The sequence below is a fragment of the Aquila chrysaetos genome, chromosome 2, assembly GCF_900496995.4.
Source record: "Aquila chrysaetos chrysaetos chromosome 2, bAquChr1.4, whole genome shotgun sequence".
NCBI classification, from domain to species: domain Eukaryota; kingdom Metazoa; phylum Chordata; class Aves; order Accipitriformes; family Accipitridae; genus Aquila; species Aquila chrysaetos.
Genome location: NC_044005.1, coordinates 81,960,010 through 82,536,725, shown reverse-complemented (window position 1 = coordinate 82,536,725; position 576,716 = coordinate 81,960,010). Strand labels below are relative to the sequence as shown.

General features: G+C 39.6%; 1 protein-coding gene across 1 annotated transcript; it reads right to left on the bottom strand.

Annotated features, from left to right (window-relative positions):
* Positions 1–106,260: 106,260 nt before the first annotated feature.
* Positions 106,261–469,064, bottom strand: KHDRBS2 (KH RNA binding domain containing, signal transduction associated 2). Its single transcript, XM_030000725.2, has 9 exons — positions 468,802–469,064; positions 394,126–394,253; positions 337,467–337,583; positions 284,217–284,363; positions 225,861–225,988; positions 222,574–222,769; positions 140,194–140,276; positions 124,576–124,634; positions 106,261–107,074 (listed from the first exon to the last, which is right to left on the bottom strand). The coding sequence occupies exons 1-9, from the start codon at positions 468,890–468,892 to the stop codon at positions 106,977–106,979; spliced, it is 1,047 nt and encodes a 348-aa protein (XP_029856585.1). The 5' UTR covers positions 468,893–469,064; the 3' UTR covers positions 106,261–106,976.
* Between the last annotated feature and the right edge of the window lie 107,652 nt (positions 469,065–576,716).

The following is a 576,716-nucleotide window of genomic DNA, read 5'->3' as shown; positions in this document are numbered from 1 at the left end:
TTCAGAGCAATGTGGGACTATCTTGTGGAGCAAGAAAATGATGTTTTGAGCCAAGTCAGGAACCCAGACACCAAGATTTCAATTTCAGTATAATAAAATATACTGCATTGAACAAAGGAAGAGTAATTTCATTGTCTGCACATCTTTTTCCTCAGCATATGGTGCCAGGTTTGAAAATTGTCTTTATGATTTTGGTTCAAAATCAGTGTTAAAAAAAATTCTTTTTCTCAAAAAAAAAAAAAAAAAAAAAAAAGGAAAAGGAAAATAAATGGCACAGTTCTGCCAGCTAGATCTGTATTTCCCTCTGAGACACAGTTTTGTCCTGACGGGTGCTGGAGGGTTGGTTCAACCATATTGTGCTGATACAGGGGGTCAGCAGCATCCTTAGTGGGAACACCATGTACTCCGGCTCAGTGCGTATTTCTCTGGCTAATAAATCTCATCTATCCAATTGGCCTAAACTTCACCAACAGAGGCATTCTTTCTGAGAAATAAGAAAACAAGTTTTAGTAACAGAGGTTTCTGATTTTCACCACATATTTCTCCAACAGAGCTGTGATCATAAAATTCAGTCACTGGAGGCCTAATTTCTGGTTTGGGTGTCTAACCTGTCTCTAGCTGCAGGCAAGTAACTAAATCAGGTGTGAACATGAGCCAAGTTCTCCCTGAAGTCACAATTTCTAGGGAAGTGAAATGGTTGGTTTGATTTTGTGATCACTGTGTTATATGTGGATGGTTCTTCTTAAATATTTCTAATAACATTGCATACACCTTTTTTTTTGGTAGAAATATTTGCCGTATTTCAGTGTTGTCTTCTTCGGTCTGTGATATGGTGATAAAATTATTCTGCACCCTCCAGCTGATGTTTATTGAAGAAATAGTTATATGCAATGGCTATTACAAAGTTAATGTTTTATTACATAGTAGTTAATTTTAAAAAAACTGGGTTTTTGGTTAATTGCAATTTAGAATTTATTTGGATAACATTGATGGAGTATTTACATTAGGAAATTCTTGGAGGGTACCTTCCAAATATTTATGAGTAGTTTGTCCTTTATAAACAACCTTATGGAGTGGGTGTTAGTTTGCAATGATGCAAAAGCTTTGGGGAATTACTTACTTCTCTGTAGCAGAGTTTTGATTGCATTATTATGCTGTCAACAATATAAGCTTGAATGCCAAATTTGCTATTTTTATGTTTTTGAGTGGGTGCAAGCATCAATGTATGTATCTTATTGCAGCTGAATTGTCAGTCACCAATCTCCTGTTAAAAAGCTTTCCTTTATGGATGGTTCCAGCGATCTTAATTTGGGGGATAAGCAGCATTTGTTTGCTTCTCCAGCTCCTCTCCGCCCCTCTGAAAGATTTAGTGATATTAATGTTTTCTGTTAGGCAGGAACAAGTAGGAAATAGCACCCGAAGGAGGCAAATTATATTCATCATAACATGAAAACCATAGTGCAGTCTCAAAGAGCTGTTTTTCTTCCAAGACTATCTATGTGATTGCTTAATAACCAAATTACAAAATGTGTCTAATAGCTAAGCTATTAGTGAGAATGGCAAATGGTCAACAGTCCTTAGCACAGGGTCATAAACTTTCAGATTAGGTTAAAAAACCCCTCTTCTTAAAATTCTGCCTTGAAATACTTAAGCCAAATCCTCCAGGGTGCTGAGCAATCTGACAGGTGTAGGTTGTCGAATTCAGCTGAGACTTGCAGCTGTTCACACTCCTGACTTTCATCGATTTACAGGGGAGTATCATCCATATTTTAAAAAATTATTTAACCCATTATATCCCATTTTATCATCCTACGGAAGCATTCTTTCTGGCATAATAATGGCTTGAAAAAGAAGGGTGTAAGAACTTGGTGTATGATGTGCCTCTTCTGCTTTTCTAAGTAATAAATATTCCCAAAGCTAGACTCATTCCTATTGACTAACACAGGTGGCTGAACAGATGAAAAATAGGCTGAAGGTAATATTGTAGTTTAATTTTCGAAGCTGCTGCTAGCTGGACGTCCATTTTGCTTTTAGAGACAAATAATTTCTGGAATGAATGTACACACATAACTGTAAGTGTTATACAGCCATATTGTTATACCGCCAGAAGAGGTACCACAGTGTGATGATAGCAACAGCTCCTCTGGCACTACCGGATTGTGTGGCGGTGCCTGTTGTATCACATCACCTAGTACATGCATTCATGTCTGCAGCACGGGTGAGCAGAGAAATGTCGGGGAGGCTCCTGCTTGTTACCATAAACCTCCACCTCTGTCTCCCAAGATACTGGTAGCAGGGAAGAGTTACTGCAGGTATTTTTCCCTGCATCACCATGGAAACTCGTGAAGATACGATGAAACTGAATTACAATTTCTTCTCTGTCCTGACTGCTGGGACAGCACAGAAATGTCCTGTGCAAACCTTTAAGTTAGAGTGCATTGGCAGGCTCTGGTATGCATGTTGACCTCCACCTCCTGGCACTTGGAGCTCTGATCCTGGTTCATGATGGAAGAGGATGCTATTTCCAGACCAAGCTGCTGTATGGCCTGCTTAGTGATAAAGCTGACATTTACATTCAGAGGAAACACATAAGGAAGGTTGTTCTTATGAGAATAACTCAAGGGAGGCTTCTGCAGCTGATTTGTATTCAAATGCTGGCAGGTAGAAGCTATGGGGAAAACCATGAAGGTTTTCACATATTTAATTTCTCCAGAAGGTGTGACCGTAAAGCAATCATGCTATGGAATATTGAAACAGCGTCGACATTCAAACGGCACTGCAGTATTTACCCTCTGTCCTAATTGTTCATAAAGCTGTCCAGTAGCCAAGCTTCTATGCATCACTTTGCGTTGTTGCCAATTCACATGCACTGAAATTTTACTGTGGAAATTAGTGACATGTCTAATTTTGCTATTTTCTTAGCCTCAGAACTGGAAGACCAACTTGAATCAGTGATTCAAGGAAATCAAGCATGAATGCCAAAGGTGTTCAGAGTTCATTCACTCCTACTGAAGCTACCTATTCTAACACTGCATTAAATTCATGTGGGAGCAAGAGGAAAAAACAGTGAAAATGGGTGCCTCGAAGAGCCTGCTTCTTTATTAGTTTATATGCACCTGTTAAACTCTAATAGTATTTTTGCCTTTTAAGCTGTTCTTAATGGATTTATTGTTTCTGCTAAGACACTTTGCAATACATAAATCAAACACTATAGAAATGAAGTTTTACCTTCCGCAAATCTGGATCCAATAGGCTCTGTTAGATTCTCAATACTGTATTCCAAAAAACATCAGGAAAATCATGGCTATTTTGTCTCCCATACTGCTGAAGTGTGTCATATTGACTGATTTTGCTGAAAGGGTCTTGGACAGTTTAGATAAGGAATTTAGACTTAAAATTAGATCTGCTCTAAATTTTCTAGGAATTTCAATTATTTAGATTTTATTAGAGAGTTTGCTCATGTATTCATATGATGATCTCATAGAATCACAGGACTGTAGGATAATTCAGGTGTGGAGGGACCTCAGGAGGTCTCTAGTCCCACTTCCTGCTTAAAGCAGGGCCAGCTATGGGTCTAACCAGGTTGCTCAGGGCATTATACAGTTGGGTCTTGAAAACCTCCAAGAACAGAGACTGCGTAACCTCTCTGGGCAACCTGCTCCACTGCTGAGCTGTCCTTATGGTGAAAATTATTTTCCTCATAGCCAATCTGAACTTCTGTTTTCATCTTGTGCTCGCTGTCCCTCATGCTCCCACCATGCACTGCTGTGAAGAGCCACGTGCTGTACCCTCAATATCCTCCCCATAGGCACTGGGGGCTGCTGCTTGGTCCCCTGAAGCTGTCTCCTTCCCAGGCTGAGCAATCCCAGCTCCCTCAGCCTCTTCTCACAGGGCAAGTGCTCCAGCCCCAACTGTCTTGGTGGCCTCCACTGAACTTGCTCCAGTTTGTCCCTGCCTTCCTGTATTGTGCTGCCCAAAACTGTTGTATTCTGGATGAGGTCTAATGAATATTGTGTAAAGGGGGATAATACCTTCCCTCTGGCTACTGGCCGTGATTCTCAGGACACTGAAAACCCCAGGACACCCTTAGCCATCTTTACTGCCAAGACATACCAGCTTCATCTAAGCAGAGCTGCTCCCCAACCAACCCCAGCCCATATTGCTGCAGGGGGTTCTTCCTTTCCAGGTGCAGGACTTTTCATGTTTTTTTTTAATTACATGAGTTGGCCTAGCCTGTCTAGGTCTCCTGAATGGCAACCCTATTCATAAGAATGTCAATAAGTCCCCCCAGTTTTGTGTCATCTGCAAACCTGATGAGAGACCCCTCCTTCACCTCCTCCAGGCCATTGACTGACCCAGTAATCACTACCCTGAGTGCAATTGCTGAACAGTTTTTTTCTTATCTAGTTGCCTTCCCATTGCACCACAATGCTGTAACTTGGTTACATGGGACATTGAGGGAGACAGTGTTAAAACCTTGATGAAATTGAGGTAAAAGATTTGCTGCTCTCCCCTCATCCGAAAATCCATCCATTTTATCATAGAAGACAATAATAATGGTCAGGCATGTTTAACCCTTGGTCAATCCATCTTCTCCTTCGTGTGCCAAGAGGATTCACTCTGATTTGCCCGGGGACTGAAGTGAGTTGACTCTTCTGTAGTTCCCCAGACCATCCTTTTGGCTTCATTGCAACATTTGCATTTCGCTGGTCAGCAGGGACCTGCCCCAAGTTCTATGGAATTTCATACCTATGCATAAATATACTGACTGCTGAAATTCTGAAAGGAGAGATTTTTATTTTTTTTTTATCTATACATGCATCCTAGATATGCACCACAATTCAGTGCTGTCTTCTTTCTTACAGGATACATTTTTGTCCTGGTTTCAGGTGGGATAGAGTTAATTGCCTTCCTAGTAGCTGGTACGGTGCTATGTTTTGAGTTCAGTATGCGAAGAATGTTGATAACACTGATGTTTTCAGTTCTTGCTAAGTAATGTTTAGTCTAAAGTCAAGGATTTTTCAGCTTCTCATGCCCAGCCAGCAAGAAGGCTGGAGGGGCACAAGAATTTGGCACAGGACACAGCCAGGGCAGCTGACCCAAACTGGCCAAAGGGATATTCCATACCATGTGATGTCATGCCCAGTATATAAACTGGGGGGAGTTGGCCTGGGGGGATTGCTGCTCGGGAACTAACTGAGCATCGGTCGGTGAGTGGTGAGCAATTGCATTGTGCATCACTTGCATATTCCAATCCTTTTATTATTACTATTGTCATTTCATTAGTGTTACCATTATCATTATTATTTTCTTCCTTTCTGTTCTATTAAACCGTTCTTATCTCAACCCACAACTTTTGCTTCTTTTCCCAGTTTTCTCCCCCATCCCACTGGGTGGGCGGAAGTGCATGAGTGGCTGCGTGGTGCTTAGCTGCTGGCTGGGGCTAAACCACGACAATTTTTGAAAATGTTTTTGCAGTTTAGGCACAGAGGCCAAGATTTGTAAAAAAATAGTTACCATGGACCCAGTGATTTTTAATAAAATACTTCTGAAGATCTGGAGAGAGTGGACCTTCGGTTTCACTAGAAGCTTCAATTTTTACTTTGGCTCCCAAAGTACTAGGATAACTTTGATAATTTTATCCACCAGATGCATCTATATATGTTATTACCTATGGAAATGTCTTTGCATGGCTTACTTGTGGCAAAATTGAATAAGCACTCTCAGAGGGGCTATCCAGATGTCTGCTAGATACATTTACAGATGAAAAAAGTGAGGAGGTGATCTACAAGTAGCGGTACAGGGATAACTGGAGAGCTACATCAAGAAGAAACATAGTACTCCTGCTCCTACTTGGAGTAGGTCCCCGAGGTGCTGGGTTAAACGGAGGAGAGCCTAGCAGCTGGCACAGCACTAGGCACCTGCATGACCCTCAGCTCGGGCTCCTTCCTCCAGCACCTGCTCTGCTGAAGCTTATAGCATCTTCGGAGGAGAGAGTGGGGGGACTTGTAGTGCTCAGTGTGCTACAAAGTACTAAAGTAAACAGAAGTTGAACCAAATACTGGCGATCGGATCAAATTCCAGTCTTTGAGTCTTTATACTGAAGTCTCTTTTCCTTAAAAGAAGGATAGACTGGGCACTGTGATTGCAGAAGCATTTCTCTGCAACAGTTTTTTATTGTCCTTCTAAAATTGCATTGTCTTCCAGTTCCTGGTATTTACGGATCATTTCTAAGAATTTGAAAGTACACGATGTATATATTATGTATTACTAAAGACGCATCTTTCCTGGCACATTCATAGTCCCTTGTGGGGAGCCTCCGTACTCAACAGTTTGACACCGCGCAGAAGTGTGAGCCTACGGTGGAACCGCCGTGCAGAGTGGCTGGGCTGCCAGCCAGTGGTCAGAGGTGCATGTCCTGGTTCCTGGGGCCAGGGGCAGGGCAGGGGCCTCGCCTGGTGCGCATCTGAAGTGATCACTTCCTACCTGCTATACCTATCTCGATAACATTTTCATTATCTATCCATATCAGGGATTTTTCTCCATCCTTCTTCATAAGTTCTTATAAAAATAATTCTGTGTTACCCCATATTCATTCTTCAGTGTTTTGAAGCCCATTTCTTGTTATATAGCAAATTCAAGGTTATTGAGGAATCCTCCTGAAATGTTGCTTTTATGAGCTTATTAACAACACTGTTATTAACCATTTATTCCCAATTTCATCAACTTCCATGCAACAGTTATAGCCGGGACACATCTCCATCAGCTTTCCCATTGTTTATCAAACCTCATTCTTGAATCATCAGTGCTAACCAAACTTCTGTGGTACATTTGAAATTTCACCACATTGCACTTCATTTATTGGCCCTGTGTAGTGCTGTTTGCACAGTAGATGATTAGTTCTAGATCATCTAACTTCTCATCTGACATCTCTTACAGCACCCTTACTAATTCCACATAGAGGGATGTCAAACAGCAGGAAGACCACCTTCACTCTAACCTCCAGCATGAACCAATTTCACTTGAGAAGGTTTCATACATGCATTTTAAATAGAACCTGTTTTATCTAGAACATTGTATGATTTTGCTGTTTTCCATAATGCTTTTCTAAATGCTAAATTGAATGCCTTCAGAAAATCAGTGAAAAGAGCAACCATCACCATTCCTATTCCCATTTCTGTCCTTGATCAGCTCAGGGTGATTATGTCCAAACAGTACCTGATATGAAACGATATTTTTCCTCTACAACTTTCTTTATAACTTGTCTGAATCTGTTAAAAGTGTCATTCTTCATGGGATTTTTTGGGGTTTTTTTGGTTTTTTTTTTTTTTTTCAGAAACTGACAATGAGATTCGTATCTGTCATTGCCTGAATTAGGTAGGCAGCCTTATAGATTGACACAGCCGTTGTGTTTTGCCAGTCACAGAGTATCACCTCTGCTCAAGAGCTTAAAGGATTGTACTTCTGATGCTTTGTTCACACTTATCCTTCTAGCTATTTACAGCTCAGCAGTTATGCTGTCCGCACCATCAGCTCTCGTCTTCTGATCTACATCAGTGCTCCTTCTGCCTCCTTTTTCTGCTGGCAGCATAGTGCTCACATCGCTTCTGCCTTGAAAGCTGCCCTGTCCTTCCAGCATGCCTGGACTGCTTGGATCTGCACGGTCAGCAGGGATTAGCACTTTGTCAAAATGTTCCTTCTATCCTGCTGGCTTTTCTTTGGCATTTGTTGTCACTTTACAGTTAGCCTTTTTTTACTGATTGTACCCTTGGTTTGACTGTGTTTCGAAATAACTTAATCTGATGCATATCATTTTCATAGCTTGTTTCTTTTCTTGTTTTTAATTGAGCCTTTTATTTTCCCAAAACATTCTGCTTATTTTTCTTATGACTTCTTTAATGTTTTGTGTTGTCCCATTTATCCCCAGTAAAATGCTTCTTTCATTATTTGCCCTGTTTGTGTCTTCCAAGAACTGTCTGCAACTTGACTGTATTTCTTCCTCAAATATTTCTCCTTACCTCTAGATAGATTTCTGTAAAGAGATTGGTCTGAGGCATCCTGCAAAGCATTGCCTTGCTTGCTTCTCTCACCGCCTGGAATTGTTGGAACAGTTCTCATACTACTTGTCAGAATCAAATTAACCACTTATTACATCCATTTTTTGTTGGAGTTTAATATGAACTTAATATTTTTCCGTATGTAGCACACAATCTTTGCCATATTAAGTAATTCCATAGACACTGACATTTAATGGTTAACATCTGTGGCACTGCCTTGCCTGGGTTTGGTTAGATAGTCTGGTGCATTTTGTGTAATGACCAGTAATCTCACCACAGTCGCTTAACTTTCCCAGCTATTATTTCCATGACTGGCTGTAGTGCCACATGTAAGGTTCACATTTTCACTCATTTTCACACTCAGGCAGTCAGGCAATCAGGCAATTTCCAGGTTTTGGAGGCAATCCTGAATCTCAAGGCACCTTGATGATGATTTGAACATCTAAATAGGTAATAGAGTGATCTGATTGAAATTCCAATGAGTAATGTTTGTGGGGGAGGGGAAGACACTAGAGGGTGCTAAAATGGATGCAGCTGGAAAACAGAGAATATTTCTGAATGTAGCAGTCTTTTAGAAAACAAGAAGTGATGTGCTGTGAGACAGGATGAAAAGTTATTTTTGTGAAGAAATGCTGCACAGGCTATATTCATAATTAGCAGTAAATGGAACAAAAAATGACCCCTTAAATATAGTCTACTGCTGCTTCTCACCAGAGAAAACTGAGAGGGACATGTTTAACATGCTTCATGTGGAATATTTTAAAGCAAGAAGAGAATGCTGTTGTTGACAGAGCCAGGGCCTTGGGGGTGTTCGTATGTGCAGGCTGCATGCAATGAGACATGGGAGCACATTCCAGCAAATAGAACAATAGGGGACTGAAACAGAATTTGCCTCCTTTCATCAGGTTTGGACGTTTGAAACCTTACTCATTATCAAGCCATTCTTTATATCCACAAGAGACACGCTGTGAGCAGAGATGCCTCTTAGAAATATCCCCCTCACTTTAGTTGTCTTCACTTCTTGCCAGTCGTCACTGTCTCCCTGTCCTGTTTCATAAAGGATTTCTTGCAGTTCCCTGACATCTCACTCTCCTTACAGCTTACTGTAATCTATAAAAAGACAAATTTGTTCTAAGGAGAAGGAAATGTTGAAAGCCAGCTGTGTCTGCAATGTTTCCTTTTTTCATCCCTTAGACTGGATAAATGACCTTAATGTTTACCTTCTATTTACAGAGTAACTCTTCCCTATGTGCTACTGCCTCCACCTACCTAAGACAGTTTTTGAAGTACAGTCGGTATTTACTTGCTAGTATTATCGAGTATATTCAATTAAATACCAATAGAGAATTTCAGCATTGACTCTACTATGTTGCTGAAATATTACCTCTAATGTACTTTAGATATTTCTATGGCCAGTTGCTGCAAGAGTGAAAGCAAGGTTTGAAAAACTGAAGGCTTTCTCTGGAAGGATCCTATTTTCACAGATCAGTGAAGATAATAGCAGACCATGGTCTTGCAGTCATGAATGCAAATAACATCATTGTTATGAGTAAACTACAGTTAATACTTTGTACATAAAATTATGTATAAGAACAGTTAGGAATATGCACAAAGTAAGTAACATTCACCAGTGATTATGTTAAAAAATAAAAATGTACACAAGGTTCTTTAAATTAGGAAGCATTTCCATGCAGAATACTTCAGTCTCACCTAAAACCAGAACGGCAGCTTTAAATGATGACAAAGCTGTCTGAAAATCAGCCTACAGACTGTTAGCTTAAAGCTGCAATTTTTTTTCTTTTAATCTGGGCAACTATTTACTTCACAGGTGTTTCCAGGAACATATCCAAAGCCTGAAGTACTTTAAGTTAAACTGATAAGAAACACCTTTGTAGGGAAAGTTGTATTTTGGAGGAAGCTGTAGTTTAGTTTTTCCACATCAGCCTCCCTGGGGCAGTCCAGAAAGCCATTCACATGTGTAAGTAGAAGCAAGGACAGACAGGCTGATACTAGTTTTAGTATTTTCATGTGTACTGCTTTAAGAGACCTCTGTTTATTTTTTATTTTTTGTTATTTTAGGGTACTGTGTTGATGGAGATTTAGCTAGAAACTATGCTCAAAGTGATTCTGTGATGCTGCTTCTTACCTGCCTGTATTTACCTTTTTGGAAATGTATTTCCCTCTCTCTCTCTCTGTCTCTCTCTCTCCTCCCTCCCTTCCTTCCTTCCTGCCTTCCCACATTTCTTCTCTCCTGCCTTCCATATTTTCCTATAAATCCACCTCTAATCATTTAGGTGGTTATTTTTAAGTGAAGAAATACTTTTGTAACGAATGGATACAAACGTCTCCTGAGGGCAATATTTCCATACAGTGGGCTTATGCAAGGTCTTAACTTGCAGCTAAAATTATTTAATATTGTAAATATTCTGCTTTGAAATACTGATTTTAACTTAGATTCTTCTTGTAAACAAACATCTGCTTCAAGTAGTAAATCATCAGAGTTGAATACACCATCAGCATTTATCTCCAAGATCTAGCATGAGACAGCTAAGGTCTCCGGGGGATCAGAGAAGGGCAGGTATAGTAGTACCTATCTGTAGAGAAGGAGAACCAAGAGAATTATAGAGCAAGCAGCCTAAATTCAATACTAGAAAGTTATTGGAACAATTTATTAAGCAATCAATTTGAAAGTACCTGGAGAATAATAAGGTGATAAGAGACAGCTAATATGGATTTGCTAAGAGCAAATAACGACAAACCAGCCTAATTTCCTTCTTTGACAGGATAACCGGTTTAGAGGACAAAAGGAGAAGCAGAAGATGTGATAGTTCTTGACTTGAGTAAGGCTTTTGATGATATCCCCTATGACAGTCACAGGGAAATATGATGAAATTGTGGGTGATGAAATTACAGTAATGTTGATGCACAAGTGGTTGAAAAACTGTAATGGGATAGTAGTTATCAATTGCTGCCTGTCAAACTGTAACGGTTTATCATATACAATATGACAAAATACTAATCTGAGTTCGGTGTGAGTCAATATTTTCACTAATACTTTGGGGTGCTGGAATAAAGAGAAACCATTTATTTTCAGCATCCTGAAGGGCCTTACAAACACATTCACAGGCATGAGTAAGAAGTTAGCTGGGCTGAGTGGTGTGAATGATGCCACCTCCTCCTCCAACTTTCCCCCACATCCTCTCCTATTCAGTGCTTGTGATGGCAATGGATATTGAAGATGAAATTCTTCATCTAGTGATACTTTTCAGCTTTCACACTCTCTTTCTCAAGAAATAGTCTTCACTAGTTCTGTACAACCGAGCCCATTCAGGCCTCTACAGGCAAACCTGGAGCAAGCTCTTTTTCCCCTTTTCCATTGCTTTGCTTTAGCTTTGGATTCATTGGAGAGGTGAATTGAAATCAGCAAGATGAAATCCAACTGCAAAATACAAAGTGAAGGTAGAAATCAGACGAATGGATGGAGAAGGTCCTGCTATGCAGCAGCGCTGGTTCTGTATGCTATGATGGATCAGAAAGTGAAAATCAGTCAATGAACATGGTAGGTACTTTTCCAAGTAGCAGGCAGATGATGTTCTAAAGTATTAATAGGAGTATCATATGCAGGGAGGTAATTATTCTGCTTTAGCAGTGAAAGACCACTTGCATGCTGGATAAATAATTTCTGATATAGAGTATTCAATCTGTAAAATAGAAAGTATTTATGAATCATGTCAGAAATGAATCTGTCATTGCTGTTGTTTCATATACGTTGACACCCAGTCACATTGTAGTCTTGGCTAAAGTTGTGTGCCAGTTTTATACACCATATTTTGAGAAGGATATATGCAAGCTGGAAAGAGTTGAGAGAGCAGCTAAATTAAAAAAAAAAAACCCACAACTACTAAAGAAAGATGGAAAACACTGGATTTGATTAGTCTCGTACAAAAGAAGACTTTACAGAGAAGATAGATGGGATCATGAGTAAAACATTTTTTATAAAAAGACAGTATCTGTTGGTCTCCATATCTATTGAGAAAGGGAACAAGAAGTAATTGGGTTTAATTTACAGTAATGAGAATTTACATGAGCAACTTTTCTCAACTAAAAATTATTAATCTTTTAAAAAGCATGCATAGGAAATTTGGGAAATCCACAAAGCTATGTACCTTTAAGTGTGCACAGTGGGAACCTGCACCAGCCAGAGTGATCAGGATGGACTCCCTCAACTTTCTCTTCAGTGAGGGAATAAAAAATACTGTTTGGGTCACAGCCTCCCAAGGCAGTCTTTACCAAACACCAACTAGAACTAGGAACAATGTGAGGAACACTCAGATCTACTAGATGAGGGAGATTGAAATGAAAGAATTTGCAGATTTCTCTGCTGTTCTCTCTGCCCTCACTGGGTGGGAGCTTTCCTCTGGTCTTGTTCTCAGGCTAGTAACTTTCAGTAGATACCTGCTTTGCAACATATTTTGTGTAGTTCCTTCTGGCTCTCCTGGAAGGTATCCTATTTGCTTCTCCTTCCAAGGCCTGGCTGCAGGCTTTTTACCCAGGTTTTATCTAGAGTCCCGCGTGCTGAGCTCATGATGCAGTCTCCCTGATGGCTATGCCTTTCAATCCCCACGTGCTCCATGCTACATACCAGGCAGTTCTCCTGTCTGATCATACCCAGTTTTTCTAGGGAAAGAACCATCCCCTCCAGAAACTCTTAACTGACCTAGAGCACCGCAACATCGTTTTAACATAACATAGAATGAACTGTGAAGAAAGAAATCAAATTGTCACCAAATGACAACTGAATAGACAAGTAGCTGTCAGGAAAGCTTTAGATACAGTTGATCCTGCCAGGAATTAGGTTGTGAATTCAGTGGTCTCCTCCAGAGCTCCATTTCTGAGTGGTCCTGGCTGAAAGAGTTTAGCAAGCTGCAGCTCTAGATCTGAAAGCAAAGCAGGTCTGCGTGCAGCTGCGATTCTCTTTTTGGGCTAACCGGCATGGTGCCATGTTACCAACACTCTTAGATTGCAAAGTGGACTCAGCTTAATGTTCAGGGCTGTACATAACTGATGTGTTAGTTTACTTGGTATCTGTAACCTGACACAGTATTGTGCAGTGTGACTACAGCCTGCAATTTCTATGTCAGCTTTGTGTACAATCTCTGAGACTGTCTCTCATTTGCACTACATTGGTGTCAACAGGTACTTTTAACAAATATGCAAGCTACTAGATTTTCTGATGTATTTTCTTTCATCTCCCCATTAAAAAAAACCAAACCAAAAAACCAGGCCAAACATTAGACAGCTTTTTGGTGATCTGTGGCTTGCTGGTGAAGCCATCCTGGCTTCCACGAGTATGTTGCATAGACAGTTAATAGTCTTGACAACATTTGAAAAATGAAGCTTATGCAAGGTGGTTAACTTGGTGATACCATTTAGTGTGTAGCTTGGATGAAAACAGTTAAACTGTCAGTTTAGTTGGTTTGACCAATACAGCTGAACACATTTTAATGTTGTTGTCCTTGTTTACACTAGGGTCTCATGCTACTTGAATAAGGAAGGCAAATGTAATTCCCTAAAATAGACAAGGTATTTATACTTCTGCTTTTATTACCTGTTCTGCCTTTTAATGCACATGCTAGATAAGTCTATTAAGCAATTAAAGCAAGAGAGATGAAAAGAGAGAGAGGGAGATAAGCACTTTGAGACCATTACATGAAGGGGGCTTTCAAAGAGCCAAATTAGTTTAAAGGCTTACCATATGTGCATGCTACTCTTGTGTGGCAACTCTTCATGTGCACACCCTCAGCCTTCAGCTGATGGGAGGCAACCCAAGCCACAGTAGCTTGCTTTAGTTCTTTAACATTTGGCATGTGCACAGGAACTTACCACTGACTACTCAACATGCAACTGCTTGCACAGCAAGTTGCGCAGGAAATTCACGTGGATCTGATGAGTACGTGTAGCAGTTTGACAGCATGGCCTCAAATCATTTGTCAAACAAAACAAATGAACAGGAAGGAATTTGGAAAACTACTCAGCAAAACTGTCCTTAGGGATATTGAGCCTTGAAAAAGAAGAAGAATGTCCTTCCTGACATCCTTTCTGAAATACTACCATTCCTCAGAAAGATCACCTGAAGTCAGAACTTCTCCCTGCTTTCTCTCATTTTATCAGTCCAAAGGCCACTTACTTACACTGCTCCTTGTGCCCAGTAAGCCTTGTTGGAGAAGTAATAGTGCATGAATGTCAAAGGCTACATATGTCGCGATGTTATCTGAGTAAAGGGAAGCCTGAGTTCACTTGCCCTTGAGCCACTAAGTCCAGGCAACTTCTTAAATTCTCTTGCAGACTTTGTATTGCCACCTGTTGAACACATTTTACTTCTTTTCTATTTAATTATTTGCTTTCAGTGGTCTTTGTTCACTGGATGATTTCTAGAACAGAGAAGAATATCCATGTCATGGTCTTCCCTTGAGTTTTTATCTGTAGCTCTTGGAGCTAACAGCCATATCTGAAGTATGCTTTACTCACTTTTGAAACCAAGAAGCAAACTCAATATAGTAGGAGTGCTTATTCTTCAAATACCCTCCCCAAACTGAACTCCAGAATGGATTGGTTAATACCCTACTGTGATCTGCAGAGAATTCACGACTTCAAAGTCTGAGGGAGCAATGATTTGAACAACAATGTGCAACAAGCACCCTTCTTATCAGTCTAATTCTTTCTTTAGAGATGTCTCTAAAGATCTCCAGTTTTGGGGTTTTTTTGTGCAAAAGTATGCAGTCATGGCTAAACATGATCTTTTAAAGTTATATCTAAACGTTCAACTGTGTGTTTATTAAGTATTTATAATGTTCAGCAATTATGAATAAATTCTGATGAACACATTTTCAACTGGACAAGTGCTTTTAAAGAAAAATTTCCTAAATGATTTCCCGTAACTATTGAATCCCTTTCACAAAGGAAAAATTGATTAACAAATCTTGAACATTCTAGGTGAAATTCTCATTTTGCATCTTTGTTGAGCAGTTACATTTTCTACCTGACTGAAGGAAATTCATTTGAAATCGGTGTATGCATGCTTTAGTTTACAGATAGCAGCACAGTGGATAGAATGATGCATAAAATGTTTGTGTGTTGATATCGCTATCATTCATCAAAAGCATACACTATTATAATGCTACCACTGCTTTGTGGAACAGCAATCTTTGTAGGAGGTATCTACTGTACGTCATTTGTATGAACCATATGAATTTTTTTTTTCTCTCTCCAGCAACCTAATTACAAGTATGAAAGACTGAATTCTCTTGTAAAACCTTTTTCTAATGGAACAAGAAAAGACATCTGAGGATCCATGACCTGCACTGTCTCTACACCTTGGTGACACCCGTAATTATTGTCTCCTGCCATCAATAAGTCTTGTGTCAGAGTATAAATAACTAGTGGGAGACACTGTATTTGTCCAAAGTACAAAGACCTTCCTGAGCTGTGTAACAGAATGAATTCCAGAAATAGTTAATCCCTTGTGCACTAGTGCTTAGCAAATCCCCTGAGAGACAGAGCAGGTACACCTCATCTGAAGAAAGAGAGTCATAAACACAGAGATAAGAAACAACTTCACTGAGAATAAAAATTGCTGCAGTCTGTAACAATGAGAGGGGTAAAGGGCACAGCGCTTGGCCAAAGGAATGCGTAGAGTAACAGCATGGTAACAACCTGATCAAGATCAGTAGCCAACCAGTGTAATGCAAAGAAATTGCTTGAAGCGGGAATAAGTGTCCAAGGTGAATGAGAGATAACTAACAATATCCATAAATTAAAAATATCCATATAAGTAAAACAAAATTAGAAAGAGACTAGCTAGTCAATTTGTCTGTCTACAAAATTGGTCAAATGTCTTGAGGACAGTAAAAGAAAAGGTCACTTCACTGCGTATGGTAGCATATATGAAAGCCTTTGGGCTCTTACGATTTCTGCTGATACCAAAGCAGGCAGCTGCAGGACCCACACGCATCATTGTTCACTGTGACCTCGCTGTGAGTGTGTCGAGCTAGCAGGGATTTGCTTTTCAGGTGGGAGAAACCCTGTGTTACGCAGCTCTGGTGCACAAGTGTGAGTGCTCAGTGCATGCAAGAAGGTCAGTCACACCCAGTCCAGTCCTACCCTCTTATCTCTTCTTCTGCACGGGCTTTGAGGGGTGGTCATGATGGAGGTAAAGGGGACTGGTTACTCTGCTGCTCCACCTCAAAACTGTATTTAGACAGGAAACTGGCAGTTTGATAGGAAGCTTGTCCAGATGGAGATATAAATATTACATAGCTAGTGGAACAACTTACTGAATAGTGTCATAGGTTGTCACCACAGGTGATTTACGAAAATTATCCTGACTCAATGTTCGAAAAGTATTTCTGTAGTGTTGGCAGGAATTAACAGTGTCAGGAAGCGCTTTTGACCTGTTTTAGGCAGGAGACGAGTTTAGATTAGAATCACTCCTTCTGACCTTATACTTACTCCTCTACTTTGAAAGCTTCTAGTTTTAAGAAACTCACTTTCATGATCTCTAACTTACAGTGCACATCTGCTCATTTTTATGACTGCCTATCTGCTGAATTGTCTTAACATTTAAGCTGGGAGACACATTTTTGGTGAAAAGATGTTTTTTACAGACATTTTCCACAGTTCCCCCTTCTCTGTTAACAGCACTTGTGGGATCTGTGGTGGTGGTTTCCTTATACCTGCTTTGGCAGTCCTTTTCTGGAGCGTGAACTTCTATACAACAATGTTTTTGCTGTGGGCCTAGGTCAAGATAGATGTAGCCAGTAGAGACTTCTGCAGTCCTGTTAGCTCATTCTATGTCTTTGTAATGTTTTACCTGCTTCTTTGGGTACCAAATTCAGCAAACCCAGTTTCATACTGGATATGGAGTGCTGGGTTGCAGGTGCCATCTGAAAAACCCAGCAGCTGTGGTGGTTCCTGGAACAGAGACCCTAAGACAGAGACAATAAATACACCGAAAGGCATACAACTAGTCAGACGTCTGCCATTAACAGTCTTCAGCTTAGACAATTTCTACTGCTTTAAGAACATCTAAATAATAGATCACCTGCTCTCACCCTTCACCTTCTGGAAATCTCCTTTAAAAATCTTTTTGTATGTGTTTAAATTATATGCAAAATGTATGTATACTTTTTATACCTTATACAAAGCAGTGGTATATACAATAGATACTTGCAAGTCATCGTTTCCTTTATAGTGCACAAGGTCCATAGTGGCAGCTCAGAGTGACTACTGTGCATCTCCAGTTGTGTCCTTGAAGAGTTAACTTGTTGGAGGTTTAGATGTCTGATAGCTTTATAATCATCCTTGCTGCTGAAATGAATAGATTACAGGAGAAAGCCCTCTTTTTACATGACCCTGGTTATTATATGCTATGATAAAGTAAGTTTTATGTAGAAAATTGTAATTGTGAGCAAATCATAAGCTCGTATTCAGTCTCTCTTCAGAAAAGTTTAATAGTGAGTAAAGATTTCCCCTGATTTTGCAGAAAATTATATTGATTGCCTAGAATAGGAAGGCGCTTTCTTTATTGTTCCAGCCGCAGTGTGTTTTCAGAGGGGAATCATGCAAGGTTTCCTTGATGGTTGTAGTGCCAATGTGTGGTATTAACTGTTCAATATAGACAGTATCTGTTTCTTCATCACTTTCTACTATAAGAAATCCTTTCTGCAGAGTATTTTCAAGTCAAGACAAATAAATGAAGTGACAAAATATTTTGGGCACATTGCTATTTTAACTGCTTATCTGAAGATAATTTAAAGGGCTTCAGTACTGAGATAGTCAGAGTTCTGTCTAAAAACAAGTGGTTAGAGAACACTCAGAGTAGTTACCATTCATCTATAAAACAAGAGTACTTATAGGCCATTTTGAAAGTATGAGATTTATAACAGAGCACTTAGAAATGCAATGCATTGTACAGCTATTCCTTGAACCTTGTCTGTTAACCATTTAACTGCATCAGCCAGTTCAATATTATACATCCCTCACTACATATTTATCACCTTTCTGACTAATTTAATGTTTTATGCCTGTGGGTAAACTCATGATTCTCTGTGCAATTTTTTGCCCTATAAGTTTAACTGAGATCAATGTTCTGAACATTATTATAATCCTCCTACTCAAGACAAAATTATTTGCAGGAAATCTTTCAAATATCAAGCTATAACTCAGGTTAGAAGTGAGGGAGGATGAGCTGCAGAGAGGATTAGTTCCATGCCAAATATGCAAGAACAGGCTGAAAACAAACACAAATCATAGTAGGCAAAATCACAACACACTAGACACATAAATAAAACACCAGACACGTTCTGAAGAAATACAACAGGGAGTTTAGTTGAGCTCGGAGTCGACATATTTTTCCAATTAGCTGCCAGTCTTTTTAGCAAGACACTATTCTGACCTTTACCTTTTCATTTGATCATTTATACAGTATAGATTTCCAAAACCACAGCATCTTAAATGGTGGTGTTGATTTCATATTGTTTACATTGTAGATATACTGAGAGTCAAAAACAATTTAAAAAAAAAAAAAAAGAAAAAGAACAGCTTGGAAGCATCCTGGGAAAGAGAGAAATGAGCTGAGGATTGGATCTTTTTTATTGAGGCTTCTCCTATTTAATAGCTTTATTTGGAGTATCAAGTAGGGTCTCCAGATGATGGATGTATCACTTCGTAGTTAAATTTCCATATTTATCCTGTGTAACTAGTTTATAGGTGTCTGTTTGTACTGATCTCTCAGTAATATCTCAGGTCTTTTTGTGCATTTGAATACACTGGCTTACCTAGGAGATTCCCTCCATTCCTAGGGGACTTCTCTAATCTGCCCCTGCCTGCATCATTTGTCCTTGTATTGCTGCTGGGCCTGGTGTGCAATGAATAATTCAACCTTCCTCACCTTCGCCCTAAGGAAAAGATAAATGCATAATCTTTCTGAAAGTTGCAGCTTGAGCACTGCTCCTCCTACCACTGTCACTTCTCAGGTTTCAAGCCTCTTCCAGCTGTGCAGACCACGATTTTCTGCTGCCAACCCAAGGGTGTTTGCAAATTACTTCCTCACTTGTACTCCTGACGTGGCCCTCAGTAGCAGAGGTTGTCTTCAAAAGTGGGGAAGGAATGGTTTTAGCCCATTGGCGAGGTGAATGTGGTAGCAGTGAAGGCAGCAGGCAGCGCTTAGCTCCTTGCCCTGAGAAGAGCAGTGCATGATGGTTACCATCATGCACTGTCCCTGCAAGGTCAACACCTGCAATTACATCTTTCAGTTATTCAAAGAATAGGAGCAGCACAAGAACCTGATTTCTTTTAATGCCACCATGTTGGTGCATACTGGTCTTACACCAGTCTATTTTAATCCTTTTTTGTGACACACAAATGATACATAGACTGCAAAACTGGTGCTTCAATATCCCCCATGTGTGATGACTACTGGACAGCATCTTCTTGGTTCTCTTTCATTTGGAATAAGATTTTTTCTTTTCCATAAAAATCTCAATGGTGTCATGCTTCATGGAGACCTGTTTGCTGACTGGGCGCTTCAGGTGCTTCTGTCATTTGAAACAATTTCAAGAACAATAGCTAGGGAATGAGGAGGCTGGCACATGAAATAATCTTTGCTGGTTATCTACAAGAAAGCAGAATTTGATTGGTAAATAAATACTTCATAAAATACATGACTACTGCTTGAAAATTGTTCAGGGCTGCTCAATTTTTTTTCTGTTTGTGTTTTCTCACAAATGAAATACAAGTATTTATTAATTTGTGTGTACGTGTGTGAATATTCCCCCTGTCTCACAAACAGCTTTTTTAAACAGTGGGTTTCTACCATGTGAGTAAGTGGCTGTCCTCTGTGTAAGACTGCAAGTTCCCCAGAAGTCTATCCATTCAATTATTTAACCTTGATAATGAGAAAAGGTTGATATAGTTAAGGTTAATGAGCCAATTATTTGAGAATACCAGCCATCAAAGCACTTTATTCTAGTTAACTATGTACATTCATTAAAGTCATCCCAACCTTTTCTTTTATTGCTGTTCTTATCAATAAGCCATTATCAATAAGAGACCTAATTGTTCAAGAATCAAAATACCTCTTGCCACCTAAAATACCTGATTTACGACGCAGGTCAAACTACGTGTCCTTTTTCCATCCAGTCACCTGGTGTCAGCTAACTAATTACGGTCTCCTCAAGCAGATGGTTCCTCAAGCAGAGAAGAAACAAAGACACTATGATAGGAAGGCACTCCATCTCTCCATGAAACTGGTCCTGGGAGCAGTTTTTCATCTCACGTCCCCCTGGCTGCTACTGCCATGCCATAGCTCTCCCCTCAGTCTCCCTCTTTACTGCTCCTACCTACCTCTTATGCCCACACGCAGATCCCTCCTACCTCTTCTGCCCCGGCAAGCGGTGGTATATGCCACGGCGAGTTTGCGGGGTGAGTGCATGCTGACTGGACAGCTTGTAAGCGTGAAATGGTCAGACAGCTCTTCTTTCTGGTCTATGATGTGGGCCAAAGGAAAGAAGGTAGGAACAGAGGTTTTCCTGCCTTTTCCATTCTCTGTTTTTCACTCAGATGCTTGTTTCCATGGGACTTTTAGGAACCTCATATACTTTGAAATTCCTATTGCTCTGTCATGTTAACTTGAAATTGGCTGCATCCTTGTAAAGCCTAAAATGAGAAATGAGTAACACGTAATAGATGGAGATAATTGAGTAGAAAGCGATGACTAGAATGAGAAGGAATTATCATGTGGATGCTGTCTAGATGCTGATTTTTGTCACTGGCATACAAAACACGTCAGAGGAGGCAGGAAGAAGAAATACGATGGCGGAGCCTGCCTCAGTGTTGATGTATAAAGTGGATGTATCCTTGAATGGTCAGAAAATCCATTTTTCAGCAGGAGTGTTTCTCAGACATATTGTGAGCTAGAGAGTACTGGTGCAGAGGTAGATGACAATTTTTCAAACTCAAGTTTACTCTGGTCTTACAAATTCATCACAAAACATGAAGTACCAGAAACAATGAAGTCTGCAGAAGCTTGCTTACAGCCAAATGAAAAATGCAAATCAGTTTTAAAGTATTAAATTCTGTTAAATGTCAGTAGTTATATTAGTACTTTTTTACAAGCTACAAATCTTTTAGTTTGTTCAGTAAAGGTTACTAGTTTTGCTGTCCAAGATTTTTTAAAAAATGAAAGTGACCCCATTAGTCTCAAGTGACTCAAGTCACAAATAGAATAGCTAAAATAAAAGTTCCTATTTATCCTGTGTTTGTTTACTTCACAGAAATGAAAATACCAGACTAGACAAATTCAAAGGGACTTTTGTACAAATAGCTTTATTGATTGCCAAAAAGCAAATAAACTGGAGAGTAGAATTCCCTCTGCCAAATGACAAATGCATTATAAATCTCAAAGACATTCTTCAACTTGAAAGACTGCACTGTAGCTCCTGGAAGATATCAGAGAACATTGACCGAAGTATTTTATCCAGTACCATGTTATTTAGCAACAAGTAGGTTCTGATCTGTAATATTTTTAAAGCAAATTAAAAAATGTCTTTATTGTGATTGCACTAATATTCTTTGCTTTTCCTTCTTTTCCTGTGATTAGAATTATTATTGTTCCATAAGGATTACTGCATTACTGTTTTGCATTTTGTTTACTCCAGAGTTCAACCATTCATTATGTTGTTAATTCTTCCTCTACAAATTTTAAAGTATTATAGTGTTATTACACTGCAAAATGCAATATTTTTTTAATATATTGGTAATAAATGTATTACTGCAGAAACAATTGGATTTTAACTAAAAAAGGCAGAAAAACAAATGAAAGAATTTTTGGTTTTGTTTCATGGGATTTTTCTTAACAATATTTACTCCTGCTCTTCAAGGACACCTTCCATATCATTTAGGTTTCTTTCAAAGAGGAGCTCAGCTATGCACCTGTGTCACCATTTGTGATGACTGAGTTTCTGGATAATTTGGTCATTCTGAAGCTTTTTTGGACTGTAATATCCTCCATCAAGAGGCAAACATAGGTAGGAATAGACTTGGCAGAAAACATAAATTGGGAGGGAATTTAAAAACAAAATTGGAATTTCTAAATATAAATATTATATTTCAAAATGCAGACAAAATTTTTATTGCATTCAAAAAGCCTCAGCTTACAATAGCAGATTCGTATGACCTCAATCATTGAACTGCCTACTGACAACAGGTATCTTACTCTGTCTCTCCACTGAAACCATTTGTAGTCTTCTAATGAACTGCTTTAAAATGCAATATTATGCAGGGTTTCTTAAATCTGGTATTGAGAAGGCTTTTCAAAAGCAGAGGCAAGAGAGGTAAAGGATCTCTCAATAGTGATCTTTTCCTTACTGTGGTTACTGTTTTAATGCTTTTCACAGAGGAAATCGGACCAACCAGTCATGCTTTTTCTGGCCTCTAATGTTCCTTGAGAAGCGTACACGCGAACATGAGAATGCCTTTACTGGCTTCGTGTTTTCACTCCCTATGTCTGATCTCATGAATCTCAGCTGCTTGTGGAACCATGCTTACCATGCACTGAAATTAAACTTTTCCCCCTTGGCTCAAATACTTATTTCTACAGACAGCAAATAGAACCAGTTTGCAAGTTCCAGTTTGATGCATTTTTTCGAGAGTTTAAAGTACAGGTTTTTGATTCAATACAGCATACAAGAGCATCTTCAGGGAAGCAGTCTTTTCAAAGAAAGTCCTAATTTTGCAGCTGACAGTTGAAGGACATGTATTGAAGGAATGATTCACCTTTATATGCACACCTTCGATTTCTGTTGTAGTAAGCAAGAAAGGGTGCAGGGTTCCACTTGCGTGCTGAGATCCTTAACACAGCAATACATTTTACATACAACTAGTAAGATTTTACTTATAAGTGATTTGGGAATAATTAGGAAATGCAATGGAGTTTGGAGCTGCTGACTGACAAGGAAAATAGAAATATGCCCTAAAACCATGTAACAAAATATGCAGGCTTGGCATTCATGCTAATTGCAGTTTATTCACCGAGTTATCTTGTTGAATATGCCATGATTTCAGTGAGATGCAACTGGGGGAAGAAGACAAGAAGACTCAAGACAAATACACATATTTAGAATCATATTCTCCAAATCTACCCTAATTACTAGCTAGGAGGTGTGTATGTTTATTGCTTGATTATGAAAGCTGCACATTGTAATCACTGATACACCTCAATACCTGGAATTGTTAATTTTGAAGTATTTAACAACTCCTTGTTATTTGCCAGTTTTATTCAAAAGGAGATGTGATATTGCTGAAAATCTATAGAGGCATTTTCCTCTTCTTTCAATAGTGCATTGTACTTATCGCATGATTAATAACCCACAGATCCAAGTTTACTTTTGCTTGTAAGGAGGGCGTTTTCTCTAGGATTTTCACCAGGTCAGATGTGTGAGAAACGTTTTTGAATTAAATCAAAATCTGTTAGATTTTTAAAAATTGAAAGCAGAATGCATCATCTCATGTAGAGTATATATTTCTGACACAAATACAGCATTCTAAGAGCTTTAATGTGTAATGACAGCATTTCCCTATATTTTACTCCTGTACTGTGTATCTCGTACTAGTTAGACAAATGTTGCACCAGCTTTTTTTCACAGAAGCAACAAAAGGGTAAGAAAATGCTAAATAGACTGTAGCTGCTAATCTGATGGAAAAGATGCCCACAAGGCAAATAAAGCAGAGCTGAAAAGAATATTGAAAATCAGTAGTCTCCACGGAAGATGTAAGTGAGGTCAATTTCTTCTTCTGGAAAGTCCAACTGAGGAAGATGAAGCGCATCCTGTTCTCCTACGTCCTGTTGCTATTTTTATGTGAGAGACATCAACCAGGAGAAATAAGTCTCAAGTGCCAGGTGTTCGATGGGATGATCACAGTATGTCTGCCCTGGATTTGCTGAGGAAGGTTATTACTTCTGAAACAACTTAAAACTGCTATTTTCTATGTACTTTTCTTATGGACAATTCTTGTTCCTAGAGGTTTTACTTCTCTCATCCCTTAGTTTTAGACTTGTCTTGATCCCCAGACCTGTTGTGCTAGGAAGAAGAAAGAATAGTCTTGCAATGACCTTAACTCTCTTCTCTTTGAAGCCTGGATGATGGATTGTTCTCAGTGATTGCCAGATTGTTCTCACTTTCCCCCAGTGCACAACAGCCTGAAAAGTCTGAGAAAACTACCTATATGGCAGGAACACATAGTAAAGTAGAGGACTTCTGGGTTTGGTTTTTTTTTTTTTTTTGGTCTGGTTCAGCGTAAAAGCCTCTAATACCATATGAGCCATCCACAAATTCTCCTGCTGTCTAGGGCTGAGAACGCAAATTGTCCTTATGCTTGGTTAAGGTGAATGGAATTGTCCTCATGCCCTGCTAATGAGCAGATGGTGTTTTCTCATCCTACAAGGCTGACCAAAGTGTCACTGCCCATGTGGGATGTCAGTACCAGTTTTGCAGCTCACTTTTTGGTAGAAAGCATTATGGTTTCTACTACTTTCACCAACAGTTTGCCTTCCTGGTTACTGAAGACACGTAAATCTAAATATAAACCTGTTTAAAGTAATTTTTAGTATGAATCAGTTTCTTTAAACATGAAGTAGTCCTTGCTCTTCCAGCTCAGGTTCATGCCATCTGAAATTCCTGCCATATGGCACAGTGACGAGGGTGAGAGAGAGACATAGTTACATATAACTCCTGTGTGTAGAGATTATGTCTTTAAGGATCTCCCCCCAATATCTGATGAGCATATGAATTTCTCCCTTAGCAAAAGAATGGCAAGTTTACAAGTTATGAACTTGTATTTATGAACTATTTCCGGGGTGTTGCTTTACAAAGAACTTTTGAGTTAGGTTTTCAGTTTTCTGGAGAAGTAGTGGAGAAGGTGAAAGCCACAGCAATTTTCTATCAGCAACTTCCCAGTCACATCACATACAGACAGGTTATAAGGTAGCGAGGTAGCATTCTCTATGCTGGTTAGTGGTTGCTAAGAACACATCTGTGAAATGACCTTATACAGCTCTATTCACAGGGTTGTAAAACCTTTACAGCAGATATTATGTCCAACAAAGTCAAGCACTATCCCCTTAAGAAGTAGGTCATGGGTTGGACTTGGCTGCCTAGGTATCTAGTGCTATTTTACATGCTCTGGAAGATGAGGATATGCCTGGACTCCAGGTGCTACTTTTAAAAAATTACCAGTTTCTGGGGCTGTTCAGTCTGGAAAAGAGGAGGCTGAGGGTAGACCTTATCACTCTCTACAACTGCCTGAAAGGGGGTTGTAGTGAGGTGGGTGTTGGTCTCTGCTGTCAGGTGGCTGGAGATAGGACGAGAGGAAATGGCCTCAAGTTGAGGCAAGGGAGATTTAGGTTAGATATTAGGAAAAATTTCTTTACTGAGAGGGTTGTTAAACATTGGAATGGGCTACCCAGGGAAGTGGTTGAGTCACCATCCCTGGAGATATTAAAAAAGCGTGTGGACAGGGTACTTAAGGACATGGTTTAGTGGGCATGGTTAATGGTTGGACTCGATGATCTTGAAGGTCTTTTCCAACCTAAATGATTCTATGATTCTATGTCTTCCAGTTCCATGTCAGTCTCCCGGATGTGATATGGCTTCCTGCATCTAATTCTCTGTGTACGTTACCCCGAGTCACTGGTATGCAACGGGCATATGGAAAATCACTGGAGGAAGAAAGAGAAGCCCTTTAGCACTACGAATTATATTCTTTGAGATATCCACAAGTACATGCTGTGAGCTGTGCTCCTTTTCTCCTCCGTCAGACCACTATGTTTCTCATTTCCAAAAATCCTGTCTTTTATGACATTGGTGCAAAGCTTTATGCAGGGTGTGTGTGTGCCATTATGGGTACTACTAAGCTTGAGCACATCAGTACAGAAGAAACATTGTTACCATAACAGAACTCACAGCTTTTCGTCTTTCTTTTTTCCCCATTGTTTCCTCACGTACTTCATTTTTCACACACTTGCTCCTGTGCCATTTTCACATAAGTCTCTTTGTCTCAAAAAGTAAATGTCCAGCCTACCTTGAATCCTCCCTTCTTGTCTTTTAGCACTGAACTACCTTTATATTTATCTGCATCCTATTAGCTATATTTTTCTCTATACTACTCTGTTAGCTTTATTCTCTTTTGTCATATGTCTTCTTATTTTTTCTTCCCCATTACACCTATCCCTTTCATTTAATCTCTTTGTTTTAGCATGTCACATCAACCAACCTTTATTTCTCCTTTTTTTGCAGCCTAGGTATTTTCCTTAGCACATTGTCCTATTTTTCCTGTTTCTCCTTTTCTCACCCCTGAGCATTTTTACAGTGTCCTTTGTCTGCCTTTTTCTGTCACATTATACTGCTTCTGCTCTCCATTTTCCCTAGAGTGTCATTTTTGTATAAAAGAAATTGTATTGCATGTTATTTATTCTCTACAATTTTGGGTGAATGGACCTGCCTGTATATAGAGACACATTTACACATAGTATCCTTCAATTACTTCCAAATTGTCACTATAATTTCAAGAGTACACTATATTTATAGTGGTTGAATTCTCCAATGGTTAATGTACTATAAATCTTTCACTCTTATTTATTCATACTCTGTCATAAAGAGGCAGTATTTGAATTTTCTATTTCTCGTGTGGATTCTTTTAATGCCATGGGGCCAAACTGCAGCTAGGTATAAGGATGTGCAGGTGTGTAAATTGGGGGCAATGTAGTTCTTAATCACTTCGCTCCCAGAGTGCCTGGACAGGAGGAGTGCTTGCCCAGTACAGCCAGCAGTGTTGATACATGGGAGGTGCAGCTGGGGTCATCACTCTTCCCTGTGAGCTAGCAAGCTGCAGCTGGCACAGAAACAGTATATGCAATGCAGGCTTTTCTCATCCTAACTTTGCTTCAGGTGCCGTCGCTTCCACAGGGAAGGTGAGACAAGTCCTTAAGTATCCCTCGAGGCCCTTGGTTGGTGCTAGGCTCTGCAAGGAGGAAGCCCCTGGGGTCTGCTGCTGGAGTGGCATTTGTCAGGCATGACAGTGCCTCAGAAAGGCAGAAAAATTGCATGACTGGTGTGAAAATAAATAGCATCATCTTGCTACTTGGTAGACTGGCTTTGGAATACAGAGAAAACTACTTTTTCTAATGCTGTGTAAGAAAAGTTAAATTTTGTTGCATGCTTCATTGCTGAAGAAGATGTCTAGGATGAAAGTGGCTGCTGCAGAGCCAATGTTTCCTTTAAAATATGTAAGATGAAAATATGTAGGAGCGAGGTGACAGAATGGGCACAGGGTTTAGCGTATACACACAGGAGCATAATTTTAAGTTTTGCTCTGCCTTGAAAAATTCATTGGAAAGAGACCTTAGGAGGTCACCTAATCAACCATCTTACCTAAGGTAACCTATTCCTTTTTTGTCTCTTGCCATCTAAGGTCTGCTCAACATTTCCTTAAAGACCACAAACAATGAAAATGCCACAGCATCAAGGTAATCTATTCCAGTGTTTCACTTCTGGCCACAAAAAAGTTTTCCTAATGTCTTACCTGAATTATTGTTCCTTGTAGCTTAAAGTATTTTCTTCTCATATCAGCTATGCATGTGGAGTAGAGATCAATTTCTTCCTTATTGCAGCAGTCTTTAGGGAACTGGAGACTATTTTCAGAATTCCTCTCTCAGACATCCTTTCTTTATGCGAAACAACCTCAGCTGGTTTTTTTTTTGGTTTTTTTTTTTTAACAGATTGTTCTTTGTGCATCTGATCCTCTGAAGTTTTTCTAATTGTTCTGCATGTGTGTTTCCTAAAATGGAACTCATGCTCTTGCTGAAGAGAACAGGTATGGTATGATAAAGAAAGCTTTTCCCATGCTGAATGGAGTAGGAGGAAGACATCACTATATTTCATCCTGATGTTTGTCTTTTTCATGACATCATGATGTAGTTTTGCATTCAATATTTAATATACAGGAACTTCCAGATCCTTTTCCAAAGAACTAATAACTTGTTCTGCAGTCTGTGGTCAGCTATTCCCACTTCCACATGCTAGATTATTTTTTGGGCTATTTATCTACTCCATCAAGATCATTTTGAATTAAACCCTAGCCTCCAAAATACATGCAGTTCCACCAGCCTCCTGTTGGCAGCAGAGATTAAAAAAACCCCACTCTAGTCTGTCTTTTTCGGTCACAAATGGAATTGTTGAACAAGGCTGGATGCAGAGCAGAAGTCTGAGGAACTCCTCTTCATGTGTCATTCTGACAGCAGACCTATTCCAGAATGATTTAATCTTGCTCATGCTTTCTTAGCTTGCTTAAAAACTCTCGTGTGAGAGTCATCATGTACAGGATAAGCTACTTCTCTTGAATCCACATGTTACGTTGATTTACAAGAGTATTAGGTTGTTTTGACTTGTTTTTTATAAGCAGTAAGCTTATATTTCCAGTTGATTTTTTTCACCTGAGAATTCACATTATGCTAATTGACTTGAAACTCCCTGCTCTCTGTTTGCTCCCTTTCAGTCTTCTGTCCTTCACCTGCCATACAAAATTTCTTAAAGATAACTGCTGTAAATGTAAGATTGCTTTTACTGTGTCTTTATCCTTGGATGAAGTTCAGTTTGATTTTTTTTTTTTTTTAAGTTAGGATTATTTTAAAGCATCTAAATTATCCCAATAGTTTGTAAACTATTCCTTTCATGTTCCAGGGTTGTTAGTATATTCTTTTGTCAACAGTAGCAAGTGTGATGGGGGCTTCGTTCACTGTCTCAGTTGTGAATTCCCATGGGTTATGAGAATCAGCAGCTGCCGGGGATGTTTTGCTGGCTACATTGCTCTCCCGCGCTGTTGGTAAAGGGCACTGTACTTTGTTTGCACTAACCACCTTCACCTGATGATCTGAGAAGGCCTGAAACAGACTTTGGGTAAATTTGAGAACTTCAGGGCTCCTGTTTCACAGGAGAATTGCTAGCTATTGGCTATTTTTCTATGGCATTGAACTTGTTTATTTCCTTTTGCCACCACCCTTAACTTGGAGACAACACCGTTGTCAGGAATTGCCACAGCAATGGCTAAACCATCAGACAAATCAAAGTTCCTCTGGTGTACAATCAGTCACAGGTCACTTCATTATCTAAAGTCATAAACATTTTGCAGGCATCTTTTCTGCTATGCAGTATGCCCATTGATACAGCGGGACTAGATAGACTGAAAGATTATTTCAAGATCATGAACGTGGTGAAGTTTCAGTCAAAATCTACCAGAGTCAAAAGAAATATTTTTTATTGCTTTGGGTTTTAGCTCAAACAATTTTTTCTTAAATTTCATGGGCAGAAGGATATTGTATTATCTCACTTTCTTAACGATATAGTGTTGACTACAGAGAAATTAGCTTCTATTTGTTTATTTATCTACATATAAGCTTCACCTGGGCACACAATTAGGATGACAAATATTTTTATATTTACAAATTGAAATAGATTAAAAATAAGCATATGCTTTCTGTCACCAGGAATACTTACAAAAACTATAAGATGGAGCAGCAATGTGTTATGGCCTTATTGTCAGTAGAAGTAAGTCTTGGTGGTATTAATACCTGATATTGAACGCTATTTTTCTTTTTTCAAGCAGCTGCATTCTAGAAAACAGAATTTCAGCGTTAAGGAGACTAGAGATGAAGTAGACATTACTGTATTTGTATTGTCTAAGACAGAATTAGACATTACTGTATTTGTATTATCTAAGGGAATTAAAGCGAAGTTGGTGATCATTGAGCAAATGACTTTCTTTGGAAGTTGGTCGTTGTTTTTCTTTTTTTTTTTTTAATTAGTCTTTCACTGTGATCTGTGTATATGAATTCTCAGTATTTATAATGAATGTTATTTAGGACAGTAAAAGACAGGAAGGTCTTTTAGGAATTTTGTGCTAAAAAATTGCTAGCTTATGGCTTCTAGGAGCTGTAGGTGAGTGCTGTAAGATGCTTCTTTTTAAATGCCTTGCAAGCCTTGTGGCACATCACATTGCCTACATTTCCTGTGTTCTAGAGAGCTAAATGTTTGAATGAGCAGCAGTTATTTTCTTTTGTTCACTGGAATGTGATATTCCTATGCTGTTGTGTAAATGTGTATCTCTTCTCTGAAGCCTGGACATTCAAAAAAGAGGTGTTACTTAATACAAAACGTTTCACTTAACTTCTGAAAATTTTCTAGGGAAGAAATCAAAGTCTATCACATAAAATATCTGTATTCAGGTTACTTCTCTTCTACTGCAACCACTATGAAATATAGAGTCCTTTGTACGAAGCTGTGACTGCATTTACAGTGTAAAGTGACATGGGAGAATTTTTAATGAAGAGAAGAAGGTGAAAACAGGAAATCATTCAATCCAGTTTTGTTTATTTCATCTTCTGGCATCTGTTACTTTAGGAAGGTGGAAAGGAAGGCTTTACAGAGACTTGCAGACACTTAGAAGTTTGAATCAGAAGAATACCTGAAGGGGTACAGTTCAAAGGCTCATATAAGAAGAGTGAACATACTGCATAAGCCTCAATATATTTCAGTTCCTTTATGCAGTGCCAGCCTTCTCACACACTTGTTTATGTGTGTTTGTTTCTTTTATGTACTTTTATATACCATTAGACTGATAAAAACTTCTAGCTTCTTACTGCTAACTTACACCAATTTTTTTTTTTTTTTTTTTTTTTTAAGATATGACAGAGGAGCTCTGGCTACGTAAAGTAGACATTACAGACAGATTTAGTATGTAATAAAGCTATGTGGTGAACAAAATGCAACCATTTAAATATTCAGAAATCAAAAGAATCATTCTTTGAGCATGTATGGCAGTCAAAGGTTGTACCAACATTTACAGTGGCAAGCCCTGTAATCCCCACACAATGTTTGCTCAAGGGTTTGGGGCCACTATAAGACAGGTATTTAGTAAGTGGGAAAAGACTCTGATATTCATTACAGCATAGGACACATGTCATAATGTCATGGGTTTATGATTATAATATTGTCACCTGAACTATTTCAAAGAAACAGTTCCATAAGAAACAGTTTCATAATGTTAATAATACATCATATAACAGAACCGACAAAGTCCATGAAGGGCTAACACAAAAATAAGTGTGTTGAACACTGTATTTAACTAAAAATGGAAATTTTTACTAGGTAACTACAAATTTATCGCATCAGTTGTTTATTTAAGGTCATCCAGAAATAATGGTAACATTTCACTACTCTAAATAATTTCTTTTCAGTCAAAAAAGCAAGCGATGAGTTGAACTTAAGCCCTCTAAATTAAAACTTTCATGAGGTTGAATTGCTTGTACATGTACAGCAGTACCAAGAACTGGGAGATCATAATCTTAAATCTATCTGGGGGAAGAACGATTTGCAAGATTTTTTTTGTTTGCTTGGTTTACCAATTCCCAAGTTAATCATCAGACTGCATACATTCTGAGCCTTTTTTGTCATAGCATGAAGATCTCTTTATGCGAATGCATTAAATTAATATTATTTTCTGCATTTACTATATGACTCTGCCCTTGTGTCATAGTAAGGAGGATGACAGTACTCATTAAGAATACACAAAACATTAAAGGCTGGTGATAACCTATTTGTGATAAACATCACAGAAGGATCAGGAAATGGCAGTCAGTCCAGGCCTGAGGAAATCTTAGGGCTGCAGAGTGAACGAATCTCTCCAGCCTCCCCTCCCTCAAACTGTTCATCTCTTTTCTTGTCAGTGAATGTAATGACAGTAAGAACAGTACAAAAATAACCAATTCCTCTGGCATTTTTAGAAGTGTGATTTCAAGGTCCTTTTCAAAAAACCTTATTGCCCTATTCAGGCCCTCAAAATGACATTCATGTTCACTGTTTCAATTTTTTTCTTTCTTAGGACTGAACTGGGGATTTTACAGATCCAGTCGCCAGCTCCATTTCAGTACATATTCATCCCAAACCCTGGATTAGCACTGCTCTTCAAAAATAAGGACACCTCACTGTAATTGTTTCATGTTTCACCAGCTTCACTTATCTAGGTAAAGATAGCCTGCTTGTTTAAAATTAGTTGTTGTGGGAACACTATAGACTTGTTGCCTGCAAGTCTTCATGTTTTCTTTGTAAAATGCATTGGAAAGAGTTTTTGCTTGCTTACTGCTTCTTGCTTTGATAAGCGATTGCACTAAAATCAATCATGTGTATTGCCCTATAGCATTCTCATACGTGACTATCATGACGGCATCTCCTTTAGCTCCAAATTTAATTTTAATGCTGTTATCTAGTTTACTTGTTAGGCACGAGACTTCAGTGGATATTTGTCAGAAAGGAAAACCATGTTCAGACTTTGATCAGCAGGTGAAAAATATATAGAGCCTGACTGGTCTTGCACCTTTTCTTGTGATTATAAGGCTTGTGCTCTTTGGCTGTTGTAGCTCTCTATTGCCACAGTGTTTGTTTTTGACAGAGGACAATGAGCTCTCAGCTGAAGTTGAATACTGTGAGTGCTAACAAATGCAAATAATAATTACATGTTTTTTTCAAACCAGGAACCATTCTGTGGTAATGCAACTCTGTGTTAAATGGGCATAGATTGATGAGGCTGTAACCCATTCATTATTACTGCCAAAGAACAATGCATGCTGCCTAACATATCACAGAAAAAAAGCTGTGCTATGTGAATACCATCTCGCTCCCAAACACATACTCTTTCCCAGTCACAGTATTACAGCAAAATTGTGTTAGGTGCCATGTTAATATCTGGAAAAAATGAGGATTGATTTTCCAGAGGTCCCAGCACAAAACTGATAGTTCAGCTGATGCATAGTGTAAATTCTAGTACATTGTTCTAATCTGTTTTTTTACAGTATTTCTGGCTTTAAGTTGTACAGTCTTTAAGGATGCAGCTGAGGAATGTTCTTGAATACTTCAGGATGCTGCTTAAGAAAGTGCTTAATTTAAATGAATTTTGGTTTATGGAATTGGTTTTTCAGTACAGATGAACCCTGGATAGGGCTCAAAAGGGATAAAAAAAACCCCCTGAATATAAGAAAAGCAACTTGTGTCCTTTGTTGCAGTCAGCTGTTTTCTGTTCCAGGACAAGATATATAGAAGATGATGAAGGGAAAGGTAAAGTACCATTTTTATATATCTTACATGTAAATAATATAAAGTAGTTTTGGAATTTACTTCAGCAGAGTGATGTATATTCAGTAGGTTTTGCTTGCAATTGGTACAAAGTTTGATGCAATAATACACTTCACCTGCAGACAGTAAGTGATTCCTGCCAAAAAAACATGAATATTTTTTTAAGCCAGAAAACCAGTCCAAGATCAAAGTTTCTTTTCCCCAAATCTCTGTAATTGCAAGCAGTTCCCTTACCAACAACTGGAAGTCGTCTTCTCTTCGGTGGAAAAAGAGGTTATGTTTTTCAAATAATATTTAATTTCCTTATCTAATTGCTTTGGCATAAACAAGATACAAAAGCTTTTGCTGCCTAAAAACTCCTAACAATTTCTATTTTACATCAAATTATAGTAGCTTTGAAAGGAAATAATGCATCTGCAGATGGTGCTGAATTGCATGAAATTAATTACTACATGTGCAAGTTCTCAGTAATTAATTCCATTGAGGCCTGTAAAATCCATTGTGAGCTGAATTACATGCTTTTTAGTCTTTCCTTTTCTACCTGAAAATTGCTGTATCATATTTTAAGCCAAGTTAAAAAGTGATAAGGAAAATATATTAAGGTCATCCAAGAAAATGCATTAGGTTTTCTTTGTCATGCTTGCAGTACAAAGAAATCAAGCTGTTACTGAGCTTGTGTTAGTACAGCAACCAAACATTTCTAAACTTCTTTCTGGGAAGTAACTATCTACTACTGATGTGGTGAACATTCAAAGTTGCTGGGATCAGTGTTCAGTCCTTGCATAGATTTTAATATAGTAAACACAAAGGTTGCAGACTTCGGCTCTTATGACCACTTATAACAAACTCTTCATGTCTTGTGTATGGACAAGTTGGGAAGAAAGGGGATGTTTTCAGACCATATACCCTCCAGATCTGACGCTTACAGGTAAGGCAGATAAAACACTTAGACTGTGAATCCTGGCAGTGCCCAGGTGTAAGCCAAGTGCTTTATTGATCAAATCAGAAGCAGTCCTTACACATACAGAGGAGACAATAGGGAGCTATATAGAAATACCAATGTCGTTTGGAGCAAATTCAGGGGGCTGAAAGGGATTTTTAAGGGTGGAAATTTTAGGACAATATGGCTAACCTCATTGTCAGACCTCTAATCTGGCATGGGAAGGAAGCTGTAGATGACACACAGAAATTCTGACTGTGATGGGCTTTGCACAGGAACGGAGGCCATGAAAAAGCAAAACAGGTTGAAAACTCTACAAGTTAGTCATGGTCTGCCTCCTAGTCAGATGAAGCCTGACTAGTCTGGGCTTAGTAAGGAGAAAGTTCATGAGTATCATGCTATGTAAAACTTCTGAAGCCAATGCCACTCTACCATTTCCAACCAGCCATTCCGTCTGGATTCAGTCCTGTGAATAACTCCTGTGCCATGCCAGACATGGCCATACTAGCTTGTTGCTTTTGTGCTCATGTGGGGTCTGTACAGGCAGAGAGACTGCTCGTCTAACCTGACTATGCTGCTTGTGATAGCTGAGCTAATTTACCATAGGGTAACTTGGGTGCAACTGCACGGGGCTACGCTGTGTCAAGCAGACATACATTGATGTACACACTTTTTGGCACTAGTTTGGGCCAAAGGACTAGTTTGAGCATTCAGACTTACGGAATTTTGTGTCTCACTAAAATAGAAGAAATGCTGGGACTGATTTTTTTTAAAGGCAGTGTAGGAGAACCTTATTACAAACTGAACAACAACATTTTCAGCACGTTTGTTACCTGATTGTTTGCTGTGTTATTTAATAAGGGAAGTTCCTGTAAATCAGAACATTTCTGATCAATATGTGGCTAAAGAATAGGTGGTCCTATTGAAAACCAGTAATACAAACTATTATCTTTATCAGCTTGAATTAAACTTTAGCTCTTGTCTCAACCTTTATTCCTTTTTACATTTTATGAAAATCAAATTGGGGGGGAGGCGGGGTGGGCTAGGTTTCCTGGTAGAAATTCTGGTACGCATAGTAGGTGAGAAGTAAATCTCATACATTGTCTGCTTCATTGCACTTAACAATCTGACAAAAAAACGAATAAAACTGTCAGTCTCCAAACTTGCTAATGCAGGTTGATACCTTAAGTCCAACACTCCCTTAGAAGACTGAAGGTGGAAAGAAACTCTGAGAAGGGAACAGTATTGTCTCTGCCTCAGGCACTGAGGATACGTGACTCGCAGGCCCTTCTACTTTTTGCAGAGCCATGGTACGTGTGCTTCTGTAACCTTTCATTCCAGACAGCAACTGGATAAATACCAGGGAAAGCATGATCTGCTTTCTAATCAGTGGACAGGCTAGTGCATGAACAAGGCCAGTCAAAAACAGAAGGCATTTTTTTCTTCTATAACCCCAGTGTGCTGGTTATAGTAACACAGTATATTGATTCAAGTTTTGGATTTTTCCATGTGTATGAGATACAAAGCACATGTAAATCATGTTTAGCTTTTCTTGGCTGAATTAAAGAGTAATTATGTGGTTGACGCAGATTAGAAGAACATCATAAAACTGCTTCTAATGTTTCAATAACCATCATGAAATACAGTTTGGATATTTGGATTTCACAGAGACTTCTAGCAGTGGATTTAAATTTTTTCACCATGTACCTGATAAAGAATGTGTTCTTGCTAAACATGAAGCATCTGCTTTAACAGCTATTTATATTAATGTCTACATTATTAAAGGACACGCAATGGGCTCCTCAGCCATGACTTATGGACTCTGCCCTAGAGTTCAGCCCACTTTCATTAGGAAATCATGACAAAGCAGGTGTGTTATCCCCAAATAACTTTGTGGTTGCAGTATCACTTTGGGAAGTTCAGGATAGGGGTGGGCTTGTTTCTGTGTGACTTGGAGAACAGACAAGAGCTCAGCTCTCTCTCATGCTCCTGAGAGCTGTAATGTGCCAGGGGCTCAACTTGAGTCAGTTTGTCTTTTTGGAAATGTCTCGTTTTCCAGGAACAATTAGTATGCATTGAACTAAATAAAAGAAAATGTCCCAGTCTTTGGCCCAGTTGCTAAAGGACACCCTAGGTTGTGGGAAAATGTGATTCAAGACTTGTCATAGCAATCTATACAAAGTAGGGTGGCTTTAACAGCAAAGAACCCTTAGCTTCGAGACAAAGGGTCTCTTGTATACTACATTCATGTGAGAAGAGTAAACCTGGATGCGCTGGGTGGGATTGCCTAAGTACAAGCATGTAGTTCTGTTTGAGGTGGTCTGGAATATCTAGACTAGCTACACAAGGCTGGCAAACCTGACAGTGGACCAAAGCGACAATTCCACTCTGTTGGAGTTGCAGCTGAAAGCCAAATGAAACATCCCACCATGCCTGAAGTGGCCATGGGTAGGCAAATAAATCACTCTCTCTCATTTTGTCCTCTTTCTTGCAGAGTATTTCCTTTATGAGTGTGCTCTGAGTTTCCCGTGAGACCTCACGCCTCACCATGTAGCTGTACAGTGAATATCTAATTTAAAACTTCCCTCTGGTTTGACGTATAGCTCCTAGTTTTGTGTACTAATATTCATGTTTGAGTTGCTTCATATCTGTCTACCAATAGGTACATAAACATTTATAGCACACAGGTTGCATATGCCAGTGATGATGAAGATGATGCTGGGATATAAATCATAGTATTAGCTTCTTAGTCTCCTTATAGGATGTGTCCCTAAGGACACATGCTTGAGCAATGCTTTTGTAGAGCATTATACAACATTTTGAAAATGTCTTTTTGCACATTGATAGACTTTCATATTTCCCCCCAAAGATTTAGTGGGTTAAATAATAACTGATTAATTGTTTGTTTATTTTAATTAAAATGTCAAAATATTCATAGCAATACAAATAATTTTTCAAGCTTATAGCTTGGAATTAAAAATCACCTAACAGTTAAAATAGACTTCTTTTTCTCCCTTGATCCTCTTGTTTGTTTGCAATATGACCTTGGGCAAGTCATCTAAGCTTCCTGTACTTTGATATCCCCATCCACAAAATATTGATAGTCATACTTGTCTGGATGACTTATTTATCTTAATTAACATTTATTTATCTTTGTTAACATTGGAAAAGTGCTTTAAGATCCATGGATGGAAACTAGGATATAAGTACAAAGTATTTTCTGCTGCTAACAAATCTATTTTACCAGAATCACGAAGATGCAAGAGAGAGATGGATGCAGATATATATCTGTATAACAGCTATTCTGGCCTCCTGGGAGCAAGTTAACATTTTTTCCTGAGAGGACTGATCTGTTCATAGATTAGATAATCAAACACAGACACATTATACTGGCAAGGTGTTTTAAAGGAGAACCTTGACTAAAAATAAAGATGCTCCTTGGTCATCCTGTAAACATCAGCACAACATGTGAAAGGCCTTGATAAAACTGGGGATTAAAAATAATGGCATTTAAAAAAGGTGGGGATGGCTGTAATGAATCACATTCCGCTTTCAGTAACACCGCTATAAACCAGAAGAGCTACATTTTAAATAGAAATGCTTAGCAGAGGAGAACCTTCAGCTTGATTAAAGAACATTTCCTACATGAGGTTTCTGTGGGTTTACACCCCATGAACTTGAAAACAGAATCTAGACCAGATACAGAGTCTCTTAAATACTCTTTTAATTCTTTCCTTATGAAGGTGGAAAGAAGGCCACAGCTATTTTTTTCCCAACAGGTAATTGTTTTCTGAAAGTGAAATCTAGCCATTTAATGAATCCTCAAACAAAGCATTTTAAGATATGACCATAAAACCACATCCAATCACTTCTTAATATCACCTTTTCCACATTGTTGCTTCTGCTCATCCATGTGGGCACCAATGACATGGCCAGGGGAGACCCCAAGGACATCAGGAGGGGCTGCAGGGCCCTCAGGTGAGCCCGTGGGCAATGGGGGCCCTGGTGGTGTTTCCTTGATCTAAGGGAAGGGTTTGGGGAGCGGTTGGCCAACCCTGTAGGTCAACACCATGTACAGAAGTCGCATCATAGATGGGGTTTTGGTTTGTACGAACACAGGAACCTCTTTAAAGACTGAGAATGAGAGCAATGGGATCCACCTGACAAAATGTGGCAAGAGCCTCTTTGCCCAAAGAAATGCAGGGGGACTGAGACACGGTGGGGCAGCTCGCAGCTGGAGACCTGCAATGGACAGGTACAAGCTCTTCAGGAAATATTGGCAAGAAAGATAGTGACAGAGGCGCTGGTGGAGGTGTTCTTTGCATAAAACAGCAGCTCAGATGTAGGGAGCTCTTGTAAAGGACGGACAACAGGCTGGGTGAGAGCTTGTGGGTCAAGACCAGAGGAGAGGCAACTAATGGTGGCATTGTGGTAGGAGTCCGAGGAGGGAGATGCCACGTCCTGGATGGGTAAGCAGACAAAGCCTTCTTTAAACAACTCAAGGAAGTTTCTGGATTGCACTTAATGACAGGGGTGCCATTCAGGGGGTCCCAGACAGGGCGGAGCAGTGGCCCACAAGAACCTTGTGTGATTAAAGGAAAAATGGAAAGCACTGCACCTGGGAAGGAATAACCTTTTGCAATGATACAGGCTGGGGCTGCTTGGGCAGCAGCTCTGCTTAAAAGGATTGGGAGGTCTTGACTGACAGTGAGCTGCACATGAGCCAGCAGTATGCCCTGGCAGCAAAGATGGCTGTCGGTATCATGGGATATATTAAGAGAATCATGGCCAGTAGAGAGAGGGAAGAGATTATCATCCTCTACTTAGCACTTGTTAGACCTCATCCAGAATACAGCATCCAGTTTTAGGCCCCCAGTACAAGAAAGACTTCAAAAAACTAGGATGAGTAAGCTGAGAACACCAAAATGTTTGGGGGCTGGGCACTTGCCCTGTGAGGAGAGGCTGAGGAAACTGGGATTGCTCAGCCTGAAGAAGATGTGGCTTCAGGGGAACCTAACAGCAGAGCCTAGTGCTTACATGGAGGGTGTCGAGGAGACAGATCCAGGCTTTTCACAGTGGTGCCTGGTGGGAGGATCAGAGGAAAAATTGCATGTTGAAGGAAAGGTTCAAACTGGCTAGAAGGAGAAGCTTTCTCACCATGACGATAGCCCAGCAGCAGAGCAAGCTGCCCAGAGATGTTATGCAGTCTCTTTCCTTGGCGATTTTCAAGACCAGTCTAGGTAAAGCCCCAAGGAACCTGGTCTGATCCCTTGCCTGGTCCTGCTTTGAGTGGGAGCTTGAACTGGAGACCTCCTCAGGTCCTTTCATACCTGAATTACGCCATGAGTCTATGATTCTAATAGAGAAATTGTAGTGAGAATGCCGGTTTTTGAAGCTTTGGTATATTTTATTTAATCTCTGTAGGTTGTTCTATTACTCTTCTCACTCTGAAAAGCCTGAAAATGACTTCAAGTAGGGACAGGCAGGCATACTCTCCAGTGATTCAAGTGCCTAAGTTCCACTGATTTCTGTGGGAGACACGCACTTAGACAGGTTTGAGGAATTTGGACTAAGGACCTTCCCTTTTTGTTTTCTAAATAAGTTAGGTAAAGAAGCAATTTTTTAAAAAATGATATTTCAATGCATCTATGGCAGTTCTCCTTTGCTCATCTTTCCTAAGAAAAGAAGCAGCTGTTAAGAGGGAAATCAGCTTCCTAATCCTGCAGAGCTCTTGAACTAGAAAAAAGAAATAAATCACAATACCTTTCCCCAGCACTGTGTCTTCACCACACCTCCAGTCTCAACCAAGCATTCAGAAAAACTAGTTCCCTAAAAGAAAGTAATAATCTTCTGTTGATTTCATATCACAGCACCATGTGCAGAAAGAAGACCCATTCACAAATATGGGTATCTGCCAAAGCGCGCTCCATCCATTTGCTGCTCTTTCTCCTACAGGCAAAGTAATCAAGCCATTTACTAGGGAAAATAGTTTGCCTCTTGTCATCAGTATTAACAGGAACAGCTTAAACTATATCTGCCACTTTGTGGGAGATCAATGTAAAGAAAATAAGACCAGCAGGAAAACTGCAAGACAGCAGTAGGAAAGCAGAATTCATTTTCTAATTACTGCCATGCAATTACCTTAGATACATCTTATGTGGAGCTCAGGAAGTAACACTGTTGGGCTCAGAGGTCGTCATAGGTGAAAGGCATAAGAAATATTTTCTGTCCTGCAAGCAACTTGGAAATTCACACTTTAAAAAATATTGCTATTTTGCCTAAATCTTTCAGTTTCTTGCTATTATTCATAGATTAAATATGCTTAAACCTGGGGAGATGGCATGGCAAAGGGCACACATAAGGGTTTAAGCATGTCTAAGTTCTAGAAGACTGCTGTTCTAGAAGACAGTATAAACCACATCAAAATGCAGATATATGTCATGACTGAACATGAAGGTGAATACAGACAGTTGTAGGAGGAGGATTCTGGTTTTTCTGCTTTGGGCAGGCGAGAATAGAAGCAGCTTAAAAAAAACCCCAACAACTTAAAAAAAGCTTTAAGAGAGAGGCTGAAGGACACATCCTGTCTTAACACTACAACATGGCCCTAAGAAAAAGCACAAAAAGTAAGGTGACTGTACTGAGTGAAAACCTTGGAAAGTCAGGTTTATTTTTCTTTGGAAGCTGACTCTTGCATCTAGGGACTTTGCACATTCTTTGTAAAAGCAGCAGAATGCATCAAATAAATCAAAATGAATCAACTACTAACTTTTGCTTCTAACTGCCTTGTTGTGAGCATGCAGGTCAAAAAGGTTAATTAACATTACAAACTGGTCCACTATTTTGGTAAAATGATTTAGGTGTGGGAAGTTATGCTCCCTGTATACAGGTATGAACAGGAACTGCTAAGCTCCATTCAGAGAACGAATGAACTTGCTCCTGGCACACCTGAGAACAGAGGTCTGGCTTGTCTAACCTGTCTTGATGGTCAGAGCATTGGAGGAGATAAGGCAAATATCATTAGTATCCTGAAAGACCTTTAGCAACCTACAAAACTGGAATACAGGGAAGCATCTGAAGCAATTTGCTCAGACAATAAACATCTCCTGTATCTGTAACTATCTGTAGTCCTTCAAAGTTTGTAGTCATATTTTGGGGCTGCCCTGTTAGTTTGTTCTAGATCTAACAAGGTCCTCAGTCATTTCTTTACTGCAGTTTAGAGGCTCAAACACTTAGTAAGAATGATCACTCCTGAAATCACATAAACATGCTAAAGACTACAGTATCATTAGTCAGGTCTGGTTCTGTACATATTGTGTCAAGAAAGCTGCCACCTATAACTGACAGGGACTAAGACTGTATTTGTTAGGTTGTCTTTGGTTAGATAATTATTGAATCATCATACCTTTTGTTACCTGCAGTTTAAAAAACTTGGACAAGTGATGCCACAAAACATAATAACAGCTGACCAGGAAAGTTCCCAGTACCAGATATATCCTAGTAATACAGTAAACCTGTAAGAAGTGATGCTTTCTGTATTGGCATATACATAGCAAGCCTATTCCTAAAGTAAAAAAATAAGCTATTCATGTGTCTTCTGATTATATCAAGTTAATCTAACCATGTTGTTTTCATATAGGTATGTTAAAAGTATGCCATTACATATTTGTGTTCATGACAAAAAATACATAATAAAATGCAAAATACCTCTCCAAGAGATCTGAATAATGGTGAGCCATTTTTCTTACGGAACATCTCAGATTAATTGATGACCTTCACAATCAGTTGATGACCTTGACTTGAAAATCAATAACCCCATTTTCTGCTAATATGAATCTTCATGATAATGCTAACGGAAAGTGGCGGTGTTCAAGAAACCCTGGAAACAAACCAATAAAAATGGCTTCTTTCAAGCACAGGTACTTTTTGCTTCCTTTCCAAGTCACTTCCTGCATTTGCTGAATTTTCACAAAGACTTCAAAGATGGTCATAATCTAATATGATGAAGTCATTAAGAATGTGGTGAGATACGCTTTGGACAGGAAAGGTTGTAATATGCTCGTTCACTAATAGTGACCTGCACTACTCTTCAACAGCACAAGTTCAGGAAAGGACATACTTCTAAAACACTTGTAGTGAAAGATGGGATGCCCCCCTCTCTCTAAAGAATGGTTTGCTACTGCTTTCTTCCCTAATATTCCTTCTCCAGCTTATCATGGTCACCACCAGATCTGGGTGGTTTTTAAAACCCTATCCTTTCATTGAACCCAGCATCATCTTGTTTAAATAAAAATATGGCAGCAGGTTGAATTTCCTCTACTTGTTTTTGGCATTGCACTTTAGAGCATCTAGCTATCCCAGTGCTACTTACCCATCTCTCCTCAATATTCTCCCTAATTAAGACTATTGCAGAACACTTGAGGCACATAGTAAAATACTGAAAACTTTTAATGGCCTTTTCTACATTCCCACCTCCTTTCTGGATTCATCCAGTTCAGTAGGGCCCTAATATTTAATAGTTGTACTTAGCTGAAAAGAATAATGACCTTTGTCCCTCTCTGGAGAAGATTAAGACTGGTCAGATCAGCCAGTGCCTGCCCCATGCTTTGGCCAGCAGTCTGGCTTACAGAGAGTGATGAAGGAGATACTAGAGAACTGGAGCCTCCTGCGATGGTTTCCTGAGCAAACAGCTGATTGCTTGAAGGAAGGAGTTTTCTCACTCTGTTAATGTGAAGTGTAACGATTTCCACCAGCAAACACCTCTGAAGAGTTTATATTAGCCAGGAGGGACATTTGTCCACCTTCCAGGCCATATGTTCAGTCAGTGCATGCTATTACACAGAAATGAAAAAAATATGAAGGACAGCAATGTGACAGATGGCTGCTTATGGCAGAGAATAGCTTGAATGTTCTGCCACAGCTTAAAGAAAACAAATATACGAAGTGACTCTACTAAAGGAATACCACAAAATACTGCCATCGTATCATATTTTCCATAAGCCCTTTACCCTTGTTTATATTTCTTTATTTCAGGTTTTTTGAAGTTATGAAATAGAACTACTTTGATCTGAACCATTTTAGAATAAAAAGTGGTAAAACAACCACTATCAGCAGAATATTTCTTGTAGGATTTATGTTTAGAAATACCTTTTTCCTTTTACTTTCAGGAGCATTGGTCTGAAATAGTCCTAGCTTTTTACTTTACAAAGCAACTACATTAAAATCAAGTTAGGTAGAAGAAAATTATTTCCATACCCAAATTCATTCTGTGAGTGTTGTGGGAGTTTCTGGACTCCAGAAAGAGGAATGAGCTTTTGCACAGCATTTTATATTTGGACTTGCAAGATACAAATCTGTGTCTAAAAGACCACAAATTCATTCTGTGAGTGTTGTGGGAGTTTCTGGACTCCAGAAAGAGGAATGAGCTTTTGCACAGCATTTTATATTTGGACTTGCAAGATACAAATCTGTGTCCAAAAGACCACAGGTAGCTAGACTTCCCTCCAGTGATTTTGCTTGTGCACTTGCTGTAGTACCTGTTTCAAACTGACTGGCTTTATTTATACCCATAATAGTTCTTCCTCAACTGTCCTTGTGATGTATGTGTGAATAAAGGCCTATTCTTGTGGAGCAGGAAAAATAGAAAAGCTCATAATAGCCATCTTAAATGAGAAGGGGTGAAAATTGTGCAGAGGCTAAGAAGTTCACAATTACCATACATGTGCTGTATGCCTCTGCCGCCTTTGGTATGGTAGCTCTCCTGTCTCCAAACAGAACATATTTTTGCTTTTCTCACTTCTCATGTAGATGTTATCCAAGGGATAACATCTTTTCATGGAGAATTTTTAGATACGCTCAAAGAAATGGCAATTTATTTTTTTTTTAAATATTGCTATTTGAAGAATGACCTGGTAGATCTCTGTTTACGCATTATAGTGGACTCACACATTTACTGTTGAGACTCTGCTTGTGTGTTTTTTCCTTCCACATTTTACACATATGAGACCAGAGCCCACCCTACCTGCACTGTAAGTGGATTTATTTAGAAATCAGCCTTTCTGGCAGTAACTGGTATTCAGTTACTAATCTGCCCTGCCCTGTTGCATTAATTATATCAGAGGGCTCATGAAATTTGCTTGATTAACCCATAGACAACATAAGCACTAGTGTAAACACATGAAGCAGCAGTATGGGGTATTTTGAATTCAGACAAGTTCATAGTCTTTTTTGTTAAATTAAAATATGACCAAGTTTCAATGAATCACTGGCACTGACTGAAAGCTTATAAATGGAAAAAGGATTATAGTACTATATGGAACAACTGTACAATGCAAAGACCATACGCAAACTGTCACTTTGACAGATGCATTCCTCCAGTCTATTATAATGATAATTTAATTGAGAAAGTAAAGATCCCAGGTTTAGTTCCCTGATGACTTGCCAGATTTCTATAGTGTGACTAAGAATTTTGGCTTTTTTTTTTTTTTTGAGTAACTTGTTCTGCATTTACAGTTCTTAGATCCTGTTCTTAAGACTTGGAATGGAGCTTCTGGGAGACATTGTTCATGTTTTTCTCAGCAGTTTGCCAATTTATGCTATACACCCTCTGATAGTTTTATTCACCAGATTGACTACAAGCATGTCTGCCTGAAGAGTAGGCTGAACATTACTTGCTCCTAGGTGTAACGGATGAAGTCCTCACCTAAACACTGATTTTGTCATCCAGTTATCTGAACTGGTGACATTAAACATGATCAACACAGAAATAAACAAATTGCCTGTGTTTCCAGAGCTATAACTGTGTCTGAGGCTCTAGGACTTCTACAGCGTGTTTTGCTTTCCTTACTCGGTTCCTTCCTTTCCCTAGGAATCAATACTGGCACAGTCCCTCTAGCTTTCCAAGGTATAATTGAAGCTCCCTGTCAAGGAGTGAAAACCGGTCACCGGTGCCAGCCTTTCTAAAGTTGGGGTACAATGGAGGAAACTAACAGAGGAATTCTACTATGTAGTTCTCGTATTCAGTCAGGTTTGAAATCTCTGCTACTAACATCTAGTTCATTCATGTTTGGAAATTACATTCCCAATATGCTTTCATATTTCTTCGTGGGCCTGCTGTCACAACTGAGATTCGTTTTAAAGAGGAAAGTTGGAGGAAGTCCCTTTCAGACACGGTGTGAGAGACCGAAGGCGTTCACTTGCCGCGGCGGGGCAAGTCCGGCCGCAGGACGAGCTCTGCCTCACAAGGACCCTGCCCAGGCAGGAACCGCAGGTGAGGAGCGGCCGCCCGGCCCCGCTCAGCCCCGGGCACCGGCGACAGGCCGGGGAGGCCGGGCCGGGCCGGGGGACGCGCGGTTCCCTCTGCCGAGACGCCGAGCGGGGCAGCTCCCCGGCGGTGGGCAGCCACGGCGACGGGAGGGGCGAGGGGAAGAGGAAGGGAAGGGAGAGGAAAGGAAGGGAAGGGGCCGGACCTCCCCCCCCGAGCGACCCCGGGGACCCGGCCGCTCGCCGAAGGCTGTGGAAGCGCAGCCGGCGCGGGACGCCTCATTAGCCTAACGAGGGCGAGCGCCCGCCCGCAGGCGGGGCGAGGAGGCGGGAAAAGGGCGCGAACGAAGGGCAGCCCCGCGTGCGCGGGACCCCCGGGCTGAGTGGAGGGAGCGAGGCCGGCCCCAGGGCCGGCGAGGTCTTTCTCGGGTCTTTCCCTCCGTCTCTCCCTTTCGCGCCTCATCCCTTCCTTCCGACACGAACCGCTGGCCGAGGCTGGGACGAGGAGCGGATCCTCTCCGAGGAGGAGCCTGGAAAGCGAGGGGGTCCGGTCCGGTCCGCTCGGAACCGAGGGCTCGCCCGGCGTTCTCCCCGGAGCGGAGCTCCGGAGATGTGGTCGGCACCACGGTGCTCTGCGGGTGGCGGAGGCGGTTTCGTGGCGGTTCGTGAGAGAAACCCCGCCGCCGGCTGTCACACCTCCCGAGTTCAGGCTGCTTCTGCCCCGAGGGAAACCTTCCGCTGGCCGCCGGGCGTCCTTGCGCCCCAAGTCGGCCCCGGGGAAGGCCGCGCTCCCCGACGGCCCTCCCGCTCTGGCCCGCACGGGCCGTGACACGCGGGACAAGCTTAGAACGTCGATTTTTGACACGGAATGGCAGGAGCTGATCAGATCAAAGATGAAACCTATCATAAGAGGTTTGTGGAAGTGTGTGTACTCCCAGAAGCCTAGCAAACCTCCCCTAATCTTCAGCCTGTTTCAGAAGATCCCACACTAAAGATACTCTTACATGTTATTGAACTCACAAAGAAATTAACCTAAATTTGCTTTTTGTTTGGTTTATTTTATGCTGCTGGTGTAGCTGTGATTGACTGTTTAAGGATCTGAGGCAAGACTTGTCAGAAAGATGATGTCTTGTGCTAGAGAAACAGGTATAGCTGGAATAAGAGACCTCCCTATGGTCTTCAAAAATATGAATCAGGGAACAAAAATTTATAGTTTTATTTTTCATAATTGTTATTTTTCATATCCAGTGGATACTACATACCACGAACTCAATAGAGATTGTAATTTCTTAGAACATTACAATTTTTACCACATTATATCTAAAGCTAACTTTACAGTGTCTCATAAGCAGCAGTTACCTGTTTCTCTGTAATTCTAGGGTTAATAGCATCCTCTTCTTCCTCCCCTTCCTCCCTCTTCTCACCAAGTTCAAATCACCTCTTTCTCTCAAGCTGTCATTTAAATCAACTTGTAAGGCTGCTGCCTTTGTTCCAAACCCAAGGAGGGACCTGTCTGCCATAAAGCTGTCCTTTTTCCCAACAGTGCAAGTTTTTTTTAAGTAAAAGCAATATTCTCCCAGAAAATCTTGTATCTTGTGTTTTTATTACTGTACTGAAAATTTAAACCAATATAAGTTCTGGTTTATTTCCATGTTGCTTTGTGTTAGATGCTTCTCAACCAAAAGAAAAAAAATTTGCTTTCCTTTCAGAATGAAGTAGTCTGTATCCTCTCAGAGTAATGTGTCCATTTCTCTCCACTCCTAGTTTTTAATTTTGTTTTGCTTTTATTTTTTTGGAGGACAGGGTATTTTGTGAGGAAAACTCAAAATGGTTTCTCAATCTAGAGGTAAATTCATCTTAACAAAGGCCACAGGCACACCTTAATACTAACTTTCTTTAGCACTGCCCAGTGTGTATAATGATCCTTGAAAATTCCACCATTCTAATTGGTGTTTCTCCTGTGAGGAAGCAGTGGAAATGGAAAAAGCAGATGTTTTGATGTGGGTTTAGTTAAACCAGTTGTTGTAATAACAGAAACCACCACCAAAAAGCACAAATATTTTAAAATAATCTATGCCGAATTGCTAATAAATCTGCTTTCAATAATCTTTACTACTCTTAATGTACAACAGTGTTATTTTGACAATTAATAGCAAACACAAAATATTCCTTTCTTATTGACAAGACTGTTTTTAGAGTTGTAAACACCTTCTTTGCTCTTTCATGAGAGGCAACATTTGCCTTTCAAAAGAAAGTGCCACTCGGTCCATAAGAATTACGACTCTGTGGGCGTGATGAAAACCTTTACATCTTTGCAATTGACCTTTGAAAATAAATAATATCACCAAGCTATTCACACCACAGAATTTCTACCTTGAAAGGATGATTCCACTGTAAGGTTTCGGATATAGTAGGGAGAGTCTTGGGTTGGATCTTGTGCCACTGAAACCAACGGTAGTTTGATTAATGATTTGGAAGATGAGAGCATTGTTTTCTATGAATGAATTACTTGTACCACTTTCCAGTTAAGAAACTAATACTTGGAATTTTTTTCTTATCTCTCTTCAGCCCCTCCACCTAAGCGAATATGTCATACATATTTTCTTTTTATTCCTATCTTAAAGTCTGATTCTGGAATGATGATCTAGCTGTGTATCATTTGGTAAGCATTACATATTAATCTTTCCTGAATTTTTGTAATTTAGTCATCTCATTGATGCTTCTGGGTATTTAGTGGGTACCATCTGTCTGGAAGAATGATCACGTATAAAGCAATGAGGTTTATTCTTTTCTATTGCATCCTATGAAATAATTGGATGAAACTGCAGTTTCCAAAAGCAAAACAATTAGATACTTATAGCAAAACTTTTGCCAAGAAATGTACTGTAATGAAGTAGAAGAAGCAGTAAAGTTCATTATATGGAGAACTTAGTGTTTGCTAAAAGTTGTTAAAAAATGCATTTACTCTCATGCAGTTATTTAAATAGTTTACATGGATCCATTTTTTTTCATGTGCTTTAAACACTGTGGGCTCTCTCCAAATTACCTGAAGCAATCAATTAATTCCTTCTTCTATAACCTAATTTTAATTTTTAACTATCTGTGTTTTGAAGTTAGGGGGTGAAAATATCCAGTGGTACAATCGCCTGGCTGACAATGCGCAATAAAGGTGGCATTATGGGATTTGTCTCCACCCATTTTGTTATGCTGTTGCATAAATGGGCTTGTTTTAAATCACAGCCACCAAAGTTTCTTAAAGAAAAAAAATAAACAAGTGATTACACTGTATTAATCGTGTAACTTGATCTAAAGATGATTTTGCTGAGCACACAAAATGTTAAGTAATGGAATGCAGAAGGATCCCGTAACCTTCTGCTGGACAATAGACAATATTAAAAAAATAATTCAATCCTGACTTTTAAACTTAGATTTCCTCTTACATGGCAATATAATATCCCATTAATAACAACAGAGCAGATAGACAAACCGAGTGTTTTCACAGCATATTGCTCAAATACCAGTTTTTATTAAAATACAGTCTGAACTAGTGAAACATTTGCAATACAGAGGAAGTTCATAAATACAAAAAAAGACCTTAAATAAGAATTTTTTTACTAGTGGGCAAGGAAATGCTGATTATAATGTTTTTACTAACTAAATAAAACCTACTTATTTTATTGCAGATAACACACATTAAACCTAGAGCATAGTCTAGGATTTGCAGGAAGATAGACTTAGTAGTACCTACTTAAAAAGGTAAAAAAGAAGGGAACAGAGAAAGTCTGATGATAGAGGAATGAAACCGGGATGTTTCTTCCTCAGTTATATGTTCTTGAAGGTCAATATGGGAGAAAAGTATCCTACAGTTTTCAGTCAGGCTCCTGGTTTCCCTCACCTGCCCACTACCCTTAGGCAATTTAATCTGTTAAAGCAGGGCTCTAGAAGTGATCCTTGAAAATTTAGCATGCTGGTTTGTTCACGCTGAGCTTGTTTCAGCATATTTAAAAAAATATTTCCTTTTCTTTAAGTGCCAGGAAGGGTCAATTTTAGTTCAGTGGACAGCTTTAGGTTCACTGAGGAGTAGTTTGGAGATATGCATCTTTTGGTTTGGTTATGCAAAAGTTTATGTGGGCATGTCAGGGAAAATGAAATTAAGTAAGCAATGGCATAAACTGTCTTAATTCTTGTGGCAGGACTAATCATGCTGTGTGGTAAGTTATATTATCGCTCAGCAGGAAGAGAACTTTCTGTCAATCACTAGGGATAAATTTGGGTGCAGAAAGAAGAATTTCTGGACAGACAGAAGTAAGGAGTAAGGCAACCGAGATACATTCTGACTAGAGCAACTAGTATAAATGAGCTACTTGGAAATGACCACGTTTTCAATGGTAGCTTTCAATGACTTGAAAAAATATATAATTATTTTTTAATGGTGAGATTGTAATTGTTATGATTGCTCATTCCTACAGCATTAGCTTGATGAAGTTTACTTTTTTCCCCAGTTTATAGAAATACTGAACTTAAGAACTCTATATCAATTCAAGTAATTCATCCATGTACTTACACATGATGCACAAATAAAAGTACAAACATTAAAATTAAATATAAATGAGGATTTATGCTTTTAGCAATGAACATCTGATTTCCTTGCATGGACTGAAGACTTATTACTGCTAAGTAACCTTAAATTGACCATATCGGTATTTTCAGTTTTTTCTAAGTATAGCAATTGACTCTGTAGAGCAATAAAAAGTCATATATCATATGCTGAAATTGGGAAAATTTTAGTTAAACCACTTCAAAAAGACTTAAATATATATCTCCTCTTTCACAAAAAATATCGCTATTTCATTCAAAAGAAATGAGAAATACTTAGGAGCTATGGGGCTATTATATATCTTTTTCCTGTGGAATTGTAAAAACGCACGCAGAGTTAGAATCTCACAACTCTTCTGTTCAGAAAGTTGATGCTGGTTGTCTTCTACCTTTGATAATACAGTGACTTAGATAGTAATTAACCATGTTTTATCTTAAGCTGTATCATATATACATGTATATACACTTTTGTTCCCACGTGTATATACAGTTTTTTTCACTCTTCTACAAACTCTGTTTAGTCATCTAGTAACCTCATTCAGTTCTCTGCAATGCTCATTGAAGTTTTGTTATCAGAAGTTTTCATGGAAAAATCCTTAGAACCTGGGAAAAGCCTTGGTCACCAGAAATCTGGAGGGACCAAAGGGGAGGGTCTTTTTAAATGCGTAGCCAGTTTTCTGAAACATACCCCTGCAGCCATACTATATTTTTCTGACTATTTTCAATTTCCCATGTGTGCTATTAGCTAGTAAACAGTTCATAATTTCATTATAAAACAGGGTTAGCAGGAGACCAGGAAGATCTGACAGGTTAAATCCGAATCCCCATTCACATGCTGATCCACACATGTTGCTTTGCGGAAGAGGCTTCTTTGGTGCTGCAAAGTGAGCACTCTGGCTGCCTTCTAGGACACTTTCCCTTGTTGAGTATGCAGGCAACATTTTCCTGTTTGTCAGAAGAATGAAGTAAACCCGATTAGATTTGTTCTCCGTCTGGGAGCCGGAAATTAACTTTGAAAATGATTTAAATGTCTTGCCTGGGGAGGGACTTTTGCCACTCTGAGTTCAATAGTTCAATTTGACAGAGCTCTCTGCCGGATTTCTAATGCGTAATAGTTAGGTGTAAGGGATGAAAATGAGGTGAAATTTTTAGATTATATTAGCTGAATTCTTATATGAGGTTGCTGTGTGGTTTTGTTCTACTGTTACCAGATGTATTGGGTCTGGCTGAGATGGAGTTAATAGTCCCCATAGCAGCCCTCATAGAACTGTGCTCTGCATTAGTAGCTAGAAAGGTGTTGATAACACACCAGTGTTTTGGCTACTGCTGAGCAGCGCTGGCACAGCGTCGAGGCTGTCTCCCCAACATTTTCACCCCCCTCAATGGCAGGCTGGGGCAGGGCAAGATCTTGGGAGGGGACATAACCAGGACAGCTGACCTAAACTAACCAAACAGATATTCCATACCATATGACGTCAGCTCAGATATAAAAGCTAAGTAAAGGGAGACGGAAGGGAAGGCATTTTTGTCTTCCGGAGCAACCACCACGCGTACTGAAGCCCTGCTTCCCAGGAAGTGGCCAGACATCGCCTGCTGATGGGAAGTAGAGAATAATATAATTTGTTTTTCTTTGCTTTCGCATGCGACCTTTGCTTTCACTTTATTAAACTGTCCTTATCTTGACCCACGAGCCTTTTGTTATATTTTCTCCCCCCTGTCCGGCTAAGAAGGGGGAGTGATAGAGCGGCTTTGGTGGGCACCTGGCACCCAGCCAGGGTCAACCAACCACACCAGAAAATGCTGGTCTGAAGGGGAATTTTGGGAAAGAGGGCTATGCCTACATTAGCGTGCAGTATAGCAGATTTGAAGAAGGATACAGTTAGGTATGAAGACCTGATGTTCAACAGGTGTTTTGGGGATTTTCACTTTAGACTAGCTTTAGGCTGGTCCTATGGACAGAATGCTTTTCCTCATGTTTCTGTATTGCCATCATAGGCAGAGGCAGATAGCTTAGCATCCAGATCTGTTTCATTTATGCTCATGCACAGGAATTCAGAGTTTTTTCAGCTCTATTCGCTATATTCCCATGCAACATGCCAGTTTTGAAAAACAAGCAGTATCCAAAGAAAAAGAAAGTATAATCATAGAATCATAGAATAGTTTGGGTTGGAAGGGACCTTTAAAGGTCATCTAGTCCAACACCCCTGCAATGAGCATCCACCGAACAGTCCATCCATCAAATCCATCTCTCTCCAATTTGGGAGAAGGATGTTGTGGGAGAGTGTGTCAAAGGCCTTATAGAACTCCAGATAGATGACATTAGTAGCTCTTCCCTTGTCCGCTGATGTAGTCACTCCATCATAGAAGGCCACTGGGTTGCTCAGGCAGGACTTGCCCTTAGTGAAGCCATGCTGGTATACAGGTCATACAGGTCGGTAGTTCCCAGGGTCCTCCTTTCTACCCTTTTTAAAAATGAGTGCAATGTTTCCCTTTTTCCAGTCACCAGGGACTTCACCTGACTGCCATGACTTTTCAAATATCACGGAGAGTGGCTTGGCAACCACATCGGCCAATTCCCTCAGGACTCTAGGATGCATCTTGTCAGGTCCCACAGACATATGTATGTTCAGGTTCCTCAGGTGATCACGAACCTGATCTTCTCTTGCAGTGGGAGGGACTTCGCTCCCCCAGGCCCTGTCTTGTGGTCCATCCACTTGAGTGGTGTGGAAAGAGAGGTTGCCAGTGAAGACTGAGGCAAAAAAGTGGTTGAGTACCTCAGCCTTCTCCTTGTCCGTTGCTACCAGTTTTCTAGTCTTGCTCATCAGGGAAGGTACACTTTCTTTGACCTTCCTTTTCTGTCTGACATACCTGTAGAAGCCCTTCTTACTATTCTTTGCATCCCTTGCCAAGTTCATCTCCAGCTGCACCTTGGCCTTCCTGACACCATCCCTATACAACCGGGCAGTGTGTCTATACTCTTCCCAGGATATCTGTCCCTGCTTCCACTGCCTGTGCATTTCCTTCTTGCCCTTTGGTTTGACCAGCAGGTCTCAACTCCTCCATGCAGTCTCTTGCCTTCCCTTCCTGATTTCTTACACACATTGAGAGCTCTTGTGCTCTATGGAAAGCATCCTTAAAGATCTGCCAGCTCTGTTCTGCTCCCTTGTCCCCGAGGGCAGTTTCCCAGGGGGTCCTATTGACTAGCTCCTTGAACAGCTGGAATTTTGCTTTCCTAAAATTCAGGGTCCTGACTTTACTCTTTTCCTGACCCATATCCCTCAGGACTGCAAACTCCACCAGTGCATGATCACTGCAGCCCAGGCTGCCTCCGGTCTGGACCACCAATTAGCTCACTTGCGTTGGTGACCATCAGGTCCGGCATTGCATCCCCTCTGGTAGGGCTGTCTTTTACCTGGCCTAAGAAGTTACCCTCCATGCACTCCAGGAGTGTCCTGGATTGCCTACAGCTCGCCGTGCTACTTTTCGAGCAGGTGTCAAGGTGGTTGAAGTCCCCCAGGAGGACGAGAGCCTGTGAGTGCGATACCTCCTGTAGCTCAAGTAAGAAGGCTTCATCAATAGGCTTGCCTCAATCAAGCGGCCTGTAGTAGACACCAGCCACAAGGTTCCCTTTGTTACCTCGGTCTCTAATTCTTACCCATAAGCTTTCAACCTTCTTGTGGCTATTCTTCAGAGACACCTCTTCACACTCTATCCATTTCATGACATAGAGGGCAACCCTTCTGCCCCTCCTTCCTTGCCTGTCCCTTCTGAACAGCCTGTAGGCATCGATAGCTGCACTCCAGTCATGGGATTTGTCCCACAAAGTTTCAGTAATGGCAACTAATTTGTAGCTTCCTAGCAGCGTGATGGCTTCCAACTCCTCCTGTTTGTTGCCCATGCTGCAGGCATTAGCGTAGAAGCACTTCAGCTGGGCTGTTGGCCATGTCACCTTCTTAGAGGAACACCCCTTCATTCCTTTGAGGTATTTCACTGGTGTATAATGGGGGACAGCCCCTCCCAAATTTCTTCTATATCTAAATTAATAGAAAATAGTTAATTTTCCAGTGGATAGTGCACAAGAACTGGTAACCTGTTGTGGGAGTTATGAAACTAGTTAAAATTAGATTGTGCATGGCAAATGCCCTGATAGCTTTGGTCAATGAGTGAGAAGAGCTTACATCTTCTGTAATCAGACTTAGTGTTGTGATCCCCTAGATGAAAAGGTGGGCGTGATAATATTTTAGAATCATTTAGATTGGAAAAGACCTCTAAGATCTTAGATTCCAGCCATTTTCCTCCCTTCACGCCCCAAACTCCCTGCAGTTTCAAAGAAAGAATCATTTTACTTGTGGGTTTTGTATTAGTTTTGTTGAGGTTTTTTTGGGGGGGGGGGGTTGGGTTTTTTTGGTTTTTTTTGAGAACAGATTTATGTATTCCCTTTTAGGATATAAATATATGAGGATTTAAAGATCTGACTATGAATGCATCCTGAGGTGAGGGAAATGAGTCCTCCATTTGTAGTGCAGTTTGCGTGAAAGCTCCAGTGGGGAATGAGATATAAGAAATACATCCTCAGTATTCCTAATTTTAATGGAGATAGTTTCATACTCTTTGGGGCTGCCACTCTGATGTCTAATTCTCCGGGTATGGTGTAGATGTCCAACAGTAGGTGGAATTTCACCAGGCTCCTAATATCTGAGGCTGAAGTCTTCCATTGCAATAGCCATGTCCCATCATGAATGTAGCTGTGAATTCCAGAATACACTGAAGGCATGAAATAATTCCTTGATTCTCTGACAACTTGAATCATCATTATCTTTCATTCACTTAATTCCACACTTCTTTAGAGAAACACAGTCTCAGAGAGATATCCTCAGTTTAATAAAAATTAAACAGAAAGTATATAGACCAAATTTACAGTCAGACTGCACCAGTTATTAGCCTCAGGTGCCAATGACTTATGTACAAGCTAATCTGAGGCAATATAGTTTTAGGCACCAAAAATACCAGACGCAGCTGAAGTGTAAAAGGTGAGAGGCCAAGTTAAACAGCAGCAACAACAAGCCAAATACTGTTACGGTAAAGCACTGTGAAGTTCAAGCAGGACAGCCAAACACATCGCTTTCCACTAACAGTAGAAACAACAGATAATGTTGAACCGAATGCTTATACAGGGGCTAGGTCCTGATATGGTAGGAGTATGAGAGCTACAAAGGAGAAAGTAGCCATTAGACAGGATCTGGAGAGGTGTCCCATAAGGTAGAGAGCAGGGTGGTGACAGTGAAGGGTCTTTATCCACTCATTAAAACCAAAAATCAGAGTAAGGCCTATCAAAATAGCTGTGTACACAAAGGTGTCTTGAGGACAGGAGGAAACAGATTAACTGGAGCCTTAAGAAACTAGATGACCTGTGAAGTTGCTTTGTTATTTGAAAGACTTTGTTTTAAATAGTTCTATTATTTCCATTACAGGAAGAGTGATATTGCTAGAGCTCAGCATTACTAGAGTGCTTTGTGCCAATAGGCTATAAATAGAGAAAGTCCCGACCCTAGCACAGGTACCACTGATACCTAAGACGTGCCTACCAGTGTACCCGGGAGCCCATCAGAAAAGGGAGCCCCTGTCACTGGCTCTGGCAGCCGCAGTCCAGTTGCTCATATGTGGAGTCCTGAGCCATGCTCCAGCTGCAGAGCCAGAGACCCAGATGGCAGCTGGAGGCACAGTGTCACTTGGTACCATTGGCCCAGCAGCACTGGCAAGAACAGCTGAGGGCCTGGCTGCCGAGGGTGGCAAGTCCCCTGCACCTCAGCCAGGGCCTCAATCCCCATGCTTGTGGGGGCACCAGGGCTGCCACAGCTCTGGAGGAAGCCCTGACAAAGCCCTGTGGTAACAGAGGTTCCCCAATGATGCTGGACCTTGTCCCCAGAAACTCCCAAAGCAGAACCTGCCTCTCCCTAGCACCGGCTACAAGGGTGCTTGACCCTCCCTAATCAGGGGGCTGCTGCATCAATGGCTCCGGGCACCCTGGGTCAGGGGCAGCTGACCATGCTCATCTGAAGCTGCTAGAGCTTCCTCAGACCCACACCCTTGTGGCTGCCCTGACCTTGTCCTTCCCCAGGAGTGCTGTCCGTGCACTTGCTAACATGGCCCGGGATGCAGGACTATCCTTGCTGCCTGGGTACACTGCCCACTCCTGCCCAACTTGGTGCCCAGTACCCTAAGGGCCGCAGAGCTGCTTATTAGGGATTTGGCCCTGGACCAACCTGCTGCAGGGAGTTAGGCCGGCGCTGTGCACTTGCCCTTGTTGAACTCCCTGGGGTTCCCAGCAGCCCATTTCTCAGCCCTGGCCAAGGCCCTCCCAAGAGCTGCTCGTCCTCCAGCACCACCACTGCTATCACCAGTCTGGGGGCATTCCCTGTCCTGGCTGAGAGACACTAAGGACTCTTCTAGGATGTGACCTATTTTATGCTAAATTAATGTCCAAAATAGATCCGATGGGTCTTGCCCTTAAAAAAATATCTTCTTCATTGCCTAAAAAAGGAGCCCAGGATGACTAGTTTACATATAGACTAGTTCAGATTATCTGACGTAAGATTAGATGAATCCCATGTGCATTCAGTTCAGTGTATATATATGCGCAGTTTAATTCCATTGATTTGCTAACACCTGATGGATACCCAAAGATAAAATTGGAGTTAAAGTGTAAAAATTCGAGGACTTCTGAAATGGCTAAACTTTGGAAGCAAGGTTGTTTTATTACCTAATGACTCAGCTTCAAGTCAGGGAGAGAGAGATCAGTTAGGCTAATGAAACTGGGCTTGTGAAGTGTGCGGTCATGTAGCTTGTACCAAGATGACTAACCAGACACCACTTGCAGAGGAAACAGCTCCTTGGTCTGGGATAAGAGAACTTAATCCCAGCACCTCCCTTTGACACTGCTTGCTCTGTGGTGCCACAGGTCTGGCATTTCAGATTTTACCTTTTAAATAAATTCACTTTGCTTACCATCAGTCACACAATCTAGTCAGTAACATTTACTCTCATTTAGTCAAAGTTTTCCTTTGATGACAGCAATCTGCCTTATTCTCTCACCCTGCTTTTGTCAGGGGGAAGCAATAGCAGAGCTGCTCCTCAAGGGAGGATGAGCGAGGAGCTGAGCAAGGGCAACCCCAGCACAAGCAGGCAATGTGACTTTACTGACCAGACCAATACTATGCAGGACTGGTGTGGTAAAAAGGTCCATCACCAGACAAGGTGAGGTAGAGAGTCACGTCCAGGAAAAGCTGGAGACAAGTCTGGAAACGTGGCTACAGTGCAGGTCCGAGGGCTGTCCAGGAGGTCGGGCCAGGGACCAGCCCTGCTGTGGCATCTCTGCTGCAGGGACTGACAGCCCTGGGCTGGGCTATGTGGGAGCAGCTCGGAACACCTGGCATTTGTTTTCAAGAGTGACCGTTAGAATTTGTTGTGCTGCATGTTTGCCAAGCCTTGAAGAACTAGTTTTACAAGGTCAGGTTGGAGGATAGCCTTGTGTAGGCCTGGGAAGATGTGGCTGAAGACAGTCATGAGTATGTCTATGGAATGTTTTTATCTTTAACTGTTCTGAGGACTGGCAAACATCCCAGCTGGGCCAGATATGCCCTCCTGTGCTAGTAGTATTGGCTGTGAGCTGTTAGTACTTTCTGGATCTTTGTTGAAACATACATAAGTTGGATTCTTTTGTGAAATAAAGGGAATCTTGCACAGAGAGTTTGAGCGCTTAATTGAGTCTCCGCAGGCTGAAATGGGGTCCTGGGCTGTGGGCAGGGTGAAGGAAGGTCCTGGGGGTCTGGACAGGGACAGAAAGGGATGGTAGCACCCTTGGGGCCCTGACAGCCGGACTAAACCTCACCTCACTCCACTGACAATTGTTTTGGTTGTCTGAGCTATTCTCAGTGTTTATTCTCTGAATGTTTCTTTCTGCAAAAGTGATTATGTTTTCTTACTATGAATGGAGATAAGCCAATACTAAACATTTGATCTGAACTTTCTTGGGCTTTGAAGAAAGTTACATGTGGCTCCAAGCCCTGCATTTAAGAGCACTCCTCTTTGTCATTAGATTGTTTGATAATCCTAATGATATTTCTATAGTGGTATGGCCAGTAAAGTAACTCCCTTTTGAAATGGGGTATAAATGTGGAATAGTCACTTAAAAAATCCAGCTGTTCCAGCTACTGAACGATTATACACTTTGTGCAGCACAGAAGGAGCACCTGCATTCCTCTCTGCGGACAGGACCCTATGTCATGACCGTTTCAGTGTTTGACTTTGAAAACCTTCATTCTACATTAGAAAAGGCTGTAGAACAGGAAGACAGCACGGACAGCAGTGGATGTCTAATATAACCACATGGGTTCATCACCCTCCACTCAGCTTCCCATGTCCCCACTAGCCAGCTTCTGAGATAGGGTTCTGACCAAGCAAGAGGAGGCACTGTGCAGTGAGCTTGCTGAGCTGCAGTGCCAGTATTTAGAAAGGGACAGGGAATGCTTTATCTGAACTCAATCTCTTTAAGCCCAGAAGTATTCCACCTTACTTTCCTTCAAGTGCTGAACACTAGAAATAACTATTTGAAGAGGTAATTTCTTGTTCAATTCATTTATCCCTTGTCCCTTTGACAGGGTAGATTTTTTTGTGGATTGTTCTGCCTTTGTATCACTGATTAATTTTTAATGTGTTTATGCTTCATTTTGCAAATATGCAATAAAATATGTTTTGTGGTAGGCAAACCTCATCACTTTGTATTTTCCAGCTTTGTGCAATGCTTCTGATATGAACGGAGGCACTTCACAGAATTTCCGGGTCATACAGCAGCAAAGCCACTTTTACCATCAATAGGGATGAGACTGTAAGTTACACTCTTTCATGTTTAAAAATTTAATAACCAAGCAAAATGCAGAAGGATACAAGGTTTGGAGGAACAAAGCATATAAATTGTGGTTTCCTTTCAGAAGAAACATGGAGGATAATAAAACTGGTGTTCCCATGAGAAAGGAGGACAGATTTTTTTCCCTCCTGTTTGTATGGGATACACTTACACTGCTATTGCACGCCAGAAGATTTTCTTTGTACTTGGAGGATAAAACTGCCTGGGCAAGCTTTTGTTCTAAAGGAGGAACTTTAACAAAATATACAGACTGGAAGGAGGGGGATGTATTAAAGTCAACATGAGGGAATAAACTAATTATGGCTGACTGGGTCTTGAATATTTATAACACAGCCAGTAGCAGCTCCCTTTGGGCCACTTGTTTACCAAGTCTGTTGAATTTATATACCCTGACAGGACACAGTTCTGAAAAGAGCTATGTGCATAACATCAGATATGCCTGGAATACTGGCAGGCTGTAAGGCTTCATCCACTAAGGCTGTGTCTTTCTTGAAAGAGACAAATTTGGGGTACCTTTCCTGCTGAAAGTGTTCAGGACAGATATCTAAAAAGGAAGATGCAGGAGGCTGAAAGATGGGACCTAACATTTTGACAGAAAGGTTGAACTTTGCTCCCCAGATTAAGCCAGGTTTTATTCTGGAATCCATTTCACTAAGCAAGGCACTAATCCCGACAGCCTGTCAGACCCCACATCACATTTCTGTCACTTTTCCTCTTCACTGAAACATGATGCAGAAAGCAGCATTTTGTCTTTGAGGGCCAGTACAAAAGCAGGGCTTGCATCAGTTGTAATGGCAGAAACAGACTGAAATAGAACTCTGCCTTGGTGTGGGATCAAGCATCACACACCTGTGACCAGGATTTATGAATGATTGTCCATCCAGGTGGCAAGTGAAATCTTTTTTCCCACTCCCCTCCTGTCTATACAGTAAATTGCCAACAAATCTTCCTGTGTGGCCTTTTAAAAGTAGGGAAGATCAAGCAGGGAAAAAAAAGTATTTAAAAATAACCTTTGAAAAAAGAATAGCTTTGAAAAATGTAGTTGCAGCATGGTTGCACAACAGATTCAATTCATATGAGATTGTGCTGTCAGAAAGCTCTTTCACCCACAGCTTGTTCAAATACAGCCAGGCCAGATGCTGAGCTGGGAGGGGGGAGTCGTACAGATCTGAAAGGGGAGGAATAGTATTTGTAAGAAATTTCATGAATGGCCTGTGCTGATCTAAACTTCTGGGGTGGGGGTGAGGGTTGTGTTTTGGAGGCTTTTGGCTCATCGCCCATCCCAGGCATCATCTGCAGGGCAGCTGATGAGGGTGTCCTATTTGCAAGCCATTTGATTCACATCTATGAGGAGGTGAATCAGGTGAACTCCAGCCTGTGTTGCACAGGTAGTGAGTTGAAGAGAAAGGGAGCAGAGCTTCCTCTTCTCCTTCATCTCCTCCTCAAACTGGCCCAGTGGATGAGTGGAGGTCCTTGCAAATGTGGGTGACCTACTCTAGATGTGCAGAACGAGCTAGTGGTGGGCAGATAAAACAACTGCTAACAGGCACGGTGGTGGTAAACAGCGTCTGTCTCAGGGCAAAGAAAGAGTGAGGAGGGGCTGTGGAGAGCAATCAACTGACTGGTGTGCTTGGGGGTGACAAGGTGGTGTGCCGCTGCTGATCACACGCTGCAGCCCCAGGGTGGCATGGGTGGCAGAACCAGGGACGGACTGCTGTGCAGTGCATGCTTTCACTGTAGTTTAACAAGCACACTCCATGATTCTGTGCTGGTTTTGTACACATGCCCTTGGAAATATGATTTTTTCAAAACAGCCTTCAGAGAAAGTGCTCTGTCATTCAAGATTTTTATATTTTTGCTGGCAATTACAAAAAGCCCTTCAACTGAAACAAGCAACACTCTGTCCTTCATGGGTCTAAAAAGTGGGTGAAGTCATGAGATTTTAAACTGATTTTATTTTGATGATGTTTAAAAAGAGGACAAAGGTGTAAAATTTGACACAAACAAATCTCTTACACTACCAGCATTGTAAAAGTAGCATGCAAGTTCCTATTCTTGGAAGAAGGTTCATGAAACATACTCACAAAGAAGGAAATAATTCACCACTTCACTGTGTGTTAAAAAGTCTGCCTATTCCTTTTCTGATTCATCAAGGTAGCTCAATGAACAGGGCTACCTGATAGCCTGAGATTCAGGCCCACTCAGTACACTAAAAGCTCCTATGAGCAGTGGGGGACAAAATGAGCCAAGACAAGACTACGGACATTGCTAAAATTGATCCTTAATAGAGAAGAATGGGTGCACAACACAGATATGTTGTGAAAGACTTTTGGCATTAGCATTTTTCCTTTATGCTTTATTAATGCCACATCACATTTAAATTCTGCTAAGCATGCAATGTAAAATAGTTTACATCCAATATGTATTCAGACCAACACATTTAGGGAATCATGCTGGATGAGGAAATGACCCCAGGACTCCGTGCGTTAGCTGTATGGAGTGCTGCGCGCTTCTCTGATTATCCTGACATTTCAGTGTCAGCATTGGCCTGCTACATACGGCTGAGGATGCATCTTGGTGGTCATAAAATCTAACTCTTTATAGAAGGCACTTTGGAAACAATTGTTTAGATAGTTCAGTATGTTTCCAGCTTAAAAAAAAAAAAAAAAAAAAATCTTGTTGTTTTTTTTTTTTAAAGGATCCAGATAAAAAGGAGAGGTGAAAAATGAAAAGCAGAATCATAATCATTGCTTATTGAATTTGTCTGGGGAGCAGTAAAGAGAAAAATGATACATACCTTCCTAATATGAGAAGCGGAAGTATCAAAGACATAAGGTATCTCAAATTACCTGTGTAGTACAATGTACCAACAGAAAACCCATCTTTTGCATTTCATTGGAAGTGGAAGAAGGTTAGCACTTCTCATGACTGGGTGTGGAGTCCCATAGCCATCCAGGAGCTAGGGTTTTTCCTCCCAAATTACATTTTCCTGCAGAGAACTAGAGAACAGCGTGCTGTAACCCAGTTAAACTATGAGGGATTTTAGATTGTAATGATCCTATGGGTTCCGATTCAGAAACAGATGCCTACATGGGCAGGGCAGTTACCACCTGAAGCCTCAGCTCTGGTTGACAGTTGGTAGTACAGAAGCAGCATACCAATTTGCAGTATTAGCAGAAAGCTCAACTATTATATAGGATTAGAATATAGCCCACACTTTCACTCAAGAAGTGTTGGACATTTCCAGGTTTGGAAGAGAAAGCTTGTATCATTTGCTTATTCTGGTTGGTTGGTCAGGCTTGTTCTCCAAAATTTCGAGTCCATTATCTGTGCATACAAGTCACACAATTATTTATTTCCTCAAACCATGCCTTTCAAGTCCTACCACATCTTGACTGCTGGTTTTATAGTAATAAGTTTGTTATTCTACTCAAGATTTATCCCTTCCCCAAAAGAAGAGTGACATTATATTTTACCGGCTATTCCAGCAGCAGAAATCAGGCAGAACATGTGGAATTGTTACACTTTCTGAAATATGTTAACTATAGTTGCATTCTGGTTTCATTCCACAAACTACACAGGCAAGCTCCTATACGCTTTTCAGAGAAAACAAGGCAGAGAATTGCTCGCTTCTGAACCACAAAGCATGAATGCAGTGCTTATTTTCGCTCTTATTTTGAATCCCAGGGGTAAAAGGAAACTCTTCAATTCATTGTTGAAGTGTGCAAGATGTTTGTTTACTTCAACTGGATGAAAAGATGATATGTCAAAGGTGTGTACCCATATATTCCAATTTCATAGAGTTTCTGGTGCTGAAAGACTGTGTGTTGGCTTTGGGGATAAAGTGAATCATCTGCTTTCTGCTTAGCCGTTTATCATTCATGCAGTCTCTCATTGTTAGAATTCCTTGAACCAACTAAGTGTTTATAACTGCTTATTTAAAACTGCTTTTCAGAGTCCTCAGTGTAGCACATGAATATGTTATGGTTGTGACTACTCTAATACATTAGTTCTTGAATGTTATTATGGGTTGAATGTTTTAAATATGTTTTTTCTTTCATCTTCTTTGGCTGTGTCAGTAGTAATTTCCAGTTTATTTTCTAGCGGGTATTAGACGACCTACTGAGATAAGACTTGGTGAAGTTAATTCTAATTCTAAATGCAATACATTTTAAAATCAATTTCAGTGTTTTCATATGGGGAAGAAATAGAAGCGTAGCAATTCCAGATACTTTTAAAATGTAAAACTTCATGTAAAAATTTCAAAGTGCATCCTTAAATTTAGACAAAAAGTATCTGCCTGAGGGACTGAATTTCAGAGTTGTCACATACCTATTTCACTTAGTAAGGTAGGATATAAAGATCACCCAGATATATAAGGAAGACATAATCATCTATGTAACAAGTGTAAGAAACTGTGGCAATATTTCAAGGTCAAGTGTATTGTACTTTGTAAATCTATCATACCTCTGAAAAGCTACACTTTTTCTTTGCATATTTTCTTCTCAGTCTGTGGTTATTGTGTTATATGGCTCTTGAATATTCAAGTAAATGGAGTTTGACACAATTGTGAAGAACGTTATAGAAAGAAGGCACCTTTTATCTGCTGTGACATAGTTGCACACTTACCAAATGAGCTCTAATTAAAACCAAAACATGCACAATCCCCTTTTTTATAGTTTAAACCCCAAGCTTCTCACAGGTGCTTATAAGTAAGACACTTTTTTCTTCATCCACATGTTTTCAGTTGATGAAATACCATCAAGTGAACACATCAGGGTACAAGAGGAGAGTTATAACTTGGTATCATACAGGAGCTGCAGGCAGTAAATAACTTCATTCTCTCCTATGTGTTATATTATCTGTCCAGACACATGGTTAGATTGGTTGTCATAGCCCTAAATATCCCCTCCTCATCTGTTTGCTGTGTTGCTAACATTGCCTGGATTGGTTTTTGTTTTGCTGTTTAAACATCATGTTTAGGCACACTGTCTTTTCCTGTCATTCAGTTGTGTGTTATTCCATACTAGGAAGACTCAGGTCTTATGGAAAATCATTGGAAAATCAGAGAACGTCACAAAAACCCTCTTTCCTTTTCAATGAGAATATTGTACTGTTTCAGTGGAAATTTCTGAAGCATGAACATGCTGTTATTCGGACTGAATTTTCCCAAAGTCTGTGTTTTGACAGAAGACGTAACTGAGCTCTAAGGGATTTTTTTGTCTGTAATATTTTAGAGAATTTTTGTAGGTGTCTTTGACACCCCTACACCTCCTGTCATGATAACTGAAGCACACACTCAACTAGTAATTAATAAGGATGCTAGGTAACCATCTGGCAAGAATATTTCTGAGTTTCATGTCTGTGTAAAATAGATCAAGAGTGTCTGCAAAAAGCAGTGTGGAAAGAAGAGCAGAAGTAGAGCAGCTGAGTTGGAAGGGTGTAAGTGACCCATAAGGGAGATTGCACTGTGTTCAGTCCAAAGGTGTAGGTCAGTGGCTGGTAGCTGATGCATAAGGAGAGTATCTAAAAGATGGTGGAGACAGAAGGATCTTTCCCTTAGTTCACTTGCTTCTGGCAAAACCGAGAGTAACTATCTTTGCCTCCCAGAAGGAATGCTTGATGATAGCTGGGTAGCGTCTTTCTGATAGTCACAGCGAAATTCTTGTCAATTGCTTCTCAACACCAGAGCTAAGGGTGATGCTTCAGTTTAGCAGTGGGTTCAACATTAACCCAGACTTGCAGGCTTCATTGCTTTTCTTATCTAGGGGTGCTGGCCAGAATCAAATAAAATTAACAAGTTGGTTTGCTTCAATCTTACTCAACTGATACCAAAGGTGACAGGCTTTTTAGGCTAGTACTGTAATAGCCAAGGAAATCCTACATGCAGCTCTTCCTCATTCTTCAGAAACAAACTGAATTACGGATCTTCTAGGAGACATTTGAAGGGTTTTATTCAGTGTGTACTGTTGGCATTGAAGTGGCTTTAGTACAGAGAAAAGCTTTAAAGATTTTTCTGATTTTTTAACTAAAACAGAATCTAGCAGCTCTTTGTGTGGATAATTACATGGAGCAGGTTTGTCTGAACTGTGTTTCAGAGAAATAAAATACTCCTCAGATAACACTTTATTGTCTGCAGTTTTTGGCACTTTTAGCTTCTACAAATGAGATGCTGTAATCAGAAATAGGATTATGTAAGCCCAGTGCTTGACAGCTCCCATTTTTAATACATAAAAAGAAATTGTTTTGTTTAATGTTTAAGATCACAAAAAAATATGAGCATTACTTGAAAAAATAGCCTTACTGACCTTCTTTTTTTTAAGACAATAAAAGTAAATTTGGCCAGATTTTACTGAGCATTGTAATAAAATTTTGCTGATCCATGGAAAATAGAAATTTAAAGGGGTAGAGAAACCACTGATACCAGCATTAGCCATTTACTTTGCTTGGAATAAGAAATAAGATGAAGCAAAATTACATCTCTTTTTTAATAATACCCAAGTGATGATGGTCAGGACATAACCTAGCTACACTGGAAAAGAAGAGGCCTGTTGAAGCACATGAATGCAAGAGTTCCAAAACTGCACAAAAGCGAAAAATAAATGTTGTTTTTCTTCTTAAAAGCACAAGTATTTAAGTAATAATATCAAGAAAATTTTAACAGAATTGCTTTTTACATAGGGAAAATGTGAATGAATGCTACAAAAATTGTAGCCATGGAGTTTCATAAATTAAAGAAAAAAAATCAATTCTTTTTATTTCCTGTAAGGAAACATCAGCCCTAAACAACTCTTGTTAACAACTCATTCCAGCTCTGGTCTGCTACAGTCTGGGCTACTGCAGGTCCTACTATGCATCCTAATGGCTAAGAAATTGAGATTTAATGAAGATTAGGTCTATATGAATGAAAAAATAATGCATTTTGGGGGGGGAGATAAGCACAATTTAATTTCATTTTTCTTCTTGTGACATGTAGTAAAAGCCCTCTAAACCACCAAAGATACTCCGCTTGTTATTCTGGACATCCAAATGATGAAGAGATACAGTTGCAAGAAGTTTTGTGCTTAAAAGCAAATTATTCAGTAAGATCAAAATGACATAGTATCTGTCTCCACCCTTCTGCTGATCATGATGCTGGCTTGCCATAGCTGCCTGATTAAATAACTGCTACAGTTTTAAATATAATTTCAAAATACCGCTAAGGTCATTCTAAATGATGAAAATAATTGGAATGTTGCTGAAGAGTTGACTGATAATTCAGACTAGATCGGCCTTTTGTGTTGGTCATGCTGATTGAGATTGAATTTTTACTGGTAGCATTTGCAGGTAACTCTCCTATTAAATACAGTATTTTTATATAAAAATTAAATTGCTGTGTGTTGAAGTTAATAACGTCAGCCTTCTTAATGTGAGGCAGACTTTGCAGTGGTTGAGGTACAACAGGAAGGGGAAAGTGACCAGAAAGTGTCTGAGTAGTATCTGCATCGTACTAACATTGACTGTACTCACCTCCTTCCTCCTTACACCACCTTAGACCATTGCTGGGCAATGCAAGGCCCTTATTTCCAGGCTGGGGCACAAAGACCTGCCATTTGTAAACTTCAGAGGGATTCAGTTATGTATGTGATGGCTTTTCAGCTGCTTGTACATGAGCTAGAGTTAACTGAACTCACATTTGTCCATTAAATTTTACAATTGTGCTAAACTCCCAACAGAAACAGTAAGTGATTAATTTCTTTTTAAGTATGGTATTTTAGAAGATGGCATTTGTAAGCAAATATAATACCATTTCATTAGCTAGCCATTATATCTCCCAGAGTGGCAGGCTTTATCACTAAATCAAACTGAATTTAGTATCGTGTTCTCAAACATCAGGGATAACATTTCTATTTCAGATCTTGTGATATTTGCAGATCTGGACAGATGAGCTGAAAGTACTGAGTCATGTATTTACTGATCTTGCTAGCACCCAGCACAGAGTGCACTGCTAGAATGTCAGAATTTAGTGGGCCAGAATTTTTAATTAAAAAAATAGAGAAAACTTGAGTATTACAAATGTGAGTCGGGCAGCTTTTTACTGGGGAGCTTAGTACTTCTTAAGAAACAAACCATAAAATAGGATAAGGAATCTAACATGTGAAAAGCCGTCTGAGAGACTCAAACTTTCAAAGTTTTGAATGGGAATCTTACGACATTGTCATTGTTAGCTAGAATATTTATAATATATAAATACCCAGGAAGAAATCTGGAATAATCTAAAAATGTTGTAAGGAGGTTCAAAGCATCTGGACCCTAATCGCAGCCTTCTCTCCTCCTGTGTGTTTGCCATTGTACAAACAAGGCTGAGTTGGGCTTGCCTGCATGAGCCTGGGCTACTCCCAGTCTTCCTGGCAGACTTACCCTTCTCCTCAAAGCAGCATAGGCTGCTTTTTCCACCATCTTCTGTTGCGCCGATAGGAGAGTTCATGGAGACATTCCTGTCCTGCACTCCTCACTGGAAGGCTTGGGAAATCATCCCATGACTTCTGCTGGACAACCAGAAGCCAGACCCAATATTCCCCCTACTGTTGTCTGTGCTCAGGTGAGTGGTGAATAAAGACAATAGGTCTCATTGCAGGGGAAAAAAAATCTAATCCAGTCATGGCTTGATGATGGAAGAAGCCCAGAGGTCACCCAGGATGGCGGCTCAGGAGTCACAGATTAAAAAATAATTACAGCAAGAGACTGGTAACACAAGTCTTTCTCAGGAACTTTCTCAACTTCTTTTTAGTTATTGGGAGAAACTGCAATATGTAAGACTAGCAGAGCACAGCAAGTCTTTACAAAATCATTTTCCCTAGCTAAAGCTTCTGGCACTTGAAATGGTAAAAGGGCAGCTATAGCTTAGCTCACAAAGCTGCTATATTTTAGTCAGACGGCAAGGAAATATGGAGAGATTTAAAATAAGTAACAGGAATTCAACATTTGGGGACTGGATTATACCAGGCACATCAAGCCTGCTTTTTATCGCTCAGCTCAGTGTCTGAGCATTATATATAAATAGGGATGCAAGGTAATTTCTTCTGCTCTCTGCATGGCTCAGGCCATTGTGCAGGTAATAAGAACAGTGTGGGATATAATCCTGGAATCCCATCGAGCTGGTGGCTGACGCAATGACAAGGAGACTCCCACCTTCCTAGCTACCTTTGGTCAAAGGTTTCTATAACCTATGGAAAAAAACTTGCATTTTCGTGTAGCCATGCAGTCCTGTTAAATTTCAGGGTCTGGACACAAGGAATGTTCATTTGACTCTCACCCATCACCTGCCTGCTCATGTGTTTGTCCTGCAGCAGACGCTGTGGACCTGCCCATGGACCACAGGTCACATGCAGTCAGCAGCATGCAGATTGAGGCCCACAGGCTGCGTGTATATTTAATATGTGGTCACAGCATGGCAGAAAGGTGCCGTGAGCTGCCTGTGGAGTCAGCAGCAGAGCTGTGCGGGCAAAGAAATCTTTTCTAGCAAGCCCATTTATATCTCTGCTGCAGCCTAAAGGAGCAGGTATTCTGTCATATGAGACAATGCGTATACCTTGTCATGCCGTATGACTGGATGCAATGCTCTTTTCTGCGTTTGGAAAGAAAATGGTCTCCTTGGCTTCAGTGATGTACATGCAAACCTTCATGCCACAGCTTTTAGCGTGGGCTAGGAGCCTCGACTCCCTGCATAGCACCTGGAGTCCTAAACAGCACACTCAACCCCAGAGACTTCTGAGCCATGAAAAAAAATAAACTGTCCTGGCATGTGGCCCTGAGTGCTGGCTTGCAATCATCTGCAATGGGAAATTTTTGGCGTGGTACCTGGCATAGGTCTGGGCCAGGCGAGCTACCACCCTTCCTGATGGTTCCCAGACCCAGCCCATGGGAGAGCATGAGTTTGGAACCTAGCATGCGGTTTGAGCTGTAGACACCCTTTCTGGCAGGCCTGATGTCGCTGGCACAAAACTTCATGGGATCAAGTTCTGCTTGTTTTATAAACGGTGAGTTGGCACTTGTCAGTGAGCTCAGCAACGTCCAGACTGGCGAAGTCCTTCATACACAAGCAGCTCTATCCCTCTAGAGCAGTCCTGAAAGATGACTGTGGATGGCCAAGGAGGCTCTCAGCAGGCAGGCAAGCCTTGCTCCTTCATATTTGCATGGATAATTTGTCTTAAGAATGGTAATGACAATAGAGTACTTGTTATCATATGCCCTCTTTCCCAAGCAAGCTATTTTTGGAAGTTAATGTGCAGCTCAGACTGATGGTCCATGCTGCCACAGTCTGATTTCAGTCGAAGGATTTATCCTTTGTATTCCCACATCCTCCTGTCTTTTTCAGTTCTCCCTAACGAGAATGCTCTTGTAGCTAAAGGCAGGAAGAAATCCGTCACGTACACAGCTCTCCCTCTAGCATGCTTTCCTCCCTGCTTTGTCTTGCTCTCTCTCCTTTAATTGGGCTAGAGAGAAAACATTTAGCAATCTCTCTCCCTCTTTCCCCTCATTAGGCTAACGATGACATATTCTTTTTCCAGAGTGTCTTTAGGAGCACACTGTAGCAGCCACTGCTCGTTATTAACGCTGGAGGAAGCAAAAGCTGGTGGCTTGATCCTGAATTTATGTATATCCATGTAAATGAGAAGACATTTCCTTGAAATCAGATGTAACACAGCAGTGAAAAATCAATGGGGAGAGATCAGGATCTGGCTCAGTGGTGTTTTGAACCTCTGTAAGTGCTTGTATTATCTTATACCCTTATTGTTTCTAATGAAGGTAGGCCTCAGGTACAATGATAAAGCAGATAAATCTCAGGCTTTTTCCATAATTATTTCAGTCCTTTATGATATATTTTACCTGACTTTGTGTGCCAATTTTCCAGTTTGGTTTTCTCACTTTTATCTATATACTGACAAAGCCATGTACAACAAATCCAACATTTTTTCCACACACATGAAACTAGAACAATTTGTTCTTTCCTTTTTCCCAACCTCCCTACTTTTTCTTTTTCTTTACTTCCTTTGCTTTTTGTCCTTCCTTCCTGCCTCCCTGCCTTCCAGCTTTTCTTTCTTCACTTTGGAAAAAGGTACTAATGAGCTCTAATAACCTCTCTATACTTCAGGTACTGCTGCTAATTGCAATCAAACTTATCACCCATTTTTTACTTCTTTTTATTACCATAAAAACATTCTCAAATCCTTGAATCACTTTATTGACCTATATTACATTTGTCTATAGCTAAAAAAAAAAAGTGCTAATTGACAGTATAAGTTTCTGTACACCAAAGGAAAATTAGTTTTAATAGCTGATTTGGACACATCAGGCTAAGTGGAAGAAGGAACTGTGTTTAATATTCAACAGTGTGAATGGAAAGACAGGTAAATGCAAATGGACACATTCAATAGTCGTTGCCCACAACTCATTTAACTGGATTATTAAGAAACCAAAGTTCCTATAAATCTGAAGCCTGAGTTTTAATGTGTCTATTGACTTCCATCAGAGGTGTTTAAATAGTTTAAGGCATTGGTTAGTTAGCAAAAGCCTCATATTATGTCTGAGAGTGAGACAAATATTATGGCCTTCATACAAAAGAATAAACTGAGGCACGGAGGAGTGAAGTGGCTACTAGAAGCCACAGAATCACAGTTGCATCTAAAATAAACTAAAATTGATAAAAGCTTGGATGAGACTGGAGCCTCATGTGGGTCATGTGTGGCTTCTCCTCTACATCAGCCTTTGGTTTCATCCCCTTTGGTCTTCTCCCCCAAGCCTAAGTCCACAGGCTCTTCTGTTGGCCAGCTCCAGTGGGCACGCTTCCGTGTCCCCGAGACATGTCTAACCCTCTGTACAGAGGCATCATTCCAGAGCTATGCCACACCAACGTGCATGCTCATAGAATTTACAGGCAAATAAGGAGTGTCAGGAGCTGACTGTGTTCCTCTGAAATACGTACAAAACTAAGGATGGCTTCAGCGAAGGAAGAGCTGAGCCCAACGTCCCATGCCAGCTGAGCTTGCAAGGCAGCCTCCATGCCGACTCAATCACCGGCCTGTCTGCCGAGGCTGTCAACAAAGGTGCCAATTAGTGCCAGCTGTGATGAAGATTTTTGTGACGCTGACACCTGTCCACTATGAGCTGGACTGTGACCACCATCACATTTCCCATTAGATGTTGAGCAGCTGTCAGGTGGTAGCAGGGCTGAATCATACATTAGCTTCTGTGCACATCAGTAAATCAGACAGGCTGTATTGTCTCCAAAATGCCTTTCATGTCAAATTATTTTAACCTCTCTTTAATAATGCAACTGACTTTGTTCCTTTGATTTTAGAGTGTTTTCTAGCTCATGGATTATTTATTCATATAAAATCAAGTAACGTTGTGTGACAAAACAAAACAAATTCAAATGCAAGTATAACCAGATTTTGAGCTGCAGGCACAAAAAGCTCACTTGCAAAAATGTACTTACATAGCCTTTTAACAGTGTTTGGAGGTATAAATTGTGTAATTATAAACCTATCTGACTCCCTGCACAATTCCAGCTCGATGGACACAGACACCTGTACAAAGGAGTGTTTGCAGTAGACATGTACAGATTTTTAATGTGTGCGGATTTGAATACAATGCATCGGTTCACTTTGGAACACAAAAGGAGCTTTTTACATGCAGATGCAAAATAGGTATGTATGTAGACATGTGCAGAGATCCTCACCAGAAGACTATTGTACATGGAGGAGTTAGTGACCCACATAGCAATCGCCCCAAGCAGGCGCAGGCCTGCACTGTGCTGTGCACACAACGTGACCTTCAGGTCTGCATTGTGCTATGCACATCCTCTGGCCGCAGGATAAACTTCGCTGGCTAATTGTAATGAAGCTGCCTGCAGGCAGCTGCCACTTGGTCCCACTGATTGTACCACCTGCGGGTCCTTGCCTTTATCTAAAACAGCAGCCACAAATTCTCATGTGCACATCTTTTTTGTTTGACAGTGAAAATGATAAATTGAGTTATTTTCTTTTAGGAAAACCTTACAAGAGCTCAGAGGACTGAAATATTGGGTAACCTTTACATGGACAGGATCTGCAGAGGATGCTGCGTCCTGCTTGGAGGCCCATTCGATGGTGCATAACTCGGGGTTCCCAGCATCTGAAGGGACGTAAGATTATCTGTGCTAACCTCTTTTTCTTTATAGTGTTAGCTGCAATAAATGGTATTTTAAGCAATACTTAGCAGAGTCTGAGTGCCCTTCTTGCTGGGATTACAACGAACAAGCGCCTCAGGTGCAAAGTCATGTGTGTGGGCATGTGCGTGCTGCACGTGGTCTGTTGTGTTTCGATGTCTTCTTTTGTGATCTTGCTTCAGTATGACACCGTTCCCATCAGCCACATCCTTTTTTCATCTGCTGTTAATTTAATGAATATACTTCACAGAAGATTACATGATCCCTTGCTTTGAGATGTTTTCGCAGGTTCACAGGTCCAACATTTTACATTCAACTTTTACACTTCACTTTCCTCATTAAAGAAAGACTTCATGGAAATGCCCAACCACCTCATGATTTATTGAAGATAAGTGAGGAAAGGAGGTGCCTCTTAAAGTTCAACTTCAAACCGGCGTATTGGTTCATAAAACATACTTGATTATTTTGGTAATTTTTCAAAAAAGAATGACTCTCATCACCTAGTGGAAAAAATCCATTTCGTGAAATAACTAAAGGCTGCATAATGTGTTCAAGGTGTTCCTCGTGTTAAATAGTGTGTGACACAGTAACAGCATTTTGCATAATCATGGGCGAACTGAAAAGAGTGTAACAAAACAACTGTCTTCATCTGATATATTGGACTCACTCGCTGAGAAATCCTGGAGTTGTTTGTGCGACTACGCATTGAGTCTCCCCCTCAATACCCTGGATTCTCTACTCAGTCGTTTCCTAACCATGATCTTTTAAAAAATGGATACAATAGCATATATTTTATTTTTTTCATAGCAAAAGGATGTATACTCAGAGTCCTTAGAAATTCAAATTATAAAAATTCATGGCTTTCTATTGTGAATAGTAATTAGGAACTGAAAAAATAGTTTTGGTTTTTTTTTGTAACTGAATACTCAATGGCTGATATATCTGGTTGGGAAGCAGAAAAGAGCTATTTGTAGTCATTTCAGTTTCAAGGACTATTAGCTAAATCACAAGGAACTTAATAGAAACTTTTATCTAGTGAATTTTTTCTAGACACATGGAAAACATTAATTCACATAGGAATTTATGAAATGAACACCCATTAGGGACTTTTATCTGTAGTTTTGCAAAACCTTCGAAGTTTCAAAATAGGTTGCACATTGGCAATGCATTGAAAAAGGTATCCTACTTTATAGTTGCAAAACAAAGGATGAAAAATACATTTACAATCTCCAGTGGAAAATAAAATCACCTGAGGAAAAGAAAAAAAATAAGTGTGTGTGTATATATATATATATATATATATAGACACACGCTCCCCCCTATATATATATTTTCACTAGAGACACTGAAAACATATTTTGGATATGTTCATTTTATCTCTCTTGACCAAAGCAGAATGGCTTTTCTCAGCTGCATGTAATGTACAATGGATAATTTTTTTTTCAAATGTATTCCCTAGATGGTGTGGAAAAAAGAGGTTTGATTTGATTTCTACTTGTGAGCTTGTGCAAATCTGTGTAGGACTAATTCAGCCAGCAATACTTCAAGACAGATATCTTTTGGAATAATATAAAGTGTTTTCTTTAATAATTATTAATATCTTTAATATATAACTTGTTACATTCCTATGTAATAGCAGACTTCTCATATCTCGTGTGGAATGAATACAAGTAACTAATACAGGTGCATGCCATAAACTCATTTTTTGATTTTTAAGTTTAGCATTTGTGTGGTTGTCATAATAAGATTTAACATGAGGACCCTGATGGTGTATTTTAGTGTTAAAATACAACATCAAGTTCCAGAAGGTTTTTTTCTCTCCTATAAAGCAAAAGGAAGAGTCTTCATGCAGATAACAGTTGTTAACAATTTAATATTAAACCTACAGGATATACTACAAATTCCTTTGCCTTCAAAGAGTTCCATACCTTCAGGGACTCTCCAAAGCAGGACATACGCAATGCGTTGTGTGTTGGAATACATTATCTCTGTTCTTAGGTCTATTCAAACAGAAGCTGAAAAATCTACATTTTAAGCAGTGCTGATGCAGGGCATTATTTGTTGCAGTTCAACACAGTTAGCATTTGCCAGAACTCATTGCACTGCCTACCTTCTATTAACATGTCTTCCCATCTTTAAGACTAGAAATATTAATGGCAACTGGGTATTATAAGCAGGAAAATGTGTTGTAAAGGACCTGAAGCAAAGAGCATGTGTGTTGGCTCTTTGGTTAGCTTAGGTTTTTGAAATCTAGGCAGGATCCACAGCCTGAACATTAAAGCAAGAAATTTATTCTGTATAGTTTCATCATCTTGTTACAATCTTTGTCGTAAGAAAGGAAGAGGGAACCTTGTGCCATTTTCAGTTCTTGTTTAATATCTTCTTCACAGGAAAACGCTGCCAGGATATTAAACTCATCTGTTCTTTTGGATAATAAGGATGTAATGTACCATTTTGACCTTTCCAAGTGCCGTGTTTCAAATTGCTGTTCATTAGATATTTTTTTTTTCTTGATTAAAGTCTCACTAACCTGTAGAAACAGAATGGAATTAGACCTAGTCAAGACATAGCATATCAAGCATGATCAAAACAGAACCATGCATTTGTATAGCTCAAGGGCTGTAACAGACATTAACACTTTTTGTGTTATATCATTGCTGTGTTCACTCATAACAAAGAAGATAAAATGAGGTTTATTTGCGTTTTTCTCATGACAATTCAGTCTCAAGCCAAAGAGCTTCTATTTGGTTCAAAGTTTAATTACTAGAATAAGAAAGACTATTTCTGGGATCTGTAGAAAAGTTTCAGAGATGAAGTCATAAGAGAACTGAATTATAATCCTCAAATGGAAATGTAATGAAGTGATAAAATATATATGACCGAGGGCCAGATTCTGTTAACCTTATTCATCTTTGTTGATTTATAGATTCTTAAATTCAGAAATAGATAGTAAGGGCAGAAGACATTGTACATTATTGGCTAGTCTGACCTCCTGTGTGGTCCCAAAATTTTCTCCATCAGCCTCTGTAGCTTCTGTATGAGAAGTAGCGTATCTTTCAGAAGGACACAGATCGCTCCAATGGTTAAAAGCTCCCATTGTTAATTTGGTGGAGGGGGGACAGAATGGAATTCTTGGCTCCAGTTAATTATACATTCCTTCCTCCTAAATCAGAGAGCTCTTAATTGTCAGAAATCCTTTTTGCCTGTAGGTACCTGAAGGCTGTAGTCAAGCTACTTCTCAGTCTTCTTTTTACTGAATTAATAGAGTTTCTTTTGTGTTTCACTACTGCTATATTTTCCCTAAATTTTGTTCATTTCAGAACTCTCTTCTGTACATCTTTTTGATTTTCAACATCCTTTTCAACAAACCATATTGGCACACGGCTTTCCAGTAAAAGTTTCACAAATGTTGTGAACAAATAACTCTGTGCCAGTTTCTGAGAACTATCTACCTGTTTACTCTCACAAGGATTACATTTGTCTTCAAATAGCATTCCACTCACAGTTCATATCCAATTTATTATCTATAGTGACACTGTGTCCTTCTCAAAATTATTATTTCTCTGGCTAACTCAGGATTAAAACAGACTAAAACCAAAATAAACTATTAATCAAAACAAAAAATTAAGACAAAAGCTGTGCCTTTGTATACAATTAAAGAACGTCAATACACTGCTCACTGGTGTTCACAGTTTTGTTCTTCTATCCGTAAATGCCTGTATTAATGGGAATTTAAACTGGAGGTTTAACACTTTAGGCTGGTTTCCACTTTCATTTCAATAGTGAAGTGGTTTTGCCTATAGTTAACCTCTGACCAGGAGAACTGCCCAGTGTTGGGACTGATGTTACAGAATTACATACACACTCGGTGGTGATAAAATGACTGTTAATGGTGCTCCCAAGAGAGAATAACTCAGCACTGGTGGCGATGTTATAAATGCCTCCTGAGGGACTGCACTATCTTTCAGAGCAATTTTTTAACTGTTGTTTACTTTTTGTGTCTCTGTAGATCAGTAAGCATTTTAAAAGCACTAGGTAAAAAATCTTTGTATGAGCACTTATTAAACCAAAAGATACAATAGGAAAAATATATTGGTGTAACAGAGGAAACCGCCTAGTCTGGGCAGTGAATTTCTTTTAAGTGGTTTGTATCACACCCACAAGTATTAAGAGATGAACATGGGGATGCAATGACAGGTAACAATTCACATGATTCTCTGGAGGAAAACAGATTAGTATCATCAAGAAGAGCAATAGCTTAAAGTTCTGTGTATAACACACTTCCTTAGATACATTTTTTCTGAGTCTGAACAGTAGTATTAATGAAAAACACATTTCCCTTGAAAAAAAGCAGAACTCCAAGAAGTAGTTTTAGCTGCAGGTTATACCAATTGGTTTGTGCTATAATGCTAGGTCCCGGGAGAAGGCAAGTCATCAGTCAGGAAGGTTTTACAATGAAACTAGATACTGTATTAACTATTTTCTCACTTTCAATCCATTTAGACAGCTTGGTATCAAAAGGAAGGAGCAAAGCCAAAGCAAGGCATTTAAGATCCTTTCAGAGATCTAGTATTCATATGGATGCACATGTGGGTAGCCAGGCACATGCACACACACATAGAGTGACCGAAATGTGACCCTGCAACCTGTTCTAGTGTCTACATATTTGAAATAGCAGTATGGCATATCACCACAGACTGTCCTGTTCTGCCTGGCGATGCTTCAAAGGCATTCTTATCGCAGGCACTGAAGACTACAGGTATGAATTAATTACCGTAGTCTGACCTCAAGTGACCACGCAAACCATGAGAACCTCCTGCTGAATCTATAGATTCCTTGGAGGAAACATTTCTCCTTTTTCTTGATAAAACACAATGCTTGCATACTTTCCTAACAGGGCAGTACGTGGAAAAGATTGGAACTCCACGGCACTGTGCATGGCTACTTTGCCCATCTACATGAGTAATCTGAATCTGTTTAAGGATCATGAATGTTTTGTTCTGAGCTATTATAAAACCAGCCGCCCATAAAATGGAGCCATATGGCTCTTCCTCTTCCTAGAATGAGATTGCTGTCACTTACCCTACTTTAAAGTGCTACATGGAGAACTACACAAATGCATCCTATTGACAGTAGGACTAGGCACTTTCATTTTTTTTGCCTGATATTAAGCCTACATAAACTTCAGCATCATTGATTTTATGTTTTGTTTTCAAGGGACTGTGAAAAGAGAGCCTGGAGAATAACAAATGCACAAATACCATTCAAAAGGAGAGGCAAGAAAGAGTGAAGTCTAATTAAACAAGCATGAACAGTTGAGATATGGTATTTTGACAGCATTAACTAGTGACAGCTTAATTTTTCAGGGCTTTCTGGCTTTTAGTTAGAAAAATACAATTTAGGTAGAAAACTCAGTTTTCTTGCCAGGCCTTTGAAGAAAGGACAGGGATTTTACATGAAAGGAGATCTCATTGTGTCTATGAAACATTTTTGTGTGCTCCCAAATATTTTACCCGTAAGCCAAACCCTAGAAAATGAATTTAATTTTATCAATGGATTGTAACGTTAAAGGCTTTTATTTTTCCTTTTTTTCCCCTTCTGCTTTCCTTTCTTTTCTTCTTTTTAAAATTTTTTTTTAGAAAAGTCACACAATTTTCTCAAAGAATTAAGTAGCTCAGCCTCTTCTCAGAAGACATGAGCTATATATGTATCCTATAGGAATCGGCTTCCCTGGTAGCTGGATAGATTTCCTGGCAGCAGGAAGACTTTTCCATAATAAATTTTTGTTTGAAGTTAGATGTCAAGCAACTTCCTTCAGTCTCAATTCTCCAAATACCACTTTATGCTTGCCTGTCAAGACATTAGATCCTTGTATTTACTTTTACTTCATGCAAATTTTTACTTTTATCTCATGCAAATTTCCTTTATTTTTCGTAGGCAATGAAGCAGTCTATAATTGCTGGCCCATTTTGAAAAAAGACAGACCTTTTAATTCCTGCAGGATATTTCTTAACATTGCAGTACTCGTCAAAGTGGCATGCAGGTATACCTTATGGGTACAAGTCATCGAACTGCACAACAACAGTAAGCTTGGCTACTTAAAATACAAATGATTAAAAATTTCCAGGTACGTTTGTGATTCTAAGAAGAGTCTTCGTAGGTTTTTCACCAAAAAAATGTGGTTTTAACATTCACAAGCAAAAATACGAACAACAAAAAAAAAAGGTGAAACACCCTGAACAGATCCTACTGATGGTGGCTGTGATGGTCTATATTTTGCATTTTGAGAAATTAGGAAGAATTCTCTTTTCTGTGAAAGAAGTACAAATACCATTCTACAACAGAGACTAACCCAAGGTTCGGGATGCTCTTTGCCAGTATTGTTGCTGGCACAAAGAATCTCTCAGATCGGAAATCAAAGGTATTTTTTCCACCCCTGTTTGTGCCCTGCTTGCCTGTCACAGTCCATGGGTCGGAGCAGTGGTCTCAACTCTTACATCTGTTTCACGGATTACGATTAAAGAGGTTCAGGTCTTATTCTTATGGCCTTGCTCCAGGTGAGTAAGTAACTCAGTGTGACAAAATATGGAAAGACATGAATTATATGACAGTAGAATAATAAAATCGAGGATCAAAAGTACTACTGTGCAAACTGTAAGTACAAATGCACTGTACTATGTCAATTCTAGTGTCGATGCAGTGGCCATAATATGATATGATTTTATTTTGTTTTCTAAGACCTTTTTGGTAAGTATAAGGGTGCAGAAAACCTAGATTTCCCCTGAATTATACCAGTATACAGGTTATTTCAAATTATGAACATTAGAAGACATAACCACTGGAAATAGCTTTTTCTCCTGTTGGAGGCACAGAATAGATCCCCAACAGCTGAAGTTTACACAGCTTATTATTAAACATGGCAAGAGCTGCTTTCCTTTACCGCAGGGTTAAAGTGATATCTGGTAAAATTACACTCTATTTTGAAAAGGGAAATAGGTGAATATTGACACTAGGATTCAGGGCATGTTTTTTTATACTGCCTAGAATTTTGGATTTCTTACGACAGGGTAGGAATGAAAGCAAACCCTGCATATTTGCATAGCCAAAAAGTAATTATTTTGATAATTTTGAAGTCATATGGAAATTCTAATGCAGAGACCTGAAATTTAATATGCAACCTAACAAAAAATTTGAAAATCTTCCTTTCTTCTTTCAGAGTATAATGAAATCTATGTGTCCAGAAATTAACAGAACATGAAAACAGAGCATGAAAGGGACTTATTAAAACAATTAATATGGCACTTAAGGGTATTTTACTGATTTTAATTTTTATTGTTTTGTAGCATTTTCAAAGCATCAATCTTTTGTATGTGGACAATCCCAGTCTTCCCTGAAGCTTACTTAGAGTAACTCCTCAGCCAAATAGATTTGTGGAATCAAAAAAACTTGAGCGGACACTTGAGTACCTGCGATGAACGTGTGTAAAGCTAGGCAGAATCCAGTGGAAACGTGACTGTTTCCCCGTCACCTTGCCAAAGGCAATGCCCAGTGACCACCTCAGGCTCCAAAGAGTTGCTGGTTCAGAGAGGTCACCGCTGGCTCCAGATCCGTTACTCTTAGGAGCAGAGGCTGCAGGAAACCCCTCACCAGGCAGGCTGACCTTGAGCACTCGGTTCCCTGTCCTCCTGCCATGGAGCTGGAGGAGCTCCAACAACTTTTAGAGCCCCTGGCATGAGGCTGGGAACAGTGGCTGGAGTGTGGCTTGGGAAGAGGAAGACTGGAAGCCCCGAAACCCCAGCAGATGCTTGACCACGGATTGTTCTGGGATCCATGCGGCCTAAAAGCCACAGCACAGACCAGAATGGGCAGGACTCCCACGATCACTGCTTGTGCCCCAGGTACAGAGCACCAACGCCTGCAACCCAGACAGGACTTCCCTCGCCCGTCTACAACCTCTCAGCGCTCTCCACTAGCTCTGTATTTAATCTCTTCAAGAAAAAACCCTGTCCAAAAATAAACTACTCTGGAAAAGAATTTCAAATTTCATTCCCCCAGCATTAGAGTTTAAGCAGTTTGCTCATTGTTATAGCTTTAGTTTGTACTATGGATTATTCTGTATATCTGCATTCTGTAGTCCATATACATGCCCCGCAAATATGACAGACAGCAGTTCCAGGTCTGTGCTAAAACACTTAACAGTTCGTCTCCGGTGCAGTGGAATGCTAAGCCTTTATGTACATAAAAATCAAATAGATTTCAATGACAGTACACATAAGCTTACGTTTTATATTTCCCCAACTTTTTCCTGTATCAGGTCCATCTTAAGAATATCAAATCTCAGTTGCTTCATACTGCATCATATGCATAGCATTGAATTGAAGGCTCGATTTCAAATCTCGTGAAGTCAGTGAGCTTCAGTGAGGGTTTAGATTGGCTTGAATTTGATCACCGCTGTCCTTTGTGGGCACTATGGCAAAAAGCCACTGCATTTCCAGTCCTGGATAAAGAATGCTAGTCATGCACGTAACACTGAAAGTGAAAAAATATGTATTGGGAGGTCAACAGCAAAGAATGAGGCTTTCCATTTTTTGTTAATCCAAATATTTGTGTTTCTGATTTAGAGATTATGGCTCAGCAGATGCCAGTTGTTTACATTTCAGGAAATGGTACCTCTGGTGTGTATGAAGGGCTCATCCTGAAGTGAGTCTGCTTGATCTCTATAAATATTTGGAGGTGCTGTGCTGCTTTAATGGAATTAATAAAAATCATGGAGATTTTTATTGGTACACAGACTACACTCCACAGAACACCATTGAACTGGCTTGATGTAGCCCATTTATTAAACTGTCTTCTGTACTTTTATATTTAGCACAGTATAATTTTAGAGACAGATCTTACAACCTATACACCTATGATTAGACCCACTGAGGTGAATAGGATTTCTCATTACTGCAGTAAGATATGGCTTTTTTTTTTTTTTTTACATTCTTTGTCAGTCTGACACTGGAACTTCCTTACAGGTATCAATTCTTGGAGTTGTACATAGTTACTCAGAGTACTGGGAGAGAAAGGATCATCTTGGAAACCACAACAGGCAATTGTTCATAAAGGTTGATGACTTAATGACATCTTTTATAGCTTATGGTAAGTCAATCCTTTGTGGTTTTAGTAAAAAGCTTAAATGAGTTCTCATGTTTATTTTTCAGGGTTATTACATTTATCACTCTTAACTGTCCTTTGCTTGGATCAGGATCATTCAAATCTTTTAAAGTATATGCCTAAATATATTATTGTTTACTCTCGTGTTACCCTTTATTCTCCTTTTGTCCTTGACAAAATCAGTTTTGTTGTTCCTTTTCCAGATTCTCACAGAGAACTAGTTGTGCCAACCAATTTCCATGTGATGGAAATACCTGCCCTTTTGTTGACAGGATAGGCATATGCAGTATTCTACGGATGTATGTGTACCTCTGAAGCATATACATTACATTCTTTAAGTGAATTATTTGCCACAGTGTTGTTACACTTAGCTCATTCTGCCAGCTGAATCCACAGATAATGGGATGAGCTGAATGCTTGTCTACGGTTCACAAATATTTACAAAATAACAGGTTTTTACTCAAAAATATGTTTATGAGAATGCTAAAAATATTACAATATTACAGAAAATATTTCTGGGGTACACAGAGAATAGAAATGCTGACAAAGAGACCTGGAGCACAAGAACAGTAGACACAGATAACATTTTTCTATCTAGTTCAGGATCCTTTTTCTAGTGTTGTCATTATCTGATGCATTAGAAGAGGCTGCAGAAGTCTCACAGTCCTTGTACCCTGTTCTGTGGTGCTGCACAGAGATATAATTCTTTCTGATTTCATAGACAAAGCTCACAGTACCTAAGCAGTTAAAATGCTTTCCACTCAACTACCAATTAAACAAGCAGTTGTTACAAAAAATCTTGCTCCCTCTACTATGTCATTATTGTCACACCTTAAAAATCTCTATGGCCAAAGATCGTTTGTGAGAGGATAAGAAGCAGGATGAGATTCTGGTAACAAGCTATAGGAATGACTGGAAAGCCATATTAGAAGAGTAATATTGTGCCACCTTGGTATTCATACAGAGACTGATGCTGAATATACTTTAATTAAAATATAAGAATATGGCTGAAAGTGAAATGTCAAAATAGGAAGTATATATAGGTAGGATATATCTGAAAAGACAAGAAATTTCAGAGATGACGTTAAAGTAGGCAAATGAGAAATACACTGGTATGCTAACATGCATGTTGACAAAATACAGAATGATGTACATCAGAAATTTGCATACTAATATATATTCCTTGATTTTAAATTAATTGGATTCATGGAAAATATATAGAAGTCATTATGTCCATCCCAATAGAAACAGCTCCTCAATGCATAACAGAGGTCCAAGAAACAGCAAATTGTTGAAGGTGAAGTGTGGTTAGAATAGTAGATTATTTTATAGCCCAAAAGTGTGCTTGAATCTGCATCTAACGTACTTGAAAAATTCTAGTGGCTAAAATGTCAGTGCTCCCTATTGATGAAAATCTTACTATTCATTTAATTTAGAAACAAGCAAAACCATAAGAGTTCATAGAAAAACAATTCATTTTTTAAATGTAAAACGAACTCGAACACGTCACTAAGCCAAATTATTAGTAAGCACCGAACTAAAACTCTTCTAATATACATCGTAAATATGTGTTTATGGGCAATGGGAACAGCCATAATGCTGGTGAAAGCACATCTCCCTACCCTCCAAAAAAGAATGAACACACCAAACCCCACTTTAATCTTCTAGAAGAACCCTGGTGTTGAACTCTTTTCTGTCTGTTTAACACAGAGAAAAATTCTAAAGTGATGGCATTGTATTTAAAAAAAAAATGGAATGTAAATCCTTACCCTTTAAGGCAAAGATGAGCCATCAAATTCGTTGAGACTGGGGAGGAACTTTCTCTGTTGGCACAGTTAATCCTCCTGGGGAACCCATCGCTATTGAGCCCCTGTTACAAATGTCTGATACTCCTCAGTTTTCACCTAGCTCAGGTTTGGGCACTGGTTATCCAGCAGGTCATCTCTTTCTGGGAACAACTCTCCATCTGCAAGAGGCCCTCTGTTTATCAGTGTAATTGCTTATTTCTCCAAATCCACTGTGCTGAAGTGGAACACGAAGCGATAGCACGCTCACACCACACACAGTATTTAACCTCTGCTCCATTTCCTGAGAGATGGGGGTGGTTCGCGCTGATGGTTTTAGTTTTTAACCCTTATAAGATAACCTGGGTTATTTCTTATTCTCATAAACGCTAAAAATTTGTTGCCTGTTTTAATATTCTGGAAAATTATGTATATATTACCAGCCCCTACTTGACCATTGCTTAAAAAGAAACAAACAAGCCAAAAGCGAGGTTCAGCCTGAAGGCTTTAACCTCATGTAGCCATGATATCAAAGCTATAGAGAGTGCAAGGAAACTTCCTGTGTTAACATCTGCCCTTCTGCTCAGGTCTGGGCATAGGAGTTTTCAGGAGCTGCTCCAAGTCATCCTTTTAAGTCTGGATTGTCACCTGATTTTGCAGCAACTGACACTCCTAGAGCCTTTATGGGTAGTTTCTGTGCAAGCACTGTTAGGATCACACAATATCGCTCGTCCCTTGCCTGAGTTTCAGTTGGCCATGCTAGGCAACATCTGAAATTCACAGCTTTTTATTTTTCAGAGAAAAAAAAAAGTCTTCCATCTTCTCTCCCTTTGTGTTTCCACCTTCCACTTCCACCTTGAGGCTCCTGCCCTTCTCACAGTTCCCTTCACTTTCTTAGTGCATATATCTAGGGAACAACTAAGAGAATCCAGTTGCTTGTACTCAGGAATCGCTGTCCTAACTGAAGTCTTCGAACTTGTAATTATCTTTTGAATGTCCTTTACTGCACCATCTATGTTCAAAAAAGTTTTATTTCTTAAAATGACAAGTATAGAAGTACATTAGGGGAGACATTCAGAGCATGCAAATACATCTATGGAGATGCGTATTGAATATTACTTTACAAGAGGATGAAAGTATGTGGAATGGACTTCCAGCTTGTATTAGGATTATAACCACTACCTATTCATACCATAATACTCATCCCATTAGCCTGTCATCCCAAGAGCTCCCAAGGAAAGCACTGATATTCTGTCCAGTTTCTAGCAGCAACAATTTGCTGCTGCAGCATCTTGTTCTCCTTCAGCTATGTTGGCCATGCCTAGAGCTCATGCTCAGCAGAGTGCTGGAGGGTGCAGAATTTACCAGTTTCTCCACAGTCATGTTCAAGTTCGGGAAAAAATGTAAAAAAAGGTGGTTGGGTTTTTTCCCCTCATTTCACATATCGAGTCTAAGGTACAATTTATTCTTCTGGGAAATTTGTACTAAAGTACAAATACACAAATGGAGTACTGACAGACTTGCGAACTTGTTCCAACGGTACATCTACACAATACCTGGGCAACAATTCAGAAGATGCATAATGACAATAATAAGAGAAGGGGGCAGCTGAGGAAAAGCATGAAGACTAGAAAGTTGTGAATGTATAAGGGATAAAAAATTTCTGGCCTGTAGAAGCATCACTGTTAGTGATGAGGCATAAACCAAAAAGTAGCCACTTGATCTTCAGGCTGAGGTTACTGGACTGGCAATTAGAAAATGATCTTTTTACTTCCAAGTGGATTACCTCTGATTGGAAGTCACCAAGGGACAAGAATCTTGGTGTTCAAAATGCCTTTTTTTTAGAATGAAGTCACATTTCAAGGAAAGCTGTAATTTGAAATGCAACATTTATTGCTACATTTCAAGACAGTTGTAGAAGAAAATCACTCCGTATCTTCCTCAATAGCTTTTATATTAGCAAATCCTCATCTACTCAAGTGCAAAATTACCGTGATAGCAAAAGAGAAGGGGTTCTTTTAATTTGCTTTGCTGTTTTGAACATCCGGTGACCTGCAAAAGCTGGATAAAAGCCATTGGTTTATTCATTCACTAGAATGCTCCTACTCCTGCTTCTACAGGAGTGATAACTGCCCGGAGTTGTGAAATTTGCTGATTACTTTAGATGTTAAGAATAAACAGTGGCACCTCTGATGTGTCTTGTATATGTTAACAAAAGATAGAAAAGTTGTTGGATTGCATAATATTCATGACTAACCTGGAGCAGACTTAGAATCCTATTCCATGGCAATAACAGAATGAATGGAAAGCAGTTAATAGGATTAAACCCACTGTACAGAGATGGGAAGCATAAAGCCATAGTTAATGACTCGTGATCTCTCTCCCCCCGTCCCAATAAATGCAGCTTCTTTATTCCTCTTTGGTCTACGTAATTCATGTATATTCTTTTCATCCAGCAGTACATGACCTTGTTTAAGTATTTAATCTATTCCTTAAAAACTCAGATGATGGTAACATTACTTTTTTTAAACAGCATTGAAACGTATTATACATGTGTGAATCAAATGAAAATATTATTCTGAAACGTGACCTCCGTCCACTAAAAATGTATATGTAAATCAAATTGAATTCCCACATCCTTGTTTCAAGCACCTCAAAAGAAGAGGTGATGCTGAAACCAGGGTATTCTTTTAGCATGTTTACTCCTTCATCTGATATTCTCTGGTCTCTAACATCTGCATTGTGGTTCAACAGCACAAAGCAAAAAATGTACTGTTCTTTCCTCATCTGAGTCACCTGCAGGGTATTTCAGGGTGTCTGATAAACCAAGACATTATTTCACTATACATATATGAATCTCTGGGACTTACCTCCTATTTCAAGTGACAATTGAAACTGTTTAAATGTTTCTTATACTAAAAAGATCTCAAACACAATATTTCAATTAGGACAAGATTGATACCCAACTCTTACTGAATAAATAACTTACCCACTGTTATTGAATAAAGAGAGTTGCATATCTAAAGAGACAGAATTGAACTTCACACTTACATTAATGAGTATTGTTTTAAAGACAGTACCACTTTATTAAATCATATTATAACTTATTCAAAATATTGCAATATATTTAAAAAACTAAGATTAGAATAATCTTTCCTTTAGCTGATGAAACTCCAGAAAATACACTGATAGATATTTTGAAGTTAAATTTTTCTGTCTTCCAGATCCTGAGCTTCATAAAATAACCTGAACTGGAGGAAAGCAAAACACAGAGGTCAGTTCAGCCTGTGCCACTTGAAACCCGTGACTGAAGTCTGCATGGACAGTTAGTAGACCTGACAACTATGTGGAGTTAATCTAGTAACAGTGTGCTACTCTTCTTCTAACTGGGACAAATTCTCAGATTATTCAAATTGCTATCACTCTTTTGGCACTAGTGCAATAAAGTGCCGATTTTAAACCCCTGAGAATTTACCCCAGTAGTATTGCTGTCTGTGAGATGTCACACTGTTTTGTCAATGTCTTCTGAGCATAACATTAGTTGGTGTGAGGAATGATCATAATTTAAGTATTAGGAATTGCACCGTGGCCTTGGTGGTATCTTTAAAAAGCAGAGGTTTTTTTTCTGGCAATCCTCTTGTTTTCTTTGCTGCTGTCCAAAAGCCACAAGTTCCTTCCTCTCCCAAACCTGGGAATCTGCAACACATGTGGCTCAACCACAGGACATCAGCTTCGCTTACAGGGATGGCAGTGAAGATGGCAGTGCAGTATCTTAACGCTTTTCTGAGAGAAGCTGGGTTTTGCACTCCAGGAAAATGTTTCAACTCTATCGGAACTCCAGATGTGGAGGTCTGTGGCAAGAGCCTTGCATACAGTGAGAGTCTTTCAGTCGCTCATACTCCACTCATCGTCTGCAGACAGATTCAGAAAGGACTGTGTTGAATTTGGCTGCAAGTTTGAGAACAGTCTCAGAGGAAGGAGGGACGAGCAAGGCCACACGCTACCCAGATTAATGGTCGGCAGTCTGCTTGTGGACCTGTCAAATGTAACTATGCAAGGTCTTCTGACAGCAGGAAGCGGCTTTGACACTAAAGGCTACATACAGGCAGCGGCTCTTAACTCGGGGCTTATGTAAGTGCATATATATATATATATATATATATATATATATATATGACAGAAGCCTCTAGTTAAAACCAGCCAGTCACCAACTCTCCTGCTGAATTGCAGTGTGTCTCCAGAGATCCTTATTCAATTATTAATGCATCTGCTGCTAATTTCATCATGCAGAGTGTGAATTTGTCTTTCCACATTGAGCTCTAAGGGAAGTTTGTAAGAAATATAGAACTTGTCAGCACATGAGAGTCAACACATTACTGCTGTGCTGCAGCCATTTATAACAAAACTAAAATGAGCACTCACTTGTTTGGCATTAATTTAATGTCCCACTTAGCTCCTATCAGACGTAAATAGCTGCTTCATCCATTTAAGCACTTCTGTTCGTGCACATAATGAAGTACTCTGTACCTGTCAAGTAAGCAGAATTCATAACTGAAATAAGAAATGGATGAGGAAATTCAATGTTTTTAATATTAAGGCTCTACAGGGGCAGCATCAGACTTTTTTCTGGCCAGAGGTATCCTGCTGTGAGGTTCACCTTTTATCCCACTCTGCAGAGACCATACGAAGACATGACATGTATACACATGTTAGTATGCCAAAAACATTTCTAAAAGGAATATCCGTTCAAGTCATGGCACTATTAACAACAGCTGTACTTGTCAAACACCCTCAAAACAAAATAAATTAGCTAGCCGACCTCTTGGTATTTAAATGTTTTTTATGTTCTCTATTTTAGAAAGACACAGTTTAATTTTAAACAGCATTCTAGTTACGATTGTCCTCTCTTGAGGAAATTTTTTATGAGAATGAATGGAGGTAATGACTACCATTAGTCACTGTCATTAGCATAAAACATTAGAAACGACAATATTTATAACAGGCTATGACATGACAATTAAAATATGACTTTCTATCACTTGCGTATGCTTTGGCTACAGCTGGTTGCTATTTTCTAAAGTTAAACTGATAGAAGTCTGGTAATGGTATATTTAATAGCATGTTCATCATCAGATCTAATTGTTTTCCACCACAGGGTATGAAGCTTTATGTCCTCTATCAACCCAAAACAAACAGCCATACTGCTTAATGGCTGTTCAATTAATGTTTATGGTGCTACTTTTATAACCTAAGTTACAAGACAAAAAAAACTCCAAGAAGCAATTTAAGAACCTCAGAAGCTTAATGGGACTTCAACCAATACCAAAAATTACTAAAATTCGTATAAGGTGGGGTATCACCCACTCTTGAAGGTGTGATATAGAAGACATTAGCCAGCATTAGAGAATTCACCCAGGACAATGGTATAACTGCCAAAGGAGGGGGAATCACACCTTCGTGTAGGGAAAGGTGGTTGAGTGACTTCAGGGCGGCTGCCTTGCAATCGCTGTCCTTGCTGGGTTAAAGCAGAGAAGACCTGTTCATCCCAAGTCACGTAAAGGTCAGACTCTGTTGCTCAAATTGCAAAGTTATTCCCCTGAGAGTGATTTGCCCTCAGTAACCTAGATGCTCTCCACCTACTCGTAATTCTTTCCCCTATTTAGCAGAGCTCATGCTGATTAAAAGGAAAAAACAGTTCAAAGGCAGGTTTCTCTGTTACTGCCTTGGTGCATATTAATTTTTGTCTCTCCCTTTTGTACTAAGCCTGTAGAAAGCAATGTAAAACTACTGTAAATATGTTTCCACTGGAGAGCTGCCATTGTTCTAAATTATGAAAGTAAATGATTTCTGGCTTGTGCTGTTAATTGTACATAGCAGTAATATATTCATTCAGAGCTTCCCATTTTAATTCAGACACCCTGATCTCTGGCTTTTAATGATGCATTACAAGCCTGTACTTCTCTGACACCTAGGCAATTAATCATTGACACTCCTCAGTCCCCCAAAGTAGGTGGACACAATTAGACAAGAAAGAACCAGACCTGAGGGGTGGTGAAAATTTCTTTTCAGGAACTACACATTTTTTCACACCATAAACTCCGCTTGACATTCATTGCTGCAAATATATTTTAATAGAACTGCTGTTACTCTGCCTCTCCTCCCAGGAGTTTTTGTAGATCAACATGACATTCAGAAACAGGCAAAAAATGCTCTGCGAAGTTTAAAGGCTGTCAGGCCTTCTTGGCAACTTCCCTCCAAGAATGCAGCTGAGAAATGACAAACTTATCACCTGACTGGCTGGTGTTTAAAGCCGACTGCTTTTGATTAAGAAGCAATGAACCTTCCATTCTGGAGTTAATTTTGTGTTTCATAAGCACCTCTTCACTGAAAATTATGCAGCTGAACTGATTTGAATTTGATTAGTGTAATGCTAGTTTTATTATTTGTGGTAAATACAGGCATCTTTTATGGTGTTACTGCACATTTAGGAGAATTTCAGGATGGTTACAGACTTACTTTTATTTCTCACATATTATTGCTTGACTTTTTAAAAAAAAAAAAAATCCAATAATAATATATGCCTGTGTGGCACTTACTCACTTGTTGTGCATTGCTCTGTATGTACTCACACTCTACTTCCTCTCTGCTCCAGTGGGAACAATAAGATGAAAGCAATCCTGCCTACTCAAGGACAAAGTACTGTGTCCTCAGCAGGTAACTTGAGCTAGAAAGAAAGTTACTGTGAACAGCAACAGCTAACTTCCTTAATGGAAAACTCCTGTATTAAATTCTATGCTACCGCCTCTGTGATTGATACTTCAACAGGTAGTGCTGTGGACGGGCACAGGCACCAGAGCTGCGTGCGTTACACGCCGAATTGCTCTTTCAATGTCATCCAACTACATGAGTTGCAATGCGAATGCTCTGCGAAGCTTGATACACTTTTATCTTCTGACAGCCTTTCAATTACATGTCATTTCACATTATTATGTAACTTCCAGTGATCTGCACTGTGGACCTCAGTAATAAAAATCCATTTCATGTCTGAAGAACACAACTTCTTTGGTCGGTCAGTTTAGACATAGAGGGGCAGAAAGTGCATTTGACCAGAAACTAATGCTGAGTGGGGTCAGCTGGTCAGGTCAGTTAGAGCTAAAAACAATATTTGACTTTGAGAGAAAAGAGAGTTCGGGACACAGCCTAAAGGCTAGATTCAGCCCTAACTGAACATTTATCTCTGTATCAGTGTTGCAAGCAGTGCTTAGTCACCCGAACCTACATGCTGCAGAGCGGTTACAGTCGTAGCTAAAGAATGCACCGGTAAGATCTATGATTAGCTAACAGCTTAGTGTATTTATTACTAGTATGGTCCACAGTGTCTTGTATCTATCAGCTTCAGGCTGAATATTCTCCAAAATTTAATTCTACCTACCTTTAGAAAAATGCATCTACTTAGACAATTAATCTTTGTATTTGCTTACCTGTTTTCATAGATCAGCACCATATTGCATGAGTACAGCAACATATCCCAGTCATTAGGGATGCTTTTAGAAAAATAAAGCAGGCTCACTTCAGCTGCAATTCAAGCTATTAGTGAATTATTAGTGTAATACATGCATCTTCAGTACTTCTCTGGCTTAAATTAATACCATCTGGCTCTCTCAAAATCTGTAATATAAGAATTCCCACACTATCTGTATACAGATGCATGACAAAAAGTTTAAAAAAGGTGTTTTGGGTGAGGAAGTTTAGATCTTGTGTGCCAGTGATGACTCCTGATTTCTGAGAACCTGAAGTTGAGGCTAGTGAAAGCTGCAAGCTTTCAGCACTTCTGAAAACAAATATATGTCTTCAGTGCTCAAATACAGATGGAAGTTTCTGATCTGTCATTTGAAAATGTTGAGGGTTATCAACAGGAGTGCCTTCTCCTCAGCAAATCCCATTTCTTTAATAAACAAGTAATTCAACAACAAAGCCACCGGAGGAAAGAATTAGCAAAGGTTATAGAAGTACAAGAAATCCACTTCTGGGAAACTCCATCGGCCAGTTTCCATGAGGTGAATGCTGCGCACGGGGAGCTGGAAGTGGCCTGTTCTGTCCCAGCACAGCTCTTGTGCCTCGGGCTGTGCTCCTCTGGGCCCACTTTTCATCCTCGTGCTCCACAGCAGAGCCCTGGGCAAAGAACAGGCTTACCTCAAACCCCATGGACAAGCAGCTGTGTCAAGCCTTGTGTTCCCTCAGCTCCACACAATTTAATTAATGATGATATGATATGATATGATATGATACAGACGATCTGTAGCTTTTAAAGTAAGTATCTCCCACAACTGAAATTTAAAATTCTGCTCCTTAAAAGTTTAACTATTAAGCTTGGGATTAATTTCACTCAACCTCAGTTATCTAGAAGACAGCTACATAGCCTACACTAGGCATCTAGTCCTATTTTCTAAACAGCAGAGGGCATCTCATCCCACTTGTTTTTGACGCATACCTGAAAAGGGGTTAAATTGCCCTTTGGACCTGAATTGAGCATATATGCACAGGTATATACATCTGAAAAACAAAAAAGTCAGAAAATGCAAAGGAAGTCATGGAAGCAGATGAACCTTGGTATTTTACTATGATGTTTTGACTTCCTCAGGATGAGGAAAAATCAGACTTCTCTTTCTTCCTCCACAGATTTCTGTTCACCTTCTAGAAATATTAGTAGGGTCTTCCACACTCCTGAAACACTTTTTCACTTATTAAAACCTGAAGTTATCAAGCCAAAAGGAATCACTCCTCTGAGTTTCCAAGAACACTAAGTCGTTTTCTTTCGGCAAAGAGTGAAAATGATCATCTACTTCCAAGTCTCACTTTTAAGCCATTTTAGGAAATGTAGTTCAATGGTTAGGCGATTGGGCTAGAAGTAAAGGTATTTTAGTTCTGATGAATAGCATTCTGCATGATACAGAGCAAACAGCTTCCCCCTTCTCCTTCTGTTTGCTATGTGCAAAGCACAAAGAGTAATAGAGGCATCAATCTTCTTATTCCACATTGCTATAATGTGAAAAACATTTCTAAGAGCCCTAGATTACTATTTGCAAAGTGTTAACACACTTAACTATAATCTAAGTAAACCCTTAAGAAACCTGCATGTTTTCACCCATTTCTTTACCTCACTCACAGCCTACTTAAAACTGGAGTGTGAGTACTGTGACCCAGGGTTTATTTCCAGCTCTAGCTAGGAGGAGGAATCTTGAAAGACACACTGATTTTTTCCTCAAGTCTAGAGACATGTTAGGTTTGAACAGATTTTGGCCACATTCTTTTAGCTCTTTCTCTGTAGAGAAAGATCTAAATCTAAAGCAAGGCATAGTTCAAATTTTTATCACCATTTGCAGAGAGCAAATCCAAAAATAGCATGGGCAAAAAAAGTGTCATCACTTTCAGAACACGTGATGACAAGGAATGGAGTCCTGTAAGAGGACGTCACGCTGTTCTGCCGTGCAGGAGACTAAGCCTCGGGTCTGTTTTGTGGTGTACAGCCCGGAGGAGGGAGGCAAAGCTGCGGCTGCACCAGAGCGACGGTGTGTTCAGGACCGAGGCCGGGATTTCTGCTGCCACTCTATGTCATCTGCCACAGCAGCTGCAGAGTCACTCCACATTAGCTATTGCTACTACTTTTGCTAGTTACCCGAAACCTTCTGGACATTGCTAGCTGCCATCAACAAAGAGTGAAAAGGGCCTTTTGTTTCACATGTTGTTTGCTGAAGAAACAAGCTCATTTCTAATAACTAAATGCAGTGACTGTATTTTTATATGACATATGGCTATAAATAAGCTTATTAGAGAAAAATGCAACTTCCACAAAAGTATTTAGTTTGGAAAATTTAGGAAATACTAGATTTATGATTTCCAATTGAATTAGATGATGTTCGTTAGTATATACAAGATGACATAGCCTTTAATTACAGGATCCCTTGCTACTCTTCTCTCCACAAGGCCTAATTCATTCTGGATATGAGATTGTATTAAATATTTGTATCTGTCTTAAACACTAGTGGTATGACTCTTTTTTGTTTACTGTTTTCCATCCAAATGTCTGCTGATGTAGGTTTATTTACTTTCTTACAAGTTTTTGTCGTCCATAGTTTGTAGCAACAATGCTACAGTAACGAAACCTTATAAACATTAATAAGTGTATATCTTCACAAAAGCTCATGAAGATACCAAGATTTTTATAGGTGAACAAGTGGAGAACAGAGCAAAAAAAACCCAGAATCTGCAAAATTTTAACATGACCATCAGCCGAAGGGGAGATGATTTCTCTAAATATTTGGCATTTAAAAAAAATATTTCTATGTTCAACATACTGCACAAATACAGTTTATCTTTATGTTACTTCTGTGAGAAAGTTGATTTAAATACTGTATTTCTTTACCACAGAAAGAGAGCATAAGAACTTAGATACATTATCAGACTATCCTGTCTCAGACTAACATGCATCATAGGTATCTCCGGATGCGCTCTCTTCCAATGGCAAACATAAGGTGAAGTGGTTTAAAATAATCCTATTTTTTGCAGGCTGTGGTAAGCTGAATTATCTCACATTTAGCATAACCTAAAACCATACAGAGGAATACCACGGCTCACCTGACAGACTGGAAGACCACTGTAAGTGTGAGTGCCGGCGTGCCCTAGGGAGGGTGGCAGTGGCAGGTCCAGGACTCGGGGCTCTGGAGAGTCCCAACCTGAGGCTCCGTCCTTCAGATCCCACTGATTTATTGCAAATGATGTTGAACACTCTCAATTCCCTGAACACCGTTCAAAAGGTACAGTACTTCCCTAAGGGCTCCAAAAATCTGAAAATCAAGACAAAGTGGGGCAGACATATTCAATGAAGAACACAAAATTAGTTGTCACATTAATATTTTAGCTTAAATGACTTATGTAGATTCACACAGCATCTCTGTGACACAGCGTTAGTCTGGATGACAGAAAACTCTTGGAAGACACTACCTTCCAAATTCTGCAAGCTATGAGATAAAGCAGTTACAAAAAATAACAACATAATTTGCTACACAGTTCTGACACATTCCCGTGCCCTGCAATAAATAAAAGTAGAATAGAAGAGCATGTGTTCATCTGCTTAGGGTCTTTAAAATAATGAATGTGCACAACAGAGCAAAAATGAGGAAAGGGAACACACTAAATACTGGCATTTCTACTTTTGAATTTTTTTGGAACTTTTTGAACTTTTTTTGTAAAGTTACTGTATGGAACTTCAGTGATACCATTTTAGCTCAGCTTTCTCATTTAACTTCTTATGTTTTACAATGGTACAAATTTATGAACTGCTGTCTTCAATACCTTTTCTCCACCTGCAATCATCTGCTTGAGAGGAAGGCTCATGGTACATGCACAGTAGTATGAGTATGCTTTTATCAATGTAATAAAAAAGGAGGTTTGTGGCAGTGAATTTTATGAACACCAACAGTCTTTATGCAGATAATACAGCAGAGTAATTATATTCATCCTGAGCAAATTACTTCTGAGTGCTGGTATGGATGAGAATGGGAACTTGTGAGAATAGGTTGGGTTGGAGTTGTGTTTCATTTCTTGAACATATTAACGTAATCAGGTCTATGAGAGACTAATTAAAATCAGTTCTTATTAAAATCAATGGATAGAGAGATAATTTGAAGATTTAGGCTGAAGAGGGAGGTATTTTTTCAAATGCACTAGTTAGTCTCTTCAACCAGCCAATGGAGAGAAGGTACATCCAGACAGCGTTTTCGAGTACCTGGCTTAGGTACTCTGAGTTATTTTCTGTAAGCAAAGACCATTCCACTGAATGTATAGGTACCGCAGGCACCTGTAGTGGCAAAAGCTACGTATTTGAAGCTAGGTGAATAATGTGCTCAGTATTTCCTCAAATGCCACACTAAGGTAACTTCACAGGAAAGGAAAAAAATCCTGATCAGTGGAGTAGGGGAATACAGACATTTCTGCATAGCTTCTAGCAAGTTCAGTGAGTTGGCAAAAGGCAACTTTTTGGATGTCTCATGATATTCTCCAAAACAAACAGATTTTCATGAAAGCATCAAAAAATCATTTCTGGGACCCTCAGCAGAATTCCCCCTACCAGAAGCAAGTTCCTGTTACAAATTGCAGGAACCCTCAATTTGCAAACTGCGTAAACCTTTCTATAAACTTGGAGACATTTTTCTACGATGGAAAGTATTAGGTAGGTATAAATGTTGGGCTTGCAAAAGAAATGGCTAAAGTAAGCCAAGTGTTCTGAAGTTAGATAAATATGAATTACAGGCCAGTGAAATCCTAATTCAGCTCCTTTCATGTATACATTTGATGTAGTCTTTACAATCGCTGAGTTAATTTTTTTTCCCTGCTTGATTTCATGCATAAGAAGGAGCACCGAAAGAACAGCTATTCAGTATTTCTTTTATCCTCATTATTCAATGTGTTGTTCCTTTATTCATTTGCTTAACTCTATCCAAATCCTTAATTTTTCTTGATAAAATTATGAATTTCACGGTTGGCTTTCTGTGCCACTTGTGGCTCTAGTATGTGACTAATTTTTATTATTATATTTCTGAGTTAAAATAAACCAATCATCACTGTTATATAACCTGGGAAACCCAAGGCTTGATTTTTTAAACACCTAACCTTAAACAGCACTTTGCATAGTCAGGCACACTTCCTGATGATGCCACTTACAATTCTGATGAAAATCAGATCCCAGGATTTTCTGCCAGACCTCAAGACAACAAGAAATACAGAATTAGCAAGCTTTTACTTTGAGCAGTTTGCCTGCTCTCACACAAAACTCTGCTGGTAGGGATGCTGAAGGAGAATATAATCCATTCCTCTGTTTTAGTGAAACTCAGCTGTTTGGTCATGAAACTCCCACCAATTTTCTTGTAACCCAAACCACTGCACAGACCCCTGCACCTGGGAATGTCAGCCAGTGGTTCCACGGAGAAGAGCCTATTTGGGCACACAACCCTTCTACACGACCACAGCTGTCTACGTGTACATTAGGCAAGACAGTGGAGTTAAAAATATGGGCACTGGGAAGACAAGTCTGAGATAGGATCATTCTGGTGTTGTTTAATTTGCTAATACAGATAGAGCTTCTACTTGTTCTACACATTTCTCCTGACCCCTCCACCACACACCCCAACCATCCATTTCTGGATCTGACAGAAAAAAGATATTGGTCAGGATAGATTCATGGTCTGACAAGGGAAGGCAGTTTTTACACGCTCATGCATGAGAAACCAGCACTAGAGTATACTGTGACATGTATTTTGCAATATACTTTCATAGACATTTGCTGATAAAAGAGGAACTTTTATTATTTTGTAAATTACCAAAATCTTGTATTTTTCTGAACTGTTTGGCATTTTGGCCAAAATCTTTCAATTGAGCAGATACCCATCACAGAAAATTTAATTCGAAGTGGACACAGTTGCATTTATAGAAAGTACTGGTGATCTTAATGGTAGATAGTATTACCAGCCCTGCCAATGGTACATTTACAAAATAAATGAGACAAATGGAGGCACGACAGATTAAAGTTGTACACCTTATTTTGGAGTTCTGTATTTTATCTGTGAGAGCTGTGAATGAGAATGTAAGTCCAGATGAAGAACTTCGTATAAAAATGATTTTATATTAAAAAACCAAAATTGTTTTCTAGATCCTTAAATATATTCTTAGGGTTATTTTTGGTTCACTATGTATTACAAAGCCAGGTGTCTTATTTCCATTGATCTAGCTAAGTAGACTCCAAAGTAGAACCTCCCCAAAACTCCTGAGTCTAAAATTATCCCTAAAATGGTCTAAAATAGAACTTCTGTTATTTCTAGAATTGTCAGCACTATACAGTTTAACAATATGTAGGTTTTTAGTGTCCATTCCTATTGTGCTCAGTGCTATGGGGAAGGCATTGGGTATTATCAGGAGTCTCAAGCCCTTATCAGTGTTTGGGGACGTATTTCTTGTTCATCAAAGACATACAGCATGAGAAACGTACCATGGCAACAGGTGATGCAGATATAGAAAAGTACAGCTATAATGCAAATGGGAAAAGATAATAATAACAGGCTTCTTCAAAGTAAATTTTGCATATGTGTGTATGCTCGCTACATGCACGCATTCTGCTAGCTGCTTCATCCAGTTGACTAGTAAAGCCCGGCAGGCTTCAAGTGATGATAGTATATCTGCACTATGGGCAAGAGAGTTCAGTTCTCAAAACAGATCACAGCTCTGAATACATCCTGTGTTTCATTTCCTGATGCAAGTTCTTACCCTCGCCTGCTGCTTTGCTAATTGCGCTTTATTACGGCTCTTTGACCTGCTGAGTGACCTTAGCCAAATTATTCAACTTCACTGTTCTTCTAATTCTCCATTAGAAGGCAGAGACTAAAATACTTGCTTCCTTCAGTAAGCATTTTGAGTTCTATGCAGCGATGTTTTTTAAGTGCTATAGGTGTATTCAAGCTTTATAAGAGCTATGCGGTATTCTTGGTGTTATAATATCAGATAACTGTCTTTCTTTCGAATGAGCACTAGATTCCCCGAAGCACGAATCCCACAGGCCTTCACAGTCTAGTGGGCAGCCCATTTTTGCCTTAGATCTGCAAACAGTTTAAGTAACACTGTCTTTACAGACTATGTAAAGAAAAGTATTGTGCCTCCTTCAGAAAGTTATTTATTAGTTCTCACTCCATGAAAATGAAGTGGTGACTAATATAAATGGATGAACTTGGTTGCCAAGTTGAGATCTGGAGTGAGTAACAGTCCCAAGCAAGTACATTCAACTAAGTATTTGTCTTGCACATGGGAAAATTAGTTTTTATGACATAAAAAGTAGAATCTTGATGTTGGTGCTGTAACTGAAGTACTCTTCCTGGGTCAAGGTTATTTCACACGGCCTGCTAAGCAGGACGTCAGCTGGAATGACACAATGCAGTCCTTAACAGATAGGTGTTCTGTTTGAATTTAATTAAATTATAAAAATGACTGCAGATCAAATTCTGAATTTCATATTGCCTTTCCATTCCTTGATGCCAGCATGGATTTTTAGTGAATGAAACCTGAGTAAGATCTGCAGGATTGAATTCTCCATCAAAAAGCTACTTTGCTTAACTGGAATCCAGCATTCCTGTGAGTTGTTTGTATCTTTACATCATAGATTCTAACAGAGATATTAAAAAGTTATATAATGCTCAAAATACCATACACAATAAGAAAAAAGAACCCTATCAATTCTAAATACTCTGAGTATACTAAGCTGGAGCCCTATATTATCAGAGAATAGCAGCATATCATTTGAATGAGAGTGTCCTTGATTATCTTTTCAGCTAAAGTAGTTATATGAACAATTATGTTCTTCTGGGAAGAAGAGGAAAAAAAAAAAAAGAAAAAAGAAAAAGAAAGAAGCTGCATAGGCAAGACCTTTCCACTGAATTTTGCCGGTGGTTGTACAGGGCTGTTATAAAGTTCAAGAAGAAATATAATGAGTTATTAGATGAGCAATGAATATGGAGTCATAAGTGAATATAGTAAATCATGAGACAAAGTATCTGCACATTTTGTTCTGTTTACTGTGCAGAAGTAAAGAAAGAAAACACACCCAGAATGCTAAGAAGTCATAAGTGAGCAGCTCAGCAGTTTGCACCTCTGACTTTTTAGTGGTAACACAGTGTGAAGGTCCTGTAATGCAAGGGCACAGAACAAAGGTATTCACTGTTTTCCTGTGAGTAAGCCATCCATCATCAGCTAATGGATCCAGCGTGGCAAGACCAGTGCCAAACATGATATAAGCAGGTACTCTCACACTTTATAATAACACTGTATATAAAAAACTGTACGTCAATTAAATCAATAGGGTACAGCAGCAACACGAAGAAACAAGAAACATTGTTTTCAGAATTAATTCTACTCTTATCAGGGCACTCAAGCATTTCCACTATCCCACTTGTACAGCCAAACGTTGCTAAAAGTTATCAGAAAGTTCTGATCATTTCTAGACAGCATCTTGAAAAACTCTTTGGGCATACACAGGATTTACAAAATCAACTAGACAGCTTTTTCTTTAATTTTTTTCTTTTTAATATGTGAATGATGATCTAAACCATTACAGCATGGGTGTGGTCTTCCTCCAATAAACCTTCCTTCTGATTTAAAGATTTGACATATGAATGCCTGAAATTGCTTTCTCAATAAATCTTGCTATCTCTAGTAAAGCATCCTAGATTTCAAAGTTAATTCAATTATTTTAGGAAAGAAGGCATTTATGCCTTTCAATAAGTACTAAACACAGCCCTTTATTAGGCTTTATATAAGGAAAACAAGCCTTTAAAACGGTGACAAGTTTTTAGTAGAAGTTTAGAAATCTGCATTTCTTATGCTTAAGTTGACAGAGATTGCTTCTGTTTGAGAATGAAAACTGTTCCAGATATGCATGATTTAGAGATGTATTTCAACAATTTTAAAATGTTCTGCTGAGTTATAATATAAACTACTTAGTCAACCAGAGATCATGAAAGGACAGAAAATCTTCCCTGTACTCATAGTGCGAGCCACAGTTCATCTTTAGATTCCACTGTTTCAGAAAAGAAATACTGTATACAGCATGTCTTCACTAAAAGATATCAGCATATTCATGAGCAAAGCTCATAATTTGTCTAATAACTACGTAGATCAGCAAATCCTTCAGTGGGAATCATTTTCTTTAATGTCTCCAAATGAATGTTAGCATCTAACCTACAGGACCAGAAACAAAACCAATTGAAGAAAAAGGAAAGGCTTAATGATTTCAAAGGTTTCAGTCAGGTCCCAATGAGCAATAATAATGACTAGAAAAATGTAATTAGCTAACAACAGAGTGGAAGATGGTGATCATCTCTGAAGCCGTAATTGGTCGCAGAAAGTTACCTGTGTGCCTTTCCTGTCTCCATAGGCCAATGCAGTAAAATGGGTAATGTGATACTTTTTTTGATAACTCTTGGGTTCTAATAACTGATGGAGGTTACAGAGTGCATCTAAGTTTTTAATGGAGGACAAAAAACTTCAGAAGACATTAGACTTGTGTTTCTGTGCAGCATTCAAATATTTTCAGTTTTTCCTGTGATTTTACTTATTAATTAGGGTGCTTTTTGTACTTGGGTTAATCTGTTCACAAGAGAGGATGACTTGAAATAGTAACAAATATGATCTTCATTCTTTTGACATATCTTTAATTACAGCCAGCCTTTTCAATTTTTGTAAACTAAAATTTTTGTGGTTTTTTTTTCTAAAAACTTTGTAATCTTTTAGTAAAATTAATTTTTTTTTATTCCTACCTGCCTTGATAAAATGCATCTACAAATGAACTCTGCCCTCCTGAACCCTAAAAATACATATGTTCTGATATAGGGATAAGTGTGCTCTTTGTGACATAGGATAAATTTATAACCTATCCTATGATTCTGACTGCATGAACATTTTTTTTCCAAACTACTTTATCTTCTTGCAATCTTGAACCATTTACTGAAGTTCTACAGCTTTATAATAGAATTCAGGTAATACTTGCAGAAAAAATACTGTTTTCTTTAATGTCTTTGCTAGAAAGTTGTTAGTAAATAGATTCTGTAGGGAGATTATAATTTTGTTTAGATTTGGTATTTGTTTCACAGTATTACAGGAAAACAATTTTTCTGTCAAAATAAGTAGCTGCTTAGGAAATTCAGGTAGAGTTTCTCAGTTATCTTTTCATTTTAGATAGTATTTTTCCATAAAAGGTAGGAACTGTACCAGTAAAGTTTACAGAGTATGAGGTATCTCCAAGTAGGTTGTATGGAGAACACTGATACCCAGTGATGTCCCTATTTAATCTTTATACAATCTTGACTTAACTTGCTTCTGCAAGTTAATACAACACAATATGGAAAACTTTCTAGGACTTCCCTTCCTTAATGGATCATATTCTTCTTTCAGATGTTAACAAAGACTTTTTCTCTCTGATGTTTAGCTTATTCTATGACTCTCCTTCACCACTGTTTATAATTTTGTAACTGCGTTATTTGACTCTCGCAAAACTTTGGACTTCTTAGAAAGACAGTACACACGCCACCACTCCTACTGTTAAACATGAAGGAAATACATTACTAATGTAGACCAAATAGTTTTTTATTGGAACACAATACATTGCTTACTTGTTCTTGACTTTAACCTTCAGATAATAATCCTGGATGATATTTCATGAGGACTACCATAAATCCATATTATCACAATAAAACATTAAGCCTTTTAACTGATGCACTCATACACGTTCATTATCCTGGTTCAAACGCAACCTTGGTTGCTTTACTAAATTCTAGGTACTCGGCTCAGTACCTCAGTCCGGCTGCGGTCTGGCAGCTCCCTAGCAATAGGGAGGCAGGGGCTCTTCAATCCCACTGTGCTTAGTGACCAGGTCTTCACAGCCGTTCCTTCGGAGCTACCACAGACACAGTCATCTGCTTTACGTGCATTCACGCACTTCCACGAACATTGGTGTTACTCGGTTTAGAAGGCAGCACGTGTTGAAGTATAATGGAGTAATTATTGCTGGGTTATAGACCGAATGGGGCATGTGCAGTAAGGAATATCTCCTAGCTTTACGGCTAGAGCTCTGTTATTCTGAATCGAGGTTGAGGACCGAATTGAGCTAGAAAAACATTGTCAATGTCCTTTGAGGTGAGGTCAGGTATACTGTACTTCCTAAGGTTCTTCATTTATTCATATGAAGTTTCAAGATCTTTTTGTTTAAACAGGGTAAGACAAGCTGCATAGGAAAGAAATGGCTACACAGTGCTACTTCATTTTCTGATAAAGGCTGCTACTCTAGGGATATCTGATTTTTTCAGTTAGAATGGCTCTTGAATACATGCCAGAAGTCTGCTAGACAAAACAGTCCGGTGGTGCAACTCTTCCTCACCTGTTTCCCCTCCAGGAGCTCGTGCCCGGTGGTGCGGCTGGGTGGGTTCTGCCCCAGCCGCTGACAACGCTCCCAGCCCCTTGGCACATTCTTCCTACTCTGCTTCTAGCTGGACGTGAAAATTGCTCCCTCCTCTCAGACTAAACTCCTGGCTCGTGAAGCTGTGTCAGTACGATGTACGAAGCTACCGATTCTACCGCTGTGCCAGCCACTCTGCTATCCCGTCACCACTTCAACAATGCCGACTGCCAAATGTTGCATAACCCGCCTCCAGAAACCACCCTTTTCGAAACTGGCTCATCGATTCTATTCATAACAAGTACTTTTTGGAACATCCATCGTTTGCATTTATAATGCGATAGCCTACCCATTTAGGGTAATCAGGGTTTTCACCCAGGAGTGCATGTATTATCTACTATCTCATGAAAGCAAAGAAATTTTCAAAAGTAGACAGCTCCATTTTAGAAAGAAAACAATGAAAAGAATATTTAGCTTGATGCTGCAGAGGTACAATTAAGAATCTTTTAGTGCGATTCTGTAAAATAATGTATTTTGCTGTTTTAAGTACCGAAAATTATAATGCACTGCTTTCTTTTAAAGATCAAACTGTTCTATAGATGAGGTCAACCTGGACAAAAAAAATAATTCTTAGAAATCTTTTAACAGAAATTTTGCTTTTTCAACTCTGGTTTGCTTTTCCAGGGTTTTTTATTCATTGTTTTGATATTTTAGACTAGTTTTTCTTCCTATTACAAACAAAACTACTTGGTATGTGAATTCATCCAAAGAAAATGTTTAGTCGGTGACTAGTGTCTTGGAATTATCTGTAGCACAAATGAAGTTCTGTGTTTTCTGATGATGCATGTAAGTTTACAGGACCTCAGAATTATGGCTGAGCTGACTGGTGGATGTGTGGAATACATCACAGCTTTTCATGGAAGCCCTAAAGACAACTGTTAATTAGGATAACCAGACTCTCTTGTTACTCTTTCACAAACTAAGGTGGATTTTTTTTATTAAGACATAGCTGATTAATTGTAAGACTACTTCAGAAACTGATGTGAAAGATACTTTGTAGTTAGCACAGAACAACACATGCAGTCATGGGTAATTTTTCATACTGATTTCCGGAAAATCAATAGAACAAATGTTTGCATAAACAGTTGCTTGCACTGACTTACTAACCTACTTTTTCTAAATAATTCTTATATATTTCACAATGCATCATTTTAGTGACATATTCTGCATTTTTTTTATTCTACACAAATAAGGGCTGTAAAGTGGACTTTGAGACAATAATATTAAAGGACACTGCTCTGCTATGAAGCTGTATTTATTGGAGTCCATCCTCAAGGAGTTCACACTAGTTACCCTCACATAAAAAACTGATGCACAAGTGAGAAATTAATTTTATGTACTTTGCCCTGGATCTCAATTGCATCAGGTATGACCTGCTCACAGTTTTGTGTCATTAATCATTTCAGTAAGGCCTATGAGCATTTCCTGAAATACTTATATAGTAAAATCTATAATGTATAATAATCTATAATCACAGTTAGACCAGTACAAAACTGTATTTATAGCAGTGGAGTGTGTTTTTCTTGTCTGTATAGATATAACATATACTGACTGAAGCACATTTGTATAACTATATGCAAGGTGGGTAGATGGAAGCTTTTTACTATAGTGGTACACTCACACTGACGTGACCATAATATGCAGACAAATCTTAATGCCGTGTTATATCACTTTGGCCTGTAGAGTGGTTGTAGCACATAAATCAAACAAGTTTATAAAGGTCTTGAGGCAACTCTTTGGAGAGGAAAATTAAGCCTTTTATATCTTGTTATACAACACAACTCGCGGTTTGTAAGTAACCATTGAATACACTGATAGCTGGAAAACGTTTAATCAGCCAGACCACAATCAGGGGAAAAGATGCCAGAGTAATAAATGTGTCTGGGATTGTGTATTCGGTGCGCAACATCATCAGTTTTGTTTATTAACTCTTTTCTAGTTTAACGATCATGAGAGAGGAAGAGAATTCGTACTTTTCGTATTGTGATTAGGATGACACTTCTGAGTGAGTGGACAAAGTTGTATCCGAGCAGAATTTTTTTTTTGTGTTTCCAGCAATGACATTTGTCTTCAATCAAAAATCTCATATATAATCTTAAGTCTATGTAAGAAGGTTACCCAAGATACACCTTTATGTTTAAATGCATTTAACAGAGAAATATAGAAAGTTATGCCTTGATCCATGCCATTGCATGGTAATACCATTAATGTCTCTGCCATTCTAAAGCACAAAAAAGAAAAACCTACCAAGCAAAAGAATAAATAACAAGCTTCTTGTCTCTTTATAGATACTTTTGACATAGGAGGAAATGATAAATACTTTTGAGAAGCAAAGGTAAGCCAGCATTGTATTTTTCTATGTCATGTGACTAGTTTGTTTCCAAAATGTAGGCATGCTTTTAATAAACACCAGCTCTTGTTTTTAGCAGGAGCAGTTATAAAGTATACCATCTTAATATTTACCATTAAAAGGCTAGATGACAAGACTTCTTTTATTTAAATGAAGGGCATGGTACCATATACAAGCAAATATTTTGACTGCCATTATACCGTAATCACTATGCTGCTATGCAGGGAAACATTGCTGGAAAGAATTATTTATTTTAAAACTCGAGCTGAATGCACTTCTGTGTGTTAGTAAAGCCAAATGCACAGACAAAATAGGAAATAAGAAAAACCCCTGAGATGCGGCAGAGCTTACCTGACCACTTCTCAGCAGATCTGCTGCTTAGTTGTCCAGTGCCTGTGAGTCCCTGAAATAGTGAGACAGAATAAACTCAATGTAACCATCATGTAGCCTACTAAATTCACTTAAACACTTCAAACGACAAAACATATGCTTCATAAACTATTCAAAAAGAGTTAGCATGCAACTCCAGCTGCAAGAGATTTTTGTTCACAAACTGAACAGCAATAGGCCTGTACTTTATTCTCATCAAAAAAGTAAACCAATCACATTGACAAAAAGCCACTGTAAACAAAAAGACTGTATTTAAAGGATTAACAGTTTTGGCATCCCTACTATCAAGTCTTCTGTTCTTTTTTTCTTTTTTTCATCAAAATTTAGGTTATATATTTGTTGTTAGCAAGAGTTGCATTACTATTATTGTTAATTTTAGTTCTGTTTATTACCTTGAGGGTTATATATTGTAGAATAATTTTGTTGTCACTAGTTAATGTTAATTAGCTGGTTTAATAGCCTATATACCTATTTGTTATCTTTTGGTAGGTTTACTTTTTTAACTATCAGTAACTTAATAACTGAGAATATTTAACATTACTGTTGCATACTCAAAATTACAGAGTTACTATTAGTGTTACCTGTTTAACGTTTAGTCATCCTTTGAGTCCTGCGACATATTTCCTTAATAATCATCAGCCATCAAGTCTGATAGTCTCAAAAGAAATATCAGCCCTCTAAACTGCCTTCAAGGGCGGTGATATTTAGCACTGAAAATTACAAATAAAGTTTTTGAAGTTGAATACCAACAACTGGGCAGTGACACTGATGATTTGTTTATCAAGACAAATTGTTATATACTACGAAAAATGCAGTCAACGCACTCTTCTGAGTGAAAACAAATAGGTGAATCTATGCAATGCTTACATGTTGAATGGGATATTTAATGTGCGGGGAAACTCAAAGGTCGGAGAACTAGCATTTAGACAGTCTAACAGTGGTAAGTGGTAATCTTACCTCTTTAAACTCCATTACATTCTCACGAGAGACATGCTAATACAAACAAGTCAATCAGAGTTTGTGTTTAGCAAGATCAAGCTTAGAGGATAGTTTAAAATCCATTTATTGTTCTAAAGCATTTTTTTCCATTAACATGTTATACATTAGTGGATACTAACCATGATTCATGTAACAGTTTAGTTTGTTAACTTTTAAATTATTTAACAACCAGAAGTTATTAATACAACTTTTAAAGTCTTACACAAAAAATCTTAAAACAGGCTTGGGTTCATTTTTGTAATTTTTATATAAAAAACATTTTAGGCATCTCTTGAAAAAGAAATAAAGCAGGCATTTAAAGCTAGAAAACAAGTAATTCCAAATTTAGTTTGTTACAAAAGGTTTCAGCTTTATTGACAAATTATGGCAAACATATTTGACAAAGTTATGGTTTCCTATTTAGAGAAGCTTACACATGGAACTTTATGTGATTTTTTTTTTAAACAAATACAGGTTAAAACACTGAACAAATTCAGTTAGCTACATACATACAGTAGCTGCTTGTTTTCAACCCCATTAAAACAGCATTTAAAATTAAATTTACAAACTTAATATCGAACATCTTAATCTAAACTAACATATATTAAAAAAGACAGGTTAAAACATCTTATCTACAGCTTGATTATTGTCTGGTTCAAAATAAAAAAAAGGAAAAAAAAGAACCATATTACAGTCTTTCAGCAACCCTAAACAAAAACTCAGCCTTAGCTAGTATGTAGAGAGACTCAAGATCTGTAACAGTGTCATGCTTTTTAAGTTACACACAGCAATGAATACAACCAACAGAACATCATCTTTGAATGGTTTATAGACAATGCTTGCCAAAGGTTTTTTGTCTCTGTTTTTTTAAGTCCGTGTTATAAAATAATACTAACGCCAATGTCACTCCAATGTTATAGGAAATACAAGTAGTACATAGGATAATAATGAGCAGTAATCCCTAGGATAGAAAAGAAATGGACTATTACTTGTCTTGTTGCTGTTTATGTGGAGACCACAGGCTATTAATTGTCTTTGAGATGAGGTCACAGATGAGGAGGACCTTCAATATCTACCATAGGGGTGTTCCCTGTAACCCCCTCTGGCTGACCTTGGAGGTGGTGCCTTTAGGCTGGAACGGGTTGTGGCCCATTCTTCTTGTGCTAAAAACAGAAAAGAAAAACATGTTTTGTAAATATCTAAATTTGAAAGAACAAAGTGATGCTACTGCTAATGGCTGTCAAAATTCTCATGGGTTTTGGCTGAAAGCTTTAGAAAAATAAAATGGTGATGGTGTTATGATCCATTTCTCTCTCCTCCCAGAAAAACTTACAGAAAAACTAACCTTCTACCGCTCTACACAGGCAACCTGTCTATCTCAGGATGAAAAAAACCCCTTACTCCTTCACTTTCAGCAGAGAATGAATATCTACTGTGGTGGCAGTACAGTCAGCCCTGGAAAAAATCACTGCACTACTCTGCCAGCTGAGAATTTATTCGATGTTTTGAGCTTCTAGCATTTATGCTAAAGCACCAATGTGAATAATATTTAATGCAGTTGGTATGTTAATAAGATGAGGGGTCAAATCATGAAAGATAGTAGAAAAACATTTGATTTTTTACTTCCATTTGAGACCAAAAGAAAGAAAATAATGGAAGAAAAATAATCTGTAGAAATGAAGCTACAACATTAAGCAAAAGAGTTTTGCCAAACAGTTTTTACTTTGCGTTATCTTTAAAATACTTTTTCAAATTTGCGTGAATGAAATATGCTTGGGAAGAATAAGTTAAAAACTCTAAGGCTAGTTCAGTTTTTACAAAGCTTCTACAAATCTTTCCCCCCTTGCCCCCACCAAGACAAGGTACTTCGCCAAAGGAGCAAATGGGAAGCTACCTACAATTGTGGTCCAGTGGTTGAACCCCAAACTTGAACTCTCTCCTAAATCAGCTAGTGGATTGTCAAAGGATTTCTGGTTTTGTCTTCCACTGACTTGAACTGATCATACACACAGTGAGTGAAATGGAAACACAGAAATCATAGTATATAATCCGTCTTACATCACATCATGGTGCAACATTACTCCTGTTACAACAGTCACAGAATACATCTGACACACACGTGTTCATGAGGAAGTTTCAAAATCTCTCCATACCCCCCCAAAGTTATATGATATTCTGTCTATGTCTTTGTAATGAAATACAGAAAGTGTTCAGAAATCAGTGTAGCGAATGTTAGCTATTCTCCATATTGTTTTATTTTATTGGTGATCAGCACGTTTGTATTATGGGTATGCGTAGACTATTAATGTTTGTAAAATATAAAAGTAAGGATCAAGCCTTCTGATGCTAAGGAAAAAAAGAACACTTTCTAAGGTCCATAAAAAACAGAGATTGAAAAGAGAGGAGTTTAAAAGATAGGAAGGGGACTTGAAGCCAGTGGGAAAGTGAAAGGAAGATTCAAATTGATGATGAAACAGTATACTTGCTGTTGCTATCAAAACAAAACTAACTGATTGGTATATTAAAATAGATCCTTCTTCCTAAATCTAAAATGGGACTATTTTTTTTTATTTATAAATAGGTAACACAGTAAGAAGCTGAACTATCCAGTCTTGGAACTACTGCTGAAGATTTGAAACATTTGAGGTCTTTGACCCATAAATTTAAAAATCCAGTTGTATCTATTTTTTAAGAGGTACATAATTTTTATGCCCTGATCCATACAAAAATTTTTAAGTGCCTGTTGAAGAAATTAACATTTCAGAACATATTTTCCTTGCTCAGGTCTTGTTTTAGACTTTTGCTACCCCACTCAGCTACCAAGTATTAAAATGAGTACTCCTGACTCAGCATGGTCAATAAAATTCATCTATATGGAATATAAAGGTGAAACTTGCTGAACTCCCAGGTGTAAGGGGATAAGCTGTGAGCCAATGTGGGACATATTAGCTATGGTGAGCAGGGGCAAAAATATTCATTGCTCGTAACCAAGAAGAACATATTCTTACTACGTTTTTCATGTTACATGCAACATTCCCATTTATTTTCTAATAAGCCAAGCAGAGGTACTCTTCAGTTTGATCTGATTCCTGATGTACCTGTAGAGTGAATCCAACCTCAGTTAATTTTTCTTTTTTTTTCCTTGTATTCCATTCTCACTACTGGAAGGACAGATTGGGCTTTCAAGTGTCAGGTCACTGCCAGAAAGCAGTGACGGATTCCTACCTTTTTGAAAGTAGCGTCTGTTGCAATTCATGCAAAGCATTGAAGAATTTTGTTCAATTTTTTAACAGAATGACCTAAACAAGAGAATGGACCTTTCTATGCAAAATAAAATACATAGGCTAGTACATGAGTAGATTCAAAATCAAAATTGTATTATTCATACATTTCAATGAAGGCTAACTACCTTAAATTTAGTCAGCTACTTGATTAATGGAATGATAGCCTTAAATATAAAAAGGAACTGAAAAAATCTTCATCTCCATTAATACATGTCAAAGATTTTCTTTTATTAAAGCAAGTTTTTAGAGGGACAGCAACATCTTCCTCTCAAGCAAAGATTTCATAAATGTACCTTCTAGAGCAGAACAAGAGTTCAGTAAAAGCTCCATACTTTGATTGCTTTGGGTTCAATTGCTATAAATAACTTACTAAAGTTCAATCTTCACTAGTTTCTCCTTAAATAGTTCATTCATATCATTCGGCTACAATGAGCTTAAAATCACAAGACTCCCCCATGAAACGAATACATATAGAGGTCTCTGTTTCTCTTCTGCATCTTGATTAATGTGTCTATTGATAATAATATAGAATTCCAAATAAATAATAGTGATATTATTGCATTGTAAAAGCACAGAAAAAATTGTTTGGATTTTTCTTTTTATATGCATGTGTTAGAGTCCAAGTTCCAAATGAATCTTCAAGCAGTATGGTGACATATTAGCTACATGAATGGAATGGTGTGCTGATGTTACATATTCAGCTTACTGTTTCCAAAACCTTTATAATACAATGTATTTCACTGTCAGTCATACCACACTTTTAGCCCTCTTCACAGGAAGTATGTGAATAAATAATTTTAAAACCCCATCCTATTAGGAGTAACTTTGCTAAATTGGAATCTTACCCAACATGGATAGGACCACATACGGTCCACCCACAGGGGAAACTGAAGTCACAATTTCTTTCTCTGGCAGGTCAGGAAGTCCTCCTGGGTAAAGGAGAATGAGGTCTCCTGGCCATGGGAGGGAAACTAAACTCTCTTTAAATGTTGCATGGGTGGAAAAGTACAAAGATACTGATACTTGGTATAGAGAAGCTCCTGCAGAATAGTTGGGGACCTTCATAGTTGAAGAAACTACATCACGAACGGAAAGGTGGTTACACTTTGTGTGCCCTCCATTTCAGGGCAAAGCAAAATGGGTTAGTTCAAATCAACACTGAAGGTAAATTAATGTTTCGTCTTGCACTGAAACTAAGAGAACACTCACATCTTTGGTTACAGTTAAGAGGTAGATTCACAAAACACCTTTTCAGTTGAGACATGGTCAGTGACTGCATTAGTGCAAATAGTCTATTTTTTCATAGAATCACAGAATAGTTTGGGTTGGAAGGGACCTTAAAGATCATCTAGTTCCAACCCCTCTGCCATGGGCAGGGACACCTTCCACTTACAGCACTTGTAAGAAGTCTCTCTCCAGCCTTCTTGTAGGTCCCCTTTAGGTACTGGCAGGCTGCTATAAGGTCTCCCTGGAGCCTTGTCTTCTCCAGGCTGAACAACCCCAACTCTCTCAGCCTGTCTTCACAGGAGAGGTGCTCCAGCCCTCTGATCATCTTCATGGCCCTCCTCTGGACCTGCTCCAACAGGTCCATGTCTTTCCTGTGCCGAGGACCCCAGATCTGGACGCAGTACTGCAGGTGGGGTCTCACCAGAGCGCAGCAGAGGGGCAGAATCCCCTCCCTCGACCTGCTGGTCATGCTTCTTGTTATGTAGGCCAGGATACGGCTGGCTTTTTGGGCTGCAAATGCACATTGCTGGGTCATGTCCAGCTTCTCATCAACCAACACTCCCAAGTCTTTATCCACAGAGCTGCTCTCAAACAATTCTCTGCCCAGCCTGTATTTGTGCTTGGGATTGTCCCGACCCACATGCAGGACCTTGCACTTGGCCTTGCTGAACTTCATGAAGTTCGCACGGGCCCACCTCTCAAGGCTATCAAGGGTCCTCTGGGTACCCCTTCCCTCCAGCATGTTGACCGCACCACATAGCCTGGTGTCATCGGCAAACTTGCTGAGGGTGCACTCGATCCCACTGTCCATGCCACTGACAAAGATATTAAACAGCGCCGGTCCCAATACCGACCCCTGACAAACGCCGCTTGTTACTGCTCTCCACTTGGACATGGAGCCATTGACCGCAACTCTTTGAGTGTGACCATCCAGCCAATTTCTTATCCACCAAGTGGTCCATCCATCAAATCCATGTCTCTCCAATTTAGAGAGAAGGATGTTGTGCGGGACAGTGCCAAATGCTTTGCACAAGCCCAGGTAGATGACGTCCATGGCTCTTCCCTTATCCACCAATGCTGTAACCCCATCGTAGAAGCCCACCAAATTTGTCAGGCACAATTTGCCCCTTAGTGAAGCCATGTTGGCTGTCACCAATCACCTCCTTATTTTCCATGTGCCTCAGCACAGCTTCCAGGAGGATCTGCTCCATGATCTTGCTGGGCACAGAGGTAAGACTGTCCTGTAGTTCCCCAGGTCTTCCTATTTTCCCTTTTTAAAAGTGGGCGTTAGGCTTTACCTTTTCCAGTCAATGGGAACATCCCTGGACTGCCACGATTTCTCAGATATGATGGATAGTGGCTTAGCCATTTCATCTGCCAGTTCCCTCAGGACCCGTGGATGTAGCTCATCAAGTCCCATGGACTTGTGCACCTTCAGGTTGCTTAGATGATCTCAAACATGATCTTCTCCTATGGTGGGCAGTTCTTCATTCTCCCAGTCCCCGCCTTTGCCTTCTGCATCTTGGGCGGTGTGGCTGGAGCACTTGCCGGTGAAGACTGAGACTAAAAACTCATTGAGTACCTCAGCCTTGTCCATAGCCCAGGTAACCAGGTCTGCCATTTCGTTCTGGAGAGGGCCCACATTTTCCCTAGTCTTCCTTTTATCACCGACGTACCTATAGAAGCTTTTCTTGTTGCCCTTGACGTCCCTGGCCAGATTTAATTCTATCATCAGGGCTTTTGCTTTCCTAACCTGACCCCTGGCTGCTCAGATAATTTCTCTGTATTCCTCCCAGGCTACCTGTCCTTGCACTTCAGCTGGTCATTGACATAGAGGGTGACACCCCTCCTCATCTCCCCGGCCTGTCCTTCCTAAAGAGCCTGTATTCTTCCTTTCCAACACTCCAGTCATAGGAGCCATCCCCCCATGTCTCCATGATGCCAATAAGATCCTAGCCCTGCAGGTGTGCACATGTTTCTAACTCCTCTTGCTTATTCCCCATGTTATGTGCATTTGCATAGAGGCATTTAAGCTGGGCCCCCGATGAAGCTGCCCTACTGGCTGGAGTGGCTGGAATTCCTTTGTGCTGCTCTTCTGGTGCTCTGCTGCTGACCTGTGATCCCTCTCCAGGCTCTGGGCATCTATTACTGGCACTGGCATCACACTGGAAGGAGTGGGATGGATTGAGGTTCACCTGCCCCGGCAGCTTTAGTTTAAAGCCCTCTTTTAATGCAAAATAAACCACACTGACTTTGAAACACCCTGACTTGTCAGGGTCAGACACCATGTTTTAGTTGAGAAGCAGTAACCAAAACCTGACAGCTTATGGAATAATATAAACTCCAGCAAATGCTTTACTCTGGCAGTCACCAAGGGAAACACTGGTGACTGGAAATATTGCCAATGATGAACCATCAATTTTCTCCCCCCAAATTATCACAGGGCAGTGCATGATTTATACTATGTAGGGAATGCTTGGGGTCAGATTATTTATTGAAGTGAATTTTGAGTGTGAATGGTCAGTTGGGCCATTAGATCACAGAGCAGACCCAGGCCCACGGCCCGACCAGCAGTGTAGGCACACACAATATTATCGCATGTTGGCATCATGTTGAATTGTGAATGGACCCAAATGCAAGTTGGAGAGGATGCTTATTTCCTTCCTCTCATCTTCTGGTGACTTTCATCTGCTCCTCTGGCTACAGGTGTTACTGGCCTACTAAATTCCTCATCTCAGATACTCCTTCACTGAAATCAACTGTATTTCCCAAAACCAAGGAGTGAATTTGCCGCTCCAATCACATCAGAGCTGTCAAAGTGTTTAAAGTTTTGTGATGCAGATTTCTTTCCAGTTTTGGTTTAAGATAGTCAACCATTAGTAATGTACTGGCTAGTCTTCTAGTGTAAATGAAGTATTATATATCTACTGACCTCCTTATTGTCCATACTTCATTTTAAAAAGGAATAAAAACATTGTTGATGTTAAGAAAGAATTATTCCCTCTGGCCGTTCACCTTTGAAGTTAAAAAGTTGCTGCTACCTGTTTTCAATTTTTTTTTAATAACTTTTAAAGACTGTTAAGACTTTAAAAATTCTCCATGAATAAATGAAATTCATCATATACGCACTTGCATTTAATAGGAAAACAACACAATAGCCCCCTTAGAAAATCAGAATACCTGTCATTTTTTTTACCTGACTAATTGGAGTATCTAATGTTGCTACAGATCTACAACCACAAAAAATAACCTATATTCCAAAGACTCCAGGAGTGAGCAGAGGTAACAGAAAAAAAGTTTTACTGAACTGAAGCATTTTAGTTAATGAGCCTGTTGTTTTTTAATAGGCATGGTTTTATTGCCAGTACCTTGTTTTTGCTAATCACTGCTGACTTTTGTGGCCAGTAAGAAAATAATTAGCTGACTCTGGACTAAAACAGTGAATGTTTAAAACAGGTATCAAAGATTGCTTTTGTAAAAAGATAATGCTCTATGAAAATAGAAAAATGAAAATATAAAACATAAAAAGCCTGTTAAAATTCTGAAAGCTATTTCTTCTCTGCAAGATGTCTTCTCTGCAACTACATTTCATTATCTTGTTGCCTTGGGGTGTGGGGGGGAAGGTTGGGGAGGGGGAATATCATCTGCAGAGCTGAAGTGAGGCTCAGGCTAGGACATATTAGGAGTGGACATCTCTGGAGAAGATTTGGTAGCAGCTGATCTTGCTATGGAACAAGAAACATTCCTGTTGTGATTTTTTTTGGTGTATTCCATTAATTTTTTTTCTTGGAGCTGCTCAGGATGTTCTCTTGTTGAATATCAGGGGCTTTATGGTCACATGAAACCAAAGTTTACTGTGGAAATCTATTGCCTAGACAGTTGAAGAAGTGGCAGCTGATACGATACAGTCCTAAATCCTCGGGTCTCTCATACCTACAGGGAATCAGTTTCCATATAGTGAATTTAAAAAAACCTGCCTCCGCAGTATGTTTCATTACACCCTTTAAAAATGGCATTTTGCTGTAAACGTGCTGCAGCTTCAATTACCCTTTGCTGAAGTGTCACTGCATTTGCAGAGAGGCCTTGGGGAGAAGTAAGATTTAGATAAAAAAGGAGAGGCTTTATTTATATAAATGAAAACGACTAAAGTAGTAAAAATACTCACTAAATGGACAACACAAAGACAAACCAATTTCTTGTTGCCTTCGAGCCCCCTCCCCCCGCCCCGGACTGAAACATCTCCATATAAAGGTGAAGCGTACAGTCTTTCTGGCAGTACTCATAAAGTAAAAAATGACTTTATATTACCCATTGGAAGAAGCTGCTTTTTCCTTGACTAACAGTGTTCTTAAAGTAAATTGCTGCTGTGGCTGTACCAGCTTCTGATACAGAATAAGAACAGAAATGTAATTTGTGGTACAAGTCTCTTATGCTCTTTTTTCCAGTAACATGGTCGACCTGTTTGGTTGATTTCAAACTTTAACAAGGAAGGATGATGGTCACAAGTTAGTTATATCTATTTGGTAATACCATCATCAAAATATGAGAGGACAGTTGACAGCTTACAGCCCTTGTTGATATTGCATGACAGACCCTACTGCATTAACAGGTGGATCCATAGCCAAAACATAGATTAAAGTTTGGGGATTACAGCCTTCAACTGGAAAAAACAGTGACCTCTACCACTTGTACAGCAGTAAAGGATTATATATTTATTGTGGAGAAAGCAAGATGGATATGGAGCAACGCTATACGGAGTCTCTGAACCACATGATGCCAATAAATTACAAGATGCAGCCACACCAAAAAAGAAATCAGAGTATTAGTGTTTTTCCTACAGGGATTTTTAATGAAGAACAATATATCTGAATGCTAGTAATTAAAGGTTCCTCGATGTGCAAAGGTGCTTTTTCATATCTCGGTTCCAGTACTCCAAGGCAACCTTTTTTCCTTCAGCATCAAGGGGTGTTCCTGAGAACAGAAAGCTCTATCTTCAGGACTAGTCTTGAAGGACTGAAGCCATGTAGACTACCTCAGTCGTCACACAGAGATTTGGCTGGCTTGTTGGGTAGCAGAAGGGTCTAAAGACCCTTCAGCCTTTTTGATTCCCAGGCTGAGTTTCATTGTGCTTCAGAACACGTGAGAACAGTGGAGTCTGGTCTTTCTCAGAGACTGCGCCAAAGTGGCAAGGAAAGAAAGCCTGGACATATTTTATCTTAATAAAGTGGCATGTTAATGAAGTGGAGACTGAGAGGGATTTCAGGTGAAGAGCAGGTAAGAGCTGTAGCCTTGGAGAGAGAAGGGTAATTGGGAGAACTGCTAGCGAGGCTGTCAATCAGCGTGCCCAAGAGCTGAAGGGGTGTGCAGGGCGGGCATCACGTTTTAACGCCGATTCCTTTTCCTTCTCCTGCCTCCTGCGCAAAGAAACCCTGTGGAGTCCAAACCCCCCGCTCCCTGGGTGACGTCCAGCCTGCCATCCCGTCCCTCTGCTCTGGTGGGCTCCGCTCACCCCTTGTCCTTGTCACTTCTGACTCTCCCCGCTGCTCTCAGGTGTCAGAGACAAGAAATCCACACGGGCAGCTTCGTAACCGAGGGCCAAGGTCCAGTTTTTCCAGGAATTTGGTGCTGTTGCCAACTTGCCATTCTTAGCTAAGAAGCAGTCTTGTACGCTTCACTTTCCCAAACTAAAAGTATAAGTTACAGCAGCATGATGGAAACACAAGAGAGTTTATAGCTGAGGAATCTGAGTGTGCTCGGGCATGAGGGTCGCTTTGGGTGCAGTAACAAGTGTGGTAGCAAAGTTTTTGGTGGCTACTTTGGTAAGACATATGAAGTCATGGGCACAGCCCTTTTAATTATACTGGGTCCTTCTTTCAATTTGCTGTATGCTCCATGTGAATTGATATTTGAAGCTCACCTTTAGCACACAAATTAATTGTTATTATCACAGGCAATCAGCACCCGTGGTTTATGATTGATTGAAATTATATGTTAGCATTTTTGCACTGCTTTTTACAACTCAGATTGACGCTTAGTTGCTGTGTTTGTTGAGCTATATAAATACTTCCAGTATCTACTACAGACATTATTGATGTATTAGCTGAGACTATCTTTAAAGATTAGTGTTTGATCAATTGCTAGGAGAGTCAGTAGCTTTGATCTAGTGTTTAAATACAGAATTTAAGTTAGATTTTTTTTCTTACTGGAAAGTCAAAATGAAAAAAAGGTCATAGTATTTTTACTGAAAATACTATGAAACCCGTGAAATTCCTTTGAATGTGGGTCACTAAATGGTATCATTTATAACAGAGAGAGATACATATGAAGTTGTTCCTGTCTTACTATTGTTGTTCCTTACTTACTATGTAGTACTGAAAGCACAGAAAAATTCATAGTGGTCTATCTACCCCCAAATTCTACCCCAAGCAGTGGCTATCATCACATGCTTAAATGTCTTCTAGTACAAGACTCAAGAAAAGCACATATTCAGAGCACTTTTTTTCCTACTCTTCAGTCAGCATTACTGCAACCTTGTAATGGAATTTTCCAGCATTGAATAAAACTCACAAATGCGAAGAGGACAACAATACAAGTAATTAAAAGGCACTAAAAGGCACAACATATCACATATTCACAGATACGTTAAAATAAAAAAATACATATTAACAGCATGTGATTTGCATATGAATATGTTATTTCCTAATAATTTTAAATTTTACATTTCTATTCATTCCTTATTCCCTGTATAATAAAGACCCGATCACTTCTTCTTCCAACATCTGAATATTGCCCACAGTTTTGGGGCACAATTTTATTCATCTCTGGTCAATTATTTTGGGACAGGTGGCCAGGAAGAGATAAAAAGAGCTATTCTGTTTAGATAGTTAAGATGTATGTAACAGCAATTAAGATAATGGTTTAATTTGATTTGCCATTTAGCTTTCAGTGCTATTAGAAACATAGAAGCTGCTTTTAATTCAGAATAAAATAGTTTTCTTTCCTATGAGGAAAAAAATCTCTACCTTCTTCGCAAGGTCATTATACTGCATACATTTGGAGAGAGCACACCGCACTAGAGACGGAGCGTAAGTGGAATTCAGGAATTGTGATTACTAGCTCTACTCCTTGTTTGCTCAGTGACCTTGGATAATTGTTTAATATTTTGTGGTATGGCTTCCTCACTGGTAGAATGAGACAGGAATACCTACCTCCCTGGGGTATTCTGAGATGTAATTAATTGCCTGAGCAGTAAGAGAAAAGTGCTGTAGATGTGCTGAGCAGAAGACCCAACAGAAACCAGACATTTAACTTTAAAATGAGAACACTGAAAATTAGAATAATTTTCTTTTGGTAATTCAATTTGTGCCATCTTTCTAGTAAGCCTCCAAACTTCTCCCTCCATGAGAAATGGGTGGAGACAAAATACTAAGCAATAGTTGGAAACTTTGCCCTACACAAGCTAATGACTAACGTTCAACTAACATTGACAAAGCCGGGATTTCGCCCCATAAATCCACACAGAAAAGACAGTTGCCTTTTTCTTGTGTCACAATTGGACAAGTATATATTATTTTAGACAAAAATTCAAGAACAGGTTTTTGTCTTTTTTTTTTTTTTTAGGATCGCATCTGCTTATTTTTTTCACTCTTCTGTTCTCGTTTTGCTTTTCTGCAAAGCCTGCAACATACACAGGATTTTCTGACTTGTTATCTATGCATTTTATAATTTTGTGAGAAGAATAGCTGAAGTGGCCATCTTCCAAATCACAAATGGTACCTTTCTTATTTGAAAAGTGGAATCTTGTCAGAAGACAAAAAATGTTTTCAAAACACAGGCTCAAAACCAGTATGCTTACTTATACCGTGCTAAATACCAATTATTTTACTAAACCTACCACATATGCAATATATATGGGGCTTAAAAACTAGAGATGCTAGGAAAACCTTGTAGTCTATTTTCTGAACTTAGCTGTAACCGTTTTAAAAACCTACTGTCCCTACGCTTGACAGTACCGTCTCTTCAGGAGGGCTCACAAATGAGACTGCAGGGGTACTCCTAATCTACTCTAGCATTGTGAGCTGCCCTGGCTTAAACTGGTAGTGGAGAACCACCAAAATCCTCCAGCTGCCTTGGCCCCGGAGCAGATGGGGAGTGCTCGTGCACTGCACTCTGCCAGCTCTCCCTGCGGGTTAAGTAACGTCAGCAAGAGAGGCAGTAACGACTGCTGGCGAAAACCATTTCTTACAAGGCTTCAGCCACTCGTGCAGTGAACACCTGCCTCGGGCAGGAAAGGAGCAGCATCAGAGCACACAGGGAACTAGTTTGGGAAACTGCAACACAGCGAGGAGTCAGACTATTATCAGTGTTGCTCTGAGGTGACTGTGAATGTGACAGTGTGGAGAGAGTTTTATTTTTCTCTGATTTTCAGTAAAAAATAATTTTCTATTACTTCACAGTAATGCGACATGAAATGTGCAGTGACTCCAGACTGTGTCTGGAATTATATATAAATTTTCAAAATTTACAAATATTTTTCTGTATACGTTGCAGCATGGCTTCAGCAGTGCCATAGATTAAACAATACAGGGTTTATTTCACACTAGGATGGTAGTTACTTGAGTTTCTCCATGAAATGAGAATGCTTGTCTCGTAATGAAGCATGAGAATTTATGTCTCCTAAGGTAACATCTCTACAAACAACCTATTTATCAGAATTCCTGAAGTTTGAACCCTCCATATGCTCTTTCCTCTCCAAATTTCATCATTATATATTTATTTTTACTTCTACTTGTTCAGCAGAAACTATCATTGTTATTCTAAAAAAAAAAATTACTAGATAATACACTCTTCAGGACAAACCCAAAAGTAAAACACAAACAAAATAAGAAAAAAGTAGTGGAACATTGCTGTACATTTTTAGTTGTTAGCCCTATAAAGAATTTGTTTATAAGGTGCTGCCTGTGTAGAGCATTACTCAGTAAACTATTTGTCATCACAACTGCAAAGCTCTCATATTGAGTGATTGGCAGGGAATTATTTGTGAAATAGTCAGTTAAATCATTATGACAGCACTTTACAACTTAAATGACGTCTTACATTAACAGGAATTATACCAAACAGTTACACTCTCCAATTTTAATTAAAGATGGAATTATTCTAAAACCAACTACCAGTGTTTTACAAGTGAGCACTTAATGCTAAACCAGAGTAGAATATGCATGACAAAACGTGGTAATTAAAGAAAACGTGCACATCTCAAAATTTTTGGTGACGATGATAGAACATATTTAAATAATGTCTCCTTGCCACAAAGGCAGCAGATGAAGTAAACAGCCTTGCAAGCTTTTCCCGAACAGCAGCAGGAATGTGAGCGGAGCTCACCGGTCTTCCCTCTTTGTGTAAGTGACAAGGTACAGATTAACCTCCCCAACTCTTGCCTAAGGCCTTTGGCAGATGGTGTTATTCTAATTTCATTGTGGTGGTTTAGGAGGTTATAGACGTCAACCCTCTCCTTTCACCCTCCACCTAAGGTTTCTGCTTTTTTGGTGGTAGCAGCAGAAGTCCATGCGTACTGGCCTCTCAGCTACTGCGGTTCATGACCTCCCATTAAAACATACATCGCCACCTTTTTCAGGTAACACACAAGGCAGTGCATGCAGCAGGCTGTGAACTACAGCATCATCTGACAGCAGGCACACTCTCACTTTCCTCCATCCTCGCTACGGCAGTTTCAACCTTGGGCAGCAGAGGCAGGAGCCTCTTCAACCTTCTGCCGCAGAAACTGGCAGAGCTCATCTCCTAGAGTCCCCAGGCTGTGGAAGAACTACAACAGAAAGGGTACCTGATGAATAAAACCTTCAGTGCTCTGATCAGTGCAAGGCAGAAAAAGGGTTCCGACGAAACAACTGTGAGGCAGGTCAGATATAATTAATATAGCTAATAAGGTATTGGACGTGCCTTGCTAGCAAGTCGTATGATCTCCGTTATCTTTCTAAAGTGGCCTAACACAGCGCAACACTTGTATCGAGAATGCTGGTTCCTCTAAAAACCAGGGAAAAGGAGAAAGAAACAAGAACGTGAATGGTTTACAAAGGGCTTTTCCTTTACAGCGGTCCTGTCGAGTGAAGGTAGTTTTTGGACTTGGGCATGACATTACATATGGACAAGAAAGGTTCTTAGTTACCAAATTTTTAGTTGTACATTTTATCCTGATCGATTTATAAGAAAAATCATTAGATTCATGTTTTCACCTCAGATGACAACAGTGCCAGAAGGGAAATCACAAAATTATTAAAGTATAATGAGAGCAATAGATATCAACTTTTGTTCATAAATTCATCCAATTTCATGCCTTCTGTTTTAAAACATAAGCAGCATCATCAAGTTAAAATGACACTGCCACCTTAGTTTAGACTCCTAGATTTAAATTCATATCTGCAGGAATCAAGACCTTCAGTGACATAAGTATCGTAAATGTTTACTGAGCGTGGTTAGAGGTGAGGATGCTTTACATTATTGAAAATTGTACAGTGCTTTAAGGCACTGGCCTTTTCATTTTAAAGTGCCTGCTAAAGATATTTCTTTATCACTCACACGAGGAAGCTTATAAGGGCTCTGCCTACAAGAAGATTTTCAGGCATATGTCCCAAATTCATGTTCCTCAGCCCAGAACAGTGATCTGCAAAATTCTCTAGCAGTAGCTGCATAATCCTGATCCTATAAAAAATTTGTAGGAATCTCCTAATTACTTAGTAGAGTATTGCTCTACTAAGGTGCCCAGAGGCTGCTGCAGGGAATGCTTTGAAGTGTCTCTACTTTGATCCTTCTGAGAGACTGGGTGGCAAGTATATCAAATCACAATAGAGTTTAAGTGTCTAACTGCATGTGAGGGTTCTGTGCTCTGAATTTTCATTCATGGAACATCCCTAAGTCATGGGAAATAGTGGGATTTTACATATATCCCTCTCAGCTGACTTTGCTATTGTCTTGGGAGGCTCCTTGGTTGGATTTGAAGGGGATTGAATTCTCAGGAACCTTCACATCAGAAAGTGAGCAAGGAGGCAAGGCAGTTAACCCAAGTTGTGGATTTTACAGCGGTGAATAGTGTGCAAGAACTCATCTTGCCCAGCTGCAGGTAAGTGACTTAGGCCCTTTCTTGTTTAGTGCTTCCATCTAATCAAGAGAGAGATGAACTTCCTGAGAATGACACGGTGTTCAGGTGGGCTCTGCTCTGAAACACCCCTGTGATTTTTGCAACCCTACCATGAACAATCCATAAATGCATAAATCTTAAGAACTTCTGAGGAAACAGTGGCCCCAGTCAGACTTCTCCACAAGCTATTTTGAAAGGAGCATAGAAGAATCCATGAGACAAAAACCACCTGCCACTTCTCAGGAGCCCAGATAGAAAGAGAAGTCATAACAGGCAGCTCATATAGAAGTACTATGGTGCTCTATAATACTTAACAAACTACAGAGAGCTCTATATTATACTTAAAAAAAGACTGCAAGCATGAAGTAGCATTGTTATTTGGTCGAATCTACTTCATGAAGAAGAATAAAAGAAAACCTTCTTGGGACTGAGAACTGTCCTCCCTAAAGATAAGATGGAAGCAAGAGGATGCACAGGAGAAAATAAATGCCACGCTAGTCACTTTTTGATAATTCAGATACTGTTATTGGAAGGGATAAGGGTAAAAAGATAAGTCGTTACACAAAAGTCTAGGAGACAACAACAAGATACCAGTTCTATGTTCATGTACCGTGTGTGTGGTCTTATTCAGAGTTTGGGGGAATTCTGAATTACAGAAGTGCACCCGAAAGAATTGTAAAGGAGGAATACAGCCTTGTCGTGGAAGGTAAAACAAGGTGTGAAACTGAGCTGGGGTGGAAGAAAGACTGTGCTGATTTCTGCATGATGGTGAAAAAAGAAGGGACAGCTGTTTTTACACAGTGGGATGGATTCAGAAGACTCACAATGAATTGCAAAACATCCGGATAAAGAAGTAGAGAACTGGGAACAGTTCTGTGGGAACAGAGAACTAAGGTAAAAGTTACATGAGGATGAGAAGGGGTGGCACCAGACTGCTTATTGGCTGGGTGGCAGGCAGTGAAAAAGTCAGATACAGAGAGAACATCAGTATATGTACCAAGAATTCAGAAAGCGAGAAAGTTAAGCGTATATTCTACAGATCCGTATACTCAGATTACCTCCTCAGATAAAGGGCGGTGACTTTGGGATGAAGCAAGTTCACACACAAGTTTCCAGAGCACAGAACTAGCAAATTTACTAATCTGCTAAAGTAAGCGAACCAACAGGAGCACAAACACTCACATATAAATGTGTCCGATTTCAGACAGTAGAAAAATTGCAATTCGGAATATCATTCCATTTTTAAGTTTATTCCAGGTTACTGGTAAAAGTATTCCAGACCTTTGTACTCAAAGGCCAGCTCAGAAAATAGTTTAAGCAAAAAAGCAAGTCCAGGGTTATCAACCGTGTATTTTAAGACAAGTCTAGTAAAGCAAACCCAGGCATTTTAAGTTTGCTTCAGCTGCTAAATGGAAAAAAAAGAAAAAAAAGTAGCTTCATGCAGAGCATAAATTTTGTCATGATCCCACTCTTCGAACACTTTGTAAAGCCTTAGCTAATAAGTCCATTCAAAACCCCTGCTGGGAAAACAAGTAATATTCTTCTAGTTTTACAAATGAGGGATTGGAGGAAGAGTGACATTACTTTAAATGTCTTGCCCAAACACATGGAGATTCAGCGTGGGGGAGTCTAGTTAAAAGTTAAACAGTGGGTAATTCTTACTGCTGAGCTCAGGCTGTGCTTTTCTGCATCGCCCAAAACCTGAGCAATGCACTTGGGAGAAGAGGTGGAGAGGGGATCTGTCGAGGGCAGGAAAAGTCTTTCAAAGCAGGTATTAAAAAAGTATGTACAAAAAGAAAACAAAACAAAGGGTAACCAAACCACGCACATTCATATGGAGAAGTTATTATTATTACTTGTTTAGCACTGAAAATGTGCTTGACTGCAGACTGTATTATCCAAATGTATTGTGGGTATTGATTATAGAAAAAATTAAGTTATTTCTGATCATGCAATACAATAATTTTTGACAACGTCTCGGTAATATCTCGTGACATCTCTACAAAGGAAACCGCAACTTTTCATTACAGTGACACTTGCTTCACAGCTGTACGAATAAAATTATTTCTTTCAAGCAGCAATCCTTATATAACCTCTTACTGTAACTTTTAGTTGCAGCATCATTTCCAGCAGCTCTCATTTTCACAATGCTTTGGAAGTCACCACGTAAACTTACGATACTTTAGTAGTAGTAGTAAATCAAGCGTGACATCTCTGCTGAATATACTAGGGTCAGTCTTTAAGCTGACGATAGTCAGCTTTGCTCTGTTATTTCAGTGAAAATGTCAGCGTGAGATTCACTGTGCCATCTGATGGTACAACGTACTGAAAAAACATTGATAGGAAAAGATGGACTAGATTCTAGTTAGTTATCAAAACACATCACTAATATCAGAGACCTAGAAAATGGGCTGTACACATTGGAGCAACACTTTCTTTTCCCTCTCGTGCCCTCGGTTCCCGTGAAGTGGAACTCTTCCAGCTCAGACACAGAGTCGGTGGGGAGGTACGAAGAGTACAGCCTCGTGTCCTCGGCGGCACGAGATACTCCTTTATCTTGGTGCCGTGGGGGTTCCCATGGTGGTACGGCCCCCTCTCCTTCCACTCTGATTAAGTCTAGATTTCAAAGCCTCACAAAGCTGGCTGGTTGAAGGGATGCATATGACAGTACCAGATGCATGGTAGTGTTGGCACATCAAGTAGACTGAAACTTAGCACTGTGAAATATATTCGGCACTAATCAGAAACTTCAGTGTTGCTGTTAAAGAGATCTGTGACTGTGATTAATTGGCTTTGTAATTTTGATCAAAATTGATCTGTCCAATTTTCTGGTCCTAGTTCAATAAGTCAAACCTCACCCTAAAGTTACACAAAACCATTTTGTGTGGTCTTTGTAAAAGCAGAGAAAGAAAGAAAAGTATGTGGAAGTAATTTCTGAGTTGTCAGTGACAGATTTTTTCTTTTGATTTCACACTTTTGCTGAAGATAGAATAGACCTTACCGTAGCTGTCATAAGCCTCTTCGCTTGTTCCGTGACCGTAGTCATAATATTCAGGCACACTGTAACAGATTCAGATAGCCATGTCACTATTATCATAGGTAACCAACTCAAAACAAAAACAGAGCACAGGAAATGAAATGTATTTTAACACTTTTACATGATAGCATAGTCCAGCTAGTTTCAGAGATAGTGAGAATTTAAAAAAATATGAAGGAAAATGTATCAGTGACAAAAACAGCTATTATACAGCACATCGCATTTCTTATGTACTGAGCATAAAACAAATTTGGTCCTAAATATGTACACCTAGGAGATGTGACAAACACTGACAGAAATTCTATTTGCAAAAATAAGGTCTGAAAAAAGACCATCCACTTTGTTATTCACTATTGTTAAACTGCCAAAAGAGGTGTTAAACTCAGTTATCCGTAATTCCAAACATTTATGCGGTACCAAACTCAGTGTAGTTTGTTTTCCCCAAAGCTGACTGTATGGTATTGTGCAGAACGGTTAAACTACTTATCTTTACCAAAAACACTGACAGGTTTTCAGCTTTGCTCCTGAAGAAGAAAGTATCTTTCCACTGCTTGTAGAGACAAACCTGATTCTTCACAGCCGCCTTCCTTATGCAGTTATTGGACACCCATGGAAAGTTTTACACAGTGACCAATAAAATGCATATTGAAAGTAGCGAGGGTCAAGGAGTGGAAAATCAGACTCAGAGTCTCAAACCCACTTTTTCACTGCTTTCTGCTAATTAACAAAAATTATGTATGGTCATATTAACACGTTATCAAAATATTTCTGATCATAGTTACATCCTGATAATCAGCAATCCCCAGCTATTACCTAGAGTGGATACCCAGAAAATTTTGACCTCTAAGACATAATGACATGGAAATGGAATTACTCACACTTTTGCTTGACTGCTATTATTATTTACAGTTTGCACTGTGTTTTTGGTACCTGGTACCAAATTCAAGATCAGACTACTGCTGTTATCAGGTACCAGGTAGACATAACAAGAATCAGTCTCTGCCCGGAAAAACTTACAAACTCCATGAATTCTACTATGTTGTATTTCTTCCTTCTGCAGTGAACCAAACAGAAAAGGTAACAGTTTCCCTGTTGTTAATTTTTTGTTGTTGTCACTTTAGCTTCTTTTTCTTTGGACACTGTGTGAGATGATAGACTCTTGTAAAATAAACAGAAGCAGGGAATCAGCTCAATATTGCATTATTTATAACATTATTGCTCAGGCAATTTTCCATATTGGATTATCATTTTAAAAATATTGGTTTACAGTTGAAAGAGAAGCTTAGCTGACAGGGAAGTGTAAGTAAAAATATTTCACAAATGCAATAGAGATATCCAAGCAATCTGTAACAATATTTTTCTTAAACTAATTTTGACTTCTTTGTTTACAAACTGCCTGTAATCAGATTTTTAATTTCTCAAACTTAATAGCTATCCATAACTATTCTTGGAATAATTTCTGAGAATCATTCATGTGCTGTATCTCACTTGAGAGCACTGATTGTGTGTATCTGGTAACTGACAGCCAAGCTGTTTTGATTTGGGACATGTCATCCCCTGATTGGCTAGCACAGCTCTCAGTCAATTTTCAGCTACAAATACCTGTGGAGTTTTTTTGAACTGAAAATGCAACTATAATCGTTGTGCATGAATTCAGTAATTTAACCAAAAGTCATTCATGTGAGTGGATAGTACACTGACGTCAATATCTCAGACAGATGAAATTCATTTGCTAAACCAGTTGCAGAAAGTGGACAATACAAGTGACATGAATGAAAATGAAGTTAATATTTCTAAAGATTTTTCCCAATGCCAACTCAGCTCTATAGGACATAATCACTGCAGAGCATTACCTCCCAGGATAATGGGAGCCATCCAGTTCCTTGAAAATTAATTATCTAAATATATACACCCTCCTATTGATGTGGAGCAAGAAACAAACAGGAAGAATACATCTTTTATTTGTTGAACATGCTAAGCAGTCTGTACTGTTGTGCAATGATTGATTGTAGTAGCCAGTTAAATAAAAGTACAGGATTAGGTAAGGTGAACTAGAGCACTGGCAGCATCAGGGTTAAATCACGTATCTTGTCATATCTACGGGGCTCATGGTTGAGACCTAAGAAATTACTTGAAATGTTCAGAACAGACAGGTGACATACCACCCAGATCTGGCAGGCAGCTATATGAAAAATCTCATGTAGTACAATTTAAGCAGCAGCGTTTTGGCATACTGCCTGCTCTTCTGGGCAGAGGAGGGTGTTGCACTAGTGAGTGGAGCTACAGAAGGAACCCCAGAACTTTCATCTTCTGTCAGCAGGTAAGACGCTAATATTTCTTCCTGATACATTTTACAAAACCAAGCGGCTGCATCCGATGGTCAGCTTTAAAAGGAGCGCATTTGGGACCCAATCCAAAGGCCAATAAGTTATCAGCAGCAGTCCTGCTTTCAGGGGTCACTGAGTAGGGCCTTGAGCTCTTCCCATCGATATAACATCCAGCAAAACGCAACACTTGCAAGAGCAGGTAAATATTCATTGCTACGTTACTGTTGTTGTACGTTTTTATTAGAGAAAAAACACACAATCATACAGACAATAAGGATGTGAGATAAAAATCCTGCACTGTGAACATTCCAAACTGAAATACATTCCAAACAGAATACAAAGTTAATACACAAACCTTTAAAATAAGAAACAAGCTGTATTGCAACTGTAGAAAGGGATTTGTTATATACTGCATATTTGATGTCTGTGAGCACAATACTTAACACATTTCTGAAAACACATAATTCATAGCACAATACATGATTGTGATCTAAGTTCTCCAACTTTATTTTCGAGTAATACACATTTTTTCATAGATTTGAGCCCAAATGGTATTTCAAATTCCTTGCCAACTCATATTAGAAAGTGTTTTAAACAATAGCTAAGTGAAGAAAACTTCTTTCTTAGTATGAAATACCTGATTTAAACTCCTATTTTGTAAGCCAGACTGCTTATCCACTAGTCTGCTTTATTTTAAACTTTTCCGAATATTCACTATAATCTAATCTATTACATGCATTTATTTGTAAACATTTTCCTCTGTTTTTTAGCAAAGTGAACAATGAATGATGTTTATAAAAAATGGGTGATAGAATATGGCTTTACATACATACAGTCTTTTTTTAAATTATTGAACTACAGAGAGATGTAACTTGTTCATGTTATGCCCAGCTGTGGAAGGAAACAATCAGCAAATGCATTCAGCATAAATAAAACTTGTTTATATAATTTTAAAGTTCTCAGACTGTTCCTGGAAAATATGGTGATCATGAGCTCTAGAAACCTCAGGCTCTCTTGGCAGTGCTAATTGGAAACAAGACACCATTATCTGTCATTAGCATTCATTACTTTCAAGCAACATGAAGTGTAATTTACTTAAGTACATGCACCCACCTGAAAGCAGGATGCAATACATTTTATAAAGAAGATAAGATTAACTCATTACCAACTTCTCAGCTTTTACTCCTAAGATTTCAAAGCACTGCACTATACTTTAACACAAGACTTCTGGAACATAGAGGTCTTCATGTGCCACGACTTAGACTTTAGTAACCTTCTACGTGTACCACTCGTGGAAGAATTGATATAGATGGGACTATAAATCTTACAAGTAGTTTAATTATTTTTATATCTCAAATGCCTTGAAATCTGAGAAGCTCTGATGTAATTTTTTCTCTATCTATATGAAACTTTTGCAACAAAGATGTATGATTCTGTCCTCATTCCTATTCTGTGGGCAAGAAGATTAATAATACATGCGCTGTTAATCTTCATAATCATAACCTATTTATGCTTATTTTTAACTTGAATTTGGTTTTGGTTAGTGCTTTTGAACCTGTTACTTTTAAAGAGTTGGGATCACAGTTTCTATAAACTTGTGATGTCTTCTTTTCACGCAGATAAAGCCAGATCAGTTCCAAAAAAAAAAGAACACGAAAGATGTTCCTTATTTGAGGGATAGGGCCCCCCTGAGGTGCCTTCCAATCTGAATTATCTGGTGCTCCTACACTACGAGAAAGGCTCAAATACAGAGACTCTGTATCTAAACAGCAACCTTAAAAGCCAACACAAGCTTTTAACCTCTCATTAACTGGGACTTTTTCAAATTGACATTAGCTGAGCAAAAACGAATTCCAGTTTGACTGTGTCAACACCCATGGGAAACCACACAGCTTGTTATCCAAAAGGCTGTAAAGAATGGTGCTTTAAGGTGGTTTAAGCAGAGAACCGCAAAGAGAAGAGTTAAGATTGAAGCCACAAACCGCTGACTCTTGGGTCAACAAGCCACCTGGGGGAAGGGTGATGTTCCCCACTCACGAGATCAGTGGTGTATAGGTATAGGAAATCATGACATTAATGAACAGACTGCATTAGCCTTTGACCAATCTCTTCCTGCACCTGCAGGAAGCTGCTGGCAAAAGACCCTGGGTTAGCAACACTACCCTCTGGTTCCCCCGCTGCTCTTACAGCTTCTGTAATATAAGGCAGCAGAACGTTGGAAGAACTGAAGAACTTGAGTATTTCTCGTTCCCTCTTTTTTTGTTGTTGTTCTTCCTTTCTCTCTTTCTGTTCTTTGCTTTTACTTGCTGAGAGATGCATCTAACTTTTTATTCTCTAGTTGTGGAACACAAAATGTGGTTGCAGACATACAATGGGCCCAGTAAAGCCAAAGCTGAAAGGTACAAGAAAGGGTTCATCTGCTTTAAACGCTGCTAACACATTAATCCGTATAGGTGAAGTGTGTTCTGTAGTCTATCCTGAACGATCCTAAGAAACTGAAAGCCTTTGATTAAGACCTGTTGAGGTAGATTTAATGCATTTTTTAATTTTTTTTTTTCTGTAAAGACATTATTGTATCTTATTTTCTTTCTTACTGGTTGTACTTTTTAACTGGGAGAGTATATTCTAGAATATTATAGGAATCTTTTATTAGGAAATGTTTGGGGAAAAAGCTAGTCAATTTAGAAAAGAGGCTTTTGATCAACCTTGGAGATATAACTCAGCCATTAGATAATAATCAGGCTTCTTTTGTGAAATAGTTGAATTGGTCCAAACTAGAGACTCAGCCAATGCCAGTGAAGTTCCACAGTTCAGATTTGTAATCAAACAGATGAAAACCTTTCACGCTAGCCTTTGAAGAAGTAAGAATAACTCTTGAGAGAATTCCCTCTTTGTGTTGTGGCACTCAACAATGTGAGAGTGAACCAATATTGTGTTTTAGGACTGGCACTCTTTGAAGAGGGATTGCCAGCCTTTGGTACCTTGCGATCACCATCTGTACTTTATACAGATAAATGAAACTTTAGCACTCCTTATAGGTATATCCCAGTCTGGGTTAGCTTCAGATAACAGATTCTTGAGTCAAGCTAACACCCAGGATAATCCACAAGGATCCCTACAGGTAGGATTCAATTTTTTAGGCAACTCTCATTCTTCTTCACTTCCTCAAATGGATATTTTGAGGTCTTAGTCTCCTATCTCCCGTTGTCTCCCTCTTTCTCAATATCATTTCTGTTGAGTAATCCTCGGAGTTTACAACTTTCATCATCGGTAATTGATACAATGCAATACTCAGCTCCTATGCTAACAGGATCCTGTCTAATGCTATTGCAGTCTTTTTATGTAAGACTGAATTTGTAATGCTTCTCCCTCCTACACAAGGGAGGGAGCCAGCAGGATTTAACACATAGTTGGCCATGCAAGAAAAGCTATTTACACAAAGCAGTATGCTTCTGCTTGGAAGACAGGTGAGCAAGATTCACATTCACATGAATTGCAATATATGCAATTTTTAAATAATAATATTTCATAATATTTCATAGTGCAAATATGTGAATAAAGACATAATCCTCCTAGGAATCTGAAACTTACTGGAACAGCTCTACTTAACAGAGCATTATATCTAGAGGAAAGATGAGAAATCTTTTGAATAAAGGAACTTGTAGGATTCAGCCTTAAATCACAAATACAGTCCTTTAGTGAATAGATCTTTAGAACTAATGGAATAATATGGTGAACACTTTAGTGGATAAAGTCTCCCTTTTTCTGAAAGCTCAAGTTTGATTGTATCCAATATTTTTAACAGAGAAGAATGTCTCCATTACAATACTCCCTGGATTTATTGAGTAGCTTACAACATGCCTGAAGTTAAACTAGATCTCACCTGTCTCCAGCATTTTCCTACATTTGATTTCATGCTACTGAAAATCTGAATTAAAAAAATAAAACAAATAACGAAGCCAGTAGAGTTATACAAGCATAGGAGTGGAGAGCCATCATAATTGCAAGATGACTTTGGGTTCTAAACTTTTTGCAAAATCTGAAATAGAAACTAATCTGCCATTTATTTGCTAAAACCACAGATCCATGGGCATTTCTATTCAAATATTCTCCATTCCACTGTACTTTTCTCATAGACACAGAATTATGACCCGTATTTAAGAAGATAATACGAAATGTCTGGAGACAGTATTTGCAAAGGAAATCATGCAGAATTTTAGGAATCCTACCCAGTTTTAAAGGAAAAACTTTTCTCTGCTTCAGAGTAATGAAATTTGATTCCATTTTGCTCATTGAATCAAATAAATGAGAAGTGGCATTTGAGAACAGTTTCTGATGATGAATTCCATAAGTGGATTGCTGTGAAGATACATAAAATGTCATATTCTAGGCTTCCTGGCTTGATTGATTTCAACAGGTTGAAAATAAAATACAGGGAAATCTTTATTTATGAACAGGTGGATACAAGCACAAAGCCAAAATGAAATATGACAAAGTATAAATACAGTGCATACTGGTTAAAAAGTGAGAGAGTGCCCAGTAGAGAAAATAATAATGAATATCCCATTTTACAAAGAACCAGTGTAACCACTCTAGCTATTCCAGCTTGGATTATATTTATGTGTCTGCATATTTTACTATATAGCAATTTTACTATATAGCAATATTCTGATAGTGAGAGAGATGTGAGTAAACCTCCGATCATATCAGTAAAAGATTTAACCATGTGATAATCTACTAAATAAGTTAATGATTATTCACAGTCCTGCCTAGCCATCATTTTTAAACTAAGGACAAAATTGTTTCATTTAACTATGGATAGTTCTCTCCACAAGTAGCCTGCAGGAACTTTTTACAAAGCAAGTAGTCAAAACCAGTGGGACTGATTGATTAAATAAAGGTATCTATCTGATCACTGCTTTAAGCATTTACTTGACTCATTCTACATTCAAGGAAGATCACTGGCCTCTCTCAGTGTTTTCCTTCTGAATGCATCAGACCATATGAATCTGAGAAATGCTGTTTACTAAAGCTCCTCAGCAAGACATTAGGAAAGAGAATATGTGAACATGATTGTGCGCTTCTCAATGGCAATTCTAAGTCTTTGTCTTAAGACTGTTCAGAAATATTTGCTCCCGAGTTCTTTGGTATTCAGTCAAACAGCCAAAGTTCTACCCTGAGCATTTCTGCCATCTTTTCCTTGGAAATCCCTCCACAGCATTATAGTAGGGGATTCAACTGGAGGGAGGCTATATATTTGGACACCTCAGGGAACACTGAACTACAATGCAAGTGGTACGTACCAACACACTAGAGATATTGGCAAGAGATAGGAACTTACTAGAAGTCTGCCAGGTTTCTCCCCCCTCCCCAAATGTCTATCAGCAGGTAAGGAAACTGATAGCTGTCATTTGAAGACTGAATCCAGAAACAGGGATCAGAACTTACCTGCTGTACAACAGCCATTTGCTATTGGCAATGGTTTTCTCAAGTAACTGTTGTAATTAGATTTTGAGAAGTTTTTAAATGAAGTTTTCCTTCAAAAATTTATCAAAAAAGGTTCTGCACAAAGTGGAACATAAAAGTCATTTCTGCCATGCAGGTAGAAGCTTTTCAGGAATTAATTATTTTTTTACTTTTTTAGTGCTTGAAACATCAGATTTACTTTAATTATTCCTAAAAGGATTTCTATCAGCCACAAAAACCCCACAAATCAAAATGGAGTTTGAAAATGGTGTTACTTTCTTTTTATTGGTAACAAAACAACTTCCTTAGTCCAATTAGATTATCCTGTGTTGTTATCTTGAAGTAAGCCTAGTCATGCATGAACAAAAAGGGGAAAAGGTAACAGAAGAGAGAGCTAGAAGGCACCTTAAGATGTCACCTAGATAATTTCATCTACCTATAAGCACACAAATTTATTTACATGATTCTTTACTGAGATTTGTCTAATGTGGTTTTAAAAGCTAGGGTGATGGAGATTACCAAGCACTCTAGTCCTGTGTTACTATTCTTCACTCCCTCCTAAGGTTAATACTAAATTTCTGTTACTGAAACATAGGGCCATCAATTTTTGCTGAATCCAAAAGGAGCTTGGCGAGAAGAACAGTCCACTGGTTAGGGTCCATCAAAGAACATGTATGCCCAGCAGAACTATGTACTGCTGTCTTACAAGGGTACTAGTCTGAAAGTGCTATTTTACTTGCAGCACTGTTTGTGAAGAACTCATCTTTGGAAACAGATGTACATACAAACTCTTGATATCTGGAGGTCAAGCAAGGGTAACCACGATGAACTGGAGCTCAGGCAAACACACACTGCTGGTGTAAATAATTCCTGGAGATTAAGCTGGATAAAATATTCTTTGCTTTACTTCCTAAATCATTTTGCAGCATGTCTCTGCACCGAAGTGATTGTACTGTAAGCCACATAATTGACATGGGCTGAACTGTGGCCCATGGTACATTCCTGCATATCAGATCAGAAATAAGTAAGTGATCCCTAAATCCCCTGTACTAGCAGCCCACACTGCAGAAAAAGGAGCTGTAAACACAAGCTGTACAGTAGATAGCATGAACTTAACAACAGAAACAAGAATAACCAGGAGAACAAAGTTTCTTTTCAAAGTCAGTAACTTTTCATATATTCAGTCTCAATGGTTGAATATGCTCTTGAAATTTTCAGTGGGTCTGAGTCATTATAAGAACATGAATCAGAATTGCAGAGCCTATTACAGGTTGAATTGATAGGTATTGCTATGAACATGTAGTTACTGGGATACTACTACACTGATATGGTCATAGCAACTATCTGCCATAGCAGGAAAGTGGACATAGGCAGCATATATGCCCTGAAACTTGTTTTTCTCATTATATTTTTGTTACTAGCATTGAGACGCAGGAGCCCAATGGGACTTTGCACATGACAGCCCAGCTATAGTTATGAACCACAGATAATTACATCTTTTGAATTAAATATAATTCAGTTAGATAAAAGCTATGCCAGTCAACTTGAAATTCTCTGATACTGCACCTTTCCTTTCTCTCTTCAGTCCTCTAAGTAATTTCATTTTGGCAGTTATCTAACACAATGTGTTTAAGTCTTCAGATCATGTAAAAACTTAAGAATTCATTTCAGACGTATTAATGCCATCTTTATGTTAAGACTTAAAGATTCTGTACTACCATTAACTTCTTAGGGAGGAAGTTCAGAGATGACATGGCCTATAACATGCATTTCTGCATCGGAAACAGAAGTTTGGTTATTTGCTTAGCAGATGGAGGATGGGTTTGCAGTGTGTGTTTGACAGACTAAAAAGAAGTAATTTTCCCAAAACGATCTGCATACCAGCACGGAATGTGTGTCCAGAGGACTGTTGCCTATAGCATTACATAAAATATTTGCAAGATTAACAGTAAATGTTTTGCCAAGAATTGCTTCAAGGCCCTAAAACTGGGTTACTGTCATTAGTGAGGCAGGGTCCAGGCAGGCAAGAAGAATGCCCTTTGCCTATGTCATCTTGCAGTCACAGCATACATTAAGATATGTCATGAGAAGGCCTGTGTCACTGTGGGATGGCATCTGTAAACAGTAATGTTTTGCACTGTTTTCATCTATCTTTTATCACTGAATTATTTATTCTTCTTGTCAGTATGTTACAGGTTTTCTGATATTTGCAAGTCTATTTCCAGCCTAGGATGGGAGCCACAGACTCTTCTTTCTTTAATAAGCACCCACTCAGCAAATCATTTTGCAGCTGAACTATGTTTTTAACAAAAGCCAGACAGAACAAAAGACAGAAGAATAAGCCAACCAGCCAGCCCTGGAAGCCATTGCCAATATACCAACCACCTGTTCACAAAACCCAGAACTGATTGATGTGTGAGTGTTCATGCCAGGCACTGTGGAACAGGGAAATTGTATCAAACCCAAATTTTAAGCTTCGACGGACAATCATTGACTTTGTTTGCTTTTCCCTGTCATGCACCATTATTTACACTACCTATGGTTGGATAGGTTATGCACAAGTGCATGAAACAGAACATACCCTTCTTGGTTCGTCCTGTGACTGGCCAGTCAGTCCCAGATTTCCTTAGTACCCCTTTTGGCTGTGAGACACGGTACCTTTGAAATGAAACTGCTGGTGCTGGCAGAGACACAAAGGTCAGTGGAGATGACTATAGATGTGGTAGCGGAGCTACGATGGCTCTGCTGGCCGTCACAGTTCTCAGCTGATTCATCAGCAACTGATCCAATTCTGCAAAATTATTCTGTTGGTCTTGGCTGAGGAGTTTGGCCACACTTTGCATGTGGTGCAGTCTGATCCCCCCCCCAACCTTCAAGTAACCAAAGAAGCCGACCTTGTAGATCCTCTGACAAAACTTTTCATCCTCTTGTCCCGGTGATCTAGTCTTCTCAGCCCATGAATCCTGGACAGTGGTGGTGCTTCAACAGACTTAAAAGCTCCTGCTAAGAAAATCAAAAAGTATATTATATTTTGAAAACTAATAGGATTCTCCTACATCTTCTGTGTTACAGCTGAGTTGGAAATTGATACTTCTACCATTTTGGAGTTTTGTTTTATGAACTTGCTTGTTGCCCTGTAAAAATCATATTTATTTCTTTAAATCAGCATCTGAGTGGGAATGGAAAGGAAGAATGGTTGCCACCACATGTTCCAACATGGTTTGAAGGTAAGAAGCCACTGAGAATATCAGTGTGCTTGAACTGCTAAGAATCATCAAAAAGTGGACAAGCAGCATACCTTTACAGGCCTGCACAGGAACAAGATCCACCTTAGCAATGGAAATTGGGCAGCATCAAATAGAATGGCTCACAGGTGAGGGCTGAGTCTAGATAAACACCTGTGCAGTGACAGTAATTTTGTTTAATGCTAGAATTCTGTTAGACAACCAGAATATACTTCTTACAAGTTTTTAAGTACCAAGTGTAAGGGGAGTGGAAAACTTGGATATTAGCTGGTTGCTGAGATGAGATGCTGCTGTTTGAGAGCATCAGGCTAATTCTTTCCCTTACCTCCCTTCTGCACCTCACCATTGAGACATATGAACAGGCAATGGTGAGGAGCAGGGATGGCAATCATAACCAGAAAGGGATTTTTACTTCTAGATAGTATGTCTAGGATTTATATTTTTAACCAAAGTTGTCAGACTAGAGGTTCCAGAGGTAAATCGGGCTGGCAGAAAGGGTTTGAGTGTTCTCTGTCTGACTTCCAAGTGCCTAGGGAGTAGTGTATAAACTTAACAACTACTGAATATCTCTTGGTGTGTCTGAGCAGGCAGATGTACTTATAGCTGAAAGCCATCTTCACGCTGTATGGGAGGGAGAAGAAGTGAGAGGAAGAAGAGGTTTCATGGAGAAATTCAAAGTGCAGTGCAACATGGCCCATGGGAAGTATGTCAGATCTGATGTCTTCCCCTGCCCACTGAAATGGTTGTTTCCTTGGTCTCTTTAGCATTGGACAAAGCTTTCATTCCAATTACCTTAAAAACTGTATTTTGACATCAGCATGAACAAATTTCTATAAATGAGCAGGGTTTCTAATTGTCCTTGCTAAACCTGTAGTCTTTCATGGAACCTTGTAAATAATGGTTACAGACACAGTTGGGAAGGGCAGCCAGTTTAAAACTTTAAAACTGTCCTGCAGTTCCATCCTGTGTTCTGGGTTGTCATTATGGGACAGGAGGATAAGGAGGAAAAAAGGTGGCTTTAGAAATACAGCTTCTATTAGTTAAAGCAAGTCATACCTCATGCCATATAGACTGTATTTGTCATAGCCCATAATTCTCTCCTTCCTAAAGTAAGTCTCCCCAGACATAATAAGGTAGAGGTGGCACTTACCATAGCAAGGGTCCTGCTGTTCTCTTTCTTCCAGTTGCTTACTGTGTCCGTTTCAAAGTGCTCTGGAGGTGCCTCTTAGCTCATTCAGACACACAGAGTTATTGTGGGTTTCATTCCAGTCTGATCCCGAGACTCTGTCATGGTCTCTTCTGCAAGTGACCCCATCCCCCTATTTTCAGCCTAAAAATCAGACTGCTGCATGAAGGACAGAGCTCTCTGTCTGGAAGGGTGGCAGTGGTAGAGTTCATTAGAGAAGGATCTATACAAAGTGTATTGCTGAGCCTGCAACACTAACCCTGACTTTTAGTACACATCTTCAGATAACAGTGCACAGAAGTACAGCATTCATCTCTACTTGCATCTGGATGGTCTTGGGGCTTGGTATTTTTGGTGCTCCTTCTACTAAATCATAATCCTATGTTGTAGCACGGTGGTGTATGTCAATAGTGTGCTCATTTTCTCTGCTGTTGGCAGAGCCTAATTTAAAAAAAAGACTAAATCAGACCTCTCGGGCAATGAAGGACTAGGGGCCCCAACAAGGAATATATATGGGCAGAAAGCCTCTGGTGAGCAAACGGGAAGCAGAAATAAGGTCTGGAAGACAAAGGTAGAGGTAACAGGGGTGGTGGTGGCAGGCTGCCCAAACACTATCGTTACTCTCTGCGTTGGGCGCGCAGGGGAAGAAGGCACGACTTGCTATGTGCTCTGCTCTAAAGCACACCGAATTCAGCTTGCATTCAGACCATCCATCCCATCCCGTCTGTCCGTGCCCCCCACCCCAACACATTCTTCCATTTGAAGCAATGAAGAGAGTAAGGCTTGGTCAACACGCATGGTGAGACAGACAGTCAGGTAAGAGTTTGTACCTTCTCTAAGAATCTCTGTATTGATTCCTTAATGAACCATAAAAAGTGAATAAAAACTCTGCCCTTATGTGAACAGAAACCTTGGTGCTCTGCATTAAGCCACTAACTACAATTTTTCCTCATCTCATGCTTTAGAATTTCAGTCAATCCCTGCAGAGGGCAGTAATGATATTTTGCTCACTGAGCACAGGCGTTGTCTACAAGTGTGTTTTTTTTTTTTTTTTTTTTTTTTTTTTTCTGTAAATCACATACTGGATGAGATGAATAAGTAGTTTGAAGCAGTACTACTTATCTTCTTTGTTAGGTGTGTGCATAATAAGTCTTGCTCATATGATTGGAGTATACTAATAACGAAGATCTGAGATTGGGAGAAAACATTTTGATATATACATCTAACCAAATGTTTTGGTCATACTATTTCATTGTATTGTATTGTTTTGTCTCAGTAGGGAGGCATTTCTGTGAAGCTAAATGGCCAATAAGGTACAGAAATCCAAATTGCATATCTAATGCTCCATTTGTTCTTTACATCTTTGAAATGAGACGTGTTCCAAAAGTGCTCTCTTTGAAATGAATAGACTACTTGTGGTATTCAGTGCCACACAATGTAGATAAGTATGACCATATGTCCTGCCATTATTACAAAAGGAAATGTTTTAGTTGCAGCTTTTAAATAGATTAGGTATCCTGGAGGTAGCTCACGTTAGTAGAAAACCTACCTGATGACTAAACTGAATAGCTTAATTGACAAAATTATGTGACTATGAGTTTTCTTTTTTGAGTCAAATTATCACTGCCAGTTCTAGCTGGATTATAATACACTCCCGATAAACCTGATATATTTGTCATTTAGTTGCCTAGGACATCAACTTGCAAAGAAATTACAGGTTAATTCAGATGATATAAAGCAATGTTATAGCAGAGAGATTTCCAACTAATTATTATTTTTACACGGGAGGCAATATCTCCTGTGACAATTCACTATTGTAGCAAAAGATGGGCTGAATTCTTTTCAAAAAAGTTGGAGTACATTTGACAACAAGAATATCTACCTACACAATGACATGATGGGTGCAGCTAGTAATGTATAATTACTTAAAAGTGTTGTTAAAGTATACTTGATGGAGTTCACATTTAGGTGTGACAAATCCTTTTAAATATACTTCACTGGTTATAAAAATACTTACAAAGTATTTTTTATCAGCTCAAGTGCCACTCACTACAGCAGTTCTGGAGCAGAACGTAATTCTGACAGGCATTTTCATCAGCAAAGCATTCAACAAAAAAGATGGTTAAGTAAAAAGCAAGTTTAAGGTCCTCTGGTCTTTGGAGTGCAGAACTCTGTATGTATACAACCCTTTCTTGCCCAGTGAGAATCACACTAACTCAGTTAAAATGTGTGTCTTTTCTTGTTAAAATTTCATTTGCCTTTCCACAGTCTTACAATCTTAAAGCAATAGGACAAGAGGAAATGGCCTCAAGTTGTGTCAGGGGAGGTTTAGATTGGATATTAGGAAATATTTCTTCACCAAAAGGGCTGTCAAGTATTGGAACAGGCTGCCCAGGGAAGTGGTTGAGTCACCGTCCCTGGGGGTATTTAAAAGACATGTAGACGTGGTGCTTAGGGACATGGTTTAGTGGTGGACTTGGCAGTGTTCGGTTAAGGGTTGGACTCGATGATCTTAAGGGTCTTTTCCAACCTAAATGATTCTATGATTCTACACATACTCTTAGCAACTCATAAGAGCATTTTCTGAATAATTTGCTGAAACACCCTTTTATCCTTCAGCTTAACTGTGAAAAAGATGTCATTCCATATTTAATAAACATGGACCAACCTTTGAATTAATATACAAGTGCATGTGGTGTATGAGTACATAAAAAGTGATTTTTGTTGCCTCATTTTAGTGACACAAATCATAAAAGATGTGAATGTAATTTTCCCCATTATCGCACACAGTAAGGACATAAAATAAATTTCCAAACTTGGTTGCTTTTATCAATTCTGAGAGTTGCTGAGAAAGCAACTGGCTGAAAAAAGACAGTTTCAGCCTTACTTCAGGCATGCAATTCCCTTCTATAGTTTACCTTGATGGTGGATGCCAACCAGTGGCAAATATTTACCATCATAATTATTATTTATTTCCTTCTGGATTTGCCCAAAACATTGTAAAAGCCATAAAGTATGAGATGCCCTTGGCAACTTTGCACTAGTAAAGGAAGAAAAATTGCACAAACAAGTTCAGAATGACATCAGATAGGAAAATGATGTAATCACTTGCTTTTTTAAAAAAATACACTCAATTTGCACCAATTTTAAAAGTATTGTCAGCTGCTTGCATTTTTGCTTCAGCTGAAAAATTCTATATATAAACTGCAACTGCCATTATTACTTTTTGACAACTTTTTAAAGTAATGTAAGATTTTGTAGAATTGAATGTGGAAAATAAAACAGGAAATTTACATGAAAATCTAAGAGGAAAAAAAAGTGTTCTTTGAAAAATTAATGTAAAAGTACAAATGCTTACCTTTGCGTTTGGGTGGCATAACTGTTATCATATGCCTCATAGCTTGGATCATCATATTCACCCCCATATCCATCATCGTACCCCTAAGGGAAAAACAGAACACCACAGCTTAGTAGAGTGATAAATCAAAGCATATTATCAAGCTGTAAAAGTAACCTGCATCAACATATGTGTGCTGTATTTGCCCAGTATTATGTAAAACACGCAGCCTACTGATGAGAATTGTGAATCGTCAAGAACAACCTGTACATTGCAAGGGTAAAGAAATCAGTTACTCATTTAAGAACTTGGCTTATTCATTGATAAACTGTGGTGTAGTGTCCAAACCACAGTGCTTCAGTGGGATCTATGTAGAATACTGATGAATGATAATGAAAACAATCATTTACTAGCAATTTGTTGTATAAATAGTTCCATAAATACCTATAGAAGAAATGAACAAATGGCAGGAAAAATATAGACTGTAGAACATTATTAAGAATGTTATTGTGATAAGATCATAATATTCAGTCTATTAAAAAAAAAACAAACAAAACCCAAACCAAACAACCTATGAGAAACAATATTTGTGCACGTATGTGAAGTAATAGGTTATGATTTTTATAAATAACTTGCAGTAAGCACCTTTTCCATCATTGAGCATCCCACTCTTTTTAAAGGCATGCTTTTCTGTGACAAGTTAATGAACACTTTAATACAGGGCTCCTCGCATCGACCTTAAGGGTCCTAACCGAGGGCTCAGACAAACGCTCAGTCTGCCCAAGCCAGAGACACAAGTAACTTCAGAAGGTGGTTCAGCTCATCCAAGGACTGAATATTCTACTGAGGGAGCCATGGGCAATCATGATCCATTGTAGCTGCCTCTGAACCAAAGAGTGCTCAGGAACCAGACAATAAATAAAAAAGGAGATAATGCAGGGGATGACTTTTGATGTGCTCTTTTCATACGACAGCACAACAGAGGAGGCAAGAAATGCTGTATGGAAACACATTTTTTTCACTATGAATTTTGGGAGCCAATATCTTTAGTTAAATAGAAAGCAAACATTTCATAGTCACCAGAAAATTTTCCTGTTATGGGAAGCGCCAAAGGAAATAGGGGGCTTAAAAATCTTTGACTCAATATTAATTACAGCAGAAGGCAATTCCATCCCCCCCCAAGCTATGGAAAGTTTAGTTAGGTTGGGGTAGAAGGGACAGCATGAGGCAGCTCCAAAGTAACAGCAGTCCAATAAACAATCACTCTAGTACACTTTCATAACCACACGAAGTACAGCGTTAGTTTGGTACTTCATTATTTCTCCTAATTAAACTCTCTAATGGTATTGAACTAGACTTCACTGGTACTCCCGATTTGAAGAAAACATTCAAGGGAGGGAACGTTCATTTATGCCTCCTTAGGTCAAGCATATTAAATGTGCCTGTCCTTCTGGTCTCCTACCCAGCAGTGAGGGCGAGTGTGGATTCCAGGTGGGAGACTTCACCCCTGGGGTGCTGGGTGGCCTGAAGGAAGGACAGGGCGTCGGATGGTCACTCCGTGTCTCGGGCACCCGTGTCAGCTTGCAGTAAGGGAAGGCTTTTCTGGGCAGGAGGGAGAGCCCCATTTTGGGACGGTGGAATGGCCTCTCCCAGAATCTCACGTCCACACAAACCTCGTCATCTTCCATTTCAGGTGGAAGTGCACCAGTTGGACTTGCCTTCATTAGCATAAACTCATAGCAGAAAGTACAGTTAAACACATATCCCTGCAGACTACAGTGATATATTTAACATTATGTAGCTAAATACACAATCTTGCTTCTGGGGACAGGATGAGAGAAACAATGAACCACAGGAGACAGATGTTAGTCATATCGATTAGCATGCTACTGGGCGGGATCCTGCTACTGTGAAGATGAGGGTGATGCAAGTTGCTATATAAAGCCGAATAGCTGGAGGAAAGACATTTCAGCATGCTCACCCACCATACGAGAGAACAGGAAAGGCAACAATTACAAATTAGCTCTCTCAGTTTCTCGATGCCTGAGGTGGATCAACGTGCAGCACCAGCAGGGCAGAGAACACTTGTTAATATTTGACACTTCTGTGGGTTCACGTTACAGATTTTAACAGCCTCCCTAAAGGCTCTGAGCAGGTCAATGCAGTGCAGATGGGTCAAGTGCAATGGTTGGAAAACAGCGACAGAGTAAAAAAGCACAATGTATCTTCAATAAAGTATTTTCTGGATAATGTTCTCTTATTTGTGTCAATCTGTATGAGAATTATCTTCTAATCCTACAGGTGAACTGTTTATGTAAGGTACACACCAGCATTTTTTCAAAGTTTAATACGGTGTATCGTGCCAGACACCCTTGTCCCAAAGAAGCCTTTAGGCGTCTAGAATTGAGATCCAAAATAGCTCCTTTCACATCCTTGACGTGCCTCAAACTCCCTGAGCATTCTTCTTCTCTTTAACCTTCAGTGCCACAGAACCTACAACTTCAATGTTTGAAAGTATTTCTTGCATGCACATTTTCAGAGAGGAAACACCCAGCTCCCATGTAGACCCTGTTAAGATCCAGAAGCTAGGAGTTTGAGGATGTTCAAATTCACATATTCTGCGCTCTGTGTATGACCAGGACGGTGGTCCCAAGAGCAGTTCTGTATAAATACCCAGAGACCAGAACCCGGGATGCCCTCTCCAAATGCAGTGCAACCTTTGACTCAGCAGTAGTCAGACTCCTTCAGGCACTCTCTAGGTCTATTGGTCCTTGTATTAAAAACAAACAAATAAGTACGCTGATAGGAACAGAGCTGTCCTCCCAGAGAATCTAAGTTACTAGGGCTGGATCCTCACCTCATTGAAGGAAAAAGGATTGATTACCTATGCTGTCAGTGTTTTGAATATGACATTTTTTTCTTCTATAATTTCTACAATTTCATTTATTTCACCAGAAATCTTCACATATATGTGTATAACACTTAGACCTTCCATCCCGTATGTAAGTTCTAACGGCTTTTAATTGAGGTCTCTGCTTTTCAAGCAGAAATCTCTCAGATAAAGTGACTTTGGGTCTGATCTGATCAATGTCCGCCACTGGAGAATCCATCTCCATGCTCATCAGAATATTAGAAAACTTGTATGAAAAGTTGATAGGGTCAAGCCATCCGGTTTCAGTGAAGGGGAAAAAAGCCCTTCCCTAAATCTTTAGAGTTCTTTGAAGAGGTTAATGAGGGCGCAGATAAGCAGGACCCAAGGGAAACAGGTGCCGCTGAACTCCAAAAAGTTTCTGATGAGGTTTGATTCTCAAGGCTATCCAAGGGACTGGGGTTGCTTGCCTGGGAGTCTTTTTCCCCATGGTAGCTGCCCCCACCATTCAGAAGAAAAAGCTTACTGGAATGAACTGAAAAATATGAAACAGGGGAGCTATTAGAAATATTCAAAGTCAAACTGATAGCCATTTCTAGGCTAGGTTTTTATGCCAGGGTATCTTTACCTCAGGTATTTCTTAATAAAACATCTTTCCAAAACATAAGAAAAAGACCCCTTTACTTTGTGTCAGGGAAAAGGAAAGTGAGTCTTTCAGTGACTAGGATTTGCTCTGGCCTTACAGGGATACATCCTGAACTGGAGATAAAGGAACAGAAATACACATCTGGAGCTGCATTGGAGATAACAATGTTTATAAACAATTATGGATGATTTTGGGGAGTTTTGGCATAATTTAGATTTAAAAAATAATAACCAAAAGAAAAAAAAAAGACAAATTAAGGAAAATTTTAAAGTACAGCTCAATTCAGGAAAAGACTAATTTGAAAATGAGCATAGTTAAGTATTTACCAGTCTTTCCTCACAGAATGAAGATAGGAAAAAACTCTTAGAAGACTCTCAGAATAGCACATGAAATTAGCATTGGGAACACTCCCTTCAGGAACAAACACGCATTACTCTACCGCTGATAAAATTACAGTCAGGGGAAAAAGGGGTGTAGAAGAAAAAAGGGACAGAATTGGAAAAAAGGCAAGGTATACTACCTGAGAAAAAGTTAAGTATCAATTTTGATTCAACACCCAAGATATCATTGAGAAAGATTTATTTTATTTATTTAGATTTACTCACATCCTCTCCAGGTTTCAGATGCCGAAACAAATATTAGAAATACAAACAAAATAGTAAGTATCGTCAGTAACAAGGGTATCATAATCTAACGCAATCTGATCTCTTTAATCATGAATTTCCTACTTAATTTTAAAGCCCTATTTCAAACAATAATAGCCCACACTCAAATTCACCAAGTTTAAATCACCTCTTCTCTGAATAGCCTTAGAAAATAGGATTTTCACAGCATGCTCTGAAAAATGGTAGGTTTCAGCTCTGGGCAATGAAGAAGGAAAATAATTCTAATAGTTCTAATGAAAACTGCCCTACTCACAATATTTTACTTATGTCCTGGTAATACATGATAAAATACATTGTAAGGAAGTCAAAACTAATTTGGTTTTTATAGGAGATAGCCCAACTCTTTCTAAAGTAGCAAACTGCAAAGTATCTAGACTTTTTTTAAAAAAAAAGGCAAAACACAAACAAGTCAAAGTGAGTTATGTAACTCTGTACTTCACTTGACAAATATGTGAACAAGAAAAATGTCTGCAGCCAGAGAAACAAGGGTAGCCCTTCTCATTAGCTGCACCCACCAGTACAAAAAAATTAGTACTGTACCTCAGAGAAGGTGAGGGTATAAAAATCCACATCTAATTGTAACTCTAAGTAAAACCAGTTGTTTCCCAGTAAAGGGGCCTTTGCATAGTTTCCACTATTTTCTTCTCCTTGCTTCTATAAATCTACAAATGCTGTCTCACTCTCTTCTCTGCTGTGACTTGGCCACATCCCTATTTTCTCATACATCCATATCACCTTAGCTTGGAAGGCTAAAAGCCAGTTGTCTACCACTAACCTAGCGGTAGAATCCCATAAGAATCACAGGGTAGAAATAAAATATTTTTAGAGGGTAATTTATCGCACATACTTTTGACACCTATTTGAGGACAAGTTGAATTGCTCTCTAAATGAGAGCTTTCTTTCCTATGACTATAAAGGGAGCTCAGGATGGATGTGTTAGATTTAGATAACTAACCTTTAGGTATGTAATGTAGTTCATCGTTTGAAGGAATTTATTGCTCAGAGAAAGCTGAGCTTGTAAAAATCAGTGCTGCTAAGCTTAATTTTGAAGCCACCTGAGCCCCAGAATGCAATCAGAATGCTGTGAATGATGCATGGGGATGGGTGGGCATGTCAGAATAGCTTCTCAAACAGACAGCACTCTGTTCGGAGAAGGTTTCAGGTTAGACAGTCTGGCATGCAACTGAGTACACACCTACAAGTCAGGATATGCCAACAGCTACGGGAAATCTTAAATCCCACTCCTTTTACTGTATATGGAACACTGGAGAGAAAACAGAGAAATGCATCTGGGAAGCCTTCTCCTTCCAGATGTATGACTCAGGCCCTTGGCGAGTCATGCTGCCTGTTTGGCTTAATGGATCTTCATTTTTTTCCTGCAAAGAGCATTTAAGGTAGCTAAATCACGTCACAGAGAAATGGCAATTTAAACCAAAGTTAAAACAAATCACGGCTGTTATACTCAGACCTGTACTACTGTCACCTCCTTCTCTACTTGTGCCTTTTAAAAAAGCGGCAGCCGGCGCCGTCGTCTTGTGTTCCCAACGATTCGCGAGTGCTGAGCTGGTTGAGCCTCTCTGGAGTGCTGTAAGGGGGAGGACTTGCCTTCCATCACAGTCACACTCGTGAGCTGGGTGCTCAATCCCCAGGTTGTTCTAAGGTGGGGACAGCTCTGAGGAGATCTAGAGGAACACATCTCAATATACCTTGATTTTATGTAATTTAGACAAAAGGCAATTTCTCTCTACCGACTACAAAGAGGGGTAAAAACTCTAATTACTTCAGATTTGGATTATGCAGTGTTGAAAACCTGCAGTTAGAACAGATGAATCTCACTGAGTACCGGGGAAGTTACTCTGTTGCTGAGCAAGGATTCCCCAAATCGTAATTTATGCTTAGAAACTGAAATTCTGAATAAATTATTCCATAAGTATGTATGCCTGCTATCAGAGCTGGCCTTGGATTCTTCAGCTATACCTTCAGGGTCAGAAAAAAGAGAAACTAGATATTATCAGTTTGTTGAAGATGATATATATCCCCTGCAGTAGTAAGATCTACCAAGCATTTTGAAGATGAACTCAAAGACAAGTAAAGTGGCACTATATCCATCACAATGATAAATAGTAGTAATAATAATAAAAATAATGCTGAAATTAAAATGGGAATACTAATCAATTGAAAAATCAGAGCTCTATGCTATGGACTTCATGAATGCAATATATGAACTAGAGTCTACAGTGCTGAGACAACCCAGAGTAGACGTGCTTGCCAGAGGCAATGAAGTAATCTCAACACATTCGACCTCTTCAAGAAATCAGTCTTACTCTTCACGTAACAGCAGTGAGAAACACCTTTATAACAGAATGGTAAAACATATAGAGGCGAACATTTTTCACAGAGTCATGGAAATACAATTGAAATTTCAGTATAATCACAGTCACAGAGACTTTGCAAATTCAAAGCAGAGAATGTAAATGAGCTATTCATGTCCTCATACTTCAGTGGTTTAAATAAAACTCATGTTGAACAATTAGGGTAATAAGAATGAGTCAAACTAAACAAGTTTTCTACCCAGAAGTCCTAAAATTGATTGTATGCAAGATAAAGATAGGGCAGGAGCCACAGAAGCAAATAGCTGTGCAGTGCCAAAGCAGTCACAGTAAAACAGAATCTCAAGAAATTGCTGTGTACTCTCCTAAATGTAGGTTTCTTTTTCTTTTCTTTCTTTTTTTTCTGTAATTTTTTAACTAAAAGCAAAATGAATGAATAACACTTAAAATACATTTTGGTGTACTGAAAAAGAAAATCAGAATGGAATGAAAATGTAAAAGAAAATCTAAGAGAAATGAGACTTTTCTTACTCCTTCCATATTTGCAAGACTGTAGCCTACAGCATAATTTGCTGCTGCAATTATTATACTACAACATTCATCTAACATCTTTATTTCTTGAAACCCTTCTGTTAGCTCTCCTATGCTCATGAAGTCACATTAAAATTTCTAATTCATGTGTCAAAGCTCCGTATAATCAGCTGCTGCTTACATCCATTTAACTTGTTGCGCTTTCCCTGCTCCCCTAACCTTGCTACCATAAACACTGAAACCATTTCCTCTCCCATTTTACTTGTGCTTTTTTTCATATTGCCTCTCCTTGTAGAATAGCATCCTAACCTCAGTGTCAGTCCTTTACTCAGTTCCTATTGCACAGGAATGTCTTGCAGAAACATCTCTTTTCTTCCAATATCAATAAAATGACTTATTTTAGTAACAAGCAGCAAGTAGAGATGAAAAATAATCCAAGGTACCTTCTTTGTACATATGCATTAAGTTGCATTTTTCCACTTGTCTATGATTCTGAGGTCCCTGAAGAGAGGATTTTTTAATTATTATTTTTACTGATGACTTGTACTTCTTTACATAGTACTTGAGTGATGGTATATTACAGTAGCAAGTTGCACTGGTGACAATATATCACAGAAATGGCATTTAAATGAAAGATTTATTTTTCCTGTGAACTGAAATGAATAGAGTAGAAAGCAGCCTTCAGCTGCCAAGGGAGGATGGGCTGCAATACACCCACTATTGGTTTTAATCTCTTTATCATATCTACTATTTCTCTTTCCAAAATTGCAAGCAAAGCAGATCATAGAATCATCAAATCACAGAATGGTTTGGGTTGGAAGGGACCTTCAGGGATCACCTAGTTCCACCCCCCCTGCCATGGGCAGGGACACTTTCCACTAGACCAGGTTGCTCAAAGCCCCATCCAACCTAGCCTTGAACACTGCCAGGGATGGGGCAGCCACAACCTCTCTGGGCAACCTGTTCCACTGCCTCACCACCCTCACGGTGAAGAACTTCGTCCTTACATCTCATCTAAACCCACCCTCTTTCAGTTTAAAGCCATTACCCCTTGTCCTATCACTACGTGCCCTTGTAAAAAGTCCCTCTCCAGCTTTCTTGTAGGCCCCCTTTAGGTACTGGCAGGCTGCTGTAAGGTCTCCTCCGGAGCCTTCTCCAGGCTGAACAACCCCAACTCTCTCAGCCTGTCTTCACAGGAGAGGTGAACTTCTTGTGCATCCTGATGCTCCCTCAGCTGTATAAGTGATAGATGGAGCTGACATAAAATCTGTCCGTGGAGCAGTCATGTTTCTTGTATTGTAGGTACAGAAATCATTACAAGTTTCTACTAAAGACTGACAACTCTTCTGAGTTTAGCAACTTATTGATGCTTTAAAGTGCTTAAAATTTTATGGTGGTTTGACTTGCTAGACACAATGCCTTAAAAGTAAACCATATCAACTTTAAATAAGCTTTATAATAATCCAGGAAACTAAATTTCCAGGTCTCAAATGGTTGGGAATTCCAAGGAATTCTCCTTTTTATTTTCCAACCCCTGAAAACTGGACCACAGGATTGTCCATCTCAGAGCTTGTAAAGGTGCAAGTAAATGCTGAGGTACTGGCAAAGAACAGAAATGCTTTGATAGGTGCTTTACAGGACCTTGAATTGCATTTAATTTTAAATCAAATTTCACTCCGATGTATTATTAATGCTGGAAGAAGGCAGATTAAATACAACTTGGCCAAATGCAATATACTGTGCTCTAGTAAATACACCCTCAAATTCTATGAACTGCCCATGTCTCTGAATTTACAGAATATTCTCAGGAAAAGACTTGTAAAAGTCATCATGATTAACAGCTAGGAGATCCACCCAATTTTACTGCAGCATTAAAACAAAAAAGCTCCACAAAAATAGCCTTATATTTTCTATGTCAAGAAAGGAAAACAAAATACACAGGTTAATTCTATGTGCAACCCCATTGTTTTTGATCTGTTTTTATTCTCTGTTTAAATATATTTAACTATTAAGGATTCCATGAATTAGTAATACATAACAGTAACAAAACTTCACAGTGGAATTAGAGACAAAATTGTTTAAAGTGCTCAAAACACAGAGCAAATAAAGTTTTATTTCTTTATTAATGATGAAGCAGGCCTAGATGACAGTTCAGGCATTCTTAATGTTGGAATCTTTATATCCTAATCTTTGCCAGACACCCCAGACCTTTTTCATAAATTACATCTCTTGCTGAATCAAATTCCAAACGTCCTAGATTGTAACAAAGATAGTTCATCACATATTTCCTAGAATCTAATTTTATAGAAAAATATTTCTGAAAACAAATTTGGACAATGAATTTTAAACTGTCTTCTTTATGTAATTTATGCATTTTGCATAATTTTTGATTCTTTACATAAACATTTTAACTCTTACATTTATTTTTCTTACCTTATAAAAGACCATAAAGTGGTATTTAGAAGACATAACAATGGTAATTCTTATTTGGCGTTGTTTTAAGCCATACAGCTAAGTAGTATTTCACCGGTTCCATGATAACTTGGATTTAATTTTTGAAGTTGCAACCTGAATAGTGTGTCTCATCAGTTTATTTATTTGAATTGATCAAACTTTTTTTTTCATTCAAACTTAAATTTTGAAGAGCTGACATAATGAAACTTTGAAAAATATAGGTAGATTTTAAAAGTTACGAAAATTAATCTAGTACTAGGGAAACTAAATATTAAGTTGACATCAGTTGCCGAAGAGATGAACGCATTTTTTTTCTGCTAATGACAATGATTAAACTTATTATACAAGTGCTGCTTACAGTGAATGCAGCAATGTTTGCACTGCTGCTAATCACGTTTGAATGCAAATGTTCCTGGAAATTCTTCTTGGTCCTGTGTACTGTACAGGAATAAAAAAGAAAGTGCCTACTCATAGCATCTTGTTAACTGTAATATTTCATTTTCTAACAGATATTGTCAGACTAGGAAATACAGTTTAGCAAGATGTATAAAATGCAAGGATTAGAGGTAATGCAGAATTTTCTTCTTGGTTTTAAAATATACGTAAGAAGAGTAAACTTAACTAGCACAACCTTGTACAGGAATTACTGCAGAAAGACCAGTTATAATTAAAAAGCAAGCATGTAGAATGTGATGGGGCTTCTCATTTGTGAATATAATAATAAGCAAAACAGTAAAAAGTGGTTAATACTTATTGAGATACTTAGAGGTAGTCTTTAAATTGTTATTCCCTCAAGTTCGAGCATGCAGTTATAGAAATTAGGGATGGAAAAGAACAGATCATCTATTAGGAGCTCCTGTCAAAAATGATTGCTCCTTTCAGCACATTTTCTAGTGCTTTCTCTAATCAAATTCTAAATATTGCCAGTAGTAGGGATTCCACCATTTCTCTTGGGAGACTGTCTGACAGCCTAATAGATCTTTGTGTCAGGCACCTCTGCTAACTTTATCCCATACGACTAAATATATTTCACTGTACCAGTGAGATGACTCTCCTAACTCAGTTTTCTCAGTATTCTCTGAAGTCTGTGTTATATTCTTCCGTTTTCTTTTAAAAATAATTAAAATATAAAGATTCAAAGTCAAATACAACCCTGACACAGTAAGAGATATACTGATCAGGAAACAGCACAGCAACAAGCCAGAACCCCCAAATCTTCATAAAAACCTTTTACAGATCCCTGCCTCCACAAATCCCTTCCTCTTCCTTGGGTCCAGGAAACAGATGTGCCAGAAAAGATGTCCAGTCATCTTTGACTGTACTGGATCAAGACTGTCAAACACTACAACTAGCCCCCTAAAGTGAAAGCTGTCTAACACAAGTGGCTCTCAGGTGGTGATAGATGACCTGCCTGAATTAAATCCTTAAAGTCTGGTGGAATTTATTGCATTAAAATCCACCCAGAAAGTTGCAGGAAGTCCGTACAGACCTCAGAATACGCCTTTCATAGCAAGACACTCGGCTTACTCAGCAAGCCTTTCTGTTGTGCACCAGATCGAATCTGAAGATTTTTTTTTAAGGTGATCAAAGCGATGCAGATATGGATCACAGTAACAAAATACATGTTAAATAGAGAATGAAAATCCTGTTATTCGGTATGGCATATTCCTAGACTCCAGTGCAGCCTGACTGTTGTGCTGCAAACAGGGATGTGTTGTGATCCCAGATTGTAGCAAGACACAAGAAGGAGGGAAGAATAGTGAGAACAGTTTCCCGTATTGAATGCTACACTCTTTCCACCACGCAGCTGTAATTGCTTCAGTCTAGCTTAGTCTTAACCTGCTGGCTATTGTTCATGGCTGACAACTCAGAAAATGGACCAGATATTTGGTACATTAACCAAGTTAAGTGCATTAAAGATAGAGAATCACATAAAAACGACATTCTGAAAACACTAAGTAGTATCTCTACGCTAATTCTTCTAATGCTCGCCAAGGAATAAAAAGAAAGAAAAAGCATAAGAAAAGGTAAAAAAGGCCAACAGCCCTCTTCAATTCAACACTATTCATCTCAGAATAGTGATTCTGACCTTTCCTGGCACAGCATGTCAGCCAATGAAGAACAAAAAATGATTAAAAATATTGATGGACTGCCAATCAGTCCAGTACTCATTTTCATTTACCATATAGAAGTAGTAGTTCACATCTAATAATACCTCTTCTACTCTAAACCCTGCAATGGAGACACCAAAAGCATAGGTCAACAACCTTCTCAAGCCTGTCTAGGACTGGATTCCCAAACCTGTGCAGATCATCCTGGGCCATGACTGCCCCAGTTGCTGGGCAGTCTACTAATGGTGTCCAACAGTAAAACTGAAAATGGACCTGGAGAATCTCAACGTATTAGTCCATCCCTTTAGCTCACAATTTAGTTTTTACTAATGTATCTCCATCTGTTTTCAACTATTTATTTTAGTATATTTACCAATCAAAAATTAACAAGATGTTGAATATAGGAACACTTTAACATGCACTGATTCATAGAAAGCATAATCATACCAACCTCATTGTTCTACTTTACACTCACCAATGTTTTGGAAAAGGTGCCATTCTAGATTTCAGTGAGCTCCTATAAATCAAGAGCCAGGTTTCTAGCTGACCACTGCAATCGTAACATCTGATACAGTTATAAAAATGCTTTGCACTGTAGAAATCTAAGTTTTTGTAAGAAACAGGTTCTTCTATTGTACACCGTATCTCAATACATTAAGGAACTTATACATATAAATCCATATACATACATATATACACACACAGGCACCTATCCTGCTCTTGGGTAACAGCAGTATTTGCATCCCTTTCATTCAATTACATTGTATGAGTGTACGTGGTTTTGAGGGTCACTAAAAAGGATGGAAGGCTGAAAGTCATGTTCACTAGAACTTAACCCTGTGGTGAAGTGCAATTTCTAGTTCCTCTTTTTAACAACTACATTAGATAAATAGTGTAAAATGCGACACACAGACTACCTTCTAAAAATTAAAAATTTTTTGAAGAGATTATTCTCTGGCCACAGATGTGGAAGAACAATATAGATTGCAGTGAACATTCAACTGATGTACTTGAAATATTGTGTTGTTGCTGTTTTTTTGAATGAATAAATTTTGCTATCGCTCCTTAGAATTTCTCACTAAGCTCAGAACACTTTTAGCTCCATATTCGGCATTGAAAATAATCTGTGTGATTTTAGGTCTTCAACAGTTTAAATTTTAAAGCTTGCATGCCAAGTCATTTTGTCTTAATATTATAGGGAGAACTATGTGTTCCCCCTGCAACACAAACAAACATACACACACATGAGCAGAAACTTATGTAATCAAGTCCTACACAAAACATTTCTGTTGTCTCTCCAGCTTTCTAGAAAAAAACCCAAGATTTTTATAAAAAGCAGCTTTCCATCCTGTCCTACCATTCAGGCCACATCCTCAGTTATTGTATTTCCCTGTATGCCATAAAAGAGTTTTAGCCTTTGTTTATTTTTATTGATGTAACTTTCAGCTTTTTTCATTTATTTGTTTCTTTTTATTTTATTTTTATACAGGGGTATTTTTATGGTATGAAATACAGATTGCAATATATCTTAATTAATTCTACTTCAGGAAGAGAAAGTAGGGCAATGGAATGAAAAGAAATAATTTGTTAATTACTATTTCCTTTTAGACATTGTTTCAGCACTTTACACACTCACCTTTATCTTGTTTATGCCATGATAATACCTTGCCCTGGAAAAGATAAAAATCTACTCATGTCTTAGATCTTCTTTGTTTTAAAGAGCAACAATGTTAAAAGGAATTTTTAAATTGAATTCTTTGACATTTTTATCAGGTCTTAGGCAGCAAGTTCAAAAAGCCACCATATCAGTTTTGGAAGTACTGAAGGATGGAGTGTTCATAGCCAAATAATGAAGTCAAAGAGGATAAGTTGGCATTTATTGAAGTAGAAAAGGAGAAGCATATGGATACGTGTCTCCACCATCAGTTCAGAGAAAAGGCCATCTAACTCAGACTCTGCTTGAATATTTAAAAAATGAGCAGAAGGTTATTCTCATCTTACAAGCTATAATGACAGAGATTGAAGATACTGTCACTATTCTTTAAAGTCTCAAAATTTTCTAAAAAGGGATGGTTCATGCTGGTGATGTTTCATTAACTATTCAGCTGGTAGACCACTATTCCACAATGGCAGTATTATCTCCTCATTGGCATGTTCTTGTTCTGTTAATGCACTGGAGAAAATAAAGACATCGATTTAGCTGTGATTGTAATGGTCAATGACTCAGGAATCCATGTTAAAAAAAAAAATCTTCATGATTCACAGAGGCAGTGTCAGCACTTTATATAGTGCTTCATTACAGTATTCCATTGGGTTTTGAAACAGAAAATCCATGGGACCAAGGGGTTTGTGTTTTTTTTTTTCCCCTAACCAAGACTAGGAATTAGTCCAGTGTAAAAATGTACACACGATTACATAAAACATCAAAACATTATTTAAAATAAAATAAAAAAAATTCTTTAATTAACTATTTCCACTTATTTCAGTTTAATAAGCTGTCGCATAAGTTTGTAAAACTCAATTCTGAACACTGAAGATACTAAAACACTGAAGGGAATAAATACATAATGATATACTTGCTGACTGCAACAAATTGCTCACTTAAGGGGATATGGATTGAAAGGAAGCTGACTCTTTTGGTCACTAGTGATTCTCTCTATTCAAATTTTATCATAAGAAATATCTGTCAGGCTCATGAAAATATTTGACACCTCTCTCAGTCCCACCATGCTGAGTCCAAGAACTCTGCTTGCAAGAGGCTGGAGTAGATTAGCAATACAACAGCTGGAAGTTCATCATCTCTACCAGAATCTCACTTTGTTAATGCATGTAAGCAGCAACAGAAGCCGACGCAACTCTGAACCTGATTTCTCACAGTGTATCCCTCTAAATATATAAGAAAATGAAGCTCTCCTCCCAGTTTCCATATTTCTATACATACCACTAGCCAGCCAAGAACATAGATTTCAATCAGGTGTACTGAATATCGACTTGTCTATTTAGCATTAATATTAAATAGGAACGAAGTCATTGGGGCTAGCAGTATTTATTCCCTTGGTAAAATGTTTGGAGATGTGTCAGTAAAGAGTGATCGGTGAACTCCTGAGCATCACTCTGAACATCTGGGAAGCATAGAACCTGGCTGAGAATTATAAGATGTAGGAAGGACATTTATAGCACTTAATTGCAAGCATCACTGAAATAATACTAAATTATTAGTATTCAAATAAACATTAAGGGTTGCATCACTGGTGATCAAAAGCCAGCCTTCAGCTTTTAAATTGTAGTCATCTTGCCAATTGATGAAAGCTGTATCTCAGTTTTGACCTTGAGGCAGACTGATGAATATATTTGCAGTCAGCACAGGAGGGAAAATCAGAGCAGCCAGACATAACTGAAAACATTCCTTGTAGAAATTAAAAGCAACATTATTCTTGTCCATTTTGCCATCTGTTAGTGTCTGAGGAACCAAGAGGTTCTTATATTTCAAGATGTGGAGTGGAGAAGTTGAATGTAATGGACAACATAAAAGTGACTTGCTAATATGGTTAGGTTTAAGAAAAAAAAAATCACTATGAAAAAAATTTAAAGTCCATTTGGATAAGCAACACAATTTTCTTCTTTGAAAGAGGTCTTTCTCATCAGTGCCTGCTGGAGGTCAAAAGCACAATTTAGTGGAGTTGTTCAGTTTAAGACTAACGCATCTTGGTGCCAGTGTGGAAACTAGATGCCTCACATCTGACCATAAGGCAGATGTTGAGAGCTCAGTTCAGCAGCTGCACATAGTTATCTACTGTCATTCTGGACATCCTAACATATCCTGGCTTCTACCTCCTAGTCCAGCAGGGCAGAGGTCTCTCCGGGCTCCTATGTGACATCGTTGGTCCTCTGTGGATGTCTTGAAGGCTGTAGGGTCCTCAAATGACATTAGAACCTGTGCCCAGGCAGCCCAACAGAACAGGAATTGTGAGATTTACTTGGAGACGAAGAGTGTAGCTACATTAGTGTTTTGAGCTGGGAGCCGTCTTAAGCACTGATCCTCCAAAACTGAGGCTAACTACCAATATGTCTAAAGTCTTGAAGCACCTAAGATTTTGAGATTTACATTCCTAAAACTTTTCTTCTGGGCAGGCTTGTAGCTGCTTCAATCTTGGCAGAACCGAACAGCTCAACAACTATACTACTAATGCCTAATTAGTATCCACTAAATAGAAGTTCTCTGCTTATCATCCAGGGAGGTTTTGAGCCAGTTGGCATGCCCCAAGAATATCTAATACATACAGCCATGATCAGTCTGCCCACAAAACACAGCTGATACCACTTCTTTCTTTCCAAAAGAGCACAATACCACAACACTCCAGTGAAGTGCCAAACCTGTTTCAATACCTATTTCAGCCTGAAACTACATTTCTAATGAGAATGGCTATTGCAACAACTAGGCTTTAAGTTATTCTGTGATATTGGTACTCTTACCTCATTGATTTTTTTCCAGTTTTAAAGATTAATTCATGAAAGAGAGGTTGCCAAAGAAATCATGAATGTCCAAATTTGGTTTTGGGACATACTCTTGGAGAAGGAAGTTTTAGATCGCAATCCATGGCCCAGTAATTATTCGGAGATGTATTTAGTTATTTTACAACATGATAACATCCTTAGAGCAGAAACAGAACAATGAGGTAAAATTATCTGTTCTCCTCCATTGGCATTTTATAAGAAAGATATAGCGCCTCTTGACTCCTTAGTTTTCTAGCTGCAGAAGAAGATTCAGGGCTGCAAATCACAATTATCCCTAATAGACTTCAGAAAGAGATACTTATACCTATCTACTTGTAACTGAGCAAAATTCAAGCATGCTATATAAAGTTTCTATAACATTGCAATTGGGACGTTAAGCATAGTATTTTACATAGAAAAAACTGGAAATGGCAAGTTCTTGATTTCCATCCTTGAAATACCTTTGAATCTAAGATGTAAATGTTGGTGTTTAAATATATAATATCTCTGTAAAGGCTTTGTTTGTTTACAGATGGTCTTCTAATTGTCTTTTGGAATGTTAATTTCACTAAGGGAAGCAATACTTCATATTTTGCTTTTCCTTTCCCTTTTAATGAGAAAGCAAAAGCCAAAACCATTGCATGTTTCTGTTTCCTGAATCAGCTTCTCTACTTTTCATAGAAACTAGCATTGATCACAGAAATTACAAGTAGAAGAGAAAAATATTTTTCTACATGACTAATCTGTCTCCTGGATTGTTCGGTCCATGTGGTAGAAACGTCATTGACGTTTTGGTCTGTGTACTTTTATAAAGTTACAGCATGTGAACAACAAGTTATCCACCGAGCTAAGTATGGTTCCTCCTTAAAGCAGTGGGAAAACTCTCATGGACTTCAGTGGCATTAAAATCAGAAAAACAAGCAAGTGGGAAATTTTTTGGGTTTTAAATCTGGGAAATGTTAACTGTAGGTATTAATTCAGAAACTAAAAAATGTATTATACTCTAGTTGCCATTATTTATAACAAAACCTATTGTATTAATAATATAAATAATTATACTGATTCCGCTTGATGTATTAGAATTCAACTCTCAAGCAAACCTGTGATATAACTAATTATCACTATCCTTGTTACACAGATGCAGAAAACAGAATTTAGAAGTGTTATTGTAATTAACATGCTCAAAATCAAAGCGAAAATCTGTGGCAGAGCAACGAAAAAAACCTCAGAATTACTCGGATCACATCACCACCTTCCTAATTGGTATGAGTAATTTCTTGCTCACATCAGCTTTAAGAGCAGATTAGATATTGACACTATTGGAAAGGCTGTTTTATAAACCTTTTATGAAGATCTTCTCAAACAGCTTCACCAACTCAGAAGACGTTAAGAACCACGATTACAAGTCCACAGCCAACAATAAGAGGTTTACGTCACCTTAGCACATGCAATTTGTTGTTGCAAAAGGATGCTTTAAAATTGCACTGAAATACATTTCTATCTCGATGAGCTTAAGGGTGTGGCTTTGTTCCTTACCATCTACCCTCATAGGACCTTCCTGTTATCTCATAACACTTGACGAATTTTCAAACTTATTCTTTAGGTTTTGAACAGTTTTAAGCTAACTTGACAGACATAGTATTCTTCTGCTTTGTCAAAACATTTTCTTGTCTGATTTCACTAACACATAAAAGGTGTAGGCTGTCCCTCAGACCTTCATTTAATGTTCTTTGATCACACATTTATAATAACAGCACAACAAAAAAATAAGATTGCAAGTTGATCAACAAAGTTAGTATACTTAGTGATGCCCATCAGTGTGTTTCAGGGCTAACAGAGCATCTCACAATGATTATTTGAAGGAAAAATACAATTTTCTTACAAACAGAAAGGTTACGATTTACCTAAGTGCACTGGTATTTGAAAAATAGGTGGTTTTTTTTTAATAAAAAATTATTTCATACAAAGGGACTGATAGTGAAGAATTCTCTGCCAATATTGTGTTTGCTGTCACTTTTTATCTATATATTATCTTTTAAATTAATCTCACATCACATCATCTTAATTCTCTTCCATTACTAGATGACTACAGCTAGGACTGAGACAGGAGCTCTGATGTATATACATCTGAAATTTGCTTGCTCTGAACACTTACTTATACATAAGTAATAAAATTAAATTTCAGAGGGTAGTGATATTAAATGTGACCAGGAAATTCAAATGTTCCCCCCCTCAGAAACAGCCTGTATAGAACTTTCAGCATGTTTCTTACCCTAACACTTTTTTTTTTGGTTAGTATTTTTAAGAGTCAAGATTATTTCTTAATACTGTGTTTCCATTTCCATTAAAATATTATTTCATTTTGGGGTTTTGTTTGTTTCTTTAGATTTTTCTCTGTGTGTTTTAGACTAACACCTTTTGTACGTCTATATTTTTCTACTTATAAAATACGACTAAGATAGTTTATAGGCCTTATGATGTCTGTCCAACCATTCCTGGTGGATGCTGGCATGAAAGTAAACAGGCAATGCAAAGAAAATCAAGGGAGCATACGATGAAACACTGGAACTTCTTTAAAATTCACCAGAAGTTGACATAAAATTATACTTGTATTTTTATTTAGTCACAATACATTTTTACAACAAAACAAAGTTTTTCAGTCAAATTTTCCTTTCAAAAAAGTGAAACCTTTCCCTTGCAATTAAGAGCCTTCTGTGAAGACATACAACTGAAAGCTGGTGTTTCTAATGAACTGCTACTAGACATGTATGCATACACGTATGCATAAAGTTAGAACAAGCTTCAAAGAAACTTGCTAAAGTATTTGCAAAATTAAGTTACTACCTGCACTTACTAATATCTGCTAATCAAACTTCTCTCTGTCAAACTCAAAGGCACCATGACCATTCATTTTTCAGTCTCATCAAAATACAATGAATTAGATTTAAAACCATGTGGACTACTTGGATAATATAGGCTCCACAGTGAATAAATATATTTAAAAAAAAGATAATTCCTTAAGTAAGAGGTGTGATAGTCAAGCAAAGGAAGTAAAGATCATATTAATTGTTCAGTTGCCAGGCATATCAATAACAAAGAAGAAATTACAGAAAGCCTTCAAACATTTTAAGTCTTGGAGGAGAAATGGCTGGAGACTCGCTCTCGGAAGGAGGTGCTCTGTGCTGGAGGAGGTACACCTCTGAGGGGACCCGGGCAACCCCCCCGGGGCAGGGACAGCCCCGAGGGACTGCAGCCCATGGGCAACCCACGCCAGGGCGGGAGAGCAGAAAGCAGCAAGGAGCAGTGGAGGAAAACAAGGAAGAAGGACCGAAGAGCAGAAAGAAACCACCTGAAGTCAAATCATAGAATCATTTAAGGAAATGACCTTTAAGATCAACACAAAACAAAAATGAAAAGATCTGGAAACTTAAAATGGAAAACACAAGAGTAACTTCTAGCCCTTTATTCAGGTAAATAGCGAAAGTGATGTTAAGGTAACCTGAGGGAAAAGCAAAACCTCACAAATGAAGAAGAACCAAGGACTACATCTACCCCCAAGGCCTCAGAGCTAGATTTAAAAAGATATTTAGGCACTAACACTACTGATTAATACTACTCACTATGAAAACAAGGGGTGTTAGATGTTCAAGTGTTTCTGTGGATGTCAGGCTTAACATTACCATAAAATGTTAAAAAACAACACAAGAACTATTCTGAAAAAGCAGTCTGCTTGAGAAAAAATATCTTCAAAAGCAATCTAAGCCATGATGTTTTGTGGTACGGAAACCATGTACTTACGTTTCAGCAGAGATAATAACCACCAGAGATAGGCAATATTTTTTCAAAAATCCTGTGTGCCAAGTCAAGGTGCTGCTAAGGTGCACAGCGGTCGCATGTGCTCTTCATGTTTCCATTTCGATACCAGCTGCCATTTTCCATCATGCCCACAGGCAAAGCATGTAGTGGAAGTGCTTACTTGAACATATCTTCGTGACTGCAACTTATTGTCATGTAGTAAAACGACTGAGGTGTAACAGCTGTGGTTATACCAATTACTGACTGTGTGACATAAAACTGTCCACCCTCTGTAAGGTCAGACATCATGGACCACACCAAAGCTCCAACTAGCCTCGTATGCTGTCTCTGACTGCAAAAGGTAGCAAATATTTTGAGAAAAAGTATAAACAGTATAGGCAGCTAGGCAGAAGTACCATCTAGAATAAATAAGGAGTGATGATCTCTCAGACATAGTCCGAGAAGTAGTCTGTTGACTTTTAACCAACATATTTAATGTAAGGACTTCCTATGTCAGTGGTTGCAAGTGCCCATTGTGGTGGGCCCACTTTCCACGAATGTTTGCAATAATTTTTTTTAACTAATTTTAAGCTCATTTTTGCACTGTAACTTCCTGTGACACAGATTCCAAAAGTTACTCCCTGTGTGAAAAAAATGCTTTTCAATCTTTTAAATTGGAGTTACACCATTCTATATATGGGAAAACTATGGGATTTGTGCACACTTTGTTATCCTCTATTCAATAATTAAATCCATGGGAAAACTATTCCTCATATAACATGACAGCTTAACACCTTTAAGAGCTTTTTTTTTTTTTTAAGATAATCACAGTCTTCTCAGAAATGTCAGTTTGTCCCATTAACTTTTTCACTGCCTCATGCAAAGAGATCTATTTTTGAAAACACAGCCTCTAGATAGGCTGCACTGATTCTTCCCGAGTACCCCATGCATATGTTTCTGTCAAAGCTTTTTCTTCATGTGTTAGCTTCATCTGTCAGTCTGGTTCTTCAGAATTTCTACAAGTTTTCCAGTAGAAAACTCCAGTTTGCTGATCTATAGTTCTCCAGGTTATTCCAAATATATTTTTAACAGAAATTTTACTTACCATGTTTCAACAAACACCCTGGAGGTGTGGCAGGGGAAGAGGATAACATTGTTTTCAATCCATCTTTAGCATTGAACTTTGTGGTCTGTTCAGTCTCTCTCTCTCTGACCCCCTCAACAAAATTTTGCACAACTTGACTCATCTTTCATGTACACAGGTGGATGCCCCTTTCTACTTCTGTATCTGATTATCTTCCTGGGATGCAGCTGCTTTGGAGAAATGCCTTGTAACTGCCACGCAGAAGTGCACTGCAGAACAAGACTTGATTTTAACTTACCTTTTGGTCATAGTTACACTTAGAAGCTCTTTAAGGTTATCTTATGCTATGCGTCTTCACATGATGTTCATCCTTCCTGTTCAGCATGGATCACGACAATGCCTTAAAGCACAAGGAAAGAATCTGTGCATGTGTATGGTTGAATATCATGGATGTCCAATTGTGAGATATTTATGTAATGCCTCAAAACCATCCTCGTCTTCATTCTGTAACTGCATCTTACATCTTTTATGCAGATTTGATGTCCTCTTGTTCTCATGGATAGAAAGCTTGAGATCTAATTAAGTCAAATCATCTTGCATAACAAAATGAGACAATTTTACATTAAGCTTCGATGTATGTTTCTTCCTTGTTCTAAAATGGTGTTTCTGTGCGCTGCAAGGAGTTTCTAACTTCAGAAATCTTTTCTCTAGCTAAGGTAACTTGGTTAGTTCCTTACTCTTACTGAAGGTATATTTGTGCCTAACCTATGTGCTGGGCTTGAGGAAATTATGAAATTACCTGTGAAGGAGTTGTAAAAAACTCAGATCCAATAGAAAAACTTGTTCCTGGGGGATAGCAGACTCGCTATCTCCTCCTGACAGGCATGCTCATTACCCTGGCATGGGAGGAAGCAGGCAGGTTGCTGATTCAGTTCCAGTTCTGCATTTTCCCCTAGAGTTGGCTCGATGGAATCCAGGAAGCCGACAATCCTAGCCAAGGAAAACTGCAGCACAGCAAAATGTAGCATTGCCCCGAGACATTTGACTGTGCTATAACTGCCTCACAGTATTTCTCTCTCCAAGGCACACTCCACAAACTTTAGCTTGAGAGAGGAGCAAAAAACATATCAAATTTAAAATGCAAAAATGTAACTCATGATCATAATTCATGAAATGCACAGAAACTGCAGGTTGTAAAGATAGCGAATGAAGGAACTAACTATAAACAAACTCCTTTCAGGAGTGGGAAACATATTCTCTAATATAAAATGCAAGGAATATGGGAATATTTGTGCGTGCATAATCTAGCCTCATTCCATTTTGACAATGCTTGCTTGTCTATCTACACCCATAAATGACTGCTGCTGCTAACGTATGATAAGCAGGTAAGAAAGCATTTAACATGAAAAAGATGAATCTAGCCATGTCGTGGTTTAACCCCAGCCAGCAACTAAGCACCACGCAGCCGCTCACTCAGTCCCCCTCAACCCAGTGGGACGGGGGAGAAAATCGGGAAAAAGAAGCAAAACCCACGGGTTGAGATAAGAACAGTTTAATAGAACAGAAAAGAAGAAACGAATAATGATAATGATGACAACAGCGATAATGAAAGGATTGGAATGTACAAATGATGCGCAGTGCAATTGCTCACCACCCACCGACCGGCACCCAGCTAGTCCCCCGAGAGGCGATTCCCCGCCCCCACTTCCCAGTTCCTATACTAGATGGGACGTCCCATGGTATGGAATACCCTGTTGGCCACTTTGGGTCAGGTGCCCTGGCTGTGTCCTGTGCCAACTTCTTGTGCCCCTCCAGCTTTCTCGCTGGCTGGGCATGAGAAGCTGAAAAATCCTTGACATTAGTCTAAACACTACTAGCAGCAACTGAAAACATCAGTGTGTTATCAACATTCTTCACATACTGAACTCAAAACATAGCACCATACCAGCTACTAGGAAGACAGTTAACTCTATCCCAGCTGAAACCAGGACAAGCCACAAAATCCTAAACGTAAAACTTTCAAACTGGGTAAGGCCGCACCTCGAGTACCGTGTTCAGTTTTGGGCCCCTCGCGACAGGAAAGACACGGAGGTGCTGGAGCGTGTCCAGAGAAGGGCAGCGAAGCTGGTGAGGGGCCTGGAGCACAAGTCTTGTGAGGAGCAGCTGAGGGAACTGGGGTGGTTTAGTCTGGAGAAGAGGAGGCTGAGGGGAGACCTCATCGCTCTCTACAACTGCCTGAAAGGAGGTTGTAGTGAGGTGGATGGTGGTCTCTTCTGTCAGGTGGCTGGAGATAGGACGAGAGGAAATGGCCTCAAGTTGCACCAGGGGAGGTTTAGGTTGGATATTAGGAAAAATTTCTTCACCGAGAGGGTTATCGAGCATTGGAACAGGCTGCCCAGGGAAGTGGTGGAGTCACCATCCCTGGGGGTATTTAAAAGACACGCAGATGTGATGCTTAGGGACATGGTTTAGTGGTGGACTTGGCAGTGTTAGGTTAATGGCTGGACTCGATCTTAAGGGTCTTTTCTACGATTCTATGATTTGTGATTAACCAGCAGAGAGTCCAAATGACAGTCTTGTGAAGCTGGGTGCAGTTTTTGCATAGCAAAGTTCAAGGGAATTTAAGGCAGAGCCCTGTGTGGAAAACTGAATTTGCAGAGTATCTGGAAAGGAGTCTGGATGGCATCTAGCAGTCTGTCACACATCAAATTTTGTCTTGAACTCAAGAGAAAAATTTTTGGTTTAGAAAAGTTTTCAACTGTTGGATTAGAAAAGTTATAACCCTAAGAGCATAAAGCTATTTTTCTTGGCCAACCTACATCTGCATCTTATGGCTAGCTCACTATTTCACTATTTCAATGACATTAATTGTCCAATAGTCTCATATTAAGTTCTGCTCAACTTTATTTCAAACAGCCAAAATTCATGCTAGTATATTCCTGAGGAAAAGGTAAAAGTACATGGTGGTACACAGGAAACAGGTCCTTTTATCCGAGTCTGTGATTCTAGCTGACCTAGCGAGGGCTTCTCTCTGCTCCTTTTGGCTTCTTAGAAGCACAGCACTACTGAAATGCTGACACTAGAATTACATCAAAAGTTAAGTGACAGGAAAACAGCCCATTAGTATCTTTTCTATTGATCATAAGTCAGCTTTTGTGTCTATGACAAATGCTTATTCTTTCTTTTTTAAAATAAAAACTAAAGATTGTTGCTCCCCTCAAAAAAAAAAAAAAAAAGAATCAATATTTTCTCCAATTCTGTAGACGAGTCAAAACAAAACCAGATGAACACTATAGGGAAATTAGCAATACAAAGAGCAGAATCAAGGAGTTTGCAAAAACAGCATTGAAGAAAACTGCATCTTTTTGACTGAGGGTCCCAAGAGCTAAAGTTAAATATCTTTCTTACAGCAAAAGGAGCTAAACTAAGTTTACTGAATGCAAAAATAGATTACTCAATAAACACGGACAAATAATAGCACTCATGATGGTAATCCTGCCCTTCTTGTCCTCACACTACTTTCCACATAGGAAAAACCTGTATTTTTCTATCCAATGGTGCTGACTGTAGCTCAGTCTTTCACCTGTATTTTACCTGTATATTCAAACAAATGCTACCTAGAAAGATGAGAAGATGTAAAAAAAGATATTAAAATTTTCAGTTATTCCAGTCATTCCTGTATCTTCAGGTATACTTCAGAGTAGTTTTATTAGGATTGTGCTTTGAGGCCAAATTTCTCAAGCATATCTGGCTACTAATTAACTTTGGTAGAGTAGAAAGACTGTATCTAAGAGGGGGTAAAATTAGGTCCTTAGGAGCATGGGGAGAGTTAAAACTTTAATCTAACACAAAATGGATTAGAGTTGTACTGAAATTGTGGCAAGTATGTTTTGCAGAACTAAGTAAATCAAGTATGTTTTGCAGGACTAAGTAAATTTCTTATTAGTATAACACATCTCGTATACTGCATGACTGCTAAATTGGTGCCCAGAATGGGCATCAAATCAGCACAGCAGGTATCCTATGCAAAGAAAACTAATTGCATTTATATATCTCTTTTTTTGGTGTGTTTGTTTTTTTTTTTTTTCCCCCCCCCTTTCAAAAAGGAGACAAATATGTCTTGCACAAATGCTGTTGAGGGAATAGCAAATGGAATATACAGATATGAAAAGTACTGAGTTTTAACTTTAGGATGAAAGCTTAGTTATCAGAAAACAGGTCATCTATAATGTATAAACAAAACAGCCCACAATATGCAATACTGTATAGTCAGGGAAAATTCTCTTAGATCTACGTGACTGATTTTAGTTCAGATAGTCCACATTCCCTCAGTATGCAGAACTCACACTGATATCAACAGGCGATCCATGGAGTCAGCAGGAGCACAATAGCAGAGTCAAGATTTCTTGAGACCCAATTTAGATTCTTCCAGCAGCAATATATTATGTAAAGGAGACGTAAAGAAGAGTGTATTGGTGATGGTGTTTGTACACGCATATGAATCTGGGGAAAAATATTTGTGGAGTGACAACTTCTAACTTCCAGAATGTAGCCAGACTTTTAATTAATTACACATTTTAATGCCCATTTAATGCATTTAAAAATCGTAAATTTTATGAAACAGGTTATATTAAAAAATGTGCTTGAATATGAATCTCTGCGGTAGATTTATGGAACAGAAAAAGACATTTCAGGATTGAGGGCTTGGAAAAATGATAAGTTACTACAGGTAAGACAGAATGTGAATTGAAAGACAGCTATTCCATAGCAGTTACCTGTGGGCACATGCTCACCCTAAATTTAATTTCACATTTGTTTCTACCTATTGGAGAATTACAAAAAATCTCGACATTGGGAAGTTGGATCCTGAGATTGTCTAGTCCAAATCCCCCTTGCTCACAGCAATTTTCTCAGGACCAGTTGGGTTTTGAATATTGTCAAGGACGGAGGCTCCACAACCTCTCTGAGGAAGCTATTGCACTCTTTGACCGGCCCCATAGTGAAAGTGTCCTTTTTAAGGGGAATTGCCTGTATGTCAGGGTGCACTTATACATGTTACTGGCCCCGACCAGCCTCACCCGGAGCCTCCTCCCACATCCCCTGCCCATGGGCCCACAAGCCCCATTTCAGCTTGGCTTTCATTCTCCTCATCAGGTGTTAATTAGCACTGATAAGATCTCTCCGGGCTGTCTTTCCTCCAGTCTGACCAGTCCCTGCTCGCTCGGCCTCTCCTCGTATGTATGTCAATGCTCCAGCACCTTAATCACCTTCATTGCCATTTGCTGGACTCACTCCGGTACGTCCGTTTCTCTTGCACCGGGGAGCCCAGATCTGGGCCCAGTACTCCAGATTGTCTCATCAGTGCTGAGTAAAGAGGATCACCTCCCTTGACCTACTGGCAATGCGCTTCCTAATGCAGCCCAGGATGCCATTGTTGGCTCACGGTCAACTTGGTGTTCACCAAGATCCCCGGGTCTTTTTTCCTGCAAAACTTCTTTCCAAACAGTTGGCCCCAGCTTGTCCTCATGCCCAGTTTTACGACTTGGCATTTCACCTTCTTGAACTTCACCAGGTTCCTGTCAGCCCATTTCTGCAGGTTGTTGAGGTCCCTCTGAGTGGCAACACAACCCTCTGGTGCACAGACCACTCTTCCCAGTTTTGTATCAACTGCAAGCTTGGTGAGGGAGCTCTCTGTCCCATCATTCAGGTCATTAATGAAGATGTTAAACAGTATTGGTCTCCACATCTACCCCTGGGGTATCCACTAGCAACCATGATCCAGCTGGCCTTCATGCCACTGATCATAGCCCTTTGAGCTCAGCGGTTCAGCCAGTTTTCAATCCATCTCACTGTCGATTGATCTAGCCTGTACTTCATCAGTTTGTGTGTGAGGAGTTTATGAGAGACAGCAGCAAAAGCCTTATTAAAAAGTCAAGATAAACAACATCCACCATTCTTGCCTTGTCTACTGGGCTAGTCATTTCATCAGAGGCTATCAGGTTGGCCAGGCACAATTTCCCCTTTGTAAATCCCTGCAGACAACTCCCAGTCACTTTCATGTCCGTAAGATGTTAGGAAAACATTTCTAGGATTTTCTCCATCATATTCCCAGGATTGAGGTGAAGATGATACACCTCTAGTTCCCAAGATTCTCTATCATGTCCTTAACTGAAGATAGGAGTGACATTTTCTTTCTCCATTCCTCAGTAACCTCTCTGGATTGCCATGGTTCAAGGACTATAAAGAGTGGCTTCACCAGATAGCACCAGCTCCCTCAGCAGACATGGGTGCATCCCATCAGGTCCCATAGACCTGCATATGTCCAATCTGTTTAAAATGCTCCCTATCCTCCACTAAGGCCTTCCTTTCTCCAGGCTTCCCACATGTCTCAGGGGTCTGGGATTCCTGAAGGCAAACATTACAAATAAAGATCAAGGCAAAGAAGGTGCAAGTACTTTGGCCTTTTCCATGCCCTTCATCACCATGTCCTGTGCCCCATTCAGCAGTGTGCCCACATTTTCTTAAGTTTTGCTTTTGCTGCTGATATACCTCCAGAAGTCATTCTTGTTGACCTTTACAACCCTTGCTAGATTCAATTCCAGATGGGCTTTGACTTTCTTAACCCCATCCCTGCATGCTTAGACAGTGTCTCTGTACTCCTCCTGGGTCATCTGTCCCTGCGTCCACTGCTTGTGTGCTTCCTTTTTAAGGTCTGAACTTTATCAGGAACTCCTCATTTATCCATGCCAGCCTCCTGCCACCTTTGGTTGACTTCCTGCATGCTGGAATGGACCGTTCTTGAGCTTGGGGAGGTGATCCTTGAAAAACCGACCTCCTGGACTCCTCTTCTCTCCAGGACTAGATGGCATTGGATACATCTAAGCAGCTCCCCAAGAGGTCTGCTCTCCTGAGAGTATAGCAGAGTGCTCCTGTTCTTTGCCTTGTTCTCTCCTTTTGGCATCCTGAACTCCTGCCTCTCATGCTCACTGCAGCCAAGGCTGTCCCCAGACTTCACATCCCTGACCAGTTTATCCTTGTTTGTATCAATCAGGTTCATCAGAGTACCTGCCCTCGTCAGCTCCTTGATTGCTCGTGTCAGCAAGCTATCACTAATGCACTCCAGAAACCTGAATTGCTTGTGCCCTGCTGTTGCCACTCCAGCAGATATGGGGGTGATTCAAGGACCCCATAAGGACCTGAACGTGTGAATGTGAAGCTTTCTTTAGTTGTCTGAAGGCCTCCTCCACTTCTCCCTGATCAGGCGGTCTGTAGCTGACACCCTCCACATCACCCTTGTGGGTTTGCCTGCCAACCCATAAGCTCTCAGCTGGGTCACCACCAGTCCCAAAGCACGCTTGCTTCTCTCACATGGACAAATCCTCCTCCTTGCCATCCCAGCCAGACCTTCCTAAAGAGCCTGTATCCATCCATTGCACCACTGCAGTTGTGTGAGCTATTCCACCATGTCTCTGCAATCAGTAACTCTGTAGCCCTGTAGCGGTACTTTAATTTCTCCTGTTTGTTCTCCATGCTGCATGCACTAGTGTACAAGCACTTCAGAGAGGCACCCAGTTGTACTGATTTCCCAGAAAAAAATGAGTTTCCCCCATAACACAGCACTTCCTTATTCCTGCACATACAATTGAGTGTGGTAGGTCTTTCTGCCTCGTTCTGTTGTTTTCAAGGTCTCTCCTGTCCACACCACTCTACACCCTTTGCTTGCCAACCTGCTCCATCACTTCACATGATTGTTAGTTTTCCTCTCCCTCCCCCACTGTTCCTAGTTTAAACCTCTCCCCACCTGCTTGGCCAGCCTGTTGGCTTTCACCCCACTTTGTCAGGTGGATCTTACATCTTCTTAGCAGTCCTCAGTTCTCAAAGAGGGTCCCACGGTTGTAAAAGCTGAATCCCTGTTGGCACCAGCTGCACAGGCAGTTGTTGACCTACTGAATCTGTCCGATCCTCCTCAAGCCCTTCCCCCTCACCGGCAGTATTGAGGAGCACACCACTTGGCCCCCATGCTGTTGGCCCTCACTCCCAGACCCATGCAGACACCCTCGATATGCTCTAGATCTCTCCTGGAAGCAACACTGGTGCCCACGGAAGAACAAGGTGGGTAATGGCCTAAGCGTCAGACCAGCCTCAGTAGTCTCCACAATGGCCCAGATCCAGCAGACAACGTGCCTTCCTAGACAGTTGGCCAAGTCAGCAAATGGGGTCTCCATCCCCAGTAGCAGGGAGTCACTCGCCGCTTCCTCCTGGTACTCCTGTGTGGCTCGGATGCTTCACCGGACAGAGCAACCACCTTCCCCTCTGCCACCAGTGTACCGAACCCATTCTGCAGCAGCAGAGCTGCAGATGGGGGCAGGAGCCCTCCTCGGCTGCCAGCAGTTACAAGCTTCCAGCCTTTGGCATCACCAGAAGTCTCCATTTTCCAATGCAAAAAGCGCAGACCCCATCTGCCCCTCCTTTGGTACAGCTGGGGGTTCAGGTTCTTGTATCTGCAGGGTCTTGGAGAAGACATGGTTAATCTCCTTTGTGTTCTTTTCATCATCACTGCTGCTGTGCAGTCTGCTGACCTCTTCCTTAAAGTCCTTCGCTTGGTGACAGATTGACGACACCAGGGCACACCTTCTGCAAGCGAGACGTCCAGCCCTTGCTGCCCCAGCCTCAGCAAGAGGTCCCGGGCATCCCTGCAGCTGAGACCTGTGGAGCTGCATTCTCCCTTGGGAACTCCTACCGAGTCAAGGCCTCTGATGGATCAGGAGAAGTTGTACCAGCACGTGGTGGGACTGCGCCCCGTGGTGCATCACCGCCCCGCTGAGCACGCGTGTGGTGTTCTCTGCGCTGTTGCTGGCCCTGGTCTGTGCAAACTGCTCTGTGAGCTGCTGTGTCTGCTGTCTGCCTCTGTCAGCTGTCCTCACCATGGAGTAGAACTGGAAGCAGAGTAAGTTACCATGGCAGGGCTGCTGCACTGTAAGTTCACGGTGTAGCTCATAACAGAGCAGTTTGTGCGCCGTATGTTCAGTACTGCCGTTATCGTGATATTGACTACACTGACCTGATCAAACCACATGGTAGAACTTAAATAATGAAGTCCACACCTGGCATATGTAATTACGTTTAGGGGAGATGAGAAAGCTTTTTTGTCTATATTCTGATTCCACTTTCATCCTACCTAAAGGCCTAATTAACATGACACTGAAGTCCCACTTTTTTTTTCTATTTTGAATATTCAAGCAGCATACAAGCAATGCTTACAGTGTGCTAGAAACTAGCTAGTGGGCTCCAGTTCTCAGCCTTGATCAGGTGTACCTGACTCACGGGTGTTCAGAGACAGGGTAAGTTACTCACACAAAACAGGAGCCTGACTTGAAATGTCACTGCTGCCCTCTTCAGCAGCAAATTCTGATCTCAGCTAAGTGGCAGCTAGCTGGATTTTCCATCAATAGCTTGGGTTGAGTCACATGAGGGTGGAGAAGCTCATGCAGATTTACAGAATTGACCTACAGGCACTGTGAACTGGAGGGAGGAGAATAAAGCTAGAAGGGGAGGGATATCAGACTTCAAGGTGGGATTTGACATCAGATTTTGTAGAAATTTTACCTTTGGGCTCCATGAACTGATTGGCTTTCTGCATGGAACTGAATTAGTGAATGCAGCTCTGGAAGTAGTATAACACACACACATATTGTTTCTTTAGATATCTGTGCCCTCAGATATTTATGTTTACTATACAGTGCCTTCAAATATCCACTGCAGTTTGTATTAAAGCTACAAATGACAAACAGTCTATAGATTGTTTGATGTAATTAAAGGAATCTTTCTTGATAATCATATTAAATTAGCTTTCTTACAGTAGGTATGCAAAGAACAAATTAAACTCCAATTCAGCCTCTAAAAACACTGCTCTCACTTGGTATAGTGTCTACTGAGGGAGTGCTCAGCTCAGTGGGCAGCCCATTCATAGCTGACATTCAACCACCAGTAAGTTTTAGCTTGTATATATTTGCTTTTCTTAAACATTTAATGATTTTCATGTGATATTCACACAGCTAGCAAACTTCTCACTTCCACTAAGCACATACAAGCTTAAAAAGGAAACAGAAAACCAAAACCAGAGAATATAGTAAAGACAGAAACAATGCCACAAGCAGGAAGCTTTTGTTAAAATATACAATTAATGATCTAGAAAATTCCAAGCTGTCTTAAATTCAATCTCAGTAGTATTTTAGGTCTGATTTTTGCCTAGACTCAGTTTAATTCCATCTCAGCAGTCAGTTTCGGAAATACTGTTGACCAAAGAAAAAGTGTAATCTTTCTTTTATGACATGAACCATTTACTTCTAGAGCTATATAAAAGGTAGCAAAGGAGTCATTACAAATATGTGACCACTAAGATATGTGCTCATTAAATGTAAGAGAGCAAAATGGCAAAAAAAAAAAAAAATTCTGGTCACTTCCTTGCTCTCTGAAATGCATCTTTTTTCCAACCAGCATAGTAGATCAGTAACTAGAACCTTTCATTAATTTTATTATACATAGTTGTTCTGAAGCGATCATTTTCAAAGTGTGGGCTTTTTTTTTTTTTTTTTTAAGGTCAAAGTTCATGGCTGCAACACTATGCTTAAGGGAGAAAGGCAGACATGCTAAAGATAATGGAACACCTAATGTTAAAACACATAAAGCCAAGTCAAGTGCAATCAAGGTAAGGGCACAAACCCAAGTTAAGTGGAAGGTAGTAATGACAGGAGTGCTGTTAAAAAAAATATCTGTGAACTTTGTATTATGCATTGTTAACAGTCAATAATTTACAGGTTATAGAGGAAGAATAAATTTAGAAAAAGGAGATAAGAACCACAAAAGCAGCTCTGACTGCCATGTGTTGACAAGAAAATTTTTGTCCAGAGAACATCTTCCTTTCACTGCCAATTAAAAGGATGTAGTGCCAGATACCAAAGAAACTGGAGAAGAAAACAATCAATTGATAATCTTTCTCTAGAAGTAATTAAAAGTGTCCAAACACCTCAATTCTCTAGATTGGTAAACTTGAGGTTAGTGAACTTCTGTAACAATTGCAAAGGGCTGGCAGGTCTGAATTTTACAGTTTCTCTTGTATTATTTCCTTGACCATGACTGTATGGATATATGAGCAAATAAACTTTGTGTGCACATTTACTGACAGGCCTACGGAAGATTGAAATTAATTTATGTACTGCTGCCAAAGAACCTACACAGATGTGACAACATGTAGGAAGCAGCTGAAGAAATTTTTGTTTTGTTTACATAAGCAAATCTAGAAGTAGATATACATTAGAAATACCTATTTATCTCCCTCATTGTTACCTGATGCACAGCTTTTTTTATTATCAAATTGAGCCACCACTGCATATCCCTAATCCTTACTTAGACCATTATCATTATTATTAGTAATACTATGAGATTTTCTGTTTAAATATATAATACAAAAATCCTAAAAGAAAGGTACCGAGTATTGACTCATGAAAGAAAGAATTAGATGGCTTCTTTGAACTAATGTTGAATTTAACAAACCTTCTAGTTTAGACATAGTTGGAGACTGACGATCAGTACGGTTTCTGCAGAATTTCTTACAACTTGCAGGTATCACTCGCTCACGATCCTTGCCCAACTTCGAGAACTAGAAATGCAAACAACAATGCAAACTAACATATGTTCAGCCATCCACCTGACTGAAACACCTTCTTTCTTCTCTTCAGCACAGCTGCTATACTTAGTAGAAAAGAGGCAGTTAGCAGTTTCTGATTTATATAGTTGACTGATAAAGAGCAAAGGAGTTTAATCAACTGCAGTTGATAGTGGTGCCTTCTTTACTGATTTAGGCAAATTGGATGCACAGGCTAATTTCCTCATTAACTGACTCAGCCAAATCTAAGGCTCATATGAGAAGATTCTGATCTAAATACCTCTTCAAAGTGCAAATGAAGTTTTGGTGAAGCTACTGACATTTCAATGCTGTTACAGTTAGGAATTTGTCAGACTAATCACCGCTTTGTTGGATCAAGGCAAATCAGGAATGCTACAATATTCAAAATAAGCTGGAATCTTAATTTGTCAAATATTTGTTTAAAATAATTCATACCCCTGTGTCTGACTAGTGCATGCAAGCAACGTATGCCAAAGATGTATTGGTTTATCCAGCTAGCTCTGAAGGAAAAATATGATTTACTCTGTTTTCCACATAGTGATAATTGCAAAGACTGTATGATTATGATAAGCAAAGACAGGAAATGGACAATCAGGACACTGTTCCACTAGAGACCACTGACCTTAAAGATTTTGACAGCATAGTAAGGAACATTTAGAATAAAACAAAGAGAAGTTTGTTATATACTATTTTCAAGATTGAGGAAGGCTGCTTAAAAATACACAGCCTTGTGTTTCAAAATTCAGAAGACATGGATGAAATAGGGCTGTTGTACATATGTCAACAGCCATTCATAGCTCTTTGCGTATCTTTGCAGCTTTTCTCTGCATGTTAAGAAGGAAAACCCATTCCCAGTTAATGACAAACTGAGCAGTACATCTGTATATATCAGGAATAGGTAACCCTACACAGACATAGCAATTGTCAGGAGCACAAACATGAGTTTGTGGAACAGACAGCCTCAAAAGACTGTCACTTACTATCAAATAAGGAAAGGGACTGATGGAAAAAAAAGAGATTTGTTATGAACAGCAGTGCTAACCTTTTTTTGAGACTTACCAGAAGAGATGGCAACAAAGTTCTTATACTAGGGTACCCTACCATAACTCTTCCAAGAGTCATTAGAGAATGTTGTAGGCAAAAGCTTATTCACAACCACTAAACAAAGTATGGGAAGGAAAGAGGAAATGGTAATGTTAATTTTTGTTGTAAGGTGATTTTTCCTTTATTTGGATTGTAGAAAGACAGGACCCAACTGTTAAGTATATCCATGGCAAACATTTTTGCATTACAGTTTGGAATTTGTTATTACTATTCTGATAAACTGTGTCTGATGCTGTTTCTTCAAAACTTTTCATTCCATCACTGCTTTTTACCTGCTTGGTAATTTTGATGTCTACACAATGGCAGTCATGCTACAATGTTCTTTGAAATACATCTATTCTAGAATTTCCTTCTTCATTTCCTGTAAGCATATAAGACTTACAAATACAAAGGTTTGGCAACACTTCGACTTCAGCAGTCAGTCTAATCCTATTTCTAGCAAGTAAGCCCAAGGCATTGGCATGGGTTAGTTTGAGTCACAATCAGGGCAACCTGCCATGTGTCTCATCCATCTCCAGACCTTCAGGTGGCTATGACCCATCTCTTTGGGCTCTGCTGTGTGAAATACAACCTGCTAGAATAATGTCCTGGATTTGGGGAGGAGGGCTGTCAGGTAATATGCCTCTGGATATCTCATTTTCAAGATGCCACTAGTTATTTTTCTAATGGATTTGATGGTTTGCAATTTTCTTTTGCAAGAGTTTCAGAACTAGTTTCTGCCCTATTTTTCAGTACTTAAAAGAAAAAAGAAGCACTGAGTTAATTTTCATAGGCAAGGAAGGCATCTGAACTTTCAGAGGAAATTGTAAGCTACTACTCACCCAGATGCCTTTCCAGTTCCCTGATCTTAAATTCTCTTGCCAAGTCACATTTTCTGAGAAAGTAAGAACTGTGGCAACTGCCTCAGATCTCTTTCCAATCCAGCCAGGAGATGATTCAGATACTGTAGAGTACTTGCATAGTGGTAAAACATATTTTCTCATTGCTTTGAAAGCTGCGTTCTCTGGTGAGAAGCATGAGTCCAGTAGATAGTGCCAAGGATCCAGGATTCACACCTGCTCTGAACTTTAGAAAGTCTTCTAATTAGGCAAAGGTAACTTGTTTATATGACTAACTGGTTATCCTTGTGTTTTTCTAAGCATTTTTTTTTTTTAAGCTCATCTATGCTCATATTAGTTAATAGAGAAATAACATACATTTTCTCAAAACACCCCACATCCTATGTAATTCTTCCTACTACTTCTACGTCAAATGGGCGCCCTCCAGTGTGTGATATTGACACCTAGACATCCTCTTATGGGATAGGGCTGGGTTCTGTACTACCTAGCAAGTCCTTTGACTCAATTCAACTTTCCTTCTCTTCAATTTATCTTAAATATGTACAAAGGCGCTGCTGCAGCTCAATGAGTCACAGACTGTCTTACCTCTCTGGATACTCTTTGCCAAAATGGTAGGTAACAGTAACGTTAAGCAGAAGCTTCTAGAGGCAGACCTCACAAGGGAATCTTTCTATTGATTTCATCAGCCAATGAAGCATCATGCATTTATAACGCAGTTTTTGGTGCATATTTCTAATTACAATGTGCACTCAGTTCTTGTTAAATTTTAATTGTGGCTTCATTTTCCTGTCCCGGGCTTTTATGAGCATCTTCTAGTAGAAATACTTCTGTGATGTTTCATTTCACTTGAGTAATTTCTCAAGGAACATTTATTATATGTAAGCTACTGCAACTAGGCATTTATGACACTTGCGTATGACTCAGTGCTTGGAAGTACAGTCTTGTCCTTGTTACATCCCAAGAAAAATCTATGAATGTTTAGCATTGCTTTCTTTAAATGTCTCTTCTATTTTACATACAGTGCAAGAGAAACATTTAGACTATTACAACAAATAGTGTAGTAATGTAAAATGCTGGCAGAATTAAGTTTTATAAAATGGAAGAGACATCCTTTATGACATTACTAGCATTTTTTTTAATTTCACCAGCATTTTTTTCAGACGCTTAAGAATGGATTCTTCAACAATCTACCTTACTGAAGTGAAGGCTGTAGTTGGCATTTGGGAAAGGGAAAAAAGAAAAATCCAGGTAAGACTAAGCATCAAGTTATGTGGCAGTGCTTGAAAGAGATAGTCTTATTGTGCGTTTGTGGAGCTAAGATGTCAAAACCCACAAATATCATGACAAATGTTTTGCAGTCCTTTTGGGTAGGCAGCAGTAAAAGAGGCATGATAAATCAATAGAACAAATTGTCAGGCCAGTAATGTGGCTTGCGTTGTGCTGCTTCTCATTAAATGCAGCAGCAATTGAGGAAAAGCTATTACAGCATTCAGCATTGTTAATGAGACGTGCTACCACAATTAGTCCGCTGACCAAGTATATAGTCTGCAATTTGGATACCCTAAAACATTTTTCCATGTAAGAGAATTTAGCAAAGACAAATTTCTAATGGCTACCAAACCTTGAAAACTTTCCTAAAATATTTGTTGTAGTCTGATATAAAAGATGACTTTTGAAATCTAGCTCTGCTTTGGATAAACCTGATCAGTAATAAGACCCAAAGCCAGCGTTTTATTGATATTTAAGCCAATGCATCTCCATCAAACTCAATGTCAAGTTCAAGTGTTGGTTGGAGAAAGTGTCAGTTTATAAATACTTTTCTGAAAAAACAGAATGGAGCTTATTTGGCAGATCATAGTTTGGGCAGGTTTACATCTCACAGTAGCTCCTAATTTGAAGACTAACCCCAAATATTATTGGCTATGATTAATCTATAACCTGGGTGTGAATTATATACTGCAGAAAAAAAGGTGATATTTTGGTTTTCTTGGTTTATGGAATATGTTTAAGGAAACTTCAGGAAAATTAATTTAAGGAAATTCATAGTGCTTATCTTAGTATACCTGCACTTTTTAATTATTTTAATTAAAAAAAAAGTTTCCTATTTGTCTCAACTACTGTTTAGTTATGTTTGAGCTCTGAACTCCGGCTGTGAAGTTAAAGCCTGATGCAATTTTTCACACAAAAACCTTTCCCTGAAGTGATTTTTTCATTTACACTGATTTCTTTTTCCCTTCTGTCCTTTATTTTTTGATAGTCACCACAGTAAGATACCATGCTACACAACATCCTTGCTATATTTGTCCATCTTTGCTGAAAACGCCTGGTCCCTGTGGGCACCGCCAGCCCTGACCCTCCCTGCCCGGCCCCCCAGGACTCCCCCCACCCTGCCCCGTGGACCGATGTCCCGTCCCGGCCCCGTCCCGTCCCCACGGAGGGGCCCGCTGCCCGGGGCTGGGGCTGCCCTGCTGCCCCCCGGCCGCCCTGCTCCTGGCCGGGGCGGTGGGACGGGCTCCGGCCCTCAGCCCCAGGGAGCTACTGGCACTCCTTGCCCCCTAAAAGAAAGTATGCGCTACTGTACTATCATCATTATTAACATTATGCCAGGCTTTTTCTCTCCCTATAATATTAGCTTTTAAAAATAGGAGAATAGCTTCATCTCCTTCATTTTGCTGTTCAAGTTCTTCACGTCTACCACACTGATGTCTCAGTGCCCTTCCCAGGTAACCGCATCTGCTGATGAGTTTATCAGCTCTTGACAAACTTCCAGCTAGGTAAACCCAAACATCCATATGAGCATTATTTTGCACTGGTGAGAAACTTGCATCCTCTGCCTGCTCTCCTTTCTTCCCCTGAGCCCACTGAGTTTCAGCTATTGATCAGCGTCATCCTTCCTCGGGCTTGGGTCTCTGGCTCAGTTTTTTACTCTCCTTATGGAGACCGATTCTGTTCTCCCCTGCTGTCCTGTCTTCCATTACCACCTACCAAAGAAACAAACTTCTACTGCAGAAATTACTTTCCCACTAATGATTTTTTTCTGCCGTCACACCCTTGCAGTCACATACTTCCTCAGGACACCGCTTCTCGCCCTCCACAGCCACTGCCTGAACCCCAGAAACACGTGCAGCTGCACCGCTGCTCCTCTGAGGTCCTCGTTTATGGGTTTATCAGGAGACCCCCCCCAGATCATGCCACTTCTGTGCCTGTATGTCTTCACCACCTCCTCCATCCTGCAGATCAGCTCCAGCCCTGGCTCGGCAGCCATTCTTGCCACATCTTCCTACCCCTTGCTCCTAAACAAAAACACACTGTTCGCATGGCTTTTTTCCTGGAGTTTCCCATAAATACCGGCAGAGAGTTCTGCACTCCTTTTATTCAATCCAAACCGAAGAGTCTTAAAAATCAAGTACTTTTTCTTACTGAAAGTTTCAATATATTTTAAGAAAAAAAGTAATGCAAGGGAATAGTGCCACCCTTCCCCCCCAAAAAAAACCCCAGCAAAACAAAACCACACATACGCACCCACACAGAACAAAAGAGCAAATAAACTTCAGTTGCTCCTGAGAAAAACCCAGGCAAGTCCTTCTACCCTGTTTTATTGCCTCTGTAGGAATTTAAAAATGTTCAAAACACCTGCCAACTTTCTTTGTTTCTTGAATTGCAATTTTGCTATTAGAAGCGTAAGATTGTTGCATTCCAACATCACGTAGATCATGAGAACAGGAGATTATGATTTGTTTGTGATACATTGCTGGTTTGCAAGGTGCTTTGGAGGAATCTTTTAAACAGAAGAAAAGGACTCAGTAAAATGCTTGTTCCCTTTTATGAATAAAGAAAGTACACTGGGATTGCAAAGGAATAGTGTGATCCTTTTAGATAAAAGGTGAACATCACATGAAATAAATAAAATGGATTAGCCTACTTTTAATATATTTAGCTTGATTTTTTTTTTTTCAGGTGGCTTAATTTCTTCTTTAAAAAAGAAAAGGCAGCCAGGGTCAATTATCAGATATTAACTAGAATTTGTAAGCAAAACAAACCAATTCAAGTTGTGGTTTTGTACACAGGGCTCTGAAAGCTCACCCTCTAACCTTTACATGGATTTACAACTCAGTGGTGCATAATAAGTACAGCCTCCACTTAATGAAGCCGGATCTTTATATTTTTAACACTCATTTGGAAAACCAATTAACTCTGGCTCTATTGAACAACTTGAACGGGAAATAAATCAAGTGTTAAAACATTGGTGAAGAGCCAGACTTTCTGTAATTAGAGTACTGATGTGCCCAAGGCTGACTATGTGGTGTGCAGCATTATAGATTGACAACTTCAACTGTCCAAAGCAATTAAAACTGTATATGTTCCCCTTGTTACACATGCTAGCATCCAGCAAAACCACTACCGTATTTATCCTTCAAATTTTGGTTCAAGTTCTTTATGATTTATAAGAAGCAAAATATCCCTTCTTCAATCTAGAAAACTAAAGCAGTTCTTTGGTTTTACATTACATTCAACCTGATTATTCTGCAGGAGATGTACAGTCTGTTAGGTGGGAGACCGCATACATTTCCTAGACAACATTAACAGGTTCACTTATCACATGCAATGTTTTAAAAGAAATTGGAATTTATTATGGGAAGCCTTACAATATATTTTGCTATGACTTTCTTTGCTCTTCCATATTACTTGCATGTATAAAGGAAAAGACTTTATTCAGTCTCGGGAATCAAAATCAGTCACAGCCTTCAGTGTTTCTCCAGGTGTTTAGTATTACCTCTAGGCTTTCATAATTTGGTCCATTCCTGCCTAAAAATCTAGCAGATGTGGGAATAAAGTAGAACACCTACTCTTATCATGACTGTCTGTTCCCACTGACTGTCAGGGATTCTGATTTGGCTTAGTTGGTGGTCTGAGTTATTCATCTGTCCCTGGAACTTAGACAAAAATACATATATATGAATAAGATAAGTGTCTATAATGACAGGGGTCAAAATATAATCATTATACAATCCTTAATAATTTAAACATGAAGTGGTGTCCATAACTTACATACTTACTACGTCCACAACAGCACTTCTTGCTGTGCACATATTTCATCTTGAACACCAGCTAGAAATTTTAGTTAAAGATAATATGGGTAATTTCTCTTAATAAATTCAAAGTAAAAAGCCATATGACCTGCAAGTTGTATTCTAGAGAAATATCTCACAATGACAATACAGTACTTCCACAAAAAATTTCAAGCACTGGAGTTAAAAGCAGACAAATAAATTTCCTAAGTAACTGAAGAATTCATTATAAAGCAAATTCCTTACAAATTCAGGTTCAGGCTTGCAGTGACTACTATGATTAGAGATGAATGTGAGAAATCCATGGGTCGCTACATGGTGTGTGAGTATGTGACAGCGAGAGGCTCCACCTCAAGGGCCATTACCATGCTGTTGTACTTGGACTCTGAGGTGCTCAGAGTGGCTGGGTGGGTGGCTGGGTTCCAAACAGTTGAGTTTCCAAGGGAAAGAGCCAAGTTCTCCGGCTGCCTTAGCAATGAACTGTGGAAATGGAGGACTAGCCCCTGCCCCTGGACTGAGGCTGGATTAAATACATCTGGATCATTCCTGAGAGTTTGCCTGATTATTTCTCCAGAATTCTTGGCCAAACTCTACACCAGAATTTTGAAGACACCCCCCCCCCCAACCTGGAAAATGAGTTCTTCAAAGAGTGGTTACAAGCACTTCTGATGAATTTGTCAAGCTGGGGATGGTACCCTATGCCAGGAAGATAATAAACAGAAGACTTACATTAAATAAATGTAATTAGAAGCCTGTTTGATGCAACCTCAGTAAGCTTTGGAGCACACTGCAAATGAAAACATAATTAAAAGTGTTGAAAATGAATAGAAGGATAAATGTAGCAAAGGTTTATGACAGAGATACTATACTGCAGTAGTAAAGACCTAGAGTAGATCAACTGAGACATCCCTTCCACTGCAATGTTTCAGTGGATTGGACAGGCATCAGGTGCAGGCAACTAAATGTACCAATTACATCTGGTTCATATTCTCAGTAGTTTCTGAGCAATTACTGGTGCTATATGCCTACCAAAGCTTATGTTTGTTTGTTTTTAATAGATCTGGCATAATTGAGAGCAGCTTTGAGATAGTCTTAACTTTGGCTACTGAAAATGAATGAACAAGGGTGTTTCCCTGCTTATACCCTCCCTCAGGGTATGAAGAAGCCAGATGGTCTAGGGACACTTGCTGGGAAACTCTCAGCTGGTAAGTAGTTCCTTTATCACCTCAACAGACCAAGGTATCGAATTATTTTTTAGAGCCTGCTACGATGCTTGCATGGGTAAATACAGTCAATCTCGTATCAAATCTCTTGAAAGCACTGTTATATATTTAAGATCTACCAGAGAAAGGGAAAGACTTTTCGATACATAATTAAATCTACTCTGTCTTCTAGCTAGATGCACCTCATATGAATAAATTCAACTGAGTCCTAAAAAGAAAACCCTCCTTCTGACCACACATCACACACACCTATTCAAAGGTGAAAACACTTTATTAGTTGTTCATGAATAGAGGACAAAATCAGGCTTGAAATGGAAACAGAAGCTTTAAACACTGCAATGATTAATACTAAGAACTATTTATAAAGGATAAGAACCTTGCCTAATAGAATACGATCTTATTTCTGAGAAGTCTGAACAAATATAGATAATTAAGATAACAGGCAAAAGTAGTAATACATGCAAAAAAGCATTTTTGCAGGCATAAATAAAGTATTTCAACATCTTCTTCCAGTACCTTGCTGAAACGATCAAAGAACCTAAGCAGCAAGGTTTGCTTCCACTTTTCAGTCTGTAGCTGAACATCATACACATACATACATGACATAGCTGTTCCATATATAGCTGTTTCGACTATGGGCATCAGAATTTTTTTTTATTCTGTTTATAACTTCTTTTATTTCAATCAAGTTTTTCTAAGCAGAGAAAAATTGTTGTTCCAGGCACAATGTGGCACTGAGGGTTTTTTTAATTCACTGTAGACATAATTTTTATTCTCTCACTGGCTTTTATAATTGAGTCTTCTCCATGTTCTCTGCATGCTAAGTGATTACGGCATACAGGTGTCAATATTTTTGGCACTCCATTCTTATGAAATTTTGCTTTAGTAAGAGACCATATACATTTTCTGACAGTTTAGCTTATTTTGAACTCACTTTGTTCAGAAACCTTCAATGAGTTCTGAGAATCACTTGGTTTCTCAATATTCAAAATCTCCTTTTTCTGATAGCTCTGTCTCCAAAAATATCTCAACTCTCTGCAAGTAAATAAAAAAAAAGTTAATTGTAGTATTTTTGCTAACATCCCCACTAATGCACATAAACCCGATTATTTCACAGACTTTTTGTATCTGATATTTATACTGGTTTAATCTTTGATTTTTAAGTTCTGTTGCAGGCTAAGCTCAGGTGTTATTTTCTTACGAAGCAACTACATAATCGCTGAGGATTTTATTTGCTTCATTCCCAAATTTAAGACAAATTTAAAATTTATCCTTTGGACTGCATTTTTGCATTTACTGAAATAATTAAAAAAAAAATATTCTGTATCTCATTTTCACCTTTCAGCACAGTATGTGTTCTGAGACAGCGGAAATGATTATAAGGTGTTCATTATTATTTAGTAGTCACAACTTGAATTAGTGCCTGTACACTACCCAGAAATCAGTGAAAAACCAACTTATTTTGTATGCCCTCAAAGTCACAATTTTAAGCGGCAATCATTAACACCAAAATATTTTTTTTTAGACTCTGACTCATTATATCTCTAATTAAGATCTCTGTCCACTGAAAGACATTTCAGCTCCCCTATTCTTATTTTCTAACTTTTCATTCTTGGTTATTGAAATTAATATATCTTACTTTTGACAAAGGCCCGGAATCTTTCCAGTTAGTTTTAGGGATGTGACTGAGATACTTAGTTTGAGAGTACTGTTGCTTTACATTTCTTGCACTGTTAACTGAGAAAAAATGGCATTTTTCATAGATAATGTGGCCTGTGTAAGATCTGAATTGCCTTTTGGTGGAGTTGCTGGGGAAACACATCTGATAAAACAACATCTCTTCATCTAAAAGATGGGTTCAGAAATGTTGGAAAAATCCTGCTTACAAGAATAATTATCAACAATCACTATCAAAATAGAAAGATGCAATAAAAGCCACAGGGCTTTATCCTTGGTCCAGTGCTATTCAGTATTTTATTTAATTACTGGGGTGGAGTTATTAAATATATAGTTGCATAGATGAGTTCCAGATGGAATGGTAATGCAAATATGTTCAAAATTCAAGTTTACAACTTGAAAGACATCTTGATATATTGGACATAATGTTTAAAATTTGTTTTCTAAAGCATACCTGTGCACTTCAGGTTTCTGTAATAATATTTGCTTAAATAAAAGATTACATACATTAGCTGGCATCTTAACCAGTTCAGAAGTCATTTCTCTCAGAAGTCTTTTATCACAGTTACTATTTTTATCTTCCCTCCTATTGTATACATATACACTATTGAAAATGGCTGTAATGTCTGATGTGGAGCCCACCACCACAAATAGCATGACTCAGAGGAAGAAGAGGAGGGAAAGGAGCAAGAAAGAGAAGTAGATGGGAAGTACACTGTCTCAGGACATGAAAAATGCAATACAGAACATTATGCTGTTAGAAGTAAAGATGAGACATTTCCAATTAATATGAAAGTACACAGAGAGAGGGAAAGGACTCAAGGACTGGGATGATATTGTTGAAGATGCTGGAATATTTATTGAGAGGATTAGCACAGCAAATCCAATTTCAGCTTGTACCATATTGCTGAATGAATTAAAATCATGTAGCAAAAATACATTATCCATAATGTCTGATGCAGAAAATGATTAATTCAATTCACATTTAGTATACTTGTAGGGAAAGCTGATTTAAAATAAAGAGTAACTTATGAATCCATGTTTTAAGTCAGGGTTTGCCATCTTTCTTCAGTGTATGTGAAATGACTGGAACTTCTATCAGAATTCACACCTCTTCTCATGATGAAAAGCTTCTGGTAATATTGAAGAACTACAAAAATATATATTAAAAAAAATCCCCCTTCACTCTTCTACAAAAACCTGTAGATACTCTTGAAATTACAACAGAAGGGTGGGAAAGATATATAAATCTCAGCTGAAGCAATTTCAACATGCTTTTATGAAGTGGTTAGATTTCACAAAAATGGCTGTAACATACTAAAGAAGAAAGGGAGCAAATAAAACTAGAAAGATGAGACAGGCAAGAAAAAGAAAAGAAGGGGAAGCATAAGGCAGCGTCAGTAGAAAAGAAGAGAATGAATGAACAAATTATATAATTAATATTTACTTTTATTCTTCTAGAACTTCAGATTCATATTTGACATACCCGGGATAGCTCAAACCTTATAATATATAGTGCAACATAAATTAGAGCATGACCTTCTTCCTACCCAAGAGAATGGCATTAGAAAGAACTATTTTTTTCTTTAATATGAAGCCAGAAGTGTGTAAGTTGAAGAACAGACAATATTTCCTCTCCATGAGGGCCATCAGGCAATAGGTTGATGTATCAAGGGAAATAAATGAAGCCTCACCACTTAGTGGTATTTTACAGAGCTAATCAGACACAGCACTTGAGCTACTGAAGTAGATTATAATGAGCTACTGAAGTAGACAAAAATTTTGTCTGAACAGAGAGGTCTAGAGCAAATGACCAAAAAAAGCTTTCTTAATTTTTATTCAATAGTGGTAGCAGATAGGATTTTGTTTTATAGTTCTAGATTACTCACCCTACCCACCGCACCCCCCAGTGAAAATACATTAATACTTGTTAGAGTCGCTGCAGAGAATCAACTCTTGGACAATGCCAAGTGGATTAAGTGGTTGGGATGGATGGGGACATCCCTACCCCTCTCCCACCAGCGCCTTGAGGAGGCCAGGCAGGCAGGACGAGTGTGCGTCTGCAGGTGGAAGGGTCTCTGAGGGCTTGTCGTTCAGGAACTCGGGTCTGATCGCAAGCGCCCGCCCGCGAGTCGCCTGTCCCTAACCATCCCTGCGCAGCACTGACGGTGTCAAGAGAGCTTCTGCAAACGAGACAGACGTGGAAGGTCATTCCTAAATATGCTTATCAATAAGGAGCGCAAAGGACGTATTTGTAGGGATTTTTCAAACGCTTCCACTGAATTCCAGAACGATACATGATTTAAAATAAACAAGCATATCAGATGTCGGCTGTGAGGTTTATATCAAAAGCCGATTTCTTTCACAGACTTAGCCCAATGCATATTTTTTTAAAATGAATCACTTTTTCTTTACCACAGCCTATAAAATACACTTAGACTTCATGATTATATTTGGTAATTATATTTAATTACCAAATTAGTGACAGGCCTATTTCTCAAGGTTGTAGCAGCACTACCATTCACAACGCTGACATGACATTCTGTAAAAGTGCCTTTCACAAACAATGACCTGTTATTGAGTTATTTATTGATGAGTTATTTTAATGTCTTCTGTATATTCAGTTGTTACATTTTAAGTGGGTTTTTAAAAATCTAAATTCTTTGCTTTTTGGAAACAATAAATTACTGTTTTCAGTAACTTAATGGAAATACTAAATTATTTGGGTTTTAGAAGTTGTCTGCTCTTTGGAAAATGCAGTCAGCAATTTTAGGCTGTTAGTAATATCAGTAATGTACCAGAGCAGCTTGTCAAACAACCCATGCAACTTCTCTGCCGTAGTTATTAGTCATCTATACAAAATGTTCGGAACCATCAACTAAACATGTGGATAAAGTGGAAATGAAATGGCACTAAATATCACAATCAGGAATGACCTGGAAAAGGCACCAACTATTTGTTCATTTCATGATGCACTGGGTTTGTGTGGCCAGGTTTTGGCAGCGGGGGGGCTACAGGGGTGGCTTCTGTGAGAAGCTGCTGGAAGCTTCTTCCCCCATGTCCGAGAGAGCCCATGCCAGCCGGCTCCAGGACGGACCCACCACTGGCCAAGGGCGAGCCCATCAGCGATGGTGGTATTGCCTCTGGGAGAACAGATTTCAGAAGAGGAAAAAGTTGCTGCACAACAGCAACTGCAGCCAGAGAGAGGAGTGAGAACATGTGAGAGCACCAGCCCTGCAGACCCCCAGGTCAGTGCAGAAGGAGGGCAGGAGGTGCTCCAGGCGCCGGAGCAGAGATTCCCTGGCAGCCCGTGGGGAAGACCATGGTGAGGCAGGCTGTCCCCCTGCAGCCCAGGGAGGTCCACGGAGGAGCAGATCTCCACCTGCAGCCTGGGGAGAGAGGACCCCACGCCGGAGCAGGGGGATGCCTGAAGGAGGCTGTGACCCCTATGACCCCGTGGGAAGCCCACACTGGAGCAGGATCCTGGCAGGACCTGCGGCCCCGTGGAGAGAGGAGCCCACGCTGGAGCAGGTTTGCTGGCAGGACTTGTGACCCTGTGAGGGACCCATGCTGGAGCAGTCTGTGCCTGAAGGACTGCAGCCCGTGGGAAGGGACCCACGCTGGAGCAGTTTGTGAAAAACTGCAGCCCGTGGGAAGGACCCACGTTCCCCGTCCCCCTGCGCCACTGCTGGGGGGGAGGAAGTGGAGAAAATTGGGAGTGAAGCTGTGCCCGGAAAGGAGGGAGGGGTGGGGGGAAGATGTTTTAAGATTGGGTTTTATTTCTCTTTATCCCACTCTGATTAGATTGGTAATAAATTAAGTTAATTTTCCCCAAGTTGAGACTGTTTTGCCCGTGACGGTAATTGGTTGAGTGATCTCTCCCTGTCCTTATCTTGACCCACAAGCCTTTCGTTATATTTTCTCTCCCCTGTCCAGCTGAGGAGGGGAGTGATAGAGCAGCTTTGGTGGGCACCTGGCATCCAGCCAGGGTCAACCCAACACACGCTGTTGAAGATGAACCTAAAAATGTGAAAGGAGGTGTTTCTTTCTATGCAAGATGTTATTTGCATGTATATTAAGCTGAGAGTCTGAAGACAATCATTTGTAATCAGAAAAGAAAACAGCTAGCATTCTTTAACCAAGGGCATCCTGGAGTAATTGGGCCTTGAAGAACCTCAAAGAAGAATTAAAAGACTGGTAAGAAGGAAACATCCCACCCTAGAAGGCGCCAAAAGTTGAGTAATTGGTAACGGGCATGAAGTCAGTGGACATCTGCGGTAACTGAGGGGAAGGTAAAGGTGGCAGGGAGAGATCGCGACCACCAACTCAATTCAAGACCTAAAAGACCCCCCCGCCCCGCCCCGAGCATGCACTGTAGAATAAAAGAACACTGTACCTTTATTTCAAAGTGGAGAAAACCTTAGCCCAATAGAAATGGTGGCAGATAAGCGACTACCAAGAATGATTTTGGAGAATGACTTTGGAAACTAACTGGGTGAATCTAAAACTGTATAAATGGCTTGCTTATTTAACTGCAGGGGGTGCTAGCTTTGTGGAATTACCACCTAGCACCCATCTTTGCGCAAATATGAAATAAATAATGTCTCTCCTGAATGTGTGATTATTGTCTCATTGCACAATGGGTGACGAATCTGCTTTTCGGACAACAACGAGAGTACTGAAAGGAAATATTATGTACTGAAATGCATTTGAAGAAATGAAAGCATTCCCAGATAACTGTCGCAGATGGCTTCAGCAGCCAGGAACTGTCACAGAACATATGGAAGTTGGGGTTAGGAAGTTTGTACCTGATCCCAAGAACATGACTTCAGATGCTGTATTTAACAACGCATTAGCACCAATTTGTGTAGTTTGTGTTGCCCGAGAAACAGAATTTTAAGGTGAAAAACATCAAAAAAACATTTCCTGAAGGAAAAGGAAAAATTCTCTGAAAGTGATGGGGGAAAAAAAAAAAGAGCTACTAGGGAGGAGTTTTCTTGAAAATCTCACATCCTCCAGACTGGAGGAATTCTGCTTACATTGAGTGACGCTCTCCTTTAGTTCGCACGTGCTGGCAGCGTCCCCAGTCAGTGCAGTATTCAGCTCGTCTGAGGCAGGGAAATCACTTATGCACCTGAGGAGCCACAGCTCTCCTCTATAGTCATCTTTGATGAACAAGATTAATGTTGCTTTTTCATAAGCAACCAGAAAAAGTACCTTCAAAGCCTGACTTTCCAAAATAGTCTATTGCTAATTAAAAAAAGAGGGTTATCAAGATAAACGGCACATGGGCAGTAGGGTTAATAATGAAAACGCCCATATGGTGAAAAGAATTCCAGCCACTAAATAGACCTGATAGCTGGTATTTAGAATGTATCACTACAAATGTAAAGTCACGAAAATCATTAGCATGGCCATGCAGAGTTCAAGGGAGTATAGGTGCAGTCATGAACACTAATAGCACTTTCTACAGGACTACCCCGGGAAAAGATACTTAATATTTCACATGCAAACGCAAGCTTTGCAAATATTGCTAAAGCCTTAGAAATTAATTATGACCAATCAAAATGACAGCAACAATGGTAAAGAGATGTCTAAAAAATACTGAAAGACATTAACATCATTGCAAGTAGCTAAATGGAGATGACTTATTTCTGGGTATTAATATTTTGCTGTCAGCTTTGAAATTGTGGTAATTTTATGAGTTAGCTAACTTCCAAACATTGTTGTTTATCTATACTGCTCAAAGACATTGGATAAAAATAAACAAATTTACAGCATGGAGGAAAAACTCTGTCCAGTAATAAATAAAACATTTTCAGCTCTACATATCCCAAACCTCATGATTAACCTTTATCTTGAGACAAAAGTATTACTGAAATGCAAACAAGACCATTTTTTTAAATTCAGTAATACAAACTCACAAAGATATTTGTAAGAAAGCCGCTAATTAACTCTACCATCCACAGAAAATCAAACTTGTTATCATCGTTCAGTGTTGAAGCTAATTTCATGAGTTATAGTCAGAATAGAAAACTACTGGTTGGAAAACTATTTATTTCCAGATACACATAAACATATCAAATGATTAAATACACACAAACAGAGCACATTTATTACACAATTGAATTTTATCATATTAATGGGTGTATAATCAACTGGAGAGTATAAATTTCCAAGTCTTTCCAAATAAAATAAATTAAGCAAAAATGGGGAGGAGAAGGGATAGACTATTAAGTTCATAGAAAAATCTGATTCCCTTTCATTTTAGTGACAGGTTTTCCTGCATGGCAACCGTGGAACAAGGTTATAATATGGATAACTTGGAGCCTGCACACAACTGTGTCAAGTATATTTACTACACTTAATCACAAGAGATTTTGCGGATCTACAGAGTATTTCACAAACTGGCTTTTGTATTATATATGTTAGGGTCAACTGGATATTTGCTTAAAAAAGGAAATTAAATAAGATTAAATCCTATTACATAAACCTTGCTTGCTTTATAATGCCTTATTAAGTAGGGGTAAATAGGATTTATGCTAATCCACAAATTTATACCATTAATCCTATTTTACAGTGCATTTATTTCTGAGTTTTTTTTCTATTAAATACTACAGTCCTTTCAACGTTTTCTGAGTTTACTAGACATTCATATAATAAAATAGCAAGGATGATTGCTTGGATTAAACATCTTGCCCGATCTATACAATTACAATTTGTACGGTCGTTACCTGACACTAGAATGAGTGATGAGCATTTGACAAAGACATGGCAATTTGTTAGCATTGCCTGCTGGCCTGGGTGACACTTTTATATTACCTCCATTTTTCGTCCTGGAGTCTTTTCAAAGCTTTGGTTTCTGATTAAATTCTAGGACAGGCAGTTGCTGCAGCCTCTGAAATATACTCTTGAAATAGCTTTCATAATGTTAATTCATATATTCTGGCACATTCTTTTCTATATACTGTATGTTCCACTCTTTACCTTGTAGCCCTCTGCCCACAAATCACTGCCACTAACAATGTTGCACAGCAATCAAAGGGCTGCTTATTTGCACAGCGCATGGTCACTAGGTGTAAGATACCATCTAAATACAAATTAAACTAAATGCTAGCATACACTTTTCTAACATTAATTGTTCAGGATTCTTGGACAAGGCAGCTATTAATGCTACAAAAAGCTGCTACAAGGGCAAGTACACCACCAGCCATTTTGGTCTGAAGCTGCCCTGTATTCTAGAAATCCCCTTGATGTAATACAGCCTGCATTGCAGCTGCATACATCCCAGGCTTTGCTCTTCCTCAAGGAACAGTCTGTGGGGCCCAGGCACCATGCACGGATACACCCACCGACACGCACATTCCCCAAGGGGTGTGGTTGTTGTTTTGGCAGTACTAATTTTTCCATCTCTGCATATTCATATGCTGTGCAATGCAACGTGTCCTTCTTTTTCTTGTAGATGGCGAATTTGCCTCTGATCGCAGGTGTAACAGCTTGATCAACATCAGGAAGGCAGTTACCCCAAAGCCAGTCACGCTGACGCAATCCTGTTCCTTTCCATGGAGTTTCCTCCAATTCACACTGGTGCACAAAGGATTAAAAGCAAGCGTTGCCTGCCATCTCTGCGGCCATTTCTCCGAGCCCTTCCTAATCCCTCCTCTGCACAACTGCCTTTGCATCTCAATATTAGCTTTTGATGTGTTTTCAAGATGTATCTTCAGATTATAAATATATCACAAAGCACCCAGTGGCATCGTGTCCTTCCTAAGACAGACAGGTTGAGGTTTCAACTGAATGGAAAACCTTCAGGAAAATCTAGGCATCGTAGAGAAAAAAGGTGATGCCACCAGTAACCTCTTGTAATTCATTTATGGCCCTTCTCATTACTTTTCTCACAATGATTTTGATTGTGTCATTTATTGCTGAAAATTTCTTACCTTGCTGAACTTAATACCTTACTAATGCTTTTCTTCGTGATTATTTCCACAGATTTTAGTGGCATCATGTATGAAGTAGTATTATGAGAACATCAGCATCTGGCCCATGGCCTTTTAGGATGGAGTAACCACCTAAAACTAAACCAGTCAGGAAAAAGGAATCCTGTGATTTTACTCATCTATTTTGTACTAGTATTGCTGTTTAATGCATGAAATAACTTTCATATTTTTTCTGCTAACAAAATCTAGAGATGCTTCTTTTCCTACCTCTATTGAAGTGATACATGACTTTCTGATTTCAGTCTGGCTTTTTTGGCTTTAGTATAAAACAAAGGAGAACTGCTAATGAAGTTGAAGCCCTTTCCCCCTAATATTCTATGTATTAATGTATGTTCAGCTTGAAATAAGTTCAGCAAATTCTTGTATTTCAAATCAAGTTCCTACATACGCACATTTAAATAAGATGGTGTGGAGGCACACTTTTCTGTGTATTATATAATAAGCTATATTTATTGCATATTATATTGTTGTCATAATTGGGACTCCAACTTGGACTTAGGCTAAATGTATTCATCTTAGACTAGTAATTAAAAATTACAGTCTGTTCTTTTTTAGTTTGTTTCATTATAAAAATATACAGCCCCAAAATAAATTCAGTTTACAGTTGCACTGTAAAGATCACAATCATTACAAGGAAAAGGAACAAATGCTAAACTACATCTCCTGTTTAAAAAGATTCTTATATATAAGTAATTGATTGAAAACTAAAACCTATAAATAGTTTCAGATTTAATAGGTATTCCTTTTAAAATACACTGTTCAGCGTGTAGTAAGTCTAGTGCTAACTGCCTTGCCAAACATATAAATAAGAGGTATGAAGTATGCATACAAATACTGCAGACAGACATCATATATGTCAGTAATGACGATGCAAGGAGATATGGAGACCATGATAATGAGAAAGGCCACTTCAATGAAAGAAAGGTTTTTGAAAGAGATTTCAAGTAGGATAGGTTGAACATTCAGCAGAATCTTTACATTAACTCATAGTAATTATTGAGATTGTCCTGGAAATTGGTTAATTTCCCATTTTTATATCTGTAAAGTGTTCATCAGTAACTTGTGTTATAACTGAGCCTTATTCACCACTTTTTCCTCCCCTATCCTGTAATAGCTACCTCATTACAAATAACCAACACAGTGTTAAAATGGTAACCCACAGAAAAAAAAGAGCATACTGCCTTCAGCGACGATAAAATTTTACTGCAGCATCGTCCCCTTCTGACTTCCGACAGTTTGCAATGACTGTATGGACCACTCTCAGCTATGTTCTTTGCTCTACTCCATCAGCACCCAGGGGGTCCCCGAGGGCTTCTCAGGACTCCAGAGGCAGCAGAAGGTGCCCCTGAGACATAACCTTTGCAGAGCATAAAACTGGATACTCTGCTCCAGTCTCCTCACTACAGCAGAGCTGGATTTCAGCCCGATGCTGGGTCTGTTAAAGTAAAGGAGCTAAAGCAGACCTTTTCCATCAAGATCCCTATTTTGGTCAGTGATACAAAACGGATCTTGTGTGCAGCTTGGGTATATCTACATTAGTGATCTAAGGTGCCTGGGTGGTTCTTCTCCAGGTGTGAATTTGCCTTGCCTCTGTATTCAGTGTCTTCTGAATCTCCCAGAACGTCTTCTTCCATCCCAGTCAGGTGAGTGGTAAGCTTCTCCATTCACACAACTGCTCTTTCTTGATCTTCAGAGGTGCCTACTCTTCTTAGATGATTTTACAGAAGGTTTATATTTTTAGGAAGGCTAGACCAAGTGGCAGAACTAGGCACTCATATTTCAGGCTCGTTACAGTTTTGTTAGGTGCCACTGTGTACAACATTGGATCTAATCCTAACTCATGATTTATCTTTTGTTTTTTGCATCAGATTCAGTGATAAGGAGTCATTGTATTATCATCTACTATGCAGCTGACCGAAATTAATGCTGACATGAAATCCTTCTTTCCAAAGGTAAAGGAATTATTTAACCTTTACTCACCACTGTCTGTCTACTTGGTCTCAGCAAGCATAAGGGGAAGAAGATGTGTAAGTCTGCAAACAGAAACTTATTTTTACCAGTCTCCTTGGAACTTTAAATCTAGAAATCTCATTTCAAAGACACCAATATTTTGTTACTAACTGGAGTTCATAGTTACATATGGGGAGAAAAGTAGTTCTGAATATACAAATATCAACACTTTGACTTCTTGCCCATGCCAATATTATTGTTTTAATTTGCAGCTGCCATTATTTGACCAGTACTTTTCTACCTGGGTTCTTATTTTTGACATAGTTAAGTATTGCAGCTCTTGATCTTGTAAAACAGACTAATATAAAGCAGTGATTTAGTTTCATTACTGGCAACATCTCAGTGCATGTTTCCCAGCACTCTACTATATCACACTATACTTTACCTCAGTCGACAGCTTTGGGGTTGTATTTTATTAAAATGTTAAAATACCAGCAATTTCTCTTTTAACTATAAAGTATCTTGTATGTATGGTCAAAAGTGGTCTCTGTAGAAAATGTATTCTTTGTGGAGAAAAAACACAGTTTAACATTTTCTTGGTGTCATTTTTCCAAGAGAAGATGGCTTTCATTAAAAAAACCAAACAAAGACCAAACAAAAATATTTAATAAGAACTAGAATATAACTCTATTTACTCCTGTGTGGCAGTTAATATACTGCCAAGACAATACAGTCTTTTTAGGATTACTAAAAGTTGCAAAAAGCAGCAACTTTTAGTAGTTGCTACTGTCCCCCAGGACTGGGGATGGTCCTGCATAATGCTGTAGCATATAAGAGTGTTCCCCTTCCTGAGAAGTAGACCAGTTTGGACAATTAATAAAAGCACAGGAAAATTTAATTTACTTACATGCCTAATAAGAAATCTAGGATCCATACATAGTCATTAAAGAGAGACAGTGATTCTGAAGATAGGTTCTGATTATTTGCTTCAAAACAGTATCCAAGGAAGTACATCTAGATGAGCATTATGGAAAAAAATACGCAATATAAGACTGTTTTCACCTCTGAAAAAGATTAATTTTATGCAACCATCATGAACAATCTCAATTCTCTTTTCTGAATTTAGCTGTGATAAACTGTCGTGGTTTAACCCCAGCCAGCAACTAAGCACCACGCAGCCACTCACTCACTCCCCCCCCACCCAGTGGGATGGGGGAGAAAATCGGGAAAAGAAGTAAAACTTGTGGGTTGAGATAAGAACGGTTTAATAGAACAGAAAAAAAGAAACTAATAATGATAATGATAACGATAACACTAATAAAATGACAACAGCAATAATAAAAGGATTGGAACGTACAAATGATGCGCAGTGCAATTGCCCACCACCCGCCGATCGACACCCAGTTAGTCCCCGAGCAGAGATCCCCCCGCCCCCACTCCCCTCAGTTTCTATACTGGGCATGACGTCCCATGGTATGGAATACCCCGTTGGCCAGTTTGGGTCAGCTGCCCTGGCTGTGTCCTGTGCCAACTCCTTGTGCCCCTCCAGCTTTCTCGCTGGCTGGGCATGAGAAGCTGAAAAATCCTTAACTTTAGACTAAAGACTACTTAGCAACAACTGAAAACATCAGTGTTATCAACATTCTTCTCATACTGAACTCAAAACACAGCACTGTACCAGCTACTAGGAAGACAATTAACTCTATCCCAGCTGAAACCACGACATAAACCCATGCCTTCACTGGAGCTACTCCACATTTACAACACTGTGAGAACAGGATTCAGACTCCAGCTATCTATTTTGTCGGCAAAGAATTCCCCATCACTGCTGTACGCTCTATCATATTATGTTCAGTAAAAGTCAATATAACTATCAGCAGTGGTAAGTGGTAAGCTAAGATCACTAGAACCAATTGGTTTCATATATCTAAGAATTGTTACAGATATATTGTCCACAAAGCACGCCTGGTGCAGCGTAAAGTCAAAAGGCAGCAATTTCTTTTTTAATGAGAAAATATAAGATCACAAAGTGGTCTCCACAAAAACATGTTTAGGCTGAAAAACATGCTTTGTATGCTTCTTCGATTGTACCCTCCCCACAGAAGAAGTCCTTCTCTTATTTCAGCCCTGCTCATTTTTTGGCATGAAGGCTTCAAGACTGTAAATGTTCTGGGATAAAGAGTTTTTCATTATACATTACTATACTCTTAAGTGTATCACAAGGGCTTTCTGCAGTCCTTGGGTACTACTAAAACACAAAAACATTTATAATCAATGTTGATGACAATTTGGCTTATGCAGATACTTATGTACGTAAACCAGATGTTTGCCAGAAAAGAAGTAGTAGAATGGCTGTATGCTGCAAAAAAAGGGCGATTTGACTAATAATACTGACCTCTAAATACCACGGAGTGGAAGAAACATAAGTTTTTGATCAAAAAATCTTGCATAGTCTTTGTACAAAATGACAAGTGTACAAGGTCCTTCATCACCACTTTCAAGTGCCCCTGACATCAGATTATGACTCCCTAGCCTGTAGATTTATTTTTTCTTTTATAGCAACAGACCTGTTCCGACAGCTTCCTGATGTGGCTTAAGGTTTTTGGAAAACATGAGTCATAGCATTTGAAAATGCCTTAGGTTGAAGACATTTAGGATTACACTTGCTTTGAAGCACAAGTCTGCATAACTGCTTCTTTAGATACTCAAGTCTAAAATTCAAATTCTCAAAATTGCCACCTAAGCCAGAAATATGTAAGTTTTTATAACTAAAATTCTTCAGATGTCTGAAAATCAGTTTCTGGGTGTAACCAGAATTGTCTTAATGTTACCTTCCTGATACAATAAACTCTAGACCCTGCCTACAAGGTAAATCCTTTGCCTGCAGCACCAACCCAATGGGTGATTCTAGAGAATCCCACTTCACCAATTCCCACCAGCAGAGAGAACAATTCCCTTATTTAAAAAGTCAGTGATTAGACTGACTATCTAAGATGTAGAATACAAAAATCTAACTCTTTCCTGGTTGGGGGGGATTTAAACATCACAGCGGTATAGCATGTCTTTGGGGTTCAGTGTCCTGTCCCCAGCACCCTGTGCGAGTGCTCTGCACTCCCTGCTGCCGGCTCCAAGGGTGAGTGACATGTCACATCCTGGCTCTCTTGCGTGGGGTTGAGGTGAAGTGTCTAAAATTAGGGTTCTGGGTACTAAAATGAAGGAAAGTCTTGCTATAGAGAGTGGCTCCTGAGTCCTGGAGACGTATGTGATTTAAACGGGGTTTCTTGTTTTAGCATGCTGATCTTCTTATGCTGTATGGAAACTTAAGTGCCTTCTCTGAATTTCATGGAGCTAGGGCATTTAAAAATATTGGTCATTAGCTATCACAACAGAAATTAGCAATAATTAATGGTAGAAACAACAAGCTAAAATAATACCGTTTTGTGTATGTGGACTCCACCTTACTTGAATGAGCTGATCATCATCTCACCCCATATTAATATAAAGAGATGTAAATTTGATCAGACCCTTGATTACTGTGTGTGGTGTACTGTAAACAACCAGGCATGACACTGTAAAAAAAAAAAAAAGTCATGAGTCAAGCTGTGACAAAAAACGTACAAGGCATCTCAGCTGCAGAATTTCTCTGGGAAGATGTTAAACAGCAAAGAGAAACAAGTTTTACTTAGATTTTTCCACAATATGGACAATTAAATATAGTCAACTCACATTAAAAATAATGTAATTCGGAAGCAAAAACACAATACAAAGATGCTGAGCACAAGCAGTGTTGGAAATGAAGAATCGTGCAAGTTTCAGGAACCCCCTTATGCTCTGCAGTTAGAAGCCTGGTGGGTGTGGGGTCATGAGATCAAAATGTTATTGCCTTGTTACGATTATACGGTTACTCTGTTTTATTCAAAATAGCAATAAACCAATTTATGGTTTGAGGTCCTGCTTACCATTACTGTCTCTGCACTGAAGATTATTGGTAAGGTGATATCACTGTGTGATATTATTTGGTTATTTAGTTATGTGTATTTGTAGTACTCAGGGTTGGCACTATCTAGAAAGGGCTGGAAATAAGAGTATTCTGCTTCACAGTTTCCCACTGCAGATACAACTTCTCACTTACAGCATGAATCATTTAAAACTGCTAGCACTGAACTGCAGACTTACTATAGTAGCATTTATTAAAAAAACACGCTCATTTGGAGCAGTAATTGTTCTGCTACCAGGGTACAACCTTTCATAACATGCCTTTAACAGTTTTTTTATGAAGATAGAACTTTAATTTTTCCAGTAGCTACAAAGTGCAATGCATGAGTACCTTTCCTCATTTGTTTTGCATCATGTATCGCTACCCAGAGGCAATCATTAGCTAATTTGCTGATTTACAGTTGCAGTTTATGAGCTTTAAACAATGCTAAGCCATTATGGTTCCATTCTTAGTGCTATGAGAGGAAAATAACTGTCCTTTTACTCTAAGCCGCATAAAAAAGTCACCCAACCTATGTGCTTCTAGCTTCTCTCGCATCTAAAACTGTTGTTGTATCTCCTTCCTTGCTAGAATTAACCCTAAATGGTGTTTAGTCTGCTGCTTCCTCCTGAACTGCAGCGAATTCTTATTTTGCCACCTATCACAATCCAAGGAAGCAAAATGAGTTTATCACAGAAAGTAACAGCTATTGCTTACTCAGTTTCCTAGTGAAATCCACGTTGAAAAGCAAAGTGGTTACTGCTGGTTATTTTGGCTGGTTTTTCCTTAGCTGCCTGACACATTTTTTTAGCAGATTGTAAAATGTGAGCAAATGCATTAAAGTGTAGCATGTCTGTTTAATTGCCCCAATGAGTACCGATGGGTAATGTGACAAAATGCTCCTCTGCATGCCAGCGAAGGAGCACAGGGAGACAATGGCAGGTGGGACAGCCCAGATACCACCCTGCCCAGCTCCTCCCATCCCAGGAAGGAACATCCATCACCAGCTACCGGTGACTGCCTGTTACTGGAGGGACTGTGGATCAGTGTGCGCCTGTGTGTGTGTGTCTGTCTCTCTGTGTATAGGTGTGTGCGAAGGGCTCTGAGCATCAGCAGCTGGAGTGGGGCTGTGACCTCAGGGGCTCTAATGCCTGGGTGCCAGTAACTGGGGAGACTGGGATCCAGGGGCAGGTACTGGGCAGGCTGAGCATCTGAGGACAGCTGCTGGGCAATCCACCTTGTACACACGGACCGTTTCCCACTAGCCGACCTTCGTCCCGCTCAGCCAGAGAGGGGAGCAGGATGAGGCCGCTGGTGCTGCCTGTGTTTGTGTGTGCGCTGCGTGTGCCTCTGTCTGTTCTTCACGGCTGGCCACGTGTATGTGCATACGTGTACTGCATCCAGGTGTTTGTGTGTGTGCCTCCGGGGAGCACATGCTCAGCCTCACTATTTGTCTTAAAACCTTGGCGATTCCAACATGTTTTCTGTGAATACGCCGTGGGGCAGAACAGAGACTCTGGCTGACACGTGGTTCTAGAGGAAAGAGATCATCCTCTGGACAAAGTGCTCTGGTTAAAATTAAAGCCTATTGTCTTCAATATCTTCCATGTATTGCCTCTAGAAAGACCTAAGAATGAATGAGCGGTTAGGGGTTCTGACAAAGTTACCAAGCCTTTCTGTTGATACGACTTAAAAATCTCTTAAACCTAATTTAAAATTTAATGCAATACAGTTTTTTCTCAAAAACACCTGAGTGAACTGAAGTTCTGGAAACAGAGCAAACAATTTCTAAGAAAAAAGCATCTGGCATCACAGACTGCTGGTGCAACTTGTAAAACTGAGGTTGGAATTTTTGTTTGTAATCTAAAAAAAAAAGCATTAGGAATGCATTATGAAGATGTACCATCAGATAGCTAAATTTTACACTGCTGAGTTATAGAAGATCAACCTCAGCATAGCTGATAGTATAGTTACGTGTGTTTTAGCAGAAACAGTGAAAAACTAACAGATCGCATCTGCAGACAAATACAGTATGTTTAAGAATCTCATCCTAACAACAGCACTGCATGTCAATTAAACTGCAGTTCATTTTAAAAGTGCTCTGAGGTGGACTTTGACCCCAGGCAACCGCTGAGCAGCAGAACAAGGGTTGGGTTGACCTCAGATGACTTTACCATACTTTTAAGTGGGGGGGTAACAGCCAGTAAACCCCAGCTACAATTGCTGGGGGGTGAGGGAGTGTTGTCTGTATTTCTACTTTACTGGAGGGCCAGTTAAGACATTGGTCTTACCTCTTCATACAACAAAGATCTGCTCCACTGCTGCTAGATTATTATGTTCAGTTCTTATGACCGTGTTTCTAAAAGCACATGGAAAAGTGGTCCTGATTACACAAGAGGTCAGACATGATGCTTGTAATGATGCCTATCTACGAACTTGTGAGTTTTAACATATGTAATATGTTCTCCTTCAACTCACATCAATGCAAATCTTCCCTTGCTTTGACCAAGTAGTTGCATATTTTTGTTGCAGCATACTAAATATTACTCCTACGCTAAGTATTGCTCTGCATCCTGTGATAAAGCATAGAGCCCATATGAGGCCTGCTGGATCCTTGTTGTGAGTGTGAGAAGTCCCCAAGTAATCCCAAATTAATTCTGTGATTGTCTGTACCAGGCGATCTGTCCTTAGTTGCTTAATAATTGCTGCTGAGCTGCAACTGCTCTGTTTTAACATTATCCTTGATGATGTGCATAGATTCAGTGGGGAATGTGAGAACCAAAATGTGCTGCCCAAATCAACACAAGAACCAGGGTCTCAGCCCCAGACAGACTGTACTCTTCTCTGCAACCACTTTTACAAAACAGAGGAAAAATCTGAAGGCTTAAAGTTCCTCTAGAGGCCCAGTCTCCAAAGTTTAATTTAAACCGCCTCACACCAGATCTATACCACTGTAGGATACTCCTACAGTCACACACAGCCCTCTAATAAAACATGCACGCACACTTATTTCTTTTGATCACTGATGAAGAAGTAGTAGGTACTTGATAAAAAGCTTGGGCTTATGCAGATACAGTGGATGTGTTTTGAATAAGGAGGACTTTTCATAGCACTTTCTTCATTTAAAGGGATTTGGTATACAACTTAGCGACTTGAGTTGAAAAGTGAAGAGCTAAAATAAAATGACTGGAAATGCAATTTAAACTGTTGTCTGGATATCTTCCAACTGTCTTACAGAACTTAAGGAAAGAATGCAAATGCTCTGGAGAAGGGAAAACAACAACCTGTAAATCTGTCCTGTTGCTCATGAGATACTGTAGTAAAGGAAATAATTTAAGCCAGTGAAAACTTACACATTCTTACTTAAATTAGCAATAATGAAACATACTGTGACAGCACGCCTAGTTTCATTTTTGGATAATCCTGAAAAATGGCACCTTTCTGTGACAACAGCATGTAACTAATTTAATGATAACTTGTGGAATGACATTTCATCTAAGGCAGAGATTTATTTTGGGGCTTTTACATTTTGGTGTTACATTTAAAAAAAATTATCCGGATGTTGAGTTAGCCATAACTATCTGAAAATAAACAACCTTTTTAAAGATGACATTATTTGACATTTTTCAGAAGGAAATATCATAGGAGTGTAAAGTATTGCTTTGGTCGCTGTTGCTACTGGCCAGGATTCTCTTCTGACTATTCCAGGTATCAGACAGCTCTCACATTTTCTGGAATGCACCCCTGTGACCTTATTTGTTTCCTTGTTAGTGTCAGGCTTTCTCAGGAATTACTGTGATATTACTGGTGTCATGATTCAGCCTCTGCGTATGATCCTAAGAATGTCACCTTTTCTTCACCTGCTAGTTTAAATAATCACTTGAAATGCAGTTAATTTGCACAAGAAATGGACCATGGTCTTCTCTCACCATTTATATGTGCTCCCTCCCTTCTGCAAAAACTTTGCCTTCATCCTTACACCTACACAAAACACGTAATAAGAACCACCAATTCCTCAGTCCGCCTCCTCCTGAAATTCTTCTAGGGCCAGTTCTGAATATAATCCTCTTATCTCCAATAATAAAAATGTACTCAGTAAGACTTACTCTTGCAGATTAGTATAGCATTGACAATATATACAGCGAACTAGTCTACATCCCAGCACATTCTAGCAGTCGGTACTTGCAACACATTCCTGTCATCGGTTTAAGACATACTAGACCACTACCAGAAATGTGGTGGACGGCTCGATACTATTTCAATGACTGAACACCGTGATGTGCTCCCATACATACTCTGGAGTGTGAGTCACTACCTTCCTTAAATCCCGCAGGGGAAAATGCCGAACTTTGTTGGGGAGGATTTCTTTAAAGCTAGGATATTTATTCCCTCCTACGCATGTGATTAGACGGTATTTTGAAAGCAACTGTGAAGTCAGTAAAAAGTGTGAGGATGCCTGTATCTGACTCAGTAGCATACATTCAGATGAGGTTTAGTGCAATGCTGCTCCAACGCTGCCACAGGGCTTCAGATGACTCAAAACACAGGCAGAATATTCTCCTACTGGCTCAAAGGCTCCAGAATTTAAATACATGCAACCACATCCAAATAGGATTTGCAAGTTTGGATCAAAATATTTAGCATTGCAAGTAAGTGTTAAAAGTGAGCCCAGCAGAACAGCAGGTAAGTCTCACTTATCTTTAGTGCTACTTCATTCTGCCACTCCTATGGCTGGGTGGTATAAGGAACTGGGAAACAGGGAGATGCTAGTGGGAGTAAAGCACTCAGAAAGAAATGATGTTCAAAGGGCTAAATTGCACACAAAAGAACTGAATAAAATTGTTAATTATTCAAAGCATTTCAAAGGTTGCTTGCGTGCCTGGGGATTTTGCGTGGTCACTACTGCTAGAACTGTTTAGGAAGGAGGAAGATGTTTGCAACCTTTCTTGTCATATCTTGAATCTTAGTAAACTAGCTTTGTTTTATCCTTTAGATTCTTCCATTTGCATTTTTGTGTCTGTATTATAGCTCCCTAGCAGAAATTGAAGTAGTCCAGATAATAGTTGTGCCACTTTGTTAAAATACATAAATAAAAATGTCATAAAATCCAGTAAGTTTCTGTGAGTTGCCTCCTACACTAGAATCATAAATTGATCTTGGATATTGGTTTGAAGAACAAGGCACAAAACATTTAACATCAAGATGGTTAGTTTTGGACGTGGGAGGATGACATGCTTGATAAATGAAAATCAGAGAGTGCACATGAAGTTTTCAAAGTGCTGTAATAGACCAATAAATTCCACATGAATGGTTAGTACATAATGCATACATTTGGGATGTTAAGCACACAGGCAAGGAAATATGGTCAATTCATGTGACAAGCAACAATGGATACTTTTCAAATCACACTAACAACCTTCACAGAGTTGAAAACAACAACAAGCAAGCAGATTTATCCATTGCACTTTCTTGTACCAGAGAAAAATATCCGAAGGTCAAACTATATTATTAAGCCAGTTCTAACTATTTGAATGATGCTCTTTTTAATAAGCCTTTCTTTAGCCAGGCCCAACAATTTGTAAGATACTGGTTACAGATCGTACTACAGTTTGAGCCCAAGAGAAATCAGTTTTTCATGAAACTGGTATGTTTTGAGAAAGAACTAGATCTGGCTATTGAAAATAGTCATACCCAAATAGGGTTAAGCAAATGGGTACTCTAAACTTGACGGGTGACAAGTTAGAAAGTGAGCATCTCATTTGTTAACATCGTAAATTATAATCTCACAAATAGATGTATTTTTAAAATTAGGTGGGGCTAATGGAAAAAAGAATGGCCTACTACAATATTCCAGGAAAATAATCAAAAATTTCTGAAGCCCAATGAACAATGATTTGCTAATAATCCTGGACAAAATACCATCCTCAGCCCAAAAGATATATGTCTCCAGAGGAAGAATTTCATGGTGTTTCTAACACGAGAAATGTATATCACATATAGTGTGAAGGTCTGTTTGTTTAGTTTTTAAATTTTGAGAAAAATGCAATTTAGGATTTTGCCAGTCTTTACTGATGTGAAAAAGATGGAGAAAGATGTACAACCTCCTAATACATCATGGCTTCAATTTTTTAGTCATATAAGACCTGGTCCTGCAAGGCACTGGCTGTTAGGAGACTTTCTGCAATGCATCAGGTTGATTGAAGCATTCAACTTCATATATTTCAGAAATACACATTCAGAGGAATTGTGCTAGGTATCATCTGTTATGATGACCAGTCTTGTTCAGACATAAATATGTTTTACAACACATGTGCAGATGGCCAGCCCTGTCCTGAGGTTAAGCTAACGGGACAATGATGTGCGAAACTGCTGGACGTCTCAGACAACAGGAGGAGAAGAGCAGTTGGTCAGTCCTGACCCGGCCTAGACTGACAAGGCAACAATGCAAGAAGACACTACCAGAAACCATGGAGAGTGAAAAGGGAGAATCCGATACAGTAATAAAATACAGTAATAAAATTTTTTTATAAAAAATAAGTCCTTTGGTGCCCACTGAATTTCATTTGGTATTGAAAGAATTCAGAGTCTTTCAATGTCTATCGTTTCTTATTTTTCTGTACTCACAATATCTTCTCCCATGCATTCCAAACTCTCCTCCACTCCGCTACTTTGGTTCTCTTTTCTCCTCTTTATGAGCGACCCTTGTTCCTCAACACATGCATAGCAGGGTCTGTTGCTTTGCTCTCATTCTCTCAGCTGGGCTTTTAATCTCTCTCTGCCACAAAGGCATGTTATTCCACTGTTCCAAACACTTCTGTCTTTCCTTAGACTTCATTCCTTTACTTCAACACGATCTTTACATTTTTCTCTGAAAATTCAAGTTTGCTGCCTTTGCTTGCTTTCATCATCTGCATTCTCGATCTTACTTTTATTGCTCCCTCACATCTCTTTCCCCTTCCTGCTGCAAGTTTTTCTTCAGGTTCTTCTTGTTGTCTAAACCGGATTCAGTACACTTGTACCAATTCAAATCCAGAATAAAAAAGCTGGTCCACTGCCTACTCAAGATGTATTCTAGCAATTTCCTTTTAGATGCTAGAAAATTGTAGAGTCTGAAGCTTTATTTTGTTCTTGCTGATTCTCTTTCAAAACACTTTAATTATCAGTGAATGCATAATTTGTATGGATGCAAAAACAGTCTGACATAGCCTTGCAACTGTATACTTCTTGAAATATCTGTTTGCTACAGTTTTAGGAAACAAAAATTCTCAAAAAAAACCGGTATTGCCTCGCAAGATGGAAACAGTATTGCTCTCAGCATATGTCATTGCTTGCAAGATATAAATACTGCTCTTGTGAAACTAATTTGATGCACTGCAACTGTAATTTTTTTTTCCATTTGATCACACTGCAGAAAAGTTTATGCAATCTGATGTGAATTGATAATACTGTGTAATAGGTCCATACAGAATATTAAGTGTTTTGGGAGCAAGTGTTTCTCATATAATCATTTATTCTTTGCCAGTATTACAGAAACACACAGGAATGACTGATGAAGAACCCCCCTTTTTTTGTATGGTTTTCCTTTTAATGATTGACTTAGCAGGCTCTTGTGGTATTGACTGAAATATGAGGAGGCTCAAGTCTGGGGCAAATACTGAAGACTGTGACATCCTAATTTTGAATTCTGATTCTCACTCTTTGTTGAAGATTTCCCTCCCCAAGATCCAACCCCAAATTCTCAATCTGTTCTTTAATATTTTGAGCACTATTTTCATTGTTCCCTTCCTTTCATTTGTTTTCTACTTTATTATATAATTTTAGCTACAGACATGACTTTCAAGTCAATAGAAAATGCATCGGTTGTACAGATTAAAGATGACTTTTCTATTAGGTTTCTGCTGCTTATTGAGTGTACCTTTGTATTTTCATATAGAAAATGATGGATTTTTGCATCTACCTGAGATGCAACTGGGGGAAAACAGTTTGTGGAATAACTTCAGTGTTGACATTAACCTACATCGATTCTTTCATTTCAGTGCAAGAAGAAACAATTCTACAGGAATATTCTGATGTTAAAGTTAGGATCATTATTAATTCACTACAGCTAGCTTTCGTTATTAATGATTTTGACTATAATCAGAGACTTTCAGAACCACAAAAAGCTTCTGTTCAATTTAGATTTAAGACCTGTTAAAGTTCAGGGGATAAGGAGAGTTTTCTTTAATTCAAAGCAAAACCACAATTTAAAATAATGGGAGTAAAGCAACTTCGGGTCCAGTGTTTGATGAACAGATTCTTTGAAGAGACTTTTTTTAAAGTTAGTTCCTATGAGACTTTCTAAAAGTCACGTGCATAAGTTGGATTTACTTGTTGCAAGATGTTTGAAATTTCTTGGCTCTTTTGTATCAACTGTTCAACCAACCACCCTTCCAAAATGAATTCCTTAAGGACTGGACCCCGGTACATACCCGTAGCAGTGAGCTTTCACTTACCCTTCCCACCCTCAGCCACTGGTACACACTTCGTTAGAATGTACATGTCTTGGCCCAGGCTTTGCTTTAATGTATGTTTGCAAAGTGCCTACTCTACACTTGATGACATATAAATGATGCATGACAACTACAATGTTAATTCTATGGGTTTGGACAGGTAATCAAGAGAACGCAATATGAAAGGTCTGTTTGTTTTTCGGCCATTTTTCTTCTCACTGTAAGCTCCTTTGATACCCAGAGCTATTTGTAGAATCTCTTACATACCTTGCTGAAAAAGTCTCATCTGGCAAGATGAACGTGCTTTTTTGTACCACATTCATTAGGACAGTGATGACATACTGCCTACAAACTGCAGCTTGCAGATACAAGTCAGGGAGTCAAACAGACTTCTGCATCTTACATTCCACTTCTCAAAGCTCAGATCAAAGATGATACTGAAAACAAGATACGCTGAGAGAGGCACCATCTATAATTTGGAGTAGAAAGCTTCCGGGTGAGAACAGAAGAGGTGAAACAAAAATCTGAAGAATACAAAACATGGTGTTGGGGCATGACTGCATTTTCTGTCTGACCCACAACATGAAATGGCTTTTTAGTAAAGTCAGCAGTACCAAGAATAAATCTAGGCCAAGCAGATCAGGATCCAGATAGTAGTGTGTTGCATGAATCAGCAATATTTATCGGGGATGGCTGGAACAAAGACTACCCTTATATTTTTGCTGTCAGAAATCTATGGTGAAGGGAAAGTTGTATGGTAGCAGTAAGCCTGCAATGAAAAACATCAAGCGTATAGCTATCGGTTTCTCTTTTGCCTTTTCAAAAATTAGCTACAGGTACAAATTGGTCATTATCCATATTGTGGTTATTTGCCTGAAAAAGAAAATATGTGCACTTAATATAAACACATTTTTAAGACAGTCAGTCGTTATGCTAATAACTTTCATGTGCAGAGTATATGACTCCCAGAAAGAGCAGGTGTGCAGGAAGCACCTCATTTATTAGACAATATTAAGACAATTTGCAAATAGAGACCTGAGCATATTTTCATTGCATTTCCAACTACTTCATGTACAACAACTTTTATTAAAACATCTTTCTGAAAATTAAAAGTTCTGTAGGATTTATACTTCTGTAAGAACTTCTTGTAGCTATTGCAAGTGTATCTGATGGCCTAGCACATCCTGTTCATAGACATCAGTATATTCTGATTAGGTCTAGTTGAGAACTTCATAATTTCTGAGCTCCCCCAGCTGCGTATTCACTATTAATCTAAACAGGGTGAGAGCACAGGCCTGAACACCAGTATACGATGCCGTAACGTGGCATATCTCCATAAAGGTATCAGTTCTTAGCAAAATCTAACTACTACCACATGTAACATCTGAGTCCTCATTCCTCTGCATACGTTACAGCTCTCCTTCCCTCTCTAGGGAGCCTCAGAGCTGTTGATTTTCATATTCCAGATGCTGACTGGACTGAAAAATCTCAAAGATCTTCTACTGATTGGAAGCTGGCTGAAAACTTCCATTATCAGGAAGAACTGAACTTTCTATAAGGAATTAAAGCTTTGAAGCTTCTAGCGTCAACACACAATTATGGCATGACTTTCACGCAGGGTCTGGTATTGCAGCTGTAAATCACAAGGTGAAGCTTGCCCTGCTCCTGAGACAGAAGCTCCTCAGGGACCAGTCAGAGATGATGGAATGAGCTCCAACACGAAGCAGTCACAAGCTCCTTTTCCTGCCCTCTTACTGCAAAGAAAACTTACTAATTTCTTGAAACATACAGTTCTCAATCAGATATAACTAGTTTAAAAGACGTGCATCCTTAATGGAAAGAAGGACTTGTATCTAAAAGAATCAGCCTCATTTAATGTGTTCCTGTGAGGCGCTCAGTCCCCACATTGATGACATTAAGGACCAGCATATCACTACGGGAAATTCTTACACACAATGGAAAGTCTTTGGAGAACGATGTGTGTTTGTGTCTCGTATCTGTACACTACCTAAACAACTCTGAAGTCTAAAATAAACACAAATAAATAAAATCATAGCACTGCACAGATGAAGATGGTTGGAACTCTTTGGTTCTCCATATCTGAGTAAAAATTATGGTGAATATTTCTAACATCTCACTAAATAACCTGGTTATGACAACCCATTTCTTTTCCAAACTGCGGATGGGCCCTTGTCAGTTCCTATCTATCCAATTTGAAATGGATCTGATACATTACTTCGGACTAGATTAGTACTTCCAGTATCTTACAATATCTATCATCTGTATTATAGTTTAATAGGATTGTTAGTCTTATACCTAAAGCATGACATTTTAAATCACATCACCATTTTATTATTAAGCAAAGAAATGATAGCCATGTCCTGAAATGACCATCAATGTGAGGCTGACTGACCTATCTCCAATGGATGGCTTTATAGCTTCGAGAACTGACAGATTGTTATGTCATGAAATTCATGCAGGGTACGGTATTGGGGCTGTAATCACAAGGGCAACTCACACAGTGGCCAGCACCCTTTGGAATAATCTTTACATTTCTGTTGTGTTCAATAAGCCTCTTAGTTGAAAGATTACGCATGAGTTTTTTTCTCCAGGACTGGTAAAGGATAGCTCCTGTGTCTTTGACAGCTGCTCACTAAAATTTAAACAAGGCTTTTTGTTGGGCATTTTTTCTGTACTTGTACCCCTCCAAGGACTAAAAAGGGCAAGCAATTCTAATCCAAAGAGTCAATTTGCCTCTTGTGATTTGCTTTAGGTGTATTTAAATCTAAACTGCTAATCTAAAATCCTGGAAGCACTATATCAATTAAAATAAATAAATGAAGCCATTGCAGCTGGATTGTACTAATATTTAGGCAATCTATTACATTTTCTCCTTTGTCTGACAGAGATACCCTGCTCCTGCTAACTGGGTCTATTCAGAAATCATGTTGAAAGAGCAGGCTGCACCCCAGTCCTGGGGGAGGTCCTTTCCTGCTTGGCACATGCTGAAATGTTACTTTGAAGTTTATGGCTTCCCTTGCAGCCCCAGTCTATGCGGAGTAGAATCATAGAATCATAGAATCATTTAGGTTGGAAAAGACCTTCAAGATCATCGAGTCCAACCATCAACCATGCCCACTAAACCATGTCCTGAAGTACCCCGTCTACTTGCTTTTTGAATACCTCCAGGGATGGTGACTCAACCACTTCCCTGGGCAGCCTACTCCAATGTCTGACAACCCTCTCAGTAAAAAAATTTTTCCTAATATCTAACCTAAATCTCCCTTGCCTCAACTTGAGGCCATTTCCTCTCGTCCTAAAAGATAGTAAAAGATAACTGCACACATTTCACATTCTCCCATCTCTTGACCTCTGGCTACCTACCAGAGCAAGGACAGCAACACCTCAGAGCTTCAGCCCACTGTCCTTCTAACTCCACCCATGAAAAAATGCATCTGCTTTACATTAATTCCTTATTGATTGCGTAAGGCCTGAAAATTGTTACTGCTACTCCCAGATGGGAGAGGTTTTTAAGCCTATCACTGCGAAGAATAAGATGACAGAGTACCATTTTTGACAATTTGCTGGGTGGCCCAACCAGAAGTATCTCGGGGGACCAAAGCTTGCTTCAGCCCATCCAGCAGTAACTTTCTTGGAATATCTAGTTTTCTACCTACAAATAAAACTGTGTGCACTTTGATCTCCATCTCATTTTTCAGGAGAGCCACTCTGGATCTACAGTGATGAATTAATGGATTTTTGACTTATTACATTGTTTATACTTCTCAACTCTGCTCAGGAGATGGAATACAGACCTGCATGACCACCTGCCACCACAAAATGCTGACTATCCTTACCTCCAAATGCCCACTGTATTTGTTGGTGTGGTTTTGGTTTTTTTGAATATGCAGTCTTACGGACCATGATGATTAGACAACTTATAGATCATATATGCAAACCTGTATGCATCCTGAGAATCCTGCTGGTTTTGTTAATTTGGTATTCATTTTCTGTGCCTCTATATTCTCTTCCTCTCGGTGGATGAAGTAGGCTACAGCAACACTTGGTCTTTTTTACAGCATTTTTTATGTTGACTTTCAGAAATTTTTTTACTTAATAAGGAAACGATAAAACAGTCATAAAATTCTAGGCTGCATCAAGCAGGCTTCAAGAAGTAAATAAGCATTAGGTTCATAATGCTTTGAACTTAGAAAGAAAGTATATCCTTGGATTTTTCATTTTATTTTTCTAAGAAGGTCAGCAAATCTCAGGACAGTTCAAGAAGACAACCTCCAGTAATAAAACTTACAGTGTAAAACTAACCAGCGCTTTTAGCAGAGCAAAAGTGTTCTGCACAAAACAAATTATTATGTCAGCATGCATCATTTTGAGAGGACGGAAAATACATGAGTAACAACTAAAGGTAATTTCCTCCCTAAAATAACATCCTAGTTTTATATCATAGCTACTCAACATCTAAGTCATACAAATTTGTACACCCATGTTTACTGTGGCAACAGAGATACACAGCTTTAAGGGAAAGGTTCAATAAGATTATCCCCCAACTAGGGAAGGAAAAGCCTCATGTTACTGAAGCGGGGAAGTTTACTTTAACATCTTTCAACTTTCATTAATTACTTCTGCTCTACAGAATGTTAAACCCTTTCTCAGACTGTATCCAGTGACCTGTTTGCTTATCCCCAAATATATAAATTCTGATCAAGTATGGATGAGTTGGTATTTTCCAAATAGAGTGGAAGCTTAGTTCTTCATAACAATTCCCTTCCTCCAACACAAACAACAAATTATGGTGTATACAGCTCGACTGAGGTCCTAAGGAAAGAAAGCAGATCCTTTAAAAGTCTTTTCTTTCAAAAGTGAATTTCATCTCAACAATGTCCTCATTCAGTCAGGGACTATCAAAACAGTATTGCCTCCTTGCCACATTGTAGTCTGCTCTCCTCCTAGGAAGGTGATAGACTCATCAAAGCAGATAGGTAGGACTTTTTTTAAAAAGCTAGAGTAATTTTTTTCCCCATAAGTCTTCTACAAAATGAATGGCATGTAAAAAAATAAGCTAAGTTATTTAGATTTTAAGTCCTGTTTTCAGAAGTAATTTAAGGACTTAGAAGCCTGCTTTGTTTGCAAAATTTGTGTGATTTAGTATCTTAAATTTCTGGATCCTGGATAAACAAAAGAACCATACTGGAATTAATGATATCCAAGATGGGTGTACTTTCTTGTATGATGTACAGGAAAACTTAGGTAACTAAGAATGGTACCAGAGAATGGTACCCACAGTGCTGTACCCTTTAGCTGTCCTCTCGGAAAGGGTGAAAACAGAGCTTTGCATAACCCTTGATCCTCTCCAAGATTTAGGTGCCATTGTTCAGGCTGCAGGAAGGCAAGTCCTGCTCTCAGCACTGAGACCTCTCTGGCGACGAGGTATGCACCTTACCTCTGTAGTAATTCTGCAAGAGGTCAAGTCTTTCTTTTAAAAAGAAATCTAGAAGAGTACAGTAAAAGTAGCCCTTTCGTTCTTTTTTTATCCAGCATTTCATTCATCCAAGATGCGAGACACTGACTTTCAGTTTTTCCTCTGCCTGTAGGGATTTAAAGCTTCATTCCCGATGCTCCCGACGCAAGTGGATACCACAACCCTGGGCTGCAGCAGATTCTGCAGGAGGAAAACACTCTCACTCCCCTTCATATTGCACTGTGCATGGAAATAGAAATAGTACACATAGTAACCACGGATTCAGCTGTATAGTTACTGACTACAGCTACAACTGATGCAGTAACCTTGCTTGTAATTATACTCCACTACTACACACAATAAGACCACGCAAATACAAGACAAGTCACTTGCATCAGATTTTTTGCCCCTTAGAAAACAAACAATTGAAACCTGAGTGAAAAGAATAAAACACAATGAAAATCACTGCTTTTCTCCTCTTGTTGCTCTGTGTAATGGTTAGCACGTGTAAGCCACTTCTGCTGCTTTTTCCAAAATGGCAACTTATAATAGGTACCTCAAGAGAAATAAGTTAGAAGAGCTCTGAATTACTTTTTGGATTTATTTGTTTAGGGTGTTTACATGAAGGGTTGCCTTGCAAAAAAGTGAAACGGCTGTTCAAGTAAAGTGAAAAATGACCAAAGTATTGTGGCTTCTAATTTATTTGATAGATGCACTCAGACTCAACAACTGTGTTTCAGTGATTCTCCATGTTTTTTTTTCTTCTTTTCTTTTTCTCCTAGCTACAGTGTCCACATTTAAATTTGGTAAAATTTAACTTGCAGTGAAACACAGGTCCCTTCTGCATCTCCTCTACAGCCTGATTTACACACCCTTGACTCACTTTTATTTGTTTATAATCCTTTTTCTTTATTTGCATACCATCTAGTTAACTGATGCAGTTCTGCCAAAATACTAGTAAATCCCAATTTCCAAAATTTGGTTTCAGTTTAAAAGCATTTATTCTTTTATTATTATTAATAATGAAATAAAATTAAAAGAACATGGTAAGCTTTTACATACCTGAGCAATTTTGGCAATAAAAGCAAACCAAGCCAAACCAAAACTGGTTCTGAAGCCATTTTTTGCAATGACATGCAAACAGGTAATAAAAATGGAATTATCTATTCTTAAAATGAGATTTGTTTTAAAAGAAACAAGCATACATTTTAACTCTGCATGTCAGTTAAATAGTACAGGCAGTGTTTGTCCAAAAAATAAAATGATTGATGGTAACTGGTTGGTAAAATAGAAAGACATATAGTTTGAATTTCAATGTCTTTTCTTTTAAATGTATTATTTTTTCAGAAAACTCCCAACTGCAGCATGTGTGAAGACTGGTATACGCATGCAGTTTTGATAAAGACAAGTGCATGGGCTACATGGGATTGTAGAAATACAGTGTTGAGTAAAATGGTGCAGCATTTGACTTTGACAACTTATTTTTAAAATGCCCAAATGTGCACAGTTCAAATGTATACTTGCTTGTTTGTCCTGGTTTCAGCTGGGATAGAGTTAATTGTCTTCCTAGTAGCCGGTACAGTGCTGTGTTTTGAGTTCAGTATGGGAAGAATGTTGATAACACCGATGTTTTCAGTTGTTGCTCAGTAGTGTTTAGACTAAGTCAAGGATTTTTCAGCTTCTCGTGCCCAGCCAGCGAGAAAGCTGGAGGGGCACAAGAAGTTGGCACAGGACACAGCTGGGGCAGCTGACCCAAAGTGGCCAACAGGGTATTCCATACCGTGTGACATCATGCCCAGTATATAAACTGGGGGGAGTGGGGGTGGGGGATCACCGCTTGGGGACTAACTGGGTGTTGGTCAGCAGGTGGTGAGCAATTGCACTGCGCATCATTTGTACATTCCAATCCTTTTATTATTACTGCTGTCATTTTATTAGTGTTATCGTTATCATTATTAGTTTCTTCTTTTCTGTTCTATTAAACCGTTCTTATCTCAACCCGTGGGTTTTGCTTCTTTTTCCCGATTCTCTCCCCCATCCCACTGGGTGGGGGGGGAGTGAGTGAGTGGCTGCGTGGTGCTTAAGTTGCTGGCTGGGGTTAAACCACGACATTGTTTTACAGTTTAGTCCTCAGAAAGATTAATAAATAGTGTTAATAACTTGATTCTTTGAGAATTTTTTGAAAAAAAATAACCTAAGAAAGGAAACTGGGAAAAGCTGTGTCACTCTAATACAGGGAAAGAGAAACTAAAATATTAAAATACTACAGTACAGTAATTGAATTTATATATTGCCTCAAAATAAGACTCCCTTTTGGTATATCTGGTTGTTTGTTTTTTTTTAACTTCAGCTTTCTGAAAATTTGAATGTCTGAAGGTGGAAGGGTGTACAGTAAGAGACAACAATCAGGGACTGGACTGTCCAAATAAACGATAACAGGATATGGGGTTGCTAACCTTAAAGTTGCTGTGTCCCCATTCAGACTTACATAATTTGCATCTGATAGACATTTGGTGATCAAAAGAATTATTCAAAAGGATTAGTAGTATTTTCATTACAGAAACTCACTAACTGGCCCTGAAGAGTTGGAGGACAGTATGAACACCAAGGCTACAGCTAAGGCACCTTGTTAGGATCTAATATGTAACGTTATGTACTCCACTTGGACAGATATACTGATTTTGAGAAATATTTAGATGTGGTTTTACTGTATTGCATAGGGTAGTATGGGGGTATGTTTGCAAGAGTGTCTAATGTATTCTTATGATACTAATATATAAGAAGTATTTACTTATCTAATTTCACTTAACAAACATTGCACTCTTTCTGATTTCAGATGTTGCACCATTAGATTTTTCCACCGTACCAAGAGCTACAAAACAACAGCAGGTAGTCAAAGAGAGCTATTAGCTGTCTATGAGTAACAGCACTTGTAACCACTGTAGAAGCTATTAAAATGCAGGCAACCATAATTTCATCAGGAAAAAAACAGGTCTGTGTGGAGAAGGAACATTTTTCATCTCTAGTCTTCTACTTTATTGTCCCAGAGCCATTATACTGCATCTCCCTCTTCTAGTGATTGCTACACTCTCCCAGAGCCCTATAGGTCAAACTGAAGGTCCTGTGTTTCACAACAAGATCAATTTTCTCAACATTTTCGCTGCGGTTTAAAGAGGTACACTAAGTATGCACCCTTGATAAAATGTAACTGATCTCATTGTTTTAAAAATGAGCATATCTGAGAACAACACTGACCTATTTAACTGACAAAGAGGTATTCATATGAATTTCCCAGTCACTTTAATACCACCATTGCTAAAGAAGTTAAAGATGGAAAAAAACCATGTACTTCATCCAGTCCATCTGGTTATACAAGTAAAACTATTCTTTTAAATATCTGCTAGTAACTTTTTCCTTTCTGTATTTATTTTCTATATTTACATTTTTTCCCCAAACTGTATTATTAAAAAAGAAAATATACGCTTTAAATTTTATTTCTTCCATCCTTCAGACTGATTCCTTACACTGTTACTCATATTCATAGCTCTGCGCAATATAAAGTCCTTATAAATAGATGTTATGGAAGACATGGGCCACATTTTTCTGTGCTGTGCTGTAGCTTCGGATAACGTAAAGTAAGCATGTACCTCCATACCCAAGCAAAGACTTACTGGAAATGCTAAGGCAGCTGGAGAGTCACAAACCCCCTCTCCTTCCACAAGCGGGAGGTAACGGGACATTGGCATCCTGCCGTGTGTCTGCAGGTGGCCTGCGTCCGAGGCGCAGCGTGAGCCAGCTCTGTCCAGCACAACATACGCACAGGGTATATACCCGCATCCCTATGTGCATGAAAATCTAGGCTCACGTATATATTTGAGCGTCCCTTAAATACCCAGAAAGAACAGGCATATTGCTGGACAGGTGCTTCTGCCCCCAAACACGTGCGGTAATTCATCTAACACAAACCTTTTACTTCCTACGTATGACTGAAATTCAGAGTTGCAAATGCACTGAACATAATGAGGGAAGAAAGATTATAGGCGTCTAAGACTACTTTTCAGACTTTTTATTGTACCAAATATAAATCCTCTTTTTCAATTATCCTGAGTAAGCATTAAGTGTATGGATGGAGGCAACTGCCTAAACGGCCCATCAGCCAGAGAACGAAACAGAACTGCGCTCTGTAATGTTTGTCTTAGATTTTAAGGGCGGTTGCTAAATATGTTTCTCTGCAGTTTCACGCAGAAGTATTTTTTGCAAGATGACAATGTCAGAAATGCACCAAAGACAAGAACATAGATGAACTCTGATGAAAGCTTCCTGCAACAGGAAGTATTTTTTAAAATAAATGTCCTTAAAATTCCGGTAAAACTAAAATACTATTTTGGAACAATCCATAACAGTTTTCAATTAATATAAAACGGTTCCTAAACTGTGCATTTTAGTATATTAATAAAGCTCATGTTTTAGCTATAGTGAAAATTCCTGATAAATAAAGATAATACACAAAACAGAAGTACTCTGTTAGCTGTACGTGAAATCTATTGATATAAAGAGCACTCTGTTTATCTATTATAATAGAAAGTTACTAATCTGAGTTTACCAAAAGGCTAGACTGAAAAACACTCGAGTAAGACTGGTATGCTGGAGGCAAGGCTGGTGTGGTAATGTTAAGTTTCCATGGCATCTTGACCCAGAGCCTTGTCCTGAAACCAGAACTCAAGGCTTCTGTAATTGCCTGGCACAGCTGAAGTCTCTGCGCTTACCAGTCTGCAAGAAATAGCACTGAGCTTTTCTCATTACCACCGAGTTTATATGTGTCCGGCTCCCCGGGAACTCACCAGTCATGATGAACCTTCCAGTCCAAAGTTATTTAACTTTTTAGTACCTTTGTGGACTAAATTTGGATAAGAAACTTTGAGAAGTGGAAGAGGAAACCCAAGCCTTCCACCTGAGCTGAATTCACACAGTAACCGAACTCTCAACAACTCTAAACTGGACTTGTCCCAAGTCTTTAACAGCAATTCTCTATGTTTGTATGCGTTTGTATGAAAAAGTAAGTTTATAACACACCTTTGCAACCTGTCATAAAAAGGATAACGTGGGTGGAGATACAGTCACGTGATAACATTTAGCCAGCAAATGCCTATAGAGTTCTTTTGTACCAACCGAGGCTGTTCTCCATCAGATAAGTAGCCAAGTGACAAGTTGTGACAGATCCAAGTGACAGTAGACAAGTATTTTTGGGAACAGGCTCCTGAACAATCACACTGTTTAATGATCAAACGGTGCACTGCATGATGCAGACAAATTCTGTCTCTATGGAGAATACTCCATATATTTTTTATGTAGGATCTTATGAATATAACCGCATACACTATGAATATTTAAGGACCATATGAAGGCTGGATGATCAGTTGAGAGATGCCCTTCACTTAGATCTCTATATAGCAAATATAAATATTTATTAGGTTGTAGTTGTATTAACATCATGTATAATACTAAAACATGTACAGCTGCATCAGCATTTTCTTTTATACTCTGTCTAGCATAGAAAATAATTTTGAACTGAAAACTTGATAACTAATGTCAAGGAGAGAATTATTTTTGCCAAGCAGTGAGAGCATGAAGAGGACGACAGAGGAGCTTATCCTCCACAAAAGATTTCTGCAGCGTTTTTAAGTAGATGTTAGAGTTTTATGTATTTTATGAGTAAAGTTTAGTGCATTGAATAACTATGATTATTACAATCAATTCAAAACAAATCAAGAAAATGATATAATAAAGTCTGCTTTAGAGCACATTGTCAATTTGTGAGAAATTCATAGCAATGATAAGTCTGAAAGCAGTATTCACATTTATTGATGCACTGCTCTCAGGACATTTCCTTTGGTTTCATGAAGCGAGCCTTATTTATTCAGAATATCATCTATAAGACCCAAACTAGCGTTTGCACAGGTAAGCAAAAAACCTCTAGAACTGCAGGGTCCCAGACATTGAAGGTTTAATGCTGACTGTGGTTTTTGCTCTTAGAGAAACATGAAAAAGTTGCCACTACTTTAATTCTATATTTATGTTGCTGGATTTTTTCACAATAAATACATTTATACTATTGATGCACCAAAGTCTCCAAAGTTTGAATAACTAACAGAAAAATCCACTCTACCTTCATAAGACCGTCATTCACAGTATCCTTCTAAAGCTCAACAGAGTCTTTCAGATAATATAAACATTATCCTGGTTATCACTATTATAGTAAAAATAAAATTTGATTTTTCAAGTCACAGCAGATGTAAGTTGAATATAGCTTAGCTCTTTTTCTAAGTGCCTTGGGCATGAATAGGTAATCAATCATATTTAATCAATATGTTGTTCAGCCATGCAGATTCCCATGTCTATAATTCTAGCTTTACTCAAATGCTTTTTAGTCTCGGTACATTCTTCACTGATTTTTTTTTTTAATCCAAAAGAGGCACAAAAATAAATAAGTGGTACATCTTAAAACTTGGAAATACCAATTTAGAAAAAAAAAAAGAAAATAATCCCCTTTGACTATCATTATATCCAGTATATTTCACTATTTTAATGTTTGGAACAAGTCATCTTAGTTGTCCGGGCCTCACCCTCACTGAGAATATCCTACCAGGATTGTAGGAATGGACTTCAGAAGGAGCAGAATCAAGTACCAATTGCTCACTTTAACACATTCATTAAAGCACTAACACAGGCACAACCACACCATGAAGAGGAAGTGCAGGTCTTTATACATGGGTCCCATTTACATTCAGAAGTGGCAGACAGAATGAATTTAAAAGCCCTACGAGTTCCAGTTTAAAATATTAAACAAAGCCTCCGCAACCACAGTTTTGGGGCTCGCAGTCACATGTAACTGTTGATTTTTCTCTTTAAAATGTTAAAGTGTGACAAAATGCCTGTTGTTGTCAGTCTTTTCCTTGTCTAGGTTGGCACTGAATAAACATGAGCATAGTTGCTTCAGTTTGTTTGAAAACTACTGAAAAATGTAAATAACCATTGAGCTTAGAATAAACAGTTGAACGTGGCATTTGCTTTCATTTTAAATAGCTTGAAATGAGGAGAAGAACAGCATGACATTAAAAGCACAATCTATCTTATTGTGTGGTTCTTTTCCAGTGACTTTCTAAAAGAATTGCTCTTCACTTATTCCAGAAGATAACAAGAAGCTGCGTTTGGCTGGTTTGATCAGTGAAATGAGAGGTGAAAAAGAATATTTGCATTTAAAATTGCTCTTCAGTCTGGCCGTCCTAGACAGAGGAGCTGTACCAGCTTCACAGTGTCTCGACAGACCGGCCCATTTCTTGCAAACAAATTATACATTTCTTTGTAAATACAAGAAGCTCATCTAAGTATTCATATTAAGATGAGTGGCTTTCTGTGCAAAAGTCCCCTTTCTTATCCAGAAGTAAAAATGCAAGTGCAAGTAAATTATAAAAGCAAAGTGTATTTTAATGCCGAATTTATTCTGCTTTGGTAATTCTTTGCATCTGGGGTAAGGGAACAAGTGCTAAGTCACTTTTAGACTCGCATTAGACCTCTTAGCAAGGCTCACCATAGCTTTTAAAAAACGTGAAGAAAAATATCACTCCACAGGTCATAACTAGCTTCTGATTCAGAAGGCAAAAATACAGCTCCAGAGTCAAATGCCTTAGAAAACAGGATCTGAAAGTAACGGTACTTTTGGCTTGTATTTGGGTTAAGCACCCTTCAAATATTTAGCTTTAATCTTGAGTGAAAAAGTCTGGATGCTCAGATTAAGATACATTGTGCTGAACATTGCTTTATTGCCTCAGTAGGATGTTCCTTCCACTGGAAGATCTACTCCAGCACTTCTCACTCTTCATTTCTGTATAAATCATGAACCTCAATCAGTCATGTCTATCGCCTCTTTCCTAAGTTGCCAACAAGACCTTAGCCTTTAAAGTTGCTTATTCTTGTTGAGAAAAGACTACAGAAGTCTCCCCTCAATCTGTAAAGACGATACCAGTGTTAATTTTCCTTCCTGTATTTTGAGTAGCTGATAAAAGTAGGAGTCCGACTAAACAAATTTTAACCTTTGTAATGAAAAAACGGCACAAAATCAATCTTACTATCGTCCTTGTCAATAAAGGCGATGATGCAGGACTGAAACAATATTTGAACTCATTTTCGTCTACCATCTCCTACCTTGGTGCACTGATATAGAAACACTGTAAGATTTGTAGATGGGACATCAGCTGCCGAACAGACAAAACTAATACCTCAGACCACAACTGCGCAAGAGGTAAGTTTAAAAGAGGTAATTAAAATGCAATTCCAGTACCGTTTTCTCTACTCAAAACATCTCTGCCCATTGCAATGTAGAATATGAAGCTAATTTACAAAATTCTTTTGATAAATCCCAAACAGCCATCTTGTCATTAGTTCTAACTGAGGAGCCTGCTGGCATTGCCGCCCTCCCTCCCATCCCCTGCAGGCTCTTCGGCATGCTGGGACTACCAACGCGGCTCAGGGGTAAATCAGTGCTTCTGAAAAGTTCCGGACTGAGTCATTGCTGCCAGCTGGTCACGGCATGTACTGCTACACGTGGAAAGAAGCATTAAGCAATAATTCAAATTAATTTGTGTACTGCATTTGTGGAAGGAGTAGGAGTATGATCCATAATGCATTTAATACGGAACTACACTCTGTGGTTTTCAGTAAAAAAACCCAAAACACAACCTGAGGTCCAGAAGGCTGCTTTTTAATGAAGTTTTCAATTCAGCAGCTAGGGACATCTTCAGGATGGCAGTGTTTGTGGACTAGAGGCATAAAATTGTATCTCAGAGACTAATGACAAAGGGCTAAGTTCAGCTTTGTGAAAGAAGCTTCTTCTGAAGAAAGTTCACAATGACCAGGGCAAGCCTCTGCTCTGAACTGCACTCTGGGGGACCTCTCCTTCAGCAGAAGAGGAACACGTACAGATTGGTCACCCTGAACTAAAGTTAGTCACTTGGAACAGCACTCTTATTCACCAGGCTGCCAACCCAGGACCAGCTCCTTAATCCCAGAAGCTGCACAGCAGCTCTTAGTTAAGCTGTCCATGCAAATTCACACACACTGAGCTGTTTTTAAAGTGAGGAAGGTTCACGTAGTACGTATTTCTTTCTTTTTGCACCTATCTCCTAATGTCTGTACCTCCTCTTCCTGTGGGTAGTCTTCTGAAGTTCCTCTGAGATACTATCTATGCTGCACCCAATAAAAGCTATATATCTGTTTCAAAAGCAAGTGAAGGAAAAGGCGTGAGGTGTGTCACTCCCCCTTCCCTCCCTAGCCCTCTTCTTTTCTGAAAGCTGTTCCAAATTATTTTCCCTTTGGTTGGGCATGACATTCAAAATGTTGATGTGAATAAATTCTCCACAACGACAAGACTTCACTTTTCTTGCGAAACCTTTAGACATTTGCTTTTATGGACTCTCACAAAGGCCATCAGGAAACCTCAAAATAGTTAGATATTGGATAATGACAAAGGAGTGATCCAAACTTTTAAATGCTTATCCAAACCAATTTGAAGAGTTAGATGTTTCAAGGTCAAACAGTCAATACCATCTCTGATTAGTAGTGCTGAGCAAATATCTAAAGATTTTTTTTTCAGAAAATGCTCTTGAAATATTTAAAAAAAAAATCCGTTGCAGCCATTCTATTCTATTTCTTGAGTTCACTTTCAGCTCAGCATTCAAATGACTATATTCTATTAGAGCAAAGAAAAATCAAAAATATGGATACTCACAATCAATGACATTGCATTCATGTGCACAACTAATCAAACCAATGGTGCTTGCATATACTAGGCAGAAACTGGAGTGAAATACCATAGTCAAAAATGAAAAACATAAACACATAAAGAAATTGTAATATGCTTGTGGGTTGCCTACAAGCAGAAAATGAGACAAAGTAAATTGGATTAATTATTCATTATAAATTAGTTTTTCATCTCTACGATTCAGTGTGAAAGAACAACAATTACACATGACATTTGTTGCTGGTCAACAAATGGATCCACTTGCTTTTAGTATCCAGTCAGATATGAGAGGTAGTGGTTTATTTGGAAAGAAAAACTGTGTTGATTATTTCCTGCAAAATTAAAAATATTTTCCCCTGAAATATCATTTACAAATTCATACACAGATACATGACAGTGAACTTTTCCTTCTACCTGCACACCAACAGAGTTTTAATTATCTCAGCCTGTAAGATACCAAGATGATTTAGACTGCACTTACAAGTCTTTGCAAAATGGCAAGAGATTTTCATGGCAAACTGGTGGATGACAGGAAGTCAGGAGAAGCCCTTACATTCCCAGCTGTGGAATATAGATGTTGAAAGGACACAGGACATGGAAGGATCTCCAAAACATCTGAATTTGTCCTATAAGGCAATATGTTTCTTGCCTACTAGAAACACACACACAGTTATTTGTTTTTATTGGAGTAATCTATTACAAACTAAAATGACTCCTTCAGTTGTGTGTATATTTTGTGCTCATGAGAGACTAAGCATTTTAAAACAATGGGGAACTGGCTGAATGTTTTCCTAACCTCGATAATCCAGCTGCCTCAACTTCTCCTCCTGCTTTGCATATATTTACCATCCAGAAAAAGCGTAAGAAGTGTTCCCTAAAAACTATTTAATACACTAGGACATTTACCAGTACTGTAGAGGAGGGGAAAAAAAAAAAAAAGATTTACTTAATTTATAGTCTTAATCTTACATTACAAGGGTTCTGTTTTGAAATTTGTCACTCATGGATTAGGAAAAGACGCAGCTCTGCACAGACAGGAAGGTCCCATACATTTTGATACTAACAGATAATATACTATCTATCAAGGAAGGGTATACTTTTTAAATTCCTTTTTTAGCAGGGCTAAGATGGAAACTGTGTTGAGGTAAATAATAACAGAGGGTGACTTTCCTCCCCTCCTTTTTTGCAGCTGTTGTTCAGTTGTGACGCTTGGCATGAACAGAATGTGCATCCCTGATTTGAAGTGGCCATGATCTAATCTCGACTCCACAAATACAGATGGTTGCGTAAAGCTTTACCAACAAGGATTAATTTCTGTTTCAATTTCCTTTCTTCTGTTCTAGGAAGACTATTAATTGAATAAAACTGCATCTTCTCAATTATAGTGTATCCTGTCCACGGTTCTCCTCGTGATAGGATTATGGAATGGATGGGATGTTCATCTTACCCTTGGATTTGCCACAGCTGGAAAAAGTCAGACATCATACTTGATGGTACTTTCTCCTCCAGTTGGGTATCTGTTGTTATGGTGATAATTCCAGGAGGGAACATTAATGAGGATGACTTGAAAGCTTTGATGTTTACAGCACAATTATTTTTAACACCTCACAAGAAAAGGTGACAGTTAGTACTGCTCCTTGCTAAATATGCATCCTCGTATCAGCTTTCATGAACACCACCTGAATTTCTCTTTCCTATGTATCTGTAACACAACGTCGAATGCAAATATACGTATATATATATTTGTATGTAATAAAAAGGATGCAGAAGAACAAACCAACCCTGTTTTCTCACAAAGGATATACTCTGTTATTCCTGAGAACTTGCCTGCAGTGGCGAGTGACTTCCAGCTGTGATATAATCTTTCGCGTGCCTGTGCCGCGCTCTCGTGACACCCTGAGAGCTACCCAGCACGCCCTTCTGGCATCCGAAAGGAAGCTGCCAACGATTCTACGAACCCGCACCGCCCAAGCCGCGGGTCCGCAGACACGCCGTATCGCCCAGACCGCGGTTCGGCGGCGGCGGGTAAGCGGCAGAGGCCGGGCCATTACTGGCCCGGAGTCTTCCAACTGGGAGGCCCCCGACGCTCACCGCAGAGCTGGGCTCGCGTACGCGACGGATGCGCGCGGTTACTTACGTAGTCTTCGTAGGCCTCGTGGGCGGGTGGCGGGGGCGGTCTGTAGCCCGGGACAGCCGGGGCACCCCTCGCTCGAGGGCTGGGAACGCCTCTCGCCACTGGTGGGACGGGGAGGGCTCCTCGGGTCACCGGCGCTCCTCTGGGCGCTTGGGCACCTCGTCCGGGCGGGGGCGGAGGGATGGCACCCCCGCGGCCCCTGCGGGGAGCAAGAAGGAACGGTCACGTCGGCGTGCGCGGCGAGGGAGGACATGCAAGCGCCGCCCCCTTCTAAAGGCTCTTACGTTTTTACCGCTACTTAAAGTACCGCGTAACGCTGGGGCGCTGGCAGTTGCAATGTCAAGCGCCTTTAGGCGATAGCTCAGGCAGGACGCCTGTTATGGAAAGGCGTTATTTTTAAGCCATCCCGTGCCTTTTACACCTGACCCTCTTGTTGCTTGTGCTAATGAAATTCTGGGTCATTGTAATTCACGGAGTTGCAGAGTTACTCCAAAATAGTTCTAGAGGAAGAAGAAAGAGAGGAACTTCTTCTGTTGCTCTCCAGCTATTTTACAAGAGCAATCAGCACTCTCATTCTGCTGTTTATTGGTAGGTGGGAAAAACTGACTCGCGGAAGATGATGCAGGACGGCAGAAACTTGCAAGGCAAAGTAGTCTGGGAGTATAAAAGGAAAGTGAGATCTTCCCATCTAATTTAGTTCAGCACAAGGGAAGGGTAGCACAGGATTCTGCTTTCCCCCACTGTGCAGAGAGAACAGCGCATACGGACAAGCATAGAGTGGTTCAGCATCCTCCTGTTTATTTATGCTATATCCACCTTGCCGTACTAATTGGTAAGTCAGAAGAAGCTGTTACTGGTTAAAAAGAGGTTCTTGTAACTATGCCGCATGACAAATTAGAAGGGGGATATTTCAGGGAAGCAATCTGTGGGTTTTGTTTCAGAGCAGTATGCTCCGGAGTGTGCTGCCCTTTCTGAAGACTGCAAGTGCCAGGTATAGCCATGCGTGACACCCTGGTCCAGAGCTGTGAATGGAAGTCAGGTCTCCTGCAGCAGTGTGAGCAGTGGCTCATTCTCTGCTGAGACAACCAAACCCACAGTACTAGCTTGTGGTGTTCACTACTTTACTACAAGTTTCAGTAGCCAATTTTAGAATCACAGAACGGTTTGGATTGCAAGGGACCTTCAGAGATCCTCTGGTCCAACCCCCCACTATGGGCAGGAACACCTTCTGCTAGACCAGGTTGCTCAAAGCCCCATCCAACCTGGCCTTGAACACTGCCAGGGATGGGGCAGCCACAACCTCTCTGGGCAACCTGTTCCACTGCCTCACCACCCTCACTAAAAACAACTTCTTCCTGACGTCCAAACTCAACCTACCCTCTTTCAGTTTTAAACCATTGGCCCCTGTCCTGGTACTACAGTCCCTACTAAAAAGTCTGTCCCCATCTTTCTTGTAGGCTCCCTTTAGGTACTGGCAGGCTGCTATAAGGTCTCCCTGGAGCCTTGTCTTCTCCAGGCTGAGCAACCCCAACTCTCTCAGCCTGTCTTCACAGGAGAGGTGCTCCAGCCCTCTGATCATGTTTGTGTCCCTCCTCTGACCCGCTCCAACAGGTCCATGTCTCTCCTTATGCTGAGGACCCCAGATCTGGACGCAGTACTGCAGGTGGGGTCTCACCAGAGCGCAGCAGAGGGGCAGAATCCCCTCCCGCGACCTGCTGGCCACGCTTCCTTTGATGCAGCCCAGGATGCGGTCGGCTTTCTGGGCTGCGAGCGCACGTTGCCAGGTCATGTCCAGCTTTTCACCCACCACTACCCCCGAGTCCTTCTCCTCAGGGCTGCTCTCAATCCCTTCATCCCCCAGCCTGTATTGAAACTGATGGTTGCCCCGACCCATGTGCAGGACCTTGCACTTGGCCTTGTTGAACTTCATGAGGCTGACATGGGCCCACTTCTCAAGCCTGTCAAGATTCCTCTGGATGGCATCCTTTCCCTCAAGCATATCAACTGCATCACCATAAATATAATTATGCTCTTAGCATAAATTATTAGCATAAATATTTAGCTTAAAATACTTCAGTTGCATTTTTTTTTTTTTTTTTTAATATTCTCCTGGGATTTCTGACTGGAAAATAGGGAAAGCATACAATATCCTATATCTATGCAACTGATCCAATCAGGTGGGTATTTTGCAGGAATTGGGGGCCAGCACTCCACTGATTATGCTTTGAACCTAATTTAAAAGCTGTCAGTCTGTTGCAGCGATGTTCTGAACATCGTTATGAAGTCAAGCCCTTCAGAGATCTTCGGTGTAAGGAAAACTGGTTTCTGAACCCAAAAAGACTTTGAGTGGAAGATGGTCATGAATGCCAAGTGTAAAAAATCCTACGTATGAGCATCATACTACTAATAAAAAATTGCATTCAAGAAGAATTGAGGGAAAACATGATAGACACCTTCAGGCAAAAAAAAAAAAAGGTCATAAGCAAGATCAGCCAGTTCAATTACCATAGAACAGCTCCTCTGTCAGCATAAAATAAGGTACCTCCATATCCTATTTCCTCCAAAATAAAAGTGGATTTCTTAGGACCCATCCTGAAATGATCTCTATGGATGCCTAGAAGTAGCTAGGTAACTTAGATGCCTAAGGCAACAAATTTCTTAAGGGTTCACAGTGAAAAATGAGTCTGAAAGAGTGTATTAAGATTATACACTGGCCTTTTGAACAAGCAGAGCTATCTGTCACCTATATATGAAAAAATACTTTGAAGAATTCAGGAAACTTTTATACACCAATGTTTTTAGATTATGCCAATCAAATTCATATAAAACTGATAACACATACAACAAATAATATATAATGCAATATATATTTTATAGCTATAATATGCATACAAAAAAAAGTAATTTTTGGCAAATAAAGTTCCATTCCAGACTATGTAGCCTCCTCTGACTATACTGTTTTATTGACCAATGATTTTATGCTACTGACCATACCAATTCTGTGCCAGCATAACAGTATTCTTTCCTAGAAATATCCTTTCACTGGCTTCATAATCTGCTCTAATTTGTTGCTTGATACTCATATACCACCCACTGTAGCCTGTGAACTGTAGATCAGAGAACCTGGCACAACACAGACCACACAAGTTACTGGAAGAAAAACATTTTGTTTTCCTGACCATGATGTCTATGTGACTTTCTTCTTTTTTTTTTTAATAAAAAAACTTTGTTTGGTTTACCATTGTTTACACTTTCTAAAGCTATTAGCATAGTAGCTCAGGTTACCCCACCTTGAAGGAGCTGTAGGTGGGACACGGATCCCTCTTCCTCGAATGCCCCGTCCACGTGCGGAATCTTCAGAACCGTTCAAATACGACAGTTCTCTCAGCTGCTCCTGGCGAATTTCATCATTATAATCCTGAAATGCAAAAGGTGAAACTTGCTGAAACTTTGTGTTTTGGCTGACCTGCCAAACCACCCAAACCAGGAATTACATGTGTGGTATTTGGGTGAATTGCTCTGCATTATAGCCTGTGTGCTGAAAAACCACACAGTGGGAGTGGACAACTACCTATAATACATGGGCAGACAAATTTATATGGGTAGTTAAGGTGGCCATAAAGAACATGTACACATAAAATAAAACACACGAGGCACAGGAGGCATAAACACAAAGCAGACACCAAGAACATATCTGTATACAAGATGCAAATGGACTTTCATATACAAAAGGTACCAATCTCAAACAACTTGAAATTAGATAAAAAAATGCATTTTATAAATATTTTGTATTTTTTTGGCAGACATCCCTGGCTACCTTTATGCACTTAAAATACAAATTTCACCTTACGTTGCACCTTAGCATGCAAAATTTACACTAGAGTCATTTGACTGGATGATTCAATCCAATACCAATTAGCACCACTGAATGTAGCCTTCAGTTGTTCTGTATATCCACTAAACAACTTCTGAAAGGAGTTCTCTCTTTAGGACTCATAAGTAACAAGGCTATGTTTACTATATAAAACTGTTAAATGATATAAAATAGGCCCATTCTAAGACTGCAGGGTATCAACTCGAGCACTGCAAGCTTCTGCTGGCTCAGTAAACAGAACATCGGATGAATTTCCTTTTCTTACTGATCCAAAATACAGAACATTGGGCAATTTTTACTTATTTTGCAACCTTTGTCTCAGTCAGAAGTTCCTTTTTCTTTAGCTTCCTTCCTTTTGCATTCAGCTCTTTGCCTGCTGATCACAGCAATAAGAGCCCACTGCAGTAGTCGGCTCGCTGGCAGCAAACTGTGCGACAGGTAATTAGTGCTTCAAACCAGAAAGGATTATTGAATTTCAGCCCTTCAGTCTTCCCATCCTTCCACAGGCCACGGCCGTTGACTGTCACGCAAGGCCCTGAAAATGCCCCCGTGCCAGCTGCTCCTCGCTGGGTGACTGTCCAGGACGCCTTACACGTGACGCCCCTTTTTAGCCGAGCTAATGACCAAGGGGACAGTGAGACAGAAACGGGGCCTTGCGTGTTCCTTCTCCTTCCTGAGGAGGTCCGGAGAGCTGCCCTGCCCGAAGATATGATGCTGATCCTGTTGGGTTCTACAAGAGTGTAGGCCTGGTCACGATTTCCCTTCTAAATTTCTAGGGAGTGCAGCTGGAGTAAAATCTATTAATGAAATTCAGAACCCCATTTATATAAAATAGCGCGTGCTATTTGCAGCAGAATCATAATTAAAAACAAGTCCCTAATTTGCTAATAAACCAGATAACGGCTTTCAGTTCACACCAATCCCCAAATCTTTTTGCACATTTTTCTATCATTCTGACATTAATGGTAATAAGCCAAAGACATTTTCCTAAATCAATGTGCTCTGTAAAACACAGAGGGAAAAACAGAGATAGAATCAATGAGGTCACATTTACAGCAATTGCTGAACAGGTACCAGCTACAGTGCCTTGCTTAGTATCATCTGTTATTCGCACTGGTTTTACAAGGATCAGGACTTCAAATGTGCTGCTTGAGTTTACCCTTCAGATTCCACACCAGTGCTGGGACTGAACTTCATTAATAATGCAAGTAAATTTTGTAAGGGAAAGATGGGGGGCGGGGAGAGAAAGGACCTGCAAGGGATAGAAATTGGAACTTTCTGTGTTGCTGCTTTCATCTCTCGCCTTTGGAACACTGCCGTATAAATGAATTATACCAGAAACTGTCTCAAAGCTGCTATTCCTTCCTCAGATACACATATCACTTAAAATCTCAGTATTGATGAATCAGAAAATCCAAACTAAATTTACAATATACAGCAAGATCTGCAAATCTGCACCATTCTGCTATGCAATGCCCTTAGTTTTTTCTACAGGTTATTTACCGCGTGTCCAGTTAAGAAATATGTACAATGTCTTTTGACATGGCAAGGTAAAGACAACAAAGTACACGGAAGACTGTAATTAAGATGCTGGGACGGATATCCTGAAAGACTTCAATAAAAAATTGTAGCTCTATATAGATCATTTATCTTATGTGCCCTTTAAAAAGCATAATAAAGATCATAATTTCTAAACCTGAAATCTGAAATTTTCAACAGATATGTTTACTTCAACTCTTTCATTAAACGGAAACACTGAATTAATCTTTCATAACTGCTGCGTGAGTCTAGCTAGAGACAGAGTATCCTGCTGAATATTTAATTGTAGCTGAGTTCAGAGCCTAGCACATGAGCAAAATTACGCTGCTGATGTTTCATATATATCTAGTCCCAAGAGAGAGTACAAGATGTTGCAAGACATACCTGTTCTGAAGAAAGTATAATGAAGTAGCTACACACTGCAGTAGTATATTGTGTTTCAGAAAAAAAGCACCGCTCCTCCTATTAAAATAAGCTCATGCAAAATGTTCTGTATTTCTTAGCTTTTCTTATAGGTCTCTAATAGTCTTACAGCTATTCTTACAGCTGATAATCTACAATAATCTATGTTTTGCTCTTGTTTATATCCTTAAAGACTTTATTGCCTATAAACAGCTTTTCCATTTACTGATGATACTAAGGGTGCCATCTACTCATATCACGGTCGTCAATGTTTGCAAACAACCACTGTAGGTGAGCTAACCACCCATGCCCATGACTATTCACCTAAACATGCACCTTGACTTCAGAAATACCAAGGGTTTACGACCTTAGCAAAGTCAGCAGCACCGAGGACCACCATAAATAGTAATGTTTATGTAAGTGCCTAAAACCCAAATTACATATTTACATAAAGCATTCAGTATTCTGCAGTACATGAACACGTTTGCCCCAAATTACCAAAATTATGTTTATTAATGACGGTTAGAAATGATTAATGAGGTCGGTTGCACCGACTGCTCTAGGAACAAAGCCCGACCGGTGGCAGCTCACCCAGGGGCCCTCCTGGCAGTGCCGGCAGAGAGGTGAGGCAAAGAGGGGAAAGCACGTAAGCTGCGACAGAACTCAATAAGCCATTTTGGTAAAAGATAGCAAAGTATGACGCAAGCTGCAAAACCTGATCTGAATTAACAAGAACACATAGTGACAAGGGAGGAGAGTTAATAAAGAAATCAAAGGGTAAGGCATAGACAGAGGCAATGGATTTTGGGAATATATATCTATCATTAGCATAACAAAGGCTCCTAGAAGTCAAGGATAAATCAATCCCTTAAGGACTGTGATCTCCTGTCCTGATGTGCTTTGCACGTTTAAGTTCCTTCCATGTGTATGGATGATTTGCACTACTAATAAATATCATTACTCTTATCTGTGACAGCTGAATTTCATTCTAACTCCATAGTTAAGGGAAGAGTAATTTAGGTTAAACGCAAACTACCTTAAGAATGCAGAGTTATGGAAGTCAAACCTAAAATGATAATCACAATTCTTCACACTGACAATTTCGAAGTATGAATAGGGTTTACTTGGTTCCTTACACAGATGACATTTTATAGCATACACATATTCCTTACACAGTTAAGCTAGCCATGTATAATGCAAAGAGCAGACTATCCTCCACATAGTGTTACTACTACTAGGACAGATTTACAGGCATCTTAATTCTACAGACGAACAACTACATATTAACACCTTGTATTTAAGTCATCAAATTCCTTGATTTTAGCTGAGTGAAAAAGTAGTCACAAAAATAAATGCTTTTCTTGTGGTTATTTTCTCTGTAATTCTTAAAGTGCTTCCCAAAGGTCCCGAGGCATCAATAACTCAAAAGTACAGCTGGCCTATGCAGAGGTCCTATGGTCCTGGAAATCTCAGCCTGCATTGCCTGAACTGCGAAACACTCCTTTTTTCTCAGGCACCTAATATTCCCTGAAGCTTTGCGCTGCCAACAGGAACACCATATTCACAGACATACACATGCCCCATCCTGCGATCCTCTCTTCCCACGCTCAGGTAGCAGAAAGGACACAGGAGATGGATTTGGACTCCTGTGGCACTTCTGCATCCTGCCCAGCTCCCAGCATCAGTAAAAGAGCTCCAGAGCTCCGTGTATTTGCACAGATTCATTGAAGCTAGAGTACCTCCCCTAAATCTTGACGTTGCTGCTTTGGGGCTATTTTCAGGCAGCTTAAATTCCAATTAGCCTAAAACTTCCATTGAGTACATGCTTCAGAAGACCCATAGCCAGCCAATAGGACACAGAAGCCCCAGTGAACTTCAGGTGGAGCTAGATGATGTGAATATGCCCCTTTTTTTGTTTCGTAGGTGCATACTAATTTCGGACACTAAAAGAGACATCGTCCTCATGCTCCCTTGTGTGTATGGGGAAGCACTAAGCCTGTGAAAATAACAGGTGGTGAGGACCTCCCTGGAGTTGCTGCTTCTTTGTGTTCATTGTGGCCTCACGAGAGTGACCTGTGCTACGATTCACCTTCAAAGCATGGTGAGAACCACTCATCTGGACTCATAGTGTCAGGATCTGCAGTTTATTATACTGACGAGGCCAAGAACCGAGGAATTCCCACTTTCTAGCTGAGTGCTTTAATATCAGACTGTTACAAAAAAGAATAGCAGCACTGGCTGCTCAGTACCAGAAAAGCTTGGTGAACTAAATCCTGAGTCTATAGAGATACTTGGCATTTCCTGTTATTTCTTTATATTCTAAGATCCTGTTCTAAGACCTCAATGCATTCAAAATGTAAACGTATGGGACTTTTCCCTGCACATACCCAAAGCCTCTCTCTATCAGTGTCTACTTAGACAATTGTGCCAGGTAGGTTGGATAGCCCTCTCCATCACCTAAAATTTGGGTGAGACAGTGCCTCGGCTGGGCATGCAAATGAGGTGGATGCAACTGCATCCTCAAACTTCATTCTTTGTCTCTCTAATACAAATACAAAGTTCACCGCAAAGCACGAGATTAATCTGTAGCTGAGACCATGCCCAACCAAGCAATTCCTACAAAGTTTACCAGAACCGTGGGAGCTGGCTCTAGCCCACCCTGCGTGGGTGTCTGACGGGTATGGCGTATGTTCTCAACAGTCGACAGAGGAGCTCAACACTGACAGCTGCTTTGATGTCCCCAGATAAGACCCATGCTCCCTGAACCCATGTTTTAATGTATATGCATGGTTTCCTGGTTACCTACAGTCAACCTACATCTGTTAAGATGGCTTTTTGCCCATTTGCAGATTGGGCTGATTATTTCACTACAGCATAGGTGCCAGGTGATGATAGGTTTAGATGGACAGCCTGCAGTGCACCACAAGTGACTATGCTTCTGCCAGAAGCCCTCCTCCATGACTCCAATATTGCATTAGCAACACACGCCTCTCTGCATTTGCCCATATATATTGGCACTTACGTAAGGCCGTTTTGTGTGCATGCAGTTCTCTGGCAGCCAGTAACCCCAATAAATACATAAAAATATAAATATAATCCATCTGAGCCCAAGGAAGAAATGATTTTCTCTAAGCAATGAGCAACTTAGCCAGATCCATAGCCATAAACATTATGCCCTTTCACTTGCCACATATGCAAAAAATTGCTGTCTTCACCTGCTTATAGTCTGTCTGAAAAATAAACCTTAATTGTGTGGGTCACCCTTAGAGATTGAAACACATAAAATAGACCATACATTTGTCTCAGTAGCAGTCTGAATGTGTTGCAGCCAATATGAGTTTCAGCTTATAAATGCCTATGGGCAGAATGCAAGCAGACATAAGCTGGAGCCACGTACACTTGCCTTTGAGGTTAGCTGACAGCTGGGGGATTTGTCAGCTTGCCACAGAGAGCACTAACCCAAGCGTGGATGTCATTTTTCTCTTTGAGCATGCACAATTAAATCTGCCTGGCATCATCAGCATGGGGCACCGCACTCTACAAGCAGCGTGGAAGGGGGGGGGGGATGTCTTGCTCCTCAGCATCTGAAGAGAAGCTGCCAATCCCAGAGTGTAAATTGTGCATACGCAACCACTATGAAACTTCGACCCAGATGTTTTAGTCTTTGCTAGAACAGAGCAAAATAAGCCTCATCTAATTGTATAATCAATTTTTTTTTTCATACTAATGAGAGCTTTCAACAGAAGATTATTCCAGTTTACATGGAAATGCTGTTAGCCACACAAAATAACCATGCTGAAGATGGGTGCATGACGTTTGAAAAGCTTGCAGAAACCTGTATTAAATTTCAGTCATTTGCCCCAACTTGTTCCACCCCTCTTGCTTACAGGCCCCCAGACAAATGGATACTGTGGTCTGTAATTCATTCAAATGACAGCTATGATGCCACAGAAGTCAGTTAGCTGACAGCTCCCTATCCCAGAATTTAATTCCGAGTGAATCCTGGCTGCCAGAGACTTGTGCTTATTTACAGCTGTCACCTGAACAGGATATATAAGGGAACTGGTAATAGGAACAGAGGGCACACAGCAGGCTGCAGGAAGGGTGGTATAGCCACTTACTCCTAAAGAAATCATTATGGATTCGCACTGAATGTTTACACTGGCTCCTAGGAAGGAAAGGGATGTGATATGGCTGGCCTTCCTCCGGGAAAACCTAGTTGCTTCAAAGGAGGCAAGGAGAGGAGTAGGACTGCCACTGCTCTTCCCCGCTGCTTTTGGAGCTCCACTACTACTGAGATCACTAACTGCTCTTAAGGCTGGAGTAACTGTCTACTAAAGTCGACATTAAAGCCAACGAAAGTAACAAGCTATACATAGTACCTATGCATCTTTTTTTTCCCCAGCTATGCCAGGTGGGACCTGTATTCCCTCCTGCTAACCCCCTGCTGTAGGTTTGCAGCCCCCTTGTCAAGGATAACAGGGATAGCGAGAGCAGCCAGCAAAATTCAGACACGTTTACTCTTGTTTAGTGTGCCCGTCTCATCCACCCCAGCTCCAGCTACGCTCTCTCGGTCCCACGTGGCACAGTAAACAAAAGATGCTGCTCGACCTGAGGAGACTGGAAAGAGCAATGAAGGATGAGAAGTCTGGGCAAGAAAATATCTCACTACAGGTTTGTTGAGTGCCCTTTCTTTCATGGCTTCTGACTCATTTTAGAACTTTTAAAAATCCCATTAGGTGATAAACCATACAAGTTGATTGCACATAGTACATTGGGACTGAACTTGATACATGACACAGGTATTAGTTTTTAAAGGAACATGAGTATTGTTTTGACTTACTGCAATATAGGGCTAAGATAACATGAGCTGTCCTTGGAGTAAGGACTGTCTTGGCAAGCACTAAGTCTATTACAAATGCAGAGCAGAAATGCTCTTAATAACGCTACTAACATATACTGAGACCTATTAATAACCGTGGTCTGATTCCAAGTGAGGAGACAGGTAGAGAATATTTTAAATTCAGTCACCACAGACCCAGCTGTAATGTCCTGGGAGCTGGAGCTGGCGGAAGGGTGATTCATGACAGCAGCACTGTGTCTCGACAGAGGAGCTGTGGCCTCCTGGGTGCTCCGTCCTCTGTTCTCCCAGAAGAAGGATTTCTCCAGACTAACTCGGGTTCTGGTCTAGATCCTGCACGTGGATCCCTTTGGGAACCCCGAATCTCTCTTTGATCATCCAGTTTAGCCACAGCGTGTGTCGAGGTAGGTTTTTGTAATACACAAGACCACCGGTATCGCTGATACGCTGACGGGAGCAGCATCGTCTCCTCTCCTGATGGCACTGCCCCAGCACCAGCACCAGCAGCATCGCTGCCTGGCACAGCGGCCTGGCAAAGAAGAAACTGCAGCACAGACTGGTGCAAAGCTGGACTGACAGTGAGAAAAAGGATGAAGCCTTTCCTTCCTTTGTCAGTTGTAGCAGCAGGCATGGAAACTCCTTGCAGAAACCTCAGGCTGCCATCAGGGCTTGGCTTTGGAGAGGCAGCGGTGCCTCGGCATTCGCCCTCGTCAGAGGTCGAGGCAGGAAACACAGTGTCTGTAGTGCTCCTATTTGCACTCCTTCTACACCAAAATCTGACTAACCCAAACTAAACAGCAAAGCACATCCTCCCCAGAGCCCAGACTTTCTTGCATTCTAAGGAAAAAACCAGAACAAAACACGCTGGGAAGATGGTCTGTAATAGCACCGTAAAAATACAAGGGCAATTTTCACTGCTGGGATCAAAGATATTTTAAATCTGCTTGGTTCAAACCGCTATAATCTAAAGTAGCTTCAGTACTGAGAGATTTATGGACAGCCAGTGTAATGATACAGAGGACAATCACAAACAGGTATGCAAGGAGTCCCCTTCTCCCCATGAAATTCAATAAGTGTGAGGAAAAGACAGTGAAAAGATGCTGCTATTGAATCTCAGGGTCACCGTCTGAACTGCCACAGAAACTATAAATAGTAAAATGATTTAGACTCAACTTTCTCAAGTTTAAGCCAAACTTCAAGTGAGAAAGAGTGTAAATATAGAAATAAATAAACAAAAAAATGTTGAAAGGAAAGGGAAGAAACCTATCAAACATGAAAAGTTGAAATCATGCCATTGGAAAAACAAAATAAATGGCAAGCTCAATGAATTAGCAACAAGTATTTTCTCAAGTATGTAAGTTTAAAAAAGCTGATTTCATAATTCCATTAGGCAAGTATGCATCAGGTATAAGATGTTGTAGGTTTTGTCTTTTCAGAATAAGATTTGAGACAAAAGGAGAGATAATTAAGGAAGTGACAAGCAGTAACAGGAGGTACAAAATCATTTACAAAGAGAAGTGTAGACTGTGTACCAAGTGCAGATATACTCATTCCCAAGTGTCTCTCCACTCTTTTTAAAGTACATAGTGTATGAAAGATTAGGAATGAAATGTATAAAACTGAGCAAGTGCTGTAATTAATGCAGGCAGATATAGGTGAAAATGTTGTCAGAGTTTCAAGCTCAACAATATATAACATGATATAAATGTTACCAGTTCTATATTTGTTATTATTTAATTTTAATGTATCTTATTTTGTTATTGCATAAACCCTTGTAAACAAGATTATCCACCAGGAGGTATGGCATTGGTATTTACAATGTCTCCTTTTCTGCTCTGCAGCATGCATTAAAGAAGGTTTCAGGTACTTTAACAGAATTACCACTGCTTTTTTATTTTTTTTTTTTTATTTTTTTTAACAGAATATCAGCTAATTCCTGCTTATTACCAGGTAGCAAGAAGTTCTGCCTCTCAAATCTTTTAGCTTCTTATGTTGCTTCATGGCCAGTGCCTCTAACCCATCCCTCCCCAGGTGGCTGCACAAGAAGACTGGCTTTAGATCAAATACAAACAATCTAGGTTTGAGGGGAAAAGTGAAATAAGCTCCACAGCTGAAGGACCCTCTCATTGAGAACATCTGAGCAGAAGCAACTGAAGATCCAGATCAAGCACAACTATTAAACCAAGGAGAGGCAGTGTAGTGGAGGGAGAGATGTAGGCTGTCATGTGAAATGGTGCCAGAAAACTTACAGGTAAAATATCTATTTATAAACAGCACCCAGAAGTGGAAAAACAGAACAGATGCATTTATAGCAAGATATTCCATTTAGTATATGAGCTGCTGTATTTCATCCCAGCTTCTGCATATACTTAAGTGTTGCTCCAAATATGGTCTATTCCTGCACCAGGTAATCTTGATATGCATTGGACACAGGAGCAAACTGTATTGTCAAGAGGAAAACCTCAGGCATACTGGAGAGATGCAAATGGGATAAAAAATGTCAGACTTAGCTATCATATTCCCTAGATAATACTAGATTCATTAGCATGTAACTTCTTCAACTTCATTTCTGACTCACAAGCCCACCGGTGTATTTTCCTATGAACTGGTTTATTTTTACAGAAACGCAACATGATTGAATTTAAACTAAACTTTTAAAGAGTTTCATGATGATAATCTTATCATTGAAGATTAAACTCCAGCTTCCTAATATCTGAACATACTTCTTGTAATAGAAGAAACAAATAGCATTCAATACTTTTCCACCATTTCCAAGCAAAACAATCAGCAATTATACAGGGCACTGAAAGGGGAAAAGAGGGTGAGGAGGTAAGATAGGCTTGGAAAACACATGTTCAGTTTCTTTCCATTTCCCATTATTATGCTGTTATAGACATATCAAAGTATTGTATTTAAAAGTATTTTAAAAGAGTGACCCTACCTAGTTTCTTAATTACTGCAACACATACAGTTCTGCACTTGCAAACTTTCTTTCACATCGGTTTTAATTTTTTATAATATTTAAATAATGGTATGTAAGTGCATATATGGTGGTCCTCCCTGCTTATTATGAATGCCCATCACTGAATCGTATTGAAATGTCTAGGTCTCTTTGAAGCTATGAATCTGGCCCTTTATGAAAGAAAAACCTTATTAAGTTTAATTCTGTGCTATGAGTCAGAAATTCACAAAAAAGGAATTATTAAGTTACTTTCTTTTTTATTCACAGAGATGAAATATTGCTTTCTTTTTCTTGTAGCAGATAACGCACACGTGAGAACTGGGTGAAAGGAATGCTCGTAGAACTTTTCCAAGCCAAATGTTAATCGCTCTTTTACATTAGAACTAATTCTTCAGTCTTTCCTAAATAACTAAAGCAAAAAGATTCTGTAATTGTTTATTAAATTTGTATGCAAACAAGTATAGCTATTTAAAATACAGCATATATTGTGGACCTGCTCCTAAGGGAATATTATTATTTACTAATACGGCTAACATTATCCTGGCCATGAATCTCCTTTCTTAAATTCGCAGTCTGAATTGGGATAGTGAAAGCACGGTTGAATAATTAGGAAATGAGACTTAAGAGAGTGATATTTTTTTTTTTTTTATCCTAGAAATACAAGGTCAGGCTGAGGAGTTGTTTTACCCTATGAGTGAGCATGACTCGTATGCACTGAAGTACCTCGCTGAGCTCAGGGCCACCTCAAAACTGGGCTCACCAGTTCCAGCCGGCCGGAGGACCCCAGCAGCCATTAGCCACGCACCCCCCTTAGCCAAATTTGCCCAGCCGATCTCCCATTCAGCACAGGTACGACACGCCGATTCGGAGCCACTGACTCCACCTGTGTTTGGGACTTCAGCACAGTCACCCCACACATCCGAACCCCACAAACACATCCCACCCGGGCACCCAGAGCCTTGCTGGCTGTTAGGACAACCCTGACGGTCTCAAATCCCACCCCTGATTTTGCTCTAGAATCACGACAGGGGTTCGAAATCAGCCCTCTATTCTTGACTAAGAAACAGGATCCCACTGATTTCGGTGCTTTTCTGTGACAAAACGCTGCGGCAGGTGGCAAGCTGTGGAGATACAGGGGATGTAGTCATATAACTAAAAATGTAACTTCATTTTTTATCTAAAAATAATAGCTAGTGCTAATAAACCTCAGCTGTGAACACAAAGTTATTAGCTGAATGATGCATTGACTATTGGTTCCTCACCTGTCTTCTAGGCTGCTAGAAAACCTATGCTGACCTACCTTAACATCAATGGAATAAATAGCCGTCACGTTACATTACGTGTTTTCGAACTAAAAAATTATATAGACTTACAGCGTATTTGGAACTGAATACAAGTGATTGTGAACCCATGAGTTCCAAGCTATTATTTAACCGTAATTAACCCAGTTCTGCATTATTGATTTTAGAAGCATGGAAATCCGTGCTAGACATACCTTCTGCTTTTCCATTCAATTCAAGTAAAATGTCCTAAATTTAATTAAATGTGTCAAATTTAGGACAACTAAATACCTTGTCTTTCAATATAACAATTCACCTCATCATAGAAAACATGAGTGGAAACTAAAGAAGTAACAGTAACTTCATCACTGTTGTTTTGTCCAAGGAAAGAACGTGATAAATGGAATTAACTGACACTACTTTACTTCTTTTTTTTCATAATGCAAATGATCAATTATTTTAACTGAAATGTATTCAATTAAAACTGAAATATATCTAATTGAATTAAATTGTCAATGTCTGCCATTCGTTTTAATGCCAAATCTGGATAGGCACTGGATATCACTGTCCCATTATGCATTTAAATTCAGCATAGCAAGCCAAGGCAAACACATACGACTCCATCACACCTCAAGGTGCTGAGTATTCTCAACTTCTGGTGGCTGCAACTAATCCTACTTAGCAGCAAAGGCAGATTATTTTATTGAATTTAAGCCTTCCAGCCCTGGAGATCATGAGACTGAATCTCCACTCCAGCTCTCTCCCAGGCACGTCTGACTAGCCGCACTGTTATTTACGCTCACCACTGCTTGGGCTATCTGGATTCGCTAGAAGTCTCATGATTCTCCTGCATTCCTAAAACCTCCTATAAATAACTTGGGTTGAAAATTTCTGTCTTAGCCTGAAATTTTGAAGTCCAGGCCTTCCTGCTGTCATCCCAGAGCCTCACTGAGGCACTCTGAGAATTATCATACCTGATATTGCTGTTAAAAACCCAGATTTTTTCATCACTCAACTTGGTGATTTCAGGGTACACAAACAGGAAAATTTTAACTGCTCTCAAGTCTGCTCCTGTAGGCCCATCCAGCAGCAGCTAAACCACTAGCTTTATTTTTCTGCACATGAGGAAAATGAGAAGATGGATATCAGGCACCTCTTCTTGCCTGTATTCTTTCCTTTGAGCATCCACTTCCTTGTCTCTGCTAAAGGAAGAGTTTGCAACTAACTTCCCAAAAATGCTCTCTGGACAACTGCCATCATCGTGCATGCCAGCTGAGTGACTGTGAATTTATTTGTATTTTGAAGTATCGGGCAAGCTGTGTCCCAGGATTCCTCAATCTCAAGAACCCCAAAAGCAAGGCCATCCCAATCCTACATCTCCTCCTATACAAAGAACAGGAGCAAACCAAAAGGAAACCTGTAATTAATTTATTTACTTTCAAGTGGTTCTACCTTTTCTCTGGAGACTCTGGACTCTGCTATAATAAACTGCTCCCCTCTAATGCCATTTGTGCTCTTGAGTATATACTGACTCCAGACTGGTAAGGAATATCATCCGTGTCCTTGTGAAAAAGGTTTTGAAGCAAGAGCAGGCTGAGAGAGCTGTTAGAAAGAACCTTTTTGAAATACTACAATACATATTACTGACCAATAAATTAGTTTTCCTCTCTAACCAAGCCTACCCCATAGTTTTTTCAATACTGTGAAACCTCCAAACAAGCCTTTCTTAATACAAGCAGAGCCTTACAAGGGCCACCTTTCTGCAGCTGTCTGGGGAGTGCGCCAGGTCTTCTTCAAGTGGAAACTTCATGTCATCAGTGTCTTCATTTGGGTTCATTTCAGATTGGCAGAGATTAAGACTCTTGGAGAGTATTTGTAAATATATCCATTCTTGTTAAACATTTAAGCATAAACCTAGATATAAAGAAATTAAAGATACACCATAGAAACCTATCCAGTAGCTTTTCAAACACTGCCAGGTGCACTGCATAAACCAGGAGTACTTCAAATTTCTCCAGGTTTTGTCCTATTAGCAAAGCAATCTTTCCTTCACCTCTCTAGGGCCATTTCCCAGCACCAACTTAAAATATCCAGAATGAAGGAAAAAGGCTGTATGTGCTACAGGATGCAATGCAATGTGCCATCAACTCAGTTTTATACAGCTAACACAGCATTTGAAAATGTTGCCTTTTTTCCTTTGTTTTTTTAAACCAAAACATCTGAGGGGAGCTCAGGGACTGGTTGAAGACTCAAGCCTGACTTATTAGAATATCTCTTCTGTATTCTATTGGGTCTCTTTGTTTCTTGTAATTTCTGAATTTTCTATTTCCCCAAACATAATTCACAGTTAGGAGAAACTATTTGAGAGCTTCCAACCAGAAAATCCTTCAGGTTGTTCCAGCAGTGCACTAGAAAAACTCACTTCTATTCCTTTTCTTTTATTTTTTTTTTTTTCAATATCCCCATCTTGCTGGATGTTGTGGTTCTTATTTTGCAAGAGGTCACAGTATCAGAGAAATTCAGCAGAGGAACAAGAATCTATCCTGATTCAAATCCACAAATGTTTTAGTGGCTAAGATTTCCTAAATTTGCTAGCTCTTAGAAGAGAGGATCTTTCTTTTTCCTTACTTTACGTGAATCAACTGTTATTTAACTATAATTTTGTTTTCTGCTTTTGGAAAAACACTTGTTTCTTCCTAACTAACTCCCACTAACCCTTTTTTTCCCCATCATGGCCACATGTTTGAAGGTCTGTAAAACAGCATTTCCACAGATCACAAAAAAATAAATACCTGAGACACCAGGTTCTCAAGCACTGATTAGTATTTGTAAGTAGAAAATAATTTTTAAAAAGATGTCAGCAGAGGAACTTGTATTTTCAAGGGTCAAAAATAGGATTAAGATTTTGGCTCGGAACACAACCATCATTGTGGAAAAGCACTCCATGGCTGTTTAAGGCCAGCACTTGCAACTCTACCCTGAGCTTGGAAGAATGGCTAGAGATGGAAATCATAACTGTTCAGCTTGAGTCTTCTCTATTTTTGTTAGGCTTCTAGAAAAAAACTAGTGCTTTGATCAAGACGAACTGACTACCTGATTCAAGAAGTCATTTTTCCGTGATTTATTACTTTCCATGGGTACTTACTTGACAATTAACAAAGAAGATCTGTCTTGATGGATGGACAAAGTCTTCAAACAAACAGAATATGCCATTGTTTGAAGTAGAGAAAAAAGATGTGACTATGAAAAGTCCCAAAATTAGTGTTGATATATCCACTGGATATGATTACTGGGTATCAGATGCTATCTTGGCTCCTCAGACTGGGACTGTCTGCTGTTAAATTTGTAGTCAGGATCAGTTCTTTTCCACCTACAGTCCATTTATTGTTTAAACTAATCCATTAAGTAAACACACTTCCATAACCATAAGGACCCAGAAGCCTTTCCCATCATATTCCTTCTTAATGCTCAGAGGACCTGTGCACCATCCAACTGTGCATACTTCTGCAGTTCCCAGTTCTTGACATGTCCCACAAATCTCTGTTGAGAAGGGAACTGCTCACTCACACGAGAGGCTAGGGTAATACTGAGAGTAGCACCTGAACCATATTCTATAGCGTGAATAGGCGCCTTCCTATAGAATGAACAGGTGTCTCACCTGCCTTTAGGAAACCCCTGAGACAACAGGGAAAGTCTGGAACAAGGAATACTCTCCCTCAGTGGAGGAGGACCAGGTTAGGGAGCATTTAGGCGAACTGGACATACATAAGTCCATGGGGCCTGACAGGCTGCACCTATGAGTGCTGAGGGAGCTGGCTGATGGCATCATGAGGCCACTCTCAGATAACCTTGAACAGTAATGGCAATTGGTTTCTGAAGTCTGAATAGAGCAGGTGTCACTCCTATTTTCAAAAAGGGCAAGAAGAAAAATCTGGAGAACTCCAGGCTGCTCAGCCTCACCTCAGTCCCTGGGAAGGCGATGGAGAAAATTCCGCTGTAAAGCATTTCTTAATGCAAGAAAGACAAGACTGGGAGTTGTCAGCATGCACTCACAAAGTGGAAATCATGTTTGGCCAATGTCATTTCCTTCTACAATGAAAAGAACGGATTGCTGGATGAGGGGAGAACTGTGGATGTTGATTACCTCGGCCTTAGTAAAGTCTTTGACACAATCTCCCCATACATCACCACAGACAAGCTGACAAAGTACAGATTAGATTAGAGGACAATGAGGTGGCCTGAAAACTGTCTGGATGACTGGGCCCAGGGGTTGTGGTCAGTGGCCCAAAGTCCAGCTGGAGGCTGGTCACTAGTGGTATACTCCAGGGGTCAGTGCTGGGTCCAATACTGTCCACCATCTCTATTTATGACGTGGATGATGGGACAGAGTACTCCCTCAGCAAATCTGCAGTTGATAGAAAACCGGGAGGAGTGGCTGATATACCAGAGGGTTGTGCCACCACTTAGAAGGACCCTGATATGCTGGAGAAATGGGCAAAGAGGAATCTCATGAAGTTAAACAAGAAGGTTAAAGTCCTGCACCTGGGGAGGAATAACCCCAGGCACCAGTACGTGCTGGTGGATCACTGGCCTGAACGGATTTTTCTGAAGCTTTGCAGAAAAGGACCTTGGAGTTCTGGTGAACAACAAGCTGACCAGGGGCCAGCAATGTGCCCTTAGGGCAATGGTATCTTGGGCTGCATTAGGAAGAGCATTGCCAGCAGGTCAGGGGAGGCGATTATTCCCGTCTACTCAGCACTGGGGAGGCCACACCTGGAGTACTGTGTCTGGTGCTGGACTCCCACCTACAAGAAAGTTATGGAGTTACTGGAGGGAGTCCATCCTAGGGCCGCTAAGATGATTAAGGGACTGGAGCATTTTCCGTGTGAGGCGAGGCTATGAGAGCTGGGGCTGTTCAGCCCTGAGAAGAGAAGGCTCAGGGGCATCTTATCAACGCGCGTACATACCTGAAGGGAGGGAAGAAGAGGAGGGAGCCAGACGCTTCTCAGTAGTGCCCTCTGACAGGACAAGAGAAAATGGGTGCAAATTAAAACACATGAAATTCAATCTGAACACGCAAAAACATATTTTTCTGTGAGGCTGACCGAGCACTGGCACAGGTTGCCCAGGGAGGTTGTGGAGTCTCCATCCTCGGAGATACTCAAAACCCATGGTACTCAAAAAACCCATGATACTCAAAAAACATGGTCCTGGGCAACCAGCTCTGGGTGGCCCTGCTTGAGCAGGGGTGTTGGACCAGATGATCTCTGGAGGTCCCTTCCCACCTGAACGACTCTGTGATTCTGTGAAAGGAAACCCTATGTTATAAATTATTTGGCAGGTTAAAAACAAGTTTCAGGTTCATACTAGTAACCCATACAAAACTCTGCAGCTGAATCACTCATTTCTTATGCTGAATTAAACACTCCCAGAATGTGGGCTGAAGACGTTTTGAAGAAGGATCTGTGCAACTGCCACCACATTCTCCTGCAAATGTAAGTTAATTCTTATTCACAGCTTCACACCCACCTCCTTTAATTTAATTTTCATAGTAGTTCTGTTTCTTTTAGGTCTGAGATTTTCTTGCCATGCAAGTTTCAGAACACCACAGTAGAACATGCCCAGCTAAGACTAGCCAGGGTTTACCTCCACGCTGTATTTTGTTAAGACAGCACACATTTACAGCCATGTTTTCCAAGCACACAGTTGTGCAGCCACAAGAGATCAGAAAGACAAAAAACTGTATTTGCACAGAGTTGTAAATCTACTAGTTCTATGTACAGTTGTGGGTGCCTGTATCTGTACTCATCTTGTATTCACAAAAACAGATTTTGTAAGGAACTAGTGTTCATTGCTCTGAAATGCATTTCCATTTTTCAACATAGTACACATTTTCTTTTCCTAACTGTTTTTATACACAGTCATTAAGTTAACGAAGTATCAAACTTCTTTACTTACTGCAGGATTTTCTTCTGGTTACCTAAACCATACCAATGAAAAGAAAAGTCTCTCTGAAGCTTTTTTTTTTTTTTTTTTTCCAGTTCAAAGGGCTGTTTCAAAATGCAGAAATGATGAGTCATGTTACACGCATAAAAATTTTTTGAAAGCGGTATTTGGCATACACCACTGAGTCTGAAAAACATTTGCACAGACAAGCATGTCTTTCTACAGTTAAAGGCAAGATTTTAAATGGGAACTTAGTTTCACCTTTTACTTTTTACAGCTTTTAATTACATTACAGCAGCATACTTGACGAATTCTGTCCCACGGCATACAAAATCTAAGAAACTGTAAGTGAACTCACACGCTTAATGAATGCATTTCAATTTAAAAATCAGACAATAAAAATATTCAGCACTGGATTATGCAATTTGTTTCCTGGGAATAAAATCCTTGGATTTTGTTTTTTCATTCTCGAAGTGGTATGTATTCTAACTGCAAATATTTCTACTCCGACAGTTAATACATAAATGTGTTTATTGTTCCTTTGTACTGCCAAATATTTTGTGGTTTTAATAATGTAGAATGGAGTTGTTCTATAGCAATTAAGGGTTATAATCCTGCTTTACAGGAAAACTTTGGTGTGTAAAAGAAGAACAGAAGAAATACGTGTGACGCCTTCTGCATAAAATTCAACAAATAGCTTCCTATCTAAATTTGAAGTCAATGATCTGAGCCTGTAGGCTAGTATAACTAGGACAAAAGTAAAGCCAGTGCTAGAATCTGATTTTCACAGTAACCTATGAGAAATGTTAGATTCTTTTTTCTCCCGTAATGACAATGGTTTTGTCTTTCATTGCTGAAGCCTGATACAATAGCTTAATTATCTGCAAGACTTTGTAGTTCCTCTCCTTTGGTTATTGTATAGCTCCATGATTTGACTTGTTTGCTATTCAGCAGTGAGTGCTGATGAGGAAAATACAATATATTACTCCAGTGGAAACTATGGAAACTAGTTGTCACCAGTGACATTGCAAGCTGCCTTCTAAAACAGTTGCTGGATGGTGAATTTCCTGGATTAAGGTAGCAGAGTACTGCAACACTCACTTAAAGTTAATACACCAGATGTATAAGTTACAGAAAGATGCTCATCCATTGAAAACAGTGATGTGATTAAACACATTTTTGAAGAAGTAAGATATAAATCATCATATATTATCAGTACTTCTCATTTTAATGCAAGTACCAAGCCTGATATAAAATTACAGTTTATATATTTCACATTCATCTTGCACAGACCAAGAAGATGCAATAAACAAACCAATTCATCAGTTCCCAATTTGAAATTATTCCTATGTATCTAGGGTTGAGTACTAACTAGCACAGTCCAGCTCCACAGAGGCTGAGATGGAAAAAACTAATGAAGTTTTCAGGAGACCACACTTTTTTTGCCCAGGTGTACTGTTTCATTCTAAGCACAGTATACACCTGTGCTGAGGATTTATCAAGGAAAATGGATCTCAAACACACTGCCATCCAAAATGAAAACTTCATTGCAATGGCTTCTATCTGGATCACATACCCAGATTTTTCTTTCTCTCATAATCACGCTAGAAGGAGGGGTTTTTTATTTGTGTGAACCATTCTGTAACAGACTGATCTTTTTTCATTTCATGAAATAAAAGATTAAGTGCTATATGATGGATAATATGGTAATTATTTTAAAACATATCAAATTTAATAATATGCATTTCTTATCAGACAGATTCAGCTTTTTCAGTGTCATTCAAGCCTGAACATAACAACATGATAATGATGCTTTATGCTATTACCCTGCATCGCTTTATGTCCACTTAGGCCTTCAGATAATAAAATACTGAAGGAAGAGAATTTCTTCACTGTTTTAGCATTTTCTACCTATGATTAAGTGCAGAAGATTACACTGTTGTACTGATTTATGCTATGAAGACATTTCCTAGCAATTATGTTTGGCTGAAGTATTAAATATTACATGTCTTCCCTCTAGGCTGAGATTGCACTGCTATTTAAAAGCTGGAAAACATCAAACACAATGAATACATATGTGTGTGTGTACATACACATCCATACATATGCATATGCATACATGTATGTGTGTATATATACATATATAATACTTTTGTGTATTAAAAGACTTCCAGATTATTTGCGTGTTATTACAGATATGTGCTCTTCTAGAGAGCTTGTCTTGTCCTCATAGTACAAGTAAGAAAACTGAAAAATAAGAATCAATTTTCTATTATCCGCTGTTTTTTTAAGAGGGACTTCTAATGACTTCATGGTTAGTCTCTTTTTTAAGGCCACACAAAGGATTTTGTTTTAGCTCTCTGCTGGTAACATTATACTTACTTTAGCAACTTAAAGGAGTTTTTGCAATCGCATTACCCATATTCAGCTGTCAGTTATTTGAAGGTCAGCATTAAAAGATCACCATTCCATGTCAAATACAATTATTCTATCAGAATTGCCATAATGGGGGGAGGAATGTAGAAATCATTACTTTTTGTGATGATCACTGTAACTTTAAAAGTTACTTCAATCATTTGTTGTGTGTGCATTTATATATATATATAATGCTCACACTCTTGCTTGTGAGTTTTATTTTAGTCTTTATTTTCTCAGTTAGTTTTTTCTGAGTATTTTCCAGTTATGCTAACCTGCTGGCACTGCTCCGCCCCACAAGTGAATGGCTCCATGCATGTTCTCATTCACGCTATATAAAGTTGGTGCTACGATTGGAGTTTATTCTTTGAATACATTCTCCACCAGGTAATGTATACATTTATGCAATTAAAAAATAAGAAAGAACATAGTTAAGGACTCATTGACTTATCCCTTCTGTCAGAAGTTTCTGTTGAAAGTTAATTCCAGTTTTGCAGGTATTACAAATCTCACTGAACATGTACACAAACAAAGTAAACAATCAGCTAAGCAACGTGTGGACCACACTATGCAATGCCTGTCTCTGCCTAAAAGTGTAAATTATAACTGTCTGCAGAAGAGAATAGACATAAAATATGAGAATACAGGATTGGTTTCGAGATATATCCCTTGGTAGGGATGTTTATCTGAATTTGCAGGAATTTTCTATAAGGAAGACAGGGAAATAATAGATAGAGCAAAGTCTTTTAGGGATCACCTAAGACAGTTTATAACTGAACTGGACAAGAGAGACTTGGGTAGATTGGAGACCTTAGGAGGGAGAATGTCCTCACATGAGGACAGATATGCAGTACCTCATCTATCAGCTCATTTTTTGATTTTTGTTTTGTTTTTGATATTTGTCTGGTTCTTTACGGTATTTCAGGCTTATTTAAAACAGATCAATTTGTCTTGTATTTAGTGGTAAACCATCTGTGGTGGTTTTGGTGTTTGGGTTTTTTTTTCTTTTTTCTTTCCTTCAGTACAGCGAAAATTAGTGATTTATTCTATAACAGTATAGGAAAAGTGTCAGCTATACAGCACGCTAGCCATCTAACACAACTAGATTGCTCATTCATCCAGATCTTTTAAATCTATTAGCTTGACGGGAAAGGTACTTGAAGGCTTTCAAAGGCCAAATTACTAAAATTCAAATACAGTCTAAATTGCTGAACACTTTCATGTGATGTACAAGTCTGATGGGCACTGGCCATGAAGTGACCTTGGCAGAGCTATTTACAGCAACATTTTAGATGCACAATTTAACCTGGAGCAAATAAAAAGGCATTTATCACATCAGAGTCTGCATAAGTAATCCCCCTCGTTCTTGGGCTTTGGCACCCACTCAGTAAAGATCACAAAACCATCACAAAGGTCTCATAATCATAGTTTCTGTTGCTCAAACGGGCTTGTTACAATGAAGAAAAATGTTATGTCTGCATTCATGGAAATGTCCTAATCTGCTGACAAAATACACTGTTTACTATAAAGATTTCATAATTTTTTCAGGAAGACTACCACAATATGTGGCATGTTATAGAACAAGAGTTGTTATTAGCATGATAGAGTTGCAACACATTTATGTCCTGCAGTATTGTAACGCTCCCCCTTTGCTTCCTTAAACACCTGAACAAGCCCACTCACCTAAAGCCAGCCTAAACCACAGGTTTCTTGATTTTTACTCTGAGGCTGATGGAATATTCACCACAGTCTTAAACACACAGGGAAAGAAGCCGCTTCTTTATGTATTCTATAGGAAGCAACACCACGTGCTATTTGTCAGGAAAATATTTCTATTCAGTGCTACAGTAAAGGCTGAAGATTGGTTTTCATTACAAATGACATTTATTTTTCTGCCTAACAGAAAAATCTGAGGAAAGTAAAATCAGGGAAAAGAGACATCTGACTTCAGTGAATTTTTCTAAGAAAAATCAATCTGAATGCCTTTAACACAAGTTTGAAGAATAATCTATCAGAAGTTATTAAACTTTCTTTTAGTAACTAAGTCAGGCTGTGCCAGTTCCAGTAATCATTGTCTGGAACATCAAAGAAATTCTGGAGTCATAACTTCTTATTTGAAATGAAAATGTAACATTTCTAGGCTTTTTCGCCTGTAAAGACAGAGCTCACAGTGCAATCTGATTGCTGCAGAGGCACGTCAGTGGAGAAGAGTGTGTCATTTGAGGATTTCTCTCCTACCCCCATCAAAAGGCTCGTGAGAAACACAGTTAAGACAATCCAGAGGAAAAAGAGCCATATGTCTTCCTTTAACTCAGCCTTCTTCTGTTCTGTTTGTGGGAAACCCTGAAACCGCTGCCTTTCTAGGACTTGAATTTCTTCCTCAAGTCATGTCGCACTTCTTTGTCCTGGACAGCTAAAATCTGTTCACCATACTCAGGGCAGGAAAAAATCTGCACTTAAATGAACAGAGGAAAGGAATTTAGCCTGGAGCCACTGGAGATTATTCAATGGGGAAAGGAGAGACAAAAAATGGTGGGGATTATCTGGAGGGATGGAGAAGATTTATGGAAATCAGAAAGAGAGGATTCTAGGGTAATCTGCTCCTTGTATTAACAACATGTGCAATTACCTGCATTGACAGTTTGTTTGCTCTGATTTTTCACATTATCCAGGGGCCCTGTGTGTGAAACTACAGGTATGCATTTACAATCGTCAGTGAATAACCTTGCAATATCTCTGGCGACACTATCCTCCAATCTCCTGCTTCCCATTTATTCTGTGGTAGAGGTCTTTGATAACTAGCACAAAGCCTGTGGAAGCCGTGTATGTGCTCAGGTCCGCTCCTCATGTACAAACACAGCATTAGAAGATACACGTGGCAGTTTCCTACCTTCACGAAGGACTAGAATCACTAAACACAAATTCCAGTTTAACTCACATACACATACAAGTAAAAAAAAAAAAAAAATGAAAACAAGAAAATATTTGTTCATTTTCTGTTTAAAATGTTTCTGCTAGTTGATTAACTTGAATCATAAGCAGAATAGTAAGTAACAATATTGTTTAATGAGTTCCTTCATTGATTGTGTGCACGAATAGTTCCTGCTTGATGTCAAATATATTTAATAACTGTTTACTTGAATTATTCTATTTAATCCATGTTTATTTGAAAGATTTTTGAATTACGTTGCTAAGAAATTTTATATATTGAAAAAACTCTTTTGGTTAGTCATGTCACTATTTTGAAAAGTATTACAAACATTAGAAAGAATCACTGAATGTGTCAGATGAAGAGCAAAATTATTATTATTATTATTAAACTTGTCACTAAACCTAGAGACTGTCAGTTATAACTGCTATCACCTGTCTCTCACTTTTTGTTAACGTTAGTAGAAGAGGAAAAAGCAGGGATGGTGGGGTGCTGCAGCTGCTGTGGTCACTGTGCAGCACCGCTGGCCTCCAAGAGCCGCAGGCTCCCGAACACTGGTTCGCTTCCCACAACTTCTCGAGTGCTTCCCTCACCCAGCTCTGTGACAAAACAAGGTAACCTACCAGTTTATCTTCTAGTGCAAAAATGTGCTGTTACAGCTGTTGATCTCTGACATACAGGGATTTTTTCTGCTTCCCCATCCCCCACTGACACTGCTGTCCTTCAGCATTTCTGACATCTTAAGAAGCAACCTATTCTTTAAATGCTCATCTCAGCACAAATTTGTGGAGACTCACTGCTCTCTCCCTGTTCTGTAGAGCACATCACTTCTTCTGACAACGACAGCAGCCTGCACGACCCAGGCACGAAGCAGCAAAGAAATAACTTGCCGACGTTGCTTGTAAAGTTGTGCGCGTCGTGATCCTCCGATTGCTTAGAGGACACAAGTACAGCCTCCTCTTTCACTCCTAAAAGCTGCAAGAAAATGAGACCAGCGATATCCGGAGTTCTCGTTCAGAAAACCACCACTAAAGACATTAAAGGCACTGGTGGCAATGGTATTGCTAACAAGTATGCAACTGCACTAGGAGATGGAGGCAGGAGGGTCCAAGAAGCCGGGCTACAAGGATGGCAGAAGGTTGGGATGGCACACAAAATACTGGAGCCTGTGCCCATCATGCTGAGCCATCACACGGTGGCCTTCAAGCTGAAAGTGAGCGTGAATTTTCAAACAGAAAGCTCTCTAGCAAAACGGAGGAGGTAGCTGCGATTCCGGTTTTGGCAGCCCACCCTCTGCAGCCCGCTGCAATCACACCGACACGGTGGGCTCCGTGGCCGTGACCAGCGCCGGGGCTGTGCAGCGCAGAAGAGAATTAGAGCTCTTCCTGAACTGCCTGCCACACATCCATCCTTCCTATGGCCAGATGGAAAGGGCGTGTGGCCTGCATCTCGGTTAAATTACCATGCCATTTATAGCAGCGTATAGTGGAACTGCATTACATCCAATGGGGTTATTTAGGATTTACAATAAGGGTAAATGAGAGTGAAATCTGGCCATTTGCCTGAAGGTCAAAGTAAGGGCAGGCACCCAAGCTCTGTGCTAATCAAACCCCCGAGCTATTTAAAATACTAGATGAAGAGCATACATACATATTTACATTGAACGCGACTTACGATCTTAAAAACAGAAGAAAAAGCAGAGAGGGAAGAAACAGATGGTGCACAAAACATCACAAGCGAATAAACAAGACATAAGGAACAAAGTCACCACAAAATCAAGAACCGTCAAACAAGCACCGACCGTAGCGAAGACACAGCGGGGCAGACGCAGGCTCCACAGGCACCGCGCGGTGCCACGGGGCGCGTTCCTGGGAGACGGGCTTTGTCAGGATGCCTGTGTCACGGAGACGCCAGCAGCGCCTGCCGGACTATCTGGGTCCTGCCCGGCCGCCGCTCCCTGCCGCTGCCGCCGTCCGACCGCTCGCTCTGCCCCAAGACTGGCCGCGGGGTCTGCGAGGCCACACCTGAAATCGGCTGGGTGCGAATAATTTCCTCTCCTTGTTCCAGTCACTGCTCACCCTGCCATCACTCCTCGTTTCTCCTTACTCTGTCCCATCTTTTTCCTCCGGTCTATTTATACCCTCTCACCATTTTAAACGCCATTCGGCTTTCACCGTCGTTATTCCGATTCCACCTGTTATTCCAATCTTCCCCTCGTCATCAGCCCCCCCCCCCCCCCCTTTTTCCAAGGAGACACGATGTTTCTCGGTTGAAAATTAGGAGGAGTTTGCTAAAGGAAAGAATTAAACATCTCATCTGCCTCATGGCATCCACAATGGTCACGGAAGAGCTATCTGAGATCAGTGAAGTCCCACTTACACCACTTACAGTCCAGGATGGGGGCACTCCGCCACGGGACAGTGGGCTAGAAACAGGGCATCCAGCTGCTTCAGCATGGACCCGTCACCGTGCTTGTAAGAAAGGGTAAGTGAAAGGGAATGTAACAGAAGAAGGGCACCTGAGGATAGTCTTAAATTAACAGTCTCTCTCAAGGCTCCTTTTCCGAAAGCTTGCTTTATTCTTCTACACAAGATTCACCCATTTTCGTCTCCTGGGAAAACAGTGGGAACCGTAACGGTAACATGTTCAGTTTCTGCCAGATACTTCTTTTTCCTCTTTACTAAAGAACAGCCTTTTTTCCCCGACATGCTGGATAAATGACCTGCCAATAGTCAGCTTGTAGCTAAGTCTATACCCTTGGGCTACAGACATTTCAAGAAGTCTGTTATATTTAGTATAGCCATCTGTCTGTTTCTCATAGCTATCGTTCTTCCTTTTTGCCTCCCTAAGTGGGTCACTTGTATCATCATCATCATCATCACTTGCTGTGCCTGTTTGATCTAGTCTGTCCATGCACACTGTTTCTTAGCAATGAATCTTTGCTGCACTTCAGCAACAGAAGGTTATAATAATCTACATATCTGTACATATACTGCAGCATGTTGATAAATGATGCAACATTTCAAGAGGCATTGCTTATTTTAGCATCTCAGACACAAATAGTATGGTCAACAGTGGTCCCTGTCCTGGTTGAAAACTATTTATGTAAGACTGACAATAGAATTCTAAGTCATTACAAAGGAAGGAATTAAGTGTAATTTTCAGTTTCTTGCTTTTTTCCTCTTTTGATGCCATTTTTTGAGTTGTTGCCACAGATTCTTTTCTCACAATTTGAGGAGGCTCTGATGTAGGTATGTTAAGCCCCATTATAGCAGAAAAATCATTAGTTAACACAAATCTTTCTCATACATTTATTAGTTGGAGCTTCTTCATTATCAGTTGAGGTCAACAGACTGCACAAGTGGATTATATTATCCACTTACAAAGCCTTTTATATTTCAAGCTCTTATACCTAATTTATCTTCAAACTCTCCTATGAAATAGGCACAGTAATTAAGCATGATGATGCTCATTTTCCTAATTAGGTATCAAGTTGCATCAATGTTCAATATCTTCCATGAGGTTATACAGTGAATCAAAACCAGGAATTCTTACCCTTCCCCAATGGTCGACTAGAAGCATCTGGGAACTTACTTACAAGTTCATGGGGAGCTGATCTGGCTTTTCTTTATGAAGGACATATTTAGTCACCAGGACTAAAAGAGTTAAAACAACATCACCATTAGCACCCCCGTCATATGCCAAAAATTGCTAGTCATGTGATACAGAACCCCTATGGGACTGTCCCACTCTTTCCCGCATCCAAACTGTCTGTCCTATCCATTCCCAATGCACTCAAAAGTTTGCCCTGGCATAAGCAAAATGCAAAAGATGAAGAAGTTGAAACATATGTACAAATCACTATGCAAAATACATTATTTTATTTCTACTAATTATCACATTAGCCTTATTTTTTTTTGCTTTTTTAGCATACTTATAAAAGTAAATACTAGAAGGCTGGAAATGGATAGAGAAATCCACTCGCAGAAGCACAGACTTCCTGTGCTGAACATTGGGTCAAAGATATCATTACCATAATTGCAGAACAGCCAGTGGAACTTTCACAAATGTGAGTAACAGTGTAAAGGGCAGGCACATTATTTATAAATTAATTTCCCCTGGCCCTGAATAAAACGATAATAATCATAAAGGGCTCATTTTTCCTCTTCTTCATTCAATCATATCAGTTAAAATACCAGTTTACAAAGCACATAAAGTTTAATTTGGATCCAACGGAAAATAGCAAGCACTGCTTGCTCTCTTGGACTTTTACTCCCTGGTTTCTATTACCCCATTAGTAGGTCTTAAAGCCAACCTGTGTTTCCAGACTTGGGCTTCATAGGGAAACTCTTCTAGTTCTCACATTGCTGAATTCTGGGAGGTTGTGGCCTGACTCACACATGACATGTATCACAAAGATGAACATACCAAACTTTCTTTTTCAAGAATAGAAAAAAGAGCATATCTAACATCTCAGTAAAGTGCAGACATGAAAAAGCATTTCTCAAAGAAGAAATGGCCATCCTCTTTTCTACAGTTTTATGTTTTCTTTTTAAACAAAGTTACGAGTTAGCCATTTGTTAAAGGAGTGAACAATCAGGAAAAAAGTTTTGAGATATTTGGATCCAAATTTGTTACACCAGATAGTTCCAACGATTCCAAAGAGAGATGAGTGATTGAGTTACAAAGCTGAGAAAACAATTCCAGTTATGCCACTGTATGATACAATAAATGATGAAAAAAAATCAAGTTTGATAGCATAATTAGTCTCACTTCTATGAAGACATCGACTTCCTGTATTAAGCCACACCAGTCAGAGGCCAGAGAAGCTGAGGATACACGCTATTAACCACCAAAATCCAATCTAAGTATAGTGAAGCTCAGTTCCTGAAACTCTTCATTCCCTACACGGTCAGTCTAGTGATGAGAGATTTAACTTGCACATACATGTAACATGAATAGATCTGCTTTCTTTGAGGGTGGCGGACGGGAAGCAGAGAGGAGGAGGAGGAGGAGGAGGAGAACAGAGTTTCTAACAGCAGAATGGGTATCTGCTGGTGGTGGGAGACCCCCCTGGGCTTCCCCTCCTCTTCTGGCAGAGGGGGTTCAGTCACCTGGGGGGGTGGTGGTGGGACTGCTGCCACACAGCTCTTGCCACTGGCTACCTGTGTCCCAGTATACATAGAAGGAAAGTGTTTATCTTTGCTGCTCATTAGCTGTCTCTAATGAACTGTGGAAAAGAAGACAGGAGTTTTGTGCTAGGGCATTCAGAGGAATCAACTCCACCTGTTTTAATACTATTATGTTGTAGAAGAGCTTGTCAATGGTCTTTGTTTTTAAGGTCTAAAACATAGACAACCTAATTTCTCTGTTGATATTCTATTCATTATTGTTATCATCAGTCTTTGATACTGAAATCTTATCCATACTATTTTTCTCATGTGAAAACCCTTTGTTCACAGATAAGACAGAGTAAGCAAGAAGATCCTGGCCTTTGTTGGTGTTCAATCCTTTTCTATACCTACCTACTCTCTTTCAGAGGTATCTAATATCTGTCAGAAGTAATTTTTATCCTTACTTCAGAGGTACTTCTGAAGAGAACGTGTCATTAGCTTCAGAATGTACTAGTTACACAGGCAGACATGGAATTTCAGTAAATTCCTGGGGGCCAATATGCCCCCCCCCCCCCCCCCCCCCCCCCCAGGGGATGGCCTCCATTTGCACAATGGTTTTGGTTTTTTATTTATTTCAGAGTTAGGATGAAATGAAAATACTTGTTAGGATAGTTGTATTGGGCTGGTGTGGCAAGGTTTTGGTAGTGGGGGGACCCACGCTGGAGCAGTTTGTGAAGAACTGCAGCCCGTGGGAAGGACCCACATTGGAGAAGTTTGTGGAGGACTGTTTCCCGTGGGAGAGGCCCCACGCCGGAGCAGGGGAAGAGTGAGGAGTCCTCTCCCTGAGGAGGAAGGAGCAGCAGAGACAACGAGTGATGAACTGACCCCAACCCCCATTCCCTGTCCTGCGCTGCTGCTGGCGGGGAGGAGGGAGAGAAAATGGTGAGTCCAGGTCCTGGAGTCAGCCCTGTCCCACTGAGGAGGGCAGTGACAGAGCGGCTTTGGTGGGCACCTGGCGTCCAGCCAGGGTCAACCCACCACAATACTATATACACCGAGTCAATGGACGAGACGGATAACAGATGCAGAAGAGTTTCTGCTGATGATACTACCTTTCCTCCCTTCACACAAATACACAGTGAGGAATTGTTCCCCCATTAAAAAAATCAAGTGTTACAAATATAAGAATGAGTTTTATTTAAATAATCTTAACAATGGCAACTTTGTCCTCATGAGTGTATCTTCTAAACTTCTCTCTTCTCAAAAATCTTACTTGTAATTTAGGCACAAACATTTCACTCAGACTCACCATCAGGCAACAGCAGTAGCAAGAAAACTTACTGATTGTTCTAATTAAGTTACCCAATAATGCTAACAATTAGTGATTTAGGTCACTGCTGTATGTTAACTTACTTTTTTTTCTCATAAAACTATGAAACATACAGATTTACGGATAGTGCAACCACAGGTTAAGCAGGCCTGATGTTGGTTAATAAAATCTGAAAATAATTAGAAAAAATATTCTCCATGCCAGAATTCTTTTGGCACAAATGTGCAGGGAAATTATGCTGTGTAGTTAGTGCCAAGCTGGATAGCTTTGTACGCTAATTCCAAAATGAGGTATGGAGTTTATGACAACCATCTGCTGAGATCTCTTCCCCATCCTGCCCAAGTGAAATTAAAATATTGATCAAAACAGTTTCTTTGTGAAACTGGAAGATTTAATAGTAGAGTTGTTACCTACACTTGCATATTACAACGTCTGCTTTCTCTTTATAAATTGTAGATGATAGAACAAGAGTTTTCTACATGAAAGATCAAGTCTGTCTTTTTCTTATTCAGCATTCCTGAATACTGAAAGCCATAGACACCAAAATTGAGGTAAGGAAGAGTTAGCTCTAAAGTTGTAACTATTCACAACCGACGCAGGCATAAAAGGTATAAGCTCCTCAGCTTGATTTCTGATCACCAGATCTACCGTCATTGCAGTGCCTTGAGAGGCTCCGTCTCGCACATGTCCAGCACACACAGCATCAGGTGGCTCACGAAATGTACCTGTCGGTGTTGCTCTCTTTAAACTGCAAAAAGCAGCAAGAGGAAACACTGCAGCCGAAGCGACAGCTTCCCTGTTGGAGCTTCTGCTCTGGGAGTCAGATCAGCTTTGCTTGATGGAGTTCAGAACCACATTTTGCCACTTCCCAGAAGCGTATGTGAATCATCAACCCATACACTAGGAGATGAGCAGAACAGTATGGAGAAGACACATCCCACTCTTTCTGTTGCACTCATACAACCTGTAGGTAAGAATTTCATATCCCCTGAGCTGAGGACTGCTCTCTGGATATGTGTTTTAACCTCAGTATTTAAGTAGCAACATTAGCTAAAAGTTAATTCTTATCCTTGTCAGTTAGAACTTATTAAAATGCCTTTGACAAGAGAATTCCTGTAGTCTGGCTTATGCTTTCAGGATTTTTTATGTATTTATATTCAACAATGAGCCCAGAGTGGAAGGAGCATCCTACCAAGACTGCACACTGCATGGTCCTGTTAGAGCTTCCTTTCCTCTTCATTCGGGGAATATTTCCAGTTTCCCTAAGCTTCAAATATAGCAAGTAGAATAATGAAATACCTATCTGTTTCTAGTCTACTACAGAACACTCATAGCTTCTCTACAAGCAACTGGGGGTGAAGCGGTCTCCAGACATGGCAGATTTACAGAATACAAGAGTGAGTTAATACTAGTCATACTAAACTGAGAAAAGAGAAGCCAGATTTCTTTTAATTTTCTCTAAATAGTTTAATAACTATAAATATGTTCAATGATTTAAAATTTATTTAAGACTTGCCAGAGAATAAAGAGTGAAGAACAGTTACTGACACAAAGAACTGTATACCCCTACAGTTCATTCTTACGATTACTTGATTCAGGTCTCCCCAAGGGATTTCACAGCTGCCAGCAATGTTTTGAAAACATCATAAATAAAAAAGTATGGGGTGACTTCCCTGTGTTCTCTGTAGTCTTAAATGGTAGATATAAGAATTTACAGAAGTCTATAATTGCTAAAACAAATACTAATATATATTCAATAAAGCACAGCATTTAATCACAAAAGTATAAATAGGCTGCTAATGCATTCTGGAAAATCTGTAGACAAAAGCTCTATATTAATTACCTAGCAGTTTGATTTAATTTTTACATGCATTTTTAGTTACAACTGAAAGACAGGAAAAGTATTGGCCTATATTCCTATGCATTATCTTTGATTTCCTGCAATACTCTGAAAATACATGCTTTATATTAATTTTAGTATGTCCATAGATTGGGTGGAAGAAATGGCTTTTTCAACAAGAGCCCTTGTCAGTCACTGCATGGATTTAATAGTGCTCAAGGTACATTGTGTACTGACAAACATTGCTTGTAGAACAGTTGTTTTATCAGTTACAAAAGTTAGAAACTATACAGTGAATGAGACAGGAGAGCATGGGATAGAGAGATCAGTTGGACTGGGCAAGTCAGCTATGCCAACTCTTGCTCTTAGCAGTTTCAGTTTCCAACCTTCCATTCCCAGAACTTGACATAATGACATGCAGCAATCAGAACTGCAATCAAAGTCAATGGGAGCCTTGCGACAATGAACAGAGTTTTCTCAAAACACTTAATGTTGAATTCTCTGGTCAATGAGGTTAACAGTATCTCAGATTAAGTGCTCCACAGGAGTGAAAACATCAACCCTAATATCCCAAACAGCTCAATAAGAAGTGACAGTTAAAAAGCCAGAAAAGCTTCAGAAATCATCAAAAAGGGTACTGAGAAGAAGACAGTTCATTTTACTTATGTAAAATCCTGTGTACCAACTGAAATTCTGGTCTGCCCATCTCAGGGTAGATGTAATGGACTTACACAGAGGATGGATAACTATGTAATGGAGAATGTGATGGAGAGCTGGTACAAAGGAAGATAACTAAAATGAACCAGGGGATGGAGCAGCTATCTTATGAGGTGAGACTTCAGACACCTGGACTCTTCTGTTCAGAGAGGTGAACGTTCACAGAATCACAGAATGGCTGAGGATGGAAGAGACCTCCAGAGACCATCTGGTCCTACCCCCCTGCCCAAGCAGGGCCACCTACAGCTGGTTGCCCAGGACCGTGTCTGGACAGCTTTTGAAAATCTCCAAGGATGGAGACTCCACAAGCTCCCTGGGCAACCTGTGTCAGTGCTCGGTCACCCTCACAGTGAAAAAGTGTTTCCTGATGTTCAGATGGAATGTCCTGTGTTTCAGTGTGTGCCCATTTCCTCTGGTCCTGTGTCACTGGACACACCTGGAAAGAGCCTGGCTCCGTCTTCTGCATTCCCTCCCTTCGGGTATTTGTATGCATTGCTAGAGATCCCCCTGAGCCTTCTCTTCTCCAGGCTGAACAGTCCCACGTCTGTCAGCACCTACTCATATGAGAGATGCTCCAGTCCCTTCATCATCGTCATGACCCTTTGCTGGTCTCCCTCCAGCATGTCCATCTCTCTCTTGTACTGGGGAGCCCAGAACCGGACACAGGAAATACTGCAGGGGATAAGACTGAGGTTTACAAAATCATGAAATAATTTGACCGTGGATAAACTGAATAAGGAACTGTAATACACCAAATCTCTCTCCTCTCCCTGCCCAACCTCCCAACCCAAGTAGCAGAGGGCTGTCCATTGAGATAGCAGGAGCAAGGTTTAAATGAGTGAAAGAAAACATTTTCCACAACAGGTTGGGAATTTCTAGAACTTGTTTTCACAGGAACATGCAGAGGCACGTGGTATCAGCAGATTAAAAATGGGATAAGACCATCATCAATTGCTACAATTTGGAGTTGTCCTTAAAAAGTCTATGCTGAAATCTGGACTGGCTAATTTCTTTCAGGATGCATGCTGACAAAAACTCAAACTAGCACTGCTTGTAACTGAACATAGCAATAATTTTCAACTTTAATTTCTTTTGTTACTTTAATGCATCAACATTTTCACAAGCTACAGCCAAAAACAATAAAACAAATTTGATGTCTCTAATTTTGATTTTTCCATATATTATTTTTAATGGTCCTTTTACAAGGCACGCAGATTGTCTTCACAAGAACAAGTCAGCATTGGCAGGTGGATACAGATTACCTGCATTACTCTCTTCCATCTCTAAATACCACAAAGTTATAATCAGCATGTTAGTTTTCATGCTGAGTGTTTTCCTATTGATGGTATTAGTCAAATGAAAAAATTCAAAGTAATTCAAATCTGGAAAACCTCCATGCTTCTATGAGGCTTTCCTTCTAGAGTGCTGGAACTCCTCTATCATGCCTTCAGAAGTTTCCATTTCAACCATTATGCTTTATCCTTGAAAGGCTTTTCTGCTATTTCCCTTGATTTTTTGCAATTAGTCCAGAACTTGGTAGCTAGAATGCCTGGAAGAGGCAGGACTTTCGAACACTGATGTGCTCTAACAACCAATATGGCAGTGAGAAGGAAGAAAAAAGTGCAGAATACCACATTTCTACACTTTTCCCATACTAACAATAGTTAAATTTGCAGTGGCCCTGAACACGAAAAACATAACCAAAAAAGTGGAAGTGTGGGTTTGTGTTTTTTTTTTTTCAGTGATCAATTATATGCATACAGCTAAAGGAAACATTTCCATTTTAAATTGCCTTGCACAGTTTTGTTGCAGAGATTGCAATCATTGTCATCAATATAACTATACAACACATCCACTCAACAGAAAATTAAGTAAATCCTATTTTGCTACATCAATCTTCAAAAAATAAAAGGTCAATATCAGTTGAACATTGATCCCTCACTCCTGAGGATGATACATGTGGAATCCCATAATCCTTAATCAAAGTGTGCTGATTTCCAATTTGGATTTTGCATGTTATCTAGGGTTTGAGGAACTTAAAAATTTAAGCAAATCTTGAGAGCTGGGAAACCTCAAGAACAAACGTGAATGAAAATACTTCATCTCAGCTTGGAGAGAGAGAAGAGTGCGGTTCAGCTGTTTTCAAATTATGTCACAGTGCTGAAGGAGTACTCTAGAGAATTATTATTTTTTTTAATATTGCCTTACTCAATACATCCCAGGTGGGCCTGACAGAAAAGTCATAGCATAAAAGACAGAAAATGAAAATTTCATTGTGACAGAGAAATTTTTCACTTGGGAAACATTTTCAAGCTTTTTCATTCCCAGCTGGCTGGAGAGAATTATAAGTTATCAGAAACCTCTTATGATACTATCTATTGTTAATGTTTTTAATATCTCCCACAGTAAAAACTGTGAAAGCAATCAAGCCACTGACATTTTCTTTCCTCTTTCACTACCGCTTTTATCTGATTAAAACATAAATAGAGATACCTAAGCCACCCGGAAAAGATAAAAAAGGCTTTTCTCTTTTTTGTGAGCCTGCGCACTTCCTGATTGTTTTGATTATCATTGTTGCACAATAATGTCCCTTTGCTGTATGCTACACTTTTAATATTTTAGGATTGATAGATTGGCTTTTTCTGGGTTAGTGTGGGACTTAGTTCTTGTATATGGGGCTCCTCGAGCTAACTTGACTCAGCTTGGTCACAGTCAGATTGCCGTAGACGAAGATGCTAAAAAATATTCATTCAAAAAGCGGAACAATTAAAGTTGCTGAAAGTAGCAGAGCTCCCTCAGGCATCCAGGAGAGCTTCTTTCCACCAGCCGAGTTCTCCTGGTACCCAGCATACCCATCTGAGAATGGAAGCGGTTGGGGGTTTATGTGCTGAGACTATTTTGGAAACCTGTTTTTTGTGAATGACAAATGAGCGACGATGTATGGGATTATAAGTAGTCACTATGAAAACCTCTGCATCGCTGAAAAGCTCTGTCTACGCGTATTTATCACGTGCTGGCAGATTTAGGTCAGACCTCTGCCAAAACAGGGACAGTGATGAATTCCCCCCAGCCTGTGATCACCTGTTCAGAACTGAAGACCAAGCTTCCTTGATTTTAAGCCCGTGTCAAGCAAGTCAGTGAGGGTAACTGCGGTCATACAGGGCTTCAGAAAGGGTCTCGGGGTTTTTTGACAAGGAAGTGCAGGGAAGTTCAGGCAACCAATTAAGATGTCATGACAAGGCACACAAAATGTCTGGTGCAGAACTGTATTCAGCTCTTTTATTCCCAATTTAGAAGAAATCCACAGAGGAACTTTGCTCTATACCTGTAATTGATTCACCTCTATCTCCTTCCCCAAATGTTCCTGTGTAGTCAAGATTTGAGATTCTTGGATGAAAACCATTATAACATTATAATTAGTAGACTCAGCTACATAACATTACAAAGGCAATACACTCCACTCACAATATAATCTAATCGAATGAATGAGATATCTTAGGCTCTTAATTTCTTCAAGTGCTCCCCCACCTCCCAAGACTTCTGTTGTCTTCTTTCATTTATGTGATGTGAAGTATCAGGGTCACACATTACTGGGAGGCAACTCAGCTTCTTGTTTATTTGCAGGTCACAGACCCAGGGAGTATCTGAGATGTATTCTGTCAACAAACTAAATAGTACCTTCAAGCAAACAGCATAATGACTAAGCACTGAATATAATCTGAATGCGTTTTGTGTGGCAGAGACCACACTTTTTCGGATACGTTCTGTGCCTAATTCTGTGTCCAAATATATTCAAAAATCTGGCCTGGTATCTCAGCTCACGTGAGTCTGCAAAGATCTATGGAGATCAAGAAGCAATGGCAGTTTTCACCAGCTGATGTACTAACCTCATGGCTGCCTCACACCTGAATGAAATCTTTAGCCTAAACCAGGACATACAAATGCCTCTGTTGCCTTTGTTTATAAATAACACTTTTTTTGGCAAGTCCTGCTGAAATTACTTACGTTGGTGGCCCAAGCAACTTTTAAGCCTGTAGCTACTAGAACAAAAACGCAAACTGGGACATTCATTTTCTGAGAACATTACCCGTAAACCAAAATTTTGGAAAATGATTTAAGCAACAACATGAAAATGCTCCTTTATTAATGCAGGCTGTACTAGTACACTTCACTTAATCAGGACGCAGATAATTAGGAAATCTGGTTAATTGGGACTTTTCCTAGGGAGCTGAATTAAACCAAATGAGTTTTGGCTGGCAAGGGACAATGGTTAATTGGGATGATAATTCCACTTAATTGGTATGCCTGCAGGCAGTTAAGTGGTCAGTGAGGCTCAGAGGCTAATAACAGCCTTTCTTTCCTCAACAGACCTGTGCCCATCCAAAATCAGTAAAACAAAATGGTTTTAATGCCCCCATGTACACATTAAGCATTGCTCAGAAGTTCACTCTCTTCCAGAGGTCACCATCCTAAGACTTTTAAGGAACTTGGTAGCGCTAAATTTTTCCAAGCGTGTTTCATCTCAGAGTAAGCAAATAAATACCAAGATTTTTCCCTAGTGGTGGTGTATTTTACTGCCAAAGTTTCTCTCACCCATCAGATTCCAATATTGGAAAATAAAAAAAAAAAGGGGGGGGGGGCGGAATCTAGTTCTTCTAGTACAAAATTGCATTTGCTGTTCACAGTCATCTTGCCTTGAGATAATAAAAAGTAATCTTCGTTATTCCCTCTAGCAGAAGAAACATAAGACTTGGTTTCCTTTGCTCCCCATGGAGTTTTGCCGAACTAAATCCAGCCTTGCTGACTTCCACCTGAAACTTCACCATAAAATCCCCACGGGAGCACTCCCACATCCTGGGACCCAGAGTCTGCGTTCGCCACCCTTCCCCAACACGCCGGCTGCATCGCTTAGGATCCCTCCCAGGCCACCAGCCTACGTCCTACCCCGCTCGCTTCTGTACTGCAAGCGTGAGCCAAGAGCCTTGACTATTTGGCTCATAAGACAGCATGATGGATTTACGACCGCTACATGATGCTGTTTGGGAAAGCTGAAAAATGGACAAACGGGAATGTTTATCTCAAAAAGTTAAAGTTTTGCTTTTCTTTGATGAAGGTACTATTTTGAGGCTCCTCTTGACCAAGAAACCAGTTTTCACATAGCTTGCAGACAACATCTTTAAAGCCTGTACTCCTCCAACTTCTTTCAAATTTTTTTATTTCAAATTTTCTGATACACAGATGCCAAAGCTGCATTAGCCTCATTTCTTTAAGGAAATAGGTAAAAAATACATTTTTTATCATTTTTTCCCCTTACTATATCATAGCAAAATGCTTCATTTACAATTTAGGAAAAAAAAATTTAAAAATGATAAAGATTTAATGGTACGTTAGGCAAGATTTCGCATAAACTCCATCGTTTCCTGGAGCGTATGAACTAACAATGGAAAGTCAGAGAGAAAAATGGTAAAGCAATCACCAAGTATCTGAAAATTAATACACTGCAATGTGTATTTATCACACTAAAGAAAATAATGGAATTATTAAGAGTAAACATTCAATATTTAATCAATGTTAGAATCTAGTTAAAAAGACAATCATCACCTCTTATTTGATTCACAAATAACCTGCTGTTGATACACAATTTTAAATATCGACAACTGTAAACATCCCTATACATGAAGGGAAATACTGTTTTTACAATATTCATTTCTTTGGGACATTTGTGTAATTTGGACAATTCCGTATGGGCCAGTCATCAACTAGCAGATGTTTCCTACATCCCTTTGGTAAGTGTAGTCCTACAATTCGAGCTAGTCCATTATTATGCCATTGTCTGGCTCTGTCAGTTCAAGATCTAAGTCTTTCAAAAAAGGAACCATATAGACTATTACGGAGTTGGGGGATGTATACGTGGGAGGGGTTTACACTTCCATTCATATAAAGTACTCTATTTCTTTGCAGGGACCTTTTCAGGAAAGAAGGAAATAGGATTCTGATCCCAACCCCAGTCAAATGTACTTCATGAAAATGAAATGTCATTAGCAGCACTCTCAGAAATCTCCTGAGGATATAATCTCCAAATCATGCTTTTTAACTGGGAAAGATACTGTTCAGTTGTTCACTAATTTATATTTACAGCCTTACAATGTATAAATTTAACTAGCAATTTTACAAAAGGAGAACATACCTAAGCAAACCCTATTAAAGTAATGAGACAAAAAGATTGCTTTTTATTAACATCAATGCTTTATGGCAATATCAGGCTCCATCTTTTCTAACTTAACCTTGAAGAAAATAAATTGCTTCTCTGATTTTAATTCAACTAGTAACTCTCCACTAAAATATCTCAGCCCGACAATTTCTAAAGCCTTGCAGATCTATTCTTTGTAACGTTGACTGCGTCTCTGAGCACAATGAGCGCTCGTCAAAGCATGAAGAAATTATTGTAATAGATCCCTGACTTCTGGGCTGTTTATCAGTGCTATGACATCTGTCCATGGAGACAATGTAGTCACCTTTATCCCTTATTCATACACATAAACCTGGAAAACCTTTCCTCCTATACACAGCCCACAGTAAAGATCCAACACAAAAGAAAGCAAGTCTTGTGTTTCCCTGGGACATAATCCCAGCGTCTCACTCTGTTAACACTGTTACCGGAGGAATTTGTACTCAGCAGAACTCTACACTGACCAATTGCAACAAAAACTTTGGCATGGTCCTAGGTCAAAATGAAATTTAGTTATTCTCCTTCTTGTCCAGCTTCAATTATTTCCCACAAACTACATGTATCACCAAGTAGCTTTAAACTGCATTACACTGCTTGGAATTGCATAATCTTCGTACTATATTCCCCAGGCCAACAAAAGAAGTCAGAATTACTGTTCCAAAAATGCAATGAGACCCTAGTCTGAAGACCTTTCAAATCCTCTCTTTATCTCCAAAAAAGCAAAAGACCCCTATGGAAGACCTGGGTAAGAATGAATATATAGGAAAACACAACAATCAGTGAACTTCTGAAAAGACCTTGTAGTCAAACTGTCATTCCGAGGAGAAGGAGTCCCAACTGAAGCAGTCCCAGGAGACTGATAAAGACAGCCACACTAACTCACAACAGAGGTTCATCTCTCGTTCTCCAAACCCAAGCAAACAGCAACATTATGAAGGGCTGTGTCTGCTGATAGGTACTCATTGTAATTTCCTTGATTATCTACCTAAGCATTCCCTAATCATGCTAGCAAAATTGTTGCAGAGATGTTTTGAACCAGGAATCTCTAGCAACTATATCCTGCTATTTTCTCTTTTCCTTTCCTCTGGCAAATATGAATGCATCCTGCCTTGCCTTTCACCCATCCATTGCAGGGGAAGCTCATTCCAACACTCTCCTTTGACACTGAAAGCATTTCTTTTCCACCTTTTCGTGGTTTAACCCCAGCTGGCAACTAAGCCCCACAGAGCTGCTTGCTCACTACCCCCACCACCCCTGTTTTTAAGCCGAGCATGACGTCCTCTGGTGTGGGATGTCCCTGGGGTCAGTCGGGGTCAGCTGTCCCGGCTGTGTCCCCTCCCGACTCCTTGTGCCCCCCCAGCCTCCTCGCTGGTGGGCTGGGGGGAGAAGCAGAACAGCCCTGGGCTCTGGGCAAGCACTGCTCAGCAATAAGGAAAACATCCCTGTGTTATCAACACTAGTTTCCAGCACAAATCCAAAATGTAGCCCCATACCAGCTACTAGGATGAAAATTAACCCTATCCCAGCCAAAACCAGCACATTCTCCACCCCTCATTCGACACCACTTCCATCATGCTGAGGTCCCACACTATCCACTACATCCTCATTAACCACCACCCCCCTTCCCATCCTTTGATACAACACACAGATATCATTCCCGTAGTCTATGGACCACCCCTGTAAAATGTCTGTAAAATGTCCATAAATGTCCACAAATGTCTACAAAATGTCCACTGAGTTCATTTAGTCCGTGACTTTGGGCTCCATCTGTTAGGGTGGTCACTCAGGACAGCAGAGGTGGTGTGTTGCGTGGAGTTACTGGGCACCAAAGCCAGCTCAGGTCGGGTCGCTGCTGCACTGGCCCTGCGTCTTGTAAGGCTTGTCCTCCATTGGTTCGGATGGTTCCTGCTCTAGTAATTCCTATAACGTGCAACTCAGATCATGGGTTACAACGATCTAAAGGTATCTCCATTACAATCTCCACCCCTGGTCCCTTTGGACCAGACCACAGGGTTTAACATTGCAATGGACTCCTCACCTTGGCCCTGCTCCAGCTTGGACTTATCCACAGCCTGCAGTGCCTTAGGGGTGTACCTGCTCCGAGTGGAGCCTTATCTGTGAGCCACAGTCTCTCCAGGGGTATACCTGCTGCGGCAGAGACTTATCCACAGCCACAGTCACTTTAGGTGCGCCTGTTCCAGCACGGAACAGGCGTTTTAAACTTTTATATCCGTGATCTCCCCAGTCTGCAACGCCTAGAAGTCTCTCAAGAAATTCTGCAATGGTGAGTAATGGTAAGAGTTGCTTATTTGCAGATATCCTGAAAAGATGTAAGTAGAGGCCAGCAGGCTTTCTTGCCAATACCCACCTTCCAACTGCGGTGCATAAAACTTCCGATCTACCTCTCCCTCCATTGTATGCTCTTTAGTGTTCGGAATTGCAAACACTTTACTTAGTCAACGAATATTTCATTTCCAATAACATTTGTCAAAAGTTCCTGCTCCTTGAGTTTGACTTAGACCAAGCAATGGTCAGGGAATGCTCTACCCTGTGCCCAAGTATCACACAACCTTTTGCAAATAAATACCCTGGATAAGTGACTACCCGACTGCCACCCCGCCAACACCCTGTAATCCTGTGACACCCCGGAGGCAAGCAGATTTCATTAGCATTAGAGTTTTGAGATTTTCTTCTACTCTTTTAGTTGGTAGAATTAAAGAAATAAATCTTACCATAAGACAGATGTTATTATAAAACCATCACCTTGCATAGCAAGATCTTTTGTTTTGAATCATCAGAGTCATAGGTCTCCAAATTATGGAAGTGCATCACTGTGAGAAGAAAGCCACAGGCTCTGCTCCTCATTACGAGGACTGCATATTGAGCTTCTGTTTAAGTGTCATGGGAAAAACCGCAGAAACAGCCCTGGGAACAGGGACTCTAAGCTAGGAATTCTTCCTGTAGCAATGTGCCCTTTTTATCGGGTTACAGCATCAGCCCCTTTGCGGTCATTTTGCCTTTGCCCTCTCAGATCCTGCATTCAGAGTTACAGTGTTATCTCATTTGAACAGGACAGAAGGGGAACAGCTTAAATTTCAATCTTCCCTGCAGGATGGTGGCTACAATTGGGCACTAAAACCTGATAGCTCTGAGACCCCCACATTCTGCCTGCTCAGTTGCAAACTTTTCATCACTCCAGAATAAATGAGCTAGTCTTTCTCAATGGCTAAATCTGTGAAAGTTCTTACCTATCATTTCCTACCATCCTCATGCAACTGCTCACATACCAGATCCACCATTATTGTTTCCTGGGGCAAATTTTGGCAATGAACTTGGTGATTATTTTTTTATATTATTTTTCTGTTGTTACCCTGCTGAGATAATTATAGCGATGATATTTAAGTGCATAATTGTATGTACTTAATCTTGTGTAGGTTCACCCAGGTTATCAATGGAAGTATTCTGCAGTGGATAGTTGATGATAAGTTACCTCAGAAGAATTAATGCATTTGTAATGGCTAAATCTGCAGGCTCTCCACATTTTTGTTCTGGAGCATAAAATAGTGGGAAGAGCCCAGACCAGCTCATGTGACTTTATGTTTGTGTTGTGTAGGTGCCAGTGCATTCGGGTGTGTGAGCGTGTGCAGCTCTGTATATAAATGTGTGCCCACAAGGCTAACACTGTTTTTCAAGAAAGAAGTATTTTCAGCAGAGCTTTTATGGTTTTCTACTCTTGGACAGCCATCAGCAGTCCCTTACCCAAGTCTTCTAGTAATACTGTTTCAAATCTTAACTGCAAGAGGAATAAATGTTAATTTTTGGATGGTTAACACATTATGAGATGAATTGATGAAAAAAAAAAATAGGTACTAGCATTGTGGTGAGTAAAATTCAGATTTATTTCCTACACCAACTACAAAGTATTTGTGTAAATGACTAACTTTGGTCCCCCTGAAAGCTTTGGTCATGACTAAAGTCCCATCTTATTTCTGATGAAGTACTCTGTGACTTCACTACAGAATTTTCTTTAAAGTAAAACTGATCAGATTCCATTTAATATTGATGTCTATGGAAAGAAGGAAGAAAGTGCCATTTAGTGACTTTTTCTCTGAGTCATCTGGTATTTTCTATTGTGTGTTTGATCTTTCCTGCCAGCTGTGCTTATTCCTGACTTTTCACCATCCCTGCTGTTCTAACCCTCCCCCAAAACCCCTGACCCTGCTCAAAAAAATATGGCAACTACTGTGTGTTGGTTTGTGGGTTTTTTGGGGTTTGTTTTTTTTTTTTTTTTTAAATTTTACAGTTAACAGTTATTTCTCAACCTACATACATCAAAAGGTGATGTCATCACGCTGGCCTTCTCACAACAGCTTTGCAGGTATTGTGATATTTTAAATAGTTTTTTTAATAGCAATAAGCAAAAACTCAAATGGGAAATTGGACCCTAGTTGGTCTGTCAATCTCAATGAAATTAAAGCTATTAATATTCCATCAAAAGTGTGAGCATGCTGTAATAATTGATCATAATTTCTCTTTGAAATAAAGAGCATACAAGGCTTAATATATTAACGGCTATGTGTAATTTTTGTGTGGAGTTTACCAATTGTTCCATATGCCCTCCTATGAAATGCTTCCATCACACATAAAATGAAAAATATAAAACTAAACAATATAAAAAAGTATTGTTTTCTCATAGATGTTGGAATTCATTTTTCATAACTAAAATAATTACAATATTTATGCTACAGTTAATTTAAAAGCTACATTTCCTGAGAATTTAAACAAAATTTAAGGCACCTAAATTTTTCATAGATGCTGGAACCACAGATAGTATCTTTCTACTGCTATTCATCAATTTTTTAATTGTTTTTTATTCATTTAAACTAATTTAAGTTTCTTAATTCCCCTTGGTTTTCCTTTCACTTTCCCATCCTGTTATTTTTATTTTCTCCATTCTTTTATGCCTTATATGTGGTCCCATCTCCAGATAACAGAGATGGGACAAACACCAGCTTAGAGGATCTCAGAGAGAAGCTCACTGGTGGGATCTAGCAGCTGGCACACAGCATGTAATGGTACCCACAACAAAGTGCAGAAAAGATCCCCTTTTTTTAAGCACTATCTAGCGGGGAAAGAGGAGACAGGAAGATGGTACTTTACTGCAAGGACAATGTTCACAAGTGAAGATTCAGGCCCTCAGATAATAGAAGTTAGAGCTTTCTTCAGGCAAAGGATGGAGTGTAGCTGTGCATGTGTTACAGACCATCTGAGCAAGAAAATAAAACGTTCCTCAAACTTCTGCTCTTACGACATAGGAAGAAAAAAATGTATAATGGGACTGACTTAATCTTGGGGATATCTGCTAGATATCATAACATAGAACTGAAACAAAACTACAATCTTGCTATAAGAGGCTAGGTTGTAATTGCTTAAAGAAAAGACTGAGTTGAATGTAGAGGAAGTCAGCAGTGAAACTATCCTGACAGACAGTGTAGGCTCAACTTATAAATTAGTTGATGCCTAGGTACACACTGATTTTGGTATGTGTTCTGTAATTGCGTATCAGGAATACTATGTACATTCAACATTTTAAAAGGGTGACCCTTTTGAAACTTGAGTTGTTCTTGGCATACCTGTCTGGGAATGTGAGTCTGCAGCCAGAAATGTTCCTGAAAGCTGGGAGCTGTTGAAGAGCATCCTGCAGGTTGCCCACATAACCCAAATGTCACGAATATTAAAAAGGCAGCACTGGGCAATAAGCTATTTAGGTGAAATGCCCATTTCAGAACAAAAACAACGTAAAAATGATAGTAAGAAGGATGGACAAGTATTTTTTTAATGTAGGCGACTGATAATGGAAGCAAGAGATATCAGTGAAATGAGGGTCATCAGTATGATTAAGAACAACATACAGGCACGTGGAAACACAATATGACTACTCCCTTCAATTCTCCTCCACCCCACTCCAAAAAGCAGGTCAGAGTTATGTTTCTAGATGAAGTTGTAAAGACCGTTACAGAAAACACTGAGACATTTAACTCATGTTTCAGTTCTGTATTTGCAATGAAAACTGAGGTGTTATTTATCCCACCTGATGTGGATAAAAAGTTTTACCTCTCTAACAGAATAGGAGGTGAGACTGTTTCTGCTGTATGCAATCATTTCCAGATCAGCCACCTCAGCTGCACTTTTTATCAGTTGATGTCTTGATTTAAAACTGAGATGGAATTAGCAGGGATTACACTGCATGATTTGCAAACTGGTATTATGGTATAGTTATTTTTAAATTATTATTATTATTTGAGAGAAATCAAAATGCAGAGCAATGTCCTCAGAAATCGCTTCCTGGCTCAACACTATTAAATAGCCTTGCTAACTATTTGGACAATTATATGAAACCTTTTTGGTACTGCTCTGTAAACTAGTGGGTGGTAAAAATGTGAAGGCTGAATTAATATCACAAATCTACGTGGTTATTCTGACTACAGGGTCAGGATTGAAGAGTTGACATGAGAGAGCAGTCAAACAGAAAAAAAGAAAAAGTCTTATGAAATGAGGCTTACCAGCAACATGCTGTCTACTGAAGAACTGGTTTGAGGAAACATCTGATTTCTTTGACACTCTCTCTCTCTGAAGACCAAAAGGGACAACCGACAGCTGGAAAGAGGAGGAGGTGCTTTTAATGGGGAAAAGACACAGAACTGCTGACTGGAAATTGAATTTAGGGGCAAAACCCTCCAACCTTGAAAACAGACATAGTTTCCTACCAGTAAGGGTAAGTAGAGCTTAGAAGGAAGATGATGAATGCCAGATCATCTGGAGCACTTGAAGTGAGATTTGATATTTTTCTGAAACATGTATTTAGTACTCCATTTAGGAGAAATTCTACCAAACTGTATGGGCTGGGACTCAAAGGGAATAGTTTTACTTCCTGTTTTCAGAAACCGTGAATCTATAAATTCTCCCTTGATTTTCTCTTCACAAGTTCTGGGAACAGAGAACTGCCTAGATTATTCCCATGACGATCAATAAATGTCTAAAGAAGATGTGCATAAGTCTCTCAGAACGGTCAAGAAGCTTTTCTGACCCCAATATGATACCAGGCAGATGCATTCTTTCTTATCCTTATACCTATTTTCCCTAGAAATATTTGTGAGCCACAAGAAACCTGCCACCCTTTGAGACAGGACACCAGTCGGTTTATGCCAGTAGAGAGAACCTCTCAGGTGCACCGCATAATGCTTTACTTGTACACAGAAGGAAAACTGCCAGGTTTAGTATCAAAAAGGGCTTCTCCCTCCCTTCCTGATTCTTGGTCTCTGATCAGACTGGTTGGAAAGATTCATTTGTCCATAAATAAAAGTCCTGAGCTGCGCTTTCAGGCAGCCTTCCTCACCTGCAGTGGGTGCCAGGCAGTAGCAGAGCACTTGTCCTGCAGAGCAGGATGCACAACTAAATCTGGGGGTCTCGGTATGAGGGGAGCTGGATGAAATTTAGCAGCCTAACATTATATAATAATAGGCTACACAATATTATAGTAATATGCTTTCTAATAAGTATAGCAATATATATCATTATACCAAACACAATACATAAGGTATAATAATATATAATAATATACACAAACTCAATATAGAGTCTCTGTTCCCTCTGGCCTTAAACTACATAAAATCACTTCTAGCTCAGAACTGATTAAAGGGCTGAAGTACAAGTCAAGATTTAATTGATATACTGTATGAATAGCCTTTGACTATGGCCCCTGGATAGAGTAATTTACATAAAAACAGGCTAGGGTTTGGCAGAAAATGAAATACATTCAGATTTTGTTTGTTTGCCAGTTTAATAATAAGGATATGACTCAGACAGCTGTTTAGTTTGAAATGTGACACAGGAGAAATTATTTTTTTAAGTGATATTGCAATACGTGATTGCACTACAAAACAAAATGGGCTTTTGCATTCCAGCAGAAGATAGGATCTCTGACCATGCAAAAAGTTGAGCTCTGAGTAAAGACTGATTAACCAAATTAAAACAGAGATCTCTTTAAACATACTGCAACATATTCACACTGTTTGGGAGACAGATGGAGATGGTAAAAGCCCATTCTCATGCAGGTATGCAATAGCATATCAGGGACTCATACCATTTTATGACATGAATCACCCACTGTACCACATTGAAAATGCGGTAGTGAAGCAGACTGCCAGGATTCCCATTGCACAAATATTTTTCAGAGCTTTATATCACCTCTGTCTTTAACTGCACCTGCTTTCAGTTTGGTATGCAAGCTCCTACCCTGGATGCAGTTCGTTTTACAGACCAATATAAATCTATGAAGTGCTTTTCAAAGCAAGATACACAGAAAAGTGTAGACTAGCCAATATCCAAGGCTCAATCTGTCTTTCTGATGTGTTTACAGGCTGAAAAGAAATCTCAATCAAAATCAGAGGAAAATCTTTGTTTACATTAGCATTCATTCATTTCACCGATTTTTAACTGATCAGTTTAAGGACAATGACTGGACAGAGATTATAGCTGTTTATTGTGTAACTTAGCACCATGTTACCGATGCAAATGCTCTTTTTGACACTGAGGGGATTTTCTTAGCCCCTCTGAGAAACAGCTGTGGTTTCCTGAACCTGCTGTAATTACTGTTACTATACACCTCTTGATTGCTTTTCCCCATCTGTTTTAACTCAGTGGCCCATGTATGTTTGGCACCTAAGGAAATCCTACAGACTAGGGACTTGTGACTAGATTAAAACAGCTCAGAACTAGTGTCTTTAGAACAAAGCATTATTTATGCACTTCCTCAAAAGTAACAATGATGTAAAGCAAATAATGAAAACAATGAACAGCTATTAATTGTCACTCTAAAAGTGCTTTTTTTTTTTTTTCTCTGCAAAGTTCTCCATGACCTTTTAAAGCCCTCATTGGTTGGAAAAAGTCACCTGCCTGTGACTCCCTGCCAGTTGTCCCACTGACAATTCTCGGACAGTATATGTCTATTCATTTAACCCTAATCTTAGAGCCTAATTAAGAGCCCAGGGTCAACTACTGTTCAATATCTTACTTTTGAATTTTAACACAGTTTAGAAAAATGAAGAAACAACCAAAAGGAAAATTCTGAAAAATAAGGACTTTCCATTGTTTTCAGTTCCTTCTTGTACTGTCCTGCTCAGGCTAACTCTGTGGTAAGTATCCATTATAAACAGAAATGGAAGTATCTACCTTAATCAGAAATAGCCACAGATCCTGCTCAGCTTGTGACACTGTCTGCTTCTAAAAATTTCTCACTTCCTCCAGTCTGGCCCTAAACCCTCTGATTTTCAAGAGTGCTGTAATCGAGGTGTTCCTCACTGGGTCATTCACAAGTCATGCAGCCATGAAAATTATGCTGAAGTTGAATTAGTGTCCAACAGACACAAATCTTGTTCTAGCATGTCTAAAGCAGATAGTTCCATTTTTTTCCCGTGTTTAGTTAGTAAGAAGTGTAAAAATAAACTGCCTGCATCAAAGAGTTTTCAAAAAGCTGAGAGAAAATGGCAAGCAAGTAGGTAGATAGTAATTGTACTCAAGTCCTTTAAATGGGAAATATGAGATAATTCCTCTCGAGCATGCTTTTGTTGACTTCTGCATCCATCCTCAGCCTTCCTCTCTGAACAACCTCCTGCCTCTATTTGCTAGTGAGATTCTGTCCCATCATTCCCAGCTGACTCCCATTTACAGCTTTGGGTACCAGACTGCCCCACTCCTCTTTCTCCATAAGGTCTCCAGTCAGCTCTGAACAAAACTGATCACTAGGCTCTAGTGTCATCATGTGACTCTTCAGAAAGGTTATGCTTCATATAGACTTTCTTTTATAAACAGGCTTATGTACCTATAAGAGTTTCATTTTGGTTTAATCTTAAGTCGCCAATGGTTTCCCTTTGTAGTCAATGGACTACGGGCAGCTCCAGAGAATGATCCCTCTCTTATTAAAATCCTTTTCTAGTTTCACACTTCCTTTATCTGGAGGTATGTCTCTCATTTTGATGCTTCCAAAGTAAAGTGTCTAAACCTAGCAGGGAGACAAGATAAGATGCATCCCAATCCTCAGCATTTTTTGCATGAACGCACAAAAGCCTAAGTGGGCTGATGGCTGGGGACGCACTTTGAGGCACCACTCTCACACAAGAAGTCTCTTCACCTGCTTAGTGGCTACAGATTTTGCCACAGGGTCTAAGTATTTCACCACCTGTGCCCCTCTGTAGGCCCCACCCAAAGGAACCCACTGGGTTGAGAGAAGAATATGCTGAAATAAAATAATCTAATATCAAGATGCACATCTCCATCTTCAAAATTTGATACACAAACCAGGTCTGACAGACAAAGAAGTTTCACATACCAATTCCTTAATAAAATTGCTACAGACACACCGATTTAGGGAAACTTTCTTATTAAGAAGTTTTGAGCCCTGTCACTTACATCATACGAGTGATAGATTTTTACAGGACTATCAGGTGTCACTAACACAATTTTATCAAGAAACATTCTCAATGAATATGAAATCAGATTTGTTGACAAATTTATTTTTATCAAGCTATAAAAAACATTAAAGCAGTGGTTAGATTCCTTTCTCAATTTTTTTCTAAGTTTCAGTCTTTCCCAACCATTCGGTGAAGGCCCGGTGTCAGGCTGGTCGCAGCACTACCACCACAGTCACGCTACTACCGCAAGTTTTTCTTTCACTGGCCACGGTTCTACTCCACTGCTTGGAATTCCAACCCAATTAGCTTTTGACTCACTGGTCAACTCCAGCTGTATCTGACAAATGTTCCGTAGTCCTAAAGCAGTTTCATGGAAGTGCTCATCCAGAAGGGTGAGGAAGGTACTGTCAGTGTCCTTCCTAAAGAGCAAATGCCCACATAAGGTCAGCCAAAAAACCCACAAATGAAACAAGTTGTGAATGTCTGGAATGCATAAAGCTTTCAGACAGAGCACACCCCCCCTACCTGACCCCCCCCAATCCAAACACAAGACACGAAGTCATTAGAAATCAGCCTTCATTAGCTCCGCTGCTCACAGAACTGCTCTCAGACCAGCACGCTACGACCTCTTCTCCAGTTTCCTGACTTTTTTCTAAACAGGTTTTCTTAAAATTAACATTACTGTACTAGTAATTGCAAAGTATCGCATCATTTCGGTAAGCTACAACTACGCCATCCTATATTTTTCCAGCTACACAACTGATACTTATGGAAACATTCTGCTTTTCCTGCATCATTAATGTTATTGATAAAGTTACCATCTCCAGGGATTGAAGTCTGTGTCTTTTTTAGGATTTCTTTTATTTCTAATGTTCCTTGAACTCATTTGTATTATCATCACATTGCTGGCCACACATTTCCTTCACATCTATTCCATTAAATATGGAACTTTTATTTTATAATTGCTATTAATCTGTCTTCTGCATCTTTTCCTGATTTTTATACAGTGATTACTTATAAGTTCTTGCCACGCATTCATCACTGAAGCTGAACCAAAACCATATTAAACTAAAGTTATTGTTTTTCTGTAGAAAGCTGTTTTCATAGTCAACCAACAATCTTTTCTTTTCCACTTGATATTTGAACTTGTTTTTTCTTTTAAAAGTCTCTCATGCCAGTGAAGTTTTGTCGTATTATTCCTTGCCATCAGGACACTTTAAACCTTTCAAAACATCAGGAATATATACAAATCTATATCGTTCACTTACTGAAACCTTCTCACGTTTGCACATACTGAATGTATTCAGGCTGTTGTCACTGGTCTTGTAGAAGTCCATTCTGTGGATGAATGTACCTTTTTCCTTCATACAGATAAATTCTGCACAGGTTTAAGTCGTATGGCATGGCACAGAGCAAATGAGACATCCATTTTTAAAGATCTCCAGGGATGGAGATCAAAACTCTCATCAGCGACACCAAAAGTTGTCAAAGGGTAAGAGAGAGCACCTTGTTGATTAACAATTCTCTCTTTGGTTATAGCAGAGAGAATATTAAGGATAGCTGGGCTGTTTTTATAAAATTCTGTTTTCTAGGGGAAGAGTTTATTGAGTGATTCAAAAAATCTGTTTTGCTCATCATACTTATAAATTATATTAAAAAAATTGAGTAGTGAAGTGACAGTATTTCATTTAAAGTTATTCAGGGCAATAAAAATCTCAAGGTTACTGCAAAGAATTGCTGAAAGATCTCATTATACTCCATTAGAAATAAAACTGGCAGAAAAAATGGAGTGCTAACAAATGCAAAATAATTCACATGAAAATAATTAAACTTAAGTATTGATAAACATTAAAATACTGAAAGTAAATAGCTGTAAACTAGCTATATTATCATTCAAGAAAGATGACCTGGATTTTTGACGAATGCCATTCGGAAAACATCAAATCAGTGCAAGTGAGAAGAATGGTGGACAGTACTAGAAAAAAACCTGACACTAAACCATAAAATAACACAAGACCCATTTCATTAGTGTGCTGCTTCTTGACTGCCAAGATGAAGCTACTGTGTGCTGTCCTGGCCATCCCATCCCAACAACAACAAAGGTGTAAGCTAAGGAAGACACAGAAAGACGTAGAAAGGATAGTCAGAGGTATGTCATGGGGATAATCAGAGCTACCTCCGCTTCTGTACAAGAGAAGATGGGGGGCTCAGAAAAGAAACAAATCCAGAGCAATGTACAAGTGAGGACTGGCGTTACGATTATCCATTGCTTTTAACCATGCATGGAGATGAGGGCACTCATAAAGTGTTAAGCAGTGGCTTTAAAACAAGAGGAAGTGGGCTTTTGTTCTATGCACAGTGCATAATTGAACTGTCAAACTCATTGCCACCTGATGTTTCTCTGAGGCCAAAAACTTAACTAAGGTTCAACAAAGCATTTGACAAGCTCAGGGAAGAGAAGAAAGGTCTACTGCAGGGTATAATGCGTGATGGTCTGGATACAGCCTTGAAAAGATTCAATTTTTGACTGCTGGAAGCTGAAAGAACACAACAGAGGAAGATTACTCTGTATTTGTGCTTTTTCTTTTATGCTTTCCTAAGTGAGCATAACTCAGCACCCTCACAACTGGCTACGCTGATCTTTGCTACATTAAAAAGAAATAAAGTTTAAAAATGCCACCAAAACCTTCTCTCTTCCCCTTTTTTTGAAAACAAGCAAAGAAACAAAAACCCCAAACAAAGTCCAAACCTCAACTCACTGACTGGGTATTATTTGCAGTATGCTTTTCAATTTGAATTAAGGCAGGAAAAGACATCTTTTATTTGAGTCTACCTCCACGAATGAATTAAACCTCAAAAATCCCATTGTCATTTTGCTGAAATAAGTGAAAGAGAGATAAAGTAACCTGGCTAAGCCACAAACCAATTCCCTAAAAGAGCCAAAATAAATAACTCTTATCTCCTTGCTTTCAGTCTTACGTTTATAATCCCAATATTGTCCTTTTCTTTCCTCATATTGATGGCTAAAAAAAAAAAAAGACTAATATATATGATGGAAACACATAACAACATCTCACACATCTTTTTTTTTTTATCATTACAAAGTAATTCTTTGCATGAAAAACAATTATTTTAGATACACTTTTCATGCCTGCTTTTATATAGAACCACATGGAATTTTGTTTTCAGGCCATGAAGTTGCAGCCTCTTCACCGGGTCAAATACCCAACCTTTATTGATGGCATGATTGGCCAAATTGGTACTCACACACACACACAGCTCTTAAATGAAATGCCAGATGTGTAGGAGGGTCTGGTGGTCCCTCTGAGGCGCAGGCGTTTGTACAGTCTAATGTGCAATACCACAGCCAACTTCTTGCTACATATTACAGACCTCCTATTAAGAAACCAGGAGCAATACCATAGAATTCAAATTTCTCTGCATGAATTTTATCACCTACGCCCAAATAATTGCTTCTCATCTGCCACTGGTGAAAAACTTACATCCTAGCAAGAGGAAGCAGCAAGACAAGCCTATAAAATTGCTGATGAATACAGACTCACCAAGAAAGTTGTAAATATTTCTTTAAACTACAGCCATGTCTCAATAGTACGCTCAGATTAATCGTCAGTGTAAAATGCCCAATCAGGTTAATGACTCTGGTTAATCTGAAAGGCAAAACAAAGGGCTGGCTCTGGCAATAAGGCTGTGCCTTTTATATTGATTCCTTTGTGTGTCACGGAGAGATCACCAAGGGATTGCTTTCACAGACTAAATATGTCTCTGGCATATCTAAAAAGGTCTTAATCCCCTCAGAGTGGGAGTATCAACCCTTAAAGCACAGGTGAGGCTGTGAAGTAGCTATACCACCTTGAAGCAGCTGGGGAGCGAAGCCTAGGCAAAAGGTCCTCATTGGTCTGGCAGGCCACAGGCGACCCACTCATCACGACGCAAATTTAAAGACATTTGAGGAATTACGTGCTCTTTGTGTTGCTATCCATTTTATAGTTTCAGAGCAGAAAGAACCAGCAGTCTATATCACTAAGTACTGGAGTTTAATTTTCAATTCAAAAGGCCGTTTTAGTGTACGTCTCCACCCCCAAACCTCCACTTTGATGGATAGCTTTAGGGTTATTTTCATCCCACTTAAAGTGAGTGATTCAAACTACGCAAGTTCTGCTGCTCAATCAGACAACATAATGGTTAAGAAAAACACTAGAGTCTGCAAAAAGTCAAGAACCACTGTCCACAAGTTATGGTAACTCTCTTGAGTACACTTGTGTTTGAACATATTTATAATAATTTTAAGTAAAGTTTAGGAAAAAAAAGCTGTGAAGAGGTAAAGCGCTATGGCATTCTAGGCCTTGACAGAATCTCTGAGTTTTTTTTCCTTGATTATCAAAACTTGTGTGTGAAATTGCCAGAGATTTTGCACACTGGGAAAAACAGAACCCAGCACAACAGAAACAGCTGCTCAAATAATTTCTTTAACACAGGTTTAAAATAATTACTGTAGTAATTATTTCTTACTGCAAGTATCTTTGCAGAATATGCAAGTATGGATTATTTACTTCAACAGGTATAAAAGATGTCTCTCTCAGAGATGGAGCTGTGCCACTGCTCACCGTCATAGTCAGGGAAGTATTTGGCCTGTTGAGGTTCTTCGAAAGAGGACAAAAAGACTGACACCCCCCAACCCTGATAATATAGCTTATTTAGAAACAAAAGTAAGATTACAAAACCATGGAGTGTTAAATGGTATGTAAACAGAGATTTCATGTTATACTGCAGCACAGAAGAAATTCAGATGGCTAATAAAAAATGTGCAAAATAAATGTCACATACCTACATGTACTTGTTATGAATCAGTCAAAACTGTGTTTTGCCAAGAAATTGTTATTGTGTACTGTATATAGTACAATACAGCCAGCACAACATGGCATAACAGATCATTAGTAACTTTGGTCTGTAGTATGTATGAGTTACTATATAGAGAGTAAATGTATGTTTGAAGTAAAACAATTTCTTCTGAAGCATTAGCTAGAGAAAGACCTTCAAGGGATTAAACTCTACTTTAAGATTATTTAATGATTCCCACTGAAACAAACTGCTATCGAAGTTTGTTTTCAATTCCCCCCCGATCTAAACTTTTTCATACATACTTCTGGTATGAATAACTTCCAGTATGAAATTACTAACTTTTTATTTCACTGAAAGGCTCTTTTTCCTCACTAATTTTCCATCTTTATTTAGGAAGACTGAAGAGCTGATGCTGGAAGCTGGATCAGTGAGAACACTTATTCTTCTTAAATGACTGGTAAGAAAATTATTTTAATCAATGGTATGGAGCAAGGGGAGATAAAAGGATTTAAGTTAACTACTCACTAAGAGATTTAGGCATCTACAAGAAAGTCTGGAAGTCATTGTAGCCTGAATTCACAGCAACGACATAAAAACCTTCATTCACCTGCTGCCTCATCACGCTGATTCCTAATAAAGGAATCTGATCTGATCTGATCAGCACCCTCAGAAAACACTGAGGTATACAGGCAGATGATCATGAGCGATTGTCCATCAACTGGACTGCTTTAAATGACCATGTGTTTATTCCCAGTCCTTGAGTGGTGCCAATATGCCTCAATTTAAAACGGATATAAGTGGCTAGGAAAATGTATGCAAATAAGTTGAACAGCAGCTCTTAAAGTCGTAATTGGTTCAATTTCTGATCATCTGACCACACAGTTGTAAACAATCTTTTTAAAGTGGTCGTGTCACTGCAGCTGCAACCTGCCCTCTACATAATAGCTCCCTATTACAGAGCACTCACACATGAAATGAATGATCAGTATCTGCTTCCCTCCTCGTCCCAAGGGATGCTAACCATGTCAAATAAAAATGCTCTGCTTAAAGGGATAAAACAGTTATCAGAAAAAGATTTTGCATGTGTTAGGAAGCACAGAACTCCTAAAGATGCTATAGCCCCTTACTGTAAGGAAATAATAGCTTGTTCAGAAAATATATTTGTATGTTTGGACGTAAATCAGAATGATATAGTCGTATCTGATAAGAATAATGGAGCATTTCATTGGTTGTTAATGGTGAAGAAAGCTGCACAGCATTTAATAGCTATGAACCTTTTAAAATCAGAAGAGCTTGAAAAGCTTCTAACCTATTTCCCCCCATATTGGCCATTTTAAACATCTCCCCTTCTAGTTCACTGACCCTGCATCCCATTCTGAGGCACTGAGACATAACATCAGCCTTAGGTTCCTCGCCCGGTCCTAGGTCCCTGGCAGTCTGGGGTCAGAAGTACTTGGCAGTCAGATACCGATGGATTTTATCGAAATCTGTGTTGGCCACAGATGTCCTCCTTCTAAGCATCCCTACCGTTCATACCTTCCACATAGCTAATACTGGATAACTTACATTATGTTAACATCAGTTCCAAATTTGATCTTTACCCTAAAACCTTGACTTGGGGGAGCACATCTTGGTTTTTATTTTCACTAGGTTACCAAAAAATCGATGGAGCAGGCAGTTGTGTTTCGAAACTCCAAGGTATTAATCCTATTTACTTAACCATTGGTCTTCTGATCTGTCATATTTCGATTATATTCAAATTTTCATATTGAGAGAAAACATCAAAATAAAACAGAGCACAATATCTAGATAGTAATTGAATACAAGACCCCTCCGGCAAAAGCCAAAGTTTTGGATAAAACCCACAAAAGATCTAGCAAAGTCAGCTGCAAAGTAAATCTTACCCAGCAGTTAGCAACACCCCGATGGCAGCTCCCACACAGAACTCAAGCCATTTGCAAAACGGCAGCAGCAGACAGCAAATGAAGCCGCTTGGCTGTAAAAGCATGTCAGGCAGTGGGTGATCTACCGAAGGCTGCAGATGCTGGGGGCTCAACCATTCCCTGAAATGCCTGTTGGAGGGATCCCAAGGCAGCACCTGAGGCCGAGCTGCCTGCAGCTTTGAAACGTGTTAACATGTGGAACAGCCAGTGCTGACAGCGGTACTTAGTTTCTACCTCTCACTTGGAGGTGAGATCTTCACTAGTAAAAATTTTGATACTATTCTTGGACAAGGTCTAAGGTGAAAATGAAGTGATCAAATTTAAATCAAAAGTACTTGTTCATTAAAACTTTGCTTCGGTTAATAAATGCTCTTTTTTTTTTTTTTCCTCAGTCCTATTCCACACTTTTCTCTTTTTCTATTATTACATTTTCTAGGCACTTATTTTAAAATTCAGTCTCATTAAAACTTACAGATTGAGTATAAAAACATTATTCCATCTTACTGACACAATCAGTGTAATTTCCGAGGGCAATATTTCACTTAAACTTCACAAAATTTATAAGCAATGTTGAAAACTCATTTGAATAGTTTATTACATCCTTGATTTGGCATAAATAAAACTGTTAGGTTCTACTGCTTTCACCCCTGTCATGCAATTCTAGTATTCACTACTGCAATAAATTAGGTCTTATAAACAGCAAAACATCATAAAACAAATCCAAGAGATGCTGTAAATAAGGAACAAAAAGGAAATTATCTAGTGGAAGCTTTTTTGAGTGTAAACCCCTTGACACATGTTGTAACCAGCCAGTTAATAATTGCTTTGTAAATTGTTGTAAATCTGAAATGAAGCAGAGGGGATAAAACTAACACACAAGTCATAAAGTACAATTGTTACTTGTTTGGAGTGATTATTGCCACTGACAACCAAGTTCAAAATTTTGTAACAAAGAACCTGTTTTTATATCTCCTCCAGTGTAGCTATTATACTTGTGCTGGAAAACACATATAATCCTTAACAATAAATAATGTGTCACACAAAAAACATGCTTGGGCAGATGCTGAATATTTACAACAGCAACATGCCACAAATTTTAACACCACTCTCATCACACACTGCTCTCTCTCCCTTATTCACCCAAAACAGATTTCCTCAGGTTGGACAGAATACGTAATGGATTTTAAAAATCCAGGGGGGCATAGAACGGGTACCATCATCACTGCGTCATGCTATAATGCAGGAGCTCTCTTCCAGAATGAAGAGGACATAAAAAGACAACTTTAAACAGGACCTCTTACAGAAACAAATTAAAGTTTGGGAAAGTCATGAACAACTAGAAATAGGGTTCTCCAAAGGACAGAGACTGGCAATCTTTGTAATTGGCCTTGTTACCATTTTTAGCTACAACACTCCAGACTTTTCAGGAATGTGTTACTTAACTATAAATTTTCTTCCCGTGTTATGGCTTGGCAGATCTTCACCATTAACTTGCAGCCAAATTATCATTCCATGTTATGTGGCCAGTATTACAACACTGACCTAATTTGTCCCTTGTATTATATATATATTCAACACAGAGTAAGAAATCATGAAAAAAATGCTTTCTTGTCTCATGGTTATTTCCCAGAATTTGAAGCGGTATTTTATTACCAGTGTTCCCAAACTGGAAGCATAATAAGGCAATGGAAAAGGAGAATCAGAAAGATAGAGTCAACTTGTTAAAATATAGCTCATTTATGGGCACCCACTTGGTGCCAACAAACTTTATGATTTAAAACAAATATGCAGCTGTTAATTTTTAACAATTTTAAATTACTTATTTTGTAATCTTAAGAAAATGTTTAGTTACTCTAATATATTTGAACATTTTCAATACTGTACTTAAATACTGTTGTAATGTATTCTCCTTTCCCCCACCAAGAAGCCATCACCAAATAAAACGTTTAAGTTCTGCTGTGCAAATACGTGCATGCCTCACCTGAACATCTCTTATCTTGGCTTCATATTACTCATAATAAAAAGGCTTTCATTGAATCCTTCCATTATTATCGAGAGATATGAACAATTATTGCACTTCATTTTGTTTATCACAAATAGAAACAAGCTCCCATTATATTTTTTTTTTAAGGAATGCAAGTTCTGAACATTTTTAGAGTGCTAAATAGTCTCAGGATAGACCTCAAGACGATAACTCACATAATTCTAGTACTACACAAAGCAACCTTTACTTAGCATTTAGCATGCATATGCTTAAATTCTAGGACAAATTTTAAGTATGAAAATATCATGGAATACTGTATAAATGTGGAGAAAATAAATTTCAGAGTTTGATAGAAAATCAATGAACAAAAAGGTAAATATTTCAGAAAGTGATATATTTAAAATAAATCAAACTGAAAAGGTTCCCAGCTTTAGAATATGTTTCTGCGCTCTCCTAGCTGATGGAGAATTGCTAAACTGTGGTCTGAGTCACGACAAGCTGTCTGAACAGAAACGTCTGAGGAATGTTTTGCTCATGCTGTTTGCTCCACAAGAAATTCATTAACTCCATTAGCAAGATATTTGTATATATCATTATATATACAAAAACGTTTTTTACAGACTTAAATATTAAAAAATCTTGAAAGTGTACTCACATACTAATGACTAATGTCTGCAACCAAAAAAAAAGTAATCCACCCTTCCCTCCAAAAACCAAGAAAGGAAAGCAAAAAACAATGACAAATGGAAATAATAAAACACCTAGAAAATACATCAGAGGATCAACTGTGACAATTAATGGTCTGTTTGGCATCCCCTGAGATGAAAGAATGAAAGATGAATGTTCAACAGGACTTTTTTTTTTTTCCTTGAGCTAAAGGTGCTTAAAGAAGGCACAAATTCAATCCAGCAAAACTAAAACCAGTCACAGAAGAATTCTATAAGCCACTTACAGGAACGAGGAATTTTTTAATTTCTTCCAAGGCATGACTCATACGAGAATACGCCTCTCCAGGTGGAGCAAACACTTCAATTAATACGTGAAGCTCATCACTCAAGTGCGCGTATTTGGCTTCTCCACTTTTCCTTAGTTCTTCCTCCTATGAAAAAAGGGTGGGGTTTTTTTTTAGAACTGGGAATCTGCTAATTTTGCATTGATTTAGCATTTACAGAGAACATGACAAAAGGACATAATATAAGCAGACTTCTAAACCCCTTGAGAAATAAAAGTCTAGTACAAGCCACTTAAAGATTTAAAAATCAATTTTGAGTGTTTGAATGATAAAACCAGCATAATTATCATCTACAACAGATTTTAATCAGCACAGTGAAAAAATGCTAAATACTCTAGAAGTGAGTACTGAAATATTAAATCCATAATGGAAAAGCTGCATTAATCTCTCTGAATTTTAGCTGTTCACAAAAAAATGCATGTGGGTTGGGGCAATCCCAAGCACAACTACAGACTGGGCAGAGAATGGATTGAGAGCAGCCCTGCGGAGAAGGACTCGGGGGTGTTGGTTCATGAGACGCTCAATATGACTCAGCAATGTGTGCTTGTAGCCCAGAAAGCCAACCGTATCCTGGCCTACATAACAAGAAGCGTGGCCAGCAGGTCGCGGGAGGGGATTCTGCCCCTCTGCTGCGCTCTGGTGAGACCCCACCTGCAGTACTGCGTCCAGAACTGGGGTCCTCAGCATAAGGAGGACATGGACCTGTTGGAGCGGGTCCAGAGGAGGGACACGGAGACGATCAGAGGGCTGGAGCAGCTCTCCTGTGAAGACAGGCTGAGAGAGTTGGGGTTGTTCAGCCTGGAGAAGAGAAGGCTCCAGGGAGACCTTACAGCAGCCTGCCAGTACCTAAAGGGGGCCTACAAGAAAGCTGGAGAGGGACTTTTTACAAGGGCACGTAGTGATAGGACAAGGGGTAATGGCTTTAAACTGAAAGAGGGTAGGTTTAGATGAGATGTAAGGACGAAGTTCTTCACTGTGAGGGTGGTGAGGCACTGGAACAGGTTGCCCAGAGAGGTTGTGGCTGCCCCATCCCTGGCAGTGTTCAAGGCCAGGTCGGATGGGGCTTTGAGCAACCTGGTCTAGTGGAAAGTGTCCCTGCCCATGGCAGGGGGGTTGGAACTAGATGGTCTTTAAGGTCCCTTCCAACCCAAACCATTCTATGATTCTATGAACTAAAATAAAGATCCATTTAACCATTCTGGAGCACTTTAACAAATGCTATTGTTTATTAAAGTCTTTAAATTATTAAATGAATATCTGCAGGCTGTACATTTTAGTATTGCTAAAGGAAAGCATGCCCTAGTACTTCTATTTGAGACATGAGGTCTCAGTTTCAGTCCCAGTACCGATATATGGTACCTATGCAACCTAATGTACACTGGTTAAGATGGTGATTCACCTCAGCTAGATTTATCTTGACAATCTTTGGGTCCCGGTTTTCCAGCTATAAAATAAGCCTAATAATCTACCTTATGTTAGAGTAATGTTCTGAACCGTCACTCCACTTTCTTATACAAGGCCTTGAGATCGTGAATGTAAATTGTAATGCACATTCATAGTAGTTACCTCTGCATAAAAAGCAAAGGTATAAAATAGTGATCATGTTAATGGCATTGGCTGTGACATAATGAAAACATAATGAAAAAATTATGTCATTACTACACAAGATAGCAATAAGTAATGCTGAAGAAATGATGAGTTGGAAACTCAAGTCTTCAAAAATATTTTGAGAAATGTAATTTTGAAGAAAATATGTGTATCTGCATTCTATAGATGGAAAACATAATCACAGAAAAAGAAGTAAACTCATTTGCTTGAAATTGACTAAGAAGTTATAGATTTTAGTAGATACTAAAATAATACTTTATTAATATTTAGATACCTAAGATATAAAAATTGGAACAATAGGTTACAAATGTTATTTACTTCGCTTATTTAATTCTGCATTAACTTCACTTATTTTAGCCTTGCCTAATTTACATCATTGCTTGACACCAAAAATATTTGCACGATACTATGCTTCAAACAATACACATACAGTTCTTTATATCTACAGTAAAGATCCAGCCCCAAGGACTTTCTGATTTTTCACAGAATACACAATGGTTACATCCTTTAGCTCCAGAGCCCTAGGTCTGACTCCATGGTAAGTCAACATTTTGCAGATGATGATAAAATCATAACTCAATAAATGTGATCCAGGATTTTATTTTAAAAATTTGAAAACTGACATAACTGTTTTCAAGTAAAAACTGAAAATTAAGATAAGCAGCACAGATGGTAGAACATTTTTATCTTTAAGTATCTTTGGCATTTTAGCTTATCACTGAAATCTCACTGAAATGTCCATAAGAACCAGAGCATACTATAACAGTCTATCATGAGATGTTACAGTACTTTTCAGTTTTCTGGAAAAAAAAATTTGATTGCAGCTTCTGGAATAATTCAACATGAAGTATTTCAACAGAATTAAGTTTTAATAGTTATAAAGTGACATCCTAGTAATTGCTGAAAGTTTCTTTCATACTGCTTTTTTAAGATTCTTAAATAACAGAAGACTACCAACAAACTTCGCAAAAAATATAAATTGGATTTTTTTTCCAAGTAGAAAAAGTAAAAAATAATGTTTGGCTCATTATTTTGATGAGGATTTTGCACTGCTAAGACATCAGTAGGATAATTTTATAACGCAGACCTGTCTTACAGAAAGTTAGATACATGCTTGTATGGTGGTAACAACAGTAATGATGTTTCTCTTTTATTTTCTCAGCAAACTCAGGAATTCTTAAAACACATCATATTATAACCTTCCTCCTAGGTTCAGCACATGCTTTCTGTCACTACTCAGCAGTCATTTCTATAGTTGTTAGAAACAGCAGGCTAGGGCCGTGACATCCTCAACATTTCTTTCTGAGCCTATCTAATGATGTTTTTTCTTGTGCAACGCATGGGGTTAAAGACTGAATTTTCACACAGTATTTCTTCCCGCAACGGGGCAAAATGTCAGAAAAATGCTTCTTTTATTGCAAGCGTGTGTGTTGATAGAGAAACTTAAACCACTTCAGGAAAAATATGGAAGAGTAAGAACTCACAGACCTTGCAAGCACTGTACCAAGCTTTGCTTCCCAGAGCCAGTGAATGTATTTTAGGACCGAACGTAGCCTTACATTTAATCGTATGTCAGGTATCAGGAATCTAACAAGCAAAACAACAGACATAACTCGCACTATTGAGGAGACACTCGTCAATATGGGGTTACACCTACCTGCCAGGTAATACAGCTTTTCAAGTGCAGTGCAGATGAATGGGCTCTCCCAGGAGCACATGAAGTTGGACAACACCTTTGTAAGTCTTCATTAGCAAGCAGCACAACCCAACTGCACAGCAAAATGGTCAGTGCTGCAGACCCGACATCCACACGACTTATATTTAGGATGACAGCGTTACCCCCTCTCTAGCACTTCAGTGGGTTTTGCTTCCTGCTAGTTGTAGGCTGGTTGCACAATCTGAGTTCCCATTAGAAGTCAGAGGGCCTTCGTGGAGCCCAGCTCTGGTTTAGTTTCATAGGACAGGAGTCTAGCTCATGCCCCGTAATCTCTGTTCACTGGAAGTAATGGCCCAGTCATTGGGAATGATCAGGAGGCTCTCGAAACTGCGCTTCTGATTCAAACTAGAACACTAATGAATGAACACCCTATGTAGTATTGGTAGGGACCAAGATGGATTATGAGACTTTCTAGCATCTGTTACAGGAAGGCAAACTGAGTGAGATTGTTATTTATAAGGTTATCTGGGTGCTGTTGGCCTTGCAAGACTCTGCACCCCTAAAGGTCTCCAATGCTCCAGCTCAATTACCTGTGGACTTTGGCTGTTTCTCATATAATTCTGCCTTAACCGCCTGTGAGGTGCAGCTATTCCCCATGGTGCTGTCTCGAACTTTTGTCAGATTCTCATAGCTTTTTCTGTTCTACGATACCCCACGTCATGCCCAGCAGTTTTACAGACCCTATTCAGCTTGCACAGCCTTGGCCAGGGTCTACCCAGCAGCCCAGTCGTTCGCCCACAGCCGTAGCACGGGAATTGTAACTGCTTAAGCCCACTCGTGTAGACATGAACTGAATCACAGTGAAAGACAATGTGCATTGAAAGCCTGCTGGATTCGCTGTAGTGAACTACCCTGAAAACAATCAAAATGCAGTTAAGCCTTAGGCACTGGATCTTAGGGAAAAAAAACAAACAAATAAACAACAAACCTGAGACCTGATCAGTTCTGATTTACAAAACAAATGGAATAGATTCCCTGGGTTTCTGGATCAGTGATGGCAATCTGTCTTGGTGCTGACCCTTAAGTTAATAATATGGTTCTTGCTTACTGCATGGTGATGATGTTTAACTCCGCTGCGGGTTGCGCACAGCAGAGGAAACACACACCACCCTCCAGAGACAACTGCCCCCTTGTCCTGATCCTCTTCCACTCCCTTTTGCATGCCAATTCCCTTCATCTCTCAAGACTGACAGTACTATACTCCATACCCGAACCCAGGTCTCCTCACATTCTGTGCTTCGGGCTTCCTTCATCCTCATCAGCTGCCTTACAGCACATTTGTCACACGGTGCTGAAGTCCACCCGCCCTTAACCTGACGCATGGCTCCATAGCCCAGTCCCTCATAAAAGGTAACAGGTATTTTGAAACACTGGCTGTGTTTTATAATTTCCAGTTGACCAAAGCAGGGAAAATGAATTATAAAACTCTAGAGCAGAAATTTGAGGAGTACCAACCTCTGCAAAAGTGAAGCATGTGAGTGATAAGAACATAAAGGCCAAGAAAAATGATGAATTCTCTCTGGATGAGAAAGCAGCCTTACCATTTTAAAAGGATGCATGCTGACAGAGAACTGATTTCTAGCCGCAACCCCGGCCAAAATGCTTGAATAAAACTACTGGAAGGAACTTGAAAGAACAAATGGAGTTTGCATAGCAAACACAACCCAGATTGATGAACAAAAAGTGTCCTCATAAAATTGAAATAACCAGAATATCCAAGAATAATAGAAGAGAAACCTGCAGCAGGAATTGTGTAGATCTCAGAGATAAATTTTATCAATACAATACATAGAACTTCCTATAATGTAACAAATACAGCTATGAAAAGAAACAACAGGTACTTGAAGAACAATATAAGAACTGCAGTGGATTTCCTATCTTGCAAGAGTTTGCAAATAAAAGCATAGCGCAGAGACTAGACAAAGATGATAATCACAGCGCTGTTGCTACAGAGGCATTATTCATAAGATCAACGGACAATGCTACAGAAGAAAATTAATGAGGATGCAGTTTGACAAATGCAAACCTATTAATTTTTAATCTGGACATAAATGCAAAAATCAAGATGTTGTCTGCAACAGTGACTGTAGTAAAAGTAACAAGTGAACTATACGGCAACAAGTAAATCAGAATAGATATAATTTCTTGGTGATACCTGTTTTGGGGTTAAATAGCTTTCAGGTCCTAGGTCCATCAGTGGAGAAAGAGAACAACAAAAAAAGAGGAGCAATTTGAGAATGGATGAGGTGGAATGGGACAGTTCTCAGCAGAGTACAGAGCAAAGCTAAAAGAGCTTAGCCATCCCTTGACTCTTGTTTTTAAACCAGTTATTCTCGCTCCACGAAGAAGAATAAAGAAGATGGAGATGGTGAGTACATGAGGAGACCTCACACAGCAGAGCTGAGAGAGTGGGTGTACAGCACCTGCAGTCAGCCACAGAGACTGCACAATGAAATATACGCATGTAAAAAGAACATGGCTTACAACAGAGGAAATTTTTGGAGATACAGGTGACAACAATTATTTTTCTATACTTGATGCATCATTAAAATTCTTGTACTTACTTTGGTGAAATGGAGCAGAGATTTGTGTACATTCAGTATTGCCTTGGGCAAACAGGCCCTTCAATTCAAGGGTGCTTTATCTCCTGATGCTTTTCATAATGAAATACAACAACATCTTAATGGCAAAGAGGTACTAAGCTGTACCTAGATCATATTTTTATTTAGATAGGTGAGAAGGAAAACAGAAGACAAATCAGTAGAATGCGATGATAACACAACCATTGAATCACTATCGAAAGAGCCCAAACATCTGGGGTGAACATTAGATGAATGAAAAATATAAATTCTGTGAAAGAAAATAAATGTGTAGGAGAAAGGTTAACACATTAAAGCGGTACATGCCAAAGCTGACCACTGTGACCAACAACTAGTGATCTATGTATAAATTACCTGCCAGAAAACTGATAGAGCAGACACAGAGTTCACAAACCTACAAATGTTCCTATACTTGTACACATCTAAGCAAAACTAAAGCAGCAGAGGTAAGAATCACCTGGTCATTAGACAACTGCTGCTAGAACTAAACAAGCCAAAGATGTTCAATGAATATAACCAGTGAATTGCAAGTTTGCAAAGCTAATGCAGGAAATTAAAGATCCTCAAGAAATGCACAATTGCCATACGTAAAGATGCTTCCTAAGAAGATTATGTTCATCTTAAAACTTATGATTACAACTAGGGACCACTGCATTCAGGGTGCCTTCAGATTCAGGAAGAAGACTTTGCCTTAATTAATGAGAGTACAAAATGTCATGTTTTTATTTATGAGAGGCTAATTACCGATTTGTTGCAACCAAGTTACAAAGTAGGCTGGTTGAACTCCCACCAAGCTGTTACACTCCTATGGGCAAAAACATACCTTACATGAAGTTTTGGGTTTTTTTCTTCCTAAAGTTGTAAAAGTCTAATCAACGAATTATTAGTAGTCTAGTTCCATACTAACGCTTGCAGCTGAAATTACATGTAGGTGAAATGAGATATACACAAACTTTCTAGTGTCTGACCCTTTCCCTGGTGTTAGGCTCACCTTTCCACTGCCCTGAGGGGTCCTGAGGTTAATGGCTTCAGCTGGGGTGGCATTGCTGTCAGCTGGCAGCACCTTGAGCCTTTGCTGCAACATGTGTAATACTGATGGTGACAATTCCTTCCTCCTCTCGCCAGGAAGCACTTGGGGTAATTTTTAGGTTTGTGAGCATGCTAGGTAAGTTCTCTTTCTCCATCGTTTTGCAGCTCCACTCCTGTCCTGGTTTCAGCTGGGATAGAGTTAACTGTCTTCCTAGTAGTGGTACGGTGCTGTGTTTTGAGTTCAGTATGAGAAGAATGTTGATAACACTGATGTTTTCAGTTGCTGCTAGTAGTGTTTAGTCTCAAGTCAAGGATTTTTCAGCTTCTCATGCCCAGCCAGCAAGAAGGCTGGAGGGGCACAAGGAGTTGGGAGGGGACACAGCCAGGACAGAGGACCCAAACTGGCCAACGGGGTATTCCATACCATGGGACGTCATGCCCAGTATAGAAACTGGGGGGAGTGGGGGCGGGAGTTATCGCTGCTCAGGGACTAGCTGGGTGCCGGTCGGCGGGTGGTGAGCAATTGCACTGCGCATCATTTGTACATTCCAATCCTTTCATTATTGCTGTTGTCATTTTATTAGTGTTATCGTTATCAGTATTAGTTTCTTTTTTTCTGTTCTATTAAACCGTTCTTATCTCAACCCACGAGTTTTACTTCTTTTCCCAATTTTCTCCCCCATCCCACTGGGTGGGGGGGGGAGTGAGCGAGCGGCTGCGTGGTGCTTAGTTGCTGGCTGGGGTTAAACCACGACAACTCCCCACCCAAATTCGGTATATATGGTAAGTTTTACATATGCTGCGTAGTTCCTCCTTGCTCTCCTCGTTCCTCGCCAAGTGATTTCACCCAGCTCCCCGGGTCGCACTCCCTTCATGCCCGGCGGCTGACCTCGGCGCCAAGGCCCTGTTTTCGGCCCCGGAGCCTTCCTCATCATCCCGTGCCTTTGCCTGCGAGGCCTCCTCTTCCCCCGCACCCCCCGAGGCTGCAGTTTTATCCCAGGGCCCTAGCAGCGCCCTCGGCACGGAATTAACGACTTCTTGCCGCTCCCCGTTAGTTACAACCGCGGTACAAACGCAGGCAGGAGCTAACACAAGGCGGGTGAGGATCGCCGGGCCCTCAGGCAGCTGCTGCAGCAGGAGCCCAGGCCGCGGCCCGCCACAGGCGACGGCAGCACCCTTCTGCTGGGGCGCAGGGGAACGAAAACATCAACGGCCGACTGCCTGCGCCGAACGGGGCTGAAAAATACTCCGGGGACGCAGAGGGGGTTTTTGCGGCTACAAACGTCTGATTTTCAACCTAAACGCGGGCCTGCCTGCGGCCTGCTGCTGCCAGCGCACTCCCGAGTTCAGTCAGCGGGTTCCAACGCTCGATTATTCGCGCGACTGTCCCCGGGTTTAAAAACAGTCGTTTGGGCTCTGCCACAGAGGCAGCTGTGGTCGTAGAGCTGCCGCTGAGGACGAGCCTCTGCCCAAAGCGACCACGAGTGGCGAGCACTGAGCGCCCCGCCGAACCTCGCCACCGCTTTCCGACGGGCTCCTCGCCAGCACACGGCGTTTTGTTCGACTGCGGCAGGCTGCGGGCAGCCGGGTGCCGAATCCACGCGTTCAGAAGGACAAACACAGTTATTCAGTGGTTTAAAAAAAATTAGGGCTAGAGAGATTTTATAGTGGCTGATGACAGCGTAAGAACTTTAAGAGCTTACTGTGTCAAAAATAAAGCAACGAGCCTGCGGCACGAGAGAAAAACATCCTTTTGAGCAAAGCAGGCATAGCTTTGTTTACACTGGTTGGAGGAAAACGTACTTTCTTTTCCTCGGCTATCATTCTTACTTTCTGGAAATTATTTCACTAGTTCTATTACATCTTGCTAGCTCTATTTATTTCATTGTGTTTGGAGCCAAGTGATCTTGGTTTTATAAATTTTAATCCCTTTTTTTAGAGACAGAGAAGGTGAACAGTCACCTTAATGTGATACAAATGTTATAGACACTAGAAAGCTCTACTAATGTTTTAGGTAATTCAACAAGCGAGCTGATGACAAATTATCAGACGTCTTGAAAAGAAGGTTAACTGTATTTATGCTAAGAATTCTATACACTGACAATAATAGTAGGATATTTATTTATCTGTAATTCTTATTACTCAGGAAACATTCATCTCAATATCTGCGAAGTATAAAGAGTATTCTCAAAAGCTCTGTTTAATCAAAAATATTATTTGCTATTTAAAATATATAAACAGGAAAATTTAAATTAAGTATCTACATCCTCTTCTTTTTTTCTTCTCTGTCATTAAGTTTATTATTATTATTATTATTATTATTATTATTATTATTATTATTATTATTATTATTATTGGTCCTATGAGAACGCAGCTTTTTCTCCAAGGAATAAACAGGCAGAATATTTGTATCATTAAGATTTGCAAAAGGCATTCTGTCTTTAAGTATAAGGACTTGTATGAAAATAAATGTTTTGAAGATCTCAAGGTTCTGAATGAATTCTTTTGCTATGCACTACTGAACTGAAATATAAGTCAACTCCAGTTGTATAGTAGTCAAGTACTTTACAGAGTTTGGTTTTGGTCACCTAAAGGAAATAGTAGAAAGAGTATTTCTACCACACAGAAAATTCTGGAGGGAAAAATCCATGCCTAACCTATTTTATGTATAAGCAGAATGAAAAACTTGTATTTCCAAAGAGTCAATCAGCAGAGGGCTAATGTGTGCACTTACCTCTGACTACAAACGAAACTGAAGCTTCACTTTGGGAATTCATTTATTTGTATATTTAAACCCAATTTCACGATGAAAGCTCCAAGTACACACTTAAAGGTAACTACTTGCTTAACCACCCATTTGATGATGGATGCCTCCCCAAATACCAGCCTAGAGAATAAATCCACTGATGCACATAGGCATTACTTGGGACCCTAATTGCTATTGTAGGTGCCTACATAAAGAGATCTCCAAGCCTTTCCAAATCTAACTGCGTAACCTATTCACTTAGCTTATAGCTGCAGAAGAACTAAACCACTCAGGATTTAGGCATGATTTTGATCCTAAACACCAGATTGTGGCCATCGAAATTCCTGTTCAGTTGCTTCCTATCCCTGAAAACTACAGATGCCAGAGTTGTCCACAGTAATGTCCACAGAAGTGTCTGACCAGCAGCGCCACGTTAGGGTGGAGGAGATCTGACAGTTATTTCAGGCTTAAGCTTCTTTGGGATTCATAAACTAGCAAGGGACTAAATAAGACAGACGTTCTGAATACACTCCTACTAGAATAAAAAAGTAGCTCTGCTGCCCTTTTCCTTAATGAGGTAGCAGTTGGAGTGCTCATCAAGTTACGCATTACAAAAGTTAGGAAATAGGACGCTGAACAAATTCTTTCTGTAGAACTGAATGTAATGCCTCCAAGATCTTTCTCCTGAAATAATGTTATCTAGAGTATTTCATGGTGTGCACAGATAGAGCTATTTTTCATCACTGGAGAGTTTTTATTACTGTTCAACTCATTTTCTGGATCACTTACGAATAGTTTAACAGAACACGTCCCCAGATGGCTCTTGTGGGATTCATCTTGCAACTTCCCTAAAATGAATTTGTTCAGTGTCCAATATCAATTAAAAGGACATCCTCTATTAGGTATTTTTAAGAAAGGAAAAGAAATGAAACTGCAAAACCTGTACTGTTCCCCCACCTTCAATACTGAGGACTGTTCTGGTGCCCCAATTTAAAAAAGTATTAGAACCAAAAAATATCAAGATGAAAAGGATGATTATGAAATATTTCCATATGAGAAGCTGAACACAAAAGTCTTGGAAATCTTGATGTTACTGCAGTTCAGGATGTCCTCAAACAACTAATTCTTGGAAGACTCCTCAACTTTCACTAGCTCTTCTGTTCTTACCCAAGGTTTCAGTCCTGCAACTTGCAGGAAATGCAGACTGAGCTTGTTCTTACATTATTCTGCCTCATTTGGAAACATGAATGCATCTAGCGGGGCATGATGTGTTGTATACATACAGAATAAAACAACATGCAAATCTAATATGTTTTTGTCCTATGATATTTGTAATTGCTTGCTGATGTGTTAGGTGTATCTTTTTCATTAAACATCACCTATAACAAAGACATGTACGCTTAAGGCAGTTATGTGTCAAATACGGAACTCACTTCCAACAATGTTTCTCCCTAGGCTGCATATTTTGTTTAAAAGATCCTGTTACTAATTAGTATTCAAATGAGCTCAGTGTAGTATTACAAGTGCTTCATCTAGAAAGCAAGGCAACACTTCAGCCACTCTGATTGCTCATTATAATCAGAGCTGAGAGAGTGCAGAGGAGAGAGATTTACAGCCACTTTCGGCTGCAAATTCAGGAATCACGACTGCTGCCAAGACGTGCGGAGAACCGACTGCTGCCTTCACCTCCTCACCTCCTGCGGTGGCAGCCTCCCCCGACCCTCCCACCCAGCGGGACTTTTTGAAGGATAATGTTGTCACATCTCTGACCAACCCTTTGAAGTTCAACTGGGAAGCCCGTGCAAGCGCAAGGTTTAAAAGCTAGGAGTGATCAGCCCGTTTAACTCCTCATTGCTTTGTCTGGCGAGTCTCCACCATTGAGCATGTTTCCACGTTAATGCTTCGCACCCTGAACCTCAATGGTACCCGTGGTGCGGAAAAGCTCCTTTCCCCTGACTGCCGTATTGGCCTAGGCAGGGGAAATGGGATGGTTTGGATTCCAGCAGTTGAGAGACCTGGCCGATAAGCTGTATTGCAAAGTTCATTTTCCTGCAACTGGGCTGATTGCCAGTTATTATTTCCTAAAGGCTGTCCCTTGATTAACCACGACACTGCAAACAAAAGCAGCAAACGGATTTGAGCATCCTACCACCAAATTTAGAAAGAGACCACTATTTTCTATATCCCCTTGATTCTCATGCAGCGATGCGGAAACCACATCGGTGGAGGGAAGCCACGTTGGCGGAGACAAACTGAACTCTGGGGAATGAAGGAGGAAAAGGAAGTTTATAAATAATTGGCAAACACTGTATCTCTAATGGCATTTACACAGACCAAAATGTTTCAATATCTCAAATGACTTCAAAAATGCACTATCTCCTGAAAAAGTACTTCAAATAACAAATAAATCAAATGCCTGAAAAATCAACCAGTGTGTCAAAGTCTTTTTCACAAAGATATCCTTCTTCTGAGCTAGAATTTTAATGTCTCACAAATGAGACATTTCCTCTCACATGGGACAGTCACACATGACTCTGCAGATTTCACTTGCTTTTTCTTTCCTGGTAGGATTAGGTTTTGCATAATGACAAAGAACACAAACACCCTTTTCAATGGAAAAAATACTTTTTCCTCTACTATCCAGAAAATCTAACTACTCACATTATATTCATTTAGACAAATAAATTTTACTGAAAGTCCTTGGACATTTCTCACAAAAGTGTCAGAAGTAGTTAACAGATGAGTATGTTATAGCAATATTACATATATCATGATTTTATGTCTGACAGATTTACTGAATGCAAATAAAAGTGCTTGCAAATAGATTCTCAGTCATCTCAGCCATGATGGTGATTTGCTCTGCAAAGATGGAAGAACACATTTTCTAATCTCCTCATAATGGAAAACTGTAAGGATATTAGTCCAATATAAGCTGTAAATGAGTCTGACTAAAAACCCTGAATTTTTTAATGAGTAGTGATTATAGCAATTCTAATAGCAATTCACTAGAAGGCTCATTTTCATGAAATGTGCAGAGTACTCGGACCATGGACAAGTCAGGTCACACACAGCTCCTTGGCTGTGCAGCCTAGACCTGACCTGAACTCTGAACCATGAGAGAGTGACTTGAGAAGCTACCGCTCGTAAAGGAAAAGTAAAGGAAGTCAAAGTGAATTCTGACAAGTTTGTTTATCTTAAGATAACTTGCCTGCGGAGGGATGATGGTAGCTTTTGGTTGGGGTAACTTAGCCTGTGACTCCAGCAGGAGCTTTGGTGCTCCTCACTGCAAATTTCTAGAATACGTTATTTACTGAAGAAGAACAAAGACGTATCTTCACTGGAAGGCAGACTGACTCCTTTGGCAAGGTACACAGAAATCCTAGTATCACAGAAGAAGTAGCCTGGAGGACGGCAAGGGCTTTCCTCTGGGAAGTTCCACATTCAGAATTCCATGTTGTTCTTTGTGCTGCCCCAAAGGAAACACAGGGTGTGCATTCACCTCAGAGGAGCTTTCCCCTGGCTGAAGGGGTTACTGGCACTAAAGCGGCCTGGCCAAGACGTCAGTGACTAAGTGCTGACAGGGCATTTCCTCCAAAAGCTCCCAGTGTGCTGCTCCTGCTCCCCTCCCCAGAACTGCCCATCTCCCGCGAGTGCTCTTACGCCATCCAAACCACAATGGACTATCACAAACACACCGAACAAACATAAAATTGCAAGAGTAAAATAATTTAAAAACTCAGTTTAAAGCAGATCACTGTACTCCAGAAAAGGTTAAGTACCAGCAATCTTCAAAGAGTCAGCTAATTTTACTGCACTAAAAATTAATATTCATTTTGCACTTAAGTTTTATCATCCAGATCATCCTTGGCAATTTAACGCACTCCTCCAACCCCCTTTATGCTCCCAGATTTATGCAAGAAGACATAACCTTGTGCACAGGCTTTGAGTGTTGCAAAATTTTCATTACGTGGTAGCCATATCTCAGATAATCGCAAAATATGCAGATTACATTAATTAATTATAGTCAATTCTGCTTAATGACACCATCAGTTTACTACAGAATTTCCTTGCACTAAAAGGTTTTTGCCAGGAAACATTGTAACCTGCCTCTGGCTGAAAATGAAGCATTGCATTTGTTTTCCAGTTCTTTAGTGCTTTAGCACCTGTGGTCTCCCTTGCTGCTCATTTTCAATACCAGTACAAATGAACGTAAAATAAAATTGAACAGCAGCCCTGTTTATGGCAGACTTTCCCCCTAGCTTTCAGACAAAAGATGAGGGTATTTTTATTGTTGTATGAGCATCCTCAAATGTTCCGACTGATATTAAATGCTGCAAAAACCCACATTTCCTTTCCTTTCCTTTCTTCCTTTCCCTCCTAAATTGAAAAGAGGGTAAAATAAAAAATAAATCCTAAATCAGGAATACATGCACCAGAGAAACTCTTTGGAGCTTTGGCTCCTAACACACTTAGCTCCTTGTGCTACATTTTCCATCTGAATCTGTTTGGTTTTTTTTTCATTCAAAGTGTGCAAGGAACAAACGAATCAAGTTATGTCTCTGAGGACGTACTCACACTCCCCAGGCTGCGTTCAACCCCAAGTCTTTGCTGACGTGCGCGGATCTGAGACAAAGGTCCCAGTCTGAGAAGACAGTTACAGGACAGCTGAACAATTATTTGAGTTCCCTGAGGAGGATTCATTTACCTTAAGGGCCAGAAGCTAGATATTTAAGCCTAAACTAGTCATGCGGAGCTCTCAATGGAAAGAAACGCTTTCACAGGGTGACTCATCTCAAGCTGAGGTTGGTGTTCAAGATGATTTGGGAATTTAGGTGAATAAATCAGTTTAAGGATCTAAATATCTTTTTGGATCTGCCCAAACCATGTTAATAAAGAAGTAATCACAGTACAATTGGCAACTCTAAAAATGTAAAATATAGGCCTAGCATCGGTTGGGTTCCTATATAAAAATTGTTAGCATGATGGAAAAAGTACTGAAGCCATGTTAGACAAATTTAAAGACTGCTGGCATGACTTCTGAAACTGGCTGAAGCATTATAGACATAATTTTAACCATTCTGGAAACAGGTAACAGAACCAGCATGAATCTGAAACATTGTCTGTATCAATTTTCTCCTTCAAACATATATTTAAGCGTTAACTGTTTTTACTGGGCAAGCTGGATGAAAATTGCACTATTTTACAAAGGACCTAGATGTTCCACTACTGGTGCCATGGAGAGCAAACAAGGAGGTGGAAACCTAAGCAATCAGGCAAGCACTGGTTGGGATGTTACTATTACCAGCTTCAAACATCTTTTTTTCTGCTGCACGGTGTAATTTTTATTTCACTTAGAAACAGTTGGTGATTGCAAAACCAACACTGGGCAAGAGATCCTGGTATGATTTAAGAGGGATGATATATCTAATTATGAGAAAGTCCAGTTGTTTTATTTTCATTTTACGTAAGTTACAGAGGGGTTTGACAATGATGGAGTTTCCCAGCAGAAAAGCCACGTGGTATTCAGGCTTTGACTTTTCTCCTGGGACCTGTGGGAACACTGCTGCGCAACAACACCTGATTAGTTAAACCTCTCTCAGCTGTGGTTTACCAGTTATATACCTTCATCACCAGTAAATCTGTCATGCAAGGACAGGTTCTGCCCCTCTGCAGTCTGAACAATGGCACAGTGGCCGTCACGTTATATTATTGCAAGGACCTCGGATGCACGAGCAGCCTGGAAAAGCGATTGAGATGCCTCTCCGGTAACCAGAGCGTGATGTCTTTTCCATTAACGGTGCTCCTTGATCCCCAGCCCCGCTCGGGGGCTGTTGCCCCCCTCGGTCACCCTCCTCCAGGTCTTGCGCCATTCCTCCCTGTCCCTGGGGCTGCGAGGTCTCCTCCAGCGCCGGTCTGTTTTCCTGGCATGTCCTTTCCCCACACCGCCACAGTGAGCACCCTGCCAGCTGGGGACTTACGTGTGACACGACTAACAGGAAGGAAAGATGCCTGCTGCCTGCCTGCCTTTGCAGGGAAAGGGTTTTTTGTTTCTTTTTGGGTTTTTTTAAATTAAATGTGGCTATTGGCACGCTATTTCACAGCAGCTCTCTGAACCCCATTCTGCCAGAGGGTGCTTCTATGCTACAAATGTTCTGCGGCAAAGAAGTCCGCTTGTCACCCATTTCTTGCCGCTGCTGTTTTGGCAGACCGCGTTCACCAGTGCCTGCCCTTGCCTGACCCCGCTGCCAGCACCGCACAGGCAGCGAGGCTGGTAAGCACCCAGCGAGAAAGGCACGAGGGGCGACGGAGCATCTCCCCCCGGGGCACAGGGTCCCTGGGAGCCCACTGCCCATAATGCCGCTAATCCCCTCACGCTGGTTTTCAATCTTTCTGCTACGGTCTCCTCAGACACATGGAGGTTGACGGATGAGACGAACCATCATGTTCGCTGCAGAGGTAGGAGATCGGATTCCTCTGTGTCTGTGGAAATGCAGATCAGCAACCGTAGCAGCCTGCTGTGCAGGAAGAGAAATTAAATGCCACTTCCAGGTGGATAATAGAGAAAATAAATGTAACCAACCATCTGCATATAATGCAGCAATGATCCTGGTCTATCTAAATGACAGCTTCAGACTGTCGGCTGAATTAAAGCCCCAAAACTGTTGGGTTTGTGCTTAGTTCTGTCCTTAGAAATTGCTCTTCTTCCATTCCTACAGTGAGAATATATTTGACTAAGAGTTGCTAGTGCCTTCTATCACATAGGACAGTGCAGGACTCTGGACAATAAGGAGGAAAAAGAGGTTAATAAACCAAGGTCCCCCAAATTTCCTTTGCACAGAAAACAGGAAAAGCTATGTTTTTTCAGATTATGCAGGCATCGAGGGGAATGCAGGAATGCAGTGGGTTTTCCTGCAAAGTTCAGAGTCCTTTTCCCTAAGTCAGCACATGTGGTTGAAATACTTGTAACTTTGAGGAGGTCCAGAGTGCTTTCTTCTTGCTTACCTTATGAAGCCATATTGGTAAAAAACAGCATAGAGAGATTTAAGAGGTTAAGAAACTGTGACTATAGAGTAAATATTCTATGAGATTAATGTAGAGCCAGATAATGTTATTGCTATCGCTACACAATATATTGCATGCTATTGCATAACATGTTTCTGGGGGAAAAAAAAAAAAAAAGAAAAAAATATTAAAACAAATGAGGCTGAGTTGGAAATACTCCCAGCAGGGTGAAGGGGAGAAGCGGACAGGCTGCCTGCCAGACCCAGCCAGTCCAACACAAGGTCAACAGCTTAGGGCTCCCAGAGATTCTGCGGAGCCAAAGAAAGCCTTTGGAGTACATGTTGACGTGATGGGTTGGTCTAGCTTTAAGTTTTAATTTAACTTGTGAACACACAGGACCTAGGCGGATGTATTGCTACAAAGTGCTGTGCATTAATCTTAAATCTGAAGGATTTTCCTTTGTTTTATCATGTCCCCCTCCCCAATACACAAAATAGACGACTATAAAACACAAACACTGTTAAAAAACCTAAAAGCATGGGTTTGAGCACCTTTTACTTCCAGGCGAGAGCACAAAGGGTCAGTGCAGACACAATGTCCAAGATGAAATAAATCATTACATTTGCCAGTACCCGAGGCCTGTGACTGCTGACTAGTTTTGTAATCTATCCATGCCGTATCTTTTGAGCCAGCCACCCACTGTTTCTATCACTTTTTGAATCTAAGCACAGCATGCAAGTGTTTTAATTCAGACTTGGTCTTCTGCACTGGAAAATCAAAATATTCTTGTTTTGGATTTGAAAACCTGCATCCTCTAAGTTTGCAACGGTTTTTTGTCAACTTTATGGCTGACAAATGGTTTACGCACAGCAGTCTCCTTTAACGTTTTCCAGTATAATTCATTACAATGCTCATCTAAATAGTAGGGTTTTTTTTCTTGCCTGTTTTCAGTAGACTGCTTTGTATTTTATTTCTCTTATTTCCATTCATTTCCTTCTACCCAGATGGGTCAAACATATTTGCAAACATGGGGTATCTTTTGGGGTACACTTGGGGGTATCTTTTTAGCTGCTTCCCAAGCGTGTTCATAAAGAAACAGGTGACTTGGAAACAGAATCCTTCTGTTCCCTGCTAACAGAAATTTAGCTTTCATTTTCAGGAGAAAAAGAGACAGAGTGCTAGAACAAAAGGGTACATGAAACAGTATGCAGTAATGACGGCAGAAAATAATACCTTTCTCTTTTTTGGTACATTGTTTACTTAGGTTTGTACAGGCTACCTGAAGGCCTGTAAGATCTTCATTGCTGGTCTTCTGCTACTAGTGGATTGGCGAAGTGATGTGACTGTGCTCTGTGCAATGGATGATGGTGGGTTTAGAGGACAGCACCAGATTTTCTCCCATCTTTTTTTGTCTTTTGAGGAGATAACTGCAGCTACCTCACTGTTGCTCGATATGAGAATTAACTCTGTTCTGCTCTAGTTTCTGACAAATTGAAAACCATAAGACATTGATCAGGCACAGCCATCAGGTTGTGCGATGCTGTTTTGCTGACAGTCGGCTGTTACCGTGCAGGCAGGTCGGTGTCGACAGAAGCACCATGGCAGAGCCTCTGTGGCAGCCTTGGAGAGCTAGCTGGAGACCAAAACACTGACGGCCATACACGTGCCATCAGTAGTACTGCCAACAAAACTTGGTAGAATAGCTACAAGAGTTGTTCAACAAAACATAGTCTCTGCTGGATACAGCTAACGCTTGCCAGTGTCCGTAGCTTTCACCAATGGCTACCAGATCTGGTGGGCACGCTCAACATCACTCATTTGGGCTACAGGAGCAAACATGTAATTACCACGTTGGCTAATGAGAGGTTAAACCAGCAGACATACAGGACTCCTGAATGGAAAATGAAACAATTCAGCTGTTTTTTTCCTGCAAACCAGTGGAGAATGCAGGACCCAGTACCCATTTGGCTGCAGCTAGAGTGCTATTTGCCTCCCAGCAAAAGAAAAACAGAGGCAAGAGAAAAAGTAGTCATGTGAAAATCTTCACAGGAGGAAGCCAAGAAAAAGGTCCTGTTTGTAGGTAGGATCCTTAAAGGAAAGCTTGGGTTTCTGGACAAGAAAACCGCCTGTTTGCTATTTCTTATTATGTTCAGGCAAAGGGAGTGTGGCACAGATTATTTGTGAACAAGCTGGAGAAATGCTACTTATTTCTTCCTCTAAAAGAAGCAGAGAGGGAGGCTGGGTATTACCTAACGAAGGAGCACCAGTAACAAGGTCTGGAAGTACTAGGAGAGTTCTTCTCATTGCTGTTGGTGCAAGACTGGACATTAAAAGATGAGTTTAAGAAATAGCCACGGAATGTTGATAGAGAGTTACAGTCTCACTTCAAAATCATGACTTTAAAAAGTTTAAAAGGCTTTTAGGAATGATTTTCTATTTGAATAAGCTTTCCTGCCCTTTGTAGTCTAGCATAATTCCACTGAATATGATGCCATGGATCTTCATAAATCTGTAACTATGTTTGACAGCTATACCCATACATTTGCCTTTGTGCTTTTCATCTGAAAAATCATGTTTTAAGCTCCTGTGTCATGAAGATTGTCATTAGTTGAAAATGAAAGGCAAGGACATGATGAGCTATGTTGAATGCCCAAGGTCTCAAAGAACAGTTCGGGCTGCACCAGCTGGCTTCTGAAGGCACCTGAAATCACTAGGAATAAACAGAAACTTCTTTTCAGAGTGACCAGAAGGCACAACTCATCCTCCCAGGAGCCACCTTTTCACTTGGCTAAGGAGAACACGTTTAAATGGTGTGCCCTGCTCACAGTCCGAGATGAACACACACGTACATTGCACAGCTGCAATAACCACAGCAGAGACTCCACACTAATACCGTCTGTTGGGAGGCAGATGCATTAGCTCAGGCTCAGCACAATCCTGATGTTTTTCATTCAGAGTTCATTTCCACTAACTGAGCAAAGCAGGGGCATGGTGCCTTTTTTTTTTTTTCGGGGGGGGGGGGGGGGGGGTGTGATTAAAAAAATCCCCACAGCCACAATCAGTCTTGCCCTGTCTTATTTTGTCCCTCTCATGGCACGATTAGAGCATCCCTTCCTTCAGAATGACCCAAAATAAGCCGAAAAAATCCTCTTCCCCCTTACTTTGCAAAGCTCCTCAAGCATGTCCTTCTTCCACTTCATGGATACATGACTCTTCTAAAAATGCACAACTGAGAGTTTTTCTGCCAAAGTCAAATCACATCCATACTTCCCAAAGGCCACTACTCTTTTCATTCAGGGGAGTACTTACTCCTCCAAAGATAGCGCAGCACCTAAATCTCAGCTGGATGGAAGTATCAGTTGTGAAACCCCACATCCGACGTGACTTCAGACATTTCAGTGTGCCCACTGTCGCCTTCTGCCTGGCTTTAGGCACAGCACCACGACCCATCCAGAAAAATACAGAACAGATTAGGTTATCTTCATTTTCCTTTGGAGGCCTGTTCTGCCTTCTCCATGAATTATATATAAAACTCAGGCTCCTGAATTAAGGGCACCAATCCCCCTGCTGTGACTACATGACTACTTTTCAAAAAATAAACCATGCTATGTTCCTTGAAGTACACACTCTGAAAATGGACTTACACTGTCACTACCGATTTAGCCCGTCTGGGAGAAGAGAGTGAGATTAAGGAGCGAGAGGAAAGCAGTTCCATTAGAACCATCCAGGCAACTGGCAATGGCTGCTCCGCGGCTCTGAACTGGGTATGAATTAGTAAAAACATTTAAGATAGTGAATGATAAAAGAGTTACACTTCAGGTTCTATCAGAGCTTGAATCGCTTTCATTTTGAATATGCCACTTGTGCTAGGGTTTAATTAAATGAAAAAGATTTGTAAACCAAAAACATCTAAATACAGAGGCAACAGAGAGAAATCACAAAGGCCAGAAGCAAAATGTGCTATATCCTCTGCATTATTCACCGACGCAGCAGCCGCAGGGCTCGGGATCACAGTGCTCAATGTATTAATGCTCTCCTGGCCAGTCCCCGAAAGCATCTGCATACACTATCGCAGGACTAAAAGGATTTATGCAATGCTTCACTACGCTTACGTAGATAAGGTAAGTACACTCTTTTCCTCACCCAAATCCCTCTTTTCCTTTTCATAGGCATTGAATCTCTGAAAGCATATCTATGAAATGAACCCAACACAACAGTAAAACTGCAAGTGGCCTCGAAAATATAAACGTCAATACTCAAGTCTGGAAAAGATACATAATATTTTACTAGATATATTGAATTAATAAATTTATAGCTTAGAAATACTGGAACTCCCACTGACATTATACATTATTAAATCCAGTACTTTCTATTTTATTCTGAATTTCTAAAGATCTATTACTGTGCTTTATGTAAATTATACTATATTGAAAAAACCTTTTTTTTTTAGATTTTCTTTTGCAATTTTGCTGGCACAAGCACTTAGTCTTTTCCTGATATCTTTGGAAAATGTTGTATAAGTGTTGGTATAATCTGGCTTTATGTTTCTAAACCAAACAATAAATGAAATGAGTTTTTCATTGGACTCTTTATAGTGAATTTTGTTTGTTGCAAAGCAAGACATATTGAACAAATACCATTCCTTGAAAATAGCTACGGCAGCCAATGCAGCATGGGTGAGCTTAGGACTCAAGCTGGAATAGGTACAAAGACAAATGACTAGAATGTTCAGAAGTACTGGGACTCTATTTCAGGAGAGGAAATTAAAATAGCTTGGGCTTTTTGTGCTTAGCCAAAGCCAAGACTTAGAAGGGACATATGTTCTCTCTAAAAAAAAAATAAAAAAGGAAGAAGAAAAAATTGAGGAAGGAAAATAACAGTGAAGGACTACATTTCTAACTACCAGAGACTATTTTTGTCTGGAGACAGCCTTCAGATGTCAGTATTGGGAGCAAAACTCTTACAATGAGTTTAATCAGGTCATTAAAATGGCCATGTAATATGATTACAGAAAGAGCAGGAGCAGCAAGTCCCCTTCTAGAGCAGGGAAGTGCGACCGTCTGACACAGAGTTGTTATGCTCAGTCTTAACTTCACCCTTCTCTGGGCTAGCACGTCAGCATTAAACATATGCTGAAGCTTCACTGATTTCCTGGAACGTTTACAATCTCTGTTGCTTACCAGGACAGTCAGTCAGCAAGTATTTGGAGCTTCAGGCTAACGCATGAGATAGCTGCTGTATCCTTCTTCGTGGAAGCAGTGCATTGCGAGAGTGCTGGTAAGTGACTCGATCAGTGTTACTGACATGTGAACTGCTTAAATATGGAATGCTTTTGTTAGGAGAAAAATAAAGGCCAGACATACTGATTTGTTTTGCATTTTGCCAAAATATTTCTATTTCCTCCCCTATTTGTATTTTGACCAAAATACAAGAAATATCCATATTGCTAAATCTCTTTTTACCGTGCAATTTCCCATCAGCTTGAAGAAAAGAGCAAAACGGATGGTACTGCAGCGATAGTATTAAGACACATATACAACGGAGTAAAACGGAGTAAAACGGAGTAAAACGGAGAATGAGAAACTCTAGCAGGACCTTGTGATTGATGCACATCATTTTTAAACTTAACATTCATATTCGAATCAAATTCTCTCCAAGTACTTCACCAAAGCACACTTAGCACGCGCGCACAGATACAGCTCGGTAGTTAATTTGCACCGTGTTCATTACGGGACGGCCAAGTGCCTGGGCTTCCTCGGTCACCCTCTGCTCCTCCTGTAGCGGCACCCTCCCCGCCCGCGAGGTCTGTGGGCCGGCTGCCCAGGGACGCCAAAGGCGATGCCCGCTGTTTGGGAGCCTGCACCGGGTGCATCCAGAGTAGAACCGGCCCCACCGCAGGGAACCGACCTTGCTCGGCTCACGGCCGGCGTGCGCCCGAGCGGCACGGCCCATCCTGCGCAGAGCGCGGTCCTCCGCCCCGCGGGGCCGGCGGGCGCTGGACCGTGTACCCTCACAGCCGACTCCCAGAGCATCGGTGAAGCCTGCGCCCTGGGCACAAAGGGGACATAACCGGCATCTCAACGGGTCGTGCACGCGGCTGATTGGCGCTTTGCCGAACTGCCGTTTTGCACCAATTGTTTTGCCGCTGAATTTTTCAGATGTCCATCGTGGTTTTCTACGTTCCTAGTCAGGCAAAGCTGACAGCTTTCTGGCACTGAAGAATGACTCTTTCAATTAGAAGATCACAGCAATTCCTATATTATCAAGATGAACTATAATACTCTTATTTTATGTAGCACGCCAGTACGTATGAAATAAAAATGAGTTAAGCAACTATGAGCCCATTTCTGTAACCTGCAAACTTACTCGAGGTCATTGTCCTTCATAGCCATTTAGACCAACAAAACTCCCTGGCAGGAATAAGGATTTACAGCATGATGGCTAACTAAAACCAGAGTGTTTGCTTCTTTTGCAGAATGGAGTAGTGACAAGTTCAGATTAGACCTATGTTGGATACACTTCTCTATTTCCAACATGAAACAAAGCAACGGAAAATAACCTGATTTTCAAGTGTATTGTATCAGGACATCACAATGTTATGTTGTTGTATAGGATATAAGTTACATTATAGGCTTTATATTTTCATTGTATTTTTACATATATAAAGATAGCCATAGTGAGAAAACAGAGAATGAAAAACAGAATATGGTTTGCGTAATACTTTGTTCATTTAGAGAAGCTACATATTACATATATAAATACATACTATAGCATGCATTTCATCTTAGCTTAGCTTTGTAAGAATGATTTAAAAAGCTAGACTACTTACAGGGTGAAAACTCAGTCTTAAAATTGAGGCTATATTAGTTTTAAAAGAGAAATAATCCAACCATTTAATTTTGCTGCTTGTTTTAGTTAATCTTTCCCAAATCAACAGGCTAAGAAAACAGGCACTGCCTGCCAGCAGTTGAAATTGGCAGGAACCAAAAGACTCAAGTGCCTTTAAGTTTCGTTTCAATTTCCATGAAAAGATCAGAAATATATGGCAGGAATTAATACATTTACATATTTACGAAGAACATTTTAAGCATTTAATTAATATCAAAGCTAAACATTTTCCTTGCACTTGCCATCTTAAGGTTTCCTTCTCTAGGAATACTCTACTGTTCTTTCTATCTGGTTCTGTAACACTGGCAGGAACTGGTACAAAAAATGTGTACTTGTTTGAAAGAAGCAATTTGGATCCAAAGTTTTCAAGTTTGTAGTGCTGCAAGGAGATGTAATTGGCCATTTATATTTCAGTGTTTTTAAAAAAAGGCTTCTTTCAACCTGGAGCAGAAGAGCAATAATTCAGTAACTTGCTCGTAAACCAGTAAACTGCAAAATATCCAAGAAAATATTGCATTTTTATAGAGAATGACACTTTTAAGAAATACCTGTGCACTACCTTGGAATACAGGTATTGAGCTCAATTTCAGGGGAAAAAAAAAAAAAAAGTCAGCAGGACACTATTACTGAAACTGCAGCAAACATCATCCTAAACAAAACACATTTTTAATGATGACAGGCAGAAGACCAGGGGCAACCCCCCCCCCCCCCCAAACAGGAGAACATTTTGAACTAGAATACTTAATGCTATTAATGCTGTTAATTACATTTAATAGTAAACAACTTAGTGGGAAAAAGAAGCATTAATACCTCCTCTTAATTTTGAAAATTAACACTGCTTTCAGTTAGAGGCAGTACTAATATAAATGCGAAGACAATTTACTTCATAACCCACATTAACATTGTTTAAATGGCGTTAAGTCAGCATCTCACAAAATGTCTTGAACAAATAATAGGATCTCAGCGCTGTGGCACGCACTGCTATAATGTACAATAAAGTACATTGCTATGCATCGCTGCAAACCTCCAGCACATGCCAACAATATAACCTGAGCAACAAAAACAATCAAGACCTTTCTCTTCTGAAAGTAATTTAAAAAAAAACTGTGAAAGAAAAATAGCAACATGGATGGGAACACTCACTATTTATCCTTTTCTATTCTGATGATGCTCAGAGCTCTCATTTGGATTAAATGCACTGGGTGCTGTGCTACGAATGGCCTCATTAATGTGGACTCTAATGAATATGTACGACTTTAAATGGACAAGCATCCCTTTGAAGTCCATAGGATCACTTGCATTTTATAAAGTATATCAAGTCACCTCCAACAAGAAGAAAGAAACAGGGGAAGATTCCTAGCTACTTTGTTACTGAGATTCAGAAATCCCTCAGGAGCCAAAATAGAGAAGAAAAACAAAATAGGCTATAGGACTCACCGTATGGCACAAATGTAACCCTGTCCATTTCCATCTCCCTGCCCGCAGCCTTCTGTCAGGGCGATTACTTTCTCTCAAGTATCACTAGTTTTCTGTATTTGGTGTAAAAATTCATCACACTGGAACAAAGCATGCAGGTGACGATAATGTGTAGAAGATTAATAGAGATGACAGGCTACCATCCTTAGGGGAAAGAGAATTGCTGTTGCACAGTCTGTTTTTTGTTGAAAGGTAATGAGAAAATTTTCTGCTTGTATGTGGAGAAATAAAATGTAGGTACTCCTTAAAAGCACACACGGCCTAAGAAAATACTGTATTGCAACGCAGTGCTTACACACTTCCTCTCCGAACAACGCAAAGCGAATCTGAGCACTGCTCTAGGCGAGGCTGCCTCCAGCAAGGACCCACCTCCCTCTCAGGAGAGCTTTCGGGTTTGTCTGGGGATGGTCTGGGACCTGTCTGTGGGGTGAAAGCCAGCAGGAAGAGTGGCCAACAGCAGACCGGGAAAGCGCCAGAAATACAGAGGAACAAGGAATAACTGGGAGCACGTTTCACTGCAGAGTTGTTTTCTCCATAGTGAAGCACTCAAGAGGGGCTACAATACCAAGAGCTTTCCAACGGACTAGCATTATCCTTCAGGTTACACGCATTAGGATGATGCATGCTTGCTTCTTTTAAAAAGGGCTTCCTACAATATATTCTAATAGCAAAAGTACATGCAGTTTGTTTAAGAGAATCTGCCTTTGGTAATGAAAACATGCAGGTTTCCCCACACCAGAGCAGAACCTGGGTAGTGCTGGCTATGGCCTGGCTAAGGGACCCTTTTTTTCCAGAGGTTATTAGGAGAAAAGGTGATCACCGACAGCTTATTTGCAAGGTAAAACCACTTTGTAGAACTGCTGAATGCAGCCAAACCTCTGCACTGAAAACGCACAGAGTAATCCTGAACAGGTCGGTCATTGATCCCGTAACAATTAGTGGCGCATTCAGCTGTAACTCCTTTTCGGACTCCCACCTCCTGAAGCCCTGGGGAGCCGCGCCGTGCTCAGGGCCAGGCACAGACACCAGCAGAGCCCGCAGAGCGCGCCGGCTCCAGCCGGAGGTCTGGCAGCGAAGGGCTGCCTGCTCGGAGGAGGCAGAAGGAGCTGCCGGCGGGCAGCTCCCGCTCGGACAGCCCCGGGTGTTACCTCTACCCCTGCGGCAAGCCCTGGAGTCCTCTGGGGAGCAAAACTGGACGGGGCGGTTAGGAAAGTCAGCATCAGTACGGCCGCGGTGTTATCCACCACAGCATCGATCCTACGTGGACTTCTGTAGACTGCCTCTGCCCTTCATCCTCCACTCTCCTTCTCATCCGAACGCAACCCCGTTGTGCCTTGGGGTCACGGAAGGGAAATGCCACGGCGGGGAAGTCCCGCGGACTTTGTACAGCTTGTGTGTCCCACAGCGCTGGGTGTCTCAAGATCCTCCCTGTGAAATGGATGTGAAAGGAAGCAGCCCCAGCCCAACTCCACTCCTCTCTCCTCTCCTCTCCTCTCCCGTTTTTTCCTTTTAACCTTAGATCCCAGAGAATATGTCTACCATGGAAGTAAGTTGCTTGGACCAAGGAACTCCAAGATGACGACAAGGTGAGCTGGTAACGCTTCACGGGACGACCTGGTGAAGTGCAGACGTGGCTGGTGTAGGTCTGGATCTAGTCTAAGTTGGACACAATGCCACACTGGCAAAACTGGACAGCATACAAACGCAAACGGGAAAAGTCTTCATGTCGCAGCATGCTGGGTGGGCTTACGGACTCAGGGCTCCGCCACCCGAGACCTCATTTCATGGTGCTATTTTCTAGAGGATAAATACCATTAAATTTTTGTTGAGAAGTTTTTCTTCCTTCTGAGAAGGGAATGGATCCATATTTGAAAGGTTTTGAAATTAATGTTCCTCTTTTTCTTAAAGGCAAACCCCAGTTACCTTCTAAGCACTTAGGACAGTCTGGTATGCTAGCTGCTGAGAAGGTCATAGCCATTTAAACACCTAAAGGATAAAAACCCTCTGCTTAAATGGCTAGCGTTTCTTAAGTGGTTTCTTAAATTGCCTGAAACTTATCTGATCAGTAGAACTGCAAGGAAAAAGGAAACAACATACCAAGCTGCACAAGCAATAATTAATGAAATCCCACATGCAGCAATTTTCAACACAAATACTATGTTCCTGGGTTCACTGAGAGCAGACTGGACAAAGGAAAAGCCTCCTTTAGACACCACAAGGCTTAACACCTTTCAGTTTTCTAGAAGCATTCTAAAGAAAAGGAAAATATTACTAGTCTTGTGTGAAGTAAAATGAAAAAAAAAAAAAAAATTGGACCTTATTGCTCATATTAAGTCGCATACACAAATATGTTAACATGGCAGCAAGGGCACAGATTTTGGTTTGAAAGGTCTCCGATTTATGGGCATGAAGTAGAGCTGTGTAAATAATCTGCAAAGAGTATTTACTTTACTGAATTTTGACCTTTGCTTTTTCCTCCCAAAGTACCTAGCAGCAGACTTTTTGATGTCAATGCCTTTTACATGAGATTAGCCAGTGAGCTGAATTTCCCTACTGTTTAATGACCACAATGTTATTTCACTTCCCTGAGTGGATAAGCATTTTAGGCACAGGGAATTAGTGAAAGTGGACTACCAAGAGTATTTCTGGACGTGATTCTAAAATTTTCTAGAAAAACTTGATTGTTCAAATATTAAAGAAGCTACTAGAAAAGGGATGAATACAGAAGACTGACTAAGTCAGCCTGTGCCTGCCCCCTGGTTCATTCTTTAAATAAATTTTTTCCCAGCACCCTGCCTTGTACCCTGCTTGTCTAAATCCATGTGTTCTCAGGCAGACATCAAAACTCTGAGCTCCCCCTGAGACTGCTGGAGTGCTATCAGCTTTCTGGAAATTAAGTGAATGTGGCCCTTGGCCTTTAATTCTTCTTGGGTTATTTTTAAGTTATGTTCTAACAAGTTACTTTTAAAAGGTAAACCCCTCTTTTTACATCACACAAGCATTCTTATCATACTCATTTCTAGGCTCACAAACCCCTATTTCTCATGCCCCACACTTTCTTTTTGCTCTTAATGAATCCAAAATTGACTTGAAGATCTAATGCAAAATATTACAGAAAATGCAAGGGAAATGATAGAACAGGCGCAGCGTTGCAATGGACAGGTCAGTGAGCCTGTGGGATGATCTGTGGGATTGAAGGAGTTGATGGGGCTAAAGTCCACCTGGCAGATTTGCATTAGAAGAAAATTGATGAGCAAAGGGAAAACCAAGAACGGGATCTTCTGACCTAAGCACGGCTGTGGTTTGAGAAGAGCTTTCTCTGAAGTTTTCCCTTTCTTACAACACATTTCAAACCACCAGAAAAGGAGGGTCAGGAGAGCACGCCTGAGTCTTTCCTGTGGCCTTACACGACGGTTGTGAAGACGCGGCATGTCAAACCGCTTCCAATATAAATACTAGTTATCGTGGCATGAAACTTTTCCTCAGACAGAAGTACATCTCAGTATATACCAACAGATATTAAATATCTCTTTCCTCACCTTCTGTTTAGAGGGAACAGTAAAAAACAGTAAAGACGATTAATCAGATGAATACTGGAAAAATATAATGATTTTAGCTGTATCACCCAGACTGGAAAGATAGTATAATACCTGATGCATGCTTGAGGAGAAGAATTGTTCAAAACTAAAGCAAGCAGAAAAGTGTTTAACTCACGAGAATGGTTTATCAGCTATGCTCCCAAGCAAGCGTCATGAAGATTTTCCTGACTACAGTACTGATGGGTATTCTTCCATGGCTCTTTCCCATTATTCCATTTAGGCAAAAATAAATGAATTAAGCATTTTGTAACAACTTAGAAGTTTCAAGAATGAGCATGTGTGGCCAGGAACCAGTGCATGCCTTCTGTCTATCTAAAAACTGAAACTCAAAATATGGAAGAGCTCACCAGTGGGACAGGCCCAGGTCAGAAGACAACACTTCTGACAGGGCTTTGATATTTATTTGTGTGTTCTGGTTTTGTGAAACGGTGCCTCACACCTACTGAATTACGGGACTTCAAGCCATCATCTGCCATTTCGTCTTTCCGGGACTTCCCAGTGCGATTTTTATGGCACTGCAGACTGGTTGAGAGGCTGCAAGCGACTGTCGGACTGGCCACTCTTCCTCACCAAGCAAGCTAGTGCGACTCTGCACCTCTTTTCTGAAGCACCAAATTCTTGGAGGAAAATCTGGATTCCCATGTGGAATATTATGCTTTAAAAGGCAATTTTGTATGCATCTAGGTCCTCAATGAAAGTACAAACTCTGTGAACTACGCGGAGGCACCTCTTCTTGCACGTGCTTTGGAAGACAGCCCCCTCGGGCCGGGGAGAGGAGAGAAGGCAGACGACTGACACAGCGGCTGCTGCCAATCCCCAATGACCACTGTGTCTGCTTTAATGGACATCACGCTTAGCGGTGCAGGGTTTTGCTGATGAGAACACTGTGTGCATGTGCAAAAACATTGAGCCATGCTTCCTAATGCTGGCGGTGTTATCCAGAGCACCCTCGTTACGGGGCTTACGCTGGAAATCAAGCCCGACAGCTTGTGAGAACTTGGCACCTTGCCTGCTCTTCAAAGCCCCAGGCTGCCAAAGCCCAGTGATTAGAGAAGAGAAAAGGGCTTTCAAGCACAACAAGTAAGGACACAGCAAGTAAGACAACTGCTGTGTACACAGTAGCAATGCTGGTGGCCTGAAATGAATACTACTGAATAGTTGGCAAAATGTTTAGGAGACTCAGAAGTTCAGTCTAGCAGCAAAACTGGGGACTGAAAACACAGAGAAACTGCAGAACCAGATATTAAAGCAACTCTGTTTCAACATCTACACGTGATGAAACTGGCATTCATAGTAGATATCAGAGGTACAAGCAGGATTTAGAAACCCCACATAATTGTTGTGGTTTAACCCCAGCCAGCAACTAAGCACCATGCAGCTGCTCACTTGCTTCTGCCCGCCACCCCAGTGGGATGGGGGAGAAAATCGGGAAAAGAAGGAAAACTCGTGGGTTAAGATAAGAACGGTTTAATAGAACAGAAAAGAAGAAACTAATAATGATAATGATAACACTAATAAAATGACAACAGTAATAATAAAGGGATTGGAATGTACAAATGATGCGCAGTGCAATTGCTCACCACCCGCCGATCGATGCCCAGTTAGTTCCTGAGCAGTGATCCCCCCCAGGCCAACTCGCCCCAGTTTATATACTGGGCATGACGTCACATGGTATGGAATACCCCGTTGGCCAGTTTGGGTCAGCTGCCCTGGCTGTGTCCCCTCCCAACTCCTTGTGCCCCTCCAGCTTTCTCGCTGGCTGCGCATGAGAAGCTGAAAAATCCTTGACTTAGTCTAAACGCTACTTAGCAACAACTGAAAACATCGGTGTTATCCACATTCTTCTCATACCGAACTCAAAAACATAGCACTGTACCAGCTACTAGGAAGACAATTAACTCCATCCCAGCTGAAACCAGGACAATAATGTTCCAGCTAAACTGCTTCTGAATGAGAACATTATATGGAACAAAGGTATGCCCATGAAAGAGTAACTGGTCAAAACCCAGAATCTCGCCAGAAGAAACTGAGAAGAATTTAAGAAATTAGGAGTAGTCACAGGAGTAACATTAACCCCCTCAATTTGGAAAAAATACTTGGTCAACAACCATATCCATATGCCAAAAGCCCTATTACACACATGACAGGTAATTAATTATCCAGGCAGTACAAGGCATGTTACACAGAGCGCGCCAAGTCACACCAGCGGATAATTGAAGTTTCACAAACATAAAGGGTGGGAGGCAAGTGAGTGCTAAGGTCCACGTTCACAGTACAGGGTGGGTGAGATACCCTAGGGCACTTTAAAGGGCATTAGACACCCACGTTTAAGGAAATCAATACTTAACGCTGTCCGGACAGCAATTTGGCTTAAGTAAGACATCTGGATTTAGTCAGGTGAAGAGATCATTGCACCTCAGTGACAGTGCTCATTAAATCTCCACCGATTCCAACAGGAGTTCACACATTCCCTTTCCATGTAGCCACCGACATTTATGCATCTGATTCAGGAGATGTATTCACCCACAGCACGGAGTTAGATGCGATGGCCGAAGTTTTGTGTGGTCAGCGGCAGTGCAGAAGATGGACTGGTAAAAGTAGAGCAGGAACCTGATATAAAAACCATTGCCAAGGCTTGCATGGCCTTGGCAGGTAGAGGGTTGTTTATTTTTTCCCAAATTATACACTATTCCATCTCTACTAGGCAGTATTCTTTTTTCTTGGATGAAATCCACATGCATTTGCTACTTCATTATATAGGAGGACATTTTTAATTTTTTTTAAAATCTATGTTCTCTGTTGTACTATGTCAGAGATAACACTGTATCTATATTAATTAACTTATTTGTTTTTACTGTGGCTAAATATGTTGCTCATGATACTTCTTTCAAAAGTTTATCTTTGAAAAATGATGTTATTAAGAACCTAATTATTTTCCATTTTCAGGAACACTTTTGGTTTCAGAGTTTACATACAAATTCAAAAGACAATTTATATGCTGTTCTGCAGAATATTTTATACCGTATCTCAATCTGCATATCCTCTAGAAGAATGTCACTTTACTTTGTATTTCAGCATTCTCTCTATATTATGTTGCACAAAATACTTGGTGGTGTCTTTTTTACAAAAGCTGCTTGATAAATCTTTCTTATATGTGTCAAAACTAAATTGAAATTCAATATTTAAAGACTGTTCACCTGAACCAATAGCCTGCCAGAAACATGTTTATGAAATGCCTAAAAAGAACACTCCAACCACTTTTGAAATTATATTCATAAGATTTTGGAACAACAGAAAAATAAAGGCCAGTGAAGCAATTGGGAATGGAGAGACAATAAGAACATATTTTACTGTGTAAGACAGTGAAAGTTAAAACAAGTTATAGTAAGATAATAAGATACAATTATGTAATAACCGCAATGTGAGATTTATTATGTTCTTTTACACATGAACATAATTGATAACAGCCAAGTAGCCTATTTTTTATTTTTAGGTGAAAATTTAGAAAACTATAAACAGCAATATAGTATTTAGGAACTGTTATTCTTACTTACCTTGGTAACTTTGATCTTAATGTCTGATTAGGGTAGAAAAAACTTAGTATTTTTTTTAATAAAACCCACATCTTTCTTAGGTTCAATAAAGAACTCTTCTCCAATGATGACACTATAGCCTGTCAAAACTTCATCCCACCCAAACCTCTTAATGAGATTTCAGTTTGCATATGAATACATTAAAAACTATGTAAAAGGACAAAGGAGTGGGAAAATATTCTAGAAATCATAATAATGTAATTATATATGAATCGTGCACAAAACTGAAAACTATATTACTGATTTCTTTCAGACACAAATCCTGAGACAAGAGATTTCCCACATCAGTATCTATTTGAGCAGTAACAGTAGAATAAAAATAAGTGACACTTAAGATTTTCTTGTACTCAACCCCATCCAAAGTCACTGAAGAAGCTGCCTCACAAGATCGAGACTTTATTTAAATATGGCCTCGAATTCAAACTCAAGCTCCAGCATATAACTGTGAAGTCTTTGGACATTAAGAAGGTGAAAACTTTATGCTCTTATTATCCTTTAGGATAGACAAAACTTCAGGCTGGATGTTGCAAGCCCAGATATCTTTATGACTGCTCAGATTAAGTCTGCATTTATATCATAGAATCATAGAATGGTTTGGGTTGGAAGGGACCTTCAGGGACCATCTAGTTCCAACCCCCCTGTCATGGGCAGGGACACCTTCCACTAGACCACGTTGCTCAAAGCCCCATCTAACCTGGCCTTGAACACTTCCAGGGATGAGGACAACCTCTCTGGGCGACCTGTTCCAGTGCCTCACCACCCTCACGGTGAAGAACTTCGTCCTTACATCTCATCTAAACCTACCCTCTTTCAGTTTAAAGCCATTACCCCTTGTCCTATCACTACGTGCCCTTGTAAAAAGTCCCTCTCCAGCTTTCTTGTAGGCCCCCTTTAGGTACTGGCAGGCTGCTGTAAGGTCTCCCTGGAGCCTTCTCTTCTCCAGGCTGAACAACCCCAACTCTCTCAGCCTGTCTTCACAGGAGAGGTGCTCCAGCCCTCTGATCGTCTCCGTGTCCCTCCTCTGGACCCGCTCCAACAGGTCCATGTCCTCCTTATGCTGAGGACCCCAGATCTGGACGCAGTACTGCAGGTGGGGTCTCACCAGAGCGCAGCAGAGGGGCAGAATCCCCTCCCGCGACCTGCTGGCCACGCTTCCTTTGATGCAGCCCAGGATGCGGTCGGCTTTCTGGGCTGCGAGCGCACATTGCCAGGTCATGTCCAATTTTTCATCCATATATTTCACTATACCCTGCAGTGATATCATATAACCACTTCCAGGCCAAAGCAGCAGCTTGAGCTCATTCTTATGAAAATTTGATGTTGCATACATGGAAGCGGTATTCACACCACCCAATTTCAGGCATGGGCCTTAGTTAGCTAAATGAGAAGACTGGTGTCCCCTGGGCTACAGCCAGTGGCGACTCAGAGCCTCCCCTGGAGGAGTTCCCCTGTGGTGACGTGAATAGCAATGCATGGAACAAGGTGAAGTTCCCCCTGCTTTTATGCCTGAACTTCCTCAAACTTCAGAGACACGCGTGTTCTTTGACTCTTGCGGAATTTAGTGTCTCCAGGTAAAGCCAACACCAGGGGCTGTGCAGGCACAGAAAGAATACACTTCTAAAGGGTTAGAAATTGTCCAGATTTAACAACACGACCTCCCTGAACTGAGAAGAGAGTAATAAATAGGACAGAAATAAAATCCTACCTTAAAAAAACCCAAACACATGTAAGCAACTACAAACAGCTCAGAGATCCAACTAATGACTACAGCAATCCAGACACCAAAGGCATCCAAAGAAAGTAGAAAAGAATAAACAATATAAAAGTATCACCTTATGTGTAGTCTCAGCATTTTTGTTTTTATCCCCTGAGATGCCAAAAGCTGACAAGATAATTTCTGACATTTCAAATCACTCAGATACACTCCTATCAGTCCAGAAGCACATTCATCTTCTTAATGACACTCAACTGTGGCCTATTCAACACATAATGAGTGACTTTTCTATATTTAAAATTAAAATGAGAGCATACATCACAAATCATTCACAGAAATAAAGGAACAAACTATCACAAATATATCATGGTGTATGGAAGGAGTCCCAGTTTTTCATGGCCCATAACATTTGAGTCTTAAAGCAATGACACTTCCTTGAAGTCTATAAACCCTTTTCTTTAACTTGCAGAAAATGAAAGAAATCAATCAAACTCAAGATACAGAAACCCGTTAGACTGGTATCACCTGTCAGAGCTTTGTTGCAACTCTTATCTAAACATATTCTTTCTTAGACTTTCTTTCTGGTATCAGGGATCTCTTCCAATATTGGCCTGCAAGACTCTTGCCATACTTTCAGTCCCATACATATAATCTATTCCAAAGACACAAAAGGTATTTTTTTTTCTGATGACATCTCTTGCTATAATGCAACAAGAAATCTTTGCACAAATAGCTTAGCAAAATTTAATTAGACATGCTGAATGGAAAAGCATAACATATGCTTCTATGCTAGCTAATGTATTATGAAGGGTCATTTGATCTTGTATTTCATGGTATAAGGTGATAACTTATGTGTGATAGAAAGGAATTTTCTCCTCAATCATATTAGCTTTTTCAATTACCCAGGAATATTATTTGCCCCTATTTCTCCCCTCGTAATTTTCTAAAACACTGAATACTATTTCCAGAGCCAGGAAATAGCACTAGATGAGTTAATAATTCAGTGTAGTATGACAACTCCTCGATTTCAGTGCTGTACTACATTCTACAAACAATATAATATAAAATCTGAAAATTTGCCCTTATTAGTATATAATATAAGCAAATCTTATAGCTGAGACATGAAGACGACCAGTCTGGAAACAAAAGTCCATACAACAAATAACATGGTCTATGATCTATCATAAGTCCTTTCTCACTGAAGCCCACATGAAAAAAAGTAACTAAGTTTATACAGAAGGGTTTATTGCTGCATTCTTAAGCTACATACGTAAAATCATTTCATCCATTTATAATTGTAGACTACCGCCTTCATGAATAGATTGCTAAGATACAATTGAAATGTATTTCTGTGTATGTACTAGGCCAAAATTCCATATAGTCCTGATGATAAATGACACCTTATTCACTATGCTTGAAGTACTGGATATGAGCTCCCAGTCATGTGTGAACAGTTTAGATCTATTTGTGAATAGATTTTGGAAATTTATTTATAAGCTATTCTAGCAATTCTTAATACTGATGTACTTCAATGCAATGAATGTAAACATTTTCATTTAATCGTGAATTTGCATTAAAATTCCTGTATATGAGTATGTGTCTATAGATAATAATATGTATTGTATATCTGGTAGACTAAGCAGGAAAGTAATAAATGGTAAACCCCAAAGAAAAAAGAAGTTAACAGTTATCCTATGTGAACCTCATTTAAAAACCCAGTAATTTATAAGTTCATTCTCTACATTATTTTGAATTTGATGCAGAATATACAGTAGTAATGCTTCACCTAAATACTTCAAAATAAGAAGCCAGCAATATTATTACAAGTGTTATTCCAATTAATATGGCCACCACCATATAGTCAAAAGCATCAACAGAACTGCATACGAATGGCATTTGGGACACCACAGATTCCTCACTATATATGTGGTATGTTAGGTAATTCTGTGGTATCCTTCCCATGGCACCAATGTTTCTACCTCTGTTACCAAATAAAATTTGAAAAAGATAGGAGTGCATGTTAATGAGAAATTCTAATTTTACTTCTACATGCAGAAGATTATATTAGCTGCAGTTTTCCTCAACACCTCAAAAAACTACTTTGAAATTCTTGGACACTTATATGCATAATATACTCTGAATGTACATGAAATCTTCATGTTGCAGAGTATCTACGGATAATGAGTTGAGTGCCCCAACCAGCCAAGATCTGCAAAACACTCAATATTTTCACTACAGCTCACAGAACAATTCAAGTTACAAGGAACAGCTAGGCTGGTATTTGGGGCAGCTGTTTTTGTATTCTTAAGAAAAAAATTTGGACTGTGTACTTCATCATATGACAGTATATATTCATCATATTCAGTAAATGTTCTCCTCTTCCATTCTGTCAGAACCGTTTAATGAATTTAGAACAGACTTTTGCCCTCAATCTCTCCTACTTCTTTTCTCAGTCACATTGTGGGTTATTTGTTGGGTTTTTTTGTTTGGAGTTTTGGTTTGTATGCTTGTTTTTTTTAATTTTGGCCAAAGTATACAGTAGGGTTTGTGTCCTCTAGTGTGAAGGGACAGTTTGCAAATTCTGTTTCATACACCTATTTGGACTGAAACACCCATTAAATATTTTCTATGAATTCAGAGTTAAGCACAGGAGGAGTCTTATGTTCTCAAGCTGTAGGGGTGTAAAAATTACACAAGAAATACATACAGGTGGATGAAATTAATAAAATTCCCATTCATGCAATAAAACATAAAAGCTGAATGGCTAATTCTGCCCTAAAAACCTGGAGAAAAGTGGATTCTCAAGATAAAAGTTTTGACAGACGCTCTCTCTCTTACTTCTAGAACTTGGAACAGAACTGGCTTCCTCAAAGCAAAACAGGAATTTTGAACAGTCTCACTCCCTCAGTGACTGTGGGATCAGAAAGGCCAGTATCCATCTCACATACTTCTAGCTCCCCAAAAGTCAGGTGTGGAGCCTCAGCTAGTTGTGTAAGTCAGCGAGGACAGGGAGGTTCATCCCATCTATCTAGGAGATGTAGATGTCCAAAGAGGGAACAGACTGTCTGACGGAGGGGGCTGCCATTCGTTGTACAGAGGGCCTACAGAGTAACTTGCATTAGAGAGTTGACAGCGGAATTTATCTCCCTGTGTACTCTCTGTGATGTTCAGAAGAAAGAGTTCACAAGTGAGAATTTATCCATCTTTTTGCATGGTAGTGCTGGGCAGTAGCCCCAGGACAAGCAGACTACTCAAAACTGAAATAGTGGAAAACTCATGCTAAGAATTTCTAAAAAAACCCCCCAAAAAACCAAAAAAACCAACCAAAAAACTGATATATATGATAAGCATTATCCACCTACATTATTAATCAAGGACCGTATACAATCTAGCTAGCAGTGTGAGACACTGCTCTATTCCCTGTGATAGGTGCCTGCATCATGAGAGGAGAAAGCAAATCTGCAGATTCATTACGTTGCTCTGCTCATGCAATAAGAAAGAGGAAAGAGAAGATGGCAGAAAACAGACAAAACAAAAGGTAGCTATTTCCAGTACAGGAACAGTAAAAGATGGAGACTCATATGATCCTCATTACAAATTATCTGGGGTCTGATCATTAAGGGGACAAAAAATAGATTTTGATTCAGAGGTTCAATATCACATCATTTTTTATCATGGACTTCTTAGCACCATGATTGAGCCTCCTACTTAAAACTAGTTAAAAAAAAAAAGCTTCCTATATTTTTCATTGTGTGACGATTGCAAGAGATTCGTTTCTGTGGAGTGTGTTTTAGCAATTGCAGCTACATCTTTGAATGAACAAACTAAAATATTCTGTTTGCAACAGTTGCCGCCAGCAGTTTGGCCTTGAAACAGTAAATCAGAATAATTTATTGTCAAGCTATTCAGGAGTACACACTTGCTACAGCAATTTAAAGAAATGTGAAACATTATTTCTGGACCTACGTATGTAGCTATGGATCAAGTCTCTTAATAGCCAGAGACTCAATATAATACCAGTGTAACACTAGAGTTGAGAGAGTTATATGCATGGTTAATTATGTTTTTAATTAAGGAAGTAAGGCTTGCTAGCCATTCCCTATATCTCCCTACCCTATAAACGGACCTCTGGAGAAGGATTAACAACATAATACAACGGAAACATCCTTTTTCTTTCCCTCTCTTGCCAGATAAAAAGCATTTGATAACAGACTTTAATATAACAGGAGATGATGCGGGACCTGTAGCTGGACAGAAAAACAAAGCGGACTTTATTTACTATTTCTTTCCCCACTTCAAAAAATGACTTTTATGGGAATTCTTCAAAGTTTGTAGATATCCCCTAAATCATTCATCTGCTGGAGCACCGAAGAACAAACACACAACATGCAGCCACTGATTTTCACAGCAAGGGTTTGTAAGCACAGGAAGGGAGGACTTGCCTGTAAGGTCTAAATTCTGCAAAGCATTTGCACGTCCCTAAGCTAAAAAAATCCCAACCGTGTTCCTATGTCTTCTTAACACAGTTTATGAGATCAGGGTCCGGTGTTAAGTGCCAGGGTTACTTCTGAAGACTTGGTTTCAAAGAAACTTGTCGGATAGCGTGAGAGGCAAAAGATGACAGAAGATGGGGATCAGGGTAAGGCTTTGTGTGCATATTTTAACCGCTAACCACTACCCCTCCCACCTCCTCTCCAAATTCTGTAACAATAAAAATTCATTCTTTTTTGGATTATAAATGGAGTTGATCTGATTTAAGCCAATGGAATATCTGACTTCATAAATAGGTAAAATATCATACCAGCACAAAAAAGGGAAAAGAACCTGAAAGCCTTGAGCACAACCACAGGTGTCCTTAGGAGTGGGATGTATTCTGCAGGGATAATGGCTCACTCATCTGAAGTCAGAAAACTTTGAATTTAGTGCAATAACATGCAGTGTTTGTAAAGAGATTTATAATTATCAGTGAATTAATTCTCTGTAGACACCTCTAAAGTAGATGGGCAAGAACTGTTATACTTTATTGTGGGGAAACTAAGAATCTAGGAAAGCAAGCCAGAGCCACAAAGTGATGGGAAGTAAATGCAAAACTTATATTCCTCCTGACTCCAAACACCAGCTCCATATTGGACTGAATTCATGTTCATCTCCAATAAAAATAATACAAATAAGAAAAATAAGGAAAAAAATCAATAACACCATTTGCAGTGTTAATATCGTACCTTCTGATTTCATTGTATATTCAAAATAATGACTGTCCAGAGCTGCGCACATGCCTTACTTTAGCTATGTTTAATAAAACAGAAACGTAACTCATGGTCAAGTGTTCTTGGAAAGGAGCTGTTGTTAGAGAATATGTAAAATTAAGATTTCTCTTTTTCAGGGAAGATGAAAGGAAGGCAGGGGTTTTTTTTGGTAATATATGGCTATAAACTCAAGTTAAATCTGTCCAGATTTCCTTAAAGTTGTTATTGAGAAGCCACAAATTATTGCAGTTTGCATAACAACTGTACCACGATGAAGTTATAGCTCTAAAGTTACATTGATGTTGAGGAGATAAATGAAAAAGGAATGCTACATTACAACCGTAATCAATCAGAAAAATAATCCAGAGACTAATCAATGTCTGTGAATGAGAGAACATTAATCCCTGATGGAGATATTACAAACAAAATAATATCTAGCTTAGCTATCTAAATTCCACTCACCATCTTCTCCTATTATGTTTATCGTGGAATCGAATTTCAGAGGACTCCAAAGAGCTGTTGCTCCAAGTCTGATTTTTTTCATTATTCTATTTAATTGTGTGCACTGTAATTTAATTTACTGTAACGCTGCCTCTATTGTGGCAATGCAAAATTCCTTGTAACAGTAACCCATTAAAGTATATTAAAAGTATTTATCATGATCCTCAAGAGTACAGATAACATTATGCACGGAAAACTGGGATTTAACATAATTGCTACAAATAATTCAAAGCAGTTCTTTTTGCATTTATCTATAGGTAAAACAGCAAGAACAATAATCGTAAAACAAACCTCAGCAAGATCAAACCTGGTCTTTGTGAAGCCACATGTAGATAAATAAAATACTTTGGAATATAAATTACTGGTCTGGCAAAGCATAGATGGGAAAAAACAGCCGCGTGAAAAGATCTACAGTCCCCCACATTGCTGTAAGCCATTGAGTTCCTTTACTTATAATTTCCTTGTCTCGTTTTTTTTGTTATCTTCCTCTCTCTCACACATGAATGTCCTGCTTTTTTTTTTTCCAGAGCTTATTTTTTTTAAGAAAACTTATTGCCTGCTCCAAGGGCACTGAGGTTAGCGTCAGGACTCGCACTGGCCACGCGGTTCAGGTCGGCAAACGCCACGCGCGGGAGAAGGGGATCTCCCAGCCGGCGGCACGGTCTCACACCCCAACCTTTTGGGCAAGGCGAGGCACCAGCGTCCCCCGCGGACACCGGCAGCAACCCAGCGGCACCAGCAAGCACCGAGCGATTCTCTGGCCGATGAAATCTGAATGACCTGAAATCAAGAGGAGTTTGGCACAGATCTGGATGTCAACTCGGACTCTGGGGTGCCCAGCTGGCACCATCGCAGACAGAGGGAGACCGCAGCGGAGTTACTCGGCAGCTTGTTTCTAATGCGTGATACACCTGTACACAGCTTTCCTCACTTCGCTGGGGTATTTAGAAAACCTTACGGTATTCCACAAACAAAAAAATTAAACTGTTTTCAGGTAAAAAATTTGCTAAACGTTTACAAGTTGGCAAACAAAAAGCAGGTAATCTTTCACTACTTCAAATAATATGTATTTTTCTTCACTAAGGGCCATCTTTACCCTTCCCACACTCCTCTCTTTTGCCACTTATTTGCTTTGCCTCCCTTAAAGTTTCATGCTCCTCCATTGCTTTTAACTGAGAAGAGAAAGAATAAACCTGACGCACTATCTCAACAGTTCATCCCTTGGAAGTAGTCTAATTTAGCAGAAAGAGAAGAATGCGTCCCACCTTTTTAAAAACAGCAGTTGAGTCTTACAAATGTCCTGTCAGAGCTAGGAAATATGTACGTCTGTTTTAACATTGGATGCGAGGGAGGCGATGAAGACTTTTAATATCACCACTGTGTTGCATCAGTAATAAAACAGGGATTTTTCAGCATCTGTTTGAGGTCTGATAGAATCCTTTTGTGAGGACAATGTAATTTTTGTAACAATCAGCCTCAGAGTATGAAACTTTTAACACAGAGTTAAATTGCCCTCTTGGTTATTCCGTTCTGAAAATGCCATCACTAATTACATGGAAGTATCATTTCACTCCATGAATCAGGTTAGCAGGAAATACTTAAAAGTGATAGATCTGGTTGAATCTCTGCAACCATTCTAACATCTCACTCTTCAGACTGGGACTTTAGTCTAAAAATTAATAGAGAAATATTTGGAGATTGCATTTGAATTTCATTCGCTCATTCATCAAAATACTAAGAGTGAATTATTCCTCTCACTGGTCATTAGCAAAACTGCCACTGGCTTCAGCAGTGCAAGAACTGCACCGCCGGGATACTGAGAGCGTTAGAGGAGATCTTACAGACTTCCTAAGGAGTCAAAGGAGATCACTCCAAGAGTTTTCAAGTTTTATTTAAATTACAAACATTTTAAGTACTTAAAAGTGTGTCCCGCCTTCCTGATTGTTTTAACCTACCTTTGCATGCAACCAACCTCTGAACTTTAATTTTTCATCAGTAATTAATATAGGTCAAGATTAGGAAGATATTTTCTGCCATCTTTCCAATTTAAAATAAAAACTAGTGTTCCAATTTTCCATGTGTATGCAGAAACATAAGTCTTTGTTATAGAATACCAAATAATGTCATAAAACCCAGCATATCAACAAGGTCAGAGGCTTCAGTTCAGTTTCCTTTAATAAGCACACAAGCTTGCACAAATTGTTTGGCATTTATAGTTTTTTCCCAGAAATCATGGGTGAGTTGTTATAGAATCAATGAGGCAGACTGTTTCCAATATTTACAGCCCAACATTTATAGTCCAAAATCTGTCTCTGAGAGGCAAAAAGGCCATAAAGTTTTTTTGATTTGTTCAATTTAGGATTTTTCTCTCCTGGGGAATATTCACTGAACAAAACACCAGCATAGCAATCCTCACGGAGGTCTTTTTGTTTCTGTTGCCTCAGGGAGGGACGGGCTGTGAGATGGTCAGGAGATAAAAACGGTGCTCCTGTGACCCAGGAATTCCTGACAGCTAGTTCTTGACTCTGATGGTAGGCCAGGATCTTGCACCAGTGAAAACAAGCTCCGGTATGGAGGAACAACAACTACCTTGTGACCTGTGTCCCTTTTCAGGAGGGGACACTGCGTACAGGGAAGTATCTAATTGTATGAAAATAAGCTGCAGTACATTGGGCTCTAGCTATAATATTGTGATACTTGTTTTCAGCAGTAACACGTAAAAGCTGCTGACACAAATTTGATGTCTTCACTCACAAATAACATTTTATATAAAAGTGCAACCAAAAACCTTCCAGTTCCCACGAGGGTAGGAACAGGTTGCTTACTGAGACATAAATGACCTCTCTAAAGGGACAACAAAGTCCTGTTCATATGCTCCTACGGTGACCAGGCAGAAGACCCAGAGAAGAACTGGAACCCCACTGGAGAAGTCAACAGATGGCCCCGCTGCCCGATCTGCAGACCTAGATCCTGAAATCCAGGTCAGAGCTGACAGGCAGCATAAAACCACAAGCCACATCTCTAGAGAAGAGATTTTTCTAGAACTTGGGAGACTCAAGCAAGGTGGAACTCACTGTGGCAGAGATGAGGAGCCACAGGGCCTCGTACACAGGGAGGACACAGTCGTGTGGGGGGGTTGAGGACCTAGAGCGGTACTGGTATCTTTCTCTGGTAAAAAGGGTGGTTTGGTATTGATGCTTTTTCTTTACCTGCCACATGAAACTCAGAATGGAAGAAAATGTAACACATCATCCACAGTTAGGACAGGGAATGGTCTGGAGGCTTATTCAAGTATGTCTCGAGAAGACAGTAAGATTTATACCAAAGCAAAAGGAACACTGTTGAATAATTTGGTGATAATCTGAGAGTAATGCCACTTCAGCTATACTCCTCTTAAAATGAAAGTGGTGTCATCTACCGGGAATTTCCTACCAATCTGTAGAAACATTTAGGAAATGGGTTATGAAACAATCTTGTAACTTTGGAAGCGATTATGCATCTTTTGGGGATAGAAGAGTTGAATATTAAATAGCATGGGAATTTCAAATTGTTGATAAAAGACAGACATCCCTAGTCACTGTGTAGAAGACATCAGAAGGAACTGGCTAATACAAAATGACTTACGCTCAACTGTGAATTACAGCTATGTATCACCCCCCCCCCCCACACCCCCCTTTCTCTCTCTCTCTCCACATATACATACAGATAAAAAGCTTTTAAAAAGCTTTCCTCAAGCCTGACTCCTCTAAGCAAGGTCAGAGTGGTTGAGCCATCCAGCCAAAACAAAGGAGACCTGTTCTTACCTCAGGAGGGACTGGAGAAAAGACTGTTTTCTCTGCAGCAAGATGGGCTATGTACTTAAATGGGTTCTAAAACTCAGAGAGGGAAGTCAAAGAAAACACCTTAAATCTTCGACATAAATATGACAAACCACCTTCAGAAGGAAAAATCCATACTGCAAGGAAACAAATAAACTTGACAGAAATGGAAACAAATGGACTTTCCCAAAAATTTATAGCACAAACTGAAACGGCCAGGGGTTACGGTGTTGCAGATCATTTGAAACTGCATAAATTTAAGGATAACAGGCAGTTGATCTTTCTAGCCAGGTTCCAAATCCAAAGTTACTGGTCAATGATATTAAGGAGATGCCTGTTAGCACAGATGAGTGTTCTGATAGATAAGGGACTACCCATCATAAGGCATCTCATTGATTAGGTATGCAGACAGGACCATCTGAATGTCAGGAAGGGAAGAATCTATCCCAGTAGGGCCAGTTCACTGCGTCTTGGCTCAATGGCCTCATATTTTTGAGTTTGCTCCCACCTCAGCCAGCAAGCCAAACAGAGAGGTAGCCAATGGAAGCTGCTAAAACTACCAAACAAAAGATTCTCCCATCTGCCAGGAATCCAGTGCTAACTAATGATCTGGGGAACGACAATATTCCAATAGAGTGCAAAGAGGCAAGAGGAAAATAACCCCAAATATTCAGGGATATGGTAAAAAATGAAGAGGTTTGTGAATCCCCAGCTAGAAAGATCCTCGGTGAATAAACACTTTTTTTTTTTGTGCCAGAGGGAATATATATGACTGAAAGCTTTCAGTTTACTGTGATATTAAAACACACAAATTCAGTTAAAAGTGTGTGGCTGGGAAGCAGAGAAGATGACTTGCTTTTGCCAGTTGTTGCACTCTGGGTAACATGGGAGTCTTCTGGAAGGAAAGAGAAGGAACAGCCTTCTGGGAACAAGCTGATTTGCACAGCTCTGAGGAGCTGGTGAAACATAATAGGGATCAGACAGCATGTGTGGACATGAAGAGACACCTAAGAGAAGCAATTAAAAGATGAGTATCCAAACATTTTTTCATGAAAGTCCCATCCATGTGAGTTTGCATTAATTGATTCTATAGGTATCCTTAAGTTTTGATGGAGAAATAGTTTCAAGAAAAAGAAAGAAAAGGACAAAGAAAGAAAAAGTATGGTTGAGAAGGTGGCACGTGAAAGCGTCCCAAGGACTGGTAAGCCCTGGAGACTATTGGTGCTGGTGAACCTGCAAGAACATGCAGTCTGAAAACACCAAGAGGCTGCTGAGCACCAGCACTCACTGGTGCCAGCAATGGGTTCCATAACTCGGCCCGCATCCACGACAACTGCTACACGCAGATGAAGGCTATGGGATCACATATGCATCTGATGAAATAAAGGACCCTCTGATGGACTTTCTGAACACCTACCATTGACCTGCCAGTATTACCCTCTATTTTCTGAGTATATAGGTGGAGTTGGCTTCCCAAACATTGCTCTAACCAGATAATCGTGAGAGTGCAATTCAGCTGTGAGACTGAATAAGTGAATGTGCTGTGAGAATAGTTTACCTGTTATTAGTAAAAACAGCTTAAAGAATAAAAGCTATTCTAAGAAGTATTGGGTGTGATCTGTATCTACCTCAAACTCCCTCCCTTATCAGGGCAAAAAGGAGTTTACAACACATTAGAGGCGATATATAAGGTATTTTCCAAAGAAACCAGGGTGGTTGAGCAACTGAAAGTTGCTAGAACATGAGTAACACTGGAGGAAACAGTGATAAAGACAGTCTATTCTTCTAATCTATGCCTGCCAAGAGATCTACAGTTTCTCTGTATAAGGAGAAAGTATGTTCTTTGGAAACTGTTTTCAGGTAAAACCTGGCTTTAGAGTTTGAAACCCTTTGGTACCTTCTGACATGCACACTTGAAGGAAAAACTGAGAGAATGCAGATTACAGTACACTTTAAAGAGTTAACACCCTTTTGCAAATGATCCTTTAAAGATTTCAGTTTCAAAATATGGGGTGGTCTGCTTTTACTTTGTTTCCTTTTCCGGGCATTTTTCTTTGTTGCTGGTCATTTGTTATAGTCCTTACAGCTTCACAGCAGTCCGTATCAGGAAGCTGGAGAGATTTAGGAAGGGAAAAAAAATGTGTTGCAGCAGAGACTGTGTGCTACTGTAACTTCTGCTCATATCTTGAAGATATGCTGAGGGCCTAATCCTGCTCTTGGCCATAAACCTGTTTGTGGGCTAAAATGGCTGTAAGCTGTAAGGTACCATGGCTGTAGAGATAAAAATACAAAGCCAATAATACTTTTACACACAGCAAAGGAAAACCTAACAGAAAAAGATTAAATGGCTGAGCACCAATTAGTGATTTAAAACTAGCCATTGATGCTTCTGGATGTAAGCCAGTTTTCTAAACCCAATGCCACACATTGCTCTACCTTACTCTTAGAGATTTTACAGCTAAAGATGATAAAGGAGTATTTCAGTGAAACAGAAACATCTTACCTAAGAAACAAACATTTCAGGGATTTTGCATAGAGTCCAGATCAAAACTCCCAGCAGGCTGGAAGTAAACCTACAGGTTCTGTTTTAAAGAACTAAAATGGACTTTTTATAGAAATTGCCATATTTGTATCTCCAACTGTAAGAGCTGAAACCTCATGATGACACACTGGGCTTAACTACCATAGCCATAAACTAGAGTGAGCTACCTCACTGGCACGAGTGGTGAGGCACTGGGGTGGCACCAGTGTAAAACCTAGTAGGTGATTTTCTATTTTTTTTTTTCTTTTTTTTTTTTTTACTTTCCAGCATCTTTCATAATTTCTTATTCTTTTCCAGAATGCTGCCACTCTCATTTGGAAGGAAATAATGCATATGTAGCCATACTGCATAAGCTTAAATGATTGTAACAGACAGTGTCACTCAAAGGCTGTTGAAACTCAGGACACTAAAGACAACACTTTTGTTCTCATGTTCCAGTAAAGCAATAGGATTTGGAAAGAACATAACGCAATACTTGGATCATCACCTCCTATAGACAAAACTTGCAACTTTTTTCTTCTCTGTTGGGCTATCTTAGCATTATTTATATGGCCTTGAAAAACCAATGAAGTCAAGAGAATGCTATCAGAGAATTAAGTCTGCCCTATTAGGGCACTACACTCATGGTAGACACAATCTAATGAAAAAATATATTGTGCTTCAAGCCAAAAAGTTGTTGGGCACCATTCACATTATATATATGGACTTGATCCTGTAAGATATTTAAGCATATATTTAAAGGTTGCAGGATTGCAGTCAGGGCACTTAGCATTTGCAGGGAACAGACCAGTGTGTGCTGCAGCTCCCCCATATTTTCAAAATCTTTTATAAAGTACTTGCATAATATGGCTGTTAAAACCACACTAAAGCCAATACGTTAATCACTGCATCTAGGTAAGTAACCTGCGTGCTGACTTCAGATCCTTTTATTTGCCAACAAGTTCTTAACACCTGTGGTTTTTAAAAAGAAAAGCTAATGCAAGAAATCCTGTTTAACGGGACAAGCCATCGTCCAGTGCCAGTGGAGCTTCTTTGGCAAGTACTTAACCCACAGATTAATGAAAGGCAGATAATTCTACTGCAATTAACTCTTCTGTGATGAAACTTTCTTTCTTTCATAACTAGTTTAAACAACAACTGAAACTTGAAGAAGAAAGCATTTAAAAGTTCACTCAGTAGCTGACAAAACATTGAGTCATGGACAAATAGTTTACATGATTTTTCAAAGCTGCAGTGCAAGTTTGTTCTCTAATTTCCCATGTTTTATAGGAAAGAAACAGGAATCTTTAATAACAGCATCTTCCAAATAGCCAGGACAAAAGACGTAAGTTCAAACGATGAAAGAAATGGGTAATAAACAGAAAGTGTGCAAAACGGGAATTGGCGTTGACAGGATTTCTCTAGGTAAAAAGACAGACTTTAAATTGGGTTGCCAATTACACATCAGTATTCAGGAGATTTAACTCAAGCACTGTGACTTACATTTTCCTTCATGCGTGGCTGACAGCCGATGTGCTACTGTAGCAATTGAAGTTTTAGCTTTCTTTTATCTAATATATAGCCTTGTTATCAGGTTATACATTAATTTCCAAATCCTGCTTCATGTAAGTAAAAAGTGGTTCAAAAAGATGTTTGGAGTGTCTGTGACTTCTGCAAAGACAATGTGAGCCTCTTCAGTTTAAATAGTTAATCTGTCTTGTAAGAAGTGTCTTGCAGGTGATGAACAATGAGTTTTCAGGAAAAAATAATCAGGTTAAAAATCCATTTTTCATTTTTTTAACAAAATGAAAAGCAATCAAAAATCTGCCTTTGGGTAATACTCGAAATATTACTAAAGCAAAATCAAAACATTTTACTGTTCGTAGGTTATTGAGTTCTTCCAAATATATTCACTTAGGTTAATTTTTAAATTAAAAAGTTCTTAAACAACAACAAAAAAAGTGCACAAACATTGTACCCTGAAAAATTTCCAACTACAACACTTGCACATTTTCAAGATTTCTCTCACAACCCTTCTTTGTTTCAGAATTCTGGAGCCTCCACATGCCTCTTTTCTACTTAATTTTGTGTTCACTGGAAAATTTCCATCATCTTTTTCTTTGAATGTCCCCACCATGAAGTTACACATGCAATGGGAAAGACAAAAGACAGAAGATAAAATTCTGTACAAGGTAGAGTTTTTCTTTTGCAAAAGATTTATACCTGCCTTTTTTTTTTTTTTTTGCCAAGCCAGTCCTCTTCCCTTTCTCAACATGTTTTTGCTTTTTCTATGCCTTGACCAGCATTTCAGTTGTTAATCTGGGATCATGCATGGCCTTCATTTGCTCTGTTCCACCAGCATGATCCATACCAATTACTGACTGGTACCATGCTACATATAGTCATTCCAGGCAAGCCTCACCAAATACAGCCTCATCTACTCTAGTATAGTTCATCTCTGAAAAAAACCTAACAAAAAGAGATGATGCCATGTTGCAGGTAAGTATCATGGCTGGACTATGATTAATGCTGTTGATCTGTTCTCACTCCTGTTATTAAGGGTGAGGTCCTACCTCAAACCAGTGTCCCTTATGTGGACACATATTTAGCTAACATTGGTCGCAAGAGCATTCCAGAGGCCTTTAGAAGACCTTGAACAGAATAAACAAGAAGACAAAAAAAGAAAGATGCCAATTAGAAGAACACAGGTGCGCATTCCACGATAAAGGGAACTTGGCACAAAGAACCTCAATTCGGCAGTTTATCTTGACCAATTAGACTGAGACAAGTTTCGCATGTTTTAATTGGTATAACCAATTATGTTCTATGTTTATGCACCTGTACAGAGTTAGTATAACCAATTATATCTTATGTTTGTGCGCGTGTACAGTGTTGATATAACCAATCATATTTTATGCTTGTGCGCGTGTACAGTGACTTTGCAGAATATGTGACTATAAGTATGTGTGTGTTTTAGCAATAAAGAGTCGTCTGTTGTCTGCTCTCAAGATTACAGGCGTCCGTCTACTTCAATCTCCTCACCTTAGAGCAGTATTTTCTCTCCGGTCAGTAGAGGGTTCTCAGGGAAACGTGCACGGGGAGGAGTATGTTTTTGACTCTTCCCACGTACTCTCCCCAGGCTCCAGCAATCCGCGGGCAGGTCATGCAGCCCTTAAAGGCAGTTCTAATGGCACCAGTGTGGTTATTTTATCTCTGGCCCTAAATGATTTTCCTACAAAAATTTTCCTTTCAGCCCCATCTGCATGAAACCATTGCCATTTTGCTTTCTTGCATATGATGTTCTGAAGTTCCACAAAACACAAAGACCAGGTTATGTATACTATCTAGTGCATGTTTATTGCACATTGGTGTATAAGTTATCTGAATAAAAAAATACCGCTCATATAAATAATCTAAAACCAGGGAATATGGAGAAATGGTGCAAGCCCCAAGACTGCTTTCTCTTACGTAACTCTGGCAGGTAACTAGCTCAAGAAATAGAAGTGTTTAAGAAAAATTGCTACATATTTTTTTGCTTCTTTTAAAGAGAATCCATGCTCTTACTACTATGGTTTATGTAAAAAAAAGCTATTCCAGCTCACTGCATACATTCATTTTTTTTAATGGCACAGTGAAAAGCATTCATTGCATGGTTGAAAAGGAGAAAATCTGCATCTATGTATGAAAGCAATCAATTCATTCCACTTGTAATGAGATTTATCCTGTCACTTCAGTTTGATTGTTTACCTTTACAATCGCCTCCCATGCTGTTTGGAAAAAGAAGAAAAAGAAATGGGAAAGAATCAAAAGCCAAGCAATTCAACATGACTCTGTTTAATGTCATCACTACCTGTTCTGAAGAATGTATTTGCATATTTATAATGCTATATTACTACAGGAATGACAACCTTTAGTGGCAGCATGTAAGCCATCAAGATAGCGAGAGCTCAACCCGTTCTAAAAAATCATTGGCAACTGGCTGTGCTCTTAGGGTGGGCACAATTCTCAGTGGTCACAGCTATGCTCAACATGTTGAACAATACTTTCTCTATGATTTAAAAATAAATGGGAGTTATGCAGCTAATAAATATTTCAAATTTTAGCTACAGTTTTGCATGCCAAATCAAAAGGAAGAAGTATCTAAAAGCCAGCATCATCTTCTGTTGTGCCTAGTGGACTGTCCATGTTTCATGATGGTGCTTGTTCTTCCTGTCAGAACACTGTAGGATCTTTCTCCTGTTACAGAAAACTAAACTTCTGCTGAGCCAGTGGCATTAGCTGAAGCAGAGAGATTTAAGTACTCACATCAGCCATACTGCACTGCAAGAATCGTAAGTTTTCCTTGTATTGCAAATGATGTTCTGCAAAAGTGCTGCAGTTACACTTGGGCATCTCTTCAACAATTTCTAACACAACTTTCTGTGACACATGTATAAGCTCTGTGATATTTAGCGCACAATTGGAGTTGTTCTTAATATTCATTTTAGGCAAGTTGCATTGGCTTTTCAAATTAACCTATCCTGTTCCCACACTGTAGGCACAGCAGATACTCAAAAATCTCAAGACACTCTTAACAAGTGTCCCCTGAGGGTCTGGAAAGGAAAAACCCAAATTCTTTAGTCTATGAAATTTAGCCACAGATTTGTTTTTTAAAGATAAGGAAATTCTGAGAAGCAGATATACCTCCCTTCACAGAGTCCGCTTCCCAGAACTGGAAAGTGCACCTCCTCCACATGCCCAAAATTACAGAGTATGGCCAGAGTGGTTCATTGTAGAGCGAAGCGTTTGCCTACTGTCATTTTGGCACTAAAAAAAAACCAAATAGGTGGATCAGTTCTTTTCAAACACTAAGTACCTAAAGATTTAGGGCATAAGTGTATCTAGTGTTTTCCAGCAGAAATTCTGTTTCTGCTGCTCTGACTCAGCTCAGCATCTGGCTGCACTGGACTGGAGGGGAAAAGCACACAAGCCTGCAGTCTGCCTAGGGACTATTATAGTTCATGGCATAATATAGACAGCTTTAAGGAAATTCTAGTTTACAGAGAGAAATTTCATAGATTTTTCTTGGAAATTCCTGCAGAAGGAAGACTCATCCACCAATATACATAAGATGGTTTCTTGTACGGTACAAAATAACCACAACAAGCCTCCAGACTTTGGGAATTTGTATTTAAATCAGTAAAAAAATACTGCGTAAATGAGACTAGTGGGCTTGTTTTATGGCAAGAAAACTGTTTTAACCAGAGCAAGCTGTATTTTCCTTAGCTATGTAACTATTCACACTATTATTTATGCTCACAGTCATATATATTTGCTTTAAGTTTTACCAGTATCTCAACCTAGAAAATCCTCTCTGAAATGCTAATTGCAACTGTTACCCATTCCATGATCATTCTCAGCCTCTTCTGCTTGGAAGTGGTATCAGTGATGTACACAGACCAGATAATTCCTATCTCTCACTGTAATTGCACAGGGATTTTGTTTTCTTTTGAGTCAGTAATGTCTAAACTGGATTAAGACAACAGTTGCTTACGAGGCCTTCTCTACATAAGTTGCTTTCATCACTGCTGTACTTCATGCTATTTTACTCTAGAACTTCATTTTTTACACCATTCTTATACAAATGAGTTTCTGTGAAGTTCGCACTTAACTTCAGATTACACTTAAGCACTAAATACTCTATGAAGAGGAAAAAAAATACCCTGAATTTTGTTTTTTCTGACGTACTCATGAGTGAATGTAGTTACTGGCATGCTGGCACCATCCGTTATGATCAGATGAAATTCAAATGATATGATAAGAAGAGTGACCGATCTCAAAAATCCAAGAGCTTAGTCTAACTATTTGTGTTTTTAAACATCTTTAAGCTGGTAACAAGCCCTTCACAGTCCCCTGTCCGGGCAAGCACTGCTCTTGGCAATAATAATCTGAGTGGGTGGCTGAGAATGGAGCTGGCAGATGCAGTACTGATGCAAATTACTGCTACTTAGCAGCACATGCATTCATTTATCCAGGGAGTCATTTTTTATCATTCCAGAAGTAAGCCAGAAGTCATAAAATACTTTACTTGTCAATATCTAGAAATAAAATCTGTAGTGTATTCAACATTTATTATCATAAAATATAATGTTAAATAGATAATTGAAGTGTCAGTATGCCCAATGTCATAAAGAAATCTCTGAAAAAATGAAATACATTCAGTGTGCCTAATTTGTCTGTTTTGTGGTTTGATTTTTTCAATATTGCAATTGGAGACCTCATAATGCATGTGTGACTGCTGATACGCATTTCCAAGACCAAATAATGCCAACCATAAAATCCTGATTAGTCTTTCCTTTATTCTGGTGTATTATTGCTTTCATTATTTTAGCTACAGAGATGAATGACAGAAGTGAAAGAAAGGAAAGCAGAATAATGCACAACATTACTAAAGGCAATATACAGTTCAGTGAAATTAGCAGTCATTATTTCTGTGTTGACCATAATACTGCTGTTCTACAGACTGTAAAGTAAGATGCCACGATGCAATCAGTACTTGTTCTTTGGGTCAGATATATATGAAGCTGCCTTACCTTACAGATCATTACCTTAGGTGCATTGACCAGGCAGTGATTCCAAACACAAGGTTTTTCTCTTATATATAGTGCATTTTGACACACATTTAAGCAAATCGTCCACTTTGTTATCTTTTTTTAGAACTATGCCCTGAATAAATATTCAATCTTTTAAAAAAGTCCCATCTCTAAAGAAACAATAAACAAAAGAGAAAACCTATTTATGTACACCAATATTACAGCAGTAGTCTATACAAGCTATACTTTCTCAGGAGAAACAGACCTCTCAGAACAAATGGACTTTAAGCTGGTTTCTCTTTCAGGTGAATTACCTATACAACAGTGGTAATACACTAACTGTGGAGGTCTACAATTATGTGGGAAGCAAGGTTTGCATAGCAAGAGAAAAATTGTATTTAAGCAATTGATGTAACTTCAAATAAACAAACTAGCCTTGGAGTCAGAGTCTATTATGAGTATATTAATTGAGTCATTAATAAGTAGACAGGCAATCTAAGTGTAACAGCTAAAACACAAATGTTTCAACACTAATTGCAACCAGAATCCAGACACAGTACCTTAGCTTTATCCCTCATGGATCCCTTCCCCAGGATGGACATTTTTGCACCTGTTTCTTCTTGTAACCTCTTCAAGGAGTTTCCTCTTGGTCCAAGCAATTTCCCAACAAAATTGAACTAGAAAGCAAGTAAGAGAACTATTTTAGACCTAGAGGTGCTTTTTCAAAAACTTAATAAATCTTTACAAACAAGCTGCTTGAAAAAGAAAAGTTTACTTTCCTTTAAAAAAATACTCCTACTTAGTTCTGAGCCTAATTCATTGGGATGTAAGTCTGGAGAACTGAGGTATCCTCTCACGTAGCGCGAAAGGCAGTAAAAGCAGTCACGGTTTATTTGAAGCCCAGGAGGCTTCTCTCTAGGGCAAAAATGGCCAGTCACTGCTTTGGTTTAGCTAACAGCTAAACAAGATCTTTGCTTATCAGATGGTTCTTGCTTCCACTTCAGCCAGCAAGAATATAACAACACAAACGCATCAGCCATGTTAATAACACTCAAACTCAGAATCAGGCCGGAGACTCCAGAATCCAAGCTGGCTTTCAGTCCGGTGTCTTAATTACAAACCACTTGTAACTTCCTTCAAATATTGGTTAAACCATCAAAGAAAGTAATATGCAATCACAGGAAAAATAAATACGTAAGGTGAAATCTACTGCCACCTAAACAAACCTAACTGATTCCAGCAAGATAACATGTCTATCCCATTTTGGGGTATGATTTATAGATGATGCCCTATCATGGCATCAACAATCCTATGTCTTGAAACTGTAGCTATGCTTCTTCCAGGGACCACTTGGCTTAGAAGAAGTTGTTGGCTTCAAATTGATTATTAAATTTCATATGAAAATAAACCACACAGCGAGGAAGGAATGGCAAAGACTGAATTTCAACTTTAATAGGAGGCCTTGGACTTACGATGGAAATAAGATTTCAAAAATCACGTCATGTATGTGAAGCTTTATTAGAGATGACCAAGCAAACGGCAGAGCTTTTGATCCTCTGCAGGGACCCCCTCATGGGCAGAATGCCTGTTTGCAAGTTACAACACCAAATCTTTTGTGCCACTTACACATCACCAAACAGAGAAGAACCATCTACTGCTGCATCCTTTCAGTGCCTCTTAAGAAAAGCTGCTGCTCGAAAGCTGAAAGAGCTATACCGCTATCTAAGTTTGGAAGAGACTACAAGGCGGCCAGCCAAAGCTCAACTCCATTTGTTCTCTGAATGGAGTAAAACTATTAAAATACACTCTATGAAGATTTATGCTGACCAGTTATATTTAAACACTTCATAAACTGTCTAATAATTACCTTGACATATGGCTGCAAAGGAGCGGTACGGTCAGCATAAACTATGTACAAAGTGGATTTTAATCACTTCACAGGAAATAAGTGGCTAGGGATTTTAATTCTATTGATTATGTAGCAGACAGACACTCACAGTTCATCCACCTTCTAAAAAACACACACCAGGAAGCAGTTACTTACAACTAAATAACTGAATTGCTCTTAATTCGGTTTTGTCTGAAGTTGCAGAAAAGCCAGTGCACTCTACCAGACGTTCAACTGTTGTGCTCGGTCTTCCCAGCGTCAGTGAGCTCTAGGGCCACTGCCTACCCTCAGCACCAGTCTATAATTACAGAAGTCCTGAAAGTCTGAAAGTACTCATAGAGTATCTTTGACTCAATAACTTATGAAAAATTAAACCCTTTATGTTCACATGTGGGTAAAAACAGCAGACAAGTAAAGAGAAAGTTTCAGTGAATAGCACAAACTGTAAGAAATTTGAAACACAACTTTATTCATCTTATTTATTTTATTAAGATATGCTGGATAGGAACCTGAGCAGAACTACTTTTAATACTGGAAAGCTTAAGCTCCAGTTACGGTCACAGACACAGCCAAAGCATACAGCTGCTGCAAAGGAAAATGTGAAAACTCAGGCAGTTTGACTGCATATAATGATGACCCTTGCCCACAAACACACATTCCTGGTACAGCCACTGTAAATGTAGAACTTATTTTGCAATCTGAGTTCTGATCCAATTCTGCCAAATTTTCTCCAAGTAATAGTAAGACTAATTCTCTGGGATAATATCCGGTCATATTAGGAGAGGATAGCTGAGAAATGATGACATACAGAATAGAAAGTATTAACAGAAAGCTTTCATTGCTGGGGAGAAAACAGACTTCCACTTGAAAAATATGGTTATTGCTGTATTACTGGATGTTTTTATGGGTGGCTTAACTTCTCAATCATATTTAAGAACATGAGCTAGGCTTTCTGTGTGCTTGCAGAAACCCTTCCTCATTTATGGCAAAGATTTTGCACATTATTTTCTCAGATTTTTTAATCATTTACCTGGGGGAGCCAAATGCACGTCTTCAGGGGAAAATAATCAGGTGATAGCAGGGGATGCTTTACTTATAATCAAATGCACATGATGCTTCGTGTGTCAACAGCTGGGCAATAAACTTTCTCCTGTGCAGTATAAAACCTCACAAAGCATATAGCTCGATAGATCTGTTGAGTATCCACAGCCAGTCTCCCCAATGTCTTCCCCAACCAATATACACACAGTTTCACCAGGTTTAACTGCATCTTGATTCCTTTCACACTCCACCCTGCACAAGCAATCAGACTGTAAGGTGCCCAAAGCCAACACGCGGTCTTCTCAGCCTCCATCAAAGTTTTTGTTCATAAAACTTTTTTTTATACTCACATGGAAATAGCCAAAAATGATACCGCACATGCGGACACACAGAAATGACTCTCTTTCCCCAAACTGTGCTGCTCCCACCCGTCTACAAAGCTTTGTGCTTACACACGGAGAATACTTATTGACAGTGTGAGACATTCTGCTCAAGTCTATATGCTAGGACTGAATATTTAAAACCAAAGATTAGATACCCAACAAGTATACAGAAAATGGAGAATTCTTAAGAAGCAATTACATGAAATTTCTTACCAAAAAGCTGCCTATGTTAGTAAAAAGCTTAGGTTTGCGCTCCATGCATGAATGCATATATAATCACAGACTTGCTCATCTCCAAAACCCCTTGCAGTAAAACATGCTGCACATCAACACACCTCACTTGCTTCGGGCTAAGACACAGAAGAGAATCCCCAAATCTAACCAGGTGTTGTCAAGCTGGATCACAGCACAGGCAGTCTGTCTCCCAGTGTCAGCATTTATTATGTCAATACACCATACATGGTTTCTACAAAATGCCAGGGATTAGTTATAGTCTGGGCTGTAAACAAAATGTGTACAACAGCTAGTTCTTAAAGTATATCGTCCAGCTTACTTACAATGTTGTGATAGTCTAGTCTCAAGTGTACTACAGCACCTCATGAAGATCGCCACATGTATTTATTCTCATTGCCATGCTTGAACTTACCTCCTTTAATATGGACACATCAAGTGCTGTTCTCAGAAGTCATAATACCAGCAGAATTGTCACAGAATTGAACTTAAATACACACACACATTTACAAGTTGATATTTACATCACATCTGATTTATATAATGTTGCATGCTCAGGGGAAAGTTTCCTCAGTATATGGCATGTTAAAGCAAATTGTCCAGGAGATGAGCGCGATGGGAGCTTGAACTTTGAAGCGGGCATCAGAGACAAATAGACGTGGCTCCACTTTGTGTCTGTGTTGTATAAAAGAGGGGGAAAAGAAGGGCAGTGAACTTGTGCTGCAGAGAATCCGCAGCTAATACTAGCGTATTTAAATGCCCTTGGCTCCCGGCATCGGAGCCCTCTCGCTGGGAGGAGCCCACCCCCACAGCCGCAGACGCGGGTACCGGCGCTAGGCAGACAGACGCTGTTGACTTTCATCGCTACCTCACCTTTTCATGCTGAGCACTGCAATCAAACATCGGTCCTCACCTCGGCTGTCTACAGGGGACCCGCCTTATTCCCAGTAAGTGATAAACCGGCCTTTGGATAAGCGGACAGCCACACAACGGTCAGTTCTCTCGCGAGACTCACCGCGCCGGTGGCCTGGCACCGCTGCCCTCCTTACGCGTGCCCAGGCGTGCCGTGAACCTCCCACGAGCCGGGAGACGGGCTCCAAGGTGCGGCGGGGCGACGAGGGCTGTCTGGCAGGGGTCCCCGACGCCGGCCTTGGGCCGAGAGCGGCGCAGGCGCTCGGGACGCCGTCCCGCCTGCCCGGCCGTGTCGCACCGTCAGAGGTACATCACGAGTTACTCCACCACACGGCAGCCCTAAGGGCTCCCCGTAAAACCTACCCTATTCAGAACCACACCCGTCTTTCTCCCCACCTCCCTTCCGCACGTGGGGGCGAGAATGCTGGTAACCAATTAAGCAAGGACTCACATAATTTGCTGTTATGTTGCAACATAAAGCTCTAACCTGCTAACCAGTTCCTTCGAGGTTAAAAACTCCATTTAGTATTAGTAAGGGTTTTGACTACCTCAGGACGGTGTACCATAGGTATAACAAATCTAACATACAGTTCACAGCATTAACATCTCAGCCTCAAACTAAATGCAATGATTGGTAGAAAATGCATGTTGACATCTAGAAGAGTATTTGTCTCCCTGTTTGATGAAGCCCAAATACATCCCTACTAGAACTGTAACATTTCTTATTCTACGAACACTATTTTAATTGGGTTTTACAAGCAGAAACAAGGAATATGCTTGCCATTCAGAAAAAGTGTTTGTGTCAGTGACCGTTTCTGTTTTATACACGAATCAGTGTTAAGAACAGTAACAAAAACTAATAAATATGGAATGGGACAGACAAATGCTTCCAGCTGTAAGATAAAGCAGCACAAAGCCCTGAATTGGGAGAATAAATTAATTTCTTCTAGAAACACCAAAACAGAAATAGCACATCTTGGCAACATGAAATAGGTTTGTTACTTCTTAGTATGTTCTGTTCACCATTACCATCAGGTCCTTTGTGGAGCAACAAAGTGTCTTTCCATTTGCAGAGCTAGGTATCCTCACAAAAAGCTTTCCTTATTCATGGGAAAACAAAAAATCCTTCTACATTCAGTCCTGTGCTAAAGAAAAGGGGAGGAGACAAAGATATTATTCACTCCTGAATAAAACCTTACTGCTTAAGACCTGCTTATAAATTAGTTTTCTTCTAGTACTCTTCTAGGACTTCTGATTTATTTTAGAATAGTGTTTATTTTAAAGAGTGTCTCACCTTTTGATATGCACAAGGGAGTTCCCTTCATGTTAAGGGAGTAGCAGACAATTGTGAAGGCAAATTTTATTTTTCTCAACATTTTGTAAGCGTAACAATGCCCAGCTGGAACTATTCTGTGCGATGCTATGCTATAGCTCAGCAGATCCTGCAGAGTTCAAGTTCGCCTCCCTCTGTATGTAGCTGCTTACCCCAGTACCTCTTCAACAGCTAGCATTTTTTGGCTTTTCCAAAAGGAACTTAGTGTTCTAGATAAGGATGCGACATTATTTTTTATTACAGTGATGTGACGTTTGCAGTCTCTGGAGAAGAGCTTCCGAGAAACCTGTTTGGTAGGACTCAACGTTGCAGGGCTCTACTTCAGCAAGGCATGTCTGCCGGGTTGACCCTGGCTGGACGCCAGGTGCCCACCAAAGCTGCTCTGTCACTGCCCTCCTCAGCGGGACAGGGCTGACTCCAGGACCTGGACTCCTGGATTCTCCACCTCCTCCCCCCCGTGGCACAGGGGGACGGGGAGTGGGAGTTGGGGTCAGTTCATCACTCGCTGTCTCTGCTGCTCCTTCCTCCTCAGGGGCAGGACTCCTCACTCGTCCCCTGCTCCGGCGTGGGGTCTCCCACAGGAGACAGTTCTCCACAAACTTCTCCAACGTGAGTCCTTCCCACGGGCTGCAGTCCTTCAGGCACAGACTGCTCCAGCGTGGGTCCCCTGCGGGGTCACAAGTCCTGCCAGCAAACCTGCTCCAGCGTGGGCTCCTCTCTCCACGGGGCCGCAGGTCCTGCCAGGAGCCTGCTCCAGCTCGGGCTTCCCACGGGGTCACAGCCTCCTTCGGGCATCCCCCTGCTCCGGCGTGGGGTCCTCTCTCCCCGGGCTGCAGGTGGAGATCTGCTCCCCCGTGGACCTCCCTGGGCTGCAGGGGGACAGCCTGCCTCACCATGGTCTTCATCACCATGGGCTGCCGGGGAATCTCTGCTCCGGCGCCTGGAGCACCTCCTCCCCTCCTTCTGCACTGACCTGGGGGTCTGCAGGGCTGGTGGTCTCACAGCTTCTCACTCCTCACTCCAGCTGCAGTTTCTGTGTCCCAGCAACTTTTTTTCCCTTCTGAAATCTGTTCTCCCAGAGGCACTACCACCGTCACTGATGGGCTCGCCCTTGGCCAGTGGTGGGTCCGTCCTGGAGCCAGCTGGCATGGGCTCTGTCGGACATGGGGGAAGAAGCTTCCAGCAGCTTCTCACAGAAGCCAGCCCTGTAGCCCTCCCGCTACCAAAACCTGGCCACACAAACCCAATACAGCATGTCAAGAGACAGCAACAGCAGAAACAGAAAATGAATGTACTCCAGAGGGGCTCCGGAGATCTACTCCAAAGGACACGTGCTAATGCTTCCTTAAAGCTGCACCACTGAAACTTCACTGCAGCGGTCCCAGCAGTGAAGGAGAAGGCTGCCTTTTCCTACAGAGCTCACTGGGTCGCATCTCTTCATTATGCTTTGAACAATAACCCAATGCCAGGCCGCAGGGAGAAAAATGGACTCAAAATTAAATGCTCAAAGGGAAAACATAGCTTCTTGAAAATTGCGGGCCAAATTAATTTCTTGTTTAAATCAATAGAATTACCTCAAGAATAAATTAAATCCGAGTAACAAAGTTAGAATCATTAAAGCTACTGTGACTAGATTTACCTAAGAAATAAACACTTTTTTTATTACACATTTTTTTATCATGAAAAGTGCTGGGAGTTCATATTTACTGTGTGCTTGAAGAAGATGCTGCAGTATTTGCCTGGCTATTTACTAGCTTATAGCAAGCATCTAAATCTACAGTGAAAACATATTTTTGGCATAACTCCATGAAACAGATGGTCAGTGACTCCAGACAAACATCTTCCAGATACAAGTCCATACTGAGATAGCAAAAATATCCCCTCACTTTTCATTTTTAGCAATTTCCTGTCAGAATTTGGTAAGAAGTTGTGGAGTTTAAATAAAGCAATTTAAATGAGCCTTAAAATTAAAATAAATTTTCTGATTAAAAAAAAAAAAGTTTGGTGTCTGATGTATCTTTATTCAGTTAAACTTTCTTAAGTCACGAAAATTTGAATAGCTATTTCTCTAATACATGCATCAGCAGTGCAATTTATTATAATCTACTAATCTGTCAGACACCCAAACATTTTTTTGTGTGTGATTCTGTTTTTAACTCCGACATGAAGTAATGGAGGAAAAGCCAAGGAACCAATTAAAGTTGCGGATCTATATTAAATCTGCAATTAACAAGTTCAAGGGGTTTATTATTTTAACTGCAGAGATATCCAGAGAGACTCATCGTACCAGGCACTGCACAGACATGCAGGAAGACATGATCTTGACCCTGAAGAGCTGTCAAGTATGTTAAAAACAGGCCTTGTTGAATGTACGTGGCTACTATTGCTTATTTGGATGCTCAGGGAGTGATTGCAGAAACTCCTGCCATTAAAATCACAGGGCTCGGTTATGAAAGTGGGTATTACTCATGGTACGTGCAGCAGGACCAGGTCCTGCTGACAGGAGGACCACACCGGAGCCTACTTTTTCAACTCAGGAATGAGAAAGAGGATCCTAATGTCACATTTTATCTTTGGCTTTTGCCTTTCTTGCAATTCTTCTGCAACTTAGAATAAACTGCTTTTTCCTAGGCTTCTCCCTATTTGGCCGGCCCAGCTGGGGCGGTGTGGGAGGCTGAGGGCAGACAGGAACGGCTCTCCAGCTTTTTTGCCCATGTTGGGAGGTTAGAGCTGTTAGCAAACTAGTCGCCAGTCAGAGGTCATGACTGATCCCAACCCATGTCTACAAAGGGTCGGGAAGTTCTTTGAGGGCTGACTGCTCCTTAATGGAAAGCTGTTCAAGAAGTGCAGTATTTTCAGAAACTGCAGGGTACGCTGAGCTAACAATGATTTTTCCCTTGTATTTAAGTCACATCGTATTGAATCAAGGGCAAGGGGCCTCTTTAGGACCAAAAGCAACCCCCTGTCCTTTAACACTGATCCTAGCCAAGCCTGAAATAGTCAACTTTTACGATTTAGAAACAAGTAAAATACAACGTAAGTAATAAGTTGTTCTTGGAATTGTGTATCTAAGACTGGGTCATTTGAAGGACATTATCTAAAACAGTATTTCTACGAATGCTAACAATTCAGACTGCAGAAGTGCACCACTAACCTTCTTCCAAAGTGCACAATTAAGTAAGTTTATATTGAGCATATACAGAGGTATGGAAATAGGTACTAAGACTACAACACTTAAAAGCACAATCCACATTTGGCTTTTTGGGCTAGTTCTCCCACAGACACATAATTTACTGGTCACAGTAATAAATACCATCTGCTCTTTGCTAACTGGCAGCAACCTACCAACTTTTTTCTAACTTGAAGAGTTTGGAACATAAAAGGAAGATCTAAAGGAGTTGTAATATAGTGGGATTTCCAGCACATCATCTTACTCTTACTGAGCTGAATATGATTTCATATTAGGTGCAAGATTTCTCTTTGCCAGATGCTGTATTTGCAAAGTTAAGTTCTAAGTCAACAAGAACCAGGGTACGTTAGGGTCATACCCTCAACCCTCAACCATAAAACTGATGTATCTTTCCCATGTATGTTAGTGATACCAGACTAGTAAAAATGTAGCATAAAACTCAAATTTCTTTTCAGTCAAGGAAATTATAAGAACTGTTCATTTGGACCCAGTATGCTAATGAACTGATTTAACACACATGCATATAGTATCTAATTTTGTAGACAGCATTGTATTAAATCACAAATGGTTTATGTTAATCTAATTAAAAACTCTGTTAGTCAACTTAATTTTGCCTTTCGTTATTAATGTAATTATACTTACAGCAGCATTTATATATCAATTTACATATACTGAGCACTATGCAAACATTAATTTTATTCTCAAGTCACGTTCATAATCAAAGCAAAGCATTACTTTAAATTGATTGACATATGCAAACTCACATAGCTCTATGGAAATTAAACCAGCCTGTGAAAGCACTCAAAAACATTTTACAAAATTCTGGTTCTTCCTCCTCCCCCCTACATTTTCTATATTGTTGGTTGGGGTTTTTTTTGTTTTTTTTTTTTTTGTCCTTATCACTAAGGACAAATGCAAGAAAATACAATCTTTCTTCCTTAGAGCTCATTACCTTCTACTTTTTCTATGCTTAGAGAGGAAAACCAAATATCTTTCAAGATTTTTTAATGAGGACTTGGCTGATCTGAAGTGGTAATGCAATAAAATATTTTAAGAGGAGCAAAGCATTCCAAAACAACATTGACAAGGTGAAAACAGTTAAGTAATACTGTGTTAATTCAGAGACCCGAACTGGTGCTGAATTCTGTTCCCAAGGTGTTCCCAAGGTGTTCAGGTACATTCATACTTAAATTTCAAATATGTTTCAAGTGAAAATTGTGGAAATTTAAGACAAATTTAAGATACTGTCCTCTACTTGTCCATTCAATCAAATGTGGCAGGACAGAACACAAACTTGGACAACACACAGTAAATACTGCTGGATATATTGTCGCTGTTCATGAGCTTATTCTCAAAAGCCACATACTGCAGCACTCTTCTAAGAGCAGACTGCACACTAACGGAATAGGCTTGTTCTTAGTTTTTTTGCTCACTCTGACGAGCTTATGGAAGGAAAATAATCAGTGATAACTCTGTATCTGGCAGCGATGTCTTTCCATTGGTTTACATCGCAAACGTACTGAGCACATAAAGATCCTCTCCACTCACCAAACCGAAACTGCCCCGGCTTGCTCTACAGCATGCAAACCAGAGGGTCTGCAGAGCCTCCTCCTCCACAGTACGCAGGGCTAATTGCAACAGCAGTAACCAATGCAGCAGATCCCTGAATTTACATTTCATTTAACACTGCTGATTGTAAAAACAAGCTTAACATATATATAGAGAGAGTAATCGCTCTGTAATTTGACATAAATGTAACAGATTTGCTAACTGTGAAGAATCAATCACTGTGTTAAATATGCATACAAGGAATGTGATTTTTTTTTCCATTATCAATATTTGTCAATGTTTATAATTTGCCAAGTTGATAGCCCATAGTACTCACTAACTACAATTTAGAATACCTACTCAGTCTCATCACAAAACTAGAAATTATAGAGTTTTATAACATTTGAGTGTCAAAAGCATCTAAAAACATGAGACTGCTTTGCTGATGGCATCCCTTTGCAAGTGACATAACTGTGTTTCAGACTTAGTTAATGTACCACACAAAAAAGCACTTTCAGGGCAACACCTTGACAGAAGAACAAGACATACTGTATGTGACAAATGAGCTGGCAAGCATGAGCTGGAGAGCCAAAGTGGCTTTGAACAACCCAGCCTGCAATATCTAACAGTATCCAGGAAGGAAGTCTTGCCACCGCAATACAGCAACTGTGAACAAAACTGTGGCTAGCATGCTCCTACCTGATAACATATTAAATGGTCTGCTAATTTTTTTCACTTGCACCTTTTTTCTTATCCCCGCACCCCAGGCTAAGATCTGATTCTCACTTAAAAGAGTATTATAGAAGTAATACTGAATTCTCCTCTAACACAAGATTAAGAAATGCCTCAGGTACATTTAATAACTATCTAGTTTATCTAATATTTATTCCATTGTAATTACCCTGCTACAGCACATCTACAGTCTTCAAGAAGGATGAATGTGTTTGCAAAATACGTATTAAAGGTATCAACCAATGCAAAAAAAGGGCAGTGAATATTTTCCATTCACACTATCAAGCCAGTATGTCCCCACTTCCAGCTGCTTGAGGGAGCCAGGAGTTCTCTCCTGGAAGGGTTAAAGTGACACTGTTAGCCACAGCAAAGTCATTACCTTGGTGCCTAGGTAGATGGTTCAGCCTTTGAAACTCACTTTCACATTGGGATCTGACCCAGCTGGGGGGCTGGTGTCTATGTCTGCAGAATTTCAAGCACATCAGTCCAGTCCATGCTGTTGAGTGTCCTGAGCCTCGGTCACTCAGTGGAGGCTGCTGTACAGCTCCAGCTTAACGGCCTCATTCATTTCATTAACTGCATGGACTTTGGTATCTCACACAGATTAATGAAATTCATAAATTCTAGGTCTGAAGCTAGGTGTTCAATGCCTAGATCCTGCATGGACAGTAAAGCAACATCTAGTCCTCCTGGGAACGCGCACCTTGCAGTACTCTTTCATGTTCCTCTAGGGAATCACCGCATTCAAGTTCCTTCAAGGAGTGATAAATGAAGAAGTGTTTTATTTCGAACCCCCAAGCATTCACACCCTGACAGATCCCTTTTATTTGTCTCTCTGCAAATGCTGAAGCCACTAAAATGAACTGAAGAAAACCAACAACTGCTATGACAAAAAAATATGTGAAACAATAAGCAAAATTAACTTTCAACCAACACTGGGGATAAATTTAAGTGTAACTCTACATGGAACATTATATTCTGTGGAAATCTTGAAACTCCTTTGAAGTTCTTAATTTAATAAACATCATATCTGTCTGAAATCATTTAGATCATAGCAAAGTAGAGGAAACAAACTGATACATTCTTAAAGGTAAAAAGCTAAGGATTTGTTCCACACATGTAAGTTTCTGGGCACATTTTCCCACTACAAATTCATTTACAAAACAATCCTATTCCCCTTAAAATTGGATACATCTGTAAGTGATATTGCACCAAAATAAGAACAGACCAGTGCACTTCAACCTGCAATAACAATGAAATCATTAGGCAACTACTGACGGATGTCATCTCTTCCATTCAAAACGCGGTACAATGATGTTGACAACCTAGCACATATTCTCTCACATTTAAGCACCATCCACAAACTCACAATTAAAACTGTATGTTTTCACCATTATATTCAGATTTAAAACTGCCTTAGGAAGAGCTTATTTAAAACCCAGTGCATAACTCTTAGGTTTCATTTAAAGCATCTAAATTTGTAGATATATTTAGGTTTGTCCATCCCACACTTAGAATAATAGAAAGTAGCTTTCTCATTTATCTTTAGCAAATACAAAACAAATGAACTCCAAGGTACTAGCAAATACAGATGCCCAAACCCCTGAACAGCTTTCAGCTGGTGAATTCCAGTTTCACAGCAGTCAAGCCTGGTGAGCCTTGGACTTTACTATTCTCTAAGAAATACCAGAGAGTATTTATCACACAACAGTTTCTGATTTAGGTCATCCACACAGAGAAAGTACTACGAGAAGAAAAATGAAATGACAGGAAAAATAACTGCAAAAAATAACAGTAATAAATTAGGAAAAGGACTGTTCTATGAAAATCCTATTACCAAATAATGGAAGTATGGGGGAAAAAAAAGAAAAAAAAAGAAAAAAAGAACTGAAATAGGCTATCTTGGTTGTCAGTCTGCAGACTACAGTGGGAAAGAGGACAAGTTTTATGGGGAAACTGCTAGCCCCATCCGACTTCGTTCTTTCATGTTCTCAAGACAGGCGAGGTGGAACGCGTGAAGTGACAACATGCCAGGTCCCCGCCACCATGCTGTCCTGGTTTCAGCTGGGACAGAGTTAATTGTCTTCCTAGTAGCTGGTACAGTGCTGTGTTTTGGGTTCAGTATGAGAAGAATGTTGATAACACACTGATGTTTTCAGTTGTTGCTAAGTGGTGTTTAGACCAAGTCAAGGATTTTTCACCTCCCCATGCCCAGACAGCAAGAAGGCTGGAGGGGCACAAGAAGTTGGGAGGGGACACAGCCAGGGCAGCTGACCCAAACTGGCCAAAGGGGTATTCCATACCATGTGACGTCATGCCCAGTATAGAAACTGGGGGCAGTTGGCCTGGGGGGATCGCTGCTCAGGAACTAACTGAGCATCGGTTGGCAGATGGTGAGCAATTGCATTGTGCATCACTTGTTTTGTATATTGCAATCCTTTTATTATTATTATTTATTATTATCAACATTTTATTGTTGTTGTTATTACTGTTATTATTTTCTTCATTTCTGTTCTATTAAACTGTTCTTACCTCAATCCACGCTTACTTTTTTCCCCCGATTCTCTCCCCCATCCCACTGGGGGGGGGGGCAGTGAGTGAGCGGCTGCGTGGTGCTTAGTTGCCGGCTGGGGTTACACCACGGCACGTGCCATGGACAGAGACCTGCACTGGTGGCTCTGAAGAGAACGTGCATCCTGCGCACCTCACAAGAAGTGTGCACAGACTCCAAAGACATACTAGTGGCAGCAATTTGCAGTCCTGATATAAAACAAAACCTAAGGAATGCTGAGAGAACTTCTGGATGCCAAATGTAAGCTGTCTGGGAGCTCAAAGTTGGGACCCGCACAGCAGCATTCTGCAACATTCTCCTTAAACCTTGTGCAAATTCAGAGAGAAGGGGATGTGCTGAAGCAAAGCTGCAGTCACGGGCTGAAATAATGGTGTTAGGAGGAAGAACTGAGATTCACCTGGAACTGAGGACACGTCTAGGATAGGGAGAGTCTGTTCAAAAGGAAAAGATCTCATCTGAAGTAGAAAGGATCCAGCTGTGGATATGCCTAAAAATCAAAGAGTCTACATGCGCAGGATACGGAATAATATTTATCTCACTTGTATATTAGAAGCAAGAAAAAGGTCTTTTGAAAATCTGAAGTTGTATTCAAATTAGGAAAACAAAAATGACCATAAACTACCTGCCTAGTAAAAAAAAAAAAAAAAAAAAAATCTACACAAAACAGGTAAGAGAAAAATTTGGAGGAACAACTTGGAGGACATATAAAAAATGAACATAAACTAATTTTCAAAGATTTGAAAGCCAGAGAGAGAGCTGGTAGGGCTAACAGCTGTTCAGGCTATAAAAGGAGTATTCAAGAAAGATGAGGTCAGAACACAAAAATAAAATGCTTTTTCTCCATCTGGGTTCATAATGGAGGAAACTGTGACAGGTGCTTGAGAGGAAGGTAGTTCAAGAAAAATTTTCTAAGAATTTCCAATTAAATTACTAAAAATCAGAATAAACAATAAAATAAGTGAAAAGGAAAATAAATACACTAGAGCAGTGAAGAGCTGACATAGCTATTTTAAAAGGAAATAATTTCTCAGCAATCTGTCGGTCTTCTCCAAAGAACAAACAAACATGGAAAAGAAAGTAAGCTGATACCATATACTTGACTTCCAAAAGATATTCATTTTCACAAGGTCCTCTATGAAACGCTCTTGATGAAACCAGCCTGACACGGGATTAGAAGGAAAGCCCTCTCATGGATTAAAAAAAAAAATGTTTAAATGCTACAAAAAATTTGGAGTAAATGGTCAATATTCACACCGGGAGGAAGTCATTAGTTGAGTCCTGCAGGGATCCAGTGGGAGACCCAAGGTGCAAAAAGCAGTGAACAGTGAGAAGACAAACTTTACTGATGATGCTAAGGTAAGTCAGGGCTCTGAAGGCAGGACTGGCTATTAAAAACCACACGTTATGATATCTGGTGATAAAATGACAGCTGAAATTCAATGTAAATAAATGTAAAACACATCAAAAACCATCCCGCCTTTATAAATAAAATGCCGTGCTGATGGTAACTCCTAAGGAATTATATCAGGAAAAATAACGGGGAGCTCAGTGGCCAGTAGTAGTGAAAAAAGCAATTTTTATGTGCTATGTTACAAATTATTGGAGAAGGAGTAAAGAGAAAAGCAGAGAATAGCATTATGCTACTTTATAAATCAGTAACACCACACCACCTTGAAGACAATTTACAGTTAGGGCTTCTCGATTACAGAAAGGCCATAGTAGAACTGGGCAATCTGGGCAAAAAAACAATGTTTCTGTACAAGCAGTGATTAAACAGGCATCACTGAGTGAGTCCTGAGCTATGATTCTTCATTTTGGTAGCTGAGAACTACAACAGATCCCTAAACTCATGAGGAGCATGATGAAGGTCAATTGGACGTGACCTCCAGAGCCTTCTCCAGGTCAGGAACTGGGGGGGAGCCGAAGATCCTAGCAAGCAGCAGTCTCAAAACTAGCAGAGGAAAACTTTATGCACACAATTCCTCCAAATTTGAGTTTTAAAAGTGACTGAGTTTTAAAGACTCATCAGAAGAAACTACCCTGAGCTCAGGACATCCTTGTTGGAACTTGGGATAGCATTTTGGAGACATATCTCTGCACGGTTTGACTGTACTCACGTTCGGGTTTCGGTGTCCAGTGTTGGTCACTGCGGGAAGAGCTAAACCACAGCAGAGTAATGTTCTCGTTATAAGGCACTGAAGTCATGGCATGCAGTAACTGGCTTACAATGTGATTTGCAATAATTTGCAAGAGTCAGAGATAATCTGTGTGTCACAGTGAAGCAAGTATTGCCCACTTTTTACTTAAATCACATTCTCTTTTCATCAGGTGTATGATCACCAAAATGTTACTATGCAAAAATCATTAGAAACAAAAAAAGCAAACCCGTTTAGTTCATGTTGTACTGTACTGCTGAAGTAATTATGTTTTTATGCAACATTTTACTTTGAGATGTGATACAATATTCTCCTTTCATACGTTAGTCATATATACAGAATTCTTCTATTTCAGTCCAAACATAATTGTCTTAAACAGATATGGTAAAAAATGCATATATGCAGTCCGCTTTGATCCAAATATTAATCTCTAAAGATACAATTTTAGACAGTCCTCTGGAGTTGTATCTACAAGATTTTGTTCGGACAGAAAGACAGCAATTTACAACAGTAATGGCAATTAAATAAACTATATTCTTCACTTAAATAAATTATCAGCCCTGAAAAATGAATTACATCCATCTACGGCAGCATGTTTCCTTCCACTATTCAGTGGGAGCTGTCAATGTGTATTTTTTATTTCATGCAGATAGAATATGACAAATAAATGAATTCCTTGCATTTTTTCAGACTGCAACATATAAAACTAGGCTGAAGCCCTAATCCTACGTCCCTTTTTGTTCAGGAATGATCATATTTTTATGAATAATAAATGGATGTAATGTAACTAATATGGATGTAACCCTGTCACAGAATTATTGCTCAGCACTCAGACTCTTGTACAACTCTCGCACTCATACTGGTCTGCTTCAGATGGAAAAAACAAAGAGGGTGCAGAATGGCGTTCTCCCTGTTTTTTCTTCTTGATTTACAAAAAATACAATGATTAACTGATGTATACTTTATAAGAATTAATCTAAAAAAAGTTATTATTCATCTCTTGTAAATACGATTTTCAAAGAAAGCAGTTTATAGCCATGTAGGCAAAGAATTAACAGCTAAACCAAAATAAATATATTTGTGAAACAGCCTTTTCAAGTAGTCACACCAATTGAAATTCCTTATTTTTAATTTGTCATTGAAAAGCATCAAATTTATTCACAATATGACAGAATTCCCCATGGCAGAGTGAAAACGTGTTCGATGCTGAATGTAGACATTAAGGTTTATCTGTAAAATATATGGGTTTTAATATTTATTTTATCTTTATAAGGTTTTGAGCAATTATAAGCTGTAGGCGTGAGGTAGCTGGCAAACTCCTTAATAATTATTTTTGAGAGGTAGTTACAATGTGATGAAGAACTGGTTATTACTAACATAAAAGCAATGAAATTGGTTTATATAAAATTATAAGATATGGAGAAGATGAGCAATGAGTCAAAAAGAAAGTGACTCAGAGATGTTTACAGCACGGGATTCATGGCAAGTCTTAAGGAAACAGGACAAAAATATCCTTTCACTATCACAATTACTCTTAATTTGTGCAATCTGAGTCTACCGTATACTTTGGAGAAAAACACATGTCATTAAAGAAAATTAATGGAACATTCAATGTACTCAGTTTCTCCTTATTTTCATGTAAATGGTTTTAAAGTGCTCTGATGTAAACTGCTAAATGACAGCTTTCAGAGCTAATCAATATTTTTTGTTTTATACTAAAAGGAATTTTTTAAACGCTGTTGTCAGTCGACCTGTATGTATACAAATAAGTCTGTGTATCTTAAATGAACTCCATCAAAAATCTTTTACTGTAATCTCTCATTTCTTTATAAGCAGAGCACAGTCCCCATTGACCTGAAATCTAGAGGTAATCAATGTGCCAATGTCTCCAAGCAAAATTTAGTACGGTGTATCTGAAAACAAATACTGTAAATCAAGCACCAAGCAGAAACAATAATTTATCAGGAGCTATTTATCTTCCCATTCCATACAAAATGGTTCCTTATAACTGAGATTTCCCTGTACTTCTGGAAAATGCAAGCCAGAAAAAAATGTACCAGTTAAAAACATATTGGGCATGCTTCCCCTTTTAAGCAGTTTCGTTCTTAGCTCTTTGTCTTAGCCTGTATCATTAGCAATTCTAACACGTTTAGCTAATTGCGATGAATCCTTACTGGGTTAAAGTGACTCTATACAGCTAATCAGATCAGTTTCCTTTTAGTTGCAACTGCAATTTCAATCCCATTATCCCATTAAAAATAAAACCCACTACACATTAGAATTATTAAAATAGAACACTATTTAGGACAAACTTCAGGAATAAAGACTGTTCTAGCCTTGCCAAACAACAGATTTCTGTTTAGTTTCATTAATTCCATTTTTGCACAATCCAAACTAGCTCTTATAGATGTATACAAGGCAGCTAAAAATTGCCAACAGTTAGTGGGCTATATTACACTGGGGAGCAGCATCCCACAAGAAATTGTGTAAGAACCGTAAACTGGAGAATTTCAACTTTAAGCTGACTACAATATACGTTATACAATATATCATATGCAACACAGGACTGTTTTCTGTTTCAAAGATTCGTGTTGATGAGTTCCGGCTCATTTCATTCAAAACAATTGCAATGTAATGACCATATTGTGATTTGGATTACGTGTCTGCGCAGATTTGCAAAACCCGAGTTTACATTTCTCCGCACCGGAGCAAGCGGGCAGAGCACCGCTCTCGGTTCCGCAGGCAAGCAGCTCTTCCTCCTGCCTTGGCGAGACTGCCGAAATCGTGAAACCGCTGAGCAGCGGAGGATGCGCAGCCTGCATATACGCACGTACACAGCGTCAGGAGACAAACTCAGCACTGTAGCTGGGCGCTGGCACTGCCAGCATCGCTACAGCTGTCCAGGGGAGGCTTTGGACCAGCCAACGAGCCCTCTCCCGCACAGCCTCCGAGCAGCCCTTGGGAATTAACTGGGCCGGGAATGATTTCCAAGATGCGTTTTTTCTGAAGTCATCTTTTTACAGAGGATAGGAGATTTAATGCGAAGGACGTGGCTAGACCATAACAGCTGGCCACGGAGCCTAACAGGCATCGGCACTGCTTCGTTTGCCAGTGTAGATGCAGCCACGTGCACATTGGTTACAGCTGAAACCCAAGAGCAAAACATTTATTGTCTCTGCTGTGCTAAAGTTTCATCTTGATTCGATTAATGTTATAAGACTCTTAAAATCCTGTGAAATGTTTGCATTAAAATAGAATTTCCTACATACAAAGTCATTCAGTTTTTAGAGTATTATACATAAATATTAATCACCTAAATCTCTCTCCCTGTAAGGCTGAGACAAGATTATCGATTACTATTCTACTCTTATGAGAGAGAAGGCATGAACTCACTCCTTATCCTAAAGCACTTTTTAAAAACTGTAAGACAGGAAGCATAACATTCCAAATAAATGTAATGAAAGTGTTTTGGAGGAAGAAGAACAAAATATGACTTTCCCCTTTCTACCCAGCTAAGTCAACCACAGTAACGCGTTCAACTGTGTTGAAAAAACGGTTTGGAGCGCATCACCAAACCTAAGGAGTTTTGTCAAACCACATTCTGCAACACCTTGGGAATAAAGCACACTATCTCATTAAAAACAGGCATTATGTGACACGTAAACCATGCAATTCAGTACAAAACACAAATAAAGGCAAAGACCAAGAATTCTATGGATCAAGTGAATGTTAATTCATGTATTTTGGAAAAAAGTATGAAGTAGTATTTCACAGCGTCTGAATGATGCATCACAGAAACATATTTAACCTAGTATAAATATCTGAATGAACCTATTAGAAATACTTAGATGATTCGGGAAAATTGTGGATAAGATGAGCGCATTTCGTCTCCCAGGACGTGCTGGGCATAGGCGCTCTCAAGATGCTAATGAGGAAGCCTAGAAGCCACAGAACGGGAGATGAAGTTTCTTGTCACAGCCTGCACCCAGGTCAAGAGTTAAGGAAGAAAGGAACTGGAAGAGATGGACTGTCCCATGCCAATAATGAGTGTTTCACTGCGCATTTTGTGTTGTACAAATCACTTAGGCAAGGAGCAGACTTTACTTTGGTCTGGACTTCCAAGGGAACACAGGGAAGCGTTGGCTGCGTTAGAATACCTGCGGGGCGTACCGCAGCGACGGAGCTTACGGCCTTTGCTGCTATAAACCCACGGCAGGTAATTGTGGGAAGCAGAGAGCCAAAAGCGAAGGCTGAAAGGCACCGGCAAACAACGCGGACGGGCGCACCGGGAGCAGCAGCTGCCAGGCACGCTGCTAGCAGGCTGCGGGCGGAAGGCTAAACCCGGCGCCCGCGCCGCTGGTGCGGCAGCGCAGCCTGCTCCCGGTTCCAGCCGCGGGACCGCAGCCTGCGCCGCGGGACCGCAGCCTGCGCCGCGGGCGGCGCGACCCAGCCACCCACCCGAGCTGGCCGCTGCGGGGGCGTCTCACCGCGCGGGTCGGGTGCTGCAATCGCCTCTTCTCTGCCTTGAAAATGGGAGGGAAAAGCCGGAACGAACAACTGCTAGGTGCCCCTGGGGAAGAAGGTGCTGGGTGGACGTTTGAGCCTTTGTTTACATAGCGGTATTAAAAAAACGTATTTGAAACAATCACAAAGTGGAGCGGTTAAACCGCATTTAGCTCTTGTTTGGATGCACTTATTCAGAACTGATGTGGTCTTATTTTGAATTAATCTCTGAACCAAATAAATACAGCACTGATTAGGGCGGCAAAATTCATTGCACTTAATTTTCCCAAGAATCGCAGAGCAAACATGCTCCTTTCATGCCAAAAAGGGTACAAGTCTAAGTCTTCTGCCTTTTTTACAGAGGGACACCGAACACCTTATAAACCCTTTCTGACACCGAAATCAAAGCTGTCTTATACCCCTATTGAGAGGAGTTGATTATTTTGCAGTACTGAGTGAAAAATTAAGAGTTATTTCAAAGGCAAAATATCACCTTTCCACCATAGCTGAATGGGGAATTTTTCAGCCAGATGGTATAGGTTCTGGAAAATTATGCTGGGTAACAGAAAATATTTAGAAAAAATTAATTACAGCAATCACTGCTGCATCAACTGTAGTATTAGTCAAATCCTTTAACATTTATCTCACATTCACTGTATTAACCTCTCCCCAATTCGGAAGCATCAAACATTTTGTTTAACAAATACTTCTTACTTCAGTGAAACAACATAATTATTGAGATGAAGACACTTCAACATAAGGCAAACACACTGTGAGGATATCAGACAATGTTAATGCAATTTTTAGGAAGAAAAATTTATTGTCAGTAAACAGTCTTAGTGAGGAAGCATAGAGGTTTACAGCTACAATACCTTAGGCTTAAAAAATACACCATCTCTATTTCAAGCAGCACATATCCTACTAAGAACCTGGTTACCTGTACTGCACTCCTTAAAGAGCACGACTGTTGTGACCAAGCAAATTATTATAAATGTCTGCTTGCTTTTCTGATAGGGGTCTCATGACACTTACAGAAAAATTGTTAAGCTGGAAGTAGGAAGAGATCTCCCCGCATAGCGATAGAAACAATACCTACCAATAAGTCATTCAGAAGGCTTAACATAAAAATGCTTTAAAAATCAAAATATCTACAGAGGTTTCTTCTTTTGCTTATTAACTGCATTCTACACCACTTTTGGAGATTTAGGTTTTGTTTCAATTGTAAGTCTGTCTACCTTTTTTTCTACCTTTTTTCTCCAAAAGAAGTTGAAAATGGAACCACTCAAAATTAGTAACTTCTGCTGTATAAGAAATTCCTTTTTTTTTTTTTTTTTTTGCTTTAGATCAAAGTGGAAAAAATAGTGAAACTTAATTATTAAAATATGAAGCAGGTTTATAACCAACTCTTCAGAGATTTTAAATGTTTTCATTATTTCACAAATTACTTGAAATTTGGTTTGTTTCAGGTTTATATTTTTTATTATTTCACATTATTTTATGATTTCATGAATTTAAATTAAATATCTGACGCATTTCATTAACATACCTTCTTCTCTTCCCAGAAAGAGATGTTTCAACCAGTACTCGCTAGAAGGTGTCGTAACTTAAATATTAAAATAAACATATTTCAGCTACGGTTTTGTTTCATGTTCTCAGACAGTAGTAACGCACTGCCATGAATGGTTTAATATGTTTCAAATGCAATTATAAAATCAATGAGAAGCAGATTTTTCAATTTCTTAAAAAAGTAATCTAAAGTAGTCTCCGAAACATCAGAACGACTTTTTAGCAATTATCGGACGCACCATTAGCAAGTTTGCTGACGAGACCCGACTGGGAGGCGCTGCCGACTCTCCTGAGGGACAGGAGGCCTTGCAGAGGGATCCGGACAGATCGGAGCACCGGGCAACCATTAACGGGACGGGATTTAACAAGACCAGGCGCCCGATTCCGCCCCGGGGACGGAGCAGCGCCGGGCACAAGCACAGACGGGGAGAGGGGCGGCCGGAGAGCCGCCCCGCAGAAAGGGGCCCGGGGGGGCCGGCCGGCAGCGGCTCGATACGAGCCGGCGGCGCGAGCGGGGAGCCGAGAGGGCAAACCCCGTCCCGGGGGGCATCAACCGCGGGACGGCCGGCCGGAGGAGGAGGGGACGATCCCGCCGCGGTCGGCGCTGGGGCGGCCTCGCCTCGAGCCGCGCGCCGCGCCGGGCCCCGCCGTTTCGGGAGGACGTGAAGGGACGCGGAGGCACCACCGAGCTGGTGACAGGGCTGGAAGGAATGTCCTGGGAGGAGCGGCTCAGGACTTTGGGCTTCTCCGGGTTGGAGAAGAGGAGGCTGAGGGGCGACCGCGTCGCTCTCCGCAGCTTCCTGAGGGGGGAATGTGGAGAGGGGGGTGCTGAGCTCTCCTCCATGGGATCCAGGGACGGGACGCCTGGGAATGGTTCACAGCTGCGTCAGGGGAGGTTCAGACTGGACGTGAGGAAGCGTTTCTTTACCGAGAGGGTGGTCAGACGCTGGAACAGGCTTCCTAGAGAGATGGTGGATGCCCCAAGCCTGTCAGTGTTCAAGAGGCATTTGGACAATGACCTTAATGACATGCTTTAACTTTTGGTCAGCCCTGAAATGGTCAGGCAGCTGGACTAGATGATCGTTGTAGCTCCCTTCCAACTGAAATAGTCCCATTCTGTTCTATTCTAATACATATTGCTGTAAAACCCCTCACTTACTCAGGCTCAAGAACTTTTTGTCTTAACAGTACCAATGTGATGGTTTTTTACTCTTATGCTTTGTAGTCAGAGGTTAGACACAATATAAAGAAATAACTACATTTTTAACTTCAGAATTTATCTTTTCTCAATGAAGTCATTGGATGATTCTTTTGAGTCAGATCTAATTTGCATAGTTGTAATTTTAGTTTAATCTTGGTATTTCAGAGAAGGTTGTTTCACAAAGCTGATGAAGAATAACATCGGATTTCTGATGCCACTGTACACTGGTTCCCTGCAGTCTGCACTGTAACAGCCGCAGTCCCTAACCATGGCCCTCCTTACAGAAAGATCTTGCACATGTTCTCTGAATGGGGTCTCCATCCCATCTCCACTGTCCACAGAACTTGCAAGAAGTTAGTTGTCTTTAAATTGTCTGCCCCCTTTAAGATGCAGTAGAAATTAGTAAAGAAAAAAAAAAAAAGGAAAAAAAAAATTGAGTGGAGTACAAGCTGAAAGACAATGAATGTAGACAAATTTTCCGCCCTTAAAGACCTGGCTCGGAAAATAACAAAAAAAAAAAACCAAACCAATTCTGTTCTCCCCTCTTGGCAGTCACGGTTTTGTTGTTACTACACAAGGAGGGCATTTTTTTATTTTTTTTTCCATTTTGACTTTTATCTTTCAGTTCCACATCTTCTAACCTAGCAGGTTCTGTGAGAAAAACATTTGGCTTTGATTTCCATGTTTGGTACACCCTGCACAAATCTCTAGTCCTCAACAAATTCCTGTATCTCAAAACTATTTCTGACAATTAGCTTCATTCAGAGCATCGCAAAAGAAACCGGCTCCCGGGGAAACTAAGTCAAGGACAACTTACAGGGAAAATTACCAACATGGGTATTTCTTGACCTTTTGCCATTCTTTGACTTCTGAGCTTTCACAGCTCCAAGTCTCTGCCCATCATTGCGCTGTTTCAGGCAACCTAGAACAACCTTGGTACAACTTTAAGAGGAAAAAAGTGGTTTCATTGAAACAGCTTTTTTTGAGAAGAATTTTTTTTTTCTGAATAGAAAGAGGTTTGAGAGAAAGGTAGCAACCAGCTTTAGCAATGCGTGTTCAGAGACATCAGTGCTCTTGCAGATGGTTACGCAGAAGTACTAAGACGTTTCTGTAAGATCATTTCCTCTGCACAGTTTCAAGTAAAGAGTTGGAGAATGAAACGAAGATTAAAACATAGGGCAGAGAAAGGGTCACTAATATCTGGAATAACTAGACTAGTCAAATGACAGAAGACAACTAACATCACAGTGTAGGCTATCAGCTTATTTTTATGATTAAAAAAAAAAATCAAAACAAAATTATCTCTCTTCCAGCAATGTGTTTAATGCCCTCAAACCCAGCAAAGTTAAAAGATGCTACAGAAGCTTGATGCCTCAAAGCATCAGATCCTTCCTTTGAAAACTGTCCAGAACAGCTGGTCTTGCCATTCAGTAATGCTATTTCATTAAACCTTTCCTTCTTTGTATGAAGGAATATCTTCAATAACTATTTGAATATTCTTGAAAAGCCTGTTAAGCAGATAGAAGACAATATAAAGGCAAACAATTTGTGAAGGAATCCCTTTCCTGTAATACCAATGATTATGTTAATACGGCATTACGAGATAAAGTTCCATCATATAAATGTACATAAAACAGACATTCAGCTATTCATGGCCATTAAAATGAATTTGTGTTAAGCAAAGATCTTTCACAGGAGATCGTGAAAACAAGACGACTTCTGTAATAATACACTGAGACCCTTTTTAAAAGAACAGTAGCTGTTTATGCGCTCTTCTTGCCAACATTTCATCTTCTTGTTGAGCCCAACGCTACACTTAAACCTGTGCTATCTCCGAACACCAGCCGGCTGCTACTAATCAGTCCTGGGACGATGCCATGAAACGGTGCCGCAGATTTACACAGCACAATCTGGTTCGTTCCACACCTGCTCTCCACTGCCTCAGTGGCCCCCGGGGAATCGCCACTGGTGAAATCCGTCGTACCTTACAAAGCCACTGCGGGGGTAGGAAAATACGGAGCAGTAACCTTTGCCTGTCTCCCGACTAGCGCTCAGCAGTGAGAGTCCTGGCAGAACGAGAGTCCGGGTGCGCTGTTTGCAGAGTATTGGCTGTCCTTCAGCACAGCGGTGCTATCTGCTGCATTTTATACAATTAGAAAATTAAGTGGCTCCAATACTGATACTGCTACAGAAGCACCGCAGAAATCATCCTAGAAATCCCAATGCACTGAAGCCAGTACTCTAGAAATACTATTAGGCTGACAAAGTGTTTCTTAATTAAACACTCATCAATCCTGATATCATAAGGATGCTCTTGAATTAAGATACGATCTATGTGACCTTTTGATTTCTATGCTGTCTATTCCTCATGGAGAGTTCTGTTAACCCTCCTCTGAGTAGATAACTAAAATTCAGCAACTGAATGATTGCTGGCTTAATTATTTGTAGTTTTCAGACTTCTTAACAGTTTGAAGTGAAGTATAATTGAACTTTCTATTGACTAGAAAAAAAATTGTCATTACTTTGTGAATGATGTCATGTGCCTAAACCCTGTGCTCCACTACTGTATAATTAATCCTTTTCTTTCTATCCCTTCTTTAAGAGTGATGTTCCAAACCCTTTTATTAAGACCGAATCTTGTTTCCCAAACTAAACTGACATGCAGACTTCCGTGGCTTTAAAGAGGACCTCATCCCAAAAGGTATGGTTCACAATATCCTTGAAATGATAATATAGACATATATACAACAACATATATAAACATAAAAATATAACAATATATGTAACATTACATATAGCATACATAACATTTGTCTTACAACCTACTTCCAGTGTTCTACTGCTCTTTGCATGTTCAGTCCTCAGGTGTTAGTTGTATTAGGAGGGCATCTACAGAAAATTTTAAAGATTATGATGATCCGCAGCTATAAGGAATCAATTTGCACAACGTAATTCCCAGACCTATTTATCCTATGAAGTGCAAAGCATTTTACAGCATTAGCCCGACAGCATTGTGCCTTCATCATTTTAATCCATAGAATTGTTTACTGTAAAAAAGCATATATGCACACATATACACACACAGAGGTAATAACTGTAGAAATCAACCTAATTTTTAAATGTGCTGCTTTAAATATGCAACCTAAAAATAAGTTAGCAGTGATATGTAAATATTGGAAAAACTATGTATCAATGCTGAATTTTCACATAACAAAAGAGGTATTAGAAATAATTTCATAAACTGTCAGAAAGCATTAATTTTCTTTTTTTTACACTGAAGAAGCAGTTTCATTTTTCATGTAAACTGAGATTAGAAGATAAAGCCTTGTCACAGAAGGCATTTAATCTGATAAAAACTAATCAGTTTTATGGAATTTGCACAGGATGCAAATACAAGAAAACTTTCAATATTTGTTGAATTGAAATCTAATAGAATTTAAATTTCAGTGAAATATTGTCCTGTTTGGGAGAGTGAAAGTTGGCCAGGTCAAAAACAAGTCAGGGAACATTTGACAGTCTAACAGCATGGCCAATTTGGCTCAAGTGTCTAGCAATATCCTCTAGCACTTACTCATTTAACAAACTAGCTCTGGCCTAAGGGACAATTCCTACTGTTGTGGCTTAAATGAGTCTTTAAGTTAGTCCACTGTCCACTGGGTAGGGATCACGAAGCACCAAATTCAGGATGAAGAAATTGAAGTTCAATACTTCAAAAATTTCCTGCTTCACCTTTGCTGAAATTAATCAAAATACCACTAAGAATCTAGATTGTTGTTTAAAAATGATTTTACTTTTTTTTTTTTTTTTTTAAACAAAAGAGATTTTAGTTTCAGGATGAGTTTATTATATAAACATACAGACACATAACAGAGTTGTGGTAATAATCTTCCTCTATAAAATTCTGTTATTCCTAAATTAGGCAGTTCAAATTTTTTCTCCAGCAACAACGATATATATAATATGCAACAGAACCTCATAACAAAGTGTTTAAAGAAGACTTTAAGCTCCTTTTTATTAAACTTCTTTCTTTACCATAACAATAATTTTCTCCTCGTATCCAAAAGGTGTCACCTTCAGGAAAGACACTGATGTAAACGTGATTAAAAATGGAAGAGACACCAAGTAATTTTAAGTGAGAGTCCACAAATGATACCAAAGAAGTTCAGCATTATCTTCTTGTGCTCAAACATGCACATATCCCAAAATGCTTCGTTCAAAAAGAACTGAACAGTTGATAGTAAAAACTGGGAGAAACCATTAATCTGTTAGAAATCAAATAATACCGGAGCTTTCTTTAATATGGCTTCAGTAGCTCTAGGACTATTTCATCAAGAAACACCCAGGCACACTTCATGCCTCTATTTTCAAGCCACGTTTGTTTGACATGTTCACAAACACATTAATTTAAGGTCTGAAGTACTGCACAACCTAAGTCTGTTATTATTGGCTCAAAATACATGTGGCACAGTATGCATTAGAAACCCATTTTGCAGATTTTGATTAGTGACTGTCTATTATCACACCTATTATGAACTTATCTTAGCTTTTCTTAACATCTAAAAATAGCTCATCACTCCTTCTTCTGAACAACCTATGTACTAATCTTAATACGTGGGATCTCACGTTCCCATGAGACAAAGCTTGGTTCAAAAGTAAGACACTTCTTCCAAAAAAAATTGACAAGAAAACATGGGAACTAACAACTCCACACACAGAACACTTTTTTTAAAAATATACATTAGATATTTACTGTCTGATAGACATGTTTTTAATGTATAACTAATTAAGTACTCCACAATTGCAAAAGTATAGCAGTTAGCACCTCCTCAGGAAATACTGACGTCAAGGTTTTGAGAGAAAAATTTGCATGTGCACTGTTATTTTTATTAGTTTATAGTAATCAAGAAAAGGAAAGAATGTAGTCAGGCAGGTTTTCATTTCAGTGGTTTTTAACAAAAGTTTGGTTTTTCCATTACAAAATATCTTGGTTTTTTTCCAAGCACAGTAAAAAAGAGTTGTGTCTGCCAATCAAGCAATATGAGTGATGGATAGTCACCCATACACAGCCCTAGAAACATTCACCAGCTGTGCAAAACCCCCCACACTAGTAACTGGAACAATCTCTGTCCAAAACAACCATTCTAGGAAAATTTTCTCAAAGTGATTTGCTGACTGCCATGCAGAAGGAAATAGTTCTGCTCTGATTCATTAATGATTGTATGGTAATGTCTCAGTAACTATAAAGAGTACTTGTAAAATATTCACCTGCCATTTGAGGCTCTTCTATGACCAACCAGATAACTGTGTGCAGAGTGCCTCACAGTTCAGGCTGAATAGAACAACAATCTAGATTGCATTAAATAAATATACTGATAAGTGAATGACTGCTAAAAGCATATATTGTTGCTAATTAGAAGTGCAACACATTTCAGTCATTTTTTTCTAACTGGACACCCTGGTTTTTTCTGTCATGTTTACTTCTCTTTCACTTACATAGCTTAGAACCATCTTATTCAGAGGCCTATCTAAGTAGTAAAGTTAGGATATATGGTCAAAGATGCCTGAGATATCTTTAAGTTACCACAGAGGAAATGAGGATTTCAAAACTGATCTCTGGGGATGCTAGAACAGCATGTGGGGGATAAAGGTGGTGAAGCGACTGGCAGGATATGAAGCTGGGTGATCATCAGCCAAAGATTGCTCCTTCTGGCCAGTTGGGAAAGAGCAAAGAATTACTCCCCATCCATGACTTACAGCTACCCCAATGCTTAGAAATCACGTAGGAGGATTGAAGAAGAGGTAACATGAGAAGCTGTGAGAACAGAGCACAACGTGGAAGTCCTGACCCTATCCATTTTTACTGGATAATGTGAAGAGAAAGAAATTATAAAGTGATTAGAATATCCTTTAAACAGGAATAACCAGTTTACATCCCATGCATTGAAGAAAACGGAACAAAATTATTTTTAAGAGCACATTAAGCAAAAAATTGTCAGTACAGATGATTAAGATATAGCTGATGCTGTCTTGGAATAAAGGCACAAGACTGACCTCCAGAAAAAAAAAGACTGCTGAGTCTTGCAAATCCACTCATATGCTCCAGAGGCTCGCACCCCAGCATACCATTTCCACTGGGATGCTCCCTTTCTCCCACAGGGCCTATCCAGCCACAGGTCAGCTCCTGTTCCTCCGCCTAACGCCGTCCGACCTTCTGGCAGACTCACCCCAGCCCCTCTGGGGTCTGGCGCCAGGGCACTTCATCTCCCAACACGGCTCGACCTCTTTTCTATTCAAGACAACTTATTTTTTACTCTCCTCTCTATGAAATACGAAACAAGCCATTTACTGAAAAGTGTCTACTGATGTTACAAATATATAAATAGATACTAGGTCCACCTAACTCATATTAATTTTTTCCAAATATGTATTTTCTTTCCCTTCCTCTCTGTGAGGAAAGAGCTGAGAGAATATAGAAAGACTGATTACTGAACGTTCTTTTTCTTCTCTTTATAAATTCTTGCAGATGCTATATTGATGTTTCTGAAAATATTGGAATAATGTGTCCTGTTTCTGAATTATAGCTGTTTCTCAATCAAACTCAATATTAGAATGTAATACACTTCCAGTGTGAAGTCACAATGAAGTGGATGATGCTTTTTTATAGGTGCATTTATAGTCCAGCTGATTAAGACTGAAGGTTCAGGACCTTAAAAAGTATTTTAGAAGAGGGAATACCTGAAAGACAGAATGATTGTGAGAAAGAAACCAATAATGGTAATTATTTCTAATTTAAAAATCACCAAATAGTATTATTCTTATTTTAAAATAAGTAAGAAAAAAAAAAAAGAGTAATAATCAGAAAGTATTCAAGCAGAGGCAGAACCCAGCAAAACATGCTCTCTGAAACTAAAATTGCTCTTTGTTTATTTTCACTTGCTAATCATCATGGCTTTCACAAAAGTTGTCTTTACAGGAAAAAATCAGAGAGGCTAGTAAACAAGTGATAAACATCAGAATTATGTACTGTATTTTTTCTGAACACGCCCAAAATGTTTTAAAAATGCTCATAAAATTTTAATGTTATTAGGAATCTGAAACAAGTAAAAAGGAAAAGTCTGCAGCAATGAAAACAAAAAGCCACCATCAATTGTCCTGTTAAATCAAACATAAAAGGTATAATTCTGACAGGCAAAACCCTTCACCATGCTGTCATTATGGTGATGCTCAAAAAAAGTGCTGATTGCATGGCTCCGCACTAGTAGTATCACTGTACACTCATTGTTTGTATAAGGATCATTACAGATAAGGGGAAAACCAATTTTCATCGTCTGGAAAACAAATTACTGATAAGGCAGGTCACTACAAACTATAGTAGGAGTAGTTTTATGCTGCTGGAACTTCTAAAGAGAAACCAACACAGTTGCAGTGAGAAAGCCTCTGCTATACTGTGAATTAATAACTTAGAAGAAACTATGACAAATATTTCACAGTAACTGAATACATTATATTACTCTGAAAATCATTTTTAAACATACAATACAACAATATATAATGTGCATCTCAAGCTTGCCAGTTCTATACTACTTATTCTAATCTAAACCAGCCCTTTAAGTAGCATCATAGATTTCTCTGTGGTAAGGTAGAGACATAGAAAGCTGGTATGGGCTTAAAGTATGATGTCTCTACAAACAAGCTGCCTACAGACCTCAATAAAGCACTACAAAATAACTGAGCTCTTTGCTCAGACATTAAAAAGTAAGAGAAACCACTTGAATGGGTGAAAACCAATATGAAAAAACATTCATTTTTCTCATTCTTATGTTCTAGCTGCAATAGCCACATACCTCATTCTCACTGCACTGACCCACGAAAGGAAAAACTAACTTTTGCTCTAAATAGGTGATTATGATACAAGAAAAAGCTGATGAGAAGAAAAAATGAAAGCATTATGTCCTAGGCTGTTTGGTAAAGATTTCCTTGTTTGTTTTCTCTCTGCTCATTCAGATATTGCTCCTGACATCAATTCGTATTTTTCAGAATCAAAGTGTTAGACAACCAGAATCCACCTGGAAGACAGAGTCCTTCTCTGCATAACAGCTTACAAAACGTGCAGATACAAACTAGATTAAAAGTGAATGCACTGAGAAAACCTTGCCATTAACAGCTTTTACATAAAGGTGTATGTTAAAGAAAAAATACAACTGTTCAAAATCACTGCAAGTTTAAAAAAACAAACAAACAAACAACAAAACCAACCCTTAAGTAGTTTGCTTTGTTCAGTTGCAATGGAGATATTCTTCAAGGTCAGCTCAAATGCACATCTCCCCTGTAATTCCGCACTGGTGTCAGCTGAGATGAACAACCTTATGCACTGAGTGCCAGCCGAGCAAATGAAAACAGCTCAAAAGAAAGATATTACTTGAACCCTTCCTATTAAAATATGTCTTTTTAGTATGTGGTGTTACTTTATTGCTGTGCTAATTCCTCTGTTATTTTTCTTTCTATATCCAGGGAAAATTTCAGGTTGGTTATAACCCATTTTTACAGAAGCTATATTGCACTGTTATTCTATCCAAATGACATGAAAATCAGTTTTAATACCAGGTCTTCCAAATAAGCTTAATTATGAACATGTAAGGCTCACCTCTACTATTTCTTTACAAGCAATCAGCTTTCCGTATTTTTTCCTCTATCAGCTGCACTAGGTTACCTACAGAGTTAACCGCAGGTAGCAAAAAATTGACAAGATGAAGAATGCCTTCACTAACAGGGAATTTACATAGCCCTAGCTCATGCATCACCACAGCTTACACAAGTTTTAATGACTCTTCTGAACTGACAAGATGAGGATGCTCCCACTCTGTGGGACTAATCAGAACCAGTAAAATGCTTCAGTGACCAAAATTGGACTGAAAGTTGCATAAGTGGTTATCCTGCCTTAAAGACAAATGGGGATAGTGGGTCTTCATTTAGTTTCTCTCAATTATAACATCCACTGAAACAGAAAACCCTGTTAAGGCGGCAATGAAGGCATGATGAATTCAAATGGAAGAACAGAAGAGTAATCTTAGTGGAAAAGACATCTGAAGTTTATACAGATGGACTAAATATTATGTAGAAATGTCCTGCTTCTGCATTCATCCTCCTGTATTAACAAAGGATCATTATACAAGATGGAAATTTCTATGAAATGACAGATTGTGACAGACTACCTGTCAACAAATCTTTCTAGATTCAAAATTGAATGAGGACAGTTTATTCTTGTTATATCAGTTGAGCATATCAAGTGCTGAAAATTCTATCTTTATTTCTCCAAAATGAAACTATAATGCATTTCATATAACCAAGAATGGAATAAGAAGTACGCCAAGCTAGAAGAGGTTCCTAAAAATATATAAAAAAAAAAGATATGACTTTCCAGGTTAGTAACTGCTCAGTGGATTAGCCTGCTTGGGAGAAAATGAATTATTTTAGCAGGCTTAAAAAGCAGGAATCACAAGCTGTGTGACCAAGAGTCATGAAACTGCTCTGAGGACGGGAAATTCATGTTAATGGCTTCTCTCTACCAAGTAGAATATCTCTATAGCCACATCGTCATTTTCTCTTTGATCTGCCCTGCTTAGAAAGGCAGGAACTTTTAAAGTCACAAAATCTTTATGTGCCACTGAACCGGATAGATAATTTTTGGCTGACCTCAGTTTCAGAGGGCACGCAGACTAAACCCATTCAGGTGCATTTTGAGCAGACATCAGTGCAAACTGCAGGTACAGTTCAGAAGTGGCATATGGCCCCTTATTACCTCCACAAATATGCTGCTACTGCAACAATAAATTTTTAAAAGACATTGCTAACTCTGTTTAAGGTCTTAGATGTATCGATGTTTATAAATCTGTAAGGTTTGATTGAATGAAATATACTATTGCTCTAATCTCCAACCCACAAATTACTTCCCAGTGAAGCAATATAGTGATTTCTTTTCCCAGAACTATAACAATCTTATGGGCAATAAATCATATCAAAATCTTATACAGAAATTTGAACATTGGGGTTTTTTTTCCTTCTTTCTAATGCACAAAGAAACACCACCAAATGTCATCCCCCCTCCCTGGGAAAACATAGTTTATCTGTCCAAGAACACTTGTTTAATCATTATGGAATTAAAAGGGAAAAAACTAAGGAGAGAAAGAAGGAAAAAATTCAGCCTGATTAAAAAAATGGAGAAGTGGGTAGAGTGAACAGCTTGATGTCACATTCCCCCCACCCTGACCATGGCCACGTGTTAAGGTGCCTTCTGGTATTACTAAATAGATCCAGTTTTTATCCACATTTCCCTAAACAAACTGGTCTTGTCAGGTTGCAGAAAAATAGTTCTTAAGTCATCTACTAGACTCTGAGGGGTATCCTGCAGTGACAACACAGATGCCTGGTACTTTCCTCCTCTGTGTGTGTAACTCACTTGGACAGTAAGTGTCGAGAAGCCAGAAAAAAAATTCCCCTACACCTAACATGAAAAGATGCAGCTATAGTTTATCATTCTGCAATGTAAAAATATTTTTGCAATAATTTAAGACCAGAAGTGCATTAGAGAGACTGACATACAGACAAACAAATATTCACTGCATGTACTGTGCTATCTAAATTAATATAAAGATATGTCAAAGCAAGTAAAGAATAATAAAATAAAAATACCATAGTGACCAGTCCCACTAGCATAATACACAGGCTTTTCAGCTTTTTTATTCTTTTGATTTGATGTATATTCGACAATAAAACAGCAGTCATTTCCATGAAAAAACGGAACAACAACTTACACACAAAATTAGGTAAGTTAATACCTTCTTGAATATTTATGAAGTAGATAAACAACTACCCTTATATAAGTATACACTATTTACATTTTATAATGCTTTTCATAGGTTTTTTTCTGCAACAATTTTCCACTAATAATCCTGAAAAGACATATTTAATTACACTAATGATATGCATGGTTAAGTGCATGTAAGGTTTTTTTTCATTGCATTTATTTAATTTCCTGCATTTTAAGTGAATGAACGTCAGTTAAACACGTACTGATAACGCAGAACCTCTTCTAATGAATTTATGAAGTCAGTGTTGTTCCACGCAGCCTGTTAGCATTCACGTACGTAGGGGAGATAGACAGTTATTGTCTACAAGCAACACACCGATGCTTGGAAGAAGTCACCCTCAGGACATCCATATGCTTGGCTGAAAGAATTACTGCATCTTGGTGTGTTATATGACACAGCAGGGATAGGCCAAGACGAAAGTAGGGGTTTGGGGGAGGAAAAGAGCAGTTTCTGAACATACAAGATTTCAACCCCAAGGATGAGGTGCACGTGATACAACCCTAAGGGTCAGAGTGGCTTCTGTCTGCAGGACCTAAGGCACTACCCTACACTCAGTTTGACTAGAGACCCTCAAAATGCCAACTTCGCAAGGGTTACGTTTACCAAATAATTTTAGTATCTTTTTAAAATTAAAGTTAAATTTTGAAGAAAATTATGTCAAAAAAGACATTCTGACAGGGAATACTTAACTTTCACTTCTAACTTATACAGTTTACATTGTGTATGAGTGGGAGGCAGATTTTTGAATAATTCAGTGGTGACAAGCCTCTGTGTGAGGAGAAGGATGAGGGATGTGAGGAGTTAGTAAGAAGGAAAGAACACATGCATCTCTCAGGGGTCTGAGAATGGCAACCCAGTGATGCACAGAGCATAGGACCCCACTAAAGAGTTGCATGGACGGTGCTACTGAAAATGAGAAATACAGTTCCTTAACAGAGGATGCATAAAATACTATATAGTGAACAACACTGGAGCCGAGTCAGAAGAAAAGATTTATGTTGTATGACTATCAGTATACACACAAATGCACAGCTATATCCATGGATTAAGAAATTCTTTACTCTGTAATTTACCACATATAGCTAGATACGTAAAACCACCTGCAGAACCTGCAATATTAGCCCCTGTACATAAGAATCTCTAAAATATCCATTTCCCCTTCCAGTTACAATGCATTACTAAAGCACTAAAATAGAAAATCAAATTTTTTTTTTTTTCCATTTCCACAGAGAGAAAAGTGTACCTGAAAAGAACGAAGGTGTCCATATGTAGATCGTACATAGAAATGCTACATACATACAGGCAGGACAGAACAATACCTATAGACAAGAATCCATATCATCTGCCATACATAAAAGAAGGGTTAGGTATTATAGAGAAATAAACTGGTCTATCTGAAACAGGTGGGAAGACAAGAGTGTGTGAGGGACAACCAACAAAAAGAGGGACAAAACAAACATAATCAGGTGTTGGCTATATAATGAATACAGAAAGTAAAAGGGCAACACCTGTTACGCAGTCTGCCTTCTATAAAGTTTTACAACTAGCAAGAAGCCAAGAGAAAAATGGTGCCCTTGATATTACTGGGACTGCATCTGCTGATGACTTGGCACTTTGCATGCAAGCTGCGGCTTTGAGATTGCGCAGTTCGCACTCGTAATTTGCTATGCACAGGTATAGGCAGCTGTCTTGTAAGATTTTCAAATGTATCTGAGGAAGCAGGGAATGAACTCCCTTTAAACCAATAGAAAGTTGCGTATAGATCACTTCAGGCACCTAAAAAACCCAGCAGACACCTACCTATAGCCGCCTAACAGCTTGGAAAACCAGTCACACATACTCATGGTCGCTACCTTCCAGCAAGAGTATCAGCAAACAGCTGTCAGACAGAACTGCACTAAGGGATGCCAAGCCAGAGTCCAGAAAGGTCTGCAAAGTGAGAGGGACTTGCAGGGGTTGACTCTCAGCTACTTTTACCACTGAGAGGACAACTGATGCTTTGGTTTGCGCATCCAGTAACTGAGGACAGCTGATAAAAAGCAATTCATTACATATTATTACTCATCATATATAATTTATAATTTCAGCTTCTGCCGAATTCTAGTTTATGGCCTCAAAAATTGCTCTCGTAATTAATGTCTGACTAGACAAGTAACTGGCATTAGCAGCGGCCGGTGGCAGGTGAAGATGTAGTGCTGCTCCCACGCAGACGGAGAGGTGTGACTGCCTCATGTGTGCTCTGTTAGTGTCACCTCCCCTCCCGAAAATTCATGCAGGTCTGATGGTTACAGCTGGATCCACACAAAGGCAGTGATGGGCTTGGGGGAGAAGAAAGGAGATTTTCCATTTCCAGTTCTAGATTTCCCGAACCAGTGAGATGAAAATATGTGGGGAGTTTTCACAGTCACACAGCACTGAGAAGGACCATGGGGATCATCGAGTCTGAATGCAGACTTAACACTATACGGTAGCCCACAAAATACCTGTTTCTCTTACACACAAAAAGACACAGAATAGTCACCAACATCCTATGATAGACTTAAGTCCTAGTAGAAAAGACCAAGAGCCAGAAATCAGGGTATGTACAAGAGGCAGAAGAAAACAAAAGCTCTCAGAAAGATACAACTATTAGAAAGACTTTAAAAGGATCATGGAAATGATGTTGCCAGCCCTGCTGTATCCCATTTTAGCTCACCATTTTGTACTAAATCTGTTTTCAGCTCTAAAAGCTGAAGTCTGCCACCCTGTCATACATATTAATGATTCCTAAATTACAGTGTATATTGATATTAAACTGGAGTTTGGAAGACTACTTCTGTAATACGTAAGGCTTGCTTACAGTTATTTTAAAATAATTACAAGGGAAAATAGCAGATACTTTTGGTAGTTGCACACCTCGTCATCCATAAAGTTTAAAGCCTGTCCATTTTTATGGAATGCAGCTTTAAACAATGTCCTGTTACACATCTAAGAAAGAAAAAGACACTGGCATACTTCTATGCTTTTAAGAGGTAAGAAAAGAAATACGGAGTAGCAGTAAAGTGTTACTACTCTTCTTTTTGCAGAACACAATAGCATGAACAATAGCGTTAGAGAGGACACCTTGAAAAGAGGTAGGAAGCTTTAAAAAGAACCTAAATCCAAGCTCTGTAAGACTTAAGGATGTATTTCACTGGTCTGGTAAACGCTTATACCTACCTACCTGTTTAAATGTTCTCTCTTCCTTCAAACATAGTCAAGAGTCCAGCCTGTGATCCTCTGACTTTGGGTAGGCTGTTCAGCTCAGTAAGATGAGGTCCCAAATTTTCAATATTTGTTCTAAGATTGTTTCCAATACTTACTGAAAAATTTTATCCATCAGTACAATGCACTGAATGGAATTTCAAAGGAAAATGATGGAAGAAGAGGTGCAAAGAACAGGAGGAGAAAAGAAACTGTCTTACACTAGAAAGTTATTTATGCAGTCAACTCAAAGAGTCAGGATTTGAATTCTTCCCTTCCTTGAAGAAAGGCAAGCAAGGTCTAAAGGCATAGGTAAAACATTCAGGAATACCGAAGAGCTATGCATGCATATGTACAAAATAAGGTTGGACAGAGTGCACAAACTGGGGTTTCTAATCCATTGGTTTTTGTTAAAAAGACACTAAGATTGTTACAAATCAACTGAAATAATAAAATTATTTCATTTGCATATCAGAATAGTAGTCTGGTAGTCATGACTTCTGCTTGCTTCAAGGGGCATATGAGTAAGCTCCTCTTTGAAAGTCTGACCCAGAAGTGAAGCTTCTGCATTTCCCACAAAAACATCTGGTACAGATAAAAAAGGAGTATTTCAATAAATATCCGTAGTCTTGTGCTCACAGCCAAAGTGATAATAGACCACTCCCCATATACTCTGGTTTTACATGTCAACATACTGTGTTGATTCCAGAGGATAAATACTGTGATATTGAACTATTGATCATTTATACTATTAAAGGTTATTTGAAAACACTGTTTCTGTATCCTTGCTGCAGAGTCCTTGTATACTTTCTGTGGACGTCATGAGCACATCTGACGTTGCACATCAAGTATATATAGTTACTTTAAATTGTTTTCAGGCCATGGAATTAACTATTATTCACATATACATTGACATATGCATACTACTCAACTATGCATTAAGAAATTACATTGACCACTTGCACACACTATCATTTGTTAAGTATTAGCATAAAAGTTAAGAGACCAGCATTTAAGCTTCTGTACAAGTTAACTCTATTTTTTACTTTCTTATTTGTTCTGTATAATTACTATGCATTTCCTCAAAACATTAACAAAAGACAACTCACTCTCTTACACGAATGATAAATACAATGTATGTGACTCTATCACCTCATGATTAATAGGGTCTTTTTTATTCATGAAGCTAGATGTCAGACTCAGCTGAAAAATGCGTATCATCTTATATGTATTTATTCCAAAGCCCAGTAAAATTGCTTTACACTGCTACAGATGGATACAATAACAACCACTTTTCACTGTTTTTCAAATTAACACAAGATGTATGTCAAATGATGACCTTAAACTTCCTGTGTTGGAAATTTCATTTAAAACTTGACAAATATACTGGATACCAGAATAACATAGTAATAACAATGCCCATGAAATCTACTACATCTTCTAACCACCCTCCTAAAAAAAAAAAAATGCTTGAAGTTTCAAAATAACCATTGGCCTTCTGTACCCTGGGAAGAAAAACTGCACAATACCTTTTTTGTTTCCTAATCATCTTTTCAGCCCTCCACTCACTAGACTGAGAAATTTACTTTTAATTTAAGACCAGTACACTCTTTTCCTTTAAGGCTTACTGCAAAGTTAGTTGATAATAATTCTTGGAAGTACTATTACCGCTATTCTTCTGGAAGTTTCAGAGAATATTCCTCCTTTCATCCAGAAAAAGATTTAGGATGTGTCCCATGAGCAGCACCCCACCGAAACAGAGTACCTCATTCTCCTTAAGTTATATAGCAGAGTAATAATGACTGTTATGTAAAGACTTTAATTGAAAATTGCCTAAAAATCAAAAGGGACACTTAATAGGTATATTACAATATCTCCCGAGCCCTACACTTGCTGGTTTTCATTATAAGACATTGTGCTGGCTGATAAACCGCCAACTTTATCTCAGCTCATTTCTTGAATAATTGATAGTCTCCAGAGGCCATAAAGTCAAGTAATGTAGAAGTGAAGAAAAGTGAAGTTGTACATTAGTAAATCAAATCCTATATATTTTCACCATTGAAGGCCTGAAAGGAATATTTGGTATTTGACTCACCTGTTATACACAGCTATAGTACCAGACTGAAATAGCCTGTGTTTTCTTTCTATTTTCTTAGTTATAAAAGTATGAGGGAGGCAATTATTCAGAAAATGAGAAACAGCATACTAACTGAACAAAAAAATTTACTTATTCATGTTAGAGACTATATTTTTCAACAGATTTCAAGTTACTTGAGGTAGAAGAATAAAGGCCTTGCTGCTACAGTTATTTATTTCCAGGCTGAAATTAACTGTTGAAGAGAATATGTTCACGATAAGCTTGAACAGTAACTTAATGCATATGATTTTAGGAAAGCAGTTTTGTGCAGGTATTTTTCAAGTACAGCAGACTCCACAATATCACTTTTTTTTTTTTTTAACTTGTGTTGCTATAAGTGAAGTCTTTATTCTAGAAAAAGAAATTCTATTTTTATGCATCATAAGAATACTTCCACTGTCTTCACTAAAACTAAACAGAGCATGTAAAAATCTAAAATATATGCAAGACTTGCAATGCCACCATCAAATTCCTAATATGCCATTAATCTCAAGCTGTTATACCAATACATAAGAACTATTTATTTTTAATGTCACTTCAGACTACTATATTTCCAGAGAAATCTCATTTTTACCACCACCCCCCCCCCAAACCCAATAAACTTTGTTATGATAAAGGTCTCCTTAGTGACTTGATTTGTTTCTTCACTGTATGACATAAATGCAGTCTTCATTTACAAATAGATGCCTGCAGCGTTAGCATTTCTTTTCCTTAAGCATCATATATTTTAAATATAACTGTGATAAATAAGAAAACAGTTGTTGTAGGCTACCTACTTATACAAACATCAGTAAAAATACAAATTGTTCCCAGATGTAATCACTCCCTCTAAAAATTGAAGAGCAGTGACGCATGCAGGGCATCTGATTATGGTCAGCTGGCACCAGAAGCTCTGATTCAGAGGAAAAACTTCCTCCAAAGGCACAGAGTACCACAAAACTGCCCAGCCTTGCTGTCCTGTAAGAAACGGATTCTGTTCTTGGCATGCTACACCCAAGCCACATGTATCACGATGGTACCGGGTATTGGATGAGATGTATCCATCATAGCTGCAAAAACACAACTGCACAATTCAAGAGCATAATGTAAAGAATTGGTCAGGGCGGGGGGCAGACAAGGAAGAAAAAGACTACATTTTGCATTTTTATATCTATTTAATCACACTGATAAGGAATACTAGAGAAGAACACTACACAGTAAGATGAAGCAGCAGCAGTTGGGTCTCAAAATAACTTCCAGAATTCTACTATATACATTTTTCAGTTTATACATAGATGTCTGTACACCATCTTCACAACATCACATTGACAGCAGTTAAGCTAGCACACTGCAAAAAAAAACCCAAACCCTCAACTGTCTCAAACTACAGCTTGACCCTTAGCAACATTAAAGTCGCTACTGCCAGAGCACTCAAGAATATTTCACATTACAGCTGAAGTCAGCAGTGACTACCAGAAAAGACTGAGACCACGTATGAGTGCTGCTGGTACACTACCACAGCAACTTGAATTAAAGATGATCTCTACAACTCTCTTTAGTCTCTCCCAAGCCTTGGTTGTAGCAGTTGTAATATGGCTCATATGCCTTTCCTAAATGCATGAACTAGGTTGTTCTACACCCCATCAACGCAGCCCCATCATCCTAGATCAGGAAATTAGCCTGTAAACAAAACTGATTTTTATTTTCTCAGTCACAAGGAAAATCCATATATATGCCTTTTTTGGGGTAAGACAGGGGAGTTGATAGTGATCCAGCTTTCTAGATATAAGGATACTTGGTTTTACCATAAAAACTTAGGAGCATATTTCCTTTAGAAATAACAATCTATCTTGTCATAAAGTGTAATGTTATGTACAGTCTAGTGTGAATTTTTTTTTTTTTTGGTACAGGATAGCACTAGGCATCTAGACATGGATAAGCTAGTTTTCTTCTGATTATCTGTTTGGTAGTTTTGGCAGCCTTTGCATACACTATCTATGCAAGACAAATCTTTCCCAGGCTGACAGTGGTAAAATTAGCCATATTTTGTCAGTTGATGTGTCATGTGAATTGTTCATCTTAAAAGGTTGTTGTACGTGTGTGTGCACATGTGCGTGCTTTATGCAATGAACAATTGGGTTTCAGTATCTTTTATCCCATAGCAACTTTCTTTAACATTATATAGAAATTTGGAAAGAAAAGTGGACCTATGAGGTGTTGCCTTCAGAAGATGTGCAAACACTGGGGAATAAAACCTCTACTTCTAAGGTGTAAGAAGATACATGGGTCAAGAGAGCTAGCATCTTCAAAAGAACACCTTTAGAAAAACAACTGAACTGAAGAGGCCTTTCCAATAGCTTTCAATGGTTTTGATCAGGTTCTGCATTTATGTGGTACTTCCAAGAGTACAGTAACTACCTTTTCTTAGGTGGTTTCATTTCCCTAACTTTAGAGTTGAAGTTGTCAGCTTTTAGGAAACCTATTTACATGTGAACATTTAGGATTAAATTAATCACCCTGGAAGAGCCTATTTTTCTCTTTCTCTAAGTAAGCTTCTAGTCTTAAAAGGATGAGGTAGCATTTTAACCCCAATCGTCTACAAGCAACGTAAGTGCTCTCAGTAAAAAAAGTGCTCTTGTATGGAGTGCCTCCCTCTAAAATTGCACATCATACAGTCTGCAGACATGTGGCTTGTGGGGGAATGCAGGGGACACAGTTGAGATGAAATCCTTTCTAGGAGGATCCCTTCTCTCCTTTTCCTTCCCTCTCTGACTGGAGTGAAGGGACTTGCCCCACTGTTGTTCCAGCACCACCTTTAGCCAAACTTGACAAGCATGAAAGGGCGACGCATTCACAGAATCTTTTACAGTTTCCAAAGTACTTTAATGATCGATCACTTTGTTCAGTGATAAACTCAAAGTCAAACTGTTATCTCAAACATGACTTCTGAATCTCCTTCCCCAGAACAAAACTATCTTCCTCTGTGGTACCGGTTAATTCATCCCTTATGATCCCATTTGCAGTAGAAAGCTCACATGCATAGATGCCTCATGTTATTAGCATTCATTTTCTTGTCTGACTAAATAGGAATTTTGAGATTGCAGTACTCCTAATACATCAGAAATGCAAATAAAAAAAATCATATATTATTTAAAAATAGTCTTGTTTCTTCATTGCGCTGAATATCTGCTATGAACAGTGATTTGTTTGGCAGTTTTCTCTTGCCAGCTGTTATATGAAAGTAACCAAGTCTCTGCAACTGCTATATAATAAGGCTCTTCTTATACTGGTATCACTTCTATTAGTTGCGCTCTCTATTCTGAACACTACTTTTTGACAGTGGGAGAAAAAAAAAGGTTTTTTGTTTTTTTTTTTTTTTTTTATTCTTTTCTTGATTTGTTTGGATCATATGCTGGGCCTCTATATAGACTAAAACCCTAGTAACATTACCCTGGACAGAATTAGGGGTATTTCTATGTATGCAATAGCTGTGGGCACTTTGGGCCATACCTAAATTGCCTTTAAATACACTAATTACTTACTGCTAACAATGAAGATACAAAAGCACTGAAGCTGACCTGAGCTCCTCAGCCCACTCAGAAATCTAGGTCTGCAGCTGGCAAACTCTTCCTGAACTCTGAGCTACTGCCACTAGATTACTAGGGGGAAAAAGGAGGAAAACCTACCAAAAAAAACCCAACAAGCTAATTTAAAGATAGTTGCCATGTTTTGATGGGCTGCAGTCAAATACCATTTGAATGTCTTCTATCTGTACAACCTCTCTGGGCAACCTGCTCCACAGCTTCACTGTCCTCCTGCTGATGAAGTTTCTCCTTTTATCCAGCCCGAACATTTCTTGTTTCAAGCTACGCCTGCTGTCTCTTATGGCCCCACCACGCACCACCGTGAAGGGTCTCCTCAAGAGCCTGCCCGCAGACGCAGACACTAGGGAGGCTGCTCTTCGGTCCCCTGGAGCCAGCTCTTCTGACTTGCTCAGCCCAGCTCCCTCAGCCTCTCCACACAGCGCAAGTGCTCCAGCCCCTGACGAGCTCGGCAGCCCTCCACCGAACTCACTCCCGTTTGTCTCTGTCTGTCTTGTATTTGGAGAATTAAAACCGGACAGGGGCACGTAGGTAATCGTTTTGTATTAGCGGCAGATGGACACGCTGATTGCCCCATCATCGTTCCTTTCCCAGCCTACATATCCCTACCTTGAATGCGAAGATGATCTTGGCGCTCCTTCTCCAGAGCAGATGGAGTCCACTTGCTTACTAAGCAGACAAACTCAGCAGTGTAGAGCGCTGATCTGCACCTAGTTCTGTCCCTGCAGATGCAACTGAGTCCATGTACTCGGTCTATGAGCTTGAGCCTAAGCCTAGCAAAACACATCCTTGCAGAGATGTGGCATGTTCTGGAAAAAAACCAGAATTTTCTCTCTCCATTGTGGGGATGATCATGAGAGGATTTGTAGAGATCGTCTCTTCCCTATATCTCATCATTCAGGTATATCCACAGGAGAAGATGTTTTCTGCTCCCACTATCCTATAGACTCTTCTGAAAAGAAATCCTTAAAAAAAGGGGGACAGAAGACAGAGAAATTATCTGAAAAGTAGAAAGCTCTGTTTTCCACTTTTTTGCCCCCATCGTCTCTTCCCTGTAACGATATTACAAACAACATGATGTTAAGTGCTCTGAAAGTCATCTTGCTTTTTTATGCTGGTATGATTTTTGCAATCTCAAAAATGTGACAAATGTAATTATGCCTGAAAGAAATAAACCATCTCTTCTTGCAGAGGGTGAAAGAATACTAAAACGTGATCTGTACTAGCACTAAGCTAATCACTGTGACACCACTCATGCCTCTACAATTCTGTTTAGTGTCAGCCCTTAAATTATGAACCCCTCATTTCAGGGGTTTCTAACTCTGTTCCATGTTAGTTAGCTACTCTTACTTGGAGTGCACAACATGGTTATTAATGGCTTCATTAGTGACATTTTCCTAAAACGGCTTAAATTTCAGTTTGAAATTTTGTAACTCCCTTGTCTGTTATATGGTGTAAATCACCAGCAACTTGTGACTAAAGTAAGATAATGCAGTAAGACAAAACCCACCCAAAATGTGATTTATATGCTTCAAAAAACAATTTTGCCAGTACATCAGAAAAAGAAAACAAGACAAAAAAACCCCAAAAATTTCCTTGCCTGTAAAAGCAGTAACGAATTGTTCTCTTGCAGAAGAAGTTTTTTTCTGGCTCTCTGCTACCCACCAGTTTGTTTCTCAATAAATGACAGAGAAATAGCTCATTGAAAACTAAACCTAAATTTCTTTAATTTCTAAAAAACAGGTTCATTATTATTATTATTATTGAATGACTCTCTATACCCCGTTATCATTTTTCTTTTACTATTTCATTACACATTGCTCCAGTGAATTTTCCTTGTTTAAAAATAACCAGCTGAAGAAGATTTAATTCTCTCTTGCTGAGTTGACATAAACAGTAAACAGTTTCTCTCATCAGACAGTAGATGGTCTATCAGCTTGGAAACCAGTGATTAGGGAGCAAATGGTGTGCGATCACTCTATGTATGCCATGGTGTACGTTTCCTGCAGTAGAATAATTCGTATGTGATAGCATTTGCCTTAGTGCTACTTACTCCGTACCTAGATAACAGGATTATTATCTCAGAAGGTAGATGGAAATATATCTTTGCTATATTTGTCACCCATTCTAAATCTATCCTGTTGGAACAAAACTATGATTTCATGTCTAGGGAAAGTGATGGAAGAATTGCCTCCCCCTCACCTTTTTTTTAAGAAGGTATGAGTGACAGCACAGCGCATTGCTACATTTCTTGAAATAAAAGAGGGAAGGCACGGTTTCCTCCCAGTTTGTAGTATTCTTCTTCTGACTCCCAATCCCAAACCACGGAAACACAATAGTTTCTGAATAAAACTGTGGTTCTGCTATTAATTGAATATCTACGTTCATCAACTGAATAGGCCTGCAATTGATTCCTCGAGTTCCTGAGAATATTTATATACTGATGCTACTACTGGGCTATAAAGGCTGAAAATGGGAGATGTATTTTCAGTAAGTTTTAATAAAAGACAATAAAATATATATTCTAATAAAACCCTGAAAGACATATTTACGAAACAGAGTTCTTCAAAACTAGCACACATCCTTTGTGTGCTCATCATATGAAAGCATCACCTGTTTATTTTGTTTCCTCAATGTGAGTAAAAACAAAACAGAAAAGAGGTAGGTTGAGGTCAAACACACTCCAGGCTAAATAGCTGTGACACGGCAAGAGAGCATTTTGAATCTAAATGCCTTTCACCACCATAGCCCTCTATATAGCAACACATAATTACGTTTTAAGGATCTCTGATGATATGTGGCAAGCTTGAGAAACAGGGAAGAACCCACCAAAATCCACGGCGAGTTGCAATGGAGTTACAAAACCATTCAAATGACAATCCTGAAGAGGGAGGAAACCCCTGTCACTAAACTAACCGGTCCAGACAGACTTGCGCTCACACTGCTTGGGGCTCACCGGCTCTGGAGAAGGCTGCTTGTACGCCCCTGCCGCCGTATGTGGCCTAGGCTCTCTCTGCGCCCGGTGCCAGCAGGCAATGACCCACGGGTTTTCAGGCCATGTGCTTTCCAAGCCCCTCACAGGGAACCAAGGCAAGGCGATCGTGCATCTTGTGTAGTCTTTTTCCCTAGTAACTACTGTCCTCGTAGGTCGACTTCAACTCAGTTTGAAAGGGGAGGCTACTTCAAGGACAAGTAAGATCTCTGAAGTTTGGAGAGAGGATGGAGCTGGAAGGGACACGTTCAAACTAAGGCAAAGGCTGTGCCATAAATTCATGTTCTAAGGGGTCTGAAGATCCACAGAAGTGAAAACATTCGTCACCATACTGCTATCAGTAAAACTTCAAATCAGAGCTCACAGCTGACCACGAGACACAGATGTGCAGAAACAGCTTCCCTAGCTGACCCCGACCGAGCCCAGGGACATCCCACCCCAGAGGACGTCCTGCTCGGCGTGTAAAGCTGGGGGAAGAAGGAGGCAGGGGGGACATTGGGAGTGATGGCGTTTGTCTTCCCAAGGGACCGTTCGGCGTGCTGGAGCCCTGCTGTCCTGGAGGGGGCTGAACACCCGCCTGCCCAGGGGAAGTGCGGAATGGATTCCTGGGTTTGCTTTGTGCAAATGAATTCCGATTTGCTTGCACATGCAGCTTTTGCTTTACCTATTAAACTGTCTTTATCTCAACCCACGAGTTTTCTTGCTTCTACCCTTCTGATTCGCTCCCCCATCCCGCTGCGGGGGAGTGAGCGAGCGGTTTAGCTGCCTACCCACAACAAAAGCCTTTCCAGCTGTTTTAAACTTCTTGCAGTAAGTGTTTTGGTTTACACTTACAGGAAAAGCATCTTTCTCTTTCATCAAGAGGTAGCATAATATATATCTATCTTATGCATTCTGTCCTTATCTAAGTTACCATATTATACAAACTCTCTTCCACAAGATACATTTCTCATTGTCTATGAAATAATAGACCTCTGTGTATTTTTTAAACTTGCTATTTTTAAGGATATTTTAAAAAATCGTGTAAAAGAACCAGTTTACCATAAAGTATTTTCTTCTACTGCCCTGCAACTTTACGATATTGATGTTCTAAATGCTAACATAACTGGTAACTCATCCTCTTAAAAGCTAGAAGGAAAAAAGGAAATAAGTAATCCAAAACTGATCACAAAGAAGGTGAGCTTTTTGATTAGTACACATCGTTGCCTTAGTTCTGCTCAACAGTACTTTGATAAATCTCACCCTAACTAATGGTTTGCTTTATATTTCTCATGAAGCATAGGTCCAATTCGAAAGTTTTACTAGATCTCATACACTGTGTATTCAGAGACAAAATTTAATTTTTACTGTTCACTACCCTTTTTAGTCCTTAAGCAGTAACACAGGTAAGTGGAAGTGAGCTAGATTCTATTTCTTATCATAAATGGCCAACAGACTTGCTTGCTGAACTCCCCTCAGTTTCCAAAAGCTGAGTCCTCTGAAAATGTTGAACTTGCACTGATGATACTGATCCTCAATTAATCCAAACAGCAGAGGAAGAAACAATGCTGCTGTAATTGCAAACAAAACCCCAAATCTCCTTCGGTGTAGATGGAGCACATCTCCACAATCAATCATACACAATCTGTGTACCATTAACATGAAGTCATGCTCCCAATTAGAATTGTCTGTTAATGCAGGCTGAATTCCTGCCTGCTCTCAAACTTATTTTATGGGTGTTATGAATTATATTTTTCTTCCTTTTTTTTTTTGTTCTTTTCCCCCTCAAATAGGAGTAATAAAAGAAGAATAGAGAGGAATGCAAGAGTTTTGGTGGCTTAGAAAACAAGAGACACGACCAACGTTCCCACTGTCAAGCGGCTAGGACTTGTCTGTATTCCACACTGCTGCTACCAGCTACTATCTCTCTCTGGCTGATCTTTTGGTCTCATTTCCTAGTTATGTTGTGTTTTCCAGCCTGTCAACTCCTTGGAGCAAGACCAGTTTACTTATTGAGCGTGTTGAGTACAAAGGGTATCTCCAACTTAGTCTTGGCCTCTGAGTGCTCTGCGATATGAAATGGTAAATTATAACTACTCTAAAAGCCTACCTTGAAATATGGAAGGCAATACTGCGTTCCACCATAATAGCACAGAGTAGGTCCTTGTAAATCACAAAGTAGCAATTTAGTGCCCCTGTTTGTAATTTTAAGGATGAGTTCAAGGAAGAAAACAGTAAAAGCTAGAAGCTGAACTATATATCTGCATGTATAAATAAAGGAAAGATAACCTGTGAAAAATCTTTCAAAAATCACATAATCAGAGGGGGGAAAAAAAGTCCTTTAATGTTGGGAATATTTTTTGTGCCACTTGTTTTTGATTATGTTGCTGCTGTTTTAATTACATTGCTAAAGATTTATACAGCCATGGATGGTTAAATGAAACAGAGAGGCAACTCTCTACAATGTTCTCTGGAATACATGTTAATCTCTGCAGCCAGGAACAATTTTATGAAGCAATTTTTAAAGACATCTGTACAGAGCAAAATTTCTCAGCATGACAAAGAGGTCACCTAATGTTGTGGGAGCTGATTTCAACAGCAGTGTTATGAAAACAAATAAATCATTAACAAAAATGGGGACCTATTAAAATCAAGTTACTTTCTGTATCCACTCAGGAGTTCTGCAAGATTGGCATAGGGCCTGGAAACACTGGAGTCAGGGTTCATCTCCTGATGGAACAGGTAAGTACAGAGATGGATGAAAGGTCAGGTCCTAGGTAAGTCAGAAAAGAAAAATATGTGTGTGATGCCTTGTTCATGTATTTTACTGCAAGTACAGCTAAAGTATTTGTCTTAATTTTCCAAATACTTGTTGTCATGAAATGCAGAACCAAAGATTCAGATGCATTTTGGTTTCTAAGTACGGTTGGAAATACTGAAAAACTGTACTGAGTAGCAGAATTACACCACTCCTACAAAAATTTCGGAGAGGTGGAATGAGGTTTTGAGGTTTGAATGGTTTTGTCTTTTCTCTTCAGCTGGAATACAGGAAGACATCAAGAGAAAAAAAAAAAAAGATTACTGCTTTTACACTTTTTCTCTATTCAAGTGTTCACACACTTGATTTCAGTTTTCAGAATTAGTTGAACATTTCATACAGAAGTGATTTAAAGGAACTACCTTGGTTACAAACAGCTATTTATTTGCAGCAGAGAAGTTGACAATACTGAAAAACTGTAATTTGAATTTTGAAATATTTCTGCTAGTGTATTTGAAATAAAATTGATGATCAGGATGGAAAATATAGATTAATAGGAAACTTGGTATGAAGCAGGAATGAAACAGTATACAACTCAAAGATACTTTTTCTAATATCTGAGCAGCTTGATTAGGGCCTGGTCTTTCATCACTGAATCACTTTTATTCAAGAACCTTTTCAAGACATTTTTCTGAACCTTAAGTACTAAACACCTTATGTAAATTTTCTGTAATAATTTTCTGTACATTAGTGACTCCAGAAACCAGAGATTTAATGAAAGCATGAAATACTATTAAATTCCAGATTAAACACAGAACATAAACAAGCTTTTGCCCCTATTATTCCCGGTGTCATGTGGACCAGAGATTATGGGCAACAATTACACTTGAATATGAAAATTAAAATGGCCTTAATTATAAAGGAAGTTTGAATCCCCCCCATAAATTATAAACTAGAAAGCGATATTTTGTTACAGAGATGTATGTTCAGTTACTTCTTCAAGACCTGGTAGGGGTGGAAATCTTTCAAGATATATGAGAAAGCATTCGTTATTCAAACAACTATTCACGGCACCAATTTCAGTACAGTATACTTTATCAAAATTAATAATTTTCTGCCTTCCATTGTTCAGGCTTCTCTTTAAAGAATTCAGCTGAAAAACAGAACAAGCATAATCTTTAGATTTAGTGTGGCATCAGTCTAAATTCTAGTATCCTTCTAAGTATAAAGGCTTTTCTTGTCTTACATGGGAGAAAAAAAAATGCTGGTAGGGCAGGTAAAAATCCCTACTCTGTAGTTAGACACTTAGCTCTGTTTCTATTAAAAATATTGGAGTTTTTTTCCACTCTCCTGAAACATCTCCAGGACTGAGTGACAGATCAAATTTTCCTTTTGCCTTATGCATCAACAAGGTCCTCATTTCATTACAGCAATATAAATCACAGTTTGAAGTCCTGGCTACTCACTGAACCGACAGCTGAGGTCCCATTTTCCTTAGAAATTTTCTATTTTCTTTTCCATCCATCTAATGGACATATCACTACATCTTTTTCTTCCTATCTTACTTAAAAGGGAACTAAACACACAAATCACCTGGAGATGATTAATATGACAACAATTGCTTTGAAAGCAGAATAGCAACTGTCAGGTTTGAGAGAAACAAAACATAAAAGAAGGAGAATGCCACAAAAAGAAAAATCACCATATTCATTGTCTGAGCCCTACATTAAAGACATAACAAGAACAGAAAAGCTCACCCTTCACTATGGATTCTTTAGCACTGGCGAGTTTGTATGAGTTATTTGCTTGAAGTCATGGGTTTATGAAGTATAAAACGATATGAAGAAATATTGTTCAGAGCTGTGACAACTTTTTTGAGTTTTATTTAAATCTTTGCAATAGTGAAAGATGCACTGCAATATTAAAGTTTTTTTTATATACATACTGTTTATTTTTCTGACTTGTCAGCTATTTTATGTATCTGCACTTACGGAAAACAAAAGTAATGAACAAAACGAGCCATCCTTTAAAGGCTGAAATCCAGCTAAGCTGAAGCCAAGCACAGAGGGGGCAGAATTTCATGAAAGTCAACATCATTTTAATTTAGACTGTGCACTGGACAAGCTTGCAAACAAAAACTTTATATATAATGTGCTACATAAAGCTAAGGTTTTAAACAAGGTCTCAAATTCTTAAACTGTACAAAGGAACAAATTTGCAAAGCCAGGTTTACGTGCTTCTTAAACAAGTTATCACAAAAAAAGGAGATGACTATACAAAACAACAAAAGCCAAACTATTGGTTAGTAAATGGCAAAAATCTCTTCAAGGAACTGCAGAAATTGCTCACAGAGGCTTAAGTGTATAAAGCTGCTTAAGTCATACACTACTTTTAAGAACAGCACATTTGGATGAATTTTTCGGACATCAGAGCAATAAAAGATCAGACCAAATAGATTCTTAATACACACAGAGAAACGTACACATCTGAAAATACTAAGGGACAACTGAACTGACTCCACACTACATCTTTTTTTCCTTTGCTCACACACTTGTATCAGGAACTATGTCTATGATAAAGTTTGTTTTCATACTTAAAAAACAGTTCACAAATTCATGCCAGGAGAAAAGCAATGCACCCTGATTTCTCAAAAGTCTTTGTAGAAGGAACCAAAAGTTAAAGAACAAAGGAGGTCAAATTCCTTGGAAAATAGCATTTTGTTTGGCAGCAGATGTCAATCAGTAGATAAGTGCTTGCCAGAGAATCAGCCTATCCACCTGTTCAGACCAGCCCCTACACCCACTCCTGACTGTTCTCTTAATGCAGTAATGAATTGTTCTTTTTGCCTTGTCTTCAAGTTCAATCATTTCATTTCTCTTACTCTTCCTGTCTCTTACCTCTTTTATGTCCCTTTTCCTAATCATTTCCCCATATAATGAAACATCGCTGCACATACAGTATTTCCTTTTTGTGCATCCAACCTTCTGTCCAATCCTCCAGTCTATTTGCTCTTCCCTCTGTCTCAGGCACAACTATCCTTTTTCACTCTCTCCTCATTAATGAGGGTATTTTTCTACTGATACTGTGACTGAAGTTTCTCGACACTCATTTCTATCCAAAATCTTTACCCTGTCTTCTTTCAATTCTCTTACCATATCTTCACCAGTATGTGACATCTGCCCCTTACTATCAGTTGTATTTTTTCTTTTGAGTTCATGCCTGTAATTAAAATTCCAAATATACTGAACAGAAACATCAGAAACATTTTGGTTCTCTGTATGAAATACTACTGAATAAAGTATACCAAGAAAGTAAGTTCTTCTTTCCATTTTGGGGGAGAATAATATTCACAGATCTGCCACAGCTAGGAGTCTTCTGAATTATTTCAGAATTTTTTTTTGCTTCTGTATTTTTAACACAGAATTGACACACTAGAAAATACAGGAATTAACTAGAATAACGGTTAATGGGGAAAATTTCAGTAACAAATCTCAGCTCAGTTATGTATATCTTCTTGGCCTGAGAAATTTCCGCTATACTAATAAAGACAGCATCTTAATTATATTTCTAATCTGATCTACATAACAACATATATAAGGAAAGGATACTTTTTATATACATGTGAAAAAGGAATGTTTTAGGTTACTGAGCACCAATGAACTCTACCTATTTAATGAATCACATACTTGATAAAGTTGAGAAATGACTAATCAAGTGCTGGTAACTGCCTTACTGCTGGTACCTGGACAGGACTTTTATTAGTACAATCTCTGTGTTTATGCTCATTGGAATTATTTGTACTTCCATATAGGACTATTTAAAACAAATAAAATAATCCCACTGACTTCTACTAGATTTATTAGAAAAACCAGTTCTCCTGCAAATGGTTATTTCATCCAACATTTGTTTCAAATGCCCTTTAAGAAAGTTTTTAGTGGAGAGATTCACTCTGAGGTATAATGTATACAAAAGAAATATAGTACTGTTATTCAAATCACCTGTGAATTCTGTTTTAATATATCACAGAGATTAAACTACAAGACTTTAGCTGAACAAATAAATTTCAAGAGCAGTGTCTCCAACCTGACATGTTATATACAACATAACCAGTTTAAAAAACAACTAAGAATGAGAAAGGTTAATTTAGCTGAGTCGTTCATCATTCAAGGAACTGTCATGAGACAGGCAAAACAAAGAACATCAAGAATCTGGAATTTAACTTAATTTACAGTATTTATCAACATTATCTTAAGTCTCTTCCCTAGAAACACATACTCTAAAGCAGGGTGCCAGCCTTTCAAAGGGTAAGGGGCTGGATTATAGCCTTCCCCCCTACCCCCAACATGGTAGTTAAACATCCAGGAGGATGCCAGCAGGAGTTCGGAAGCTCAGCTGAAGCCAGACCATATTTCTGAACAAGACCATTATTGCCCATCAGTTGAGCCTTTGCGCAGAGGGAAGAGGCTTTATTACACTGCATCCTCTGAAGACACAGTGCCTCCCAGTTTGCAAATCTACATCATGGAAGTAATTCAGAAGAATCAACCTGCTTGTCATCTTTGTCACTCCTACCAGATCCTGGTAGTTAGGAGGACATGCTTCCAGCATCTTATATTTTGATAGTTTTCATTATCTAACAAGGCAGTAGAAGGAAAACTGAAATATAATTCTGTTCTTAAACTGAGATTTTGTTTTAAAACTTTCTAAATTTATGACTCACTCTAGCATCAGAGCAAGTTGTAATTAATTTCATTTTGTATTATACTTCCATAATTATATTTATATAAATACCCTATCCTCTTCTATTAATAGAAAAAATCTACCTTTATTCAATAATCATATCATTAGAAAACTATTAAACACTGATTTTTGTACAGAAGACATTGTATTGATTTCTGACCCTCACTGAAAAAAGGAGAGTTCATTATTTCCAGGTGTCATCACCTCCAACTTTGCTGTACTCCCCCCGTTTTCAGTAACTAAGTAACTTGAAATCTTTCTTCCTTAATTAACTGCTGTTTGTTTTTTTACAGAATGTGCAATTTCAATGTAATTGAAATTTGATAAAACTCAAAATTCTTTATCTTGAATGTGAACTGTCATACAATTAAATAACTTAACTCAGCATTTTGGCTCTAAATTTGTCCATGTGATTTCAAGTCCATTAGATTTAGACTAATTTACCTGTTGATAGATCAGAAGAATATACCCAACCCCAGATTTAACCAAATAAGAATTTAATTTCTAGAAAGAACAAGTGGAATGAAATCATTAAATCTATATATTTGAACTGACCTGGGTTCCTTAATTTGGAACATACAATAGTGGTTTTGGGAGTTGATGAGGTAGTAACTCAAACCAAAGTAACTTTTTTGTCATTCATATGAAGAGAAAATACTGAAAATTCAAGGTTTTCCAGAAAAATTTTCATGACATTGGGTGTTTTGACCCTAAGCCCATAGAGTAACTGACTCTTTGAGAGCTAGGTATTGGCAGGCAAATGACAAAGTTTCCCATCAAGCCACTAAATTGTGGCTTTTAGTTTTTCAGCAACAAGGTAATTTCAGACTTCGGTTTCCTTTTTTCTTTCTTTTTTAAAAATAGCCCATTCTTTTCCCATATTTGATGTATTTGAAATACAACATTCAACTGATAAATGGCAAAATCTTTATGAACAAGCCCTGGATATTTTCATGAAAGTTTTAAACTGAACAGCTACAAAACCTGAAAAATGGAAAAGTCTGTAACAAATTGTCTTCTCAGTATTTTTGTTTGTCTGCCTTAGCTGGAATTCAGATACCATAAAAGTAAAAAAAATAGCACTATGGGACAGGAAAAAGGATCAACAAACACAAGACACTGCACCACTGTTTCAGAAGAAATTTTGAGGGCATTAAAAAGATCTTCTGCATAGAGGAGCGTGAGTAAATGAGATGCTGTTTTTACTGTGGGCTGCTGAGATTTAAAATAATTAATCTCAGAAATGGGCTTTGCTGAACTTTCAAGTAATACCCTTATCTCTTTTTTAGATCTCTATTTTACAGAAGAGGCCTGTATCTTTAACAGAGCTGGTAACATAAGACAGCTGTTGCTAATCACAGTCTTTGATTTTATTTTCCTGTTGTCTACACCAGCAATTTCAGAAATCACGTAGGCACTTGAGTAGAGACAATTTTATAATACTTATTCTGCAACTTCAAGAGCTGGTTAGCCACTAGAAGCCTTCTGTGTTCAGTTAACTTTTGCTCAAACCTTAAAATACTGCTTCTGACTCTATAGCTGCCACTGAAGGGATCTACCCTCACTGCAGCTTAACATTCAGACCATAATAAAACTTTAGGCCAAGGGTTCCTTTAGAGCAATTTATATTTCTACATGTAGTTAAAATAAGACCAAATGTCTTTAAAAGATTGATCTCGTTCCTAAACAAAGAGTCTGTAAACCACATGATTTTTTTTTTTTTTTTTTTTTTTTCAAACTGGTCATATTTTTTTCCAAAATTTTATACTCTTGAACACTTTCTTCAGGTTTACAGAACCCTGCTCACCCAACACTGCCCAAAAAAGCTTATCAGCAAACAACCAATGAATAATTTAAAATAATGTTCTTTCAAATATAAATGCCTCTCAGGTGAAATCATACAGCAATTCTCTTAACCATTTATAAGTACAGGTCTGATCAACTGCTCTTATTACCATATTCTGCTAAATATATAAAACTAATGTCTTTTTTTTTACCCAATTTCTACTTTTTTGGTTATTTATAAAGCAATCTGAAGCAACCACTATGTACTGATTTTGACTATCCTAATGTATACAATTTATCAAGAAAAGATAAGACACTAGACCACAGCAATCGGCAGTTTGATACAAATGGCAAAAGCAATCCTTGAAGGATGGTTACTAGATAGTAGCAGGAAACCTGCAGTTCTGGGAATAATTCCATGCTGAGCACAGAATATTGCTAGCAAATCAACTACAGAAACTTTCCAAGAATGTGTTTTGCATTACTGAATAAGTATTTCATTTCCACCGCACTGATTTTTTTTGTTTCACTGCTCAAAACCTGTAGAAATGCTTTCTATCTTTTACTACTCATTAATATAACAAGCTCATTAAAGTAAATGAAGGTTAATTTAATCATATTCAGGCACTATATTGGATAGATTATTGCATTTGTCTTTTAAATAGTTTGTCTTTCATTCTACTATCTTCATCAAATAGTATTCTGAATAATGATCACATTGTCATTATGAAGTTGCAGCACTATTACATTCTTATTAAGAACTTCAGGTCACCTATAGCATTTACACAAAATACCACAAATCTAGTCAAAGCACCTCAGGCTATGCAGCAAGAAAGTAATTCTGTATAGCACTGTGTGTATTTCTAACGTCTTTACCATTTGGATGATTACATTACCTCAGTTTTATATTCGCTAGTCAGGAGGTAAATGTCAGCTGGAATCACTGAATCTCAATTTTTTACACCTTTCATTTTGTTTGATAGGCTTTTTACCCATTGTAATTTATTGCTCTTACTGATGAAACTATAAAGCAATAACCTGAGAGTGTAATCAAGGCTAATGGTGAACCAAATACCATGTGATAATAAATCAGCAAGAAAAAAGTACTCTAGAGATAAATGGCAATGTTTACCATTTCAGTTTAAATACTATTAGAACAACTGTTTATGCAAAATACAACACTGTACACACACACACCCCCAAAAAATCAACATTCTCTTCTTTCATGTAAAATAAAAACTAAAACTTCAGACAAGCAGCTGAGTTTGGGCCTCTTTTACAAGAAAAAAATGCTTTTTTAATCATAGTTTGTAGCAGTGAGGAGAACAAAACATAATATGAAGACAGTATGTAGTGGAAAGACATTTGAATTTTATAAACAGGGACATACATTGTCAAAGTCATAGCTTGTGGTAATCCTGCTACTTTATCTTTTAAAACTTAATACAGCAGAGCAAATCCCCCAATTCCTACATGAAGCAGCTGCAGCACACTTAAGTTGACTTTTCAGAGTTAGTGAAACATTTTTTCTTTATTCTGCTAGAATATTTTTTTGTCAACTGGTCTTTTATTTTCCAAAAAGATGGTACATGTGAAAAAAGCAACTATAAGAAAACACCTCAACAGTTTGCCTAAGGCCCAGCTACAAAACCTACTTGAAGTAAAAAAAAAAAATTCTCATTCACTTCATCAGCTTTTCTGAAAGGCCCTGACACAGAAGTTAGAACGTGTAATAGCTAATAACAGGTAAATTCAAATAGGAGCTTCATTTCTAGTCTGGGGGGTTTTTTAATACTGTGAAGCCTGCACACCAAAAGTCAATAAAAAAATGGTTAAGCGTATGAGTTTTTCATCATTCTATTAAGAAAGATTAAACAAGTGTTAGACTATATTTACAGTACCTTTGGATATTGTTTGACAGGGATCAGAACTCTTTCTGACAGCTTTATGTTTTTGTTGCTGATAACATCAAGATATTTCTTTTCTTCATCTTCCTTCTTGCCTTCAGAACCCTGAAATTTTTCGATTTCTGAAAAATAGTAAGAAAGAGAGCAATCAGTAACGTGATATTTATCACCCTCAGAGACTTTAAAGTCACACATCATAATACAGGCTGTGCAGCAAACACCTGTGCTGTTTGCACTCACGTGATGGGTACTGTTGTCTGAAAAAAAGGGGACTGCCACCAGTGCTGAGAGGCAGAGGTGACAGCCCACAGGTTGTACTCCTCAGTATGGTATGTAGAACATTTGATAGAATTTACAAAACCAACCCCAAAATGTACTCTGGTTGAATAGTTTTGACTTCTTTATTCCTTAAAGCTCTATAAGCAACAGATAATAACAACTGAATTTATTACCCTGCAAAGAACATCTAATACGATGCCTGAGAGCTTCCTGAGAGTACAGGGACTATTGAAAAAGCTGCATTTGCAGCAATGTCATTACTGATAGCAAAGAAAAGGGCAATACTCCTAATGAGTTAATTATAACTAAATTATAGCTGAAAAGGGACAGCTGTGGGTCTGAGAAACATGCAGTTTCAAGGCCCAGAAAGCAAGCATGGAGCAGAGTAACACAGTGACAGCAATCTGTAACACATATACAAGTTTCTTTGACTTACAACAAGCATAAGGAAAAATGTATGTAAGACAACAGCCCATGTTAGGATTTCTTCATAAATGTTTCTGCTGCCTATTCGAGATCAAATAATTTATTTAAAGCCTGCACCAGCAGACATATCTCGAATGCCACTGTTAGAAGCTCTTTTAAAACCTCTCAGAGAACACAGCTAAAAGAACTCAGATGGGATACACCTTCCCTAATTTAGGATTAGAAAGTTATTTTAATAATCACTAAAAGCATCAGGACAACAAGTTTCATTTTTATAAAATACTTTAATATACCTGGAAAAAAATGTGGTATGTTGCATTCAGTGGGAGCAAGCATCAATTAAGCACGAGCTCACAAAGCAATATTCTGCAGTAAAATACTCAGTTCAGGTAGGTCTAATAGACAGAAAGTTCTTTTAAGATAGCTCCAATGCAGTTATACCAAGGTTTGTGCTATGGGGGTGCAGAGGGTAGACACAAAGGTGAACAAAAGAGGGAACAGTGTTGCAAGTACAGTTAAGTATTGGAATGAAATGAAGGAATTAATTTCTCAGATGCATTGTGAACACTAGTAAGCTAGGTAATTCTCAAGGGCAAGTGAGGAAAGCGTATCTCTTTGTACACATATATTAAACTAGAATCATAGAATCGTTTAGGTTGAAAAAGACCTTTAAGATCATCAAGTCCCACCATTAACCTAGCACTGCCAAGTCCACCACTAAACCATGTCCCTAAGCACCACGTCTACACGTCTTTTAAATACCTCCAATACCTTTTAAATACCATCTTTTCTCAACTTGCATGAGTGTGCTTTAAGTCACGGAATCACGGAACGGTTGAGGTGGGAAGGGACCCTGCTGGAGATGGTGGCCCAGGACCATGCCCAGATGGGTTCTGAATACCTCCGAGGATGGAGACTCCACAACCTCCCTGGGCAACCTGTGCCAGTGCTCGGTCACCCTCACAGAAAAAAAAGGGTTTCCTGATGTTCAGAGGAAAGCTCCTGTGTTTCGGTTTGTGCCCATTGTCACTAGCCACTCCTGAAAAGAGCCTGGCTCTGTCTTCTTTGCACCCTCCCTTGATGTATTTACATACATTGAAAAAGATTCCCCCAGAGTCTTCCCTTCTCCAGGCTGAACAGCCTGGAGGCAGCTCTCAGCCCTTCCTCGCAGGAGAGATGCTGCAGTCCCTTCGTCATCCTTGTGGCCCTTTGTTGGACTCTCTCCAGTACGTCCATCTCTCTCTTGGGCTGGGGAGCCCAGCACTGGACACAGCACTCCAGGTGCAGCCTCGCCAGTGCGAAGCAGAGGGCAAGGATCACCTCCCTTGACCTGCAAAGTCAGCCGAGGAGGAAGAAATATCTTGAGATGGTTTATTTCTAAAACAGAATGTAGGCGCTGGATGTGAACACTGGAACTTGGTGTCCACATTTATATGACGAATACGGCAACGGGATTCTGCTCGACAGCGGGGCAGTCCTGTGAGATGAGCCATCTGGGAAATTTTTGTTCCCTGAGGCTGGGGCTTGTGTCTTCTGTGCATGGTCCCCGAAAGCCCCGCGATGCCACCGGAGAGTCACCACGACTCCCATGGCATCAACCCTTCTGCAGCACTGGGCAGCCCCGAAGGGCCACGGCGCTGTCCTCGTCCACCGGGGACAGACATCTGCAGGTGTGGGGACGAAGGACCCCCGTGCCGCGGGCTCCCTTCCGAGGGCGCAGAGAGGATCTGCCGGCCGGGGACGCCGGCAGGGCCCGGCACGCCGCTCCTGGCCTGCCGCACCTCCGGGCTCGGGCTGCTGCCGCCGCTGCCGAGAGGCCAGGAACCGCTTTCCTGCCTTCCCGATTCCGGCCTGCACGTGCCGGAGAGGTCAGTCCCCGCCCTGCCCCGAGAGCAGGAGCACGCCAAGACGTCCCCGGTGTCACCCCTCCGCCCCGGGACCGTCCCTGGCGCTTGCGGCAGCGCCAGCGCAGCCCCCGGGGCACGGCGGGCAACTCTCCAGCCCTCGGCTCGCGCGGCGTCACGGCTGCCTGCGGGCTGTCTCCAGGGCGGGTCGCGAGCTTTATCTCTGTTGTTTGCGGCGCGAGATGGCGTCGGAGGAGGACCTGGCGGAAGACGGCACCTCTTCCCCTGCTGCCGGCACCAGCCAGGTGCCCCAGGCCGCGCCGCTGGATGCCTCCGAGGACCTCACGTGCCCGATCTGCCGGGACGCCGTCAACGATGAAGCCTCCGTGGCCTGGTGCCGGCACACCTTCTGTTTTTCCTGCATATTGGAGTGGTCCCGCAGACGAGCTGCGCGCCCGATCTGCCAGCGGCCTTTCCGCTACATCTGCCGCAAGGTGGGAGCCAGCAACTACGAGGTGCACCACATCGCGCAGCGCGACAGCTCCGGCAGCCACGCTCGAGGAGGGAGACCTCGGCCCCGCTCGGCGGAAAGGAGGCGGCGGCGTTCCTCAGGCCGCCAGCGCCGCGGATCTTCCGGCGGGGACCGCAGCGGTGGCCGTGCCGGGGCCCCAGAGAGGGGCCGAAGCAGGTCCCCGCGGCGGCACGGCGACGGCCGCGGCAGGGTTCGGCACGCCCGGGGCTACGACCCCTCGAGCAGCAGGAGACGGCGGCAGAGCAGGGCCCGGGACGCTGCCCGCGACGAGGGCCGAGCTCCACGGCCCGAACGGGACGTCCCGTCCCCCTCGGGGAGGAGCGACCGCCGTCAGCGGGCAGGCCGGGCTTCCTCCAGGGAACGGCGGGCGACAGGGAGCCGACCCCGGCGGAGGTCCCGCAGCCCTGCCGGGCGCAGGGCCTGGTAGCACACCCTACCAAGAAGGGTACTACTGTACGCCCTGCTACCAGTGTCAGAAAATACGCTGCTTTACACCAAAACTGCTCCTACTAACAACTGCAAAAATAACGTCAAATGCAACTCTAAAGCTTGGGGCCAAGGACCTAATCTCCGTTATAAAACACATCTGAAAATCTAAAGGGACTCCTGCAAGGCCTTTCAGTTACGATGGTAACAGGATAGAAACTTGGGTGCTGGTATTCTCATACTGTTCTATGTTAAACTTGTCTACAAAACATTATACTGAGCATTTTCTGTGGGTGTGCCTTTTCTCCTTACAGTGCATTTCCACAGTATGATCAACTGAAGATTTTATCACTTTTTCTCCTTTCTGCCCTGGTACCAATGACACCAATGGCTTATTAGAAAACCTCTTGTCCTACCACATCACCTCTTTTCTCACAGTCTACCCCAAATACCCCAGAATAACTCTTCCTGTTACTTACCACTCTTCTCACAAGGTGGCAGTGGTAAGCAAGGTCGATTTACCATTATTTTGCCCTATCGTAAAGGGACTGCCTATAATGCCAGCCCAAATGTAATGGCTGCTAGCAAGCCTTTGAAAAGTTTATTTTCTCTCCTTCCTCCTTAAGAGATTTTAAAAGTAACCCCCAAAGCCTTCATAGAGAAATCTGCCCCTGTGGTATGCTCTGTACAGAGTTTCACATTTAATGCCCTCAGTGGGAGTACATGCTACAGACTCTTCAGACCATGTCCAAAGACTACCAAAGTCATTGAAAAACAATGGTGTACCGAGAACATCATAACTTTTATGGAAGACTGGTGGGAAGAGGAGCTTTCTCAAAAGACAGAGGTGATACAATAAATTACTGGACCAAGACAAACTGTTTTAAATCTTCGTATTTAACTGAAGTAGACCTCTATTCTGTACACTGCTTCTGTCACTTCATGACTAGGACCACCACAGATCAGGAGCAGGCTGCTGCCATAAAGGAATTCAGATCAGAATCAAGCTGCCAACTTGCTGGTTCACGGCACTGACGTGCAGCAAGTTGCATTAGTTATTAATTGTGACCTGCCAACCAACTGGGAAAACTATGGTCACATGTAACACACACTATGAAAACATAACCAATACTTTTAGATTTTAAAACTACATGTTTATGTTCATGAGTGCAACCATTACACATTTTGTGTTCACTGAAAGCCATAGTTAGTATAGGATTTTGGGAACAATGGAAAAAGAAGGTCCAGGATCAGAAGCATTCTTCCAGCAAGGACAAACACGAGGAACTCAACGGTACATTTTCAACAACACTGATCTTAGGCAAAAAGAGAAAAGAAAGCATTCCTTGAGAAGAAACTTCACACATTTTCCACTTTTGCTCTGAGCTAACGGAATTAAAGCAGGGAGACAGAGAGCTATTCAATTACCTCCTACAGGACCTGTCAATCCCCAAGCATGCTTCATTCTCGCCTTTCAGCAGTAACACAGTACTCTCGCACTTGTCACTTGCTTCTGTATAATACACATGTATCTCATCCCTCTTAATTGGAAGAGAACATGCATATCACAGTCACGCAAAAGAGGTCACCACTAAAGAAGTGTTAGAGACTAAAGGCATTTCGAGCATCTTTTTAGAGATATTCTTCCCTATGAAAATTGATCTTCAGCTCTCTCCAGATGTGGAGCTGTAAAATTCTGGAAATACTGTCAGCCCGTTTACAATTTTTTTGAGGGGACTACCTTTTTTTTCCTTCTCTTCACTGATTTAGCATAAAATGGAACAGCTGAGTGAGTAGCTCCTACTTTTTCAAAACTATCTGCTTTACTCTTACAGTGCCAATAAAATGATGTTAATTATAGTTCACTTCAAAGTACTTGACACCTATTACAAAACTTCTGTCATGAATATAGTTTTTCCATTAAAATTAGGCATCCCACAGTAAAAACATCCTTTTGCTACACTTTGAGTCATGTCAAAACTCATCAAAAAATAATGTTGTTCTTGTCAGCCTGTCCAACCTACCAAAAAATGAAATCTACACATCCCTTTCTGCTGTCAACATTTGCCTCCCACTTAAAGGAATTCCGCCAGCCTACCTTGCACCTTACCTATCTGGCTTTTCTCATTTTTGTGTTTGAAGTACTGGCATTACTTCATTAAAGAAGCATAAGCTTCTGTTACAAGGTCTGGCCCTTTTAAAGAATTATATACTTCCATTAATGGGAGTGATTGCCAGAATGGGAATATCACCAACATCTTGCCTGTACGTAGTATTATGCATATCGAGGCCATCTAGTACTCTGAGAAGTATGCTTTTTCTGGAGGTGAATGGAAAAATGTTTCAACTGGAAGAGAAATAATGAGCCAATGTCAGTAAAAAAATAACAATTGCTAAATCACTGACATCTCTATTTTAAAAAGAGCTTTTTTAGTTAAAGATCATTAAAAAATTACACAGTCGGAACCCTGAATGCCTACAACGATGTTAAAATAACACAAAAATCCCAGCGTATATTTAAAAACAGCAAATACTGAAAATATACATGAAGGCTCATTTTCTGTCTAAGGTGTTTCAGTTTTAATTGAAAGCAGGGCTATTGGATTTTAGAAGAGGAAAAAAAAAAAAGCAGATGGCTCAATAAAAAGAGTTGGACAAATTAAAGTGAAGTTCATTCATGAGAAGGGAACATCCTAAGAGGTTTCCAGTCATGAAAAGGACATCCAAACCCCTAAGGATAGGTAATTTAAAAGTAAAAACACTCAGCGTCTAATAAGAGTTGGGAGAGGTTATCGGGACAGCAGAATCAGCCACAAGCTCTGAAAAATTAGCCAGTGGCTCACTGCATTCACCCAGAAATGCATGCATCTGTTAACAACATTCCTCCCCTACATGTACACATACTCATTAACTCACACAGCTAGTTGGGACAATTCAGGGAGGATAAATGAGCAACTCCTATTACAACACACACAAGTAAGGGAGTACCTCTGCCAGTGATTAATTTAGTACCTGTAAGAAAACTGTGGATCAAATCTACATGTCTATGTTATCTATTGTAGACAGATATGAACTGAATTTGTCTACACTCAAAATCACCAGAAGCTTTGTAACCATATTAACTCAAACTGAACTACCTTGGCTCTCAAGCAAGAAAAGTGGCTATTAAAATAATGTTGGGAAAGAATTCTAAAAGCCAAGTCAAAAAGGAATGACAGAGACCTGTAAAATCAGGAATGGTATGAGAAGGAACAGAAAATGGGTATTCACTGTTTCTCAGGAGTGGAAAGCATCAATTTGTCATGTTACAAATTGAAAACAAAAAAATTATTTTTATGTACAATGTGTAATTACATTGCAGAACTACTGAAAGCATCCATATGGATGAAATCAAGTCTTTTACAGATTATTCTCTTATGATTAGATTCTATGATGTCCCATAAGGCAAGATGTCCTGCTGAAGGTCTTTTCAAGTTGGGCACATCTAAAAACGCAGCATCCATTAAAAGTTTCATTTATACTGCAGGCTTTTTTCCACTGTTGGTCCTAATGACCATGAGCCTCTATCAAGTTGCCTGTTTTACAAAACATAGAGGAAAAGTAGGGAAGTGTCCATACCCTTTAGTCAGTACTCAGTAGACCATTTCTAGAATGCTGGGTCCAGATTTGCCCCCCTCTTTCCCAGAAGAAGACAGACATTGTCAAAGTGGAGTGAGCTCAGAAGAGGCCACCCAAGATGGCTGGGGCTGGAGCACGTGCCCTGTGAGGAGAGGCTGAGGGACCTGGACCTGGTTATTGTGGATAACAGACAGCTTTGGGGGACCGAACAGCAGGTCCCCAGCGCCTACGGGAAGACAGAGTCAGGCTCTTCACAGTGGTGTGTAACAGGGATGAGGGACAACAGGGAAAAGGCGAAACAAGAAAGGTTTGGACTGGGTATAAGGAAAAACTTTCTCTCCGTGAGGACAGCCCAGCAGCGCTGCAGGTTGCCCAGAGATCTTGTGCCATCTCCTCCTTTGGAGGCTTTCAAGACCGACTTGGATCAATCTCTGAATGACCCAGTCTGACCCCATAGCTGGCCCTGCTTTGAGCAGGAACTTGGATTAGAGACCTCCTGAGGTCCCTTCACACCTGACCTATCCTATGATCCTATAAATGCAATCCCTTTCAGACCTATACTTGTCTGTCAAACTTGCTTAAACTTATCCAAAAGATTTAAATGTTATTGCAGACAAAGTTAGAAAAGGACAGAGAAACAGCACGATCGCATAAGCCCTGTATCCTTAGGAAACTTTTTTAACAAAATGTAATAATATAGGTAGAAAAGAAATTAAAGATCTAAAGAACTTCATATTTCTAATTGACTAAAAACAAAAGAGAATTAACAAAGAAACAAAGGAGAAAATGAAAGTGAGCAAAGACTGAGTAAAACTGAACTTAAGATTTCCCGTCCTCTTCTCTATACAGGCAACTGATTTTCACTGCCTGGCTACTATTTTGACTCTACCCACAGAACTCTCAGCAACTTGCAGAGGTATGCCAAAGGGGTTGTTTCCTCTCCAAATTATAGTGTTGGTAGAAATACTGTTACCTAATGCATCTACTGATCTATGGGTAGATCAGTATAGATTAAAAAAGCTATAAAGAGAATATTAATAGTGTTAAATAACTAGAAAAGTTCTCAAGTGGAAATATCAGTTCTTGCTAAATTTATGAACATCATCTGCTCAGACATACAGCTTTCTAGGGAGAATTTTGAACCTGAGTGCCAAGCAGTTCCTCAATACACTGTTCCATATAATTCTAGTTTGACTGCCAAATAATTCCTCAATACACTATTCCGTGTAATTCTAGATATATACCAACTGTAATTATGAAAAAATTAGTATTTATGATGAAATTTACTGTAGCAAAAATAACAAACAGTAACCATTCACAGGCAGCATCAGCATGTACAGTATAAAGAAAAGGTCTGGGATGCATTTTGAGTGCAATGGCCTACTAAATACAGTTGTTGATAAAATTAAAGAGTCACAGCAATGTTAGCTACAAGATATACTTTTTATTGCTTTTGGGAGAACATTTGTTATTAAAAGGACTCAGCAATTACAACATTGATTAAATATATTTTTTATGAAATTGTTAAAAAGAAAGCAAGCCACTGGGTTAGATTTTCAAGACTAAGGTTCTTTCAAAAGTGTCTTTGAAGTCCAACATATCTTTGGGGAGTTAGCCTGCATAGGCTGTGATGAAAGTTTGGTGTTGGCAGCTGTTGTATTGCTAGAACTACGGTGTGCAGTTCACTAAGTAGCTGAACTCAGTACAGTTCTCCCTTCTTACCTCTTACCTTCAGAGCAGCTTAGATAGCATTATGAATATGCCACTAGTCAGATGAAAGGCACACTTGAAAGTTGCTGATATATTTTTTATTTAATTCTGGTTTTCTTTCATCTGAGAATGAAACTACTCATAAAAAGAGGAAGTAGAGAGCATGAAGATTTACTTAGACCAGAAAAAAAAGAAAGCAAAACCCACCAAAATATCAAGAGTGTATTTATTGCTGAACATATCTCTAGGTATCCTTGAATTTAACATCCTAGAAAACTGTGTTGCTATGATGTGTAAGAAAAAGAAAGTAGTTCTTTGTCAACATGGATTTTTGTAGCTTCTACTGTGCTAAAGTCCATTCAACAAGGCACTTTAAGACATGCTGAAGTGCTCTCCTGGATTAATCCAAAGAGAAAACATCAATGCTGTGCTACATATTCTATGGAGCGGAACAGATAAGTAGGGGTGAAAGATGAATCGATCAATGAAGTCACAGCTAACTCCCCCAGTGAGATATTAATTACCTATCCCTGACTATCTGAAAGCTGACGGTATTCTTGAGAGGGTGGCTCTGCCCAGCTGGAGCAACTAGCAAAAAGGAAGCTTTTCTGTCTCTTTGCAGTTTCTGGAAAGGAGGAAATACTTTCTGTCTATCTCTTCAGTCCTAGAACTTATTAGTGATAAAAATGTCTGCTATTCTGTCCTCAGAGCAAGAGAGAGAGATGAACAGCAGGCAATTTTTTTTTTTTTTTTTTTCTCCCCTGATCTTATTTAGCCTTTTTAGGGTTTTTCTGTACTGTGAGGTAGAACAGCTACAGAATAAGACTGACATCTGGAAGTACACAGCATAGAAAATAACGAAAAGATGCTACTTACTGAAGTTAAGAACTGGTATAAAATTTTGCTTGGAGTTCAGGCTTCTCACTGACCTCTCTTGGTTTTCCAGTTAGCAATGCCACTAATGAGCTAATAACCTCTGCTCACACAGTTATCAAAGTATCTGAAAGGAGCCTACAAACCTTCTAAACAGTAGCTTCCATTTAGGATGGCATTTCAGATCTTGGGCTCAGAAAGTCGACTGTACCTGCAAGAGTGACAGGAAAACTGAAGTTCACTGGGGAAGAGATGATGAAACCCCAAATAAATGTGAGGAATTGCTGAGAGGCGGAAGAGTGTCTCAGAATATGATCTTTGCTTCCTACTGTCTTTCTGTCGGCAAATAGAAAAGATTAGCTCTGACTGCTATACAGGCAGGAGAATATTCTCTGTGTGTACACATACTCATATATAAAATGAATAGTTATATATAAAATAAATATACCTTTTATTCGTAACTGGTAAAAAAAGCATGAAAGAAGGAAACCAAAGATTCACTGCTGGTATATATGATCCTATATATCATATCCACCTCTCTACAATGACATTATCTCCTAAATATTCATTGCTTCATCCCAAAAGAGTTCATTTACAGAAAAGTTGCATCCAGGTGCTCATTAATACTATATCGCCAACATACACATTAAGTTTGTTTCTGGCAAATGTCAAGTTTAATGATGTTCAGAGATTCACTAAATGTTACCAGGATTTCATAATTCATCCAAAAGATCACCCTGTTTCCTATCACAATGGAAGATTACTGATCTGCTTCCGTTGCAGGACATTTTAATTTACCTTATTTCAGACTGAGAGCAACAATTACAAATAATACCTTTTGGATAAACTGGTTCTTTTAATTGAAGGACTAAACTAGTAATATCTAACAGCAAAACGGTACGTAAACCTTCACTCACAAACCCACTGGAGAGCATACCTTTGCTCTCAGCCTCCACTTTGAAGTCTGTACAAACAGATCCTTCCTCCAGAGGATCAGTAACGTACACTAAAACATGATCAACCTTCCTGTACTGCCTCTTCAGGAGAAATTGTCAGCAAAATCTAAAAATACATGGTTTATGCAGTAACATAAATTCACACAGTTATAAATGTGCAGTGAAAACCGAAGAAGCTGAAGTGGAGAAAATGAGTAAAATTTAAGATACTTTAATAATCCGTAGAGATTTTATTGTATAAAGTCTCCTGTGGATTTTTCTGCAGAATTTTCAATGAATTTGACAGAACACACTCATGACCACACCACACTCATTAGGTTTTCCTCATTCATACTACCCTTCAAGCCATATCTAAGCATTAACCGCTAAAATATCGATTTGCAGGCATGACAGGGGACATGCCAACAAGGTGCTAATGCTTGGGCCAGTATGTACCATTCCTGTTCAGTTTAATGACATGGCCATAATGTAAGGGTACAGAAACTAGCCCAGTAATCACCCCAGAAGCAGGAACAAGCACTAGTTGTAACAGATAGGTTTAGCAACTACATTAGTTTTAGTTAAGTGAGTGCTCTTGGCTATCATTTATCTATGCAGGAAAAAGCATTTGGCAACTGAGGCAAGATTAGGGCCATTCTTAGGATTGAACATGAACCAAGTATATACAAACTATTCCAGAAAAAGCAGAAAACCTGAGCCCTGCCTGGAAATAGGATTCTCTATGGCAACTTTAGAAAAGAAAATTTCAAGCGAGACTTGTATTCATAGGAAAGAAAACACATTAGCACCAGGTAATCTGATTTCATTACACCAGGTTGTTTGACATCAAGGAATTAAAACTCATCCTAGAGTGGTATTACAGCCTGATATTGCGGCAAACAAGATGCATGTTTTTCATAGGCTTGTTGCCTTGCCTTAAGAGTACTTGTTTTCATTGTAGAGGCCACAGCAATAAATTAAAACATACAGATGTCAAGCAGACTTGTTTCATTTCCTGCAAACATCCTTCAATTCCTCCAACTATGTTTCTACGAATCAATTTTAAAAGGTGAGGAAGACCTGTTTGAACCTGTGTGCAACCCACTTCATCACTGCTAAACATGAAAGCCTGTTATCTTGTCAAGGGGAAGAAAGGGGCCCAGGATAATGTTTTCAAGTACAAGTATAGTGTATGCTCGTGGCATATATCCAAAAATCAATGATGGGAAGCCTCCCTTTTTTTCCCCACTAGATCCTTTGCTTCTAATTCAATAAAAGAAAAAAAAAAAAACAAAGCACAAAACCTTTGAGAGTTAAGATCCATGTCAGCAGCCGTACTAACCACACAATATGGATTCACATGCCAAGAATACACGTATCGCAGACAAGCGCACTAACAAAGGGCAGTTAGATGAAACTGAATCCAGAGTAAGCAGGAGTGCTGACAGTCAGGAAACTCGGCAAGCAACCTGAGAAGTTCCCAACAGCAATGAAACCTGCTTGTGATCAATCTGCACAGCTGCTTAATTTGTTACAGTCTAGGAGTAAGTTGCTGAGCCCTTACACAAGTAGGTACCCATAAATCATACCTAGGCATTACACTAACTCCAGCTGGCTGGAAGACCCCATGCTGGCATAAAATGACCAGGTATCATTTTTTCACCCTGTCAACAAGATGCATTTCTTGTTTTCAACTCCACTTCAGTGCTGCAGCTGTAACAGCAACATATGTGTCCAAAGAAGGACACATGCGTGTCAAGAGAAGAGCAACGAAGCTGGTGAGGGGCCTGGAGCACAAGTCTTGTGAGGAGCGGCTGAGGGAACTGGGGTGGTTTAGTCTGGAGAAAAGGAGGCTGAGGGGAGACCTGATCGCTCTCTACAACTGCCTGAAAGGGGGTTGTAGTGAGGTGGATGGTGGTCTCTATCAAGTAACTAGTGATAGGATGAGAGAAAATGGCCTCAAGTTGCAGCAAGGGAGGTTTAGATTGGATATTAGGAAAAATTTCTTCACCAAAAGGGCTGTCAGGCATTGGAACAGGCTGCCCAGGGAAGTGTCACCATCCCTGGAGGTGTTTAAAAGACATGTAGATGTGGTGCTTAGGGACATGGTTTAGTGGTGGACTTGGCAGCGTTAGGTTAACAGCTGGACTTGATGATCTTAAGGGTCTTTTCCAACCTAAACAATTCTATGATTCTACATCATAAAACCAGAAATATTCTCAGCTCCCAAATACGGCTTTTCATGGTTTCAAGTCAAGTTCAAAGCACTGGCATCCATTTTCAAGGAACTTCCTAGCCCGTGGCCCAGGGTATATAAAAGCTGGCCTAAAAGTCTATGCCAGACCTTATGAGAAGTGAGTTCACTCTTCAAGCACAGTGCAACTCACTATATTATCAGTGTGGAAAAGATTGGGTTCAGCTCTGTAGGAGATAACAGTTTTTCCAGAGGCCAGTCTTTCCAGAAGACAAAGGTCTGCTATGACTCTTTTCCAAATACCTGACCTCATGCATTGCCTTTATCTTGTTGTCACTACCACAAATATATGGTAAAAAGAGAATAACTAATGAATTTTGGTTTCCTATAGATCTGTGAACAGTATCTTTCATCACCTGTCCTTGCACACAATATCCTTCTTTGTTTTGTGTGTCGTTTTCATCTCACCTTCCTCCCAGATCTCTCATCTGCTTAGGTAGATAAGGAGGCAGCAGATATTTTGGCTGACTCAGAGGTTAGTTTAAGCATCTGTTTTCTACCTTTCAGAATGGATGTGAGGCTGAGCTGTCACGTTTTTCCTCAACATGCCCACTATTTGGAGTATCTCCTTTAAACACAATGACCAGTCTTCCTTCTTAACAACATGTAGGAACCTCACACGCATGGATTTTTATCCTTATATCAAATATGGCTGAAATTAGCCAACATCTTCAAAAATTATTTGGGAAAAAGAACAAATAGACCACTTAATTGTACAAACTAACTGTACTTCCTTGGAAATATTTCCTTAAAATTCCCATAAAAGATATTTCAATACTCTTATTTTTCCCTAGGACTCGAGAACACTAAATACCTGAAAAATGCAGAAGCACAGGTTACATGAATGGGAGGGAACATAATAAAATTATATTTGATGTAGGAGCCCGTAGGCTGCCACTACTGCAGGCTCTTCATTACCTTTCTCCTTACTAGCATAGCTATATAATTAAACTGCTTAGCAGCCAGGTAAGGCACTATGAACCCAATATGAATGCTTGTTTAGGACAGGATAAAGAACTAGAATAGAATTCAGGAAATTAAGTAAATAGAGACATTAAATTTCATCTAGAAAGCATAAGTACCTTTCAGCTTGGTTTTTTCACCAATTTGAATGCTGTTTTATTTTGTTATCCAGAAGCTAGCCATACAAATCTACCTTTCTTCAGAAGCAATTCTTTCCTCCAGTAAAGGTAGCTGGTAGGTAAGCCTTTCATTGTAAGTGTGAAAAAGAACAACTGCCATACTTAGAATTGTCAAGCTAATGAAAACGCTCTTTATACTTCTGTGTATCTGGTAACACCTTTTCTTCTTTCCCGTCTCTTCCATTTTATATGTCACCTTCGTGAATTACCTCACTATTACTGTTCATTAACGGGCGTACAAAGAAGTCCTTCTGCTGAGATCTCTTTTTTCCCAGCACACTGGTGAAACAGTAGCGAGGTCTCTAAGGCTGGCCAGATTTGAGAACTGTCCTGCTTCACAACAAACATCCTACTTAAAGATGCCCAGATGAAACTGCTTATGCTGCTGCAGCTTACATATCATGAAATATTTAATAAACAGGGAAAAATGCAATTCACAATGAAAACATTAAAGGAAATTACTCGGTTTGCCTGCATCTTATGTCTCAGACTAACAAGCCTCTCATCTGGTTACACGTCTGTCACTGATGATCTCAGCAGCTGGTAAAAAGAAACATCTGTCAATCTGTTCCTGTTCCTAAGGGTGTACAGGGCAGAGAAAGAACTTGGGCAAACCTGCATTGATTCAAGCATGCTGAAGAGTTTGTCAGCTGCCTTGATTAGCACAGGAAACAGCCTCTCAAGTTCAGAAAATGCCACGGGCTCATTCTTGAAGAAGAAAATTTCCAGGAGCACACCATGTTGCAAGACAATCTGTTCTGTTGCAAAACAGGTCTGCTTAGGCTCATCCGAACACAAGAACTGCAATTTGATGCTGAGTTAATAAGGAATTCAATATTTTTGTGGAAGTGTTTCTTTTCTCCGCAAATTGTAATGATTTTATACAAAAAACATTCCATCAGGACTTCGTATCTATATTGTTGGGGTTTTTTAATGCTGATAAAAACCATATAGCTTTCCCTTTGTTTTAGGATGGATGCCACTAATAACAACAGCTGACAGCACTCACAGATCCATCATTTCAATTTTATGGAGTAATGAAAACAGAAGATAGATTTTTGTTTCAGTCGGAAAATATCCAGCAGTCTTAGTACTGGAGAGGTAGAATTGTTAATAATCACTGGGAGCATGCCAGCTCTTGCACACACACAGAGCTTCATGGCTACCCAGATGGATGACTGAGAATATTAATGTCCATTTTAAAAGTACTTGTTTAGAAGGTTGTTCCAAGAAAGAAGTATGGGTCTTTTCATGCACCTACAAAAATAGAAAGTGTGAGCAATATTAAAAGAAAAATACCTAAATAATTAAAAGATTAAAAAAAAGTGTGCTAGGATAAACAAGACGCACAAAGTGATTTTTTTCTGGTTTCTCTGAAACCTCCAATGGTTTAAAATCCTTTCTTGGCTGAAAAGACTTTAATTCTAGAAAGTAAAATGAAGCACTCCGACAATTTCCAAAGTATTGTACAAGAGATGGCATTAGACACGCCATAGAGCAAGCTTGGTTTTCATTGTAAAATATTTCTGGAAAAGGAGAAACCCAGGATGAAGCCGGAAGGCAAGGAATCTGGGAATCTGGAGAGAAAGATGGAAAGATGTCAGGAGATGGCCAAAAGACTCTCAAGGAAATACAAAGCAGAAAAACAAGAAAAGAAATTACAGGATCAATCAAGGTAACAAAAAAAAAAACCTAAAAAACAAAAAAATGCAAAAGTTCATGTTTACTTAGTCCGTCTTCTGTTTGAAGAAGACAGCCAAGTTATCAGGCAGGACATGAGAAATCAAGGGAACAAATCTGAAGACTGTGCCTGAGGTGGAGAACAAGCAGGGATATCAAACAGAGAGGAGAAACAGAATTGTTTCTGAACAGGAGCTAGAAGAGAAATAGGCAAACGTAGACCCTCTCACTGATTAAGCACACTTTGAACTCTTAATGTTAAATATTAATTTATGCGATCTATCTATATATATAAATACATATGGTTTTTTCTATCTATGAAATGTTAATACACACATTAATTTTTGTCTCTGTGAACTAAACTTAACTTGCCAGCAAACCTTGCTTCTCACACAATATTTGTAGGTTTAGATAGTGCATTTTGAACTAAATACACCACCACGGAGAAAAAGCTGAGGCTGGCGATTCTCAGGCATCAAAGCATAAAGTGCCAAACGCTCCAGAGCCTGGCAATTCTTCCTGTCTCCTGGAAGGGTGGGGACAATCAGCACTGGGAGCGCAGACTCAGGTGCACCAATTAATGGGAATGAGGGTGCAGGGGACACTGAAGAGTCTATCTTCTTCCACTTGAGCCCAAACTACTGCAAAAAGACAGAAGAGTGGGTGATAGTTTTATATTACAAGCTAACCAGTGCTTTCTTCAAATCACAAAATCCCTGAGTGTCAGCGAGTGTCCCTGTGAACTAGAACCTGACCAACTGTACCACCCAACTGCCAGAAAGGACCTGGCAGGACTTAGACTCACTAGCATTCTCCCAGACGATTCTGGAGCACAGCTGAGGAGCACAGGATCAAAGTCCGGGGACCATTCACAATAAAAAGTCTGCAGGCACCCTCTGTTTTGGAGCATGGGAGACATCAATAGCACAGATACAGCAATTTTCATGCCAGTTAGTTTCAGCACCAAAGAATGTTCCCAGGTATGCTTAATATACTTACCTAGACATAGCTTATGTCTGCAAGCATCAGAGCCTGGTGCATTGAGAATTAGTTTAGTAATTCTGAAGTTCATCTCAGTTTTTCTGAGATTAAATATAACAGGTGGGGTTCACTCTGAGATTAGGTCATGTCTGCCTTTTCCCTATGGCCATGTCATTTCCTTAAGAGCCTCTTCTTTGGGACTTTATATATAAAGGTTTAAAAACAGAAAGTAAAACCTGAGAGGTAATTTGTATGTCTTATCTATTCTTTTAGTCTTTGCAGATTCTCAAAACCAGCTCTAGTATCTCAGGGATGGGGAGGGAAAAAAAAAAAAGCCAAACCAGAAAGGGCAAAGCTTTGGAGAAGAAATCCTGCAGTACACAACCTGGTTAGTGTTTACTGCAAAGAAGCAATACCTGGTAAAGGAAGCTGTAGCAGATCAGTGAAATGAGGGTGTAAAGATCAGGTCCTGCAAGGAACCTTCCAAGGGTGAAACTAAACAAAACCAGTCCATTACATCAGATTATATCCTTCATATAAATGGAGTTTAAGCATAGGCTACATGCTAAATGCCACTGTGGTATTTGCTAGGGTATCCTAGAAAGACCAAGGCATCCAAGTCAAGCGAGATCAAGCAAATGAACTCGACTGTCTCAGCAATTCAGATAATAACAACGTCCTACTTTAAAATACTTCTACAGCTGAACTTACACAGACAGACATGAAAGGAATTTTCCATAGAATTGATTAATTTCAGGTTTGAGGGGAAAAAAAAAAAGGTCATGTTACATTTGAGTCCATGCATCTATCTACCAGTAGTTTAGAACAGTGCAGGAAAAAACATCATTCTGTAATCAAAACAAAAACATATCAACAACTTGCTAATAGAAAATATTCTTTGAGTGGCACATTGGCAGGCAAAAATTCAGATTTTGGAACATCAAAATATAAAGTGACATGGAATAATAACAGGCTTGTTATTCTTTCTGCATTCTTTCTAGCTTTTTTGCCTAGAAATTGATGCTGCTAACACGAACACTCCAGTGACTTAGCCTTCATTAATCAAAAGATGTACACTGCTCTGCTTCAAATGACGTATGCTGCTACAGCGAACATCTTTACCAATTAAAACTGCAGCACACAAATTAAAGGCTAGGCTATTGTTATAACTTGAAGACAGATTCCAATATGTGCAAACAAAAATAGTGTAATTATTCATGTAGTTAACTGAAACCCCTGGAATAATGTAACTTTTCGTAAGTGGTTGTCTGGCTATCTTCCAAGAGGAAATGGAAAGTATACAGATTTACCTTTGTGATCTATACTATAATTTGGGTATTGTCTATTGTCTTCTATTAAACTTCTCCTCCTCATACCCTATGGGAAACATTTCATAAAGACAAATTCTATAGATTTGAAAATAAATGTTTCAGAAGTACACACGCTGTTTTTATTAACGGAGAAGCATCTGAGAAAGCTATGTGTAAGAGTCAGTCGAAAACACTTAGCTGACAATCAAATCATAAGCAGTGCCAAATGGGGTAAACAAAAGGCATCATGAAACTGGGGCAGAATCTTTTACTCATGTGACAGCAGCTCTAACAAATGTACGCCATTGGGATCAGCATAAAACATGCTGTCAAAACCCTAAATTAAAGAGAGATATAAAAACACATTAGTGTTAACAGATACATTCTAAAACTGTCATGTTTATGGAAAAATTAATTTAGCCCTGCATTTTAAAGACATTTAAGTGCTTAATTCATACTGAAATTAAGAGGAGTCAGATGACTAAATATCTTTTGAGGCCTCCTCCTTAATGCTTATGACTAAGGCCAGGACTGGATCATGAAGTTCTCTACAGACAAGTATAACACTAGATCCAACACTATGAAACTTGCATGTGATTCCCACCGTTGTGCCAACACAGTCTCATTTGTAGGATGAAAGGGCTCTTCTGAGATTCAGATTCCACCAAATATGCTCAGATCGAGAAATACACCATTAGGAAACCAGTGGGAATGAGACAAGATAAACCCATGACTTTTTTTTTTTTCAGCAAACATGAAATAATCCACCCCATTTTTGCTTGTCTGTTCTTCCTGTTATGCAAAATCCCAACCAAACAGTGGTATGTGAGCAACGAACATACCCCTACTACCCTCTTCAATACTATTGTTTAAAGAAAGGAAAGGACTAGTCTTAATCTTGTTTATATTGTTATCGCAGTAAGAAATTGTTGAGGTAACAAATCTTCTACACATAGTAACAATACTTTTTTCTTCTACTCTGGATCTCTATACACAAAGAACAGCTGAGTTTATACTGAAATCTTTCATTTTTATAATTTCCAATTAATTTTTGTACTTATGGCAGAAGGAAACCCTTGTGGATATCTGCTTATTGCCTGACAACCAAAAGATAAACCCATGTCTGGATCCCAAATACACTTGTCACATTGGAGCAGAAGTCCCTCTACAATGGTCAGAACCAGATCTTTTTTGGTTTCCTTTCACTGAGAAAAATGCACAAAATGTTTTCCAAATCAGAACCTTTTTTATATTGGTGCTAAACAGGAAGGGCGACACTTTCAAAACCACAGCATTATTTAGGAGCCGAGTTCCTACCCTCAAAACTCAAGAAGGCACCTAATGCTAACCTTGAACTCGGCTGATTGTATATTGACTTCTAGGAGCCAGATTTTTGAAGGAATTCAGGTAGCTGATAGGTGAGCACCCAATTCAACTCCACGAATTCTGGACTTGAGATGAAATATTTACAAAGTGTAATAAACCTCCAAAAGAGTTTAACTATTCTGAATAGTGTAAATCTCATAGAACAATATTAAATAAAGCTGTTCAATAATCAGATTCTTAAGACTGTAATTTTGGGTACAGGCACAAATCTGGTCTCCATTACAGTGAGAAAAATAATAAAAAAAAAAACCAGACTGAACCTGTTCCTGGTAATTCCTCATCAAGTTACCAAATCAGACATATTAGGAGAATAAAAACAAATATGTTGATGGAAGGATGAGAATTTGCAGTTACAGTAAAACCAGCCTATTTTGCGTGGTGGGGGAAATCTCAGCTTGCCACCTGCCTACAGTGTGTCATGCCGCAGTGTTCGGCGGACCCTGAAGTGGAGGCGACACTTCAGAAAGCACTTGCAGAAGGATGAGGTAATGGCATCATAACTTTTAAAGGAATTTCATCCCACATATGAAGGACTACATGAAAAGTGCATTAGCAAAGTGACATTCAGGAGTCACCTTAAAATTTCTACTTAAAAGATAATTTCCCTCAGGCATTTACATGAACCTGGACCTTATTCAAACATAAGGATCAAGAACTAAAATCTACACTGCAGGGCACATCCTTTAAAAAGGGTCCATTATGTAACAGTTAGTATTTAAATACTAAATAGTCATAAACCGTAACACAAACTAATGCAAAAAAGTAATACAACTATTACTACCTGCATAATAAAACTACCTTCCTTACTCATCTATTTGCAGTATTTTTTCAGGATTTGCAAAATGTAGTTGCCTCTAGTACACGTTATCTGCTTTTATTTTAATGCCAGTTTATATATTTTTTTCCCTATTAAATCTTCATTATTAAGTATTAGGAAAGAGATACAAATAAAAGTGTTTGTTTAAAATTTAAGAATTGTTTTCTAATATGAAACTGATGAACTGATTAATAGTAGAATGGATACACACAGTCACTACTCACAAGGACTTTTCTTTCTGAAAATCTGTTCGTAACAATACATTAAACTATATAAAAAGGTAAACGGGAAGCTTCTCAATTTCAAATAATAGAACAGTATAAATCGCCAGAGAAAGAAAAATTTTTAAGTATAACAATTCAGCTACTGCTTCTCAGTAATTTTGTTGCTATAATGAGTGAGGGGAATTTTTTGTAGTAATCGGAGGTGTAGGGATTGAGACGCAGTTTACAGGGGTTAGCATGGAGGACCGCCACATGAGCAGCATAAAGATATCTCCTTGAGGATCTGTAAGAGGGGTGATGATGGTTAGCTCAGCAGGCAGATTTAGCTGGGAGATGACATCTCAGTAACAAATGATGAATGGCTGGGTGGGTGGCAGAACCAAGAATATTCTATGAAGAGATCTGAAGACAGAAATATATATCCTGTTTGGTGTAAAAAGAAGAGAGAAAAATCACAGGTGAAACTCTAAGAAAGGACAATACCCACCAAGGTGGTTATTTCAGAAGTGTTTCGAAGGGGTACAAATAAGGCAGATTTAAGCTGCCATCCAGAAAGAAGGATGCTGAAGCAATGAGAGAAGAAAACAGCCTATGTGAGAAAATCAGCTGGATGGATAGATAGATAGGAAAGACTGATCCTACATTGCTTACCTGTGTGTCTATGGCAGGAAAGAGGGAAGTGAACCTGCATTCTCTCCTGACACCCCTGGGTTTGGGTAGCACCCTGAATTGTCTTGTATGCATGTGGCACTGAAGGCAATGCGATATTGCCTAGTCAGAACTTGCGATCAAACTCACAAACACTTAAATGTTCATCTTGCATTGCATTATGCACTGCGAGCAAAAGCTATTCCTAATTTTATAAAGTTTCTCCTCTACATGAATTGTCATAAATACAGATAGTTAAAAATTAAAACTTTTTCATAACAGAATGTTAATAACCATATTCTATTACTGAAGTCACTGGTTTTATTTATAGTTCAGGTACATTTTATAATGCTTTACTCCTTTTCCTGCTGGCAGATGAATATCTTCCATACACCTAATAAAGGCAATCAGAAATGAAGAAGTCGCTGTCATTCTTCTTTTCTTCCCCACTCCCCGCCATCACGCCTCCCCCAAATCTCCACTGTTCTGTGTGAAAAGCTAGTAGTGTAGGTACAACTCTACATTCTTAATGATTATTATAGTTCTCTATTTTATAGAACATAAGGTATTGTGGGCGCAGAACCAGTAAAGTTCTGAAGTGAATTGCATCATTCCTTATGCTGCTGGGACATGCTTTCTGCTGTGACTGTTCAAAATTATTTCTATATGCAAAAGGTCATCAAGCACAACAGAATTTTAGTTTCATAAATAAAAGTAAGTATTCATCAACAAATCATTCAAACTTCTGAAATACTTTCACTAGGCCATCAAATCTTTTTCCTAGGGTGGCCTTAAACAATGCCACTAGTTTTGCATAAGGATTGCTGAGCAATGTAAGTGAATTCAGCTGCTCATTGTATATGAATTCATACTGAACTGAGGCAGGAAATGAGTCCTATGTGTTCAAGTTAAATTAATTTTGGATTCAAGATTAAACTGGAAAATAAACTAATAGGGTAATGATCACCATTTTTTTGGTTTAGAGACGTATTTATTTATAGTAATTGTGTTAGAATCGTAATTGTAAAGAAGCAAGCTGAAGGAAGCATTAGTAAACATTTTAATAGTCCAATCTTGCTATTAGCCAGGCGAGATGCATAAATAAATTAGAAAAACAATAATGTAAACATTATAGCTGTCAAATATAGCCAATGTTATGAATTATTCTGCACTGTGTTGTGTTTGTCATAGTCCAAAATTGATTAAGTCACGGCTAATGCAGAAAGAAGAAAAACACCTCACAGCAGATGTTAGTCCCTTAATCAGAGTGGTGGAAGATTCTGCAGTGACAGGAGATATAAAATAACCTGAGCATAACTGTAGTCACATCACAATGAAGCCAGAATGATCATGGCAAAAACGGGCTGTCCACCTACACAGAAGTATCTTCTGTATTTTGGTTATTTTTCTAATTTAAATATGCTTTTTAACATTTTTTTCAATTTGCTGCCATGGTAGTAAGTGAATAAAATGGCACATAATAAAAATCCAAAGATCTGGGGCTGCCTTAAGAGTTCTTGAGTTCAAGAGGTCTTGAACAAGTACTTCTTCTGACTCTTCGAAAGATCAGTCCAATTCTTATGGAGATTATTATATCTTTGTTTCACTCCTATTACTCCCACCGTAAGAGCAGCACTGCTGAGCAGTGTGCTGGATTCTCACTGTGCAAAGCTTTCTGGTTGCTCTCCGTGGGTCCCCAGTTTCACTATCAGTCTCTAGCTCACACATAGTAGATTCCGGTCACTCTGTCACCACCCTCAAAATGCTTGCTTCATCTGAATGGCTCCACTAAATCGCTTAAATCATGGTAAGGATGATGACATCTGATTTTCTACTCCACCGAATACTAGATACTCTAAAAAGATATGAAGTATTTGCACTCTCAATGCTACCTTATTTTCAATGAAAAGCATGACATACCTGTTGAAGGCTGACATTCAGCAGCCATCTGTATACTATAATATACACTTCCAGAAGTCCCTGTGCAAAATCAGAATTCTTCCAAATATTCCAAGTGCTGCATGCTTTCTGTACAGCCTGCAATTACATTGATACCGTACAAATAAATCACTCTACCTTGTGTCACTGAAGATAGCAAAGGCGGCTGGAATGCAAACCAATACAAAATGTGAAGACATCACATGAAATAAAAGAATGGCAAGATTTGCTACTCCATATGAGGCTCTGAATAATAGACCTGTTCTTTCATTACTGCCTTTATAGCCTTCTATTATAAAGTACACTATTTTAATCTATACTTTTACTTTAAAAAAATCACAGTATGTAAAAATGTGTTTGTTGGAGATGTTCGTTGCCCATGTTACTTATAATTATGGCTTCATGAAGAAGCTGATATAGAGATATTTCGATGAAAAAGATCTAGATTTTCAAATACCAGTTTATCTCCAGAGAGTCACGGACCATTCGATAGATACTAGAAACTCCACTTCCAGGCAGTGTAATTATCATGCTTTTACTAGAACCATGACAACTTACACCTCACATCGTAACACAGGTGTAAATAAACCCCCTAACAGCCCAATCCTCAAAGAAGAGTGAAATGAGTAAGGATTGCACCATCTCAACCTTTGTATGCCAATGTGAGGCTAACAGTAGGCTGGAAAAGTGAATTTTAGCAGCAGTTTCTGGCAGAGACTGTGCTCAGATGTTGTCTAAAGACCTCCAGCAGACAGTTTCCCACAGGGTCTAGGATCTCAGCAGATACATGAGGGTAAGTAAATTTATTTCAAAAGGGGTACGCATACAATCTGTACCGTATAATCCTACCCACTTGTCTTCCTACAAGTCTGAACTATACTGTGGAAAAAAAGCTATGTTTTGATACACTATTTCATAAAATCATGTGATTCTTCAAACAACAACAACAAAAAGATTTTAAAAAATAACAAGAAATTTACTATCAAAGTATAAGCAAAAAGTGTTGAGTAAGCAGGTTAATGCCCACTACATCTGTGTACTTATCTCTAGCAAGCATCTCATGGTAAAAGCAGCAGAATAATAACAGACCACGCAATTTACACTTCTGGTCACATAAATTTCTTTTCAATTCTCATGATCAGGCAAAGCAAGTACAATGAACATAATTTAACTACTGTACATTTTCTCTTTCCCAATGACAGTAGGTCTATGTTTTACTGAAAAAGCATTTACTTATGTTTATTGTGATAAGGTTAAAATAAATTGCATTGCTATTTTTATGTACTCCTCAGCTACTAATCTGTCTTGATTGCCTGATGATGAATTCTTTATAGTGTGATTTTATAAATATTTCTTACAAACATTAATACACCATTTTTCATAATGAATACATGCATTGTTGAATAGATGAATGTATTTTGAAATCTTTTGACTGTCCGATCCAACCTAATGCTGAAACACAATGTTAGGTTACTAAACTCAAATATGTTTATTATTCCTTGGAAAATTATGAATCTGATCATCTCAGGTGTATATATCATTATATGAGTCACAGAAATGTGTCATTTCACCAACTTTAAATCAATTCTTCAGGGTTTATCAGCAAATCTTTACACACACTACTTAAATATACAACCGAAATCAACTTAATTTGTTTGAGCATATCTTTCACTGATAGCAAGAGTTCTGAAGAAACACTCGTGTGAAAAAATACAGGACCTGAAAGTAAATGTCAAGTAAAATAACCAGAATAACAGTGGGACATTTATTAACAAGAAGAAAAAATTATTTGAAGAAGAAATTTAATTAAATGCAGACACATGCCACAATAAAGATGAAAAGATATCAAAACACAATGATGGGAGATAGGAAAGTCCTAGGACTTTTCAGTAAATTAAGGATAATCGAGATGACAGCCATATGGTCATTATTAACAAACAATATCAGCACGCAGACAGGCTTAGAAGAATACTTCTAAAGCCAGCCTTAGATGTAATCCCTTCAATCCGAATTATGGAAACGGACTATTGAGGTTCTCCATCTTTTAACAACATCATGAAACACAGACACAGTTAATGAATAAAGCATCTGCCACCTCAAATGGAAGCCGTTTTTGAAGACATTTGTTTTCACGTTACTCATTACACACGTATTGTGGCTCCAGAGGGCACCGTCACAAGTTGGCTTGCTGCAGAAGCCGGGAGGCAGACGAGGCAGCAGAGAGACACGAGGGGGAGGACAGCAATACAGCGGCCGAACGGCGCGGACGGGGAGCTGGTTGGCGAGGCCGGAGAAGAGAGCCCTGAACGAGGAATACAGCCAAAGGGTCGGCACCCTGGAACGGGTCTCCTGGACGTTTCTATCCAGCTTCAACCGACACATGCTTGTGGCTGCTTTCAAATTCCCACTCAAGTTGTCCCCACGCTCTTCTGACTCGCACGTGCTCCCCCCTCGTTTTTCACTCTTCGGCTTTCCTGACACTAAAAAGACATGTGGGGAGCAAAAGGGAGTGGTGGCCTGTGAAGAAGTCACAAGCACATACGGATATGACGGAAGATGTTGAAGTGATGTTTTATTGGTTCTAATGAAGGAGTTGTTCTGCTTCCCCAGGCTAGTTTATACTCCGTGCAATCATAACAATGGTAGCTAACAATACATAATAGTTGGTAACAATTCATGAAACTATGTATTTAATTATTAAAATAAATTATAATAGATAATATGTAGAATTATATAGGTAGAAAATAAGTACGTATTTTACAGGTTGCTCTATTAATTTTAACTACAGAAGAAGAGTACAGTATCTCTGAAATACCACTATTAAGGTAACCCACAGACAAATTTGTCTGCTCCAATGGTAACCTTCTAAATAGATCTGCTTTAGCATCACAGCCCAGCAGCAGTGTAGCCCGGTGGATCAGGAAATTTGGTTTTGCCATGTGGTAGCAACAGGCCTTCAATTTCCTAACAATAACTAGTCATACCAGGCCACAAGCCTTAACTGCCTTCTCTGGTCTTGAACTTACTTTCGCTTGATCTTAGCTGTATCTGCAAAAATTATTTGAGAAACTTTCGCTGCAACTTGCTCTAAGATCAGGTAAGTCTTGACTAGCTTCTCCTAGCTAAAACAGCAAGAGTACCCAAAGGTCAGGCATCTACTCCATATTTTTGAGCTCGTGTAAGTTGTGCTGGTTATCACCTAACTTTAAGCTTAACTTTTCCTCAGCTTTCCACTTGTATTATTTCTTTTGGGAAAGGAGAAGCACACCACATAGGGAAAAGACTAACAAAACTGAGCAATCATGCCATAAGCAGCCCTACAGATCAATGGAAAAGCAAAAACTATAATCCATTACCAAATATGGGGTTGAAATAGATAGAAATAACCCTGAGCAAACTCAGTATCAGGGAGGAAAACCTCCACCACCATTGACACTGTACTGCTGGTGAAGGACTGGAACGCTGACAACTCACTAAACCATCCTGCCCTTGATCTGGGACTGTAAGTTATCAGAGAGGTGAGAAATCAGAAGAAAGGAGAAGGTATTTGCATCTATTGATTTCACTGTATTACTAATGAACCTCAATAGAAATGGTATAATTTTGATTCTGTTAGCATTGTTACAACCATTGTTAAAAATAAGTGGTTGTTATATTTTGGTTAGATCACTAAAGCATTAATTAAAGCAACAGTAAATTCTAATTCTTGGATCCTCCTACACAGTGTGTTCTTTCTGATTACCCATGTGAAATAATGTAAATAGAAGAGGATCTCTGCATTTCCTCCTGCAGACAGATTTTAAAACATATGATGGAACACCGCATGGAAGAAATAAAAAGAAATTCTAAACAGGTGCTTTCTAGATGTTTGAAAGAGCATGCTACTGTTGTAACAGCGGAGTAACATGGCAAAATTTAAGGTGAGAAACAGAAATTACTAACAGCTTTAAGCTATGCACATAAAGAGTTTGCTGCATGACAGTCCGAAGTAGGGTCCGATTTTATTGCTTGGACAGTCCACCTTCACAGCTTCGTAACCCCCAGTAAAACCCTTCCACGTGTCGTTTCCCTCTTTCACAAGAGGCACGTGCTAGCACCGAGGCTGGCACCACAGCCCACGGGAGCTGGAGTACCTGCCAGACCGGTGACCACCGCTGCGGCAGGGAGTACCCAGCACCGGCACTGGGGATCAGGCTCCGGCTTCCCAGCAACGCGCACGCCGCCGGTCTGAGGCTGAGCGTGAAAAGGGACGTACGGAGACAAGGACAAAGCCATTCACAAGGAGACGGCCGGTTTCCGTCTTCTAATTTACAACAGCTAAACCTTCTCATTTTGCTAAGATCATCTGGATAATGAAAATCCTACGCTGCTCTTGTTCTGCTTGCTCTTTCACGCTCCATGCAGATGCACACATCCACATCTCTACTGCACCAGCTCCTGTTGAGATTCTCATCAGCTAAAAAGCATTTGAGCTATCACTGATCAGGAACAGTGTTGGACTCAATTTTGAAGGATGCTGTCGAGTTCATTTTTATATACACCACACTGGAATTTCATCATGCTGCAATTAATTGGAAATTCATTTAAAATTACTTGAAACTTACGGGAGAAAGATCATATATATCACAAAGTACCAGTTTATTTTATGGACATGAAATCCTCCCAAGAGTGTCCCTAACCCACATTATTTTTGACTGATATTTGCAATAGAACATTTTCACCAGCAGACATTCAAACGAAAATACACATGCCCGACCATCTTTTTAAGCAAGTTCACAGTCAGAGAATGCACACACCATTATCACACATAAAGCTGGAAAAGCTGACTACTAAGCTGACCAGTACACACCCAGGGTTTGCAGGATTAATTTACTGAACTGCTCTCCAAGCTGCACTGAGGGGGCTGAATGGAAGGAATCAAAGGTGCAGAGCTAAGAAGGAATAACTGAGTGAAGAAATGACAGTAGTTTAAACTACAGAAAAGGTATCTGCAAAAAGGCTACCACCGGAGAATAAATATTTTCCCCAAACTCTATGCAGTGGCATAGAGTATCCAGGGAAACAGGTTGTGCAATTTCCATCACCTGGCATTTTCAAGATCAGTCTGGACATTGAAGGAATCTTATAACAACACAGCTGATTGAGTGTAGGGCATGGCAATATAGAGGATGTGACTTTCCAAAGAGCCTTGTTTTTTTGTAATGCAACGTATTTTTAGTATTTTACACTGCTGAGACATTTTTATTTAGCCAAAATTTGCATGGGGCTTGCTGTAATACAATATATTGCAGGTACCATCATTGGACTGGAAATAAGTTAACCCTGGTTTACATATCTTTGATAAATCAACATATTCATAAAATACGCACTTGAGAAGTATCAACTTGAAACAGCAATGTGTATGAAGATAGAAGCCAGCTGCTCCATAGGGAAGGAAGGCAGAACTTGGTAGAAAGTTGGAACATACAAGAATTCAATAAAAACAAACCAAACCATAAAATAGTATCTTTGGGTGCTCATTTAGAGAGGTAAAGTAACTTTAACAGCTTGATAGGCTGAAGTTAACAGTGGCTCCTGAACTTTCTGAAGCAACAGACCGTGTCAGGGGACTGCCCCCCTTCCCTCCCCAGCCCCGGCTGCCCCTGCCGCCCCAGGGCTCTCCTCCAGCAGTTCTGCCCACAGGCAGTCCTCACGCCGAACTACCTCCAGTGCTCACCTAGCGACTGAAGTATCCTGAGAGCTTCTTAGCTTTTTTTTTTTTTAAAAAACACAAACATGTATTTACAATATACAAAAATACGTTCAAAAGAAAAATTATTAAGATGTAGTGAATCTAGTAGTGTTCCTTTCTGAGGGGCAGAGTAAGTAACAGAGGAAGAAAGGCAATCAAGAAACAAAAGTATTTCTCACTGTGCACAACTAATAAATATAATTTAAGTGGTCATGGGAATTTAATAAAGGCAAACGGATTTAAGCATAAACAACTAATAGCAATACAGTTATGAAAGGTTTAGAAGTTAATTTTTCTCACAAAAATCTGAAAGTAGTATTTATTTATTTTCCTATATTTTCTGTGGTTATTACTATTATTATTTTGTACTTAATCAGATGAAGAAGCATAGCAGTAACTATGCAGCACTCTTCAGCTGTGTTAGATAAAATTGTGAGGTAGCCTGGTTAAGTGTTTCCGGGTCCAATAATGCTATGGCCAAACCTAGAACAGTGCTCTGCCATTGGCTCTGCAGGCATTAGCAGCTTTACTAATTACTGCACTATTATGAATGCAGAAATACCACAAAGCAATGCCCAGAAGTCAACATTGCTTAAGCTGTCCACCCTGGAGAATGTAGTAGCCTTTACACTCTGAAGACATTAAAGCACTCAGTAACTACACAATAAGTAAAAGTCATAGATCTACACATTTCAAAACTGAGCCTGAAATACAGGCATGGATTAACTCTTCATAGTTGCATAAGGCTAGATTGGCAAAAGAAAGTGTGTGTAGTAAAAGCAATTAGTGTTCTAGTTCAACATCTCAATAATTACAGCACTCACATAAGAATTGGGAATCATGGAATAAGATCCACTTTAAAGGTAGGCTGCCTTGCTTTGTCTAAGCTTTGGGTAAGTAGGTCTGGAAGTGAATGTCCTAGAATAGACAGCTAAGTCTCCTCTCTAGTCAGTGGAAAGCAGCACATGCGATGGAATACTTGCAAAGATGGGTAGTCCACACAAGCGAGAAAACCCTCGTTTTCTACTCATACACTGCCAAGAGCAAGACAGATCTGATCTAATGAATTTCAGTGCCCACTGCTCACTACTGAGCATCCAAGGCACTAACGTTAACTACATGCACCCCCACGGGACACAGTTCTGGGGTATGACAGCAGTGGTAACCATCTTTAACATAATTTTTCTGAGCATTTATGGGTGAGTGGAGTAACATTGTCAGAAAGCGTTCAGACGTAGCAGGGATGTGCCCCGTACTACAGTCAGGCAGGGCTAGGAAAGGAGGTGAACTAAATTAGGAGGTTCTCAGGCAGACAGCCTCACTCATTAACTTCCTCTTCAGTCTGAAGGGATACAAATAAACACCTACTAATTCTGAAAAGAGGCTGCTTTGGAACAGCAGCAGGTGGTTTTTAATGTCTTCGGCTGAAGTCACTGCACTGCATTATGTAATTTCCCTCTAAGTGAAGCAAGAAGAGTGCTATTCTTTGTAGGCTGGTCAACTGCACAGGGACTGCTTATGGCGATTACACAAAGAGTATGGTATGAAACGCATTTCGGGGAAGAGGCAAAATGGTGAACCCTGTCTAGAACTCCTGAAGATTAGGGGTTTTTTTTTCCCCTCAAAAGCTTTTCTACTAAAAAAACCCACCACTATAATGAATGTATAAGGAAAAACAAAGAGATCAGTAACAAGAACAAGGACTAGATGGCTTTCTTGGGAAGAGCTCCATAATCATGCCATTATAAAGAGCTATTCTCCCTATATTTAAAAATCATTAAATTAGATTCCCTGTATATTAGACATCCAGGTACCTCAAACTCATGTCATCAAATGTCAAAATAAAAGTCAGCCTTGTATCTTTTCTTATAACAAGGAGATCTATTGTATTACTATTACTAGAACTATTGTATTATTGGAACTATAGACTATACACAGGTAATTTTGAAGTTTTAATAAATGTATCTAATTTAAACACATCCTATGGCAACAGTCACTCTGAAATAATCCAAAAAGCAACACAGACCTAGTAGGCACTGGTTTTTAAACACCTGTCCTCTAAGAATGTGCAAGTCAGCTAGAGCTACAGCATAGAATTAAGTTTATTGAATATGTTGCAGTTTCTATAAAAAGTGAAAAAAACCAAATATTTTCTTTTGAAATTGTTCTGACTCACACTTGACCACAAAAGTTCCTCCAAACAAATTAGTCCCAAAACTACTCTTAGTTTTTTGCATGTTTATTTCACTTTAAGTTTGCGAGGAATGTTAAATGATAGCTCAATCCTATGCTATCCATGCCTAACTCATACATAAACATCCCACTGCCTCATTAAAAAAGGATGTCCTTGTGATTCTGTTGACACAAAAAGCCTTCAGCATAACTGGTCAGAATTACCTACGTTAAATAAAGCAGCAGAGGCCAAACAACTCACCCAACATATGTAGGAATAATAGTCAAAACCCCTGCTACTGCAACCACAGCATGCATAAACTCTTGTACTAGAGCACCTCTGCATTCTGTGTGATAAAAGCAGGGTTTAATGACAGATTCCAAGACCAGAACTGAAATTAAAATCCAGATAAGTGCTACCCTCAGCCCAATAAGAAAGTTTATCATGGAATATCTTTTATCTTTCTGCAATGTGACAATTTACAGTTCCTTTCCACACTGTGCATTGACATTGAGAAAGGACAGAAAATAGAAAGCAGTCACAATAAAAAAATTTAAAAAAAGACAATGTTACAGTTCTAACACTGGTTGATTTCTCAATCCCCAACTTTAAATGACTGTCAAAAGACTATAATACCTATCACTAATTGATATCTCTAGTAATTACATAAAATATGTTAAACTAGATTGCTCTGCATGGATTACAGGTTTAATGAAAATCCAAACAATATTTCATATTAAACCCTCCCTGAAGGATTCACATCCTCTTAGCCAGAAGGAAAGTATTTGTGGCTTTTTCAGCACTAAGTAATTCCCCAAAACTGCAGCTGGCTGAACAACAGGTTGATTGAAAGATTACTACATCAACAGAATCTGTTTTCTGTATTAAAAATATGAAATCTCTTCGGGAAGAAAAAAAATGGAGAGCTCACCTCTTCACACTGATGAACTGGGACAACCAGCTTCCACATCAGGTAAACAAGAAAGGAATGAACAGACTGCCTAATCTAAAGTGCACATTTGATACCTTTCCATCACAGAAATGACTAATTGCCCAAGATTCCCTGTGATCACAGATCACCTTCAGCCTGCCAAGCACCTTCCTCTTACCAGATTAAGTTTTACAACTGACTTGTCGCAACTTATGGACAAATAGCACCTTTTAGATTCTTTCTCATAACTGACTTACTATTCCAATTCATGAACTTAAGCATGCACACAGCCTCAGCAGACTAAGGCCTATATATCGACCTCTTCAACTAATCAGACTAATAAAAATATTTAAGTAAATTAATGTAATTTTTCCAAATTGCATTCCATAATGAAGAACTGCCTTTTAACACCAACAACAGGAGTATTGAAGAGTTTGGAAAGCTAATAGAATTACTGAGGTTGAGTGAAGGGAATGCTATAAGCCTTCTGAATGAATGGTAATTGATACATATATATTTAATGAGAGGCACAGTGCAGACAGGTTGGTGATGGTGACTGATATAGTTAAAACTACTGACAACTGTATTTTTTTGAAGCATGAAGCCTAAAGGGGTAAGATACTTGTGATTAAGGACATACGAAACAAAAGCAAGTTGCCCTAATCATAGAATCATTTAGGTTGGAAAAGACCCTTAAGGTCATCAAGTCCCACCGTAAGCCTAACACCGCCAAGTCCACCACTAAACCATGTCCCTAAGCACCACGTCTACATGTCTTTTAAATACCCCCAGGGATGGTGACTCCACCACCTCCCTGGGCAGCCTCTTCCAGTGCCTGACAGCCCTTCAGTGAAGAAATTTTTCCTAATATCCAATCTAAACCTCCCCTGGCGCAATGTACTTTAACCTATCTCTTTCCCCACCCACCCCATCTGAAATGAAGAAGGCGGCCTGAAACTCCAGGTTCCCCTTCCTGTTCTATTCTGTTTGTCCTTCTTGTTCAAGACAAGACTGCACAATCCTACATTTAGATGCCACAGTCCCATGGAAATATAAAGCCTCACAACATGTTTACAGCATTACTGGTCTGAGAATGCAACTTACTTCAATGTGTAAGTTCAAGTGAATTGGGAAGAGGATGGGTCAGAGGGACAAACTCAATGTTTGTGTATGTTACACAGTGCCATTCATGTTATGCTACTTCTAGATTCGGTAACTGGTTTAAGGTCAGATATTCCTAGTATAAAGATAAATGTGTTGGTATTAACAGTACTGTTTCTCTACGTAGGTCACAAGAGAGCAGCAATGTGAGTAACATCAAGATGCTTCCAGTTTACTATTTAAGAAGCGATCTTTTTTCACAGAAAAACCTACAGTTATTATAATTTCTTTAATTCAAGTATTAATTCTTAAGGGTCCACAACCAAGTCACTAATATTTCTCGCAGAGCAGTAACTCTTACAAAGTAGAAAACAGATATGCAATTGCTCTCATCTTATGGCTAGCTCAGTTCCTTCCCATTCTTTCCCATAACACTCTGAAAAATTATGTCTGTCTTGTAATCGATCTTTACAATGATAAGCATTCATAGGGTAATTTGTTCCGAGTAGGATGCCTGCATTTTGTTTGCATTGAAAACCAAATTGGCTCTCAGGCATTTCCTCTTGGCACTAATAGGATTTAAGAGATTTAAATAATATAAAGCAGTCTTGTGTAACATATCGAAGTTAAATCTGAGCACTATTTCAGTGTATCGGTAGTATTAAGAAGGCTAAAGAAAAATTATAGCATATTTCAAGGTATTTGGAAACACAATTACATATATTGATACACTTGTTAAATGGGCCAACAACAAGCAATAGGTCTCAGCAGTATGCATGATCTACCTTTTATTTAGAAAATGTGAGTTAATAGAAGCAGATGCTGAGAACCTTTACCTGAAGAGTCAGTGACTGGCTCAATATTTTAGAAAAATCATGAATACTTTCCCTTATGGATTAAATATGAATAAACTTCATCCCGAAGAAGTTAATTAATATATGATTATAAAGCAATTTTCACTTCTACCATGACAACTATTAAACATTCGCCAATTACAACTGCATTTTATTTACTGGAATATATTCTATTTGTATTATCTTTCAGGCTAACAAATTTTAATAATGACATGTATGTTCTGTAAAGACTGTCCTACGTTCATTACTACAGCCTTTTGATACCATTGGGAAAGTTGACCAAAATTGCATCAATGAATGGTTAAGTCAAGGGTTGAGAAGAATCCCCTGTATTTCAAGATGAAAGCCTGCCCTAAGGTTTTCTGGCCTGTTTTTTGACATCAAACACAAATACAAAAAAGGATTTCCATAATTTGATCTCAATTAAAACATCAGTTTTGCAATTCTGTTACAGACTTGCCCCATAACAACAGAACAGTAAATCAAGTACGGCTATTTTTCACATACCTCTCCCTTCTAGTATTTCTGTGGATTTCAAAGTATATGTGAGTGAGGGTCAGAAAGAGCTCAAAATAGAAACATAATCTTATGAAGAGGCTAGGCCTCTTTGTTGTCCAAATAGCAATGAAATCTAATTTAGACTCCTTAAGTGTTTTGCCTGCAGAATTTAAAATCTGATTTTAATTTCCATGCTCATTTTCAATTAAAAAAATAATTAGATCCAGCTATGAATTTCAATGAGGCTTATCCATGGCTACTTTTATCTTATTAAAAAGCTTAATACTGCTTTGTATTAAATCAGTGACATAACGTAAATACCTGTCCACAATATCAGAATACCAAATTCACTGTAATCACTCTGTGCTTCTCCACAACCCTTTTTGATATCTATCTTTTTTGTTTCACCCTTTGCAAATCTCATGGATGCTATGAAGAGGTACCTTCAGATGTTTACATCCTCTTCCCAATAATTCAGATGAGATTAAACAGCTGAACTGCTTTGTATAAATACAGCTGGTGTTTTTATTTTATGATGACCAACTTAAGCAATTTGCTTTACAAATTTGTGTTAACACACTGAGCATCATCAAAAAACTCGACCAAACTGTTTGCAGTCAGCACTGCTCATGAGTTTGGATACAGAACATCTGAGTCAACCTTGAGGAGGAACAGGAAAGAGACATCACTTAAAACTGATGATGAACACCCTGGGTGAGACTTGCAGTTTCACAGGTTCCCAGGCAGAAGCTTTCCTCCTGCTCCATGTTCGGCGTACTGCTTCCTTCCAGCCTCCCCTCCAAACTTCACACGATCAAAAACTCTTCTCTCTCTGACCTCTTCCCTCCTCCGTCATTCCAATCCTGGCATCGTAACTTCCCACCACCAATCTTCCCTCCTTGGTCTCCAATAAGCACTTCCAAATATTTCTCAAATATACATCACTACGTACATCATGATCCTATCCTTAAATTCAACTGTTCAATGAAGCTGTCATTTCACCCAGACTGATCAACATAAAAGCAAGACTAAAGTGTAAGAGTTAAACCACACATTATGTCACTTTACATTTTGTGATAAATTTCAGGAGGCTTACTGGGCACAATGCTTTCCCCCCCCACCCCGTATGAGAGTCATCACAACTGTGACATGATTATTTTTTTTTCCATAGTGACAATGGCTCTTATACAAGGGGGAGAAAAAAGGTGAACACATTTTGTAGGTGATTTTGAAGATGAGCACACACTTTTGAAACATAAGCCAGGAACTAACTGAAGAAGAGAATGTTGAAGAAGAGGATGTTAAAGAAGATTCTTCTTCTGTTATCATTTGACCTAGCAAAAGTGTTTTAAAAAGGAAGGGCAGCTTTCACCTATTTTTGACCATACTGATAATGGTAACTAGTAATAAGCCTGACACTTTTGGTCTCTTTAAAGACTGCCGTATAATTGAATGTGCTTAAACGTAATGTATTGTTATGTTTAGTATTTCAAGTATTTCTCTAAATGCTGCTGATGAAGTATGAGGTTCTTGCCACACTAGGGTCCACCAAAGTTCTCCATGTGCTTTTGAGATTTAAGGTCAGACAAATTATGCTAATGTCGCACAAATCAACCATTTTTAAACCTGCTTATACAGTAAGCGTTCTGCTGAATTCTCCTACAAAACTAACAGTGTCCTCTGTGCTTAAGGTCTGAGGATCATTCTTAACAGAGTTACCGATAAGTTAAAGGTCAGAACTGAGTAATGACATTTTATTAGTAAGTTTAAAAAAAGCTGCTGGTACCGTATGGATACAATGCTCAGTTGATGCATTTGTTTCGGCACTGAACCTCAGTTTTTCCACAAGACTTCAACATAGATCATGATTATAAAGCTTCAGTCTAGCACTACAGATGGTCCCATCATTCTTTGATGGCCAATTTCAAAACTTCCAGAGCCTCCAACAATGAAACTTAATAAAATAGACAGATATTATTATGCACAGCTTGAATACATGCATGAAGATGCTTAGTTCTATGCAGCATTTTAAAAAACAAATCTTCCAACACAGAAATTCAAGTTTAACCTATTAGACTACAAAAGCAGCCAAAGATAGATCATTTTGTTCTTGTACTTGAATGTTAAAAGACTTGTGGTTACCCTGCACTTAATTACTTCATAGTGCCATAAAATTGCTTTTTCTGAAACTAACTTTAATAATTTGAATAATTAATAAAATTACTAGCTAACAATTTTGCTCATGACCCAAATACACCTTTCATTAGAACTTATCCATAGAATCTTCAACAACAGAAAAGGAGAACATATTCTTTTATCCAAAGACTGAACATCCAGGAAGCAAAGACTGAAAAAACAGGGCAGGAAAACACTTCATGCACGATCCCTTTCTTACTCTTAAACTTCCCACCAACAGTGTAAGGCAGCTGATTATAGCTGTAAGGACAGCCACCCTGTCCTGCCAACACACTGTGTTTATACAAGCCAGTTACTTGGAATGTTTTAATACATCAACTCTTCTGTTTACCTAAGATACCACTTTAAGGTTTAGGATCCCCATAGTTACTAGGCTGCCAGCCCTGGGAATATAAAACATGCCAGCCTGGATAGAGCCAAATGAGTAATTACTTCTGAAATGATACTGCAGACACTGCTATCTTAATTCATTTGAAGCTGTTTATCCTGGGAATTTTATCTTTTCCACTGTTTCCTTTCCTGCTAGTTTCTCCCTTAATACATACTGGTTATCAGGCATGTCAATATCAAATAGGAACTCAAGTCGCATATGGTATCTGTTAAAAAAGAACCCCCCACCCTTCCTTATATCCACACATATTATTAGCAAGTATACAGGATAATTTTTGAAACAGTTTCATATATTATTCAATATGCAAATGAAACATTATTTTCAAAAATTTTAATACAGATTTCACAATATAGGTTTTAAAGTAGATTTTACATGAAATAAAGCTCAAAAATCCTGGTAACCACAATTATGAATTCAGTCTCAGATGGAAGATAAAATTTAAGAGTAAACTGTGCTGTATAAACATTTTATTTGAGGGCAGAATTATATAACTCTGGAATACTAAACAGCATCGACGCTCTGCTCTTGTTCAGATTTCAGACAGTTTGGTCACAAAGACTTCCCTGGTCTGGAATAACCACATAACATTTAACTGATTTCAGTAGTTTTCTTTACTATATTTTTTTCTTTTTATTACAACACAGATAAAGTTACACTATAGTACACACTCTGTCGTTCTTTCAGTTTCTTAAACTTAAGCACCTAGCGCAACGTGAGATACGGAAGGACCCCTCACCTGTCCTGAAGCTGCCAATGCAGCAGAATGCAAATCTCCTCTAGCTTTCCGTGCCTTACTCGCAAGCCTTTCATGGATGTCACAGATCTGAGTGGAATTCAGCTTCAGATCAAGACACATCAATTTTGCTGTCTACTGAAGATTAAGGAGTTGATTCAGTTACCCAAGTACAGCGATGTACTACCACCCGAGACGCCAGATACCCTGTCTAGCCTCCAGCTGCTGCTCTGGAAGGGTCCAGGTCTCCCACGGGCCCCATGTCACACCTCTACCTTCAGGTCTAGCGATGTCTCCGACACCACGGGACATCTGCAATGGCACTGGACCATCTTCAGATAAATGAACCAATCCCACCTGAGATACCGTATCAACAGAGATAATGAAGCCAACAAAACAGCTCAGCTCAGTGAAGCAGACATTCAGCTGAATCTCTCCCCTTTCCACAGATGGCATTCACCAGGTCTCCATCAACTGTCATGAGAGCCTAGAGCTCATCTGGCATATAGATCTGTAAACGTACATGCCTTGGTAAAGAACTGAACTGCACCCAAATGTTACACGCAGAAAGAAGAATATCATCCCAAACAACTCATTCTGCAAGGCAGAACGTGAATGTGTCATCCCCACTTCGCAGATTGTCCCAGCATCTGAAAGTATTATACTGGTGGGCTTTTTTGAGCCTAAATTATTTCCAGGCCCTACTATTCAGAAGAAAGAAAAAAAACAGGTTAAACACATCTAGTGACACACAGAACATACTGAAATATTGGCTGAAAAGCGCAGATCTGAGAGAACAGTGATAGAGGACTACAGTTACCCCAGCCAGAGGCAGGCAGAGTCTGGACAGGCCATGTGGCACTGACAGATGCTGCCCGGCACCGAATTCAGCAGGAAATGGCCATTTTAAAGGTATTACAAGAGAGGGGTTTACAGCACGTGGATCTAGTGGCATGGTTCAGAGTTTGATGAAAACAATGGTCTGTTAGTTACCTCTTTGAGTTGTCAGTTATTAAAAAAGTTTTAACAAATTGGATTTTTTCCGATTTATTTAAATACTTAATGATTAAAAAAAAAATCACATTTCTTTTGTGATATAAAGTAAAATACTTCAGAAAGAAGGTGTCTTTCCAACATTACTATTTTCAGCCTGACTTCTGCTCAGGGTTTCAAAATTATCTCATCTAGAAGTCCTCATAATCAAGCTGAAGCTTTTGATTAGTAACATTTACTTTGGGATATTAAAACCCATAGACAAATTCCCACTCAGTTCATTAATATTTCAATTAATCTTAAGATACATCGCTGGACAGTCCTTCTAAGCACTCTTCTGTAAAGCAGCAGCATGTCCCTGAGAGCATGACTGTTTCAGCTCATTTTTCATTCCCAAATTATATTAGAGAACTATATCCCTTTTGTACACAAGATGACAACTTTGGGCAGCACCTCAGCTCCAATCCTCTAGATGGGAACCATTGGATTCAGAAATTCCTTATCTCTGTTTCTGGGGCTAGAAACTCAAGCTATATTGAGCACAAGATGAACTCTTCCCAGTTACATCTATTTCCTTCCAGTGCTCTGAATTATGTTTCATATGCCAAGGGAAAGCAGGTTTAATACAGTCTTCACAGTCTTTGTAATAGACAAGGCAAAAACGTACATTTCCCTGTTCAACTTACAGAGAAAAGAACCTTACTTTACCTTTGCACTACAGAGAAACACCACACCGTTCCTTCTGAGGAAAAATGTGGGTTTAGCAGCAGGGTGTTCTCCAGGCTAATGTAATGCGCCATTCCTTGGTCTCCTAGATAGTCAAAATTCATGACATTTTAATAGGACTGTAGTAGCACAGAACTTGAATTATCTGTCTTCACCGCTTTTACTGTTCTTGAAAGAGAAGCCAACCACTCCAGACACGAGCAACAGATACAGGGCACAGTCAGACTTCAACTGGGTTGGGAAACATCCAAGCCAACTGTCAGACAGACATTTTCACAGGTGGGAATTACCTCTTCATGCATTTTTCAATCATCAACAATGATGCAGTGTACTGTATTTTTTCCTAGTCCATTACCTTGACTTAAAACAAAAATCATCAGCACCAATCTGCTTTAATATACTAAAAGACAGAATGGCCAACCTATGCAAGACTCATAAAATATGCTTGTTTTTAATTTTAGCAACACACTGCAAGTAAAATATAATTTTCTTCCCATCCCTATTCAAAGAAACTGCTAAGTTCGCAGCGATTACAGAAAACAAAACCAAATATATTTACAGTTCAAAAAGAAAGCTTTAAAATCTATTTTTCTCACCTCAATTGAAAAGACATTTGTTAAGTAAAGACTTAACAGTCTATTTCTATTTAACTCCTTTTTGTCTTCTCAGAGCAATACAGATTATTGAGAGCTTTTACAGCAGCCTGTTAAATTATTTGACAATTTTTAGGACTTCCTGTTCTATCTTTCAGGTGCCGTCATAAATATTTTATTCAAAGCTGCAGTTCTCAGTCTACTCAAGGTGTCCTAAGAAATCATTTTGAATCAAAAAAATCTCCTTGGAGCATGACTTCGGCTCCAAAGTGAACGTAGGAATTGATAACTACGCAGAGAAGGGTGTACAGACACCACATCCTTTCATTGCCAGGACAAACCACCTGAGCTGCTGTTCAGCTCTCACAGCATTTCTCTGGATCCGTTACCACATGCACCACAGACATCTGAAAAGTGCATCCCTCTCCCTAATCATCCTGGGAGCGGTTTGGATACAGATTTGTCAGTATTCAAGTCAGTTCAGACAGGTATAAATTAAGTACTCATGCCATGCTTAGTCTTCCAGATGCTATACAAATCTTGGCGTAAATAATATTACCAGGCAGCAAACGGTATACAGCATAATACAACTATATCTGTAGAAACACAACCACAGAAGGTTAGGCTGTATTTTTCCAATTTTGAGTGTTTAAGACTATTTTTTAAACCATATTTAACTAACTTTATCATGTGAACAAAAATGAGTAACTGCCTTTTCAGAAATCTGTGCTTTTGCAATGAGTTTTAGAAGTGGTACAAGATATTGAATGTTGGGCATTCCACTTGACTCCACATGAATAACTTGACGAAAGCAAATACTGATAGATGCTGGGTTCAGAACTGAGCAGTTCCTATGCGGAACCCCGAACTGACTTTAGAAGGAATAATTTTTAAGAATCTCTTCACATGGCCAGATGCAACATTTAAAACTGCTTACATAAATATATTATGTTATGCATGTATATTTCAACAGACCTAAAAAACTTAAGAAAAAAAGCATATATTTCAATAGCTAAGTTTAGTGGATTTTCTGTTCCCTTCTGCTGCCATGTGTATTCTCCTCGTTTGTTTATATTTCAGAGGCCCTTAACTCCTTTAAATCCTCTCATCCCAGTCTTTCTGGCACATGGACAAGCACTGCTAAAAAAAAAATGCGCTGTGGACAGCATTGTATCTTGCACATATTGCCCATCGCCAAATTGAACAGTTTGAAATTTCTAATCTCCAATACAACGTCAGCAGCTTTAAGCAAGCATAAACTCCACAGCTTCTGGCTCATTCCTTTGATGTGCAAACAGTGAGAATAACTCTGTGTTCACAATCCAGGAAACCCAAACAACGTAAAACAGTGAGGCTCCTTCACTTTACTTTTGTGTGTGTGTATTCTACAGCCACTGTGAAAACACCCAACAAAACAGGCGCTCTCTTCAGCCACCGTCTGCAAGGAAGTTTGAGAGTGGCTTTTAACTTGTGTTAACGGTTTGCAGGCAGTCAATGGAAACAAGCATACTGTTACAGGCATCCTCCTCTATGACTTACTAATTCTGAAGATGTAATTTAAATTACCTTTAATTTATTTTCTTCTCCAATATTTTCAACCTTTATTTTCATTTTCTGCAATAAAGAATAGAGCTTTGATATTTTTGGAGGAAGAGTAAATCGGAAGCAGCAAGACTGTTTTTTGCATGTAGCACCATTTGAAGCTCTTCTCTAACATTCTGTTTCTGCTACCTACTTCTGACACAAAACTGACCTTAGCTCATCCTAGCTATAAATAATAAGTATGGACAACTCTGTGGCCATCAGTAGCATTATGTTTTTAGAAAGATTAGCAGAAGCTTCTGAAAAGCAAGATGTTCCTATCACCATTTTCCATTACTCATGAAAAAAAAGTCCAGAACAAGGCACAGATGCTTCCTGCCTACAGAAATTAGAACCTAAAATACAGCAAAAGTAAAACCATGTTGGAGTGTGTGCATGTAAGGCAAGAGAGGAGAAAATTAGGAACCGAGGATAGAGATCATATGTGCTTTGCTTTTTAAATCATTCTTTCAAATTGTAACAATTCTAAGTCATTTATTAAATAACAGAATAACTGACATTTTAAGGCAGGAGCAGCAAACATGGCAGCTTAGGGAAATAGGATGGAAAGAATCACCTAAAATGCACTCAAGAGTGAAAGCAGAAAAGAGTCATGACTGTAGTATGAAAGCTGTTTTGTGGAGAATGGGGAGGGAAAGCGTACAATGAGGGATGTAGTCTCATGATGTGGAACTGTACAAACCTGACAGCAGGAAAAAGGACAAATGAAAGGGATTTGACATTATCAAACACCTCAATTTACACCTACTAACTAAATACAATAAGGCAAACAACCTTCCTCTGGCCCCGAGACCAGCTGTCACACACAGCTCACATCTGTTCACCTAAACTCTTCTAACCAAGGCAAATACCTATCCTGAATAGTGCCTAGCTTGAGCTAAACTCTGAACCGTGCCCCGGCCTTGTCTGGGAGAATTCCAGTTGCACTGCCCCCAAACCATATCAGGAAATGTCCCACAAATTTAACAGAGTGGGCCAAAGTGCCAGTCCTTGTGCCCAAGTCCTGGTCCCATTTAATTTATGACTATAGATACAGCCTTTGTGTATGGCAGGACAAATAGGCAGGGGATTACAGAAGAACATATGCTCTTTGATTCTCTCACCACTTTTCCACAACCTACACAGGCTCCCTAGCAGAGATAAATTCCAGGTCACTTTAAAGTGAGAAGGTTTCAGGTCCTTCCATCCAAGCCTCATGCCTCTGCCAGACCATCAGGCAAACATGATCCAGTGCACCTTAGTGGTCGTTAAGTGTTACATCGCCGGTCTGTTCCACAAAATCCACAACAGTGCACTCAAACTATGCGAATTCAGTTAGGCATTAGACCTTGTGTTAATATTTATATATATGTACAGGCACAGAGAAACAACCATCTCTGTACATTCCCTTTGCAACAACAATGTAGGACTTCTGGATTACGAAGTGACCAGGATCATTTCGTGACCTACCAAGACAAGGTAAATGTGGACATATGGAGTCGACTTTTAGAAGCGTTCCAGCATCCCGTTGGTCCCAGTGAAATGACTGACTGAACTCAACGCTGAAAGACTAGCAGTTTAGAAGTCCCTACTCAAACTTGTAAGCAGATGCAGCCTGAATTTCCATTGATCATGAACTTGCTTAGTTATTTCACCTGAGATAAGGAACAGTAAAATACTGTTTTCCTGCTCTGATAGCATTTTTTCCACCAACTTTTCCGTAGATTTAAAAGAATATATAAAGCAGTCTGTAATGGAGAGTCATCTTGATTTATTTGTTGCTAGGTATGCAGTACTTACAGAAAATGAAAGGCAAGCCTTAGTTTTTGATTAAATGCCCTGTAGAGTTAATTAGTTTCACAGGATGACTACAGTACATAATTATTCTATTTTATAGGTTTTTAATGCACTCCTTAATTTTACAACTGTCGTCTTGTTTTATTATTTTTCGGAAAGGGTAAAAAGACACAATCAATTAATTTTCCTAAATACCTCACCAAAGCATGTCTTCAACCACTGGAACAACCTCCCAAGGACATGGTAGAGTCCCCATCACTGGAGGTTTTCAAGATGTGACTGGACAGGGTGCTAGATAATCTCATCTAGGCTCCCTTTCCCACGAAAGGTTAGACCAGATAATCTTTCAAGGTCCCTTCCAACCTATGCTGTTCTATGATTCTTTTCTTTAACCTTCCTGTAAAATAAAGTTGTTTTTTCATAATTCACTGCAAGTCAGTCACGTTGTGGTTAACTGCATTTCCTCCTTCACTGGTTCTTTAAAGTAAAATGACTAAACGCACCAATTGCTTCTGGTAGTATTAATATATTTTCATAACTCATCCTTACCAAATAAAATATTCTGACAATATGTTATAATTATTTTCTGTTAGCACTTAGTTACATAAAGACAGTTGGTCCTTTAGTACTTCATCCTGCACTAAATATCCACAGGAAATTATAGCCTCCTGTCCAAAAAGCCTTACCCATTAAGCTAGTTAACCAAATGTAGGTGCATCTGATGGCATCGCATTTATAATCTGGAATTTCATACCATTCTGAACAGCTGTTCCTAATCAGAAGTTACACATAACAGGAACTTTTGCCCTTGTGCAGCCCCCTTCTTCATCAGAATCAGTAGCATTCATTAACTCTGGTCCTACTAATGTTTCAGAAGCAGGCTACTTCTACGATTGTTTTCAGCGTAAACAGTTTTTAAACCATACCTAAGTTATGCTCCTTCCTCCGCTGCTACTCATTTTCTTTGCAGACTACTATGAAGAATCTTATCAACAGCTTTGTGAAAATCCTAGAACATTATGTCTGACAAGTAACCTTTATGTACTTTACCCACTTTTTTTTCCAAAGAACTCTGGCAGGCCAAAAATGCACAATCTTCCTTAGTGGAACTCTGATGCTTTCAGCCCATCATACTACACAAAGGTACTATTCTGTCTTTAATTATAATCTTCAGTTTACCTGAAATTCTCAGGAAACCTCTTGGACTGTAACTCACAATCTCCTGCCTGCTCTTGTAAGGACAGTATCACAGTAGTGACGCTGCAGTCTTCTGCAACAATTACTGGTTAAGAAATACAGCATGTTCTACCAGTTCTCTATTTTCATAAATGGTTTTGTTCAGAGTATTTAAAATTTGCATAATGCTCTAAAGTATATATGACACTTCATAGATACATAACAGCAGGCCAAGTATCTCTCCTGTGAAATTTACAGCCTAGTTCATAAAGCTATTTAGAGGAACATTATCTAGATCTATTTCACTTCTGCTTTATTTCATATGGGTATTTCTATGGAGAGAAATAATATATTATTCAATCAGATGTTTTATGAAATAATAATTTTGATTCTCACTTTAGGGAACCACAGAAAGTGGAAGTGAAACAACGTATACAACTAGAAAGCTCACATTATATGTGAGTGTGTATATATATAGTTACATCACCAATACAATCTCCTCCCATAACATGAAAGACTGATAACTACTTTCCAAAAGATTAGGGAATTATTTAAAACAAAAAGAAAAACACATATGCTAATAGCTGATCTTAAACTATCGTGTTGCAAACAAGACCATCCACATCAAAATATACTCTCAAAGCCATTTGTTCACCACAACATCATGGCAGTTTTCAGTGGTGTAATTCAAATATCAGGCTTCAAACTGGGATTAATTCTTTGTTAGAAAACATGAAGCTCATGCTCAAACCTTATTTCCTCCAAGTACTTGATGGGCTGAGGTACATATTATACTTAAAGGTAGCACTCCAGCTACCCCCCCCCCCTTTTTTTTTCCTTTTTTCTTACTGGCATCTCTGTCCAATTGACATAAGAGAAAGTGGCTTGGAGTAGAGGAGCCTCTGAAGATCCTAGCAGATGAGGGAATAGTGGCCCTCTCTGGCCGTCATTCCTGAAAAAGCTAGCTGGGGGAAAATGAGCTGAAGCAGCACAGAAGAGAAATAAGCTGGCAGTTTTACCTCCAAGCAAACTAACATATATATGACTACTGGGGAAGCTGGGGAAGAATTGTTTAGGAGCAAAAAGCTACAAGATGGTCATAGTTATGCCAAGATGTTACTGCCTATTGGAAGTGGATTCTACATTTTTTACTGGTGACTGACTGCTGAACTACACTACCACAGTTTATACCATCTGCTATGCTATCTTTACACAGAATTGCTTTGCTGTGGGCTATTTAGGAGTTGTTTGGCTAACTACTGTTTGGCTAACTACTGTTTCTCTACTGTTTTTTCCCTATATACATACATAAAAATACATATACACGTGTACACACACTTTCTTATTCCCACGCTATTGCCAGAACAAATGGGGGAAAATTAAAGTGAAAAAGAAAATAATTGGCTTGCTTTAGAAGAAAAAAAAAAACATTAAGCATAGGAAAGCCAGCAATAGTTGACCATGTGGAGAACACACACTGAGAGCCCCCTCCTGTGTTCAAAGCAGTGTAAAACTGAATGCCCACATAAGTTAAAGCTTTAGCACCAGAGTTAGAAATAGGAAGGGAAACTTGGGGTTAGGGAGCAGGCAGACAGGATAGAAGTATCTGTTTTATGTAATTGGGTTGTTTTTATTATATTAATTTTTATGGCTCATCACTCCTACTGTGGCTAACTGCATTCAGTAGTCCATGGTTTTTTTAATAGGTTGTGATGAGGAACAAAGAAAATGACTTACTAGCTACCATCGATTTCTGTTTGCAGTTATCTATGAGCTTATTTCTATGTAAACTCTGGTCTCTGAGCTACATTGACATTACTTGCTTCTAAACAACGGCAGTCTTCCAAGTTTCTTGATTCTTTGCTTGACATTATCAATAGAGAGTCCAGATTTGACAGGAGAGTTGCAAAGACATGCAAAGCATTCTCACTTACTGACTTAAGTACAAGACAGAAATGTATCTCAAATAGAGATGACTCAGTTTCTCAATCACTAGTAATTGTAAATGAATGTAAACATGTGCAGGGTCGACACTGGAGAAGGAAGTTGTGGAGGGAGCAGGGAGCTAACAGCACCTGCAGAACAGCAAATTTGTTTCCATTTTAATTCAGAACATACAACATCATTGTGAATTTGATTTTCAACATTTCAAACAAATGTGTTTGTAGAGGAAAGTAGTTGTATTTGGGTAGAAAAATCATCTAAAATGAATACTTCATGTATGTTAGTTCAGTATAATAATTCTTCTTATTCATCTACTTTATACTGTAATTTGGTGTTTTAAAATAAATGAAAGACGATACCTTAAAAAAAACCAATTATCAAAACCCAAGCATTCAAAGGTATATTTTTGTCCTTACGGAAGAAATCTGGATTTACTAGCAGTGCATTTTAGAAATGGTGTTATTCATTTGTTTTTAAAATTCTTGGCACCATAAACCAAGTCACACTTTAGATTAAACTGAAATTTAAGGAAGCACTACTACACACATTTCTGACTAGTAAAAAGGGAGGCTAAAGCTAATAACGGATGACATCAAGACACCCAGAGCTAATGAGTTTCTTTTTTATTTCACCCTTTGTTAAAAAAAATTGAAAGTTGCTTTGATTAGATGATTAACACAGTAGGATTATCACAAAAAGTGAAAGATTTTGGAGTAGTTTGGGGTTAAAGACTACTCAGATCAATCAGATGTTTTCAGACTGGTTGAACCTCAGGGCGTTTATACTAAGCTGATGCAGGTAAGACTGCACAAAGCTCAAGCAAACAATCCCGACTAAAGTTGCACTTGCTCTGCTAAGGCAGCTCGCTCTCTGCACCGCGGTCCCGGAACTGTGTATCAGTGACATCAAGTCTTCCTCGTCAGGCCAAGCTTCTTTGTATCGCGTCTTCAGCGGTCACTCAGCAGGCCCTCTGCAAGTGGGGCCAAAGAGGTTGCAACTGCTTTGCGGCAGCTGGTAACAAAGGAAGAGGAAAGACAAGAAGAGAGAGGCGAAGAGACAGCGGCAGAAGTCTTTGGGGAAGAAAACGGAGGAAGGGAACTGCGCCTAATGGGACATGGAGCACCTATCAAAGGGTTAGGAGACACCACTGCAAAGGACTTGGAAAACTGGCTGAGATAATGCCAATGCTGCTAGCAAGTATTTTTGAAAATTCAAGACGACATTTCAAAAGACTGAAAAAGCTAAAATACTACCAAATCTTCAAAAGGAGAAAAGGAAAGAATAACAAAATAATAAATTAGTAGTAGAAATTATCAAAATATTTGTAAACGTTAGGAAGACAGTAACTGCTAACTCAGATTTATTACAAATCATGGCATGTCTGCTTTTATAACAAAGAGTTTCAAATTTCTGAAGACCTTTGAAAATTGTTCAGCTCTTTAAACCAAGCATCTTTAAGATGAACAATATTCACTTCTACTGAGTATAAAACCACTCTTGCACCAGTACTCTAGAAGGGTTATGGTATGTCATGCTTTCAATGGGATGTCTGGGAAGATGTTGTCAAAATACGTTCCTTCTATTGAACTTGCAAGGATAATTTTTTTCAATTGGTAAAACCAAAGGAGCAGTTTAACAAAACTGCACTTAGAACAACGCACTGAAAATGAGACAAAATGGTAACAAGAGCTAGGAATTAATTTTGTTTTACTTAAATAAGGGTTCTGTCAATAATATACACAAATTTAAGCTGAAATTGCATCCACAGAAGAAATCCAGACCTTTTGGGCACCCTATCAAGCTTTTAGTACCACACTTAAATTTGAAAGAAGACTGTACAGTATAAAATGTTTAAAGTTTCATCCTTCCAAACCCTATTTTTCCTCTTAATTCCTTACAATTTAGTCTCTGAATTATAGTTTTCCACTACCTTCGTGGACTTACCAGATGATCTGATGGGGACTTTTCAGGCTGAAGATCAAACAAAGCTTTACTACTACAGTTTGTAAAATATAAAGCAGACATTTGACTTATTCAAAATGCAATTATCTTTTAGACTGCTATGAATATGGGCTTATAGCTGGTGTCCTTTAAAAGCTCAGGTTAAGGAGCCCATATTTATTGGTGTCATTGAGATAATTGCGTTTGATTTTCTTTGGCAGCTGTAAGAACTTCCAGTAGCAATTTTATTATCTGACCTAAATGTATAAATGATTAGCAAAACGTGACTTGGCAAGTGGCAGTTTAAACACTGCCTGCAGCCCATCGCGCCTTAAAAGACATAACAACATTTTTAAAATAAAACTCTAGAGATGAAATGCTGGCGTCCTTCCTGCAGGGAAGAACTCCAGCATAAAGAAGTCAAGATATTATCAGGAAAAAAACAAGGAGAAGATACTGAATATGAAGGCTCTTAGGCCAAAGAGAAAGAGGCACCCAGCTGGCAAATACAATCATCACTAGAGATTAACGCAACTCCAATCTGCATTAGTTTTAATACGAAACTATTTTTCAAGCTGCACTAGGTTAACGTTTAGCCTTGCTGAACCTGGAGACGGAGTTCCAGTGTCAAGTGAATAGAATTAAGCAACACTGATCTCATTGTAAGCAAAAAATTAAACCTTGGAGGAGAGCAGAGAGCCCACAGGGGAAGCATCCACAACATGGAGTCAGCAAACTGGGGTGCTTCTCACTTCTGTAGCATCATTCATTATGTGAGCAGGAAAAACAGCTGCAGTCAGTCACTCAGCATTATGGTTCTTGGTAAGACTTACACCATATATATTAGGATGAAAGTCTTAAATGTCATGTGTTAGAGGCAGTAATGCTTTATTTGGTCTGCAGACTTGCAGGAGTAGTCCACTTCCATCCCACATGTAATGAACACCCTCTTTACAGTGCACACAGTGGTACAGAACTCTTGAAATTTAATATTTAAGATACTGACACAGAATGGCATTACAGCTTTTGTCCTTTCATTTCCCTCCTTTGTTTTGTGTTGCTCACAGTCCCAAACTCAGCTGCCCAACATTTCTGTACACTTATTTACCATTTGCTGTAAAAGAAAGAAAAAAGAAACAGCTTCACAGTACTGCAATAACAGAGTTTTATTAGAGGGTATCCCATTTCGATCTGCCTATTCCTTGAGCAAGTATGTTTCCTATAAATCTTCTATATCTCCCTGTTATTCCAAAGGGCTAATGTTCTGCTTGTCTTTTGCTTACAGTTTATTCTTCATTCCATGAAAACATCAGTTCTTTAAAACTAGCTCTCTGATACCCACAAAGCTCCTGAATCAGTGTAACATCGTAGCCTTGCTCCCAAGTACAAAGAAAACAGTATACCCTGCAGAAACTCATGACAACCAGACAGCCTTTAGCTGATACAGACACAGTTATAAAAACCTTTTTTACTTAAACAAAAAGTGATTTGCAGGTTATAATTCAAGGTAAGACCAGATGAATTACATAAAATATGGTGACACCACTGACAAAACTATCAAGGACAAAAAAAAAAAGAAATTATAATACAGGAAAATAAGTGCTAACAGAAAAATAGTAAGTTCCAAAGGAAGCTGCTAGCTGAATCCAGACTACTGAACTGGAACAGATCAGTACTTAAAAAAAATCCAGAAAAACCTCATAGCAAAAGGAGAAAATACTAGGAAAATACAAAAAAAAAATCTACAGGAAGTGTTTACTGTGCAAGTGGCATTTTAACTATTAGACAAAGATGTATTATGAACAACTTGCAAGGAACAGGTTATGTCAAATTAAGCGCACATAGACTCCTACCGTTCTACCCGTCATAGTAATCTTCCTAACTCCATTAACCACACAGAGATCATAAACAAGAAAAAAAGCCTTCTCACTTATCTTGACAATATTTGCACGTGTTCTCCATATTCTTCCTACTTAATATATTCACATTTGGAATCCACGTAAGGGTAGCATTCAATTCAAGACTAAGGCACCTTTAATTAAGACTCAATTATTGGGTCCCACACCATTTAACATCTTCAGCTGGATGACAGGACAGAGTGCTCCCTCAGCAAGTCTGCAAACGATACACAAGCAGGAGTGACCAGTAGACCAGAGGGTTGTGCTGCCGTTCGGAGGCACCTCAACAGCCCGGAGAAATGCATCAATGCAAACCTCACGGTTCAGCAGAGGGAAACGCCACGTCCTGCACCCGGAATAACCCCATGCACCGGTACAAGCTGGAGGCCGAACAGCTGGAAAGCAGCTTTGCAAAACACGATTTACCAGTTCTAGCAGACACCAAGTTGACCATGAGCCAGAACCTGCCCTTGCTGCAAGAAGGCCAACAGCCTCCCGGGCGGCACTGGGAGGAATGCTGCCAGCGGGTCGAGGGAGGTGATCCTTCCCCTCTGCTCAGCCCTGGAGAGGCCGCCCCTGGAGTGCCGGGCCAGTTCTGGGCTCACCAGTACGAGAGACACAGGCATACTGGAGAGAGACCACCATAGGGCCACAAAGATGAAGGGACTGGAGCATCTCTCCTATGAGGAAAGGCTGAGAGAGCTGGGGCCGTTCAGCCTGGAGAAGAGCATCAACATCTATAAATAGCTGAATGGAGGGTGCAAAGAATACGGACCCCAGACTCTAAGTGGTATATATCCACCGACAGAGAAGACAAGTGGCAGTGGGCACAAATCCAAATGTAAGAAATTCCATTTAAACATAAGAAAACATTATAATTGCTTTTTCTACCTGAGCCATTAAACTTTTTTGCCTTTTATTCTTTTGAATCAGGTGGTCTTCACATGGAGTTGTGTTTTATGTGCATTTTGCCATTCTGTATGAGTCTGTTAAATGACAGAAAAGGGGACACTAACAAAGATGATTTTTCTTTCCTCCCCACAACCTCCAGACCTTGCAAAGACCACCTGAAACCAACCAGTTCTTCAGAGTTAACGCCATTTGCCTTAACAGTATCATTTTATCATTACCATTACCATCAGTGTACCACTATAGCACAGCAAAGAACTGCATCCCTTAGTGAAGGGAGTTTGATTTCTGAAAGTGTGACTTGGTACTTGCCTTTGCATCCTGTATTACATGACTGAAGACTTCTCCCTATTTCACACTTTGTACAGTTCTAGAAGAAAAGTGATGCCAAATGTAAAAGAAAATGAGGATGCCAAGAGCAAAAAATGTAGCCTTGACATTAATATACACTCAGCTTCCATTCTTCAGTGCATGCTCTGCACCAGATGTTTAAAGGTAGAATATTGTTGCCATGATCATGCTCCTAGCTTGAGCATCAACAGCAAATGTTCTAGTAAAACAATGCTAAATTATTACAGAAGCAGATGTTTTCAGATTCTGGTGAAAAAAAAAAAATTACATTATCTAATGTCAAAACAAAAATTCCAGAGGCAAAGACTTTCTTCAAAGGGAGCTGTGTAGCAGCCATACCATGTCAATGACAAAGAAATGCACATGGCAGTCTGGTGCTAAAAGATGCCCAGCTGTGTCCTCTGTAAATCTTCCCCAAATTGCCCTTTCCCACTGAAAGAGCAAGTAGCAGTAGCAAGATCAGAGCACCAGGAAGAGGTGTTATAAAACAAGCACCTGACGCATCACAGTTAATAAAAAAAAAATCTTCTATTATGGAGAAAGCTGGAATATTAAGGTGTGATTAACAGCCAATAAGGTAACATAAAGCAATGTGACACCATCTCTAGCTAAACCATTTAACTTATGAAGAGGATTTACTGGCAGCAAAGTAACATTTTTCAAGAAAAGTGTAGTTCTGGCTTTTGTCAAGCAGGAAAAAGTCATGTCAGGTGTCCATTTGTGTGCCATGCTCCTGTATACCACTGTTAGCATTTTCTCAGCATGGTAAGATATGTTTTCAGAACTCCTCCAGCTGTTGATGCAAATAATTATTCCCTTGCAGCTTCCATCACATAACACTAAAATACACATGTAAAAACTTTCCTGCTTCTGTGACTTTACTGAAACCCCATTTTTGCCCTTAGACTTTGCTTCTGCTATCTCATCTTTTGTAGTCTTTTTATGACTGCAAACAGCAATGAGGATCACTCCTCCCCTGTTCCTCAACTTTTCTCACCTGTTCTCACTGTTTCTTCTCTTGCAGTTCATTTCAGCTACATGCTGCCTTGTTTTTACTTCCTACATGCTTGTACTCTTACAGTAGCTTCCCTTCCAATCATTTCAGGCTTAATTCTCTAGCTTGTCTCCTACCCCTCTTATGTCAAGTCTCCTCTATTAGCCCGCGCTGTGGTAGCTGTTCAATGATAACTCAGCCTATCCCCCTACGGCCTTTCTGCATATTTGACTACCAATCTAGGTGTTTGAGGTTTTGTAGATTTTTCCTTAAATATTGTTTATTCACACAATTCAATTGGCATGGACTTACATGCTTTTCAGGGCATTCATTCAACTAAGCTCTGGTGCCTTAGCCACATGCTGGGCTTCTCTGCTCAAAAACTTTTGCTTCCTCAAAAGGAAACTGATACTATCCACCCTGGCATTCACCCTTCTTTTCCCACTGTCCTGCTAATCCATTATTGGTCAACTTTGCTGCAACCCTGTGAATTAATAATCTGAATACATCAGTGTTTATTTAACTTGAAAAAAAAAACAGGATGCTGGTTTTAAAGAAGTACATTTGATAAGCATGCAGGCTGTTACTGTATCTTTGCTTAGTTTTATGAGGTTGTGAAATTAGTACCTCATCTCTGAAAATATAAGATTAGTGATGGAACAGTGATTAAGATACATGTTTTACAACTTAATGTGTTTGACATTTGTTGAAGTCAAAATACAATGTGTGGGTGCACAAAAGGTAGAATAAAGTCAGAAGTGGGCAGAAGCAGCTTGCTATTTAAGAAACAAAGCAATGCCTAGAAAAGCATGACAGCATGTTGCAAGAGGTACATTAACAATGACTGGATTATTTTATTTTGCAGAAGAAAGAGCAGTGCAGTCTAGATCCCATTGTGACAGCAGGAAGGCCTTCCTATCCAGACCAGGATGCACCAGTTATTGGTTAGTACACTTGCAGAGATAGTCAAGAACAATTTCAAAATATACCAACGGAGAGAACAGCTGGGGAGATGATGGGTTCAATACTTAACTGGAAAAGACCAAAGGTTACCAAAGCAAACAGGCCTATTACAGATGGCAATGGAAAGCATCTTTATGGGCATGTCCACAGGGAAGAGCTCAACCAAGCTGAAGCTTTGAATGAGCAGGTAATACAAACAGAACAGGGGGACATGAACAGTGACGCTTGGGCAGGGGGCATCTCCAGAACAAACTCCAAACCTTGCTGATGGCATTTACAGGCAACTCTGTTCTGCAGTGATCAGTTTCCTGACAAACAACAATTGATAAACAACCCGTCTATGAACTACCACACTATATTGACAGAGCACCTCACACCTGCCTTCTACAGCCTGTAATCCAAGTGAGACAACAAGACAACATGGCATAGCACTACAATTCAGGAAAGGGGAAGGGCAAGAATTATGAAAAAGAACAAAAGAAAGTAAGTATTAATTAAGAACTTTTAGGTGCAAGATCCTCACTAAAAGGTGGAAAGACTGAGGGACTTATGCAAATTGACACATACAAGTAGGTAGCAGATACTAGGACTTTTCTACCCCTCGGTCCACTATGCAGCTTAAGCAACAGGCTTCCATACATCCCGTTCCTGGGGAGAAAGCACTACAGGGCTTTTGTACCCAACAGGCCCATGGAGTGAGGCACCCTTAGAAAGATGGCACCCAGAAGAGATGGTTAGTGGGCATGGGTTATTCAACCATTTCAAATGAAGCAATACCAACAGTCAAAGAGATTATATATTTCAGCCTCTGAAGAATACTTCTTTTGTTCACTAGCAGTAATTACATTCCTCAAACATGTCTTCCCAGACTTTCTCAAGGAGGCACGTGCTGCGTCATCTCTCAGTCTGATGCTCATGCAATTTACTTACAGCATAAGGTTAATTCTATACTTCCACAGGGCTAGAAATAGACTTGAACATGAGTTACGACTCATGCTCAGGCACAAAAGAAAAATCTGAAAAATTAAACTCTGAAGTGCTGAATCATCAGTACCCGTGTATTCTAACTACTGGTCTGCTTGTGAAGTTGCACAGAACAGCTGAAAGATATCCCTTTAGGAATGAACACAAATGGACATCAAAGACTCTACTTCCCCCGCCCTGCAGTTGCCAGGTTTTTTTTCTTAAAGTGATGGTAATACTGTTATGATAGGTTTAACTTTGGATTCCTGCCTGCTTCAATACCAAGACAGACTTTCATCCTACGAGACTCCTAATTCAAGGCATCTGAGCTCATCTGACTGAGTAGGTAGCACCTGAAAATTATTTTTTAAAAGGTCTCCAATAAATTGTTACTGTAAAATGGTACTGTTTGTCTTTCAGAATAACTCTTACTCAGGGTAAGATCATTATCTTGGCAGTACTGTGACATGCCTCTGGACCAAACAATTTCCCAGTCCACGCACCTCAGGCAATAAACATTTAAATCATGAGAGATGAGGAATTTTTAGATTTCAGAGGTCATGAGCTTGTAATGGCATTTACACTACTCGGCATTCAAATAAGGGACTAAATTCCTGAGGGCCTTTTGTCAGCCAGAACAAAAAGTACCATATAAAATACCATAAGCAACAGAGATGTCTCACAGGTTATGAGACAGTTTTACCTTAATTCACTCACTTTTTCCATGGAAAGAAATGGATAGTGAGCTGCTGTCTGGATTGAAAGCTTCCAAGACAAACATATGACAACACTGAAAATTTTAATGGTTGAAATTATATTCGCCAATAATGAATTAATGAACAAAGCTGATGTTGAAAAGAAGTATCAAAAACTTTACATCTTGGCAAGTGATCAGCTCAAAACCACTTTAGTCTCAAAAATCTAAAATCACTTTGGTATCACTGGCAGCATGCTGCACAAACTGTAGTTGAAGGCAGAGGCAATATAATGCAGATACTGTCAGCAGTTTCAGAATTAAGAGAACTTGCTTTTACTGAGCAGTATTGTGTTGTTTTGCAAAATTTTAGAAGTGATAAACCACAACAGAAGAATTAATTAATTTTCCAACATAGGGATAGGATATCATTATTTAATCCTATTTTTGTTAAGCTTTGAGAAAGGCTTTGTTGTTACATTTAAAAAAAAAAGAGAGGGTTAAAATGTTGTTCTCTGTCTCTACCTGTTGGCAGAGACCCCAGAAGCCACCTGTGCAACAGAATCATGAGTCAAGAATGTATTTTTGGAGACCACTGGAGAAACATGTCATTTTCAGTCAAGTAACAAATAGAAAGAACATGCCCCAAATACCTTATTTACTTTTTCCTCATTCACACACTATATTTTCTACCCAAATTCCACTACTCAATGGAGTGTTCCTTGATGGATAGCTGTTTGAGGCAGCCCATATCACAATGCGGTTTAAAACAAACAATAAAATAGCTCATTTAACACTGAAGAATAAAGGACCAGACAGATACTGCAAATTTAGATTGTGGTGCATCTGTACGGCAATCCACAATATTCAGGTGACTGCATATTGTACAGTGCAATGCCCTTATGACCAGATTCTGAATTAGTAACTGTATTGTTAGATTTAGAATAGTCTAATTTAGAAAAGCCTTACCCTTTCTAATATCCAAATTAAATTATTAACTATGTCTAGAAGAAAAAAAAGCAGCAACGTGCTGTAAGTTACCCCTGATCATTCTATGCCATTCTTTTCGCCTGGTGTCTAGTACTACTTCTTGGGAAGAGATTCCTTCTTTTTCCATAAAAAGCAGTTATAACAATACAGAAATATACTAAAGTAAAAATCACAAAGAAAGAGGTCATTATAATAGATTTAAAAAAAAAAAGATGCTTTCCCTGTAGTCCTGAACCTTAGAAGGAATTTTTACCTATACATTCACAGCTATGGAAGGCTGAGGGACTTGGAAGTAGCATATGTGATAAAAAGCAAGACACCTGCTCCTCTGCAACCAAGTAGCTATGTTATAGAATGAAAGGTTTACTCAAAAGCAATGCAGTAACAGGCAAATCCTTTATCTTCTGTGAAAAGGAGGGCTTACCCAAAGAAAAGGAAATAAGACTGGGACTCAGAAGATCTATGAGCAGTTCCCAGTCTGATCACAGATCTCCTCTATGACCTTGTGCAAGTAATTTAATCTCTCAGTGCCTCAACTCTTCATCTCTACAATTCCAGTTCCTTTTTCTGTTTTTGTCAAAAAACATGCATGACAAATGCCTATATAGATGCAGAGATAAGCACAGTGGTATGCCTGTATTTAAAAACCGCTACTCTACAAGAACAAAACCTGTGTTTATATATACTGGCCACGAAAAAAACCCAGGGCCCAAGAGGATGACCTTTGTTCCTTTCCTCGTATTTTAGCCAAACCAAGGACTAGTCTATAGTTTCTGCAAACTTGTAATGATCCAAACAATGTTTTAGTAGCATCTAGCTGCAATTAATATATTTTGTATTTGAATGTATAAACATTTTTCTCTGTTTTGCTGTTAGACAAATTGTCCCAAAACAAACGGTGTAATAGCCACAGAATGGTTTGGGTTGGAAGGGACCTTAAAGACCATCTAGTTCCAACCCCCCTGCCACGGGCAGGGACACCTTCCACTAGACCAGGTTGCTCAAAGCCCCATCCAACCTGGCCTTAAACACTGCCAGGGATGAGGACAACCTCTCTGGGCAACCTGTTCTGTGCCTCGCCACCCTCACGGTGAAGAACTTCTTCCTTACATCTCATCTAAATCTACCCTCTTTCAGTTTAAAGCCATTACCCCTTGTCCTATCACTATGTGCCCTTTGTCATGGTTCAACCCCAGCCAGCAACTAAGCACCACGCAGCCGCTCACTCACTCCCCCCCCACCCAGTGGGATGGGGGAGAGAATCGGGAAAAAGAAGCAAAACCCACGGGTTGAGATAAGAACGGTTTAATAGAACAGAAAAGAAGAGGCTAGTCCCCCGAGAGGCGATTCCCCACCCCCACTTCCCAGTTCCTATACTAGATGGGACGTCCCATGGTATGGAATACCCTGTTGGCCAGTTTGGGTCAGCTGCCCTGGCTGTGTCCCCTCCCAACTCCTTGTGCCCCTCCAGCTTTCTTGCTGGCTGGGCATGAGAAGCTGAAAAATCCTTGACATTAGTCTAAACACTACTAGCAGCAACTGAAAACATCAGTGTTATCCACATTCTTCTCATACTGAACTCAAAACACAGCACCGTACCAGCTACTAGGAAGACAGTTAACTCTATCCCAGCTGAAACTAGGACACCCTTGTAAAAAGTCCCTCTCCAGCTTTCTTGTAGGCCCCCTTTAGGTACTGGCAGGCTGCTATAAGGTGTCCTCCGGAGCTTTCTCCAGGCTGAACAACCCCAACTCTCTCAGCCTGTCTTCACAGGAGAGGTGCTCCAGCCCTCTGATCATGTTTGTGTCCCTCCTCTGACCCGCTCCAACAGGTCCATGTCCTCCTTATGCTGAGGACCCCAGATCTGGACGCAGTACTGCAGGTGGGGTCTCACCAGAGCGCAGCAGAGGGGCAGAATCCCCTCCCGCGACCTGCTGGCCACGCTTCCTTTGATGCAGCCCAGGATGCGGTCGGCTTTCTGGGCTGCGAGCGCACGTTGCCGGCTGACGTCCAGCTTTTCATCCACCACTACCCCCGAGTCCTTCTCCTCAGGGCTGCTCTCAATCCCTTCATCCCCCAGCCTGTATTGGTACCAGGGGTTCTCCTGACCCAGGTGCAGGACATTGCACTTGGCATAACACCTGATGTCCATGTGAAAGTATAGAATTGTTTGCTGAATTGATACACAAATTTTATGAACACATAAAAAAACAAAGTGGAGATTTTGTAAAGAAACACCCAATATGGAAGGTTTTGTATTTTTAAAGTTAAACTTTGGCAGAGGGGGTGGGAATATTTTAGGTAGCTGTAATCAAAATTCATTCAAAAGAAGAGTTTGTCTCAGACTAAATAAATACCACAATAATACCTGTAATACATTCACATTTACACTTGAGCTCAGGAAACTAACAAACAAAACACCATCAAAGCAAAGAAAACCCACAACATTCAGGTGTGCTTCAATTTATTTTCCCCTGACAAACTGTACTATGGGCAAGCAAAGTATAATATCCAACTTTAAAAGTACAGATTAAATCTACCTTTTGTTATTCTGACTTTAAAAAGCATAAAAATTTGTATTAAATAGTGCAATGTGAAGAATGGAAAACAGTTCAAACACTAAATTTCAAAAAGAAAACTAGCTTCAACAAAGCATGAAAATAACTCTTAACAGTGTGATTGAAATTTAGCATTTTGCTCTACAGCTCAATTTTTCTTTAAAAAAAAAAAATAGTACTGCTAAATTCTATTGCCAGTGTATGGGCAGCCTGAACAGCATCCTCCCAGAAAGCTGTCGGCTATGAGAAGAGCTACTTGGGACAGCAATTTAGCATATATTAGCCATTTAACTCTGGAGTCCCGATTCAGTTTTTAGCAGTCTTTCTTCATGCACAAACCCTGTATATGCTGCTAAAACATCCAATTGCAAGCTTCTTCCTTACTGCACTGGAGTGACACCTGACAAGTTTGACACAACAGACACTTGATAACCAGCTTTTCACTGACTTCACTCCTAGGGAATTTTAGTGGCATCTTTTAGAAAAGGTTAAGTTTTTTTCCTATTAGTTCTACCAGAAAGCTTCAGGTTTTCTCATCTGTGCCTTCTGTTCTGAGCCAAGCAACATCTGAACTCATTATTTTTATTTGACATTTATTATCTCTTAAATACTGTCATACTTAATTCCACCATTCCTAGGCTCTGATAGAACTCAGTGCTTTCCATAGTGCGAGAAGAGTATCACACAATTTTTAAGTAGGCTTTTTTCCCCTAAAATGTCAGTGAGGTCATAGCCCCTAAACCACATCTTCAGAAGCTCCTGATTTTTAATAGTTTTCATTTAACTCAAGCAAAAGAAAGAAAGCATGCAGCTGCTAAAATAATGAAGAATACTAAACTCCAGTTATACTTTTCTACACTGTTTAAAAGAAAATTGACAATGTAGAACAGTGTGAATATTACCCAAGGATGATGAACATGTTTTTCAATAGTAAGACGACCAAGCATCATACCGTAAGAGAGAAACTGAAAATTCGTATCTGGGGAAAGATGCTCAGAAAAAGACTGTTTGAAGACTCAGCATTAGGTTTCAATGAAACAGCTTGAATTTGGCACATAAACAGATGCACCCACTTTGGACTGTAACTACAAGAAGGTGGTCTGTAGAGAAGCAAAACCTCACATGGGAGGAAACCAGAGGTTAAATAAAAAGACCATGGAACTTAACATGCTGTGGCAAACAACAAGCCAAGGTACAATACAACCATTGGTGTCTCCCAGGTAGATCCATTTTTTATGAGGCTGAGGACAATAAAAATTTAGATAAACAACACAAGTCCCCAAAGATTTGGCACATCCCTGGAAAGAGTCGGAAAGCTGGGTTGAGACTCGAGAGGCAAGTGTAGGATGTTCAGGAGAAGAATTAACACAGTAAATTGAACAGATCACTGTAAGGAATAGACAATAACTAAGCTGTGTGCCCCACAAGAGAAATGGAAAAATACAAAGGTGCCCTGGGATAGCAAACTGTGTAAGGAAATCCCACCTCATCCAGACCTCTGAAGCAACTAATGACAACCACTCCTGCCCAAAGTACACAGCAAACAAATCTAAATACAGAGTAGCAACAAAAGAAATTATGTAGTGGAACAATCTCCATTTTCTAAGCATTGTGGAATAAACATGACCAAAATGGCCACGCGACATCTTGGAGAGTACTGAAATAGCCCCCCTACAATGATTTAAGGGCCAACAGCTTCTGTGTTTTGGGTGTAAGGAAAACAAAGTGTTGCTATACCTAAACAGGATTCAATAGGAGACACAAACATCAAACTAGATGTTCTCATGGCAATTTGAGCTAAAAGTGACCATAAATCAGTCTGGAAAGATCTGGCAGTTACAATTCCTCAGAATCTGAGGAAAAACACAGTGGAACAAAAATCCATAAATAATGTGGTTTCACACAAAACAGGGACTCCTACTGCCAGTGTTACTGAAGACGAGAACACTTATCACAAGATGGCTGGCAGAATATATTTTTGCCTGCTGTATTAAGGTAAAGGATTAAGGCCAAGCACTTTAGGGCTTCAGGTAAAGCCCTTGGTACACAAGAAAATTTTGCTCCAAGTTTCCAAGATCGCAATTTCTCAAAAAAATATGCTAAAAGTCATACATGAACACCACCATGACTACAGGTTATGAAACATCCACTGAAATTCATCAAACTAATATTTGTATTGAGGAAACCACTAAGAGACCACGTAAAAAAAAAAATTCAAACAGAAGGCAAACACCCTTATTGTTGTCCTATGACAAATCATCTCTCTGGAATGCCATGGGCAAAATTTTGATTATGTTGATTGGGGAGGGGGGGAAGGGGGCAGGAGAAATCCAACCGTAAAGGTGTAAGACTTTGTTGAGCTTCTTCCCCCCAGGGTGACTGTTCTCCCTTTCCTGAAATAACTTAATGAGAAGATGCTACTACGTATAATACAATCCTGCATATCAATTCTATTAGTTTATTAATCTGCTGTATCTGACATAGGATGTACCGTAGTAAGCCATAGTTCAGTGGTTTTAAGTAATGTATAAGGAAGTATGGCTTAAGATAGATCTCAAATAGACAATATCCCTGACTTAAAGTGACAAAATAATGTTAAAATAAAAACATGCCTCTTAAAACAGTTCTGGAGTTTAATTCTGATCCACAGCCAATGCTGTTAAGGAATGGTACAAATCATGAAGAAAACGTCAGCAGGGAACAATTGAACAAAAATTGTTAGTGGTAAGGCTCACGCTGCCGGAAACTAATGCAGGAATCTATCCCCCAGGATTTTAATTTATATAAGGAAAGAAAAGTGAGCAAGCACCACAGTCTGACTTGGAGTGTTAGATGCAGTCAATATTTCATTTAAGTCAAACTCGTTAAGTCTGTCCTTAAGTCCCAGCTCCAGCCTTCATCCAGCTCAATGCCGGGACACAACTGCAACACACAGCATCACTTCTTTCTATGCCAAATCCTTGTTTTCTTGAGAAACAAACACAAGCATGTGAGAGGGAACAGAGTCGCACTGTACTGCAAGAGGTAGGCTGACCCATGCAACCAGGGGAAATAAGACTGCAGTGCTTACACTGGAATACACCGGTCTCACAAACGAGACGCAAGCAGTGCACATCCACACCTGCCAATGCTAGCAACAGGAAGACAAACATTTTACCTGAAATTTGAGTTAGCTTACGCATTTCATGGCTCTCACAGCTAGAGCTGAGTCTGCTAAACAATCTGGGGGAAAAAAACCAATCTTATTGCATTGTATCTTTTCCTAATTTTCACTCCACTTCGTTTTAGACCAGTGAATGCACCTGAATTACCCTTTACTGAGTAATACTGCAAGCGCTAAAGCTAGCCAGAAAAGCCTTACAATAAATAAATTGTAAGATAGCCTTCCAATGTGTTACAAAACGTGTATGTATGTTCTTTAAATTATGTAAGATGAGAAAATTAATGTTAATTGAAACTTAAGTGACCCAATTAGAGTCATTCCAATTGTTTCTCTTACCATGCAAGTTAGTGAGATGCAAAACCTGCTATTATAGCAAAGCAGTCTTACCTCAGAATTGCCAGTCAAGTTCCCTTTTTTTAGTCCACTGCTTTACTCAATCTTTTTACTATTTGCAGTTTGAAGCTGTTTTCATGATCTCCAAAATCTTTGTTTCCACTTATGGATAGCACAGAAGTTAGTTTTAAAGACATACAACAGTTTGCGGCTTGTGAATTGGTGCTCGCATCACTGTGAAGGTTGCTGCTCTCTAATCAGCTGCAGGCTCCACAATTGAACACTTTCTTAATAAACTCTCGGCAAATCCAACCTCTCTTCTGTGAAAACCCATAAGGCTGAAAAAAGTGTCCACCATCATCTCATCCTTGGCCTGAGAAGTTAAGTGATTCTAGGTATGGTAATACTCACATACTTTGAACCCCATTTCTGTCAGAAGATGAATAACATTTAATTTGGGGGATACATCAGAATGCTTGGAAATTCCAGCACTCCAGTAAGGTTATCTCTATGGATGCAAGACATAGAGCAGTCACTATTTCTGGAACAGTCAGCCTTGAAGCATGCATCACCATGAGAATACCACCTTCTTTTCAAAGCAGCATGAGCAGTGTTAGACTGAATTATACATGCACTAGGGTACGGACAAAGGGTTATAGCCTAAACCATGAGTAATCAAATGATGGAAGTGAAGATTTTTCCATAAGATAGTGCACTACTCTACTGCTACTGTATTATATACACCACTTTTTTTTTTTGGTAGGAAAAAATATACATACACCCAGTAACTATTTATCTGCTTGTACGGCTAAGTAAGACTATATAGCAAGTGAAGTATATCACTTATATAAATATTATGGCCTTTAAAGGGGGGAATAAAGCATCCAATTTAATTTTCATTCCGACATCTTCCATGTGCTCTGGTCTTTCCAAGTCGCCTCCACCAACCAATCCTCCTCTCTCAAAGATACACTATCCAGTCACCTGCTTTTCCCTCACCATAATGCCTTCTGCCTAATGTTTCTGACATCCTTCTCCAGTAAAGCTGCCAGCTTTACTCCCAGCTCCAGTCTCCATGGAAAAAAATAAAACACCTCCTCCTCTTCACAGAGCTTCTGAGAATAGAAGAAGAGTATAAAACAGGGTGGAAGTGGCTGAGGGTGGGAAGTTCACTGATTATATTAGCTGCTTAGAGGAAGGCTGGGGGAGGCATCAGTTACCAGGGGAAGGCAACGCAAAGGAACAAGCTGGAAGAGCAGCACTGAAATAGCAGAATCTGGACAACCCTTCTGATCTGCAATGAAAAGACCACTGATATAAATAGAGAAAAGTCCAAGCTCACAGATCATAACACTAGTACACTCCAATCCAAAGTCTGAAGGCTCTATTACATAAAGAAAGAAGGAAACTCCATTATCTGAAACTTCAATCTGTTCAATGCTACAGTACTACCTTTTAAGATAAAAAGCATAAATAAACTATTAACTGGCTAACCATAGTATTCCAAAAGGACTGCAAATATTACTACAAGGAAGATCTCATTTGCTGTTTAGTACAAAATTGGAACCATCTCTACAAAATAGATCGTTGTGTTTAATTACTGCATAATTTAATACATACATATGTATGGCAGACACCTATAGTGTGTCTCTGAACACATGAAATACACCAGTACCAAAATTATGTAATTGTTCACAGAAGCTTTTCTGAAAGAGTTGAGCTTCATTTTAATTTTTCCTAAATAACCAACAGCATTTTCAAATGCTGATTAGCAGCTACTTTTATCTATCCATTTTAATTGAATAAAACTTAATTAAAAGGTTCCTTATTAAAGGTTCAGTATTTCTAGTTTTCATCAGTTTCTCAGAGCTAAAGTAACTGAACACTTTACACCTGCTATACCAGAATTTAACTCTTCACTTCATTGTTTTGATTTTCTTCTCTACATCCTTTTCTGTACTGCTACCCCCTTCTCCACTTCCCTTACAATCTTCCATTATTTTTCTCTCCTTTTTCCACTACTACTGCATTTTTTGTTCCTTATTCCCCATTCTTCCCCCTCTCCATCCTACTTTTTCACTATTTACAAAAAACCTTTAAAGGCTGTGAGAACGGACAGAGGTGAACTCTCAAGAACTGGGAAGCTGCCGCCAAAAGTTGGTATTAGCTTCTCAGCATTTCCTATCCATCTCCAGCTCAGGACTTCTTAGTTTGGATGGATGCAGAATCACATCAAGCTCATGTTTTGTGCCTACACCAAGCTGGTCCATTTCCCCTCTCTGATGAAGACATCTCCTTCCACTTCCACCACAAGAAGCACTTGGATAGTTGACAGTACAAACACTCCTTACTAACAAAAAAAACCCAAACAAACAAACAAAAGCATTACCTCAAAATCTTTGTAGCAGTGGAAGAAACTTAGTCCTCTCTTCTCTCTTGCACCTGTGTCCTGGTTTCAGCTGGGATAGAGTTAATTGTCTTCCTAGTAGCTGGTATGGTGCTATGTTTTGGGTTCAGTATGAGAAGAATGTTGATAACACTGATGTTTTCAGTTGTTGCTAAGTAGTGTTTAGGCTCAAGTCAAGGATTTTTCAGCTTCTCACACCCAGCCACCGAGAAGGCTGGAGGGGCACAAGAAGTTGGCACAGGACACAGCCAGGGCAGCTGACCCCAACTGGCCAAAGGGGTATTCCATACCATGTGATGCCATGCCCAGTATATAAACTGGGCTGAGTGGGGGCATGGGGATCACCACTTGGGGACTAACTGGGTGTTGATCGGCAGGTGGTGAGCAATTGCACTGTGCATCATTTGTATATTCCAATCCTTTTATTACTACTGTTGTCATTTTATTAGTGTTATCATTATCATTATTAGTTTCTTTTTTTCTGTTCCGTTAAACTGTTCTTATCTCAACCCCCGAGTTTTACACTTCTTTTCCTGATTTTCTCCCCCATCCCACTAGGTGGGGGGGAGTGAGTGAGCGGCTGTGGTGCTTAGTTCCTGACTGGGGTTAAACCACAACAACCTGACATATCACTTCAGATTATTCATACGCTCCGGGGCAGCAAGAGTATTTTCATGCTGGGACAGATGGTTTGTGTATTCTAACAAGCTGGTACTGTATGAACACCTTTTTGTCATGCACAACTCAACATAAACTATCACATATCCAGGTTACCTCACAGTTTAGTCTTCCAGAAAAAGAGTGCCAAAATAGGTAACATGAGCACCTGTTTTCCCACATTCCCTACTGACCTACAGATCCCTTTCCTTTTCCACTGATTGCTAAAAAATTTCTTACGGGATTTTGCACAACCCGATCTGTTGGTGTTTACACTAAACCATCTGCAGCAAGCAAAGAACAAACTAACCACCCCAATAACAGCAGCAACACAGCACCTGGAAGACCCCTAACAAACAGACTAGAATGAGAATAAGTTACAGGACATTCTGCAACAGTGCGCTTACAGAGACAGAGAAATCTTCTTGTTAAACAGGAGTGCATAGGGTCAGGGAAAAAAGAGTCCACGTAATGTAAGAACTGAGCACGGCCGACTACCTGCCAATGGCTTTTGAGAGTAAAAATAAATGGATATATAATTCATATATTTACCTTGATCTACGAGCATGAGAAGGAAGATCTTTCAAATTTTACAGTGGGCTAAAGTAAAGCCTGCTAGTTGGCATACAAATATTAGTGAAGTAACTTCAAATATGTATCTGTGCAAAAGCTAAATCTATTAGGTAGTTCTAAGTTCTACAGTCCTATGGATACACTGGGACAATAAGCACCATTTACCAAAATTAACTCTCCATTTTCCTGTTGAACAGCTACCTGAAGACAAGGAGGGAGAAAGGTCTCTTGGAATTCCCCTTCACTTTATCATTCCTTAATCTACCCTTCGAATGTCAACAGAAAAGGTAGTAAGTCACTTAAGAGTTTGGTTCTGCTCATTTCGGCAGAACCAGGGAAAAATCAGTTTAAGTTGCAAGCTGGAAAGTCAGGGAGCCAGCTTCATAGCTGCAGCGAATCAGCATGGTCCTAAGTATTTAGGAAAAATAGTGTCTCACTTTTCCCAGCTAGAGCTCACGCTCTGACCCCAGAGGATAAATGGCACAACCCCTGGATGACACCAAGAAGCTCTTACTGCAATCTCAAAAAAGATGAAATACAAGAGACAAATTTGCTGAGAAATAGTCAGAAAAAATCAGCAGTTTGAGCCTACATTATCAGAAATACAGAGCATAAAAATTTACACACTGTGAGAGGTAAGAAGGTAACTCTAAATTTTTCAACACCAAAAAGCAATTTTCAGAACATACACACACAGTCCCCAATTTCATGGCAAGGTCTTTAACTTCAAGCATTTGAAAGAGAGCTCTGAAACATACGTTTGAATACAAGGGAGCATTAAACTAGGGGAATATGCCAAGACGGGATTTGTTTTCTTTCTCCAGCGCTCACACCTCCTCGGAAAACTGTTTTTCCTCTCATTCGCAGTGCTGCTCTTTGGAAGTTGACTGATGATGAGCCGGGGGCTCTGATCCCTACTTGTGCTTTTGCTGAAGACATACCTGCCTTCACCAGTTAGCAATTCTAAACTGCTTCTACTATAGAAGAAGTAGAATTCTTTTCCTTCCAGATCCAAAGCAGGGCTAAAAGGAAGAATGCAGATTTTAATAAATCTTTTACAGACTAGCATGAATTATTACTTTTTCCAATAGCTACCTCAATTCCCAGAATTCAAAGTGTTTTATAAATCAAAAGCTTTAGTGGTTTACATCTTTCTAACTTTTACAGCAAGAACCCAGAGTATCTGATGAACGCTTCAGCAGGTGCAGAGAAATTCAAAGGCACCAGCGACCCGCCCTGTGTCTTTTAGGCTTTGGATCATGCTAACCCAAGAAGAGCAAACAAGAATTCCCATTGCCAGCAGCGCATTTGAAGTTTTAAAGATGTCTTTGGTTACACCACATGCAGCCATATATGACCATCAAAACTTTGCATCATCTTATTTAAATGTAGATAATTTTCAATATTACCATACTAGCATCATTATGAGTTTCACTTGATAAATTTTTCGGTATTCATACTAAAAAAAAAGAATCCATTTTAACAGCAAAACTTGCAAAATCAGGATCAGGCATAAGTTATTCCACGAGTGGTTTTTGAGGGGGTTTGGAGGTTTTTAATCTGCTGAAAGTCTTAAGATAATTTTTCTTCACAGTTTTTATTAGTTCCAGTCCTTTTTAGGATAAGGAAATAGCTGTACTCGTTTCCAGCAGGATTCTAATTAAAATATGACAGGTTTTACAGAGGACTGTAATAACTAGGATTATTTTGGCCTGCAAATTTAAAAAGAATAATTTCATATTAAAAGTAGTAAGAATAATACACATTTCTTATAAAGCTCTATTCACTCAGAGATCTCAAAGATCAGAATGAAATTCAGCAGTAGTCTACACCTTTACAGATGGAAGTTTTAGAAGGTATTCATTGAAGGTATGCAGTACAAGGAAGAAACAAGTCAAAACTCCATGTACCACGCACCTCAGACCTTTACCCGAGTGTCAAGGCGTTCCATTTTGCCAGTTAGACTGCGTAGTCCATATTTGTTTATACAGCCAGAGACTACACCATGGCATCATTAATGTTCCCTGCTTTACACACTTCATTTTAGAAACTGCCTGCTTCCTCACTTCCTCTGACACGGTGCGCTGATATTCCTAACCCTGTGCTACAAGACCCATCCAAGGACTGAAAAACGCAAGTTGAACAAAAGATTAATGCATACCTTCACATCGCTTAGGCAGGATCAGCCTGCAAACCAGCTTCCTCCCTGCCCCCCCCCCCCCCCCCCCCCCCCCATCATGCATGCTTTACTAACAGCTCAAATTCTGCAGGGAAACACTTCTCTTATTTTTTTATTTATTCTCAAAAGTTTTTAAAGAAAAATGTACATTCTGAGGTCAGCCATGAGGACACTGAATTTTCCGTCAAATTCAGCAGTTTGTTGGGGAAAAAGAGATTTCAATTGAAACAGTTAAAAACCGTTTGTTTTTGAAAAGGCACTCTTACCCTGCACTGAAGTGCCAGATAACTGCAGTGACCCTGCAGGTCAGGAAAACACCATTTCATCTGGACCACACGTTTAGCCTACGGTATGGCTGCAAGGCACAGAAAGGCATGATGTATTCCTTTTTTAACAAAGCTTGGAGAGGAGCTACCAAAGAACAGCTGCATTTATGCATTCTGAAATAAGACCCAACACATCTCATACTTTGAGCTTGAAACCTGTGTCCTCAGAGGTGACGGAGGAACCGTTTTACAGCGTCGCTTTGCGTGGCTAGGTAGATGTTCAGCCTTTCTTAGGAGACTTACGCACTGGTCACTCCTGATCGTATCAGACTCTATAGACTATTAAACAGCCCAGCGTGCTATAGTGCATCTGGTTGTCAGAATATGTTGTCTGCGTATTGCTTGCAGGAGAAAAGCATGCATCCAATGCACAAGAAGCTGATACAGCCGTTGGGCCAGAGGAGCCCTTTCCCAGAAGGTGCTGGGATATGAAGCTCCGTTTTGGCATGTGGAGCCCAATCATGCCACCTCCTGGTTAGGAATGGCCACTCTACTCTCCCCGCTACACAGGTGTTCAGTGCTTGGGAAGTTCACAGTTGACTGGGATTTTCTACTCAGCTATCCAGCCATTCTGCCTTCTCCTGCTACCGACTGCAAATATTTTCAATTTTTCCAAATTCTTGAGTTTAAAAATATCTACTTTGAAGCATAAAGGAAGAGAGATGGATGATTACAGTAGGTGATCCCTGATGAATACAGCAAGGAGACCAAGAACGAAGGAAATCTACTACAAGAATTCCCAGGACAAATAAAAAACACATTTCTCCTTCCAAGGATAACATTCATGTTGCCAAAAAACAGTGCTCTCTGTGGATGAGGCTATGGCCATCCAGATAAGCCCCAGCAAATGCCTTTGACCTTCCCTTAAGCAGTCAGTGCTGAATTCTGCTATTTGCACTGAATTGCACCTTAAGCATCTCCACCGATTCAAACAGCACCTTTTAAAGAGTGAAGCACTTTTTTTTTTTTTGTTACACAAGGGTATCAGAATCTAACCTTCAGTTATTGCATTTATATTGTTCCCTCTTTGCAAAAGAAATTTACTGTGTTTCAAAGTACATGTTTTCTAAGACCACAGATCAAATGGTCCTAAGCTGCTTCAGATGTCTGAGAGATTTTTATTATTTATTTTTTTAAATACCCCCCCCCTTCCTCTTCAGCAAGCCCACCTTTTATGACTAACAACTTAGGGTCAATATAAACACTTACAAAGGTTGCTTTGTTCCACTTATTCTAACATTTTATAGTATTTTTTTTCCTCTAAATCCCGTTATCGCCTGGGATTCATCTGCATTACATTCTGCAGGGCAAAAAGCACTTCCTGAGATTATGAACACATACCATGTTGTCACACCACAATAAAAAAAAACCTATTCACCTTCAAAAAAATGATTTAAAAAAGCAAAGCTCATCAGTCAGTTCTAAAACCTGCAGCATATCCTACTGATTTTCATGACTACGAAGGTCTTAGCTGCATCAATCAATATATTGTATTTGTATAAGGACTGCCTGATAGCCCACTAACGGCAACAAAGATTCGCATTAACTTTAGTGAGCTTTGAACCAAGTCTGTAATGCCTAGCGCATCACTGCTTTATGGAAATCATAAGTACCTTGTACTCATCTGGAGTTTGCACTGATATTGCTCCTTTTTATTGAAAGGGATCCAAATGATAAGATATATAAATGTGGTTTCTAACGAAACCAAGATATCTCAAACACATGCTCTAAACATTAGTGTGTTTCCCAAGTCAATCTTCCAGTTATTTACACAGCATTTCTTGGGACAGCAAAGTAAACTGTGATCAATGCAAACTGTTTTGTGAACACAGATTTCTTCTCACCTGATGTAAACACCAGGAAAAAAAGAAACAACAAGCAGAAAACTGACCGCTCACAGATTAGTATTAATGTATGAATTTACATTAACATTTTACATTTATCTTACTTTACTCCAAAGGCTTGTTTAGACAGAGTAAACTAATAAATTTGCAAGTATATTTTCCCAAGTAGTTTCCAATGGAAAATTTGACAAAAACTAAAAAGTATCAGAGGCCTGACTTTAGCAGGTCACAGGCTTGACCAACAACAGCCTTTCACATCTTGGGCTAAGGATACAATTGCCATATTCTGTATTGCCAAGACAAACAATTTTCATGTAGAGACCTTATTATTGCCCCAAGTTTTTAATAGAAACATACATTGATGAACAAAATCTGCCTTCCTGTATGAAAAGCAAATGAATCTCCAAGAGTCCAAAGAAATCCAAAACCCCCCCATAAGCCAATATATTAGTTGAAATCCTGAACATGAGACAAAACGAATTTGCATTACATCAACAGTCTTCAGACTAGCTAGAACAATTATTGCAGGCTCGTATGAGACTGTACTAATGTTCATTCAGTGTAAAGGCTAAGTAATTGTATACCTTTTGAATAATCATGCCCTGTCCTACAAGGAGCTTTACGACGCTGAGCTGTATGAGTCTAATCGACACGACTGGAGGTTTAACAAACTCATGCTATGCCACATGGAATAATCCGGAGACTTAACTCAAGATTAAAGTTAAAGGCCTGACTCTCATTGCCTTCAGAATGCCAATTGAAAGTCTGAGGTCAATTGTACCATCATTACATTGAGAGAAATTAGCTACCTCATTACCCAAGTAATGCTGATATTTCCGTGGGGAGAGAGGCTCTTACGTTGGCCGGCTATTTCCGATAGGTCTTTTTCCTTTGCATTTATATTACAAAACACATAGCTGGCTTTAATAACATACTATGCAAGACATTCCAATGCCACACACATATGAATACACACACACGCAAAATTTGCTTGTCCCAAGAAGTATACAGACAATTAGGTGACACTTTAGGTCATTAAAAATAATGCTGATATAAAAGAAATTTTGAACTACGAGACAGTTCCAGCTGGCTGTAGCTGTGTCATCCACACCTTCACAGCTGAAGTCACACACTTATTTTTATATTCATAATCATAGATATCTTACACAAAACAATAAATATTTACATACATGCAAAAATAACACACATAAGCAGCTCATTAGCTACCATGGTAGGAAGTAGCACTAGAACAGAGAGGCTCTCAGCTCTCCCTGGAGCTTTAGAGTGTGCTGCAGGATAAGTGCAAGTTCAGTACAAGAGGTACTGCTCAAGAACACGCTCTTCACTTTTAACATTTTTCATCTGACCAAGCATTATCTGACCTCGCACATTGATCAAGATACCTCCTTACTCCAAGCAGTACATCTTACCTAAAGAAAATAACGACCTGTAACCAGTTTACGACAAAATCATTTAAAGCTATCGGTAAAACGGTGTGATTCTTCCAGCTCTTGTAACAGCCTGGTACACAAAATAGTTCAGTTAATACAGAAAAGCCCTCTCCAACAGATGGAGATTCGCCTATTCTTTAGAGTTTGGCTACCTATTAGAACTAAAAGAGGTCTTGTTTTCGTTGCCAACTAGATCATCTTATCAGCATAAACGTGTTCAATGCCTTTTGCAAAAGTTTGAATAAACTAATATGGACCGAGGTAAATAATATCGCCAACCATTCACACTTCACAGGTTCTTCTAATAGAGATGGAAAAGCCATTTGTAAGTCATCTAATAGTATAACCGTCATGTAGGAGCTACTTCTATATGAAACAGGTAATGACCCAGGGGGAAATAAAGTATATTCTGATTAAGGCACTCGATGAGTCATTCAGAGACTGGGCTCGTTTTCAGAATCCACCACAGCCTCCCTCGGTGATTTTTAGAGAAATCATTTAGTTTATGCCTTCACACTTTGTATCTAAGAAGCACTAGTAACTTTTTCCTCACCTTTCTTTGTGTTGTTTGGCAAGCATGCAAATTCTCTGCCACGGGAAATGCCCCCTTCCCATGGGTTTCACCGCACATTGTACCATGGAGGCTCTGACCCACATAAGGGCCAAAGTAAATAATATTTATCCGTCCCTCAGTGGTGAGGGGTAAATAGCTACTGCCTCAAGTATGCATCTGACACAGGTCAACCTGTAGGATGCAGACCTACGTAATAAAAACATAACTGATTTTAAAAACAACAAATTACTTAAGTACACCAGTATGCACAAACTTCAAAAAAAAAATCAAGCAAACAAACAACAACAAAAAAAACCAGTAACAGGGAAAAACATGGGGTCTTATCTTTACAAGTAAATCCAGTTTCATAAATTGAAACCGTATTTCCGGAATGCTTGTCACTTGCATGCCCTTCTGCAGTTGCACACAGCAGCATGTCTCTTCTCAACCTCAGGTTCTAGCAACTGACATGAAAAATCACAGCCTTTTCAAGTCAGGAGGAACACTTGCAGCTCTCGACTCTGAAGCAGAAATCTTCAAATCTACACTTAGGCATTTTATACAGAATCTGCTGGTGATCTGAAAAGCTTAGTATGCCACCAAAATAACCTGGCTGCTATTGTTACGTATGCAGCTGATGGTAGGTTGTATTTTAAAGAACAGAAATCCAGAGTCTGGGAGCATCGCTTGATTGCGGACATATCCTAGAAATACAGTACTACAGAGATCCTTGCACCACTGTCCCACATTCTTCTGGCAGCCAAAAAAATTTCTGCCGGTTCCATACGTTTCCTTTCCATTTATACCCAGCAGCAACCAGTGGATTAATTCACATTTCCTTAAGTAGCTATACTCTTACCTTGATGAAAGCGTTTTAACAGTCATCGTATGTTAGACTCTAAACCGAATCTCTAGAAAGCTTGACAGATGGCGTTTGGAAGGATAATGCCAGGTATCTGGTGTGAATCTGACATTAGCATTCCCTACAGACAGCTCGCCTTCATCTTTTAAAAATCCACCAATATACACGTAGTCCTAGTTATACTAAGAAGGAATGAGAAAACTCATCATTTATTCAATCTCACAGGGGCCCAAAATGCAATTTCCACATGGAGGTGACACCTAGAAATACCCTTTTTTTTTTTTTTTTTAAACTTTACTTCGCACGCTCTCGGTTTTGTCCTTCATGCCTTTCCTTTCCCGTGCATACCCGCACACTCTCGGCGGACACCTCCCCCCTCTGGGAGCAGACCGAACTGCAAGGTGCAAAATACCCGTCCCTCTAGGAAATCGGGGCTTTGTTCATCCTATGTTTATTAGAAAAACAACTGTGAAAAGCGGCATGGCTGCCTCTTCAGCAGCAAGGGAGCTGTGACAGCAGTGTACTAAAGGTGTCGGTACTCCTACCGAACGTCCGAGCTATCCAACGGGCGCACTCGTGACAAAACCCAGGCTCGGTATCGTCATTCGCAATCAATAAAACACGTATTAAGGAAAGACAACGACGAGACGGTAAGTTTTAACCAGTTACTGTTTCCCTTAAGACACAGCAGGACTTTGGGAACTCTTCGCCGCCTCTGAAGGCGAGTTTATCTGAATCTGTGGCTCTCTCGAGGGCCTGGCCATGCATTTCTTTGCCTCAGCCCCACTGAAGGGCTTGACGGGTTTGTCTTGCTTTAGGCACCGTTCCTCGCTACTCCCTTCAGGCGCCGGGTTCCAAGTTTAGCAGGGATTTTGGGAGGGAATGTTACGCGCCTCGGGAGAAAGAGAAGCGCGAGGGGAACTTACTGGATCAGCCTTCTGCAAAAGTTGCGGTGCCGTGCCACAAGGCCCGCGCTCAGCGACTCGGCGCGGAGCGGCCATCAGCAGAGGGACCAGGCTATAAACTTTCTGGAGAAGCTGCCGCCGAACCAGTTCCCCCAGGGCCGGGAGAGCCGAGGGGCTCACGGCGCACACCGCGATGGCTACCACGGGGGGGGGGGACCCCTCCGCGCCCCGGCCGCAGCCCCGTCCCCGCCCCGGCCGGCCGCCGCTCCCTCCGCACGGCGCGGCCCGGCGGCCCCTCCGCACCGGCCTCCCCCCGCTTCGGGGCGGGACGCGGGGCGAGGCGCAGCGCCGGGGGACGAGAACCCCGCCGGCAACCTTCGGCTGGAGGAAGCCGGCAGCCGGGGAGGGGTGAGGGGGGGGGGGGTCGGCCCTGCCCGCCAGCCGCGGCGAGGCGCCCCGCACCGCCGGCCGCGCAGGGGCACGTCGCCGGGCGGCGGGCCGCCGAGCCCCGGGCGGGCTCCCCTCAGACCGGCCGCCGCCGCCGTCCCCGCCGGCCGTTCCAGCGCCGAGGCTGTGTGGGAGCGCGGCCGCGCCGCCGCCCGCAGCCCGCCCGAAGAAGACCCGAGCTCCGTGGCCGCCGAGCGCCGGCCCTGAGGGCGGGCGCCCCCCCCCCCCCCCCGGAGCGGCGGCGGGTCGGGCGGGCGCGGAGCCTTACCGTCGGCCAGGAGGCGCATGGCGTGGACAAAGGAGGGATCCAGGCTGTCCTTCTCGGCCATCAGCTCGGGCAGGTACTTCTCCTGCTCCATCGCCTCGGGGCCGCGGCGCCTGGGCACGCCGGGGCGGGCTGCCGCCGCCGCCGCCGACCTCCTCGTCGCCCGCCCGCCCTCGCCGGTCGCCCGGCGGCTGGCAGGTGCCCCGCGCCACTCCCGCGGCGGGGCGCTGCCCTCGGCCGCCCCGAGCGCCGCCTCCGCCTTCCCCTCACGCCGCGCTGGGGGCGGAGCCCGGCCGCGGGGGCGGTGCCGCGGCCCGCCGCCGCTTTTATTCGCCCCGCCCCGCCCTCCCGCCAGTCAGCGCCCCTCGCCCGCCGCCGGCCTTTAACGAGGGGGGCGGAGCGAGGCGCGCCCCTCCCACCGCCACCGCCGCGCCCCCCACCCATTGGTGGGTGCGCCCCGCCAGGCGGGGGCCCGGGCGAGACGCTCGCTCGCCATTGGCCGTCGCCAGGGCGCGCGGCGCCGGCCGAGAGACAGAGAGGGAGGGAGAGAGACCCTGTGCGCGTGTGCGCGCACGTCCGCGCGTGTCTGTGCGCGCCCGCGGGTGCCCGCGTGCCCGCGCGTGTTCTCCGCGTGCCGGCGGCCCCGCGAGCACGTGGCGGGGACGGACGCGGGCGCGGACGCGCGCGCGGTTCTTCCGCGCGGAGGGTGCCCGCGGGCGGGGCTGTGCCGGCGGGCCCCTGCCCGTGCGCGCGTGACCCCGTGCTGCCGGCGCGGGCCCCCGCGGGCGAGAGCGGGGGCCCCCGCGGGGGTTCGCCCGGGGCGCGGGGCTGCCTCCGGCCCGCCCCCGCCGGCCGCTCTCCGCGGTGCTGAAGCGGCGCGGACGGGGACCGGCCGCCCACCGTGGCCCGGACCGGCCCGGCTCCCCGCGGCGGCCCGGGTGCCCGTGGGGTGCCCGTGGGGTGCCCGTGGGGTGTCCCCCGCCGAGGAGCGCGGTGCTGCACCCCCCCACACCACCCCGCAGCAGCTCCCCGCCGGCCCGCGTCACCGACCGAAGGGCGTCGGGCGGCCCCAGCGCCGGCAGCTGGAGTAAATCCAGCGGGTTCTCGGATTCCCGTCGGAATCCAGCTCGCGGCATTCGTGTACCGGAGGTCGCGTTCACCCGGGAATTCCCCCCCCCCCCCGCGTCCGCCCCAGGCGGCTCGGTAACGGGAGGAAGCAAGGGATGCTTCGCTCGTCTCGAGCCGCTAGAACGCGGTCCGCGGGACCTCGAGAGCAAACGGGCTGTCAGCCCGCACGGCGCGTCACCCTCGTCCCCACGCGGAACCCTCGCGTAGTGCTCGCCGCCGAGGCCGCTGACTTAGTATTTATTCTGATGAAATAGGCAGCTGCTGCAGTAATACACTCGTAAACCACCCACTGCTGTTCATCTCCAGGCTTTTCGGTGTGGTGCTTGGAATCGTCTCTCTTTTTTCTTTTTTCTTGGCAAAGGATGAAGGAACAAAGAAAGGTAAAAATCAAGACAAAAACCCTGTATGGGCCTCCACAAGACATTGTTCCAAAGGCGCTGTACAGCCATTGCATAAAAATTTGGTCTGTGATGCTTTCAACATCCTAAGATACGCACAGGCAGCCCTTATGCAATTTTCACTCAGTGCGCAGCTAATTGAGGGACTACGGGTGTTTACAAGAAAATGTAGAGAATGCCAGTGGCCAATGTGCAATTATTCTGTAGTTTTTCTGGGGAGGTGGGGAATAAAATACCTGAGGACTAACTTCCCTGCTGAGGAAGAGTAGGAGCAGGAAATCAGCGCGATTTTAGCAAACCTGTGAAACGCTTCAGAAGCAGAGAGGACCGATAGCAGAACTGCAAGGTTTGATTGGCAATCAGCTTTCCTACAGACTGGCTGTGGGGATAAAGGGAAGGCATAAGTCCTCCTTTTCCAAAAAACAGACAAACAAATAAACCAAAAGGAAGCGTAGAACTAAGATATTTTATTAATAATTCACCCCGGTTCAATTTACCGCATGAGCAGTCCTCCTTCTTTCCCGGTTACGAGTGCAGCAAGAAGCGGCACCCTGTTCTCAGCACAGCTCAGGGCTGTCGGGCGTGCGGGATCCCCCGTGCCTTCAGGTGGTGCTTCTGCGGCTCTGCCCGTCGGGGCGATCCAGGCTGGTGCCCCTCCGTTCAGAAAGAGAGAAGACTGCTGGGAGGTGTGCTCTCTCCCCACGCGCCTCCGAGACGGATCTCAGCCATCCTCGCTCGGAAGCAATCCTGGTCTGGTAGCTTTCGAAACACACCATATGGTCATGTATATGGAAAATGAGTTTTGGGGGCTTTCCATCTGGGGTGTTAGAAGAATAGTGTTACTTTAGTCTGTTTAATTGTACTTAACCTACTTAGATTGTAGGAAGCTTTGATTTAAACACCTTTAAGTTTATTAAACAGTGGGAAGTGCTACATTCAGCAAGCTCGTTTTTTTCTGGTCGAAGGAGTAGAGAGCAAGTTTGCCCGCACATCTTTTTACAGCAAAGTAGACAGAAACAAGTTTCCTCTAAGCTGATTTTTCAAAAGTTATAACGTTAAATCGACTTTCAGTGATACTTAGGCTGCAAAGCCATTGAGATGCTTTTCTGAGTTTCACCTTATACCTCATTAAAAAAAAAAAAAAAAAAACCACCAAAAAAACCCCCACAGCATTAAAATCTGTCAGACAGGAAATATAGACCTCTAATGACATCAGTCATGACTTCATTGCTAGTTGGAGATCAATTTTTTTTCATAGCTACTAAAAACCAAAGACACATTTTACAACTTCTTAGTTTGAAGTGCCAAGCCAAATTAAAGTTTATCTGTACTATATTTTATTACTAAGTCTGATATTGAAGCGGATCACAGCATACCAGATTATAGCTTATTTGAAGATAGAGCAGGCAACAATCGTTACGTATTTTTGCCAGTGCCAACGAAATACGCGTGTGTTATCATGTAGCACTGAAGCCAAAAAGCAGCGGAAGCAAACAATTGCAGGAAAATCTCCAAACTTTCCAACGCTTATTTAAAAATTATGAAATCTTTTGAGAATATGCAGTAGCATGAATGGTCAAGTGTGAGCACAATGACAATGAATTACCCTTCTGACACATCACATTAAAGTCAGTATAATAATTTAAATCAGCACAGTTATCTATGTCCGTGTGAGTACACCTAGGACCTCATACACCAAAGATCAGATTTGTCAAGAGTTTTCGATTTCAGAAATTCCATTTGCTTTCAAATTTCTTCCCTATTTCACTTGCTTTGGCTACGGGTAATGGTTGTCTGGTTCTGGAACTGACTACAGATCAGGATAAAAAAACCAGGGAGTTTCTCCTACCATCTATGTTAGCTATATCCTTCTCTAGAAGTGGAATCACTATTGACAATATAAGGAATAAAGGAGCAGCAATACGTGTTCAAGAAAGAGGGAATGTCCCCACTTCCTTTACTTGAGTTTACTTAATTCCTTCTGGGAATACTCTCTGCATCCAGACTCCACCCGATCTCTGCACCCTGGCCAGTGGATACTAGTCCTTGGACTGCACAGCTTCACTCTCTTAAATAGAGACAAGTCATACAGGTTAGTCTTTAATCTATATAAATCATATAAATCAGCTTCAGTTAAAAAATGTATCGGTACTTTATCCTTCCAAGACATTAAATAGTTTCGTATACTTGGTGAGCCCAGGACTCCAGAAGAGTTCAGTGCGAGTTCCCAGCGCACGACAAGTGCTGGCTTATGCTGTCACTTGGTCTGTGATACCCGCATCACCAGTCCTTAGTTCATCAAAACACACATCAAATAAAATTATGTCTGTTACAGCTCTATTTCACATTGAGCATTCTTGCGACGTTGTAAAGAAGGAGTAACCGAGGAAGGAAGTACAACCTCACTGAGAGATCTCCTTTGTCATTGAATTGGGATGATTTTAACCAAAATAATAAACTACAAAACAGCAGCTGAAGACAGAAAAAACACTTAAATAGAAATGAACAGCAAAGAATCAAAGGCAGTCTAGAATGTCTGGTCTCTTCTTTCTTCCCTGTGATGCTACCAAAACTGACAGAGAAGTTGTGAGTCTATGACGTAATTTTCTCCTCTCCACATGTAGGTAAACACTAGGTCTCGTATTTTGCTTGTCCGTGTTTGAAGTTCTCTATCTCTGCTGTTCCTTCTGACCTTTATAGTACAGCTTACCCATTGCAGGTAGCTCGAACACTTTCACAAAAATCGTCACCATGATCATAGCACCGTCTCCACTTCACCTGTTCCCTCTAACCTTACTGCAGTCAGTAAGTAAGAGAGGTCTGAATTTCCCTTGCATCCTTACCTCCAAGATTTAGAGCTGCTCCTTTTCATACAAAACCTCCGGTTACATTGCTTTCTATTTTTCCTTTTCACATGATGCACAATGATTCCCTTTGTACCTTTCTTTTACTTTTTCCCTTTCAGCTTATTGTTTCCACCCCCCTTTCCCCATATGCAAATCTCCCTTTAATACAAATTTCTCTCCTAAAGGATAACAACAAAAATAACAAAAACTAAATGACAAACTGAGGTACAAAGAAGGTGATACTTGATTTAGAGCAACAGAGCTACAGTTTCCAGACTCCTAGGACTCTTCTTTGAGCTAATCCTCTAGTTGATAGTCAAGTGCCGATTATTCAGCACAGCAAGTTACCAAAGTTGGCCGTCTCACCTAGCTTTAGGCATGCAAAAATCAGAAGTCTAAGCCTACTCCGGTCACCATGGACACCCTTTTTACCATCAGTAGGTCGAGACAGGCTCCTCCAGCAGTTTATTCATCCGACCTGCAGGTACCTGTCTTTGGCTGAGATGAGCCATCCTGTGCAAAATTTGATTCCTCTCCACTGGATATGAAGTCAGTAACTAGGCTAGACGTAAACAGCTCTCTTGTACGTAACAACATTAGTGCAAATGAATTCCAGCAGATTTCAGTAGTGTATGACAATCAAGAGGCCAGAGGAGTTTGTCATTGTGTAACAGATGATGGAACAGAAAAATAAGTCTTCCGAAAAGTGCATGTGATCTGCATGACAAAATGTATTCTACTTCAGGCATACAGAGTTAGGTAGGCAGACCATGCTCAAAATAAAATGACAGAATTTATTTGAGAAAAAAAAGGTGAGAGATGCATATATATATATATATAGTTTATCTAAGATGTAAGTCAATCTACAAATACCTGAAGAAAGTATTACACACAAGTGAGAATAGAATTGTTTAGAGGATGCAAAGGATATAAACTAGAAACAAGGAGATTAAATTACATATGGGGAAATGCAGACTGACTGTAACAAGCTACTTTTACCATTTCATTTAGGAAGTGAACTTCCATCAGAAGTAGAAAGCAAAGAAAGGGAAGCTTGTAGGTATGGATACAAGAAAACTGATAATACAATATAATTCTGCTTTTACCTGTAGATTTTTTTGCGGGGGGTGGGGTGGGGGAATTGGTGGGGCTTTTTTGGTTGGTTGGTTTGGTTGGTTGGGTTGGTTGGTTGTTTTTTCTGCAATGTATTTGTCGCTTTTTATCCAGTTTCATTTTAGTTTAAGTTTTGTTCAGACAATATTTATCTGTAATTGATGAATTACCAGCTTGTTTTTGTTAACCTTGCTTCCTTAAGAAAGATACAATGGCAACAACTGAGCTCAGTTAGTTTATTGATCAGGTACACAAAGCCCATAGCCAGACAACAGGATAAAGTTATATTTTATTAATCCATTGGTCTATCGCAATGTTGCAACAACCGAAATGGAGCAAATCCAGCATATGATTTAACATATGCCTATTTATGCATTTACAATATATAGCTCTACAGCATTTAGCCTGTTCCCACTCACTTACCAGAAGTGTCGAAGTACACAAAGAAAATCCCAGACAAATCACCCATGGATGGTATCTGTCTGTCAGTCTTAAGACCAAATATGTCAAACTACAGGACATACAAATCACTAACAAACTGGAACAACAACGACAAAAAAGTCTTCACTAAACAAGTTTCAAGATACTTCACCATATTAAAAGGTCAGAAAGAGTTCAACTAACTCTTCAAACCCTGGTCAAAAATTGTGGAAATTCTGTTCTAAATGAAGCCTCACTTGAGGAAGGGTTTGACACTATACAGCATCTTTATCAATTTACATACTTTTAAGTATAAACTTACATAATTGTTTATTATAAATCCATTTAAAGTGTGTAATACTAGCGACTCAACAGTTTAAGAAAAACCACTGCTTGCTGAGTATAGGATTGGAAGTAATTGCCCTCCAGGACCTTGAACGAGAGAAGTTCTGGAGCTCTAAGGAACCTAGATCTCTCCACTTTCTCTATAAAGAACGATTTTAGGCAGAACGTTTCAGTAGGAACCTAAAACTTAAGAACCAGTTAGGTGTCTAATTTAGGATTAAATGCCGGTATTGCCACCAGTATGAAATAAAAAAAAAAAAAACACAGAAAATACCTTCTTTCGACAATGTATATTCTAATTCAGCAGATGGCTGTGAAGTGGGACTCAGCCCACTCGTAAAGATTTGTCTGTTTTTAAAGAAATCATGGAATCAATACTTCACACATATTTCAGTCTTACTGGACCATAGCACAAACATTTTCTGGAAAAGTCGCTGAATGATTTTAAGGCTCTTAGCAGTGTACAAGAGAAGACAGAAAATTATTTGAAAATCAAGTTAGCATTTTATTAACTGTAAACCATGGAAAAATATGATAAATTATTTCACAATTTATTTGATCAAAACTGAGCATATCTGAATACAATTTTTTTAATGGGTAATAGGAGATATAGACATTTCCAGTTCAGAAGAATAAAAAACTATGCCAGCTTTGTGAGCCAGTTTTCCTTAGAGAACAAGTCCTCTATGGAAATGCTTTTAAATTCCCAGTTTCTCTTTTTAGGTAAGAGCACTTCAACTCCTAAAATATCTTTAGTCCACACTGAGCATTCTCATCCATAAGATTTAGAAAAATCAGTATGAAGCTAAATTTTAAAGCCTTCAGATCAAGAGTAGCTTCAAAACTTTTAGCAAGTTTTCCCCTTCTTGCTTCTTAACATTAGCAAAGCCATTTAATGCTCCCAGCATTTTATTTTTGGAGAAGTCATCAGTATTTAGCTGTACTCATAATAGGTCTCTTAGAGACGTGCATAATAAATGGAGAAGGTCAGGAAACTTAAAAGAGAGGAAATTTTAAAAGCAAGCAAACATTTAGCAAGTTTGTGGGAAAAAAAAAAAGTTTTCACTCTCTGACCAGCTCCGGTTATAAAGTAATAAGGATGAAAATGTTAACAGCTCAGCAAATGTTGTTAAATCTGCTTATAATGATGGAGTTTATTTGCCATTTGTGCCAGAGCAAATGGATTTGCTTTGTTTCAGGAGCTGTGCTGTATTAGTCTCAACTATTGCAAAGCTCAGTTCACCCATGGAGCAAATGGATGATGAGTCATTCTTTTTCTGAATAGAGCATTAAGTGCAGTCTCATCTCGCAATTATTTAATTTCCCAAATAAGTCATTCCAAAGCTCTATGAACTCCATGATTATATAATATTTTTTTTGAGAGAATGAAATTTAAGGACAGATGATACCACTGTTACCTATGTTAAGCACTGTCCCAGTTCAGTCACTGTAATACTAATTTTATGTAACGACTGAACAATGATATTGCCTTCTGATCTTAATTTTATAGGATTTTGTATTATTGTTAAACTTTGACATCTCAAGGGCAATTCAAACTTACAGATTTACAAAACATTTTTAATAATTACTATGCATTTCTGTAAATTTAGTGTACCATATACAAATGGGAAATTGGCAGCTGTTAAAATAAAAACTTGTGAGAAATCTATAATGCAATGATACTTCCCAAACTACGTAAATGTCAGCTACCTAAGAGTACCTAAAACGTAATTACGTTAGTTTCTTAGGAATATCAAAATACAAAGACTGATGGATTTGAGGAGATTTATTTCAAAATAATTTTTTAATGAATTATGCAAAACTCCTTTTCTCTGCTCTTGTATTTGCAATTTACTCTTTCATCCTCATATACCTTATTTTAAACATAACTTGCTCATGACAATACAACAAAACATTAATATTTTAAATACAGAATGGACATCTATTGTGGGCCTTTGGGATCATTTCCCAGAACAGACTGCCCACACCATAAAAGACCTGTGCAAGCACAAAGTGACTAGAGAATTTACAATGTTAATTGAATCCTTTAATGCTTCCAAAAGTTTTCTGATGAAGTCCACTAAAAAGAGAAAAATAAACAAATTGTCATGAGTGCAGTTTTTAAAATATTGGTGTTTGTTCTTTTTGGTTTTTTTAGCTTCCTTACCTGAACCTGAACGACCATTGGTTTTAATATGAGTCATTGATGATGGACTTGGAATCAGGCACAAGGACACTGCAGCAGATGTACTCCAATCTGCTGGAACTGCTATCGTGCTGCCCACCAGCACTGCCTTCCACTGCCTCTGGGTGAAGGTCTAGTTTTGTGCTGGACTTTAAAACCGAAGGAGGAGGAGTATTTCGCTGCCATAGAAAATGAAATAGACTTCCCCCCCCCCCGCCCTGCTGAGGGCAGACTTATTTAGACACTTTCTTTTGGGAGCTTAAACCTTTCTCAAAAGAAAATGTTGATGCATCAGACTGTGTCAAATTGGTCATTTGACTTAAGTTATTTGTTTTCCAAGTAATTGAGGACAATTTCCATTCCATCCATCCTTTTCCCTTTTCCGTTACATACCATTCAATTTATATATCAGATGACTGGCGTCACGCTGTATGTCATCTTGCCTAGTGACTTTTAAAAATAATTCCATGTCTCTTCTAACGCTGCAGAATTACAAAGTCCTCCTTTGCTTTCTTTTGGTTTTTGTTTTTTTTTTTTTTGTTGTTGTAGGGGGTTTTTTTATAAATTAAATAACTGGACTTCTTATGTCTAGTCTCTGCACTGCTGTCTGTCTTCTGCTGGACTGTCGTGGTTTAACCCCAGCCAGCGACTAAGCACCACGCAGCCGCTCGCTCACTTCCCCCCCGCCCCGAACTGCTTCTTATCCTCTTGTATAAATCTATATTCAGAGAAATTTATGAAGAGCATGTGTGTTGCTGAGGGAAAGACACTGCTGAATGTTGAATGCATAATGGCAATGTATCTTTGCATCTACTTTTCAGTTAATTTCTGCTTATAACTTATTCTACCATAAGCAGCAGTTGTAATTACATTTAATTACAATAAAAAACGAATAGGAAGAGAGGCATAAGAAAGGGACAGGAAGGAGATTTCTTAACGAACTCAGAACTTAGGTAGGTACACAAGCATAAGCTTGAAGCTGTACTAAATAACGTTATGGCAGTTACTCTCAATGAGAGGGTGAATGTCTTTACCAAGCTAGGGAATTGTTCTCTGTAAGACACAGAGAACTTAATCTCTCGGTTGATACTGCAGTTTTCCTGAGTCACTAAACCATCTCATGTAAAAAATAATGAATCCACCTTCTTCTATACTGAGGTTATGTGTTTCTGCTGAACGTGGATGTGGGTATGTTACCATACAAAGCCTGGTATCTGATCACATACAGCTGGAAGCAGCCACTCATTTAGCAGAAATACTGCACGTATCCCCATAAAATAGAAACATTGGAAGAAAATCTGTAAATTTTATCTGCTGCACTTGTTTCTGGTTTATAAATTTCCTGGGTTAAGCAGAGAGAGTTGTGCTGGCTTAAATACAGTGTGTTTACTACAAGGAATACCTCATAAGGTTGGAAGTAGGCAACTTCAAGAAAGACCAGATGCCAACTATAGAATTGCTGCATCAGCTCGCTTACCTTTGCTCCCTGTTCCCCCAAGATGCATGGCTTTGGACATATGGAATCAGATGGCTGCATCTGGTTAGATAGAGAGAAAATCCTTTGATAGTAATAGGATAAGTTATCTGCATTTCTTATTTAGGACTGTAGGCTATGATCTGATTAGAAACCACAATATAATTTTATAAATGAGATTTTAATTACTTAAGGAAGAGGCTTCCAATTGTTTACATGTTGGTTTGTTTTTTTTTTTTTCCCAAATTATACTTACTACAAAACCAAAAAGAGATAACACTTCCTCCCTACTCAAGAACAAATCTGTGCTACAGTCATCAAATAGTTGTTACATTTCTTAGGCAATTTCAAAGAAATTTCTCACTTGGAAAAATAGTGGATTTTTTCCAATCCTCCTAACCTTATCAAGTTCCCTGTTCTTGTAAATTGATTTTATCTGGTTGCCTTCTGACCTTTCACAAGAAATTTATTCTGGTTTGACACGAAAGGAAAGGATAAGTAGCAATTGTAACTATCAATTACCCAACACTGACTTCATCTGTTCATCAAAGTTCTTTGTAATTTTCCCACACTCCTACGGGGTCTTTTCAGTATTGTGGGAATTCAGGTTGACCAAACTGTATGGTGGGCAAAGTTGGTGGTTTCCATCAGTGACGTGGTAGATGTTAGATTTGACATGTGCCGTTATCAGAGTCGGTTTTCAAAAGCCCCTGCAAGATTGATAAAGCTACATCTCTGCTTGTAAATGAAGGAAGAGAATTAGAGAGGTCCAGACTGGGGTGAGAGGAGGAGAGCTGGAACTCTTGTGAGCTGTTCACTGCAGCTCCATACGAACCCTTCACGTGTACCAGTGTTCTGCTCTGTGCTTGTACCCGCTAAAGGCTGCTCAGGGACTGGAAATTCAGCTTTCGGAGAAGGAATAAGCAATTGCAGGATGGGGGGAGTAGGAAATAGTCTTTACCTACAATCTCTATATACATATTAGGGAAAAGGAAAATAAATAACAGCCCAGCAAACAATAGGTGTTGTCCTGTTTCTGTGGACCTTCCTTTGAATGCTTGACAGTTTTTCCCCTCCAGTTCTATGCCTCGCTTTAGGTTTAAGAAGGAATTGCTTTAATTTAAGAAGCAGCTGGTCTGACTGTGCTACTCTTCTGACTTCCTCAGATACTATTGGTTTAGTGAATTACTATATGAAGCTGAAGCCCAGCTAAAAAGGAATTCAATAACTGTATTTATGCCAAAATAATTTATTGCAGCATCAGATAAAAACAATTCAATTAAAAATATAAAGGAATTATCTGGTGCCTCATGAGTCAAAACAGATAAACACAGGTTTGTAGTTTAAAAAAATGCCAAAAAAAAGACAAGTGGTGTAGGCCATAAAATTATACTTCTCAGAAACTAAAGCAGTCCTTTCTTCACAGGTATTCTATAGGCATTGAGGTATAAACTGTGTACAAAATAGTTTAAAAATATGTGTATTGCTTTCCTGGTTAAGCTCTACCTTGGGTTCTGTTATCTTAATTTTTTTCAATGGGTCACCTAGGAACATTGTATATGCTACCAAGATGTAAGCATACACAGGGTCCCTCATGTTCCTTCTATGCTTAAAGCCATCTGAGAGATATGCAGTGGCTTTGAAGCTGTGGCGGGCTGGTCCTGGCTGGACGCCAGGTGCCCACCAAAGCCGCTCTGTCACTCCCTTCCTCAGCTGGACAGGGGAGAAAAAATATAACGAAAAACTCGTGGGTCAAGATAAGGGCAGTTTAATAAAGTGAAAGCCAAGGAAAACAGAAGATTTTATTCTCCACTTCCCATCAGCAGGCGACGTCTGGCCACTTCCCAGGAAGCGGGACTTCAGTACGCGTAGGGGTTGCTCCAGAAGACAAACGTAAATAACAAATGCCCCCACTTCCACCTCCCTTTACTTAGCTTTTATTGCTGAACTGATGTCGTATGGTCTGGAATATCCCTTTGGTCAGTCTGGGTCGGCTGTCCTGGCTATGTCCCCTTCCAAGATCTTGCCCACCCCCAGCCTGTTGAGGGGGGTGAAAATGTTGGGGAGACAGCCTCGACGCTGTGGGAGCGCTGCTCAGCAGTAGCCAAAACACTGGTGTGTTATCAACACCTTTCTAGGCACCGACGCAGAGCACGGCCACGAACTATGAGGGCTGCTCTGGGGAGAATTAACTCCATCTCAGGCAAACCCAAGACAGAAGCCTAGCAACGATTACCCTGGGTCTGTCCTTCTAAATATATTTTTCTTTATCCTTCCATGCTGGATGCCGCAGGCCCAAATTATTCATATGCTGTTTACTGCATTTGTATTCAAATGGTTTTGTAAGACCTTTCCCTCTGCCAACGCTTGTGGTAGCAGTGAGAGCTATCTCTATTACTTGGCAGATATGCTTCTATTTGAGAGGGGGAAACTAAGTACACGTGTGCTATCAGTGACCTCAACATGATCTGAGAGCCCCCATTTTCTGAAAGCAAGCTGTAGTTCCAAGAATGCTCCTAATGTAAGTATCTGTGTAGAAAACACTTAAAGAGTTGCACTGCAAACCTACTACCACAGCAATTTGACGGCTGACTGTACTGCCAATGCTGCGGTGCAGTTGAGAAGAATAACCCATTTCTGCACAAGCACAGGTTCTTTGAACTGAAGATTTTTATCCCACATAGCTGGGGCTAGCCCCTCGCACAGCTCTGTGACAGTCTATTTCCTCATTGAAATTCTGGAGTCATGGTTGATCACACATTCAAGATGATAAGAGTCTACCCTGCGGAGTGGAACTGCTTCACTCAGAAGTGTTATTGTTAGATCCTGTCAGAGAGCTAGCATTAACATGTCCTAAGATCCTCGTCAAGGCAAAAGCAAGCTTTTTCTGAAGAACAGAATGTTGGTGGAGGTGAATTAAAACCTAGGAGAAAACCATACTTCGGTCACTAAAACATGATTAAGGAGATTAGCTTATAGGTAAAAACAATTTTTTTATTTAATCTGTAGGTAGTGAGTCATTTTTAAGTGCATGAACTCCGAACCAAGACAGTAGCTGAAGTGTCTGCTAAGGGGTACTGTCAAAACATTAATTCTTTAAGTTGGTGAGAAGAGAGATGTCTCAAACATCCGTGAAGAACAAAACAGACTTTAGGCCTGTGAGGACTAGGAGAGAAGCAAAGGCTGCACTGGGTTTCTCATGAAAAAAATAACCCTACTGCTGCGTCAAAGGACACATCTTTGAAAGAATCAAAATTTGCTTCTGAAAATACAGAACTTTCCTGGGTTCCAGCCCCTTAGGGTGGCTTGTACCTACGTTTCCATCTGACCTATACACCTTGGTTTCCTGGGTCTGGAAACCGTCCTTCCATAGGTGCATACCTTGGTTTTGACCTGATAGAGATGCAGGATGCAGCAGGGGCAGACGACTGGACCCAGGAGCTGTGAAGCACTCACATGTGCCATAATCTGGTTACGGTTTATGAGTGTAGATATTAAAGCAAGAATAAGAAAAAATATGTATTTCTGGTTGTTTATTTTGTAAACTGTAGTCATCATTTTTTCACGTAAATGGGACAGGAGGACTGGCCTGCTTTTCAAAATCTAAACAAGTCATCTCAGAGCCCTGCCTCTCTACCGCACAGAAAATGCCCTCAGGGCATTGGAAAATTTAATAGTAAACTTTAGCGAGATCTAATACTGTAATAAAGTAGAAGTTCACCAGATTAGTTTGAGCAATATCACATGATCCGACTTGTTATAAAATGTAATCAATTGATTAGAATTGTGAGAAGTAACAAAAACAGACTCCTAAAACGAATAAACTTACTAAATCAATTTACAATATATGACAAATTAAGATTACTGCAGTGTCTCAAAAGTGTCTACAAAACTAAGTAAAAATTAATGATAAACAAAAATGTGCTCCCTTTGTGGTTTATTTTCATCCAGCTGCATCCAGCTATGAAAGGGCTATCAAACAAAACACTAATTAGTAGGCAGTTCAAGACAGTTTCAGAAAATAATCCCTTGGCTTCCAGTATCTTTTTTGATACTGTCACAGTTTCAGGAAAGTCCCTGGAACTGCACAAACCCTGTCGCTGCTTAGGGGCAGGAGCCAGTCATGAGGTACGCGGGCTTCCTCTGCAATACGCGAAGGGTAAAGCAGCTGCGAATGGCACCCACGAGGACGAGCAGCCCGCGTGAGAGCTGACTGCAAGGCTATGTCCTACCCCTTGTCTCCGTAGGGTCTTGGGCAGCTAGTTCCCATGCTGCAGGGAAGCCTCCCCAGAGGCTTAAAACCCCTTTCTTTGAACAGCATCCCTTTCCCGTGGAGTGTCAGTGGTGGTGGCAGCAGTGCTTAGTCACTTCCATGTTAGTTACAGCTACCTGTCCTCCACGATGTGGAATATGGGGTCCACCTCCTCTTCCCTATATACACTGATTTTTAGGAAAGTCATCCAAACGCTAGTTTACACTTGCAAACACTTACCAAGTCTATCTTAGTCTCTTCATTGCCTTCCACGGCAAGGCTTCTTTAGAATCCCTTCTGTTGAAGCTTTTTCACTGTTCGGAGCAATTACATATCTACCAGCCAAAAAGAGAATGTGTGACTGTACCCTCATGGTTAGGGCACTTTCCAGAGAAGACAACAATGCAGTTCCAACTCTTACGTGAGCAAATGCTTAACATCCAATACAGAGACTATCATTAAAAGAGGGACTGCAACCCAGGTCTCTTCTTTTAAGTGAATGCCCTAAACTGCTGGACTAGAGCCTAATTTTCCTTGGCCTGAGAAATACTGAAGATACTTTACTGTTCCGGAATTTTTAACAAAGCTTTTCTTTATGCATAAGAGTTTACAGTCTACTGACTGCAAGGTGCAGGATGCATGTTCTTCAAATAAAGAACAGAATAAAAACATGTACAGATTTAATGTACTAGCCACTCAACTACTGAAAAAGGGGCAGCACTATCACGTCTTCCAGTTGCTTTTTAACAGGTCTGATCTCCGCGTTCATTTTCAGGTGCCAGGCACCAGGAAAACATCTGTGAAATGAACACTTCTGTTTAGTTCAGTCCTATAAGAGCACTTGAGAAGGGGACAGGATTTAAAGTATAACTTACAGCCTTTAATATTGGTTTGCTTTCCAGTCATCATATTAGCTGACTTGGTTCCACTTATGAAGTCTTTACTCATGGGTTGTATGAAAAATCTAGGTATACTGATGAGACCTGAAGACTCCACTGCCAAAACACAGATTAAACAATATAGAAAATAGAAAATAGCTTCTGTAGAAGTAGATTGTGGTTTAACATTCTGGGATTCATTTCAACAGTAAGGATAGATCTCAAAGCCAGCTACCTGACTTTAAGCTAGTCAGTGCTACATTCCTTTATAGTTAATGAAGAGAAATAAACACCTCTAGAAGGGGATTCATCTCATTTACCTTAGATATCTATTTATCTGCATTGACTGCAAAGTGAGCTTCAGCTTATTAAAACAGATTTAGGCAACAAATTTTCAGATACTACCTCAGGTTAGATGGATGCCAACCTCTGTGTCTAAATTCAGTAAAACTTCTTCAGATCATGTGTGATTCATATTCACAGAAGGATCTTTTCAGGTCACTGTACGCTACAATTCAGGTAACTTTAGGAAGAACTGAGGTTGACTGTTGATGATTCAGCCTCAGGCCATTTTACGAACATATTTGTCCTGAGTATATCTTAACCTGTGAACTTCAGCACACCTTCCTCTTCTTCCTCCACAAATCCCACAAATAGAGATTCCAACCTATGAAACAAACAAACAAACAAACAAATGCTAATAGATCTAGTAGCTCAAGGACAAATTATTCTGTGGTCCTGCTCTTGAAATTCACAGCTCTTTTATCATTCTCTTTTACTATTCCTTTAGAGTTTTAGAGAGAGATCACTTAAGAGATTCTAGCGATACTGATCCTATATCCACTTAAGTCTTTTATACCTGGATTTTTGCCAAGAAAAATAAAGAGTGTCCTTTACTTCAGGGACCTCAAAGCCTATATCAAGCCTTTTACTGTAAAACTAGAGAATTTCTTTTTATTATTTAGTTTTCTTATTTTTCCCCAGCCTTTCATAGTATTGTTCTAATGTTCTACTCTGAAGCCAGACTAATCCTTAAAAACGTTGTTACACAAATAGAGTGAACAACAGCCCATATTGGTTCTAGATGAGAACCGACAAATTAGAGCTTTTACCCCACTTGGCTATTTCACACACCTACTCACTAAGTTGCTTTGTTCACTAGGTCTCTACTTTCCATCCCAGCAGGCAGATTACTGCTGGTTTGGGAAGCTCAGGCAGAAAGTTGTGCCAGTTTGTGTTGTGCCAGGTTGTGTTGTGCTGCTGCTTGCACTTCTTCACCTTCTTCTTTCCCAGACCTCTTCTGCTTTCTCAGACCACTTCTTTTTGTGACTCCGTAATTTTCAACACCAGCTATTCTTTCTGGAGTTTTCCCAATCTAAATGGTCTATGTGCGGAAGCACAATGCATGAGCAGCTTCCCGACTGGTGGTTCTGTGTCATGTCTCTTTATTAACTGGAGGATTTAGGATGTGCCACTGTTGTCTAGTCCAGATATTATCAAAATTTACAGCTAGCCTGTACCAGTTGCAGCTAGCAAGTAGTGGGCTTTTAACAGTTAAAACAAATAATGAAATAGAACATATATAACCATTTTTAAAATCTACATGACATAGTAGCTAATGTACCAAAGAGTTATTTATAAAATTTTAGTGTATTTCTGCATTTTTAATGTAATTTATTTTCAAAATCTTTTGAGAAAAAACTGAAAGATTTCTCACTGCTCTTATACGTGATTATACAGTACCTTGCATATATAATATCACAAAGTTTTTGTACAAATAATAGTTCTATCCTAAAGGAAACAGAAAGAAATTAAAATTGTGTAGTCTTCCAGTTCCAAGGTGGACCAGTATTACAGAACTAATAGTAAGATCTCATTTTTATCATATGTATAGTGATCTTTTGTTTTGGTTAGCTAAGAAACACTTTCCATTATGAAACATATTGGAGCCTTTTTTGGGGGTAGCTTGTATACCTACATTATTTGTAGGAACTCTGACAGGGGGAACGTTCCGGCACCAGGAAAATACCAATGGCTGATGCCAGGAAATTCTCTTCAGATTTGGCTGGGCAATAAACTACAGAGAATTGCTGTTTTCCTGTTGGGGTTTCCATTATTGCTTTTTGACTGGCAGCATACCAAAGCCACAGGTGATCTAAGCATGGAACCCTGCTCCTCCTGCAGCCACATCAACATCCGCTGCAGTGGGAAGTATGGGGAGCAAAATCTCAACCCTTTTCTTCCCAGGGCAAAGGTAGTTCTAAGAAAAAGAGATATGGGCGTGATTATAGAGGTCTGGGAGGGATATCTAGAATCTTCTACTTGCAGCCTCTTCACTCCTGAAGATTAGGAGGGGGACCTGATGCTAACATAGACAAGTAAATGTAATAGGCAGGAAAGCATGAATTACAGCTCATGCTGTTGGACAACTGACATGAATGAACATGGATCTTTCCCAGCTTGGTTTTCATAAGGCATTTCATATTCCACTGAAGTTTCCCAAGCTGAAATTCAAACCGTACTTCTGATTTTGTATTATTTCTCAAAGGGAATACAATTTCTGTTTGTGCCACCTTTCACAAAAGAGATATTTGCTTTTCCAAAACCCTTTTCTAGTGACTGATTTATATCAGATGCCAATCTTTTCCCCTTACTTGTTAGCACAGCTAATCCTCTAACTTCAGTAGTAGCGATCGAGGTCAGTAGCAAGTGTCAAATCTGAATTGATGTTGGATATGAGAGAGGGGGGAATTATTACAGATGCACATGACAAAATCTGTCATGGTTACTAATTCTTATCTCTATTAGCATGTGCTGCTGAGATGCTATGTAGTCATTTATTCTTTCAAAAAGTCATTCAAAATATCTATGGATAAAGCACGTTTATCACTGAAAGGACATAGGAATGCTTCTTACTTTTTTTTGTAATGTCATTATTTTTGTCTATAGTGTTTCACTGAGCTAGCTATAATAAGGCAAAATCCAGTAGTGATTAGCAGTAGCAGGCTTGGCAGGAAATGAAACATCTGGCCCAGCGGGGAGCAGAACAGTGGCCTCTCCTTGACTGCTATTGATCCAGTCCCATTGAGGTCAATGTTTGGGAGCTTTCAAATACTCAAAGAGTTTGTGTTTATTACATTTGCTCCAAATATGTTGTGACCTGAAACCATTTCTGTATCTTCGCTTGTCCCCCCTATAATTTTTAATGGCGAGATACAGGGGTTTACTTCATGCTGACCTTTTGCAAATGGAAGTCTACTTTTCGAGCGGTGGGACAAATTAGTAGAGCTGGTATTGCAGGATTTCACTGATTTGTGTTTTAGAATGGATCGATTACAGAGATCTAAGTTATTTCCACTATTTACCTTCCCTCTTTTTTTGTAAGGAGAAACTATATAAAATAGCTACAGGAAACTGAAAAATATCATTCATTTCCTTTTTCAAAACAGTTGTAAACATACAACAAGCAGTTTTTATGAACCAGTTTTCACAGACTGTTTTGAAGACCAGACAGAACATTTAAAGAGACAGTCTGATTCCCAAAGTAAAAAACTTTTGATAGTTTTGCTCATCTGTTCCTTTTCAGAGTCCAATAATTGTGGGTGGCTACAGCAAGAATTTCAGAAAATCAGTGAGTTTTGGCTTAGGATACCTAATGATAGGGAATCCACCACTTATGCTAATAGTGTGAATCACTAACTTTCATTTTACTTTTAATGGGCTGGTATTACATTATGCTTAGAGACAAAAGTCTCTAAGTTATACTATTTATCCATGTAATGTATGCAAAAAACAGAGGAGAACAGCTGGTACAAATCCTCCTAATTCAAGATCATCAGTTTATACCAACTGATAGGCAAATCTGAAACGTTACAAACAGGGTTCATCTAAAGCTATATTGAGAAGATGGTATCAGCTGTGCTACACTGCATTTGACTAATGCCATTTCTTCAGAAAGAGAATTAAATTAAAAAAAAGAAAAATAGAAAAAAGTGGTATGATTGATTAAATTAGAAGATAACAAAAGAGAAGGATTTTTTCATTTTGATTGGAATAACAACAAAAAGAAGTGATGGACATGCATACTGTATGCGTGTCGTGGTTTAACCCTGGCCAGCAACTAAGCACCATGCAGCTGCTCACTCGCTTCCCCCTGACCCGGTGGGATGGGGGAGAAAACCTGAAGGAAAAAGGTAAAACCTGGGGGTTGAGATAAGAACAGTTCAATAGAACAGAAAGGAAGAAACTAATAATGATAATAATAACAATAATAAAACGGCAATAATAATAAAGGGATTGGAATATACAAAACAAGCGATGCACAATGCAAGTGCTCACCACCTGCCGACCGATGCTCAGTTAGTTCCCAAGCAGTGATCCCCCTGGCCAGCTCCCCCCAGTTTCTATACTGGGCATGACCTCACATGGTATGGAATACCGCTTTGGCCAGTTTGGGTCAGCTGTCCTGGCTGTGTCCCCTCCCAACTCCTTGTGCCCCTCCAGCCTTCTTGCTGTCTGGGCATGGGGAGGTGAAAAATCCTTGACTTACTCTAAACTCTACTTGGCAACAACTGAAAACATCAGTGTGTTATCCACATTCTCCTCATACTGATTCCAGAACATAACACTGTACAAACTGCTAGGAAGAAAATTAACTCTATCCCAGCTGAAATCAGGACAATGTGTTACAATTGACTCCTATATTTAATATGACTTACGTCTCTCTTCTATTCTGAAATATTTGAACTGCAGAGTAATTTAATACTCTCTTATGTGCAGATGAACGCATAGGGCTTTGTTAGAATGAAAGGCCTGGCCAGGTATGGGTGTGACAGGAAGAACAGAGTGTCTAAAGATGATCATGTTAAAACTGCCCTTGGGGGAAATAACTTGAACTCATTTTAAGCATCAAGGAAGACTGGGCTGAAAAGAAGAGCAAATTATCTTCAGTGTCAAGATGGTGCATGCTCAGTCACATTGTAATTTCAAATGTGAACGTTGGAATGCCAAGCAGTTGGAGTAGTTCAGTTTCTTGTCTGAAGTATGTGTGTACTGAGACAGGGACAAATAAGGGATATTAACTGTTAAACAGTAAGACGTATCTGGTTAGCATGTCTGGGAAACTCTTGTGTTTTCACACAAAAAACCTATATGGTCATGCTGAGCCACTGAAAATCATACTTGTGAAAGATAAAGATATCTCTAACTGCATTGCATCCTGTAACTATGAAATATATGTATCCAGTTATAGGGAATACTAAGGTTTTAAAAGCTTATGTCGCAAATCAGGAAATGTATATTAGAGGACTTAAAAAGACATAGTTTTGATTCTGCTAATAATACATGCAAAGAAGTCTTTGCTGACATTTATGTACATTCAACATGCAGAACTGCAACAGCCCTTACACACGTGTTTACATAAAAGAAGCCTCATATAGGTCTGAATGCTGTATATTGCAAGACATTTATAAAAGGTGCTTTGGCTTGACTTGCATTGTTAAGTGTGAAAATAGTACTGCAGCACATTACCCATCAATGATCAATTCCGTGCATTTAATAATGAACCTTTTACTTCGTGTTCTATGTTATGATGAGTCATTGTTTTGATGAAAACCTCAGCCAAAAAATTCAAGTGCTCTTAACTAAAAGGCAAATTGCTAAGAATCCCTTACAAACCAGTACACCAACACTGCTCTTATTGGTTGCGAGGATCGGTGCATGCTGAGGATACTGAAAACCTCAGAGGACTGTAGTCTGTGAGGAACAGACCAGATATAGTTCCATTTTTAATGTTACATTCTTTCCTCTTTAGAAAAATCTCATTATTACCCTTAGCTTGAAACAGTAGTTCTAACACAATACTGTCCTTACTTGTTACAGCTCTGGCTTATATAGAATATACTGGATTCTTATTAGTCTTCACTTAATTGTTATTTTAAAAATGTTCTTTTTCTTTAAAAGTCTATCAGTATTACAAGTCAATAATTACGCTGCAGGAGATGCATAGCTTACTGTGCATGTAAATGCAGTGTGTGTACCTATATATACGTGGATATATTCATATGCGCACACACGCACGCGCACATCCCCCCTGCCCCCCAGGTTATTTAAGGGAAATTTCCCCTCTTCAGTAATGCCTTATCTGATATCTGAATAGTTTTGCGGCCCCGCTGCGGCATCCCTGGGGCAGGGGCTGGCGGCCATGGGCAGGTGGGGGGAGTCCCGGGGGGCTGGAATGGGGTCCTGGGCTGTGGGCAGGTGGGGGGAGTCCCGGGGGGCTGGAATGGGGTCCTGGGCTGTGGGCAGGTGGGGGGAGTCCCAGGGGGCTGGAATGGGGTCCTGGGCTGTGGGCAGGGTGGGGGAGTCCGGGGGGCTGGAATGGGGTCCTGGGCTGTGGGCAGGTGGGGGGAGTCCGGGGGGCTGGAATGGGGTCCTGGGCTGTGGGCAGGGTGGGGGAGTCCGGGGGGCTGGAATGGGGTCCTGGGCTGTGGGCAGGGTGGGGGAGTCCGGGGGGCTGGAATGGGGTCCTGGGCTGTGGGCAGGTGGGGGGAGTCCGGGGGTCCAGGCAGGGCTGTTGGTGCCCTTGGGGACCCCAGAGCACAGCTAGAGAAGAGACAGCAAGTCACAGCTGTAGGATTTATTCCTGGAAATTCTTACGGCTTCCTTGCTGGGATCACACGTGCCTCACAGATAACTTCTGCTGAGATGTAGGCCAACAGTTTCCAGAAATGAAATACATATTGATCTGAAAGAGCAGTGAAAACGCTCTCATTTGTTTGACTTGGCAGGGACTGATCAGTATAAATGTCCTGAGTCACCGCTTACATACCCTGAATATCATCTCTGTCTGCTTAAAAAGTCTGTTAGTGTCATAACTATTTTATGACAAGGTAAACATTGCGTTTGGAAACCCGGAGGTTACGGGCGTCCCGCGCTGCCAGGCGGCCGCTGGCCCTGTTCGACCGTGCGAACGCCTTGCGGCAGAGCAGCGAGCCCTCTCCCAGCCGGGCAGGGACGTACAGGTCTGCAGGGTCCTCGCTGCTGGCCACCATGAGGTCAGCGTCTGCCATGGACGCGGTGGGTGATGTGACCACAGGCTGTTCAGCGCCCGCTGCCCTCGGTGCCAAAGAGTGGCCCGGGCTGCTTCGATTTACTGGTAGGGTTGTAGCTATACGGTCTATGAAACACATTGACCTCCCTCGCTCTAAACTATGACCTCTTATCCCCTTCGTATAAATGCGACCCATCAGACATTTAGTATTTACCAGTGTTAATGAAGTTAAAATTGGGCAACTTTAAGATTAAGAATTTGTGTTATGTCCAAGCAGCATTGTATGTAATGCTTTCTTTGCCTGTTTGAGGCAGAAGAGGTAGGCTCTGTCTTTGAAATTGCTGTGTAGTTGTTAAAGTGCTGCTAAAAATGTCCAAGAACATGACTCGTCTTTGCTGTAAGACAAGAAATGAAGGGTATTGTTAATCATCATGACTTAGTTTCCGTTGTGTTTTCATTTGAGAAAATATGTACCTGCTGCACACACCAGGTCATTGAGTCTGAACTTTAAAGACTCAATAGTGGCTCACCCTGTGGGCTGCTTAATGCTAGAATTTGTAAATTGTTCGCTTATTGTGGTTTGAATATGCACTTGCACTGAACATGACAGGAAACAACACAGATCTATTTAACTACCGAAAAGGTTTTTTAAAATTTACAAAGTTAAAATAAGTAGTCAAACGCACAGCCTGACTCTTCTGTTTTCCAAGTTGCTTAAACCTGTGCTTTAGAGTCAAATAAATTGGTTGTATTAACTTAAGGTATAGTGTAAAAAAATCTCAATTAATCAGTTGAGCTAAATTAGGAATGACATATATAATAGTGTTAGAAATTTCTCCATGCATGTTGCTTTTGAATGAGGTACTGTAAACACTAATCACAAATGTGTACAAAGATGGAATAATCGCATTAAGGAATCAGTATACCGTAACTTGATATTTTCTTATTTGAATGTGTGGTGAACAACAGGCACAGTAAAATATACTGCAGCTGCCTGATAAATAATTTTACCTCCCTTAGCAATTATTATGCACAGGAATACAAGAGAACCGTCTGTCAGTGCTAAAATCTCTTCACGATTTGTATAAGAATGAATACAAATCAATAGTTCTGTTGTATCCTTTGAGTAACCAAGATGGATGAGAACATGGTGACAGTCTGTCTAGGCAACACAAGTCTTCAGTGAGTAACAGGATACATATCACAATGTTTTCCTTCATGGGATTAATCAAGTACATTTCTTTACTAAGTTTGGTAATGCTATACAAGTTTTTGATGAACTGTTTCAACATGCTGTTAATTTTTCTATCACTATTATTTCATTCAAAACACTGAAGGTATTTATTTTATTATTATCTTAAATTGTTGAGTCATTTACTTCTAAGTAAGTCCTTTTCTTCAGAAAACCTTTCCTTCACACTAATACCAAAATTGAGTTGTTTCATAGCACATATTCAAACTCAGAAAATAGAAACGTCTCCAAGAAAGTTAGGTTTTAAACAGTAAATATTTTTAGTTTTAGGCTTGCTACAATGAAATCAAGTAGTATTCAGCCTCTTAACGTGCTGACCTATGGAGGTAATTCTGAAATTTCAAAAGCATAGACACATGTCAGCCCTAATGCTTTCTTCCTGTTTTGGATCCCCAAGTATGAGAGTCAGCCAAGCATCTTAATTATATAGGAATAATCAATTGCACAGATGAAAGCTGAGGAAACAATTTTGTTTTCTTCAGAGTGGCTTTGGGAGTTGTGTTGTACCCCGGGCTGAAGCTGATGTCATGCTTACCCAGAAGGAGTAACCAGGAGGTAAGCGGGAGGGTGGGCAGTGGGGTAGCTACCAAAAATGCCTTTGCTGTAGTCCATAAAAGTTTGCTTGCTCAGTTTAGGCCTCAAGTGGACTGTGATATGCTGTACTTTGAGAAACACAAGGATTAATTGAAGAATCTAGAGAGCACTGTGATTTATAAAACATAATTTCTAGGTGTGCTGGTTTTGGCTGGGTTAGAGTTAATTTTCTTCATAGAGCTAGTATGGGGCTGTGTATCGGATTTGTGCTGGAAACACAGGGATGTTTTCATTACTGCTGAGCAGTGCTTACACGAAGCCAAGGTATTTTCTGCTTCTCCCCCCACCCCACCAGCGAGGAGGCTGGGGGGGCACAAGGAGTCGGTAGGGGACACAGCCAGGACAGCTGACCCCATCCAACCAGGAGCCTGGAGTGAAGGAGTGAAGCTGAGCCTTGGAAAAGGGTGAGGAAAGATGTTGTTATAATATTTGTCTTTTTGCTTCTCACTACCTAAATCTATTTTAATTGGCAATAAAATACATTAATTATGCCCAAATCACATCTGTTTTGCCCGTGACAGTAACTGGTAAATTATCTCCCTCTCTTATCTGAACCCACGACCTTTCCTATCCTATTTTCTCCCTCCATCTTGCTGAGTGAGTGAGCAGCTGGGTGGGCATTTTGCTGTTATGCAAGGGTAACCCCCCACAAGAACAAGTAAACAAACTTTCTCTATGCAAGAGTGAAAATGGTGAAAGAGAATGCCCAGGGAGGCTTTGGCAATTTCATTTAAGGTCTTTAAGAGAAGGTTAAAGCAACATCTACCAGAATGAGCTAGGCAGATTTAATCCTCTCTCATAGGAGGACAAACTAAACAATGTCTCACAATTCTGTACACTACTTTCCTATGATTGGTAGGAATGAAACACTCAAAAAATATATAAAAAATTATTTTTAGAATTTTTTTGACCAAGGAAAAGATTCATTTTTTCTGTATGGAGCATACTACAGATCACGTTAGAAAAGACAGCTAAGCTAAACAGCAGCAGTTCCATAAAATGTGAGAAAGGTGAAATTGAAATCAGTCACATTGAAGTACACCGTAGACTTATACAGAAACACTATAATTTTGCATTCATCATCTTATTTCTTTAAATGCCAAGAGGTTGCTGACCAAACAAACAAAAACCTTAAAAGTTAGAATAATGTTGGTTTAGCAAATGTCCTGCTACCCTGCAATTTTATACTTCCTATATAGTTCAAGAAAGTTAAACTAAAAAATGGAAGGACTACTGGAATAGTGACAGGAATAGAGAATCCACCTGGAGAAAGATGACCAAAAACCCTGGCTTGTTCAATTTAACATGACAGCTGAAAAAGCTTACTAAGCTAATCACTCTTAATAAATAACATATGTGGTTAAACATAAGGGTAAAAAATGAGTCATTAAAAGTACAATACAGCATTAGTCTAGACAACATTACTAGACAACAGTAACTCAAGAAAAAAGTATTAATAATACATTCCCTTTGTGCTGGAAATGAGAGGAAAAGTTTTAACCATTAGAAGAGTGACAATATGCAAATACCTCATTGTAGCCCAGAACAGATCCCGTGGCCTGTGTCCATGAGACTTAAATTGAGTTACTTTGCTTAGATGTTTAGAATAATTTACAATCAAAACATCAGTAGATACAAAACATCCATCTCCGCAATGCTAGTCAGAAATATTGCAAATCACATTTTTAAAACAAGTATGCAAAATTGGAAAATTGATATGCACAGTACATAGAAGCAGAGGAAGTTCTATTTCATAGGTTCTGAAGAAAGACACTGTGTCTGTTTTGTTGTCTACTGAGACGTTATGATCCAGTATAAAAGAGAAACATTGTCCATTAAGAAGATGAAATATACCTACTGCATTTCTTCCAATTATTACTTTGATTTAAATATTTATAAAGCTGGACATTCTCCTGCATGAATCAGATGTAAACCATCAGTCATAGTTTAGCTGGAGAATAGATCTTTAAGATAAGATTTTTTGTAAAGCAAGTGGAATTTTAAGCAAAACTTTTAATAATCATTATTTTGTGTTTTGTCAGCTATTACTCATGGCTGAACAGAAAAAGATATAAAGTGCAACAGTAAATAAAAATAATGTAATAACTTTGGGTGAAATAAATCTCAGAAAGATTTTTATTTTTTTTAATGGAAAAATAACAAATCCACTTGAGCCCACAGGTAGATTTCAGTAGAACTTGACTTGACTGTCTTTCATGTACACATAATTGCAAGTTTGTTGATCACTGACTGATTCCAGAAGAACTCTATCAGTTCATCAGTTGGGGACAATAGAATCTAAAAATTTTAAATTTGAATCATACAAATTTATTTGCGGAGTTTAATCGAGCGATAATCTTTCCAGATCAGCAGTTTTTCCAAGATGGTCACTGAAACAAAGATGTTCTTGTAAATGTCATTCCAACCTTATAGTCAGGCTTTAAAAAGTCATATACAAGTCACTTCTCAGATTTAGAAGGGAAAAAAAAATTCCTTTACTTTAGAATAACTATGCTGCTATTTTTGCTGACTCAGAAGAGGCACTTAAGTATACCAGAAAAGCTTGTGGTGGTATTTGCCAAGCACATTTCAGTGCTGTCCTTTGGAACAGGTCATTTTTACAAACCGTGATCCTTGTTGAAGTTTGTATCATAGAGTAGTGCTAAAGAAATGGTGATAATGCAGAACTACCAGCATACATGAATTTGTTACATGGATGTCATAGCATTACGGTAAGGGTGCTACCTCTGAATTGCACCTTTTCCACGATAAGCTGGCCTACCCACACAGTTTCCATGCGCATTTACCAGCCACCTATCCAAACATCCACAGCTGCTTGAAAGACAGATTCTTGGTTCAGATTAGAAGCCTCATTCACTTAGGCTATGCCTTTAAACGAGACAGTTTGAAGTGACAGTAAATAAGGAGTCACAGCCAAAGGGTATAAAAAACGGTTGTGCTGTAGTACTCGCTAACTGCTGTGGGCTAAAAAAGGTGTATTGGGCAGCTGAGAAACATGGTGTAACTTCAGTCAAACTCCTATGATCTACAGTTGTGCAGGAGAACTGAAAGACTGAATGGGCAATGAAACCTTACTTAGAACAAGGGCACAACAAAGTAAGTACGAAGGTGGCTTGTTAGACAAATCTCCTGTAAGTCTCCTATTGGAATGAGGCTCTTCCAAACATGCATATACCATCAATATGCCACATCAGTTGTGTATCCATATCAAATTCTCGGTCATGGAATGGGAAAATTAGAGAAAAGAGCAATAGCAGGTCACGGAGAGAAACTACAATATAGAGATCTCTGTGTAATAGAAGTCGCTCTGTTTTAAACTAAGAAATGATTGTTTTGTGATAAATCATCTTAGACTATCTCAAAAGTAGGCAGATATTCATGTTATGATACATGGACTATGCACTGCAGACTGTGGATACAAAATCAATCATAATCACTGCGGAAGACAGAGATATCTTGGTTGTTTGTCCTGTGTTCAGCGATCATACGTTTTGACCGATGTGTGAGAAAGTGCAGGCATAAGCTGTGGATTCATGATATTCGTGAAACAGCATGCTTCCTTGACGCTGAGGTAGATCTAATGCTGGCTAGTTTGTGTGCCTTTTTGGAATGCAACAGTGCTATTTCTATCATAACCAAGAAAAAGCTGAAGGTTAAAAACTGATAAAAAGGGAGCACTCTTATTACTGGGTGTTTTCTATGTGTCGTGGAAGCTTTCATCAGCTCCTTTAGAAAATTGCAGGAATACACTGGTCATCTGCATGTCTCTAAAAGTCAGCTGATACCAGTGTGTGAGCCAGTGAACTCTTCTAGGCCAGATGACATGAAAATGTTTTTTAAGCAAGTTTCTGCCGGGCAAACTCTTTCTATTTGAACAAGGAATTCGGAGATGATCTCTGCAATGTGAACTGTGCTGTTTCCAGTAAATTACAGACTTGCCTCTTATGCCGTGGACATTCAGCAGATGAGTGGATCAACAGCATCTAAAGCATCTTATCCAAAGGTGCATCTGTAAGATAGGTCAGACAAATTACTTCTTGTTGCATAGTTTTCCAATTATAAGGAGATCTTGGGGCCCTACATAACATCATTTAATCAAGGGAAGATAATAAGCTATTTGTTAATGGTACACTTATGATTTGATTCCTAATATGTGTTAAAGATCTCTTCTTATCAACAGATATGCAAAGCTTGAGTGCCATAACACAAAAACATATGGGAGGTATTATCATTAAGAACATAATTATTATTACTATGTTACTCCTACAGTTTAGCAAAGGTTATCATTTATAAACAAAATCTGCATAAATGCTTTTAAAAAAGCATCATTAGAATTTGTTGCCTCACGTGGTAGCACTAGCTTAAATATCTAACTCTTGATTCACTGATTACCGGTGTGAAAGAAAAGGTCTTATGAGGGAAAATACCGAGCAGCATTGTCTCAGCAGAAAAGGGGAAGACCCACAATGCATATATAACTGTACTCCACTTGAAAATTAAAGATTGATTAATGAATTTTAAGATCAGGAGGGATCAATATGACCACTTTTTTTTTTTTAAATGAGAATTTTAATATCTTTATAGATGATTTGGATGAGGGGATTGAGTACACCCTCAGCAAGTTTGCAGACGACACCAAGTTGGGGGGCAGGGTCGATCTGCTTGAGGGTGGGGAGGCTCTACAAAGAGATCTGGACAGGCTGGATCGATGGGCTGAGGCCAACTGTATGAAGTTCAACAAGGCCAAGTGCCGGGTCCTGCACTTCGGTCACGGCAACCCCATGCGGCGCTACAGGCTTGGGGAAGAGTGGCTGGAAAGCTGCCCAGCAGAGAAAGACCTGGGGGTGCTGGTCGACAGCCGGCTGAGTATGAGCCAGCAGTGTGCCCAGGTGGCCAAGGCGGCCAACGGCATCCTGGCCTGTATCAGAAACAGCGTGGCCAGCAGGAGCAGGGCAGGGATCGTCCCCCTGTACTGGGCACTGGTGAGGCCGCACCTCGAGTGCCGTGTTCAGTTTTGGGCCCCTCACGACAGGAAAGACACGGAGGTGCTGGAGCGTGTCCAGAGAAGGGCAACGAAGCTGGTGAGGGGCCTGGAGCACAAGTCTTGTGAGGAGCGGCTGAGGGAACTGGGGTGGTTTAGTCTGGAGAAGAGGAGGCTGAGGGGAGACCTGATCGCTCTCTACAACTGCCTGAAAGGGGGTTGTAGTGAGGTGGGTGCTGGTCTCTTCTGTCAGGTGGCTGGAGATAGGACAAGAGGAAATGGCCTCAAGTTGCACCAGGGGAGGTTTAGGTTGGATATTAGGAAAAATTTCTTTACTGAGAGGGTTGTCAAACATTGGAATGGGCTACCCAGGGAAGTGGTTGAGTCACCATCCCTGGAGATATTCAAAAAGCGAGTGGACAGGGTGCTTAAGGACATGGTTTAGTGGGCATGGTTAATGGTTGGACTCGATGATCTTGAAGGTCTTTTCCAACCTAAATGATTCTATGATTCTATGATTCTAATTAAGTGCTTGTGTTTGTGTGTTACACATTTCCACTCAAGAGATTTCTAAGGCAGATAATAGCCTTTTATTCATTTATTATTTACAGAATTGTAATTCCAAATTATGGTAACATAGTGTTTCATTTTGCAAGAGGAAGTGGAACGAAATGGGGAGGGGGGAATGAATGACTTAGAAGATTGCTAGTGCTATACTTTACCATTTACTTCCCTTTTAGTTTCGAGTGGCCAAGACATCTCTGTGTTCCTAAGCAAGGGAATAAATAACTTGCATTGTAATCTCCCCCAGTGCAGAAAATCCTACAGATCCTTAGGTATGCACCAACACATTTCCTGAAAACATCAAGTCAACAGAGAATATAGGTGGAATTTAGGGTTTTCTGTGTCTGAAAGTGAGGGAATAAAAGGAGTTCAAGCATCATGACAAACCTGTACTGGTTGAGCTAGAAACTGGTCACTGTTGAATTGACATCTAACGACAAATTCATGGAGTACTATTAGCCATTAATAAGACAGATTTATTGTAGGAAGAAGAGACAGTGCAGTCACACAGAGAGAAAATGGCTCATAAGGAAGGAGAAATTTTATCTCCCAACTTTTAACTTCTTGAAAGGCTTCAAGCATTCAGATACAGCCATCAAAAGCTTTATTATGTGGAAAAATTGGATTTCCTGATTTTGAAATTCAGTTCTGATATTTGTAAAGGTTTAGAAGCTATTTATTAAAGGTCATTTTCTGTGCTGAGTGGGTTTTGTTGAATTCACAGGAAAAATACTGGAAATGAATAGCTCTCTGGAAATGTAAAATGAAATTTCTCTGTAATCTCCAAGCACATGTTTCTTAGACTCTAAGTGGCTGTGTATTCTGAAAAATAAAGCATTTGACATATTATACATCAAGATTCAGCTGTACTTCCAAACTTCATGGGTATTTCCTCATGTACTAATATGGCTATTTCAGTTGTGTAGTGGGAGACTGAGTTTCAGTCTCATCTTGTAGAATCAAAGCAAATGCAAATGTTTAAATACGTCCATTGCATGTTTTGAGAAACATAGTCTTTAAAAGTATGAGATGGTCATACACACATACATATCTCCCATTCATAACTGAAAATTGTGGTAAGATGTTTTAAACGGCAGTGATGAAAATAGTGATTTGCAACGAATTTCTGGTTTTGTTGCACATAAATCAACAACTGCAAAAAAGTAGCTTTTAGCTGTCTCTTCAGAAGACCTACCTGTGCCATGGGAGAGAATCTGTGTGTTTAAGTTTTTTAATATCCCCAAACTGCAGACATAAGGATGCTTTCTCGGAAGCCTCAAAGAACAGTCTAAGGTGGACTCCCATTAAGAGTCACTCAGGTCTCATCAGCTCAAGTGGAGTGGAACTCCTATTGCTCCTACAATTTGACTTTTTCATGGCACAATGTGTGTGTTCATTTGGGAACTCTCCATCAGGCATCATTCACAGTCTTTTTCTTTGTATCTCTTATTTGAATCAATTCCTTAATAACTTTGGGGTTTTCTATTAATTTTTTTTTCTTAGCCTATGTTTCTTAGTATACTTTTTTTGTAATTAAATTGAAAAATCAATAGAAAGAAAATGTGATTTGTGATTAGTATAACTGCTAACATATAATTTATTTTAAGGTCTTCAGATGTGCTTGATATGACTTACCTTTACTACCTTACAGTTTAAAGATTCCAGTCCAACCTAATAATACTCAAGGTTAATCTTTATGAAATAAAGCCAAGAAAAGGACTTTAAATGGCATTTGAATGAAAGTTTTTTTCATAAATACAGAATGCCTGCTGCTTTAATTTCATATGCACCTCAGGTTTTGAATATAAAGTTTTAATTGAAAGACAACTGTGAGTTCTGCTTCTGCACAGCTCAGCACCTAAACCCATTTAAGATTCAGAAAACAGATCTGCTCTACTTAGTAGGTTTTCTCAGAGCCTACTTAACACAATTCACAGGAGCGGATTCTGTACTCCATGGCAACATCCCAAATTTTAAAAATGTAATAATTTAGTAGCTAACACACATCTAAAGGAGACTCAGCCTTATGAAAGCATTCAACCTATGTCTGCTATTTCTTAGCAGTGTAACTCGAAAACAGTCTATAAGCTGTTTTGTTCCAAAGGAAATTGTTTACTGCTGTTGAAATTTGGCTGATGTGTAGCAAGGAATTCAGGATTTGCCCGAGAAGGAGAGAAAGTGAAAGGAGGTAAAACTGAAGTCTATTAACAAAAGTCTGTGCCTGAGAGATGAGACCCTAGGTCACATCTCTTCCTAAGAAACTTTTAAGTAAAACACAGAAGTAGCATTGGAAACAGACCAGAGATTTCCCAGCTAATATGTCCGTTATGCTATAAACTGGTGTTCTCATTTCTGTTCTCACAGCAGCCGTTGAAGAGAAATTCCATAGGATGACACTATTTGGAAACATCTGGTTTTCCTGTGGTTCACATAAGACACAAACACTCCTATTCCATGTTCCTGTTTTCTGTATTCCAGACAGGAGGTCAGAGGCAGACAGAAAAAGGCAGTAAGCACTGTAATTCTTCACAGCGAAATGTCTAGCAGACAAGCATCCAGATTCAGAAATGGAATTTGAATTCTGAGCTGGGAAATGAAGTCACTCTCCCAGGGAATTTGAGAAACCATCAAGCAGCTCTCTGGAAATAAAAATGTCCTCAAACTTAATCTAAAAATTGTGATCTTGCACGTTCACCCCAGAAGAGCATCTGCAGACTGAGAATTTAAGAGATTAGGCAAGAAAGGCTGCTGATTGCCTTCCAGCCCAATGGTTTGCATTGCTGATTCCATGGAGTTTGCCAGAGTTGCATTTCATAGAATTAGCCATCAACACATAGTGTGGCTATTGGGACACACCATGGAAAAGAGGAATTATAGGCTCACATTGAAAGAGTTCTAGAACTAAATTCAGTCATTTTTTGAGTAAGGGTAAATGTTTCAACGGCTAGATTATTATGCCAAACCTTAGGCATCACTGAATGAATTTTCACTGACAAGTAAATTGTACTGTGTGTAAAACTCAAAGCCATTTCCTAATTATACTCAGAACACGTGTACCAAATTCCTTAGAGGCACCAAGACCCAGAGTTTATGAATCTCAGATGGCCTTAGAAGGCTGATGGGAAGAAGAGCTTAGGCCCTTGGCATACATGGAACAGAGTTTTGAATGTTTGAGGAAATTTCATAAGAAATATAGGCATTAGGGACATTTAAATATTAATTTGGATTTTACCCCAGGTGCATAAGTGGTGTCTATGTCCTAAAGTGGATTTAGCTTCATGTCTGCTTTATGAGTGGCAGGTTCTACAGAAGATAAAAAACCTGTTTCTAACCTGAAGATTCCAATGTTTTAGAAGGTATAAATGAATACATAACTATTAACTGTTTTGTTGGCTGGGATCCATCTACATTTAGATGTCTACAGTGTTTATATCCTATTCTGTATATGAAAGAATGGCATCCATGGTGCAGTGAATTTACTGATGGGAACAATTATTTTGAATCAGAGACTTGTTGACTATGCTGTCAATTAAACCATCAATTTATATTGTTAAATATACCATTATAAATTTTACTTACTGTAATACCTGCCAATATTATTTCATGCTTACCAAGGAAGACACTAAAACAGTTCTTAATATCCTCCAAATTAAAACACTGATTGGTGGAAAAACTATTTTGCGTAGAGTTATCATTCTGGCCAGTGTTTATTTGCCAATTAGTTTATCCACTTGCTCTTTTGCTTTATTTAATCCTGACTCCTCATCTTTATAGTTTTACTTTGCATAAAATGAGTTCACTTCAGCTGCTTTACTTATGTCCCTTAAATGGGCTTGAAATCCCTGCATAAATAGAGTCTTATACTGAATACATCACCTTCCTGGCATTTGTATGCTTGAAACAGTAATCTTTCAAACATACCTAATTTATGCTAAAGAAATGCAAGTGATGTTTTCTTGTAATCAGTAGTAAAACTCAGAACCTGGAGGGACATTTTCATAATTTTACTACATAGAAAATTTATATGATGCTCCTAAGTACTGGTCACTTACTTTTTACATTAAATTTACATTTACAGAACATTACATTCTGATGCACTCAACTGAATGCTTTCTAATTTTTTCAAAAGATTATTTCTAAAAGTAATTGTTTGATACAAAAGAGTGAACACTGATATGTTACCATGGTTTTGACTGTTACAAATCAATATGAATATACTCCCACAATTCAAGTAGGAATATAGATAGTAGTCGTATTATACTCCCAGGTGAGTCACAAAATCAGGATTAATCTGTTCCTTGCAAGATTAACTTCACACAGTGAACTGCCTGCTTTGAGCATAGTTTATGAATCAAAGGCTTACCTTCTTCTCCCAAGCTTTTTGCATAATACAGGAAACCTCACATGAAACTCTTGACATTATTTGTGAACAGAACAGAAAAGGAAAGAAGAGAGGTTCTATTCTTTCAATAATAAATTAATAAAAGATCTTATTGTTAGTACAAAGAATTTGGATTTTGAAAGCTTCATTTAAAAATAAATATGAGACTTGACTGAATTGACTTTTCACAGTACTACTCAGTAACAGAAGTCCAAAACTATTTTTTTATTTTTTTTTAAAAGATAAATAGGGTAATAGATATATCAGGTATCTGATGTTTTGCATCAATTAATTGACATACAGGAAAGAAACCTGTGATGCTACATATTTTTGGTGGAACTGTGGCAAGAGGGTGACATTCTAATCCCTCTAAGATAAATAGCACATGCCAAGCTCATTTCCTACACTGACATTTTGAGACACAACCACAAGCAAATTCCATTTTCAACTGAAGCCAGTGACAAAACTCCCACTGACAGGGTTTCATTCTTCACACTTAACTGTCTGGGCTACTCTTACTCACATAAGGTGGCGACAGCAAGGAAGTGGAGGCCTATTTTCAGCAACATTTTCTCAATATTCTGATTTCCTCTTTCCCAAGTCTAGTAAATATTTGAGAAATATAAAGAGGAGTTCAGCATAAAATTGTATGTCCCATCCCAGTCTAGCTGGAACTTCAACACATTCCTGCCAGTCACTTGAATGATGGATGACTTCACAACACCTTTCTGATTCACTGCGAAAGGGTGACTGATAGTGATGCAGAATCTAGCAGAGATGTAACAGGCTGATGACATCAATTTGCAGTATCTAGACTGCAAAAGCAGGGTTGTTCTCCCTCTAGAACAATTAAATGATGAAAATTCACAACCATGAAAATAGGTGTGGCAGCAAATGGAAAACATGAAAGCTGTATCATGTTCAACAGTTGTTTTTCTCATGTTTATGACAAAGACAAAGGGTAGAAGGGTTGGCCTGGCCAACCTGAAGCCATATGGAACAAAGATGAATATCCATAAATATAAACAAACAAACAAATAAAACATCTGCTTTAGCTATAAATAGCTATATGTGTAATTGTACTCTTTGCAGGCTACAGGATGTTGCTTGTGGGCCACTGCTAACATAACATTAGAGACAAAAAGATCAGAAAAGCATCAGTATGAAAGACAGCTGCTGCCCTAAAGAGGTTTAGCCCTTTGGACATCAGTGAATAAAGAACAGCTACCTGCAAAGAAACAACCCAGTAAACAAGGCAGCAGACTTGTGTACGAATTGTTTAGGAAAAACAGTAGAATAGGGAGATAAACATCAAAACTTTTACGCAGTAAAGAAAGACCTAAAAATTATTATTTTATGGATAACTTTACCCTGACAAATTGGCTCTTGCCTTATTTTTCTCAAATGCCCTGATCTTCTAATCATTCCTCCTACAAAATGCTACTTTACACCTGCGATTTGCAGAGAACCAATTAGTTTTTTTCCAGAAATAATCTTTGTAGCTGACCTTGACAATCATTAACCAGAGAAGAAAGGAAGGAAAGAAGAACAGCTGCTTTAAGTTATCAGTCTGTTTTTAAAATATGGTCTCATTAAGTATTGTCTCCCCCCCCCCCGCCATGAATTCTCTATATCTTGTGGACATTTTCCTGGTACACTGATATTTACAGCTGAATGCAGTGTCTTCTGAATTGTTTTGCCAGAAAAGCAAAAAGAGTTCCTATCTGTTTGTTCCAGATTGGGATGCTTCTGAATCCATACTATGTAAAGGAATACATCCATAATTTTTATTTCTTCTAAAAATTTCAATCCACTTTTTGAAAAGTGGGGGGAAAAAAATGAAAGTGCAGAGCTTTTTTTTTTTTTTTTTTTACATCTTTGGTCTCAGTAATTTCTTAGGCTGGTGCCAGTTATTTAAAAAATCAAAACTAATGGAGCTTTAGAGTTTTACAAGAAAATTTATTACTTTAATATTACACTCTTGGGCTGTATCTGGAAGCTAAAATTTGACTGCTGTAAATGCTTGGTTCAAAAGGATGCATAATTAACCTTAACTCTTTTAATAATATTGTGTTATGTTTTGACAACCAAACAGTAAAACCTCAGCATGAACAATTCCTGTTTTTATTGAAATCAACAGACAGAAACCATAAATAATTGTTACATGCCCTGCTGGTAATACCAATTAGCTAGCATCCTACAGAAACTACTGTAAACAAGTACAGTGTATTGTAGCAGGGATTCAGAGGCTTGAGCTACAAACAAAATATATAAGTTTGAAGGTACCAGTGAGATAAATTTTGTCTTATGTGCTTTTCAGGGTTAGCAGAATTTGTGATGCTCTAAGACCATTTAGACTACTTCATATTTTTATTTCTCTGTGCCCAGTAGCAACAGTAGATAATGTCAAGCATGCATTTCAAGAACAGTCATTGTGATATGGAAGGCAAAATACAACGGTAGACTCTGAGACACTCTGGCATGGTGCAGACTAGGTAAGACCAGGAAGTGTAAGTGAAATTTCATCTAGAACAGCAGCTTAGGATTCACGCATCACATAAACTCCCCAAGAGCATCTCAAAACCAGATTGAAATGTGAAATGGAAGCAAGAGATGGCAAGTGTGCTGAAAGATATGTTCCACTTTTACACATGTTCTTTACCTCTTGTTCTGCAAGGAAAATGAAAGATGGCCTAGTTGTGAGGCCATCTGCTCAGTGCCTAGGAAACCCGGCTGTTTTCCTCCTCTAATTTTCAGTTGGCAAGTAAACCCCTTTCTTTGCACCTGCACAGCACAAGACGTTGCCCAGTGAGGATAACTGTTCTAACACGGAGTGTGTTAGCACCGGTCGTAGATGCTTTACCTAAATTAATACACTGTGCTTCTCAGTAGGGTTTTGTAGCCAGGGTTAGAGCACCTTTTCAGCAGAGTTCAGCTCTTCCCTGTTCCCCAGGCTACCTTTGGTACTGCCAACACTGCGCTGTCCTGTGCAGATAAACTGCTCCAGTGTCTCCAATAATGGACAAGTCCTCCCTAGTGCCCCAGTTGTTGAATACTTGAAGTAGACAGCTCTTCATTCCTCCTGATGGGGCTTCTCTGCCCTTTCTACTGCTTTCCTAGTAGTTTCAAGGAATCCTTCAACCCCACAGTTGTAGGCCATAGAATAGAAATGAGCCAGCTATTCATGAAATACAGAAGCCTCCATTAGACCTTTATTTTCTTACCAAAAGTTTGAGGAAAGCACTGTAGCAAGACAAAAAGCTGGGCTTAGCAAAAAGTCCAAAACAACAACAAAAAAGCAACAGATTTAGCAGCTGCTGCAAAGGTGACATTTTTGAATGCTTAAGTCATTTTTTAAATCTGTTGTTTATGTAGATATTGTGCTTCTCCATCAATCTACATGTATATTTTCAATGCTAGTTGTCAAGACCAGTGGTCATCAAAGATAATGGCTGCTCATAGTCACCACTGAAGTCAACACACTGAGTAAGTGTTTCAGAAAATAAAACTGTTTAAGATATTGAAAGTACTTGAAGCTCGTTATCACTGGTGAAAAACTCTAACAATTTTTTTTCCCATTTTACCACCATCTATGTCTATGCAGGCTTCTTCTCAAACCTGCTGCCCTTTTCTTTGGCACAGAAATGATTGAGGGAGTTAAAATAGCTTTAAGCCATCTTTATAGTCTACTAGATTCATAGCATAGGCGCTGGACCAGCATAATTTACAATCACCAATTCACATTTCCGTGCCTCTTCTCAAAGACATTTCCATAGGCAAGTTTCCTGACAGTTGATGCTATGAGAGCATTTTAAAACTCTACATTATAATGTTAAATTGTAAAGATGGGGCACTGTCATGTCAAAATGGTACCACATTTATAGCTACCAGAAAGCCAATAAATAAATTTACTCTTACAGAGAAATGTTCACTGGGTACCTAGTAACAGCTTTCACAGTCACTACTACTAACTTCACTAAATTCAGCTGTGTCATAGAACCCTGCTGCTTTTTTTTGTTCAAAACCATGAAAATACAAACAGGGCTGAGTTCAATGGGTCGGTCCTAACATTGTCACAATCTAGCACTACCAATACTCTGGATTAAATTGTAAGAAGGTGAAGGTGCTCTTTCTTAAAAATTTTTCTTCTTTTAATCAATTCTACTTTGTTAAAGATCGGTTTCATACCTCACTGTGCTTCTTGAAAAACACAGTACACTTCTGAGTTCAGCTCTTTGAACAACATTCGGTGATTCATTTTGTGATCTTTTCAGCTGCAAGAATTAGAACTGTAAGGTACTATTCAAGACCTTTGAGTCCAGACAATATAGAACAGCAGTGCTCACAAGGAAGAGAGAAAATTCAAGGGAAACCTCATGGAACTACTAAGAACTTAAAAGGGGCGGGGGGGGGGGGGGGGGGGGGCGGAATCACCGGGACAAAAACCTGATGCATGATGATAGCAACTTACCTTCATATTCTTAATCAGAATCACTGCCAGAGGTAATATGTGTGAGCAGAACAAACATAACTATTGTGAATTTCTTAGACAGAAGATCTATTGTTCATTTTCTAATAACTGAGTTTCAAAAAAGCTTTGCTCTTTTGCTCTGCAAATCAATGTTTTATCACCTCCAGGATTTTGCTGCCAGTACACGTTCTGTTACTCTGGTCAGGGCTACAGAATCTTGTGATTCACTCCCTACACTTCTTTCTAAGAGTCGTCCTACATATATAAGCAAATGTGGTATACATCGACGACTCTCTTGATGCCCTTTTCCACTCGAATCACCTCTGAAGATTCATTTCTACTTGATGCTTTCTATCCAGCAAATAACAGACCTCCCCACAGGCTATGACCTACCACTGCGGCAGTCTTCAGGTGGGTTTCGTTTTCTGGGTGTTTTGTTTCTTTTGCACAGTGAGCTCTCCAGGTCAGGACACATTGCTAAATTTATAATTTGAGGTCACCAGGAACAAATCAAAGGGAGAATAGCTATGCTGTGACTGGAAATCAGCATCGGTGTGCTGTTAAAAAACGTCCTGCCTGTACCCTGGCGAGTTACAGGTACTGGCTGTGCCTCTGTTTTTCAGCTTTTAAATGAAGTCGATAATAATCTTTCCCCTCTCATCTGTCTCCTCTACTTGCGCTGCTAGGAACAAAACCTGCTTCTTCTGTATTTCTCAAAATCACTTGTCAGAATGGGGTTGATAATATGATTGGGACCTCTGCAATGCATTATATTATAAATAGTCAATAAAAATTTCTACAACAGTACTCTTTCTTGATTTCGTAGTCAATTATTCAACAGTTTTCATCTTCGGTTTTAGACTAAAGCCTGTTCCTCACTCTCTTCTTTCTTTTGCTCTACTGATTTCATTTTTAATAAGGATTTTAAACATGGAAAGATCCATATATGTATTTAATTGTATGTATTTGAGAAACACCGGGAGAACTACTGTACAGACGAGTGATCAGGTACGGATTCAGAGTCTTGTCATAGACTGAAAGGAAACAGTATTACAGTAAGGGTGCAGGAGGCATAGGTGTGTACACTTCAGGAAAAATTTCTCCACTGCTGCTTATTGCCTATAATGAAGGTGTTTAAATAGTATTCAAACTTAGAACTAAGCTAACGGTAAAGTCTAAGATATGAAACAGAATAGGCATTTTTAGGCGTTTAAAACTTTATAAATCAATATTTATTTTGACAAAAATTCAGGAAGGCAGCACCATGAAATTAAGTTAATTAATTATTCCCAAGCCAGTAATGGTCTTTCAAGCATCTAAATATTTTCCAGCTAATAGACGCAGGAGAACAATTTCTCTGGGGCTGGCAGCTAATTCAGACTTGTTTCTATCTCCTCACTGGTATTTTCTCCGAGCATATTTGGCCACCCTTCGCTGCATTTGCACATTAGTGGAGCGTGTGGCAATGGAATTATGAGGCTGAGAGCCATAATCATCCCCGCTGCGGTGTGGGCTCAGGGACAGCACAGGGATCTTTCCATCCCCTGCGGCGGGTGCTTCTCACCACAAGTTAGAGGCTTGGAGACGCCTCGCTGCCGTCGGCGGCCGCTCTCCCTTCTGGCACCTTTCTGCCCTTCTTTGTGCCCAAGGCACCCTCCGGCCGCTTTCCTGACTCTTTCTGGAAGCACCGCTCGTGGGAGGAGAGTCACGTCTCCCAAGGAAAAGGAATCATCTGGTGACACTAGCGAAGCCCTCAGATGTCCAGAATAGAAAAAGGACAGAGGATTTCTCTGTGAACAGTCGGATCCTCTGTGACGGTGACTCAGTGGTTACCTTCAAATAAATCATGCAGCACAGCCACTTCTACATGAAGTAGTTGAAGCCTCATGTTTGTGTTTGCTTAGTTCGACAGACTTTGTCAAGAATGTTCTACTCCAGAACAAAGGGCTGCTTAGCATATTTCCAAACAGGAAAGAGAAGTGTCAAAGAAAAATATTTCAGCTATTTATTTGTTGCTTTTTTTCCCCATTTAGATCCCTAAACCACAAAGCATTTATGCATGAGGTTAGCATTAATTGTTACACATGTGATTAAACGCTATGCTGAACTAAGTCCTGGCTTTCCTCTTTTCCAAGAAGTCTTGCCCAAACTGGGGTTTATATGTAAGCAGTTTCTTAGCTTTTTGTAGCTGTTATCATTATTTTGGAAAGTACTTATGAATACATCATATTTACTCAAGCTCTATTGCGCTGACATTTAAATAAAAGAAGTTGTTCGTTCTAATTTAGTGACTTGGAGCCTGATTTTCTTCCACCATTATACTGATACGATAGCATGAAATAATAGAATAATTAAGTCTGTCTACACGTAAAAGGTGGCAATGCCTTTCCAAGCCTCAGCACAGCTCCATATTGTTTGCCAGCTCAGCCAGCAATGACACGCATTTCAGTTTGGTGACTGTGAAAGCCAGGGAGCACGCTGGAGCAACGCACATTTGCCCAGCCTCAGGTCTGGCACGTGGCAGGGTTGTAGGAACCGCTGGCGCTCGGTGCAGTTTCTCTGGTGGGTCGTACCCACGTGGTGCCGGGGCCAGACCCTTACCAGCACTCAAGGTCGCTAGTTTAAGGCTAGCAGAAGTTTGTAGATCCACCCCGCTGAAGTCATTCCTTCAGGGCAGTTTGGACGTATGCTGAAAGACAGGATGCATACAAGAAGGACCAAGACTAATTGGCATTCAATCAAGAAACTCTCATTCAGTCTATCACTGTAAATCCTAAATATGAAATTCATGACAGAGACAACAAACATTTCATTGGCTGGGTTACAACTGTGTATTCAGAACCATATTTTATTCAAATTCAACATTATGACTGTGAAATAAATTCCTCCATTGTTTTTTACCAAGCTTCACAGGAAAACACAACTCTAAAACATTATGAGGCATTACCAAGAGGGTTTCTAACAAAGTTTTAAGAGTATGAGCTGCTAAAATTAGGCCTATATTGGGAAGATGATTTCAACTGTATTTCTGTGTTAATTACTATCACCTCAAAGCAAAGTTTGTGGCTTAGCTATCTTTTAATTAGACTTTTGTTTTTATTATGTTTGTCTACAGTTTTAAAAAACTGTATTTTAGTCTGGTCCTGAACATGTTACTGGAATTCAGTGGGCCTATGCATGAAGAAAGAATTTACAGGATCAAATATCTCTTCTGTAAAAAGTTGGTTCTGTTTTTAACGGCATGGGACTTTTGCTGGTTTTGGCTGGGATAGAGTTAATTTTCTTCCCAGTAGCTGGTATGGGGCTGTGGTTTGGATTTGTGCTGGAAACAGTGCTGATAACCCAGCAGCGTTTCAGTCACTGCTGAGCAGTGCTTGCCCAGAGCCCAGGGCTGTTCTGCTTCTCCCCCCACCCCACCAGCGAGGAGGCTGGGGGGGGCACAAGGAGTCGGGAGGGGACACAGCCGGGACAGCTGACCCCGACCGACCCCAGGGACATCCCACCCCAGAGGACGTCCTGCTCGGCGTGTAAAGCTGGGGGAAGAAGGAGGCAGGGGGGACGTTGGGAGTGATGGCGTTTGTCTTCCCAAGGGACCGTTCGGCGTGCTGGAGCCCTGCTGTCCTGGAGAGGGCTGAACACCTGCCTGCCCAGGGGAAGTGCGGAATGGATTCCTGGGTTTGCTTTGCTGGCGTGTGCGGCTTTTGCTTTCCCTGTTAAACTGTCTTTACCTCAGCCCACGAGTTTTCTCACTTTTACCCTACTCATTCTCTCCCCCATCCCACTGGTGGGGAGTGAGAGAGCAGCTGCATGAGGCTGAGCTGCCGGCTGGGGTTAAACCATGACAGAACTAAAACTAAATCCTCAGTAATAAAATGTTACACAATGTAGAACATAATAAAGAGTCATTTTCATAGTTTTGGTTGCAAGAGTAGACTAGAGTAATTGTAAAATAATTTGCACATTCAGACAGAAATTCTACCTTTGTTTGTAAAACAACATGATTTTACTTCTTTTTTTGACTGTATTTGTGATACAAATCTATTTTAATTTGTTTTTATCCTTTTTGAACAAAAGACTTTTAAAAAAGATTACCTTTTGTCGTGACTTATATTAACATCTGTAAATGTTCAATGGTTACTGAATTCTTCTAGCTGATTTCCCATTTAGTGTTTCTTTTACTATCTGTCCTTAGTTTTTATTCAGTATGTCTGATTAGTGATTTGATGTCTTATTTACATATTTTTCATCTTACAGAATTTGTATTTCGTACTACGTGAGGGCATCTGTGTAACAAAAATAGAATATACCTCATTTTATTTCTACTTCTCAGAAAAATAACGTATTCTGATCCAGCAGATACTACTGAGAACCGAAGTCTTTCCCATACTATGCAGTCATCAGCAGACCCAACATGTCTTCTCTGAGATTACTGTATCACAAATAGAGATTTAACTGAGTGCGCTATAGGGCCCTTGTTTTCTCTGGAGCTTCTAAAAACTGCATTAAAATTGATGTTACTGTGGTAATGAACTGTTGTACTTCTGGTGCAATTTCTAGACCACACAACTCTAAAATCTAGTAATACAAGATTTTTTAAAATACAGCTCTCTTAGAGGCTTTACTTTTGCTGAAGTGGTTATTTAGTTGGGCATTCTGGAATGGCTGTTCAACAGGTGTGTGCACTCATACAAGCTAAAGTAAATGAATTTGGGACATGATGACACATTTTCCTTCCTGAGTGTAACCAATTGTAAGTTGACAATTTATTGTGCATTTTAGGTCTCAGAAAATGACATTTTTTTGGCAGTGAACAAAACCAGCTCTTTTTTTCAAAGATACTCTTCCTATCATTGTTTGGTTTTTTGTTTTACTAGTCACAGATCAGCATTGCATCCTGGACTGCATCATTCTAAGCCTAGTGCAAACACCAAAGAGATGGTCCTTGGCCCACAGATCAGGAATTATGAATTTGAACATAAGAAATAGTGTACAGAGACAAACAGAGAATGAAAATCTGAGGAAACTAAGAAACTTCCGAACTTTACATAGTAGTAGTGGTACGTAGCCATTGTGAAAATCCTGCAGTCATTATGCCAAAAAGAGAAGCTTTAAGGGACTTTTAAAGGAGATCAGCAAAGTTTTGTTGTAGGCATTGTCAGGGAGTTCATTTGAAACACTGGAGAAGAAGGAAGGAAGATATTTTGAAAGAAAATTATTTGAAAAATGAGATGGGTGAGAGACTCAGGGACAGGACTGACATCTTCATGATGAATGTGAAATGATAGATAGGATAGGAGACATCATGGAAGACACTGAAAATGAAAAAGCCTATTATGGTTTACATTATAAAGCAGAAAGAATGGGTGAAGCACTGCACTCTAGGAGGTGATATGGTCAAAAGCAGTAACAATAGTCTTTGCATCACTTCTAAATAGATACGAAAAGTACTTGCTGGGCTTTTGGCAAATCAGAGAGACTAGAGATTTCTAAAGATTTTGCTTAGTGGCTAAACCTCACAGATTTGTTCAGTGCAACGTACACCGGGAAATGCAAAAAGATTTTTTTTTTTAAGTAATGATTGCTGTATTACAGTCCCAGGAGTTCTAGTGAGAACAAAAAAGAAGATAACAGAGACAAGTAGGGGGAAAGAGGAGAATCTGTTTTATCTATGTTCATCTCTGACTACACATCCTGTTTAAGAAACATGTCAATTCAAATCTTGGCATGCAAGGAGATGTTTAGAATAGAACAAATGCTGAGAATTAGCCACATACATGCCAACTGAATATGAGTGCTAACAAGTGCAACTTTGTCCCTAAAGGGTTGTCTGCATTTAGTTCAGATCACCAAGAAATTATCAACATACTTTTCCTAATCCTTGGTTCTTGTTCCTTCTCCCTCTCCACAAATAGTCTGTGTATGGCAATGCAGTTTGCTTAGAGGTCCTTCAGCAATCGCCTACTACTGCATCTGGAGTGAAATTCAGCTATGTGTAAAATGTGAGACAATTTAAGTCACTTGGGGGAATTAGAGAGGAGTTTACAGACTGCCCAGGCTTTCAACTAGCCCTAGATTAAAAGGAAAAAAAAAAATATACCCTTTTTTTATTCTGAACAAACAATCCCTTTTGGTATTTTGTGAAATGCAACAGATGCAGTGCTTACGTTATTCAAAGGGATATACATAGAATCCTAAATGCATATACACAAGAGCTTGTCACTCTGTCATAGAAGTGAAAATCTCATAAAATTTTAAACAATGACCTTAACAGTGCACTGATTCCAAACATATAATAACCTATGAGAAGCCCTCTGCAGGCCTAGTCCTAGTTTTTCATGTCACTACCCATTCACATTCTGGACTCTGCATAACCTGTAAAAAAGGTAGCGTGGAGATCAAGGTTAAGCCCACTTCTAGCAACAGATGCAGCACAGTAAGGTAAACACACCACTTTCCTCTGAGCGGAAGCTTACCACAAACACTGGAAAAGTTTGATTGATTTATCTGGACACTGGTTGTCTTGAAAGAGATCGAATCGGCACTTAAAGCTGCAGCTAAGCAAAATTGTATGTAGTTGTTTTAGGAAGTGTAACAACAGAAATATGTTTTTCATGAATTACTGAGGATCAAACTTTGTCAAGTCTCAGAAGAAAACTTCTGTGAAACTACATCACTGAGTACCTATTGGCACCGATGTAGACTTTTCAAAGGTTAAAAACTCTACTGTGGTTGAACGGCTACCTTGCTTCCTAAAAACTATGAAGTACTCTCATTTTGTGATAGCCTGACAGTGCCCTCTGCGAAGAAGTTTTCCTAGCCAACCTAAACCAGAAACATTTGACACCAGACATTTCAGTGTGCCACACTGCACAGAACACGAGCCAGTGTGGCAACAAGGGTGCAGGGCCCTTTTGAGCTCCGTCCCTTCAAAGTGCTCCACGGACCAAGGGGGTTTTGCCCAGACAAGACGTCTTTGACTTCGCAGGTGTTCATGTGGCCGTAAAGAGCTCTCTGTCTCCATGCCAAGGTCAGGGTCATAGATTCCCACTGCTCCCTCCTTAGGACATAGAGCATTTCTATTTCACTTTCCCCTACCTCACCACAACCACTGATGATTATATTCTACATTAGAATATGAAACCACTTAAAATACAAATCTCTCGAATGGATAAATTAATAGTACAACATCAGCCAATGAGCTGGCATGCACATGAAAGAAAGAAGAATTTGGCATACTGGTTATACTTTCTGAGCCAACCTGTTCTCACAGGTTTCTGTGGATTAATTCCACACTGGTGATTAGGTAAATCCTTATTAATCCGTGTATTTGAGATAGCCAGATATCTGTGGATTTTCAGACATTTCCACACTCGGTCTTTGAGTTTGCCATGCAAGATCAGTATAAAACCGGAAAAAGAAGATTGTAAGGTTGATAAAAGACTTAGCAATATGATTAGAAATTCCTGGCACATGATGACATTTAAAAGATATATTAAACATCAAACACTTCAAAACCACATCCGTCATTAACTTTACAGCAGAGTCTGACACTGCCAATTTAGGACAGAGGTGTGAAATGGAAAGGAATTTAATACAAGCCAAAGGAGGAAGGCAAAAGAAACCCTGCCCTTGTCTGCTTATCATTGAAATGCCTTTTCTCCTTCCTTCCACTCTCCTTTTCCCCTGAGTGATCCGAAAGAGCATGTGTGTGTGTCAAATCATTCTGGTTTCGGTTTTCTTTGCCAGTTCTTTTCCTCTGTCCATTTTGCTGGTCGTCATAGTTACAGTGACCTCAGTCCTCCTCATCTTTCAGGGTCTTACAAGGATTTTTTTAAGCTTTCTCTTGTAACAGTGCTTTGCAATGCCAGCTTGTCCAATTCTTTAACTGTTACTGCGTTTCTTAATCTATTTGTCCCAGCAGTCTCCCCCTTCCCTGTGCCATGTCCTGACAGACTCCGCAGAGCAGGCGGGAAGTGCTCGGTTTTCATCTTCACCCCAGGATCAGGTTCCTTCGGACAAGAGTTCCCGACTTTAATCTTTCCTTTCCTAACCTTTGAGTAATATTTTGGCCTTGTCTTTGTGTATCTTTAAAGAGATATTTTTATGGCTCTTTTAGACTGAGTTAAACTCGACCGTCAGAACTGCAGTAGCTCAAACTGCTTTTGCTGCGTTTTTTTAGTCCAGTCCCATTCTCTGTCTTGCGGCGATGAGGGAGTCTGACCAAGAGGCTTTTGCTGTACTAGACAGGGCCAAGGTCAACCGTGAAACCACAGAAACATGAGATGGCACTCGGCTTCTCCTCAGCACTTCACAGGCTCTAGCAGAGGGTCGCGTGTGGCCTCTGCCGGTCAGGGTACCACTCTTACTCTAACTGCTGCCCGAAACGGGACTAATCACTGGCCGGGAGGAAGAAGTACGCTGCTAAGTCAGGGTGAGCGGCTCTGCCTGGACTCAGGGCTTATCTCAGGGAACACGGGTATATCCCTTTTGGCACAGAAAACTGTGACTCCTTGTTGGGCTGGTTCTACTCGACAGATTTGGCCAAAACTTTGAGCAAGGACCGAGAGCTCTATGATGATTTTCGTATTAGCACTCAAACAAGTTTCAGAAACAAGTTTTGTCTGTATCTTGTGTTGGTATTAATTCAGAAATGGACACTAGACCTGAGGATAACTAATTAATTATACAAGCACATATATTATAGTTATATCGATAATGCTATAGACAGCTTAAACAAGAAAATGGGTATTTAGCAGGGTTTACTTGGTAGCCCTTTAAAAGGCAATGACATATGATGTAACTATCCATCTTCTAAACGATTATCCAACTGTAGACTACCTAGTAAGCAGTCATACCCTTCTTTTCTATACATACAAAAATATCAGATCTGAGCTTGCTTATACACATAGCCATCCTAAAGGATTTAAGGTATATAGTTAGCACCAAAATCTACTTTTTAAAAAACATGCATATTATACATATCTATTAAAAATACATCTGAAACTGAAATACTGATTGTAAATCTACACAACTGCAGCTTCAATGGATACCTGCAGCACTCTAGTGGCCATTCTTCAAAAATGCAACATCAAAAGCTAGAAATTATTTTGGACAGTAGACATTTAGAGGAAAAAAACCCCTAACAACAGAAATTAAATGGCTACAGAGTTAGACACGAAAGTTCTGAAAATGAGCAATAACATACTGTGTGCACACTGATTAAATTTATTCAAGCAAACCTGTTTTAATTTAACAGCATTCTTGCTCTGCATTACAAATATAATGAAAGTAGTTTGGAGCAGAATGCATTATAGTCTGTGGTCATTTTATCTTTTGATGTACTAGCTCACCAGTTCAAGACAACTTAATTACTGGGAGCTTTACATGACTCAGTTTTCCTTCATCCCACTGACTGTAGGAGGGAACTAATAGGCAATATAAATGGGGAAAAGACTCTCTCCAGTCCTTATCAGCTCCTTTCAAAAAAGAAAGATTTTTTTTCTTCCTTGCAATGCTTTTTCTATGATTGTGGGATGTCTATTTTCAGTGCCTGAAGTAATAGATTTTACATCTTTTCCTATGGAAGAGTAATACAAAAATTAATACATCTCTCTGAGAAAAAAAGATTTTTACTTGTTCTAGTTGAATATTCAGCTTGTTTTACTACATTATTCACCTCATTTGTTTAATTAGCATCCAGAAACTGCAAAACAGGGAAGCATGGAAGTGCTTCTGTGTAAGGAGCTGTGACTGTCAAAGTGATGATAAATGGTAAATTATCTCCTATATGCATATTCATATATTTTCTTCCAGAAGAGTGTCTAAGTATCAAATACAAGAGTTAATATTTGCATGTTATTTCAACTTTCATCATATTTATATGTGTTTTACCAGCTGGAACTCGTCTAGGAGAAGGAAAGGCACGTACAGATATTTTATTCATATGGTTCTTTTTTCAAGGAAGGTTGTAAACAAAAATGCCTCAGTGATTTTTTGTTAGGAGAAACATTCAAATACTAAAATGTTGGACATGAAGAGAAGAACCTTAATCAATTAGAATGAGAAGGCAAGACACAAATGTTAAGAAATTACGAAGTCAAGGATAATGGAGTTGGGTCTCTGCACTCTAACCAGAAGCAGGTGTTGAGCACAAAGATGAAGAATAAGGCATATACTACTGCTACATTCTCTTACAGCAAGTGGAGACATAATGGATGCTAGAACATTAACATTTCCCAAAATACCCTGTTTGAATAATTGCAACGATGCTATGTGATGAAATAAAGAACTATTATGACGGGTATGTTTGCCTCCAGGAACAGAAGGCACAACTTCTTTGCTATAGAAAGCCTCAGGGAAATGTGGCCACCACCGATCTTTGACATTTCAGAAGGAAAAGAACAAATCATATTTCTGGGGTTTTCAAGCACTTTCACAATTCAGGATGCTAATTGGAGGGATTTTTGCTTCCCGTCATGGACAAGCTTTCTCAGACTTTCCAGCTTCACCCAGTAGCTGCTTTCATTCAGCTGTGATTCTTTTCAGACAGTTTGAGACACTGCAGAGGACAGCACTTTAATAACAGAAAGAAACAAAATTAGGATCCATCCACCTGCACTGAAATTTAAGAACCCAGCAAAGCTGCCCTTCTTAAAGAAGCATCCACAGAGCTTACATGTGGTCAAGGATGAGACCCAGTGCCTTTAAGTTCCTAAAGAAAGATCCCATTTGCCCAAGTGACATACTTTAACTCCTAACTAAAATGGAAGCACCCACTCTGGAGACATTCAAAGTTTCCTTCTCCTCTTCACTGGTTAGCTGGGGAACTGAGGTTGTGTTTCCATATACCGTTAATTCAGCAGCATACTAGCTTAGTTGTTGATCCCTTATTCCCATCACTGTGCCACCACTGAAGCACAGTGCCACCACACTGCAGCAACACAGCTTGGTCAGGGAAAATACTTGGCTTGGATGGATGGGTTCGATCCCACTAACAGTTATAAGGGCAGAAGATGAGAATACCTTAAGACAAACATTATCAAACTGTGGCTTTTAGCAGCGCGTTTGAATAGGAGCTAAGATTTTGAATAGCTGGAAGTTAGATAGTCAGGGCATTGCCTCAAATAGACACTAGGAATCGTATGAAATGCATTCATATCAATAGCATTTTTCATTTTTCCATGGCTGCCAACCATATGTTAGGCATGAGAGAAAACAGCACCAAAGCTGTGAGGTTTTGTACAAGCTTTATCAGAACAGAGGAGCAGTTGCTCAGCATGATGCTCTGGGCATTATCCAAAACAAACAGGGAAAAATCTCTATCGTACTTCCAAGGATGGGCCAGGAGCTCAGCCTTTAATGGGAAGTGTGCTGAAAGCACTGGTGATCAAATGGGCTGATCACAGCTGCCTGTCCAAGACCTACAGCTGAGGAAATCTAACACCAGAGCAACGAATTCCTTCTCTTTGGCTGAAGCCCAAAACAAGCGCATCCAGGAAACTGGTGGAGCTCAGATATTGTCAGAGTTAGGTGCTGTTTGTTCACATATATAACTAAACAATACCAGCTAAAATCTTTCACTAGTGCTGCTACCTTTTGGCCAAAACTTACCTGCACAATTGTACCTGGGTATAACGATGAAGAAGAATAATGGAGATTAATTGCTCACTGGAGGGATTTAAAAACGGACCTGATTGGGACAAAGCGCTTAATGTTTCAACTGACAAATGCACCTTATTTTCTCTTCTTCTGTAAAACTGTATGAACACCGCAGGGTCTATCACCAGTTGTAGCCACAGAGAACTTTAGCTGCACAGTCTGAGGCCAAGATACCGGCAGGACTATTGCAGCTGGCCAAGAATGTAGGAACAGAGGGGACAAGAGGAAAAGTAAGACAGTAGGCATGAGAAGGAGGCCAGTTTAAGTATGGTGTTTCTAATCAACAGGATAAACAGAAAATTTATTTCTGTCTGTCATTACAGCATACAAAGTAATATCACATATCATTATAAAGGCTGTGGAGGGGTAAGCAGAAAGAAAACCAAAGAAATTGGAAATGGTCAAGGTTTAGCTAAATTTCTAGAGCTTTAAAATTGTTTGAGATGTACGTTGGTGAATATCAGCTTAGACCCTTTGGCTCTGATGGACTTACATCTGTCTACATCATCTGAAGAAATGATATTTTCACCGGTATGTCTTTATTCATTCGATACTTTTCTGTCAATTGGAAGTCTAATGAATAGTAATTTTATTTGAAAAATAAACCTTTAATAAAGTTCTACAACACAGTGCATCTCCATTAGTCAATAGCTACGTGATGAGAAGAATGTATAATATACATCTCTGATCAACAGAGAGAGTTACTGCATGTGAATGTGCTATTGCTTATTTGTAAGCAAGATGCTACTGTGCTAATGCAAAGTAAAATGTGTGTGACAGGAGGGGATTTATCTTAATGACTTCAGAGACCCTCTCCAATTTTAGTTCCTAAACCCGGCTATAGAGGCAGCAATAGTGTTCAGGTTTGCGTGCACGTTTAAAAGCACCCTTGCTTCCCCCTTCCTTTCCTTTCTCTCTCTCTCCTACAAACTGCGGGCAATAGTAAGTACACCGTAATCGGGGCTTGAAAAATACACGTGAAGAAGAAGGCATCTTCCCCTTGGCAAATGTCATCACCTCTGCAAAGGTCAGGCCTTCATTTCAAAACACACTTTTCACCCCTTCCAGTCGCGAGGATAATTGTCTGAACGCAAATGAAGCGGGAGGGAAATCGTCTTCCCGCGAGCCCAGGCGAGCAGCTCCCCAGCCCTGCGGCTGCTGGCGAGTGCCGGCTCCCGCCGCCGCCGCCGCGGGCCCGCCGGCCGGCCCCGCCGCCGCGCCGCGCCGCCCCCTCCGCTCTGCCGGGAGGCGCTGCCTGCCGCGCCGCTGCGCCGCCAGCAGCCGGGGCGGGAGGGAGGGACGGCGAGGGATTTCTTCAGTTTTTTGGCAGGCGGAGGAAAGGCTGGTGGCCGGAAAGCACTTCAGGATCGTAGGAACCCGCAGAAGTCGGCTTCCTTACCTCTTCATAGCGTGGATCTCTCGCCTGCATCCGTTTTCTCACCATCCTCTCTTTCCACAGCGAGAGAAGAGCTCAGCAAAGACCGCTGCTGCACAGGCCCTTCTAGCATGCTTTGTTACAAATCTCTCTGCTTCCCAAAAAAGTCTTCGAGATCGATAACAAAGAAAAAGGTTTCCACCATTTAAAATGACGTATCAGATATGAAAGAAGGAACAAATGAAACTCTGAAAAACATAAACGTCTTGTGTGATGGCCTGTCATTTTGTTGAAGCAAAAGACAGGACCTACCAAGGAAAAAATCCAGTATAGCGGTAAATAGGTTATATTTTATTTACATGTTCTTGCTATTTGTCTTTGAAAAACCCCCGAAGTATAAACTTTCTCTGTAGTGGCAGGAAGTGCAATACCAGCTGTACCCATACCAATATTTCATCCCTCTTCAGCAGGAAGGCATGCTCCTGAAATGTATTTTTTCTCTTGGGTTATATCTTGTCTCATACATTTTGGCTCTGTTCACTCAGGGGTGGTAATCTTTTGGGCTGTAATTTCTGCAAAAGGAAAAGAAGCTGTACTCTTCACCTTGTACTGGAATTCAGTCCCACCCAATAACCCAATGCAAATCTCATACCACAGTATTTTCCTATACAGGTAATCACACTCCAAGTACAGTCTTGTTATCAGAAAGATTTTTTTTCCCCGTATTACAAAGGTTTCTTTTACGAACTAATCCGCAGGGTGGATTTAAGTTTCCATTCCCATCCACAAATCTGCCATGTGGCACAAGCCACAGAGCTTGCTGAATGTATTATCAGAGCTAGAGCACAGCTCGCTTCTCTGGGCACTTCTGCAATTTCCACACCTGCCTCCACAGGGCTGCCGAAGCTGCCAGCGGGCGAAGTGGGTGACAAGGTAAGCTGTGGAGATTTTGCCTCCCCTTGTCCCACCCCGTCCGTGCCTGGCGCGTGCTCCACCGCCCTTGGTTCATGGGGTGCCCAAAGGCACGTCAGCAGTGACCCTTCTTTGCAGGGGAGCTGGGGGCAGCTCCCCCCAGGGACTCTCTGATCTCGAAGCTTATTCTCAGAGTAACACCTCACACTACTGTATTACTGACTCAGAAGAAAACAATATGGTCATATGGCATTTTCTTATTTGAGGCTTTAATCTATAAATAGATCCGACTTCAAGAGAGGAATATTCAAGGCTCTACCCAGCAGAACTATCGGACCACAATAAATCCACAACACCCATTTCACAGCAGGGCTCAGACTTCAAGTTTCCTTTGTTACCACAAAACCTAAAGACTACAGCTTGCTGACCAAGCTTACTGCTCTAAGAAATCTGGTGTATATGAAATAAAATCTGACTTGTGCTTCAGTGCTTAAGTTTTTGGGGGTTTTGTTTTTTTGTTTTTTTTAAATGATGTAATTTAAGTGAGGAAAATACATACCATTTTAGGTACCACAGTGACCAGTTCAGATATAAAGTTGAGTGCAATGAATCCTTTTCCCTACAGTTTATTTTCAATGCAGAGATAGGGACTGACATTTGCTGCAGAGCTGACTGAGGTGTTCTACAGACAGAGAGCTTCAGATATTTAGCTACAGTGTTGGCAAGGTCAATGGTTAGTGCTGATGCTGGTCAATGGTCCTCAAAGTTCCTAATTCGTAGATGATGGAAACAGTAACTAGCTCTTGTCCAAGGTGGGGGGGGGGGGGGGGGGGGGGGGGGGGGGAAAGGCCAGAATATGATCTACTGCATCTATCATCCTAACATCTTGGTCACTTTGAGTTTGGCAACTACATGAAATTGTTTATTGTTTCATCAAAGATTTCAGCAATCACGTTAATGGAGGCATTCAAACAGAAATTCATTATGTTTTTAACAGGCTGGCTTAAATGTTTAGTTAGTTGCTAAAGTTGACATAAACCTTCCTATATTAAGTTTTGGTCTTGGTCATAAAAGTGAAATAGATATATAATGGGATATTTTCATACAAGAAAGAAGAGATTGATATCATTAATGAAAATAATACAAGACAGTTGTTTTTGTAAAATATTTGTTAATAATGAAGTAAAAATGAATTGGAATCAAGTATCAAAAGGGGTTTCTCAGGATACTTGCAACAATATGGTTGGGATTAATCTAATTAAACATAAAGCTGGAGAGTGTAGGTGTCCTATACATTCCTAAGCTCCCTCTACTGGAAGGAAAGAGGCACTTTTAGCATTACATTAATTTCATAGTTAAATACTTGCATGCTATATTACAGGACAAAAATATTTGATTGAAAATTATTTCATAATTAACAGGAGTTTTATTTATTTAATTGTATTATTTATCTGTAGGTGATTTATTCTCTCTTTACTTTGAACAACAAGCAGATATACCTGGACTGCAAGTGTGCCTCCTGATTGTTGGAAATGATTTATGTACGTACTGTACATTTGGGGCTTGAGGGGGTGATACATCTAATCAGATAGCAACATTTACAGTGAGAACATCTACATTTGAGCCAGTCACCTTTTGCATCCTTAAAATCAACCGGACAAATGAGTACTTTTTGGGTGTAATTCATCTCATACTAAAGCAGTCATTGAAAACAGATCAAGATGACTGGCACCCTAAAAGTGCTGACTTCTCTCCGTTGCTATAATAAAAGTCAAGGGTGAATGGCTCACACACACACATATATAAAGCTCGACGAATAAATCTATCCAGTGTGAGAGTGATATTCTAATATGAGTAATGTAGGTGTAACATTAACTAATAGAGTATGTTGTATTAAATAAGAAATAAAGTGCACAGCAACAGAAATAACAGTATAAATTAGATAACTTGGAAATTTAAAATAAAAAAAATGTTCACATGTGTATTTATGAAAGATTTCCAAAATATGTTAATTCTCTTATTTTAGTATTATGAAAGGCTGTGACTAAAATGGCTGATAGGACTTTCTTCTGATGCAATATTAGTTATGAATAGTATTAATCAACTGTTATTATTGTGCAAGCATACAATATTTTCTACAATAACCTTCAAACCCTATATTCCGCTATTTAGAAGGACGAACTAAGCTTAAAAATATATTTGATTAGCCTGCCTTTAGCTAAATCTGGTACCTTGAGAGTCCATAGTCCCAACGATGATATGTATCCAACAGGTTATATAAAAGACTGCATTTTATCCATATAATTTAGAAATTAGGGGGAAAGCGATGTTGTAATCTTCTTTGTATAAGAATTTGTATTACATAGTGATCTAAAAATGCATTTTCCTAATCGCGGCTTTCTTCATGCCAGTCAGGTCAAACATCGTCTATGCCATAGCCTGTTCTCACAGTTCTCTAGCTCTGAGAGGGAACATGTAGAGAGACAAAACTGTGGTCTTTCCTGAACAAGCTTGAGAGTCTTATCTCCTTGTCGCAAATATAAAACTCATCATCTTGATATATATATTTTTTTTCTGCTAAATATCACTAACTCCTTTTGAATATATAATATACTGGATTTATATGAATAAAAATATTAAAATATCTCCAAAGAACTTTCTCCTCAGCAGGTGGAGTGAGGAGGGCATTCTCAGATGAAACCTGTTCATGATGGATGCAGCATTCCTTGCAGAAAGAGTGGAGTAAGTGCTCTTTGTCCCTGTGTTACAGAGGAGGTAAACTGTTGCATTCTGCAAAAAAATCATCTTGCTTTTCAGAGCTGATACTTTCAAGCCTAAATGTATCCTACTGCAATGATCTCTGCTGAAAGCATGTAGGCTTTCAACTCTAAGATATATTACTGAGGTATGTATCCTAGTTACTCAAAGATAAAAGATGCATGCTTTGCAAAGGCTGTGGAAATATATATGGAATTTATAATTGTGATGTAAGGATGAAAGCCAAGATTTTTTAAAAATTACAACTGTACTGCAGCCAGTTTCTAAGGGTTTCTGGCACTGTGCATACCTATGCTGTGCACTGGTAATTCCCCAGCTAGCCTCCACATAGATGAGGCCGTGAACTGATTTAAGGCACTGAGCATTACCCATTCAAAATCCCATGAATTATATATTTTTTTAAACTATCTGTATGGTAGTGTCTGTGCAACAAGACCAAAATGCTGGGAACCCAGCACCAATGGGGAAATTTGCACCATTGCAAAGTGCAAATAGACTTGATACTCACAAGCTCATAGGATAATTCAGGCTGGGAGGAACCTCAGGAGGTCTCCAGCGCAACCCCTTCTCAAAGCAGGGACAACTACAGGGTCAGGCCAGGTTGCTCAGGGCTTTATCCAGTTGGGTCTTGGAAACCTCCAAGGATGGAAACTGCACAACCTGCTCTCTGGGCAAACTGCCCCACTTTTGGGCTGCTCTCGTGGAAGTTTTTCTTATATCTATAATAATGTACACCTTCCATCAGTGGAGGCAGTATCATCCCATCAAACTTCAAGACGTGTGTTACCGGAGTGCCTGTTTTATGACTGTGGTGGGTTGACCCTGGCTGGACGCCAGGTGCCCACCAAAGCCGCTCTGTCACTGCCCTCCTCAGCTGGACAGGGGAGAGAAAACACAATGAAAGGCTCGTAGGTCGAGATAAGGGCGGTTTAATAAAGCAAAAGAAAAGGTTGTGTGTGAAAGCCAAGGAAAACAGAAGATTTTATTCTCCACTTCCCATCAGCAGGCGATGTCTGGCCAGTGCCCGGGAGGCGGGACTTCAGTACGCGTAGGGGTTGCTCCAGAAGACAAACGTAAATAACAAATGCCCCCACTTCCACCTCCCTTTACTTAGCTTTTATTGCTGAACTGATGTCGTATGGTCTGGAATATCCCTTTGGTCAGTCTGGGTCGGCTGTCCTGGCTATGTCCCCTCCCAAGATCTTGCCCACCCCCAGCCTGTTGAGGGGGGTGAAAATGTTGGGGAGACAGCCTCGACGCTGTGCCAGCGCTGCTCAGCAGTAGCCAAAACACCGGTGCGTTATCAACACCTTTCTAGGCACCGACGCAGAGCACGGCCACGAACTATGAGGGCTGCTTTGGGGAGAATTAACTCCATCTCAGGCAAACCCAAGACAACGGCAGTTATCTCCAGCTGTTTTTTCTGGTCAGCCATTTTGGATCTCAGACGTACATTGGGATAATATCACAGGCTGTGAACACAAAGAATTGGATTGAATCCCACAAGTTAAATACAGATGTAGACAGGCTTAGCAAAATTTAGAAGCCACACTGTCATGGAGGCATCTGTTTCAGGTCTGAGCTGCAATTAACAAGTTTTATTTCATTGCTAAAGTCTTCTCAGCAGCTGATCAGTCTGGAGCAATTTCTGTAACAGTTTTGGAAAGGAAACAAATACAATTTGACATCTGTGCACCTCAGGAACAAGGTGGTCAAAATTCTTCTTGGGTAGGTAGCATTCTGACAGCTTTGTATACGTAGTTTTTCTTTTTTTTTATTTTAAGATTAGACAAATCGGCCTGTGAGAAATGAAGATACCATTCCTTTCCTTTTCTTGACTACCCAAAGAGTTAAACATACCTAGTCTTGTAATGGATGGAGTCAGGCAAACTTTTTTCTTTTGGATACTTGTACCAGGTTTCCCCATTTGTCTGAAAAAAAAAAAAAAAGTTTCCATTTCTCTCCTTTCCTCTCTCTGATTTTAGGAGAAGAAAGAACACTCAGAAATTCTCATCTGAGATAGAAACAAAGCAGCAAAGAGAAGTGAAATTATTCCTATTGGACTCTAGATGTTCCAGCTCTTAAAACCTCAAAAGCCAAATTTCACATTTGCACAAAATGTCAGAGACTACAGAACACCCAGATTTAATAATAAATTAAATGCCTCCTCATAGCCATTGTTTTTTGGGACTAGGTGAACATTTTTGGGAATTAAGGGGCTGTTAATGTGAGCTTTCAGAAGATAACATTTCTACTTTATTGAAATAAAGTGTTATTAAAATCTTTCACCACTCTGATCAAAACTATAAAAGTAAAAAAAAAAAAAAGAAACCCCCAAATCACCAGCTTGCTATTTTTCACTAAAAAGCTAAAAGGGAATCTCCTACTACTAAATGGTTAAGAGCACTATTAGTGGGTGTGATATTTTCTAGTTCGAGATCTTTCTCTGCTAGATTCTTTCAAATCTCTATTGATTACAGTAATCTGATCCAAAGGAATAGTGGATATCCTATGTAGAATGGAACAAATCAAGAGAAGAGACTGAGAGAAAATCCTTCTGTGACATTCAATAGTCCTGTAATCAGATAATCAATGTAGAACATACCGAGCTGACTGTACTAGGGGATTTGAAACTCCATCACTGCTTGCCAGGACTTTATTTTAAATCTTGAGGCATTTCTCTCATTCATATTCACCAAATTCACCAACAGTTCACCCTTATCCATAGGAACCTCCTCACAGAAAGATATTTTCCCATTAATAATATAATCTTCCAAAATTATTTTCCAGTTGAGGGCATTTTGTTGAAAATATATCCACCAGATCTATTCTTAATATTGCCAGGAAATTTCACTTACCTGCCCACAAAAAGGCAAACTACCCCTCCACCAATCACCAAACTTATTTTTCTACTTTTAAACTGCATTTTTAGAACAAAGGGATTTTAATTTAATGGTCAGGGAAATCTCCCTTGGTTTTGGTTGTACGGTTATATGCACCCATATAACCAAATCTATGACATACATTTCATATTTTAATCTTACTACATATTTCTTTATTACTTTTTTTCACTTTGTTTTGGGAAGATCGAAAGACTGTTCTATTACACTAGAAATACAGTATACTACCTTTTCCTCCCCAAATGTCACAATTTATCTATTCCCAAAATAAAACATGTTTTCTTTACTGTGCATTGTTCAATGTCATACGGTCTATCATTCAGAAAATTGATGGTTTCAGAGTATATGATATAAAAGCCACCATGAAAAATAAATTGCACTGAATTGCATTAATGCATGTGAAGATCCTCACTGCACTGCTACATAAACAGCAAAGCAATCTGAGTCAGAGATACAAACAACAAAATAAATAAAGTTTCAAGGGGTATTCAATTTTATGGGATTTAAAAGATTAAATAAATATCCTTATTTTTCTTCTAGAGCCTATAAAGCTCAGATTTTGGTTTTGGGGGCTGCTAAAAATGCATATATCCACCCAGTGAGATTTTCAAAAGCACCTGGCTATTAAATTTCTGATTAGTTTCTATGAGCTTTTGTAAATCTTACTACAGTACAGTCTGCATCTTGAAATGTCTGAATACCTTCAGAAACCTTGACTGAACTACTACTTGCATTTATCACAGAATAGGAAAGATAAAAGCATTAAGTCTAAGTTTCTAATTAAAGTGTCAGAATGAGATATAACCAAGATACCATAAACTCTAGTAGCAAAGAAGGCTCCTCTAACCAAACACTCTTGAGTCAAGTGTGGGATTTTTTTATATGAGACACAGATGCTGGCTCTTTGTGTGAATAAACATGGTCACGTTAAAGTACCTGGAGCCATCTTATTGCTGGTATTATGCAGTTTTCTGAGTGACTTGTGGGATGCTGAGGTTTTTTGTGATTCTGACAGAGTCTGTGATTGCTTTTTTCTCTGTAAACAAAAATTTGAGGGCATTACAAAAGACCCCTTTGGTGTAGTTCATAGTACAAAATATATGTTACCTGATATCAGCTAATGGATCTGTAGAAATATGACATACCCATAGAGTGGGGGGTGCAATATATAATAGAAATGCTTTATATCATCACTATTGGGTTTTTTTGCTCCTGCTATATCAATTTTCTGAAGAGCCAACAGCTAGCTTTATGGCATAGAGGAGAGATGATAAAAAGACTAAAAGTGAATTAAGAGGAAGAACAATTTGTTATTTCAAGTTGGGTTTAGAGTAATTAAATACTATATTATCCCCTCCTAAAGTAATTAACATTTTATGTCAATTTGCCAAATATTTTAATGTAGATCCTTTTTCAAAGTATGAATTTTTCATGCTGTTTTACTGACAATCTGGCAGAGATTATCTTTGTTTTCGAGAAAGTTTTCAGGGTATATTAACCAGAATTCTCTTCAACGTTAATATTATGAGAAATGATAAATTATGTCAATAAGTTTAGACTAACTCATTCTGCAGTGTTTTGCAAGTACTGTTGCACATCCTGGCAAATCTAAATATCCATGGCTTTACTAGACTTCACATCTATCTCATTTTTTTAATAATGTATGTGCAGATGGCTTAGCTTGAATTTTGTTCATCTTTGTATACTGGCAACAAAATACCTCAGAATGAAGTCCAATCATACAGTCTCTCCTTGCACAAAAATTCCAATAACACAGAAGTAATCACAGAATTTGGATTGTAATCTACAGCTTGGTCACACTTGTTAGATCTGCAGTCATTTTCTTAATTTGAAGCTCACTGAACAATTATTATGGTAAAAGTTAAGTTTATCTAAAGAAGACACTGGAAATATCACCAAATGGTTTAAAAGGAAGTACATTCTGTCTGCTACCAGTCTGTTTCTCTCCTCTTGAGGATGCCTAGAGGTCTGATGGCTTCTTTATCACCAAAGTCTTTAGAAGTGGTATCTCTGAAATATATGGGACAGCTCTGCCGGAGCTGTGAGCCTGATACAGGAATCATTCGATGTGATCTGTGACCTAGGTAGTATTAGATTGGCTGCATGTAATTCTGCCTTCTGGCTGTACTATCCACAAATATCCAAGAATATCAAAACCATACCATTGACTACAGCTGGTAAACAGTTTATGGGATTTCACTGTATTTGTCAATTCCATTCTAGGTAGCTGGTCTGAAGATACCATCTACACAAATGTCTGATCTATTTTGAATCATAACATTGAAAAGATCCCATGCCAGCAAGCTCCATCTGTCAAATTTATGTCTATTGGACCATGAAATTTGTCTAACATCTTGAGTTTTTTCAGAGACTATCTTCTCCACGTTGAAATCAATCAGATTACTACTGACAAGACAAGCCATTTCTACTAAAAATAGACAGGCTTTAAGCAGCTTACTTAAATTAAAAGAATGCCCACTTATGAAGAAAATATCACTACTTATACAACTACTATATACAATATGTGAAATATATAAGTAATCTTATCTTCTTTAGGTATACTTGCAAATTCCTTTTGCCAATGGCTACTCGTTTGCAGCGAGTGTACAGTTATGTGGCTGGCTGGATCAGGATCTAATATCAAACTTTTAATATAGAAAAAACCCATAATTTTCTCTACTTTGCTATATGGCAGTATAAGCTGTAATCATTCTGCAAAAGTTCTGCAAAAACAGAGAATGTTACTCTTTGTATACAGACACCTTTCCCTTGTGACATTATAGAGATATGATTTGCAAATTTTATTACATTTTAATTGGATCTTTAAAAATCAAAAGACAAACCAATAGCTCCAAATATGATGATTTTTTCTAAAATTACAACCCAGATGAAATAAAATAATGTGCTTATTCTTGGTAACCCCCTACAAATCTAAAAAAGGGGGAATGAGACACCATGAGCTGATACCGTTCTAAAGGAATTCTAAAAATTTAAAGGAAGAAAAAAATTTTGAATTCAGAACCTTATTTAAATGTCCTCTGGAGCTTTTTCTCATTCATCTTATATTAACTGAGAGAAAGAGAGTACAACAGGATCCTTCTGAATATGTAAATTACCCTGTATTAATAAGCTTCAGCAGCTATATATTCTAGATTTAACTGTTAGAACTCAGCTAAGGCAATAAGACCAAATCAGATCTTAGTAATTTACATTTTTATAGTTCTTGCTAAAGCAATCTAGAATTGACTTTTACTGCCAAGAGAGGGCATAAGATAGTATATAAAAATGTACTTACTACATTTGGTTTCGACTTTGCTTTCAGACATGAGTCTTTCTTAAAAATAATTAAAGAAACACAGAATATTCAATAGCCATAACGGAAAACCAGCCAAACAAAAAAACTCTGTTCAACAGAGAGGGAAGTTCAGAAAGAGTTGTGATATTGCTGAGACGAAATCCACTGAGGACAAAAAGTGGAAAACCAGCAACAGATAACTGACAGAGAAAGGAACATGCAATGGCTAAAGGAACAAAAGTCTGTGGAAAAGTCCTCATTAAAAATGAGTGTAGGATAATTGCTGTATATATACAGCATTCCACCTCTTTGTGTCAGATTTTCTAGCATAGAGGGGAAGAAGGAATAATATTTATATACCTAATAGGTGACATGGATTTCCTTGCATTGCAAAGGCTTTTAAAAAACCTCTCTTGGGGAGCAAGGTCAGAATATATGTATTAGTTACACAGGATTCATTACTGGGGCAGTTACTTTTCCATCTACTGCAATGGTTTCCAAGACAAAAACTTTAAATTAGTATTGCAAACTGTGTATATGAAAAGGTATATATGATTTAAACTAAACAAATTCTCAATGCTTCATATAGCTTTGGTGGAAGTAGAGTACAGAACAGTCCAACACTTGCTGGCAATGATGCATTCATATGCATCCACCAAAGATCTGTAAAAGGTTTATAGCAGACACAAAGGTTACAGGCTAAAGTCTAGCCTTTCCTATCTAATGTGCCTATCCTATATAAGGTTAGACTATAAAAAACATTTTTTTGTTTCAATCTCCTGAAAAATAATATTAGGTCTATACAAGTCTATAATCTGTCAACTCCAGGCTATCTTTTGGGTAGGACAGATTACTGAAAAGAGCAGGTTTGTGTGATTTAGTGGCATGTAAAAGACGTTTTTAAATTTTCCAAAAAGAAATAGATGTCCAGGTGATGTGCGGAAAGACAATATCCTCAAATTGCCTTCTTTCAAAAACAACTCAGCTGTTTCCTACAGAAGAAAGAACGGTATAGCTGTCCCCAAAACTATTTAGTTTATGTAGTAAATTAAAGATTATAAGTCATGTTTTACCCTGCATGGGTACATTTAAGTGCATGGAAGTCTCACTGAAGACTATGGATTATAAACATTGCATTGTGAGAAGACAGACATGGAAACAATTGCTCATTTAACTCATATTCCTAATTGCTAGGAAAATTGCAAACTCTAGTGCTTTTTTGGCTTCTGGGTACTTTAACAAAAAAAAAAGTCATAGTAGAGGTATGTGGGCATGGGTGTGTGCACAGAACACAGCAGAGGTTTATAAGGGCAGTGTCATACCGAACAAGAACAGAGTAGCTTATTTATTGTCAAAAAAATATTAACAGGATGAGAAGACTTAGTTGTTATGCACGAGAAAATAGAAAATAAAAAGCCATGACCTTGCAAAGGCCTTGTTACTATCTCCTGTGTGCCCTTCTTTCTGCTAAGGTTGTTTTGGCACACCCCCCCCCGCAAGCAAGAGGACAGTCGGCAAAATCCACACTGAGGGCTACTGTGCAGGTGCATAAAACTTCGGCAACTCATTTACTGCAAATGGTTTTCTTCACCAAAACTCTGTTTTGTCCAACTTCACCGTAGAAAGGAGAGTTGAAGCACACGATTGTAGTGATGTCAGTCAAATCGCAAGGGAAATCTCAAACCAGCCGGGATTTCTGGATCTTCCAGCCTTCTCCTACCTCCCACAATGCCGTCCTCCGGCCGAGCTGCCACACACACGCAGCTCTGTGTGCGTGTGTGTGCGTGAAGGGCAGACTTTAGCCTACAACCTTCAGTCTGCCGCAAACCCTGTGCAATCCCCGCTGAGGGCTCTGCTCCCCGCGGCAGTGCCCACCGCTCCCGCTGCCGCGGGGCCGGGCTTGGCTCTAGCAACTGCCCTGTCCCTGCTTAGGAACACCTGGGGAGGTTGTGCAAAGGTAAGAAGATAAAATCCTGGGCTAAACAGTCCCGGCTCTGCAGGAGTTTCCTCATAACCCACTGAGTTTCCTAAACCTCCAATCGTTTCCATTGCTCTTTCCTTGATTTTCCATGCTAAACCCACATCTCTCTTTAAATGCCATGCCCCAGACCAGACAGATTTCTGGCTGTGACCAAAGCAGAGGCTTGTGGCACCTATAAATTACAAGAATCTTAATCAGGATAGAATTAATATTAGCTCGTCTCGAATTGAAATGTATGTGTACTAAAACAATACAAACAAGTATCTGGCATAGCTAAACACGACGTATGGGCGTTTCACTGTGCAGCTGCGCAGAGCAGTGACCCCAGCAATGGATTTTGCAAGATAACAAACAACAACAAAAGGAGCAGGCTCTGCAAATAAGCCTGGAGACTGAGAGCCACCCAGATCCATAGCTATCACTGCTACATATGCAGCGTCAGCACCCTGGTGCTGTGTACTCACAGCTGATGAAGGATACAAGTGTTAAGAGCTAGCAGTTTTATATAGGTAGAGATAAGTACTGATAACGTAAAAAAACTAACTGTTAGCACGAAATCTATTGTTAATCAATGTCCGTTTGGTAAAGTTCTGTTTTAAAATTGGTTTGAATTTGTCAGACTTCTGAACAATCCAGTCAATGCAATCTCAAATTCCCCAATAGATATATACATTTTTAATATATGTTTATTTGCAACATAGCTGAGGTCTTATCAACCGTACAAAGAGTTTATTTCACACATCCTATGGGTTATATATAAATGCTGATGAGGATTGTCTCCTTTGCAGCATGACAATATACAAATCTCAGCTTTTTCTTAAGAACTGCTTAAGAACCCCTTGGGTGCCATCATGAATGTGTGTAATTAAGTATTCCTGTTATATGTGGTATCCTGAATTTACTTTTCCTGAATTTCATTCAGTTCTTTCAAGATGATTTCAGATAGTGAATTACCAGATGTCATTTACAAGGTAAATCTACAACATTATTCTACAACAAGCGTACTGATCTCTCCAAAATATTTTGGTCTAGGTTTTGTAAATGTTTTTATATAAATATTGTAGAAGAAATCCTCAACAAAGGGTGAACTGCTTAATGTAGACTGATTTGCATAGGGAAGTGTACAAGACAAGAAGAAGTTTGAGGCAAAGGTGTACATTGGTATGTTGCAAGTTTAGGCTAACTGTGGATAAAAGTTAATGTTTTTATCAATTTACCATTCTAAGACCAGCATACTCTGACTTTACAGACTTTTAGAATACAACTTGCAGTGCAGCTGTAGGTATATGTGATTCTCAGGCACTATAAAAGGATATCCTAATATATTTGCAAAGAAGCAACTACTATAATGTCCATGGTTATTCTGCTCCATGAGTGAGGCACCTTGTATACACTTCACCATGCTATTGCAGGTGCTGCCCACTTGTACCAGCCACCTCAAGATCCTCCATTACAGCACAACATTGTCCGATTAATGTGGATTCCTACCATTACAATAGTCAAATAATATACTCCATTTTCTCCTCATTGTCGTTCATGTGCAAAATTTTCCAGAGTGTTACTATGGAACAAAATACAGTAGTGGCAACGTTAATGCAGGAACGAAGAGCAATGCTAAATATATTCTTACACTGCCACCTGCTAGAAAGTGCCAGGGGCTTAAGAGATCAGAACAAAGCAGACATTTCCCTTTAATTGCTTCAGGCATTTGCATTGTGCTATCCTACTCTGTGATGTTTTGCATGTTAACTAGTTATTTCTGCTGTATCTTAGGAAATACACACACAGGCATTCTCCAGTCTGAGGGTATGATGCAAATGGAGTCAAAGTTTATAATATTAAAAGTAAAAAATCAAAGTTCACATTATCAACATTTATATATTTGCAATAAAGTAATCTTAACAGTTTTTAAAACCACCTTAACAAAGCAGGTGATCGCTTTTGTTTTTATTAACTGCAGTGCAGAATCAAAGCCCACGGATGCTTTCTAGTGGGCTGCAGTGGGTTTTAGTCTGGATCCCTCCTTAGTGTCCCATCAGCATTAGCCTTGGAAGCCGGTCTTCTTATAGCCAGTATGAACAGGAAAATAAGAACGATCAGGACTATTGTACCAGATAGTTCAGCCCCTGACAACATAAACTTAGTGACTCTGCCGCCTTCTTTGCCCCCTTCCTAAAATGTATGAGATAATAACCATTAACCTGATCGTGCCCAGATATAATGGGACATGTCTCAAAGTTTCCTATGGAACTAGAGTGGAAGCAGTTTCACTGGAAACTTTAAAGCTGCTTAATGTTTAAAAGGGGTTAAAAAAAAAATCACTTTTTTCCCTCGTTAAAATCACAGAATGCATCATTTCTGTGACAAACATAGAGCCCATGTATATTGTAGAACTGATTCTGTCTTCGGAGAATTTATATATTCCCTGCTCAATAAATTATTAACATTTCCTGCCATTCGTTTAGTGAAAAAGGATGGTGAGAACAGGCTTTTAATCAGGAGGAGCCAGCAGGATAGCAACCTGTTTATGTGAAAATTCCAGGACAGGAGAGAGGAAGGAGATGGTCCCTTTTAAAGTGAAAAATCCTGGCAGCCATAAATAAGCTACAAAAAAGTCCTTACAGCTCTACTCCTTCCTGAATGTTCTTTATGCTGATACTTTATGCCAAAGTTTCAGAAGGTCACAAACAGTAGTAACAGGATTTAAGGCAGTCATCTATAATACTGAGTACAGTCAGAAATAAACCCAGCAACAATAATAATACAACTCTCTACTAAAGGTGTTTTAAAAATAGAACCTTTTTCTTTACATCCTCAAACTTCTTTTTTCTGTCTGTTGGGAAATGGATAGAAAATCTTAATCCCTTGTGTGGAAGTTGTTTCACCCTGCCTATGAGAAACAAAGATGAATTGGCCTAAAGACACCTCTCTGGTTTACAAGTCAGGATATTCATTTGAGAGGTCAGGGAAGCGAGCGCCGGTCTCTGCTCCCAGGGCTCTTCTGCTTTGGTTTTGGTTTGCTGCTTTGCTGAAAATATAGAAACAAAAATAACCCAGATGGAGGATACAGCACTGGAAAGCATTGTCAAATATAAATCCCTAGATCATTTGGTTTTTACAAAACATATTCCACATATAAATTAGCATAATTGTGTGCAAGCTGTGTCTTACCATTTTTTCTAAATTATTAAGCCACAACTAGGTCATACCGGTGCGCAAGTACAGTGTGAAATACAGCTTTGATTTGGAGGCTTTAAATTTTGTGTCAGTTTGGCTGAACTTCTTATTGTTTATATTTGGCTGTTTATTACAGTTACAGTTGTGTGATATTTAGAAGACAGAGGAATTCATAGCATTGTGTTTAAGATTTGGCAGAAGTATTACAAAACTTCTGCTGAAATGATGAGCCTAGTACTGACGTAAAGGACTTTGCTTGTCAAAGGAACAAGTCTCTCCCGCACTCTGCTAGAATCCTAACACTTAAAAATTGAAAAATTGGTGTGTAAAGAGCTAGGAACTCCCACACTTACCCAGGGTAGACGGTATACGCAGTGCATCATCTGTCATGGTCACACTCTCAAAGTTAATACATGAGTGATGTTCTACAAATATGTTTTGCCTTTCCACATAATTTCTGTGAAAGCAGAAAAAAATCAGTCTCGCTGCCTTCTCCGAGTTCCTTGACAGGAGAGTGTCATGCGTTTAGTGCTTATGTGCCAATTAGAACACTAATTTTCACTTAGCAGTTGAAGTGTAAAGTAATGATACTGTTGTTTAATGCAGACACAGTCAGCCATAGAAAGAGAGGGTGCGTGTGCCGCAATCACCTACCAGCCCCAGGGTCGTTATTGTCACTAACTACTCCTCATACTGTTTTTCAGTCACCAAATACTCATACAGTTTTTCAGTCACTAAATACTCATGCTGTTTTCCAGAACAACTGCCTCAATGAGACCAAAGCTCCAAAACGTACTGTGCTGTCAGAGGTAGCTGTGGCTTTCACATCGGTCAGTTAACACAGCTGTTCTAATAAAACATAGCGTCTCAGAAGAAGTGTGTGGCTTACTTTTCAGTCCCATAGTGTCAACAGAGCTCATGGAAACTACCAGAATACATCTGAACGCTCAGCATCAATTTAGCCTGAAGTATAGCAAAAAATTTCAGAGTTATTTGTTGCCTGAAAAGTAAGAATGCTTGCACGATTTTAGATGGGTGGAAAAAATGATAAATGACTTGCAAGGTACATTTACCCTTCTCTACCTGTACTGATATTCTTAGCACAGTGCAAAAGAGAGAAAGGATTTAGGGAGTCAGCATCTATGAAAAAAAATTTGGACCCTTCCAATACTATACTTTTCTGTTTCTAATGCAAGAATATTGTGTGAATTTTGTACTCATCTCCATATCAAAATGATGACTGAATAGAAACCCACGCCTTTTAAACAAGACATATATTTGAAAATTTCTTTGGAAATCAGCCAATTTTAACTGAAGGGATTCTTTCTAAAAATCTTAGGGGACACGCACAATATCCATTGTGACAAGAAATGTAATGATTTCATGCATACCAATTAAATTGTAGCTGACAAATGCAACAGTATGAAATGTATTTTAGTTAAATATGCACTTTGAAGTATTCTTAAAGGAATGAAAACCAAAATCAAAATATTACATAGCAATACCACAGGTCAAGTTTGTTGCAAAGTCTTTCATTTTGGTGAAAATTGAAAATGTGATTTATTTCCTTTAGCAATAAATGGCTAAGACACCAAAACCTAAGATTGTTTGGCTTCCTTATATTTCATTTTGGTTGTGCAGAAGTCACCTGAATCAATAAATAATAATTATCAGAAGTATGTAACTCACTGTAATTCCACCGAGATACTGTTCACTAAATAACAGAGACCACTAATTACTGTAAGTCTTTTTAAGATGCCCCTATTTCTCTCCTACTTTCAGCTTTCATTTTTTTTAAAGTAACCACTGCATTTTAAATGCCAAAACATAAATTATTCTGATGCTAAACAGAGCTCATTTATCCAGCCGGTCACACACAGCCAACAGACATCCTAGTGCATTTTTCAAAAGAACAGTTTTATTTTAAAGGAAAAAAAAAATCAAATAATAAATCTTAAACATAATTTACTACTTCCATGAGAAAGTATGTGAACTATACCAGGCTGACTTGACCCTCTAAGACCCTTGAAATATGTCAATGTTTCATATCCTATGTTGCTCTGTGTTATACTTTGACTTTTTTTTTTCTGTAGACATTATAAGCAATGAATAGCACATAGTTGCAGTTGTGAGGTATCACCTTAACCATATAGAACATCAGTGATTTTGATGAGTTTGCTGTATTGGAAAGCAGACTTCAGACAAGTCAAACACACAAAGAGAACGAAACAGCCTGTAAAACTCATGTCTGTGGTGCTGTCCTTGACCGTCCCTCCCCAAATACCTCTACTTTGTTGCGCTGCTGAAGTGAGGCGCAGGCGTACAACGAGGAGGATGGAGAGGTTAGAGGAACAGCCACAACATTTTGTCGCACTCTGACTCCGTGCACGCTCGAGAGGCAGAGCACAATGTTTTCCAGGCACGTGGCTTGTGTGAAACAGGTCTTACCAGAGATTATCCTAGCTCAGAATTGTCATTTACCCGCAAGGGGTAATTCCCAAGTGAGTGTATTAGAAAAAGCATATGATATATATTAGAAAAATGTAAAAGACCTTTTACCAATATAACTGATTTTCACATCCCATGCGAGCCAGTATCTTAAATCTGGTGGCAACGCTCTTTGCAATATTAGCTCATAAATCATAACACAAATTTAATATGGGCCGGGGAAAAATATTCAACAGTGAATAGTCTCTAAAGATTATTCAATAATTATTAGCATTTTTAATTGATTGTAACTCACTGTGGACATTAAAGGCAACAGGATGAAAGATACAGTTATGTATTTTCTAGTCTATTTTCCATCATCATTGGTTCCTGTGTGAGTTCATTCCACACTCTCGGGTGAGCCCTTAGAAAGATCTGCCCTGAAGAGGTTTATCCCTGTTACATAGCGTTTCAGTGTGCCAGAATACCAAAGCTGATAGCCATTTCCTCATCCCAGTGGCAGCTTTCAGCTAGCTACAGCGCTCCTATGAAATACAAGCTGTCAAAGTTCAACATGCCTTTCCCTCATTTTCAACCAAGAATATTTCCTCGGTTGAATAATCAGACAGTTGATTGCAATATTATCACTCATTTCAGTGCTACACACTGCTAATGCATTCACCTTGGGCAGCTATTTGTTCCGAAAAGAGAAAAGGGGGTTAGAGAAGTCCTTGTTACAAGGAAAAAACCCTCAGTTCTGATGCCAATGATACACCACTTTTGAAATTTTAAAGCCATTAGAAATAAAAGATACTTCTCATGCCTCTAGTATTGTACAGTTTCTTAAAATTTAGTTAATGACTTCATTTGATTTTGGCTGTTGGCATTTACCAAAAATTGAATATCCATGAGAACAGAATGACAGGCCACGTATTCCAGCTAAAACAATGAATCTGAATTACTCCACGCTAAGCACAGCAACTGCTGATGCTGAGAGCCAAGTGGAAGGGGAGACGGCTGTCAATGAACACAGCCGACATCTAACGCGTGGAATGCAGAGCCGTACTAGGAAATATCATTTCCCAGTTTGTGACCAGTTTCTTTAAACACCTTGGTAAGAAAATATACATTGAGACCTACCACCACCTGTTCTGACAAGCAATTGACGTTTATGATATGCATTTCTCTTAAAAAAAGGAAAAATCCTCCCCAAGTTTGTTTGAACTGCTAGTGCTTTACTCATCTTTATTTTTTTTTTAATGCTGTCGTTGCTATGGTGATTTGCCACTAGCTGCAAGCAGGTACTTTCAGAACTGGTTATATTCCTACATCTTACCTGTCAAAGGGGTGCCAGGCCAGCATGTTTGGTGTGATACGCTGCTATTTTCCTACTGTGAGCCATGATTCTCAGGTAATGCAATGCTGGCAATACTGTCACTGGTTTTGCGATATGCCTTCTCTCTCGCACTCACCAATGACAACAATTACACCGAAATTATGTGCTCCAGAATGAAGGCTACAGCCTACCCAATTCCTTGTGGGTTTATTGTTACTGTTCAATTTTTACGTAAATCACATGGAGCTTTTTCTTCCTCTTTTTTGTACTTGGCCATGTCACAAGGAAGTTACTAGTAAGCATTTGGGGTACTTTGCTGTGTTTTAAAGCAAAAACCTGCAGTAGCAACCCAGGGAAAAGGATCAGATTTACAGAATTGTTTCTGTAATGAACAGAGTTACATCCTAAAGCTCTGCTCAGGCACACTTTTACTGAAGGCAAAAGGGAGTGGATAGGAATAAGAATTTCTTGACTTGTCAATTGTGAAAAATTTCGTATAGGCAGCCACCTTGGTAATGAGTTAGGGGGGAATATTTAAAGATTGAACACTCCACTGTTGAGTAATATAAACCAAAGTAGCACAAGGCAATTTCAAGAAACTGTACTCATTTAATTCAATACCCTTTTCATCTTCTCCACCACTGTCTGGTTGCCTACACCAAGAAAGCATTTAGAAGACATAGTGAGTATTTAACATAGCAAATGTGAGTTGGCTTTCAGAAAACTTCTGTTGGTAATAGCCTTTAAATGCTATGGAATTGTGTGGTTTAAATAGAAAAATGTACTAATTTATTAAGTATTCATTCATATACACATAGGTACAGGATACAGAGGCAAGCAGAACATCAGCATGACCTTTTCTTGTATAGAGAAATGATGGAGAGAAGTGAGTTCTCCATGCCTTTATTTTGTTCCTTTTAAAGTGTTAAGGATGAACTGCCACCTGTGAAATTTAGAAGTAGTCTTTTCAGCAGTTACTCCATCTCTGGTCTCACTGAAACCATTCACCAACATCTTTTCTGGGCATATACCTGCAGTGAAAAATAAGAGAAAAAATAGAATCAAAAAGGACTTGCTTACAAGCTGAAGGGAAGCAAAATGAAATTCTGTAATCCTATTTTTTTTGCAAAGAACACCTAGTACTGTGTTTATTCAGTGTGTGATTGAAGTTTCTTGGACTATCTCTTAGGGCTCCATGAAAGAAGACTAAGAAAGAAAAGTGCAGTTATGAGAGCTATGCAGAGAGAATAAATTGTTCATCCCTTAATCAAAGAAGCTAGAAGCTTGCTGGCTGAGTAAGTGGGAAGAGACAGGAACATGCAGTCACAAACCTCCAGGCAGGTTGCAGAGTCAGAGAGTCATTCTGGTTGCAGGGAAAAACAAAGACTTCGCATAATGAGGATAGAAAGACTGGAAACAAAAAACTGGAAAAAAAAAAATCACAGAAAAACAGGTCAGCAGAAACCAGAAATATTTAGAACATCTGTGCCCTGTAGCATCCTTCCACCCTACAGTTGTTCAGGAGAAGAGAGCTGTAGCATTTACCAGAGTTTTGATATATCAGTCACAGGAACTGATTTCAGATCAGGAGGCAAAGTTCACAGGCATGCACCAAAATTAAAAGTTATATAAAACGTACAAAATACACTTGAAAAACTGTGTTTATGAAGTAAGGAAGATTTTTTGTGCATAATTAGCAGCTGTCGTTGGATGAAACTGCAAAGTATGAATTAGTTTTATCATGGGAAGAGTTAATTGGATTTCTTCTGTGCAGCCATGAAACTAGTCAGAATTTTTTAAATTTCACTGAGCTGCTCATTTCATCTAATGCTTAAAACAAGCCAACATCAACATTAACAACATTAGAAAATCCGTGATAGTTAAGCTGTGGAGTGTATCTGCTTCGAGCATTCTCATTAACCAGGTAAGAAACCTTTCTTGTCAAAAGCCATTGTTCTTCAACTGAATTACAGAGTGTTGCCCTTTTAATGAAGGATTATTATTTTAATGAAAGATTAATGAGGGACAACTATTGTCCTTCAAAGAAAGAAACAGCAACAGAAATTGGTATTTCACATTTACTCAATTGCAAGCGTGCAATTATTTATGGCATTCTCTTAAGGTCATTTCAATACAAGGCAGAGACCATGTTTGCAAGCTTCACTTGTAACAGATAATACAAAACATGCAAAAGGCAGCTGATCTTAAACTCTAGCATCACTGTCCTTAAAGAGCAGCAGGTTGAGATATGGCTCTGTAAAACCAAAATAATTTTGCAAGGCCCATATTTTTCTTCCTCTCTCTGATAAGATCTAGGTGTCTGTACAATTATCTATACCTAATGTAAGAACTTCAGCTTTTCTCAGTTCCGTGTTTCAGTAGGCTGTACCTTGCAATACTGGCTTAGACACAATTTTTGATGTCACGAATATGGTTAAAATTGGTTTTCATAAATATATGTTTACGATACATTTGCTAGATCTTCTAAATAACTTCAGCTACAATTTAAGAATGATTTGTTATTCCTGTTGGATTATGATCATGTGAGTAACTGGATGTCAGAGAATTTCTGTTTACTGCCTGACATGGTTGTCTGAGCCGCGTTAGCTGAAAGAAGACTGAAGTGCAAAAAGCCAATGGTTTTGACTTAACTCCTTGCTCACAGATGGACTTCATCTTTAACTAACCTTCACAAAACTGTCATATACTAGCCAAAGAGATTTACAGCCTTAGCAATACAGTTGCTCAACTATGCATTGTGAGAGCTGACAAGTAACTTACGGTTTTTTTTTTTCTTATACTCCATTTTAGATGTTTACTATAGGATTATATAAACCTCTTTTATGCTGTTTCATACAAATAAATAGTTTTGCTGGGCTTAGAATCCCGCTGACACATATTTTGCTGAGTTGTAATTCACGTCCCGTTGTTCCAAAATTAGACATCAGAAGATTACTTTCAAAGTTTAGCATTAAAAGTAGATGAACACAGACTATGAAACTGTAGGGTGAGAGTCCTCATTGCTATTGGCTGAATGAATCATATTCTAAAGCCAATAGTTTGTTGCTTATGGGCTATGCTGCTTTGCTGATAGGATTAGCAAACAAATTGATAAATAAATCTCCCTTGAAATAAGAATGTATAAACTTACAGTAGTGTTTTATTGGCTTGTTTCTTCACTGTTTTAACCTCTGAAATTTCTTCATAAGAACCTTCTCTAGGTAAAGAGACCTTTTGTTTGGGGTTTTTTTTTGCATAATAGACTGCTCTTTGAATTAAGGTATGTTTGTTTCAAAAGCAAGGGAATATATTTTATGTATGCACCTGTTCCAGAGAGCAAACTAGAGATAAATCCACTATTTTTACAGGGGTTGGGCATTCATTCAACCTATAGAACACCAATGCACAGGAAGTATAAGAAACAACAAATGGTAGGCAAGGTGTTAATATAATCCATTTCTAGATCTGTGAAGCATAGTCTCAATGATCTTGACAAGAATGTGTTGAAAATGGATTGGACCTTCATTGGCTTAGGGGGCTTCCTTGTATAGTTGCAACAGTTCACAGAGGATTTAGCGCTTTTAACTCCAAGAAATGCAGCCCTCCAGCATTTAGAAATCCACAGCTTTCCCTGCCCCTGTCACGGTCTCTTGTTTTTTAACATATTGTGCTAACTCTTGGTGCAAGAAGTGAAGTGAATAAAGAGGAGTGGGTGGGGGAAAATGGCCAGGAGATTTTCTTGTCCATGCAGAGACAAAGAAAAGAAAAGTAGCACTCATCCAATGGGGAGCAGGGCTCAAACTCTGCAGTCAGAATTACTTAGCCTCTTTGATGAGAAGTTCATTCATACTTATGTATTTCTTACCTGTTAGACAGAATGGGCTAGTTAGTACCTAGTAAGGGAAGATTTTTGTAAGGCATAAATAGGAAAGGAATTAAAAACATACAAAAATTTCTTCAAAGGGATAGATGCCAGGTAGAGAATAATAAAAAGCAGTTGTGTTTTCTTTGTTTTTTTCTGAAGGAGGGATCCTAATGAAAACATAAGGTATGTGGGTGATGTACCTGTTTAACACCTTCACTGTCCTACCTCCATTTGTTACAAGCCAAAAATGAAAAGCCAGATGTCTGTGGAGTCTTTGAGATCAATGCATGGCCCACAAAGCAGAACTATTAGCCCACATAACTCTTGCCTTTCTGGTTGCTGCAAAAGCTGCAACAGTGTGGGTAACACCTTGTTAAACAAGGAATTTTTGGCAAACCATAGAGGACATGCCCAAGTTCTCCCAATCAGTGTCACCCATCAGCCTGATCAATTTTTTATCGCATGTAGCAGAGCATGAAGAGTGAAATATTTTCCCCTGGGTCAGACATAGGGAAAATAAGTGGTTTATGCAATGATACAACTTCCACACGTTTGGCATTGTAATATACATTCAGTTGGAGGTTTGCCACCCTATATAATGCAACAGCTGTCCCTTAAACAGTCTTGTTGCCATCACAACAAGATATATGCAGTTGCAGTGACCCAGTGGCCCAAATACTGGCACTCAAATACTAATGTAGCTTTCCAGAGTGGAAGATAAATGGAGCATACTTACTGTGTAAGGTCAGAAAACTGCTCGGAAAACCTAAATTAGATTCCAAGGCTCCTTATGGAAACACTGGACTGAATTAGACACTTCCAAGTGGAAATCAGGAAAGTCTTCATGATGAAAGGAGAATGAACTAGTGTGAATGAGAAGAAAGTGCTAAGCTCAGGATGTATTTAATTGTGACCCTTCCGAAAGCTTGTTTTGTGAGTCAGGCTGCATTTCTTGCAGTCCGGATCCAGGCAGCCAGGCCTTTCTACAAGGATAATTATCCAACTGAGCAGAGGTGAAACTTTTCAAAGCCCAGAAACCACATCAAGTAGCCATTTTGCCTAGAGAGTTATCCCCAAAATGGACAACCTGGATTAAATTCCTGTCCTAGACTGCTCAGAATTCACATACTGTGACAGTGCTTTAAGCTTTGGCTCTTTCAGTGGAGTACAAGGAAAGAGGAAGGGAGCCTTATCAATCCAGCCGACACCGGAGCCAAAGGACAACAGCCAAGAAAAGCCACTTGCTGCCCAGTGAGAAAGGTGTTCAGGGTGAAAGTGGCAGCCCAGCATCCTGGTCCCTGCTACTAAGACTGTGTGTGCATGTATGTTCACCAGTCCCTAGATAAAGAGCAGGTTTGTGACAATGTCTAGCGATAAACTGTTTCTAGAGTGTGGTGCATTACCCCGTAGGGAGTACAGAATTTACTGCAGAGCAGTACATGTGTGTAGAATGACAGAATCACAGAGTGGCTGAGGTTGGAAGGGATTCCTGGAGGTTATCTGGTCCAACTGCCCTGCTTAAGCAGTTCCACCCTAAACAGATTGTCCAGGACCATGTCCAGACAGCTTTTGTATATCTCCAAGGATGGAGACTCCACAGCCTCTTTGGGCAACCTATGCCAGTGCTTGATCACCCTCACAGCAAAAAAGTGTTTCCTGATGTTCAGACCGAGCCTCCTGCATGTATTAAAAATAGATTCACCAAGTACAAAATATATCAGGTTTAGTTATATGCCACGTTGGCAAAACCATATAGAATTGACACCTCTGATGATTTGGTGAGTCCTTTATCCCAAAATGTCAATGTTAGAAAGGTTCAGAAAAGTCTAGGTTCTTTCCAGTCTTCCTGCACAATAGGGTTAAGTGTTTCTAATATCCTTAAATGAAAAATGACTACAATGTATAAATGTTAATTAAAAGTCTTCTTCAAGTACAGAAAGTAAAGCTGAAGAAGTTTGAATAACTGTGAGTAGAATAGAGATTAGAATGAAAACTTATATGCAACCCTATTTGCAGTACTTACTAATACACTTCCTGATGATTAATACTATTTATCAGATAAGTCACACAGAGAATAACAAGGAGATTTTCCTCTCAACAAGAAATTTACACATGAAAACAATCATGGACACATTCTGTATTCAGCTTTGACTGGTATCAGATAACTTAAAGCTCCAGCATTTCAAATCCCTTTTCCTGCCAAATTTAGGATAGCTGGGGAATGTTGAGGATGAAATCCAGATATTCGTTTTATCATTTAACATATATTATACATTTATTTGTATGTCTCATCACAGAAGAGGGCAGGGGAGAGGAAAATGGTAAAAGAATTAGGAGAGAGTGATTATCATAAGGAAATGAATCTGGATTTCCTCACTGACTCATAATTTCTGAATGTATCTTCATTTCGGTGGATTAATTACTCACATCAAATTGAAAGATAAACTCAGTCTAATATAAAACTGCAGAGCACAGTAGTTTTTAATTTTTCTGCATTTCAGTCTTTTATAGATCTTTGTCCCAAAATAGACCCACTTTGTTTTCCTCTGTTTATGAGAACAAACGTGAACAAGGCTGGGGAAACAATAAATAACACTAGCAACTGTTGCTAGACGAAGTGTCATGATCCACCTTACAAATAATCTCCAATATCAAATCTCTGAAAGAATTAGACTGCAGTCTCAACACAGGCTTCAGTGTCTTTGAATCTAGAATTTAAAAACAAAGGTAAGCGATCACTATGATTCTTTACAAATGTCTGTCATGTTAAGTTATTCTCTCCTATGTTGGGCTATGTAAGAACCCAGCCTCTAATTTAAAGCCCATATGACCCTTCAGTCAATTAGAGACATTAAATCCTTTTCATGAATAAATAACTGCTACAGTAAGTATTTGTAGAAGTACAGACTGGGTAGGAACTTCCTATAGTTTAAAGTACTCCAAAAGATGATGGATCCACGTGGATGCTGACTTATACGTATCACATACAACAACCAAGTGCACTTCAATATCATTATAAGTCACATCAAAATGCTCTTTCAAGCACTATCTTTTTGCCCCTAGCATAACGTCTCACTTCGCAGTACAGCTCAGGAAGTTTTTTTTATTTAAAGTCTAACAAGTCCCTGTGATGGCCTAGTTCTGACAAGTTACCTGAGTTACTGAATTGACCTTTCAACAAAGCCAGAAAACAAGAAGCACAAGCTAAGGTCAGCGTCCTCATGTTCTGCACACCATTCAAAAGGCCTCATAAGACTTATCTTCATGTCATGAAGTACATGTCTCGGACATCTTACAACTGAGCAATCAACAGATGAAGGTAACAACAGGGACAAAAATTAAATACTCTATTTGTGGTTTCTTGAGAAGGACTGCTGCTATGAGATGTGAACAGTTGCTATTCTGCAGCTTGTCTTAGCTGCAGCTAGGCCATGGGACAATAGGATATCAGAAAAGGGGAAGGGTTTCTTTATTCTATGCTACTACCCTACCCATGTGTATGAGTGATTTTTCAATCAGTTCTGCTTTCTGACTCTTAATTTTCTTCTGATCCACCCCTACAAACTACCACAGGTTACTTATTAGTAAGACCTATTCGCTCAAACTTTCAAGCATGTCTCCACAGGTGTTTTGTTGTTTTATAGCAGAAGAAAATGGTTTTGTTGAGGAAAATATTGTTTTTATTATGCAGACGAGTGATGGAATTTTATAAGTTCTAAAAAGAAGCAAAATTCCACAAAACATCTTGGCTGAGATCCAGAAAGTTTAAGGTCCACAAAAGCAGTTTACTGGATTGAAATGTTGTGCTGATTTTGGCTGGGATAGAGTTAATTTTCTTCACAGTAGCTGGTATGGGGCTGTGGTTTGGATTTGTGCTGGAAACAGTGCTGATAACCCAGCAGCGTTTCAGTCACTGCTGAGCAGTGCTTGCCCAGAGCCCAGGGCTGTTCTGCTTCTCCCCCCACCCCACCAGCGAGGAGGCTGGGGGGGCACAAGGAGTCGGGAGGGGACACAGCCGGGACAGCTGACCCCGACCGACCCCAGGGACATCCCACCCCAGAGGACGTCCTGCTCGGCGTGTAAAGCTGGGGGAAGAAGGAGGCAGGGGGGACGTTGGGAGTGATGGCGTTTGTCTTCCCAAGGGACCGTTCGGCGTGCTGGAGCCCTGCTGTCCTGGAGGGGGCTGAACACCTGCCTGCCCAGGGGAAGTGCGGAATGGATTCCTGGGTTTGCTCTGCTTGTGTGGACAACTTTTGCTTTCCCTACTAAACTGTCTTTATCCCAATGCACGAGTTTTCTCACTTTACCCACTCTGCTGCGAGGGGAGTGAGCAAGCAGCTGGGTGGGGCTGAGCTGCCGGCTGGGGTTAAACCATGACAAATGGATATCAACAAAAATATTCATACAATATTTGTTTATGTGTGTAACTTTATAAAAATAACATTTTTCAATGTTCAGCAAAAAATGAAATAAGAGCAAATATATCATAATTGCAGTGATTTAGCCTAATGACAAATTTCCGCTACTGTTTATGTCATGTTTTATGGCCTGCAAATTTTTAAATGTGGGTGTTTTCCCATGAAAGAAGAGCTAAAAAGTAAGCAGCTAAAGTACAACAAATAGGCTAATCACGTTTTGGTTTGCCGTCAGAAACAAGATGGTTTAACTTCCTTCCTCTCACAGTGTACAGATAAGCTTCACAATCATCGATAAAGACTCAGTGACTGGTAGGCGGTGCAACTGAGACCAATGGCCCATGAGAAAATTGAGATTTGAAGGAAATTACCTTATCAGAGAAAGCCCAGTGTGGTGAATTGCAGCCCAGGAAAGGTGGCAGGCTGTCTGTGCACTGTCCCTGTAGTAAACCGAATACAGTCCTCTCAGTGTTTCCTCCCGGTGGACACTCAGGGAAAGACATTCCCAGTACGAAGGCATTACTTTTAGATGGTATTCATGGGTCCATCCACAAGCCTGTTGAGGATGTTGCCCATCACAGGCCTCTTAAGGGAAAGTCCAGTCGTGCACTTATGGTTTCATTCACGTGTGTCTGTTTCATATAAGCAACCATGTAAGTGGGGTTGTAAGCCAAATGACCAAGCATGTGTCTGGCCAGTGAGGTGAGCTGCCACGCTGCAAAGTCCACAAAAGCCAGAAGCGAGGTTAGTACAAACCTGGTTACTCCTCTGTGAGCAGATATGGAGACAAGTGCTGTGCTCCTTTCCTCCTCTCTCTTCTCTCTCTCACCATCCCTAAGATCAGAATCTTTGAAAAAGATCAAGCCATTTAGTAACATGCACATGAAATTTCTACAAAACACACTATATATGACCATTAAGGTGTTTTACAGCATTGTATTGCTGCTTCACTTTTCCTTGGCATTGTCCAGCTGGGAATTAAGCATAACTCCCAAATATCAACAAATGACAGTCAGGAGGCATGGAACATATAATGACACAGGTGAAAATGAGATACATCACTCTGCAGCATATGCATACATGAGCTCAAATATTATAGCCAGATGCATCTCTAAACTCACTTCTTATCATCTGTGGCCACAGGTATGAAACCTGCATTTCCTTAAGTCAGAAAGATCCTCTGCTATAAATGAATAAATAAATCAAAAAAAGAAATTTCAAAACACAAGTGATCAAGAGATGTAGGAATATTTCTGCTTGTTCAATGCATCTCTTTTGAATGCTTTTGCAATGGCTGGTTCTATGCAAGTACACAGGGTAATTCTTGTTTAGGAATTTTGCCTGCCTGTCACTAAACCGTTGTCTTTGGAAAAGGAGAACTGATTATGGGACCCAGTGTATTAAGTTATTATTTTTGTTAATTGGATATTCTGAAATGGTAATGGGCAACTGGCTCTAAGCAGCCCTGCTTGAGCAGGGGAGTTGGACAAGACAGCCTCCAGAGGCAAATTCCAACCTCAACCATTCTGTGAAATTCCAATGTCTTTCCCATGCTGAGCTACCTGCAGCCTGTTGGCTACACAGGTATTTCTTCACACAAGTGCAGGGTTATTTTGTCAAGTGCCTTCTAAGAGCAGATGTTCTTTTGTATACTCTCTTTACAGCTATTCACTCCCAAGGAACAAATTGCTTTTCTTCTGTCCTGCTCACAGAGAAAGAAAATCCCCACTTTGATTCCACTTGTGCCATTTCCCAGTTGCTTGTCAATAGGACAAATTGCCCTGTCTTTCTCTCTTTCTCCCATTCATGCTAGTCCTCAAGGTCTTTGAAATCCTTTTCTCTTACTGAAGTGATATTCCAAATATTGTCAGTAATGCAACAACCTCTATTTGAACTCTTTTCAGTTCCCTCGCATGGTAAGCAATTCTCACTTGTTACAGGAAAGGAAGGCTGGCCATTTTCACTGTTGGCAGCATTCATTAAAAAAAAAAAAGTTCCAGAGAACTGTTAGTTCTCTCTTTGCACGTTCTTCTCCTTGCAACTCTGATTACACTTTTGATTTTATTTAATTGTTTTGACTTGATTTTATGTCTTTTTTATGCCTAACTGCACTCCTGATACCAAGGCAGATACTATTATAAACAGGAGATGAGAAGGATGTTAAATCAATCAAAATGACAGATGCCTGCTGTCCTTACTGGTCCTGGTCTTGTCTGTGTGCCCCATCGGATGTATCTTTGCTGTAGACACTACTACCCATAGGGTAAAGTATACAGTTTTAGGTGTTGGAGCAAATCCAAGCTCTGCTCAATGGTGAAAGGCACAGCCAGCTGCAGAAGCATGGGCAATAGACACAACTTACAAGCTGTCTGCAATGCTGAGAGGAAGTGAAATGTTTGACAGAGAAGAATAGGTGTTGGCAAAATTGCTTGATCTGCATTTTAAAGGGAAAATTGAAATCACACTTCCATAAACTTGAGATATTAATCAATGAAGGGATGTTACTGTGTACTGGAGCCACTCTTTCCTCCAAGAATTCCTTTGGCTAAGAATCAGAGCTGATTCTTAAAATGACCCAGTTTGGAAATGGCCTGAAGCAAAAATAAGCTTTTGTTTTTCTTTTTCTTGTTGAAATTTACTGGTACTCCATTAATTTTCAGAAAAAAACCCCAACCCTTAAACAGCTTACTTGTCTTCCCCAAATAACCATGTTCAACAGCTACAAAACTGGTGCTAATGTCAAATTTAATTTTTCAAAAAAAGCAGATACAACTAAAAAGAGGAAGAAAAAAAGAGGAAATTGAAATTTACAGGGGCATTACAGCAAAAGCAGAGGCCATCTTTGCATTAACTGTAGGACCAAAAGTGATGATTTCCGTTCCTGCATTTAACTTACTATATAATGCTAGGAAGGTTATTTAACTTCTGTATCTCACTTTTCCCACCTGTAAGGTATGTCCAGTAGAATGTTGTGAGGATTAATATATTTGTTCACCACTTTGAGATCTTCGGATATGACAGGCTATTGCACTGAACTAGCTCCTTATGGGACATCACACAGAATTAATATGCAACACCGAAAGGCGTATCCTTTGGGCTGTTTGTTTTATTTTTCAGCATCTAAACAAGTCAGTACACATTTATGGTAAGAGTGTTGTCTTCTACATCTTGGATTTTTTCCTTGATCACAAAGGTTAAGGAGCATTTTAGGAAAAAAACTTAAGTAGAAATTTAATTTTGGAAAATATATCTTACTATTGAAGTAAGTGTATCTTTCCGTTGGTTTACGCATAAGGGTGTAAAGTATTCTGTAGAATGAGGGTCAGAAAAATTTGCACCTCGGAAAATTCAATCCCTTCCATCACTCAGCACTTACAGTGGGTGAATTAACATCGGTCTCTGCCTAACTGGGTGTCCTAGTTTCAGCTGGGATAGAGTTAATTGTCTTCCTAGTAGCTGGTACGGTGCCATGTTTTGAGTTCAGTATGAGAAGAATGTTGATAACACACTGATGTTTTCAGTTATTGCTAAGTAGTGTTTAGACTAAGTCAAGGATTTTTCAGCTTCTCATGCCCAGCCAGCGAGAAAGCTGGAGGGGCACAAGGAGTTGGGAGGGGACACAGCCAGGGCACCTGACCCAAACTGGCCAACAGGGTATTCCATACCATGGGACGTCCCATCTAGTATAGGAACTGGGAAGTGGGGGCGGGGAATCGCCTCTCGGGGGACTAGCTGGGTGCCAGTCGGCGGGTGGTGAGCAATTGCACTGCGCATCATTTGTACATTCCAATCCTTTCATTATTGCTGTTGTCATTTTATTAGTGTTATCATTATTCGTTTCTTCTTTTCTGTTCTATTAAACTGTTCTTATCTCAACCCATGAGTTTTACTTCTTTTTCCCGATTTTCTCCCCCATCCCACTGGGTGGGGGGGGGGAGTGAGTGAGTGGCTGCGTGGTGCTTAGTTGCTGGCTGGGGTTAAAGCACGACACTGGGCTCAGAACATCATGCGCAAGAACTGTAGCCACTAGCTGGTGGTAACATGGCCAAGAGTTTAAGCCAGGAAACAGTCATCTGAAAGCTCTTGGCTAGCTATCAGTTCCACCTGTTGACAAGTATTTGTTTTGTGCAAACACAGGTATTATTTGCAGAAGTAGAGACAGTCAGTGTTGCATAGGACCTTTAAATAACAAGCAGCAGCAAGGTCTTTCAAATCAATTGGAGTGAGCAGCAAGAGTTGTTATCAGCTTCGAACTGTCACAAAGTCGGGACTCTTTACAACCTCAAAGGGAGATCAAGCTTTCCCAAAGGGTTGCCTTTGCAACTTTCTAATTAGGGATCATGTTGCCGTACATTTGCCACCCAGAGAGTAACATTTCCCAGCCACCTAAAACTGCCTGTTTGTGGCATGCTTGATGGACGTGTGTGTGTCTGCTTGACTAGACTGGGTAGCTCAGGGCCTGTCTCAAGCCTACACTCCATCAGGACCAGGAAACTTGAGTTCCTCAATGCATACTGAATGAGGGACTTAATACTGCATCTTTAGAGGCATCAAAACATTGGTTGCTACTTTACCTTAAAATACTTGGAGAAGGAGGTGGTGCTGATCTGCCCCTCTTCTATTTGGCCTTCTAATGAGAAAGGCTGTGAAGGCTGGTGTCCCTGTTGTAGGCACTTCATGCGATCAAGGGGCATGAACTGCACACCCGACTTCCCAGATAGTCCCACCACTGCAAGATTTCTGTGGGGCTCCTTCCACCTCCTAATACAATTTGAATAAGAGACCACAGAGAAAGAATGACAACCTTGCAGGTGGAGACTGTCACCTGGCTTCAGAGAAAGTCACGAGTTTTAGTCCTTGATATATGGTCTATTCCAGTACCATAAACCCTGTTCAAAGTGCAAAAATATAAAGCCAGTCCAAGTCACACAGGCACTATTTTAGCCTAACAGCCACCCACACATTTTGAAAGAAAGGCCTTGAAGAGAAGATTAAGACCTTTAAATCCTGAGTGGAGAAAATTACCTGCTCAGAGCATTTTGTAAAGCTCTGAAACCCTAGAAAAAGAAAAGGAAGGATTTAAAACATTTTTCCTCCATGTATTCAGCTGGCAAGGCTGGCAAGTTAAGGTTATGTTTAGCTGGAGTGCAACCTCTGAATCAGTAAAAATTCTCTCTTTGGGAAACAGTGTTCACGGTACTCTGTATTTAAGAAGGAGCATATGCATTGGGGCTTATGGCTGGCAAGTTAAACTACATGAATGTGCCTTAAAAAGAGTATTCCAGACGATGGCTGTGCTGATGCCCAAGAGCCATGTTACAACCTTTATAGCAGTAAGAAAGTCATTCCACAACCAGCCTTAACCTAAATTCTTTTTGTAGTGTGACTACTGAGCCTACCTTGAATTCTTGCACTTTTGCACCTTTTATTTAGTGCAATTAACCAGGTATGTTTGCTAAAGAAAGTCTAAGAACTTCCTCAACAGCCCTATAAAAATCCTGCCTAGCAGGGTGGATCAATGAAAACAGCCCAGTTTCTTTGTGTGAGCTGATTTACTTTCCACCTTATTTCAAGTGATTTCTAAATATTGCAGAACATTGATGTTCAAAATAAAAATTAAGAAATATGCAACATCCTCTGAATGGATGAATAAATCCCTGCAGATCATCAGCCAGATAAACCTGTTCATTACAAAAGAGTCTCTAGGTAGTTAGCATGGAGATAAATCTGCATTTAGGCGATTTATAAAAAATTAATGAATTATCTTAAATGCATCCTTAGATACTACTTTATCGTTTTCTACCTATGGAGTTGAAAATTCAATCACTAGTGAAGAAAAAAATTGAAGTAGTTAATTATATAAACTTCTACATTTACATATTGATGTAATTTTTAATTTAAATAATTCGACATGAATATTAACAACAGCAATAAGTAATAGATGTGTGCTTCTAAGTAAGAAAAGAAGTTGTTGACAATACTCCTAATACTGAAGCACCTCTATAGTGACTGAGAGAAACCGCGAGAAGTACAGAGCAACCAAGACCTGATGATTTCCCTACCAGGACAGTACCTTTCTCCCCAAGATATGCACCCATTAATCTTGGTCCAGTCTAGATTTGTCTCCTAATGATGGGTTTTCTATGCTTCCTTTAGGAAACTTGCACAGCTAAATAAATCACAATATTAGGAAGATTATCTAATATTAGAGTAACTGGTAACACAAGAGAAGACCTAATATACCTCATTTTAAAGCTCCTTTTACAGAGTTGCTACCTGCTGACTCCTTACACAATGCTAAATTATTTCTTCTCCTGTAGATATCAATACCACTGAAATGACATTGGTCCCATTGCATATTCTTTCACCAAATATTTCACTCAGCCAAATATTACAGTTTTAAATAAACGGGGTTTTGTGCCCTAACCTAGCAAAGACTTGCATGTGGTTTTGATCTTTGTGTTCTGGGACATCAGCAGTTTCTATATACACCAGGTTTAGAAGCAAGTATATAGTGAGGTATTTGATAAATTAAAGATTTAGTATTTCTTACAAAGCTACAGAATTGCTGTTAGGTAGGACACTAACAGATGTTTTAACTTATTCTGTTCTCTGGCCTTTCTTATTACTTTTCTCCAAACTCCTCTCAGATTATAACCTTTCAAAGGCTGAACTTCAGTTTGAACTGAAGGAAGACGCCCAACTTTGATTTCATCATAACTGAATGAAAATGTGTTTTACCCCTGTGCTGACAGGCAGCTTTAATTTGCCTATGGAAAATTTAGAGAGCAGTAACTACGGATTTTGAAAAAAGCCTTGAACTGACTAGTCCTTTTGAAATAAAGGCACTGAAATGTCATTGGCTTCCTTTTTTTCCTTTTTTTTTTTTTTTTTTTTTTTGGCTATATTACATTGTTATACTCCCACCTTTTCTGTAGTTTCTGTAGTGTTCTGATTTGTCCATTCCAAGTGTTATCATGGCTTTGGTTTGGTTTTTTTTTTCATTGTAATAATTAGTATATTTCTAAAATTAGTCTCTTTTTAATTATAAAATGTAACTTTCCTAATACCTTTCCGTAATACAAGCTTCAAGATTTTTTTGCTCTCTTGCATGCAGTACATTGAATTTCATACTGCCTACACATTTCACTATAAGGTTGCTTATCATTTCTTTTATTTAGTGTTTTACTCATCACTTAGAATGGGTTGAATGACAATGGCCCAGAAGCTTGTGTAAACAATTTCTTGAGCCCAATACATTAAATATGGTATTGCTTAAAATGTACCAGACTATAATATACTCTTCAACTTCTTAACTTTGTCTTTGCATATATAGCTTCAAATTATTGCCACCTTTGCCACTTCCTTGTTCTAAGAAAAGACTGTATTAGCCATTCAGTAACTAGCAATGCTATTGTAAGTTTCTCCTCTCTTTCCTTCCAAACTTACATTTATGTTCCCAGTTTTATTTTCTTTTTCAAGTCACTCTTATTTTATCTGACAAATACTCTGCTGAACTAACTGTGTTGGCCTTGGTAGAACTGGTTTTTTTCTGATCTCTCTAGACTTGCCTCATTTAAGTTACTTCTCCAATACAAATAGGGTAGAAATTGGAAGAAGAGTTGATATGAAAAGGGATAATAGCTTAGCAGTTTTTTACAGGGAAAATAATGGAAAATCATTATTTTATAAGAGCAATGAAGAATTTTTTGTCTTTTGAAAATATTAGTGAAAAAGCAAAAAAAAAAAGAATAACAGGTGGGATGCAATTGGTAACTGTCAAATATTTCCAGCAGTTGCCACAAATCCCTAAGCAGTCCATGAATGCCTAATATTTACAACCACAAAATTCTCATAAGGATGGCAATGCTGTTTTAGATTTTTTCCCTTCTGTTGTAATAAGCTAATTATTATTAAATTAATGTAATCTGTAACTTGAATACAGCTGATCTGCTACAAATGCAGAACCTGGCAGAACGGTGGTTTGGAACATTAGCATGCCGGGGAGTTGAGCACCATGTCCTCTCACCCATTCACCACTTTGTAGCAAGAGATTTATTTTGCCCCTTTTTTGTCCTTTACAAAATCATGACTTTAGAGTAAGTTATGGTCTTGAAAAAACACAGTTAGTTATGGATTGCTGCTTAACTTGTCAAAACAACTCAAGGCAAATGAAGCCTAACCATGGTGAAATATTGGTCTGCTTCATCACAGTACAAGCCTATATATAACCACTGATGAAAACTGAAAAATGATAATTGAATGCCAGAGCTTTGTGCTATTATACAAAGATCAGAGATGGTGTCTCCAACACAGACTTGAACATTAGCAGGACAGGACCTTGGTTAATGCCTTGTCAAGATACTCGGTAGCTTTCAACTGTCACTGGAAGAACCCCTGTCCTCTACATGACTCCGGAGAAGGGATCTGAACCCAGATTTCTGTGTCTGAAACTTAAATGCCTACGTCCTGTTTAGCTTTCACCTAACACAGACCTCCTTCAAGTTTGCTCTAGAAGCAGTTCAGTTATGTTGCTACTGTCTTATGCTTCAGCTCTGTTGGATCCACAAATTCACAGATGTTTCCTCACTTACAAACATATCTGGAATATATTTAAGAAAATAGAATACAAATTCCCCAGAACTTGGTCATAACCTACTTTCATATAATAAAACATTGTTTATATAAATTTGTGGCATTGTGTCCTCTCTGCTGAGTTTTGGATAAAGGAGTTTGCCCCAGGAATATACCAATAACTATTTGTTGCTAATTCCTCATTAAGAAGATTAAAAAAAAAATCCTGTACTGGACTTCCAATTTTTCTTTGCCCTTTGGGTTTAAGGACTAGAAAACTTTTTGAAGGCACTGAGGGCTAGAGGCACAAAGGCTTCTTGAAATTGAAATCTGTCATACTTAAGGAATTCCCTTAGTCCAAGTTAGGTTCTCTAGCCTTTCGCACAGCTGTGACTCTGTCTGTGGATGACAGGCAGATCTTTTGCATATTCCACATTTTTTCTTCCATAAGAGCATTTCACACCTTAATGAAAACAGCATGCTAATTAGCAAACTAGTATCAGTAGTATTTGCATTTTTTGAATTAAATATAAAAAAATAAAAAGGGAAATGAGCTCTGCTAAGATTGTGTTTTGACAGCACTGTGTATCCTGATCTGCTAGATGAAGACAATATATTCTACAATGTCTTCAAGACTGAAACAGAAACAAAGGCTTCAGAGAAGTTAACAAGTTCTTTCAAAAAATATTAAATAAAGATGTAAGAACAGTTTATTCCTCCAATGCCTTATAGCTTACCTCCTCACACCTCTTATCTTCCAGTCCAGTCTCAGAGGGGGGAGATAAACATTTAAAAGATCTAGTAAGCACACTACAGACTTCTATGAGAAAATAGCTGAAGTGAGAAGGTGTTTGGATGGAAATAAGAGCAGCCACATTTTGGAGTCAAAGCCCATGACGGGTGTGGAACCATATCAGAGTTCAGTCATATCAGCTACAGAAATAGTATTCCACACTACAGTGAGTCTTAGATCATTTCATACCTGTCTGTGTAGCTCATATGCAAAGAAAAGCAATAATGAATATTGATTCAGTGAAACCTCTGGGACCGGTGCCTGTGCTCTTGTAAATATATGAGGTTGAACTCTATTAGAAAAAAAGTCATGCTCTTTGCACGCTCTGTGGTGCAAAATTATAGCTTCCAAAAACCAAGACATCCTTTGAAAGGAACATGACATTCCTCCATGCATATACTTTTGTTGCTTAAGGTATTTTCTCATCTTAGAAAAGAGGACAAAGGGGAGGGGGTTTGGGTTTGCGTGGCGGGGTTTTGGTAGCGGGGAGGGGGCCGCAGAGCCGGCCCCTGTCAGAAGCTGCTGGAAGCTCCCCCGGCTGCCCAGAAGGGGAACCCCCAGTGCGTGGGGATTGGACTGCGAGAGGAACCCCCCTGCGGGTACCGAGGAGGCGGCAGGCTGCCCCCAGCCCGTGCAGGGCAGCGGGGGAGCGGAGGCCCACCCGCAGCCCGGGGAGAGAGGAGCCCTCGGCAGGGCAGGGGACGAGTGAGGAGGAGTCCTCCTCCCCCCGAGGAGGAAGGAGCGGCAGAGACCGGTGCGAGGGACCGACCCCAGCCCCTATTCCCCATCCTGCGCCGCTGCTGAATGGGAGGAGGTGGAGAGAACCGGGAGCGGGGCTGAGGCGGGAAGGCAGGAGGGCGGGGGGGAAGCTGCTCTCAGGTTGGGTTTTACTTCCTAATAGCCTTGTTGTGATTTGATTGGTAGCAGATTAAATTGATTTTGTTTCTCCCTCAAGCTGAGCCTGTCTTCTGCCCGTGACCGTAAGCGGGGAGTGATCCCTCCCTGTCCTTGTCTCGACCCACGAGCTTTTTGTTCTCTTTTCTCCTCCCCATCCCACCAGGGGGGAGGAGTGAGCGAGCGGCCTCGTGGTGCTTTGTTGCCGGCTGGGCTGAAACCACTACAGGAGGGAAGAGGATATTTTCCCTTTTAATACCCATGAGGAATCAGAGAAACAGAGAAAGGTCTGGGTTGTAGCTGTTCTGCAAAAAGTGCAGAGCCATAACCCTCATATCTGCTGGAGGATGCTGTCCTCAGCAGTTGTGCAAACACAAAGCATAATCTTTTTTTCCTAATACAGGCTAACTGTAGACACCAGAGATTTAGATTTCCAACAGCTCTCTATGCCGAATCAAGAAAATTTATGTCAGGGAATGATTATGTTAACAAACTGTTGTTTACTTTTTCGCCTTTGATTCTGGCAGTAAGGAACTTCAATCATGCTCTGAAACGACTGTGCAGCAATCTAACTGAAATGCAACCCGTAATAGCAAAGAGCAGCACTAAACAATCTTGAGTTAAAGTCGTAGAGTTCAGCCACAGAGCGCCAACATTATAGACCGTGATGATGACATCTGAGGCCCTGAACTTTCAGTGGGTACTTTCCGTTGATTTCAGGAGTGCCGCGATTTTAGACAAGAACTGTACCTTCACACAAAAGGTGTACTCTCTCTCCAAAGGTTCAACATATCTCGAATAAAGGGATATTAGCTCACAGAAAAAACATTGGAAGGGGCTTTTGGAGGTCATCTAGTCAAATCCCCACTCAGAGCAGGCCCAATGAAATCAGGTTGCCCAGTGTCTTGTCCAGTAAAACCTTGGATGTTTCGAAAGGTGGAGAATTGCCAACCTGTCTGGACAACCTATTCCAGAGTTTATCTAGCATCATACTAAAAAAAATTTCCAAGCTGTCAGGTCAAAATTTTCAGCCTCCAGAAACTATCCCTCACCAGCAGCACAAGCCCACCAGAAGTTCCCCCAAGAAGATACAGCTTCTAGAAGATGTCCCTTGGTGTTCAAGCCTGGAAACCACTCTGACAACTGCTAATTAGTTTTCTGGAATCTCAGCCTCCAAATGACCCAGCTGATAATGAGAAATAAGAAATTAAAGTTGATATTCATGATGCTGGAAAATTCTTTCATGTTGTCATAGTATTTTGTTATTACCTATGATAAAGTTAGAGCAAAAATCTTGCAAGTCAATGAAAAGCAAACCACAACATCTGCTTTTGAAAACTACTTTTTTTTCCTCCCCCATTTTATCATAGACATAATTTCTGGGGGAGAGTCAGGGATTCAGATGATTTTAGAGAGTTATAATTATTTAAATATTTACAGCAAACTATCTGTATTTCTAAGTGCCTCCCAGAAGAGGATTCCCAGAACGTGAATGCAGTCACTACACAAAGAACCATTTTTATCATGTTGTTCAGTTGATGCCTTAGCTGTGACATCTGGGGAGAATCTGTTCTGTCTGACACTGGTTGGACCAAATGTCTCTTGAAATCATTAGGTAAAGATATGCGTGTGGAAGTATGATTGTATTTAAAGGTAAACTTTTGGAGGCAGGCGAGGCTATTCAAACAGAGTTTAAAGGATTTGCAAAGCCAGGAATATTTGTATGCGATCAGTGATAGGCCAAAAGGGTGACTCTGTGCTGCAGCATGGCTTGATGCAGAACAGCCGCTTACCTGTCTTGGCATGACATTGTGCTGAACTAAAAATGTCTGCTGAGAAACTAGGCTTCCTTAGCTGAATCACCATTCTCGATTAATACATGTAACCAGTGTCTGCAGCAGTGCTTGCTCCCATCCAGTCAGCTCAGATTATGAGAAGCACAAGCTCGATTTTGTCTGAAACTAACAATGCGAACAGATCATAAGAAAATTTTCTTTTTTTTAGGTCACACTGAAATTTGTGGGACTGTGGTTGTGAAAAGTAGAGCTGATGGCCGGCAGTCGCCCCCATGGACCACTATACCTGTCACTATCACAAAATTAGAGAAGGAGCGAGCACTTTGCAGAGTTTGTTAATTCCCTTGGTAGTGTTTTACTATTTCAAAATAAACGAGAGCTATACTTGGCACACTACTGAACTGTTAATGGAATTTGAAGGGTGAAAAAAAACCCCACCACAGTTCTAAATCACTATATAGAAAGTTGCTTGTTAAGATTTTCTAAAATATGGGGGGATAAGGAGATCAAGTACATTTTATTTGCCCACTGAGGCAACACCTCTGCTGTTTGAATGCACAGAATTGCTTGCAGTGTACCCAAGACGTGCATTAGAAAACTGTGCCATTACAGCTCATTAGTGAATGGAACAAGGAAGTCAGTATTGTAATTTGCCCAGCTTTTAGTGAATTATCGTCATACGATTACAGTACTGTCTCCCACAGTTATGACCCCATTGTAACCTTTGCTGGGAGAATACCGACACTGGAATTTTTAAAAGCTTTTGCCAGCATATGGTCTAGTTGCTGTAGGACAAGGAAGTTATACATTCTAGCGGTACAAAACCCTGAATGCCAGTTTGTGTGTGCAGTATTGTCTAATTTGCACTTCCTGCATGGATGAAAGCACTTGGCCTTCAGTCTCTGACCTCCCAGCCTACCTATGAGTGCACACAGGGAACAGCAATGCAAGCCCTGGAGCATCTTGTTGCTGTAGTACATGATTAGGTAGAAATCAAGTAATGCCTGGCAGCCTATTTTTTCTCATTCTTTTGACAGATTGGGGAAACATTTTAACGCTGGGGTAAAATGCTACCTTAGTTATGGAACCTTCAGAATAATGCAATTCCTCCTGTGTCAATTTTCTGCCTTTCAGTAACTGGACAAAACCATAATAAAATTTCAAGGACTCAATGTGCAAAAAATATATTAACAATAGAATGGTATATAATACTGGTGTAACTTGATGACATCAACACAGTAGCAAGAATCAATGACAATAGAGCAAGACTCAGTGTTGATTGCATCACAGGTACTAACTTGCAAAGCACAAAAAATTTACTGTCAGTGTTTAGAAAGTGCTTGGAGGCTACTCTATAATTTGAAGAAAAGAATTTTTGTGAATAAGTTTAAAGTGCTATAAAGATCTTAGCATAGATTTACAACCATTGATTAAGTCATAGTTCTTTTTGAAGCCAATTTACTGGTAATCTATGCATAGTATATGTCAGAATAAAAATTTAGTTTTAGAAAGAGTGAACATTCTGTAACAGTCAATAAAACAGACTCTCCATGTGGCTAAGAATCTAGGGAGAAAATAACAAACTTTTATTTTCTATAGATGTGTCTACTCTGATTAAGGATGAAGAAATGATAGTCTGGGAGAAAAAAAAAGAATCAGTACCTGCAAAAAATCAAAAAGATAAATCTTGAAACTCTTAAGAGATTTTTTTTCTGCGCATCAGCTTCTGGCCAAAATAAAATGACATTTAATTCCTTTTTTTTTGCATTTAATAATAATTGCTCTTGAGATGTCTTTGCATTACCTCGTAATCTCAGAGATATGCACAGTATGAACCACAGGCATGGACTGTGCAGAATTTTCCTGTGCTTCTTCATTCATGTTGGCCGGGCTCCTCTTGAACTCTGAATCTAGGCAAGCCTAAATTTACAAGAGCTAGAAACTTCCTCCTCCTTTCCCTCTGACTCCATTTCTAAAGGAAAAGTGAAGATTCTACCTGTATTCTTGAGAATGCAATGTTGATGACAAAGTTATTATCATTTTGCAATGAATTCCCCACAACTGAACCTTTGCACCATGTGCAACAACCCTTAAATTTCAGGTGGGCACAGGAGTGTCCAAAATGACTGCATACACAAGAAAGTTAGATGTGTTGTTATGCATTTCTTCTTAATGGTGGAAATGGTCACTGGAAAAGGAGGAAAAAGGTTTCAGATCATTTTTTTACCTGTGGTTCTGCAACCACCTGCACTGTGTATGTTAGTTTCATTTGAGATCAGAGCCTATCAGCTGAGACCTTGTTCACCTTAATGGTGAAAACTAGGTGCAGAACAAGGGATATTTTCTGAGTGATCTACTCCTTACACAAACATAAACATGAGGAAGTCCTTACTCTTTGGCTGGTGTATCAAAAATTGCATCCTAAAAGAGATCAGGTGGATATATCCATCACACTGCCAAATTGCACAAGTATATTGAAGCTGAATAAAAAAATTATTTAACAATCTTCATAATTTTTTGAGATAACTCCAATACAGGTAGAACAAATCAACACCTATTGAAAGCAGGTCTATATCTTCCTAATTTGGTCATGGTTAAAAATGAACCTATTCTGTTTATAAAGAAATCTTTGCACATCCACACTGAAACTCTGAGCCTAAATTAGTTCTCCTATTAACACAACATGACAGCTGTCAGGGATGTTTATGAACAGGAAACACACTTTGGGAAATATCTTGCTCTTACTTGAAGACTTTCCTCTTAACCTACAAAATTCTCAAGACTCTGAAGGGTGAGAAAAAAATGATAAATTGTGTTTGGCAGCAAAGGCATAAAGGTGGCAAATAACTATGTAGCATGTTATTATTTTTTTTAATATATACGTATATTTTAGAAATAAACAGCTGCACTTTCTACTAACTCAGCTGTGTGGCCCCAAACCCAACAACTTTTTTTTGTGTTAACCGTGTGTGCATCTTACTGTGGTTAAAAGTTCTCATTTTTCTGACCTGCACAGGGCAGTTTGCAACTACATGGCAATCTGCCGCAGAGTGATGTATTTGCCCACAGAAAACAACAAGAGGTAATATAATAAAAAGTGGTGCTGTGCAATGCTGTCTGTGGACAGGCACAATCACTACAACAATAATGGTGAATAGCAGAACATTGTATTAACTGAATGCATTTTACCCATTTATGCTGAATCATGGCACAGAGAACAACATGAATGCATTTTCTTTCTTTTTCAACTGCTCTAGAAGGATAACTTTGTGAAAAAAAAAAAAGGAAAATAACTGCATGGTATTAACAAATAATATGCCAATACTCTGATAGTAAAGCATCACTCTGCTAAGTATGAATGCATTAGGGTTCAATAAAGCGGAGGAAGGGTTTTATGTTTGAACCATAGACATCTGTCTGACTTCCCTTAGCTTTGACCACTGCCAAGTGCTTCTGAAACTAAATCCTCCATAAACTGTCCTTCTGAGCTACTTGGGCAAACACAAAAAACTTAATGACAATGTAAGTTTTTCTAGCCTGTTAGATACATTGAGAGAGAGCAGCATCAACAAGACAGGAGAGAAAATGGACCGGTTACTGGTGCAAGATATGTTATCTCTAGCAACTAAAAGACTAATCGCTAATGATCATCCATGTTTGGATGAATACACATGTGCTGCTGTGGTCAAATAGATGCAGAGGGTTGCTGTGCTCTTCCTCTCTGGAAATGCTCGGGACACTTTAAACTGGCTCATTGTTGCCGCTGCTCCTCTGCCCTTCATCTCTGTCATCAGCCTGGAAGTGAAGCCGTGCATCGCTCTGGTCTGAGGGCACTGCTGGAGAATACTGCCTGCCAAGCACATCGTGCTACTCTCTCATTCTCCTTTACATTTTCCTTTTTATATTCCAATATAAATTTAAAAACACTGCAAAAATTAAAAACTACGCAGCTTGGTGCTCTTTAATAGTGGGATTTATGAATGAGGTGATCTAACATGAAGAATTAGTACATTTCTCTTTTGTTTATGGGTACCGGACTATAGCTCATGGCCATCAGCATCCAGAACTGTCAGCATGTTGCTATGCATGATCAGTCTGTGGGAGACAGAGATGAACTGCCATTTGTGCTCTTTAATGCATTAGCCTATTTTTTATTCAGCGTGGTGTTCCTAAGGAAGCCTGAATGCCCTAGTTGTTTTTGTTTGACATTGCCCTGCATATAAAATCAGTAGGAGTTTTATTTTCATAGGCATTCATCACTGTTTTTAATGTCTGTAGATATTAGAGACAGAGAGAACAGTCAAGCTTAAATGCATGTTTGAAATAATGTTTGCTAAAGTTGTATAACCAGTCATGCTCCGAAGTCACAGTACTTGATACTTGATCTTATGAAAGACTCCTACGTTTGTATAATTAGCTACATGGCTGAAGTAACACTTGGAAGGACAAGTTTATTCCTGTGTAATATTTAATGGAGCTTTTTGCTCGCTTTTGTGCAAGGATCCTGTGCTGCTCTAGTGCTGTGATAACCAAGGAGCACATTTCTACATGAACCTACATACATAGGCGCAAGCTAAAGGAAGCACTGGCTGAAGAAATGTAAATCCTTTGACTTTCTCCCAATCCATACAGTTCTCTGAATGAGGAAAAAGAAGCAAATGTTGCTGAAAATTTTTATTCTGGGTACTGCAATGTTGAATATGGAGGATGTTGCTGACAAAACCACACACATCTCGCTTTTGGGTCAATAACATCCACAGAGAATAATTCTTTATAACCAGTGCTCCCACAGTGTTTGTATGTCTTTGCTATGGACCCTGCATGACAACTCACCTGAGGGTCCCAGGAGACCCCGACGAGCCCTCTGGAGCGTGGTCCCGCTGGAGCACCGAGGTGGAGATCAGAGGGACGCGGCAGGGCACGGGACCCGCACCCCGCGCTCCCCACTCCCTGCTCCACCGCGTCCTCCGCCGCATCAGAAGTCCTAGGCTCCACCAGCCGCCCTCCGCCCGTACCCCGACACCTGCGCGCCGGGTGCGAGCCTTCCCCGTCCCCACGGATGGGGAGCGTATGGCTTGCACCTACAGCGGGAGGTCACGATTCCGACAGAAGCGTGCCCCAGCCCTGCGCTTGTAGCCGCACGGGCATGTGAAGATGGAAGAAGTACACAGCACTCCTCCTCAGCTCAGCAGACAGTTTTGGAAAGGCCGTGCACATAACTGCACCTCTGCAGCAAAACTTGGCCGGAGGAGGCAGCTGTGAAACCGGCAGGATGGAGAGCGTTGCAGGGACGTGTAGTAGTTGCCCGCTTTGCCTTAAGAGAGACCCAGGCAGGGCCGCACACGATACCTGCCCCAGCCGTGCCCCACCGCTGCGGAGGGATGAGTCCTGGGAGGACGGACAAGAATAGCGGAGACACAGCACCCTGCGAAAGCGAAGAGGGTATCCGTGCTGGGCGTAGGCTCCCACATTGCAGTGTCCCAGATAGCTATGCACTGGGGAACATGATCTTTGGTAAAGGTGGAAAGAAAAGTGGCCAACATTCAGTTTGAAAAGAACATGTGCTTCTGAAAAATAGGTGAAAGAAAAGAAGAAAAATGTGAGAAATTCAAGAAAGGGCAAGCCTCTCCCCCTCCCTTCCACACTAACAAAGTAACTCTACTGAGAAGAAGCAGGGAACTCACAAGGAAGGATAGACTTTCCTTTGAAACTTGTTATGAGGAGTAAATGCATCCTGATTCAAAAATCAGTTCAAATGAGTACAAAATTATACATCTTCTGGCTGCAGTTGCCCCAGGTGAGGCGATCTCTTCCCCACCCGCTCATCGCTGCTTCCTAGTCAGAGCTGTTGCCTCCAAGCTGTCAGTCACTTTGGTCAGAAAGGGCTGTGTGGGAAAGACCTGCTATTTAAAATGCTTTAATTACCCTCAGCTGTTTTGAGTCGAACAGAGCAAATGTCCTCTATAATTTTGGCACTACTAGACAACCTTGCATTCCTTAGCGCAAGCCTCCTTCCTAGTTTCTGTAGCTCATGCCTCTTTCTCAAACACCCTTAATCATAGGAACGTCTATCTAGAGGCGTTGGATCTCTTTCTTCCTTTAAAAAAAAAAAAAAAAAAAGCCTAAAAAGTGTTACTTTGTGCTGCTACCAATTATTTCTTCCTGTGTTAGTGGGATCTCCTACTTGGAGAGCTGATCTGAGAGCATTCAAATCCACATCCTAACTCTCCTTAATTCCTTAATGTGTATGGCATTTCACTATGGGCAAATTACCTTTGAACAAAATAAATTGCACAGGAACACACTTATTCAGAACAGGTGTTTGTTACTGCTGGAATGGGGGCATTTAAAGCTTGGTTCCTGCAATTTACTTTTTGTTTCAGGTTGCTTAGTGGGAAAATAAAGTATGAGGAGCAAAGCTGGAAGAAGCTAAAATGAAAGTCAGGTTCCAAGTATGTGTTTTTTTTCTTACAAATTCCTGTCATCATTAGAAATTTCTTTTTGATATAATAATATTTGTTAAAACATGACTGGAGTTTATGGTGAATAATAAAAGTATAAAACCAATTTAAATACAGATCCCTTAATAATTAGAGTACTTAATTAACTGCAAATATTTCAGGATTTCTCTCTTTCTTACACTTTCTTTGTGGTAGTACTTACCCATGATTTCTATTTCTTTCCTGTTTAATAGTTTCGAGGTCAGAGTTTCTGTCAAATCTTTAGATTTTGGAAACCTACAGAACAAACCTCTTTGTTTGTTTTGGTTCATCTGCTTGTCTTTCAAAGATTCAGAAAAACAGTGTTAACACTTTGACTTCTAGCTTTTGAAAAATCAAGCTATGACAGACTTATCAAAGGAAGCAGCTCTCATCAAACATGACAATAGAGGTTGATTCCTCTTTCATTTCAGATGTTACATGCAACATGATGCAGTAACAGCTGTGTTGAAAACAGTGGATATTACCTTCCTTATTAGATTTCTTCCTTATTAAAATTTCTGTTGCCGTAAAATTTTGTGCTGCTTAGTCTCTAAAAATTGTGTTTTCTTGGAAACAATTTTGAATAATAATAATCTGAAGAGGAAAAATAGGCTTCCATTCTAAGCATATTATCACAGAGGTAATGTCTTATTAAAAATGCTGCCATCCAAATAAATGACTGAAGAATTACATAGTTTCCTTTCCACACCAGTGTGGATTCCAACACCCCTTAATACTACTGAAGTCAGGGATAACCATTAGGTTAAACTACTGCAAGTCCACAGAGGTTTTAATGTCGATGCTATGGAGGGACTTCAGCTCTTTCAACAACGATCTTCCACTTAGACAACAAGAGTTAATGGCAGTTTATGATTTTGATTCCCATTTCTAATCTGCTGAATTAAAAATACTGATCCTAATCTACAGGACACTGCATGTTACATGTTAAAATGTGGATGTTCCAAAGTGATAAGCTATATTTACATTGCTTTAGGCAGTTAACTTGGGTGAACCACCAGCAGGATAATTCAGAGCAATTAAGGTAGAAGCCGCAGTTGCTTATGGAGAGCCCACATCAATGGGAAGCAGTTGGGGAATGCCCACGTAGGGTGCTATCTTGCTCATTGGCTGCGTGGGGACTGCAGGCAGCTTCGCAGGGAGATTTGCAGTTTGGTACATGTGCACAGCCACCTGGAACCATCTAAAAGAAAACGCCAGGCTCAGGACTACGTCTACCTATCTGCCTCGAGGCTTAAAATCAGTTGCCTATTTACAGTCAGATCACTCCTTGGTGGTAGGGCACCTAGAGAAAGAAATAGCACAATTCTTGCACAATTGTTTAAAGGCACTTGAAAAGTAGGAGGTAAGATTTCTATGTCTTCCTGCTTGTCCAGAGTGGATTTGAATTAGCATGTCCTGCTTCTCAGCCAAACAACCATGTATGGAAATTGGTTAAGGTTAATGTACCCTTTGCCCTTTACCACTCATCTAATGGCAGGATCATTCCCCTGGGAGATGGGCATTCAACTGTTTTAGGTAGCTGAAGGATAAAACAAGTGGAGCTGGAATCCCAGGCTCCTGGTTCCTGCATGAGTGCACTGGCCACAAAGTAAGTTATTGTGCAAAATACTCTTCCGATACTGTCTTCCTCCTTGAGACTTTCCTGCCCCTCCCTCCCTATTTTGCAAAACACCCTCTCCGCTGTGTGTTGAAAAGGCTCCTGTTTCTCTGTATCATTTACGAATTATGTTAAGGATCTAGAAGGTTAATGCTCATCCCTGCCCAGCTCTGATTTGCCACAAAGCTTAGACAGCAGTTGCAAGCGTAATTGGCAGGACAGCATGCTTGCTAAAATTGGCAGAAGACCAAGATTTTGGGCTTCTATTAAAAAAAAATGTACCAAAATGAAGGCAGCAATAGATTTCCAGTGCCTTTGGGGAAAAGGCAGTATTTCACAGTTTACCATCTGAATCACTCTCGAAGGATGTGGTTACACATTCTGTTTTCCTGAGTGGAAGACCTGGCTCAATAAATTTCTCTCTCTCACTATAGTGAGAGACCCAGATCTGATTTTTACCCTCTGCCATGCTAAAGGATACCCTTCACCAACCCACAGTGAGTAAACTGCAGAACATTGATGGGAACAAGAGCCAAGGTAGACTTTTTCACCAAATAAAATGTATTGTGAAACTACAAATTTATTTTCAGGTTGCTAATGCAAGTCAGATTTGATATGGCCAAATGTGATACAAAGCACAGATCAAATTTGATTAACCTGCCTAAAGCTATGAAAGAACAAAACAGTGGCAGGACAGGGTCACTGGACAGGCTAAGGGACTGCCATTGTAACTACAGAGAAGACAGATTATTTCCCAGTAGTTCTTGCATTTCCAGTTCAGAAGACCCAGCCTGAAATGTAGTGAATGCCTCAGATTCTGGTTTGACACCACAGTCAATCCAGTTTTAGGGATGCAAATACTGTATCTGTATATACACAAAGGGTCAGCCTGGTATAAATTAATAAAAAAAAAAATTGACAGGTTAATGTTTTATTGTCAGACCAGACGTCTGTGACACATTTATGCTATGAATGATCTGCTAAGTGAGTGGTACTGCCACTGTAAGCAGTTCAGCTGGGATTCCCCTCACCTGTTTCTAACAGTCTTCCCTCTCTCCCCTTTTTAATCAGTGGAGAGATAAGGCCATTCAAAGAAGCTGCCCGTTTAATCAAATTTTAAATCTAATTTACAGTGAGATTCACACACAATGACAGTTACTTTAATGACAGCCTAGGGCAGAAACCTTAGGTGTAGACATCTACATTACAGGTATCTCTTCCATTACAGCCTCCTTGCACTGGAAGTTTTGTGATATGAATGTCAATATTCTCATTTACAATTCCCCTTTAACAATCTCAGGAGGATTTAGTTAAAGAATGCCAGTTTTGGTTTAGAGCTCTAAATTGGTAATTTGCTTGCCAGGCCAAATAAAAGATTTTTTACAAAACAGGACTTTTTGTATTTGGGAAAAAAAAAAAAAAGGGAAGAAGAAAAAAAAGCTCCACTGTGGTTTTCAAGTTTGAAAAGTGAGATTTTAAAAACTGTTCTGACTTTTTACAGTCTTTTTGATCTAGGCCTAGGACCAATTTGACAAATACTTTTCACTCTTCTGAAACTGCACTTTCAGAAAAATAACTTATCCTGCTTATAAAAACCAAACTAGAACCCCACAAACAAACACGCTGTCCTCCCTCAGTCACTTCTTGATGAAAAGTATTTCTCCACTTACATCACAACATATGCAATCAGTTATATCACAACATATGCAACAATAATATGCTTATAGAACAGCATGTTTGCATTGGCTTTATAGGTCCTTACATAACCCCAATAACTTCAGTGTGTATGTCCAGATACAGTTACTAAATAGGCAGTTATTTCATTGAAAGATTTGGTATGATTTGATTTCCAAATGTTAATGGATGCTTAATGGTCATTATTCTTTTTCTGCTGGATTATTTTGGTTTGTAGGTAACTTTTTATTGATTTATTTTTCATTTATCAGATGTTCCTATTGCTAGCCTCCAGGCACATTCAGAATAAAAATATCTTAGAGTTTAATTGTGTATTGCTTTCATTAAAGCAATCTAGTGATAACTATATTAGGTCTGGTATTGCTGACAGCTTTGATGTCACTTTTAAATATATCTGCTACTACAAAGGAAATCATTAAGATCAAAGCACTGAAGTAATCAATTTGCATTACATACTGGGAGAATTAAACAGACAACAGTAGTCACCAGCATTACCTTGCCAAACCACATCCAAATTAGCTACACACAAAGACCCTTCCCACCAGATTTTCACCCACATACACCCATGGTGAAGGCAAAGAACCTCTCTGGACAAATTATCCCTAACTGTAACCTCAGAGAAGCTTCTAAAAGCAGTGCCTGAAATTCCAGTATTTTAGTAAGTCTTTCAACTTAGCCAGTTTTGGGGTTAGCTCAGCGGATAAAGCTAGTGCCATGTCAAGACAAACTGTCATCTCTACCGGCTGCCCATCGGCAGTCCGTGACCCCCAGCCTCTGAAACTAATGAGGGGAATCACTGCAGTCTGCAGACTCACTCTAAGCTTGCAGTAGATAGCGTACTACGGCTACTGTTGTGGGTTTGGACCAAAAATGCAACTGCACGCTTTCAGTCTGAACATCAGCGGACGAGAAAAAAGCCGGGGGGGAATGGACACTTCCGACTTTTGAGAAGACATTGTATGCTTTTGCACAGATACTGCTTTTCTTGTTTCGTCCTTGCCCAGTGCTCTCAGCTGAGACTTGAAAATCTGCATCAGCCAATAAATCACAGCCTCCAAACCCCACCGAGCTCAGAAACTGGATCCCTCAGAAGACCTGGCTGCACACTGTGGGTCAGCTCACTTACCTCGCAGCACCTGTAAAACTGTAGCTTTTCTTTCTACAAAAAATGATCAAAGCAGTTGCCCTGTAAAATGCTGGTTTGAGTTCCATAAATGTTATCCTTTTAAGGCTGTAAATGTACTGCCATTTATTTGCTTGTTAGTTGGGTTTTTTTTTTCAATTTTCTTCCTAGAGCTTACAAAAAGAAGGGCAAATTAATAACTGGGACTGATGAAACAGTCTCCTGGGAGTCTCATTTATGTGAAAGTTCTCATGTCTGCACTCCACTACAATAATACAGGTCTGTATCACTGTATTCAAACCAACGTCTAATAACCGAAACACATGCCAGTTTGTGTACGTCATATCATAGAGCTACAGAACCAAGGTAGATCTTGGCATGAAATGGAGGAGCAGTGCATTGCTCTTAGCTGTGGTGTAAACTTGTATGTGTGTTTCTAAACTAAATAGCTTGTTTCAGCTCATTTTGACTTACCCGCTAAAATTTTCTGAAATGCCTTTGGAAAGGAAGCAGAACTTTAGCTTGAGCTATGCTTTCTAAAAAATGTAAAAGCACATCAAAATAGCAACCTGTACTTATTTACATGTGAGAATAAAACCCAGAGTATCTTTGCTCACAGGGAAAGCTTCCACCAAGGTTGTCACTTTTATATGAGAGAGAAACAGAGGCTGTGTCAGAGAGGCAGAAAGGTAAAGGACACAATCAGGCTGTCCATAGAACCTGTGCCTCCTTTCAGGGGGGAATCTCTTTGTGGGATTACTCGTGTATACTGCCGAGTGTGGGAATAATAGTGGAAGGTCATTGAAGTTAATGGAGTTCCCAACTAAGGAGATTCCATTGTAGCAGTGCTGAGAAAATGCACCTATAATTTCCTCACCTCTTCTACTATGTTTGCTTCGGAGGACGCGATCGGAAAAGCAGCAGCTAGCTCAGTCCGTTTCGGCAGCACAGGAAATCCCTTTTGAAGGCTCCTGCTCCGGGTTTGAAAGCACTGCAATCACACGATCCAAAGTGCCAATCCAATATAATCTCTGCTCACTCTACGCTGTTCAAAAAGGATGATGACAGGTTAATTTTATACCAGCAGACTTCACGCCAGACTAGGGATTGCCACTCTATGCGAGATCAGTTATCGTTTATCCTCCCAGCAGGTACAAAAGCATAAAGCTGGAATAAACGCCACGGCACGTGTCCTGGTTCGCTCGGCAGACACGTGGCGAGGGCGCTCAGACGGGTCCTGCTGCGACCCGGCAGTGCACAGGTCTGCTACCGATGATCGCGGACTCGTGGTCCTAGAGGCGGCAGGGCTGGCGTGTCTGGCCCCACGGTCGAAGCTGGAGAAAGGTGAGTCTGTGCGAGAAAACCATCCAGGTGTTGAAGGTTTAAGGGCTCCTTTACATTTGACATCAATACGGGTCTAAGCAGCACGCAGACTTACAGCACATGTGTTGAAAAGAGCTGTTCCTTCCGAATGCAAATACTCACTCATCAGAAACAGAGCTCAGGAGTGCAGAGAAACTCCCTGCCATGTCAACACAGTGTTCGAAGTTTGAGAAATATTTAAAATTATTGGCATAGATTGTCTTCTGTCTTCCCTCCTGTGTGATCATCTCTGCCTTTATAAAATAACTTGCCAACATTTTTTTCCAAATTACAAAACAGGTTTTAAAAACAACAACAGAGGCATTTGGGAAATCAAGTCCTGAGACAGAGTCCAGCTATACAGCTCAGTTGTAATAAAAAAAGTCTGTTTCTGTGTATTCAAAAAACTCTTCAAGGGGACCTGTAAGGGACCTACATCCATCGCAAAACTATGATGGAGTAGGCGATGCTGATGCCCTTCAAATAAGCCTCATTGTTCTTCTCCCACATTTCCTGTTCTTTGTCACCTTTCATAATGGTACATATGTAGACAGAAAAAAATGGTTTAACCATCTCATACTTCTGTGGAAAATTTCAAGGTCATCTCAATTTTCTACTGGAATAAATCCCAACTCTAACAAAGACCATGAACCTATGGTGTTAATATTGTTTCGTGACACCATGAAAATTTATGAAAGCTTAGTTATATCTGGGAATCTCACCCTGCTACTTTGGCAAATGTTTAGCATTTGCCATTAGTATCACTAGCTTATTGGTGTCTCCAGCATGGTAAGGTGAATTTACTAGATTGTGTGTTTTCAGTATCTTTTCACAGTCTAATTTTTAATAATTTCATTATGCCAGTGAATCAAAATTATTTTTAAGATTTACCCTTGTGTTTTATTTTCTTCTCAAATCGCTTGCCAGTAATGATTATATAATGGATTTGTGAATTTGTCAAAGTTCAATGTCAGTGTCAAATGCCAACTTTGTAACTTTCAAAATGATTTCCTATGGCTTTTCCCTCCATCTATTATCTGCTAATTTATTTAAATGGATAAATAAACCCACTTTGCTAAAATATGCTGTTCTACTAATAGTAAACATTTTCTGTTATTTGGTACTTCATAAAATGAATCACCATTTTTGAAGTGTCAGAAACATTTTAAAGTTATCAGCTGTCCTAAAATTATATATGTTCTATTATAGAATACATATAGTATTCTGCATTTTAAATAGCAAGCAGTTCAAGTAACACACCAAGTTACTTTTGTGTTCACTGAAAATAATAGTTCAATATTTGCCTATTTGTATACATGAAGAAATATGTTACTATTTCATTTCAGCAGCACGATAGATTGGAAATCTTTCCCATCTTGAAATGCTAAATAGCAATGTGAGTACGGGCCACTTTTTTCCCATTTCTTTTTCTGCTGTGGATGATTTTGTGCATAATTTTTTTTAATCTTGACAGACTGCTGTAATATTTTAAAATGCAATTCCATTCCTACAGCATCTAAATAAAAAAAAAAAAAATTCCCAAGGACTGCCATTGAATTTTTACTGATTATAGACTGGAATGAAATTTGAAAAATCAGAATTATTCAGTTATTGATATGATGGTTTATTAATGCTTAGATGAACTTGTCAGGAAAAATTAAGGATTGGCCACAAAATAATTTTAACTCCCGACTCCTGCTTCTTCAGGCTGCTGTGCACAGCTGCATGCTCTGCTCACATGGAAATGTCTCCAGGTCTGTTTCTTCTATTCTTTAATATTAGATATAGGGTCATGTCTCATTTTATAATTATCTTTCACCTCAGTAGCTTAAAATTTTACCAAACATCAACTTTCCCAACTCAGAGTACATGCATTCTCCTTACCAGAACACCGGATGTAACATCTAATGTCAGGTGATTTAAGCTCAGTGTTTTCAAAAAGAAAAATGGAATTTGGCAGTCCAAAAGGAAATGGTCAAAGTGGTATGCCTGGCTCTGGGTTTTCAGCTGATCTTCCCCACACCTAAACAAAAAGCCAGAATACCTGAATAAACATTTTCAAATATTTTTCAAATCCTTTCAGGCTGGTATACAAGAAGACACGTTTGGTAGCAAAAAAATCATTGCAAAACAGGCTATCATCTGTGCAATACATGTGAGTTGCCTCCCCAAGATGTTTTGAAAGGACTTTCCCAAACTTCTGTGTAATTGCAAAGTTCTGCTCCCTGTCATTGCCAGGAAATAGAAACAGAAAAAACATAGCATGGCCTATTTTGTTCCAAACAGCTTACTATTTGCTTCCCACAGGCAGGTACTGCTTAAAGAAATATAGATAGCATGATGCACATGCATGACACAGAAAATCATGCAGCCATCCTGCAGCTTAACCTGATGGGCAACTACACCACAAAATTAAAGATTAATTTTCTCACCATATTGGCAAGCTTGTCCAAACCATCCAGTACACCAGAGGAAGTGGGGAGACGTGATCAGAGCAGAAGAAAACGAAGGTCACATCTTTGAGAGCAGGCTGTAGACAGATTATCTCACAGAATTTTTATGTACAAACCAACCAAGGAAAGTCTGCAAGGACACAGACCTCCTGCCATTGATTATATCATGTGTGCTTGATAAAAATTGCAAAAACTGAATTCCTGAGCTGTATGGAAAACAAGGAATTGAGTGTATTCCTCTCAGTAAAGGGAGATTTGTATTCTAAACCTTTTATAGCATCAGTCAGTCCCTACTCAGTGAAGGGCAGGAAATCATTTCTAACAGCACAGAAAGTTTTTGAAATAGTTACTTGTGTGCTTGCTAGGTCAGCGATGCATGATGAATTATCAGATAACCCCTGACAACCATTTTATAGCAGCATTTGGATTAAGAAAATTGTTTAACATTAGCTTGATGGCACTTTGATCAAAAGCGTATTGTTAAGTTGTTAAATTGATTGTTAAATTGTTGACCAGTTCTGAGTAGTACAAGGTAAGAGCTTGCACACTAATCAACTTGAAATATAAAGAAAATAGAACTAATTTTTTTAGAAACATGAAAACCCATATGCTAATATGGAAAACTATTAAAGTATGATTCTTCTCTGAAAAATGATTCAGTAGATGTAGCTCTATGGATTCTCAGGATTTTTATAGTTAAGAGAATCCATAGTAAATGAGCAAATCCACAAGTAAAAAACTGTTTTTTACTTCTATTATTCCTTCTAATGCAATCTTTCAGAGTCAAAATGGATTCTTTGTATCTTTTCTATAGTCCTCGGCAATATGGTAAGAGTAGGCCAAATTTTGCTCTCAGAGACATCTCTACAACTTTACACAAGTCAATCAAGATGCAACCAACAGCTTAGCCCATAAAGTTACACTCTACTGTAGAAGGTAGCTACACTGACACAGCTACACAGACACAGCGGGAAGCCAAAGAAGAAATGAATGCCCTTTCCCCCAAGTATTTATGGCTGTATCACTTCTTTTCGTAGAACAGTTTATTCCTAGCCAGCTTTTGGATAGTTGGAGTAAGGAGTGATTCACGTCCCCTCTCCGATCCAACCTGGACGATTGCCTGTAATGGAGAGCTGAGAGTATTTCCTGCTCTGCTGGCCAGAGCTTGAGTTGCGGCTCAACAACGCCGAGTAGTGAAGAGAGCGGGCTCGCTTCTCCTTTACAACCTCCAAAGCCAAGAAGAATACTGTGACGGTAGACCGTTTTGTAAACACTTGGGTTCACACAAAAGAAGAAACTCAGGCATGTTTGCTCTCCAAACCTAAGCGGCATAAGAAGAAAGGTAGTGATTTCAATAAATGAATGGATATGATGCTAATCAGACAGAAGAAAATGATATATGGAGTAAGAATGTGACAGTTTTACAAAGTCACATTTCAGTGTGTAGAATTTTATGTCATGAAGAATGAGGAAGAAATGGTCCAGAAAAAAATTCAGTGCTGAGGTAACTGAGGAATCCCAACCCATTTTTTAAAAAACAGTCTTCCTTTTGTATACGATTGTTCATCTTCTCTCCTTGTGCTTGATTTTGCAAAGGTGAATAAAACAAGTCCACAAATTTGGAAGTAACTAAAAAAAAGTGTACTTTCCAGAACCGTAATTATTTGCAAGCATTGTATATTTCTGGGTTTTTTTCCTGTTATTTTTTGCTATTTTTGTTGTCTTGCTGTTTACACAGCACTTTCCCATACACACATCCAGATCTAGATATTTGTCTGTGCCTAAAGAGATTAAATAATGATAAGATTATCTAACTTCAGGCAAAATGTAAATTGTTTACAGATCTCGTTACTGAATGACAATGAACAGAATCAGATTTATATTTTAAAATATCACAGGAGAGAAGGCAATTTCTCAAAGCACTAATACTGGTTCTTTGAACCATATACTGATCCTAATCTGCATACAAAACTGTTGAAATAAATTGCTTGTGTAGAACAAGGACAGCGTTTGTGTACGGCTTTTAATAAACTGCTGACAATAGACTGAGGTTGTGCAATGCCACTGTTCTCAGACACCTAAACAGATTAAAACATATTGCTTTGACAGTTACATTGTGGACATTTTTTTATTTCTTTTTCAGCAGTGCCCATTTTTGTACCAGGATTGACTACAGATTTTCTAGTTACGTTGGTAGCTTTAATAGGAAGTTTTAAAATAAAGATTTACAACCATCTCACATTTCAGAGGCAGAGGAAATTTGATCGCTTACATAATTTAATACATAGCCTCATCTCATTCTGTAATTCCCCCTTTCTCTGTGCTTACTTTGAAGAGTGTTATTCAGCGTGCTGCTAAAATGGATCCCAGCTAACCTATGGATCATTGAATTGCTGTTTGAACAGGAGACATCCTCTCTTTGAAAGAAAGCTCAAATTATCACTCAGATCTGAAAACATTTCAGCACATTAATATTTTATATTTAATGATACCCATTGCATAGGATACGGATTACATAGGAGTCCTATAGGTTACCAGATAATGATTAACAGAGAATTCTGTCAGTGTCCTGCACCTGACGACACCATCCCCAGATGAAACCTTAGGAGTTTGTGAGAAACAAACATCAAGTCT

What these genes read in the sequence shown, in the direction of transcription:
- KHDRBS2 (XM_030000725.2), bottom strand. Translation starts at nt 468,892, where the DNA reads ATGGAGCAGGAGAAGTACCTGCCCGAGCTGATGGCCGAGAAGGACAGC. An exon ending in CATGCGCCTCCTGGCCGACG is followed by an intron (nt 394,254 to 468,801) that starts GTAAGGCTCCGC and finishes ACTATTTTTCAG; the next exon opens with AAATCGAAAAATTTCAGGGT. An exon ending in AGAGGCTTATGACAGCTACG is followed by an intron (nt 107,075 to 124,575) that starts GTAAGGTCTATT and finishes TTCTGTTTTTAG; the next exon opens with CACAAGAAGAATGGGCCACA.